Source organism: Amblyraja radiata, chromosome 10 (assembly GCF_010909765.2).
Source record: "Amblyraja radiata isolate CabotCenter1 chromosome 10, sAmbRad1.1.pri, whole genome shotgun sequence".
In the NCBI taxonomy this organism is placed as follows: Eukaryota; Metazoa; Chordata; class Chondrichthyes; order Rajiformes; family Rajidae; genus Amblyraja; species Amblyraja radiata.
In genome coordinates, this window is record NC_045965.1 from 22,489,393 (window position 1) to 23,066,108 (window position 576,716).

Sequence of the window (576,716 nt, forward strand, 5' to 3'; positions counted from 1 at the left end):
GGGTGAACGGTTTTGTCTGCTGTATGACATGTTGCCCTCTCAATATCCGTCATAAGCCTCCCTTAGTCCTATGCGTTCCTCAACATTTGTGGATACTAGAATTGGGAGATCTCCTTCTATCATGGATAGTTAGCTGAATAAAATTGGGCCAATACAAATTTATAGTTTTTACTCTTGGTCTGTATGTGTTTTTTTACCCTTGACACTGATAAATCCAACTGAATCATGATCAATCCATCAAATATGATTGATCTGTGCTATGTTTTTCACATGCCCATGTTACCTTCCAAAACTAAGTAGTGTTGCTTCCCTCACCCATTGGATTGATTCATGCTGATTTTAAATGTATTAAGGAGAATTGTTTTTCAAAATTCTGCTCTTTCCATACCCTTCATGCTCGCATTATCCCAGTCAGTGTTAGGACTGTTGAATTTCCATTGTCTTGTTGTTTTTTAATTTGCCCACATGTTTTCCCCTCTCTTCCCCCCTCCCAGAAATGTGATTTTCCCCTCTTTATCCTCAGTTCGTCCTGTGAGGTCTTGTTTTTTGTGCTGCTCATATTTCAGCACTACTCCCTTGTCTAAAGCTGTATCACTCACACATACACACTCACACTCGCACTTTTTTATTCTGAATCGAAAACTATTCCCATGGATCCTGGGGCTGAAACCCAAAACTATTTTATCTAAATTAGTCTTTTTATTGTTGATGGTATTGCAGGATTTTTGTGATTCATTTCAGTAAAGGACGATTCAAAATATGTATTGAACATTTGTCCCCTTTTGCTGATTGCCTACAAATTGACAACAGATCATTGTTTATATTTTGGGAAAGGTTGAACCCATGTTTATAACAATAGAAAACAAATTTGGACCCGAGTTTATAACCAAGAGGCAAACTGGGAATAATAGTGATAACAGTGGAAGAGTAGGTTTGACTCAAGTTTACAATATAGGAGAGGAGGAGGAGGAGGTGTATTATTAGGCAGGAGGAGGAGGTTGACTTGGAATTATAATGGGGAGAGGGATCATTTATCATTGTGACGTATTAATACAGCTAATGGTTTTCTAATACGTAATTTATTTGTAGATCACCATCCCATCTGTATTTCCTATTCTATGCTTTGTCTTTCCTTGTGTCAGATTGGGCCTGTTTTCAATTATAAAATCTTTCGAGTCCCAGTTTCAAACAGTGAATGTAATCATGAAACAGAAGTTACAATATGTGAAAGCAAAAGCTGGCTGACGTGTGATAGCAAGTAATTTGTTAAGACTGAAGGATAACTTGTGAACATTAGTCACCACATCTCCAGCAGGTAGGCAAAGAACATGAGGAAAATAAACTGATTCTAGAGAATTTTATATTCTGTGTTTGTTTTAAAGCGTTCCTTTTTGCCTATTCCAGCCATGCTGTGGGATCAGGCAATCCAGCCCCAATCACTTAGACTACTATCTGTTCAATCATTTGGCTGAAAAGAGAGATCGCATGTGATGACAACTCTTCCTAATGTCACAGCAGGGACCATAGGATTTCCTTGGCTGTGAAGTGGTCTGAGGTCCGTTCCATGTTTACAGACATCCATGAGTAGCTTTTATCCATCAGTCGACAAATGCACAAAAAGACCTCCAATTGTTGGAATAACTCAGTGGATCGGTTGGCATCTCTGGAAGACATGGAGAGGTGACGGTTCAGACTGAAGAAGAAACCTGACCCAAATTGTCCCCAATCCATTTCTTCCAGAGATGCCGCCTGACATGTTGAGTTACTTTGTACTTCGTGTCCTATGCAAGATTCTAGCATTTCCAGTTCCTTGTGTCTACACAAAAATTACTCTATATGGTATGCATACCTCAATGGATGGCATCAAAAGCGCATATTTTCTCTGTGCATTTTCAGGCATTTCTAGCATGAGATTAGATGCCCAGTAGTTAGACACCTGTCATATCAGGAGGAAAGAGTTGCATTTTAAGATAACAAAGCCATGATGGATAAAGCTCTAACTGGAAGTCACAATGCAAGTATACTGTTTGATCTCCCATGTCATTGATCAAGAAGATCCATTAGACAATAGGTGCAGGAGTAGGCCATTCGGCCCTTTGAGCCAGCACCGCCATTCAATGTGATCATGGCTGATCATCGCTAATCAGTACCCCGTTCCTGCCTTCTCCCCATATCCTCTAACTCCGCTATCTTTAAGAGCCCTATCTAGCTCTCTCTTGAAAGTATCCAGAGAACCGGCCTCCACCGTCCTCTGAGACAGATAATTCCACAGACTCACAACTTTCTGTGAGAAAAAGTGTTTCATCTCCGTTCTAAATGGCTTACACCTTATTCTTAAACTGTGGCCCCTGGTTCTGGAATCCCCCAACATCAGGAACATGTTTCCTGCCTCTAGTGTGTCCAAACCCTTAATAATCTTATATGTTTCAATAATATCCCCTCCCATCCCTCTAAACTCCAGAGTATACAAGCCCAGCCGCTCCATTCTCTCAACATTTGACTGTCCCGCCATCCCGGGAATTAACCTTGTAAACCTACGCTGCACTCCCTCAATAGCAAGAATGTCCTTCCTCAAATTAGGGGACCAAAACTGCACACAATACTCCAGGTGTGGTCTCACTAGGGCCCTAGACAACTCTTTGCTCCTATACTCAACTCCTCGTTATAAAGGACAACATGCCATTCACTTTCTTCACTGCCTGCTGTACCTGCATGCTTACTTTCATTGACTTGATGAACAAGGACCCCTCAGATCCTGTTGTACTTCCCCTTTTGCCAACTTGACACCATTTAGATAGTAATCTGCCTTCCTGTTTTTGCTACCAAAGTGGATAACCTCACATTTATCCACGTTAAAATACATCTCCCATGCATTTGCCCACTCACCCAACCTGTCCAAGTCACTGCATTCTCATATTTATCCTCCTCACAGTTCACACTGCCACCCAGCTTTGTGTCATCTGCAAATTTGCAAATGTTACTTTGAATCCCTTCATCTAAATCATTGATGTATACTGTAAATAGCTGCGGTCCCAGCACCGAGCCTTGCTGTACCCCACTAGTCACTGCCTGCCAAGTTAGCCAGGACTTAACCATACAAGGAATTCCTCTTGGAAGGGATTGTACAATGATTAGTTTTTATCTAGCAGCAATCATAGCGTTGAGGAATGATTCAATGGAATAATTGATTCAATGGACTCATGGTATGCACATCCTAGGCGACGTGGGATATTCATCATAGCCAACCATCGGGAGATCCTTAATAATGTTGATGTGCAGAGGATCTTGCAGTCCAGGTCCATAGCTCCCTGAAAGTTGCAACAGAAGTATATAGACTGGTGAAGAAGCCATATGGCATGCTTGCCTTCATCAGTCGAGGCATTGAGTATAAGAGTTATGAAGTCATGTTGTATCTTTGGGAACTGTAGATGCTAGTTTACAAAAAAAGACACAATGTGCTGGATTAACCTCAGCAACAGGCAGCATCTCTGGAGAACATGGATAAGCATGGTTTCAGGTCAGGACCCAAACCACCCAGGCTACACTTTAATTCTGCTGCTATCATTGAGAAGGAGGTGCCAGAGTCTGAGAATAGTGACCTACAGTTCATGAACAGTTCTTTGCATCATCTGTCATACTCTTGAATGACCTATACAAATCTAAGCACAATTCTACCTCAGCAAAGATTTACTATGGACTTTGATCACGCAACACGCCTCAATGACGACTTACTTGTGGCACTAACGTCTGTGGTAATGAAGTGTTTTGAGAGATTGCTTATGATTCCTACCAACTGTGTTAGTAAGGATGTCAACCCATTACAATTGTTGATTGCCACAACTAATCAACTGTGGATGTGATCTCACTGGCTCTCCAATCTGCTTTGGACCACGGACAACTAGAACACATATGTCAGGCTGTTGTTCATCGACTACAGCTCGGTGTTCAACACCATCATCCTCTCCTAGCATCATACTCACAGAAATGGGTCTCTGATTATTGGCAGACCACATGTACAAATTGGTAACAACACCTTCTCCTTAATATCCATCACCACAGGAGCATCTCAAGGCTGCGTACTCAGTTCACTACTCTACTCTACCCCAATTATTGTATTAAATGCCGATGATACTGCCATTATTGGACGAATAATGGGAAACGCGAGTCAGAATATAGGTTAAATTTAAGATCTAATTGAATAGCGCCTATTATAGAGCTTCCGTCGGTCCTTCCATAAGCTAGGGAACTGTCCGATTCGCCTTTGCCCCATTGCAGACATTGGACATTGTCTATGGAACTGGTGCGCTACAATGCTAAGAACTATATTCTGCACTATCTTTTCCTTCACGCTACAGATTGTACTTAAATTTGGCAAGATTGCAGTTATGATTAGTATGGGTAGCATGCAAAACAAAACTTTGTACTGTATCTCAGTACATATTACAATATAAACCCAAACCTAATGTTGGTTTGAATTATTACGGACTAGTTTAGTTTATTATTGTCATGTGTACTGAGATACAGTGAAAAGCTTTTTGTTGTGTGCGATCCAGTTAGTGAAAAGACTATATAGGATTACAATCAAGCCGTCCAGTGTACAGATCCAGGATAAAGGGTATTAGTTTAGTTTAATTTATTATCACATGTACCAAGCTACATGGAAAAGCCTTTGTTGCACGCTAACCAGTCAGCGGAAAGACAATACGTGATTATAATCAAACCACCCACAGTGTATAGATAGATGATAAAGGGAATAACGTTTTGTGCGAGGTAAAGCTAGTAAAGTCTGAGGGTCTCCAATGAGGTAGATGGTAACTCAGAGCAGTTGTTGGTAGGATGGTTCAGTTGCCTGATAACAGCTGCATAGAGACTGTCATATTGAGTGCAAATAATGACCAGTAAAATCCAATTAAAGATAGTTTGAAGGTCTCCACTGAGATAGATGGGAGGTCAGTACCACTGTCTAGTTGGTGAAAGGGCATTCCAATTGCCTGATAACAGTTCAGTTTAGTTTATTATCGCGTGTACTGAGGTACACTGAAAAGCTTTTGTTGTCTGCTCACCAGTCAGCGGAAAGCGAACTGCTAATATTACTTATTATATTGCATTATTGTATATTTAATTGTTGTGTTGTATCATTACTTTTCACACAGAGTTGTGACTGTGGAATTCTCTGCCTCAGAGGGCGGTGGAGGCCAGTTCTCTGGATACTTTCAAGAGAGCTAGATAGGGCTCTTAAAGATAGCAGAGTCAGGGGATATGGGGAGAAGGCAGGAACGGGATACTGATTGGGGATTATTAGCCATGATCACATTGAATGGCGGTGCTGGTGAAAATGTTCACTTTAAACATAGACAAAGTACAAATTCTTAAGACCATACAAAGCTTTAATTTAAACGTCTGACGGGTGTGGACCTAGAGACCCAGAGGCAACAGTTTTACGTCTGAGTACTCTAGCAACAACACACAGATACCAGAAAACTGGGGTTAATATACCTTCAGACACAATATCAATTGCATGAGGTAATGTACCAGGAACCATCAGCCACCTCCAAATGTGGAGTTGTTTTTCCCTCTTTGCCAAAAGCCAGTCATCCCAATGGCATCCTCGGGCCCCTTATCTGATTAACCTGTTCAACTTACATTAAAAACTTGTAAGAGAGCTGTGAACTATTCAACTTACGTAAAAAAACCTTATCATGATGATTTTGGCCAAATCCCATCATGCAACACAATTGGCTTTTTACAACAGGAAAGCTTAAATATGAGAACAATCGATTAATAACTAACTCTTTCACTGGCTTGAAGGGCCGAATGGCCTACGCCTGCACCTATTGTCTATTAGTATGCTTATAAAGCGGCAGCAGGTAACAATTTCATTGTTCTATACCATCTGCACATAACAATCTGAAGAAGCGACACCTATTCCTTTTCTCAGAGATGCTACCTGACCCGCTGAGTTACTCCAGCTTTTTATTCATATCTTCTGACAATTCAACTCCCTTGACCTCCATCAGACCAAATGGTGGTTGACAGTAGACACAAAATGCTGCAGTAATTCAGTGGGACAGGCAGCATCTGTGGAGGAAAGGAATAGGTGACGCTCCCTTTATCATGGTTACTTTTTTTGCATGTCTTTAATTCATTTGTTCTATATCTCTCTACATCATCGTCTATATCTCTCGTTTCCCTTTCCCGTGACTTTTGATCTAAAGAAGGGTCTCGACGCAATGGAATGGAAGGACATTAGTTTGGAGGATGTGGAATCGGTATGGGTAGAGCTGCAAAACACTAAGGGGCAGAAAACGCTGGTGGATGTTGTGTACAGGCCACCTAACAGTAGTAGTGAAGTTGGAGATGGTATCAAACAGTAAATTAGAAATGCATGCGACAAAGGCAAAACAGTTATAATGGGTGACTTCAATCTACATATAGATTGGGTGAATCAAATTGGCAGGGGTGCTGAGGAAGAGGATTTCTTGGAATGTATGCGGGATAGTTATCTAAATCAACATGTAGAGGAACCAATGAGAGAGCAGGCTATTTTAGACTGGGTATTGAGTAATGAGGAACGGTTAGTTAGCAGTCTTGTTGTACGTGCCCCCTTGGGCAAGAGTGACCATAATATGGTTGAGTTCTTCATTAGGATGGAGAGTGACATTGTTAATTCAGAGACAATGGTTCTGAACTTAAAGAAAGGTAACTTTGAGGGTATGAGACGTGAATTGGCCAAGATTGACTGGCAATTAATTCTAAAAGGGTTGACCGTGGATATGCAATGGAAGACATTTAAAGACTGCATGGATGAACTACAAAAATTGTTCATCCCAGTTTGGCAAAAGAATAAATCAGGGAAGGTAGTGCATCCGTGGATAACAAGGGAAATCAGGGATAGTATCAAAGCGAAGGATGATGCGTACAAATTAGCCAGAAAAAGCAGCATACCGGAGGACTGGGAGAAATTCAGAGACCAGCAGAGGAGGACAAAGGGCTTAATTAGGAAAGGAAAAATAGATTATGAAAGAAAACTGTCAGGGAACATAAAAACTGACTGCAAACGTTTTTATAGATATGTGAAAAGAAAGAGATTAGTTAAAACAAATGTAGGTCCCTTGCAGTCAGAAACAGGTGAGTTGATCATGGGGAACAAGGATATGGCGGACCAATTGAATAACTACTTTGGTTCCGTCTTCACTAAGGAAGACATAAATAATCTGCCGGAAATAGCAGGGGACCGCGGGTCATGAAATCCAGGTTAGCCGGGAAGTGGTGTTGGGTAAATTGAATGGATTAAAGGCCGATAAATCACCAGGGCCAGATAGGCTGCATCCCAGAGTACTTAAGGAAGTAGCTCCAGAAATAGTGGATGCATTAGTAATAATCTTTCAAAACTCTTTAGATTCTGGAGTAGTTCCTGACGATTGTAGGGTAGCAAACGTAACCCCACTTTTTAAGAAGGGAGGGAGAGAGAAAGCGGGGAATTACAGACCAGTTAATCTAACATCGGTAGTGGGGAAACTACTAGAGTCAGTTATTAAAGATGGGATAGCAGCACATTTGGAAAGTGGTGAAATTATTGGACAAAGTCAGCATGGATTTACAAAAGGTAAATCATGTCTGACGAATCTTATAGAATTTTTCGAGGATGTAACTAGTAGCGTGGATAAGGGAGAACCAGTGGATGTGGTGTATCTGGACTTCCAGAAGGCTTTCGACAAGGTCCCACATAAGAGATTAGTATACAAACTTAAAGCACACGGCATTGGGGGTTCAGTATTGATGTGGATAGAGAACTGGCTGGCAAACAGGAAGCAAAGAGTAGGAGTAAACGGGTCCTTTTCACAATGGCAGGCAGTGACTAGTGGGGTACCACAAGGCTCAGTGCTGGGACCCCAGCTATTTACAATATATATTAATGATCTGGATGAGGGAATTGAAGGCAATATCTCCAAGTTTGCGGATGACACTAAGCTGGGGGGCAGTGTTAGCTGTGAGGAAGATGCTAGGAGACTGCAAGGTGACTTGGATAGGCTGGGTGAGTGGGCAAATGTTTGGCAGATGCAGTATAATGTGGATAAATGTGAGGTTATCCATTTTGGTGGCAAAAACAGGAAAGCAGACTATTATCTAAATGGTGGCCGACTAGGAAAGGGGGAGATGCAGCGAGACCTGGGTGTCATGGTACACCAGTCATTGAAAGTAGGCATGCAGGTGCAGCAGGCAGTGAAGAGGGCGAATGGTATGTTGGCTTTCATAGCAAAAGGATTTGAGTATAGGAGCAGGGAGGTTCTACTGCAGTTGTACAGGGTCTTGGTGAGACCACACCTGGAGTATTGCGTACAGTTTTGGTCTCCAAATCTGAGGAACGACATTATTGCCATAGAGGGAGTGCAGAGAAGGTTCACCAGACTGATTCCTGGGATGTCAGGACTGTCTTATGAAGAAAGACTGGATAGACTTGGTTTATACTCTCTAGAATTTAGGAGATTGAGAGGGGATCTTATAGAAACTAACAAAATTCTTAAGGGGTTGGACAGGCTAGATGCAGGAAGATTGCTCCCGATGTTGGGGAAGTCCAGGACAAGGGGTCACAGCTTAAGGATAAGGGGAAATCCTTTAAAACCGAGATGAGAAGAACTTTTTTCACACAGAGAGTGGTGAATCTCTGGAACTCTCTGCCACAGAGGGTAGTCGAGGCCAGTTCATTGGCTATATTTAAGAGGGAGTTAGATGTGGCCCTTGTGGCTAAGGGGATCAGAGGGTATGGAGAGAAGGCAGGTACGGGATACTGAGTTGGATGATCAGCCATGATCATATTGAATGGCGGTGCAGGCTCGAAGGGCCGAATGGCCTACTCCTGCACCTAATTTCTATGTTTCTATGACCCGAAACGTGACCCATTCCTTCTCTCCAGAGATGCTGCTTGTCCCGCTGAATTACTCCAGCATTTTTGTCTACCCGCTCTATGATCTTTGGTCAACAGCACAGATACTAGAGGATCTTTGGTCAACAGTTTAATCCAACGGTACACAAAAAAGCTGGAGAAACTCAGCGGGTGCAGCAGCATCTATGGAGCGAAGGAAATAGGCAACGTTTCGGGCCAAAACCCTTCTTCAGACTGATCGGGGGTGGGGGGGCGGGGACAAGAAAGGAAAAAGGAGGAGGAGCCCGAAGGCTGGGGGATGGGAGGAGACAGCAGGGGGACTGAGGAAGGGGAGGAGATAGCAAGGACTAACAAAATTGGGAGAATTCGATGTTCATAATAATAATAATAATATATCTTTTATTGTCATTGCACGTCAGTGCAACGAGATTTAGTATGCAGCTCCACTGATGTACAAGAAAGGTAAATAAATACAATACATAAATAAACAAGCTGAATTGATTGACGTGACCATCTGAGGGAGACTGTCCAAAGGGGGTGGGTGGGGGGGCACTCATTAGGGCCGGTTCAGAGCCGCTATAGCTCTTGGGATAAAACTGTTCCTGAGTCTAGAGGTTCGGGCGTAGAAGGCCTTGTAACGTCTGCCGGAGGGAAGTAGTTGAAACAGACCGTGGCAGGGGTGTGATGAGTCCTTCTGGATGCTGAGGGCCTTCCTGAGGCACTGCGTGTGGTAGATGCCCTCCAAGGCTGGTAGCTCTGTCCCGATGCCCCCAGGATGCAGACTCCCCAAGCGGAATATGAGGTGCTGTTCCTCCAATTTCCGGTGCTGCTCGCTGTGGCCATGGAGGAGACCCAGGACAGAGAGGACGGAGTGGGAGGGGGAGTTGAAGTGCTGAGCCACCGGGAGGTCAGCTTGGTTATTGCGGACCGAGCGGAGGTGTTCGGCGAAACGATCGCCCAACCTCCGCTTGGTCTCACCGATATAGATCTGCTAACATTTAGAGCAGCGGATGCAATAGATGAGGTTGGAGGAGATGCAGGTAAACCTCTGTCGCACCTGGAACGACTGCTTGGGTCCTTGAACGGAGTCGAGGGGGGAGGTAAAGGGACAAGTGTTGCATCTCTTGCGGTTGCAAGGGAAAGTGCCCGGGGAGGGGGTGGTACGAGATGGAAGGGAAGAATTGACAAGGGAGTTATAACCATATAAACCATATAACAATTACAGCACGGAAACGGGCCATCTCGACCCTTCTAGTCCGTGCCGAACAGGTATTCTCCCCTAGTCCCATACACCTGCGTTCAGACCATAACCCTCCATTCCTTTCCCGTCCATATAACTATCCAATTTATTTTTAAATGTTAAAAACGAACCTGCCTCCACCACATTCACTGGAAGCTCATTCCACACAGCCACCACTCTCTGAGTAAAGAAGTTCCCCCTCATGTTACCCCTAAACTTCTGTCCCTTAATTCTCAAGTCATGTCCCCTTGTTTGAATCTTCCCTATTCTCAGTGGGAAAAGCTTATCCACGTCAACTCTGTCTATCCCTCTCATCATTTTAAAGACCTCTATCAAGTCCCCCCTTAACCTTCTGCGCTCCAAAGAATAAAGCCCTAACTTGTTCAACCTTTCTCTGTAACTTAGTTGCTGAAACCCAGGCAACATTCTAGTAAATCTCCTCTGTACTCTCTCTATTTTGTTGACATCCTTCCTATAATTAGGCGACCAAAATTGTACACCATACTCCAAAATTGGCCTCACCAATGCCTTGTACAATTTTAACATTACATCCCAACTTCTATACTCAATGCTCTGATTTATAAAGGCCAGCACACCAAAAGCTTTCTTTACCACCCTATCTACATGAGATTCCACTTTCAGGAAACTGTGCACAGTTATTCCCAGATCCCTCTGTTCACCTGCATTCTTCAATTCCCTACCATTTACCATGTACGTCCTATTTTGATTTGTCCTGCCAAGATGTGGCACCTCACACTTATCAGCATTAAACTCCATCTGCCATCTTTCAGCCCACTCTTCCAACTGGCATAAATCTCTCTGTAGACTTTAAAAATCTACTTCATTATCCACAACCCCACCTATCTTAGTATCATCTGCATACTTACTAATCCAATTTACCACACCATCATCCAGATAATTGATGTACATGACAAACAACAGTGGACCCAACACAGATCCCTGTGGCACCCCACTAGTCACTGGCCTCCAACCTGACAAACAACCATACACCATTACTCTCTGGCATCTCCCATTCAGCCACTGTTGAATCCATCTTGCTACTCCACCATTAATACCCAACCATTGAACCTTCTTAACCAACCTTCCGTGAGGAACCTTGTCAAAGGCCTTACTGAAGTCCATATATACAACATCCACTGCTTTACCCTCATCAATTTCCCGAGTAACCTCTTCAAAAAATTCAAGAAGATTAGTCAAACATGACCTTCCAGGCACAAATCCATGTTGACTGTTCCTAATCAGACCCTGTTTATCCAGATGCTTATATATATTATCTCTAAGTATCCTTTCCATTAATTTGCCCACCACTGACGTCAAACTAACAGGTCTATAATTGCTAGGTTTACTCTTAGACCCCTTTTTAAACAATGGAACAACATGCGCAGATTCTTTTTACATTCTTTATACTCCTCAAGCACCTCATTTACTCCATGCTGCCTATAATTATTGTAGATCTCTCTCTTTTTCCGAACCAAGTGTCCAATTTCCCTTGAAAACCATGGCTCTTTCCAATTTTTACTATTTCCTTTCAACCGAACAGGGACATAAAGATTCTGTACTCTTAAAATTTCACCTTTAAATGTCCTCCATTTCTCTTCCACATCTTTCCCATAAAACAAACTGTCCCAATTTACTCCTTTTAAATCCTTTCGCATCTCCTCAAAGTTAGCCTTTCTCCAATCAAAAATCTCAACCCTAGGTCCAGTTCTGACCCTCTCCATAATTTTTTTTTTTTTTTTTTTTTTTTTTTTTTTGCGTAACTAAACTTTATTTTGGAAAACACAATAACAGTTCCCCTCCACTACACCTAACCACCGCGGGTTCGATCCTTGTATCTGCTTGGCCAAGCCCTTCTAGCCTCGTGCAAGCAGAGACACTTCAAAAGGTCACGCAGTCCCAAGCGCTCTTCCAGAAGATCGACACAGGACCTCGTGGGAGTTACCTTTTATAGGTCCCCAAACCTTGAGGGGCCCAACCACATGGAGGTGGTCTCTATACAGTCCAATAACCAATATCGATTAACACAGTACATGATAGACATTTCCCTAACCAAATAATACAGTGACTAATACAATGTATCTGACAAAGTTTCTAGATGCAAGTAAACAGAGATGAATTATGCAACATGTGCCTGGATATTCAAGAAACCCAGACAAGGCTCAACACTTAGTAAAGCTTTGCAACAATATTTACATAGAAACATAGAAAATAGGTGCAGTAAGAGGCCATTCGGTCGTTCGAGATAGCACCGCCATTCATTGTGATCATGGCTGATCGTCCCCTATCAATAACCCGTGCCTGCCTTCTCCCCATATCCCTTGACTCCACTAGCCCCTAGAGCCCTATCTTTTTTTTTTTTTTTTATATTTTATTTTATTAGAAGTAAGTACAGTCATATGGCACCAAAGTGCCTAATATATATTTTCATAATACATTTTATGTACAACTTCTTTTTTTTTTTTTTGTTACACTGAAAAAAGATTAGAATAAGAAAAAGAAGTTAGATAGTAAAGGATAGAAAGATGTGAAATATATAGTGTGTGAAAAAAGAAAACGAGTAAATGAAAAAAGTTAAAAAAAAAAATAAAAAGAAAAAAAGAAAAAAAAAAAAAAAAGAGGAGATCATTATTTATAGTCTTGACCAACCCTCGTCCAGTCCTGAAACAGTTATTTTTTACAATTGTGTTGCACCATATGATTCCAAAAAAACGACGAATGGAGACCAACTCGTTATGAATTGGTCTGATTTATCCATTAGGAGGAATCGCATTTCCTCAAGATGAGCGGTGTCCAACATACTTGCAATCCACATTTTAAGCGTTGGTATTGATGTACCTTTCCAAAATTTAAGAATTAATTTTTTTGCTATTATTAAACCATAGTTAAGGAATAGATTTTGAGATGTGTTCAATTTATTCCCATCTTCCATTACGCCAAATATAATCATTTCAGTATTAGGTTCCATTCTTGTCTTGAATAATTTTGTAAATATTTCAAAAATATCATTCCAGAATCTATAAAGTTTTATGCAGGAGACTAAGGAGTGTGTTATAGTTGCCTTTTGGGCTAGACATTTATCACAAGTGGCGGATATATTTGGATAAAATTTGTTCAATCTTGTTTTTGAGTAATATAATCTATGTACAATTTTAAATTGAATTAAATTATGTCTTACATTAATTGAACATTTGTGAATATATATCAGGTATTTTTCCCATTTAACCTTCGTAATTTTTATCATTAGTTCCCGTTCCCACTCTTCTCTAAGTACCTCTGTCGATGGTAGGTCTATATTTAGAATACTATTATATAAATATGATATTAATTTTTGTGAGTCAGCTTCAATATTCATTGCCTCTTCCAATAAGTCAGGAGTTACTTTTTGATTGACCCTCTCCATAATTATATTGAAACTAATGGTATTGTGATCACTGGTCCCGAACTGTTCCCCAACGCATACCTCTGCCACCTGACCCGTCTCATTTCCTAACAGGAGGTCCAGCACCGCCCCTTCTCTAGTAGGTACTTCTATGTATTGCTGCAAAAAACTATCCTGCACACATTTTACAAACTCCAACCCATCCAGCCCATTTACAGAATGTGTTTCCCAGTCTATGTGTGGAAAATTGAAATCTCCCACAGTTATGGAGGGAGCGGTCTTTGCGGAAGGCAGATATGGGGGGAGATGGGAAGATGCGGCGAGTGGTGGGGTCACGTTGGAGGTGGCGAAACTGACGGGGGATTACTTTTGTATGCGACGGCTGGTGGGGTGAAAGGTGAGGACTAGGGGGACTCTGCCCTTGTTGCGAGTGGGGGGATGGGGAGAGAGAGCAGTGTTGCGGGGTATGGAAGAGACCCTGGTGCGAGCCTCATCTATGGTGGAGGAGGGGAACCCCCGTTCCCTGAATAATGAGGACATTTCAGATGTCCTGGTGTGGAACGCCTCATCCGTGGAGTAGATGCGGCGTAGACGGAGGAATTGGGAGTACGGGATGGAGTCCTTACAGGAAGCAGGGTGGGAAGAAGTCCAGATAGCCATGGGAGTCAGTGGGTTTATAGTGGATGTCGGTCAGAAGTCTATCACCTGCAATGGAGATAGTGAGGTCAAGGAATGGTAGGGAAGTGTCGGAAATGGTCCAGGTGTATTTGAGTGCCGGATGGAAGTTAGTGGTGAAGTGGATGAAGTCAGTCAGTTGTGTGTGGGTGCAGGAGGCGGTACCAAAGCAGTCGTCGATGTAGCGGAGGTAGAGGTCGGGCCCTGGTATGTAAGGATTGCTCGACGTAACTGACAAATAGGCAGGCATAGCTGGGGCCCATGTGTGTGGCCATGCGTGTGCCAATGGCTACGCCTTGTGTTTGGAGGAAATGGGAGGAGTCGAACGTGAAGTTTAATCCAACGATCCGCTATTAGTATCTTTGGTTTCGGCTGGGTCGGGCTGGCGCACGCGCAGTGCTGACACCGCACCCCTGCTCGGCGCGACCGTTCTTTTTTAAAAACCGAACGGGTCAGAATAGCAGTTGATTGACAGAATGAGTGCCCAATAGTCAGCCACCTTTGTATTCCTGATCCAATGGGATTGCGGCCCCGCATGGAGAGCCCGCCCCATTTCAGGGATCCCATGAGCCTCCACGCGGGGATGGGTATATAAGCCGGTTGCCGGGGCTAGCCCGCCCTTTTGCTGCTGGAACCATGAAGGTGGGTATTTGTGTTGGTGGAGAGTGGGTTTATGGGCGGGTGGCGGACGCGGGCGCCGTCCCAGTGATGAGCTTATGTTGGTAGGGACATCCGATACTCTGTGATGAGGATCCAACATGCTGAGGACGCGGGCCCTGTGTGCATTTGTAGCGCTGCTCAGCCTCGTGATATTAACGCGGTCTTCTCCATCTTCACTTGCAGCCGGCCCCGCTCCACGTCAAGGCCCAGGCGCTGCGGATCCGCCCGGATGGAGCGCACGGTGACGCGGTTGGCCGAGGTAATTTGACCGGTGGGGTGGGTGAGTCCGTGCGTGGCCTGGGCCGCAGGCCTGGTGGCCACATGTGGCCATTGACCGGGCACTGGCTGCTTCTCTTGTTAATTGCTCCCCATGGAAGCTTAGAGCGACAATATTTGCCGAGTGGGAGGACGAAGAGAGTTTTTTCCCCTAAAAAATGTGTATACTTACCAATGTAACGAGAAATACACCAAAATGTCCCAGTAGTGATTTACATAAACATCACAGAGATCCCTCAAACGTGTTATTTGAAGTCGGCTCATTTTCTCGCTTTGGTTTTGGATTAGAAGCTTGTTAACTGGTGTGTGCCGCTTGGATCAGTATTAGTATCCTTGCTGGTACACAAAAATGCTGGAGAAGCGAGGACCTTAGTATCCTTGCTGCTCGGATGTACTATTGATTGGATGTGAAGGTGGGAGGTACAATAATTAGCTCTTTGTAGGTGACGTGAAAATTTGTGGTGGGCTTTGTGAGGAGGATGCTCTCGGGTTACAGAACAATATCGATCTGTTGGCAAGATAGGCAAAGCAATGACGAGTGAATTTGATCCCGTGAAGGGTTGGTATTATGCCATTCGGCCCATCGAGAGTACTGCGCCATTCAATCATGCCTGATTTTCTGCTTCCTAATCCTACTTTCCTGCCTTCTCCCCATAATCCTTGACACCCGTTCTAATAAAGAATTTGTCTATCTCTGCTGAAAAAATATACCCGATTTGGCCTGCACAGCCCTCTGGCAATGAGTTCCACAGATTTACTACCCTCTGACTAAAGAAGTTTTTCCTCACGTTTCTAAAAGAACGCCCTTTAATTATGAGGCTCCCGCCAGTGGAAACATCCTTTCCACGCCCACTCTTCTTGCACGATTGAAAGGCTAGAGTACAACAAAGGTAGGGTCCCGAGGAGTGTTGAGCATGAGCCTGGGTAGACACGCAAAAATCTGGTTAAGGAAAACGGGATACTTACCACCTTCAACTGCAGAAGATAAAACAATGAAAAAGTTATGAAAATGAGGAAAATTGAGATGAGGAAAACATTTTTCACACGGAGAGTGGTAAATCTCTGGAATTCTCTGCCACAGAAGGTAGTTGAGGCCAGTTCATTGGCTATATTTAAGAGGGGGTTAGATGTGGCTAAAGGGATCAAGGGGTATGGAGAGAAGGCAGGTACAGGATACTGAGTTGGATGATCAGCCATGATCATATTGAATCGGTGCAGGCTCGAAGGGCCGAATGGCCTACTCCTGCACCTATTTTCTATGAAAAACAATGTTGGAAATGCTCAGCAGGGTGGGCAAACAGTGACAGAGAAGGGGTATAGATAAATAACAGTATAGATCAATAAGAGAATAACAGGTCAGAATTTACAAATGAATTGCTGTTTAAAATTAGAGACTTTGACTGAGACAGTTATTACCCAGGCAGTTGACAAGGTGCTTCTGTCGGGTCTTGTAATGTACAAAGCCACAGCAGCAGTTCAGAATGAGAATGGGGAATTATGGAGGCAGGAAAACGAGAATCTTGTTTCATCCATCTTGTTTCTCTATCACAGACCATGCAGTCTTCTACATGTGGACAATTCAGTCCATACTAGAATGAATCTTTGATCATTTTTTCTGGAAGTTTAAATCTATTGCATGCCTTGACATGAGATTTTTCTCCCCAGGTGCTTGAATCTGAAGGCAAGACTGCATACAGGTGAGTGGACAGGATGGTTACTGTCGGTCATTCTTGCCCCTGTGTTTCTGATTTCAAGATTGTACAGCCACAAAATCATTGTCTTTCAATCAATCAGCAGGTTGGAGTGCATGTTGCTGCTTAAAAATTCGTTCACACTTGCATTTGTTGGTGTATTTTTGAATGACAATAAAGTCTGATTGATTGATTAAGAAAATTATAGTTTAGTCGTGATCCACTTATTACACTGCCTGAGGACTGAATGATGAACTCATAGTTCAACAGATACTGATGACGATTTTATCATTAGTCTTTCGCATTTACCTGACAGTTCCTCGCAACACATGCTATGATGTGTATTGTTTCCTGCCCCAAGTAATCCATGCGTTTTTTGGTTCCAGGTGTGAAGCTGGCCTGTGGCATCCTTGAGGTGAGTGGAATTCACTAATTGTGGCAGTGGGATTGAAATGTGTTTCCCGTTCTGGGTATGTAATATGTATGGTAGTTCGCTAGTTTATGTTCCTCTCAGCAGTTGGTGAGGAACGGAACGTGCAGTTCATTTTTGTAGATTAACATCGGTTTACAGTAAAAATCTGTAGTTGTCTTTGTTCAGAGGGTTTGTGATAAGGTATTTACACCCTGTGTCAGATTGGCTAGACCTGGATGCCATGTCTGCTCCTAGGATCTGAGTACTTGAGAGAGGTAGCAGGCTGTCCTTTGAATTCATGTGTCTGAATCAAATCCCTTCATCCCTCCAGGCTCGATTGAGGATGGGACAGGCTTTATTTTGCTTTTAATGTGAAACCTATGATGAGTCTATGATTCTGCCATATGATTATCACTGATTCTACTCTATCCCGTTATATTAATCTGAGGTTTCTGCATTCTGCTGTGTTTCACACTGTGTGGATGGGCTTGTCAATAACTGCATGGTCTCTATTTATAGGACAGGGTGCTCATTGGAAGATCCCAGGATGGAAGGTGAGTTAAGTTTCTTGCCAAGAAACAGTGGGTGTAGATAATTGCTTGTCTAGTTAAGCTTGAAATGATTCTAGTAGGTCTATCTGGTGATCTACTGTTGAACACAGCTTTAATGACAAATCCACTCATTAGACCACCAAACGGACCTGCTCGAAGGGAGAAATTGACTCTTCGGTGAATTAATTGCTACAGTTAACTCCTGAGTGTTTGTCTGGGTTGCTGCAGTTACACAAAGCCACCCTAACTGTCCATAGTTAGCCAATTCTCTTCCAAATGCAGTAAGTCTTCCCCAAGAATCCTCTCCAGAGACATTGGTGTGCTGGTGGGATCGGTATTAAGTCAAGTGGCTTAGAATTGGCAAGCTTTTCAAAGATTGTAGCCCTTTGCTATGAGTTCTGCACCCTATAATACCTACAATAATTTTTTTTTTTTTTTACAATAGTACTTTATTAGCCAAGTATGTTTTGCAACGTGAGGAATTTCATTTGCCAAGTCATTCATACAAATAAAAAGCAACGGAACACACAAAATACATTTTAACATAAACATCCACCACATTGACTCCTCCACATTCCTCACTGTGATGAAATGTGATAAAAAGCTCAATATTTTCCCTTTGTTCTCCCGCGGTTGGGGGCCTTAAGCCTTCCGTTGACGAGACTATCTTGACTCGTCAGATAGGGCTCATCGGACTAGTGGAATCAAGGGATATGGGGAGAAGGCAGGCACGGGTTATTGATTTGGGACGAACAGCCATGATCGCAACGAATGGCCTCCTCCAGCACCTATTTTCTATGTTTCTATAACTCCCCACATTGGGAGGGATGTCAGCTCCCCCGGGTCAGGGCTTGTCCGAACCTCTGCGCCATTGGAGCTCCCCACTCGGCCTCTCCGAGACTACGAGCTCTCGATGTAAAGTCCGCAAGCCGCGGTTGGAGCTTTCCCAGGCAAGTGACCGGCTCTGAAGTTAAGTTCAAGTCCCGCAGTGTGGCTCAAAGTCAGTCTGAGCAGGCCTCCATCCCCATGGTTTTAGGCCGCAGAGCAACCGGCGATGCGATCCGGAAAAACAATCGCATCTCCGGCAAGATAAGAGACTGAGAAAAAAGTTTCTTTCTCTCCCCCCCCCCCCCCCCCCCCCCCCCACATAAAACAAACCGGAGAACGTTCACACAAGCTTTTTAAACGCACTAAAAATAACAAAAAAATACGAATAAACAGACAGACTGTTGGCGGGGCTGCTAATTGTGTGGCGCCCCTGGTAGTGAGGATGTGGCCAGGCCTGAGGCGAGGGGGGATGATCTGCTGTCTCGATCTCTCTTGGATCTGAACTTCAAAATATATTATCCTTGTGTCTTTTCATGTAAAGCCTGTGATGAAGATGATTCTGCCATATGATCATGGATGATTCTATTCATTTGTTCCTATATTCTGAGGTTTTGCTCTTCTGCATGCATTGTGTCGATCATGTAAACATGTTGATAACTGTTGTCTCTATTTACAGGATAAAATGTTCACTGAAAGAAAGATCCATGGGCTGAAGGTGAGTTGTACCTTCATGTAGTTGATTGCCTGGCCAGGATAGCTTGAAACTGCCAACAGCAGCTGTGCACAGGCATGAGACCCTGTTTTTGTTGTGGATGCAATTTCTAAAATACTTGAACTGTGTAAGTGTGTGGCTAGTGAGAAGTCGTGGATAGCTTTTGCTGATGGGTGTTTTAATCTGCAACATTTCCTGATCTTATGGAGTCTTGGGTGCAGCAGATAAACAGTTGAGATGGCGATTGGATTTGCTCCATCAGCAGTCAAAGATCCTTTTCTCTTGGGCAAAAAGCCTGAACTGATGCATCTCATGAAAACCTGTGGACTGAATGAGTGCACAGGTCACCAGTTAACTGAAGAAAAACATTTAATTATTTCAGCATGGCATATAACTCCTGCATTCTTGTTGCAGATTCCAGTTTCTGTTTCCAGATGTGGATCGGGACGGTTGACCATCCTTGAACAGGTGAGCATTCTGATTCTGCTCTTAATTTGTCCTTCAATGTGATGTGTGAATTAGGTCTCTGAGTAATGATGAGAAGTATTTGACTGATTGAAGCTGGTTTATTTGTTTTAAAATACCCCTTGTAAGCCCAGTTTCAGAATGTATCTTTCTCTCCCCTCAGGCCTTGGGCTGCAGCAGTTGTGACTGTTTGCCTCATTCCAACATGTAATCGCAGCAGTAGTTCGATCGAACTTTTCCAACAGTTAACTGACCATAGAGGAATATTAGGATGCAAATCAAAAAAAAGACCGTCATGGTGAGTGTCCTGCTTTGTCTTCTTTCACAATGAGTGCCTGTGATGAGAGCTGAAGTCCTGAGTTGTCAATGAAAATGCGAGGATATAACTTTTAAGACGAGAGGTGGGAAGGTTTAATGGGGACTTGAGACTTTTTTTAAAGAGTGGTAGGCTCCTGGTACATGCTATGAGGTGATGTATTTGAAAAGCTTTTAAATACATGAGCAGGCAAGGGGTGGAGGGATGTAGACATTGTTCAGATATGTGCAGTTTAAATTGGCTTCATGGTCTACATAGACATTTTGAGGAAAGTGCCTGCTCCTGTTCTCTACTATTCTGTGAACTTACATTTGTGTACTGGAGTGCCTGTTGCATTTTCAATTTGGCCTGGTGAATTCAAAGCATAGAAGTGATGACATTCTTGAACTCTCTCACTGACAAGTGATGAAAAGAATTAATCTGAATCTGTGCCAAGCAGCCAATGTATTGTGGGTCCGATGGGTTAGTAACTCGATACAGCATCAGGCATGTTTATTGTAAAACCCCGCTCCTACTTCAAGTTCAAGTTGCATTTATTGTCACATGTACCAATTGGTACAGTGAGATTTGAGTTACCATTCAGCCATACGAATAAAAAAGAACACAATACACGATAGAGTATAACATAAACATCCCCCACAGCGGAATCAACGTTTCCCACTGTGAGGGAAGGCAATAAAGTTCCGTCATCTTCCTCCTAACGTCCGAGTCTGGTAGGCCATCGCCTTAGGATAAGGTGGTGAGGGCAAGGCCGCTGTGGCCAATGGGATCACAGCGCTTTCTCAAGATATGAGCGACAGGTTTATTATCCAATTAGAATCAAAGGACTGGTGTGCCTTTACGGATCCCACGAAACCCTGCGCGGGAGTGGTGAGGAATGATGGAGGTGGTGGGTCAATATGCGAGGAGTAGGACTGCAGGCAGGGCCCGGCTTGGTTCGAAGGGGCTACTCGTGGCTCAGATTGACTTTGCTTTCCCCCTTTTTTGCAGACTGCTCAATTCCACATCCAGGTGCTGCGCCTTCCTATGGACGGAGCTCACAGAAAGGTGAGTGAGTCGGGCTTTTTTGGACGTGGTGTGACGCCGCCGTACTCAATCTAGGATGTCTGTCGCTAGTGGCTGTGGGGTGTGCGAGCAGGGGAGGCTGTTGTAGGGTGCTGCAGAAGCCAACGGCATGGTTCCGTATTTGCCGCCCCAGCCCTCCGAGCCGATGATTAACGAGTAGTGGTCAGGACTGTTTCTGAAAACCTTTATGATGAGGCTAGTCCTGCATCTTGGTAGCAGCCAAGGTGTGAAGCATCCGGCTGACTTTGTGCTCCCTCCTAGATTCCTCCTGCCTTTGTCGCTGTCCATTGCCTGGCCAAACAGGTAACTTGTGCTTTTATTACATTGCCCTCATAGGGAGCTGATGTTTTATTGATTATTTTTAATGTTTTTAAGCACTGGATCTTTTTAGTTTTGCTGAAATACAGCTGGACTTCAAATCCCTACAGCATGTCTTTGCATTAAAAACAGGACTTATCGGAGATAATGCCACTGTTATATCTTAGATTTAAAGTGCAGTTTCCCAATGGTGTGGGTTTGGTCCTGACCTCAGATAGTGCTTGCCTGGTGTTTACATATTCTAGATTCTTTTCTGGTCATGTGTAGGCTGATTGGAGCTGTCATTTTTAATTTGTTTCCTCTGGACATTCATCTGCAAGCTCCAGGGAATAGTTTCCTCTTTCTCATTGTTCAAGGCTGTTTGAACTGGTTCAATATTTTAATAATATGACCCATCAGATAGCGATCTCAACTCTGCATTCTCATCCATTGCTGTTTTTTTATTTTTTTATCCCTTGCGAAGATTTCCTGAACCCCCCCCCCCCCCCCCCCCATCTTGTCAATCTGTGTATATGGCTTGTTCTTTTAAGCTGTGATCCAGATTCTAGTTTTCCCACAGAAGGAAACTACATGTCCAACCATAGTCCAATGGTTGGAGTCCAAAGCCTGTCCAACCCATAGTCTGGTCAGTACTGTGTGTGGCCATTCAGTGTCTGAACATGTCACTAATTTGTAGATGTTAGGTGGCACAGTGCAACAGGTACTACTGCACGGTTGTGACACCTGGCCTCCACTGCAGTCTGAGGAATTTGAAGATTCTTCTTTTTTGTTATTGGGCAGGTGAGAGAATAGATCAAGTACTGACATCTTGTTTTGTCAGTCTGAAGAGTCTCAATCTGAAACTTAACCTAGCCATTTCTCCAGAGATACTGAGTTACTCCAGCATTTTATGTGTATCTTTCATAATTGCACATATATTTGAATTGTGCCAATGATGACACTTATTTGCTACTCTTGACATGTTGAATGATGAACATTTTCACCACTTTACCGATACTGAGGCACATAAGATTTAACAATAAATATGACTGATGCTGTGCCCAGTTGCTAACCTGCATCTCTTCTACAGGTGTACGTGCAGTCAAGTTAACATGTTTACTATTGCTGAGGTAAGAATTTATCTGATGCAAATTAGATTTGAAACTTGGTCAAAGATGCATTCTGGATTTGGCTTGTACTGTTGATGATGCAAATCAAAATACAATGGGAATCTCTCTGAGATGCAGTGAAAGAAATATGACAATTACTGAACCAGTACAAGGTAACTTCAGTTGCAGCAAAAGAGTATAGAAGTGAAAATCCAGACCCAAAACAAAATTCTGTTCGTGTTAACAACTCAATTCTTGTCAATGTTTTTCCTTATCAAATTAATCGCTATCCAATTATCACTACAGTACGACGTTTAAAGCGAGTTTGCACAGTGGTTGTCTAGGAAAGACCTAAAGGTGTGGGGCACCTAATCCTGGTGTGTAGGATAGGCATGTTGCTCAGCATGGATAATATGGACCATTTGCTGTGTGATTCTGTTCACTACTACGTTGTACAATCAATTTCAATATATAGTTCTGCTATAACTCATGTTATCCATACTGCAAATTGGACATAATGCAAGTTATTAGTTGGGGAATACTTATTTTACATGGGTTGAATTGGTCAGAATCATTTTGATTGGGACTTTTGGAAATTTGCAATCAGAATCAATTTTTGTGAAAAGTGAAAGGAAAAGATTTTTCCATGCAACTTTCCCACTATAAGACACCATTGTCCCAGGTGCATTGAATTTTTCAATGGTCGGCCATTGAAATTGGGTCGCTTCCACTGACGTTTGTGCAATAATACTCTATTAAACAATGTAACATACTGCCTCTAGCATTTTTGGCTTGCAATAACAAAAATGTTTTTTAAAAATCAGAATTTCAGGGCAGTACAAACCTATTAAGGTGAATCTTTAGCACTTAAAATTTCCCTCTCCACCACCCGGCTCCCTGTGACTGGGTTGCACCATAGAATTATCTTAAATCGACCATAGATGATCAGCACAGGTTTGGTGGTACTGTGTCTTTCTGAGTGGCATTAATCTTTATACTGAGTTTGTGGTATATATCCCAGGAACTTCACTTGTTGCAACCTGTTCTTGCCCCAGAGTTCAGTGCACATTTTTGTCCAAAGAAACTTTAATTCATTTCTGGCTATCACAATTTTTCTTACAGATGGACTTATCTGAAGATGGACCTGCTTATAAGGTGAGTAACTCAGTGATTGCACTAGTTTTGTGTCCGTTGACTGAATGATGAACTCATAGTTCAGCCGATAATGATGACGATCAATAGTCTTTCGCCTTTATCTGACAGTTCCTCGCGATGCAAATGCTGAGACAAATTGTTTCCTGCCCCAAGGTAATCCGACTTTTTATGTTCCAGCATTTGGTTTCAGAGCGAGTTTGGCCTAGGGACCGCATGAGGTGAGTGGAGTTTACTGATCATGATCGAATCGTGTCTTTTCTTTGTAGTTCTATGTAAATATTGTCAGTTCAGGTTCTGCCAATGACTGATTCTACTCTTAATTGGTTTCATTATTCTGGGGCTACGCTCTTTGGTGCACATTGTAATGTTGATAACTACGTGGTCCCTTTATCCAATGAGGTGCACACTGAAGGATTAATATTACTGTCGATGCTTGAACTATCTGACTCGGTGGATAACATTGGCGGGAGGGTGTTTGAATCAGCAGCATGTGTATTGCCTTCTCCTATGGAGAAATGGCCATTTGATTTCCAACGGTAGTCCATGAGCCTTTTCTCTTGGGCAGAAAGACTAAATTAATGCATCACTTTACGGGTCACCGGTTAACTGAAGATAAAACTCTGTTCATTCTCTTAAGCAGTGCATGTAATTGTTATCTTGAATTCTTTTTGCAGATTCGTTTCTGTTTCCATATGCAGTTCGGGACTTCACCATCCATGAACAGGTGGGCACACTGTTCCAATCTCATTTCGTTGAATTTATGCTTTTTAATGTGAAATGATTGAATGATTGATGCTAGTTTATTTGTTTAAAAATGCCCCTTGTAAGCCCAATTTCAGAAGTACCTTTCTCTCCCCTCAGGTCTCGGCCTGTCGCTGTTGTGACCATTGCCTGGTGAGTGTCCTGCTTTGTTTCCTTTCACAATAAGTGCCTATGATGAGAGCTGAAGACCTGAGTTGTCAGTGAAGACTATCTGATATTAGCTCTAACTGAGTTGGTGTGTGAAGACCACTGGATGTGCAGCAAGATTGCCAGCAGTGACCTGACATTTATTTCTGTTTCAGGATTGAATTGCAGGAGCGAGTTCATCGGGGGCAGCAGCGGAGGTGTGTTTGTTTCAGCAGGTCTAGTATTGTCCCAGGCGAGGGATGATGGCAAAAGGCTTTGATGCTTCTCGTCACGCTGGCATGATAAACGAGGTGTGTTTTGCAAACATTGATCATCTGAGCAGGTCGCACAGTGCAGAAAATGGCCCAAGATGCCACACTAGTCCCAACTGCTTATGTTAGGGCCCATATCTAAACCATTACTATCAATGTACCTATCCAAATACCTTTTATGTGATCCGGTACCAGCCTGTTCCATATATCCACCACTCTCCTCTATATCACCTTAAACCTATGTCCCCTAGTTTTCGATTCCCCTGCTCTGGGTAAATGCACAATCTATTCCTGCGCTTCCAAGAAATAGTCCGAGCCTCTCCCAATGGCTCAACCCCTCATCTATTATAAAGTCAGTAATCTAGCTGGCCAGCAACCTTGTATTTTGGATCTGATTTCTTGTCAAATTTCCAATGTTCATTTTTGTTTCTTTTTTTTTAAGGTACCAACAGAGCCAGTTGCCACACATCAATCTGATTTATACACTGCATGTGAATGTCACCTTGTAACACTGGAATAACAATAAACATTGTTACTTTAGATTTGTGTGCATCTCTGAAGTAGTGTTGAATATTAGTGTTTACACTCATTAAGACATCTGTTCATAGCAACAGAATGTCCTTACCTTGCGGTACTTTTGGCCTAAATATGGAACAATTGCGAGTGATGGTTAATTGGTATACCAAGCTTTGCCTTGGTGTGTATTGTCCCAGGAGAGGGATGATGGCAAAAGGTTTTGATGTTTCTCTACACGCTGGCATGAAAGATGAGGTGCATAGATACAGGTGTCTGGGGTTATGGGGAGAAGGTAGGAGAATGTGGTTAGGAGAGATAGATCAGCCATGATTGAATGGGGGAGTAGATGTTGGGTCACCCGAGTGGCCTAATTCTGCTCCTATCACTTATGACACGAGTTGGACCACAGTTTCATCTGAGGATCATATCTCGATTGTCATTGTATAGCACTGTCAGCACCATATAAAATCAGCCATTACTTTCTGTTCAAAGCTCTCCTGGTTGGATGTAAAAAATCTTACACCTGGAACAGTAGATGAGGTTGGAGGAGGTGCAAATGAGCCTGGAAAGACTGGGTCCTTGGATGGAGTCGAGGGGGGAGGTAAAGGGACAGGTTGCAGGGCAAAGTACCCGGGGAGGGGGGTGGCTTGGGTGGGAAGGGACGAGTTGACCAGGGAGTTACGGAGGGAACGGTCTGCAGAAAGCAGAAAGGGGTGGAGATGGGAAGATGTGGCCAGTAGTGGAATCCCGTTGGAGGTGGCGAAAATGTCGGAGGATTATATGCTGTATGCAACGGATGATGGGGTGGAAGGTGAGGACAAGGGGGTTGTTACGAATAGAGGGAGCTGCGGATATCAAGGAGACCCTAGCGAGAGCTTCGTCTATAATGGAAGAGGGGAGCCCCTGTTTCCTAAAGAATGAGAATGCCCTGGTATGGGACACCTCATCCTGAGCGCAGATGCGGAGTTGGGGATAGAGTCTAGAGGAAGCAGGGTGGGAAGAAGCGTAGTCAAGATAGCTATGGGAGTCAAAGGTACACAATGCTGGAGAAACTCAGCGGGTGCAGCAGCATCTATGGAGCGAAGGAAAAAGGCAACATTTCGGGCCGAAACCCGTCTTCAGTACCTTCCATTTTCCAGCATCTGCAGTTCCTTCTTAAACACATAGTTATGGGAGTCGCATACAGCATATAATCTGTATGGTGGCTCAGCACTTCAACTCCCCCTCCCATTCCCAATCTGACCTCTGTCCTGGGTCTCCTCCATTGTCAGAGTGAGCAACACCGGAAATTGGAGGAACAGCACCTCATATTCCGCTTGGGGAGTCTGCATCCTGCGGGCATGAACATTGAATTCTCCCAATTTTGTTAGCCCTTACCGTCTCCTCCCCTTCCTCAGCCCTCGGGCTGTCTCCTCCCAGCCCTCTGGCTCCTCCTTTTTCCTTCCTTCTCCCCGCCACCCCCTATCAGTCTGAAGAAGGGTTTTGGCCTGAAACGTTACCTATTTCCTTCGCTCCATAGATGCTGCTGCACCCACTGAGTTTCTCCAGTATTTTTGTGTGCCTTAGTTATGGGAGTTGGTCGGTTTGCAGTAGATGTCAGTCAATAGTCTTGCCTGTGATGGAGACAGTGAGATCTAGAAACGGTAGGGAGATGGTCCAGGTGAATTTGAGTGCCGGATGGAAATTAGTGGTGAAGTTGATAAAGTGAGTTCTGCATGGGTGCAGGAGGTAGCAATACAGTCGTCAATGTAGCAGAGGTAGAGTTCAGGGATAAGGCCAGTGTACGCCTGGAACAGGGATTGACGTATCCTACAAAGTGGCAGGCATAGCTCCCCTGACAGTCTGAAGAAGAGTCTCGACCTGAAATGTCACCCATTCCTTTTCTCCAGAGATGCGGCTTCACCCGCTGTTACTCCAGCATTTTGTGTCTACCTTCGATTTTAACCAGCATCTGGATTTCTTTCTTGCATGGGTTTGGAGGGATATGCAGGCAGGTGGGACTCGTGTAGCTGGGACATGTTTGCCGGTGTGGGCAAGTTGGGCCTAAGGGCCTGTTTCCACACTATCGCTCAGACTTGTCCAACGATCCCTGAAGGTGGCAGCATATGCGTATTTAAAGAAAGAGCACACATTTGGGGCATAGAATATGAGAAACAATCGGTTGAAGGAACGGATCAGGCAGTATCTGTTGAGGGTAATGTTGACAGTTGACATTTCAGGTCAAGAAATCCGAGATCGCCAGCGGTGGAGCTCCATCCGGCGCGGCCTTGTTGGCTTTGGAAGCTGCGGTCTCTGGCAAGGAAGCGGCCGTTCCAGGCATCCCAAGCCGCTGAGAGGATTCTCCCGACGCCGGAGCACCATCACCCGGCGAGAACGGCCTGGAACATCGGGCCTCCGTAAAGGCAACTGTGGAGGCCTCAATAGGCCCGACTATGGGTGGACATGGGATGGGGACTGGACATTGTGCCTTCCCTCGTAATGTTTAAATTTCTTTATTACTGTTATGTCTGTATTCTTTCTTTCTGTGCTGCATTAGCAAGAAGCATTTCACTACACCTAGGTGTAGGTGACCAATAAAATAACCTTTGAAATGTCCACTGTCCACCTGTGGGTTTGTGCATGCGATGGAACTAACGCAGTAACTCGAGTCCATCTTTCAACCCATGCCCCTCCAGCACACGCACACCATCTCAAGCTTACAATGTAGTTTTTAATTTTTGAAGTAGAGTTCAACATGTATTCACTTCCACCAAATATGTCCAGCATCACAGACTGGTTATGTTTCTAGCCGGATCGACAGAAAATGCTGGATTAATTCAGCAGGACCAGCTGGAGAGGAGGAAAGGGTGACTTTTTGGGTCGAGACCCTTCAGAAGCATTTTGTATCTATGGGAAAGAACGAAAATGTCATGTATCATCCAACTCAGTATCCTGTACCTGCCTTCTCTCCATACCCCCTGATCCCTTTAGCCACAAGGGCCACATCTAACTCCCTCTTAAATATAGCCAATGAACTAGCCTCAACTAGATTCTGTGGCAGACAATTCCACAGATTCACCACTCTGTGTGAAAGATGTTTTTCTCATCTCGGTCCTAAAAGACTTCCCCCTTATCCCTAAACTGACCCCTTGTTCTGGACTTCCCCAACATCGGGAACAATCTTTCTGCATCTAGCCTGTCCAACCCCTTAAGAATTTTGTAAGTTTCTATAAGATCCCCGCTCAATCTTCTAAATTCTAGCGAGTACAAGCCGAGTCTATCCAGTCTTTCTTCATATGAAAGTCCTGGCATCCCAGGAATCAGTCTGGTGAACCTTCTCTGTACTGCCTCTATGGCAAGAATGTCTTTCCTCAGAATAGGAGACCAAAACTACGCAATACTCCAGGTGTACAACTGCAGTAGAACCTCCCTGCTCTTATACTAATCCTTTTGCTATGAATGCATACCATTTGCTTTCTTCACTGCCTGTTGCACCTGCATGCCTTCTTTCAATGACTGGTGTACCCTAACACCCAGGTCTCATTGCATCTCCCCTTTTCCTAATCGGCCACCATTCAGATAATAGTCTACTTTCCTGTTTTTGCCACCAAAGTGGATAACCTCACATTTATCCACATTATACTGCATCTGCCATGCATTTCCCCACTCACCCAACCTATCCAATTCACCTTGTAGCCTCCTAGCATCCTCCTCACAGCTAACACTGCCCCCCCCCCCCCCCCCCCCAGCTTCGTGTCATCCGCAAACTTGGAGATTGTTGCATTCAATTCCCTCATCCAGATCATTAATATATATTGTAATGGGGTCCCAGCACTGAGCCTTGCGGTACCCCACTAGTCACTGCCTGCCATTCTGAAAAGGACCCGGTCACTCCTACTCTTTGCTTCCTGTCTGCCAGCCAGTTCTCTATCCACATCAATACTGAACCCCCCAATACCGTGTGCTTTAAGTTTGCATACTAATCTCTTATGTGGGACCTTGTCGAAAGCCTTCTGAAAGTCCAGATAAAACACATCCACTGGTTCCCCCTTATCCACTCTACTAGTTATATCCTCGAAAAATTCTATAAGATTTGTCAGGCATGATTTACCTTTCATAAATCCATGCTGACTTTGTCCAATGATTTCACCACTTTCCAAATGTGCTGCTATCCCATCTTTAATAACTGACTCTAGCATTTTCCCCACTACTGATGTTAGACTAACTGGTCTGTAATTCCCCGTTTTCTCTCCCTCCCTTTTTAAAAAGTGGGGTTACATTAACTACTTTCCAATCCTCAGGAACTACTCCAGAATCTAAAGAGTTTTGAAAAATTATCAATAATGCATCCACTATTTCTGCGGCCACTTCCTTAAGTACTCTGGTATGCAGTTTATCTGGCCCTGGGGATTTATCGGCCTTTAATCCATTCAGTTTACCTAACACCACTTCCCGGCTAACCTGGATTTCACTCAGTTCCTCCATTTCATTTGACCCCCGGTCCCCTGCTATTTCCGGCAGATTATTTATGTCTTCCTTAGTGAAGACAGAAACAAAGTAGTTATTCAATTGGTCTGCCATGTCCTTGTTCCCCATGATCAATACACCTGTTTCTGACTGCAAAGAACCTACATTTGTTTTCACTAATCTTTTTCTCTTCACATATCTATAAAAACATTTGCAGTCAGTCAGTTTTTATGTTCCCTGCCAGTTTTCTTTCATAATCTATTTTCTCTTTCCTAATTAAGCCCTTTGTCCTCCTCTGCTGGACTCTGAATTTCTCCCAGTCCTCTGGTAGGCTGTTTTTTCTGGATAATTTGTATGCTTCATCTTTTGTTTTGACACTATCCCTGATTTCCCTTGTTATCCACGGATGCACTACCTTCCCTGATTTATTCTTTTGCCAAACTGGGATGAACAATTGTTGTAGTTCATCCATGCAGTCTTTAAATGCCTTCCATTGCATATCCACCGTCAACCCTTTTAGAATTAATTGCCAGTCAATCTTGGCCAATTCACGTCTCATACCCTCAAAGTTACCTTTCTTTAAGTTCAGAACCATTGTTTCTGAATTAACAATATCACTCTCCATCCTAATGAAGAACTCAACCATATTATGGTCACTCTCGCCCAAGGGGTTACGCACAACAAGACTGCTAACTAACCCTTCCTCATTACACAATACCAAGTCTAGAATAGCCTGCTCTCTCGTTGGTTTCTCTACATGTTGGTTTAGAAAATTATCCCGCATACATTCCAAGAAATCCTCTTCCTGAGCACCCCTGCCAATTTGATTCACCCAATCTATATGTAGATTGAAGTCACCCATTATAACTGTTTTACCTTTGTTGCACGCATTTCTAATTTCCTGTTTGATGCCATCCCCAACTCCACTACTACTGTTAGGGGGCCTGTACACAACTCCCACTAGCGTTTTCTGCCCCTTAGTGTTTCACAGCTCTACCCATATCGATTCCACATCCTCCAAGCTAATGTCCTTCCTTTGTATTGCGTTAATCTGCTCTCTAACCAGCAATGCTATCCACCTCCTTTCCCTTTCTGTCTATCCCTCCTGAATATTGAATATCCCTGGATGTTCAGCTCCCAGCCTTGGTCACCCTGGAGCCATGTCACCGTGATCCCAACTATATCATATCCATTAATAACTATCTGCACATTCAACTCATCCACCTTATTACGAATGCTCCTTGCATTGAGACACAAAGCCTTCAGGCTTGTTTTTACAACACTCTTACCCCTTATACAATTATGTTGAAATGCTGAGATGTTGCCTCACCAGCTGAGTTTCTCCAGCATTTTTGTCTACCTTCGATTGTTCCAGCATTTGCAGTTCCTTCTTAAAATAACGTGGGTGAATGACTGTTCCTGCACACCAGGAAGAAGCCCGTGCTCGCGGTCCGGAGCCCTTAATGACAGTAAGTTTTAAGAAATTCTCCTGTTAATTTTATTCAAGGAAACGCGGCGTCATTAATACTTGGTCAAAACACAACTATATTAACTGAGGAATGCAGATTGATGTATTGGTGGCACTTTGTATAACTACGTGCTAACTACTGGCTGTTAACAAGTGCTAACAGTGGCAGTTAACAAATCATTTTCGTCTCAGTTGAATCAAGTGATAAACAACTCCAATCTTTCTGCAGTACTCATTAAACCTGAACTGGAAACTGAAAAGCCCCCCCACCCCCTTTCACCCATTTTCCATCACTGCTCGAAATGTCACCCATTGCTTCTCTCCAGAGATGCTGCCTGTCACGCTGAGCTAATCCAGCATTTTGTGTCTTTTTTTGTAAACCAGCATCTGCAATTCCTTACGTCTACATCTCACCAGGATGATGCCTGGGATAGGGAGATTGAGCTACGAGGCTTGCAAACACTCCTTCCCATTCCCACACTGACCTTTCTGTCCCAGGTCTCCATTGTCAGAGTGAGGCTAAACGCAAATTGGAGGAACAGTATCTTATGTTTCGCTTGGGCAGCTTACAACCCAGTGGTATGAATTTTGATTTATGTCACTTCAGGTAGCCCCGGCATGCCGTCCCTCCCTCCCCCTCTCTCTATCTCTCTCTCTATCCCTCTCCCTCTCCCGTTTCCTTTTCCCGTGACTTTCAGTCTGAAGAAGGGTCTCGACCCGAAACGCCACCCATTCCTTCTCTCTAGAGATGCTGCCTGTCCCACTGAGTTGCTCCAGATTTTTGTGTCAACATTGAGCTTCGAGGAAGTGCCTCTGCCAGGACCACTGGGCATGCGCGCCAGGCGCTGCTGTGCCAGGAACACTGGGCATGCGCGCCAGGCGCTGCTGTGCCAGGAACACTGGGCATGCGCGCCAGGCGCTGCTGTGCCAGGAACACTGGGCATGCGCGCCAGGCGCTGCTGTGCCAGGACCACTGGGCATGCGCGCCAGGCGCTGCTGTGCCAGGACCACTGAGCATGCGCGCCAGGAGCTCGCGTCCGCCGGCTGTACTGGGCATGCGCGGACAGGGGTCCGGTGTCAGTGGCGACGATGTTGGCCGCGGTCGGGACGTAGGCGGCGGCTTGGCCAGGAGAGTCCGGTAAGGACAGCCGCTGGTCCGCAGCACGGGGGTCTCGGGGACGTGGCAGCTCCTTACACTCCTCAGCTCACTGCGACTGACAGGCCTGCACCCAGAGAGAGATCCTCGCCCCTAGAGAGAGAGAGAGAGAGAGAGAAAGTGTATGTGTGTGGGGTATCCTCACCCCTGGAGGGAGAGAGTGACTGTGTGTGTGGGATGGGAGGCTCACTCCCAGATAGATAGAGATCTTCACCCCCAGAGAGTGTGTGTGTGGGATCCTCACCCCTGGAGGGAGAGAGTGACTGTGTGTGTGGGATGGGAGGGGGCTCCCAGATAGAGGTCTTCACCCCTAGAGAGAGTGTGTGTGTGTGGTGGGGGGGGGGGGGGGGGGTCCTCACCCCCAGATAGAGATCCTCACCTCTAGTGAAAGAGAGTATGTGTGTGTCAACCACACCTCAGAGAAAAAGGGAGTGGGATCCTCACCCCACCCCTGGAGAGATAGGGATCGTCAACCCCAGATAGAGGGAGAGTGGGATCCTCATCCCAGAGAGCGAGGGAGTGAGATTCTTGCCTCCCCCCACCCCCACCTCGATTGAGAGAGAGACAGACCCTCATTCCTGAAGGGAGGGCGAAAATGCAACCCTGTGCCCTGAGGTAGGGGGAGCAGGTGACCCTCCATCTTCTGGGGAGAGGGAGAGAGGCCCTCCCTCTCCCCTTTGAGTCAAGGGGATGGGGGTCCACCTGATGCCTGGAGTCTGGGAGAGGGATCCCGCCCCCCTCCAACTGATAGATTGAGGAAATGACAGTCGACCAGGAGAGACAATTCCTGTCCTTTGTGTCAGGCACAGAGTGCATGAGTGGTTCCACTGGCCCCCCCGAGAAATATGCAGAGTGAGGTATCCCTGAACCCACAGAGTGAGCAGATTGGATCCCTGATCAGATGGAGGTGGGGTGGGGGGGGGGAGGGAACAAGTGGGACCTCTGACCCTGGAGCAGGAACATGGGCACACCCTATCCCTGGCGAGGGAAAGGGTGGGAGTGTCATAGTGACAATGGTGATATAAAGAATTTTGCAGGTTCTGATATTCTTTTGCGCCTTGCCCTCGGTGCCGAGGTTGTGGGGTTGGGATTTGCTGAGATGTGGACCAGTCTTCACGTTTAACTACAGGGCAGTTCATCTAATGTGACACTGTCCATGGTAGTGCAAATGGAGTGCAAATTGAGAAGTGACTTGTCCTGCGAGTATTAAACCTGGAAATATTTGCCATCAAGGCACACTTCTGACCTTTGTCTTGTTGGTGATGGAAAGGTTTTGGAATTTCAGGAGGTGAGTCTCTGACCACAGGATACCCTGCCATTGACCTGCTGCTGTCACCGTTCTATTTATTTGACTGGTCCAGTTCTTTCTTGTCAGAGAATATCAATGTGGGTGTTTAGATGCTCTTAGTATATATCATTAGAGTCATAGAGTGAAAACAGGCCCTTCGGCCCAGCTTGTCCACACTGGATAACATGTCCCAGCTACACTAGTCCTACGTGCTTGCGCTTGGTCCATATCCCTCCAAACGTGTCCTAGTCATGTACCTGTCTAACTGTTTCTTAAAGGTTGAGATTGTCCCAGCCTCTACTACCTCCCCTGGCAGCTTGTTCCATACACCCACCAACCTTTATGTGAAAAAGTTACCCCTCAGATTCCTATTAAATCTTTTCTATAACATGGTGCCCAGAACTGAACACATAAGCTAACAACAATTGCTTAGTATTTTTGCGGGTCAACAGTTACTTAACACTTAATAACCCATTAATGAAGAAGGAAGTATTTGAGTACATGGTAAAGCTAGCCTGGTATAAAAACAGACGCTAAGAATTTATGTATTTGAAAAATTATAGCAAAGTGAGTGCGAGGACTAATGAACAATAAGGGATTAGCAGATGATTTAAACAGGAGCTTGCATCAGTCTCCTCTATAGAAAATAGTTAACATCCAAGAAATAACTAAATCATGAATTGAAATAATCTGAGGAAAATTATCACTTGGGCAGTGATACTGAACAGATTGTTGGAGCTGTGGGATGACAACTCATGGTCTTTTTGAAAGGTGAAACAGGTTCGAGCAGTTCAGATTACTCCTTACTCATTACCGCATGCTCCAGGACATAGCAGCAGGTGTTCTTCAGGACCCTCCATCTTCGGCCTGTTCATAAATGATCTTACCTCCGTCAAAAGGTTCTGGATGTCTTTGCTTTCTCAGAAGTAGTGAATTGCCTTGAACACAGTACAATCATCAGCAAACATCTCTGCTTCTGACCTTACGATGGAAGGAAGGTGACTGGGTCAAGGATGCTGCCCAGAGGATTTTTGTAGTGATATCCTGGGGATGGGATGATTGACCTGCAATAACATGCCCATCTTCCTTTTTGAGAAGTTTAATTTCTATCATTGGAGTGTTTTCACTTTGATGTCTGTTGACCAGATTTTCCAGTGCTCCTTGATGTATGTGTGGTCAAGGGCAATCACCTTACCTGCAGAATTCATTTTTTTATTGCTTGTTTGGACCAAGATTGTGATGAACATAACCGAGTGATGTTTAAGAAACATTTAGACAGATACATGGATAGGATAGGTTTAGAGGGATATAGGACAGACACAGGCAGGTAGGACTGGTGTAGATGGGACTTGTTTGTCGGTGTGGGCAAGTTTGGCCGAAGAGCCTGTTTCCACGCTGTATAACTATGAGATGAAATCCAAAGTGGGCATTGGTGAGCAGATTATCTGAGAGTAAAGGGCCTGTTCCACTTAGGCTATTTTTAGGCGACTGTTGGCAACTGTCATAGTCGTAGCAGATCGCCGAAAAAACGCCGACTGGACCCCCCTTCGACATAAAATATGAAATAGAATCATTACTTTAACAACAAAAAAAGTCAGCACCCGCGACAACCTACGTTAACGAGGCGACAACCTACGTTAACCTGGCAACAACTACGATAGCACCTACGTCAGGAGAAGTCAAGCTACGCTCATTGGTGCCAAACCTTGTTTTCAACGTTAAAAATCCAGCGGCGACCAGAAATATGCTACGACTCTTTGTGGGGATAGCCTAGTCGCCTGTTGTCGCCTAAATACCAATGCCAACAATACATTTAATCACTGCTGAGCATTATCTGACTGGGCAGTAGTTAGCCAAATTAGATTTATTTTGCTATTAGTGCAATGGGCATGACTATGTTTTTTTTTTTTGCGTTGTCAGTTCCATGCTAGTGTTGTGCCTGTATTAGAACAGCTTTGCCGAAAGGAAGGAATGCAACTCTACAGCTGAGAAAGAACATTTTCACAAATAGGTTATTTGGTTGAAACATACAGCAGGCCTCGAGGCAAGTCTTGACATATATGTATGTGTTTCATTTCTCATTTTCATTTTATATACAATGCTCTCCATAATCTTTGGGACAAAGACCCATCATTTATTTATTTGATTCTGTACTCCACGCCCTAATAGAAGAAAAAAAACACATGTGGTTAAAGTGCACTTTGTCAGATTTTAATAAAGGCTATTTTTATACATTCGGTTTCACCATGTACAAAATTACAACAGTGTTTATACATAGTTCCCCTGTTTCAGGGCACCATAAAGTTTGGGACACAGCAATGTCATGTAAATTATAGTCATGTTTAGTATTTTGTTGCATATCATTTGCATGAAATGACTGCTTGAAGTCTGCAATTCATGGACATCACCAGTTACTGGGTGTCTTCTCTGGTGATGCTCTGCCAGGCCTGTATTGCAGCCATCTTTAGCTTATGCTTGTTTTGGGGGCTAGTCCCCTTCAGCTTTCTCTTCAGCATATAAAAGGCATGCTCAATTGGGTTCAGATCGGGTGATTGACTTGGCCACTCAAGAATTGACCATTTTCTAGCTTTGAAAAACTCCTTTGTTGTTTTAGCAGTTTGTTTGGAATCATTGTCTTGCTGTAGAATGAACCGCCGGCCAATGTTTTGAGGCATTTGTTTGAACTTGAGCAGATAGGATGTGTCTATATACTTCAGAATTCATTATGCTACTACCATCAGCAGTTGTATCAATGAAGATAAATGAGCCAGTACCTTCAGCAGCCATACATTCCCAGGCCATAACACCCCCACCACTGTTTCACAGATACTTTAGATCTTGGGCAGTTCCTTCTCTCCTCTGTACTTTGCTCTTGCCATCACTCTGATATGTTAATCTGTCAACAAAACCTTTTTCCAGAACTGTGGTTGCTCTTTTAAGTACTTCTTGACAAACTACCGGGCCATCCTATTTTTGCGGCTAACCAGTGGTTTGCATCTTGCAGTGTAGCCTCTGTATTTCTGTTCATGACGTCTTCTGCGGATAGTGGTTATTGACAAATCCACACCTGAAGAGTGTTTCTGATCTGTCGGACTGGTGTTTGGGGATTTTTCTTTATTATAGAGAGAATTCTTCTATCATCAGATGTGGAGGTCTTCCTTGGCCTGCCAGTCCCTTTGCAATTATTAAGCTCACCAGTGCTCTTTTTCTTCTTAATGATGTTCCAAACAGTTGATTTTGGTAAGCCTAGTGTTTGGCTGATGTCTCTAACAGATGTATTCTTGTTTCTCAGTCTCATAATGGCTTATTTGACTTTCATTGGTCCTCGTGTTGATAAACAGCAATAAAAGTTTCCAAAGCTGATGGAAAGACTAGGTGCTGAGAGCTCTCTTCTACCTGCATTAAGGAGGCAATTAAACACACCTAAGCAATTACAAACACCGGTGAAGCTATGTGTCCCAAACATTATGGTGCCCTGAAATGGGGAGACTATGTATAAACACAGCTGTAATTTCTACATGGTGAAACCAAAATGTATACAAATGGCTTTTATTAAAATCTGACAATGTGCACTTTAACCACATGTGATTTTTTTTCTATTACAAATCTTAAATTGTGGAGTACAGAGGCAAATAAATAAATGATGTGTCTTTGTCCCAAACATTATGGAGGGCACTGTATCATCAGACATACGTGGCATGGATTAAGTTGATGTGAAGCAACTTAATTTTTGGAGGTCTTGAACTCTTAATTTAATTATGCTTAATTCAAGTTTGTTAAAAGAAGAAGGTAATTATTTGGAATGCCTTTATTGTGCAGAAATTACTGTCAGTCAATTCCTTGGTAATTATTTTATGGTTGATCATATGCTATTCGTTAAAGCCTGAATCGCTGGGCTGCATGATTCCTATTAATCAACTGGCTACAGTTCTGGAAATAGCAAGTTTTTTTATTGAGTTGTGGACTGTAGATGAGTGCTCATTAAACTCAGAACTCAAGGTGAACATCCTACTAAAAGGCACTTTGATTCTCTTCAGGGTGCTGTCATTCACCTGTTCTGCATGGCAACACATTTAAAATGCTTTTGCAGGAAAATATCAGATACCTTTGAAATTGTTTTGCATGATTTAATTTTACACTAAACAATGACTTGCACAATGTCTTCATTGCCGAATTGGCTATTTTGCTGTGTTCTCATTGATCTCTCAATGCCAATGACAGTCAAAATTGTGGTCTCTGCAGATTTGGAGAGTATTCTGAGGTTATTGAATTTCAAAATTATATGGTGTCTGTTCTGACTCTTTGACAGCGCTGTCCAATTTGTCCCACTCCCCTGCTGATTTCCATAGTCTTGTAAATGGCCCTGTGAGAATTCGGCAGCTTATTGTGGGGAAGAAATTGAGTGGGTCCATCAAAATATCTGTCTCCGAAATATCAAACTTTCTACATTGGAAATTGAATTCTCGTGTCATTTATCTGTAGGTCATAGTCATACAAATGGAAACTTGCCCTTTGGCCCAACGTGGCCATGCTGACCAAGATGCATCATCCACACTAGTCCCATCTGCCTGTTTTTGGCCTATATACCTCTAAACCTGTCATATCCTATGTATTGTTAAAACATTGAAGTTTAGCATGACCTTCAATGCTGCTTTGTTCAGCATGAACAAAATGAATACAATAAGATTTAAGAATTAAGGGCTGGTAAAGAAGTACAAATCAGTTATGTTCAATTATAAGTGAGTAGCTAAATGACCACTCCTATTACTCTACACTTATACACTTGCAAGTCTATTTGTATTGAGATATTGTAGAACAGGTGGCAGGAAATTCAAATTAATTTATTGTCCTATACACCAGAGTGCAATGAAATTCCTTGTTCACATGAAGCTCAGAGAGAGTAGATTAGTGATCAACAAATACGATGACAAATGCAAAACAGCAGAATGGTGTACAATTTTAGTGCTAAATCCGAGTAGTACAAAAATAAATCAAAGTACAATAACAGAACGGTAGAAATGAGTTACAAATGTAGAAACAAGGAACTGCAGATGCTGGTTTACACAAACAGACAGAAAGTGCTGGAGTAACTCAGTGGGCAAGCCATATGTGCTTTAATCTCTGCCCTTTGTTCGAATCATCTGCCTACCAAAAAAAAACCCTCACCTGTGCCCATCTGTCACACTTTATCCTGCCTCTCCTCTCTCCCACCTTTCTTCCCCCCTGCACCTCTGAATGTCTGAGGAAGAGTCCCAACCCAAAATGTCACCCATCCATGTTCTTCAGAGATGCTGTTTGACCCACTGAGTTACTCCAGAACATTTGACTCCAGTCCTTTAGAGTTATGTGGCAGCATCCCCCCCCCCCCCCCCCCCCCCCCCCCCCCCCCCGCCCCGGCAAGGGCGTTGAAAGAAGTGATTAATTCAGGAATCTGATGGCATTGGGGAAGAAGCTATACTTAAGTCTTGATGTTTGGACTTTCAGTTTTGTATATCTTTTCACAGAATGTGTGTGTGAGAAAATGGAATGGCCGTTGTGGCAGCCATCCTTGACAATTCTTCTTGTTATTACAATGCACAGTGAAGATGAGCAGGAGGGAATGGAAATGTCGAGCCTTTGATGGACGGCTGTGTTCACCACTCTCTGCACTTTCATGCGGTTAAGAACAAATTAGATTTCATACCAGATTGAGATGCATCCCATTAGGAAAAACCTCCTACAGCGCTTCTGTAGAAGTTTTTGAGAGAATCCTCGTGGACATGCAGAGTCTTCTCAGATGCCAATGATGGTCCATCTGGACCAGCCTGGGCAAGTCGGGTTCAGCTTATCGCCCTCTCTTATTTGGTATCTGTGTTTGATACAATTTTGTTGCAAAGTTGGTTTCTGAATTGCATTCCAGATGATTAAACACAACTTCCAATCTTCCACTGGATTACGATAGGTTCCATATAATTTCAGGTAGGAAGACAGTTTCAATGGAATTGCATATTTTCAATGGGGTATGCTTTAAGTTTGATATAAACTTTTTAAAACTCATCTCTGAAAAGAGTTATCAGTGCTGATGGAATCTAAGTGGGACATTCCCCAGGACTGCCTGAGAATTGCCCGAGATGTGCTCCAGTCTTGAAAGAGTGAGTTCCAAAATATGATTCTGGAGCTTTCCTTCCGAAGTAAAGTTTGAACAAGAAGTGTGCTTTGGATATTTGATCTGATTAGTTTCCTTTCAATGATTGAATGAGATGAACAGAAGATTTCCAGCACTTTCTTTCTTCTTTTCTTCCTTTTAAATCCTTATCAGCATATTTATTTATTTATTTTTAATTAACAGAAATAATTGTAATCAACTATTTACAAAAATACACAAAAAAAACACAAACAAACCCACCACCATAAAACAAAATAAGGCAAATCTTCTTAAATATTAAATCACTATTTCCCCATCCTTATTGAGTATGCATTTCACCAACCAACCCGATGTCCCAGAAATCCCCCAGGGCGCCCATGGACAGTGCGTAGTCCCCCTCTAATACCAACCGGGCACGGACGTAACATAAAAGGGGCAGGCAGCCGGCCTGGCCAGAGCCCTCTTCTGCCTGGTGCCATGACTCGTGGATGGCCAGCTTGGACAGGCCTTGGAGCAACCCAACTAGGCCATCTTTGGCCGTACCCTCGGGTGTCCAAAGATGAGGATGGTGGGTGTGAAGCTCAGCCAGAAGGCAAGGAGCAGCCCCTTTGGTTGTTGGAACAGGGGCTGCAACCTCGCAACACTCCATGTACACGTGGAACACAGGCTCTTCCAGCTTGCGAAAGTGGCAGGCGGCTGGCGAGTCTGTGAACCGCGAGAGAAACAGGTTACAAGGGACTCCTCGGTGCAATGCCCTCCACCCTAGGTCCTTGATGTAGAGGGGCAGAATCCCTACGTAGTGGGACCCCCACTACCTATTGCACAGGTCTCGATCAACAGCAGTTCAACTGACGTCAGACATGTGTGAACACTGGTCCTCACATCATCTTTAGTTACATCATTGGTCCTCTTTATATTAAAGGATCATCTGATACCACACTCAGCTCCATGTTCAAATAGTAAATATATGAACATGCTGTTGACCCTTAGAACCTGCTTTGGTGTCTTCCACCACATTTCTCAATTTGCAAGCTGATGGTTGGGTTACTCAGAGAGTAGACCAGGAGAATTGGATTTGCCCCATCTTATGTTGTTAGGATAAACCTAACAATTGTAACTCTACTAGAGCACCTTGTAGTGAAAAACAAGAATCTAGTATAACAGCTAGAATGCTCTGGTCCCATAGCCTTTGCTGCTTTTAGTGCTGTCAGATGTTCCGTGAATCAAATTACATGAAATAATGGTAATATCAGGTGGAAACCAAGACGGTTGTCTACTCAACACCTCTGGCTGAATATGACATAAAAATTGTTCAGCTTAATTCAGAGGCATTGAGTGTCAGAATCAAGAGGTCATGATGCAGAATTAGAGGACTTTGGTCAAGCCTCATTTGGAGTATTGTGTGTAGTTTTGGTTGCCCCATTACAGAGGGATGCAGAGGCTTTGGATAGGGTGTAGACGGCATTTACCAAAATGTTGCCTGGATTTGGGGGTATTAGTTATAAGGAGATTTGGACAGACTAAGGTTGTTTTCTCGGGAACATAGAAACATAGAAAATAGGTGCAGGAGTAGGCCATTCGGCCCTTCGAGCCTGCACCGCCATTCAATATGATCATGGCTGATCATCCAACTGGAGGTTGAGGGATGACCTGATAGAAGTTTCTTACACAAAGGGTGATGGGTGCCTGGAATGTGTTGCCAGGTGTGGGGGTGTGAAGGCAGATATGTCAGTGGTGTTTAAGAGGCTTTTAGATAGGCTCATGGATGTGCATGGAATGAAGGGTTACAGATCATGTGCAAGCAGATGAGATGATCTTATCTTGGCATCATGTTGAGCACAGACATTGTGGGCTAATGGGCTTGTTCCTCTGGTATACTTTTGTCTATTCCAATCTTTAGTAAGTGGTAGATTCAACCATTATTGATGGGGATGGCTGATCTTTGAACCATCTCGTTGTTTTAGCTGTTTAATTGTCCTCCAGCTTGAGGTGGCAGAACTGATTCTTTAATTGTGGAACTGCTTAGTTCCCTCTACTGCTCCAGCTGGTTTTGCTGTTTAGCATTCCTATGCGTGCATTCCTGTACTGCTGCATCACCCAGTTGATATCTTAATTTTAGCTACGCATGGTACATGCCCTTCAATCCTCATTGAAGCATGGCTAATCCCCTGGCTTTATTGCACTGGTGGAGGGAGGAAATGTCAGTTCATGAGGAAAGATTGTGATGTTGTACATTTCAGGCTGCTGTTGATCAAACCACAGAAGGCTCTTTTGGTTTGAGGATGTGACTTTGTCCCTGCAAGGGCTGTACAGTGGTTGTTCCTACCTGTTTATGGTTGTTCCCATCATGAACAGATGCATTTGCAACAGCTACATTCGTCAGGACAAGGTCAAACTAGTTTATCCATTTTGCTTTCAGTTTCAGAATATATCTGCCAGCTAAATCCTTTATTACTCTTAGTAATGGGCATTGAAGTCTCCACCCAGAGTTTCAGTACTGTTTCTAACTGTTGTTCAACATGCAGGAGCCCTGATTCATCATCTGATGGAGGATGGTAATCAGGAGGAGGTTTCCTTGCCCATGTTTGGCCTGATGCCATGAAACATCTGAGGGCTTCCAGGCCACTCCTGTCTGTTTCTATTCCACTTTGGTGTGTTTGTCTTGCCGGTGGGATGGGAGTTATCCAGGTATGGGCAAGTTTTAAGGTTGAGAGGGAAGATCCTGATGCAAGGTTTTAACCCAAAACGTCGACTTGCACATTTGTTCTTAACAGATGCTGCTTGACCCGTTGAGTTCCTCCGACATTATGTTTTTTTGTTCCAGATTCCAGTATCTGCAGTCTCTTTTATCTTCATTATGAAATAGGTGTCTGGCATTTGTCTGTAAAATATAATTCTGTAAGTATAACTGATACAGGCTGCTGAAAAATCAAAGAAAACACTTCAGACATTGGAAACCTGAAATAAAAGCAAAGTGCTGGAAACACTCATCAGGTCAAGAAGCATTTGCAGAAAAGGCAAATATAGTTAACTTGCCGAATCAAAGGCTAAGTGTTCTTATCTTTACATATCTTTCCCGACCTACTGAATGTTTCCAGCATTTTCTGTTTTTAAGTGAAAAAATTGTTGCTTGCCTTTCTCAACTCTTCAAATTTTGACAAGGTTCTCCAGCTGTTTGTAAGGAGGGCTGTGGGAGATTGACTGGGTTGGCAACACAAATACTGATGACATTTTGTGTCTTCACGTTATTGTTCTGTTTCAACATGGTGGTTATTTACAGCCAGCGGGTCATTTAAAAGGGTATTTATAATAATTTGTATTGCTGTGGGTCAGAATTTTTCTTCACAGTCCAATCACGAAACATCCACATTCACCATTAGAGCCATATAGCATGGAAACAGGCCCCTCGGCCCAATTCATCTATGCCCCATCTAAGCTAGTCCAATTTTCCTGCTTTGAACTCATCTATGTTTTACTAAAACTCTCATCTTGTCTGTGTGTGTGCAATTCATGCGCTGAATTATGCCAAAACTGTACACAATAGCGCTACATTTTTAGACCGCCTTACTCACCATTGTCCTGTGGTGCGGTGTATCAAGTTTCATTTAGATTGATGGTAAGTTTTACAAGTTATTCACATTTAAAACTTAAAACATTTAACTTTTCACTTAACTTATCAGTGTCAAAAATCCAAATCCTTGCTGGCCCTGCCCGCAGCAATGTTGGAATCACAGGACACTGAGTTCTGGCAGCAAGTGAAATCTAATTTTTTTTCCTGGCAGCATTTTTAAAAAAAGTTTAAAATGAGGGAGAGTGAATAAGGGGAAACGAGCCGCCCCTGCACAGTTAGGGCCTAGCGGTGAATGGTGGAATATTGCGTTGGGGAATCGGGTTGCGTTGGGGAACGGGTGAGTTGTGGAATAGGCCTCCTGTGGGGCTATGGGTGAGTGGTGGAATATTGCGTTGGGGGAACGGGTTACGTTGGGGGACCAGGCCTCCCGTGTGATAGGGACCCAACAGGTCCCACTTGGTCTAGTATCCCTCTAAGCCTTTCCTACCAATCTAACTGTCCAAAAGTATTTTAAATGTTGTTATTGTACCTGGTTCAACTACCTCCTCTGGCAATTGTTCCATATACCCACCACCATCTGAGTAGAAATACACCTCCATGTCACCTCCACTCATCCTCCTGCATTTCAAGGAATAAAGTTCTAGCCAACCCAACCTTTCCCTATAACTCAGGCCCTCAAGTCCTGGAAATATTCTCATAAATCTTCACTGCACTCTTTCCAGTTTAAATTATGGAGACTACATTTTAGAAAATCAATATAATTAACTGAATGCGAATTCCATAACTGCTATCATGCGATTTGAATTAGTAACATTATTTGGGTTACTAATCTGGATTGCTGATAACATTGCATTGATTTCAGTCTTCGTAACTTCACATGTCCAAGCATAAAAAATATTTCGCAGATTTCATTATAGATTTATATTCCCTTGGAAGAAAGGTTCAATTGGTGAAAAACTAGCTCTAATTTCATTATTGTGCCTCTTGTTTGTATTCATCCATTAAAGGAAAGAGTAACCAATTATCTTAGTTCAGATACCCTCAGTTATCTAGAGCCAGAACAATCCATGCTTATCGTGGTCCTCGTGAACTTTAAGCCTTGCTCTTTGTGGTCTAATTGTTGGGTGAGACTTTGAAGAAGGATCTGCAAACAAATGTCTCAGGGTGATGCTCTGGAAGTGGGGCAGGGCAGGGGATCAAGGTAGAGGACAGAGCTCCATCTGGGGCCCGGGTCAGAGCTCCAAGCTGGGGCCTGGGGCATTCAAGGCTGAGGTAGATTTTTAAATTGTAATGCGTTGCGGAGCAGGCTCGAATGGCCATATGGCCTTCTCTTCCGATCTCTTTATGTATCTCAGGTTTAGTCAAAACGTACGTATCCTGACATTTAATAAGATGAAGGCTGATCATTAACCTCTGTACTACTTCCCTGCGGTAACCGTTGAATTCTGTTAAGAACTAAAAATATATTGATCATTGCCTTGAACGCACTCAATGGCTGAGCCTGTGTGGTCCTTTTGTAGGGCACTCCAAAGATCTCCTGAACTGTAGCTGTGTTTTCTTATTTCCGATCTTGAATGGCTTTCACCTTCGTTTCAGATAATTAACCCTTGGTTCTATGCACTTAGCAAGGCAAGTCGTCAATTCTACATCAACCCTGTCTAGTTTGTAAAAAATTGTATTCTTTTAACATTCTACTAAACTCCAGAGTGTAGGCCAGATCTGCCTAATCTCTCCTAATAGAACAACACTATCATCAGGAATCATTACTTTACTGTAGACTTTATATCAGATAAGCAGCGCGGAAACAGGCCCTTCGGCCAACGCGTCTGCGCTGACCAGCAATCACCCCGTACACTAGTTCTATCCTACACACTAGGGGCAATTTACAATGTTACCGAAGCCAATTAACCTACAAACCTGTGCGTCTTTGGAGTGTGGGAGGAAACCGAAGCACCCAGAGAAAACCCACGCGGCTGCAGGGAGAACGTACAAACTTTAGGCAACACCCGTAGTCAGGACCAAACGCAGGTCTCTGGCACTGTAAGGCAGCAGCTATGCCCCTGTGCCACTATGCTGTTCCGTTCTGGCGAACCTTTATTGAACTTCCTCTTGCAAGTGTATATCTCCTTAGGTAGCGAGAGCTGTGCGCAATATTGCAGGAGCAGTCTCACCAGTGCTCTGTATTGCTGCATTGAGATGTCTTTACTTTTGAGCTTGGATCTTCTTGGAATAAAGGCCAACATATAATTTGCTTTCCTGATGGCTCACTGTACCTGCATTTTAACTTCCAGTGATTCATGTGCAAGGACACCTAGATTCCTCTGAATGTATCTTTCAATCATTTAGCATTTAAAGAAATACTCCACTGTTTTAGTTATTTTTAACCAATGTGGACGCCCTTTCTTTTTTGAGTTATATTCAGCCTGCTATGTCCTCACCCACTCAGTTAGCCTGTATTCCTCCGAGATTCCTCTATATCCCCCTTACAGTTTAGCTCAGAACCTTAGTGTATGATGAATTGTGTTGTCAATAATTTAGTCTTGCTACAAGGAAAGCCGCAGGTGAAGCCGATACAAGTGTAAACATTTGTAGGATATTGTTTAATTTAACTGATAATTGGATTTAGCTGCTGCCGTGATGAGGTTTCATGACTTTTTTCAGAGATCCTTTTTATACACTCTTTCAGGGTGCTGCCGTGCGTTGTTATGCGATGGATGACCAGGCTGCTTTGAGGAAGGTGAGCGGTTCCTCAGACTCTGTTTCCACAGTGAACAGCGAGGAGTTTGTCATTGTGTCTCAGCAAGCAGATCCGTCCGCCACCAATGAAGAAAAACCAGCGTTGAAGGTAACCAGCCATTTATTCTTATCAAGAACAAAAACTTTTCTCTGACTTTTTTATGACAAAAACTTTAGTCTGTCTCTCTTTATGGCCAGAACTCTTCTTGCTTAAACTCTCAACTTTGCAGCATTTGATCACGCTTAGCAGGCTTTCCTTCAATCTCCATAAACTGCTGTACAAAACAGGAAATGCAGATTTTCAGTGTTTTTGCAGGAATACTGTTAAGGGTATGGGTGTGGGGTACTGACCTCCCCACCATCAAAGGGATCTATAAGAGACTGTCTCAAAAAGGCAGCTAATATCATCAAGGACCCACACCACTCCGGCCATGCTCTCATTTCACTCTTCATATCTAAGGTAAGAAACATAGAAACATAGAAATTAGGTGCAGGAGTAGGCCATTCGGCCCTTCGAGCCTGCACCGCCATTCAATATGATCATGGCTGATCATCCAACTCAGTATCCCGTACCTGCCTTCTCTCCATACCCTCTGATCCCTTAGCCACAAGGGCCACATCTAACTCCCTCTTAAATATAGTAAGAAGATATAGGATTCTGAAAACAGCAAGTCCAGGTTCAGGAACAGCTTCTTCCCAACAACCATCAGGCTATAAACTGCAACTAAACTCTGCCAAGGTTGCACTAGGATTTTGGGCTTTGTTTTGTTTAAGCACTAAATTGTTTTTATTTATATTGAACTTCTTGGGGTTTTTTTGTTTGTTTATTATATTATGTATTGAATACTGTGTTCACAAACCCGTTACACTGCTCCTGCAAGTAAGAGTTTCATTTTTCCATTTTGGGACATATGAGAATAAAACTCTCTTGGCTCTCTTGATTCTTGACATAGGTTTACTGCACCACAATCGTGTGGTGGGAAGCAGAAAACAACGTATCCTTACAGAAGTAAGCATTCTGAGAGAAAGATACATTGAAAAGACAGCTTGCTTTCCATTAAGTGGCACTGGGCCTCTACTCGCTGGAGTATTGAAGGATGAGAGGGTACCTCATTGAAACGTACCGAATAGGGAAAGGCCTGGATAGAGTAGATGTGGAGAGGATGTTTCCACTAGTGGGAGAGTCTCGGACCAGAGGTCATAGACTCTGGATTAAAGGACATTCCTTGAGGAAGGAGATGAGGAGGAATTTATGTCAGAGTGGTGAATCTGTGGAATTCATTGCCACAGAAGGCTGTGGAAGCCGTCAATGTATATATTTAAGACAGAGATAGATAGATTCTTGATTAGTGCGGGCGTCAGGGGTTACGGGGAGAAGACAGGAGAATGGGTTTAGGAGGGTTAGATAGACCAGCCATAATTAAATGGCAGAGTAGACTTGATGGGCCGAATGGCCTAATTCTGCTCCTATCACTTATGAACTTATGAGTTCTTCAGTGTTTCAAGATAGTGTAACAGTTTGCAAAGACAAGGGGTGCAGAGCCATGACATTGATTTCAGACACAAATTATGTTCCAGCTGTAATCCCAGATTCTAATAATGCCATATGTTGGAGATAGATTCAGCACAGGCTGGATAATTTAATTGCTTTAGACTTTACTTTAGACTTCAGAGATACAGTGTGGAAACAGGCCCTTCGGTCCACCGAGTCTGCGCTGACCAGTGGCCACCCCATACACTAGCACTATCCTACACACTAGAGACAATTACAACTTTACTGAAGTCAATTAACCAACAAACCCATACATCTTTGGACTGTGGGAGGAAACCGGAACACCCGGAGAAAACCCACGCGGTCACAGAGAGAATATACAAACTCCATACAGATAGCACCCATAGTCAGGATCAAACATGGGCCACTGGTGTTGTAAAGCACTAACACTATTGCTGTATCACTGTGCCGCCCTGCTTTAGTACATTCAACTGACCATAGGTTTGGTGGGGTATTCATTTATAGAATAATGCCTGATTCTACCACACTTTCAGGTAAAACTAAATCCAGAAACTAGGTAACCCCAGCATGTCATGAAGTGTCTATGGGGAAAGAAGCAATATTAATATTTCAGGCCAATGATATTCCTGCCATAGATCTCTAGTTTTGAATACCCATAATATTCCCCTAATGTAGGTGGTATTGCAGATAGTGAAGATGGTTGTCAGAAATTGCAGCAGGATCTTGATCAGTTGGCCAGGTGGGCTGAGGAATGGTTGATGGAATTTAATACAGGGAAATGTGAGGTGTTGTATTTTGGAAAGTCTAATATGGGCAGGACCTACACAGTGAATGGTAGGACTCTGGGAAGTATCGTAGAGCAGAGTGATCTCGGAGTGCAGGTACATAGTTCATTTAAGGTGGCGTCGCAGGTAGATGGGTTGGTCAAAAAGGGTGTGGGTGAATCCCAAGGAGAGAGTAAGGGGCACAGGCAGCCTCTTGTGCCTCCACTTAACACCTGCCAGCCTCCGTCTCCACCTCCCTCACCCCTTCCCCACCTTGCTCCGTCTGCCCTTCCTTCACTTTCTCATCCGGTTCCACCTTTCACCTGCCTCTCTCAGACCTCATGCAGGATCTCAACCCACAATACTGACTGTCCCTTTGTTTTCACAGATGCTGCTCAACCCACTGAGTTCATCCAGCATTTTTTTTAGTTTCAGATTACAGGCAGTTTCTTGTCTTCATGGCTAATTTAGAATGATGAAGGCTGCCAAGTTCATTTCAGAACTCTGGAGAAAATTATTAAATTAAGTAATTTATTGAAAATATAAAATGAGACTCTAATCTGTGCAATTAAGTTCTGATTTTATATAAGCAGCAAGTTTTAAAAGCTTGCGTAAATTGGTTTATGTTTCAGATTCAGTAAGTGAAGAGTTTTGTAACTTTAAAAAATACCCCAAATATTAGGTGAAGCTGGAGAGTTTTCAGTAGCCGGTGACTGAACAAATGCATTGGATTGTAATGTATGTCTACATGTTGTGAATGACTTTGCAATGCGTTACTTTGTTGTCACCCTCTCCAGATCGCTTGTAATGGGGATGAGCAGCAACTAAAGGCAGCACTGGAGGAAGGACAGAAAGATGAAATAATAACTGGAGCAGCAGGAGAAAGTGGATGTAGAAGCCTGAGGACCCGAGAAAAAATGTTGAAACAAAAGCCTCTGCATTTAATCTTGGATTCCTCTGCAATGGAAGGTAATCAAGTACTTATTGATGTGTGCTTAAGACGGATTAAATATATATAACTGGAGCACAGAGAATAGATGCACGCATGCCAGCAGGGAACAAGAAATAGTTTGGAGAGACAAGGATGCTGGTTTACAAAAAAATACACACATTGCTGGAGTAACTCAGTGGGTCAAGCAGCATCTCTGGAGAACATGGATAGGTGACATACCAAAGATAGACACAAAGTACTCGAGTAACTCAGCGGGTCAGGCAGCATCTCTGGAGACAAAGGATGGGTGACTTTTCGGGTCAGGTAACATCTTCAGACGCACACATGTATAGGTGACATTTTGGATCTGAAGAAGGATCCCGACACAAAATGTCACCTATCCATGTTGTCCAGAGATGCCACCTGACCCGCTGAGCTACTCCAGCCTCTTCTGTCTTTTTTTCCAAGAAATAGCATGTTTTTGCATAGACTTTACTCATAATATGTTCACGTGAAATGATATTCTCTGTGATACTGAATAATATTAGAAATTTGGTAAGATGCCTGGCACAAACTTCAATGCCGTGAATATTGCCCACTCCTGTGTCACTCCAGTTCATGGAAGCGGGGAACAACATTATATCGTGACAACCTTGCAGCAGATAATGTTACCGTGTTACACAGATTAGGATCCTTGTCATCTGTGGTAGACTTTGAGGAAGGCAAACAGAGCAAAAGGGGAAATGTGCATCTACTTTGCACCCTGTGTCGTATTTTGGATATTTTGAATACAATCACATTAATTATGTTGCTTCCACTCTGCCCTGAAAGTGGCCTCAGTATTATTTGCATGTATATTTCCTCAGTGAGGAGAGGAAGTTGCTTTCCTGAAACAGAACTCTCTTCAGCTTCATTGTTGAATGGTTGTATCACATATTAGACTGTTTACTTGCAATTCAAGTTCTACAAGTGCCATCTGCAGAGCAACATTGTGTGTAACCAACTGAATTTACGATGAAATAAAACCTCAAACCGCTGGAAACATTCCTCACGTCAGGGAGATCTTTGGCAAGAAAAAAAGATTTAACGCTTCAGGTCAATGGCACTTGATCATGGGAAAATTAGAAACCAAGCATGTTTAAAGTTACAGAGAGGGCAAGGGATGGAGAGAATAATGTCTATGTCTGTGATTGGTGGGGCCGCAGTGAGACTCCTGACGGGCACCCGAAAAAGGGACCAAATCACCCCGATCCTGGCCTCTCTCCACTGGCTCCCCGTGCGGTTCCGTATAAACTTCAAGATACTCCTCCATGTCTACAAAGCCCTCAATGGGCTTGCCCCCACCTACATAAAAAGTCTTCTCACCCACCACTCCACTTCCAGGCCCCTCAGATTGGCCGACTTGGGGTTGCTGAATATCCCACGGTCTAGGCATAAGCTCTGGGGAGACTGCGCCTTTGCGGTTGCAGCCCCTAGGCTGTGGAACAGCATCCCCTTTCCCATCAGAACTGCCCCCTCCATCGACTCTTTTAAGTCAAGACTAAAGACTTATATATACTCCCAAGCCTTTCCTGACGTCCTCTGAGTGAGGGCTACATGTATATATGTATGTAGTCTGTTTTGTTGTGCTATTCTTATAACAAATGTAAAGCACTTTGGCCAACGAGAGTTGTTTTTTAAATGTGCTATATAAATAAATGTGACTTGACTTGACTTGACCTAGGTTGCTTTTGGTTTTGGAGGCCATTGAAGGTGAGCATGGTAGCCATTCTTGAAACACACTGCTATTCTCTGTCAGAAAGGAGTGGCCATGGATTTCCATTCTAACCATTCTTGAGGCACTGTCAATATAAGGTCTGTAGCTTTTCAAGATAAACAAAGTCCATCACTGCTACCTCAAGGAACTGTTAAAGGTGCGATAAACAGAACTGTGACATTCAGTAGGTAAGGCAGCATCTGTGGAGAGAGAAAAACAGTTAACATCTCAGGTCAATGACTTTTCACCAAAAAAGGAAAAAATTGAGATCTTCTACTTCTTGCGAATGAAACATAAATAAACCAAAGGAATAGTTAGATCTCAAGCCGGGTGTTGAGTAGCCAGGTTGTTGTCTCTGTGTCAATGTCTGCCATGCCCTGAGTGGTAGAGCAGGCACTCAGAGATGACATGGTTGGCTGACTAGTTGTTCTGCTCCGCATTCACAGGCTGTGCTCAGGCGTAGTCCCCATCTCCACATGCTGGCATTGAAACGCCCAACTCCAGTACGAAGTCTGTTGAGCATCACCCATGCTCCTCTGGGGAGGTCAGACCCTGGACAGCTTTTATCTGGTGAAGAGATGTAGCTGTGTAATGGAGATGAGGTTGCCTTCTGCTCCTGTGACCACTTGGTGGCTATCCAGTGTGCTTTTGTCTCAGTTGGCTGGATGGATGCTCAAAACTCATTTAAAGGGAAGGAGAGGCTTGGAGAGGCTTGAGGGGTATACCACCAACATCTCAAGAACTTAGTGTGAATCACTATAATCATTTTTATGTGCTCCATATAACTCATAATTTAGCTGGCTCAGTGTTAAACCAGTTTAGGTGGTGGATGTAGATGCCCTCCATTCTTAGCTCCTTCCCTCTCCTTAGAACGTTCTGAAAGAGGCTGATTGACGTGAAATAGTGTTTTTTAATTATGAATGTGGCAGGTAATAATCGGCATGAGATCATTTACATTTTATTATATCTAAAGCAGTGAAGTTTCTCGAGTTTCTGAAGTTTACACAGAGAGTGGTGAATCTGTGGAATTCTCTGCCACAGAAGGTAGTTGAGTCCAGTTCATTGGCTATATTTAAGAGGGAGTTAGATGTGGCCCTTGTGGCTAAAGGGATCAGGGGGTATGGAGAGAAGGCAGGGATGGGATACTGAGTTGGATGATCAGCCATGATCATATCGAATGGTGGTGCAGGCTCGAAGGGCCGAATGGCCTACTCCTGCACCTATTTTCTATGTTTCTATCGATAGCCCTCAAGACCATATTTAAGTGGTCTACATTAAACCTTAGAGTTTTGCTGATTCCATACGAGCATCACAGAATGTAAAATCATTTGCCTGTTATTAGCTGCCACCTTCCCGAAGCTGAAAGTTCCTGGCCCTCCTCCTTCCATGTCATTGGTGTTGCCACACTAAATTCCTGAGATAATGTGCATATCTATGACCCAGATTACATTTGGGATATGGTGAAAAATATGATCAATCCCTGTGTGTTACATCTTTCCCATGTTAGGGTACTCCATTTTAGGTAAGGTGAAATGAGATGCCAGGTGATTTTCTTTTTGTGTGTTGTGACTGTCGGCAGACCAATTTCCCTCCAGGGATGAATAAAGTTGTATCGTTTATCGTAAACACAGAAGAAAGATGAAAATAGTTGAACAGTTTTAATATTAGATGCATATTTCCGGACTAAAATTATTTTCAGAGTTCAACTATGAATCTTTATAAAATCTTCTAACAGTTAATTTGGTGTAGATTTCAGCAGCCAGTAATTTGTCATTCTACAATAACCTGGAAATACAACTGAATAGAGAAAGAAAGAGAAGTATATCCTTCAGACATTTTATTACAGTGATCATTCTGAAGAAATACCATTTTTTTTGCATATTAGTGTTAATTACCTTTGTTGCACAAGTGCTAGCGTGGGATCACAGCTATTGAGAGAGTTATTTACAAATATGTTTAATTTAAAACTTGTTTGAATCTTTACACACTTTCATGTAACATTGTTCTGAATGTTATTGCATGCCTCCTGTGTTTCACAATCAGGAATTGGGTACAATTAACAAAGAATGCCTTTGAACAGTGTTATGCATTTTGCTCTGCTTTCCTTCAGCAAAAGACTCTTCATAGAAAGAAGTTAACCAAATTTCATGTTCACTTTGGTTTATTGGCTGCAATGAAGTTCTTATAAAGAGATCAAACTCAATTTTATAGAAAGTCAAATCCTTGATTCCATTACTGAGGCTAGCATGAGTAAGAATATGTTCTCATGCATCAAACTAAATATTCCAGGATTTCGTTGCTTCAGGTGTGATAGAATTGGAGGGGCAAGAGGTGGAGGTGTTGCATTGCTTATCAGGGAAGATATTACAGCAGTGCTTTGGCAGGATAGATTAGAGGGCTCGTCTAGGGAGGCTATTTGGGTGGAACTGAGAAATGGGAAAGGGGTAGCAACACTTATAGGGGGTGTATTATAGACCGCCAAATGGGGAGCGAGAATTGGAAGAGCAAATATGTAAGGAGATTGCAGATATTAGTAGTAAGCACAAGGTAATAATGGATGGGATTTATATACCGTCTTTCTAATATTCAAGGCGCTTTACATCGCATTATTCATTCACTCCTCAGTCACACTCGGTGGTGGTAAGCTACTTCTGTAGCCACAGCTGCCCTGGGGCAGACTGACGGAAGCGTGGCTGCCATTCTGCGCCTACGGCCCCTCCGACCACCACCAATCACTCACACACATTCACACACAGGCAAAGGTGGGTGAAGTGTCTTGCCCAAGGACACAACGACAGTATGCACTCCAAGCGGGATTCGAACCGGCCACCTTCCGGTTGCCAGCCGAACACTTAGCCCATTGTGCCATCTGTCGGGAGATTGTGGGAGATTTCAATTTTCCACACATAGACTGGGAAACACATTCTGTAAATGGGCTGGATGGGTTTGAGTTTGTAAAATGTGTGCAGGATAGTTTTTTGCAGCAATACATAGAAGTACCTACTAGAGAAGGGGCGGTGCTGGACCTCCTGTTAGGAAATGAGACGGGTCAGGTGGCAGAGGTATGCGTTGGGGAACAGTTCGGGACCAGTGATCACAATACCATTAGTTTCAATATAATTATGGAGAGGGTCAGAACTGGACCTAGGGTTGAGATTTTTGATTGGAGAAAGGCTAACTTTGAGGAGATGCGAAAGGATTTAAAAGGAGTAAATTGGGACTTTTTGTTTTATGGGAAAGATGTGGAAGAGAAATGGAGTACATTTAAAGGTGAAATTTTAAGAGTACAGAATCTTTATGTCCCTGTTCGGTTGAAAGGAAATAGTAAAAATTGGAAAGAGCCATGGTTTTCAAGGGAAATTGGACACTTGGTTCGGAAAAAGAGAGAGATCTACAATTATTATAGGCAGCATGGAGTAAATGAGGTGCTTGAGGAGTATAAAGAATGTAAAAAGAATCTTAAGAAAGAAATTAGAAAAGCTAAAAGAAGATATGAGGTTGCTTTGGCAAGTAAGGTGAAAGTAAATCCAAAGGGTTTCTACAGCTATATTAATAGCAAAATGATAACGAGGGATAAAGTTGGTCCATTAGAGAGTCAGAGTGGACAGCTATCTGCAGAGCCAAAAGAGATGGGGGAGATATTGAACAATTTCTTTTCTTCGGTATTCACCAAGGAGAAGGATATTGAATTATGTGAGGTAAGGGAAACAAGTAGAGTAGCTATGGAAACTATGAGATTCAAAGAAGAGGAAGTACTGACACTTTTGAGAAATATAAAAGTGGATAAGTCTCCAGGTCCGGACAGGATATTCCCTAGGACATTGAGGGAAGTTAGTGTAGAAATAGCAGGGGCTATGACAGAAATATTTCAAATGTCATTAGAAACGGGAATAGTGCCGGAGGATTGGCGTACTGCGCATGTTGTTCCATTGTTTAAAAAGGGGTCTAAGAGTAAACCTAGCAATTATAGACCTGTTAGTTTGACGTCAGTGGTGGGCAAATTAATGGAAAGGATACTTAGAGATAATATATATAAGCATCTGGATAAACAGGGTCTGATTAGGAACAGTCAACATGGATTTGTGCCTGGAAGGTCATGTTTGACTAATCTTCTTGAATTTTTTGAAGAGGTTACTCGGGAAATTGATGAGGGTAAAGCAGTGGATGTTGTATATATGGACTTCAGTAAGGCCTTTGACAAGGTTCCTCATGGAAGGTTGGTTAAGAAGGTTCAATGGTTGGGTATTAATGGTGGAGTAGCAAGATGGATTCAACAGTGGCTGAATGGGAGATGCCAGAGAGTAATGGTGGATGGTTGTTTGTCAGGTTGGAGGCCAGTGACTAGTGGGGTGCACAGGGATCTGTGTTGGGTCCACTGTTGTTTGTCATGTACATCAATGATCTGGATGATGGTGTGGTAAATTGGATTAGTAAGTATGCAGATGATATAAGATAGGTGGGGTTGTGGATAATGAAGAGTCTACAGAGAGATTTATGCCAGTTGGAAGAGTGGACTGAAAGATGGCAGATGGAGTTTAATGCTGATAAGTGTGAGGTGCTACATCTTGGCAGGACAAATCAAAATAGGACGTACATGGTAAATGGTAGGGAATTGAAGAATGCAGGTGAACAGAGGGATCTGGGAATAACTGTGCACAGTTCCCTGAAAGTGGAATCTCATGTAGATAGGGTGGTAAAGAAAGCTTTTGGTGTGCTGGCCTTTATAAATCAGAGCATTGAGTATAGAAGTTGGGATGTAATGTTAAAATTGTACAAGGCATTGGTGAGGCCAATTCTGGAGTATGGGGTACAATTTTGGTCGCCTAATTATAGGAAGGATGTCAACAAAATAGAGAGAGTACAGAGGAGATTTACTAGAATGTTGCCTGGGTTTCAGCAACTAAGTTACAGAGAAAGGTTGAACAAGTTAGGGCTTTATTCTTTGGAGCGCAGAAGGTTAAGGGGGGACTTGATAGAGGTCTTTAAAATGATGAGAGGGATAGACAGAGTTGACGTGGATAAGCTTTTCCCACTGAGAGTAGGGAAGATTCAAACAAGGGGACATGACTTGAGAATTAAGGGACAGAAGTTTAGGGGTAACATGAGGGGGAACTTCTTTACTCAGAGAGTGGTGGCTGTGTGGAATGAGCTTCCAGTGAAGGTGGTGGAGGCAGGTTCGTTTTTATCATTTAAAAATAAATTGGATAGTTATATGGACGGGAAAGGAATGGAGGGTTATGGTCTGAGCGCAGGTATATGGGACTAGGGGAGAATACATGTTCGGCACGGACTAGAAGGGTCGTGATGGCCTGTTTCCGTGCTGTAATTGTTATATGGTTATATGGTTATATCTTGGGATACATGCTTAACTGTGCACTGTCATGCAACCTAATAACCTTGAGTGGTTACATTCAACATGAAGACAATAAGAATGTGGTGCAGGGCAGCTCACCGTGTTCCTGGATGGGAAACCTGCTTATCAACCACTGTGTCAACAGCATGAGAATGACATTTTGTACTTTGCCCCTCAGTTAAGATGACACTGCTAGTTCAAATGTGCATGAGCCTTAGTAAGAAACTTCCCATACAGTCGTAAATACGGCTTACATTAAACCACAATTAATTCCACGGTGGCATTTCGACAGGATTTGAAGTTGTTTTTATCATGCATATTCCTTATCAACAGGTCTCATCTGTTGGACTAACCGCTTTGAAAGCTGAAATGGTTTTCCTGTCCTGGGAAATAAATATTTAAAAACTTCAGTTAGTCTAAAATACAAAAGCAGAACATTATGTGGTGTTTTTAAGCAGTTCCGTATTGGCTTTGCAAATCTTGGACATTGAGCAGATCCTGTCCGTCCTCTCATTACAGCAGCATGGAGCATTCCTGATGGTTAGAAATTAATAGTCCCACGGGATCTCCTGGTTGCCAACCATTACAACTCCCCTTCCCATTTGGGCCTCCACCACTTTCCAGAATGAGGCCACACACAAATTAGAGGAATAGCGCCTCATAGTTTGCTTGGGTAGCTTACAAACCAGTGGTATGAACATTTAATTCTCTAATTTTAAGTAACTTCATCTCATACTTCCTCCCCCCCTCCCTCCTTGTCCCCTTCCTCCTCCTGAGTCGTTTTACCAGTTTCACAGTTCTCCGCAATGTTTCTCTTGAGATCAAGACTTATCTAGTCAACAATGGACCTACCAGGCAATGCACTACCTGAAGTCAATGGTGGCTGGCCCTGATTGGTCCTGTTCCTTTCTCGCCTCCAGCTCTTCATGTCCTCTCCCACCTCCTACTTTCAGTGTGAAGAAGGGTCCCAACACAAAACGTCACCCATCTTTTTCTCCAGAGGTACTGCCCGGCCTCATTTTTGGGATCCGTATTACATTCAACTGGACACAACGTCTAGTGTGTTGTTATGTTCGCCAGAGCCAACTGATGACAAATCAAGATCTTGTGTGTACTTGCAGCCTCCAATATGCCATCACTGTTCCTAGAGGAGCCTCAATGTGAAATTAGAGACTTGCAGAGTGGATGATTTTCAGCAAGATACCATAAGTATCACCAAAAGTAGACATGTCTAATAACTATCTCTCTCAACAACTAATAATTCTTCAGAGATGATCATATCTAAATGCTGAAGGTAGGTACAAAGTGCTGGAGTAACTCGTCGGGTTTGGCAGCACTACATCATAAATACAGAGAAGTACTCATTTAGGACTTTGCCCATCTCCTGTGGTTCCAGGTACAGGATACTGAGTTGGATGATCAGCCATGATCATATTGAATGGCGGTGCATGCTCGAAGGGCCGAATGGCCTACTCCTGCACCTATTTTCTATGTTTCTGTGTTTCCACAGAGGTGACCGCTTTGATTCCTGAGAGGTCCTACTCTCTCTAGTTACCCTTTTCCTCCTTATGCATTTATAAAATCTTTTGTGATTGTTCTTAATGCTACCCGCCAGAGCTATCTTATTGCCCTTCTGATCTCCTTTTTCAGTTTACTCCTTAGTTCCTGAAACTCCTCCAGGTATGCACTTGATCCCAGCTGCCTATACCTGTCCCATGCATACTTCTTGCTTTTGACCAATGCATCAATTTCCCTCGTCGGCCAAGCTTCCTTACGTTTGCCTGCTTTTCCTTCATTCTAACGGGGTCACCACACTTTTAAAAACATCCCACTTGTCTGATGTTCCTTTCCCCTCAAATAACCTGCTTCTAACAGCAATTATCATCTTGTTTGATAAGCTCCTTATCTAGCAACGACTTTGTTTTAAAAAGTTAGTTCCTTCCACCCGCATTAAAATGTTGCGGTTGAGGAGTACATTCCTGAAATTAACTTGATTGGAGTCGCCAGCGATGATGAACAGGGCAATAGAGTTTGCTGTCTGAAAATAATAATTGAAGACTGAGTATAATTGATCCAGTGCCACATTGGTATTAACTCAGGATGGTATGTAGAATGCGGATAAGATGGTAGCGGTGAATTGCCTTGGTAGATATCCAGGATAAAGGAGAGATTCTTCTGACATTCCTGTCATGTCCTTGTAGCTGGTGGAATTGTGCTGTAGGATGCCTGGGCTCTGACCTATAAAAAACACAGTATTTGTGTGGGTGGTTCAGTTGTTACAAACACAATACTAATAGAAGGGGATAATTTGATGGGTATCAAGGGATGTATTGAGACTGTCTTTTGCTGGGGATGATTGTTGCTATTGCTTATGTGAAGTGAATGTACAGGCTGAAAAAAGCTACAAAGTGCTGCAGTTACTCAGTGGATCAAAGTATCATCCTTGGAGAACCTGGATAGGTGACGTTTCGGGTCGGGATCCTTCTTCCTATTGCATAGGCTGCTTTATTATTTGAGGAAAGAATTTTCAATTGAATGAGCTCATTGTAATCATCAGTGATCAGCCCCACTTCTGATCTTATGACGGAAGGAAACAACTTGAAATGTTTGGGTCTAGATCATTGCCTTGGGGAGCTCCTGCAGTGCTGTCATCAAACGGAAATATTGGCTCCTAACAACCATAAACACTTTTGTGCTATATTTGACTTAGTGAATAAAGTTCTCTTTGATTTCCACCTAGTTCACAAGAACGTGCTACCAAAAGATTATCAGCACATTTCCTCCTAACCAGAGGCCCAAACACTGCTACACAACCATCAAAGACGTCCACCGCTCCATACTCTGACTGCAGTTTGGTAAATCTGACCTGTTGGCTGTGCTTCTGCTCCCTGCTTGTAAGCAGAAATGGAAGCAAAAGGGACCCAGTTCTGAAAGTCATGTAATGCTGGTCTGAGTAAACAGGTGAGATCCTAAACGGCCTGTCCGGCATCATTGACTGACGTATCAGGTCACCAAAAAAGCGGTGTTTCCTCAAGTGTCACAACATTTTTATGTCGCCGCTGGATTTCGAAATGTTCAAAATCTTTTGGCGACCCTGATATGACACGGCAGTCGCCGAAAAAATCGCTAAGTTGGACAGGCCCTCTATCGACTGCTTTGAGTCAGTAGACTGGTCCATATTCAAGGACACTGCAGCTAACCTAGATGAATATGCTGCTGCTTCATCAGCAAGTGTGTAAAAAACTGTACCATAGTAAATGATACGCTTGTGTGTATGTGTAACCATGGATGTGTAACCATGTGTAACCATGGATGTTCTGCGAGGTCCACTCTCAGTTGACGTCCTAGTCTGCAGCATTTATGTCAAACAGCCCCAAGTGCTATAAGAAATCTATCTACAACCTTTGCAGAGCCATTAAAGATGTCAAAAGGACATTCTGAACCAAACTGGAGACCCATCCAATAAGGAGTCCATCCCTGATTAGATCAATGCATTCTCCTCTCGCTTTGAACAGAAATTCAGTGGAGGAACGTTACCTGCCACGTCAGTCTCGAATATGCCGGTAGCAATGGTTACTGCGGACTTTACATCAAGAGCTCGCAGTCTTGGGAGAGGCTAGTCGAGCTCTCCAACGATGCAGAGACTCGACCAGCCCAGACGAGGGGTTCGATCACCTGGCGCAGGGGAACTGACATCCCCCCGATGCAGGAGCTGATCGCCCCGATGCGGAGAGCCAAAACACCGCTGTCTACAGGAGTAAGATCGTCCTGTCAACGGAGGGCTCGAGGCCTTCCATCACAGTGAGGAATGTGGAGGAGTCACTGTGGTGGATGTTTATGTTAAAATGTATTTTGTGTGTTCCATTGCTTTTTATTTGTATGACTGACTTAGCAAATGAAGTTCCTCACATGCAAAACATACTTGGCTAATAAAGTATTATTCTGATTGTGATTGTGATAATCTTTGTTCCGAGCCAGCTGTCCACTCAGATCTTGCAGGGAGCAATGTGGAAGGAATGATGCAAGATGGAGAAGACCGTGACAAAATCCAGGTCACAAAATGAGTCATGGAGGTAGCCATCAGTGGGGTCTCAACCCAAAACAACACCTATCCATGTTCTCCAGAGAAGCTGCCCGACCTGCTGTTACCCCAGCTTTTGCCATCTTTGACTTGGGTTGGCTGTTCCAGTCCAGGCAATGCTCCTAAATATTAAGGTTTTTCTAAGTTAGACACAAAATGCTGGAGTAACTCAGCGGGACAGGCAGCGTCTCTGGAGAGAAGGAATGGGTGACATTTCGGGTTGGGACCCTTCTTCAGTCCCGCTGAGTTACTCCAGCATTTTGTGTCTACCTTTGATTTAATCCAGCATCTGCCGTTCTTTCCTACATACTCAAAGTTTTCCTAGTTTTCATGGTTCTTTTGAAAATATCAGCCATCAATGCAGTGTACACTGTTAAAATGCAATGACCTCAATCTTTTGATACCCTTTGATATCATTCGACTTCCATTTATAGCATTTTACCAGAATGTGTACTGCAGGTCAGGAGTCTGTTGTTGTGTGATGTGCCTTTTAACTGCTGTGAGTGATATTAATATATGAACACTTTCAGCAGAGCTGCCTGCTTTAAGGGGTGCATCGCCTACTGCCGAGGAAGAGGAGAGCGTGCTGTTCAACAAGTTAACCTACCTAGGATGCACAAAGGTGACTTCTCCACGCAATGAAGGGGAGGCTCTTCGCGCCATGGCCGAACTACGTACAAGTTGTCAAATTCCTATTCACATTACCTTGTATGTGCCTAATGTTGCAGACGGATGTGTAAGGTATGTTCTCTTTTAGTTCAATTAAACATACCTAAACATTGTCAGATTTTACCGGAGGGCTGGTGCTAATTATTTAAACAGCTGGAATATTTATTGTTAAATTTGTAAATAAATCTCAAAGATGGAAAACAAGCATTGTGCTGAGATGGAAGGGTGTCTACTTTGGGAATGGTGCTCCTTTTAAATATTTGATAATGAGGGCATCAAATACACTAGGTGACTATCCAAAGTTATTCTGCACATTGGTGCAACAAATCTCTGTTCTCAGACTAAGGCTGCTAGATCTGTTGCATTATGGAACAGTTTTCTGCTGATATACCATGCCCATATTTGTTGACAGTCAGACCATTGTGATCAGCAGATGAGGGGAGAGACTTGTTTTTGGGTCAGGTAGTAGCTGAGCACAGAACAAGGTTTCCTGAGGTGAAACTGGTAGTTGGCACACAGTCATCTCACAGGAATCGATTAAACAGGGAGAATATCTGAAGGTAGACAAAAATGCTGGAGAAACTCAGCGGGTGCGGCAGCATCTGGAGCGAAGGGAATAGGCTATAAATTTGCAGGTCTGGGTGAGTGAGGCCCTAAGTTTCGGGAGAATCAAAGCGATATAAATTTGCATAGATGCTGAGTTTCTCCAGCATTTTTGTCTACCTTCGATTTTCCCGCATCTGCAGTTCCTTCGTGAACGAGAATATCTGCAGATGGCTTATTCATCAAAAACGTAATCGCTATCCTTTCAATCCATTATATAAGTACAATTGTTGCTCCTGCTCACCTATAATATGCTCTTTGATGCTCAGTTGGGGCAATGACAGAAGCAGTCATTGATCCAAATATGTATGGAAGAGCAAATGCCTAGGGAGATTGGAGTGTGACTATTCATGATTACAATGTGGATTTTTACTGAGAGAAACCCCGGTGAGCTTGAGCAAATGTGAAGTATTAGAGACTCCTGCAGTGGCAGGGGTCTAACAGATAAAAGGTAGGTGATTGTACGGGGATCGCTGGTTGCAGGGACTCAGTGGGCCGAAGCGCTGTTTTGGCGCTGTATCTCTAAAGACTAGTCTTCACAAGCTGAGTCAGCATTTAACTGTCCATCCCTAACTGCCCTCGAGAAGGTGGTGATGAGCTTAGTCCATAAATTGTGGTACTGTTGATATTGCTCAAAATTGCTATTGCTCATTTAATAATGGAAAAAGTGGTAGCCTAAGTAATGTCATGCCTGTCAATCTAACCTTGGGTAATCGCCATTTAGGGATTAATTAAGGGCAGTTAGATTGGGAGTTAAATTATCCAAAGTTTATGACATGCAGGCTACCTGTTCCATGCTGATCAAAATTGAGCACTAGTGTCTTAAAGGTATTTCAACAGTTAAGAAAGGCATGGAGGGATACAAACCTAATCCGGGCAAATGGGATTAGCATAGATAGGCATCACAAGGTGAATCGAGAGCACCTGTTTCTGTGCTAAGGATAGATACAAAATGCTGGAGTAACTCAGCAGGACAAGCTTTAGAGGCGAGAACAAGAGTTAGATAGAGCTCTAGGGGCTAGTGGAATCAAGGGATATGGGGAGAAGGGAGGCACGGGTTATTGATAGGGGACGATCAGCCATGATCACAATGAATGGCGGTGCTGGCTCGAAGGGCCGAATGGCCTCCTCCTGCACCTATTTTCTATGTCTATGTTTCTATGACAAGCAGCCTCTCTGGAGAGAAGGAATAGGTGATGTTTCGGGTCGAGACCCTTCTTCAGATCCTGTGCTATATGCTTCTATGATTCTATGACAAGTAGCGGTGTTTTTAGTTATTCAGATCTTGAGCAGAACTTCCATCACTAAACCCGTCTCTATCTTTTCTTATATTATTTAATGTTTTTTCTTGAACCATCTGGGAATCTGTCATTGAATACTATATTTTATCTGAATTATTTTTTATAAAGTAGATAGGCATCACGAGATTTTACTTGTTAAAGCTGTTATATTAATGTGGTTTATAATTGGGGAAAACATTCCAAGTGAAAATGGCATCCAGAAAGCTGCACTATCCCCAGTCAGAAGTTAAGATGCTGTTCTTCCTTTTCATCGTTCCACTGGAACTTTTGATATAATACTGATAGCACTTTTTTTATTTTGCTCCCTCCTGCCGCTTTGAGTCTAATAGAAAAGCCCATCTCAGCAAAAATCCCTTCTAAAACTTTTGGCAAATGAACGCCCCACTTGTTTACAGTTGGAAATATACATCCACTCCCTACAAGGGAAAGCCCCACACATACCTGATGACATTATGGACCAGTCCTCTCAAGGTGTCGGGGCTGTCCCACAAATTCCCAGATCTGCTGGCAAACTTGTGCTTGGACAACCAGGATGTTAAATGTACTTTTATTTTACAACCTATGTGACCTCAGGACTATTAGAGCATCAAACCTTTTATTGTTGTGAGTTGAGTTTGAGTTTCGTTTCTTGTCATGTGTACCGAGGTAGAGTGAAAAGCTTTTGTTAGTTTGCGAACCAGTCAGTGGAAAGGCAGTACATGATTACAATCGAGCCATGAGCCATCCACAGTGTACAAATACATGATGAAGTGAATGACATTTAGTGTAAGATAAAGTCCAGTAAAGTCCAATCAACGATTGTCTGAGGATCTCCAACAAGTAGAGCAGGACTGCTCTCTATTTGTTGGTGGGATGGTTCAGTTGTCTGATCATTCCCGGAGGAGGCCTTGTACTACAGCAGTGAAACCACCAGAAAAAACCATGTCAGGTTGGCATTGACCAATGACATCAGTAGCGTGATGGGGATAGGAAGTGTGTTTGTGTGTGCGCGCATGTGTGTGTGTATCTGTGCGCAAGTGTGTGAGCGTTTGATATGAAAGAACCAATTTTGGAAAACACGAGTTCTTTGTTGAAAATGTATTCCCTCGAGGTTAAAGAAAGGAATTGCTTGTTTTAGAGATCTTTTGACACATCCACATGCACATGCTTTGCAGCCAGTTGTCATGCAATAAGATAATAAAGAAAAGCATTCAGCCCTTCATAGCTGCCCTGCCATTTCATGAGGTTATAATTGACCATACACTCTATCTCCAGTTCTCTGCAGTAGCCTTGTTATCTTGTGATTCTCTTCAGATTCAAAAACCTCTGCAATTTTAGAAATACTTCAGAATACTGTTGAAGAGTGGTTACTGTCAAGTGGGCAAACTGTGCAGAGCCAACCCACCGGATGCAAAATCTGGTGGTGGGTTACAGAGAGGGAAATATTGGCTAGGATGCTGGAAAAACATATGCTCTTTTCAAGTAGCAACAGCTCCATTTGAATGGGTAAACATTTAATTTTTGCTCAGAGAGAAAGCTCCTCTTGACAGTCGAATGCACCCCAAAAGTGCCCTCTCTTGTATTAGCCGAGGTTACTTTGACTGAGCACGATAACAACTGAGTCAGGTTAGCATTTAATTATACTATCATCATCGACCCAGTGAATAAACATCAGAAAACAAATAAGGTGGTTGGCATTGGAAGGGAAATGGCTGCTATCAGGAAAAATTCTGTTTGTAAGTTACTCTTATTACCTCGGTGAATGTGCATTTATGTCACGTGCATGTGACTCGTGCTTCAACTTGCACAGGAGTGTTCATGATGAGAAAATATTGAACTGGAACTGTTAGTCTATGCAGAAATTCAGTGAGTAAATAATGTTTATTGTTTCTCTCGTGCCTCGAAAGTGGTGTGTGTGCTTCTAATGCTTTGATCTGTTTGGTGTTTGAGAGGGGTTGTATAGCAGATTCACAAATTAATACCCCCCCCCTCCCCCTCCTTGCACTGGGCTGGGTCTCCTTTCCTTCACCCGCTCCGCACCCATTCACACTAATCCCATCTTCAGCACTTGGCATTATGACTAGGCAATTCAAGTGTTCGACTAAATGCTGTCAGTGAATCTGCTTTCACCTTTCTCTACAGCAGTATGTTCCAGGTACTCACTATTCACTGAGTTATAAAGGTGCTCCTTAGATCCCTTCTAAATCTCTTCCCCTTATCCTAAATATATGCCTTCAAGTCATTTACACCTGTTATGAGTGTATGTGTCTTGCAGTCTCCCATATCTGTACCCCCCCCCCCCTCTTTCCTTTTCAATTGTACATTCCTTTAATCCATTAACCAAACATGGGATTGCCCATCTCTTATTTTGTCGGGAGGGTTGTGGTAAGACGGCTTTCAGAGCCATTATGTTTCATGTGGTGAGGATACTTTTCTCAGCGTAATGTCACATTTGAATATGATGTAAGAATGTCTCTATGTACAAATGGTGTGTGGGTTGGAGGATGACTTGAAAGGCCTTGTGTTACCTGCGATTGTTGCTTCGAGGTGTTGGAGGTCACAGCTATGGAAGTTTCTGATGGCCTGATCAGTCTGGAGTCATGGTCAGTTATAAGGTTCGAGAGAATGTCAGAGAGCTGAAGTTCAGCTTCTGCGAAGGAGGGGTGATTTTCCAGACATGTCATAGTCTTGAAAGAATGAAGGCGAGGTTGGTCTGTTGTGAGTAGAATGCTGCAGGGTCAAATGGTGGAAAGTTAACGTGCAAAAGGGCACTGTGAGAATTGAGGCAGTTAATGCGATTGAAAATAATAGATCTGGAGTGGGTCAAAGGGAGGGGTCCACATCGATCAGGCATTCTGGAGATGAGTAAAAGTGTCCACAGGCTGGGCTGAGGACTCCTGGCCAAATAAGTGGATATGGGGGCAAATGCAGTGGAAGAGTCCACATCACGCCAGGCTTAGAATTAAGATGGGATTGACAGTCTAGAGTCTGAATGGAGAAGGCCGAGAGGGATAGTGAAAATGCAACAGTGGATTGATGGGACTGGAGGGAGAGATGGGTTCAGAGAAAAGTGAAGGGTAGAAAGATCAGACGTAGTATTAAAACATGAATTGTTGATGTTAGCCTGAATGGAAGGAAATATCTTGTATTGAATCGATACATGTGTGAAAGATAAAGTAGTACCTTAGACCAAGCTAATGGTTCAGTGCTGTTGAAGGGAAGGGTCAAGAGAATGTCTGTGTTACTGTGAGGCTACAGCCTGGATCTCAGGATATCGCGAGAGCACTGAATTGAATTTGAGGTTTCGTCCTTTTTATTTCCTCCTGATGCTTTAACACAAATGCATGGCGAGTTTGCATATTCACGAGGGCACTTGGACTTTTATCTGTGAAAAGTTTCTAATCTATTCAATCAAAATGTCTCATAATATTGAACACCTTTATGAAATTATTCTTGAACATTCCTTAGCTGTGAAGCAGACAATCCCAGCTATTCCAGGGGAGGGGTAGGAGAAATTTAGGGATTAGGGCTCGAACTGGGTGGCACTTTCAAAGTACCAATATAAATGCAATGATCATTTTGGATGCTATGCTGTAGGATTTTGATTCATCAGTGTGCTGTTTGGTTTATTTAAAACAGTATTAACTTTACAGTTTACAGTAAATGCAATTTTCTGTAAAATTATGTCAGTCAACCTGGATTTGTTTTATTCCTTGGAGTAAACTATCTTAAGGACCACTGTTTCCATTGCTTTTTAATTAACTTTTGTGTTCCTTCTCTTCCCTTACCCCCCTTCCCTCCCACACACCATTTCCCCTCAGGATTATAGACCAGGCTACAAATGTAGAGATAGCTGCGTTTCCCATATATACCGTGCTGTTCTGTGTCCGAGGCATTGATGGGACTTCAGAGAGCAATTACTTTGCATTTACTGAAAGTTACGGCAGTACAGACGAGTTCCAGCTACACGTGTTCTGTTGTGAAATCAAAGAAGCTGTAAGTAATATATTTCAACTGTTTGAGTGCCAAAATTACATTAGGTTTCAAAATAAGTATATGAGTACAGAATCAAAAGTAGAGATAATAGGTCATGCAATTTCTGCTTATATCAGCAGACTTATTTGTGCAAAAGGAATTTGACTAAATCACTTCAGTGCAGTTTATTATATGTCAAGTCACAAAAAACACTAACTGCAAGGAATTAGTATTGAGCAAGTGAGTATAATAAACACTCCATCAGACCATTGGCTTAGTAGATAAACTACGAGAGAGATTTATTAGCGATAAATTGATTAGCCATGATGAACAGTGCATTTTCAATAATGCACAGAAGAAAATGGTTAGTATTGAAATGTCAGAACCGGTAGATTTAGCTTGCACTATCCCTTTTATACAGCCAATAACAAAGTCATAGAATTATACACTGTGGAAACAGGCCCTTCAACCCAATCTGCCCACACCGAACCAACATGTCCCATCTACACTAGTTCCACCCGCCCACGTTTGACCCATATCCCTTTAAACCAGTTCTATCGATGTAACTGTCCTAATGTTTCTTAAACGTTGCGATAGTACCCACCTCAACTAGCTCCTTTAGCAGCTCGTTCCATACACCCATAACCCTTATCACTCAGGTTCCATTTTCCTCCCTCACCTTAAACCCATGTCCTCTGGTTCTTGATTCCCCCACTCAGAGTAAGAGACTGTGTGCGTCAACACGATCTATTCCTCTCATGATTTTGTACACCTCTATAAGATCGCCCCTCATTCTCCTGCGCTTCAAGGAATAGAACCCTAGCCTGCTCAACCTCTCCATATAACTCAGGCCCTTGAGTCCTGGCAACATCCTCGTAAATCTTTTCTGCACTCTTTCCAGCTTGACAACATCTTTCTTATAACATGGTGCCCAGAAGGAATACAATATTCTAAATGCGGCCTCACCAAGTCTTATATTTGCATTTGGCCTCACTCTGACACTGGAGGAGGCCCAGGATAGAAAGGTCAGTATAGGAACGGGAGGAGGAGTGAACGGCAGGCCTCCTCTACTGTCAGAGCGAGTCCAAATGCAAATTGGATAAACAGCACCTCATATTTTGCTTGGGCATCTTAAAATCCAGTGGTATGAATATCGGTTTCTCTAACTTCAAGTATTCCTTGCTTTCCCTCTCTCCGTCCCTCCCCACCCTAGTTCTTCTACTAGTTTCACTGTCCTGATTAATTTGACTGTTTGTATGCCTTCGTTGTCACCTTCCCCTCATCCAGCAATGAAGCATTGTACATTTCCATGATCATCCTCTACTTTGATCTGTTCTTTTCACACAACAGACAATAGACATTAGGTGCAGGATAGGCTATACACAATCAGTACCCCATTCCTGCCATCTCCCCGTATCCCTTGACTCCACTATCTTTAAGAGCTCTATCCAACTCTCTCTTGAAAGCATCTAGAGAATTGGCAGAGAATTCCACAGATTCACAACCCTCTGTGTGAAAAAGTTTTTCCTCATCTCCGTCCTAAATGGCTTACATATTCTTTGTACCCTTCCATATCTCATTTCCCCTGATTCTCGGGCTGAACCCGAAATGTCACCCATTCCTTCTATCCAGAGTTGCTACCTGTCCTGCTGACATTAGAAGCTGCTTTGCTTAAATACCCCAAGCATCACATAGGTGGTCGACGGTGACCTGATTTGTCAGAACAAAACCATGGAATCATTCCACACTCATCAAATGCGCTGATCTACCTCCAAGCCTCTCTATTTGTTCCCATGCTTTGGTCACAATCTTTATATTAACTTTTCCATGAAAATTTCTTTGGTGCTCAATGGTTCCAGATATGAGCTTGTTAAATCGTTCATGCTGTGATTTTAGCAGCTGCCAGTGGAAGTATTGTAGTGTTCCCTTGTACCCATCAACTCCTGGCCTGTATATAGACATTTTCCTGTTTCCTATTCAAAGATCCTCTCAGCTTCCCAATTAGCTGTTTTGCCATTTTAACAAGTAATATAAGATCATGGGATGATGGTAAAACTGGCACAGACTTTACGATTTGAAAATAGGGATTGCAGAGCAGTTACGGTCCACTCGCTTTCTTGAAGACTCACTTTGTTTGACTGTCTTTCGAAGCTCAGGAAGATAGACTAAAAACTATTTACTCCTGCTTCTGTGAAGATAGCTCCTTGCTGGGCGTAATTATGATTCCCCTGACCGGTTATCTAGATAAACTCTGGCACTAAGTGATAGCAGCCCATTCTCAAATGTGTTTTTGTCCACACGCCAGTCATTCTTTCTAGATAGGTTACAAGTTGTAAATGGGCACAGGTCACAAGTTGTTAATGGGCACAGTTGACTTGGCTGAGTCTTCCCTCTGAATCCATTTTTTAACAATAGGTTTCAATCAATCCGGACTATTGCAATTCTACACATGAACTGTCTGCGGAATGTAGTACCTCTCTCTGGAACAGACCACTGGCTCAGTGAGCTGGTTAGCTTTCATGTTAAAATTATTTCCCTTCATTTTGGATCCATCCAGCAGAGAAAATGTCAATGCTATGCACATTCTGAAATGTCTCTAATTGATTGAAAGATACAGTGTTGAAACTGGTCGTATGACCCACCGTGTCCACGCCGACCATCGATCATCCATTCACACTAGTTCTATGTTATACCACTTTTGTATCCACTCCAATCAACTAACAAACCTGTGCCTCTTTGGGATATGGGAGGAAACCAGTGCGTCTGGAAGAAACCCTTACGAACACAGGAACCACAGTACTTGCAAACCCCACACAGACGGCACCCGAGGTCAGAATCAAACCCGAGTGTTTGATGCTGTGAGGCAGCAGCTGCACCATTGTGCATCCCCTTTCTTTCTAATCTTTTACCGCTTTCATACTTGAGTTAATGCAAGTCAACTCTCTTCATCCTGCTCTAACATTTTAACCCTCAAAGTCCAGTGTAGTGAATCTGCGCAGCACCTCCTCACTATCCAGCCCACAATTCCCCTCGCCATCCTTTGAGGTATTGTACCCAGAACTGAGTGCAGAATTCCAGATAGGATCTCAGCAATGCTTTGTGAGCTTGTGGGAGACAAGTGAATTGTCAAAAGCCAAAAATCTAAACCTTTACGTCTTTTCCTCTCCAGGTTAGTCGAATTCTGTACAGCTTTTCCACCACTTTCCGCCGAACTTCCAAACAGACAGCAGAAGTAAAATACATGAGTGACACAAGCCCCGAGAGTGACAGCTATAACTTCACGGTTACTCTAGAAGTGAAGGAGGATGATGGAAAAAGCAATTTCAGGTGAACTGAGATTGGATTGAATTTAAATCTGTTGGGATTTTGGAGCAATTGTTACAAATGTTGACTGGAGCAGCAAATGAAAGGTCATTAACCTGACCCGCTGAGTATTTACAGCATTTTGTTGTGTTTAACCATAGTCAAATATTGACCAGAACACTTGTGTGAAAGTCTTTGGTCTTCTGGAAAATGATCTTTATACTCACTTGAGTTGGCCATTTTGTTCAACATCTTTTACGACGCTTGGCATGTCTAACAGTGCATGGTCCCAATGAAAGGATGAGAAAACCTTAGTATATTTGGAGGGGTGTAGATGTGCCAAAAATTCCGGGTGTGGCAACAATGGTTGCATCTGTAAGAAAAAAGACTGCCCTTGCAAATAAATTACTGAAAGGTCTTGAGACATACAATTGTAACCTGAATAAATAGATGTGGTGGTCTCATCTCCTCAGTTGCAATGTCCCAGTCATACCCTCTTGTATCAGCATGTCGTGATAATGCTAAAGTAAAGTAACAAGTCAACTCGAAAGCTGGGCAGAGCAGTGGCAAGTGGAATCCAGATGTGTGTCTGTCCCACCAGCATGCGATAGCATGTGTCTAGCGCGACCAAACATGGTCGCTTGAGACGTACGGCCTCGCGGGGCCGGTCCCACTTCGATCGGCGGAGACGTATGGAGTTGTGTGGGGCTGGTCCCGACATCGCGCGGGGCTCCAAAAATCTTGCACTGTCCGAAAATCCCGCGCAACAACGGCCTGTCGGCCCGCAGCCTCATTGAGGCCGTACGCAGTGCCTCGACGGGCGTCGGGACATCGCCGCCCGACGCCGTGCGACATCCAAATTCAGTCGGCCCGCCTCCTGCCCAGCTGATTGGTGAGTATGATGTCGGGACCAGCCCTGCACAACTCCATACGCCTCCGCGGTTCGAATTGGGACCGGCCCCGCGAGGCCGTACGCCTCAAGCGACCACGTTTGGTCGCGCTAGATGCATGCAATCGCATGCTGGTGGGACAGGCCCTTAAGTTTATGCACTTTGGCATGTTAAATTCTAGTAGGACATAATGGCAAGGACCTTAATGTTCTGGGGGACCTGGGGGTGCAAGTTCCCAGTTTGCTGAAAGTGCTGACGTTGGTGGATAGGGAAGTGAAGAAGGCATTTGGTATGTCAAGGCATAGAGTACAAGAGTTTAGACATTATGTTGCAGATGTATAAAACATAATTTGGAATATTGTGTACAATTCCAGTCACGAGGTTACAGGAAGGATGTGGTAGCAATAAAGGCAGTGCAGAAGAGATTCACCAGCATGTTACCTGGAAAGGAGGGCTGTAATTAAAAGGATGGAATGGATAGACTGGGGTTATTCTTACTGGAAGGTGGAAGGTTCAGCAGTTACCTTTAACGGGTCTGTAAATCTATAAAGGGCTTAAATAATCAGTCTTTCTCCCAGCGCAGGATAATCTAAAACTAGAGGGCACTGATTTAATGTGAGAGCGAAATTTAAAGGAGATCTGAGGGGTGAGTTTTTCACATACAGTAGGGATGTCACAAAATTTTGAGATTAAAAAAATCAAGCCTGGAATTTGTCCCATCAGATAAAGCATAAAAATGACTTTAATTTGATACCTAATTCACTTTCATATCTTCAGTATAAAAAAATTATGGCCATTTTGATACTCGGAAATTAGCCATCTTGTTCCCGATTGCTTTTCCATTAACTTAACACAAAAGCTGTGATCGAGGACAGTCAATTGACATAAAAGCCCATCACTTACTTAAAAATTAAGAGAACTGAATGACAATTTCAGTTATTGTAGATTGAAACATTCTGAAACAAATATGATACATCTTACTTGGATGACCTGAAATTAAAGTATATAATTAGTTAATTACCTAATTTAGCTAATTACAAAATTAACCGTTGTGACGGAAATAGTAATAAACACCCAGACTGCCTTGAAAATTCAAATATGTGACATTCTGAAGATCAGAACTTTAATATTATTGTATTATAGGAAAGGATAATAGTGGAAAGGAAGGACATTAGTTTGGAGGATGTGGAATCGGTATGGTAGAGCTGCGAAACACTAAGGGGCAGAAAACGCTGGTGGGTGTTGTGCACAGGCCACCTAACAGTAGTAGTGAAGTTGGAGATGGTATCAAACAGGAAATTAGAAATGCGTGCGACAAAGGCAAAACCGTTATAATGGGTGACTTCAATCTACATATAGATTGGGTGAATCAAATTGGCAGGGGTGCTGAGGAAGAGGATTTCTTGGAATGTATGCGGGATAGTTATCTAAATCAACATGTAGAGGAACCAACGAGAGAGCAGGCTATTTTAGACTGGGTATTGAGTAATGAGGAAGGGTCAGTTAGCAGTCTTGTTGTACGTGCCCCCATGGGCAAGAGTGACCATAATATGGTTGAGTTCTTCATTAGGATGGAGAGTGACATTGTTAATTCAGAAACAATGGTTCTGAACTTAAAGAAAGGTAACTTTGAGGGTATGAGACGTGAATTGGCCAAGATTGACTGGCAATTAATTCTAAAAGGGTTGACGGTGGATATGCAATGGAAGACATTTAAAGACTGCATGGATGAACTACAAAAATTGTTCATCCCAGTTTGGCAAAAGAATAAATCAGGGAAGGTAGTGCATCCGTGGATAACAAGGGAAATCAGGGATAGTATCAAAGCGAAGGATGATGCGTACAAATTAGCCAGAAAAAGCAGCATACTGGAGGACTGGGAGAAATTCAGAGACCAGCAGAGGAGGACAAAGGGCTTAATTAGGAAAGGAAAAATAGATTATGAAAGAAAACTGGCAGGGAACATAAAAACTGACTGCAAAAGTTTTTATAGATATGTGAAAAGAAAGAGATTAGTTAAAACAAATGTAGGTCCCTTGCAGTCAGAAACAGGTGAGTTGATCATGGGGAACAAGGATATGGCGGACCAATTGAATAACTACTTTGGTTCCGTCTTCACTAAGGAAGACATAAATAATCTGCCGGAAATAGCAGGGGACCGCGGGTCAAAGGAGTTGGAAGAATTGAGTGAAATCCAGGTTAGCCGGGAAGTGGTGTTGGGTAAATTGAATGGATTAAAGGCCGATAAATCCCCAGGGCCAGATAGGCTGCATCCCAGAGTACTTAAGGAAGTGGCCGCAGAAATAGTGGATGCATTATTGATAATTTTTCAAAACTCTTTAGATTCTGGAGTAGTTCCTGAGGATTGGAGAGTAGTTAATGTAACCCCACTTATAGGCTGGGTGAGTGGGCAAATGTTTGGCAGATGCAGTATAATGTGGATAAATGTGAGGTTATCCATTTTGGTGGCAAAAACAGGAAAGCAGACTATTATCTAAATGGTGGCCGACTAGGAAAAGGGGAGATGCAGCGAGACCTGGGTGTCATGGTACACCAGTCATTGAAAGTAGGCATGCAGGTGCAGCAGGCAGTGAAGAAAGCGAATGGTATGTTAGCTTTCATAGCAAAAGGATTTGAGTATAGGAGCAGGGAGGTTCTACTGCAGTTGTACAGGGTCTTGGTGAGACCACACCTGGAGTATTGCGTACAGTTTTGGTCTCCAAATCTGAGGAAGGACATTATTGCCCTAGAGGGAGTGCAGAGAAGGTTCACCAGACTGATTCCTGGGATGTCAGGACTGTCTTATGAAGAAAGACTGGATAGACTTGGTTTATACTCTCTAGAATTTAGGAGATTGAGAGGGGATCTTATAGAAACTTATAAAATTCTTAAGGGGTTGGACAGGCTAGATGCAGGAAGATTGCTCCCGATGTTGGGGAAGTCCAGGACAAGGGGTCACAGCTTAAGGATAAGGGGGAAATCCTTTAAAACCGAGATGAGAAGAACTTTTTTCACACAGAGAGTGGTGAATCTCTGGAACTCTCTGCCACAGAGGGTAGTTGAGGCCAATTCATTGGCTATATTTAAGAGGGAGTTAGATGTGGCCCTTGTGGCTAAGGGGATCAGAGGGTATGGAGAGAAGGCAGGTACGGGATACTGAGTTGGATGATCAGCCATGATCATATTGAATGGCGGTGCAGGCTCGAAGGGCCGAATGGCCTACTCCTGCACCTAATTTCTATGTTTCTATGTTTCTATATGCTGTAAGTCCATAACAGACAGGTAAACAAATTATAATTTCCAGCAAAAGACCAAGTATTCATGGAGAAGATCAGCTGCTAGCTGGTACATTGGCATATCATAATCAGTAGCATCATCATAATCCTCAGACTGCAACCAATAAACAACTCTGTACACCTTGTTTTTCCTCAACTTTTCAATTTTAGCATTGTAAACTACAAGTTTTTGCTCTTCAAACCACGCATGGCATGCTTTTCTGCCCACTACTTTCCCATTCAGACCGACTTTTTCCAAACGAGGTATACAAGTACAAGATGTGTCCATTTTTAAGATCCCTCTTAGACTTGGGCATGACAGAGAAATTCACTTCAAGGTGTGCTCTAGCTATGCCAGGCTGGGCATTTGGATTGACAATTTTGCATTTCTTCTTCGGAGGCATCTGTTTAAAATGTAAAGAAAAAACAGCATTGTCGAAACAAGTTTTTATTTGCAGTTTTAGAAAAAAAAGTGGAAATTATTTTGTTCAACAAAATGCCTAACACAAGTTAAATGTTAAAACAAATAGTAAATACCCAACAAAACAATCATATTCATCAGTGTCATCAAATCAATTAAATTCATCTAAATTCAATTACTAATCTAAACATCTACCCCATTCTTAAGAAAAGGCTAAACATATTTTTTAAATACCCAAAGTATCCAAATAACAAATTGATCCCACTCGCAAAATAATTCACAATATAACATGATTTTTAAATCTCACTTTGTCGTGAATTTCTATGCCAAATCAAAGGAATTGAATGTTTAATTCCCATAAATTTTACTCTGTTGGTTTATAACACTGCAGCAGGCAAAGGCCGTTTTACACAGACATGTGTTCAAAATCCATAAACATCCCCTCTCAAGATAATCAAAATCATTATTTTTTGCAGAATCATGTCATAAGAACATCTAAATTATCTATATTTTGTGTTATTGTCTATCCATGAGATCAATATTTTCATACTAATTATCTGACTGTGTACTGTGGACGTTTTTATATCAGACTATGTACTGTGGAAGTTTCAGTCAGATATTTAGTATGAAAATATTGATCATGGATGGGTAATAACACAAAATATAGATAATTTAGATGTTCTTATGACATGATTATACAAGATTATACAATTAATTTAATTATCTTGAGAGTGGATGTTTGGATTATGATACAGAGATTGGATTGTGGCCGCCGCCATGATTTTGATCACACTCACAGCCGGCAGGCAAGACACAGCCGATATCGGGGCCTAACTAACATATTTCACATCATCAGATTAAAATAAAATTACACCAAAAACTAGATAAGATGTTAAATAAACATCTTCCTACAGTATATGCCTTTTGTTTTGTCCTGAACTTGTGATCCGTGATTTTGAAGCCGATGAGGTTGGCCCCGACTTTCATCCAGCGATTCAATAGTAAAGCAACGCTTTTTTAATATAATCGCGAATGGGATCACAGAACAAAATTTCTTCGTAAGCTTGTCGTGCAAGCAAATCCCTTGCTGACAACCAATAAAAACCTGCATTTTAATCCCCCCCCCCACCACCCCCACAGCCTCTCGAGTCGCACGCACAGGCAGTGGGCTGATCTGGAGCGCCACTGATGGCAGGAATTTGTAACAACGCTACATAGAGAGTGCTGGAGATCTAGAATGAACTGCCTGAGATGGTAATAGAGGCAGACACCATAATAGAACCATGTTCACTAGATTTAGAAACTTGGAAATGCAGAAAATGGGAACAGGAGGAGATCATTCAGTTCATTGGATCTGTTCCATTTAACATGATCATGTCATTATTCTGGGCTCTCTAGCCATTAGGAGCGTCCCCTCCTCTCCTCTCCTCTCGTCTGTTTAAACATATCGGAGTTTTATAGGTTGCAATGGAATCCTCTCTTGTTCTTCTAAATGCCAGTGAATGTAAGCCTAACTGAATCAATCTCATTTTGTGAATCAGACCTGACATCCCAGGAATCAGCCCAGTAAGCATTGTATTTCAATCCTCCATCATCTCTCAGATGTGGAGACCAAACCTACACACACAGGTGCACAGATAGAGTCACAGCAAGGCATTGTACAGCTGCAACAATCCATCCTTGCTCCAGGATTCAAATCCTTTCGCACTGAAGACCGCGGCATGGTGGCGCAGTGGTAGAGTTGCTGCCTTACAGCGCTTGCTGCGCCAGAGACCCGGGTTTGATCCCGACCACGGGTGCTGTTTGTACAGAGTTTGTACATTCAACAATGACTGCATGGGTTTTCTCCGAGATCCTCGGTTTCCTCCCACATTCCAAAGACGTACAGGTATGCGGTTAATTGGCTCGGTGTATGTGCAAATTGTCCCTTGTGTGTGTAGGATAGTGTATGGCACATATTGCCTCTCGCCTGCTTTGTGTTGTAAGCGTTACTTAAGGTTTTGAACAGTTCTGTAAAGATTCCTTTCTCATACTCTGCTGAAAGGAGAACTGCCCTAACTTTCCATTCTCTTCAAATTATGGAATTACAAAGGTGGTACTGTTTCAATCTCCACAGCACTCTATCCAGATCGTAATAATTTTTCAAAGCCTGGATTTGGACTAGGTAGAGGCACAGTGTTCCATAGAGTTAGAGCATAGCTTAATGTTACTCATTCTATGCAGCTATTTGAAATTGTCAATGGGTGATTTTAATATAATGTTTTGATAATGTAGGGTGGCAATAAAAGTGCTTCAAACTTTATAAATTAATCTTTCCTAAAGTGTCTGGCTGTGATAGTGTGCAAGATATTAGGAAACCTCTCTCCTTGAAAGAGATTTTACAGCAAGCCACCATTCGTAGCATGACTCAGTGGTGTAGGATCCTGTGTTTTGATGCCATAAATTGAAATAGTTCCTTTTGTCTTCACAGTGCCGTGCCAAAGGACAGAGAAAAACTCTATTTTAAGTTGCGACAAGGGATAGAGAAGAAATTAATAATCAATGTTCATCAAACATCAAACAATGAACTCGCCATTGAGAGGTAATATTCCTATAAAATAATTGATATAGTTCCTATTAAAGTTGTTCAGCTGCAGTAATGATACATTTGGCTTATTGTATAAAATTTCTCAGCCCTTGCTTTGCTATCGTGAGCCTTGATATCTTGTCCATAAATTAAAAGCAGGCAAAATACTTTGATATATGCTTCCTGTACGCATATTTAGCATAGGCTTCTGCCAGGGCAAGCACTGTGACTGATTTTGTTTGTGTGCTTCCGATCAGCATCCTTCACCCTCTCTAGACATTATATTTTTGGATTATGAAGGAGCTGTGCCACTAAGATCAGGGAATTATATGGAATTTGTGTGGGGAGAATTGTAGAACATTATGCTGCCATATCATGTCATGCTGCCTTGGATGTGGGGCCACACCAGCCATTACAGCTGGATCTGTCCCCATCAAGGCTCAAGAGGTGTCCCAATGCTTTGTGATGAACAATCAGGAGCTGTGGAAACCTTCACATTTCTGAAGATTCCGACTGCAATAAAATTCTGACAGCCCGTTATGCGACTGCTCAGAATTTGCAATGATTTGGCTTCTGGCCCACCAGGTAGAGCTACTCCTGGTGGTAGATCTGTTCCTCTCCTTGGGTGCCATCGGTGTGAAGTTTGCACTTCATCCCTGTGACCTCGTGAGTTTCCTCTGGGTGCTCGGGTTTCCTCCCATAACCCCCAAAAAATGTTGTTTACTGCAGGCTTCACTGAGCCACCAGGTTCTCCGTCACCCCGTCCCCATCCACTGACTCACCAGGATCCAAATCGTCACTTTACACTGTGCCCTGGTTTCCCCAGCCCTGTTGAATTTACTGGATTAATTGGAAAATTTATTGTAACATGTAACATTTAAACATATTTTTAAAGTATTAATACAATAATATCTGATCAGAAAATCTTTTAGTCCAGCACACCAAAACCCCGAGCATGCTGAATCAACTGATTTCTACTGTTGCAATCAGTTTCATCCACGGAGTGCTAGATTTGATAATATTCTCTGTGCTCTTGCTAAATCTGGAGACACTCAAATGAAGAGGTTTTCTATCAGGTATACAAACCTACATCTTAGGGATTTAGTGCACTGTTTTCTCATTTCCCCGATGGGGAATGACTTAAGTGATAGATGAGGAACAGCTTTTAGTTGTAAAGATGTATTTTGGAGTTTATGTCCTATTTCCATGAGTAAAACAACAACTTCCATTTATGCGACACATCAAAAGTGTCAAAATATCCCAAGGCACTGAAGAAAATATGTATAAATGTTCCTGTTACAATGGGTTGATTATAGTGCAAATAATACTTGGCTCAATTGACGTTTGGATATAAGTATTTTATGACAAGGAGCATCTTTGATATTGCGTTCCATGATCCCAATAAAATTAAGGATGCAGGAGACACTGTTTGAGAATGTTCGAGAATTAGTCATTTAAAACTGCACCAAATGTAAGTATGTTAGAGGAGAATTAAAGATTTTTTTTAATGTGGAGATGTCTGGCCTGCTGAGTTACTCCAGCACTTTGTGTGTTTTTTTAAAATAAACTAGCATCTGTAGTTCCCTGTTTCAATATTACTTAACGTACCATGTTTCTGTCCCCAGGATCTCATGAAGTATAACGTTTACAATGATTTTCTTAGTGTGATTGATTGTACTTTTTTTGACGAGTATGGCAGTTTGCTCAAATAAAGTCATAAATAGTATGGCCCCCAGGAGTATTGTAGAGCAGAGAGCTCCTGGAGTACAAGTATATTGTTATCTGAAATTGACCTCTTGGGTAGCTAGGGTAGTGAAGAAGGCTTTTGGCACACTGGCCTTCATCAGTCAAGGAGTTGAGCATAGAAATTGGGATACAGTAAGCCTTCATTTTAACGGGCCTCTTTACAACGGATTTTGGTTATAGCGGACAAAAACTTTTGTAGAAGGTACAAGGCATCAACTACCGCACCACTGCTGTACTATCCCAGTGTATTGTGTATATTGTGTTCTTTACTGTTTATTGTATAGAGTATGTTTATTATTTTTCCAATAATACTGTACATAACCCCCCCTGGATTATAGTGGACAATCAATAATAACGGACACCATCTTCCCCCCCCCCCATGTGATCTGTATATAGTGAGGGTTTACTGTATTGTGTTGCTGTTGTACAACATGTATTGTGTTCAGTATTGGTCACCCTTCCACAGGAAAGATGCCGTTAAGTTGGAAATGGTGAACAAAGGATTTACGAGAATATTGCCAAGACTCGAGGGCCTGAGCTATAGGGAGGGATTATGCAGGCCTAATTTATTGCTTGGAAGGCAGAAGGCTGAGGGGTAATCTTATAGAGGTATATAAAATCATGAGTGAATAAATAGGGTGAGTGCACAAAGTCTTGTACTCAGGGTAGGGACACCAGAGGACATAGCTTTAAGGTGAGAAGGACAAGATTTACCACAACCCTGAGGTGCAACATGTTCAATCAGAAGGTGATGGGTATACGGAATGAGCTGCCAGAGGAGGTAATTGAGGCAGGTACTACAAAAACCATCTAAAATATACTTGGACAGGTACATGGATAGGAAAAGTTTAGAGGGATATGGCCAAACGTTGGCAACTAGGACTAGCTTTGGATGAAGCTATTGGTTGACATAGCAAGTGGAGTTGAAGGGCGTGTTTCTGTGCTGTATAACTGTCGTTAAATGAGCTAAATGCCGATTAGTTTTGGCGGTGGTATTTGAGTGGAGAATTTTGAATATTAATGTTCAATGTCATATTTACCTGAGGGAGTAGATGGAGCCTCTGTTCTGCAACATTATCTTGATTTGGTTCAAGAAGAATAGTATCAACATTACAAATTCTCACAATGGTAATAGTTACGCATGAGCCAAGCTAAAAATTGATTTGTACCACACAAAATGCTGTACTGTTACTTCTAACAGTGAGTGCTGCACATATATGTTAACCTAGATTTATACCTAATGTCTGAAGTCAGGCTTGAACTGGCAAATATGTGACAGTACTACCAGTCAAGCTTAGTGTTTCCTTTGTGGCAATTTATGTTAACAGGCTTACAAATACATGAGTATAGTTTAAATCTGAGGGGCAGAACAAAATCAAACGAGAGAATTGTGTGTTTAAGCCATGCTCTTTTAAATCTGTCATGATTATTGTTTGGATATTGCTTGGATAATTCAGTAGGGATTAATACTGTGACCGACGAGAATCAGTTAGAGCTAGTTACCTACTGATTAAAGTTAACCTTCAAAAAGGTTAGTGCACGATCTAACAGTTACGCAACCTTGAAGTTAACCATTGAGAATGAAGGGGGTCAATCTTTACAGTGCAGGAACTGAGATATGAAGTGTTTTCCTGAGTTTGTAGGAAGCTTTTCATGTTTACTATGAAGGTAGTGGGAGAACAAGTAGAAGTTGGAGTAGGCCACTCAGGGACCTGGTGTCTGCCCTGCCATTCAGTGAGATCACATACCTCTATAAACTCAATACTCCTTGATTCCTAATGCCCCTGTCCCACTTAAGAAACCTGAACGGAAACCTCTCGAAACTTTGCACCCCACCCAAGGTTTCCGTGCGGTTCCCCGAGGTTTTTGTCAATCTCCCTACCTGCTTCCATTACCTGCAACCTCCGGCAACCACCTGCAACCTCCGGGAACCGCACGGAAACCTTGGGTGGGGCGCAAAGTCTCCAGAGGTTTCCGTTCAGTTTTCCTAAGTGGGACAGGGGCATTACCAACTAAAAACCTGCCATAGAGCTGTACAGCATGGAAATCAGTTTCGTCAGCCCAACCTTGTCCATGCCAACCAAGTTGCCTAACGGAGCTATTCCCACTTGCCTGTCACTGGCCCATATCCCTCCAAACCTTTTGGTAAACATCATGTCAGGCTCAGTCTTGACAACATTGGCAATTGAGCATCCACAGATGCCTCATCTGTGGAGATTGAGAATTCCATAGGTTCACAACCTTTTGAGGGAAGTAAGGTTTTCTCATCTCAATCTGTATTTTGAGATGGTGAATACTATCTCAAGAAACCCCATTATTTTGAAACAGCTTCACTGGATCAATTCTGTCTTGCCATGTAAGAATTTCTGTACACTTCTTTGAGATTATGGACAGCACAAACCCCGGTCTTCATCTCCTCTCACTGTGCAAACCTGCATCCCAGGGATCGCTCTGATGAACCTTAGCTGAACTTCTTTTGTCACAAGTACATCCTTAGAGAGAGGGAACGACACCTGTACATCATATCCAAGATGCAGTCTCTATAAGGTTATCTATATTTGCAGCAAGACGTCTCTCATTTCCTCAAATTTCTTGCAGTAAAAGCCAGCATTCCACTTAAGTCAAGTTTATTGTCCTACGCACAAGTATGGTGAGGTACGGGTACAAAGACAAACCATTCACCTTCAAAATCACCCACATTATAAGTGATTGATGTACAAGAACATACATGTTCCTCTGGATACCAATGCTTTCAAATCCCTCACCATTTAAAAAAGCCAGTGACCTTGCATCTTTCCTCATTATTTATCATCACCGTGCTCCTGTTTATTCACTAACCCTGACGTACACCATAGATACTAGAGGAGCCTTTGACTTACACTGCCTGCGTCCTCCTCGCAGCACATACTGACACCTAGTGGTAGTTCCCCACTGTTTCTGAAAGGCTTTGTATGTCTTTGGTGAAAGCAGACACAATATTTAATTTATCTGCTATTTCCCAATTCCCCAACATAATTTCAGTCCATACTTCATGAACATGGAAAATAGGTGCAGGAGTAGGCCATTCGGCCCTTCGATTCATGGCTGATCATCCAAAATCAGTAGCTCGTTCCTGCTTTCTCCCCATATCCCTTGATTCAGTTAGTTCTAAGAGCTATATATAACTTTTGAAAACATCCAGTGAATTGGCCTCCACTGCCTTCTGTAGCAGAGTATTCCACAGATTTACAACTCTCTGGGTGAATTCCTAAAGTCTGAAACATTCTAAGATCTTGTATTTGCTTCCATTTGGCTGTGTCGTGAACCTTTAATTCACTCTAATCTCTTTTATTAGACTTGCCAGGGCCATATTTCCTGTTGCTTTCAGTTTGTCTGGTGATGTAAATTACTCATAATCTGTGTATTAATTATAGAGTTATACAACATTGAATCAGGTCCTTCGGTTCAACTTGTCCACACCGACCAACATGTCCCATCGACACTAATCCCACCTGCCTGTATTTGGCACATATCTATAGGAAAGATGCCACGGAGTATTTCCATATTTTTACGGTTCATTTACTGGATGTATTGCTGGAAAGGCCAGCGTTTATGTACATCCATATTACTCTTGAGAGTTAGAGTGGTTTGGAGCTAGACTAAGTGGGACCCGTTGGGTCCCTGTCATACAGAAGACTTGGTACCCCAACGCAATATTCCACCACTCACCCATACCCCCCAACTGCACAGGCGCAGCTCACTTCCCCTCATCCCTAGCACTCTCTCCCCCTCCTCTTCACCCTCCCTCTTCTTTCCCCTCTCCTCCTCCCCTCCCCAATCCCTCCCTCACCTCTCTCTCCCTCTCCCGCTACGCTCAGTCACTCACTCCCTCCCTCCATAACTCCTCTCCCCTCCCTACCCCCCTCCTATCCCTCTATCCCCCACTCCCCACCTCCCTTATCCCCCCACTATCCCTCCTCACCTCCCCCACTGCCCTCCTCTCCGTCAATTCCCCACTCACTACCTCCCCCACTGCCTCTCCCCTCATATCCTCCCTTTTCTTTCGTCCTCCTACCCTCCCCCAATACCTCCCTTCACCTCTCCTTTTCCCTACCCTCAGTCACTCCCTCCCTCCCTCCATAACTCCTCTCCTTTCCCTACCCCCTCCTCTCCCCCTCTTCCCCTCTCCCCTCTCCTACCCCACATTCCCTCCTCACCTCCCCGGGATCTCGAGGTTGCCGTCCCTCTCCCTTCTTGCGTGCCCCGGAGGAGCATCAGCCGTCGGTGCCCGTAGAGCAATGCCTCGGATACTTGGCTCGGCCCGGAAGTACTGGGGGGGGGGGGGGGGGGGGGGGGTGCTGTCGGGGCAGCTCGGAGAAAAGACGGGGGAAGAACCATTGGGGAGTGGGGAGGGGGGCAGGAGCCAACGAGGGGGACCAGAGGGGAAGGGGCTGGAGCTGAGGGGCGTTGCGATGGAGGTGCGTGTGGGACTCACAGCGGGAGCTGGACGCTCTCCTCCGCCGGGATCAGTCTCCCCGTTTTCCGTTTGTTGACATCTCCAACTCCGGGCCGGGCAGGGCCGCTTCCGGTCCCTCGGAAAATTGTGTCCGGTTGGAGACCTCCGCCAGCCACCCGCAGCGTCCCTCAGCTTCAGTAAAGATGCGATGGCGCAGGAAGGGGCAGACTGTCCCGGGGATTGACAGGGGAAGAGACTAATCCGCGCGGCGCTGACTGGCAAGAGAGGAGGTCTAACTGCGCACACGTGGTTTTTATGATTTTTAAACCTCGCTAACTTTTACAATATACTACTGATCGGAACGAAACTTGTTGCACTCGCAGCACAGGAGAACGGTGAGTGAGCCGACGAAAAATCGTAGCGCTATCGCGTACCGTTTTTGCGCAAATAGAGAAAACGCGCTAACCGGAAGAGCACAAGATCAGAGTTTTAGTTATGTATAGATGGATTGGATTATCACTTCAATGATTTTCAGGATGCCAGGGGAAAAATAGGTATGGCCCATATGGATTGTTTTACCAGGAGTCAGCATGAATTTAGTGCGTTGAATAGCCTGATGATCAATGGTTCTGCAGAGTATACTTAGTATACAGAGATATATTGGTCCACTGGCTTCTAAAATGCTGGGAGTTAGCATTGAGAGATAGAAAGCAATTGAGACGGTGATGGTTGTTTAGTTTAGTTTAGAGATACAGTGTGGATACAGTGTGAAAACAGGCTCTTCGGCTCACCGAATCTGCGCCAACCAATAATCAGCCCGTACACTTGTTCTATCCTACACTGTAGGGACAATTTATAGAAGCCAATGAACGTACTGCATGTCTTTGGAATGTGGGAGAAAATCGGAGCACCTAGAGAAATCCCACATGGTCACAGGGAGAACTCTGTACAGACAGTACCCGTAGTCAGGATAGAACCCAGGTCTCTGCCGTTGTAAGGCAGCAACTCTACCGCTGTGCCACAGTGCTGCCCACTTGTTGTGTTGACTTTATTGTAGGTGGATTGGAGTATAAAAATAAGGAAGTTAGAATGAGATTGCACAGGCCCCAGAGGGACCTAATTTGGCATTTGTTTGCAGTTTTGATGTCCTTGCCAAAAGAGATTTATTTGGAGTAAGTACTGCAAGCATTCACTTGATGAATTTCCGGATGATGGGTTATCTGTACAGGGACCTGCAGTACAATTGGACTCTAGTTCGGAAGAACAAGTCATCTGATTGAAACATGCAAAATTCTGAGGGAGTTGATACATGGAGGCAGAAACCAGCTGTGACCTCACATGGAGAGTTTAGAAGTAGGTGGCATAATTTCATTGTGAATCTTGAAGTGAGTTGTTGATAAATATAATTGGTAGAGGCACAGGAAGAGCCATGATCTTGTTGAATGGCAGAGCTGACTAGAAGGCTGTGTAACTTGCATGTAACTCATGCAACTCTTCAACTTCTATCAGCTATTGGTGCTTGAAAAAAAACTGATGTTTCCCCATTTAATGGATTTAGGTCTGATCTAAAATGAAGGCAGGACTGAAACCTCTCTTAATTTAACCCAATAACGTACATTGCAGCAAATCTGCATGGAAACATCCTGTGGTCTCTGTAATTTTTCCCGAGACACACACCCAGAGATGACTGGTACTCCAGCAATTTTTGGACCAAGTGGAGGGCAAGTTAAAGTGACCCTTACATGAGTTTAGGAAATGCAGGGGTGACAATACTTACTGTGGTAAATAACCAAACTCAATTTTGCTCATAATACCTGGTAAGTAATTGCCTGCATACATTGATGTGTGAGCTGCCAGTAATTTATATGGATTTAATTTGATTATGTGCATCAGTCTGTAATCTTCCCATGTCAGAATCCCATTCTTTACCAGAATATACTTGAAGGAGAATGTTTGATTGTTCATTCGAGGCCAACAGATTTTGCATAGTTCAGAGTATAAAAAAATTCAAGGTCAAAATCAAAAATCACAATCATAAAATCAAAAATCACAATCATAAAATCAAAAACCACCTTGTGATCTTGTTGTATAATTAATTTGTAAGTTCTGTGGGAAGTCTTTTACACCAAATATAAATTGTCTATCCATTTTGCAATGATATTGGTGGAGTTTTTATCTCTGAATTCACTTCTCATAAAAGAATAATTCATAGCCTGTAAATCTGACAATTTCAATTTAAAAATGTACTTAACAAACACAGATAAGGGTCTTGACCCAAATCATCACATATTCCTTCTCTCCAGAGATGCTGCCTGTCCTGCTGAATTACTCCAGCATTTTGTGTCTCCCTGCTGGTATATTTTTTATTGTTTTGTGCATGCTCAATAGATTGTTCTGTTTTATTATATTCCTCAACTGGAAGAGATCCTGCCCACAGCAATCCATGTGGCAAATTGTAAAGACATAATCTGCCAACCTTTTGGTGTGCTGCGGTAGCTGAAGTGTTAAACTTGACCAGCTAAGAACCTGTCATATAGAGTCTTGCAGCACGGAAACATGCCCTTTGGCCCAACGTGTCCATGGTGACCAAGCAGCCTAACTGAGCTCGTCCCACTGGCTTGTGTCTGGCAAATATCACTCAAAACCTTCCATCCATGTACCTGTTCAAGTCTTTTAAATGTATTTTTACCCACCCCCACCACTTTCTCCAGCAGTTTGTTCCATGTGTGCACCACCCTCTCTGCGAGTATGCTCTTCAAATTCCTTTTAAATCTTTCTTCTCTCTCTAACCTATAGGCCTCTAGTTTTAGACTCGCCTACCCTGGAGAAGAGATTGTAGCTATTTACCTTATGTATGCCCTTTTGATTTTATAAATCTCTATAAGGTCACTACTCAGCCTCCTATCTTCCAGGGGGGAAAAAGACCCAGCCTCTCCTTATAACACAAACTTCCAGACAGGGTAATATATTTTTTTGGACCCTTTCCAGTTTAAAGCCACCCTTTCTGTAGCAGGGTGATAAAAACTGTAAATAATACTTCAAATCTGGCCTTGGCAATGTCTTGATGAAGATGTGTGCTGAATGCCTTCACCAGCCTATCCTCCTCCTGCACCATTTATATGGAACTGTAGTGTTGTAGAGCAGGGTGATCTTGGTGTGCAGTGAACATTCTCATATCACTGCACGCCAAGATCTCCCTGCCCCACAACACAACATAGGGCCCTATCATTTACTGTGTATGTCTTGCCTGGTTTACTATAGCAAAATACAACACGTTTAAAAAAAATTAAACTCTATTGGCTATTCTTCGGCCCATTTCTCCAGTTGTTCAAGATGCCATTGTAATCGTAGATAACCGTCACTGTGCATTATACCACCAAGTGCATTGAAAACTTAATCTTGCTATCTGTATTCACATTCAAATTGTTAATATAAATCAGAACCAAAGAATTCTCAGCACCAATCCACTTGGCACACCATTTACTAAAGGACTCCATTCTGAAAAACAACCCCCTTCTACTTTAAAGTCAATTTGTTTCCAATGTGCAAGCTCACCCAGGATCCCATGAGATTTAACCTTCTAGATCAGCACATCATGCGGTGCCTTATCCAAGGCATTGGTCAAGTCCATGTAGACAATCTTCTTGATCACATCAATCAAAGTTTAGTCTCACTCTTGGATATTCCTCCGTCTCTCTGCTCCTGTCCAGCAAAAGTGACAGAAGCTTGCAATCTTCTTGCACCACCAATCTTAGGAATGGCTTCTTCTCCTCTGTAATCAGGGTTCTTCCATAAGCCTCCATAAGGGTACTGTCCGAACCACCACCACCCCATAGTGGGCATTGGACTTTGTCTATGGAACTAATGTGCAGAGTTGTAGGGACACAATGGGCCAAACAATCTTCTGTGCAGTAAGGAAATATTCAAATATGAGATAAAATATACATTGTCAACGGAAAGAGCATGAAGCATTAGCCCCAACTTTCCTCTTTTATTTGAAAGGCTGTATGACAATTTCAATGTTTTGTGTTTTCCAGATGTTTCGGTATGCTCTTGAGTCAAGGGACAAATGTGCGGAACAGTGACATGCATCTGCTTGACATGGTGAGTTTGGAGTGAACAAACTTCTTATGAGATTAAATCCACATCCGCCTGATTGAACATTGTCCAGCAGTACAGTGCAGTACAGAGGGACTTCTCCAGTGTTCAAGCTGCAGTACATTAAGCTTTAAGGCCAAGGTTCCCATTGCTGTCTAAAATATGAATATAAGATTCCCTGGCACTTTCAAATAACAAGCAATTGTGTTCCCCCGCAACAAAAGTGAAATACTGCAAATGCCGAAAAAATGCAGTATAAGCAGAGAATGCTGGAGATAGTCAACAAGTCAGGGAGCATCTGCAGAATGTGAAGTGGTTCACAATTCAGGTCACAACCTTGTATCAGATCTGGGGAGAGATAAATGGATGTCATGAAGCAGAAGCCTGAGGGAAGCAAAGTGGGTGGAGGACAGGGAGACCAAATTACGAAGATAAAGTTGAACAAGTGATGGTGAGACAATAAAGGAAAACAAAACTATCTAAAGGAAAGGGAACAGGAGAGGATAAAACATAATCTGAAATTAACAATGGACAACATTACGTCATTGTCACATAATGACATGTGTTCCCCCCTAAAACTCAGATTGCTGCGGTGTAGCTGTTCAATTGATATATTTATCTTTGAAGGGACAATGCTTCTTCAGTAGAGAGTGTGATTTTGGGGTGTGGCATAGTGCTTGTCTTCACACATTTGACCTTGCACTATCTACTCATGTTGCTTTTGTTCTGAGTTCAGGAATCCATGGGAAAGAGTGCTGATGGAAAGTTCTACATCATCACAGGGACCTGGAACCCTAATGGTCCTGCCTTTCAGGCACTGAATGAAGAAACCCCCAAAGGCAAGAACACCTCATTCTCATCTTTCGATGGAGGAGCAGGGAGATTTGGGACTATGGGTTGGGAAATCATGGAAGATGATGGCAGAATACAAGAGATGATTAAAAGGAAAATTGGGGCATTGCTTATGAGTGAAGGGGCTGGGTGTGGGAATCATATTGATGTAAAGCTTTGACTTGTTCCCGTTCCTTCTGGGCACTCCAGCTTAGGAAGGATGTTTGGTCCTGGAGGTGGGTAGAATGGTTTCACTATAATGTTTCAATAGAATGTTAGGTTTAAAGTGTGCAGATTAAGTCGACTAATGCCCCTGTCCCACTTAGGAAACCTGAACGGAAACCTCTGGAGACTTTGCGCCCCACCCAAGGTTTCTGTGCGGTTCCCGGAGGTTGCAGGTGGTTGCTGGAGGTTACAGGTAGTGGAAGTAGGTAGGGAGACTGACAAAAACCTCCGGGAACCATACGGAAACCTTGGGTGGGGCGCAAAGTCTCCAGAGGTTTCCGTTCAGGTTTCGTAAGTGGAACGGGCATTAGCTTGTATTCGGTGCAAAGGGTAATCTGTTTGAGGTGATTAAATTATTTCATAGAGTCAAAATGTTGAATAACATGGAAACAGGCCTGGCAACCCACTGCATCCATGCTGGCCAGCAGGCACCCAACTAAACTCATCTCTTTTTTTCTCTTGGATCTCCAACAATCCTGCCCCCCCCCTTCATCACCATAAATTCTCCTGCTGCCACTTACAGTAGTCCTATCTTCCCTCTCTATGTTCTGCCTGCTGCCGCACATGGATCAGACTACCCTGTGGAACTTTTTCCTCTTGGATCTCCAACAATCACCCGCCACCACTGATTCTCCTGCCCCTACTTACAGTAACCAGTTAACATCATTCAGCACAACTTTGGGATCTTTGTTCCTCTGTGCGAAGTGTTTTCAGCACTTTATGGAATAGTTTATGGAATAGTTGGGCCAAAGGGACTCTTGCTGTGCTATATGACTCTATAACTTTTATTACAATAAAGGTCGGCTAATCATAGCTTGGATTTGTTTTACTTGCAGATGTGAGAGTTTACATGACGGTGGCAGTGGACTTGGTGATCACTGAGGTGGTGGAGCCAGTTCGGTTTCAGTTAGAAACTGTAGTCCGTGTGTATTCAGCAAATGAGAGGTTCTGGTACTTCAGCCGAAAGACCTTCACAGAAGTATTCCACCTGAAGCTGAAACAGGTAGGGCCAAAGCACCTGTTTCCATGCTGCGTAGCTCGGTGACTATGACTAGAGAAGTACTATCCAGTACACACTAACCAGCAACCAATCATCTTTTCTACATTAATTACAATTTTTTATTCTCTCCCCATTCTCCTCTCTTTTGTGTTTAAATGCAACTCATCACAATAGGTGTTATTTATTGATATTTGACATTGCATTCAATAATGTTAAGCTGATATAAAATCAGGTTAATGCTTCTAACATCCAAAGGTCTAAACTTCCATCCCAGTTAAAACCATAAAAACCAGGCTTCACTAACTTTGGCTCAAATTCCCGCGAACCTCTTCTCATCGATAAAACCAATCAGCTCTGCTCTATGTGCCACTGCAAACTTTCTTTTGTCCTTTTGTGCTATTGAGGTGACGTTGGATGTCACTTGTGAAGCAGAAAGACAGCAGCCGCAGTACAATATTAAGGAAATGTTACATTGCCAGAGGTGTCATATTTCAGATGGGACATCAATCCTGGGGCATCTCTGCTCAATGTCATAGAACCCATGGCTCCATTGGAAAAGGGTTGGGTATCCTGGTAGCGCTTATTATCACTTTTCTATCTGAGGAATCTTGATGTGCCGAATTGGCTGCTGAGGTTTCTGCACTGTTTCTAATCTCAAGGGACTGACAAGTAGTTGAAAGCAAATGATTCAAACACCCACCAATTTGCTGCCCTTCGTTGAATTCCAACAAAGTGGCACAGTTGTGCAGCAGTAGAGACCCGGGTTCAATCCTGACTATGGGTGCTGTCTGTACGGAGTTTGTACATTCTCACTGTGATCGCATGGGTATTCTCCGGGTGCTCCTGTTTCTTCCTTCATTCCAAAGACGTGCGGGTTTGTGGGTTAATTGGCTACTGTAAATGTTCCCTAGTGTATAGGATAGAACTAGTGTACGGGAGATTGCTGGATGGTGAGCTGAAGGGCCCGTTTCCACGCTAAACTAAACTAAAAAAAACTCAAAACTTAAAAAAATGTTTACCAAGTTGGCATTCTGGGCTATATAATTCTACGATTGAATGTATTGACTGTAAAGTCCTTTAACAGGAGCTTGGAAGACAAGCTGTAAAATTATTGAACAGAGGAGGGCAGTGTGGTCCAAATTTAGTGGGATATGCCGGCTGTTGCAGAAGATCCCAACGGAGGTAATTTACTTAGTATCTGAGGCAGTCAGTATCAACAGCGCATCCAAGACTTGGAAGCAAGGAAATCAAATTCTCATTTAGTCAAGTTAGTAACTTTTATCCTTTGTCTCCTTATAACTTATAACCAGCTTATGACTTATGGCAATATGAGTAAAATCCAAGCATTGCCTATTGTTACGGAAACATGTCCTTGTTTCTTTCATACTTTTTGTACATTAATTTTTCCACTCTCTCTTTCCTATCAAACCCTTTCGTAGTTGTCCGTGTACTTGCCCCCGTTGGAATTTGTTGTTTTGGTTTTCCATTTTTCCTGCCTGCTCATCTCCCTGTTTCTTTTGCACTGCTGTGTGAATGCATGTACCTGTATTTTCTGCACTACATCGGAAGAGGGTCAAGAGTATTTTCATAGATATTGGGAATGAAACAATGAAATTCTTACCTGCTGCAGCTTTACAGGCACATTAACGTTACAACAAAAAAAAAGCAATAATTAATAATACAATAGTTTAATTCTTGGTAACCTGACCGTAATAACACAAACCAAAAAGTGGGAAGTACACTCTAAACAAAGTCCATAGTAGATTGATGCTGAGGTAGGTTTGTGCAATGTGGTTCCAGAGCCTGATAGTTAATGGGAAGAAACTTTTTCTCAAACTGAGTTCACAATTCTCAGGCTTCACAATTCTTTTCAGTGATAGCAGTGAGATGAGATTGTGGGCAGAGTGGAAAGGGTCGTTGTCATTAACTGTCCTTTGAGGCAGCACTTTCTGTAGATTGCTTTTGGGGAGGTCAATACCCGTAATGAACCAAGCAATGTCTGCCAGTTTCTATAGCATCCTTCGTTCTTGGGTGCTGAACAAAGGATGCACCTTCATTGGTGCACTTTCATTGACCCAAGACCGCATGTCATCCACTGTACACACTGAATCTCAAGCTCCCGAGGAAGCATAGGTGCGATGTACTGGACCCAGGACTGAAGTCAACAATGAGCTCCTTTGTATTACTAACATTGAAAGTAAGATTGTCGTTTTGGCACCATCAATCAGATTATCGATCTTCCTCCCGTGGTCTTGGCTCATTGTTACCCGTTATTTGTCGAACAACAGTGGTATCTTCATCAAATTTATGGATGACATTGGAACTGTGTCTGGGTATATAGTCATATGTATAGAGAGAGTAGAGCAGGGGACTGAGCACACAGCCTTGAGATGCCCCTGTGTTGATGGTCATTGAGGAGGAAATTGGCAATTTGTCAGATTGAGGTCTGCCGATGTGGTTCTAATTGCACAGGATTGAGCAGTGACCCAGTTTGAGTTTGGTGATAGGTTTAGAGTACATGATGGCATTGAGCACTAAGCGGTAGTCGATGTCAACAGCCTGACGGGCGTGTTCTTGTTGTCCAAGTGGCCCAATGCAGAATGGAGCATTGGTGAGATTGTATCCCATCTAGATCTGTTGGCGTGGTAAGCAAATTGCAATTAGTGTAGCGGCAGATTTTTATATTGTTCAAGAGATTACTCCCTCTAGCCGATAAGTGGACTGCATGGTTAAGGGGAATGTCCGAGCTCTCTGTCGGGGACCTTCAGAACTTCTTCACAGATAAATCTTCGTAACAGTCTTTCGATTAATGTATTCTTTATTGTTGATGAAAAACAATAAGATACACCTAAACTTCTTCCGACTATAATCTTCATCGAACTCCAGCTTATCGCTTTAAAGGTTAGAAAACTCCTCGTGTCTCCGTTACACTTCGCATGGTCAAAGGGTATGCCTTCCCCATGCTGGTCCAAAACTAAACTAAAAACTAAGCTTCTGCGCAAGAAAAGTAGCTCCAAACACATCCTAAAATACGTCATAAATCCCACCCACAATATAACGGGCAGTCTAAAATTTAAAGGCACATGCCATCATTAATGATGTACAAAACAAGCCAAATGGCCACTACAATAGATTCAGGTCATTCCTATGGCAGTTGATACATTCGTAACCAATCTCTCAACGCACTTCATCATCATGGAAGGTAGACAAAAATGCTGGAGAAACTCAGCGGCTGAGGCATCATCTATGGAGAGAATGAATAGGCGACGTTTCAGGTCGAGACCTTTCTTCGAGGGGGGGGGGCGGGAAAAAGAAAGGAAGAGGCGGAGACAGTTTAAAGAACGCAGCCATCAGGGCCAGACACTTTCTGAGGGTTCACCCTCGAGTGATGGATTTTGTGGCGTTGGCCTCGGAGGCTGAGATCTCAGTGTCGTCAAGGGGTATGGGTGCCTGAGAAGGTACATTAATGTTCCCTCTTTAGAAGCATGGATGAAAAATATTGAGCTTGACTGGGTGTGATGCATCGCTGTCGCTTGATTTGCTTGGTTTCACCATGTAGGAAGTAATGTGTAGGAAGGATCTTTACTTCACATTTCTCAGCATCATAAAAGCCTTTGACTCAATGAACAGGGAAAATGGAGCATGATTCCTAAGCTTGGCTGTCCTCAGAAATTCATTACCATTCTTTGTTTGCTACACAAAGACAAGTAAGCCATAAGTCCAAACAACAGACCCATAACAGACCAATCCTATTGCAGACTGGGGACAGCAAGGGTATGTATCATTGTAGGGTCCTCTTCTTAACTCTCTTTGCTGCATTATTGCTTTCTGCTGGAGTGAAGTTAATTGATAAGGTGAATGGGAAACTGGTCAACTTTGTCTCCACTCTTCTAGGTAGAGATATTTATTTGACTTTTCAAGGTAGCCAATGTTATCTTCAAAATGCATACAGTCGCCAATGCCCAGCATTAGTTGTCCTCAGCAAAAAAAGCATCTGGTATTCAGATTCTCTTCATTAACATTTTTTTAATGCTTCTGTAAAAAACAATGCCATCTCACATAAAAGGTCTAAAATCCTGTTATTTATGAACACAAAATTGCTTCATGAATAGACATCTACCTGAGATGTGGCCAAGAATCTCAATAGCGGATCCCTACCTTCTGCACATGTTCATATTGGATCTAGCCAATGCCAAGTTGTTCTTCGTAGGGCAGGCAATAGATCGTCACAATAATGCAGTAATGAAATCAGATTGTCTCAAGGGAGTTCAACCCCTCATCCAAATATTCAACTGAGGATTGTTTTTACAATATGATATATCTATATCCCAATTGTGACCCTGAACTCTCTAGCTGTAAACCCACCATGAACAACATTAGCATTAAATAACATCACTTTTAAGCATTTAAACCTCCTACGTCTCTCTGTAACACTACCAACATTGCCCTTGATGTCAGCAAGACGGAGGAGCTAGTTATTGACTTTAGGAAACCAAATGGTGTACATGCCCCAATCAGCATCAAGTGAAGATGATCAGAAGCTTAAAAGTTCCTCTGCGTAAATATTACCAACAACCTGTCCTGGGTAAATCAAGAGGCAGACATTGATAAGGAAATCCACCACCAGAGAAACAGCAGCTAAACTGTAACAAATTGTCACAAACAGATGTGAGAATATACAGGTAATCGTATTACCTGGTTTAACGATCATGTTATTGTGATCTGATGAAATTCGTTTATGTACCTGTGCTACGGAATATTGACAGAAATGCAGTATTTTACAAACCAGAAGATACATAATATCCTAAATTACTATGATTATTGTAACATTTTGGTGGCTGACCATTTTCATGTCGGGCAGAAGGCAGGGAGATTAGGTTAGGAGGGAAGAATACATCAACCATGATCGAATGGTGGAGCAGAGACGATGGGCCAAATAGCCTAATTCTGCTCCTATGCCTTATGGTTTTAATGCCCCCAAAAGAGGATTGCCGTGTTCCAACAGCTTATTATTTTTCTGTTGCAGTCAGAGGTCAGAAGCCATACCGGTAGTGCTGACACCATGTATGAGGTGGTGTCCCTGCAGAAGCAATCTGAGAGGGATGGAACTGCACCTCCTGCAACTGGCTTCATGCTGTACCTTGGGAGACAGACTAGTGTGACTCATTCTCCTCAGGATGATGAGGAAGAGAAAGGTACGTACTGAAGTTTGGAAAATGTTATTTAGTAGAACTGTGGGTAGAATATTTGTCTGTAAACATGATCTTACAGGATGTTGGATGTACACTGCATGTTTATGCATGTGATTATGTTGAAGCCTCTGGAGAGTTAAAGAGGTCTTGGATATAAAGGCCCCAAGCCTTCCAATGTAATATTAATTTATTTTTGATTTGGATATAATTTTTGACCTGGTGAAATGTTGACTGAAATAGCAGACATGAGGTAAAGTGACCAAGTGAGTACAAAACAGTGAACATTGAGAAATAAATGCCACCTTAAGTCTTGGTCCTGGTATTTGCATGGTGTAAATATGTGAACTTAAGCCTTTCAAGAGTTTGATCATAAAACAATAATACAAAAAGAGAATAGGAAGAAACTGAGGCGGGTTTATATCGAAGATGGACACAAAATGCTGGAGTAACACAGCGGATCTGGCAGCATCTCTGGAGAAAAAGAATAGGTGACTCAAAGTCTGAAGTCTGAGGTATGTGTTCTGACCTGAAAGTGACAATAGCAGTGGAAATGGGAAAGAGCAAAAAGAAACAGGTGTACAAAAAGATGAGCAATAATGTTAAAATGTGCCCGGAATAGTTTTGCATCATTAATTAGGCATATATTGATCTGACGGAGGCTAGTCGGCAATACTTCATGAGGAAATTAAAATTGGATGACATGAACATATGAATGATATTGGGCCAAAGCATCACAGCAAGTTGTTGATTTGCAAACTGAAATTGTAACTGTTTAAATGAATAGGGATGATTAAAACAATATAATTTCATTATTTTTTTTATTTAAAAAAAAAAAAAAAATTATTAGAAGTACAATAAGTTGCAGTAATACACACCACATATATCTCATTACATTTGTTGTACCCCTTCATTTTTGAACTTTAAAAAAGATAGAAATAAAAGAAGTAAGGAAAGTGAGAAAGAGTCGTGAAGGTGCAGGAAAGTGTTGGGAAAAGAAAGCCCATTAAAAAAGGAGTTAGAGAAGAAAGTTAAGAAATAGACCCTAGAAAAGAAAGAAAGAAAGAAAGAAAGAGTAACAATCGCTCTATTATGAGGAAAAAAAACTCATCAAAAAGGGGTATACCAACCATATTTTTCACCCCCCACTACCAGATCTTGGCACCATTTATTTTTTAATTTACTATTGCACCTTATGCTTGTAATGTCCATAAATGCAGACCACGTCTCTTGGAAGTGGTCTGCTTTGCCTGCTATGAGGAGTCTCATCTCTTCCAGATGTAATGTTTCGAACATGTTTGAAATCCACATTTTTATTGTTGGTATAGGAACATTTTTCCAGAATTTGAGTATAAGCTTTTTTTCCCATTATTAGCCCGTAATTAAGTAAATTTTTTTGAAACACGTTTAGTTCAGGGCTACCTCCCGTTATTCCAAAAATAATCCATTCTGCTTTTGGTATGAGTTTTATTTTAAATAGTTTTGTGAAGATTTCAAATATTTAGTTCCAGAATTTTCGGATTTTTATACAAAAAACAAAAGAGTGCGCTAAGGTAGCTTCATGAGACTTACATTTATCACAAATGGGTGAGACGTTAGGGAAAAGTTTATTTATTTTTGTTTTTAAATAGTATAGTCTATGTAATGTTTTGAATTGAATTAGAGTTTGTCGTACGTTGATCGAGCATTTATGCACATATAGTAAGTATTTATCCCAGCTCTCTTTTGAAAATTTTATAGCTAGTTCTTGTTCCCAGTCTCTTCTAATACCATCAGTTGTAGGTATTTCTATATTTAAAATAGTGTTGTATAAGTATGATATTAGGTTTGCTGATTCGGCCTTTGTCTTCATTGCTTCGTCCAGTAAGTCTGGAGGCATGTTATGATAGTCTTTTGTGTATTTTTTCAGATAGTCACACAATTGAAGATATTTAAAATATTGATTATTTCTCAAATTATATTTCAGTTGTAATTGTTGAAATGATAATAATTTTCCGAATTCATACAAGTCTCCGAGCGTTTTGATTCCTATTCTTTCCCATTGTGTAAATGATTTATCTATAGTAGAAGGTTTAAACGACAGATTATTGACTATTGGCGTTAAAAGAGATAGATTTCTTAATTTTAGATTCTGTTTTAGGGTGGTCTAGGGTGGTCTAGCGCTCCCTAACTTTATGTACTATAATTGGGCAGTAAATATTAAAAATATGATTCACCTGCTGGACAATTCTGCCCAGCAGGTGGATTGGATTGTAATGGAGAGAGAGGACTGCTCTCCGTGTAATATAGGAGCGACTCTCCTTTCACCAATGAATCTGAATAACAAAAATTACAATAGAAATCCAATCATACATAGCGCAATTAGAACTTGGAAACAAATAATTTCATTATTTTAATGATATATTTCCAAGTTCCTTGTGAATTTGTTTAAAAAATGGTAACGGGTTTCATATTAAGTATTAGTTTCACACAGAAGCACATGGAAGGAATAAAGTCATGCAAAATATCCTTTTGTTTGGGGAGGAATATTCTCATCTGCTTTCCAAATCTGGAACACGTGTGATTGCTGCATTGATATTCTCAAATTGAATGATTTGATCAATTGAAGGCTTTCTGACCCGCGTGTCTCCATGTATGTTGTTCACCAAAAAAAAAAGTGGCACCTGTTCTTGTGCACACTTTGAATAATAATCATTATCCAAATTCAGAACGTTACAACAGCGGGAAATCTGAATAAAAATTGAATATGCTGGTATTGACATGTCAGGAAGAAGAGTTAATATTTTGGGTTGTTGACCTTGCGTTGGTACAGGAAGTTACAGGTAAAGCTTGCACATAAAGAGTATGTATAGGTGGGAAATGAAGAATAAATGTTAAAACCTGTTTTAGTGAGGGAGAGCAGGACACTTTACATGACAAAGGATGAAGGTGAAAGAAAGCAGCTGCTGCTGAGTGAAAGAGGACAATAGCTGTATGCTGAATGTCTGATGAAGGGTCTGAATGTCAGTCTGAAGAAGGGTTTCGGCCCGAAACGTCGCCTATTTCCTTCGCTCCATAGATGCTGCTGCACCCGCTGAGTTTCTCCAGCATTTTTGTGTACCTTCGATCTTCCAGCATCTGCAGTTCCTGCTTGAACACAGCTGTATGCTGAATAACTGATGTCCAATCTATTAGGCTGTAATGTTCTCAGTCGAAAGATTGGCTGCTGTTTCTAAAGCCCACACTGAGCTTCGCTGGTCCAGTGTCAGAGGGCAATGGCAGGAGGCTCAGAATGGAGTGGGGTGGAGAATGTTCATGAATTTATGTTATCGAAGCAGAATTAGGTCATTCGGCCCATCAATCCACCATTCAATCATGGCAGATCTATCTTTCCCTCTCAACCCCATTCTCCTGCCTTCTCCCCATAACCCCTGGCATCCTTACTATCAAGAATCTGGCACTCTCTTTTTATCATGCATCTGTACACTGTAGATGGCTCGGTTGTCAAGTCAAGTCAAGTCACATTTATTTATATAGCACATTTAAAAAACAACTCTCGTTGGCCAAAGTGCTTTACATTTGTTATAAGAATAGCACAACAAAACAGACTACATACATATATACATGTAGCCCTCACTCAGAGGACGTCAGGAAAGGCTTGGGAGTATAGATAAGTCTTTAGTCTTGACTTAAAAGAGTCGATGGAGGGGGCAGTTCTGATGGGAAAGGGGGTGCTGTTCCACAGCCTAGGGGCTGCAACCGCAAAGGCGGGGTCGCCCCTGAGCTTATGCCTAGACCGTGGGATATTCAGCAACCCCAAGTCGGCCGATCTGAGGGGCCTGGAGGTGGAGTGGTGGGTGAGAAGACTTTTTATGTAGGTGGGGGAAAGCCCATTGAGGGCTTTGTAGACATGGAGGAGTATTTTGAAGTTTATACGGAACCGCACAGGGAGCCAGTGGAGAGAGGCCAGGATCGGGGTGATGTGGTCCCTTTTTCGGGTGCCCGTCAGGAGTCTCGCTGCGGCGTTTTGGACCAGTTGCAGGCGGGACAGGGAAGATTGGCTGATGCCAGCGTAAAGGGAGTTGCAGTAATCTAGGCGGGAGGAGATGAATGTGTGGATGATCTTTTCCAGGTCATCAAACTGGAGGAATTGTTTTATTTTAGCTATCATCCGAAGCTGAAAGAAGCTAGCTTTTACCATGGCATTGATTTGTTTGTCAAATTTCAGTGCTGAGTCAAATATCACGCCAAGGTTTTTGACGTGAGGTTTGAGTAGTGGGGTAAGGCTTCCAAGGCTGCCTACTATCATTTTGATTGAGTCCGAGGGGCCGAGAAGGATGACCTCAGACTTACTCTCGTTTAGTTGGAGGAAGTTCTGGGCCATCCAACACTTTATATCCTCGAGGCATTGGGTAAGGTTAAACAGATTAGATTGGTTTTGGGGCTTCAGGGGGAGATAGAGTTGGGTATCGTCTGCGTAGCAATGGAAGGAAATGCCGTGCCTTTCAATGACTTGGCCTAAGGGAAGCATATACAGGTAGAAGAGAATGGGGCCAAGGATGGAACCTTATGGAACCCCGCAGCATAGATTAGCTGGGGAGGAGAATGAGTTGCCTATGTTAGTCGAGAAACTCCTACCTTTGAGGTAGGAGATGAACCAGCTCAGGGCAGTGCCATCAATACCAACCCCATACCGGGGACGGTCAATTAGGATGGTGTGGTCGACAGTATCAAATGCTGCACTGAGGTCAAGAAGGAGCAGGATTGCACAGTCGCCGGAGTCAACGGTGAGGAGTAGGTCATTGTGTACCTTCAGCAAGGCAGACTCTGTGCTCTGGTGAGCCCTGAAACCTGATTGGAAAGTTTCCAAGATAGTGTTTTGGTGAAGGTAAGGTATAAGTTGACTTAAAATTACCTTTTCAAGGGCTTTTGAGAGGAAAGGCAGTTTAGAAATGGGTCTGTAGTTGCTTGGCAAGGTGGGGTCGAGGTTAGGTTTTTTCAGGAGTGGCTGGACCACCGCATGCTTGAAGCAGGTAGGTACAGTGCCAGTGGCCAGAGAGCTGTTGAAGATGGCGAGGATGCTGGGACCAGCTGTTGTAATGACGTCCTTTAGGAGGGCAGAGGGGACAGTGTCGAGGGGGCAGGTAGTAGGTTTCATGGCGGTGATCAGTTTTACAAGGGATGGTAGAGTAATGGGTTGGAAACTGTCTAATTTTGAAGAGCAGACCAATGAGACAGCCAGGTCACGGGTGGGAGGGGAAATATTTGTTCTTATATTCTTTACCTTGCTGGTGAAAAATGTGGTAAATTCCTCGCACTTAGCAGGGGACCCAGTTAAGCTGGTGCTGGTGGCAGGACAGATGATGGAGGTGATGGTGCTAAAAAGGATCTTGGAATTTTGCGTGTTTTTGGAGATAAGGGTGGAAAAATATTTAGTTCTTGCAGATTTTACCGCTTCCTGGTATTTGTCAAGATTATTTTTCAGGAGTTCAAAGGAAATTTGAAGCTTATCAGATTTGTACTTCCGTTCTGATTTTCTGCATTCTCTTCTTAGGGCTCTGGTGGTATCTTTGAACCACGGCTCGCCTTTAGGTTTAGGCTTTTTCATTTTAAGAGGAGCAACAGAATCCAGGACGGAAGAGCAGGTATTATTGAATAAAGAAATTAGGTCGTCGGTACTGAGGTGAGGGTGGACGCCTCAATAGTGCAGATGTCGGGGGCGGCTATGAGAGCCTCAGAGAACTTACTGGCCGTCGTGGAGTGAACGTAGCGGGAGTAGCGAGCAGGGAGATGGGATTTTGAGGGAGAGAAAGGCAGAGATATATCAAATATAATAGCACTATGATCAGATAGACAGGCATCAATAATATCTGTGTTACAAGTTGGGAGACCAGACAAAAGCACTAGGTCTAGTGTATGGCCAAGCTTGTGCGTGGGTCCAGTGGTGAGTAGAGACAGATTGAAGGACTCAACCAGGTTGATAAATTCACTCACAAGAGGCTTCGTGGGACAGCAAACGTGAATGTTAAAGTCACCAAGAATCAGGACCTGGTCAAATTTGGGCAACAAGCTAGCAATAATATCACCAAATTGTGAGATAAAGTCCTTATGCATCTTTGGTGGGCGATACACAAGAACAATTAAAAGCGGACAGATTAGACCAACTATGATTAGTTAATGTTCAAAACTGGAAACCTGATCAGTGTTCAGAAGGCGGCAGTTGAAATTCTTCTTAAACACAGTGGCTAGGCCCTCACCGCGACCTGAGAGCTTGGGCGAGCTGAAAAAGTTACAGGTATCAGGGCAGAGTTCCACGAGTGGAGCAAACTCGCCAGGATTAAGCCAGGTTTCAGTGATCAGTAGGAAGTCCAATCCACGTGCGGTGAAGAAGTCATTGAGGACGAAGGTTTTATTCAGCACTGATCTCGCATTGATCAGGGCCACTTTTGCAGGGACTGCAGATGAGTTGAGGGCCGGTAGCGGCTCCCACGCCAGCGAGCGGAGGTTCAGGGAGACCACGCCGCTGCATCTTTTATCATGCATCTGTACACTGTAGATGGCTCGGTTGTTATCATGTATTGTCTTTCCGCTGACTGGTTAGCATGCAATTAAGCTTTGCACTGTACCTTGGTACATGTGACAATAAACTAAACGCAAACTTAAAAACTCAAACTCCGCCTTAAAAATATCCATTGACGGGCCCCAGAGCCTACTGGCAATTAATTCCACAGATTCCCCATCCTCTGACTAAATAAATTTCTCTTCATCTCCTTTCTAAAGGTACGTCCTTTTCTTTTGTGGCTATGGCCTCTGGTCCTGGACTCCAGAACCAAACTAACCAGGAGCTCAGGGCCATGCTGGTAGTCTGAACGGACATGTTTTGCAGCGTAGGAGAGACTAACATCAGCAACTGAAACATCTACACTAAATATTATTGTGTACTTTGTAAGAATTGCACTATACGGCTGATTGATCGTTCTATACATTGTGAAAACGTGAACATTGAATGACTGTCTAGCAGTAGACTCCACAGACAATAATTGCGCTTTCTCAGTTTTCTGTCTCTATCAGGACCGTCACCCACTCCCCTGTTCCATCCCGTCCTCGGTGTCCATCGTTCCCTGCCTCGTCCTTCTTTATTTTGATTCTCTCGAACGTTGTTTTGTTTCTTCAGTTCTTCCATTGCTACTTTCGTCATTTCGATACTCCCCACTATAGACCTCTTTTTTGCTCTCGCCTCTATCACTTCTGATGAATGTTTACCATCTCAATTTCTTTCTCCACAGAGTGTCATTAATCTGCCGAGCATTTCTCGCTTTTTGCCTTATTTTCATTTCATATTTCCAACTGCCAATGTATTTTACATTTGCAATAGTTTAAATAATTCCCTTCTGTTTGGGGTGGCACAATGGGGCAGCGATAGAGTAGCTGCCTGACAATGCCAGATTAGGGTGCAATCCTGACTACAGGTGCTGTCTGTACAGAGTTTATGCATTCTCCCTGTGACTGCATGAATTTTCTCTGGGTGCTCCGGTTTCCTCCCACACTCCAAAGACATACAGGTGTCCAGGTTAATTGGACTTAGTAAAATTGTAAATTGTCCCTAGTGTGTTAGATAGTGCAGGGTGATCACTGGTCTGCATAGACTTGGTGGGCCGAAGGGCCTGTTTCGGCACTGTATCACTAAAGTCTGAAGATTTATTTAAGAAGCCTGTCTACAACTGAACTATACTAAGACCCGCGTTCTATTGGGCCACACACCTAGGGGAGTGGGAGGAAATTGAAATAAACAGTGCGGCAATCAAATAAAATTGGGACGAAGTGGATAATCAAACAGTAAAAAGCAGACTGGAGGGAAAGGTATTCCCGCGTGAAATGATAAGCTGTGTCCAGAAGGAATAGAGAATCCAAATCTAAGAGTAAATCAGTAGATGAAGCTAGTGGCTGAAAGGACTAAAGTAATGGCTCAGTATCTGAATGCGCGTAGCACTTGAAACAGAACAGGTGAACGGAAAACACAAGTTAGTCATGACAGAGATATTGCTTCAGAATGACGTGGATTAAGACCTGAATATTGATGGGCACATGATATTTAAGAAGGTCAGGAAGCTAGGCAAAGTGGCTGTTCATTAATGATTGTCTTGCACAATGCATTTTCTTCAGGAAACCAGGATGCCAAAGTGGTTTATGAGGAGATAAAAAGTAATAAAGGCAATTAGGAGTGCTGAACATTAATTGCACAGTATAAGGAATAAAATAACAGAAGCTTGTCAATGAGGTATAGTGACAATCATGGGGGATTTTAATCTGCATATAGAATGAAAAATCATGTGGGCAGAGTTAGCGTGAAGATAAGAATCTACTGACAGTTCCGTGAGAGGACCGTCTGGAGGAGGCCCATGAGAGGAAGATGACCAAGTGTGAAGAGCTGATCATAGACTGTAATCGAGGTTGGCTGTAGAGGTTTTGCAGGGCATTCGCTCTACAAAGCCTTGAGTGCACTGGGCATCAACGGAATGGAAAGGAGAAGAGCCATCAAGAATACCACAGGGGCAGCGGAGAAAGCCTCGAGATGGCTCTGGATCAGGAGAGGAGGTCCATGGGGAGGAGCGAATGCCACCTGAACACAAGTCGTGGTCTGATCAACCACAGCTGGGTCGCCTGGGTGAGGGTGTCTGATGTTGAAAGACCCGAAATACCCAATGACTCCAGGTTACATCACTGATGATGTGTTCAGAAGCATCAATAAATGTTTTTTTTTAATCAATTAGTGTTAATTGTGGAAAACATTTTGGAGCAGGCTGTAGCAGATCTGATGCTGTCTAATTAGCTTGGATTAACTAGTGATCACATCATGAGAGAGCCCCAAGGTAGCAGCAACTGAAATGTCATAAGATCATAAGGGATAGGCCATTTGACCATTAAATCTACTCCACCATTCAATCATGGCTGATCTATCTCTCCCTCCTAACCCCATTCTCTTCCCCTTTCCCCATAACCTCTGATACCTGTACTAATCAAGAATCTATCTAACTCTGCCTTAAACATATTCACTGACGTCCTCCACAGCCTTCTGTGGCAAAGAATTCCATAGATTCACCACACTCTGACTAAATAAATTTTGCCTCACCTCCTTCCTAAAAAAACGTCCTTTAATTCTGAGGCTTTGACCTCTAGTCCTGGACTCTCCCACGAGTGGAAACATCCTCTCCACATCCACTCTATCCAAGCCTTTTACTATTCTGAATGTTTCAATGAGGTGGCCCCTCATTCTTCCAAACTCCAGCAAGTACAGGCCCAGTGCCGACAAACGCTCATCTTTGGTTAGCCTACTCATTCCTGGGATCATTCTTATAAACCTCCTCGGGACCCTCTCCAGAGCCAGTACATCCTTCCTCGGATATAGTGCCCAAAATTGCTCACAATATATTCCAAATGTGACCTTATAGAGCTCAGCATTATATTCCTGTTTTTGTATACAAGCCCTCTTGAAATAAATGCTAGCATTGAGTATGCTTTCTTTATTATTGATTCTGAAAATTTGTCTGTGACAGAAAATTTATGATCTGTGTGAGAGAGAAAGATAGATTCAGAACTGGAGGCCGTAAAAGCAGAATGACGTTAAGGGAACTGACAATAAGCGAGTTTGGTATTCCGAAAAGCGCAAGGAATCATGGGATTTGTCAAAGGTCACTCGCGATAAACATTCTCAGCAACTATGCTGCTGCATGTATACAGACCTGCGTTTCATCCGTGGTCAGCATCGAACCCGGGTCTCCGGCACTGCAAGGGCTGTTGAATTGCTACTGGACCGTCCTCATCCCCTCTCGAGTGTCCCATCCATCTCCGGGGGCAGCCGGAGATGTCCAGGGCGACCCTGGACTAACTGGACACCGGCTCGGAGCAGTGGCGGCCCAGGTTTACAGCCAGCGCGGAGAAGAAACGTTAACTCCAGCTCAACTCTGCCTGTCTCACTGGGTTAACCGACAGCCCTGGACTGATGGGACATCAGCCCGGGGTAGTGGCGGGCCAGGTTAACAGAGAGCGTGGAGAAGAAGAGCTAACTCCACTGCTCCAGGCCGGTATGCCTTCAATCCAGGGCTGTCAATGAGCCAGTACCTTCAGCAGCCATACATGCCCAGACCATAACACCCCCACCACCGTGTTTCACAGATGAGGTGGTATGCTTTGGACCTTGGGCAGTTCCTTCTCTCCTCCATACTTTGTCTTGCCATCACTGTGATATGTTAATCTTCGTCTTATCTCTCCACAAGACCTTTTTCCAGAACTGTGGTTGCTCTTTTAAATACTTCTTGACAACTGTAGTCTGGCCATCCTATTTTTGCAGCTAACCAGTGGTTTGCATCTTGCAGTGTAGCCTCTGTATTTCTGTTCATAAAGTCTTCTGCGGACAGTGGTTATTAACAAATCCACACCTGACTCCTGAAGAGTGTTTCTGATCTGTCGGACAGGTGTTTGGGGATTTTTTTTAATTATAGAGAGAATTCTTCTGTCATCAGCTGTGGAGGTCTTCCTTGGCCTGCCAGTCCCTTTGCGATTAGTAAGCTCACCAGTGCTCTCTTTCTTCTTAATGATGTTCGAAAAAGTTGATTTTGGTCAGCCTAAGGTTTGGCTGATGTCTCGAACAGTTTTATTCTTGTTTCTCAGTCTCATTATGGCTTCTTTGACTTTCCTTGGCACAACTTTGGTCCTCATGTTAATAAACAACAACAAAAAGTTCCCAAAGGTGATGGAAAGGCTGGAGGAAAGACTAGGTGCTGAGAACTCTCTTATACCTGCATTAAGGAGGCAATTAAACCCACCTGAGCAATTACAAACACCGGTGAAGCCATGTGTCCCAAACTTTATGGTGCCCTGAAATGGTGGGAACTATGTATAAACACAGCTGTAATTTCTACACGGTGAAACCAAAATGTATAAAAAATGGCCTTTAATAAAATCTGACAATGTGCACTTTAACCACATGTGATTTTTTCTATTACAAATGTCAAATTGTAGAGTACAGAAGCAAATAAATAAATGATGGGTCTTTGTCACCAAACATTATGAAGGGCACTGTATTCTTAAATTTGGTGGTGTGTGCTTTTAAGTTTTTATATCTTCTGCATGAAGGAAAAGAGGAGATGAGATAATTACAGGGGTGTGTGAGTGGTCCATGATTATGTTGTCTGCTAGATGTTACCCTAGGTACAGGAGTTTGAAGGTGAGTTTGGTTGGGATTATAGATACATAGAAAATAGGTGCAGGAGTAGGCCATTCGGCCCTTCGAGCCTGCACCGCCATTCAATATGATCATGGCTGATCATCCAACTCAGTATCCCGTACCTGCCTTCTCTCCATACCCCCTGATCCCTTTAGCCACAAGGGCTACATCTAACTCCCTCTTAAATATAGCCAATGAACTGGCCTCAACTACCCCCTGTGGCAGAGAGTTCCAGAGATTCACCACTCTCTGTGTGAAAAATGTTTTTCTCATCTCGGTCTTAAAGTATTTCCCCCTTATCCTTAAGCTGTGACCCCTTGTCCTGGACTTCCCCTACATCGGGAACAATCTTCCTGCATCTAGCCTGTCCAACCCCTTAAGAATTTTCTTAAGATTATGGTAGTAAAGTCAACAAATAGGAGTCTGACTTAGGTGTCCATGTTATCTAGATGTTCCTGAGCTCTCGGGAACCACAATGTTACCTTTGAGATGGTCGGTGGGGGCGCTGCAAGCCGGCGCCCTGTCAGCAGCATGTCCGTTTTTCCCCAACTTTTTTTGTTTTTTTAGTATGTTTTAAAGTATGTTTTTTGTGTTTCTTTGTGTGTATTGTGTGGGGGGTGGTGTGGGGGGGTGAGGGGGAAACCGCTTTGGTCGCCTCCTCCACGGAGAGGTGACTTTTTCCAGGTCGCCTCCCCCGTGGCCTAACAACAAGGATCGGGCGGCCTTTCCCGGAGACGCGCCCGGGGCTTCAGCGGCGGGCGCAGCGTGGGCTCTCGGCATGGAGCGGGCGAGCCCTCGCTGGGGCTCGCCGGAGGGGAGCGCTCCGTTTCGCTGGCCCGCGGCAGCCGGCAGCCTGAAGCCGCGGTCTGCAGAGTTCCAGCTGGTGCCGTGTCTGCAGCCTCGTGGGGGACCCGGGAGAAGAAGAAGTCATCACCGCCAGCCCGCGGCCAACTTCTACCACGGACCCGGCGTGGACTTAACATCACCCCTAGGGGGAGCTTCTACCGCCGGCCCTGCGGTCTGCGGTGCTTCTGGCTGCGGCGGGGACTTTAAATCTCGACCGCCGGCCTGCGGCCTACACCAACCTAAAGCCGCGGTCTCCGGTGAGGAAGAGCCGATCCTGGACTGACTCTGGACTCTGGTCCCGACCACGGGGGGAAATGGAGGAGGACTGGCCAAATTTTGTGCCTTCCACCACAGTGATGAATGCTGTGGTGGATGTTTGTGTTAAATTTTTATTGTGTATTGTGTGTTCTTTATCATTGTACCGCTGCTGACAAATTCATTTCATTTGCACTTTATGTGCAATGTGACGAATAAAACTGATTGTATTGTATTGTGATTGATTGATTGAGATGGTACACATGCAACCAAGCATTCCGGGCCAGATGATATCCAAGTAACATCCCACAAATAGCTGCAAATTGGGAATCTGAAGGGAGAGATGAACGGGGACAATTGCAGCATTGCACAAAATGTTGAAGTTGTTGGCTGACAAGGCTCCAGGTATTGGTCATACGGTCTGAAAATAAATAGTAAGTAAGATAGCTGAGAAGTTGATTTTAAATTTCCAAAATTCCTTGGATTTGGGGAAGATTCCACTGGATTGGAAAATTCCTTTATTCTAAAAGGGAGATAGAAAGCAGGAAATCCACAGATGAATTAGCTTTATACATGTCGCTAGAAATGTTTGAAGGTGTCATGGCATAATAGTTAGATTTAAATCATGCTAATAAGTTAAAGCCAACATTGTTTTTGAAAGTAGACACAAACTGCTGGAGTAACTCAACAGGACAGGCAGTATCTCTGGAAAGAAGGAATGGGTGACGTTTCGAGTTGAGACCCATCTTCAGACTGATGTCAGGGGAGAGGGAGATACATAGATGGCTTGTTTGACCTATATTTTGGAGTATGTTGAAGAAGGAACATGCTGTAAATGAAGGGGAACTAGTCGATGTACTGTTAATAGATTTCCTTGAAAGGCATTTGATAAAGTCCCGTATCAAACTGCAGGAGAGTTCAGTACAGGAACTAGTAGAATTGCTGCCTCCTAGGTCTAGAGACCTGTATTCAATCCTGACCTCCCGTGCTGTCCGTGTGGTGTTTGCATGTTCTTCCGGTGATTGCGTGAGTTTCCCAATGCTATGATTATGCCCACATCCCAAAGCTGTGTAGGCTGCTATAGTTAAATGAACAATCCAAATTGTCCCTAGTTTGTAGATAAGTGGTGGAATCTGGGAACAGTGGTAAAGTGGGGGGAACTTGTTGAAACATACATGATCTTGACTCGGTGGGTATGGCGAGGACGTTTCCTCTTGTGGGAGAATCTCGAAGCAGGGCCATCATTTTAAAAATAAGAGAGTTGCATTAGAATGTATCTCTTGGGTATTTAGCTGCTGCCCATTGACACCAAAGTCCACGGTTGGCCCTAGCATTCAAAATCAGACTGGCGGGAGACCTGGTATATGATTTAGGAACTTGGTTACTTTTGAAAGATGTCAGTTTTATCGTCTAGTGAGAGCATTCCGCTGGTTCATGCCCTAACTTCAAGCACCACATATGATTTAGTCCAACAGTCCTTCTTCTTCTTGCATATGGCGTGCACAGCCTAAAGTTGCAGGACAACTTGTACTATTTGATCTTACTTGATTGTGCACGCTAGGTTGATTGCATTCGTCGAACCACGTGAAGGTTGCAATCTCCCACCCCGTCTAACAGTCCTATACAATACTGAATAAGTGTTGCTCTGAAATGCAGTTGTTATGCAGATGGAACATTAAACGGAGGCTCCAACTCAGAGTCTCGGGTAGATCTCAGATGAGTTTTCCTTTGTGCTTTTGCCTGTTCAAATGCTATAATTCGATGTGGAAGGTTTGCTCCTTAGGTACGTGGATGAAAGCTTAGGGCCCTGGAGAGTATTGTAAAGCAGAAAGACTTGAGGAACAAATACACAGTTCTCTGATAGTGGTGGACACGGTGGTCAAGAAGGCATTTGGCATCGGTAGGGGTATTGAGTGCAGGAATCGGGACATCATGCTACAGTTGTATATTATCTTAGTGAGACAACATCTGGGGTATTGCAGGCATTTCTGGTCATCCTGTAACAGGAAGCATGTCATTAAGATGGAAGGGATGCAGGATGTTACCAAGACTCGAGGGCCTGACTTAGGAGAGGCTGGATAGACATTCCTTTAGACTTGAGACACAGCAAGGGGAGCAGACCCCTCGGCCCACCGTGTCTGCGCCGACCAACGATCACCCCGTACACTAACACTATCCTACCTAGGGACAATTTATACATTTATCAAAGCTAATTAACCTACAAACCCGTACATCTTTGGAATGTGGTAGGAAACCAGAACACCCAAAGAAAACCCATGCAATCACAGGGAGAACGTGCAAACTCCTTACAGACAGCACCCGTAGTCAGGATTGAGCCCACTGTAAACCAGCAACTCTACCGCTGTGCAACTGTGCTACCCACAATGATAGGCTGGGATTTTTTTCCCTGCAGCATCGGAAGCTGAAGGGCAAACTTGTAGAGGTGTACAAAATTATGAGAGGCATAAATAAAGAGAATGGTAATAGCCTTTTTCTCAGGGGAGTCTAGAACTAGAGAGCCTGGGTTTGTTAGAGAGGGTAGATTTTAAAGAGATTCTGAGGGGACATTCTTCACGCAGAAGATGTTGCATATATGGAATGAGTTGTCAGAGGAAGCTGAGAGGGTGAGTACAATGACAATGTTCCAAAGGCATTTAAACAGGTACATGGATAGTAAAGGTTTAAAGGGATGTGGGACCAACACTGGGAAATGGGACTAGTTCAATTATAAAATCTGGTCGGCACGAACAGGTTGAACTGAAGGGCCAGTTTCAATGCTGAATATGTCTATGATTCTCCATGGGCAGAAACCTTAATTACTTCAGACAAGTCAATGGACAAATGGACAACGGACAAAATATAGCGGTCAATCTAAACCTTGCACTCCTACGTCTTGGTACCTAAAGCAATAGATTCTACCTTTATCTCTTCACTTTTACTATAAAATGAACATTTTGTGCTATGCAATAATCAGAGCTGCAGAATTAATCCAGGTTGTTCTGTTGGCCAGCACAACACCTGAGGCATGGGCTCTTTCTCCACTGGCAAAGTCACTAACATTGGGTATTCTGGTAACACAGTTTCTCCACTCACACCTACTTTGAAATTATATAAAGAGCAAAGGCTTGCTCATCTATCCTAATTACATTCGATTGGCATTCATTAACACAGGCTATAACTCATTAATAATGAATATATCAGCAATCTTTAATCATGGTGAGAATGTCGGTCATTTGTGCATTGACGCTGGTCATTCTAATTCACTTGCACCATGGATTACCTGAATTTCCTTATGGAATCCCTGCAGCAACCAACCTCCTGGTTTCCAAGCTCACAGTTTTGCTTTTGCAAAGTGCTTTTATGTGTCTTTGTCTGTGTTCTGGTGTTACAAATTAATGGTTCAAAATTCAGCACAGGTAAAAATAGATTCTCGTTGCAGTGGTGTTAAGAGATACTTGAATGAATTTGGATTGATGAAGTGTGTACTGGGATAATGGCTTTAACTGTTGTTGTAGGTGTAAAACTTGCCTGCAAGCATAACACCGAGATAATCAAACCTATTACTGAATATTTGGTGAGGCACTGCAGGTGGGAGGCATTTAGCTATCATTAATTTGCCAAGTCCTTGAGAGCTATCCACTTATTACCACTGACTGCCCTTTCCCTGAACTCTTGAAAATGTTCACTTCAGGTTAACATAGTTGAAAGTTGTTAATAGAATTCTTTCAAAGTTGCTGAATGAACCAAAGATAGAAATAGCAGAGGCATGATCATAGTCTTTCAGTCTTCATTGGATATGGGAATCGTAAAGATGGACATGATAGTTAGTCATGTTACATTATTGTTCAGGGACTGAGATAAAGCAGGAAATATAAAATTGGTGGAGGTGGGGTGATGGAGAGGTGTGGTAAGCTGTTGGAGAACATTATGGTGGATGAAACAACCCTTAATTTGGAAAGGCATGGGTTAGTCAAGGAGAATCAGCAAAGGTATAAAGATTTCTGACAAACCACTTTATTTTTTCAAAAGGGAACAGAGGAAGTTAATCAAGGTAGTGTAGTAGATCTAAGACATACAGGTTTGTAGATTAATTGGTCTGGTAAAAATTGTAAATTGTCCCTAGTGCGTTGGATAGTGTTAGTGTACGGGAATTGTTGGTCAGCATGGACTAAGTGAGCCGAAAGGCCTGTTTCTGTGTTGTATCTCTAAACTTAAACTAAATTAAACTATACATGGACCAAAATACATTTGACTAAGTATCCTAACGAGAATGGGAGGCCATGGAATTATCAGGAAAGGGGCAGTGTGGCTTTTGTTTCAGAGGCACAAAGTGAAGAATTACTTGCTATGACTCTCAGCCCATCAGCTCCATGCCGGCTCCCTGTGGTGTAATCCCATCAGTCCCTTTCCCTTCCTCTAATTTTCCTGTAGGCCTACAATTTACTCTCTCACATTTGCTCAGCAACTCCTCTTTAGTTCCCTTGCCACTAACTTACAGTGGGAGACAATTAACCTAATGATGCATCTTTGGGATGTGGGTGAAAGCTGGAGCAGCACATGGTCACAGGAAGAAAGTGCAAATCTGCACAAAAGGCAATGCAGATCAGGGTTGAACTTTGGTTCCTGTATTTGTGAGGCAGCAGCACCACCTGCTGTACCATGCTACCCCACAGGGATTAATGCTTCTAGGACAGCGAAGATATAGCCTTTAAGGTGAGAGGGACACAGTTTAAAGGAGATATGCGGAATGCGTTTTACACCGAGGGTGTTGTGTGCCCAGAACGCGCTGCTGGGGGTGGTGGTTGAAGCAGATACTTTTGTGGCATTTAAAAGATTTTTCGATAGGCATATTGATATGCAGGGAATGGAGCAATTTTGGTTATGTGGAGATAAATGATGGTTTTGGCATCATGTGCAGCACAGACATTGTGGGCTGATGGGCCTGTTCTTGTGTTGTATTGTTCTATGTTCTAGTGGTTGGTTTGTAGTAGAGTTGGTCAAAGTTTACTTAGTGATCAGCTATTCAGTTCAAATCTTAGAAATGACTTAAACTCGAGAGTGGGGAGGAATTCCTTGTTCCCAGGCATCTCACGATATACATTGAAGCAGAGAAGCTTTGCTGAGCCTTTACAAAGCTCTGTTATTGTGATGAAGCTGAATTTTAGTTAAAAATATAAGAAGATATTAAATTGGCTTCTGGGCTAGCTTACAGCTTATATTTAGTCTCAAATTAGGCTTGCCTCAGGTTGCAGTGTGTGGGATAATAAACACCATAACATTGTCTCCCAAGGGACAAGCAGAGAGAAACAGCTAGTCACATCTTTGAAGTAAGATGCCATAAACCAAATGGCCTATGTTTATGAAGGACCAAATGACAGCGAGAAAGCAGCGAAAGATCTAGGGTGATCTCTGGGAAGATAAAATGGCATTATCCAAATAGCCAATGTTTATGAAGGACGAGAGAGGAACAGGGAAGTGGAAAGATAAAATGTCGTAAACCAAATGGCCAATGTTATCTTGTAACATGTAAACAAAAGGCCTTTGTTGTGATGCATTCTGTGGAAACCTTTCCCTGTACCTCTGACCATGACTAATGTCTGAAATGTGCTAAGGGGACAAAAAAACCCTATTTAAGGCAATGTAATTCTGTTGTTCAGTGAGGTGAATGGAGGACGGTCAAGTGTCTGTAATGGTCACTTGACTGGAGTTCTCCCTCCCTTCCATCGGCCGATGTTAAGTAAAGTTGTGAACTGGTCTACCAAACAGTTTGTGTGGTGTCTGTTTATTAAGAAGCGAACCTGGTTTAGTAGTTAACAAAGTAGCTTTTTCATTGGCGTAGTTATGCAGGCCTCGCTGGGACCACATCAACGGCTGACTGTGCAAGAGGTTGCAGAGGTTGCCGGGATTGGAAGGGAGATAACTGAGCTCTATCGGCCCCCTTGTCAGACCGACTCCCTAGAAACTCCCGGGAACATCTGTGATCCTTCATCAGACATTGAATTGGTTCCCTGCCGAGGTTCTTAGAAACAGACAAAGGTAAGACCAGTTGGGCTTTATATTTTTTTTTAAGAAGGGATTGTGTATGTATTTTTAAGACAGAATTGTGTATGTATTTTTAAGAAGGGCCTGTGTATATTTTTAAGAAGGACTTGAGCAGTTTCTCTTTCTCTCTCTCTCTGTCTATCTCTTTGTTTTCTTTTTTTTCTCTCTCTCTACTAAGGGCTCATCGGCCTCGTTGAGACATCCGTGATTTATCGGGTTGAGATACGGGGGTTGAGGTTTGCGTCTGGCTTATTGAGACATCCGAAGAGTTGTCGGATTGAGAAATAAGTGGCGTTGAATATTAAAGATTTAAGAAGTCTGCCAGGTTGAGAAACAGGGGTCCCGGTTAGTGAGTCGGCTTCGTTGAGACACTTGGGTCGTATATTAAAGAGTTAAAAAGTCAGCCAAATTGAGAAACTGGGGTCTCATTAGCGAGTCGGCCTGGTTGATATATTTGGAACGATTCGGAATTAAGAAGTCTGTTTTCTCTTTCTTTCTATCTATCTATGGGGAATGCTCTGGATAACAGTCCAACATATGTGTTATTTGAATCCTAGGTATAATAAGAAATTTAAAATGTTAAGTTACAAGTTGACCAAACGGTTAGGGGATGAAGCCTGGCCAGTAGGGGGAACATGGAATGTCGAGACAATTAAAAAAGCAGAAATGTTGATATGGGAAAGGAAGGCAGGAAAGAAATGGAAGAAAGGAATTAAAACATGGGAAGCAGAAGCAGTGAAGAAGCATGAGGAGAGTATAGAGTTTGAAGTTGGATGGATACTGTATGTAAGAAGGGGATAGAGTTAAGAAACAAGGATAGCACTCGGAAAGGATGGAACGTATTGCAACTAGAATGCCAGTGGGCAGAGGAACAAGAGGAAATAATTAAAAGACAGACAGGAGGTGAGAAACAGGTGATGGTTAGTAAAAAATAAACCCAGTACTGGTAAATCCTCTGGAGGAGACTTCATGTCTGGCACGACGACCCTATTTGGTAATAAGATGAGGAGTTAGGTAATCTTGGGAGATGTCCACATCCCTATGCCCTACCAGTAGCAATGGCATCTTTACCTGGGACAGTTCCGTCAGTAACATCCCTATACCTTGAAGTTCTGACCTTACAAAGCTCCCCAGGATTGGGAGCACGGGAATGCCTTTCTGTGCGTAATTTGTTTAACGCATTGATGCTACCAGAACAGCTGGTCATTGTTAAATAGGTTGTTGATAGTGTATCCAAACAGGGCAGCCTGTACATCCAAATGCGTAGTGTCAGCAGCTAAACAGATGCTAGCAAATAGAACGGTCCTGCCAAACATGAAGGAGGTATGTACATTACAGAGGGACGCCTCTCATATATAAAAATAACTATGGAAACAAGAGGGCTGTGCCATTGATTCAGCACACCCCGCTTGGACAAGTTGGTGTATTCGATACATTTTTACTCGTCTTACCCATGCTGGTAAGGAGGGAATGATAGGATAACAAAGGAAACGTGGTGGCAGGCCTCTGAATGTAAAATTTGCCAACAAAGTAATCCAGACAAACCATTTAAGATACCCTCAGCGGTGACGCCAATGCCATCACGACCGTTTGAATGCATACAGATTGATTTTATTGAAATACCAAGGGCCCAGTGTTATAAATATTGCTTAGTGATTTTAGATTTATTTAGCAGGTGGAGTGAAGCTCTACCAACCACTAATAATACTGCTGAAACTATGGTAACATTGTTGTTAAGAGAAGTTATTCCCAGGTTTGGCCTACCTAATGTCATAAACTCAGACAATGGTCCTCATTTTAACCACTATTAATAAGGAAATATGTGCACATTGTAATATTCAACAGCAATTTCACTGTGTACACCACCCACAGGCATCTGGGATGGTGGAAAGAGTCAATGAGGATTGCAAAATAAAATTACCCCGGAGGTAAATCCTTTTTCTGACAGGCAACTATGTTATAAAAAATTGGGGATGAAGGAAAATTTGATGGAGAAATGAGGAAAGAGCTAGGGAGACTGAAAAGTCAAGGGGAGTCTGACTAATCATGATCTGGATCAATGTCCAATTAGGGTTAGGTAACCAGGATTTTGGTAAACAGAACTCTTGTCAGAAAAAGGGAAAGTAAATTACAAAGAGACGTCTTTGAAGATGAAATATTATATACTGCTGGTAAAACAATGTTTTTGTATATGTACTGCTTGTAAAACAATGTTTTTTATGTGGAATGTGTGAAATTCAAAGCAATGAGCAAAGTTGTGTGTCACTTTAAGAAGTTTGTCCTTTAAAATGCAAATGGAATGCAGTTTATGGTGTGCTCCGTTAAGAAACAGGCATGAATGGGGGGGCGGAGCTTTACTCGAATGATAAAATGTGTTGGTTGATTATAAGTCTTTTGAACCAAGTTTTTTTTTAAAAAGACTCTTCCCGATTAAAGTGTTAAATGAGATTGGAAATGTCAAAATTACAGAGAAAAAGAAAATGTATTATTGATTACTGATTCTGAGTGGGAAAGATTGTTTTGATATGATAACAGAGGTTGTCTTTTAAAATGCAAATGAAGCAAGATTACTGTTTTCAAGCAAACAAAAAGATGTTGAAGCATGTGCTGTGTGAGGGAAATTAGGTAGATGAAAAATTGTCTTATGACTTACAAAAGGGGGTTTGAGGGAAGTAGATTGGGGAAGAGAACATATTTGGAGAATTGAATATTTAGGTGGGGAGAGCCTCTTCGGATATAATTGGATTAAAGAATAAGTTCACAGGGAAGTGTTAAGAAGGAACTGAGATACGAGGATCAAAGGAAGACAAAAGTGCTGGAGAAACTCAGCTGGGAACAAGATTCACAACTTTTTATTGATACAGGAAAAGCTGCTGTCCACCCCCTGGAGAGTGGGGGGGAAGCCACCTACAGGCCCTGGGCAATTAACTAATTATGTATGGTCGGCAATTAACCCATGTCTTGCCAGATCTACATTCCCAGGTTGGAGGAGTTTTTGCTGGAAACCAGTGACCAAGGCCATAAAAGCTATACGATGATGGTGCTGGGACAAGAAGAAATTGAGATTGTGTTGAAAAGAACAACCAAGTGTTGCTAACAACATGAACTGCTGTAAAGATTGAAGATCATCGTCGCTGGATACATTTGATTGACTGTGAACAGTTTGTGGAAACAAGGACGATAGGCTATTGAGGCTCCCTTTATTCTGGGGTGGCCCAGCCCACATGGACTGAACTTTCTTCAGAATGGCAAGCTTGCGGACTAACCCACATTTAAAGGATGGTACACACCTCCTTTTAAACAAGATTGAAGTCAAACATGACAAGCGCAGCAAAGATTTTCTGACTACAGACAGTAAGAGGTCTGCAAAGGCCAGTTAAATCTACCTGTTTTTGCCACAACCAAGGCACTGGTGTATTTTTAGGAAACAGTATATTTGTGACAGGCATTGTTATGTTGCAAATGCAGTGCCACACAAGAGAAGCATGAACCAGTTACACCAGCACACGGGGAATTCCAAGCGAAGCCGAATAAAGGCTGAGCAATTTTAATGATCCTTTTCCTGTCCTATGGTAGTATCTTAGTGTCACGTCCGGGGGAGGTTGGTGGCCATTTAAAATGTTTGGAGGGACTTGTGGAACGATTGTCCACTATGAAATGATTGTGTTACTAGTGTACTATTAATTTGTCTGATGGGATGCTTATGGTCTTTCGTATGTACTCAGCAAGGACTGTAGTTGTTATCAAAATTTTGATAAAAGGATGGAATGATGAAGCTGAATTTTAGTTAAAAATATAAGAAGATATTAAATTGGCTTCTGGGCTAGCTTACAGCTTATATTTAGTCTCAAATTAGGCTTGCCTCAGGTTGCAGTGTGTGGGATAATAAACACCATAACATTGTCTCCCAAGGGACAAGCAGAGAGAAACAGCTAGTCACATCTTTGAAGTAAGATGCCATAAACCAAATGGCCTATGTTTATGAAGGACCAAATGACAGCGAGAAAGCAGCGAAAGATCTAGGGTGATCTCTGGGAAGATAAAATGGCATTATCCAAATAGCCAATGTTTATGAAGGACGAGAGAGGAACAGGGAAGTGGAAAGATAAAATGTCGTAAACCAAATGGCCAATGTTATCTTGTAACATGTAAACAAAAGGCCTTTGTTGTGATGCATTCTGTGGAAACCTTTCCCTGTACCTCTGACCATGACTAATGTCTGAAATGTGCTAAGGGGACAAAAAAACCCTATTTAAGGCAATGTAATTCTGTTGTTCAGTGAGGTGAATGGAGGACGGTCAAGTGTCTGTAATGGTCACTTGACTGGAGTTCTCCCTCCCTTCCATCGGCCGATGTTAAGTAAAGTTGTGAACTGGTCTACCAAACAGTTTGTGTGGTGTCTGTTTATTAAGAAGCGAACCTGGTTTAGTAGTTAACAAAGTAGCTTTTTCAATTGTGCTCAGTTGTGGTCAACTGAGCACAACTTGGAAGATGTAAAAATCCTGGAGAGGCACAGAGGTGATTTGCCAGAATGGTTCCAAGAATAGCCTCAAGGTTGGGTTGGAAACAAAGGCATTGCCTTCCTTGCAGAAGTCTAAGGAATAATTGATGGAAGTATTTACTGCCTAAATACTTTGCGGAAGGTGGAAATAGAAATAATCCCAAGATTTTAAAAGGAAATTGGATGGGAACTTGATGGTAATAAGGAGATAGAGCTACAGAGATAAGAGAAGGCAATGAAATGGGCTGGATTGCATCCCAGAGACCCAATGAATTTGATGGGTTGAATTGCCTCCTTCTATACTGCAACAAGTCTCCATCAGTTGCCAGAACCTGCCACAAATACCAGTTATCCTTGCAAACGCAGATACATTTCCAGGATTGTTCTAAATATGATTGCAATCTTGAGAACAGCCTGTCAACATGCAGAGTTGAACTGATTCTTCAATGTGATAATTGTTTTACCTCAGGCTGTGTATTCAGCATCAGCCTATCCTTGTCCCCACTTTGCCAGTGTTTGCAATTCCTGCTGCATTTGCCTGCTCACAAAAAGTAATTTGCTGAAGACCAGCATGGAGCAGCTGCGAGACGGGGAGGAAAGATCGGGAACAGGAGATAGAGGTTATGGATGAGCTTTAGGCTGTGCATGGATGCCGTCAGTGACAGTGGGTGAAGGGGGGAGGATGGAATATCAATGGATGGTGGTGTTAGCAAGGAAACCAAGGCAGGCCAGCCGAGTGAAGGGTTTACCGGCATGGTGATTGATGCTTTCAACGATGGGTTAAAACTCACCCATGTGGACTGCAGGTTGCTGACTCCTTTCCCTCCCACTGATTCATCTGGGGTAACAGCATCAGTTGCACTGCTCGTGCTTCCATCAGATTAACAGCTACAGTCTCATTACAATCTGTCTGTGCTTTTAAAACAAGGAAAATGCTGTGAAACAAAGAGGAAATGCTGGTAACACGCAGCAGGTCTGGCAGCACCTGCAGAGAGAGAAACATTTAACATTTCAAGTGGATGGAAGAAATGACTCCATTTAAGTGCAATATGTTCCTATCGGTGAAATTAAACACATAACAAACATAGAAGACAAATAAATCTGCTGCCCTCAACCCAGGCCAGTGTGGAAATGGACAGACTGGAGACTGATCCAGTGTTGAAACCGTCTCTCCTTCTCTGCTCTCTTGCAGACAGTGATAATGAATTGTCAAGCGGCACTGGGGATGTTTCCAAAGACTGTCCTGAGAAAATCCTGGAATCATGGGGGGATTTGCTGCAGAGATGGTGAGTATCGCAAGCATCCATGGGGAAATAAGCTTGCTTTGTGATCTTCCTCTGCTCATTTCTTCTGCGGTATTCGACAGAGCTAATAAAGGAAGTGAGTCAGTCCATCCTATTTTCTTCCTCCCTCCTTCGATCCCTCCCTTCCCTGTCTCTCCCCTCTCTCCTTCCATCCCTCCCTTTCCCCTCCCTTCCCTGTCTCTCCCCTCCCTCCCTCCATCCCTCCCTTTCCCCTCCCTTCCCTGTCTCTCCCCTCCCTCTCTCCCTTACCTCCTTCCTCTTCCTCCCCCTCTGTTCCTCTCCCCCTCCCCCCTCTTTTCCCCCTCATCGCTTCCTCCCTACCTGCTTCCCAACTCTTTGCCCCCCTCCTCTCTGCCCCCTCTCCCCTCCCTCTGTCCCACTACCATTTTGATGAAGAGCATGAGAATTTTTCCTGGTGTCCTTGCTGATTTTTAATCTCTCGATTGAACAATACAGCATGGAAATAGACCCTTTGGCCTACTGAGTCCACGCTTACCTTTGATCTCCTGTTCATATTAGTTCTGTGTTATCCCACCTTTGCATCCACTCCCGACACGCTGGGGGCAATTTACAGACGCCAGTTAACCTATAACGTCACAGGGAGAACGTGCAAACTCCACGCAGACCGAACCTGAGGTTTGAACCCAGGTCTCCGAATTGAATTGAATATGTTTATTGGCCAAGTATTCACATGCAAGGAATTTGCCTTGGTGCTCCGCCCGCAAGTGACAACATGACATAGAGTGACAATTAATAATGAAACATAAAACATTAAACATTAATAATAAAGCATCATTGATTAATAAACATGTGAATTAAATAAAATACCAGAGCAAAAGAAGGCTACAGATTTTTGGTTATTGGGTAGAGCTACTACTCGTTGAAAAAAGCTGTTTTTATGTCTGGCTGTGGCAGTCCGGAGTCGCCTTCCAGAGGGAAGTGATTCAAATAGTTTGTGGCCAGGGTGAGAGGGGTCAGAGATGATCTTACCCGCTCGCTTCCTGGCCCTTGCAGTGTACAGTTTGCCAATGCAGGGAAGGTTGCAGCCAATAACCTTCTCAGCTGATTGGACGATTCGCTGCAGCCTCTGGATGTTGTGCTTGATGGCTGAGCCAAACCAGACCATGATGGAGAAGGTGAGGACAGACTCTACGATGGCCGTATAGAATTGGACTATCATTGCCTGTGGCAGATTGTGTTTCCTCAGCTGCCGCAGGAAGTACGTCCTCTGTTGTGCCTTTTTGAGCCTCTGGTGCTGTGAGACAGCAGCCCTACCAGCTGTGCCACTAAATTCTGAGGAGGGCAAGTCAGAGTCTTTGGAGAAATGGCATCTGTGACAGGCCAGCATTCCCTCAGTGTGGTAGACTTTACTTTTAGACGTTAGCAATACAGCGCAGAAACAGGCCCTTTGGCCACAGAGTTTGCGCTGGCCAGCAATCACCACGTACACTTGCATTATCCAATACACTAGGGACAATTTACAATTTTACAGAAGCCAATTAACCTGCAAAGCTGTACGTCTTTGGGGTTGTGTTGAGACCACAAACAATCCAACAGTGAATTTGAAAGAAATGATACAGTGCAGGAGGGGTGCTGAGTTTAGCAGTACTAACGCTTCATTGTGATTTGTCCTCAGTATTTACACCTACTGACAAAGTCTGTTCCTTCAGGCACAGCAACCTGACAACCAGACCCAAGGGGCTGCCTGTCCTTGTTCGACGTGGAGTACCAGAAGCACTCAGAGCGGAAGTTTGGCAACTGTTGTCCGGTTGCCACGACAACCAGGCAATGCTGGAAAAGTACAGAATCCTGATCACTAAGGTAGGATGCAGCTCAGCAACAGAAGTTGAATTAAGTGTCTCATTGACCAAACATCCAGAGTACGTTGTTGCTTCATCATACTGTGATCAGACTTGTAGACCTGTGGTTTTGTTTAAATTTGAAGTTTGGAGGTCTGTATATGTATCCCTTTATAGTCCCGCTGGATTGTCCTCATGCTTGCAGAAGAATGGATATGTTCACACCCAGCTGTGTGGTCCTGTTCACAACTTGTAGTTCCACAGCACAGTATTCGTAGTGTTGCAAGTGTCTATATTCACACCTTTACACCAGCAGTTCTGAATAGATAGGTGCGAACCTGTGATTCTGTGTTTTGATTCACAGGTCCACACGTATGCTCACTAGCAGCCCCATCACAACATGTTCACGGCCATTCAACAAATATATTCTTTCAAGCTTAGCAGAAGGATGTGTTTGAACGGGCAGTTTTCTTGCATGTTTTAGATGTGACTGGCTCTACATCATCCTCTCAGCCCAGGGAAATCTCTGCTCTGCAAAACTCTCCCAGTTTCACTGTTCCACTTGCTGTGGCACACTCCTGTTCAATGGTGTTTAATATTGACATAAGGTTATTTTTTCCTTTGCAGGTGTATTTCAAGTTTCATTGCACATTTGGGCTTTTGTAACATTTAACAGTCATGTTGGATTTCTGTTGTCATTAGTTTATCTTGTGCCTTTTTTAAATTTCTGCTGTGTTTTAAGAATTTCTATTAATTTGCCTGAGCAAAATGCACCAGCTGCGAAATGCTGTTCACAGTGAGGTTGTCTTCATTGCCTGGTTTATTCATCCCCTGACGGTTTAACTTTTGAACTCGCATTGGGTGATGATTGTCTACCATTGTATCGTTTCATTAAACTTCCCCAATGGGTTGGGGACTAAATCTGGAGATTGCGCTGAGTTTGGAGGCTGCACTGAATTTGGATAGCTATTGATGGAGGCATGTTTTATACGCTTGCCTTTATTCCTTCTGCACTTGCATTTTGGGGTTGTTGGAAAAGCCATCTGTTATGTGGGTGCATCAGGACCAATTGTATACTGTAGCGAGCACTGTGGCATTCCAGGTCTGCAGTGTGGCATCCTTGCTGACTGGTGTATTGACTCGGGTGTAATTGTAACTCAGGAACCATCCTTTGTTGGGGGCATACATTCACATGGCTGGAGATGGGCCACAGCTTATTTCCCCCCAACGCTGCTTCAGTCATCCTGTTACATTCCCCAAAAATACCAGGAGAGAAGTGAGTGCAAAATGGAGTTAGGACAGGACATGAAGTGGGATGAAAGAAGACCAGTCAATAGGTAATGCATGAAGTAAGAAGAGAGAACTGCATTTGGTATGATGGGTAGAATCTGGAGAAACAGGAGATTGTCATTGGGGAAAGAGAGAAGGAGATCGAGGGGGGAAGAGGGAAGGAGAACACGAGGAGGAAGAAGATTTAGTTGGGGAGAATATAATGGGAGGTAGGCACAAGGAGTTCAGTAGGTGGAAGAGGGAAGTAGGTCTGGTGGTTAAAGAGGGAAGGAGATTTGGGGTGAACGGGGAAGGGAATCGGGTGAGGAGGGAAGGGGATCGGGGGTGGAGAGGGAGGGAAGTTAAAGAGGGAAGGAGATTAGGGAAGTGAGGAGTGAAGGAGATTTATGGGGGGAAAGTGAAGAGGATTAGGGGAACGAGGCAAGGAGATGGGAGCAAAAGAGGCTAGGACATCTGGGGTGGAGTGAAAGGGGGAAAGGTCCAGAGGGAGTGGGAAATAAATCAGGGGAGGGGGAGGGAAGATGCAGAAACTGGTAGGGAGGGGTTGAGGAAGGGAGGTCGGAAAAGGGGAGAGGAAAAGAGGTTGGGTGGGGGGTAGGAAGGATGCCGGAGGGGGAAGACATAAGAGGGTCAGGAAGGGGAAAGGGAAGTTGGTTGGGAATGGGAGGAGGAAGGGGGTCAGTGGGGGAAGCACAATGGGAGGGGGAGAAGAAAGGGGGTTCAGAGGAGGTGAGAGTAGGTAGGTCTGAGAAGGAAGGCAGAAACAAAACAAGAAATAAGAAGAAAATGCTTGAAATAATCAGCAGGTCATGCAGCATTCTTAGAATGAAAAGCAGGGACAGTTACCGGTCTGAGACGGACGATCAGGTACTGTATCCATCTTCGCAGAGAGTTGATTCACATAATACACAGAACTGAATAAGTCAAGCAGACTCTGTGAGAAAGAAAAGTGGGTGAATCTTTCTGGTCAAAAACGCTGCAGATGCTGACTATCTGAAATAGATAGAGAAAATAATGATTCCTACAGTTGTTCTGCTGATTCATGTAGGAAACACTGAATGTGCTGGCAATCTGATAATCTGCGATAATTTTCAGCATTTGCAGTGTTGACATTCCAATTCCAAAGGAAGGTCATCAGCTGGAAATGTTCACAAAATATGTTAATTAAAATAACTACTTTATATAAAGAGATAGTTAAGAAGCCAATAGCCAGATATCTATTGTTGACTTCATCCCTCGTCCATATAAAGGGCATTGGTGAAACCATATCTGAACCAATGTTAGTGTTGGTCTCCTTATTTGAGAAATAATGTTACAGCATTGGAAAGAGATTGGAGAAGGTTTACTAGATTGACACAGGTAACTTCTTTTATGAAGAAAGCGTGGACAAGCTGGATCTGGTGGAATATAGAAGAGTGAGAGACGACTTGACTGAAACATATAAGATCCTGAGGGAACCTAGCAGCTTTACATCTTGTGGGAGAATCTAGAACCTGGATTAACATTAAAAATAATGGATTGACCCTTTAAGACAAATGAGCAAATTATTTTCTCTCTCAAGGTCATGATTATTTGGAACTCTCCTCCTCAAAAAATGGTGGCAGCAGCCTTTGAATATTTTTTATAAAGATTTAGATAGGTTCTTGATAAGTAACGGGATGAATGTTTACATTAATTATTGTCACGGTACCAAGGCATAATGAAACGCTTTGTTTTGCATGCTATCCAATCAGATCAAATAATATTATACATAAATGCAATCTTGTCAAACTCAAGTACAATAGCAAAGGGCAAGTTATAGAGTGCAGAATATATTTCTCAGCATTGTAGCACAACGGTTCCAGAGACAAAGTCCAATAACCTCAATGGAGTAGAGGCGAATCAGACAGTAACCTAGCTTAAGGAAGGAAGGGCCGTTCAGAAGCCTAACAACAAAGGGTAAGAAGCTGTACCTGAGTCTGGTAATGTGCTCTTTAAAGCTTCTGTACCTTGTGCCGACCGGAAGCAGCAAGAAGAAGGAAAGACTGATTGGGACAAGTCTTTGATTATATTGGCTGCGTTTCTGCGGCAGAGTGGTGTAGATGGAGTCAATAGTGGGGAGTCTGGTCTGTGTGATGGACTGAGCTAAATCTATAACTCTACAGTGTAGACAATAGGTGCAGGAGTAGGCCATTCAGCCCTTCGAGTCAGCACCGCCATTCAATGTGTTCATGGCTGATCTTCCCCAATCAGTACCTCGTTCCTGCCTTCTCCCCATATCCCCTGACTCCGCTATCTGTAAGAGCCCTCTCTAGCTCTCTCTTGAAAGTATCCAGAGAACCGGGCTCCACCACCCTCTGAGGCAGAGAACTCCACAGACTCACAACTCTGAGAAAAAGTGTTTCCTCGTCTCCGTTCTAAATGGCTTACCCCTTATTCTTAAACTGTGGCCCCTGGTTCTGGTCTCCCCCAACATCGGGAACATGCTTCCTGCCTCTATCATGTCCAAACCCTTAATATCTTATATGTTTCAATGAGGGGACCTCTCATCCTTCTAAACTCCAGGGTATACAAGCCCAGCCGCTCCATTCTCTCAGCATATGACAGTCCCGCCATCCCGGGAATTAATCTTGTAAACCTACGCTGCACTCCCTGAATAGCATGAATGTCCTTCCCCAAATTAGGGGACCAAAACTGCACACAATACTCCAGGTGTGGTCTCACTAGGGCCCTATACAAATTCGCTTTCTTCACTGCCTGCTGTACCTGCAAGCTTACTTTCATTGACTGTTGAACAAGGACCCCCAGATCCCATTGTACTTCCCCTTTTCCCCACTTGACACCATTCAGATAGTAATCTGCCTTCCTGTTTTTGCTACCAAAGTGGATAACCTCACATTTATCCACATTAAACTGCATCTGCAATGCATCTGCCCACTCACCCAACCTGTCCAAGTCACCCTGCATTCTCATAGCATCCTCCTCACAGTTCACACTGCCACACAGCTTTGTGTCATCTGCAAATTTGCTAATGTTACTTTGAATTCCTTCATCTAAATCATTGATGTATATTGTAAATAGCTGCGGTCCCAGCATCGAGCCTTCCGGTACCCCACTAGTCACTGCCTGTCATTCTGAAAGGGACCCTCTTTGTTTCCTGTATGCCAACCACTTCTCTATCCATGTCAGCACTCTACCACCAATACCATGTGCCCTAATTTTGCCCACTGATCTCCTATGTGAGACCTTATCAAATGCTTTCTGAAAGTCCAGGTACACTACATCCAATGGCTCTCCCTTATCCATTTTCCTAGTTACATCCTCAAAAAATTCCAGAAGATTAGTCAAGCATGATTTGCCCTTCATAGATCCACGCTGACTCGGACCGATCCTGTTACTGCTATCCAAATATGCCGCTAAATGTGCCGCTTTCGTGCGGTCTTGAGCAGAGCCGTTCCCAAACCCGAGCTGTGATGTAACCGGAAAGTATACTTTCTATGGTTTCTTATAGAAATTTGTAAAAGTCATTGGAGACATGACGAATTTCCTCAGTCTCCGATGAAAGTAGAGGCGTTGGTGTGGCGCCTTGGCTGTTGCATCAATATGGTCGGTCCAGGTAATATTAACGGCAAGAAACTTGTACCTATCAACCCTTTCTACTTCGGCACCATTGATGCCAATTGTGGCATTTACTCCACCATTTACTCCATCAACCCGTTGAGGGAAGGATATCAGAGGTGTTCCACATTGCAGGTCCCCTGTGCTTTGTGATCAGGAAGGACAACATAAAAGGACTGAGAAAACCGCGAGGGAAGAAGTTTAAGCGGCAACACAGGTCTTGAATTAGAGAATATATTTATTATAGGATTTATTTATATGCGTGAATTGCGCTACATTACAGACAGTTCAAACTTTTAATCCATCCATAACAAAGCCAAGCACAAGTTTAAAAAAAAGATGGAAGATAATTAAAATGATATATTTCAAGAGTAGATATAATATATATATAAAGTTGTGTATACTGTATATATGCTTCTAGTTCCCCAGCTTTCCACACCAAGGCTTGGAATAAAGTCCCTCAGCGAGGCTGCGCGTGCTTCTTTGTCAGTTTGATGGCTAGCATGCAGTATGCCAAGGAGGAAGAGGAGCACCATTGTGTTGTCAGCATCGCTCTGTTCTTGGTGTGTGATTTATAAAGGCAGACAGAAGAATAATGGCCAGTGAAATAAATGCTGTGATTAATATGCTCAAAACTAACATGTATCAGATTTTACAGCAGCCCTTTCTGCTTCAGCCAATGGCTTTGAGTTGCACGAGTGTGCTGGAGCAGGTTTTTTTCATTTTCAGTGGTGTGTTAAATGAATTGCATTGCTTTTTGTTAGCTTAGCTCAGATGCATTTTAGAATACATTTGTGACTAGAGCATGCTTTTAAATCCCTTTGGATTATGTGAAAGAGACTTTTGCTTTTTTTCTGATTCTCCCTTGCGATGAATTGGAGATGAAATTATAGTCTAATGTGGAGTTGTGGGTTTGGGGTGACACAGATGGTTACTGGAATGATTTATCAAGCAGTTCGAGAGGTGACCTTAGAAACAGGAAAGCAAAAAGGACTTTCATTGAGCAGTGCATTTTGTGACCTTATAACAAGTGATTACTGAAGCAAATATAGAGTGTTAAAGTTAAAGCCAGTTTGTGTACAGCAGATAGTCATGCGATGATTACTGATCATCTATTGTGTTTGGTGCATTAGACCAGGGTGACATTTACTTGATGAGTTGAGGAATAAGGACATGAAAGGTACGGTTGTGTACAATGGATTCTCATCTGAGCCTTTCCCATTCAACAGTGGTGTGAAGCAAGGCTGTGTATTTGCACCGACTCTCTTTGGGATATTCTTCTCCCTGCTGCTGACTTACACCTTCGGGTCATCCCTGGATGGTGTCTATCTACACACCAGATCTGGGGGAAAGCTCTTCAACCTGGCTCGCCTGCATGCTAAAATATAGGTCCTCATCAGAGAAATGCTCTTCGCCAATAATGCAGCACTTACATCCAACACAGAGGAGGGTCTGCAGAGGTTCATTGACAACTTTGCCCACTCCTGCAGAGAGTTTGGACTCTCAATCAGCCTGAAAAAGACCGACGCCAGTGTGCAGAACGCTAGCCACGCACCTAACATTAAAATCTGTGACCACACGCAAGGATTTCACCCACCTCGGATCTACAATCTCCACCAACCTGTCTCTGGACACTGAAATCACCAGGTGAGTCGGGAAAGTGCCAGCCACCATTGCCGTGACCTAAAAGGGTGTGGAAGAACAAGCTCCTCACTGAAAACATCAAAATACGTGTGTACCAGGCATGCGTCCTCAGCACCCTCCTGTACGGCAGGCAGCGAGACATAGACTACATACATGCGCCAGGAGTGCCCTCAAAAACCTTTCATATGCGATACCGTAAATGGATTTTCAGTATCTCTTGGCAGGACCGCATCCCCTTTGGCAACTTTCCGGAGCATGCTGGAATCCCCAGCTTGCTCTCTCTGCTGAGTCAGCGACACCTCTGATGTCTTGGCCACCTTCGACAAATGGTGGATGGCCGCATGCCAAAGAACATCTTATGCGGCCAGCTTGCAACTGGCTTTCGGCGTATTGGACGGCCTGCTCTCCGCTTCAAAGATGCCTGCAAGTGGGATATGAAGGTTTGTGGCATCAACACTGACAATGGGGAGGCTGCGGCAGAGGGTCGCTCCACATGGCGTGAGATTGTTCAGGAAGGCATTAGGAGGGCGGATGTGGGCAGGAAGTTGCGTGCTGCAGAGAGGAGGGCCGGCGGCAAGAAGCGAGCTTCTACAACCCAAACAGCCTCCTTTCTCTGTTCCCATTGCGGCAAAGACTCTCACTGGAGAATTGGGCTGGTCAGCCACAGCAGGCGCTGTCAATGCATGCAAAGACCCTGGAGACCTCACTGTGGCACAGAAGCATGGTCTTTCGTGACGTTCAAGACTTTCGAGACTGCCAATGATGTGGAATAAGCTTTGAAAAAAACAGTTTGATATTTACTTTTTGCTTCAGTGGCTGCTGGACACCTGCATTACAATTCTGGACTGGGCATGTCAGCCTGGTTCTGTGCTTCATGCTCATGTCCGGTTTGATCACATAAATCCCTGCCTCAGATTCACTCTGCCATGATGGCTTCTGGAATCCTTGAACAAACTGCATGTCTTTGAAAGTTTGCCGAAGAGTTCCATTTTAATGTTTCTCGAGTTTTATTTGCCATTACTTTGTGACATTTGTGAGCCAGATTGCCATTCTGCTCTTTCTTTAATGTTTCCTGGTGCCTTACAAACTCCAGATCAGTGCTCCACAATCATTTAGTCATTTCACCAATAAAACCAGTTCCATCTCTGAATTGCTCTTCGTACCATTGGGAGAAATTGCAGTTCCCTTGAAACTTGCCCATGATATTACACGTTTTTGTAGAGAATGGAGGAGTATGCCATGTGCAGGCAGACAAGAATAATTTATGTTGGCATCATGTTCGACAGATACTGTGGGCTGAAGGGCCTGTTCATGTTCTGTGCTGTGATGTTCTATGCTTTGCCTTATTGAGAGGTCACGTTGGGGTTGCTCTGCGCAGTTTAAGCAATCTGGTGCGGGAAATGCGTAAAAAACATGACAGACTAAGCAGACACAGATTAAAAATAAAATAAAACAATTCCTCCAGTTTGATGACTTCGAAAAGATCATCCACACATTTATCTCCTCCCGTTATCTCCAAAACGCCACAGCGAGACTCCTGACGGGCACCCGAAAAAGGGACCACATCACCCCGATCCTGGCCTCTCTCCACTGGCTCCCTGTGCGGTTCCGAATAAATGTCAAGATCCTCCTTTACGTCTACAAAGCCCTTAACGGGCTTGCCCCCACCTACATCAAAAGTCTGCTTACCCACCACCTCCAGGTCCCTCAGATCGGCCGACTTGGGGTCACTGAACATCCCGCGGTCTAGGCATAAGCTCAGGGGCGACCACGCCTTTGCGGTTGCAGCTCCTAGACTGTGGAACAGCATCCCTCTTCCCATCAGAACTGCCCCCTCCATCGACTCCTTTAAGTCGAGACTTAAAACTCATCTTTACTCTCAAGCCTTTCTTGACGTCCTCTGAGTGAGGGGTATATGTATGTATTTATGTATGTACTTAATCTATGAACCACTGTTGTATAACGTTAGTACCCCCACCAACTTTGGCCAACGAGAGTTGTTTTTTAAATGTGCTATATAAATAAAAGTGACTTGACTTGACTTGAAAGAACAGGATTTTTTCTCTTTTCAGAATCATCATCGTCAAATGACATGAACTGTGATTACACAGGTCAGGGCTGGGAAGTGGTACTGGGGTAAATCTTGTCAACACATTATATAAATGCTGCACTATTGTCAAAAGTGACACAAATCGATGAGGCCTATGGACTGCTTCTCATGTCGCCTTTCCCCTGCTATTTATGATTTCAACCCAGACTGAGTCAATATCGCTATCCAATGCCTCTATATCACGACTCATTCCTTAATTTGATCCCTTTGACTCCTTAACGGTATTAGAACATTGTATATTGACTGGAATATTCAGCACCCAGTCCTGGTCAAACTGCCAACACATCTCCATAATACTTAATAAATCATTCTCGTGTTGCTCTCTGTACTGTCAGCACATTTATCATTTTTCAGATACCACGTACATTCAAATAGAGACCAACCCTCTTTGACTTTGTGCATTTTATTCTCCCTGGGTTTTCTCTGTGCTGCCTACTGCTGTTTACATGTTCAGCCCCAGCCTGTCACAATTTGCTTTTCAAATTTCTCCTTCATTATCTTGCCACCGTTCTTTTCTTTCCTCCTTATTTATGAAATATCTCATTTTCAGAGTCCTCTTCCACTCCTATATAGTTTAACTGGGATGGGGGAATATTTATTAGCTGGGTTGATTGAATTCCCATGCATGGGGTGTCAATAGGAGGCTCCCAATTTAATGTCATAAAATGTCAAGGGATGGATGTCAGATCCATTTGAAAAATTATCTTACAGCTGCTAACTGTTGCAGTGTTTTTCCAAGGAATACATGAATACACTAAGGAAACCACATTCATGTTCTCAATGTGTCTTGAGCATGATGAGCTGCAGATACAAGTTATAATCATGGAATTTATACAAGTATGTGTCTTTTGCAAAATGGAATTTGCACTGGGGTTGAAGTGCAGTGTTGAAGGTTCCCCATTCAACACTACATTTGGGGTTACTGCTGTAAATCCATTCTGCTCGTGCACACCTTCAAAGGTCCCTGGTTATTAATCATTACCGTTGAGCAAACAATTGCTGAGTGTATCACTGTCAAAGATAGTGCAGTATTAACATGGTGCCCAGGCAAAGGTTTGCCCCAGTACCACTTCCCTGCTTTCACCCACAATAATTACAGTTCGTGTTTAATGGCGATTCTGAAATTGACAAAGATTCTTTGAATTTTGGATTTGTTGAGCTCTTTATAAATCTTCCTCAGCTGGGAGATCACCAGATTGTGCACAGGATTATCAAAGCTCTTACTGATTTTGAAACTTGCTTTGTTGAGTAACTGTTCTCAGAAGCCTACAAGCAGTCTGCTTCGTGTTCAGTAGGATCTTAGTTAATTGGTGTTTGAGGAAAGGGAGATCTTTCTCCCCAGCACTGCTGTGCAACTGCATGTTAAATTAGTTTGGGTAAAATTCCCCAATCAGCTAGCATTTAAATGTTTCCCCAGTTTCTTTTTGTCCTGTATTTGAGGCTATTTTCTTCATAACTCTAACAGTAGGTTAATTTGGACCGTTGAAAAAGTACTAGAAAGCAAGGGAGAATGATGTTGCATTTAATTTTAGACTGATATCCTGAAGAACTACTTCTATTAATTTTCTTCGGTGTACTTTAATTTAAGGCACAATGGCTTTCAAGAGAGTAGGAAGCTAAAAGAAAATCCAGGATTAGAATGTATAATAATTCAAATCACTATTGTGAACGTAGGGCAAAATAAAGAGGAAAAATAATATTTGCAGCATCTAAGGGAAGGGATGAAGGTTCAGAGAAATGAAGAACACAGCAGTATTAACTGAGGAAATAGGCAAAGAGGACAAGGAGCATGCATCACACTGAACACATTGTACTGTATGGCAACAGGCCCTTTGGTCCACAATGTCTGTGCTAACCTTGATGCCAGTTTCAACTAATCCCATCTGCTTGCACATGATTTCTATGACTCCATCCCCTGTCTGTTCATGTACTTGTTTAATTGCTTCTTAAATTTTGCTAAGCTATCTACTTCTACCATCTCTCCTGACAGGGCACTCCAGGCACCTACCACCCTCTATTTAAAAAAACTTGTCTCACAAATTTCCATTCCATTCTTGGTCACGTGAGTGACCAAAAATTGTGGAATACATTTCTTCTAATTCTGAAAGCATGACAGGTATATTGTTTTGTACTGTATTTATGATTCATATTTTTTTCGAAGTTTATCAAGTGAAATTTTTATGTTATGTTGACAATGTTTGTTTAGGGTCAGAGGTCAAATGTGACTGGTCACGTGTGTGACCGCACACGGAAGCTTTTCTTCGTAACTCAATTTTATCTTACAAACTCTGTGAATTTCAAACAGCTAGAATGTTCATATCTTTAGCAGACATGCATTATAGTTCTGTAGGTAGGAAAATAGCAATGAATAAGATTAATCTCTTACAAGAACAGTTTAATGTATTATTTATGTGATGCCATCTGGTCACGTGTGTGACAGGCTGGTTCACTTTCAGGAGAATGGCCCATTTGAGGTCGTTTTTTTTTTTTTAAACTTGCATCTATGTGGCGCCTTTCACTAAATTGGCTAATCCGAAATGTTTCACAGCTGGATTTATTCACTGCTGCGATGCAGAAAACAAGTAAAATAAATCTTACAGAAATCATCTGTTATATATGGAGTATTAAAATAGTGTGATCTGTTCCCTTTACCCAGTTTCTGGCATTATTAAGGACATTGTTTTAATCGTATATGTTTTCTTTGTTGTCTGAGATTATGGGCTGAATGATTAATCCCTCTGGAAGCACATAACATGTAAATATTTAGAATATGCAGTATGCCAAACTCTCTAAAGATGGGTTAAAATGGGTTAAAAATGATAGATTCAGTGTAATCGAGGCAAGGCGGGGGGGATCTTTATGGATTATACTATTGCTTTTACAATAATAAATGGACATATAAATAGCTCATGATTGAAGTAAGCTTTCCTTCCCACCTCCCGACCAGATCACACCATGTTGTTTTATTGCTGTCAATCCCAGCCATGGTAATAACTTTAATCTTTAATCACCGCCGAGGTGCAATTCCTCTATAAATAGCTGACAGGAGCACAATATTAGCGACCAGTCTGGGAAGGCACAAAGCTCTTGGGGCGCTCCAGTTTGATTACTATATTCGGCTGCACAGCCTGCGACACAGATAGAAAGAGAGGGAGCAGCTTTACGAGCAGTCTATTGTTAATGTAAAATGTGACTCAGCACCACCGCAGGGCGGACCAATAATAAATTACTATGTCAAAACAGACTCCAGCACAAGGCTTGTTCAAATACAAACAAGTAATAATTCATGTAAATGGCTTAGCACTTGATGTACACGTGCAGGTAATTGTCTTGATAAACCTGAGCAGTTGAGAACCAAGTTGTTCTAGATATAAACCCATATAAACCCAGATTCTGTTGTGTCTCATTAGTTCCTTAGAGCGGCCTGAACGAATGCAATTTACCTAAGCAGCATGCTCTGGGCAGAAGGTGCTGAATATGCCGCAGCTGATAGAGCTGCTGCTTCTCAGCACCAGACTCTTAGCTTTATTCCCGACCCCAGTTGCTGAGTGTCTAGAGTTTGCGCATTCTCTCAGTGGCCTCAAGTTTCCTCCCACATCCAAAGCCACATGGGTTAGTAGGTTAAAGTAGGTCAGGATAATTTTCCCATCGTGAGTAGGTGAGTGGTAGAATCTGGGAGGACTTGATGAGAATTTGGAGAGAATAATAACAAAAGTGGGCTGAATGTTGTATTAGTGTAAGCGGGGAGGTTGATGGTCCACGTGGATTCAGTGGGCCGAAGGGCCTGTTTGCACTGGTGCAGACCCAATTGGCCGAAGAGCCTATTTCCATGCTTTATTTCTCTCTACAACTCAATGAAGAAACCAGTTGAAATGCAAGTCTTGTTATAAAATGCTGTTAGAGGAGGAGGCATGAGCTGCATGGTTCACTGAGCATCTCTACCATTCAGTAAGATGGTGGCTGATCCTATGCATCTCATCTTCTTCCTTCCTTGCCCAAAGATCTTTCAATCTCAGCTTTGAACAAACAATGGCAAAGCATCCACAGCCCTCTGAGATAGTGAATTCGGGAGATTGAAGTCAAATCCTTGATCCTTCGATCATGCCCCTGAATTCTAGACCCTGCAACTCCAGTGAGTGAAGGCAAGTCAAGCTCTAACTTTCCTCAGAGAACACTCCCCTGACCTGGGAACCAGGCAGGCAAATCTCCGCTGCACTGACTCCCATGCTTCAGTAATGGAGGTGGAAACCGCACATAATATTCAAAGTGGGATCTCAGTAAAGTCCTATGCAAACTGTGGAAGGGATCATTTTTTTAATACTCCATCCAGACCTAATATTTGCATTCACTTTCCATGTTCCATAAACCAGCCTACCAAAACCATTCTCTTTGCCAGTTTCTCAACATAAATTAAAAAAATCAAATTTTATATTCTTTGTTCCAAAGTGAATAACGTAACGTTTTCCCGTGTTAAATGGCGTGTATTGTTTTGTGTACCTGTGTACATCTTTCTCTCTTTACAGACTTTTTTCACCAATGATCCCTTATTTTATGTAATACTCTTCTTCATGGTATCTTATTAATTCCATTTTGGCCATCCAGATACATTGTATATATCTTGTGTCTGGAAAAAAACATATAATTCACCAAGTGGTTTTCTCTTCAGTTCTCAAGTTGGTGCTGTAACCACAAGAGGATGGAGTCCTTTGGACTGGGATAATGGAATCACAGAGTGCTTACAGCACAGCAGGCCGTTCTGCCTGTAAACTCAATACTGCTGCTATTAAAGAGCAATCTGGGCAGTTCTTTGCCTTCTTTCCACAGTCCCTGCAAATTATTTTCCAGTTGCTTTCTGAGTGATGCAATTGAATATTAATCCACATGATGGTAGACTCTATACTCTAATCTCTCCCTTGATGATATTTATTCCCTTGTCACTTTAATCATTCACTCTCATTCTATGTTCTTAACTCCTCTGCCAATGGGATAATTTTCCCTCTGATAGTTCAGTGTATACTTGTAATTTTGAATAGACTCTCTTGCAAGTTCCTATTTTCCAGGATAATAACCCAAGCTACAGTCTTGTCACATAACATAGACCCTCATCCGTAGAATAATTTGAGTGAATCTCTTCTGCATCTTCCAAAGCCTTCAATACTTTGCTATAATGCAATCCCCAGAATTGTCCACATGACTCCAGTTGTGGCTGAAGCTCTACAACGGTTCATGGTGACTTCCTTGTGTAGGAAGGAACTGCAGATGCTGGTTTAATCCGGAGATTGACGCAAAATGCTGGAGTAACTCAGTGAGTCAGGCAGCATCTGGAGAGAAGGAATGGGTGAAGTTTGAAGTAGGATCTCAACCCGAAAAGTCACCCATTCCTTCTCTCCAGAGATGCTGCCTGTCCTTCTGTTACTCCAGCATTTTGTGTCTGGTGATTTCCTTGTTCTTTTGATCCAAGTTACTATTCTGAAGCTCAGGACCTTGTATATCTGACTTACCTTAGAGAACTGAGAGACTGCTGCGTGCTTTGTTTCACAGAAACATGGCTTACCCCTGACATACTTGACTGTGCCATCCAGCCCGAGGGCTTGTCCCTTCACTGGATGAACTGTACGGCTTCTTAGGGCAAGGTTAGAGGCAGTGAGTCAGCTTTCTAATTAATATCTTGTGGTGCTCTGGCGTGGCGGTCTTTGCCGCACCAGGAATATCTTACTGTGAAGTGCCGTCCCTACTACCTGTCGAGGGAATTCACTTCAGCTATCCTGACACCTGGCCCCACTGTGTACGTCAAGCTTGCTCTGAATGAACTGTACTCCACTGACAATAGCCTTGAGACAAAACACCCTGAAGCCCTGGGCATTGTAGCCTGAGACTTCAATCAAGCCAGCCTGAGGAGCGTACTACCAAAATACTATCAGCACCATGTCCTACCAAGGGCCAGAACACTACGACCACTGTTACACATCCATAACAATCGCCTACTGCTCCATTCCTAGGTGTGATTTTTTTACTTCCTGCCTACAAAAAAAATAAAGAAGGAAGATTCGGCACAGAAAGTTTTTCAGTACTAGTCTGTGGACATGGGTGACATGCTTTGAGTCAGTGTACTGGTCCATATTCAGGGAATTTGCGGCCAACCTGAATGACTATTCCAGTGCCGTGACTGACTTCATCGGCGAGTTCGTATAGGGAGTGTGTGCTGAGGAAGACAATCCAAGTGTTCCCCAACCGTAAACCATGGATGAACTGTGAGGTACATTCTAAGGTGAAGGCCAAGACTGCTGCGTACAAGTGAAATGATCCTGAGCGGTATAGGAAAGCTTGATATAATCTTCAAAAAGCCATCAAGACTGCCAAGAGACAATACCGAGTCAAACGCGAGTCCCAGAACACCTACAGAATGTAGCAAAGCCTGAATACTATAACTGGATGCAAAGCGAAGTCAGGGAAAGAAAACTAGCAGGAAGCGATGGAGAGTACTAGTGCTTTTGTTTGTAGACAAAAAGGTATGGTATTCATATAACAACTCATGCAATGCCATTGGCTGCTGCACTTCAAAAAAATAAAGTGGTGGAATAACTGTGGGTCAGGCAGCATCTCCTTAAGACATGGATAGGTAACATTTCAGGTCAAGACATTTCTTTAGACATGTTCTCCTTTACACCGGCGAGACCAAATGTAGGCAAATGTTTCGCCGAACATTTGCACTCAGTCCACCTAGGCCTGCTGGATCTCCTGGTTGCTAACCATTTTCGCTCCACTTCCCACTCCCACACCGACCTCTTTATCCTGAGCCTCCGCCATTGCCAGAGTGAGGCCACATGCAAACTGGAGGAATAGTTGCATGAAGAAGGGTCCCAAACCAAAAAATGTTACCTATCCATGAATTCCAGAGATGCTGCCTGCCCCGCTGAGTTACTCCAGCATTTAATGTGTTTTTTTTTGTAAACTAACATTCGGGGTTCCTTGTGTTTGCTGTACATCAATGTAGTTTTTAACTTTTTAGAAATGCTGATATGCTGCACTAGCACACACCGTCACCAAAAACAACACTGAAGAATAATCATCTAATGCTAGATCATTGGAAATCAGTACAAAAATGACCAAAAGACAAAACTAAAGGCTCTCTATCTGAATGCATGTATCAGTTGAAACAAAACAGATGAACTGAAATTACAAATGCAGATAAATAAGTATGATCTGTAAGCCATGGCAGACGAATGACTGCAGAATGACGTGCATTGGGATCTGAATATTGAAGGGTACATGACATTTAGGCGGTTGCAGAGGGAATTGGGTGTTCTTGTGCATTATTCACAAAAGACCTGTGCGCAGGTACCACAAGTAATGTGGAAGGCCAGCAGAATACTTTTGTTTATCGGTTGGGGAATTGAATACAAAAGTAGAGAGATTAGGCTTCATACATACATGGGATTGATGAGACCACATACAACAGAAAATATCGAATTACTCAGCAGGTTGGGTCACATCTGGGGGAATAGAAAGTCTGTTCAGGGTCAGGGACCCTTCATCATAATTGGGAAGGAGGCTAAAGAAGCTAATTTAATGGCGAGGAAGGTGGTGGTGGTGGCGTATGTCTCTAATAAGGTAAGAGTAGGGTGTCTGGGATAAGCTGTAAACAAGATAGGCTCAAAATGCTGGAGTAACTCAGTGGGTCAGGCAGCACCTCTGGAGAAAAGGTATAGGCAACGTTTCGGGACGAGACCCTTCTTCAGACAGTCAAGGGAAAGGGTAACTACAGGTATGAAAAGTTTCAGAACAGAGTCGGCACTGATGACCAAGGAAAGGTGGAGCCCACAATGGCCCATTGCTGGTTGTGGAAGAGGTGACAATGAAGGGATATATAGATGCGAACATTGAAACTTGCAGGACGACTAGGGTGGGGGAGGGACGGAGAGAGAGGAAATGTGCAAGGGTTACTTGGATTTAGAGAAATTGATATTGCTGAGTTGTAAGCTGCCCTAACGAAGTATGCTGTTCCTCCAATTTGTGTGTGCCTTCACTGACAGTGGAGGAGGCCCAGGACAGAAAGGTCAGTATGCGATCACCCGGATGCCAAACATTTTAACCCCCTTTCCCATTCCCACACTGACCTTTCATTCCTGGACTTCCTCCATTGGTCAGAGTGAGGCCACACAGATTTGTTTTGAACCTTTTTATACCTCTAGTTGCCTTCTCCCCTGACTCTCAGTCTGAAGGTGGATCTCAACCTGAAACGTCACTTATTCCTTTTCTCCAGAGAAGCTGCCTGACCCGCTGAGTTACTCCAGCGTTTTATGTCTATCAAGCTGTAAACAAGGTTATCTAGCCAGTAAGTGAATAATAGCAGTTACAGAGTGAGAGCTTAGACAAAAGAATGTAGAAGTTGTGAAATGTGGAGCAAGGAGATCTGACCAGGAAGTCAGGCTGGCACGTCTTTCACCCCCAGAGGAAAATAAGGGGGGGAAAAAACAAACTGAGCCACTATCACAGATGGGCGACTGAAATTAAGATCTGAAGTTGTAGAATTCAGTGTTGAGATCAAAAGACTGCAACGTGCCCAGATGGAAGATTCCCCAAGCTTGCATTGGACGAGGCAGATACTGAAGAGGCCAAAGACCACTGGGTCAGAGTGAGAGTCAAATAATTAATTAATGTGGCACAAAACAGGAAGCTCGGGATTGTTCCTGCTGTCTGAACACAGGTGTTCTTGAAAGCGATCACCAATCTGCAGTTAACTTCTCCAAAGTACAAAACCCACATTGTGAACACCGACTGCAGTGTGCAAGATTGGAACCAGCGCAAGTGAATCGCTGCTTCTCCTGGAACAATGTTTGTGTCTCTGCATGGTGGGACGGGTAGAGGAATGGTCCCTGTGAAATGTTGAAAGGAGATTGCTTCTTTTGTCTCCTTCCTAGTTCAAACAAAGGTCTTTGCTCCGAAATGTTAACTTTGTTTCTCTTCCTGTTGAATATTTCCAACATTTTCTATTTTTTACTTTGAATTTTCAGTATCTGCAGTTTTCACTTTGTTGGTGAGAGCAACATATCTGGAATATTATGTATAATGGGTAGACACACAATGCTGGAGTAACTCAGCGGGACAGGCAGCATCTCTGGAGAGAAGGAATGGGTGACGTTTCGGGTCAAGACCCTTCTTCAGACTGATGTCAGGGGAGTGGGCGGGACAAAGATTGAATGTAGTCGGAGACTTGAGTTACTCCAGCATTTTGTGTCTACCTTTGATTTAAACCAGCATCTGCAGTTCTTTCTTACACATATTATGTATAGTATTGGTCCCCTTATTTATGATAGAAGGTTAATACATTGGCAGCAATTCAGAGAAGACTTGCTATTTACTGTATGAGCATGTTTTCTGAAGAGAGGATGAATGGACATGCTTATATCAGCTAGAGTTAAAAGAATAAGGGGAGACAATTAAATCATAGAAGCATAGAAAATAGGTGCAGGAGGTGGCCATTCGGACCTTCGAACCAGCACCGCCATTCATTGTGATCATGGGTGATCATCCACAATCAGTAACCCGTGCCTGCCTTGTCCCCATCCCGTGATTTGGCCTCCACTGCTTTCTGTGGCAGAGAATTCCACAAATTCACAACTCTCTGAGTGAAAATGTTTTTTCTCTTCTCAGTTTTAAATGGCCTCCCCTTTATTCTTAGACTGTGCCCCCTGATTCTGGACCTCCCCATCATTGGGAACATTTTTTGCATCTAGCCACTCTCCCACTAGTGGAAACATTCTCTCCACATCCTCCATTTCCAGGCCTTTTGCTATTCAGTAAGTTTCAATGAGGTCCTCCTTCATCCTTCGAGACTCCAGCGAGTACAGGCCCAATGCCGTCAAATCCACAGGGGATAGATGGCAATGCAGATTTGAGACTATAACCTCATATCGTATAACCTCATCTGCTATGACCTTATTAAGTAATGGAGCAGACTCGAAGGATGAGTGGCCTTCTCCTGCACAGAGTTTGTATTCTGCAAAGATGAAATGTTAAGCTGTATTCCATTCTTCATCTTTGGTGGATATAGGTGACATCAGAGGATTTATTCCATAACTCAGTCAGCAAAATCGGAAGAAGGATCTCGACCTGAAACGTCACCCATTCCTTCTCTCCAGAGATGCTGCATGTTCCGCTGAGTTACTCCAGCATTTTGTTTCTATTCTGTCAGCAAACTTCCCTCACCATAAACCACACACACAAACAAACCAATCAGTTTCCTGTACCTCTAACAAAATAGCTGTGAAACTTGGACTATTGAATTAATCTGATTACATATGAAGAAATTATGGATGCATCATGTGATACAAAATAAATCATATTTTTATATTAAATATATATTTCATCTGAACACATTTTATTAAGGACACGATTAAAGATGTCCTCGGGTAAACTATTTTGTAATTAGACATCTAAACTGAATGAGTTGTTAGCACACGGTTTGTGAGGAGCTGGTGATTTTATCAGGGTGTGGTGGATGTGCCACCGGTTCTCACACCTTCCCTCTTATTGCACTGAAGTAACCGGCTGGTTAGTAATTGAACTGTAATCCCCAGCCAGCTGTAAATCCTGCCCAGAGGAGCAGGTGGAACTGGAAAACAGGACTTGGTTTCCATGAAAGATTTGTGCAGCAAGGGAGCCTGACTCTCCGTGGCTAACCTGTTGATATTAGCATTATTCATTTGCAAAATGAAAAGCTGATGCTGATTGAGACACTCTGCAAGACCTGTGTTTAGTTAATAGAGATTATACCGTGGGATGCTTCAGAATAGTTTATCTTTCATTCTAATTACTTTGCCAGTGGATGTTTTATTTGAAAGCATTATATCAGGTTGGGGTTTAATTCTTAGGCACCCTCCCTTAGATCAAACCAATTGAGAGACCGATTTTGCTTTTGAACTTCATTTCCTCTGCATTCAGGAAACATGGTGCAGAGAACTTTCCAAATATTTCCTCTGCGTTCAATTTTGGGAAGAATAACCTTCTATAGACACAAAATGCTGGAGTAACTCAGCGGGACAGGCAGCATCTATGAAGAGAAGGAATGGGTGACATTTCAGGTCGAGCCCCTTCTTCAGACTCAGCATCTGAACAGCTAAACCAGACTAAACCAGCATCTGCAGTTCCTTCCTACACGTTAGTGTTACCTTTTGTTGTTTGGTTAAGGGCCTGTCCCACTGTGGCGACCTAATTGGCGAGTTTAGAAGAGTTTGCCCTCGACTCATACTCGCAGCAGGGTTGACACGAGGTCCTAGGAGGTCTTTGTAACTCTCCTTCATGCTCGAGAGTAGTCCCCGCGTACTCGAGGCCTCAGCTAGGTCGCGCCGTTTTTTACAACATGCTGAAAAATGCCCGCGAGATAAAAAAGGTCGTCATGGAAAAAAATAAATATTTTTTTACTTGTAGGTTTAGTCGAGGTAGGTCGTAGTAGGTTAAAAGGTAAGTAAACCGACCGGTAATGTTAAATGCCCACTAAACTTTATTAAACGTTGTCTGGCTTCTTAAAAGTGTCTCCACTCCTTCTCCCCCCCCCCTTCTCTCTCCTTCTCTCCCCCTCACTCCCCTTCTCTCCACCCCCCCCCCCCCCCCCCCCCGCGCTCTCTAAAGGACTAAAGGGCCTGTCCCACGAGCATGCGACTCCATGCGGCAAGCGCGACCTAAAGGGCCTGTCCCACGAGCATGCGACTCCATGCGGCAATCACGACTTAACGTGGTCGCTTGAGCCGTACGGCCTCGCGGGGCCAGTCCCACTTCGATCGCCGGAGCCGTATGGAGTTGTGCGGAGCTGGTCCCGACATCGCGCGGGGCTCAGAAAAACTGACCGTGTTCAAAAATTCCGCGCGGCAACGATCCGCAGCCGCCTCAACGCCGTACGCACCGCCTCGACGCCGTACATCACGCACGAACTTCCCACGGACTTCGCTCGAGCTTCATGTCACTCACTCGACCTCCGCGCGGCCCCCGCTTCTGGTTTGGTCGCGCTTGCCGCATGCAGTCACATGCTCCTGGGACAGGCCCTTTAGGTCATGCTTGCCGCATGCAGTCGCATGCTTGTGGGACATGCCCTTTACCGTTACTGTGTCAGCCGTCTTTTACCTTCCTGTTCATCGCGGGTGTGAATTTCAGACAGCGCTCCCCCGTGTTCCCTGGCCCCCGCCTTTGCGATGTGTGTGTGTGTGTGTGTGTGTGCAGACGGTCGATCCGGCGCGTGGTTTCATCGCTGACAGTCAATCCAGCTCGAGGTTTTTCAGGCGAGTGCCCTCGAGCTTGAAGGTCAAAGACAGTCGCTGAAAAGTCACGTTAGTGGGACAGGCCCTTTATTCCTGAACAAAGGAGCTCAAAGTACCTATGTTGCATGCATTGTAGCTGAACGCAGTCCTCCCCTTCCAATGAGTATTTGTATAAGGCTTTCCAGCAGAAACTACAGGATAGTGATATATTTCGATCAAATTTTGACTATTGGAGATAGGCACAACTGGAGTAACTTAGCGGGTCTGGCAGCATCTCTGGAGAAAAGGCATAGGCAAAGTTTGGGGTCGAGACCCTTCTTCAGACTGGCTACTGGAGTCTAATTTTAAAATCCCAGTTGATTCAGGCAAAAAATACTGAGCAGACATTGCTTTGTAACCTGCTGCTTTGCAATGACCTGTGTAGCCAAGCAATTGGGGGCCTTCCATAAATGGCACCCCATGCCCTATGTACAAACTCCATTCCTGTAAAGTCCTTCTCTAAAATGTATTTTTAATGCTAACCTCACCCTGTGTGGCCGGAGAATGGTTTCCGGCATGAAGATTTAGGATCTTCCTGTATCTGCAGTTTATTACTGAGAGAGTGTTGTACTGATGAGGAATCCAGGGGCTTGCCTGCCGTCGCAGATCAATGTGAAAAGAAGCTGTGGCATTATTTTGAAGTTTTTTTCCCTGGTGTCTTGCACAGTATTTATCCCTTAAACAACATCCTAGTGTAGCTAGACAAAAAATGCTGGTGAAACTCAGCTGGTAGGGCAGCATCTATGGAGAGAAGGAATAGGCGACGTTTCCGGTCTAGACCTTCTCTCCAGAGATGCTGCCTGTCCTGCTGAGTTACTCCAGCATTTTGTGTCTATCTTTGATTTAAACCAGCATCTGCAGTTCCTTCCTACACACATGGTCCATTGTTGGTTGTGAAAGAGGTGATAACGAAGGGATATATGGATGCGAACAGTAAAACCAGCAGGACGACTAGGGTAGGGGTGGAACGGAGAGAGGGAATGCAAGGGTTACTTGAAATTAGATAAATCAATATTCATACCAATGGGTTATAAACTGCCCCAGCAAAATATGAGGTGCTGTTTCTCCAATTTGTGTGTGGCCTTTTCTGCTTATCCAGTCGTCTGCATCCTGCTATTCTGGAATCTTCTTCTTCTTGCGAATGAAACATAAACCAAAGAAATAATTAGATTTCAAGCCGCGTGTTGAGCAGCCAGGTTATTGTCTCTGCGTCAATGTCTGCCAGGCCCTGAGTTCCATTTGGTGGGTGGTTGAGCGGGCACTCAGAGATGACACGGTTGGCTGTCTAGTTGTTCTGCTCCGCATTCACAGGCTGGGGTCTGGCGGAGCCCCCATCTCCACATGCTGGCATTGAAACACCCAACTCCAGTACGAAGTCTGTTGAGCTTCACCCATGCTCCTCTGCGGAGGTCAGACCATGGACAGCTTTTATCTGGTGAAGAGATGTAGCTGTGTAATGGAGTGATCTGGAATGATGTTGCAGGAAACAATTATGATTGAAACATGCAGTGGCAAAAACCTGTGTGAAATAAGGAGTAGTTTAGTTTGTTTAGTTTAGTTTAGAGTTACAGCGTGGAAGCAGGCCATTCAGCTCACCGACTCCGCAACAACCAGCAATTCCCGTACACTAACACTATCCTACACACTAGGGACAATTTACAATATTACCGAAGCCAATTAACATGTAAACTGATACATCTTTGGAGTTTGGGAGGAAACCGAAGCATCTAGGGAAAGCCTACGCGGTCACGAGTAGAACATATCAACTCAGTACAGACTGCAACCGTAGTCCGGGTTGAACCCAGGTCTCTAGTGCTGTAAGGCAGCAACTCAACCACTGTGCCACCGTGCCTACTAATCGAGTAGGTTATAGTGCTTTAGCTACACACTCAACCCAATGATTAGCTGTGGTTAAAAGGGCAAAGGAGACACTGGATTGCAGAAGCCGAGGAATAGGCTGTAGATAAACAGAAGCGGTATTGCTGCTATGTCAGGCACTGGGCAGCTCTCATCTGTGCTACTGAGGCTAGCCTGGTGATCTACTCGTTGAAAGGATTACAGTGCTGTTAATCATCTTCATTGCAGCGCATCATCAACACAGCACATCCCTATTCTCGACTGCTGCGTTCTGCCAGAGTGCAGATGAGCGGCGTGGATTTTACATTATGTACCCTCATACCACTGCCCTGGAATAGGATCATTTTATTAATATTGTGAGCGTTTGGAAGTGAAGTATAAATCACTAGAGTGGAATCAGGAGAATGAAAAGCATTTTTGCTGCGGACAGCACTTTGCCTCATTGACAATGGAGCCCACTGGAAGTTGGTATGTTCTGGCTGTGCTGCATCTGCAGTAACGGAGTCACCTTTACAGAGATGAGAGGGAACAAAGCGAGGTTCTATAGGACACAAAATGCTGGGGTTATTCAGTGGGTCAGGCAGCATCCCTGGAGAACATGGTTAGGTGACGTTTCGGGTCCAGACCCTTCTTCAGACTGTTCAGTCTGAAGAAGAGACCCAAACGTCACCTATCTATGTTCTCCAGGGAGGCTGCCTGACCTGCTGAGTTTCTCTGGAATTTTGTGTCTTTCCTTGGTAAATCAGCATCTACAGTTCATTGTTTCTGCATCTTTGGAGGGAAATAGACAGATGACTACTTAGTTGGGGCCTTTCCAAAATATCATGTCCACTTCTTCCCATAGATTGAGATTCTGCCTGACCCACGGAGTTCCTCTCGCAGTTTGTATTCTAATCCAGATTCCAGCATCTAAAGTCTCTTGCATCTCCACGTCTTCATTATTAGCTCTTAACTGACAGTGCCTTGTGTCCTGCCCCCACCCCCAACCTCCCCTTGTAGTCACCTGCTAACTCTTACCTTCCCCCACCCCCGCCACCCACCCCCATATCATCCCCGTCTTTCCTCTCACTCCCTGCCCTCTGCTGCCACATGACCCACACAATCATCTCCCAGTCCTGCCCCCTTCAAACTCCTCCTCCTGCTCCTGCCTTGGGCTTGTCCCCCTCCTGCATCTGTGCATCAAGCCTGCAAATGCAAATGTTATGGTACAGCCCGCAAGTAAGCAAGTAAATTTATAATGAGTCATTTTTGATTGCTATTTGTGCAATTAATAATGCATGAGATTTCCTTTTGGTGTTGTTACTGCTGGCACTGCATTTAGTCTCAAGACTTTCGACTTTGTGTTCACATTTGCTCCGTGCAGGCTGTTTCCTCAAACTCTTGTGATCCATGTCTGCACTGTCTACCTGCTTTATAAACCAGCCTTCACGGAGTGCAAGCCGGCTAGCCCTGTCCCGTTATCTTAATTTGCTACGCTCTAGGATAGCGTTACAGGCTGTGAGCCTGCGTGTGCTTGGCAACTGTTACTAAGCGACATAAAAGGAGAGAGCTGCTCTGATGGTCATTGGTGGTTCGCTTGGGAGCAGGAAGCCTAGGTAGCTGGAGTAGTGAATTCTTCCGCATCAGCTGCGATGGAGCAAAGGCGAGGGGCTCAGGTGCAGCTGCTGCGAGGCTGGGAGTGTGCAGTAGCAGCACTAATGTGCCACTGAATGGATTGCTTCTCCAGCACAATGGAAGTGCCAGACTCCTCGCTAAATCAGGGGATTGCTGCATTATTCTGTCAGCATTCCTTCTTGCAAGACTGAAACACTGCTTACCATATGTGAAAGGCTGGGGATTTCGAATTGTGCAGGAATACGCTTGCACTGCTATTTTTGTCCACTTCCTCTTACTTATCAATTGATTCCCCGATGCTCGAAGATCCCTGGGTTTTTATTTAGAAGGCAAAGTATTTCAAGAGACTTCAAACAGAGGGGGACATAGCTTGCTACCGGCATTGTGCAGAGCAGTGTGAGAGTCTTGTACAGTTCTCCTAGGGCTCTTGCTTCTCTCTCTTTCTCTACAACTCTGCACACAATGGGTGTGATCGAGCAGCTGGAAGCAGTACACTGGTGGCAGCTTGTCAGCAGCATTGCAACGCTGAGGTGTGTCAGCAGTCCTCTGCTGCTGAGGAGGCATGTGCGGCTGTGAAGCGTTGACTGCGGAGACCGACGGAAGCAGCAGAGCGAGCCGGAGGTGTGGAGCGAGCCGCAGCAGCAGCAGCAGCAGCAGCAGCGAGAACAGATGCCTTGCCGGCGACCTGCAGTCACCGTGGACTGTGGCCCACATCTGTCTGTGTCATGAACCATTCCGTGACTGAATGGAGCTCCGTGAGCCCCAGCAACACCTCGGCTAACTTGTCCACTCACCGTGCATGCCCGCTGGGCTTTGGCTATTCCGACGTGGTTGACGTTTGCATTTTGGAGACCGTGGTCATTGTGCTGCTGACAGTCCTGATCATCATGGGCAATCTGACGGTCATCTTTGTATTTCATTGTGCCCCCCTCCTCCACCACTACACCACAAGCTACTTCATCCAGACGATGGCCTACGCAGACCTGTTCGTGGGGGTAAGCTGCTTGGTTCCTGCTCTGACCCTTCTTCACTATTCCACGGGCATGCAGGAGTCCCTGACCTGCCAGGTGTTTGGGTACATCATTTCAGTGTTGAAGAGTGTATCTATGGCATGTCTGGCATGCATCAGTATTGACCGCTACCTTGCCATCACCAAACCACTCTCCTACAACCAACTGGTAACTCCGTGTCGCCTTAGGATCTGTATCGTTCTTATATGGATTTACTCCGGTGTAGTGTTCTTGCCCTCATTCTTTGGATGGGAGAAGCCAGGTTATCACGGAGACATCTTTGAATGGTGTGCCACCTTCTGGGAAACTAATGCTTACTTCACGGGCTTTATCGTCTGCCTGCTTTATGCACCAGCAGCTTCCATTGTCTGCTTTACCTACTTCCACATATTTAAAATCTGCCGGCAGCACACCAAAGAAATCAACGAACGTCGTGCCCGATTCCCCAGCCAGGACGTGGAAGCTGCTGAAGGTAGTCCCAGCCCCGACCGGCGCTACGCAATGGTCCTGTTTCGGATTACAAGTGTCTTCTACGTGCTGTGGCTTCCCTACATTGTTTATTTTCTGCTGGAGAGCTCGCGGGTGTTGGAGAGCCCCTCGCTGTCCTTTGTGACAACGTGGCTGGCCATCAGCAACAGCTTCTGCAACTGCCTCATCTACAACCTCTCCAACAGCGTCTTCAGGCTGGGACTACGGAGAATATGGGAAGCTGTCTGCTCGCTGTGCACATGCCTGGGAGATGAGTCTCTGCGAGATCCCATCCCCAGGAAACGGGCCAATTCCTGCTCCATCTGATGGTCTACCTAGTCAGAGGAGATACACCAGCTGACATTCTGTTTGGTCTTTTGCACGCTTGTGTGAAGATGTTTAGGTGACAATTGGCATCAATGACCAATGGGCTCATTGGGATGGGCTGTTGTGGAATCTGGGCATAAGAGGAGGCAGTTCAGTCCGACCTGTTTTTCCATTCAGTTTAGTAACCTCCTATGCCCTCGTAGGTTCTGTACCCATAATACTCAGTGGTTCTTTAACCTTTAATGCCTTTTGCTCAAGAAAAAATATCAATTGATCTTTTTACATTTTCAATTGAACCTCAGTCTTTGGTGGAATGTTTGAGATCCAGAATAGGGCGAAAGCCTACTTATAATGTTTCATGGTTTGGAAATGCGATGGAACTCGTGAAACTCTTTACGTTTTAACCACCAAAAGCGCTCAACTCCATTCAGCGAGGGACTGACTGGTTGGAGAATTGTATTTACTGTATTCTAATAAGGAACTAAATGACTGAGGAGTGAAAACACTTTTATGACAAGTACACCTGTGACCAGTCAATTGTTAACGTCTGATCACTGAGAGTGTAGTGCAATCGTTAGTACAACTTTCTGTGAGAACCGTAACACTATTACTAGGTGTGTCATATTCTGCGGTAGGCAGTAGTTCTTTATAATATTTCAGTGTCAGCTTGCAGATGTACTAAATATTAGATGGAGTTTATTCTTTGTCTGCGCCTGATGTACTTTCAAATGTTCACCAGTTCCAGGAGAACAATTTAAATCAAACAGGAGTTGAAATCACTTTCAAAAATTTCAAGACAAAATAAAAGAATGCGGTGTAGTTAATCATTACTTACCCTAAAAGATGCTTCTAGTCGTAGCGTTTACTGCAACAATGACTTGGCTCATACAGACTGTAATTCTGGCACAGTTGAGGGGAGCTAAGTGAATGAAATTGTTGCAAATGCCCACAGGAAGTGCCCATTTCACAGGCATCAGGAACGATGACTTAAGAGGGTTAAGGGGTGAATCTTTTAATTCTCTTCGTGCTGTTGTGTTACTCAGGATTATCTTGCAAAAAGGACAACAACCGAACTTGCATTGCTGTTGATCTGAATGCTGCCGATTAACTCCTTGCGCTCTGCCGTTCCTTTGCAGTAGACCAGCAGTGACTGGAGTGGAATTATGCAGCATTCCTCCACCACTACTGTCAAGTGGTGAAGCCGGTTTTCTATTTATATGACAAATGCAGAAATGTTATTGCAGGACACAAAGGGCTATGTACTGTCTGATAAGAAAGAGTTAAGCAGTAAGAATGTAACGTTAAATTATTGCAGAACTATTTATTGATTTATTAAACTTTTACATTAAAAACAGACTTTTATATATATATATAAATGTATATCTATCGAGTATCTATTTGAGCAGCCTGTATTCTTGAGGTCAATAAATGGATAATTCTGAATTAAATGGGTGTGATTGTCTCCCAGTTCAATACATTCAGCGCAGGCTTCCACTGCTTGTCAACACATGGGCTGGATTTATTTAATAAAGGCATACGTTGTTACTGGAATAGGCCTATTATAAGTCTGCGTTTTCATAGTTTTTGATTATTGCCAGTACAAGATGCATTGTGCTGCTTCCACGCTCAGCTGAACTCCATATCATGCCGCGATTTACGCTCGCAAAGCTCGAACGCAAGATAATAGAAGCAGGAATCAGCTACTTGCCTTCACGCTGATTCCAACACTCAATCTGATCAAGGCTGGCCTACCCCTGTTCTATGCCAATTCCTCACAGCCTTCAATTTCCTGATCTGTCAAAAATGCATCCTGTACCAGCTACTCCACAGACTTGTGGAGTAGAACATAGCCTGTCTCCCAGTGCAACCTTGCAGCAAAGTAACTGTCTCAGGATTCACCTCCCTCCATTCCAGCCCACTCCTTAACTGGCCCAATGCTCGTGTTAGTTGATCCTTGCCCTTTAATTGAGTTTTCTCCTCATTTTAGTGTTATTGAATAAAAGTGCAAAGTCTGCCACACCAGGTAGCATTCATATAGTATAACTTCCGAACCAGCTGCCTCATGCACGCCTTCACCTTAGAGAAATGTTTCAGTACGTTTTCAGAGATTGTTTAATTACATTACATGCACTGGAATGTGGGAATGCAGCTCTGCATTGACAATGTTCAAGGTCTCAGATGTGTTAGTTTTAGCTGTGTATGCCCATGCCTATTTTAAACCTTAAAGTCATTGTCGCACAACACGGAAACAGTCACTCAGTCATGCCGAACTCAAATTGCCTACCTGAGTTCACCTCATTTGCCTACATTTGGTCAATAGCATTCTAAACCTTTTCTATTCCTGCTAATACCTGATTAAATGTGTAGGAAAGAACTGCAGATGCTGGTTTAAATTGAAGATAGACATAAATGCTGGAGTAACCCAGCGGGAAGGGCAGCATCTCTGGAGAGAAGGAATGGGTAATGTTTCTTCATACATTGAATAAGTATCTTTTCAACATTGTACCTCTACCAATTCCTCTGATGGCTTGTTCCACATATCTGCCACCCACAGTGTTAAATTCCTGCCCTTCACGTTCTCTTTAAATCTTTCTTCTCTTTCCTTAAATCTATGCCCTTTGCTTTTAGACTCCCCTCCCCTTGGAAAAAAGAGTGTCAATATTCATCTTATCGACACCCCTCATTTTTTTATAAACCGTTGTAAGGCCACCCCTCAGTCTCCAACTTTCCAGGGTAAAGTCCCCTGCCTATCCCGCCTCTCCTTATAACTGAAGCCCTCCGGTCTCTATTGGAGGTACAGCGACATATTAACATGACATCGGCTCATAGTACTCTTGTTCTGAGTCAGAAGGTTGTGTGCTCTCACCAACACCCCACTTCTCCCCACCAAACACATTGAGGGTGGTGGTGTTGCATACCAGACATGCAGTATTTTAGTTCAAACATTGAACTGAAAACACCACTGCCCCCCTCGGATGGATGAACATGCAGCAATTTTCTTATCAAAGAAGAAGAGAGGAATTTTCTCGGGTTTCCTGACCAACATCCATCCTTCAACAACAATTGTGCTGTTTTTGTGGATGCAAGAAACTGCAGATGTTGGTCTATTTAAAAAAAACACAAAATGCTGGAGGGACTCGGCAGGTAAGATAGCATCTCTGGAGAAGATGGATATGTGACGTTTCAGGTCGAGACCCTTCTTCAGTACTGTTCTTGTCTGACTATAACACTGCTGTCTGTGCGACTGTGCCGTGTGCAACGGTTCGGTCAAATTTCCATGAAAAACATTTCATTATCCTTCAAGCAGTTTGTCACATTCTAATGGAAGATGGAGATGGAACCAACAGACCTTGACGCTAAAGTGGAAGAATATGTGTGAAAAATATAAATGGAGGCAGAAAAGGAGATGTTAAATGTCAAAACGTTGGTGGCAGCAGAGTGGTGGAGCAGTAGAGTGGTGCCTTACAGCATCAGAGACTCGGGTTCGATCCTGACTACAGGTGATGTCAGTACAGAGTCAAGTCAAGTCAAGTTTATTTGTCACATACACATACGAGATGTGCAGTGAAATGAAAGTGGCAATGCTCGCGGACCTTTGTGCAAAAGACAAACAACCAAACAACCAAACAAACTATAAACACAATCATAACACACATATTCTTTTACATAATAAATAATGGAAGGAAAAACGTTCAGTAGAGTTAGTCCCTGGTGAGATAGGCGTTTACAGTCCGAATGGCCTCTGGGAAGAAACTCCTTCTCAACCTCTCCGTTCTCACCGTATGGCAACGGAGGCGTTTGCCTGACCGTAGCAGCTGGAACAGTCCGTTGCAGGGGTGGAAGGGGTCTCTCATGATATTGTTGGCTCTGGAGTTGTATAGTTCCTGCAGGGGGGCAAGTGAAGTTCCCATAGTACGTTCGGCCGAACGCACTACTCTCTGCAGAGCCTTCTTGTCCTTGGCAGAGCCAATTCCCAAACCAGATGGTAATGTTCCCGGACAAGATGCTTTCCACCGCCGCTGCGTAGAAGCACTGGAGGATCCTCGGAAACACTCTGAATTTCCTCAATTGCCTGAGGTGGTAAAGGCTCTGCCTTGCCTTACTCACGAGTGCTGAGGCGTGTGATGCCCATGTCATATCCTCGGAGATGTGGACTCCCAGATATTTAAAACAGTTCACCCTATCCACAGGTTCCCCATTTATCCTCAATGGAGTGTACGTCCTCGGATGATGTGCCCTCCTAAAGTCCATGATCAGCTCCTTCGTTTTTTTGATGTTCAAGAGGAGGCTGTTATCCTGGCACCAGAGTGCTAGACCAGCCACCTCCTCCCGGTAGGCCTTCTCGTCGTTGTCTGAGATCAGGCCCACCACCACAGTGTCATCAGCAAACTTAATTATTGAGTTGGAGCTGAACCTAGCCACACAGTCATGTGTGTACAGGGAGTACAATAGGGGGCTGAGGACGCAACCCTGGGGCGATCCTGTGCTCAGGGTGAGGGACTTCGATGTATTCCCTCCCATCTTGACTACCTGGGGCCTGGCGGTGAGAAACTCCAGGACCCAGGCACACAGGGAGGTGTTGAGCCCCAATTCCATTAGCTTCCCGGCCAGTCTGGTGAGGACTATCGTGTTGAAGGCTGAACTGTAGTCTATGAACAGCATCCTCACGTAGCCCCCCTTCTGGCTGTCCAGATGGGAGAGAGCGGTGTGCAAGACCTGGGAGACCGCATCGTCCGTGGATCTGTTCGGACGGTATGCGAACTGCAACGGGTCCATGTTCCGAGGGAGGAAGGCGCAGATGTGTTTCTTCACGAGCCTCTCAAAGCATTTCATGACTACCGAGGTAAGGGCCACCGGACGGTAGTCATTCAGACAGGCTGGGGAGGCATTTTTTGGCACCGGTACAATGATGGATTTTTTGAAGCAGGCAGGGACCACGGACTTGTCCAGGGAGAGGTTGAATAATGTAGTGAGCACTGGAGCTAGCTGCGTAGCACAGGACTTGAGTACTCGCCCCGAGATGCCATCGGGGCCTGCAGCTTTTCTCGTGTTCACCCGTGTCAGAGCCCTCCTCACGTCATGCTCGGACAGCGAGAATGTGTGCACATTCCTCCCTTCAGCTTCGGTAGCCAGCCCGCTGGCGGTATTGTCGATAGTCGGCAGACCTGGAGTGGTGTTGCCCCTTTCGAAACAAGCGTAAAAGGAGTTCAGGTCATCAGCTAGGGAGGTGCCGGCACTTGCGGATGAGGGAGGGGTGCTCCGGTAGTTGGTTACAATCCGTAGCCCCTGCCACAGGCGTCTGGTGTCCTGCTGCTCCATCTGTAACTCCATCTTGTCTCTGTACCTTCTCTTTGCGTCCTTCACCGCCCTTCGCAGTCGGTACGACTCTGCCTTGTAGACGTCCATGTTTCCTGATGCCAGGCCCGAGTTGTAGGCAGCGGTGCGAGCATTCAAGGCCACACGAACAGACCTGTCTACCCAGGGTTTTTGGTTCAGAAAGGTGCTTACCCTTACCGTGGGGACGATGTTGTCGGTTACTGTTGCGATGAAGTCCGTGACTGCTTCTGCGAACTCACTGACGTCACTGGAACTTGTTTGGAACATATTCCAGTCAACATCACTCAGTGCATCTTGCAGCATGGCCTCTGACTGGTCGGACCACCGCTTTACGTCCCTCGTCTCTACCGCTTCCCGAACTATCCTCTGTTTATACTCCGGCAACAGGAAAATGGCAGCGTGGTCAGATTTTCCTAGGGGAGGGAGTGAAACGGCCTTGTAGCCTTTCCTGAACGGTGTGTAGCAGTGGTCCAAAGTTCTCTCCCCCCCTGGTGGCACACGTGATGTGTTGGTAGAAGTTCGGCATGACCTTCTTGAGATTTGATTTATTAAAATCTCCAGCCACCACCATAGCCGCATCCGGGTACTTGTTTTGATGTCGACATAGCACATCGTGTAGGGCCGATAGTGCCAAGTCGGTGTCCGCATGCGGTGGAATGTAGACGGCTGTGACGATCACTGAGCCGAACTCCCGGGGAAGGTAGAATGGGCGGCATGAGATCGTCAGGTGCTCCAGGTCCGGCGAGCAGGAACGGGAAAGCATCTTGATATTTCCAGGGTTGCACCAGTTGTTATTGGTCATGAAGCAGACTCCTCCACCCTTGGATTTCCCAGATGCTTCTGTTCTGTCAGCATGGTGGACAGTGAAGGACTCGGTTGGGCAGATTACCTGATCCAGAATCAGCGAGGTCAGCCATGTTTCAGTAAGGCAGAGGATGTTGCAGTCCCTTATGTCCCGCTGGAATCTGACCCTCGCCCTGAGGTCATCCAGCTTGTTTTCCAGGGACTGGACATTCGCCAGAAGAATGCTGGGCAGAGGTGGACGAAAGGCTTGGGCTTTCAGCCTATTCCGAATGCCCCCCCCGCTTCCCTCGATGTTTTCTCCGGGTTTTCCTTGCAGCCGAGCTCCCATTGTTGTTGCAGCAGCTTCTGCTGATCTCTGCTGGCCATGCTGGATCAGTAAGTACAGAATTTAAAAAGTCTCCATTTGCCCTGGAGTTTAGATTTAAGAGGGTTTCCCTGTCATAGTTTGTTAGTACTAGGGAGTTAGAACTTAGAAATAAGTTAAAAAGGAACATAAAAGTTAAAAACACACACAATTTTCGTGGAGCTGCCACAACGGCGACTGGACAGGGCCGCGCCATTTTTATTCGTTAGTACGTTCTCCCTGTGACCGCGTGGGTTTTCTCCAAATGCTCCAGTTTCCTCCCACATTTCAAAGAGGAACAGGTTTGTAGGTTAATTGGCTTCAGTAAAATTGTAAATTGTCTCCAGTGTGTAGGATAGTGCTAGTGTGCGGGGTGATCACTAGTCAGTGTTGGTGGGCCGAAGGGCCTGTTCCCACACGGTATCTCTAAATGTCTGAAGTGTCAGGCTTCCTTAAAAGTGCCAGGTTCTAATACAATGTAATTCAGGCTGTTAAAAGAAGGAAGAAGGAAAATAGCAAAGGCTTTGATTATCGTGTTGTAGTTTTTTTGGGCTGTGGGGATGGTGCTGTAGGATTGACTAATGTGGAAATTTGTTTAAAAAGGAAAAGGACAACTGATTACAGGCAATTAGCCTAACATCTGCGGAGTGTAGATTATTGAAAATCTTCTGAGAGAACTACATAAATCAGCATTTAGGGAGACATAGATTAATTAAAAACAATCCGCATCGATTTGTCACAACTCACTGCATTGACTTGAATTGGCACTTGACGAACTCACATGACAGAACGATCAGGTCAAGGCCAGTGGGATCTAAGGGAAAGTGACAAGTTGGTTCAAAATTGGTTCAGTGGCAGAAAACAAAGTTCAATGGGAATTTTAGTGACTGAAAGGCCTTATGCAATGGATAGCCACAGAATTCAATATGAGGCCTCTATTTTGGGGGCTATATTTAGATGTGGCAATTAAAAAGAATCAGTTTTTGATAGTGCGGAAGTCCCGAGGTTAGATTGATTGGGTGGGCAGAAATGTGGCAAAAAGAATTCAATCAGGAGAAATAAACGGTGCTGGAAGTGTGATAAATGGAGATTGCAGATGCTGGAATCATGAGTAACAAAATATTACTGCTGGTGGAACCCAACGGGTCAGGCAGTCTCTGTGGAGGAAAATGGACAATCTCTACTTTAGTGTTCCACTGTGCAATCTCCGCAATGTATGCCCACTTTGAAGAAGTTCTGAGTCTGAAGGGCCCCAATCAAAAACGTTGTCTGTTCATTTTCCTCCACAGATGCTGCCTGGCCCGTTGAGTTTCTCCAGCAGATTGTTTCTCACTCGCGGTAAAGATAAGATACTACGAAACATGGAGAAACAGAGTACATGTTCATTGATTCATAAAGATAACAGGATTGGAGAGCAGGTGATTAAGGATGCATATGGGATACTTACCATGAATCCTTTTTTATTCCCTGTTGACAAACTATTTTCTGCAGCTGTGGAATCCAGTTGGGACAAAGTCTCAGGATAAGACTATTAGGTTTAAGCACATTAAGGTTCTTTATTTAAGGGATTTTAAATCTTTCTTAAGGGGTTGTAGATGCCCAATCATTGAGCATATTCAATAGAGAGAGACACAAATAATCTGGATAAAGACAGGAAAGTGGATATGAAGGACAGGATCAGCTGTAATATTGAGCAACATTGAGACAGTGTAACTGATTCTTTAGACTTTAGAGATACAAAATAGAAACAGGCCCTTCGGCCTACCGAAACCACGCCAACCAGCGATCATCCAACACACTAGCACTATCCTACGCACTATGGACAATTTACAATTTTTGCCAAAGCCAAATAATGCACAAACCTGCACGTCTTTGGAGTGTGGGAGGAAACCAGAGCACCCATAGTCGGAATCGAACCTGGGTCTCTGGTGTTGTAAGGCAGCAGCTCTACCGCTATGCCACTGTGACTCCTGCCTCAAGTTCTTGATTTCATGTTCACTAAACTCCCAGTGAGACATAGAAACATAGAAACATAGAAATTAGGTGCAGGAGTAGGCCATTCGGTCCTTCGAGCCTGCACCGCCATTCAATATGATCATGGCTGATCATCCAACTCAGTATCCTGTACCTGCCTTCTCTCCATACCCTCTGATCCCTTTAGCTACAAGGGCCACATCTAGCTCCCTCTTAAATATAGCCAATGAACTGGCCTCAACTACCCTCTGTGGCAGAGAGTTCCAGAGATTCACCACTCTCTGTGTGAAAAAAGTTTTTCTCATTTCGGTTTTAAAGCATTTCACCCTTATCCTTAAGCTGTGACCCCTTGTCCTGGACCTCCCCAACATCGGGAACAATCTTCCTGCATCTAGCCTGTCCAATCCCTTCAATTATTCTCAGAGTTCTTGTTTCCACTGTCCTCACATGGATTGCAGTGAGGAGACTAGGAATTTTTGCCAGCCATGATTAGTTAAATGATCAAGTGTGGAACATTCTCCGAATTTATGTTGCTTTCTTGTTGAGCTTCACAGTCCACAGACGATGTGGGAGCTTATTGAATGCAACATTTAAATTTCTGGTTTTTATAATTAGAAAAAGTGTTATAGACTGTAATGAATTTCATTGTTACGTATTTGTACATCTGACAATGAAACTCCCCTGATTCTCTTGATTCTTGACTTGAAAACAAAATTCAGCAACACGGTTTTGAAACTTTTTATTGGGATGTATAAAAGGAATGGTAGCTCCTGGTTTATGCAACTTAAAAGAATACTTGACGGAGGGCTAAATGTGTTGGCTTTCCATTTGTGAAGCTGTGGAAACACTAAAGGTTGAGAATGTGGCTTTCCCTTCCAATACTGTGGGGTGCATGATATCTTGGTTATGCTGCTTTTTTACTATTGACTTTTGTCGTCACTGGTAATGTAATTAAACTGGCCAGACAGTGTAGTTAAAGGTGAAATTACAGGCCTTGTAATTAATATGTTAAAGTATGCAGTAACCGGACATAGAAGTGATCCCAAGCAAGTGCCTTGGTAAGGTTGATACCAGCGAAGCATAGCTTGGTCCCTGAGACATGGTTCTGGATATAGGTAAATCCCAGAATCACTCAGATAACACAGCTACACATACTGATGTAATGTACTTGCTTCATCATTACATATTCTGTATTTGTCGTCAACATATTATGATGCCTTTCCTAGAAAGTTTACTATTTTTGTTCCAAAGGTTTCGTAACACTTGGCATTGTTACCAATGCTTTCTCTCAGCCACTTGGTGAAGCTGTATCCTGATCAATCTCTGCACTCTCACCAGCACAATCGCACCCTTCCCACAGTATGACAACTAGAACTGCACACACTACCCATATAGCTTAACTAGTGCTTTGTAAAATTGCAATATTATGTCCCAGAATTTAGAGTCTATGCCCCGATCTATGAGGCAGGCATAGGATTTGCCATCTTCACCGCATTCTCTTATTGCCACTTTCAGGGAACCTTGGACTTGGACCTCTTCATTTTGTCTCTGCTCTTCAACATTCCTGACCGCCTTACCATATACTACTTGTCAGGATTAAATTCCATCTGCGAATCTGCTCAGCTTTCTATCTGATCCATTCTGCTGCTGCATTCAATAACCTTTCTCTAACGTAGTTTAGTCTAGCACACACACTATTAGTCACGGAATCAAAAATACCCATCTAGATCCGAGAACTTTAGTTATGGAGAGAGTTATGGATCGGCAGGGATTGTCTTCCCATGAGTGAAGGAGGCTGAGAGGATGACATGATGGAAATGTATAAAATGATGAGAGGAATCGATAGGAGAGATAATCAAAATATTTTTTTCCTATGATATATGATATAAAAATAGGAATGTTACAACATTTTGAGATTTTAAAAATCAAGCCTGAATTTATCCCATCAGATAAAGCATAAAAATAACTTTAATTTGATACCTAATTCACTTTCATATCTTCAGTATTAAAAAAGTTATGGTCATTTTCATACTCGGAAATTAGCATCTTGTTCTCTATTACGTTTCCATTATCTTAACACAAAAGCTGTGATCAAGGACAGTCAAAAGCCCATAACGTTCTTAAAAATTAAGAGAACTGAATGAAATTTTCAGTTATTATAGATTGAAGCATTCTGAAACAAATCTGAAACATCTTACTTGGATGACCTGAAATTAAAGCATATAATTAGTTACTTACTTAATTGTAGCTAATTACAAAATTGATCATTGTGACGGAAATAGTAATAAACACCGAGACTGCCTTGAAAATTCAAAAATGTGATATTCTCAAGATCAGAACTTTAATATTATTGGATTATATGCTGTAAATCCGTAACAGACAGGTAAAGAAATCACAATTTCTAGCAAAAGACCATGTCTTTATGGATAAGATCAGTTGCTAGCTGGTACATTAGCATATCATAATCAGTAGCATCATCATACTCCTCAGATTGTAACCAATAAGCAACTTAGTGCACCTTGTTTTTCCTCAATTTTTCAATTTTGGCATTGTAAAGTTTTTGCTCTTCAAACCACGCATGACATATATTTCTGCCCACTACTTTCCCATTAAGAATGTCCTGTAGATCATCACATTTGGAGTAGTCCAAATTCGGATAATCTCTGCGAATGCTGTCTAAATCAGTCTCTTTTGCTGTGCATTTGGATTGACAATTTTGCATTTCTTCTTCGGAGACATCTGTTAAAAATGTAAAGAAAAAAAACACTGAACAGCATTAACAGAAACCAGTTATTATTTGCAGTTTTAGAAAATAAAGGTAGAAATTATAAAGTTAAACGCTAAAACAAATAGTAAATACCCAACAAAAAATTCATATTCATTAGTTTCATCAAATCAATTCATCTAATCAATTAAATTAATCTAAATTAAATTTCACTTTATGATCTTATATGCCAAATGGAAGGAATTTAATGTTTAATTCCCATAAATTAATCCAGAAACATCCACTCTCAAGATAATCAAAATCATTATTTTTTTGCACAATACATCTGACTAAAACTGTACTGTGGCTATTTAGTATGAAAATATTGATCGTGGATAGACAATACCACAAAATATAGATGATTTAGATGTTCTTATGACATGATTGTGCAAAAAATAATGATTTGATTATCTGGAGAGTGTATGTTTCTGGAATGTGATCGATTGGAATGTTGCCGTTGCTATTAATTTTAAGCCCATATCGGCAGACAAGACACGGCCGATTCGTATGGGGCCTAAATAACATTTTTCGCAACATAAGATTAAAATGAAGCCACACCAAAAAGCAAAATAATATGTTAAATAAACAACATACCTTCTGTTTTGTCCTGATATTGCGATCCATGATGTTAAAGGCATTGTAGGCGTTAGAAGTCGCGTTTAACTTCAATGCAGTGATTAAATCGTCCAGCAATTAAAAAAAAAAAAAACTGGGAACGGAAGCCGAACGATTTTTCTTCATCACCTAGCAGCCCGAGGAAATCCCTCTCTGACAACCAATACAAACCTGCATTTTAATCCCCCCCCCCCCCCCCAAAGCCTCCGAAATCATATGCACAGGCAGTGGCAGATCTCTTGTGCCGCTGATGGTAGGTTTTGTAACAACGCTAATAAAAGCAAAAGGATAAACAAAAGAAATGAGAGCAAGGAGTTTTAAAAGGGAACCAAGGGGAAAGTTTTTATACCCAAAGAGGGTTGATATCTGGAGCTCACTACCAGAAGAAGTGGTGGAATCAGATAGTTACTATGTTTTAGAGACATTTAGACAGCAAGGCACCTTCCTAATACAAGCAAATGAGGATTAGTGCAGATGGGCAAAATAGGTCGGCATGGATATGGTGGGCCTCTCATCTTTAAATCTAGTGCCCTCTTGCCTTAGACTCCTCCAAGGACAGTGATTGTCTACCTTATCTATGTCTCTCATAATTTCATAAACCTCTCTAAGTCACCCCTCAGCCTCTTTTACTCCTGGGAAAAGACTCCCAGTCTACCCATTCTCCCCTGATAACTTTAATTCTCCCGAGCAGGCAACACCTTTGTGAATTTTTCTTGCATCCTCTCTTGCTTAATCATATCCTTCTCATAGCATCACAACCATTACTGCACTGTAAGGTACCGTTCTAAATCTTGTACTCAATGCCAGAGCCGATGAAAGCAAACCGAATGCCTTCTTCACCACCCTGTCTGTATGTAGCGCCACCTTCAGGGAACTGTGCACCTGTACCCGGTCTCTGTTCAGCAACATTTCCCTGTGACCACTCAGTTCTCTCTCCGCCTGCTTCAAGTGTTCCCCCTGTCTTTTTGTCTCTCACCAATACCCCATCGGCTTGGTTTATTGTGTTACCTACTCAGATAACTTTTGATGACACAAAGAGAGTCCATTCAGCCCATCAGCTCCCTGCAGTTCTGAACACAGCAATTCCTTCCAGTCTCTTCTCCTAATTCCCCATACCCCTGCAACTTATTCTGTCTCACACAACTCCCTCGATCTTTCTTGCCATAAACCTATACTGGTGGATAATTTACAAAACCCAATTAACTTACTAGTACATCTTTGGGATAAGGGAGAAAACAGGGCACCCAGAGGAAACCCACAGAGTCTCATGTAAACGTGTAAACCCCACACAGACAGCAGAGGAGGTTGGGATTGAACCGAGTTGTTGAAGCTGTGAGGCAGCTGCATCAGCCACTGTCAGTCTCGGCTAGGTGTGCTTAGATGGGGTACCCTTGTTGTGTTCTCTCTTGCTCGGCAGGCTCCAGCTTCTCCCTCTGGGGAAACAGTCTCTTCAGTGCTGAATTGTGCACAGACCAGACACACTGTTTTGAAAGTCGTGTTCTGCCATTGTCTCCAGTGTCTCACAGCAAAATCTGGCACTGGGAGTCAACTGTACACATGTCTGTGTTGAGCAGAGCAAGAGTAGTTGCCAGGAATGAGCTCCTATTTGTGAGAAGCACTGGTTAAGTATCTCAAGATGAAAATTGCACAGCAATCCTGAATAAAGCTCTTCTCATGGCTTTATACATGTTCATATTTAGGAGAGAAAGGATGTAAAGCAAATATTTCAGTAGCCTTGGAAGTCAAATAATACATTTTGCATTAAGATGCAATTAGTTAAATCAGTTTAAATTATTTAGCAGTGCAAGTTAACTCCAGGTTATTATTAAAGCCATCACAATTGAAAGTGATCTTGTGGAAATGCTTGGCTCTGCAGGCTGATTCTCAGCCATACTCTGGAGTGGGGTTGCCTGGGTTATTCTTCTGTCTCATTACACAAAAGAGAGATATGGCCAGAATTGGTGAACTGCATGCTCTCTGCCGCAAAGAGAGCAGCCCTGGTCATGGCCATGCAGAAATCTGTCCTGCTTAAGTAGGAACTGTAGATGCTGGAAAATCGAAGGTTGACAAAAATGCTGGAGAAACTCAGCAGGTGCAGCAGCATCTATGGAGCGAAGGAAATAGGCAACGTTTTGGGCCGAAACCCTTCTTCAGACTGATCTGTCCTGGAGAAATCTGTCCTGCTTCTCGTCTGCAAGTGCTGTTGATCCAGCATGTTATAGCAGCTCACCGACCCTACTCAAAGTACCACAGCTCATACACTGCTGCTCTTCAGCTTTTCCCCATCACCGCACGTGAACATGGTCAGGTTGAAGAAATTTCCCGTTTGCAGTTCTGCTCAGTGTACAAAGACACATCACTAATTCTTCATTCCCTGTGACAGCGGAGCGTCCCTGGCCTATATGGGTTTAGTGACAGTCACTTAGTCCACAGTATTGGCTGGGATGGGGGTAGTCTCTGAACCCACAGTGTTGGCTGGGGTAGTTACCCATAGTTGACTGGGGTGCGTGGTCACTGACTCCACAGTGTTGGCTAAGGTGGGGATGGTTTTCGGCCCTAATAGGGTTGGTGCAGTTCCTGACCCACTGTCTTGGGTGGGGGTTGCCCCTGTGCATAAAGGGTTTGGTGGGGATGGGTTGTTTGTAGTGGGGTAGTCCCTGGGCCTGCAGTGGCATGGGGTCATTAAGTTGAAAATGGTACAGAGGAGAGTTACAGGGAGAGCTATAGGAATAGGCGGGAATTCTTTTTTTTTTGTAGCGTAATTAGAGATATTGGCACACATGAGGGCGACTAAAAACCCCAGGTCTGACTGGATCTATCATTTTTTGGCCTCAACACCCACCAGTTCTGTGTACACATTCTCTACCCCTTGCCCTTTAAACAACTATTCATTGTTATTGGGAAGTGAGATTTGTCCCATTATAATTGCAATGAGCAGTTTATCCACCTGTGTCAGGTGTCTCATGCCGTCCGTGCCAGAATGGTTCCTTTTCCAAGTCGCGTGCTGATTCGGAGAACTGAGCCTCAGTTTTCTCTTGCATCTGTGCTGTGACAGACATGATTTCAACTCTCTCAGTTCACCGTTATCAGGCTGATATATTTACATTCCACTCACCAAGCCACCCAGTGAAGAAAGGTCTCATAAATCAGATGTGAAAATTACAGCTTCATACCAGGTTAGCCATCAGTTGAATTGCTCCGAAGATGGCTACAGCTCCAGGGCAATTCTCGAGTGCCCTGCTAATATATTCATTAAAAGCAGCTTCAAATAAATAAATTACAGGGGTTGCAGCTCATGTAATTAATCGTGTGCTACACGTATCTGTTGGACATTGGCTAGCTTTGCTTTATGCTTGGTCTGGGACCAGTACCTCATAAATGTAGTGTTAATACAATTGGAGGCGTGCATAAAGAATGTAAGAACTTAAGAACTGATTGAGTGAAGGGATCTTGCACCCAGGGAAAATACCCGATCGTGCCAGCTAACTTTCTTCCATCTGGCCAGAATCGATGTGCGAAACTACCTCTTTTATGTCATTATGAAATATGGAATCTATAAATGGTTGTTGAATTGGTGGAAGTGTCAGTATAATTTTGCTACTTCATGAGACACTGATGGTTATCTTACAGCACAGAATCAGAATACCTGCACTATTCAACTCTGCACCGCCACTATTCTCTATGCTAGCCTGGTCTATGCCCAGTCTCGTTTGCTTCTTAGGGTTCCTTTAATATCGCACCTTTTGTACTTTTTGTCAGGTTCAGATAAATGCCGAAATGAAGCGAGCATGTCATTCATCAGAATCGGAGCATTTCATTTGATTGTTCTTTTATTCTTCTTCCCACCCTGGGGGTGACCTGATGGAAACCGTATCAAAGCAAGTGCATGAATCATTTGTACTGCACTACAGTGAAATGAATCACGGCACCCTGCACTCTTATCAGACTGAACAGAGAGACTTCAAAAGATGCTCATGTAGGCCATTCAGTCTCCGTGGAGAGCTATTAGACCACGGAACAGATTCTTTGCCAGAGAGTAAAGATCAGATCATTCAGAGAGCTTCCATCAAACACAAGAGGACTAAATTTTTATTGGTCGAAATCTGTGCACCTTTAGTCTAACTAAACTTCATCCTGGATTTATATAACTGTCAGTCAGTAGAAACGCCTTTATTTCACAATCACAATAATACTTTATTAGCCAAGTATGTTTTGCAACATACAAAGAATTTCATTTGACAAGTCAGTCATACAAATAAAAAGCAACGAAACACACAAAATACATTTTAACATAAACATCCACCACAATGACTCCTCCACATTCATCACTGTGATGGAAGGGGAGAAAAAGTTTAAATCTCTTCCCTTCTTTGTTCTCCCGCGGTCGGGGGCCTCGAGCCCTCCTTTGACGGAACGATCTTGACTCCCATAGCCAATGGCGTTTTGGCCCTCTGCATCGTGGGGATGTCAGCTCCCCCGCAGCGGCGATCGGACCCCTGGGTCAGGGCTGGTCGAGCCTCTGCGTCGTTGGAGCTTCCCGACTCGGCCTCTCCCGAGACTGCGAGCTCTTGAAGTCCATGCCCCACGGTGGGTCTCAAAGTCAGTCCGAGGAGGCCTTCAGCTACATCAATGGTAGGCCGCAGAGTGACCGGAGTTGCGATCCGGAAAACAATCGCATCTCCCGGCAAGGTAACAAACTGGAAAAAAAAAGTTTCCCCCGACCCCCTTCCCATCCCCCCACATAAAACAAACCGGAAAACATTTACACAAACTTTTAACACACACTAAAAAAATGTTAAAAGACGTAGAAACAGACAGACTATTGGTGGGGCTGCCAATCGTGCAGCGCCCCTGTGGAATATCTCAGATAAGCCTTATTTTGGGTAAATCAGTCAAGATGCTGGTGTAATTTCTATGCCGTTGTTTTATAGACATAGAAACACCACGGAAAGAGGCGTTTTGGTTTACTGAGTGTGTGCCTATCATCAACCACCCAGATACACCAATCCCGCATTGATCCCCCACATTCTCAACCCCCAAATTCTAATCTCATCTAGTTATCCGGGACAGTTTGATGTGGCCAATTAACCTACCAACTCGAATGTGTATGGGATGTGAAGGAAACCCTAGTGGACGCAGGGAGAACTCTACAGACTTAGTATCAGAGGTCAGGATCAAACCATGGTCTCAGGTAATGTAAGGCAGTGGCTCTACTAACTGCACCACTATGTTCAACACAATGGTATGAACTTTGAATTCTCCAAATTTAGATAACCTCTCACTAACCCTCACCCCCTTTCTCCACCCTCTCTTTACCTCCCCCCCCCCCTTCCATCTCTTGCACCCCACCTGGACTCCTATCTATTTCTACCCCCTCCCACCCCCGTCCCTTCCTTCCCTCTGCCTGAACAATCTGCAGCTCTTCAAACGGGTCTCATACCTTCCTTTCTTATATCTGGTCTCTGTTCCAACCATCTGCCTATCACCTACCAGTATCTGAAGATCTTTGTTTCTCCACAGTGCTCTGTTGTTTTCAATTATTTTCCCCTTCCCTCAAAGGAAATCATTTATCCAGAGATTAAAATTGCATCCCAGAATCTTGTCCCAGTGGACGTTCTTTACTAGTCTCAATTTGTCTGTACATTGGTGCTTAATCATCCATTGTCACCACACCCGAGGCGAATCCTGTTCCATCCCAATCACTCCTTGCACCAAAACTTTTTACTAACTCCTTTGTCTATCTTTACACCTTTCATTCCTTCTGATTGCTGTCTGTTTGTATATTGCATACAGATTTTTTGCCAAATCACTTTCAAAGAGTTAGCATGAGAATGATGTTACGAATGATAGCCTTCTATAGTTCTCTAATTGTGTTTCTTTACACTGTGGTCAGTTCAGATAAAGTCTGGGGTTTGCTGCAAGGCAGCAGATGGTGTTGCACGGAATCGGGAGAAACGTGGTGAAATGTTTAGCGAGCTCTTGTTAAGGAGGAGCTAATACTAGAATTGGAGGCCCACTTCAGGGATGCTTAGACACAGATGGTTTAAACTCCAGATGCTGGTTTATACCAAAGATAGACACAAAGTTCTGGAGTAACTCGAACAGGCAGCATCTCTGGAGAATTAGGATGGGTGACGTTTTGCGACAGAACTCTTCTTCAGACTGGTCCCAACCTGAAACAACTCCCATCCTTTTTCGCCCGAGATGCTGCCTGACCCGCCGAGTTACTCCAGCACTTTAAGTGAAGCTTAAATGGCATCTTAAATATAAAACCTCCGGAATGGATGATATTCATTACGTGGTACGGTGGAGTCAGTATCAGCACAATTACTATATTAAACTTTTAATCTTCAGATGTCCTGGTTCAAGCTAAAACTAAAGACAAATAATAACCTCCGCACACATTTCCCTGCAAGTATCTCTGTTACTTCTTTAAAATATGCCCCTTCTTTGAACAAACTCTTAAACATCGCTTCTGAATCAGTTTCCATCTGAGTACACGCCTTAAGGATGTTCATCTACGTGTTCAATTAACAAAACAACGAGACAGACAGCCTGACACCTTGCATGTCATTTTAATGTTACACTTATCCCATCCCCCTGGATATTCCGGATTAAGGTTTTGTCAACAAATTAAAAATCAGGCTAATTACAAAACAATAACATTAGCCAACTCCGAAACACAAAGCTCTGAGCATTGGGATCCAGACATCACGGACAACTGGCCTCAGTTCCCCGCTCACATATGCCAGTGCTCTCTGTCTGAACCAGGGGCCACGCAGTGTTTTTGAAGATGGGGAGGCTGAGTGATCACTGATCACTGGCCTTGGGGGTACCTTGCAAGGGAGTAGAGCAACTGTGGGAGGGGGGTGTCCCCCCTTCCACGGTAGGGACTTTTTGAAATTTGATGTATTAAAATCATGTTTTAGTGCATTGTAGAAGTATGATTTCAATGTTTTTTGTTTGAAGTATTTTTAAGAGGTAACTTTTTAAGGGGTAACTTTTTCCACTCAAATGGGTGGTGGGTGAATGGAACAAGCTGCCAGAGGAGGTAGTTGAGGCAGGGACTATCCCAACATTTAAGAAACAGTTAGACTGATTCATGGATAGGACGGGTTTGGAGGGATATGCACCAAAACCAGGTAGTGTAGCTGGGACATGTTGGCGGGTGTGGGCAAGTTACGCTGAAGGGCCTGTTTTCACACTGTATCACTTTATTACTACATTATACCTCCACCATGCATGAATGCTTCAAAATCAAGTGGTCGAGTTTTATTGCCATATACTCAAGCATAGAAACATAGAAAATGGGTGCAGGAATAGGCCATTCGGCCCTTCGAGCCAGCACTGCCATTCAATATGTATTGTATTCAAATTTGTATTCAAATTTATTGTCATTGTCTCAATTAGAGACAACGAAATGAATTTTCCTTACAGGCAGTATCATAAAAATAAATAAATAATAAATAATAAAACATATTAAAAATAAAATTGAATTAAAAAAAGAAAAGCACAAACACAGAAAGTCCACGACACAACATAACACAGTGGCACCAAGGTGAGGAAGACACCATAGTCCAGCCAGCCTCCCCTCCGATCTTCCCAGATGTTCATCCGTGGTCTGGGCCTTCCGAGCACCCGCAGTTGCCGCACCGGGCGGCCCGATGTTCAGGCCCTCACGCCGGGCTGGTGGAACGCCGACGCCGATCCCCGACGGTGAACATCCTCCTCCTCAGCGGCCCGGACCTCCTGATCAGCCACCTCCCGCAGCCGGAGTCCGCAGCTCCCGAGTCCGCAGGCCGAGCCGGGCGGAGGCGCAGGACCCCGCGTTGTTGATCAGCGCCGCCCGCGTTGGGAGCTCCGCAAACCGCAGCTCCATGATGTCGGTGCAGCAGGTCCAGCACTCCGGGCTCCAGACGGCGATCCCCGGTAAGGCATCGCCAGCCCCGCGATGTTACAGCGCTGTCCCGCCGCTGCTGGAGCTCTGGTCGATCCCGGCAGGAAAGGCCGCGCCAATCCAGTAGGTAGGCCGCTGGGGGGGTGAGGACGCGACTCGAATAATAGTCGCGTCCTCTCCAGGAAGCGACCGAAGGACGGTATCCCCCTTACCGTGCCCTCTTCCCCCACATAAAGACATTTAAAAAAACATAAAAAACACACTTTAACATAACTAAAAAAACAAAGGCTGAAGGTGGAGGCTGCTGGCACCAGTGCCACCGGATCATGGCTGTTCATCTAAAATCAGTACCTCTTTGCTGTTTTTTCCCCTATCCCTTGATTTTGCTATTCCCAAGAGCTAAATGTAACTCTCTCTTGCAAACATCCATTGAATTGGCCTCCACTGCCTTCTGTGGCGGAGAATTCCACAGATTCACAACCCTCTGCGTGAAGAAAGTTTGTCCTCATCTCAACCCTAACTGGCCTACCCTTTATTCTTAAACTATGACCCCTGGTTCTGAACTCCCCCAACATCGTGAACATTTTTCCTACAGTTACAGTAAGTGAAAATCTAGCAGGCAAGCAGGATGCTTTCTCCAACCACCCCCATTTGAAGGCCACTATCTTCCACCATTTCCACCCAGTGCTTGGTACTTACTCCCAGCAGCCACTGGTTGTCCTCCAGGATGCACGGCGCCGCTGCCTGATCCATGCCGGTCACCTGGGCGAATGCGGCACAGAGACTCTCACGGCAGCAGCGCGACACTTCCGACGCCTCCGACGGCCCGGGACTCTTGCACTGAGGCTGCTCCATGGCCGGAGCTGCAGCGAGCGACTTGCCAGCCCGGCAAACACTCGCCAGCCCCGGCTCCCCGTCCGCATCTGTCCCCGCCGCTGCTTCCATCCCTCTCTCAGCCCCAGCTCTTCAACACTCGCGGCCCATGCAGTTGATATGAGTTTTTAAATTTTTATTGATCACAGAATTTCTCACAACAGCGTGAGAAATTTGTAATCAGCATGAGAGTGTGAGAATTTGGCGAAATGCGTGGTTCTCACACTCAATGCGTGAGAGTTGGCAGCCCTGACTTGGGTGATGATAGAGCTTGAGTCAGGGCACCCTCTAAACTGTATCAGGGCGTAGCAAGACTGTTCCAGACCGCTGGGATTACAGTGGAGGCTCTGTGGTTTAGAGCAAATACATGGCATCAAACAAGCTGCTGGAGGAACTCAGCAGGTCAAGCTGCATCTATGGAGGGAGAGGAAAAAGAACTGTTGATGTTGGTATATACCGAAGATAGACACAAATTGCTGGAGTAACTCAGCCGGTCAGGCAGCATCTCTGGAGAAAAGCATCGGGACCGTTTTTGGACTGAAAGTAGAGGTTGATTTCTCTCATTTCAAGTAACCATTGCATTCCCTCCCTTCCCTCCTACCCCAGCCCAGTCATCCTACTAGTTCCACTGTTCACATCCATGTATCCCTTCGATATCACCTCTTCCCCAGCCAACAATGGGCCATTATGGGCTCCACCCTTCTTTGGTCATCTGTTGCCTGTCCTGCTTTGTTCTGGCCTTTTCTTACTTCCAGTCCCCTCATCTACTTTCAGGCTGAAGAAAGGTCCTGACCCATAACGTCACCAATCCTTTTTCTCCAGAGATGTTGCCTGACCTGCTGACTCTGGCACTTTGTCTCTATCTTTGGAACATTTTGGGTTGAAACCTTGCATCAGTGCTGAGAGTGGGCCAGTAGGTGGTACGTGGACCTAGGAGGGGGTGAAGGATGATAGACCTATGGATCCATGTAGTGGAAGGGTTGGAGTTGTGAGACAGACGCAGGTGAATGATGGATAGAGACGCACTGAAGAAAAAAAAGAGGCAGATGGAGCCAGGTGCGGGATGGGAGGATGAAGGTAGGGATAGCTACTGTGTTTCAGCCTAAATCAGAACTGGCCCTGATGAGGATCATGTTGTGGGACCACAATGGCAAATCTGTGATCTGGGGCCACTGTGTGGCGGTTGGTATTATCAAAGGGATTAGTAGTCTTAGAAGATTGTAGGATCGGTGGGACATCTGTGTGGGATTTAAGGACTGATCACAATTCACTTGGAACCAGTACAAGGAGATTAGATCCTGGGACACAGCCTATTGTAAGCATCTGCAGACTGTCAGTTCTTTGTTTTTGTGTTTTTGTATTGAATTCATTCAGCTCATCAAAATTGCCCATTTCATGGGTCCTATTTCCCAATGTAACTGTCACCATGCCCCATGCACAAGGTTTCCTTAATATTGAGTGACATTTTAGCCAGCAGGCAATTTAAAGAGATCAGACCCTGGGTGACTTCATGTAATGAAATGTCATGTTCTTTATTTGCAACAGTGGACATGTCAGCATCTGTTTCAAGCTAATGCTAATGCTCTCAATTATTTTTAAACCAAACAAATGCTGGCCATGTTTTTGGTGAAATAGTGGTTGTGCTTTGTGTGGATCATCGCTGGAATTTAATAATAGAAAGGAGACTGCCCTGGGAGAGTTGTCAGCTTCTGTTGTGACCTTTGCAGCCTCCTTTCTCTTCACTTGATCTGTTAAGAAAAGTGCAGTGAAGAAACGGACCATAAAAGAATGTAGTTGCACAGGGTTCTGATATTTTAATTCTCAATCGAACAATGAACGCTGAGATTAAATGAATTTAGGTCATCAAAATCACCCCTTTCCTGCCAAATAACATGGCTGTTCTACAATGGGCCTCGCCTCCCATGAGATCCCGTTCCACACCACTTGTCGACTTTCCCTGATCATGGACTTTAATTTCTTTCCACTCCACACGTCCACTCTGCCCATTCATGGACTTTAACCCCCTTCCACAGCCCATATCCACTCTCCTCAATCACAAATTTTTATCCCCTTCCAAACCACATGTCCATTTCCCCAGTTTTAGTAAACCAGCATCTGCAGTTCCTTGTTTCTACATTCTGTTTTATGCACTTTATCTGCATTTTGAATCGCCTTACATTGGATCCCAAGCATAATTTAACATGGACTCCATCAACTCTCAATTTTGATGGAATGAAGCTGTTTTTTTTATTAGCATTGATCAAATGTTTAGTTCATACATCCATTGCAGACTAATATTTATGGGAAGTTAAGACTGTTTTATTGTCAGCAGTACACCATGAGAGTTTAATTGAGCCTGTGAGCCGAGTACTCAAGTAAGTGGGCATGATGCTGAGATGTGCACTGTTGTGTGATTTCAGTGCTGTACTCATAAACCTGGTAGATTGAACCCGGGTCTCTGCTGCTGTAAGACAGCAAGTGTACTGCTGTAACACCGTGCTGCCCCTGTTTCTACAAAAAACACCATTACCATTAGAACATCTTACTTTTCCAGATAATCAGCCTTTAACATGCTCACTTAATTCATTAAAACTTACTGTTATCTGCAGCCGGTGTCACATTTGCCGGTTTTCTGTGGTCATTAACTTTAAATTACTGTTTTAAATTTATGCTTTCTGATGTCCTAGTACCATCAGTCACTGAAAGTAAGCACACAGGTGCAGCAGGCAATGAAGAAAGCTAATGGCATGTTGGCCTTCATAACGAAAGGAGTTAAGTATAGGAGCAAAGAGGTCCTTCTGCAGTTGTACAGGGCCCTGGTGAGACCACACCTGGAGTATTGTGTGCAGTTTTGGTCTCCTAATTTGAGGAAGGACATTCTTGCTATTGAGGGAGTGCAGTGTACGTTCACAAGGTTAATTCCCGGGATGGTGGGACTGTCATATGATAAAAGGATGGAGCGACTGGGCTTGTATTCACTGGAATTTAGAAGGATGAGAGGGAATCTTATAGAAACATATACAATTATTATGGGATTGGATACGCTAGATATAGGAAACATCTTCCCGATGTTGGTGGAGTCCTGAACCAGGGGGGACAGTTTAAGAATAAGGCGTCGGCCATTTAGAACTGAGATGAGAATAGAGCTCTTAGGTCTAGCGGAATCAAGGGATATGGGGAGAAGGCAGGAACGGGGTACTGATTGTGGATGATCAGCCATGATCACATTGAATCAAAGGGCCGAATGGCCTACTCCTGCACCTATTGTCTATGTATCTATGTATCAAATCAGGAATAATTAACCACATTGGAATACATGTTTCAGATCTATGTGTGGAAATTCATTAGGCATTTACAGATATCACCCCCCCCCCGTCTCTCATTACCTAACCATTGGGAGTGTGTCACTGCTTGTTCTGTGCTCTCTCTCTCTCTGAAAGTGAACCACAGCTTGAGGCTTATTTTTGTTTTGTCATTTTATTAACCTGAATTGCTACTTGGTGATTGGTGTTTCCAACTTCCAGATCCTTTGACCCCTATGCCCAATCTTAGGCGATTATTTTCCATGGAAAATATTAACTCCTTGCAAATTATAGCACCTCACAGTAGTCTGAATTTGTAATTTTGCAAATTATTTGACCATTCTGAAAGATTATAACTGCCATGTGTTGTGGTGCAGTTCCCCACAGTGTTTAATACATTTCAGTTAACAAAACTGCAGTTTGTCATTCATAAGTTCATAAGTTCTAGGAGCAGAATTAGGCCATTAGGCCCATCAAGTCGACTCTGTCATTCACTCATGGCTGATCTATCTTTCCCTCCTAATCCCTTTCTCCTACCTTCTCCCCATAATTCTTGACACCCATACTAATCAAGAATCTATCTCTGCCTTAAGAATATCCATATCTTTTGTACTGAGAATAATGGATCTGTTTTGTAAAGGTATTTTGTTTTATGAACTCTCAATATAAGCAAAAGAATCTTCACTCTTCAGCTTTCTCAGCCCACTCTTAACACTAGACATCAGCAAAATACCATCTGATAAATGCCTTTCAAATCCAATTTCCGTGTTTCTACATTTTTTAGAAATGAGATAGCACAAACCCTGCTGCTGGATCCCACGCGTTGAATAAGATAAGTTGCACCTTGCTCTGGGACACTCTGTAGCTTACTGCTACACGTCGCTGGGAAATCCTTGCAGGAAGCCTACACCTCCATAGACCAGTTATGGGCGGACAATAAATGCCACCTTTGCCTGTGATAATTGCATCCTGAGACTGAAAATTATAATGCTCTAAAATAGTGGAGTGATAAATAGTGCAACAAACATTTTTGTCTGCAGATAAAAAGTGTAGGAAGGAACAGCAGATGCTGGTTTACGCTGAAGATAAACACAAAATGCTGGCGTAACTCAGTGGGTCAGACCGAATCTCTGGAAAAAAGGAATAGGTGACGTTTCAAGTCGAGACCCTTCTTCCGACTGAGAGTCGGGGAGAGGGAAACTAGAGAGATGAAATGGTACAGAACAGATCAGAACCAACACTGATGACCAAAGAACCCACAATGGTCCATTGTTGACTGTGGAGGAGGTGATAAGGGGAGAAGGCAGGAGAATGGGGTTGAAAGAGAATGATAGATCAGACATGATTGAATGGTGGACTAGACTTTAATGGGTCGAATGGCATAATTCTGCTCCTATTACTTATGAATATGAACTCTCTGTCTGAAACGCCACCTATTTCTCTTCTCCAGAGATGCTGCCTGACCCACTGAGTTACTCCAGCATTTTGTGTCTATCTTTTGTCTGCAGATACATGGATAGGAAAGGTTTAGAAGAATATGGGCCAAACACAGGCAAATGGGACTAGCTTAGATGAGGCATCTTGGTCGGCATGATAGGTTGAACCAAAGGCCATGTTTCCCTGCTATATGTCTCTATGACTAACGGGGAAAAAAATCAATGGTTTCTCAGGGATTTGTGGTATCCACCAGTTCAGGCTCATGGCATGGATACCCCATCTTTGGCATGCTCCTTTTTCCTGGACAACCTCACCTGAGAATGACGTTCCCACTCTAGCTGAAATCTTTATACCTCAGACTATTACCAAAGGTACTCTCCTGATGTTGTTCTGCCACTCTGAAATTCCCACGTTTTATTTCAGCTGAAACAAGTGAAACTGTGAGCTGGTTTTGCCCTTTTCAATTAATTCTTGCTTTGTAGTCCCAGAGGCTGCGTCAGAATAAACCTGGGAAGCAATATCACACAGTGCCCATCATACCGGAGGTTACCATTCAAAAAGAGCTGTCTGTATTTAATTAATTGCACTCCTCCGAGGTTTCAGCACAATTCCCTTACCAACCAACCATATACTGCAGCATTAAACAGAATCCTATTGGTGCTGATTATAATACTGAATTTGTTGCTAGTTTTCATAGCCGGGCTTTTTACCTTTCATCGTTGAGGATATAACCCAGCTTTACAAAATGGAATGAAAGCAGAAAATACTGAAAGTATTCAATCGGTCGGACACCATCTAATGAAAGCCAAACTGAATAAATATCTTAGGTCAAATACTCTTTGTGAGCAGTTTTGGGCCCCATAATGAAAGGCCTAGATAATGAAAAGGCCAAATAATGAAAGGCCCAGATAGAGTGGATGTTAAGAGCTGGATTGTTGTCTGAACTGACTGTGGTCTGCTGGTCAAGAAGTCCAGAAGCTAGTTGCAGATGAAGGCCGCAAGTGCAAGATCAACGATGAAAGTTTAGGGATGAGATTATTCAGTATTATGGTGTTGAATGTTGAACTATAGTCAATGATTAGCAACCTGACATAGGTGCTCTTATTGTCATGGTGATCCAGAGCTCTATGTAGTGCTGAAGAGTTGATGTCCGCTCTAGATCTATTTTTAATTTTTGCATATTGCCAGCGGTCTAGATTGCCCGGAAGACCCGCGAAAATGTGGACCTTTATCAGTCTGTCAATGTACTTCATCATGATTGATATAAGAGCTACTGGGTAGATTGTCATTATGACAGGTCACTATTTTCCTTGGAGACTGGAATAATGGAGATTTCCTTGAAGCAAATGGGGACAGTAGGGTATTGAAGTGAGAGGTTGGCGATGTTAGTTTAGAATGTGGCCAGTTGTTTGGCACACAATGTCTTCACCTGTCTAGGTACTCCATCTTGGCCACTGCTTTCCAAGAGTTTACCCTCATGAAAGGTTATGGAAGGATATGGGTCACATGTCGGCAGAAGAGATTAATTTATCTTGACATCATGTTCGGCACAGACATTGTGGGCTGAAGGGCCCGTTCCTGTGCTTACTTTTCTATGTTCAATGAAATCAGATCTGCATTCTGACACCAAGATGTATGGAACAGAGACAGCGGGGGATAAGGACTTTGGAAAATACTTTGTAAACTAATCAAATATGTTGCCTCATTGTCATGGAGTCGTAAAGCTTAGAAACTGGCCTATCAATCCAAATTGCCCACACCAACCAACATGTCCCATCTACACTAGTCCCATCTGCCTGCATTTGGCCCATACATATCCCTCTAAATCTATCGTATCCATGTACCTATCTAAATGTTTTGTAAACTTTGCGATAGTATCTACCTCAAATATCTCCTCCAGCAGCTCATTTCATATACCCATCATTCTTCGTGTAAAAAAGTTACCCCTCCGGTTCCTATTAAATCTTTTCCCCCTCACATTAAACCTATCTATTCTGGTACTCGATTCTCCTACCCTGGGCAAGAGACTCCATGCTTTTACCCAATCTATTCCTTTCATGATTTTGTACACTTCTAAAAGAATACTCCTCATCCTCCTGTGCTCCAAGGAATAGCTTGCTCAACCTCTTCCTAAAGCTCAGACACTCGAGTCCTGGCAACATCCTTGTAAATCTTCTCTGCACCATTTCCAGCTTGTCAACATCTTTCCAGTAACATAGTGCCCAAAACTGAACACAATGATCTAAATGTGACTTCACCAACATCTTATATAACTACAACATGACCTCCCAACTTTTATACTCAATACTCTGACTGATGAAGGCCAATGTGCTGAAATCTAGTATAAAAACAAATTGTTGGAAATACTCAAGAGTTCAGACAGTCTCTGTGGAGAGAGAAACAGTTAATGTTTGATGTTTAAGAAGGAACTGCAGATGCTGGAAAATCGAAGGTAGACAAAAATGCTGGAGAAACTCAGCGGGCGAGGCAGCATCTATGGACCGAAGGAAATAGGCAACGTTTCGGGCCGAAACCCTTCTTCAGACTGATGTGAGGGTAGGGGGGGGGGGGAAGAAGAAAGGAAGAGGAGGAGCCAGAGGGCTAGAGGGAGAGCTGAGAAGGGGAGGAGACATTACCTGAAATTAGTGAAGTCAATGTTCATACCTCTGCGGTACCAACTCAGCGGTATGAACATTGACTTCTCTAATTTCAGTTAGACCTTACTGTCTCCTCCCCTAATGTTGGAGGTTGATGGCTTTTCTTCAGAACAAGCCCGTTGTTGATTGTTTTCTATCAGTTGGTCAGTGTGTAGTACAATTGCAGAGTCATGCAGCAGCAAGCATTCTCTGTGACCTTCAGCAATTTCTGTCACGCAGTGCTAAACTTCAGATGGTCATCAACAACATGCAGCGTTGTTTGTGTTTTCATGAAGCTTGGCCACTGCACACCTTGTTCGTCAAGATGCATTGCCTGGGGAGCAGGTTAAAGCTAGATGTACTAAACAGAATGGCAACTGTCCATGATCGATGTGGCCACCCGATGCACAAGCCACTTTGAAACTGAGTGTAGAAACTATTTTGAATAAACGAAGCACCAAAAAGATGCATTTAATACCAGCCTATTATGCCTACGTTGTGTCTTGCTACTCAGCCAGTTTCTTCTCTCGATCAATAATTAGCTTTCAATTCTATGAGACTTGAACATTAATTTAGTTAACAGCCTTTCATGCGGGTGGCCATATCAGATGGTTTCTGGAAGTCTAAACAGCTCCCTCACAACACCTGAGATCCAGGTTCAATCCTGACCTCGGGTGTTGTCTGTGTGGAGTTTGCACATTCTCCCTGTCACCACATGGGTTTCCTCCGTATACTCAAGTTTCCTCTCACGTCCCGAAGACATGCGATTTATAGGTTAATTGGCCTCTCGAATAAAAAAAATATCCCGAATATGTTGGGAGTGGATGAGAAAGTGGAATAACATAGAACTAGTACGAATGGGTGATCAATGGGCAGCACGAACTTGGTGGGCTGAAGGGCCTGTTTCCATGCTGTGTCTCTTAATTAAACTAAACAAATAACTTCCTATCTACACTTTTAATCACCCATGCTTCGACCCATATCACAATCTATAAAACCAAGCAGCTCAAAATTTTCCGTGTGTGGAAAAGAGTGTCACTTTATTCTTAATTAAATGACAGATATTAAACTGTCAGTGATAAGTACCTAGTTTCCCCCTAATCTTTCCTAAATAACAGAATGATGCATGGTTTTCCAATCTGAAGGAATGGGTGAAGAGTCAGGAGATTTTAAAAGTTCTTCACTATTCTCAGCTACTGTTAACAAACCCATTGGCTGGCAAACAACAGGCACTGGGATATCATTTTATTCGTTACAGTTATTTACTTTATTACAGTTGTTTTGCTTAATTCGTTGGAGAGTCTATCAATGATTTTTGCTACCTTTCTCAGGAAAACAAAGATTTTTCATTACCGAGACAAGAAAGTCTTCTCTTTATTGTAAATGCAATAACAGTTTCCTTAAATTATATTTACATTATCACCATTATCCATATTAAAGAGGCTCTCATTGATCAAGAACACCCCCAACAATTTGGAAATAAATTTATTATTTGGAAATTCTTACAATTATATTTTTGTAGGTATTATATTTATATTATGACTTTATTAACATTTTTTTGCTACTGTTTTAGTGTAGTTTATTTTAGAGATACAAAGTGGAAGCGGGCCTTTCAGCCTAACGAGCTGCGCCAACCAGTGATCCCCCTGTACACTAAAGGGCCTGTCCCACTTGGCCGTCATTTACGCGACAGGCCGGTAGCGCGCATCATCATGCACAGCCGTCTGGAGCGCGTGACGTCATTTGAAGATAGACACAAAATACAGGAGTAACTCAGTGGGACCGGCAGCATCTCTGGAAAGAAGGAATGGATGATGTTTCGGGTTGAGACTCTTCTTCAGTCTGAAGAAGGGTCTCGACCCAAAACGTCACCCATTGCTTCTCTCCAGAGATGCTGCCGGTCCCGCTGAGTTACTCCAGCATTTTGTGTCTATCTCCAATCGTCTTGGCCCCGCTCTGGGAATAGGAGTGGGGGCGGATCCGGATCCACAATGGCCGTGAGCCCCAGGCCGAGCTCAGCGATCGTTTGCCTGCTTCTGCTGCTGTTGGAGGTGAGAAGTTGCGCCGCGCCAGGATCTTGGGCCTGTCCCACTTTGGAAGTTACGCGACAGGCGGTGGCGCGTGAAGATTTTGTGCAGGATGAAGTCCACACTCCTCCACGCCACTCCACACTCCTCCACACCACTCCATGTGCCCGTCCCGCGTTACCCACACGCTACCCACACGCTAGCAGGTCGCGTAAATGGTGCGCGAACGACAGCCAAGTGGGACAGGCCCTAAACACTATTCTACACACTAGGGACAATTTACAACGTCTTTGGATTGTGGGAAGAAACCGGAGCACCCGGGTAAAACCCATGCGGTCACAGTGAGAACATACTAGCTCCATGCGGATAGCACCCGTAGTCAGGATCGCACCCAGGTCTCTGGCGCTGTAAGACAGCAACTTTACTGCTGTGCCACCGTGCCGTCTTTATGTTGCTGTTGATACATTTTATTTGGTTAAGAAGTGGTTCTGCCAATTTGATAAAAGAGGAATGTTAGCTCTTTATGGAAGGTTCAAATGTGATTACTTATGGAACACCACGAAGGATGACCTAAACTCACTGAGAGATCTGGATCAGGACTCATTTTGTTTCTTTTTTTTAATCCAGGATTCTGTTCAGGAGAATGTCATCACCCGCGATATTAATCGAACTTTTCCAGCCCATGATTACTTCAAGGACACTGACGGGGATGGACAAGATTCATTGTTTAAGATTTGCAAGGTAGGATATTGGTAGATCCTAGAGCACCAAATGCTGAATAATTGCATAGAGCATGGACTTTGATGCTGAATCTATACCACACTGTGTGTGTTACGCAATGATCTCTGTGACTTTTTTCTCAGCCATCATTTACCTGTTCTAAAGCATGGCGTAAAATATGTTCCATCGTCCCAACAAAAAATATAATGCATTGGCTCCAAAAAGTTGTGGATCTTTAAACATAATGAAATGTGATGATCGCAATTCAGCAGTGAGATGTTTATCAGAGCCTTGTTGGATATATCTGTCCGTAATCTGTACAGAGAACGTTATTGACTTATACAATATTTATTGTTCTGAGTCTGTGCACCTGTGTACAGGCCACAGATAGTTTGATATTGCTGCTGCATTTCATTGTCTCTTATCTGTGTAACCTGCGTACAGAATGACACATCTACAATTTTGTAGCGTACAGATAGAATCAGCAGGAATAAGAGGAAGATGGTGTAAAGGGACAAAGAATTTGGGGTAGGATGTGTGGTGAGGGCATGGAAAGAAGAGAACTGAAGAAGGAAGAAAAGGAATTCATCCCAGTGTGTTTCAGTTTAGTTAATTGCTGGTCCTAATCACATTCTTTTCTAAGCAGGAATTGTTCAGAAAGGCTGAGCCCTGATCTCTCCAGCCACCGCATTGATGGGTTTTTTCACCCTATTGATGGGATGGTTGTGAAGCGAGGCTGGACAAAGCAGGATAGATTGGGCTGAATGGCCTGTTTAGATGTTGAAAATATCATGTATTACTTTAGATAGTATGTTCAGAAAATCCATGTTATTGGAAGCTTTCTGTAACAAGATCATCAAAAAATAAGAGTAGGAATAGGCCATTCAGCACCACAGCCCGCTCCGCCACTCAACAAGATCATGGCTAACCTTCCAGCACCATTTCCACCACTGTCCCCAGAACATGAATTCCCTTAAGATGCAGAAATTTCCCCATCCCTGTTTAGAATGAACTCAATGACTGCATCTCCATAACCCTCCTGAGTAGAGAACTGGTAATGCTCACCAATTTCTCAGTGGCCATTTCTTCTCATCTCTGTTCCTTATGGCCCACCACTTATTCTAAGCCTATGTCTCCTGATCCCAGACTCCTTAACCAGGATAACATCGTCTCATCTGTTTTTGCTCCTGTGTTTAGAAGGTTGTGCAATTATGGTGCCAGCTATGTTCATTAAGTCTCTGCTCTTTCCTCCTCCCGCCTTAATGTGCATTGCAATCCAGTGGTCTTAACTGTTCTATTTGGAGCTGAATACAAACACAGATAAGTTTCGCACAGGGCATTGTGAAAACAGTTTAGGTTCATCACAATGAAAGGGAATTAAGGAAGATTTCAACACCACTCTCTGCACCTCCTTTCCTAAGTTTGGTCTGAAGAAGGGTCTCGACCCAAAATGTCACCTATTCCTTTTCTCCAGAGATGCTGCCTGACTCGCTGGGTCACTCCATCATATTGTGTCTATCCACATCTAACAGAGGGTTCTGTGTTGCTTCCAGTCCAGCTGATTCACCTGCATGACCAGTTGATTAATGACTCATCCAAAGGTTGCACATGGATCTAGCAGCCGGCCATTACCAATAGTACTGCTGCTCTTGTAATTATTACTGTGACAGATTTTATCATAACCCAGTGCTAATTACCCCAAATTATTCAGGTCTCTAAATGGAAATTACATTTTCTTTTACTGTGTGTAAACGTCCTTTTGTGACTTCAGGATCTCTTGATTCTTGTTCACAGCCCATGGTGAGAGCAGTCAGAATTGTAAGGCTTGTTGGCCTTAAGGCACGGCCAGTTAATTTGGGCACAGTGAGCTCCTGCGGCTTGCAATGCAGAATCAACAAGATAATGTTTCCGTGACCTTGGTCCAGGATAAACATTGCCTTGGATATATTTAATCAAGCTTGGTTTAATGCTTTTTCCAGAAATTGGCACATACAGCAGTGCAGCATTCCTTCAATTCTGCATCAGGCTGTCAGCCCGAGTTATCACCATGTCTATAGAGTGAACATGCAATGCTGGTCATGTTGAATGATGAAGGATTAATAAGAGATGAATAAGAGAAGGAAATAGTGACCACAATATGCAAGAATTCTAGATGCGTTTAGACATCACATGACCAGATCTCTGCCTTCAACTTAAATAAAGGCAACTCTAATGATGTGAAGGTGTAATGGACCAAGATGGGCTGGAAAAATGAGCCAGGAGAAATGTTGGCAAAAGAATAGTGAAAGATATTCAAACAGCTGGTGCACAACATTCAGCAAGAATTTATTTCCATAAGAAAAAGTCACACTCTGCAGTTAACTAAGGAGGTCAAGGATAATGTAAAACTGGAAAGTAGACATATACTGTAGCAAGAACAGTGGTAAACCAGAGGATTGGGAAGTCTTTAGGATCCAAGAGCGAAAGAAGGAAGAAAACAAATTTTGAGAAAAAACGCATGTAATGTTGAGATAAACAGTAAGATTTTCTATGAAGGTACACACAGGAAGAAGGCGGCAGTGGTAAATGTGGGACCTCTAGAGATCAAGGATGGGAAAGGCATAACAGGAAACAGAGAAATAGCTAATATGTTAAATCATTTTTTAAATTAGTCTTCACTATGGAGGACATTGCAAATAACCGTAAGATATACAAACAAATTTGAAATAAGAGGGAGGATCTGATAAAAAATCTCAATCAGAAAGGATAAAGTATCATGAGGCTAAAAGTGGGCTTTGTAACAGAACCTGCAGCCAAGGATTTTAAAGCTTGTGGCGGCACAGTGGCGCAGCGGTAGAAATGCTGCATTACAACTCCAGGAGACCCGTGTTTGACCCTGTCTATGGGGGCTGCCGGTATGGAGTTTGTACGTTCTCCCTGTGACCGCTTGGGTTTTTTCCGGGTGCTCCAGTTTCCCTCCACACTCCAAAGACGTACAGGTTTGCAGGTTAATTGGCTTTGGTAAAATTGTAACATTGTCCCTAGTATGTAGGATAGTGCTAGTGTATGGGGTCATCGCTGGTCGGCGCTGACTCGGTGGGCTGAAGGGCCTGTTTTCTCGCTGGGTCTCTAAAATCTAAAGTAAAATAAGTGACTGTGGAGACAGCAGACCCATGTTTAAAAAATTGCTGACTTCCAGGACGATATCAGAAGTTTGAAAACAGCCAATGTGACTCCTTTGTTCAAAAAGAGTGGAAGACGACAGGTTAGCAGTTTGCTTCACATCTATTGCTCAAGAGTTCAAGAGACATTTATTGTCACATGCACCAATTGGTACAGTGAGATTTGAATTACCATACAGCCATAGGAATAAAAAGAACACTAAACACGATAGAATTTAACATGAACATCCCCACACAGCAGAATCAACGTTTCCCACTGTGAGGGAAGGCAATAAAGATGGCTGGGTCAGTAATCAAAGAGGAAATAGCTAACCATTTGGGAAAACTGAATATAATCAAAACAAGCCAACATGGTTTTATAAGGGGTGAATCAGTTTGATAAATGTGCTTGAATTCTTTGAGACTGTGACAGGGAGAGTTGATAAGGGAGAACTGATAGATGTAGAGTATTTCGGTTTCCAAAAAGCATTGATTCCAGTGATTGATTCTAGGAGACACAAGATACTGCAGGTGCTGTAATTTTGAGGGAATAAACAAATTACTGGAGGAATTCAGTGGTCAGGCAGCATCTGTGGAGGGAAATAGACTGATGATGTTTTGGGTCAGGACCCTTCTTCAAGACTGAAGGAGAGGGAAAATAGCTTGTAGTTAGAGGTGAGGAGAAGGGGTGGGGCAAGTGCAGGCAAGTGATAGGTAAGGAGGGGTTGATTGTCAGATGAACACAGGATTGGTGTGCTTCTGATTGATATCCAAGGGAAAATATGGATAGCTGTGGATTCTTATAAACACGAGTCATGGTGACTGAACTCTGGACACATTACTGCATGCCCCATCCCTCCACCGCTTGCCATTGTTCACATCCATGTCATCTCTTGCCTTCCATTTCCATTCCTAACTAAATGAACCGAGCCATCTACCTCCTGCATTGGCTTTCCTTCCAAGACCTACACCATGTTCCCCTCATCCCAATCATTCAGATCTTTGTTTGGGGAAATTGGGGCACATTGCAACTGTCAGTGGTACCTGCTAAGCATCATAGATCTGGCTTCTCTTTGGTATCTGGCAGAGTGTGCTTCGCTGAGCAGGGCTGCACTGACCAAATACTGTGGTAAGCACAGGTGAGCACTTCCTCTCGCACTGATCTTGCTTGCTACCCCAGTTGGCAATGAACTGGCCACATCAGCTTGCCCCGCAGAAAACCAGCAGCAGTTCAGCAAGGTGATTTATAATCTGCCTCCTCATCATCACCCCAAATCATGAGAGGAATAGATCGTAGTAGGTGAATCGAGAACCAGAGGGCATAGGTTCAAGGTGAAGGGGGAAAATGTTTTAAGGAATTTGAGTGGTAACATTTCCACACAAAGGGTGGTGTGTGTATGGAACAAGCTGCCAGAGGAGGTAGTTGAGGCAGGGACTATCGCAACGCAACGTTTAAGAAACATTTAGACAGGTACATGGATAGGACAGGTTTAGAGGCAAATGGGCCAAACACAGGCAAGTGGGATTAGTGTTGATGGGACTTGTTGGTCGGTGTGGGCAAGTTGAGCCGAAGGGATTGTTTCCAAGTTCTAAACGCTAATTTACACGTCCAGCTGATGCCAGCTTTCCTTCCTGTGGTTGTAAATAGAAAAGAAAGAATCACCTTTCACTTCTTCATTATTGACAAAGTGTTTGTTAGACTATTAAATGTTTGTAGTGTCAGCGCTCTTTGTTCTGAGTGTGATCTGGCATTGACCTGGACCTCCACCTTTTTGAGGTTGATTTTGTTTAAAGTGGAAACTTCCACTAAAAGTAAACTACATTTAATTCTGTACTGTTTCGATTTGGAGGTATTGATACTTGGAATGCAGAGGAGGCCTGTGTAGCTGTGACTTTGAAAGAGTAATCCGTTTATTCCCACCTACCCTGTATCCACATTTCAGCTCTGTTCATGCAGTGTACTTCCTCCAGCAATGCACTGCCATGTAGCTGTGAGCAGCTTCAAGGTGTTTCTTTAGCTGTGTGAAACACTTGAAGCTAGCGTTGTTGTTGAATCCTGGAACCTCCTTATTTCTCTGCTATCTCGAAGACCTCTGGCTTGTGTTCCACCACTTGCCATCTGGTACCCCGCTTCTCATTTGATCTAATTTAAACAGTGTGCGGAAAGGAACTGCAGATGCAGGTATATACCAAAGATAGACACAAAGTGCTGGAGTAACTCTGCAGATAGACACAAAGTGCTGGACAAGCTCAAGAAGACAGACATAAAGTGCTGGAGTAACTGAGAAGATAGACACAAAGATTTGAACACTGTTTGAATACAGCAAGCCTCACTGCAAATGGGCTGTCTTATCTCTTGGTGGATATGTCGAGTTTGAAGCTTTGCACTTGCCTTTAGATTGTGACGTGGTGTAAACCCGCTGAGACAGCTTCATTTGCATTGCATCGGACAGCATGAAACAACTCATCAAACTGAAAGGTGAAATAGACTCAGGTGCAACGGCGTTGCTCGTAATGAGAAGTTGCAAGGTCATGGAGTTAATGACAAACCAGTCAAATCTGCCGTCTAATCATGGCAGTAAATTGAGTAATCCTGCAACTTGCATGACTTATATGGCCCATCGTGTATCATTGTGTCTGTGAGAGAGCTGGATTCCTGAATCACTGCACATTATGGTGGTCTATGCACTCTATCAAACTGCACATATCCCCAGCCCTTTCTCCGGTAATCACAAGGGCTTGGCTGATTGCTGGGGCACATCAGCTTCTTTCACAGCTGTGTGCAAGTCTGCTGGCAGTTGCCATCTTTCAGATGTCAGTGCAGAGCCAAGTCAGCTCAGTCATATTCTTGGAGCGTTGATGATGGACATTGCCTCCCACCTTCTGAGCACCACGGGCCTCATCAGTCACACCAGGCACTCAGCACCCTGTCCTCCCACAGTCAGTGGGAAAACGCAGAGGCTCTTCCTGACCCATTGTGGCATTCCTAGGACACAATCCTTTTATCTTCATTACTGTTTTCGTGATTTAAATCAAGCAGTAATCAAACTTAATACAAAAATATGTATTTTCACAGCCCATGTTTTTCTGCTTACAAATTTTTTTATTTTTTTTGCTCACAAAAGTCATAGAATGGAACGTTGTGGTTCTGGAAGGTTAACAACAGCAGCGAGGCCATGCTAAGTGGGCAACTCAGCAACCTCCTGCAGAATAGAGAAAAGAAAAGACAGTTGGGAAAATCCCACCCCAACTCAGCTCAGTTTAGTTTGGTTTATTGTCACGTGTACCGAGGTACAGTGAAAAGCTTTTGTAGTGTGCTATCCAGTCAGCAGAAAGACAATACATGAATACAATCGAGCCATTTACAGTGTGTAGGTCCATGATAAGGGAATAATGTTTAGTGCAAGGTAATGCCAGTAAAGTTCGATCAAGGATAGTCTGAGGGTCATTAATGAGGTAGATAGTAGTTCGGCACTGCTCTGTGGTTGTGGTAGATTGATTTAGTTGTCTGACAACAGCTGGGGAGAAACTATCCCTGGGAAGAAACTGCTCACTCTGGAAATGTCTCCAGTAGTGACCAAGTCCATATGTGGTATTCTACTTTCACTTTGTCTGGTGTGCTTACATGACTTCCTTGCCTTGAGATTCAGGTTGGGTTCATCAATGCATAAATCTTAAATGCACCTTCTTTTTCATCTGATTAATCGGCCCTGTTATTTTTAGGTATCTATGGGCATGCACTTCAAAGCCACTGCATTCCTCTCCATTTATCAGCATCCTACCATTTATTATGCCGTCCTTTGCTATGCTTGTCCATCCCAAATTCATCTCCAAATTATACTTCCGCTTAAATTTGGTTTAGTTTAGAGATACAACGTCACCTATCCATGTTCACCAGAGATGCTGCCTGACCCCGCTTAATTACTCCAGCACTTTGTGTGTGTTTTTTGTAAACCAGCACCTGCAGTTCCTTGTTTCGAGAGTCTTCAACCGATCAGGTCTATGTCAACCTTTTTGCCCCCCTTCACCAATCCAATTTACCCGCATTAGGACCATCTGTCACTTGCCGATTCAATTACCTGTCTAAGTGCTGTATGTTTTAAACAAAGTGATTGTATCTGATTTCGCCACTTCCTCTAGCAACAATTTCCAGATATCAATCACTTTCTGTGTTTAAAATAAACTTACCTCTCAGATCCGCTTAAATCTAAGTCCTCTTGTTTTTGATACTCCTGCCATAGAAAAAAGATTCCACCTACCCTTTCTTTGCATCTCATTATCTAATTCCATCAGCTCAACCCCTCAGCTTCTTTTGCATCAAAGAAAACAAGCCCGCCCTATCCAATCCCTCCCCATAAGCAAAATCCTCCATTCGAGGAAGATTCCTGATGAATCTCCTCGGCATTCTCTACCACGCAATCACATCCTTTTTGTAGTGTGGCGTCCAAAACAACACACATTACTCCAAGTATTTAACAAGGAGCCTCCAACCAGATCACCTTAAACAAGGAGTAACTGACACTTTCTCCATTACTGGAGGTTTAGTTTAGAGATACAGCGCAGAAACAGGCCGTTGGAGTCAGTGCAGGCCAGCGATACTCCGCACACTAACACTATCCCACACCCACTAGAGACAATCAACATTTATACCAAACCTGTACGTCTTTTTAGTTTTCATATCTTTCACAGATTTTTCCTCTTGATGTGTTTATTATCCTGAAGATAGGCACAAAAAGCTAGAGTAACTCAGCGGGTCAGACAAGCATCTCTGGAGAAAAAGAATAGGTGACGTTTCGGTTCAAGACCCTTCTTCAGACTTATTATCCTATTATCCTATTGTTTTTTGGTATATTTGACCAGTTGCTAAGGAATTATATTTGCGAGCCTCACTAGCAATACCAAGGAGTTAATACCAAGCTGAATAACCCGACAGTGAAAGAGACTGGTAAAAAAATACATTGAATTGCTCAATCACAAAGGATTAAAGGGCTTTATTGATACTGCCACTCACCACCTCCACATTTTTATCACTGTTCTCCGATAATCTCATCACAACCTTGTGCTGGAGAAACAGATGTCAAATACCAACTTGAGTGGAAAGTGATTTATATTCTCATTGAACAATATCGACCAAGGGACCTCAGTTAACCCAATATAAACTGGCATTGTGAAGCATAAAGGGCAAAGGGGGTGGAATTCTTGCAAAGGCTACAAAAGAACATTCTATATAATTGAGTGTCAAGCGCAAAGATGAAAAACGTAGTGCTGGATATTTTCCAATTTCAGGTAGCCCACTCTCCCTCTGTTTCTTTCCCATTCCCGAGCCTTGTGGATGGCTCGATTGTAATCATGTATTGTCTTTTCACTGATAGGATGCAACAAAAGCTTTTCACTGCATGTCGATACACGTGACAATATACTAAACTAAATATTCCCACCAGTTCACCCAGGGTCTCTCTCCCTTTGAGCATCTGTGACAGCGTCCCCTCCCATGGATACTTCTCTGATCTTAATCACTGGCAGACAGCCAGGAGAAGCCAAACATCAGCATCATTGGTAACAACTGGGTCCAAGTAGCTGATATTGGTTTGACCACATGAACCTCATCAGACAACATAACATCCAGGAATTCTAGCCATAGAATGAGAGAAGAAACAGGAGAGAAAGAAAGAAAAAAAGGAAGAAGGAAGAAAGAAGAGAGAAAGTGGGGCACCTCGCAGCTAGCTGTGTTCCCCTGTCACAAGTTCAAGGAAGACTAGGTGACTCGGTCAAACCTGAGACCACCATCACCATGTGTGGTCAAGACTGGGTTGCCGGGAAGAAGTCCTAGAAGCCAGCACCTCTACTGAGGCTAAGACTGCGGCGGGGACAAGCCTGAGGTACCAGTGCCTCTTCTTGCTAATGGACAACTGCGTCCACACAGAGGCAAAGACTGAGCTGCCAGGAGAAGCCAGATTCAACCCTGAAGATGGGGGTCAGCATCCCCAATGCAGTCCTGGACTTTCTTAACACTGCAAATAGAGCATATCACATGAGTTCATGCTACAGCAAGGGTCGGTGTGGTCACTGCTGAAGCCGGCATCCCTGATGCCACAGCATCTTTATCGTTCCTTCCCCTCCTGCCACCCTTCCCAGGCATCATTACTTAGACTCATTATATCCCCCTTACCAGCCTTTGTTTTAACACTTCCCCGCCCCATTCCACGCATGGTTCAATTTGCGCATCACTGTCTACCCCCAATCTGGTTCCACCTATGCCTCACCCCTCCCTCTCACTCCCATCTCATGGCTATTTCCCCTCTACACTCAGTCCTGACCTGAAACGTTGACCTTCCAGAAGTTTATTTTTTGCTCCAGTTTCCAGCCACTGCAGTGGTTTCGTGTCTCCTTGTGCTAGATGTTGTTTTGCGGAATGAAGAGGGCAGCATTTTAGAAATAGTGTTCACATTAAATTTAGAATAGTCAGGGAAAGGGAAAGATGTAGTCACCTGTTCCTTGTCTCCAGAGATACTGCCTGACCTGCTGGGTTACTCCAGCTTTTTTTGTCTATTTTCTCATATTTTTGGTGAGTTGCCTATAGAACTGGCCCAAAGTGATTGGAATCAAAAATTAACAGATCAAACATTAAATGGAAGCCCTCAGAGTCGAGAGGATTTAATTATGTAATTGGCACATTTTTTGAGTGGGAAAGGAAAAGCTTTCAAAGATAGATGTCCACATATGATGAAATGGAGGAACAACACTAAACACAGTAATAACCAAGCTAAACACTAAAACCACAGAGGAGATACATGACAGAGCAGGAGAATTGACCAAAATAAAATACGGAACATCAAAATCTTCCTTAAATTGTAAAATAAGGTGTACATGTAAAGGACCAAAAAGATTGTCTTGCAAAGCCTGAGAGTGTGGCTGAGTTACTGAGTATGTACTGTGCATCTGTTTCCACTTGAGGATGCTGCCATTACAACAGCGAAACGGGTGGCAGATGTGACATTTGTTAGGATATAAATGGATGAGAGTAGATCATTCTTAAAGCAGAACCTGATCTAGATGAGATTGTAGGGAGCAAAACTAGTGAGGCATAACCTCAAAATTCCATTCCTCTTCAATTGTACTGGTGGTGCCAGTCGAGGATTTGAGTTCCTGGAAATAAGCCTAGCCTGCTTATTTCCCAGCTATCTTTTACTTTAAACCACCAGTAACTGTAGTGTCTGTATCTCACAGTTCCAGCAATGTTTTCTCCCCTCGGTTCTCATTTATCTCCTGTTATTCACACCATCCTCAGACAATCAGATGCAGTTTGTAGAAATGAACTGCAAATGCTGGTTTACAAAAAAAGACAGAGTGCTGGAGTAACTCAGCGGGGCAGGCAGGGTCTCTGGAGAACATGGATAGGTGATGTTTCAGGTCAGGACCCTTCTTCAGACTCCAGATACAATTAAAAAGCCTTCACCCCTTCTGTCTGTATCACCAGTTGCATCATCCCATCTACACTCCTCCGCAATTTAAAATGCATTCGACCTTTAACTTTTTCTAACTCTTAATGAATGGCCATTGACAATGCTGCTCACTCTCCAGATGCTGCCTGACCTCCTAATTATTTCCAGCACTTTGTTTTTATTTCTGTTTAAGAAAAGGGAATAGAATAAATCTAGCAATAAGAGGCTAGCCGGCCAAATCTCATGGGGGAATTGTCTCCAGAAAATGATCTGAGGCAAAAATAATTGGATTTTCAAAACGCATTTGATAAGATGCCACATATCAACAGAACTGAAGCCCGTGAGATTTAGTGAACAAAGGCAGCGTGGAAGCTATATTAGCTAAGGGACTGAATGCATATTTTTCAAACTCAAGGGAAGTGTACAGTGGTCTCCCTGAGGGGTCAGTGTTGTAACTTACGATCTTTTTGATGTATTTTAATGACATAGCCATGGTACCGCCAAATGTCACAAACATGACACAAAATAAAAAAGGGAGCATACAGTGAGAATAGTGACAAATTTCCTGAGGGTGTGAATAAATTGGCAGCAGTATGGCATAAAAATTCTCACGCCTTTACCTTTTGTTCAGATGATTAAGGAAAGACAATTTAAATTACATATCATTTTAAAGGTGTGCTATAGCAGAGACCAGTCAGTGTACCCAGACATATCTTGCAAGGCATTGTGACGTTGATCAAGCTGCTGAAATTGTATGGGAGATCTTTGGCTATATTAAGAGAGGAAAACAGCCAATAGTAAGTAGGGTTCATGTTTAATTCTGGGACAGTACATTAGGAACGGTATCAATGCATCTGCTTGGCATCTCCTGATGCAAGATGTTGGCAAGTTTGTGAAGTGAAGACTTCCTGAAATGAAGAAATTCATTCACATGGAGAGAATGAAGAGACTGATATTCATTGGTGAGGCTACAACTGGAGTATGGTGCACAGTTCTGGTTGTTACACTATAGAAGGCACCTGATTGCACTGGAGGGAGTACTGAGGAGATTTAAATGGATGGATTGTTTCTGGGAAGAATCTGAGGAGGTTTCTGAGGAGGAATTTCTTTAGCCAGAGGGTGGTGTATCTGATTCTTCATTAGTAAGGACATCAAAGGTAATGGGGAGAAGACAGAAGAATTGAGTTGAGAGCGAGAAATACTGTAGATCAACCTTGATCGAATGCAGAGTAGACTCAATGCTCATATATCTTATGGCCTAATGTATGAGACAAGACTGGATGGGTTGGGTTTGTTTTCCTTGAAGGCTGATGGGAAACTCAAAAGAATTTGGTAAAATTATTGGGATAGGTAGGGTCAATACTGAGAAAGTTTTCCCCCCTAACATAAGTGTCAACATTAAGAGGGCATAGGTTTAGGGTAAGGGGTAAGAAATTTGGAAGGGATCTGAAGAAGAACCTTTTCATCCAGAGCGTTGTTAGAATCTGGTGCACACTGCCAGAGCAGAGCAATTACTTTCACACCATTTAAGAAATATCTAGATGAATACTTGAATTAATCCACTTGAATTGCCAGCACGTAGAAAGCTATGGATCAAGGTTTGGTAAATGGTATTAGTATAGGTGGGCACTTCATCTTCAGTATAAACATGATGAGCCTGTTTCTATGCTGCACCATGTTTTGAAAGTTAAAATTAGATTGATAATGTGCTTGAGTGAATTAATTGAATAGATTGATTTGAGAGGGAGAAATACCTCCACTTGGAGAAGGGTCAGTAACCTGAAGGTATAGATTTAAGGTGACTGGCAAAAGAAAATAAAGGTGACCTGAAGATTTTTTTTACCCAGATAATTGTAATCTGACACACTATGCCTGGAAGGCAGTCCATCATGCCTTATTCCTTATCCTTACAGTGTGGCCCCGATCAAGGACACTCCCTACATCAGGAACATCCTGAACTTAATGTGTCCATTCCTACTGGAATTTTCTAGGTTTCTATGAGATTCCCTTTCATGCTTCTGAACTCCAGTGACTGTTCTGCTCCCTGATGTTCTGCTCTCATAAATCATTGTCATTTGCCCTTTCAGCTTGACATGAGTTCTTAAGCAAGCTGTCACTTCTGTGCTCTTTCCACATAACTACATGCAATTTAGAAGGATGAGGGGTGACCTCAATGGAACTTACCGAATAATGAAAGGCCTGGATAGAGTGGATGTGGAGGGGATGTTTCCACTAGTGGGAGAGTCTAGGACCAGAGGGCACAGCCTTAGAATAAAAGGACATACCTTTAGAAAGGAAATGAGGAGGAATTTCTTTAGTCAGAAGGTGGTGAATCTATGGAGAAGGCTGTGGAGGCCAAGTAAATCGATATTTTTAAGTCAGCAATTGATAGATTCTTGTTTAGTACAGGTGTCGGGTTATGGAAAGGCAGGAGAATGGGGTTGAGAGGGAAAGATAGATCAGCCATGATTGAATGGCAGAGTAGACTTGATAGGCCGAATGGCCAAATTCTGCTCCTTAACTTATGTACCCTGAAAAATTTCCCTACTAATCCTGTATTTATTCAGTTTCTTTTTGAAAATTATGATTGGATTTGCCTCCATTATCCATTCAGACGATATGTTCCAGTCCACCACAACAATTAAAATTCATCTCTCAATCGTTTCTTTAACCAGAAACCTTAAATCTGAATATCTACCCATGTGCCCCCCCCCCCCTATACAGTCAGTCATGTCAGTCCATCAAAGTCAGCACATTTTGAACACACACATTAAATCTGCAAGTTCACGTGAAAGGAGTAGAATTAGGCCATTCGGCCCATCGAGACTCCGCCATTCAATCATGGCTGATCTCTGCCTCCTAATTCCATTTTCCGGCCATCTTCCCATAACCCCTATTACACTTGACACCCATTCTAATCATGAATTTGTCTATCTCTGCCTTAAAAACCGGGAACTGGAACGGCGAGTGTCAGAATCAAACACACACACACAAACACAACGCAAAGGCAGGGGCCAGGGAAAGCAGGGGAGCGCTGTCTGAAATTCACACGGTGCAAAGCCAAGGTGGTTAAGACGGCTAGCACAGTGTACAGTAAGTTGTTTAAAAGAGGGAGGGAAGGAGGGATGGGGAGAAGGGGATGGAAGGGGGGAGAAGGAGTGGAGACACTTTTAAGAAGCCAGACAACTTTTAATAAGCCAGAGATACAGAGCTGTGACGTTTGGCGGGCATTTAACATTACCGGTCGGTTCTCCTTGGTTCTGAAAACTTGTGCTTACGTTTTTTTTCCCCCAATGTGCCAATGAAAATGCCCGGTTAACAAAGGAGATTAACTAAAACTACCTACGACTAGCACGACTACCTATAACTACATGGCGACCCCACTACAACTACACCTACGACTACAAAAGTATCGATTTTCTCCATGGTGACATGTTGAAAAATGTTGAAAAATTTGTGGCGACCATATTGAGGCCGCGATCAGTTCCCAGAATGCGGGAACTCCTCGCGACCATGAAGGAAACCACCAGAGATCACCAGCGAACATGTGGCGAGCGCAGATTCTCCTGCACTCGCCTAAAAAGTCGCCTAAGTGGGACAGGCCCTTTAGCGATTGGTAGGTGTGATGTTGCGGGACTTACAAAGACGTGGCTGAAAGAGGATCGGAGCTGGAAGCTGAATACTCATGGTTATATGTCATATCGGAATGACAGGAAGGTGGGTAGAGGGGGTGAGGTAGCTCTGTTGGTTAGGCATTAAATTCAGTCCTTAGTGATGGGTGACATAGGATCAGAGCATGTAGAGTCATTGTGGATAGAGCTGAGAAATTATAAGGCCAAAAGACGCTAAAGGGCCTGTCCCACTTACTGATTTTTTTTCCAACAGTAGCCAGGATACAGGGTACAAGTTACACCATGAGATAAGATTGGTAAATATTAGTGGGAAACCAGAGGATTGGGTAGCTTTTAAAGAACAACAGAGGGTAACTAAAAAGACAATATGGGGATAAAAGATGAAATACAAAGGTAAGCTAGACAAATAATATAAAAGAGGAGAGCAAGAGTTTCTTCAGTTATATAAAGAGCAAGAAAGAGGCAAGAATGGAGGTTGGACTGCTGGAGAATGATGCAGGAGAAGTGATAATGGCGAATGAAGAAATGGCAGAGGAAATGAATAACTTTTTTGTAGTCACAGTGGAAGACACCAGCAACGTGCCTGAAATTTAAGATGGCTCGGGGCTTAGTAAATCGCTTTTAAAACATGGGGAGACACACACATTCCCTGACGGGCCGATGACAAGTGTGCATGACAACGAACAATTTTATCTCCTCCCACTCCCCCCCCCCCCCCCCCCCCCCCCTAACAACAAGAAGCACGTTGTATTTATTACCATCTGGTTGCCTGCGGAACGCACACAAGTTCCCACGCACAAAACACCAGATAGTCTGTAAACTGTTTTAACCGAAGATGGACACAAAAAGCTGGAGTAACTCAGCAGAACAGGCAGCATCTCTGGAGAGAAGGATTGGGTGACGTTTCATGTTGAGACCATTCTTCAGACCTCAAGACTGAGTCTGAAGTGTCTTGACTCGAAACGCCACCCATTCCTTCTCTCCAAAGATGCTGCCTGTCCCAATGAGTCACCCCAGCATTTTGTGTCTATCTTTGGTGTGACAGTTGCCTCATTTCATCGGCTTGATGTATTGCGCGCATGGATGAGACACTTTATATGCCGCTTGCATCTATTCAACCAAGTGTGCTCTTAATGAAATCTCACATCTTTGCGAGGGAGGGATGGAATGGATGTGACCACCGGCTAAAGCAAAGGCATAGTTAGGACAGGGAAATAATCCCACCACTTAATTAACCAGGTTCCCGAATGTAAGGACTATTTATACATGTAACATTTTTGTTTTTAAATCTGCCAAAGATCATAGAGCAGATTCACGTCTGACTACAGGTATGCAGAGCGGCTATGGAAGTTGAGAAAACTGGCACTGACAGCGGTCCATGTGAAAGGACAGCACCTTCCATCAATGAAGGCACTATGAAACCAGTGCTGTAATCCCTTTCCACAGGACGGGGTTTTAACTTGGCATTAAAAATGAAAAAAGAGTTACATTAATTTAAAAACAAAAATGTTACATGTATAAATAGTTTTTGCATTCGGGAACCTAGTTAACGCGCTGGTAAGGCTGCATTTGGAATATTGTGAGCAATTTTGGGCATCCATATCTACGGAAGGATGTACTGGCTCTGGAGAGGGTTTGGAGGAGGTTTACAAGAATGTTTCCAGGAATGAGTAGGTTAACCTATGATGAGCGTTTGTCGGCACTGGGCCTGTACTTGCTGGAGTTTAGAAGAATGAGAGGGTACCTCATTGAAGAAGAAAAACAAATTAATAAAATAAATAAAAGAAACATACAGAATAGTGAAAGGCTTGGAAAGAGTGGATGTGGAGAGGATGTTTCCACTAGTGGGAGAGTCTGGGACTAGAGGTAATTGCTTCAGAATTAAAGGATGTTCTTTTAGGAAGGAGATGAGGGGAAATTTCTTTAGTCAGATGGTGGGACTTTAGTCAGACTCTTCCACCAGTGGAAACATCCTTTTCACATCCACTCTATCTATGCCTTTCATTATTCTGTAAGTTTCAATGAATGTCCCCCCCCCCCCCCCCCCCCCCTCAATCTTCTAAACTCCAGTGAGTAGAAGCCCAGTGCTGTCAAACACTCATCATATGCCAACCCACTCATTCCTGGAATCATTCTTGAAAAAAAATTAAATCTCCTCTTAAAATTAATCTTCCCTGTTCTAAAGCCAACTGTTCTAGTTTCTCCAGTCAATCCAGATACCCTTCTGTGTTCCTCATTGAACACTCAGCTTCAGTTGAGGCCTATCCAAAAATGTATGAAGATTTAGTCTGGCTTTTTAGCATTCACTGTTTCCTGTAGAAGATGCTTGAGCTTTGTCATCAATCAGTGCATTGAACTTTTGCAAAGTATCAGCTTGATCTGACTGATAAGATATATGTACTGATTCTTAAGGCAATGATCCTTTGCCTGTTGGCATGGGGGAATTGATGAAAAGACACTGTAATTCTCAAGATGTAGGGACAGTGCAGCAATGAGATATAAATAACCTAGATCAGCTTTTAAAGAGGCACCATTTTCTCTCCTTCATTTGCACAAGGGACATAAACCAAATGGTTTACAATCAATAGCTCCACAGAAGGGATGGCCTTTTGTTATACACCTTATGAATGCACATGTCGAACAGAATAGGATTTATTTCTTGTTCACGGTCTATTTGTAAGGATCCAGCTGTCAAGTCAGTAACTTTAAAATATGTCGCTATAAAAAAATTTCAGGAGACAGCTATAAACAAGTCTTAGACAATGACATTTAGAATTAATGGCAGGGTCGAAGGTTTCTGGCCTGCAAACAGTCCCTGGTTATGTCCAATATCACGGAAGTAGTTTTGTTGCAGTCAGAGGAGTAATACAGGAGCTGTGAGATCCAATTTGAGTTCAACAAAAATGCACAAATATCAATAAAGCGTTATGTTAAGTGGATAAAATGGATTGAGGACAAGATGTTGTCTAGGGCCACAGGGAGAACTCAATATTTATGTAATGCAGTGGGAATTCTTCCAATCTCCTTAAAGGGCAGGTGAAATACCAAGCGTACATCTCAGCTGAAAATCAGTACCTCCAACAATATTAGCGCTAACACAGCATTGTGCTAAAATTCAGTTTGAATTATGTACAAGAAGTTGTGAAGCCCATCTTTTCTGATGCTGTGGTAAATAGCTTAATACAGGGTGGAAGTTTTGTCCATAATTTTAAAGCTATAAGCCTCTGTTGTATATGCATCATTGTTGTGAGTGGACGTGGACTGGATGTTTCCAGTAATGGGAGAGTCTAGAACCAGTGGGCACAGCCTCAGAATAAAAGGACATTCCTTTAGAATGGGGATGAGGAGGAATATCTTTAGTCGGATGATGGTGAATCTGCAATTCAGTTGGTTGTGGAGGCCAAGACACTGGGTTATTTTAAAGCAGAGAATGATAGGTTCTTGATTTGTAGGGGCGTCAAAGGTTACGAGGACAAGGCAGGAGAATGGGGTTGAGAAAATAGATCAGCCATGATCAAATGGCAGAGCAGACTCGATGGGCCAAATGGCCTAATTCTGCTACTATGTCTTATGGTATTAACGTAAGTTCATTGAGATGAATCTGCCAGGGAGGACTTCTGCCGTCCATGAACGAGCAGTATTCTTGCCTTGGTTTTTATTGCTGCCTTTCTCTCTCTGCAGGCTTATTCTGTGCACGATGAGGACATTGGTTATTGCCAGGGCCAATCTTTCCTCGCTGCTGTTCTCCTGCTGCACGTAAGTAGACTGTTGTATGTTGAGTGACAATCATAAACAACGCGATCACTGGACACAGGACAATATGTTATTATAGTACCCAATTAGGAAGGTTTAGAAGTTTGAGATTTAGAGGTCAAAAATAAAGAAATCTTGCTCAGGATCTCATTTGGAGTACTGTGTGCAGTTTTAGTCTCAAGGAAAAATACACTTGCCTCACACACAGAGTCGATGTAGCTTAGATTCATTGGACACATTTCTAGGATGAAGGGCTGCCATATAATGAGAGACTGAGTGAGAATGAAGCTTTGGAGCAGGTGAGATCATTTCAGTTCAAAATTCTCAAAGGGATCTGTTGAGGCTGCTTCCATAAGCTGGAAAGTCCAGAACTACGTGGTCCCGGATAAGGGACCCCTTATTAGGACTGAGTGGAGTAATTTAATGATGCAGAAGGGTGTTAAACCTGAATTCTCTAGCTCAGAAACCGTGGAGCAGCTGAGATCAATAGATTTTTTAACACAAAGGGAACTGAAGAGGAGGCGGCAGGTAAGCAGACAGGGTATCCATCTTGCTGCGTGGCAGCTCTGTGCGAGAGAACGTTTGACTTACTCCTGCTTCCCATTCTTAATGTTATAAATGTTACTTCACTGGGAAATAGTAGAACTCAGGTGTTTTGTGGTGTGTTGCGCTGCTCTAATGGAAATCAAATGTAAAGGGAAAGTATACAGTTAATGGTGAGAACCTTAACAGCATTGATGTACAGAGGGATGATGGGATCCAAGTCCACAGCCCCCTGACAGTGGCAACACAAGGAGATAGAGTGGTAAAGAAGGAGTATAATATCTTTACCTTCTAGTTTAGATAGGGCAGGCAGGCAGAATTTTTTTCCCATGGTTGGAATGTCATAGACAAGGGATCGTAGTTTTAAGGTAAGAGGGGGAAGGTTTAAAGGATTTGGGTGGAGCAGCGTTTTTCCACAGAGAGTGGTGGGTGTCTGGAACACTCTGCCAGGGGTGGTGGTGGTGGTGATGGAAGCATGTACCACAGCGATGTTCTGATATGCCCACGGATATGCTGGGGATGGAGTGATGTCGATCACATGCAGGCAGAAGAGATTAGTTTAACTTGGCATCATGTTTGGCATGGACATTGTGGGTTGAAGAGCCTGTTCCTGTGCTGTACTGTTCTATGTTCCATGGAAGCTTGCTGTGCACAAATTGCCAGCCATGTTTCCAACATATTATTTCAAAATTATTACATGGACAGAAAGCCACTCTGTAGTCATGCAAGATGCTGCATTATCACAGAGTAAATGCCTCTACTTTTGGGGTTCAGGTAATGAGGGATTGATTTGATAAGCAGTTTACAGTGATTTGGTTTGCCCTTTCTGAATTTGTGATAGCCTAGCATCGCAGAGACATACAGCACGTCAACGGGCCCACTGGCCTACTGGGTCCATTTGCACTAACCTCTTCACTAATCCCATTTCACTACTTTTTCCAATTCACTCCTCCCCACATACTTATCACCTCCCCACAAGATTCTGCCACTCACCTACACAACACAAGCGATTTATAGCAGGCAATTTAGTTTAGTTTAGAGATACAAAACGGACGGAAACAGGCCTTTCGGCCACCAAGTCCACGCCGAACAGCGATCCTCATACATTATCCTACACACTAGGGATAATTTACAAACTTGCACGTCTTTGGAATGTGGGAGGAAAGCAAAGCACCCGGGGAAAACCCATGTGGTCACGGGGAGAACATACAAACTCCGTACAGACAGCACCCGTAGTCAGCTTCAAAACCGAGACTGCTGCTGTAAGGCAGCAAGTTTACCTCTCTGGATTAATTTAACAACTTGCATATCTTTGGTCGTGGGGGGGGGGATGTCAGGAGCAACTGGACGAAACCTTTGGTCACAATGAGAATGCAAAAAATCCACCAGGACAGCACCTGAGGTCGGGATCAAACCCAGGATCCTGGAGATGGAGGCAGCTGCACTCTCTACTGAGCCACTGACTCTTTATTCTGCTGGCAGTTCAATCTTGAATGAAAATAAACAAGCCCTGGAGGTATTACCTGCTGTTAATTGTTATTCTTAGTCGTCTGTGACTGAGTTGACAGTGTAATTCCCCACCCAGTCTGGAACCTGGTTGAATTTCAGCTCCATGTCTAGTCTACCTTCCTACTGGTGAAAGTAACCCCGACAGCAATGTGAATAAATGAGTGCAAGGCCGTACGCCTAAGACTTAAATGTTTGTGGAGACACAAGGGATCCTGGAATCTGGAGCGAAAACAATCTGCTGGGGGATTCAGCGAGTCAGACGGCATCTGGGGAGGCAGAGGGATGAACGACATTTCGGGTTGCGATCCTGCATCAGGACTGAGAGTGTAGAGAGGAGATAGCCAGTATAAGGAGACGAGAGGGAGAGGTGAGGCAGGGGCTGACAGGCAAAAGGGTGCAACCAGCTATAGGGGGAGATGATGGGTAGATTAACCCAGGTGGGAGGGTCAGCGTGGGGAAGGGGAGGTGGGGAGACAGAGGCAGGTGGTTGATAGGTAGAGACCAGATAAGGAAAGGGGAGGGGGGTGGGCATTAATAGCCATTAAATGTCTGAGCAACACTCTCCTATAGTGATGCCTGCCCACCTGTATGCTTCTGACACCAGGGCAACCCTCAGCAGGCATTTCAAGGCACTGGAAACTTACTACCAACACCGTCTCCACAAAAACCTCCAAATTCCCTGGAGGAATAAGTGAATCAATGTTGAGAATCTCTCCTATATATTGATCCTCCTCATAATTCTCAGCCATCCCCTTTGGGCAGGTCCTATCACTCACTCATTTACTCAACACCAGACTCACCAAACGACCTCTATATTTCTAGCTCTCAGGAGCAGATTAAAGGTGTTTTCAGAGGAAACTATTTAAGAATGTTCTCAAAGACTCCTTGAAGAAATGTAATTTCCCCACTCACTCCTAGGACTCTCTGATTGATGACTATTGAAAGTAGAGCATTAAGAGTGGTGTTGAAAATGTCACGTCCTTATATCAGGAGCACACAGAACTCCATGTAAATGGTGGAAGGAGTGCACCACCTCACAAGCTACTCACCTGCCCGCCCATTAGTCACCACTTAGCTCATCTGCCACAAATATGCAGTTCCCACGTGGGCCTCATCAGTCAGGAAAATGGCTCGAGCGGCAGTGTTAGTGTTTGCACATCTCAAGGCCAGAAAGACTACGTAGAACTTGTTGAGATACCACAACATGAGATTTTATGCTCATTGTCATTGAAGGTGTCATTGTGGATTTAGAGACACATGACCAAAGATGCTGGATCTTGAGCAAAAAGCAAACATTGGAGGACCTCAGTGGGTCAGGCAGCATCTGTGGAGGGAAATAGACAGACAACGTGAAGAACCATCCCAATCTGAAACGTCGATTTCCCTCCACAGACACTGCCTGGCACAATGAAATCCTCCAGCAGTTTGTTATTTGCCCATTGTGGATCTAATCCATTATCCCACTCCACATCATGCCTTTGATGGTTGTGTGGTTCTGTGCATACACAAGGCTACTGTGATGAGAAAGAAAGATTTATCTTGCCTTTTCTGGCCTACAGAAATCCCAGGATAGATCCCATGAATGACAGCCTGTCAAAGAAGTGACTTGTACTCACTCCTCTGCGTCAGGAGGTTGTGTGTTCATTGCTGTGGTGGGAGCTTGCTGTTCTGAATTAAAACAGAAACATTCAATCAGTAAGGAAACAGAGTTAACCTTTCAGATCAATGATCCCTCATCAGAACTCCAGTTGATATGCGGGAGTTGCCTGTTATTTTTCCGACGTGACATCAATAACTGCACTTCAGGCTGAGCCTCAAACCACCTTGGGAACTCATGTCCAAGAAACTCAGTTACAAACTGGTGTCTTTTTTAGCACAATGCAGTCGTAAATTACTCATTTTCTGGAGTGAAAAGTTATAAAGGCCATTCCTGATTTTAGTATTAAGACATGTGGAATGTCATAATTGTCCTCGTGGGCATTTGGGGCACATTGTCCTGGGATTCTTGAGTACTCCTGCCCTCCCTGCAGTGAGACCAGATCAGGATTACAAGCAGGTTCGTCAGTTACAAAAACAGAAAGTGCTGGAAACACTCATCAGGTCAGACATAATCTTTGGAAAAGTGAGACTGTGGCACTACGATGTTGGACACTCACTGATCAACCTGCCACCACCATTCTCCACTGTGCTGACCTGATCAGCTGAAAACCCTCTCCTTCCCTCTCACCAATCTCATGATTTCGTTATTGAAAAGTCCAGTGTCAATTTGTTGAAGCATCTATACAGGCAACCACCCAACGATTATTCTCGACCCTGACGTCTTCACATGTGCCAATAACCCGTTGAAAAAAAAATAGAATCCCACCTCTCTTAAGTTTTCTGAAATATAGGGGTGGCACAGTGGGAAGCGGTAGAGTTGCTGCCTTACAGCGTCAGAGACCTGGGTTCCACCCTAACTACGGGTGCTTGCCTGAACGGAGTTTGTATGTTCTCCTCGTGACCTGTGTGGGTTTTCTCCAGGAAGCTCCAGTTTAACTCCCACACTAAAAAGAAGTACAGGTTTGGTATAGATGTAAATTGTCCGTAATGGGTGAAGAAAAAGAGTAGGGATTAACGGGTCCCTTTCAGAATGGCAAGCAGTGACTAATGGGGTACCGCAAGGCTCGGTGCTGGGACCACAGCTATTTACAATATACATCAATGATTTGCAAGAAGGGATTCAAAGTAACATTAGCAAATTTGCAGATGACACAAAGCTGGGTGGCAGTGTGAACTGTGAGGAGGATGCTATGAGATTGCAGGGTGACTTGGACAGGTTGGGGGAGTGGGCAGATGCATGGCAGATGAAGTTTAATGTGGATAAATGTGATGTTATCCACTTTGGTATAAAAAACAGGAAGGCAGATTACTATCTAAGTGGCGTCAAGTTGGGAAAAGGGGAAGTATAATGGGATCTGGGGGTCCTTGTTCATCAGTCTATGAAAGTAAGCATGGAGGTACAGCAGGCAGTGAAGAAAGCGAATGACATGTTATCTTTTATAAAAAGAGGAGTCGAGTAATGGAGCAAAGAGGTCCTTCTGCAGTTGTACACAGCGCTAGTGAGACCATACCTGGAGTATTGTGTGCAGTTTTGGTCCCCTAATTTGAGGAAGGACATTCTTGCTATTGAGGGAGTGCAGCGTAGGTTTACAAGGTTAATTCCTGGGATGGCGGGACTGTCATATGCTGAGAGAATGGAGCAGCTGGGCTTGTACACTCTGGAGTTTAGAAGGATGAGAGGGAATCTTATTGAAACATATAAGATTGTTAAGGGTTTGGACACGCTAGAGGCAGGAAACATGTTCCCGATGTTGGGAGAGTCCAGAACCAGGGGCCACAGTTTAAGAATAAGGGGTAAGCCATTTAGAACGGAGACGAGGAAACACTTTTTCTCACAGAGAGTGGTGAGTCTGTGGAATTCTCTGCCTCAGAGGGCAGTGGAGGCCGGTTCTCTGGATACTTTCAAGAGAGAGCTAGATAGGGCTCTTAAAGATTGCGGTCAGGGGATATGGGGAGAAGGCAGGAACGGGGTACTGATTGGGGATGATCAGCCATGATCACATTGAATGGCGATGCTGGCTCAAAGGGCCGAATGGCCTACTCCTGCACCTATTGTCTATTGTCTATTGAATTGTGTTAGTGTGCAGGGATTGTTGGTCGGCGCTGACTCGGTTGGCTGAAGGGCCTGTTTCCGCGCTGTGTCTCTAAACTAAACTAAACCAGATGTCAGACACCTCCACTGCTTTCACCGTTAGCTGCTGACCCTTGATCCTGCCCTCCCAGAGGAGAACCTGGCCCCATGCCTGTCACTTGTGTCCGTTGAATGCACAAACCTCTGGCCCACTGCTGCACGTTAACACCTAGATAATAACTAATCAAAGGAGAACTACCTTGTGGCTCATCTGCTGCATACCCAGGACACTGCTGAGGAAGTGCAGCCCTCCTGAAGGGGGCATCTTTCTAATGAGTTGTTAAATCCAGATGCTTTCCAACCAGCTGGATGTAAAAGCCACTGCTGGAAGAGCGGGCAGTGTTTCCTAGTTCCTGCTCAATGTTTATTCCCCAAACAACATCGCTGGTCATTGCTGTGAATCGGATCCTGTGGTGGACAAAGGGGCTGAATCACTTTCTATCATCCTAATGCTGCTTTTTGAGATTTATAAGCCACCCAATGTTTCTGGAGGTCACTGAAAACATTACTAACAAGCAGGGCTTCAACAAAGAGCATTGCTATAGTACATCTAATCCGCAGTGCTTCTTAGGATCTTTATGTTCAAACCAGCCACAGATGTTCATTTTGGAATACATTTCTGTTTGATGGGGTGTCTGATGTGTTAAATGAATTGCAATATTGAGGGATGATATTTGAAGCATCCTCAACACATTCTATGAGAAAGTTAGCACCGTGAAAATAAATGAGGTCAGTTGTTGAGAGCTGCCTCACTATGTTCAGGAAGTAGAGTCACCTGTTGCCCTTAATCCCTCTTCCTCGTCCCTGAATCCATCAGTTAATTACATTCACATTCATTTCAGCTGGTGCTACTCAAAATCTAAGCAGGAAAGCCAACAGCTCTAAGCCAGCTCATTAAAGCTGGCCTGGAGACCACAAGATCAGGCCACATCAGGAGGAGCTCATGACATTGTTTGCCATTTCCAAGCCCTTAAGATACCAAATATCTCTCTCACGTGCTGAAATTGCAAGGCTCGTCTGGAAAGGAAAGGATACCTCCGTGGCAAAGGAGAATCAGTGGTCATGATGGCCAATCTCCCAGGTTATCCCATTGCACTTTGGTGCGCTGATGCCTGTGATGTTGCCGAAGGCGGGATAGTCGACAACAACTGTGTTTTAAGGGTGGCACAGTAGCGCAGTGATAGAGCTGCTGTCTCACAGCGCTAGAGACCTGGGTTCGATCCTGACTACGAGTGCGTTCTGTACGGAGTTTATACGGTTTCCCTGCGACCGCGTGGGTTTTCTCCGGGTGCTCCATTTCCACCCACATTCCAAAGACGTGCAGGTTTGTAGGTTAATTGGCTTCTGTAAATTGCCTTTAATGTGTAGGACGGACATAAAACTAGTGTATGGGTGATCGATGGTCACAGTCGGTCAAAGGGCCTGTTTCCATATTGTACTTCTAAGCCCTAAGCTCAGAGTGGTGATGGCTGGTTCTTGTAGGATGTTACCAGGAGTGACAATAGAATCCAAAAGTAGAAGGAACAGCAGATACAAAAAAAAAAGGAAAAAAGTGCGGGAGTAACTCAGTGAGTCAGGCAGCATCTCTGACGAACATGGATGGGTTACGTTTCGGGTTGGGACTTCCTCAGACTGATTGTGATGGGGTGGGCTTGGGGCAGAAAGCTGGAGAGGGGTTGGGGGAGAGGGAAATAAAGCCTTGCAAGTGATCAGTGGATACAGGTGAGGAGGGGTTTTGATTGGACAAAGATCAGAAAAAGTGTGAGTAAAGATGGAACAGGTGTGAATTGTGAAGCCAGAGGAAGGAACATAGATGGAAAGGGGATGGAGGTGGGAGGGAAAAATAGAGAAGTAGGTGTGAATCCAGGTGGTCACAGGCAAGAGAGAGGGAAAAGGGAGGGGTATTTGTAAGTTTATTTCCTAAATTTGGAGAATTCAATGTTAATTCCATGATAAGTTATCTAAGCCAAACTGTTCGTCCAGTTTGCATGTGGTCACAAACTGTTCCGTCAGTTTGTATGTGGCCATACTGTGGCAATGGAGGAAACCCAAGACAGAAAGATCAGTATGGGAATTAGAAGGGGAGTTAAAATGCTTAGCAATTGGAAGATCCAGCAGACCTAGGCGGATCAAATGCAAATGTTCAGTGAAATGGTTGCCTCGTCTACGCTTGGTCTCACCGATGTAAGGGAGGTCACATCGGTAACACCGGATGTAGTAGATGAGGTTAGAGGAGGTGCATCAGAACCTCCGCTTCACCTGGAAGGACTGCTGGGGTCCCTGGATGGATGTGAAGGAGGAGGTGTAGGGAGAAATGTTACATCTCCTGCAGTTTCAGGGGAAAGTACCTGGGGAAGGGGTGGTCTGGGAGCAGTCTGCAGAAGGCAGAAAGGTGTGGGGATGGGAAGATGTGACTGGTGGTGGGCTCACGTTGGAGGTGGAGGAAATGTCAGAGAATGAAGTGTTAGAGGTGGAGGGGAAAGGTAAGGACCAGGGGAACTCTTGTCCCTGTTCTGTCTTGGGTGAGGGGGAGTGAGAGCAGTACTAGGATACACAGAGGAGACATTTGGCGAGGGATCTAACTATGATAGCAGAGTGGAGAAAACTAAGTTTACTAAAGAAAGAGAACATCTTGGGCAAAACATCTTGGGAGCAGATACAGGGGAGACGGAGAAATTGAGAGTAGAGGATAGATGCCTTTGCAAGATGCAGGGCGGGAGGAGGTGTGGTCAGATAACTATGGGAGTCGGTATGTTTGTAGTAGACGTTGGCTGATAGTCTGTTCCCTGTGATGGAGACAGAGCGATCAAGAAGGGGGGGGAAAGTGTCAGAGATTGTACAAGTGTAAATCCAAAAGTGGAGTTTCCTCGTATCTTTAGAGGTGTTGTCAGGATGGATGGATGACATTGGAGGTGTACACGTACCTCCTCTGTAGCAGGCCCCTCATTGCAATTCTGGCCAATCCAGGCAAAGGACCTACTCCAAACCAACAGATGTATTCAAGCAGAGCTGCTGCACAATGCAGGATTCAACACTGAACCTATTTCACACTGCTGGGCTGACTCTCTTTCATTATCCCACCTCCCCGTGGCCCACAACATCCCTTTCCCTGTGGCTGGCTCCCTTCCCTGTATCACAAAAGGGAAAGTCCATCATGCCCACATCTGCATGGGGAATGCAGTGGAACCTGATGTGGAATTAATGTCTTTCCGCAGATGCCGGAAGAGCAGGCGTTTTGTGTCCTGGTGAAGATCATGTATGACTACGGTCTGCGAGAGCTCTACAAAAACAATTTTGAAGATCTTCATTGCAAGTTTTACCAGCTGGAAAGGCTACTCCAGGTATTGGCCATGTTTTTTCTGGTATTTTGTTGGTTCACATGCTTGATCAATGGTGTTTTATCATTAATGTTTTATTATTATTAATATTTAGTGTTTTCTGAGTCATTCATAACTGTCACTATATGTTACTTGTGGGCGGAGCCCCAAGGTATGTGAATACTTGGCCAATAAACTTACTTACTTAAGTAAAATTTGGGTTAATTTGCATGAAATCTAACTTACATGTGTTTAAAAAAAGGAAGTTGATGTAAGTGGGTGGAGTGGATTTGGATCAGTAGCCTATTGACCTTAGTGTCAGAAGGTAGTCCTTAGGTGGGGGACTGCTGTGACGAGGAGGTGGGTTGCTCAGAGGAGGTGGGTTGGTGCACACCCCCGTGAATGAGAGGCATTGCATTTGTGGGTTCAGGAGTATAAGCCCAATACAGGGGAGTGGAAATTGTTTGCTTGTCTCTATGTTCAGAACCACCCATTTTTCTATTCCAGTTCGGCACTTACTTTCTCAGAAGCACATGCTGTCTTTATTTTTCTAGGAGAGGGGAGCAATGTTAAATCCATTCATTAACACAAAATGCAGGAGTAACTCAGTAGGTCAGGCAGCATCTCTGGAGAAAATGGTGAGGTAATGCTTCAAGTTAGAACCGTCCTTCAAACTGAAGTCTGAAGTTACTCCAGCATTTAGTGGCTATTTTTGGTATCAACCAGCACCTGTAGTTTCTTTTTATTACTTAAATCCATTGATTCCGTAGAAGGGTTCCAACTCGAAATGTTGCCCATCATTCCTTCCACAGATGCTGCCTGACCCGCTACGTTACTCCAGCACTTTGTGTTTTACTGAAGATCCATTGCCAATCATTGTCATTCTGCAAGCTTTGTAATCTATCCTCCATTTTGTCCTTTTTTTCCAACATTAAGTGTGCCATATAGAATACAGTCTTTGTCTTTGAATGTTTATCACTGCAGTGAACATGGAATAAGGCTTTGAAATTTGCTGCCTAGGCAAATAGTATGTTGTGTGAATTACTGGTGTTGAAGCTTCCCAATTTTCAAATCCATCGAGGTAGTTGGAATTAAAAGAGGAGCTGTGTGTACCATAGGACACAGTGTGGGGTGGGGTGGGGGGACCAGAACACCTCAAATTTTTAATACACTGGCGATAAATTGAAGGACACATCCAAGCTTAGATTTGACCAAACTGATCTTGCTGTTACCCATGTATACCCGGAGTATATACTCACTTTGATTTATTACTTCAAAAGACATAATGACACAAGGCTCAAATTTAAAGTCTAGCTTCTGTAAGATTTTAATTAAACTTCATTACCATAAACAATTGTAGCACACCTCGTTCTGCTGTTCAACTTTCGTTCTTCTTGTATTTATAGAATTCAATTACCAGTGTATATCAACCTCCAATAATGCTTAAATAGGTTTACATTGTTTAAAGTAAATACAAATCAAAAGAAAAATTCGGATCAAGAGCTGCAACCACACTGGATCCACAGCTGCATTAATGTTGTACACTTGCTATTTCACATTGAATCGAATACTTTATTGTCACATGTGACAAGTCACAGTGAAATTCTTTGTTTGCATATCCACGGTATGCAAATAGTCGCCCATAAAGGGCGCTTATAAAGTTATAAATTCCCCCTCCTGCACCAGGTCCCATTTTGTTCCTCCTCCCTCCCTCACAGCGGTCTGCCCACGCCGAGTCGGTATGGGCCATGTTCAGTGGATGTGGCTCATGCCTCTGAGGCACACTTGCACTCAAGACACGCTCTAGGGCAATCAATATTTCTTAAAACACAGATTACATATCACGCTAGAAGATAGACACAAAATGTTGCAGTAACTCAGCGGATCAGGCAGCATCTCTGGAGAAAAGGAATAGGTGACATTTTGGGTGGAGACCCTTCTTCAGACTGCACAGTGATGGTGAAAGGAATAAATGTTTTGGGTGACAGATGGGATGGGATGCAAATCAAATATTCCAATTCCACACCAAAAGTCAAAACTGCAGATGCTGGGTTATACTAAAGATAACTCGGTCTGAAGAAGGGTCCAGACCTGAAAACGTCACCTGTCCTTTTTTCTCCGGATGCTGCCTGACCCGCTGATTTACCGCAGCATTTTGTGTCTATAAAAGCTCAGTTGCCTGGCAGCAGGCTCGCAGATTGGTGACAGTCACGCCACCACATTTCTGACAAATAACAAATGTGTGAAAAAAAAACACTCAGCTGTATCCTGGTAACCTTGCTGGGTCATATACGAAATTAGAAGTCACATCAATAAATTATATAATGGAACCTTATCTATTTATATACTGAACCTAACAAATGTCAGCATCTCATCCAATCTTGTTCAGGTAACATTTCCAGTTGTTGTAGCTTCAATCATCAGTGCTTATCAGCTTGGAAATGTGTTTTCTCTTCGGGGCTGTGTTGTACTTTTATAATACAGTCACTGTGTTCATTGATGCTGGGAATCTGGGATAAAAACAGATGCTGGAAACACTCAGCAGGTCAGGCAGCAATTGTGAAGAGAGGAGCAGGTTCATATTCTTGACCTTTTTATCCAAACTACTCTGATAAATGGTCCCTTCCCTGATGCTGTGTGTAAGAAGGAACTGCATGGTTTAAACCGAATAAAGGCACAAAAAGCTGTAGTAACTCAGCGGGACAGGCGGCATCTCGGGAGAGAAGGAATGGGTGACGTTTCGGGTCGAGACCCTTCTACAGCTTTTTGTGTCTACTTTCCCTGATGTTGTCTGACCTGCTGATGTTCCCAGCATTTGCAGCAATGTTTTGGTTCCAAACTACTTTTGCTGGCTTTCCCATCCCTCGTTCACTATCTCCCATTTCTCCATTCCAACAATTGGCTGATTAGATTCAGATTTGTCTTTTCAAAATACATCTTGTTGGAATGGAGTCTTGCTGCTAGTGATACAGATGGCCACTGAACAATGGGCAAGAGTAGAATACAATTCCTTCATATTCCGCTCCCTCTATTGCAAAACCTATGTTGTTAACTTCATTCATTGGGAAAATGTCGGCCGCACCTTGTCTACGAAGAGGTGAGCCAGTTTGTGCTGCCAGTTACTTGGGGAAGTGAGTGTTACGAATAAAACCCCTGATTGTTGCTCATTGTTTGCAGGAGCAGCTGCCGGAACTCTACAACCACTTTGTGGACCTGAACCTGGAGGCACACATGTATGCTTCACAGTGGTTTCTCACGCTCTTCACTGCCAAGTTCCCCCTCTGCATGGTCTTCCACATCATCGACCTGCTGCTCTTCGAGGTAACCACTCTCATACCAACACTCCTATAGACGCACACACGCTTGTTACAGTGAAAAAAATAGCTCGCAACATCTGTTCTGGAGTAAGATAGAAATGTGTTCATTCAATCGGCCTTTCACCTACAGGGAAAGAATGGTCTGTGCACCCTGTGGCTGAACAATCCACACGCTATCCACAGTGGCACAGCATTCATATACATGCTTAGAGATAGAACAATTGCAGTTTGGCAATATACTGCGGTTTAATTATCACTCAGGAGCCAACCCCAGATAATAAATTGATCAATTGTTACTGATATTATTCTGCAAGGTCTCCTATCACTTCTGTAATCTTAAACTCGCTCTCACATAATAATAATAATAATAATAATAATAATAATAATAATATTTATTTTATTGTCATTGCACAGAGGTACAACGAGATTTGGTATGCAGCTTCCAACCGATGTAATAACTTAATTAGCTAAAAATTTAGACACCCAGAGAAACATGATTTAAAAAAAAACCAAAAAACCCCCCAGTTTAAACAGTATAAAGTGCAAATAGATCTGAGCATCCAAGGGAGACAGTTCATGGGGGGGGGGGGGGGCACTCAGCAGGGCCGGTTCAGAGCAGCTATAGCTCTGGGGATGAAGCTGTTCCTAAGTCTGGAGGTGCGGGCGTAGAAGGCCTTGTAATGTCTGCCGGATGGTAGAAGTTCGAACATGTTAATGTTAATGCACACTTGTTCACACACATTGCATAATGGTGTACATTCATTCACACACACCCTTACAAACATACACACTCGTTTACAGATGCTGCACAGACATGCACACTCGTACAGACTCAATAAAAATGCCGTACGCATGCACACAATGTGTAGGACAGGTCCCTCTCCTGCCTACCCAGTCTACAGTGGCCAGGATTGAACTGCCACCCTTTGATGCAATAGATGACAATGAACCAGCATTCGGTATTCAGTGCAGATGTTTCTGTATTTGAGGTAGAGAGACAATACTAACCTTAATGCTGACATAGCCTTCCCTTTCACCTTACCCCAACATTCAGCAAGCTGAGCCCCAGGTACACACTGGAGGGTTATTCCATCAATGATCTCTAATGCACTGCTTTATACACACACTCAAACGCAATAACTCTCCTCCATTGTCAGAGTGAGGTCAAATGCAAATTGGAGGAACAGCACTTCATATTTCACTTGGACAACATACAATCCAGCAGTATGAATATTGATTTCTCTAACTTCAAGTAACCCTTGCATCCCCCTTTCTCCTTCCCTCCCCTATCGTACTAGTTTCACTGGCGTCCTGGTGAGTTTTATTGTCTGTATAACCCGTTTTCACCTAGCCCTCAGCCAACAATGGACTGTTTCCTTGGATCATCGTTACTTTTTTACATACCTTTCATTTCTTTGTTCTATATCGCCATCTATATCTCTCGTTTCCTTTTCCTCTAACTCTCAGTCTGAAGAAGGGTCTCGACTTGAAATGTCACCCATTCCTCCAGAGAGGCTGCCTGCCCTGCTGAGTTATTCCAACAGTTTGTGTCTATCTTCGGTGTAAACCAGTATCTTCAGTTCCTTCCACCACACTAACTCACAAATACAGGAACAAACTCTAATATATCTAAGGTAGACAAAAATGCTGGAGAAACTCAGCGGGTGAGGCAACATCTATGGAGCGAAGGAAATAGGCAACGTTTCGGGTCGAAACCCTTCTAATATATCTACTCTTTTTAATACTGAATTAATCTCTAAAACATACGTTTGACCTCAAAGCACACTTGTTAGCTATTCACTCAAAATCTAATGCAAACTTGTGCTGTTTCAGCACATACTGTCCCAAATCCCTGCTCAGCAATACATGACCTGCCTACATACAAGCTGTGTATGAGAGTGAGCCCCCATGGCATTGGTCTGCAGTCAGAATGAGCCCCCATAGGATTGGACACTAGTGGGAGTCAGCATCATTGAAAGCATCTTATCAGAAGGCATCATAACTTGGTTTGGCAACTCTTCTGCCCAAGACCGCAAGAAATTGTGGTGAGTTGTAGACGGATTCCATCTATTCACCCTATCTACATGCCAGTCATGTGCTTCAATGTTCAGATTCAGATTCAGAAAACTTTATTGTCTGTCGCAACAGAAAATCTTCTTTGACGCGGCTCCACATACAAACATACGGGAGCAACGCGCCGCGAGTCACTCACAGAGTAGCGCCCCGCCCCTTGGGTTGTCAGCAGCGATACAATAATAAAGAACACACAAAATGCAACACAAACATCCACCACAGCATTCATCACTGTGGTGGAAGGCACAAAAATTTGGCCAGTCCTTCTCCACTTCCCCCCCGTGGACAGGACCAGAGTCCAGAGTCAGTCCAGGATCGGCTCTTCCTCACCGGAGACCGCGGCTTTAAGTTGCTGTAGGCCGCAGGCCGGCGGTCAAGATTTAAAGTCCCCGCTGCAGCCAGAAGCACCGTAGACTGCAGGGCCGGCGGTCGAAGCTCCCCTCCAGGGGTGATGGTAAGTCCATGCCGGCCCCGCGGTAGAAGTTGGCCGCGGGCCGGCAGTGATGGCTTCTTCTTCCCCTAGGTCCCCCACGAGGGACTCTGGCTGTAGACGCCGCACCAGCTGGAGCTCTGCAGACTGCGACTTCAGGCTGCGACTTCAGGCTGCCGGCTGCCTCGGGCCAGCGAAACGGAGCGCTCCCCTCCAGCGAGCCCCAGCGAGGGCTCACCCGCTCCACATCGAGAGTCCACGCTGCGCCCGCCGCTGAAGCCCCGGGCACGTCTCCGGGAAAGGCCGCGCCGATCCTTGATGTTAGGCCACGGGGGAGGCGACCTGGAAAAAGTCGCCTCTCCATGGAGGAGGCGACCGAAGCGGTTTCCCCCTCACCCCCCCCCCACACCACCCCCCACACAAAACACACCGAGAAACACAAAATACATACTCTAAAATACACTAAAAATAAGAAAAAGTTGAAAAAAACTGACGCGCTGCTGACAAGGCAGCCGCCAGAGCAGCGCCCCCTAACCCAGCCCCCTAACCCAGTTGAGAACTCTAAATGTTGCCTTGTCTGTTGTGTTTGAGTTTGACTTGATTGTATTTATGTATAGTATACCTGATCTGTTTGGATAGCATACAAAACAAAGCTTTTCATTGTACCTTGGTACATGTGACAATAACAAACCTAAATCTAAACCTCTATCTTTATGAAACTTCACTTGTACTAAACCTTCTGTCAACATTCTTTGCTCTAAGGAGGTGTTGTAGCTTCTGCAGTCTAACTTATCGCTGAAATCCTCATCCTTTGAAACATTCCATTAAATATCATCTGCATCCTAGCTAGGATTTTTACATCCTTCCTAAAATCTGGTGGCCTGAATTGGACACTGTACTTCATCTGTGTCCTAAACAGTATATTATAACCCTAAACCTCTCTTATAAATCTATGCTTTACTCGTGCCTCTCTCAATATATCCTGCAGATTTCAATCCTTTATATACTTACACACCCAAATATCTCTATTCCAGCATACCCCTTGAAAACTGTCCATTGACTAGATCATTCTTGCATATTTTCTGCCACAGTGTTTCACTTAACATTAAACTTCATCTGCCATTCATCTGCCCATTTGGCCAACTTGGTTGTGTCTCACAGTTCAAACTTGTTGTCACTCCTTACTACACTTCCAAGGTTTGTGTCACTTGCAGATGTGAAAATTTGACCCTCCACATCCGTATCTGCATTTAAAACAAGCAGCGTACTCAGCACGGACATCAGAGGAATCCCACTGTCTCCCATCCTCCAGTCTGAGAAACCACCATTGCTCTCTGCTTTCCCCTATTAAGCCAATCTCCTATCCAGCCATCTATTGGGACTCTATTGCCACAGGTTACAACTTTGTGAACTAGGCTTGTGTATGGAACTTTATCAACCACTTGAAAATTAATATCGATGACATCTACTGTATTCCTTACACTGACCTTCTCAGCTACCTCATGAAAAAATCAATTAGATTATTTGCCATTAACCGGTCTTTTATTTATACCAAATTCTTCAAGATCCTTTCAGTGTTTCTAGGTCATTGTTTCTAAAGCTTCCCATAGATGTTAAACAGAATATTCTGTGATTGCAGTGCACATTTTGAACAAGAATGTTATATTTGACCATTTTCTAATCCGTTGGGCACCTCCCCTATGTTTTGGGAGGATTGGACGGTTATTGTGGCCGTACCTTCAGAACCTCCATTTCCACCTTCCTTGGCAATGTAGGATGTGTTATCTTAGAATTATTTACTGAAAGCATAGCAAGTCTTTCCTGCACATCCGCCTTTTGTTTTCACCTCATTGGGCTGAAATGCATTTTGTGCCCGCTGTATAGAAAAGTACAATGGATAACTTCTCTTGGGCAGCACATTTCAGGCATTGAGGTGTGAAACTACAGAACACATTGGAGCTCAGATGTCAATTGACGTGACTTTTGCTCCGCAGTTGGCTCCGCATTAAATTATGGGAATTCTGTACAAAACAAAGTCATAGAAAGGTAATATTTACTCTGCGATAATTAGTGAGTCTGCTGCAGGGTTGGTGGAGCCTGATCTTGGTAGACAAGTTGCACACTTTTGAAGCACATGATTGGAGACTCTGGGACTGGTTATGAGGAGGACTAATGAATGCAGGACAGCTAAGAGGGAGGCTGGAGAGCACAGGCATGACCAAGAAGGAGACAAATGGGTACTGTTAATCCTCCAAAATGCAAAGTTAGCAGGTCAGAAGATCTCGAAGTTCTGCACTGTTGGGTTTTAATATAGAATAGTACCGCACAGGAACAGGCCCATTGGTCCACAGTGTCTGTATCGAATATGATGCCAAGTTAAACTAATCTCTGCCTGCATGTGACCCATATCCCTCCATTCCCTGCATATCCATGTGTCTGCAAAACCTCTTAAATGCCACCATCGTATCTGCCTCCGTCACCACCCCTGGCTGTAGATTCCAGGCACCCACCGCTCTCTAGAAAAAAAAACTTGCCCAGCACATCTTTAAACGTTGGCCCTCTCACCTTAAAGCTATGCCCCCTTGTCTTTGACATTTCCACCATGGGGAAAAAGGTTTTGACTGTCAACCCTCTCTATGCCTCTCATAACTTCTTTTATCTCCCCTCAGCCTTTTTTTATTCTTTTTTTTATTTTTATTTTATTAGAAGTAAGTACAGTCATATGGCACCAAAGTGCCTAATATATATTTTCATAATACATTTTATGTACAACTTCTTTTTTTTTTTTTGTTACATTGAAAAAAGATTAGAATAAGAAAAAGAAGTTAGATAGTAAAGGATAGAAAGATGTGAAATATATAGTGTGTGAAGAAAGAAAACGAGTAAATGAAGAAAGTTGAGAAAGAGAAAATAGAAAAAAGAAAATAAAATTAAAGAAAAAAAGGAGATCATTATTTATAATCTTGACCAACCCTCGTCCAGTCCTGAAACAGTTCTTTTACAATTGTGTTGCACCATATGATGCCAAAAAACGACGAATGGAGACCAACTCGTTATGAATTGGTCTGATTTATCCATTAGGAGGAATCGCATTTCCTCAAGATGAGCGGTGTCCAACATACTTACAATCCACATTTTAAGCGTTGGTATTGATGTACCCTTCCAAAATTTAAGTATTAATTTTTTTGCTATTATTAAACCATAGTTAAAGAATAGATTTTGAGATGTGTTCAATTTATTCCCATCTTCCATTACGCCAAATATAATCATATCAGTATTAGGTTCCATTCTTGTCTTGAATAATTTTGTAAATATTTCAAAAATATCATTCCAAAATCTATAAAGTTTTATGCAGGAAACTAAGGAGTGTGTTATAGTTGCATTTTGGGCTAGACATTTATCAGCCTTATACCCCTCAGCCTTTGACACTCCAGAAAGAACAATCCAAATGTGTCCAACCATGTTTATAGCTAATACCCTCTAATGAAAACAGCATTCTGACGAACCTCTTCTGCACCCTCTACAAAACCTCTACTAAAATCCTTCCTATAATGGGGCAAACCAGAACTGCACACAATATCCAAATGGAGCCTAATCAAAGTCCTATACAGCTGCAATATAATTTCCTGATTCTTACACTCGATGCACCAACTGAGGAAGGCAAGCATACCATATGCCTTACCAATCTCTCTGCTGCCACTTTCAGGGAGCTATGGACATGGAGCCCAATATCCCTTTGTACATCAGTGCTGTTAAGGATCTTACCATTAACTATATACCTTCATCTTATACAGTTTTAACATTGAATTCTCCAATTTTAAGTAACCGCTAACATCCGCTCTCCTCCGCATCCCTGTGCCCCATTTGAACTTGCACCTATATCCCCCCTCCCTCTTCTCTCATGTTCCTTCCTCTGGCTCCACAATTTGTAACTCTTCAACCCTACTGCCTTATGCCCCGTCCCACTTAGGAAACCTGAACAGAAACCTCTGGAGACTTTGCGCCCCACCCAAGGTTTCTGTGAGGTTCCCGGAGGTTTTTGTCAGTCTCCCTACCTGTTTCCACTACCTGCAACCTCCAGGAACTACACGGAAACCTTGGGTGGGGCGCAAAGTCTCCAGAGGTTTATGTTCAGGTTTCCTAAGTGGGACAGTGGCATTACACCTTATTGCTTCAACCTCTGGCCTTTGTTCCAACCATCTGCCTATCAAAAATCCCCGACACCCATGTCCACCAATTAACTGCCCCGCTTTGCCCTACCCCCCAGGCGAGTTCCTCACAGCTTTCTTCCCCCCCCTGCCCGCCCCTAAATCAGTCTGAAGAAGGTTCCCGTCCTGAAAGGTCTGCATGTTACACCAGAAATGCTGCCTGACCCACTGAGTTACTCTAGCATTTTGTGTCCTTTTGCAACATCTTACGCTTGCTCAGATTCAACTCAATACAGACTGTAGATATCTTCTCTATCATTAATCAGCCTGATTTTTTTTTTACCAGCCCCTTACAATTTATATTCTATAAATTTGTTCCCTGTTATATTGCCTACCATTTTTTCCTTTTATTTTTTATGTGCCTTCCTTTTCAGCTTGTAATGTACAGCCTGGTTCTCACTGTCATAAATATTTTCTTCACATCTCTCAGTGTGCCAATGGTTAGGCCAGAATTATGCACAACCGTCCAAATATGATCTAAAACTTGCAATTTTATAGTCCCTCTCTTAACCTCAGGTCATCCAGATGGTTTCAGAACTAATAACGTTCTTTATGCTTGTAGCCTCGGTTCCAATGTAGGAAAGAACAGCCAGCTGTCAGCTTGCACACAGTAAGTTCTTGTGAGTTTGTGATTCTGACTAGATCACCTGCCTAGTTATAATGACCAGCTAATCAGCCTTCATGATATAGTGAATATATGAATATTATCCAGAACACCTAGGATGGCCCCACTCCCAGTGTGTCTCTTCAAAATACGTGGATTTATTTTTGTGTCCAGCTGAGAGAGGTTACAGATGCTGGAGTTAGCACCTTGCTCCAGAGACTACACCTCTGACAATGCAGCATCCCTCAGTGCTACACTGAGATATCAGTCTTGATCTTTGTGCTAATTTCTGAAATGGGACATAAACTCACAAACTTTTGACTCTGAGGCAAGAATTCAATCAACGACGTTGATTGTAGCCAAGATTTCACCTAAATTTTAACACGACCACTCACGCAGAAGTGGGTGGCATGGTGGCACAGTGGTAGAGCTGCTGCCTTACAGTAGCAATGTTACAAAATTTTGAGATTTTAAAAATCAAGTCTGCAATTTATCCCATCAGATAAAGCATAAAAATAAGTTTAATTTGACACCTAATTCACTTTCATATCTCAAGTATTTAAAAAGTTATGGCCATTTTCATACTGGGAAATGAGCATCTTGTTCCCTATTGATTTTCTATGGACATAACAAAAAAGCTGTGATCGTGAACAGTCAAAACCCATAACTTTCTTAAAAATTAAGAGAACTGAATGAAATTTTCAGTTATCATAGATTGAAGCATTCTGAAACAAATATAAAATAATCTTACTTGGATGACCTGAAATTAAAGCATGTAATTAGTTAGTTACCTAATTGTAGCTAATTTCAGACTTCAATTACTAGATCTAAACATCTATCCATTTCTTAATAAATGATTAACATTTTTAAATAGCCTAAATGTCCAAATAATATTCACAAATAATTCACAATAAAACATGATTTTAAAATCTCATTTACATTAATTTATAGACCAAATGGAAGGAATTTAGTGTTTAATTGCTGTAAATAAATGCCCATTTAAATCAGCTTTCTAGTGGGATCCTGTGAACGCGCTGGTTTAGAACGTTCACATTGCGGTAGATTTGTGCCCCAAATGCCCAGAAAAATACTGCGGGATATAATGGGGCCAAAATGAGCTACTCGCAATATTAAACTTTGTATAAAGGGATCTTTAGAAGCCCTTTTTAATGTAAAAATATACAACTTACCTTCTATTATTTGCTTTATGAGACCCTGCGGTTGCTGGCGGTCGCGGGTTTAGAGATTGATTTTTAAACTACTATAACTATTTTACGAGGCCTTTAAAACTAATAATAGCTTTTGCGACGGGGTCTTCCAGCGATTTTTCGTTAATAATTAACTAGGCTGAACATCTTCGTTTTGAACAGCCTAGAGAAAATCGCGTTTTAATCCCGCCCCCTCTAAACGGCGCCAAAATCGCGCACACCCGCAGCGACAGATTTTCAAAGACGCTTCAGGTAGGCTTTGCAACATACCTACTTACAGTGCCAGCGACCCAGGTTTGATCCTGACAACATGTGATGTCTGTATGAAGTTTGTACATTCTCCCCGTGACCGCATGGGTTTTCCCTGCGTGTTCCGGTTTCCTTCCACATTCCAAAAATGTGCAGGTTTGTAGGATAATTGGCTTTGGTAAAAATTGTAAATTGTCCCTGTTGTGTAGGATAGTGTTAGTGTACGGGGATCGCTGGTCGTTGCAGATTCAGTGAGGCGAGGGGGCTTCTCTAAACTGAACTAAAAGTAATACAAATGCTGGAAATTGGAAATAAAAATTGAGAATGCTGGGAATGCTCAGCAGGTCGGGCAGTGTTTGTGGTGATGAGAACTGAGTCATTAACTATCGGAGCTCGCAGATGTACAGCATTTTCTGTTTTTACAATCATCTGTGCATTGCATTTTTAACATTTTTACAAAAGCAGTATTTTGAAAGGGATACAGTTAGGCAACCATTCTTGGGAAAAGGGAGAACTCAGTTGGGTCACGTTCTGGAGCTGGCTCCGTCCATCCCGAAATATCCAGATGGTACAAATCTCTGAGGACAGTTCATTGCCCCCACTTTCCCATATGCTCCCATGTGCCATGTACATACACACACACTCACATGTATGCATACTCACTCATGCACTCACATTCACTCACTCACTCACTCTCACACTCACAGACACATGCACACATTCCCACTTGCTCACATTCTCTCACCCACATGATCTATCCCTTTCTCAATTGTCATTTTCAAAGTTCTGCATCACATTTTCAAAACTCTACATCAATCCCACTTTATCGTTGTTGAAGAATGGAATTATTTATCTCACATAAAAAACAGTATTTAAAGATATCCCGAAAAGAAAAGAAAACAATATTTGGTACTCTTATCACCTTGAACTGAGTCTCTGAAGTTAAGTCCATCAGGTAGTGTGTCACCTGGTACTTGTGTACCAGTGCCCTCTAGTGATCTTTACTGGAATTTTAAAGCAAGCACTCAACAAAGAAAGTAGTTGAGCATTTTAATTATTTTTAGTTTTAACTTGACTTAGTTAATCAGTATTACCATTGTCACCTGTGGTGGTCTATCTTTGCTGAATCATGAAATGTTCCCAATACTCAAGTTAGCTGCTTTTTGTTCATAATATTAAATGGCTTTTTCTTCACTAGAACACAAAATGATTCAAAATGATCACGGATGAACTGCCTCAGGCCACATCTGCCCTATGGAAGATCCTCAAAGCCCTCAATCTCCCCAATCTTTCAAAAATGTATCTACCTCCTCTTAAAATACTTCCAGTAATTTAACTTCCATAACCCTGCGGGATAGTGAATTCCAGAGATTTGCTATCCTCTATGTCACCTCTATTGATATACTCCCACTCATGGAAACATTTTGACACCGACCCTGCTATGCGTCCTCAGGCCTTACACGCTTCAATAAAATTGCCTTATTCTTTAACACTCCCAAGAATTCAGATCGTACTTTTATGCAGATTGTGAAAGGAAGACCCTCTCACCCCAGGACCCTCTCATGCCTGGTGGATCTTCTTTGAACTCCTGTGCTAGTTTATCTTTTCTTAAGTCAGGGGACCAAAACAGTGCACAATACTCTCAAATGCGGCCTCACCATTACCCTGTATAAATGTTATAATTCTTCTCTATTTCTAAATTCCAAATCCTTGCAAGAAATGATAATATGCCATTTGCTTTTCTAACTACTTGCTGCATCTGCCTACTATATTTCTGAGTTTCAAGCAAAAGAACACCTAGATTCCTCTGTACTTCATTCATTTGCACAGTTGCTCCATTTAGATAATATTGTGCCTTTAGGGCCTGTCTCACTGATGCGGCATTTCAGCGACTGTCTTCGACCTTCAAGCTCGAGGGCTGAAAAACCTCGAGCTGGATCGACCGTCAACGATGAAACTATGAGCTGTATCGACCATCTGGGCGCACACACACACACACACACACACACACAAACACACACACACACACACACACACACACACACCCACACACACACACACACACACACACACACATCACAAAGGCGGGGGCCAGGGAAAGCGGGGGAGCGCTGTCTGAAATTCACATCAGCGATGAACAGGAAGGTAAAAGACGGCTGGCACAGTACGATAAGTCCTTTAGGGAACGCGGGGGGGGGGGGGGGGGGTGAGGGGGTGAGGAGGGGAGTGGGGAGAAGGGGGGGGGAAGCAGTGGAGACTTTTAAGATGCCAGACAACGTTTAATAAAGTTTAGCGGGCATTTAACATTATCGGTCGGTTTACTTACCTTTTTTTTCTCAACAAGCTTTACCTTCGACTACCTTCGATTGCCTAGGATAGCATGCCGACCTACTATGACCTACCTCGACTAAACTTACGAGTAAAAAAATATAGATTTTTTTTCTTTGGCGACCTTTTTTTACTCGCGGGCATTTTTCAGCATGTTGAAAAATACGCCATGACCTAGCTGAGGCCTCGAGGACGTGGGAACTACTTTCGAGCATGAAGGAGAGTTACAAAGACCTCCTAGGACCTCGTGTCGTCCATGCTGCGAGTATGAGTCGAGGGCAAACTCTTCTAAACTGGGGAATTAGGTCGCCGCAGTGGGACAGCCCCTTTAGATTCCTTTTACCAAGGTACATGATCTCACATTTTCCCACAGTAAACTCCATTTGGTCATGTTTTCTTCTACTCATTCACCCTATCTATATTCTATGCAGAGTCTAAATATCCTCAGCACAACCTGCCGTTCCATCTCTTCCTGTCATCTTCCTATCATCAATAAATTTGATTATCTTTCACTCTGCCCCTTCCTCCAATCTGATCTAATACCATCTTCAACCTTGTTAGAAGTTTTTGAACAAATTTTCCTGTTAGATCCTTGTGCCTTTAAGGGTTATGTTTTTGTTGTAAACTAAATCTTAATTCTTTAACTGTTTGACCATTCTTGACCACTTTCATAGCTGTTACCTAAACTACCATTGTCAGTCATGCTTCATACTTACATAGATTGCTCCGTTAAAATTTAAACTAAATCACTTCAAATCCAAAGGGCCTGTCCCACTATGGCAACCTAATTTGCGAGTTTAGAAAAGTTTGCGCTCGCCACAAACTCGCAGCATGGTCGACACCTGGTCCTAGGAGGTCACTGTAACTCTCCTTCATGCTCGAGGGAAGTTCCTGCATACTCGCAGTTTGGTCGAGGAAACATTTTCAGCATGCTGAAAAAATTTCTGCAAGTACAAATTGGTCGGCATGGTTCTTTTGAACTCGTAGTGCAGTGTTAGTGAGGTCGCCATGTAGTTATAGGCAGTCGAGGTAGCCGTAGGCAATCTCCTTTGCTGACCGGGCATTTTAATTGACTCATTGGAGTTCTCAGAATCAAGGAAAACCGACTGGTAAAGTTAAATGCCCGCTAAATATTATTAAAAGTTGTCTGGCTTCTTGGGTGTCTCCACTCTTTCTCCCCACCCCCCCCTTCTCCCCACCCCCCCCCTTCTCCCCCATTCAGACAGTGCTTCCCCACTTTCCCTGGCCCCCGCCTTTGCGATGTGGGTGTGTGCGGTCGGTCGATCGATCGATCCAGTTCGCGGTTTCATCGCTGACGGTCGATCCAGCTCGAGGTTATTCAGGCGAGTGCCCTCGAGCTTGAAGGTTGAAGACAGTTGCTGAAAAGTCACGTTAGCGGGACAGGCCCTTTAATATAAAATTCCAACATGTTATGATAATTCTTCTCTAATCTTGATGAACCCGTCCTCAAAGCCCACTATTAGATCTAAAATGGACTGTTTTGTGTTTAATAACTCAACATGCTGATCTTGAAAACTATCTTTTATTTACTCTTCCCTTCCAATCGTTCGTTTTCTGTGTAAGCATATACTCTTATTGTATTACCAAATGGGTGCTCTGACTAGGAACGACAACAGATTCTTGTGGAAAGTATAGGAATATCATGCCAATTAATGGTGAGAGATGTGAATGAAGCCAAGCATCACTTCTCCATCAACAACATGCCAACTTCTGTGTGTAATTGCACATTAGTTCACAAGTGGGTGGCATGATTTCACACCAAGCACCACAAGCCTTGCTGTGAAATTGACAGAAGATTTAGGGCTTTTCTTGTCTAATGTCTGCAGTATAAAAGCTTCCAGGCACATTTAATCATGCACAAACTTTAAGCACACCCTTTCTTAACCTTAAACATCATCTTGCAAACTGATCTCAAAAGCTGATTCAAGGTTAGCTGTAGGGAGTGAGACATTGAAAGTCACTTCTTCTGGAATTTAAGTGCTAAGAATATGAAGAGGTAATTCAGTCTGCCTCATAAGTGAAAAAAGGACGTAACCATATCTTAATAATTAAGGTCATGAAAGTAATATAGATGGGGATCATTTGATCCATCCACCCTGACTGCCCTCGATATTCTTTTTTAGCTCTTTTCTGTTAGTATATCAGAAAGTCAATTTTGCTGTCAATTACGCCTCACCCTTGCTACCAGAATCTTGAGTTTTGAGAGACGTGCAGGGGGAAGCCCAAGAAATAAGTGGAGTTCAGCCTCAGGAAAACATTTCAGGGTTGGCCTAAGCAAAATTGTGACACTGTGAGTAGAGGAATGATAATGATAGGGGATATTTAATGTTGGGACAAAAATATTATCCAGTCATAGATGCCTGACAATGGGTTACGATGGTTGAGTATGTATGGTGGCCTAAATGAAACTAAATTAAACTAATGAAACTAAACACAATTTCCTAGGTGGAAATTAAATCTTGAACATGGATAGTATTCTTTGCAGTCATCACCTATTTATTTTACAACAGCGGAACATTTCTGCAATGAAAAGCAGTGCAGCGAAAAGATACAGTTGGCATTGAAACTAATGGCATGGATCAAATTGGTTAAACTTGTATGGAGAAAGCTAGGCCACAGGTTTTGCCATCATCTTGAAATTGCTGCAAGCATTGATAGAGACTTCTGAACAAAAGAAGAATAGGCAGGAATGTTGCAGGGCTGGTATGGGAGGAGACATTTACGTGGAGGCAATGCAGTCATAGAGACATGGGAAGGGTTGTCTGCAGAGATAGCATCTGCCTGGAATGAAGAAAATCCCTTGTGTGTAGAGTCAAGCTTCACAGGGAACGTTTGCCCCTCTTTGGGGGAAATTCTCATGATCAGGCAACTGGACCATCCTATCCACAACTAGAGAGCAGTCCTGAGATTTTTAATCGGACTTCACTGGACTTTATCTTGCACTAAACGTTATTCCCTTTATTACGTATCTGTACACTGTGAGCGGCTCGATTGTAATCATGTATTGGCTTTCCACTGACTGGTTAGCACGCAACAAAAGCTTGTCATTGTCTCAGTACATATGACAATAAACTAAACTTAAACTTCATGAACAAGTTGATTAGTGTAGGAAATACATATAATGCTGTAAACGATCTAATGATCGTTTTAGAAGAATACAGAGATTAAAACTAAGATTAGGTAAGAGAATCAAATGATAAAGTATGACACAGTGCTGGAGTAATTCAGCGGATCAGGCAGCATCTCTGGAGAACCCAGACGGGTGACGTTTCAGTTCGGGACCCTTCTTTAGTCCTGACCCAAAAGGTCACTTATCCATGTTCTCCAGAGATGCTGCCTGACCTGCTGAGTAACTCCCGCACTTTGTCGGTTTTTTTGTAAACCAGCAACTACAGTTCCTTGTTTCCACAGACAAAGCTACTCAAAACTATGAGGTGTAAATGATGCTTAAGGGAGGAGGTAGAACAGAGAAAAGAAAAGAAATGCTGGCAGGGTGTATAAAGGGAAACGTCTACCAGCATTTAGTTCCAAATCTGTGGTCAGTGCCTCGCAAAGACAAAAAGGTGGAGAGAAAGCCAAGCTTTCCAAGAATCTTCTGAGGAAAGCTGCTCACAGTTGAGGGAATTATGATTAAACAAGAAAAGAGAAACTGCTTCTTCTGTGAAACTCTTCGATAACCAGAGATCATAGATTTAAAGCAATGAGCAAAATAAGTAGAGCCAATATGAAACGAACTGCCAAGGAAAGCTGTCGAGGCAGGTCCAACAGCAATGTCTCAAAGACATTTGGACAGGTACACGGATAGAAAAGGTTTAGAATGATATAATAATAAAGCTTTATTTCAGACACAGGTCCATATAACACATCATACAGTATAAGGAGATACAAAAATACATTAAAAATTGCATATTAGCCTATAAGATATACAAGCTATTGCACCAATGCCATCTTAGCCTAGAAGTGAATCTATAGCAGCTTTTCAGAGGGCTGACTAGGGCTTCAATTATGTGGTTCTCTGACTTGTCCAGGCGACACATAAAACTAAACATCAGCTGTCTTAAGAGTGCCTCACAGGTTGGCACTCTAGTGGACACAAACAATTGACTGGCACTATGCCACCTAGCGACACGAAGCAGCAACCTCATTGCATCATTATATGCTACCTTAAGCCTCTGCATACTCTTTTTCTTATAGTTAGACCACAATTGAGCAGTATATAACGGTGTGATGTAGGTTCTGAACAGGGAACACTTCACAGAGTCAGAGCACATAGAAAACTTCCTTATAAGCATGTTAGCTTGAAAATATGTTTTACAGCGCTGTCGGTAGAGGTCTTTGTCATCCGTCCAGTCATCAGATATGACATGACCTAGGTATATAATTTCCTCACACACAGCAAGAGGACTGTCTGACAAATAAAAGGTCGGAAAAGTTGATTTCCTGTCCTCAGCGCTTCTAACTATCATTATGCGGCTTTTCTTAGCGTTATGCTTTATGTCATAATCAAGGCCATACTGAGAGCACACCTTCAACATCTGCTGCAGCCCAGCACTATATGGACAGAGCAGGACCAGGTCATCTGCATACATAAGATGATTAACAATAGTGTTGCCCACAAGACAGCCAGTTTTTAACCTATTTAACTGATTTGATAATTCATCCATATAAACATTAAATAAAATAGGAGACAAAATTCCTCCTTGCCGCACTCCGTTACTAACACAGAATGGAGCAGATACAACATTGTCCCATTTAATCTGAAACGTTTGATGAGCATACCAAAACACTAAAATTCTCACTAAAAATTTAGGGGCACCTCTATCTAGCAATTTTACAAACAATTGTTCATGATTAATTCTATCAAATGCCTTGGACGCATCAATAAAACATAGGAATACAGATGAATTCAGGCTTGTGTACCTGAACACAATCTCTTTAAGAGCATAGATACACAGGTCAGTTCCATGTTTTCTTTTGAACCCAAACTGATTGTCAGTAGTAAGGACATACATTTCTAGCTTTGTTAACAGTATTCTCTCCAGTACTTTAGACAAGATACTGGCTAATGCAATAGGTCGATAATTGTCAATACTGTTGAGCTTACCAGCCTTGTCTTTAAGCACAGGCACTAACATTACAGACATAATAGCATTTGGCAGGACCCCATGAACCAGACAACCATTAAAGCACATGGAAAGCAAAGGGCAGAGCTTATAGCTGGCATATTTTAGATGTTCTGCAGTAATGCAGTCCATACCGCAGGCTTTGTTGTTATCCAACATGTTAATGGCATCATAGACATCTGCTGCCCTAACTATCATATCTGCAGAGAGATCAATATGTTCATGATTGATTCTAACTGGGTTACTTTTAACACAATTAAAAAGGTTACGGTAGTGCTCACGCCAAATCTCAGCTATTTTTTCTGGGCTACTAACACCTTCAATGTCAGACGGTAGGGGTGTTTTATTGTTATTCATTACTTTGACCTCTTTCCAGAAGTTAGTAAGGTTGTTGTTCTGCTCTCATTGTGTTTTCATTTTTCTTAATAAAACGAAGTGCATACTTAACTCTAGCATTTGTGCGTTTTTTCATATCTAGCAATACCCCCTGTCTAGGCCTACCTGCCTCTGACCAGAGTCTAAAGGCCTCTCTTGCCTCAGCGTACTGCTCAGCCACAAACTCACTCCACCCAGGTCTGATTTTGGGATATGAGGCAAACACAAGCAAATAGGACAAATTTTAGTTGTAAAATCTAGTTGGCATTGACAAATTAGGCTGAAGGACTTGTTTCCATGCTGAATAACTCTGACAAGGGGTGAAAATGAGATTTAATTGTGGGGATGGTCTTTAAGATATGGAATGCACAAGATGAATGGGTGGTGGCGACAGATTCCACTAGAACTTCCAGAAGTGAATTGGTCAGGCACTTGAAGAGCAATCATTTACAGCATTGTGGGTGCTGGCACATGGACTGAATGGTCTCCTGTGCTGATGGGGGCAGAGACTGTTGCATCTTTTAACAGAAACATTGGTATGTATGTGATATTATAGACAATAGGTGCAGGAGTAGGCCATTCGGCCCTTCGAGCCAGCACCGCCATTCAATGTGATCATGGCTGATCATCCCCAATCAGTACCCCGTTCCTGGCTTCTCCCCATATTCCCTGACTACACTTTTTTTTAAGAGCCCTATCTAGCTCTCTCTTGAAAGCATCCAGAGAACCTGCCTCCACCGCCCTCTGAGGCAGAGAATTCCGCAGATTCACCACTCTCTGTGAGAAAAAGTGTTTCCTCGTCTCCGTTCTAAATGGCTTACTCCTTATTCTTAAACTGTGGCCACTGGTTCTGGACTCCCCCAACATCGGGAAAATGTTTCCTGCGTGTCCAAACCCTTAACAATCTTATATGTTTCAATAAGATTCCCTCTCATCCTTCAAAACTCCAGAGTGTACAAGCCCAGCTGCTCCATTCTCTCAGCATATGACAGTCTCGCCATCCCGGGAATTAACCTTGTAAACCTACGCTGCACTCCCTCAATAGCAAGAATGTCCTTCCTCAAATTAGGGGACCAAAACTGCACACAATACTCCAGGTGTGGTCTCACTAGGGCTCTGTACAACTGCAGAAGGACCTCTTTGCTCCTATATTCGTTTTGTCTTGTTATAAAGGCCAACATGCCATTCGCTTTCTTCATTGCCTGCTGTATCTGCCTGCTTACTTTTATAGACTGATGAACAAGGACCCCCAGATCCCGTTGTACTTGCCCTTTTCCCAACTTGACGCCATTTATATAGTAATCTGCCTTCCTGTTTTTGCTACCAAAGTGGATAACCTCACATTTATCCGCATTAAACCATCTGCCATGCATCTGACCTCTCCCCCAACCTGTCCAAGTCACCCTGCATTCTCATAGCATCCTCCTCATAGTTCACTCTGCCACCCAGCTTTGTGTCATCTGCAAATTTGCTAATGTTACTTTGAATCCCTTCATCCAAATCATTGATTTATATTGTAAATAGCTGCGGTCCCAGCACCGAGCCTTGCGGTACCCCACAAGTCTGCCTGCCATTCTGCCTGCCATATTGAGGGAGTGTACAGAGCTAGGGGTGGGGCAGTTGGATTAATTTAGGTTTTTCTGTCAGCTGGTGCAGGGACAGACATGGATTTGCATCTTAAAGGATCTAATGTACCTTTAAATTGAACTCCTGTTACCTCATAATTCAATAACAATTTACAATTGGGTTTCCCATTCCTTGTGGGTTTCAAAGATTGCTTCACAGTAAGCGGCTTTGTGGATTGTGTAGCTCTGTTCTATCCTTGCCTTTAACCCAACAAACGGTTGCTCTTTAATAGTTGCGTATCTCCCTGGATTTTCGATAGCTGGAGGCTATTTACACTGCATAGCCGGATCAACTTCTCTTCCTCCTTATTCAGCATTCCATTGATGCTTGGAATCAATGCTTTGCACTAAAACATTTTTAGCTCCTCCTCGCTTTGATCTTCATTCCTTCTCGATTTCCTTGTTCGGTATGAGTCACATCATTTTTGCCGGTCTGAGGAAGGGTCCTGACCTGAAAAGTCAGCTGTCTCATTTCCCTCCACAAATGCTGCCTGACCTGTGGAGTTCCTCTAGAACTTTGTTTTTTTGCATAGGTTCCTTGCTGTCCTTGAAATACTTCTACTGTCTGGATGAAAATTGATCTCCCTGTCCAAGTCACGTACGGTACAGGTCCATCTGAGGATCTTGAGCATCTCGTGACATTACACTCTTCCAATTTAAACCTGACTCGGACAAAACTCTGAACATTAATAACCCATTATCTGTTATTTGCACTTTATCAGTTTATTTATTCATGTGTTTTGTAGTCAATGCCTACTATGTTCTGTGTGCTTAAGCAAAGCAAGAATTTCATTGTCCTATCAGGGACACATGACAATAAACTCACTTGAACTTAAACTCACTTGAACCTTTTTTAGTCCAAGCCATTCAAGTCTATAGGATGCAGTGATGGGCCTGACACCAAGTCCTGGCACTTTCTAGCCAGTTGGAGCTTACTTACTGCCTGCAAGGATACAGGATGAGCCCAAACATGGGACTGCAGCCAATAATCGTCACAACTGAAGGGGTGCGATGGAGGCCTGTGGCTGCGTCATCACACATCAGCAGATGATGGGGCTGGGTGCAGTGGAACTGTACTTTAATTAAAATCAGCACTTTCAATGAAGGGAAAGTTAGGTCCGTGGATCAGAATCATGGTGTCATTCAGCACTCGAAGGAGAGGAAGCAAGTCAGGAAGCATCTGTGGAAGAGGAAACATAGTCTTGCATTTGGGCACAGACCCTTCCCATCCTGACCCACTGGAATATTACACCCACTGTCATTGTATTTTTATATGTGGAAGATGGCATCAAACAATTATTATTTTTTTAAAGGAGATTTGCCCTATCTCATGAAGTTGTAGTAGCAATCCAGCATTAAAGGTTCAAAGGTTCAAAGATTATTTATTAGTCACATACACCTAGGTGTAGTGAAATGCTACTAATATGCCTGTGTTCTAGTGTATGTCATGAATTCAGTGGCATGCTTCTCTGATTGAACAGCTCCTTGGCTCCCTCTAGTTGTGCTCTCATATAGAGCAACTTTGAGTGATGAGGTAACCATTGGTTAGTTATTTTCAGCAGACGGGCTGGATATGATTGTTCAATGATTTGTGAGGCTGCATGTATCTTTTTTACATCGATGAATTTCTGGTGGCCGTATTCTCTGGGGATTCACTGGGAGACTGACAGTGGCACAGTCCTGCATGATCGCCAATGAACAAGCCAGGCATTTAGCACTCACCGTTCACAACCTCCCAAATGTCACATAGCACCTTGCAGGAATAAAATACATTAAAATTGTAAGAAACACAGCAGCCAATATGTTGTCAGCAACCTTCCCCGAAATGCACTGAGACAATGATCAGGTGTGTCCTCTTTTAATTGAGTAAAACACAAAGTGCAAGAGGAACTCAGCGAGTCAGGCAGCATCAGTGGAGGGAATAAATAGACAGCATTTTGGGTCAGGACCATTTAGACTGATTATAGTCTGGGGGAAGAAAGCTGCAAAAGAGGTGGGGGTGGGACAAGCCTGGCACGAGATATGTGGATACGGACAAGGGGTTTGATCGGCAGATAGGTGGAATAAGTGACAAAGGCTAGAGACAAAAAGGAGACAAAAGGGTGGCAGGTACACGGAGAGGAAAGGTTAAGGGGGATATGGGTCAAACCTGGCCAAATGGGACTAGCTTATATAGGACATTTTAGCTGGTATGAACGAATTGGGTTGAAGGGTGTGTTTCTGTGCTGTATGTTTCTGACTGCCCCCTTCATCTCTGGCTTTCTACCCGTCTAACCCCTCCATGTCAAGACAAATGATGTTCCTTTTACAGTGCCCACCTATTGGTATTCTATTGCTGTTTTATAATGCCACAAAAACAACAATTAACTCACAGCCACTTTATAGTACAGAAAAAGACACAATTTATATAAAAATCATTCAACAGCAAAATTTTAACTTTGAGGTATCACATTATGTTGCAAGGTGATAATGAAGACAGCGACTGATAAAACCTATTTCTTTAAGATGTATCTTTATTAAACCGGTTGTGGTACAATGATTTTGCATTATTATTTAGAAATTTGTTGTATCATTGTCAGGTTTTGTAAGAGATGCAAGCATTTCTTAAACGCTTGATAGTTTTTGTATGCAAATTAGACACAAAAAGATTGACAAACAATGGTAATTCGGCCATTGTTGCAGATCATTACAGCGGTCACTGCATTCTCTAACAGCACTGAATAACAACCAGTTTTACTTCCCACAACTAACTTTCTATATATTAAAATTAATTGCAAAACTCATCTTTTGTGGTTTGGATGTGAGTAGGTTTGTGGTCGGGTTGCTCTAATTTACACGTTTAGTTTTCTGCTAACATTGCAACCTTTTTTAAATAACTGAAGTTACTGCCTGCTCAGCACAAAAGCTTGAAAGCACACACCACCTGATTCAGGAATAGCTACTTCCCCGTAGTTATCAGACTCTTGAACTGACCTCTCAAAGACATACCGATTTATAGGTTACTTGGCTTCTGTAGATTGTAAATTGTCCCTAGTGTGTACGATCGTGCTAGTGTCTGTGGTGATCGCTGGTCGGCGTGGATTCGGTGGGCCGAAAGGCCTGTTTCCATGCTGAATCTCTAAAGTGTAAAGTAAAGACATCAGAAGTGTGATGGACTTGTTACTCTCCAGTAACAATACAGCTTGTGTGCAGAGTGACTGCGTGTCACGTATTCTGTACGTTTGTTGTAGTGAAACCTCCCATGGTTTTTCACCATGGTGCCAGTAACCAAATATGCACAATGTGTCAAAGGGCGGTGATCAGTCAGAATTTGAGGAAAATCTTAACAGGTGGAGAGAAAAGCAGGAAGGAAATTTCAGGTATAGATCTAAGGTGGCTAAAATGAGGAGGTGAAGTATCGGAAGTTCAGCCAGAATTGGAAGACTAGAGGAACTTCTGGGATGTGGAACGGCAAGGCCACAAAGAGATGACTGTTGGAGGTAGGGAACTGGGAAACTGAAGGACAACATTGGTGTGAAAACAAGGGGGCTTTTGATCGGGCGACCCTGAGGCATTGTCCTAAACTTTTTCTACTGTGGTGTGATGTGTGTTAGTTAAAGGAACCAAGGTTATGTTTCAGTTTTAACGTGGCTTCCCTTTTCTGTTTTTCTCAGGGATTGAGTGTCATTTTCAATGTGGCCCTGGCTCTACTAAAGGTAAGATGGGAACGTCGAAACAAATACTGACTACTATTTAAAGACTGTTCAAGATTTGTTTCCTTGTCTATTCCAACAGCTTTCATCCACTAAACTGGAACAAACATTGCCAGAGGTTTAAATCAACATTTGAAAGCCTTTGTAATAGGATCAGTCCATGCAGGGCACTGCCATTTACTGTTTATGTCCCGGTTTAACTCACCAAAATGCAACACTTCACACTTCAAGTTAAACTCCATCTGCCGTTCTATGGCCCACTTTCCCAGTCGATTATATCCTGTTGTAATATTAGATATCCAGAATTGTTGAATTACTCTCTGAGGTGGTGCAGCTAATATATTTTCTAGATCAATTGGATACTTTATCACACACACACGTGTAATGAATTGAACTCATCCTGCTATTGCCTCTCTTTGATTAATTGTCCTCAACCCGCGACTGAGCAATCGGCACTTTGATAAGAACTTTTCTGGGATGAGTGGCTGGATCAGTTTGTTCTTGGCCATTCCTAAATAACCTTGTAAGTGCTCTGTTTACACCATGTGGTATGGTTTCTTTGGAAATCTGTTCATGTAATTCAATCAGACTTGCCCTGCAGCCCTCAATGTCCACAATCTTCTATCCCTGTTCCTGTACATATGATGCTTAAAGGCATTCATTCAGACTTGGTGGCATATATTTCCAAAGCTGTAACACAATAACCTGGAAGAAGAAACATTGCCATAAACCAGCTATCCGTTGCTTGCAAGGACTTTGTGATTTGATGCAGTGCTTCTTGTAGATAATAGACACCGCAACCACAATGCACTGCTGGTGGACATGAAAGGCTGCTTTCGCTTTGTCCCAGATAGGGTCGAACTGTTGCAGTTGTGTTCATTTGGGCAAATGTTGAGTTATTCATTCTACACTGAATTGTGTTCTGTGGAATTGACAAATACAAAATATTTGGCCTCCGAATATCTACTGGGAGCTGCAATATTTCAGAATTCATATGATTCATAGATCATTCAGCCCTTTGTGACATTTCCATCAGTCCCATCCCCTACTTCATTCCCAGCAACCTGTTCTCTATCTGATGCCCATTAACCCATTATATCTCGCAACACCCAGCGATCTTAGAAGTAATTTATAGTAGCCAACTATCCCATTAATGAGCGCATCTTTTTAAATTAAAAAAAACTGCAAATCTGAAATAATAAGTCAGGCAGCATATGTGGAGGGTGAAGTAAAGTTAACATTACGTGTCAAACACCTTTCGCCAGAAGTGATGGAGAGAAAACAAGTTAGTTTGTAGTTGCAGAGATGGATGGGAAGGGATAGGTAAGGTAGAGAGAATATCTCTGATAGGTTGACCAGTGATGCTCTGAAAATGTTGTTAATGGGACACCAGGAGACACGAACGGGATACCCATGACTGTGTAGCCAGACACAATCCCAACTCTTTAAATTCACTGACAACACCACCGTTGTTGGATGAATTACGGGTAATGATGAGTCAGAATATAGGCGGGAGCTCGATTGTCTGATTGAATGGTACCAGAACAACAACCTTGCTCTCAACTCTGGTCTAAGTAAGACCAAGGAACTTATTGATGACTTTAGAAGAGGGAGGCCAAGGATCCATGAACCTGTCTTCATCGATGGGAGAGTGGTGGAGGGTGTCACTAACTTCAATTTCTTGGGCATGCATTTCTTTGAAGATCTGTCCTGGGACCATGGGCGGAAATCGCTTTCAAAACATGGGGGGGGGGGGCACAATGAGGCCTGACATCTAGGACAGGAGTCGGCAACCTACAGCCCATGGGCCGAATCCGGCCCGTAACCTATAACCATATAACCATATAACAATTACAGCACGGAAACAGGCCATCTCGGCCCTACAAGTCCGCGCCGAACAATTTTTTTCCCTTAGTCCCACCTGCCTGCACTCATACCATAACCCTCCATTCCCTTCTCATCCATATGCCTATCCAATTTATTCTTAAATGATACCAACAAACCTGCCGCCACCACTTCCACTGGAAGCTCATTCCACACCGCTACCACTCTCTGAGTAAAGAAGTTCCCCCTCATGTTACCCCTAAACTTCTGTCCCTTAATTCTGAAGTCATGTCCTCTTGTTTGAATCTTCCCTATTCTCAAAGGGAAAAGCTTGATCACATCAACTCTGTCTATCCCTCTCATCATTTTAAAGACCTCTATCAAGTCCCCCCTTAACCTTCTGCGCTCCAGAGAATAAAGACCTAACTTATTCAACCTATCTCTGTAACTTAGTTGTTGAAACTCAGGCAACATTCTAGTAAATCTCCTCTGTACTCTCTCTATTTTGTTGACATCCTTCCTATAATTGGGCGACCAAAATTGTACACCATACTCCAGATTTGGTCTCACCAATGCCTTGTACAATTTTAACATTACATCCCAGCTTCTATACTCTATGCTCTGATTTATAAAGGCTAGCATACCAAAAGCTTTCTTTACCACCCTATCTATATGAGATTCCACCTTCAAGGAACTATGCACGGTTATTCCCAGATCCCTCTGTTCAACTGTATTCTTCAATTCCCTACCATTTATCATGTACGTCCTATTTTGATTTGTCCTGCCAAGGTGTAACACCTCACATTTATCAGCATTAAACTCCATCTGCCATCTTTCAGCCCATTTTTCCAAATGGCCTAAATCACTCTGTAGACTTTGGAAATCCTCTTCATTATCCACAACACCCCCTATCTTGGTATCATCTGCATACTTACTAATCCAATTTACCACCCCTTCATCCAGATCATTGATGTACATGACAAACAACAAAGGACCCAACACAGATCCCTGAGGCACCCCACTAGTCACCTGCCTCCAACCCGACAAACAGCCATCCACCATTACCCTCTGGCTTCTCCCATTCAGCCACTGCTGAATCCATCTTGCTATTCCTGCATTTATACCCAACAGTTTAACCTTCTTAACCAACCTTCCATGAGGAACCTTGTCAAAGGCCTTACTAAAGTCCATATAGACAACATCCACTGCTTTACCCTCGTCAATTTCCCTAGTAACCTCTTCAAAAAATTCAAGAAGATTAGTCAAACATGACCTTCCAGGCACAAATCCATGTTGACTGTTCCTAATCAGACCCTGTTTATCCAGATGCTTATATATATTATCTCTAAGTATCTTTTCCATTAATTTGCCCACCACTGAAGTCAAACTAACAGGTCTATAATTGCTAGGTTTACTCTTAGAACCCTTTTTAAACAATGGAACAACATGCGCAGTACGCCAATCCTCGGGGACTATTCCCGTTTCTAATGACATTTGAAATATTTCTGTCATAGCCCCGGCTATTTCTACACTAACTTCCCTCAATGTCCTAGGGAATATCCTGTCAGGACCTGGAGACTTATCCACTTTTATATTTTTCAAAAGTGTCAGTACTTCTTTTACTTTGAAACTCATAGTATCCATAACTACTCTACTCATTTCCCTTACCTCACATAATTCAATATCCTTCTCCTTGGTGAATACCGAAGAAAATAAATTGTTCAATATCTCCCCCATCTCTTTTGGCTCTGCAGATAGCTGCCCACTCTGTTTCTCCAATGGACCAATTTTATCCCTCGTTATCCTTTTGCTATTAATATAGCTGTAGAAACCCTTTGGATTTACTTTCACCTTACTTGCCAAAGGAACCTCATATCTTCTTTTAGCTTTTCTAATTTCTTTCTTAAGATTCTTTTTACATTCCTTATACTCCACAAGCACCTCATTTACTTCATGCTGCCTATAATTATTGTAGATCTCCCTCTTTTTCCGAACAAGATGTCCAATTTCCCTTGAAAACCAGGGACCTGAAATCATCTGGCCCGCAGGCGTATTCTTTTTCAATTTGTTTTCACGACCTGAGAACTGCAGCCAGTCCCGGGGCACGCAGGCGACCTGGGAACTGCAACCACACCTGGTCTCACACCTTCCAGTAATATAATCCTATTTATCCTCCCGAAACATTTCACCGCACATTTATCTGAGTTCAATTGTATTTGCCAATCATCGGTTCTGCCTGCAAGTGTAATGCTGCCCTCCTGTAATTTGTTACAAATCCGCTCACTATTGTCTGAAAACTTACAAAAAACTTGGATTTTGATTCAATTTCACGTAACCCAAGGCCAACAGTGGAGCCAGCACTGATCCACCCATCCTACCATCCGCCCTTCTCTAGGAGCATACAACTCTCTCTGCTCTCTGTGCTGAAGCCTGCTTGAAAATCGTTCTGCTCCTCCTGCCCGGACTCATGCATTTGTCTGTATTGGGGCAACTTGCCACAAAATGTCGGCCTTGTCAGCAACAAGCACATTTCATAATTGAATTTAAAAATTGATTTGAAACTTAATTAAAGTAGTAATGCAAGCATTGTGGTTCCAAGAGCAGGTCAGCGGCTGAGTCCTGCAGTGAGTGACTCACCCACTTCTTGAAGCCTATACGACACCATGCATGTCTGTGATGAAGTTCTGTCCACTTGCCTGGATGAATGTAGTTCCAATCAGACTCACGTTCAGCACCTTCTCAACCAGACAAAGTCACTTGGAAAAAAAACCTGTTTTGCACTTTATACTTCGCATCCTCCCTTCATTTCTTTACCATGGCTACAGTGTGTATTTACTGAATGCCTTGCAGGGGCCCAGTAAAATGTCCACATTGCCTTACCACATCGAAAGAGACTATTTGACCCTTTAAATCCAAGCCCACACTCGGAGCAATCCCATTCTCCCACTAATTTCCCCTGCAACCAATCCTCATCACATCAACACTGCCCACCTTCACCAGGGGCACAACATTTGTCAAATAATCTATCAGTTTGCATGTCTTTGAGATGTGGGAGGAAACTGGAGCATTTGAGGGAAACCCATGCAGGCACAGGAAGAATGACCAAACCCCTCATAGACAGCACAGAGACAAGGATGCTCGGTCAGTGGAGCTGTGAGGCAGTTACTGCACTACCGTGAGCGGCGGGTGGGAACTGCATATCTCAGTAATGAGAGGTTGAAGATAAGGTTAAGACTTCTTTGCTCTTACACTCCATTCCACTTGTAATAAATGTCTGATTCCACTTGCCTCCTTGATTACTTGCTATAACTGCATACTAACTTTATTTCTTGCAAGATGACACCCAGGGATACATGAACAGCAATGTTAACAGTTTCACACATTATAAGTAACACTCCGCTTTTCTATTCTTACCAAATTTTCCTTCATTAGATGCTCCATCTGCCTTCTTTATTGCCACTCTGTGTCTGCAAATAAAAGAAGACAGATTGTGTTGTCCTTGCAACTCGCTTTCCCACCTGCGTTGTATCATCAGGAAATGTGATTGTTCTCAGTTCCCTTAGATTAGTCATGTATGTTAATGTAGGTTAATGTATGATGAGGCTGCAGCATTGATTCACTGGGTGTGGGTTTCTTTTTAAAAACTGCATATTAGTGGGAGAGTCTAGGACTAGAGGTCACAGCCTCAGAATTAGAGGATGTTTTTTTAGGATAGTGAATCTGTGGAATTCTTTGCCATGAATCTGAGCAAACTTACGGGTGAATACAGTGCATTCAGAAAGTATTCAGACCCCTTCACTTTTCCAACATTTTGTTATGTTACAGCCTTATTCTAAAATGGATTAAATTCATTTTTTTTTATCATCAATCTATACACAATACCCCATAATAAAAAAGCGAAAACAGGTGTTTAGAAATTTTTGCAAAGTAATTAAAAATAAATAACTTAAATATCACATTTACATCAGTATTCAGACTTTATTGAGGCACCTTTGGCAGCAATTACAGCCTCAAGTCTTCTTGGGTATGATGCTACAAGCTTAGCACACCTGTACTTGGGTACTTTCTCCCATTCTTCTCTGCAGATCCTCTAAAGCTCTGTCAGGTTGGATTGGGAGAGTCGATGCACAGCTATTTTCAGGTCCCTCCAGAGATATTCGATCAGGTTCATGTCCAAGTTCTGGCTGGGTCACTCAAGGACATTCACAGACTTGTCACGAAGCCACTCCTGCGTTGTCTTGGCTGTGTGCTTAGGGTCATTGTCCTGTTTTGAAGGTGAACCTCTGCCCCAGTCTGAGGTCCTGGATGCTCTGGAGCTGGTTTTCATCAATGATCTCTCTGTACTTTGCTCCATTCATCTTTCCCTCGATCCTGACTAGTCTCGCAGTTCCTGCCGCTGAAAAACATCCCCACAGCACGATGCTGCCACCACCATGCTTCACCGTAGGTATGGTATTGGCCAGGCGATGAGCGGTACCTAGTTTCCTCCAGACGTGACACTTGGCATTCAGGCCAAAGAGTTCAATCTTGGTTTCATCAGACCAGAGAATCTTGTTTAGGTGCCTTTTGGCAAACTCCAAGTGGGCCATCATGTGCCTTTTACTGAGGAGTGGCTTCCGTCTGGCCACTCTACCATAAAGGCCTGATTGGTGGAGTGTTGCCGATATAGTTGTCCTTTTGGAAGTTTCTCCCATGTCCACAGAGGAACTCTGGAGCTCTGTCAGAGTGACCATAGAGTTCTTGGTCACCTCCCTGACCAAGGCCCTTCTCCCCCGATTTCTCAGTTTGGCCGGGTACAATAAACTAAACTTAAACTTTGTACACGTGACAGTAAACTAAACTTAAACACTGTGAGTCAGGATATAACCCAGGTCTGTTGAGCTGAGAGACCACAGCACCAACTGCTATGTCACTGAGAATGGATAGAATTCAGAGCATATCTGCTGACAGGATGGTGGATGGAGGTTTCGCTGGAGTCTTCATCAGCAGATTAAAATACTCAGAAAGGAGCAACATTTCCAGGTGTTATGGGAAAGAGCAGTGGGTGTGCAACTAACTAGATCTTACAAAGAACATGGATAGGCCGACTTTTTCTGAGTCTTCCAAAATTTTGTTTAACATTTTGTCAGGTAGATGGGAATTCAACTGTGAGATATTACAGTGTAAGACACAAATGAGAATGCAGTTGGACAACAATTCACAAGCATAGAAGAAGATGAATATTCACAATAGTGTATGTGGAATATTAACGACTATAGGGAACAAACGGGAAAGTGGGATTCATTTGGAGGTATTGCAAGATCTAGGAAGCTAGCAGGAGAGTAAGATCATTCTTGGTCAGTTACCACCGTGTAAGGGGTGGTTGGATAAATGGCAATGTTTATTGGGATTAAACATGGGAGTGACATTTTAACAGAAACTGGGAATACGACAGTGAAAGATTATTCGCTGTAGGTTATTAAAAGGGCTCAGGAATGAGCGAATGTGTGATGAGATGTCTCAGAGTGCACAGTGTGGAAGAGTGGAGTTGCCCAAATGGGTTATTGCAGAATGGAGATTGGATAGTTTGTATCAGAATTTATCATTTGATGGTGAGAGCAAGAATGAGGGTTAGATTGGGAGGATTATTGAAGGGTATTTGGAGAGAGCTGTAAAATGGGATTAGACACAGGTATTACAAAGTATGGGCAGAGGACAGGAGAGTACGATTAGTCTGGGTGGAATATTGCAAGTACTGTGGATAGTAGGATGAGACACTAAACAGAATGAGGCACAAGTATGAAAGTGGTAATGGGGAGAGTGAGATATTGAAGAGTGATTTAAGAAAATGTATTAGACAGTGCTGCATAGTAAAAGCTGCACATTAAGCAATGGGATTAGCCCATGGGAACTATGAATGAACATGCAGGAGACCATGTCAGTGTGATTAAAGAGTGTTGTTGTGAACAGAGTTGAAAGGGAGCATGATATGAAATTACGCTGGCTAGGATTATCATTGGAAGGAAGAGAAACAAGATATTATGATTGAACTACAATGAAATATTGCACCAATATTGATACTATTGGAGCATGCAGCTTCTGTCACCTAGGCAAGTTATCATCATGCTCCCAATTTTTGTCTTGTGGCTCGTGGAAAGTATTTGGAACATCAGGTCTGGTTAACTTGTCATAGAATGCTAGTCTTGAGAAGGATCCCAACACAAAACATCATCTGTTGATTTCCACCCGAGATGCTGCCTGACCCACTCAGTTCCTCCAGCACTTTGTGCTTTGACTTAATATCCTCTTGCAGGCTCAATATCTATATGGTGGATCCATTGAATTTCTGGTCAATGTTGACCCCCAGGTTGGTATTTGTGGGGGAGTCGGTCATTATTCTCAGGTTATATAAAGAAATGAGGATTGAGTAGTACTTTGCAATGGTGTGGGTTTTTTGAAAATAATAGGATAGTAAATGTTGACGGTTTGGAATTTTAAAGATTATGCAGTAATGAAGGTGGGATAGGATTGAATGGGATTTTAATAGAGTGAGCCGAAGGGCGAGTGGACGAGGTGGATAGTTAAAGAGTATAGTGGGGGGGGGGGGGGGGGGAAAAAAAAAAAGGACTAAGACTGGGAGAGCACAAAGTGTAGAAGTGACAAGAAGACTGAGGGGAACTGGGTCAGCTGTGATGTATCAAATGTTAATGAAGAAAATTAGTTGTGGTACCTTGTGCCAGAAATCTGCATGAAGAAATTGCAGGGAGTTTCCCCAGCAATTTGTTCCCAGGGTTGAGGGGTGTCCTTCCCCGTGTCAGAAAATGTCTTAGATTAAATCCAGGTTGTAATAAAGTTAAATTCATTGCTTAACCCTTGATTCAGTCTTAAACATGTAATGAATGAATTATCAAGGAAATGCGAGGGGACACCTTACATTAGACACTATTTGTCTCGTCAGAAGTACACACTAAATTAGTTATGCAAACTACCAGTAGTGTTTTTAATACATACTACTGTCACTTATAAGGTCTTCAATTAATGGTACTACTTTTAAACTGTTGGTGTTTAAGTGAAGAAGATGTAATTGAGGAGGGAGTGACAGTGAAGGAACTGAGTAACATTTCCATGGATAGTGTTAAACCGAAACCTGCAGCGGTGGTAGAAAACCAAGTTGCTGGAGGAGCTTGGTGGGTCAGGCATCATCTGTGCAGGCAACATGATTGTCAATGTTTCAGGTCAAGATCCTGCATCAGAACTGGCAGTGTGGAGGGGATATAGCCAGTATAAAGTTGTGAGAGGTAGGGGGGGGGGGGGGGGGGGGGTGAGACAGGAGCTGGCAAGTGAAGGTGGATTCAGGTGAGGAAGTGTTGATGGGCAGATGGAGCCAGGGGGTGCAAGGTGGATAGAGATAGCAGCAGAGGGAATGGGAGGGAATGAGTAGAGACAACATTATAGAATCTGCTCGGAAACAAAGGTGATGGGTTGGACCATACGATGGGGAGAGGAGGTTTTACAGATGGGAACAAGTAGGGTGAGGGGCTAGGGGACCCTGTGGGTAGAGTATGTGGGTAATAGGCAAATGGGGCCATAGTAAGGGATGGGAAAGGATCTCGGGAACTAGAATACTCCACTTACCTGGATGATAGCAGCTTCAGAATAATCTGGAGAATAGCCACCATTCACAGTCATAGAATTGTACCACATGGAAACAGAGCCCTTTAGCCCACCTTGTACATGCCGACCAAGCTGGTACATTGGGCCAGCCCCATTTGCCTGTATTTGGTTCATAGCCTCTAAACCCCACCTATCCATATATCAGCCAAATGTCTTTGAAAGCTCATAATTGTATCCACTTTAATAGTTGCCTCTGACAACTCATTACAGATACATTCTACCCTCTGAGTGGAAGAAATTCCCCAGAGTTCCTTCTTAAATCTGTCTCCCTTACCTAAATCCTATGCCATCTATTTTAGAATCCTCTACCCGGGGAAAAAGACTCTGAGCGTTCACTTTATCCAGCCCTTCATGATCTCGTACACCTCAGTAAGGTCAACCCTCATCCTGCTAAGCCACAAAGAAACAAAGTTCCAACCTTTCCCCATAATTCAAGCCTTGACTATGTTGCCTCCATGTCACTCCATCCACCACCCTACACATTCATTGCCAGCACCACTGATACATGGTGACTGCACTGAGCTCCATCTATAAAATGACTGCAGTTATTCCCCTAGGCTATTTACAGCATCTCCCAAAACCACGAGCCTTCTCCCACTATTGGTTCTTCACCACCTCTGGTCCTAAGTCCTGGATTCTCTCCCCCACCTTGTCCTGCGAGCACCTTCCCCAGAAGGACTGTTTTGGTTCAAGAATACAGCACACCCTCTCCTCTTCAAGGGCAATTTGGGATGGGCAGTAAAATGCTGGCCTCGACATCGAAGCCTACATCCAGAAAAACATGGGCATGGTATGGTCGCTGTAGGTTGTATTAAACTTGCCGACCCCATGGTGTCAGGCTCAGTGCCATCCGTTGCAATGTGATGGTTGATAGGGACAGTGTGAGGAGTAAAACTGCAGAGTAAGTGAAAGAATGGGAATGCAGGGTAACACAGTTACGCCAGAAAGCCCTGTTGGCCACATATATCCAGGACACATTACCTTATCCTAGACACACAAAAAAGCTGGAGAAACTCAGCGGGTGCAGCAGCATCTATGGAGCGAAGGAAATAGGCAACGTTTCGGCCCGAAACGTTGCCTATTTCCTTCGCTCCATAGATGCTGCTGCACCCGCTGAGTTTCTCCAGCTTTTTTGTGTACCTTCGATTTTCCAGCATCTGCAATTCCTTCTTAAACACCTTATCCTAGACGTTGAGAGCTGACCTCACTGAGGGGATAGCCGTTTTTAAACAAAAATGCATGTCGTAGTGATAAATAAACTTTAATCAACAGCCGCCACTCATGTCGTTAGGGCTAAATCTGAATGAATATGTCACTTTTGTAAGAGAACAAAGATTAAGGAGAGCACGGAGCAGAAGGGGGCTGCAACACTGAACAGTGTGTGTCTTGCAGCTTGCTTAGGCTGCGCAACACAGGCAGCTGCCTGCAGTGGAGGGGAGGGGTGGGGTGGGGTGGGGGCAGCATGTCAGAGGACCGAGCCAGATGGTGGCTGAGGTGTCTGGCACGGTTTCCCCCCTCCTCCCACCCCCATTGGCAGGCAGCTCCCATGAGAGGTGGGCTTGCGTGCTGGTTGACTGGCTTCCTCATTACACATTCACATCAGCGCTGAGAACAGCAGCCGTCACGTTTGCAGCCAGGGGCGATGAGCTCACCGACTACATTATCAGGAGCAACTCTGCCTGGGCTCCTCGCTGTGGATTGCAGGCAGTCTCGGACGTGCTGTCGCCTTTCCGAGGACCATACAATGCCAGCAAGCCCGCGCTCGGCAAGCAGTCGGTCCTAAGAGCCAGGCTAACCGCCCTGCTTTCTCCTGCTCTCTCCGTCTCCCGAACCAGCAAGCTGGATCCGTCTTGCTTCCTCCTGTCAGAAGAGGGGCTTCCCTGTCCCGCCCCTTCCCTGTCGGCCGTGCAGAGCTCCCGTTCCAAAGCTGAGGAAGCACAGGACGATGGCCACAAGATGATGAACGAGTATGCCTGCCGGCTGCTGGAGTTGCTGGGCATGGGCCATCGTTTGTTCGTACCTCGGCTGTTGCCGGTGAGCATCTTTTCCCTGAGAGATTGAGGCTGAGGGCTGGGGGAGGAGGGGGAGACGGCAGGTGGAACAGGCCTGGAGCATGTAATTAATGACGTTTACCGGGAATCTTTGAGCTGTCGATGGCTGAGTGTGGGCGGCCCTCGAATCATTAAAAGCCGGCCGGCTCTCCAGCCTCCAGCCCACAGCAGAGCAGGAGGGATGCTGGCAGCTTCCCCACTCCCCTGCTGGGCTACTTTAAATGTAGGGAGCTGTTTCAAAATCAGCACCACTTGTTTGCCTGTATGTTTGCCTGTGCAGAGGAAGCTGATGGCATCTTGGTCTAGTGTACCTAAATGCACCAGAGGAATGTAGCTTCAATGATTCCCAAAAGGTGGAAGTTTTTGTGGGTGGGAATGTGCAAAGAAAGCTTGCGATGGTTCATACGTAAATGAATGAACTCCCCTGAGGAGGAGCAACTAAGGCAATTGAAGGCTGCCTTTTCATCCACTGGCTTTAATGAGGGGACAAATGCTGACTCTCAGTGGCCAGAAGGAGGAGGCTTCTGTGAGAAGGGTGTGGTACTGTCACCAGGCAAAGTGCTGTCACTGTCCGGATGTGTTACGGTCATCTGCCAAGGTGCTGCCACTGCCAGGGTGAAGTAGAAACATAGAAAATAGGTGCAGGAGTAGGCCATTTGGCCCTTCGAGCCTGCATCACCATTCAATATGATCATGGCTGATCATCCAACTCAGTATCCTGTACCTGCTTTCTCTCCATACCCCGATCCCTTTAGCCGCAAGGGCCACATCTAACTCCTTCTTAAATATAGCCAATGAACTGGCCTCAACTACATTCTGTGGCAGAGAATTCCAGAGATTCTCCACTCTCTGTGTGAAAAATGTTTTTCTCATCTCAGTCCTAAAAGATTTCCCCTTTATCCTTAAACTGTGACCCCTTGTTCTGGACTTCCCCAACATCGGGAACAATCTTCCTGCATCTAGCCTGTCCAACCCCTTAAGAATTTTGTAAGTTTCTATAAGATCCCCCCTCAATCTTCTAAATTCTAGCGAGTACAAGCCGAGTCTATCCAGTCTTTCTTCATATGAAAGTCCTGAGATCCCAGGAATCAGTCTGGTGAACCTTCTCTGTACTCCCTCTATGGCAAGAATGTCCTTCCTCAGATTAGGAGACCGAAACTGTACACAATACTCCAGGTGTGGTCTCACCAAGATCCTGTACAACTGCAGTAGAACCTCCCTGCTCCTATACTCAAATCCTTTTGTTATGAATGCTAACATACCATTCGCTTTCTTCACTGCCTGCTGCACCTGCATGCCTACTTTCAATGACTGGTGTACCATGACACCCAGGTCTCGTTGCATCTCCCCTTTTCCTAATCGGCCACCATTCAGGTAATAGTCTACTTTCCTGTTTTTGCCACCAAAGTGGATAACCTCACATTTATCCACATTATACTGCATCTGCTATGCATTTGCCCACTCACCCAGCCTATCCAAGTCATCTTGCAGCCTCCTAGCATCCTCCTCACAGCTAACACTGTCCCCCAGCTTAGTGTCATCCGCAAACTTGGAGATGTTGCATTCAATTCCCTCGTCCAAATCATTAATATATATTGTAAATAGCTGGGGTCCCAGCACTGAGCCTGCGGTACCCCACTGGTCACTGCCTGCCATTCTGAAAAGGACCCGTTAATTCCTACTCTTTGCTTCCTGTCTGCCAGCCAGTTCTCTATCCACATCAATACTGAGCCGTGACAATACTGAAGTACAGTCACCTGGCATAGTGTTGTCCCTTTCGGGGTGTGGTGCAGTCACTAGGCAAGGTGCCGCCATTGGCAGGGTGTGGTACAATCATCCTGTGGTGAGGAATTGTAACTGGCAGGGATTTATTTTCCCCTAACAAGAGCTTTTATTCCATATTCACAATAAACAAAGTATATATGGATCAAATTTGATATTTGTGTTGTTTGCACGTAACAGCCATCAAATGACAACATTGTCAGCCATATCCACGACTCATTAGACCCCCCACCCTGCGGTGACCACTGTTCACTGAAGGTCTCCAACGTCCCCATGTACACCGCGTGCCCCTTCTCCAGGGACACACTTGGACAGTCTTAAGTCCGGAAAAGGGACAGGCAGTCGACGGATAGAACCTTCAACTGCCTGCCGCCTGGACCCGTGAATGGCCATCTTGGCCAGGCCCAGGATCAAACCCCTTACCAACCCCCGACACAGGAGCGTGGTACACTTACTCTTCCAGGCCGCGGTAGAGATGAGCGGCTGCTGGGTCCGTGAACCAACGTAAATATATATATCACATGGCACTGTTCTGTGCAACACTATCCAGCTCAGGTCCCTGATATAAAGAGGAAGGACTTGCATGTAGAGAGATCTCCAGTATGGACCCTCCTAGCTGTCAGATGATGAAACAGACCACCACATATGTCGTACAGAAGATGAGGGCAAGGAAGTGTAGAAGGCGCAAGAGCAGCCCCTACAGAAAGTGTTTCCCCACATCACGGGTATCTTGCAGAGGTGGCCCATGTTGTGTGGGACCAGCTGCCGGCGAAGGTCCTGGGACTTGGGTCCCTTGGGCAAATCTGACGAAACGGATATCCCAGTCAAAATGACTCCACACACATGAGCCTCTCTGACCCCACCGTGACAGGGTGAGGTCCAGCCACTCTGTCACTGGCAGGTTGTGGTACAGTCACCAGGCGTGGTGTTGTCACTGCCAGGGCATGTGCTCACACAGCGTGCATTACTTTTACCAAGTGTGCCACGTTCTCTGACATTGGGAAGTACTCTCTCGTTGTGTGTTGTGGTGGCACTGTTTGAGAGTGTCGTGGTGGTAGCCTCTGAGAATGTAGGTGTGATCGCCTCCACGAATGTTAGGGTGGTCACCTCTGTGAGTGTTGTTGTGGTCTCCTGTGGCCATCCAGAGAGGGTTGGGATTCTCAAACCCTTAGTAGGTGTTGCATAGTCACCAGGTATGGTGTTGTCACTGGCAGGGTGTGGTGACACCTCATGCATTGCCTGGAGTGTAAACATTGGATGTCACTATTGCTGAGATTTCATTTGTCTCCTGTGTTGTAATGGACGTGTCTACCAAGGTGCCCTGGAATGCTTCCTTGGACCAGGTTGTTGCTGGTGCAGAGGTTGGAGAAATGGAGAACATTTTGTACGCTGGTGTCCGTCATGCAGCAGAATGCATCACCAGGAACCTGCTGGGTTGGACACGAGAAGCCCAACAGGTCCTACATGCCCAGCTGGAGTCTCCGTCCCACACTGCCCCAGAGCAGACTGTGGTGGGGATGAGTGCCGTCCATTTCCTTGAGTGTGTGTTTGCTAAGGAGATCTGAAGAGGATTCAGTGCTTCTTGTCGTGCAGCAGACAAGACTCTAAACTCTACACCTGTTTGCGGCAAAACATATTGAGACAAACGGCAAATGCAGCTGGTAGATTAGCAACTTGTGAAGGGCAGCCTCTGGTCAGCCTGAAACTCGCTGGTCTACCGTTAAATGAGCTGCCTACAGTGTGGACTGATGTGTTCAAGGTTTCAAAGTTTCAAGGTCAGTTTATTGTCACATGTACCAATTAAGGTACAGTGAAATTTGAGTTCCCATACAGCCAAACTAAGTGAAAAGCAACAAGACACACAACCACATAAAAGTTAACATAAACATCCACCACAGTAGATTCAGCATTCCTCACTGTGATGGAAGGCAATAAAGTTCAATCATCTTCCACTTTGTTCTCCCGCATTCGGGGCAGTCAAACCATCCGCAGTTGGGGTGATCAAAGCCCCCGCAACCGACGATCGAATCCCCCATCGGGGTGATCGAATCCCCCGTGTCGGGACGGTTGAAACTCTCTCCGTGGCATGGAGCTCCCGAATCGGCCTCTTCTTACCAGAGACCGCGGGCTACACGATGTTAAAGTCCACAGGCTCCACGATCGAAGCCTCGATCCACGGTAAAGGGATCGCAAGCTTCGTGATGTTACAGTCCCGCGGACTCCCACGGCTTGGAGCGCAGGGTCGGTCTCCAGGAAAGGCCGGTAACACCACGATGTTAGTCCGCAGTGGGGACGGATATACGATTCGGTTAAAAATCGTATCTCCGTCAAGGTAAGAGATTGGAAAAAAAGTTTTCCCTCACTCCCCACATAAAACAAACCAAGGATCACTCAAACATACTTTTTAACACATACTAAAAATAACAAAAAGAAGAAAGGACAGACAGACTGTTGGTGAGGCAGCCACTGCTAGTGGCGCCACCCGGTGACAAGGTCCAGAACCAGATGTTGAGGGATGCTGGACTGCTGTCACAAAAGCACTGTGGCCAAGGGCCGCACTTGAAGGTCCCCCTGTCTTTATGTACCTGGATCTGGGACTCCTGCTCAAAAACCTCAACTGATTGATCACAGAATGTGTATTAAAGAATAATTGATGTCACCTTGTAGTAGGAATGATAACCTGTATTATATATTTGCTAATTTTATGAATGAAAGTATTGTGGGCGGGGTGGGGGGTGCAGGGAGGGTGTGATTTATCTCTGTTGAACTAAGATTAGACTCTTCTTCTGGAACTGCATGATTCCTTCTGATGGTACAACAGTACTTGTTCTGGAGCGGAGCAGGTCACTGAGCCAAGTGATGCACTTAGACTTTAGAAATACAGCATGGAAACAGGCCCTTCGGCCCACCAAATCCGCACCGACCAGCGATCACCCCGTACACTAACACTATCCCACACACTCGGGACAATTTACAATTTTAAGCAAAGCCAATTAACCTTCAAATCTGCACATTTTTGGAGTGTGGGAGGAAACCGGAGCACAGCCGAATCCTGATCTTCTAGATTTCAAGTGCTTCAGTAATAATGCAGCAGTAAGTGACGTAGATGAGGACGACTGGGCCAGTCTCTTTTTGGATCAGGGTTAATTGTATCATAGTGTCATATCTGGGAATAATTGAGGAATTTGTGGTGGTTCAGTGATTGGCGCTCTTGCCTCAAGCCAAGAGGCCATGAGTTGAAGTCCCATTGAAAATTCCAGAGCACACACTCTAAACTAACTCACCAGTTCTGTGGGGAGCGAGTGCAGCAATGTTGGAGATGCTAACTTTCAGATGAGATGTGAAAATGAAAGCTCATTTGCACGTCAAGTATGAGATCAAATGGTGCTCCTATGAGAAATTTCAATTGCAAGGCCATGATTTATTCCTCAACTTTCATCATTAAATCAGATAATCTGGTTGTCAATTCACTGTTCTGGGATCTTGTTCCACACAAATTGGCTCACAGACAACAGCACACTTCACAAATCAGCTGCCAAGACTTTGGAGCATGCAAAGTTTGTGCAAAAAGCTATGTAAATCCAATTTTTCAAATATGGCCGGTCTGGAATAAATTGTCAGAGCTAGTCAGTTCAGAGGTTAATTGTGAACTATAAACCAACACTTAAATTAAATCAAAGCATTTAAGACAAGTTTTGATATCACACCATGTTAAGAATTTACATTGGATCAGAGCTGGAGTGTAGAATGTGTCAAACTACATCTTTGAGTGCATCTGGGATGCAACCAATTTAGATGTAAAGTGTTGGATCAAATCATGCACTTCCAAAGCTGTTTATAACTCCAAGATACAAGGAAAATAGTCATATTTCACTGCACTTGCAAATCTCCATCTGCCTTCCCACCCTCACCTCCAACCCAAACTATCTGGACATTTGCCATCCACTAGGTAGCATTCACTTGTACCTCCCACGTCCTCTTGCTCTGATTCTTAACTCAACCTCATGCCTCTCGGAGTATATCTTGTCTATGAGGTCTGATTGTTGCTTTCTCAGCCACACTCTGTTAAAGAACCCGAACAGCCAACTTCACTTCCTGGCCCCATTGTATTGACACCTTCCCCTCTTCCTTTATTGTTCGTATCATTGTGCTGCTCCTCAAAAATCCCGCCAGTCCAATCTAAAACTATTGTCCCAATTCCAAACTCCCGCTTGTCTCCAATATCCTGGCATGTATTTTCCAAATCCATACCAATCTTTTCTGGAGTGCTCCTTTGATGTGGTCAGACGCACCAAATTCCACTAATACTAATCCTGCTGTCAGCTTCTGAGGGGATTTCTATGCTTGGTTTCTGTGCTACCATCTAATGATGTTAGGAAGGAACAAAGGAGGTCCCGGCGCAGGGGGACTGCCGTGAGGAGGGGGAGGGGGGTAAAACATAGGGGGACCTGGCACGGGAGTTCTTTGTAACTTTGTAAGCGCCCTTTATGGGCGACTATTTGCATACCTTGGGAATGCAAGCAAAGAATTTCACTGTGACTTGTCACATGTGACAATAAAATATTCATTCATTCATTCATTCATTCATTAATGCTAACCTGATTTGAGAAGAGTACTCACTCCTATGGTGTGTGAGCCAATTTGTATGGAGCAAGATCCCACAAGAGTGAAATAACAACCAGTTAATCTGATTTAATTATGAAAGTTAAGAGGTAAATCATGGCCAGGAAATTGGAGCTCCTCAAATAAATTCTATTTGATGTGTATTTGTATGTTACGTTTCTGTGTTGTTGCCACCCTCCACTAGCCACATTCCTCATCCCACGAGTGATTTAGACCTCATGTACGTTAGCCTTTCATCTGTTGCCTCTCTTCAACTGCCTATGCCCTAGATTCTGCATTTTAGTTTAGAGATACAACATGGGAAGAGGCCTTTGGCCCACTGAGTCCATGCTGGCCATTGATCGCACTAGTTCCATGTTATTCCACTTCCTCATCCACTCCCGAAACACTTGGAGCATTTTTTTCCCCAGTGAGCCATTAACCTACAAACCTGTACGTCTTTGGGATGTGGTAGGAAACCCACACGGTCTCAGGGAGAACGTGTAAACTCCTCACAGACAGTATCCAAGGTTCGGCTTGAACCTGGTCTCCTGCACTGTGAGCGAGCAACTCTACCAGCTGCACCGCAGTGCCACAGTTACCATCTTCCATGACTTCACCTCCTTGTACCACTTGCTTAATGACGCTTTGTCTCAGCTCTTCATTGAGATCTATTTTTTCCTTTTGGTTTACGAATGTGTACAGCAGAAGCAGGCCACAGCCTCTTGATATGTGCAGCTATTAAGCCCTCCTGTAAGTTCTGTCCCCTTATCAGCCATTCCAATCTTGCTCCAGCTATCTAGCTCCATATCAAATTCGCCTTGGCACCTCCTTCAGCAACAAGTTCCTCACACAGTGCTCTGTGAAGAATCCTATTTTGGATTTGTAATTAATCTCTAACATTTAGGTTTTGTTCCAACATGTGGAAGCATCGTCCTACTTTTAGCCAACAAAGGGCAGCACAGTGGGGCAGCAGTAGAGTTGCTGCCTTACAGCACCAAGGACCCGGGTTCGGTCCTGACTATGGGTGCTGTCTGTACAGTTTGTATGTTCTCCCTGTGACCGCATGGGTTTTCTCTGAGTGCTCCGGTTTTCTCCCAAACTCCAAAGATGTACTGATATGTATTTTTGGTAAAAATTGTGTTGTTCCTAGTACGTAGGATAGTGTTAGTGTACGGGGTAACCGCTGGTTGGCACGGACTCAGTGGGCCGAAGGGCCTGTTTTCGACGCTGTATCCCGAATGTCCAAAGTCTAAAGCCTGCCATAAATTTATCAGTATACCTCATGCTCTCCTCTATTGAACTGTAAAGAAGCGCAGCCTGGTGACCAACCCAGTTCAAGTTTAATCCCTGTCTTATTTGCACGTTTCCCAGTCACTATGGTTTTGTAAATGTCCTGTATGAATAGGAGAGTCACGACCAAGGAATCATAGATGCAACATAAGGTGTCTGTTATTTCCAACGGAGCTCAGTAGAAATTTCTCCTCCTGAGGAAGTGTGAATCTAGAACACTCTGCCCACTAGAGACCAGATCAGGAGAGATTTTTGAGGAGATAGTTTATATCCCGGGGATGGTCTGTCATGTTCATGGTGCTGAGGCTGTGTTAATATTGTACATTCATCCAGATATGTGTTGTGACTGATTCCACCCGCTATTGCCAGAATTAAAATTATGGAATCGTACATATCTAAGCTGCTGGCCTGTAATGAACTCTGAATGGGAGGTAGACAGTGCCGTGTTACATCTGGTCAATACTTTTCAAGGTTTGGAACTCATTCAGGGCAAGGTCCAAGATCACATGTGTCGTAACTTGGCTCGCTAACTCTGAAGAAATGAATGAGAGATCATTGGTCTATTTTTGTTTACCTAACCAGGATAACCTGCAGGAGGAAAGAGCATTATGGGGGAGGAGGTAGTTGATGTTTGAGCAAGAGAGTGTTGGGAAACAGCAGTCATAGCATTCATAAGATTCAGTGACACAGGAAAACAAAAGGACTAGACGAAGGGGGATGTTCAGTAAGACAGAGAGCGGCATATTGGCTCAGCACATCGAGCCGCTGCCTCAGAGCTCCATTGACAGGGTTGTACTGCCTGCGTGGAGTTTGCAGTTACTCTCTTCGACTGCATGGGTTTTCAATTTCCTCTCACATTCCAAGGGTGTGTGGAAGAGCAGGTTCATAGGCCACCGCGAATGGCCCCAAGTGAATTGATGAGTAGTAGAATCTGGGGAGAGGTAATAAAAATATGGGGAAAATAAAAATTGAACTTAATGTTGGATTGGTGTAAATGTGTGGTTGATGGTCGGTGCAGACTCAGCGGACTGTTTCTCTGCTGTATCTCTCCATGATTAAGAAAGGAAAGAGTCAACCTGGTGTTAGCTCCAGTCAGTAGCACTGGCGTTTAGGTGATTGGTAGAATAAGAGGGGAATTGATAGGAATGCAGGGAGAATAAAGAGGGATCACTGTAGGATTAGTGTTTATGCCGTACGCCGCTCCGACTCATAGGCCTCGATGACTCCAAATGAATACTAGACAGATTTTACAGTAAAGGAGGTTGTGGTGATGCTGAAACTGTACGTGGTTTTGGTTAGATCAGTTGGAGTTGCAGCTTGTATCCTGGTCACCAAATGTAATGATGAGTTTAATGTGCTGCCGATGCTGCCAAGATAGTCTACTGATTGTGGGGCTATTACTTTATATAACATGAACATAGCATGTGAGCGACTTTTGGTGCATTGTTATATTAGGCACTTGCCATCAAGAGTTACTGTTTTCAGTAAATTGGGTCTGTTGATAGTTCTACCTTTGACAGCGGCAACACGAAAGGGCCAACAGACAAAATGTTGCCTTCAAGTTTGTAATGCTGTTGCTTGTAAGTAGGGCAGTGATTTACCATGAAAAATAAATAGAGCAGTGATGATGGCATATGGGGACCATGGCAGAAAACTATAGAAAAATTAGGGAATTTGGTTGCCATGGCGCCAAAAGAGGACATGGAGAATCAAGGCCACTTGTTGGAAGAGGAAGGTGGCAATGTTCCTGGTGGTAGGACAAAGTCTCCATAATAACCTAGAATGTAGAAACAATGAACTGCAAATGCAGGTTAACATACAATGACACAAAGTGCTGGAGTAACTCAGCGGGTAAGCAGCATCTCTGGAGAACATGGATAGGCGACGTTTCAGGTTGGGACCCTTCTTTGGTCTGTTTGAATGAAGGGAAAGAAAGCTGGGCTATAGGTTACACCACCTTGTCCAATCTGTATCCACCTTCATCAAGACACCTCGCACGCCCTTCAAGTCTTTAATAACTTTCAATTTCTAAGCCCCGATTGTCTCAGCTTTACCATAGACGTCCAGTGCCTTTACACCTCCATCCCCCACCTGGAAGATGAGGGTTTCCATTCTAGGACCATGTTTCTTCGGTAAACATGGTGTCTCCCCTTTTGTCAGCCCAGCTTGCCTCCCCCCACCCCACCCCACAGTCATTCTGAATTGAAACTTACCGAATGGTGTAAGGCCTGGACATGGAGCGGATGTTTCCACCAGTGGGAGAGCCCAGAATCAGAGCCCATAGCCTCAGAATAAAATGATGTACCTTTAGAAAGGAGACGAGGAGGAATTTATTTAGTCAGAGGTTCGTGAATCTGTGGAATCCAATACCAGAGATAGCTGTGGAGGCTGTCATTGAGTATTTTTAAGGCAGAGATTTGCAGATTCTTGATTAGTAAGGGTGTCAGGGGTTATGGGGAGAAGGCAGGAGAATGGGGTTGACAGGGAAAGATAGATCAGCCATGATTGAATTCCTATAACTTATGAACTTATGAAGAGACCAGAAGTAAAATAGTATGATAATCTTGGTGGTTGTACATGCTGGAGGAGGTTACAGATCTAGGGGGTGGTGAGGCATTGAATGGAGTTGAAAGCATTAACACATTTAGCTTTTGCATTGTTTAACTGCGGAAGGTCCTTATGGCAGTGGCTGCCTCAGGGCAGCTTGGTGGGATCATTGGTGAAATAGAGAATGGTCAACTTCCATCTCCAGCAGTGCTGCTTCCTCCTTTTCAATGAGCAGAGTTAAAGGAAGCCGTGTTACCACGTTACAATGAGCTGTGAGATGTTCATTATCTGCCTCATGCATCCCAAACCTACGTTACAGCTCACTCCCATCTTTGCCTTCACAGACCTCCAAGGAGGACTTGCTGCAGGCCGACTTTGAAGGGGCTTTAAAGTTCTTCCGTGTCCAGCTGCCAAAACGTTATAGGGCCGAGGAAAATGCCAGGAGATTAATGGAGCAAGCCTGCAATATAAAGGTAAGCAAACAAGTAGATGGTGATCTGGAAAGAAGCACCTAACTGGGAAAATATGAACTCTGTGATAGTGACACCAACTGGCTGTGAGGACAAGTAATGTTCTGTGTTGGAGACATAAAGAACTGCAGATCTGGAATCTTGAGCAAAACACAAAGTGTTGGAGAAACTCAGCAAGTCAGGCAGCATCTGCGGAGGGAATGACATTTGGGGATGGGAGCCTTCTTCAGACTCTTCAGGGGCAATCTGTAAAACAGTCCTGAGCCAAACCGCCATCTGTCCATTCCCTCCACAGCTGCTGCCTGACCTGCTGAGTTCCTCCGGCACTTTGCGTTTTGCTGAATATTCCGTGTTGGTTAATTAAATATATGCAATTAATCAGTAGAGGGCAGATTAAGCTCAGCTTCAGATGTGTAACAAGGGCGTGTTAGCGTTAGACTGGTAGAGGTGTAAACACTGAAGCAGTAGTTACATCTCTCATACAATCAAAGCAGCTCACCACGTTATAAATGATGAAAGCCATTTGGCCCATTTAGGCTCATTCATCTAAAATAACAAATTTCAGCACTTTCATGAAAAGATATTCATGTGAAATAATTCACACCAATGGTTCAATGGTACTTTATTTTCACATTTACCTCGGTACAGCGAAATTCCTTTTTTCGTTTGTACTTCAGTTAAACTTTCATTAAAATGTACATTGATAGGATAGGTTTAGAGGGATATGGGCCAAATGTAGGCAGGTGGGTCTAGTGTAGATGGAGCATGTTGGTCAGCGTGGGCAAGTTGGGCCGAAGGGCATGCTTCCACGCTGTATGACTATGACAAGCATGATCATACTTAAGTATAAGAATGTAAACAGAATAGGTTACACTAAGGCAATACACAAGAGTCACCACCTTTCCAGCGCCATCTTGCATCCTTCAAGTTTCAAAGTTCTTGAAAATATAGGATCTTAACTTGGCCTTAAAGGCCAGTTGTCCTATTGGTGCCACTGGGTTGTAGGGGTTGGCCTGGTCAGGTGATGTTATCGATGTCCTTCACTGCTCCAGGCTGCATCCGATCCACGCACTTGTCCTCTTCAGACGGCGCCTGATCCAATCAATCCCCAGGCGACTACAGGACCTATAACGAAAATTATTTTCACCAACTCATATCACAAACGCACCAGCCCTCGCCTCCCACGGTTACCGCACTGATTTTGTGCAACAGGGTGTCTCCCGCAACTGACTTTGGATTACTCAGAGCACCTCCGAGGGTGCAGGAGGTGAGCCCCCAGCCCGCTCACCGACAGTCCACCTCTCCTCCATCTGTCGACACTGCCATCTTGGAGGATATGATAGATGAGGAACTGATGGCATTGGGTGGCAAGAAGTCCCAAAACATTCCAGTGCTAGAGTTTTCCTTGTCTGAATTTGTCGTAAACTAGCTGATGGATTTGATAGAAGTTGATGCTGGAGTGACTTATTATTACTGGATTTGCAGAATGCAACCTAGGTGGACACTAGTCTAGCATCTAATTTACAACCTAGTTCAGTACTAATTTACATCCAAGAATTTACGTAATTCTCTTTCTTAAATAAATGCAGTTGCACTATCAGATACACACTGAACATAGAACAGTACAGCACAGGATGGTGGCCGACTAGGAAAAGGGGAGATGCAGCGAGACCTGGGTGTCATGGTACACCAGTCATTGAAAGTGGGCATGCAGGTGCAGCAGGCAGTGAAGAAAGCGAATGGTATGTTAGCTTTCATAGCAAAAGAATTTGAGTATAGGAGCAGGGAGGTTCTACTGCAGTTGTACAGGGTCTTGGTGAGACCACACCTGGAGTATTGCGTATAGTTTTGGTCTCCAAATCTGAGGAAGGACATTATTGCCATAGAGGGAGTGCAGAGAAGGTTCACCAGACTGATTCCTGGGATGTCAGGACTGTCTTATGAAGAAAGACTGGATAGACTTGGTTTATACTCTCTAGAATTTAGGAGATTGAGAGGGGATCTTATAGAAACTTACAAAATTCTTAAGGGGTTGGACAGGCTAGATGCAGGAAGATTGCTCCCGATGTTGGGGAAGTCCAGGACAAGGGGTCACAGCTTAAGGATAAGGGGGAAATCCTTTAAAACCGAGATGAGAAGAACTTTTTTCACACAGAGAGTGGTGAATCTCTGGAACTCCCTGCCACAGAGGGTAGTCGAGGCCAGTTCATTGGCTATATTTAAGAGGGAGTTAGATGTGGCCCTTGTGGCTAAGGGGATCAGAGGGTATGGAGAGAAGGCAGGTACGGGATACTGAGTTGGATGATCAGCCATGATCATATTGAATGGCGGTGCAGGCTCGAAGGGCCGAATGGCCTACTCCTGCACCTAATTTCTATGTTTCTATGTTTCTATGTCCTTCGGCCCACAATTCTTGTGCCGAAGGTGATCCCAAGGAAATGCAGTACTCTTAAAAAGAGCTGTCACTGCAATTTTCAGAATGGACCGAGCAGACTACGCCGATCTCTGACACCTTGCTAAAGCACCTTCATGTGGTCATGCTCCAAATCCTCAATGACAGCCACTCCCCTCATTTCTGATTTCATATCTCTGCATTTCTTAATTGTTATAGTTTGTAATTTTATAACTGTATGGCCTGTATTCCCCATCAATCTCGATCATACACTTGGTTTTCTCTGGCCACGTGCATCCCATAAGCCTTTCCAACCCCAGGCCCACTACAGCATGGCACTAGAGGAAGATTCCCTTTGCCGCAGTGTATAGAACTGCTCTTTCAAGCTCTTGACTGCTTCACCTGGCCTTTTGCAGCCATCTATTTACTCAATTGCTGCCTGGCTTCTGTAAGGTGGGCTCCTTCAATTCCAATCATCCCTCCTGCTGTGGCCCTGCGTAATCTTGTTGGGAAACAGAAAACAGCATGGAATGAGCGTGAATAGGTGTTGGATGGTCAACGTGGGCTTGGTGGGACAAAGGACCTGTTTCCATGCTGTATCTCTGAACTAAAACTAAAACTCAAAAACTCAATCAAATTCGTGAGGCACAATCTCCCACACACACAAAACCATGCTGACTATCCCTAATCAACCCCAGTCTATCCAAGTGTATGTATACCTTATCCATCGGAATCCACTCCAATAACGTGCTTACCATTGATGTCAGGCCTACTACTATATGGTTCCCAGATGGCTGATGAGGACATTGTGAGTTTGGCGACTGCTACAATGGGATGGGAAGATTATGAGGTGATGCACTCTTTCAGCTGCTTATGTAGGGCAGCTTATATGAGCTGCTTATATGTGTGCTGCGGTGCAAGGCCGCAAGGTTCTCAAGGAGAGTCCCGACCGGAAACATCACTTATTCATGTTCTCCAGAAATGCTGCCTGACCTGCTGAGTTACTCCAGCACTCATTATTTTGTTCTCAATCCCATCCCGAAAGCTTCTTCTCAAACCTGAGCAGGCACAGGCCAAAGATTTCCATGACTGAATGGAATGTTGCGCTTCTCCAAGGAAGCTTTGAACACATTCTTAAATCTTTTTTCCACCTGGGAATCTCTTAAAATGACAATGCTCGTAAATGAATTCCACCCCAGTCATGGGACAATGGGCAGAGTGTTCCATTTGCAAGTGACGGCATTTACCCACGTTGCCTCCTTACATTGAACATAGAACAGTGCAGCACAAGAACAGGCACTTCAGGCCACAATGTCCATGTTCATGGTCCAGGCACTCACCACCCTGTGTAAAATAAAACTTGCCCCATACATCTCCTTTAAACTTTGCCCACCTCACCTTAAAGCTACTATTTGATTTTTCCATCTTGGGGGAAAAGCTTCTGACTGTCTATCCTATCTATGCCTCTCATAGTTTTATATACTTCTATCAGTTTCCCAGCAACTCCATACAAAACAGTCCAAGTCTGTCCAACCTCTCCCTGTAGTTAATACCGGCATCATTCTGCTAAACCTCCTCTGTACTGAAGCTTCCACATCCTTGCTGTAATGAGGCGACTAGAACTGCACACAATACTCCAAATGCAACCTAACCAAAGTCCTATAAAACTGCGTCATGACTTCCTGACTTATACTCAATGCCCAACTTATAAAAGCAAGCATACCAAATGTCTTCTTTACCACTCGTGGGACCCCAAGATCCCTCTATACCTCTATAGCCCAAGATCCCTCTATACATCAATGCTATTAAGGGTCGTGCCATTAAGGGCCATGTGGCACAGTGGCGCAATGATAGAGATGCTGCCTTACAGCACATGAGACCCGGGTTTGTTCCTGACTGTGGGTACTGTCTGTATGGAGTTTGTACGTTCTCCCCATGACTTGCTTGGGTTTTCTCCGAGTGAACTCCCACACTTCAAAGACGTACGGGTTTGTTAGTTAATTGACTTGGTGAAAATGGTAAATTGTCCCTAGTGTGTGTAGGATAGTGCTAGTGTACTGGGATCGCTGGTTGGCACGGACCTGGTGGGCCGAAAGGCCTGTTTCTGCACTATATCTCTAACTTAACTAAACCAAACTCAAATATAATTGTACATCTTTCCCTTATATCAAGATCAAGATAGATTTAATTGTCACATGTGCCAGATGGCACAGTGAAATGAAATTCCCATACAGCCATACAATAAAAATAAAAATAAAGGACACAACACACTATAGCATTTAACATAAAACATCCCCACACAGCAGAATCAAAGTTCCCCATTGTGTGGGAAGGCACCAAAGTCAGTCTCTTCCTCCACTGTTCCCCGTGGTCAGGGCCTCCCCAAGCCCTCCGCAGTTGCAGCTACGGGCGGCCCGATGTCCAGGACCGCTCGCCGGGGTGATACAAGTCCGACGTCGGGGCAGCGGGACGTCCTCAGCGGCGTGGACACCAGAGTCGGCCCCTTCCTACCGGAGTCGGCGGCTTCCAAAGTCCGTAGGCCGTGCCGGGTGGAGACCTGCTGCTGCAGACCCTCTGCAAGGCGCCCCAGGACTCCTCGATGTTGTTCAGCGCCGCCCGCGTTGGAAGCTCTCCGCACCAGAGCTCCACGATGTTGGAGCAACGGCTCAACGCTCCGGAGCTCCAAACGGCGACCCAGGTAGGCATCGCCCGCTCCGCGGTGACTCCAGCGCTGCGCCGCCGCTGTAGCTGCCGGGGACCGCTCCGATCCAGCTGGTAGGCCGCGAGGTGGGGGGCGAGGACGCGACTCGGAGAAATAGTCGCGTCCCCGCCAGGAAGAGACTGGGAGACGGTTTCCCCCTTACCCTGCCCCCCTCCCCCACATAGAAAAGTTAAAGTTTCCCCCTAAAACAGACTTTGGACTAACTGAAAATTTAAAAAAAGATAGAAATGACAGATAGACTGTAGGCAGAGGCTGCTGCCAGTGCAGCGCCCCTAGAGGATCAAACCTCCCAAAGTGCCACCTCACACTTGCTTGGATCAAACACCATCTACCATTTACGGCTCATTTCTATACCTGATCTATATAGCGCTGTTACACAAAAATGCTGGAGAAACTCAGTGGGTGCAGCAGCATCTATGGAGCGAAGGAAATAGGCAATGTTTCGGGGAGATGCCGTGGTAGTCTGGCGCGTCGATCTCTACAAAGCTGGGGCCACGCACCAACTCTCGGACACCTCCTCCTACTTACCCCTGGACCATGACCCCACTGACGAGCACCAGGCCACTATCTCTAGCACCATTACTGACTTTCCTCCCTTCTATATAGCGCTGTATACTTTGACAGTCATCCTCGCAGTCTACGACCCCAGCAATCTTGGTGTAATATGCAAACTATTTACCTTTACATCCAAGTCATTTATATATATCACAAACAGCAGAGGTCACACAGATCCCTGGGAACTCCACTGGCCACAGACATCCAGCCTGATTTTAGAATATATCAGTGAGGCAGTTTTGAATTCAAATAACCAAGTTACTGTTAATCCTACGCATCTAATCTTTTGGATTAAATACCAGTCTAGCTTTATCTGGGGGGCTTTATCAAAGGTCATGCTAAAATCCATGTTGACAATATCCACTGCCTTACCCTCATCAATTACCTTTGTCACCTACATGCTGGTGTGTTTAGGATTTCTGAGCAGGTGCTCACTAACTTGCATTTCCACCAGTGGGGGAGTCTAGGATCAGAGGATACACCCTCAGACTAAAAGGACGCACCTTTAGAAAGGAGATGAGGAGGAATTTATTTAGTCAGGGGGTGGTGAATATGTGAAATTCATTGCCACAGACGGCTATGGAGGCCAACATATTGGGCATTTTTAAGGCGGAGATTGACAGATTCTTGTTTACTAAAGGGCCTGTCCCACGAGCATGCGACTCCATGCGGCAAGCGCGACCTAACGTGGTCGCTTGAGCCGTACGGCCTCGCGGGGCTGGTCCCACTTCGATCGCCGGAGCCATATGGAGTTGTGCGGACCTGGTTCCGACATTGCACGGAGCTCCGAAATACTGACCGTGTTCAAAAATTCCGCGCGGCAACGGCCTGCCGGCCCGCAGCCGCCTCGACGCCGTACGCACTGCCTCGACGGGCATACGCAGCGTTTCGACGCTGTACGCATGTCTTGACGCCGTACGTCACGCGCAAACTTTCCACGGACTTCGCTCGAACTTCACATCACTCACTCGACCTCCGCGCGACCCCCGCTTCCGGTTTGGTCGCGCTCGCCGCATGCAGGCGCATGCTGGTGGGACCGGCCCTGTACGGGGATCACTCAACCTCCGCGCGACCCCCGCTTCCGGTTTGGTCGCTCGCTTGCCACATGCAGGTCGCATGCTCGTGGGACAGGCCCTTAAGGGTGTCGTGTTATGGGGAGAAGGTAGGAGATTGGGGTTGAGAGGTAAAGATAGATCCGCTATGATTAAATTGCGGAGTAGACTCGATGGGCTGAATGGCCTACTTCTGCTCCTATGATTTATGAACTATGAGCTTATGAACATCTGCCAACATATCTGACAGCTGTTGGCAGTATTTCTGTTGGGATGGGTAGTTATTCCTGTTAGGAATACACAAGTCAGCCAATGCCTTCGTAAATTCTGCTTCTCCACTTCGATGAATAAAAACATTTCATTCAATGCTTTGGCTGCTGCAATCATTGCTTTATTCTGAGGTCACTTTGCGGTTACTTTTGGCTCACTTGCTTAGCTGCTGAAGTGCTTTGACCCAACTTCAAGATGTTCCAAAAGAAACATTACCTCTTGGCCAAATATTGTTCTAAATGTCGCCTCATCCAGCAATGTACATTTTGGCACATTTGTTTTACCAAGTTTCTAGTGAAACTATTTACATAGTATTACAACTATGAAGGCACGATAAAAGACGGTATGAGCTTGTCAGTGGTTAATGACATTAACATCAGACTAGGCACATGGGACTACAGATGCCGCTTTACAAAAGAAGATGCAAAGTGCTAGAGTAACTCAGAGGTCAGCCAGCATCTCTCAAGAACATGGATAAGCGACATCGGACTATTTGTTGTTTGAGTCTGCTATGATGAAGTGTCCAAGTCGCTTGCTTCACTGGCTTTGATTGAGTCACATCTTCGCCATTGTATTTAAACACCCAAGTTTTGTATTTACCGTTGTGTTTCGCTGCACGGAATTTTTTGGCTGTTTTTAGGCACTGTTGCCAATGAAAGCAAACTCGATGCTAGCATTTATTTCAAGAGGGTTTGTATCCAAAAACAGGGATGGTGAGGCTCTATAAGGCGTTGGTAAGGCCGCATTTGAAATAATGTGAACTATTTTGGGCACCAAATCTGAGGAAGGATGTGCTGGTTCTGGAGAGGGTCCAGAGGATGTTCCCACTAATGAGTAGGTTAACCTGCGAAGAGCGTTTGTCAGCACTGGGCCTGTACTCGCTGGAGTTTAGAACAATGAGGGGGAACCTCATTGAAACATACACAATAGTGAAAGGCTTAGATAGAATGGTTATGGAGAGGATGTTTCCACTATTAGGAGCGTTTAGGACTAGAGGTCATAGCCTCAGAATAAGCGAGTTTGGTATTCCGAAAAACGCAAGGAATCATGGGATTTGTCAAAGGTTGTAAGATATAACGGTAAATCGACTGGGCCGCGCGTCGGGCGGCCTTCAGCCCCGACCTGGAGTTAGAGCTGGACCGGACTCTGAGCTTGGGGTTAGGCAAGGGAGGAGGAAGAGGTTGCTGGTGCCAATAGCACCACCATCTCCAACAGTACCCGCAGCTCCAGCGGGCGCCCGACCTTCCATGGCCGGCAGGAGACCATCCGCACGCTCTCTCTAACCAGGACGACTCCAGCTCCGAGTCGCCCAGCAGCTGCCTATATTCAGCAGGATCTCAGTGTCGGACTGAGGGGAGGGGACAGGCAGAGCCGAGCTGGAGCCAGTGGCTGCAAGTCCGGGACTGCCCCGCCAGCCCTGGGTCTCTCCGAACACCTCCGGACAGGGACGGGACACCCGGGAGGGGACGGGGACGGCCCAACAGCAACTCAACAGCATCCTCAGCGACGGAGAGCCTACCCCGACCCCGACTACAGACGAAACGCAAGCCTGCACAAATGCAGCACCACCGTTGCCAAGACTGTTTTATAGCTAGTGATCTATGACCTGGGCATGCGCAGTCGGAATACCGAACTCGCTTATTGAAGGACGTTATTTGAGGAAGGAGATTAGGAGAAATTTCTTAGGTCAGAGCGTGGTGAATCTGCGGAATTCTTTGCCACAGAATTAGGCCGAATAGCCTAATTCTACTCCATTCATAGACTCATAGAGTGATACAGCGTGCAAAACAGGCCCTTCGGCCCAACTCGCCCACACCGCCAACAATGTCCCAGCTACACTAATCCCACTTACCTGCGCTCGGTCCATATCCCTCCAAACCTGTCCTATCCATGTCTTGTTTAACTGTTTCTTAAACGATGGGATAGTCCCAGCCTCAACTACCTCCTCTGGCAGCTTGTTCCATACACCCACCGCCCTTTGTGTGAAAAAGTTACCCCTCGGATTCCTATTAAATCTTTTCCCCATCACCTTAAACCTATGTCCTCGGGTCCTCGATTCCCGACTGAGAAAAAGACTCTGCATCTACCCGATCTATTCCTTTCATGATTTTGTATACCTCTATAAGATCTCCCATCATCCTCCTGCACTCCATGGAATCGAGACCCAGCCTTCTCAATCTCTCCCTAGAGAAGGCTGATCTCTTCTGGATCAGCCTTCTATGGGAGACTTTAATCGATACAGACAATATCCACCGCTGTACCCTCATCAATCACCTGCCTGTCCCTGTCCCCAATTAACTTATTCTCTGCTGACTGTCCCTATTTAGTCTATTCTCTACCAAATGTGAGTAAATCCTATACTAAAAAATCCTTCCCAACCACTGATGTGGGGCTCTCTGGCCTACAGTTTTATGGATTATTATCTCTAGATCCCCTCTTAAACAAAGGAACAACATTGGCTACCCTCCGTTGGGAACTCACCGATGGCTAAAGAAGATCCAAAGATATTTATCAAGTCCCCTGTGTGTCTGAGTCATGGAGTCGTCCAGCATGGCCCTGCATGGCCCTGCCAAACATCAAGTATTCATTGGTACTAGAATCTCATGTTTCCTGTTGTTTTGTGCGACAGAGTCCTGTGTTTCTTCCTGTGCTTGGTGCTAGGGTCTTGTATTTCCTCTTGTGTTGTCTGAGCTTTGTCTTTTCTCCTCTGTTTAGTTGCTGGAGTCTCATATTTATTCCTGAATTTTGGTGTCCAAGTCTCAAGTTTCTTTCTGCGTTTTGCTCTCCAACTCTTGCATTTCTCACCACATTTAGGTGACCGAGTCTCATGTTCCATTTTGTTTTGGGCGTCTGAGTCTCATTTTCCCCCTATTATTTTGTGCGTATCTCGTGTTTCCTCGTGTTTAGGTTTTTGAGTCTCGCCTTTTTTACTGGCTGGGGTGCCTGAATCTCATGTTTCCTCCTGTGTTCAGGGGACGTCTCCATTCAACTACTTAGCTGCTCGCTCGGTTGTTTTGTAAACTTTCACTCCCAGTGCTGCTCTGTTGACTAGCATTTGTCGGTCATGCTGAACTTCCTCCCAGCCATTTGTGTTCAGCAGTTTGCTTTTCCCCTGAATTACCACATTGTAATCTTTTTGAAACCTGCTTGCCCAATATCAGGGATTTGTAATCTTATTTTGTTTGGTTTGTCAATCTGCGTGTGAAGGAGGGATCAGTTTCTATGCCGTTAATAATGTTAATCTTGCTCTGTGTTTTCTCCATTATCAACAAACGCCTCCTGATGAACTGTTAAACCAAATCAAAGAGGTGATCTTGCCCTGAAGACCGGGCAAGATCTTCCTGATCAGAAAATGAATTAACTGTGAAGTTTCCCTCACCTAATCCCTTTGGGTGGTTCCGCGAATTATTCCTATTCCTCAAGGCTTTCTTTTGCATCCTAGCAACCAGTATTTGGCCCCTCGAGTACAACACAGCCTGAGGCCAGGCAGCAGAACGTTGAGGACTCACTGTTCCTGCAGACTGAACGTCTCCGAGTGTAAACACTCATCTCTAAATCCACTGTACTTTCGATTAGATAAACAACAAATTATGTTTATCTACCCCCTTCTCTCCTACCCATGTTCCTTTCTTCTCTTTCCTCCTCCCACCTCTCCCCCTTTCCTTATATCAAGCTAGTCAAGAGTGTTGTCATATAGACTGACAACTGAACAATGAAATTCCTGGGTACACAAAAATGCTGGAGAAACTCAGCGGGTGTAACAGCATCTATGGAGCGTTGCACCCTTGGGTTTCGGCCCGAAACGTTGCCTATTTCCTTCGCTCCATAGATGCTGTTGCACCCGCTGAGTTTCTCCAGCATTTTTGTGTGCCTTCGATTTTCCAGCATCTGCAGTGCCTTCTTAAACACAATGAAATTCCTACCTGCAGCAGCTTAACAAGCCCATAAATGCATGCACAGAGATAAATATAATAATCAAATAAATTCAATATATTAATAACTAATATTCCTGCAAAAATAATAAAATCCACAGTGCAACCAAAAGCAAAGTCTACAGAATATCATAGCGCTGAAGTAGAAGCAGTGTAGAGTTCAAGAGCCTATTCTTGAACACGGTGGCCATGGTTTTCAGGCTCCTGTACCTTCTTCCCGATGGTAGGAGTGAAATAGAGTGTGGCCAGGGTGATGTGGGTCTTTGATGATATTGGTTGACTTTTTGAGGTAGCACCTCCTGTCTCTTCAACAGTGCGGAGATCAGTACATGTAGTGTCTACCACTCTCTATAATCTCCTTCATTCATGGGCATATGAGTTGCCGAACAAGGCCTGCAACTAGTCAATATGCTCTTTACCATACACCTGTGGAAGATCAATTCGTTGTCATTCCAAATCTCTTAAATCTTCTAAGCAAATAGAAGCTTTGTTGAATTTGCTGGGCCCAGAACAGATCGTTGGAGATATGCATGCCCAGGCATTTGAAGCTGTTGACTCTCTCCACTGCCATCTTGTCAATGAAGACAGGATCCTCGTTTTTCTTCTTCTGAGATAAACAATCACTTCCATGGTCTTGCTGATGTTGGGATCGCGATTGTTGTTCTGGCACCATTTAATCAGATTTTCAATCTCCCTCCTGTACTCTGATTCATTGTTACCTGTTATTCATCCAAAAATTGTAGTATCTTTGCCAAATTTAAAGATAGCATTGGAACTGTGTCTGTGTTTAGGTCTTTGGGTGCTCCTGTGTTGATCTCTCCCTCCCTTTCTGTCTCCCCCCCTTTCTCCCAACTTTTCTTCCTCCTTCTCTTCATCCCCTTTCCTCTGCCCAACCCTTCTTTTCTTCTCTCCCAGTCTTGCTTTAATTTTCTCTCCCCTGTATCTCTCCACATATCTTCCATCATGCCTCTTTGTCTTCCGATCTTTTCCCTGTAATGGCCACCATCATTTCACCTATCTGTCTCCTTTCTCATTCTCTCACCCTCTCAATTTTGCCATTTAATAAGTAGCTTCTTCACCTGGTCAAATTCTACCATGATGTATTGCAGTTGCGAAGTTGCATTTGTGATGCTGCAGTCACATTATTTGCTCTCCAGAAGGTTCGCCAGGAATACCCAGGAGTACTTGAATAGGGTCTTGTCTGGGACTGTTAACCCAGTGTGGAACTCTTGACGAATGAGCAGACTTTGTGATGTAATTCACTGAACCAGCCCAGTGTCCTCCTGAGAATCCCAACCTTTCCCTTTCAGATTTACATGGAATAGATCTGACAGTTCAGTGCTGAAAACTAACAGTCCATCAACTCCTGTGAATGCAGTTTGAAACAGACTATAGATCTGATTTTATGCCACCTTTCGTGACCAAAGAAGATAATCCAACCAATGAATTTTTTTGGGAGTGTTTCAGCAGTTGCTATATTTCCCTCTGAACCAGTGTCCTCCTCTTCCTGATAGTGAATGGAATACTGGCCTGGATTTTGCAGTCATTGAAACATTGCGTGATACTGACCTAATCCGTTAGTCCATACTTATCCCACAGAAGTCTCCCAGAGGAAAATGCTCGACAAAGGCAGTTGCGACTTCAGTGGTAAGGCCCTGATAGACAGCAGAGAGCCTCAGGCTTAAATCCCATCACATGGAAGAACAAAAACAAGCCTCACCCAGGAGTTCAGCAAACTGACAGACAGCTGGCTGATCCACACTCAAACCAGCACAATTGTATTTCTGACATAAGGACTCCAAACTACTCAAAAATAGTAAACTTGCTGCCTCACAGTGCCAGAGAGCCGGGTTTGATCCTGACTCTGGATGCTCTCTGTATGGAGTTTACATGTTCTCCCTGTGACCCCGTGGGTTTTCTCCGGGTGCCCTGGTTTCCTCCCACTTTCCAAAGATATGCAGGTTTGTAGATTAATTGGTTGCTGTAAATTGTCCCAAGTGTGTATGCTAGAACTAGTTTATGGGTTATTGTTGGTCAGTGCGGACTCAGTGGGCGGAAGGGCTTGTTTTCACGCTGCATCACTAAATTAAACTAAACTAAACTGAGTGCTTCGGGCTTATTGAATGTAGCCGTGTGTCTACACTAGGAATCAAAGGCATTGTGGATATGGAAGGTGTGCTGAGCTACCCAAACGTTAACTGCACTGGTCCGTCATTGTGGCATTCATCATATTCAGAGGCACTCCCGTCATTATGGCATTTAGAACAATGGTGTACGGAGGAGAGAATTTCCTCTCCATTCCCATCATGCCAAATTCTTCTCTATGCTATGGCTGTAGTAGTCTGGCAAGCATAAAACTGCCACATGCTTGGTCCACAAACAGTGGAGAGACTGCTTAGAGACTGGCAGACAGGCATTTACATCAGAAAATTGAGAGTTCAAGTCCCACTTCAGGAATGCAAGCAGATCCAGGATAGCAATCCCAGTGAAACAGTGAGTGCTGAATGACTGAAGAAGGGAGCAGGGTTTCCAGGCCAATGTTTCCAGTGTAGTAGTGCTGGATCACAAGTGATGTGTACAGGGGATCTGGGATAATATTCCCAGTGGAGCGGTAAGAAAGTGCGGGTTTACTGGAGATGTGTGCAGAGGATTTGGGCAACAGTTCCCAGTGTAGTAGCAAGGAAGTGCTGGATTACTGGAGATGTAAGCATGGGATCTGGGCGACCGTTCTCAGTATAAAGGTGGGATAGTGCTGGAGTACAGGAGTTGCTCATTTTCAGATTATGTTAGATTCAGATTTATGTGTAAAGACGCAGAACACCATTTCAGAGAGAAGCAGAGACATCCTGCCCTATGTGTTTGCCAATGTTCATCACTTAACCAACATTAGATTGCCAAATTACTGTTTGTGGGAGCTTGCTGGTTGCAAATCGACAGCAGTACTGCAGCAATTTAATTCTTAGCTGTTTGAAAGAACATTACAGAATGTGCAGAGATCATGATACACATACTGTATTCTTTCAATCCTTAGCAAATTGCACTGTAAAAGAACTACAGATCCTCATTATAACTCAGCCTGCATTAAACAATACTTCTGGCCCACCACACCACCCCACACAAAACAGAAATCTGTTAAGTGGACTGATCCGAGTTCAATAATGTGTTAGCTAATTAACATCAGTTGCATTTCACACTGGGTTTCTCTCTGCTTGCCTTTCTCTGTGATTAGAGTAAGGAGTAGTATTTCTGACTGTGGGTTTTGTGGCTGCGAGCCAAATCGAGCCACTCCTCACCCTCCACTGCTGCTCATTAACCTGCCCTGAGGAACTGATGGACCGAAACAAGCCACTCCTTAAAAGAAAGCACGTGAATTGGTCAGGAATGTGGGGCATCTGAAAGCTTCCCTTCTATCACTGCTGCTTCCTGGTTCTCAAAGTGAGTGTATAAGCTACAGTCAGTTCTGAGGGAGAGAGAGAGAGAGAGAGGCGTGTGTTTGTGGAACAGGTGCCTTGTGCTGTGAAAATCAGTGAGAGAATGTTCCAGAACCTCCGGACAACTTGTCTCACCTGACGAACCTGTTAATCTTCTCTCGGGGGACACGAGGGAACCGACGTGAACTGGTCAACTGGATTCGACTGGAAATCTTTAAACCTAAAACCCGCAAGACACCTGCAAAGGGAACGATCTGAACCAGGAAATAGTTGTGTGTTCCGGCAGCACCCTGGGTGAACTGCCTTGCAGTCGTGCTTTGTATGTTTTGAAGAAGTAAGGACTGTACGTGAAGAACCTTGTGTGTGCGAGTGAGCGTGCCAGCGGACTTCCTCACTGAAGTCTTAGCCTCCACCGCTGCTGCCCTAGAAACCTATTCAAATGCAAATGTTCAAGGTGTCACTCTCGAATATCTGACTGTTGCACGAGGCTGGTCCTTCAAGGAATATCGAAGCCACTGAGGTAACAAGGACTACGCACAGCCCTCTCTCCCATCGGCACTTCACATTTCAGCAGAAAACAAGCAGGAAGTGGTTAACAGAGTGAAGTCAAGGATATCCCTTTCACTGGGCGCACTTTTCTCGAGAGATGAAGCCACGTTTCATGGCTCTCTGACTTCCAGAATGATTACGGGGTCGGGGTCAAGCAACAGGTGGAGAGAGTGAGCCGTTAACTAATGTCCTGTAATGGTCGCAACCTCCACCAGTGGGGCTTCATGCACTCAGCGGTAATGGAGTCTGACATGTAGCTCATGCTTAAGTCGGACGAAGGACAAATTGTAATCAACTTCTCACCGCAACTAGTTTCAGAACTAAAAGTGGATGCTGCTGACTTCACTCTCTCACCAGCTTTCCCTACGCTCCGGGGGATTCCTCTTATTTATTTAATTTATTTTCATTTAACGTTCTGCATCCAAAATGATGGAAGAAGTTTCTATAACAGTAGCCTACGATGCCCACGTCTTCAGTCAGTTGGATGAAGAGGACACCTTAGCCAACATGGTGGCTGTGACGAAACCCAAGTGCACGGTAGGTTGCTGCAAGTTTAGCTCGGTCATTGAGGCAGAGCAGGAGCCAGCTTCAGGGGCTTCTGGACAAGTCATGTATCACTCTGATAGGGGGGTAAAAGATGCCCTGACCTGTATGAACAAAAGGCGAGGGGGTAGTATGTGCTATCATGGTCAATATTTATCCCGCAACCAACATCACCACTGTACATTGTGCATTGTTGTGGCATTGTGATTTGTAAAACTTGTTGTTCACAAATTGATTGCATTGTTTCTTAATTACAACTGGTTCAAAAGTGTCTTACTAGCTGGGAATCTCTTAGGGATCCTGAACTCACTCCCTCTGCCTCACCTACCTCTCAGGGTTCTATTTTGGGTGTGATGTTGTCGAGGCGATGTTACTGGGTAGAGATTCAGGGGGTAGGAGTCCCAATTGCACTGCATTGGTATTAGTTTTGGTTTATTAATGTCACGTGCACTGGGATACAGTGAAAATCTTTGTTTTGCATGCTACCCCTGCAAATCATACCACGGTATGCGGCACGGTGGTGCAGCGGTAGAGTTGCTGCCTTACAGTGCTTGCAGCGCCGGAGACCCGGCTTCGATCCTGATTACGGGTGCTGTCTGTACAGAGTTTGTACGTTCTCCCCATGACCACGTGGGTTTTCTCCGGGATCTTCGGTTACCTCCCACACACCAAAGACGTACAGATTTGTCGGTTAAATGGCTCGCTATAGGTGTAAATTGTCCCTAGTGTGGGTAGGATAGTGTTAATGTGCGGGGATCACTGGTCGGTGTGCACTGGGTGGGCCGAAGGGCCTGCTTCTGCACTGTATCTCTAAACTAAACTAAACTAAATTAGTACATTGGGTAGTGCAAAAGAGAAAATAAACAGAATGCAGAACATGGTGTTCCACCTACAGAGAAAGATTAAAAATAAGTTAGAGTCTGCAAAGATGTATTTTGGAAGATCGAAAATTCATTGGTCGGCAGCCCTGCCAGCTGTCCGACCTTCGGACCTTCGCTTACCACCGACACCACCACCCCTCCTTCTCACGGCTGATCATCGGTTCATGAGTTGGTTAGGGTGCCGGACTTTGCACGTGACATCGCGCGCAAAGTACGTTGCCCGAGCTAAAACCCCTCAGCTGGCCCGCCAGCTCTGCTTTGTGTGCAGTCCCGCACCCGGGCCAACTCATCATTCACGGCGGAGTCAGTCAACGAATTGCCGTCGGGAATTTGTCCCTTATTTTGACCTTTTGTCCCTTATTTGGGAGTGAGAAAGTTGCCAACCATAGTGCTGACTGACTCTACATTGGCATATGGTTCCATGGATGACTGCTTTGATTAAACTTCAGGTAACAGCCAAATATTTCCTCATGTGGCTGCGCATCAAAGTTTCTGATAAACTTCCACAAAACACTTTGGATGTTCTATCATTGTAGAGTCATTGTCAGCTTGAGCAATCCTAGGTAACTGGGGGGTAGCTTAAATGGAGTGTTCATTCCAAATTGGGTCTTGGGTTTTTACTTTGGAAGGCCAGGTACATGGGCATTTGGTTATCACATAATTGAGTAAACCTCTTTCCAGCAATGTGAGTGGCATCCTCGCATTTTAATCTCAGTTTTCTGCCTGGTTCTAACTGCTCACGTTTTGTGCAAAATCAATTCTGCTCCTGTGATCAGACACATGAATCTTCACAGGAGACATGGCTTTGATTTAACTTTAGGCCTCATCAGTTTAATTTGAGTGAACTACAATTAGAAAACTGCAACAAGGCATCTAATGAGATAGAAACCAAATGTACGGAGATGGCGTGAGGACATGTAGGGCTATAAGCAGGCAAAGAGGAGAGAGGCAAAGGGAGGGAGTTTTCAAGGCAGCTGAATGCGCCGTCAATGGTGGGGAGAAGAATGGTGTGCAAGTAAAGCTGAAATTGTCAGATAGACAGCTTAGGTCAATATAAAACAATGCTTAAGACCCTACCAAAACTGTAGGACAAAATTCAAAATGAATTGCAGATGAGATGCAGACAAATTAAACAAATTAGCAGATAGCTACCAATGGCGATTTATTGATGCCTGCTATTTGCAATGGGCCATCATTGTTTCTGCTGAGGAAATAAGCAGCTAAAATTACAAACTTTAAAAAAAAAGTATACCTGTTGTTGCCTTGTAATTCCTGTTGAGGACCAGCTGCTGTTCTTCCTCAGCTGTCAACATTCATAGTTCAGATCAGGGATTAAGTAGAAGGATGATTAGCACCCATGATCCAGGTTGGGGGGGGGGGGGGGGGGGGGGGGTGGGTGGGTGGGTGGATGGGTGGGGGGGGGGGGGGACTGATCCCACTGCATTGTGCATAGCTGTCTTACCTCTATTTGTCTGTCGCTCCTCTTTCTTTCTCTCTCCATCTCCTTCTCCTTTCTCTCCCTTCCTCTCCAACCACTTTTTGTCTGTTTTACCCTCCCTTTCTATCCCTTTCTCTTTCACTCTTCCTTTCTTTTTTTTACCCTCCCTTTCTTTTCCTCATTCACCCTTTTCTTTATCTTTCATCCTTCCTTTTTACCTATTTCATCCTCCCTTTCCTGTCCTCTCACACTCTCTCACATCCTCTCTCTGGATCAGAGTTCATAATAAAGCGACAGTGTATTTGAGAGAGGGAGTGAGAAGGGTGTATAAGGCACTCAGCATCCAGGCTGATTTATACCTCCCCTGCTGATTTCCCCCACTGCGATTAGCTCACTCAGTAGAGAGCAGGGATTGAACCAGGAAACAAACCTGTAAGTCTGTGTGACCCAGTTACACACTGTGTGCCGTGCTGGTTCAGCACTTAAAGCCATCAAGACATAGTCACTGAGCCTTGACTCTGAGCAGCCTGCTGCTGAAGAGGCAGTTCATACCTAACACCAAGAGCAGTGGTCAGCCATAAAATTAACTCAGCTAGTTGCTTTCTCTGACTCTGCGTCTGAACATGTGAATTAATTTGCAGTGAACAAATTCTTGAATCTGTGTAATTTTATTCAACTGCAATTTCCACCACCTGTAACATAATGGCATCCCCAGGTTCATCTTCCCCTTCAATCCACCTTCAGCATTCCCAAGACATTATTCCACATCGGGTTATTCCTTGCTCAGGGCACTTATCCCATACAACAGCAGGAGATGCCACACTTATCCTTTCACTCTGTCCCTTACAATCATTCAGAAACTCAAAAAGGTGAAAGGGCGATTTATTTGCACTACTTACAATTCAGTATACTGCATTTGGGGCTCATAATGTAGTCTCTACCCCACTGGAAAAGCCAAACACATGCAGTATCTCAGCTTCTCCCTTACCCATTTCAGCCCTCTGGAAAGAAGATTCAACAATTTCAGCTAACCAGCCTTTCCAGTTTGTGCCAAAATGGCCATTTCTCATAAGATCATAAGTGATACGAGTAGAATTAGGCAATTTGGCTCATCAAGTCTATCTGCTATTCTATCATGGCTGATCTACCTATCCATCCTAACCCCATTCTCCTGCCTTCTCCCCATAGCCTGGCAGTTCTGGCATAAGAGCAGAGAATACTCAAGGTTCAGGCAATATCTGATGAGAGGGCAGCCCTTGGCCTTTTGGGTCGATTACCTTTTATGTTGAGAGATTGTTCTAAAATATTAACCCTACTGAGTTTTCCCTGCTTTTTGATATTTACAACACCTTGTTCACCTCAAATCTGTTTAAATCTGAAAAAAACAAAGCTTGTTTCAGGCCAGGCATCAAGAAGCAGGGAACATTCTGATAAGCTCTAAGGGATTGGGTGTATCAGAGCTTTAGATGATAATGCCAAGAGAAGTGAATGCCGCCTATAAAAAAATGTATATAAAAGTGCCTTCTGGAGAAGGTGACAGAACATAACTGTTAATGTGATTGCGTTATCCCACCTCATAGATTTAGCTGCATATCTTATATCCAGTCTCTTGTGTTTCATGGAGAACGTGCAAACTCCGTAGACAGATCCAGAGGTCAGGATTCAAACGGTTGATTGAGCTGTGAGGCAGCTGGATTAATGTTGTGCTCCTGTGTGCAATTAAAAGTAATGTTCAATAGTTCAATAGTGTTTTATTTGTCACATATGCAACTGCACAGTGACATTCTTAGTGGGCACCAGGCCCTCTGCAATCTCAGCATCTGCCTGTATCCATTTCAGCCCTCAGCAAAGAAGATTCAGCAATTTCAGCTAACCAGTCCTGGCATAAGAGCAGAGAATACTAGAGGTGTTTGATGGTGGGTCAGGCGATATCTGAAAGGAGGACAAGGCTTGGCCTTTTGGGTCGATTACCTTTTATGTTGAGGGATTATCGTCCTAAAATATTAACTCTGCTGAGTTTTCCCTGCCATTTTATATTACATGCTTTAAATGCCAGCTGGAGGTGGTGACAGAACATAGCCCTGAATGTGATTGCGTTATCCCACCTCCTGTAAGTCTCCACAGTGAGGACAGAGGACTGTTACTGAAATGCCACTAGTTAGTGGGCACTCTGTAAGGAGCCCAGGGTCACAGACATCACTCATATTCCATTGAGATTCTGACATAGTTGGAATTCCGGCGACAGAATTTCTTTCGTAGCCCGGCTTAGGTAAAATTAGTAATAAAGTTACAGGCAGCCAGAACAATGACTGGAATTGTAGTGTATGTTTGAGTCGATTTTCTCTGGTGAATAATTCCCAGCATGAACCTCTAACGTATTTCACATCCCTAAGATGCTATTAAGATTGATTATTGTAACCCTAGCACCAGCCCAAATAAAAGTAATTAACTACAATATCGACATTGAAACTGGACTTTTCAAACGGAAGATTTGGTCACACAAACTGCCAGCGGATTAGCAGTGCAAAATTCTTGCAATTGCATTCCATTACTTTGCCTAGAGTAACCCAGTAACCCGATTTCTTTGTTGTGGGTGACTGATAATCAGGCTGTGCGGTTAATGACTCTTTTATTCACACATTTCTGGGTGGTTAAATTAAGGATATGACAGAAAATTAGAGATGGGTGGATCACAATCAGTTTCTTGCTTGATAGCCCTGTGTTGAATAGAAGAGATGTCATTTGTTGATTGTCATCTTAGCTTTCCCTTTCTGGGATTTGGTTATTGTGCTCTCCTGAATTATAAACAAAATTGCTGCCCTTAAATGATCTTGTAAAATGGTATTACGGTTAGTTACTATACACACAAAAGTTCTCGGTTGGAGGAAAACTCAATGTGATTATTCTGGCACAGTTAGCATGACTGCAGATTTTGTGTATGAAGTAATTAAGGCGATCAGGGGAAGTAGCAATAAAGCGGAACTATCAAGAATGTGTGAGTCAAGTTAATAATAGGAAGACTGAATATAGACACAAAATGATGGAGCAACACAGGCAGTATGTCTGGAGAGAAGGAGCGGATGATGTTTTGGGTCGAGACCCTTCTTTCGAGTGTCTTCGGCGTATTCCTTCCTACACATTAATACTAGGAACATATGTTAATCAGAGATAAACACAAAGTGCTGGAGTAATTCAGTGAGTCAGGCAGAATCAGAGATTGCTCGCTGGTGATTTGCCTCACTTGTCTACCTCATCATCACACTGTTCTCTACAAGGCAGCCATGACTTGGTTGAGAACATACCCTTCTAAAAACAAACTGCTGAAGGAACTCTTTGCTCGTTGCTGTCTTTGGGGGCAGATACTCAGTGCAACAGAAGGCACTATTCTCTGTCCCAGGAGGATGCCAAAGATCCAAGGCAGTATTCTGAGGAAGAGGAGGGAGAGCTTCATCAGAGAAAATAGATGGTCTTGTAATGTTTGTCACATTGCTGATTGTGGCAAATCATCGCATGTGATCTTCCTGCATGTTTTTCTCTAATATAATGGTGACAATGTTTTCACCTGTGGGAATCACTACAGGATTTGTTGCCCATCCCCAATTGCTCTGAGAAAATGGCGGCAAGCTATCTCTTTGAACTACCATGATTCAATGTATTATGATAGTGCAGTTATGTAGAAGATATGCACTTGGGAACAGTTACATAATTAGGATGGTCAATTGGCTAACTTATGATGCACGCTTGGACAGTTGTTAAACTATACGCAGTGCAGAGTATTCCATGGTCTGAAGAAATGTCACCCATTCCTTCTCTCCATAGATACTGCCTGTCCCGCTAAGTTACTCCAACTTTTTGTGTCTATCTTCGGTTTAAACCAGTTTAAACCGGTTTAAACAGTTTCTTCCTGCACATTCCACCTTTCTCCTGGCTTCTCTCCTAATTAAATGGATTAGGATGTCACGAGCTTTAGTTTAGTTTATTGTCACGGGTACCGAAGTACAGTGAAAAGCTTTTGTTGCATGCTAACCTGTCAGCAGAAAGACCATACACAATTATAATCGAACCATCCACAGTGTACAGGTACATGATGAAGGGAATAACGGTTAATGCAAAATAAAGTCCAGTAAATTCTGATTCAAGATAGTCCGAGAATCTTCAGTGAGGTAGATAGTAGCTCGAGACTGCTCTCTAGTTGTTGAGTCCAGTTGCCTGATAGCAGCTGGGAAGAAACTGTCCCTGTGCATTTTCACACTTCTGTACCTCTTGCCTGATGGGAGAGGGGAGAAGAGGGAGTGACTGGGTTGAGACTTGTCCTTGATTATGCTTGTGGCCTTACCGAGGCAGCGTGAAGCATAAATGGAATCTGTGGGGGGGAGGTTGGTTTGTGTGATGGCCTTGGCTGTGTATACAATTCTCTGCAATTTCTTGCAGTATTAGATGGAGCTCTTCCCAAACAACACTGTGAGGCATCCTGATAAAATGCTTTCTAGGGCGCATCTGTAGAGGTTGGTGAGAATTGTTAGGGACATTCTTCACAGATGGGTCATTCCACAGAAATCCAGCCACTGAGAGTTTTCTTGGTCTTTGGGCAAAGCCCTATGGGACTCGTGTGGCAGCGGCTCGTATGTAAAATAATGCTTGAGCTGCTCAAGTACTGACCATCTACAGCAAGAGTCCAGTCTACCCTTGATATTCCATATTCCAAACCAGAGCACCAGGGGAAAACCCACGTGGTAACGGGGTGAACGAACACACGCCGTACAGACAGCACCCGTGGTCAAGATTGAACCCGGTCTCTGGCGCAGTAAGGCCGCAATTCTACCGCTGCGCCACCGTGCCGCCCCCTTGGTGAATTGGAGATTTTGAGATGAATTGTTATTAGGTAAGTGAAGGAGCCAAGGTCAATTTGTAAATCTAATTGCAAATCTCAGCCTTTATCCGGACGGTCCCGTTAACAAACCAGCCCGCACCCTCACTCTTTATTGATGTTTCACGGAGCTATATATAACCTTCACCACTCAGGGAATAATGATGGGATCTATCAGCTGCGCCCTCAGCAAGGAGAACTTGCCACTGATGTATTCCAGAGGTGTTGTATTATTTCCACTAACCACCCTCTCTGCTTCAATCTTTCCAGGTGCCAACAAAAAAGCTAAAGAAATACGAGAAGGAATACCAGACCATGAGAGAGCAGCAGGCACAGCAGGAAGATCCCATCGACAGATACAAGGTAGAGAGAGAGAAACGTGTCAAACTGGCCTTGTTTGCTGACAATGCTGGGGGTGCACTGAGGGATTGGAAACTCAGAGCCACTGAGAAAAACAGGATTACAGTCTGGAGCCTCTAGTGCAGGCTGCACTCTCAGTAAAAAAGTACTGAGGTCAAATGAACAAGGTTAACCTTGAGAGTTCACAGCGTCTGTCTGGGTTGTTTTGTAGAGCAATGTGTCGAGGAACCAACCAGGAAGCAGCCTGTTTAGATATGGTATTGTGTAATGAGACAGGATTAGTTAATGATCTCATGAAGGTCCTCGAGAAAAGAGAATCATAGCATGTTAGTCATGAGATGGGAGGCCCCTGTTGAAAGGCTGCTGATGAAATATTGCAACTGATTGGAAGATACTGACCATAATTTGTACGTCGATAGGTAGATGTGGAGAGGGATGAATCTGGAAATTAAGGTCTTGAAATGGGGTGGGGGGGGGTGTTGGAAGACTGATTTAAGGTCATACACCATGGCATTGCAAAAGTAACCAGGAACATATACTTGCCGGAGTGTGTACAAGTGGGAATCATTCATAAGTGTATAATGTGTTCCCATAAGGATGAAAGGTACAGTAAGCAAGCCCAAGGGGCCCTAGATATTGAGGGGGTATTGTGGGTTTGACGAAGAATCAAAAAGGAAGTATATGGCACACGTTTAGAGGACTGAGAATGGGAGAGGCCTATCAGAAGCATAGAAAGTGTATGGAGGTATACTCCTGGAAAAGTAATTAGGAGGCAAAATGGGAACACAAAACCTCACTGGTAGACAAAGCTAAGTTTATTACGGGCCAGAGGGTAACCAATATAAGAGTGGGACCCATTAGGGAACAATAATGGAAAATGGAGAACTGGTTGTGGTTCTAAATAATTATTTGATTTTGGCCTTTATAGTTGAAGGCATTAAAAACATACCTGCACTACTGTAATAACTGAAGATGCAAGCCATTGGGTTCAAGGAACTGCCAACCTGTAATCTCATTCATTTTGGAGATATCCCCAAGGATTTGAAAACTGGAAGGGTCATGTTTAAGAAATGAGGGAGAGAGAAATCTGGAAGCATGAAAGGTTAGACCCTAATGCCCCTGTCCCACTTAGGAAACCTGAACGGAAACCCTAGGAGACTTTGCGCCCCACCCAAGGTTTCCGTGCGGTTCCCGGAGGTTGCAGGTGGTTGCCGGAGGTTGCAGGTAGTGGAAGCAGGTAGGGAGACTGACAAAAACCTCTGGGAACTTCCAGGAACCACACGGAAACCTTGGGTGGGGCACAAAGTCTCCAGAGGTTTCCGTTCAGGTTTCCTAAGTGGGACAGGGCCATTAGTGTGCTATTGCGAAACATTGAAATCTTGCATTCAGAAGCAAATAGCAGGACATTTATAAAATCAGGCAGAATCATTGTGGTTTATGATAAGGAAATTGACAAATATATTACAGTTATTTGGCGTAATATAATGGATTGATATAGCACACGTTGATGGAAGACAAAAATGCAGGGTTTGAGGTGGTTTATTAGCATGGATTGAAGATTGAAGAATAGATAACGGCTGGAAAACTAGGTGATTTGCAGATTGACAATCAGTAACTAGTGAGATGCAACAGGGGTCAGTGCTGGGACCTCAACACTTCATAATCCATAGTTACCTGTTTATTAGTTGCTTCTTGGAATAGTGCAGGACAAATGAAACGGACAATAATCCAAAGAGTCATTGCAGTGTGTAGTGCAGCCGCACGGTTCCACACTCCGTGCAGAGCCTGTATGTTGCTGTACCTCCTTTCCAGTGGAGTGACATTGTGTAATGAGGTGGGGCTTTGTCGTGCCTCGTGTTGTACACTCTGCCTGCCCAAGGATTTTGGAGCCAATGTACATTTTCAATTAATTCCCCCCAACTTGCTCCTTTTGCTTGGCCGCAAAGTTTTGGGCTGTTCGTAAGAATGTAAATTGTGACCAGCGAGATGTCATAATTCTTTGGTCAGAAACTCCTGACATGTGTGTTACTCATAACCAAAATGCACTTATGGGAATCCAATAATCTTGGCCTCATATGTTACTAATTTTAATTTGTAGACTAGTTGATAAACATTAATTATCGTGGTTAGGTCAGTAAATCGATAAAGACTTGGTCTTTTCATACCTCATGACTGCAGTGAAAGTCCTGTTCACAGGTTAGCTGTGGAAATTGAGAACTGACACACTAATGATCCCAATTCTAACCCTTCCACCACACACTACCCTCTGTCTTCTTTGAATAAACCAGTTATGATTCCAAATGAAAAATTTACCATGAATCCCATGCATTGTCTGGATCCACCTAGCAAGAGTGCCTTTATCAAATAATTTATGAAATTCCATGTGGACAACATCCACTGTCCTACCTTCATCAATCACCTTTATCACCTCCTCGAAAAAATTCAAATTCATCAGAGATGACCAGCCATGTACAAAGTTATGCCGATTGTCTCTAATTAGCCTATTCTTTTCCAAATGCAAGCAAATTCTACCCCTCAGATAACCTACCAAATAGTTTCCGTGCCACTGATGTGAAATTCACCAGTCAGGATTATCTCTATTACCGATATTAAACCAAGGAACAACATTGGCTCCTCTCCAGTCCTGGGACCTTGCCCTTGGCTGGAGAAGATACAAAGATCTACGTTAAAGCCTCAGCAGTCTCCTTTCGTCAGGATCTGAGGATTTATTAACTTTAATCTGCTTAAAGAAACTGCAAACCACTTCCTCCCTGATCTCAAAATTCCCTAGCATCTTTGTATACCCCTTACTGATCATACTATCCTCCATGAACCTCTCTTTGATGAATACCAATGCAAAGTACTCATTTGGTTCCTCACCTACATCCCCTAACTCCAAGCACACATTGCCTCCTTTAACCCTGACTAACTTTATTTTCTCCCCAATTGCCTTATTTTTAATGAGGGTATAATAAACCTTGGGATTCCTTTTAATCTGACCTCCCAATCTGACCTCCCTGTTGGCCCATCTGATTTCCCGCCTGAGTTCTTACTGCTTGCTTTATACTCCTCAAAGGTCCTGCCTGATTTCATTATTTTGTGCAGTAACTCAGCACTAGCCCAGTTCAACTTCAGTTGACAAAGTCACCATTACATTTGCAAAGGGAGGTTCCCACCCAAGCAGCCGTGTTTACCTGCTCACCTGAAACTGCAAGCTGTAACTCAAAACAGCCTACAAGGAATTAACTGGGAAAAAAATATTTAGCTCTGACTGTTAACTTGGGATAGATTTAGTAGCAAATGTACCTACATCTTCCTTTCTCACTCATCAACGCCCGAACTCTCAGATCGTTGCACTCTGAAATTGACTTTGTACTTTTGTCTCTGGCTGATGTGACTCTTGTTTGATCTTCAATATGTGTATTTCATGTCAGTGTTCTTCCTGTGTCCGATGGTGAGTTCCCTCGTGTGTTCAGCCCATCTTAATACTCTCCACATAGTGGATTGTTTTGTTACTTTTCTATTTGTGAGCAGTAAGCACAGCTGTACTATCCTTGTTTGCTTTCTTGTCTGAAGAAGAGTTGCAATCCAAAACGTCGCCTGTCCATTCCCTCAACAGTTGCTGCTTGACCCGCTGAGTTCCTCCAGCAGTTTGTCTTTTGCTCAAGATTCCAGCATCAGCAGTTTCTTGCAACTCTGCTGTGCTCCCCTTGTTCTGTTTGTATATTAATTGCACTTTTCCCCTGAAACCCAGTTGGTAATCTTTTAGTGGCGCTGGTTCTTCACACTCCTTGGACTGGTGTTCTGCGAGATCTGATTAATTTTCCCCATTTCCTTCTCTTCCTTTAGTTCATTTCATTTTCCTAAAGTGGGACACATGACGGAGAAATACTTGAAACGACTTTCTACTCAGAGATGGCAAAGCTCCCGCCACTTTAATAGGAGGCAGCCCACAATTTACTACAGATTGGACCATGGCCATCTAGAACCAGTGCAAAGAATTCCTTATAATACAGCAGCATCTGCCTCGTAATTCCCTAGGACATGAGCATGAGTCCAGGATGCAAAAATAGCCTGTCAACGGAGTATTCTGTTTGTTTTTCAAATGCATGTTTTCACCTCATTATCTTCCTTCGAGAAAGAGAACTTTTGGACAGATCTTTGTCACCTCAAGGTGTTTTGTCGTGCAACTGTTGAAGTCTAATTACAGTCATGATCCAGGCAAGAGCGTGGAAGCTTCCACGGACGTCAGACAAATGAGCAGCCGAGTCGTTTTGTGGTGGCGCTGAGGATGTGAGGGAGAACTTTTCAGATAGTGCCCTGAGCGTTGTGCATCTATTGAACGGACACCTTCAACGCCTCATTCAACGTCACGTCTCTGATGGTGGCCGCCCCCAATTTTTACTCAACGACATGGTCATGTCTTAGCCCACATTATGTGCTCACTGCTCCATGGTGGCTTATTCCCACAGCCTTCTGACTCGGGCGACAGTTCTGCCAATGGAGCCACAACCTACTGTGGAGGAACCAATATACTCTTGAACTGAAATGTTGTGATCTCACCACAGTCCATCAGCTGGATTTAAAAGACATAACTGATAATATTTTGGTGTAGAATGTTCCTTCTTCTAATGCTGAAAACCTGCCTTGTTTAAATCTGGGTTTCGGCTGTGCACACTGCCAAACCTGCTGTGTATTTCCAGCACCAGCACAAACCTTCCTATTGCTTTCCACAGTTACTATGTGCAGTGGTGCAGCTGCTATTGTTGTATTTTAATACCTCTTCTGCCAGATCCTGCCGGGAAAACCAGGAGATGAAATGAAGTTTCTTTTGATACTTACACTATTGAAGGCAACTTATAAACTCAAGAAGAGACCATTCTTGCCCCTGAATTTTAGCCCTATTTTGGGATCAATTTTACGTAATAGTTTCTTTGCAAAACAAACACCATTATTCACCCCGGCAGCATCTCTGGAGAACATGGTTAGGTGATGTTTTAGGTTGGGACCCTGCTTCAGAAAAGTCACCTATCCATGTTCTCCAGAGATGCTGCCTTACCTGCTGAGTTACTCCAGCACTTTGTGTCTATTTTAAACCAACACCTGCAGTTCTTTCCATCTTCTATTATTCACCTTCTTCTCAAACTTTCCAGTTCCTCTTTGTGAATATAAGGATTCCTTTTGAACGTTGTGTACAGTTTACCATCGATCACATTGCATTTATGGCATCAGAAAGTTTTCTTTTATCTAGGCTTTTCTGTATCCAAATCCTCTCGCCTATAATTTCTTTACAATGGAAGTTATATTTGTCTTTTCAATTTCATTGGTAATTCTTTGTGCAAAGTTCCACGATCTACCTTCTTAACTTTGTGCCCTAGCCATTCTAGTCTTAGAACTTTCCCTATAACTCAGATCACCCAATACTAGTAAACTTGCATTGTATGTGTGGTGGTTTGGGAAGAGCCTAAAAGTGAACACAGTACATTAGATGTGACCTTGCCATTGTTTTGTGCAGTGACCTCCCTCCTGCACACAATGCCTCTTTCTATGGAAATACTATGACTCACTGCCGTCTATCAGCTGGACTGCACTGCGGCATCGCCAGTAGAACCACTGCCTCACAGCTCCAGTGACCTTTGTTCAAACCTGACCTATGGTACTGTCACTGTGGATTTTGCACGTTCTACCTAGGACATGTGGGTTTTCCCTCAGCCCTTTGGTTCTTCCAACAATCTAAGGCCAAGTGGGTCAGTAGGTTAACTGCCCCTCGTGTGTATGTGGGTGGTAGAATGGGAATGGGAATGTGGGGAGAATAAAATGTAGTGGGTTTCAGATTGGTGATGGCCAGTAATGGCCCAATTTCGACATAAATGGAACATAAATATATTGTTCATTTAATACCATCCTTTGCTAGCAGCCTTTTGATGTTGTACTATTACTACCTTCAAGTCATAGTGTTTAAAATCTTATCAGTCAACTTCTTGCCTGGCGTTAAGTCAAATGGTTTTACTTTGAACATGAAGGGCTCTTTTATAACTCCCACCAATCTACCTACCTACATCATCGACTTCTACATTACCAAAGCCCCCTAACTGACTGTCCCCCAACAGCTGTCCCACAGTCTGCAGCATAAAACCAAACACCAGTGGTGCAAGCTGGTCACTGAAGCTGGTATTGAGGTGGGCTTTGTACGGAATGAATCGCCTCCACCCCTCCCTAACAAACAGAGCACAAGGCCCAGGCTGCTTGAGAGTAACTCTCTAGCAAACTCACCATAATGACCATCACTAGGGCTAAAAGCGTTAAATCACGTGGATAATTTTTGCATTCAATAGAATATGGAAGCTTAAGGGCTTTTGAAGAGATTATAGGATTTAATAGGCTAGACAGAAAATTATTTCCTTTGAAGGAATCCAGAAAAAGGCTTTAGGACCTTAAAATGGTGCAAGGGTGATTTTAGAAGCAGAGTGGTGAGAATCTGGAACATCCACACTCCTCCCATCCTGGCCTACGGCTGGAGAGCAAATGAGGGGCCTTGAGCGGTTTTGGGCTGCATTTGCAGCGAACTCATCCCCCACTCTAAGCTGTGGGATCCACGTGGGACTGAGGTTAGTTGAAGGCAGCTATTGACTGCGTATCAGCCTTGATCTAACGGAGCGGTGCAATGGGCCCATCTACTGAAATATTCTAGCACCTTAAAAAATATTTAAAAGTGTTTTAAAGTTGTCTGTGACACAAGGTGCAAGATCAACACTCTCAATACCGTTTCCCTTATCTCACTTCCCCTCCCTCCCACATAGCCCACTCATCCCATCTCACCCTCAACACCACCCAGGCTTCTGCCACAGCTTAGAGTGGGGAATGTGATCTCTGCAGATGCATCCCAAACCCACCCAAGACCACACATGGGGCACCTCTGCCCTCCCTCCCCTCCAATCACAGAAAAAAATCAGGATAGGGCTGGGTGTGAATTTGCAAATGTTGGTGCTTGCTGTCTCCAGCTGTGCAAGTGCTTGCTTTGTTTCCACTCTACTGGTCTCCCTTTAGCTGGCAGAGTGACGGTAATGGAGTCAAATTCCTCGGCAACCATGAAAGCCTCTGCAGTCACTTCACATCATGAGGTTGCTTCAATCTCCTGGATCAGTGTAGCCAAAGTCTCTCTCCACTGGAATATTTATTGTGTAGAGACAGAGAGACTGGGGATGTTTAAAACCAAAATAACACTCCTCAGTATTTCCAAGCACACAAAAACATTTATACAGACTGCGTTTGTCACATCAAAACTGTCAGCTTTAACCTCAGTTGTGTTCACAGGTTGCAGTTATGTTTGGCATGTGACACTGCAGCTTGCTGTGATTCACACAAGCAGACCCAGAGCCTGACATGAGGACTTAGAGAGTCATAGAGTTATACAGCGTGGAAACAGTCTCTTCGGCCCAACTTGCTCACACCGGCCAACATGTCCCATCTGCACTAGTCCCACCTGCCTGCGTAAACCTCTAAATATGTCCTATCTATGTGCCTGAATAAATGTTTCTTAAACATTGTGATAGTATCTACCACAACTACCTCCACTGGCAGCTCCATACTCCACCACCCTTTATGTGAAAAAGTTATCCCTCAAGTTCCTATTAAATCATTCCCCCCTCACCTTAAACCTATGTCCTCTGGTTCTCAATTCCCCTACTCTGGGCCAGCGACACTTACCCAATCTATTCCTCTCATGATTTTGTACAAAAAACTTGGATTCCTCCAGCACTTTGTGTTTTGCACTTAGATTTCCTTCTCTCTACCTTATCAGTATTATCCCTTTTTATCATCTCTGCCATAATTTCACTCCACCCGACGCCCACGCAAATTGGCATTCAGTCAAAAGGCTGGGGCTGTGGTCCCTGTGGACTGTGAGGTGAAGATGCAGCATTGCACTTGGGAGTCCTGTAAATAGCTGCCAGTCCCCAGATGTGACTGTGATCAATGTGAAGGGTGTGTGTTTTCCAATTAACACGCTAGGTTTTTAGATAATTAATGTTGCAGCTTGAAACTCAAATGATAATTAACAGTCAGGCCACCTTTATGAAAGATATTCCCGTTCTGAGACGGGGTTGAATTTGCTACTCAGGGACCAGATGTATCAGGAAACTACTCTTGAAATGTTAAATGTTGTTGACTTTGTGAATGTGAATGGCAGATCCTATAAATTGGGCGATCATTCTGGAAAGGAATGATGTGAGGGCATTCGTGTCTTCCATGCCTGGGTTTATTTATCCCCAAGTTCCCTGTTTCATTACTGCCTTGTTGCCAGTTGGTTGATACTCCCCAGTGTTGCTGCCCTGCACATCAGAATGACTTACAGAGGTGTTCTGAGGAACACGATGCACCTTCGACAGTGTTGCATTTAACAAAGCGTTTGTGCTGGCTGCCATCCCTATGTGTGATGTGGATCTTGTAAATGTTTTTAAAATTATTTGTGGAATGCTCATTTGCAACAAAATAAATTACATTTAGTAGCTGACGTTTAGCTGTGTTTCCTGGTGAGGGATGTGGCAGAGATCCTGTGAATTAACAGGACCTGCCTCTTCTGAACAACCAAGTACTGCATGAGACCTATGGCAGAAACAGTGTCCAAGAGCAAGTCACCACAAATGTCGATGCTGGACCCACAACACTATTATTTCCATTTGTAAATGGCTTCACTTGGCATTGCATTCAAAATAGGATTGGCAATGGGTAGCACAGGTTGACATTGCATGGCGGATGTGACAAGTCAGTCTGCTGGGACACTTGCCGCTACTATAACTTGATGGACCACACTCCTTCCAATTGAAACACCAATTCACTTGCACTTCTTCCACACTAGTGTACTGCATTCACCATATGGTCACCTCAAAGTTGTAGGGAGTACATACAACTTTGCAGGCCACCCCCCCCCCCCCCCCCCCCACCCCCCCCCCCCCACCACCATTTACTCCCAAGGCTTCCAGTCACCCCTCACTCTAAAGGGCCTGGCCCACTTGCCTATTTTTTCGGCGACTGCCGGCGTCATATCAGTGTCACCAAAAGATTTTGAACATCAGCGGCAACAAAAAAAAATGTTGTGACACTTGAAAAAACACCACGCGCCATACGCCATCACACCGCAAATTTTTCAGTGACCTGATACGTCAGTCAATGATGCCGGCAGTCGCCGTAAAAATTGCCAAGTGGGACAGGCCCTTAATTCTTCATCCCATTCTCTGCACTCTTCCAATGAAGCTCAATGCAAGCTTGAGGAACAGCATTTTCATCTTCTGACTTGGCGCTGCCAGCTTTCAGGACTCAGTGTTGAACTCAACCACTTCAGATAATTTACTACTAAAGTACTTCATCTCACATTTTCAGCATTGTTTTTTCCCCCGATTTTCTGGTATCTAAGATTCATAAGAGATTTCCAGCATCTGCACTGTGCTGTTTGGAATTGGAGCAAATGTCAATCTAAAAGGGAAATGAGGCAGATTGACAAAGATTTGCCACGTAGCAAAATATAACAGTCAGGAACAAGCTGTGAAGCATTCTTTACAATCAGTTATATTGTAAGCAAGCAGCACTGGGCATTTTAGCCTATCCATTTCTTGTTCCCACTCTCCACATACAGTATTGCTTCTGTTCCACTTCACTCACCTTCACTAATCACCTTCCTTCACCCACCAGCCTCTGTCCAATCATGAACATCAGCCACATGTCCACACGTTAGTCATGTGACCCATTACAAGGGTATCAGCAGAGTAACCTTCAAGACAGCAACAAAATATAATGATTGATATTGTGATTGGAATGCTGCAACCTTCTGATTGTGGATCAACTGGGTTTATATTCACTGGAATATGGAAGGATGAGAGGGAATCTTATAGAAACATATATAATTCTTAAGGGATTGGACAGGTTAGATGCAGGAAAACTGTTACCGATGTAGGGGGAGTCCAGAACCAGGGGTTTCACTTTAAGAATAAGGGGTAGGCCATTTAGGAGTGAGATGAGGAAAATCCTTTTCACCCAGAGAGTTGTGAATCTGTGGAATTCTCTGCCACAGAAGGCAGTGGAGGCCAATTCACTGGATGTTTTCAAGAGAGAGTTAGATATAGCTCTTAAGGCTATAAAAGAATCAATGGATATGGGGAGAAAGCAGGAACGGGGTACTGATTTTGGATGATCAGCCATGATCATATTGAATGACAGTACTGGCTCAAAGGGCCGCATGGCCTACTCCTGCACCTATATACTATGTTTCAATGGCTAGCCATTAAACCAGTGGTCTCCTACTGATACACGCTTTGTCACCTTAAGATCCGATCACAATTGCTGTCATAACTACTTCCTAAAATATAACTTGGAATTTACAATGACACTCAAGGGACTCGCCTTGTGTGGTCTCTGCCATCTCCCAGGGAAAAATCCCATCAGTCCCATTCTCCCTCTCTAACCTTCCTGTAACTCTGCAATTCTCTCTCACGGCTCCCTTTGATTCTTCTGATTACTTTTGCTTACCATATGGGGAAACCTACAGTAGTCAGTCAGTCCACACATCTTTGGGATATGGAAAGAAACTGGGGCATCCGGGGGAAATGCACATAGTCACAGGAAGAACGTGCAAACTCCACACAGACAGCACTGTAAGTCAGGTTCGCATGCAGTTCTCTGGAGCTGTGAGACAGCTGAATTAACAGTGTGTCACAGTACACCATAATGGCCGTCTTTATTTGAAAGCAAAGTTATGAAAATCATTTTTTAATAAAATCATTTAAAATCTCACATACATGCTCTCCTGAAGGATAAACGGTTGAAATGCATACGGCTGATTTTACAGCCATGGAGGTTTGGGTGCTGAGTATTTTCATGGATCAATAGATTTTGGATACAAAGGAAATCGAGAGCTATGGAGTGCAGGAAGATGGCACAGAGGTAAAGGATCAACCATTATCTTATTAAATAGAACTGTGAGCGCAAGGGGCCGAATGGTCTGCTCCTGCTGTTATCTTCTGTACAAAGTTTTCAAACTCTGCTGCAAGTATCAACTGGAAGAGAACTGTATTCATTCTTGACAGTTGCAACACTGGTTATCAGGCTGTTAGCCAGCACTTGGCATACCTTCCATTCCACTTCCAGGCGCTTTGCAACAAGTGGGTGCAAAACTCTGATGCTGCATTGAATGTGCAGGAAGAATGACTTGACTGGAGCTGAGACTGAGTTGATCCACAGGCAGCAAGGTTCTCTCCGTGAACTATGAGACCGAACACAATGGCAGTTCCCGGTGACAGCCCACAAGAGGTAATGAGGCTACAGTGATTGATTAGTGGAGTTTTCATGCATCCGGTGAATTGTTTTACTGAGCAACACCTTGCCCAGAGTCTGCTCAGCTTTAACTTAGACCTGGCTGCCAATGATAGTGGGAGCAGGGCCGACAAGATGTAGGAGAAGGGGTAGCAGGAGTTAGAAGAGGAGGCTGGAAGGTGCAAGGGATGGAAGGGGAAGGAAATGGAGGTGGTGAGAAAGCAGGCTGGCAAATTAAACTCTCAGCAGTCGAGATCAATGCCACCAGTTAATGACGAGATGAGATTGCAGAGGGGGGGGAATAGTCCGAAATTTGACGCAGACAAGAGGGAGGCACAGAAGCGCAGCGGTAGAGTTGCTGCCTCACAGCACCAGAGACCCAGGTTCAGTCCTGATCTCAGGTGCTGTCTGTGTGAAGTTTACACGTTCTCCATGTGGCCACGTGGGTTTCCTCCGGTTCTCCAGTTTCTTCCCACATTCCAAAGACGTGCAGGTTTGTAGGTTAATTGGCCTCTGTTCAAAAAGACACAAAGTGCTGGAGTAACTCAACGAGTCTGGCAGGATCTCTGGAGAACATGGATAGGTGACATTTTGGGACCCTTATGCTTCCTTGTGTATTTTTACGTAAACCAGCATCTGCAGTTCCTTATTTCTACAATTAGCCTCTATAAATTGTCCATAATATGTAGGGAGCGGATGAGAAAGTAGGATAACATAACTAATATGAAATGATACATGAATGATAGAAATGCTACACTTGTCGCTTTACCTCCCCCCTTGAAGCCATTCAAGGACCCAAGCAGTCTTTCTAGGTGCAGCAGAGGTTCACCTGCACCTCTCCAACCTCATCTATTGCATCCGCTGCTCTAGATGTCAGCTGCTCTACATCGGCGAGACCAAGCGTAGGCTTGGCGATCGCTTCGCCGAATACCTCCGCTCGGCAGCACCTCATATTTCGCCTGGGCAGTTTGCACCCCAACGGTATGAACATTGACTTCTCTAATTTCAAGTAGTCCTCACTATCTCCTCCCCTTCTCAGCTCTCCCTCAGCCCACTGGCTCCACATCTTCCTTTCTTCTTCCCACCCTCACATCAGTCTGAAAAAGGGTTTCAGCCCGAAACGTTGCATATTCCCTTCACTCCACAGATGCTGCCTCACCCATTGAGTTTCTCCAGCATTTTTGTCTACCTTTGAATGATGATCAGTGGTCTGCTTGAACTCGTTGGGCCAAAGAGCCTATCTCTAAACTGAACTAAACTAAACACAACTAAACTAAAATGTAGAAACAAGGAAGTATAGATACTGGTTAATACACAAAAGGACTCCATGTTCTTCAGAGATGCTGCCTAACCAGCTGAGTTACTCCAGCACTTTGTGACCTTTTGTAAATTAAACTAATGCCATTCCATTCCTGCTTGCTGAATGGCTTTGAGAAAAGGCTCAGGCAGTTTTGATTTTGTAAATCAGTTGGCAGCACCATCCAGTGGCCATGACTTGCCACTGCGAGTGAACTGTAACATTGTTAACGGGGCAGCCACAGCCCAGTTTGCTTTGTCGGAAGTGGGCCCTGCAGTATTGGTCCACTGCGAGAGTGCCGAGCTGCTGATTGCCTCGATGTTGGAGGCAGGTAGACTCAGCACTCAGCACACTAGTACTACTTACATCCCAGCAATGTTCTAATTGAACACCCAGCCCCCCTTTCCCTCCACATTACCAGGCTGTGCTTGTAACGTTTTTCTCCCAACTCTCCATGCCCATGTTGCGCCTATGTACAAATCAGCTGGAGAAATGGGAGCCAGCAAGCAACTGCTGGATTCTGATCTTTAGGTTTGGCAGATCATAAGAAGCACTGCCTGTTCTTAGGAATGTCAGTATGCCCAGCTGAAGAGATTAAAAACCAAAGGTTTGTCATGAAGCATTTGGTCAGAGAGCAATGTACACCTCGTACCACCTTCACCCAAGTTTCACACAGAGACCGACCAGCCAGCTTTCTCAGGCGTTCGAGCACAAGGGAAGGACGGCGTTGTGTGTGGTGTTTACCCATCCAAGGTCCAAGCATACAGAACAGATCTGTCCCAGTCCCATTGGTTTCTGATTTCCCAGGCCACTGCTTGGTTGCTTTCAAGTGAAGCAGATAAGCCTCACCCTCAGGCAGCAGAAGGATGACGCACATCATTCGGGGATATCAGTGTCAGGAACATTGAACAAATTGTGTTCCCCTACATTGGGTGTCGTGGTGGAAGAGCGAAACTGGATCGGTCTGAACCAGGACTGACTGCAATCATTAATGGTGCACCCTCCGGACTGAAAACTAGGCAAAGTGATATCCAGGAGAAAGTTCCTCTCTTAAACTCACTCTCGGGGTGGCACAGTGGTGTAGCGGAAGAGTTGCTGCCTCACAGCGCCAGAGACTTGGGTTCGATCCTGACCTCGGGTGCTGCCTGTACGGAGTTTGTACGTTCTCACAGTGACTGTGTGGGTTTTCTCCGGGTGCTCCAGTTTCCTCCCTCATACTAAAGACATGTTGGTTTGTAGGTCAGTTTGTTTCTGTAAATTGTCCCTAGTGTGTAGGATAGAGCTCGAACTAATGTATGGGTGATTGCTGGTCAGCACGGACTCAGTGGGCCGAAGGACCTGTTTCCATGCTGTATCTCTATCCTGCCACATTCGCACAGCCCGGCAGCATTGACAGTGGACCCACGGACGGGGCCTAGCCAGCTGTGGAGAAGTTTCCACTTTGGGTGGGAGAGGCTGTGTGCTGCACCGGACTTTGCCAGTCAGCTAGAGCTGACCTCTCCTTGGGAGATTCTGCCCATGAAAATGCTTCCATTGTCTCATCAGCCAGTGGACGACCCGCCTGAATGAAATAGGACTTGGAAACCTTGCTGAAATAACCTATCTTGAGCGCCAGGTTTATTCAAAGTTGGGCCCCTCCATGACCGATATTTTCTCACACTATGTTTGTTCCAAAGAAAACAATCGGCACTTTCCATGTTGCATTTTGTGACCTTCTAAAGGCATTTGCTACAGTCAGCAGCAATGCTGTTTATCAGATCCTATCGAAAATCCCTTTGTGCTATCCCTTTGAAGGAGTTATTTGTAGGAATTAAGGCAACCATCAAAAATGGAATAAACCAACTAACTACAGATAATGCTTTGATTAGGAAATACCAGGATTTGCATCCTTTCCATTCTTAATTATGCTTTGCAAAATAATCAAGATAATTGCCATACAATCCATCGAAAACAGACCACTGATTATTCAAAATCAAACTATTTCTGGGTGAAGGAAGTATCACTCAACGTTGGCATCTGCTCATTGCAGCTGAAGCACCATTCATCTCTAACTATATGTGATGAATTCCAAATCTTCATGAACAAGTTATCTGATGTACGGACCAAATTCAGCATGACAGTCACTCTGAAGAAAATTGCTGTCATATCACAGGGAACTCACATAACACCAATAATTTATGCTAGTAATAAAGCTGTGTACAAAGTGAATGATTTAAGGAGTGAGAACTATAGTTTAGTTTTGTTTATTGTCACGTGTACCAAGGTACAGTGAAAAGCTGTTGTTGCACGCTAACCAGTCAGAGGATAGACAACACAATAGAGCCATCCACAGAGTACAAATACATGACAAAGGAAATAACGTTTAGTGCAAGATGCTGTAAAGTCCAGTAAAGTCCGATTAAAGATAGTCTGAGTGTCTCCAATGAGGTAGATAGTAGCTCAGGACTGCACGCTCGTTGTTGATAGAATGGTTCAGTTATCTGATAACAGCTGGGGAAGAAGCTGTCCCTGAATCTGGAGATGTGCGTTTTCACACATACTTTTTGTCTGATGGGAGAGGGGAGAAGAGGGAGTGACCACTCATCCTTGTCTCTAAGGATGGATGATGGTCTTGCCGAGGCAGCGTGAGGTGTAACTGGAGTAAATAGAAGGGTGGTTGGTTTGTGTGATGGTCTGGGCTGTGTCCACAATTCTCTGCAATTTCTTGCCATCTGGGATGGAGCTGTTCCCAGACCCGATAAAATGCTTTTCACAGCGCACCTGTAGAAGTTGGTGAGAGTTGTTGGGGACATGCCGTATTTCCTAAGCCTTCTAAGGAAGTAGAGGCGTTGGTGTGCTTTCTTGGCCGTTGCAGACTGATTAGCTGGACTTATCCTGCTATAGGTGGGCAGGTCATATCTGAATAATCGTCACATTGTCAGTATTCCTTTCTGCTGCTCTAGACCCGGTATGTTTTACATTTCGCTGAGCTCGTTCACAGTGCAGAGTGACTTTTTTTCCCCTTTTGTTGTTAAAAAATCTTGTGAGAAGGTGTTTTTGAAAGCCTCCTTAGATCCGCTCATGACGTGGAAAACTGAAGTTAAAATATCCTAATTAAAATGTCATTTTTAAAAATGCACAACTCTTGAAGTTGGAATTATTTAATTGCTTATGATCACAGATGACTCATGTTCTGTCATGAATGAATGAATGAATGAATATGTTTATTGGCCAAGTATTCACATACAAGGAATTTGCCTTGGTGCTCCGCCTGCAAGTGACAACATGACATACAGTGACAGTTACGAATGATACATAAAACATTAAATATTAATAATAAAACATTATTGATAAAACATGTACATTAAATAAAATACCAGAGCAAAAGGAGGCTTCAGATTTTTGGCTGTTGAGTAGAGCTAATACTCTTGGAAAACAGCTGTTTTTATGTCTGGCTGTGGCAGCTTTGACAGTCCAGAGTCGCCTTCCAGAGGGAAGTGATTCAAAGAGTTTGTGGCCAGGGTGTGAGGGGTAAGAGATGATCTTACCCGCTCGCTTCCTGGCCCTTGCAGTGTACAGTTCGTCAATGGAGGGAAGGTTGCAGCCAATAACCTTCTCAGCTGATCGGACTATTCGCTGCAGCCTCTGGATGTTGTGCTTGATGGCTGAGCCAAACCAGACCATGAAGGAGAAGGTGAGGACAGACTCTATGATGGCCGTATAGAATTGGACCATCATTGCCTGTGGCAGATTGTGTTTCCTCAGCTGCCGCAGGAAGTACATCCTCTGTTGGGCCTTTTTTGCTGTGGAGTCGATGGTAGCCCCCTACTTAAGGTCCTTGGAGATGATGGTTCCCAGGAACCTAAAAGACTCCACAGATGTGACTGTGGTGTTGTTGATGGTGAGTGGCGTCAGGGGAGGAGGAGCTCTCCTAAAGTCTCTCCATTGTCTTAAGAGCATTGAGCTCCAGGTTGTTGCGATAGCACCAGGACGCCAGCTGTGTCACTTCCTGTCTGTAGGCAGATTCCTCCCCATTCTGGATCAGTCCAATCAGGGTTGTGTCATCCACAGAAGCTTGACAGAGGAGTCAGTGGAGGTGCAGTCACTGGTGTAGAGAAAGTAGAGGAGAGGGGAGAGTACGCAGCCTTGCGGTGCTCTTATGCTGAAGTTCTGCGTGTCCGGGATGTGCTTTCCCAGCCTCACATGCTGCTTCCTGTCTGTCAGGAAGCTGGTGATCCACCGACAGAGGGGTTCAAGCACAGTCAACGCGGAAAGCTTGGAGTGTAGTAGCTCTGGCACAATGGTGTTGAATGCAGAGCTAAAATCAACAAACAAAATCCTCGCATAGGTCCCCTGGCGGTCTAGGTGCTGGAGGATGAAGTGCAGGCCCAGGTTGACTGCGTCATCCATAGATCTATTAGCCCAATATGCAAACTACAGAGGGTCCAGCACGGGGTTCGTGATATTTTTCAGCTTGGCCAGCACAAGTCTTTCAAGGGTCTTCATGACTACAGAGGTCAGTGTGACAGGCCTGTAGTCATTAAGACCAGTAATCCTTGCCTTGCCATAAACACACTGTTGCTATTTAGGTAAAACTTAAACCAAAACAAAATGACATGCTGAAAATCTGAACTAAAAACAGAAAATGCTGGAACTTCTCAGCAGGTCAGTCAGAAAGAGAAAGGACCAAATATGGTTTATTGTTCTCTAGACTGCGAGCATTATCAACTTATTCCCAGGGTCTAAGTTTGAGGAATTGAAACTCATCCAATAGTCAGGTGCCTGACCTACTGCTGCAATAATTCAGTTCTTCAACTGAATTCTTCAATTCAGTTATTGAAGAAAGATTCAGAATTTAAAATGACAAGATAGGATCTCAGTAACGTGTGTAGCATAAAAGATAAAATGACTATGGCAGTGATTCAAGTGTGTTTGCTGTAGTGGCAGATGTATGACATTATTGAGCAAAGATCCTTTCTTCTGACTCCCCCCCCCATTTCCCTGTCTTGGATCTCTGCCTGCCTCCACATTTGCATCGCTACAGCAGCTCTTCTCTTCCTTCTTTCTCTCCGTCCCTTTCCCTCCCATCCTTTCTCCATCCATATCAACAGAACCCGTCTTCCCCCTCCTCCTCTCCCTCTTTCTTTCTCCACAGTACCTCTGTCACTCCATTTCAATTCCTTAATATCCCCTAAATTTCTCTTGCAATTTGTGCTTCTCTCCACCCACGGTCTCTCTTCCCTCACCTCCACTGTGCTAATTTCCCCCCTAGTGACTTCAACTTCAATGTGTCTGCTTATATTGCTAGGATCCACTTATTTTGTACTTTCTTGTGACAAGAAGAGTCCATTCAGTCACCAAGCCCGTGACAGTTCACAGAGCAGTCCTATCCATCCCATTATCCCACCAAGGGAGCACAGGACCTTCTGAGAGGTGAGCGTGAACAACCAGAGATCATGTCCATACTGGTACCAATGACATATTGGTAGGAAGGGAGATGAGGTCCTGCAAAGAGAACTTAAGGAGGTAGGTAGTAGGTTAAAAAAACAGGATCGCGAATGTTGTAATCGCATGATTACTACCCATGCCCAATGAGGCAAGAAGAGAATGAGGCATGACGTGGAAAGAGCATGTAGTTCAATACAAGGTTAAGGAGCTGGTGCAGATGTGAGATCTTCAGATATAAGACCATAAGACATAGGAGCAGAATTAGGCCATTCGGCCCATCGAGCCTGTTCCATCATTCGATCATCACTGATCTTTTTTTCCCACTCAACCCCATTCTCCTGCCTCCTCTTCCTAACCTTTGACACCCTTACTAATCAAGAACCTATCAATCTCCACTTTAAAAATACCCAAATGACTTGGCCTCCACCGCTGTTTGTGGCAATAAATTCCACTGGTTCATTAATCATTTCCATTCTAAAGGTACACTCTCTCTCCATAACCTCTCTGCCTCTTCACCGCTCTCTCTCTCTCTTCCCCACCTTCATCTATCTCACCCACTCTCTCTGCCTCCCCACCTCCATCTCTCTCTTCTCCACTGTCTATCTCCCCACCTCTCCCTCTGCCTCCCCACTTCCATCTCTCTCCCCACCTCCGCCTCTCTCTTCCCCACCACTCTCTCTGCCTCCCCACCCCACTCTCTCTCTCTCTCTCTCTCTCCCACCTCCATCTATCTCACCCACTCTTTCTGCCTCCCCACCTCCATCTCTCTCTCCCGCACCTCCACCTCTCTCTCCCCCACCTCCGTCTCTCTCTGCCTCCGCCGCCCCCGGTTCAGGGTTCCAACTGCTGATGCTTTGTTTCCTCAGCGGGAGAACCGGAGGCTGCAGGAGGCCAGCCTGCGCCTGGAGCAGGAGAACGATGACCTGGCTCACGAGCTGGTGACCAGCAAGATCGCGCTGCGCAACGACCTGGATCAGGTGAGGGTGGCTGGCTCTCCGCACTGCGACCACTGCAGCCAGGGAAAGGGGGAGCGCTGGAGACTCATGGTGGAGTAACACCTTCCTGGATTATCACACAGCATTTTACAAATGATGAAGTGGGCCAGAACTGCTGTCATTCTGTGGGAAATATTCCAACTGTCCTTGCACAGCAGGATCCATAATGCAAGTCCCGATAACTTCCCACTTTAATGACGGTGGATGAGTAATTCAATGGTACTTAATTGTCACAGTGAAGTTCATGTTTGTATACAGTTCAGTACAGGTATCACTACACGTAAGCACTTAAATATATCTTAGATAAGCATCTCAGATACAGCACTGGTGTACTGTAGTGGTACATTGAGACAGTATACAGGGTCGCCAGATTTGGTGCCATTTTCAAGTCCCAGTTGTTGAAAGTGCAGAGTTTCTGACCATGAAGGCCCATTGTCCTGGCGGCGTTGCAGGGTCGGCCTGGCCAAGCGTGGTCATTGGTGTCATCCACCGCTGCTCCACCGCTTTGTGCCGTTGCAGGTCATGTCCAGTTCACGCGCCCGGCCTCGTGGAGTGCCGTCCAGTCCAGCCAAGCCCCAGGCTGCTGTAAGGCCTCCAGCGGCCCGCGCCACCATCGAAGCAGCCGGTCCCCTGCTCCGACTCTGAATCCTCCCCTCTCTGGTCCACGGGGTGAGCAGGGGCTAGGCTCAGGGGCTGGGCTCAAGGGCTGGGCTCGGTGGCTTCCCTCTCTCAGTTCCGTGGTGGGCAAGGTAGGCCTGATGTCGGGTATGGCCGTGGCACTCAGGGGCAACCCTCTGCCGCCTGGCACTTTGAGGCGACCTACTCGGGGCGAGTTTTGGCATTGATGATGTGCTTTTGAAGAATTCCCCATCAGAACCAGAGTGTGGCACCTGCCACCATTGCTGAGGAGACCGACAGTTACTTTGGATTCAAAAGCAGAACCGCTGGCAGTGCTGCTCTCCTTCAGGGTTTCACTACCTGCGGTTCATTTAACGTTTGTTCTCTTGTCCGGGGTAGTGTATCTCTAGCTGTGCCACCATTTACTGTCCATCCCCAGCAGCCACTGAACTGGTCAGTTCCCAGCCCCAGCCACCGGGTGCTCCAGTACCATACCAGGTCAGGATGTCCCTTGGACTGGGGTGCAGATCACCCACAACCTCACCATGAGTTGGGAGTGTCTCCCAGTGTCAGCTTGCAGTCAGATTTCAGCGTAAGGGCAGTACAAGGGCTGGGAGGGAAGGAAACCCGTCCTACACTGACCCAGCCGTGACCCGCCACAACAGATTGAAGACAAAGCCGATGTCCTCAACAAAGAGCTGCTGCAGACCAAACAGAAGCTGGTGGAGACGGAGGACGAGAAGAAGAGGCAGGAGGAGGAGTCGGCCCAGGTAAGCAGGGCTGTGGGAGTGAAACCTGGCGCTTTGTCCGGCTGAAGGAATAAGGCTGTGTCTGGATGTGGAACGAGAACCCGGGCTAGGCTTGAGTGTGGGAAGTAGGCCCAGGGACGGACCCAGGTGTGGGAGGCAGCCGATCCTAGGCCTGGCCGTGAGATGGAGCCAGGAGGGAGGACCTGGGTGAGGGAGGGAGGCTCTGAGCCAGGCATGGGTGTGAGAGGGTGGCCCAGGCTTGGCCATGAGAGAGTCCAGAGCCAGGAGGGAGGACCTGGGTGAGGGAGGGAGGCTCTGAGCCAGGCCTGGGTGTGAGAGGGAGCCCAAGCCAAGGAGGGAGGTCCTGGGTGAGCAAGGGAGGGCCTGTGCCAGGCCTGGGTGTGGGAGGGTGGCCCAGGCGTGGCCGTGAGAGAGTCCAGAGCCAGGAGGGCTGACCAGGGTGAGGGAGGGAGGCTCTGGCCAGGCCTGTGTGTGGGAGTGAGGCCCAGGGTTAGGTGTGAGGGAGGCTCGGCCTAGTAGTATGATACTGACTGCATCCCCTAATGTGATGTGATTTTGCTTTTCCCTTTGGGTCTACCATTGTAGATTAAGGAGGTTTTCCGCCGAGAGTTGGAGAAGGCTGAATCAGAGGTCAAGAAGACGAGTGCTATAATCTCAGAGTACAAGCAGGTACTTGCACACGGTCCGCCAAACACCAGCATGTGTGGAGATTTTGGAGATCAGAGACACTAGGGCTGATGCCCGAAGGTTGGGACTGATGTTATTGAGGATGGGAGAGGGGGTGGGAGGTCACAGGGCTGCGGGTCGGGGTCATGAGGCTGACGGTCTGTGGTGTGCTGGGGCGTAGGGTCAGGGGTGTCGAGGCTCAGGATCGGCAGTGACACAGCCAAGGGGAAAGAGGCCAAGGGTCGTGGGAAATTGGGTTGAAAGTCAGGGGTGACAGGGCTGAAGGTCAGGGGTGAGGGCCAAGGGTCATGGGCGATGGGTTTAAGAGTAACAAGACCAAGGATTATGGGGAAATAGCTACGGGTCAGCGGTAATGGGGATGAAAGTCGGGTGACAGGGTTGAGGGTTGGGGTAACGTGGCCAAAAGTCATGGAGGTGATGTTACTAAGGGTCGGGAGTGACGGGCCTACAGTCAGGGCGGGGATGCACAGGGTAGGGGGTGTTAAACCAGCCTTCCTATTTTAATGGACCATCAGCCGTGGACCAATCTGATTACTGCCCCCTCTTTGCTCATGGATCTTCTCAGCCCTGGATTTAGAGGGACCAAACTGGGTTTACACAGCTCCTACCCCCCCCCCCCCCCCACCCCCCCCCTTCATTCTCTCCCTGACACATCCCTTCTTCCCTCCATGGTCTCCGGCTGCCATTCATTGAGTAATGGGAGTAACACGGACCCTTTCTTTTCTTCAGATCTGTTCACAGTTGAGCACACGACTGGAGAAGCAGCAGGCTGCCAGTAAGGAGGAGCTGGAGCTGGTGAAGGTAGGTGTGAGCCTGGCCCTGACTGACCAGCTGCTTCTGAGCTTCACTCTCCTGCCCACATCCTGGCAAGGCCCCTATCTCCTGGTAGGACCACCACCTGAGAATCTGTCTCCGGGTTTGTCTGGCTCTCGTGTGTATCTATAACAGACCGGTCTTGGAATTACATTTGTCCCAGGGTGGCACGGTGGCGCAGTGGTAGAGTTGCTGCCTTACAGACCCGGAGACCCGGGTACAATCCTGACCACGGGTGCTGGCTGTACGAAGTTTGTATGTTCTCCCTATGATCACGTGGGTTTTCTCTAGATGCTCCAGTTTCCTCCCACATTCCAAAGACGTGCAGGTTTATAGGTTAATTGGCTTCTGTAAATTATCTCAAGTGTGTAGGATAGAACTAGTGTGTAGGTGATCATAGGTCGGCACGAAGAACCTGTTTCCACTCTGTATCTCTAAACTAAACGAAACAAATTAAAATCAAGTCTAGCTAATTACCATCCACTGGGACGACTCTCAATCCAGCCGCCTGGGTGATGAAAACCACCGTTGACAGTGCTAGGAAGCGGCACTTACTCATCAAAACCCCAGCTATTCAGGTCCAGGATGGACCACGTTTGACTGAATGTGACATCCAGAAGCTGGTAAACTGAAGTTAATGGTTATAATGGTAGAAACATGCCGTGATGGGAGTAAAACCTCACACCAAGGAAGAGAGTTGTGGGTCCAGCCCCAGGTTGTCACTGTAGGACATCCTCAGAGCAGTGTCCTGGGCCCAACCATCTCCAGCTGCTTCATCAGTGACCATCTCTCCATCATATGGCCAGATGTGAGGATGTTCACTGAACGTTGCCTGATATCTAATTCTATTTACAACTCCTCTTCCCAAATGAAACAGTCCAATGCTGCATGCAGCAAGACTGAGAAACCAAAGCCACTGTGTGCCGATGGTGGAGGGAATGAAGCAGGGAATGAACACAAGCATGTGTGCATTACCCACCCAAGGCATGCACATAACTCTCCAAAAATATCCTGAGCTGCCTGGCTGAGAGGTTTAAATCCAGCGGTACAGAAGAGCACTGATCCAGCCATCACCCACAGGCTTTCTGCTGAATACATTTCTCATTGGTACCACTTTACCCCTACAGCATTACAAACTCTTCCGTAAGAATTAATCCAGGGCAGGACCTTCGCCGTGAATGGCAGGGCCCTGGGAGGTGCTGTAGATCAGAGGGATCTAGGAGTGCAGGCACATTGAGAGTGGCGGTACATGTAGATAGAGTGATCAACAAGGCTTTCAGCACGTTGGCCTTCATTAATCAGGGCATTGTGTATAGAAGTTGGGATGATATGTTAAAGTTTTAGATGTTGGTGAGACCACATCTGGAGTATTGTGTTCAGTTTAGGTCACCCCACTATCGGAAGGATGTCGGTAAGCTGGAAAGAGTGCAGAGAAGATTTGTGAGAATGTTGCCAAAACTTGAGGGCCTGAGCTTCTGGGAGAAGTTGGGCAGGGTAGAACTTTAGTCCATGGCCCCCAGGAGCTGAATTTATATAGAGGTGTATATGATCATGAGGGGAATAGATAGGGTAAATGCACGGAGCCTTTTACCCAGAATAGAGAATCAAGAACCAGAGGACATAGATTTAAGGTGAGGGGGGAAATATTTAATAGGAACCTGAGGGACAAGTTTTTCACACAGAGGATGGTGGGTATATGGAACGAGGTGCCAGAGGGAGTAGTTGAGGTTGGATCTATAACAACTTTAAAAAAAGACATTTGGACAGATACATGGATAGGAAAGATTTAGAGGTATTTGCAGAGCTGCCAAGTAGTACGGATTTTCCGTATTTTGAACAGAAATGCGATGAGAATACGCATGTACGGTTCTGCATTGTTAAATACGTATTTATTTTAAAGTCCGTATTTAACAACGCAAAATCGACCACAGATAATCTTAACAACGAGGAGAGGTGGGAGCAGCAGGTGGGAGCGGCCGGGATCGGCCCGACATCCTGTTTCGTTGGCATGCTACTCGCCAATGGAGGTGTGGTGGCCCAGTGGGGTTGACTTGGGATCTTGCTGCTTGGAAAATGCAGGGATGTGGGGGGGTCATGCTGTACTTCTGGGGATTGTAACAGATTAAATCTATTGGTGTTTTGGGTTTCAAGATCTGAATGATTGTTTTTGTGGGCGTTGGTCTGCCGTCGTGCTTGGGTTGGGGTCTCTCTGTCTCTCATTCTTTCTCGCTCACCCTCCCTCCCTCTCGCTCCCTCCATCTCTCCCCTCTATCCATCCATCCCACGCTCTCTCTCCCTATCTCGCTCTGTCTCTCTCTGTCTTTCGCTCTCTCCCTCCCTCCCTCCCTCTCTCGCGCGCTCTCCCGCTCCCCATCTCGTCTCTCTCGCTCGCTCTCTCGGCTCGGCATTCCCGGAATCATTTGGCGTTTTGTGGGGATGGCTGCATCTGCGGTTCCTTCCTGTTGGAAGGGGGGGAGGAGCCCTGGCCTGTTCCTTCTGGTCCGTTCCTTCCGCGGGTGCCGCCTGGCCCGCTGAGTTCCTCCAGCACTCTGTATTTTTTGTTTGGCTCTGGAGTTGAAACGGGACACCGGGGGCAGGGGTGGCTCAGCGGGACGGGCGGCAGCTCTAGGGAGAGGGAGTTTTGGGTCGAGACCCTTCTTCAGACAATCACAAGTACTCTCACCGAACATAGTTCAGTTCAGTCTGAAGAAGGGTCTCGACCCGAAACGTCACCCATTCCTTCTCTCCAGAGTTGTTGCCTGTCCCACTGAGATGCTCCAGCTTGAAGTCTATCTTCAATTTCAGATTTAAATAAAAAACACAGATTTCTGGAGGAACTCAGCGGGCTAGGCGGCATCTGTGGAGGGAATGGATTAGGAGTTGTTTCGGGCCAGAGTTCTTCTTCAATAGGAAGGAAATGAAGAACAGGCATGATATTCTTCCGATTTAAATCGGAATTCTGTTTTTTTTTTGTTTTCCTATTTTCCAATTTTTTGTGCCCGATTATTTGGCGGCCAATCAACCGATGCCTCTAAGGGGGTTGCGTCCAATCACCGACTAGCTTCCCTTAAAATTCCCGTCCAATCAGCCGCTGACTCCAAGGGCATTGTGACCAATCACCGACCAGCTTCCCTTACTGAAGCAGACAATGGCTGCAGCCAACACAGAGAGAGAGAGAGAGAGAGAGAGATGCAAGAAAGCAGCTATGGCATATAATACACAATAAACGGTATTACAAATACACAATAAACAAATTATGCATTCTTGTACTCTTACATGGGTATGACCGCACATTAAAAAAAAAAAATTTCAGCAAAATGGCACCGTGAAAAATACTGATTTCCTCATCAAAATACTGATTTTCAGATACTAGAATACTGAAATGCTCTGACAAAACTTGGCAGCTCTATATGTGGGCCAAAGGTGGAATGGTGGGACTAGTGTAGACGGGGCATCTTGGTTGGCATGGGCAAGTTGGGCCGAAGGGCCTGTTTTCATGCTGTTTGATGTCATGACTCCAAATTTTGATTCAGTCCCCTGTTGTCACCGTCATTGAACCCGGTTGCAACAGCCTATCAGTGTATCCCACATCACTAGAGAACAAAACTAGACCATCACCCCCATTTTCAATCCATTTCCCCATCTTGCTTCCCTAGCCTCCATACCTTGCCTCACAAATCCTTGATCAACCTTATATTATATGGAATCTTCAGTCTTGTTGCAGGAGTTTTAATGGCAGGAAATTCTGGGCTTCACCGCTCTCGTGTGGGCGGTCACTTCTGGTCAGCCCAGTTCTTTTAACGCTGCTCTGGATCTTGTCTTTTTCCCCTGGCAGAACGGGAGGGTGGGCACGTTTTGGTTCTGTTCTGTGCCAGCTAATGGGTCAGTGTGCTGTTCCACCGCCAGGGTAAGGTGCTGTCCTGTGAACGGTGCTGCAAGCTCTTCAGAAAGGACGGCGAGCTGCAGGTTCCGGAGCCTGGGCAGGCTTGCATCCTCCAGCACGTGGACGAGGAGAAGGAACTGCTGAAGAAGCAGCTGAGGGAGATGGAACTGGAGCTGGCACAGACCAAGCTGCAGCTCGTGGAGGCTAAATGCAAAATACAGGTACTGAACCAGTGCTACTGGTGAAGGGCTCATCCCCGGGTGCACGCGGGCTCTCTTTCTGTCTCACCCTCTCCCACCACCCCACCCCTCCCCACAAATACCTAATACAACAGTTAGCAATTTGTTGCTTTTTTATTACTATAATTTTCTATCTGAGTGTATTCCATTCATGGGCCTGCTAAGCTGCTGCAAGCAAGCATTGTTCTGGTGTTGGTATATATGACAATTCATCATTCTCCCTCCTCCCCTCTCCCTTTCCATTCTCTCAACCTTTCTCTCTCCCAGTCTTTCCCTTTCCACATCTCGCAATCCTCCTCTTTCTCTCTTCTTCTGCCACTCTCCTCTTCACCGTCCTCTCCCTCTCCTCTCTCTCATTCTCACTCAATGCTCTTTCTTTTTCACACCTGTTCTTTTCCATTCTCTTCCTCTTACTGCATCACTTATATTTTATATCTGTCCCATGTGCCCTCCCTCTGCTAACACTAATACTACATACTAATTTCTCTCTTGTCCCTCTCTCACATGCTCTGTCTTGTTTTTGCTATGGTTCTCACTCTCCCTCTCTCCTCCCCCAATCCCATCTCCCTCTCTCTCTCTCTCTCTCTCTCTGTCTTTCTCTCCCTTTCTGTAACCTGCTCACTATGCTTCACTATGTCTCTGCATGTCCCTTTCTTTCACTCTCTTGTTATTTCACATTCTCATTTTACTTGCTCTCTGTTCTCCCGTGATACCCCCACAACCCTCGTATTTCCTCCGAGCATTCTCCCCCCCTGCCCTCAACTCCCCCTCCCACACACCCCTCTCCACCTTCCCACACACCCCTCCCCCCCCCAGCCACACCCCCCTGGGGAGGGGTTGAGGGGGGATAGAGTGAGTGCGTCGGGGGGGAAGGGCGAGAGGCGGAGTGGGGGGGGGGGTGAGGGGAGGAGGGGGGATGAGAGGTGTCACAATGGGAACCCGTCAGCCGTGCCTGCGCAGTTAGGGGCTATGGGTGTGTGGTGGAATATTGTGTTGGGGGAACGGGTGAGTGGTGTAATATTGCATTGGGGAATGGGTTGCGTTGGGGGCCCAGGCCTCCCATGTGACTGGGACCCAACGAGTCCCACTTAGTCTAGTCTGTTATAATGGGGCTGAAATCCCTCTCTGCTGTGTGTGCCTTTGCCAGGAGCTGGAACACCACCGGGGAGCTCTGCTCAACGAGATTCAAGCCACCAGAAACTCCTGGTTCAGCAAGACCCTGAACTCGATCAAAACTGCCACCAGCACACAGCCGCCACCTCCTCCACCGCCCAAGGAATGCACATAGTACTGGGCAGCTCCAAGCGGCAAGAGAGCAGCGGCCTGGGCCTCCTCCCTCATGGCACGGAAGGAGGGCCAGTCTCCACAGAGGAAAGGCGGGTCCTGGAGAGCACTAGTCTGGCCAGGCTGCTCACTGTTGACCCTTTTGTATATTCATGGACTTTGTCATTATTTAATCCAATGTTACTAATTGTTGGTTTGTGTATTGTAAAGCAACGAATGTTTGTTGTATTTTATATTACCTTGGTGTTCCTTTCATTGCCGTTGGTTCTGGATCAATGTTGCCGTAGGCTAATGTCTTTCCATACTCTGCATGAGGGAAGAGGTTCTCCCAGCAATCCATCCCTGGCAGTATACGGCCTCTCCCTGCAAACTAACAACATCCGTCCTCCCCACTCTTCCTCCTCCCCCCCAGCTCCATCCCACCCAGTGCTAATTGGCTAAGAACCTTCGACAGAGAGTGTTCAAGCTTAGTCTAGACTGACTGAGGATGTTCTACCTCTGCCTAGACTGACTGAGGATGTTTGAGCTGGATCCAGACTGAGAATGTTTAAGTTCGGTACAGACTGAGTGAAAATGCCTCACTGCTCCCACTTATTTGTCCCTCTGGCTTCAGTCGCATTGTTTATGTGGTTGCTAAGCCTCACAGGCCTTTAGCGGACATCTTGTGTATTTCCTAAACACCCTGCGTGGATCTCCCTGCAGGAGTATCCCAACCTTCTCCTCTTAAAGTCTTTACAAACCGACATGTGTCGACGTGGCAATGGAACTGACGCAGGACTCAATTTGCACAATGTATAAAGAAATAATCTATCCTGTTTCTCTAATTTTGAAACTGGCTTGATATTAATATGTAGTTAAAATTAGGAGAGATTTTATGCTTAACCTGCAACCTGTTCTGGCAGTGGGCAGGTTCCTTTTGTTTCTGGTTGTCTATAGTTTCAGGCTCCCCATCTCTTACTCTTACCAGCCCCATGGGAACAGCTTGAATTTCTAACAGTTGTATTTTCGGAAATAAACTATCTGGCTCTGACTTGCGTCCGCCTGAGTTCTGTGACACGTCCACAGTCGCTCTTGCACGTTTGCCGGCTGGGAGTTGCTGGCCTACATTCACTTTGTCAGCTCATCCGATGAGGATCAGATGGAAGATGACAGCCACTCCCAGAGCAAGCAGCAGCAGGTCCTGCAGCACAGACACTGGGTTAACAGACCAGGCATTGGCCATTGACCAGAGCTTAGTCTCAGTCTGTTCCCCATGGTTGGGAAGTCTGAAACTAGAGGCATAAGGTGAGAGGGGAAAGATTTAAAGGGATCTGAGAGGCATCTTTTTCACACAGAGGGTATATGGAATGTACAATTATGACATTTAAAATATACTTGGACAGGTACATGATTGGAAGGATTTGGAGGGATATGGGCAGGCAAGTAGGACCAAATTGATTCTCAGAACAATTAATTGTGGATTTCTATCCCTAACCAACATAGGATGAATGGGTTACCCAGTATTAGTTACCATTAGGAAGGTGCTTTTAATCCAGCACAATGACTGTGGCTCCAATCTGAATAAACTCAATTGCCACAGCTAGCTGAGGAAATAACACAGTGAGAACCACAGGCAGGTCTGGGCAACATTCACAGCCACATTCTCAAACACGCACCTCCAAAGAGTACTGGGAAACACGGGCTCAGCTACACCTCCAGCCAGTTACACCCAGTTACACACTTGGGTACACACTTCCACAGGGATCTTAGTGACAGTCGCAACCACACTCAAAGCCGTGCACATATTACAGTGTAGCAGTCACAGACATTCTCAGGATCACATACCTTCTGTAAAGCAGTGGCTAACTGTGTGTGTGGGCATTTACATCCGGACAACAGAGTTGCAGACACCTTGTGACTATCGGGTGAGCATTGTTATTTCTTTAATTCTTTGCATATGATGCCATACCTGTGACGCCACTTTCAAGGAACTATGTACTTGTACTTCCTAGAACCCTTTATCTACAGTACTGCCCAGGGCCCTGTCATTCACTGTGAATGTCCTGCCCTGGTTTGACTTCACAAAATGCACTTGCATTTATCTGCATTAAATTTAATTAACCATTCCTCAGCCCACTAGCCCTACTGATCAAGGCCCTGCTGTAATTTTTGATTACATCTTCACTATCCACAATATTACCCACTTTAGTGCCATTCCTGTAGATGAACATGCTGTTGCTGTCCTTACTCATGTGTGTGTGGCCATTTACATCCAGACAATAGAGTTACAGACATCTTGTGACAACAACTATCAGGTGAGTGTTGTTATTTCTTCATTCATTCTTTACATTGTTTGAAATCTTTCATTATAAATACATCTGAATGTTTGCTATGAACATCCACAGAATCTACATGACACACATTCAGTGATGAGATGGTAAAGTGCCATCATTGGATGAAAGATGTAATTAAGATGAGAAAAAATTACTAAGTGCTGGAGTAACAACAGGTCAGTCAGCATCTCTGGAGGTCATGGATTGTGACGTTTCGGATAGAGACCCCGTCTTGTCTGAAGAAGGATCCTGACCCAAAACATTATCTATCTGTGTCCTCCAGAGATGCTGCCTGACCTGCTGAGTTACTCCAGCTCTTTGTGATTTTTTAATTATCCAGCATCTTCGGTTCATTTTGTCTCCTTCATCTTATTTATAGATTAGTATATCTGGGGTTAGTCAACTTTTGCATCTCCTGTCCTATACTGTTAAAATTAGCCTTACTCTAATTTAAAACATTAACTTGTGGACCAGGGAACTAGATTGTCTCATCTGCAAACCTGCTAATCATGCCACCTACATCCTCGTCCAAATTAATAGTATACAATAGATGCTATATTACCAATGGTCCGAGAATCAGGCCAAGATTTTGCTTTCTTTAGATTTGTGCACATTTCTCTGTAGACTATTTATTCTCAATTCAATTTTCTTTGACATTTGTAATACATTGCTCTACATTTCATTCACCATTTACTAATTAAGCCAGACTGATCAACTGTTGGATTAGGAGGCAAAAGAGAAGCCAAACTACTTTACAATTATTTTTACTTTAATGGTTTTATTTGTCTAAATATTGTGTGGTGCTTTATACTTATAGGCATGTTCAATATTTTACTTGTTTCAATGTACATAGCTTTTTAGTGCCTTGGTTTCTGTAACAATTAACAAACTGAAAATAGTCCCAGATTTAACGGATGTAAACCATATCACCTTGTCCAGGGTGGCTGGGTTGAGTTGTCTCACTGCACTACCAGAGACAGCTGAGACTATACTGAAGACTGTGAGGTGCTCCAGAACTGAACAAGGTAAGAGAGGGAACAGAATAGGGAGCAGGTTGATGGGCTGAATCTAATCTGGCCTAAACACTGTATGGCGTGGATCCCTCAAGAAACTGCCAAATTTTCCCCATATGCTTCTGTCACATTTATTGATAAAAGGATACAAAGTGCTTGGGTAACTCAGCAGGCCAGGCAGTATCACTGGAGAACATTCATATGTGATGTTAGGGGTTGAGACTCTTCTTCAGATGTCTCGGCCCAAAATGTCACCTATCCATGTTCACCAAAGATACTGCTTGACCTGTTCAGTTACTCCAGCATTTTGCCCGTTTGTGTATTAATCTGCATCTGCAGTTCTTCGTTTCCACTTCCTCACATTTATTGATCCTTTGCTGCTTCAATTACATTTGCAGAACATTGACACAGTTGTTCTCTCCACAGATGCTGCCTTGAGTTGTTTATTAGTTTGCAATTGGGATCTGTACCATCTGTTTGCAGATATTGTCAATGATAATTAACTTTGGCAGGACAGGTGGACATGACCACTGTGAACAAGCCCCTCCACAAAACACCTGGTCCCATCTGTTTTCCTTCTGTTTCATTACATATTCACAAAACTGCCGGAGTCAACGGTTTCCCAGAGATGCCATGAAAATAAGTCAACAGGAACAATCCTTATGGTCTATGACTGCGGCTTCAGCTGAACGAACAGAGAGCAAACATCAAGAATTTATGATACCATTTGTTATTTCACCAAACACCTAAACCACGGCAAATGAAAATCAAAAATGCCACAGATGCTGGAAATCTGAAATAAAAATAAAGATGTTTTGTTTGACCTGAACCACAGTTGTCAGTGAAAACTACAGCCTGACAGATCAGATCCTGGGAATAAATAAATTGATCTTTTCATTACGGTAAAATGCAACCATAGGTTTCAGTTATGTGATCACACCAAATCCTGATCCCAAATGTACTTGTTTAGACAACAATGGTTTCATATGGACATTGCACAACAGTTGGTGCTGTTGTGTTTTTGAAGATTCTCCATGTGTTCACCTACAATCAGCCCTATCCCATACATACATTAAAGTATCAGCAATACTAGATTGGGATTATACTAAAAATATGTCCTGAAAATCTGTCAAATCAATTCTTACTTTTGAAATAAAATGAGGAAGAACCACACAATAAGCCAGTTATGGACTAACTTTAAAATCTTTAATGTGACACAGAGCATTAGTTTATATCAGAATTAACCATTGCATACAGCCTTTAGCTTTTTAGCAAGCCTAGTTCCAAACAAATCATTCTCAGAATTCTGTATTGAGTGGATTAAATCATTGTTTCCTTCATTCTCAATAGGATTGCCCATTGAGAATAAGGGGTAGGCCATTTAGGACTGAGATGAGGAAACACCTTTCACCCAGGGAGTTGTGAATCTGTGGAATTATCTGCCATAGAAGGCAGTGGAGGCCAATTCATGGGATTTTTTCAAGAGAAAGTTAGATTTAGCTCTTAGGGCTAAAGGAATCAAGGGATATGGGGGAAAAGCAGGAACAGGGTACTGATTTTGGATGATCAGCCATGATCATATTGAATGGCAGTGCTGGCTCAAAGGGCTGAATGGCCTAATCCTGGACCTGTCTTCTATGTTTGATCTGAAAACTTTGAGGAACTGTTGATTTACATGAATTCCTCTACTAAATCTGTTGCTTATTATCTGTGAAATGGCTTGCACCCCTTTTTCCCTCTACTTTTCATTTAAATCCGTTATTTATCACATAACTGAGAAATCTTCATTTTGAGTGTGACTTCGGTCTCTCAATAGCTGTTAAACCACAAAGTTCATGATTTCATCCTTATTCTTTGTTTAATCTTTAAAAGTACATTTACAAAAAAAACTGAATGCTCAGTTTCTGTAATAAAACGGAAATTACTTAGCAGGTCAGGCAGCATGTGTGGAATGAAAAATGCTTAATGGTTTAGGTCAATAACTGTCCTATGTTGTGATGAAGGAGCTTCAACTTGAAACAGCAGCTTTGTTTCTCTTTCCACAGATGTTGCTGGACTCGCTGTGTGTTTCCAGTAATTTTTTATTTCAGAAGTCCAAAATCCTTTTACTTTTATAACATGGAATCAACCAGCTGCTGAGACATTGTTGGCCAGTGGAGGCAGAGATTTACAAGGAAATGGTCTTGGCATCACCGTGCCGTTCCCAGTGCAAAGCTGCAGAGTGTACGGCACTGCCAGGGGTGTCAGCTTTTGGGCAAGGCTCCCATTGCTCCCATTGTATTGAAGAAAATATCAAAATTCATCCCTCCAATGTAATTGTTAAAGGCTTAGGTTTACATTTAAAGCAGTCATGTGTATGAGGTACAGTGAAAGGCTTTGTTTTGCATGCAATCCAAACAGATCAGATATACTACACATAAATACAATCAAGTCAAACTCCTACAATAGATGGAGTAAATGGGAAGATACAGAGTGCAGAATATAGTTCTCAACATTAGAGCACACCATTTCCATAGACAAACTCCAATGTCCACAATGCGATAAAGGTTAATTAGATAATACCCTATCTAAGGCAGTATAAAGTGTAGACGGAGTCAATGATGGGGAGTCTTGTCTCCATGATAATTAATGGTGGGAGGTCTGTGTAATCAGTGCAAATAATATAGTTATTTCCTTCATAGCTGGTTGAGAATAAGATGGGAATGTCCATCTTGTCCAGCCTCAAAGCCAGTAAGGAGTTGAATAGATTTAATGGTTGTTACTAATGTGAGAGACATATGACTTCAGAGTTTATTGCAGTTCGTCTAGTCCTTGATGTCATGCGAATGGACTGATCACATAAGCATCGAGGAAGAGATGAGGTAGAGCTGTGTGTAAGCAAAGGATGAATGAAAAGTGACATTATTCTTTCCCACTCTGTTGCCAAAAGCACAGCATTGATACGCTGGGAGAGAAAGGAGGAAAAAATAAACCGAGAAGGAAACTTGCCTAAAGAAATGGGGAGACAGAGAAATTAGTGTGGAATATGTGAAAGGGAGGAAGTCAAGTAGGGGAAAACGAGTTAAGTTGACACACCACCACCCGACCTCCAGGATAACCCAACCCAGGCCACTTCTGGATCTACACTACCCTGCCTGCCACACTATCCTGCCTCCCACTCGACATGTCCTTAGTCATTCTGGCCTCCTCAGCTTCCACCTCACTTCCCCAACCCAAACCTCTGCCCCTCCACTATTTTCCCTGCAATCTATATTCTAGTCCCCTGCCTTCCCCCTGTGCTGTAGGTAAAATTAGGTGAATGGAGGGAGGAGGTTGAGACACTGTTGGTGTTAGATGATTATGTAAGTTGCCATTGGAGCTGCGTAAAATGGAGAGAAAGCTCTCCTCCAGGTCTGTAGGTTGTGGGTTCAAACCCTGCCTTGCTATCAGATTAATGATCACCTACAGACGCCGAACTTGGGAGTCAATGATCTCAGGCCCATAATCAAACCAGAAAATGCTGGAAACACTCAGAAGGTCCGGCAGCATCTACAGGGAGAATAAGTTATTATTTAGGGCCGGTGACTAACAGAACTGGGAAATGTGTTCAAACAAACATGTTGAGAAGTGGAAAGGATGGAAAGATATGTGTGTATGTGTAAATATATATATTTAATATATATATGTGTGTACATATATATATATATTATATATATACACACTGAACTTTTTTTCTCTCTCGTTTATGATATTGTTTACAGTGTACTATGTTTACATATTCTGTTGTGCTGCAGCAAGTAAGGATATATCTGGGACATATGGCAATAAAACACTCTTGACCCTTGAATATGTGTGATAAAGAGACAAGCGACACACGTAGCAATGGTATTGACTGGGGGAGGGTGGGGTGGGTTGTAGAGGCTGAAAACTGTCTATTTGCAGACCAATTTCCTTAAATTGGCTGCCATTATGTTTGCCAAACATCATTGACATCCCGAGGGGATGAAAAGCACTCAATAAGCACTATTTCTCTTGGTGCATTGCACTTTGAAGCATGGGATGTTGACTGACAGCTCAACAGTCCTGTGCAGCACCACCAGAGGGAGGCGGCGTTGGCAGCAGGAGCTGCGGTTGTTGGTTTGGAAAGTGGTGGTTCCATTGAGTGTCCTTCACAGCGTTGTACAGCGAGATGATGAAATCTGGAAAACGGCAAAGCCAATACGTCTCTGGGCTTCCAACTAATTTCTTGATACTGAAAAAAATAACATTATAACAAATGTACGTTTTTAGTCAGTGAGAGCCTTCCTCACGCAGCCCCAGTTACCATATACTCTGCAATCAACCATGGTTTAAAACATCAACAGTTGTCAGGAGTTCCTTTGTCAGATCACGAGATCATAGAATTTGCTTTAGCAAGACCCTACACAATAAATCCAGATACCGCTCGATCCATTCCTCATCACTGTGGCTCATGTTTGTCCACAATGGCTGAAAACAGACATTAGAACCTGAGAAAACAAGATACAAAGTGCTGGAGTATCTCCGCGAGTCAGGCAGCACCTCTCTGCCTCTTTTTTGTAAAGCAGCATCTGCAGTTCCTTGTGTCTCCATAAGAACCTGAGATGCAGAAGCAGGACGGGGCATATCATCCCCTGATGCACGGTTTGCCATTCAGCAGGATTACGGCTCATCCTTTGCCCCTGAAGGACCTTCCTGTACCAAAACCATGTGCCTTGATCCACTCCATATCCAGAAATCTGTCAACCTCTGCCTTGAACCATGCTGAGTGACTGGCCATCTTCATCCCCGGGTAGATAATTCCAAGAGTTGACTGCACTCTAGATAAAGAAATTCCTTTTCATCTGAGTCTGAGTCGACCCTTTATTATGAAACTGACTGCAGATTGCATCTGAGGGCAATATCCCCACATTTACCCTGTCAAGCCTTAAAGGGCTTTTGGGCAGAAATCCCCAATTTATCCAAAGGGAATGCAATGCTTCATTTTTAAAAGATAACATTTATGTTTCCAGATCAGAGCAACCGAGAGAGAATGATACTGCAATACATTTAGATTTAAGCAAAGGTAAAAGCTGTCTAAAGGAAAACAATACAGGATCAGATTTCAAGCAGTTGCAAGAGATCAGAAGTCTGTTACTGCCGCATAATAACAGATTCAGATTCAAATCTTTGATTTAAACTAGGACAATGTAGGTGATGGTGTTTTACAATGAAAGACATCATGCACCTAATGATGTCTTTAACACAAGGCCACAACTCTACATATAGAATCAGAGGTCACTGAGTAAAGGTCAACAGCACTTCCATTAACTCCATCACAAGCTTTTTACAGACTCGATAGGTCAAATATAGTATGAGTCTGAAGAAGGGTCTTGACCCGAAACATCACCTAAATGACTATGATTCTGTAACTACATCTTATACTCTGGCCTTCAATAGCAGCTGTTAGAACTGAAGAAAAGGAGAAACATTGGAAATGTTTTTAAGATTCAAATCTGCACAATAAATCAAAAAGTACCAAAAATGTCAAGTACCTTTCATCTTTTTCATTGAAATGTTGGGTCAAATTTCTTATGAATTTCAGGAGATCATTGGTGGTGTCTTTGTAAACTTTTTTCACGTTTGGCTTCTTACTTTGACCCATGTTCGGCTTCTTTCTTTGACCCATGTTCATGTCATCCAAAACTTCCGTGTCTATCTAAAGTAAAGGGAATGAGTTTTTTTATCATTTCAAATTCACTTTGTTTTTCTTTGCCCTTGAAATTCCTATGGTGTCCTCTGCTCCTCCAGGCCACAAGATGACACTAAACACAGAGATAGCTAAAAACTCTCAGCAGGTTAAGAAGCATCTGTGGAAATAGAAACCATGTTACATATCAAGTCGATGACCTTTAACCAGTAATAGAAAATTATATTTCAATCTTTTCCAATGAAGGATCTTCAACTTGAAAGATTAACTTTGTTTCTCTCTCCATAGTTGCTGCCAGACTTGCTGAATGTTTCCAGAATTTTCTCTTTTCATTTCACGTTTCCAGCATCTTCACGGCATATCAATCTGGTCTACAGATTTCACAAATGTTATGATTGAGAGGAGACGAGGACCAAGCGACTCACTTAGTCCACGGACGACATCCATCATCCCCACCCTCTCTCCGCAGAAACTCTCTCTTCTCTCTGAGATCAGTTAACAACTGCTCCTTCATCACCATTGGCTCTATATCTTGGAACATCAATAGGGCCAAGGGAGCACCTTCACCAGAAGGAGTGGGAAGATTCAAGAAAGCAGCTCACTATCACTTTCTCAAGGGCGATTAGTGATGGGAAATTAATGCTGACCTTATCAGAGATCACCCCCTCCCCCCACTTAGCCCAAAATGCTTAAAAATAAAAATCAGGTTTCCTTGCTCTTGTTTGACCTGATGCCTCAATACCTCATTAAGTCTTTTGTTGAAGTTGTAGATTTCTGGCAATCTGGAGCAAGTGTGTGCCCTAGTGGATCTATCCCACCATTGGGAGTAAATGATGGTGAACCAGTCCAAACGAGGTAAAAGTTATATTTCTGGGAATACAATTGATCATTCATTGTTTGACTGGACTTTGAAATAACTGACTCACCAAATCTGGTATGACTGCAGTTATATAAGGTTCTGAGGTAGATTAGTTGCATTTGTCTTACTTTCAAATCCGTGCAAAGAGGCCAAACCAGGTTTATTCTTAGTTATTGTACCCAGTAATAGTGGTTTTGTACAACTGAATAGCCTGCTATTGGTTGAAAATGAAAAATTGCTGATGCAAAATTGAAATAGAAACAGAAAATGCTGGAGGTACTCTGCTGGTCAAGCAGCCATCTATGGAGGGAGAAACAGAATTAACGTTTCATTGTGGCCTTTGCTCAAAACTGGGAAAGTGAGAGCACAAACATATCAGAAAGGAGTGGGGAGAGAACTGCAGTGGGGTGGAGATGAGTGTTGAGGGGACAGAAATGCTGTTGATGTCATCTAAGTTAGATACAAAACTCACTATTTGCTGGAATCCTGAAGTAAAATAATGCTGGGAATACTCAGCATCTGTAGAGAAAAACAGCTAGATATAGGTAGATGGCCTTGATCAGGACTGGCCAGTTCAAACACAAACAGGAAAGGCTGGTTATCTGAAATTGTTAAATTTGGTGTTGAGTGCCAAGTGCAGAGATGGAAGTTGAGATGCTGTTCCTCAATGTTATTTTTGGTTTCAAAGGAATGTTATAAGAGGCCAAAGACGGAGCTCAGAGTGTAATAGGGATGGAGAATTAGAAACTCAGGGTCACCACTACAGACTGAGCAGATGTGCTCTGAAGAGCCATTACCTAATCTGTATTTAGTTTCTCCAGATAGTGGAGACAACACCATGAACACAAAATGCAGTGCACTAAGCTGAAAAAAAGTACAAGTGAATCACTGCTTCACCTGGACCCCTGAATGGTGAGAAGGGAAGAGGTAAAAGGATAAGTGTCACATCCCCTGTGGTTGCATGAGGAAAGGCTTTTGAAGGGGAGAGGTTACTGAGATGGAATGGCAGACCAGGGAGTTGCAAACTCGATCTGGAAATATAGGTTTTGGGTGATCGGATAGGTTGACCAGGCTACTTCAGCAACTGTTGAATTCTAACACTCCTCTGACCATCCAGTGTTGCCATGATGTTTAATACTAATGCAAGTATTGCATTCCAATTTCTTAAACACCCAGTATGTTCCCAGCTGCAGTGGGAACTAGTCCACTCATGTCCCCCGAGTTTCGAAATCATTGAATAACAGAAACAAAGTGGAATTGTAATGTGAACTACCTTATCCCCCTCTACCAATTCAACAGTTTGCCAAATCCAGCTGTGGTATTTCAATCAATTATATTCAGATTACATTCTTCAGAAAGCCCACCATTCCAGAGAGCACAATGTTCCTTAGATAACTAAATGTTTTACCTCTGCTGTCCACTTGTGAAATGATCTTTCCTCGTTCTCGCCGGCCTCATTCAGAATCTCTACTAGCTCACTATCCTGTTTCCATTTTGCTACATCATCTTCATTGGCAAGGTCTTGGACAAACTTGCTCTTCCTGAAGTGAAAACCAGAAGTTGATTAATGTCACTAGTTAGGAGTATCTACCACTCACCTACATAGAGTCATACAGATACAACAGTGTGGAAACAGGCCCTTCGGCCCAACTCACCCACACCAGCCAACAATGTCCCTGCAACACTAGTCCCACTTGCCTGCACTTGGTCCATATCCCTCCAAACCTGACCTATCCATGTACCTGTCTAATTGTTTCTTAAACGATGGGATAGTCCCAGCCTCAACTACCTCCTCTGGCAGCTTGTTCCATACACTCACCACCCTTTGTGTGAAAAGGTTACCCCTCGGATTCCTATTAAATCTTTTCCCCTTCACCTTGAACCCATGTCCTCTGGTATTTGATTCCCCTACTCAGGGCAAAAGACTGTGCATCTACCCGATCTATTCCTTTCATGATTTTATACACCTCTATAAGATATCCCGTCATCCTCCTGCGCTCCATGGAATTGAGACCCAGACTTCTCAAGCTCACACCCTCTAGTCCTGGCAACATCCTCGTAAATCATTTCTGACCCCTTTCAAGCTTGACAATATCTTTCCTATAACATGGTGCCCAGAACTGAACACAATATTCTAAATGCGGTCTCACCAACGTCTTATACAACTGCAACATGACATCCCAACTTCTATACTCAATACTCTGACAGATGAAGGGCAAAGTGCCAAAAGCCTATTTGACCACCTTATCTAACTGCGACTCGATCATCAAGGAACCATGCACCTTTGATCCCTCTGCTCTATAACACCACCCAGAGGCCTACCATTCACTGTATAGGTCCTGCCCTTGTTCGACATCCCAAAATGCAACACCTCACACTTCTCTGTATTCCATCAACCATTCCTCCGGCCACCTGGCCAATCGATCCAGATCCTGCTACAATCTTTCGCAACCAACTTCACTATCTGCAAAACCACTCACTTTTGTATCATCAGCAAACTTGCTAATCTTGCCCTGTATGCTCTCATCCAAATCATTGATGTAGATGACAAACAGTAACGGGCCCAGCACCGAACCCTGAGGCACACCACTAGTCACTTTACATCCTTTACATATGAAGCAATTTTCAGAGGTCAGTTAATTTACCGACATGTTTATCTTTGAGAAGTGGGAAGAAACCAGAGAATCCAGGGGAAACTCACGTGATCACAGGGAGAACGTGCAAACTCCTCACAGAAAGTACTGGAGGTCAGGATTGAAACTTAAACTGTGGACCTGTGAGGCAGCAGCTCTACTCAATGGCGACTGTGTGGTCCAACTCACAAAATGCTTTCTTAACAAAAAATCAGCTTTCCTTGTCCATTTCAAATTCCTTCCCACTAAGGGCAGAATAGGAGGCAAAAGCTGCTGCTGCTGCTGTGCCCTGGGAACAGGTCCCTGTGCTATCAAATTCTGTTGGCTTCAACCCAGTGATTGCAACCACGCTGTTATCCATGTGTTCCTCTGTAAAGTTCTATGCTGCATTGATGGCCAATTGAAAAATATAATTTTGTTTAATTCTGGTGCTCCTCAAATTGTTAACATTCAAATAGAATATACGTCATCTCAGCCTACCGTACACTTGAGAACTATCAAACACAGCATTCTTTGTGCTCATCTGACTCACTCTGCTTCTTTCCACAGGAACGGATGTTGCTCAGCCTCCTGGAGCGTAATCCGGGTCTCCGCCGGAGCGAGCAACCCCTCTATGAAATCTCGGACTTCAGCATTCCTGGGGTTGTACAATTCCTTGTCAAGGGATGGCTTATTCTCACACAAATCATCATTACTCTCATAAGGGTCTTTTCCTTGAGTTACTAGAAAGTGCAGTAGCCGTCCCAAAGCCTGTCCAGAAAGGGAAACAAATTCAGAACTATATCCTGAGGGAAGGATGCATACTTATGTTACATAATATAGACACAAGTAATAGTTTATAGTTATTTCAATTATTTTTTATTGGTTCTGGGGAAGTAGATATCACTGGAATTCCCAAGATTTATTATCTGTCTGTTATTGCCCTTAAACTGAGGAGGCAGTTAAGAGTCAACCACAAGACGTGGGTCTGCAGTCACATATAGGTCAGTCTGGGAGCTCTCCTTCTCCTTCCTGAAGGGCATTATCTTAGTGAAGCCGATGAGTTTCTACAACCGTTTAAGAGTTTCACGGTTACTGTTGCTGAGAACAGCTCTATTTCACATTCCAGATATATTTAATTAATGGTGATAATTTCCCTGCCACCTCAGTGAGAGCAATGGTCAACAACTCTGGCTGTTGGTCCAGCAACTTAACCAGGACTCCATCGTACCCATAATATATCCTGTTTTAGGTTGCACCATTCATTGTCTGCAATATTATAGAATGGTAGAAATTGCATATAAGAGATCACTCACTTCACGTATGTACTATGTTCCCATTTTCCTAATGACATGCAATTTAAAAAAAAACATTTAAAAGCTATTACAAATTCTATCATTATCCTCGTTTCTGGTTGGTTTTCCACAATTTAAGAATGTTAAATAATTTACCTCAACCTCACTATTCCAATTACAGACCCACATTCTCAAGTTGAGGGCACAAAGTGCTGGAGTAACTCAGCGGGTCAGGTAGCATCTCTGGAGAACAAAGACTCAGTGGAAACCAACAGCAAAACCTATAATCCTGTGGTTTACACAACACTGTCTTGATCAGGCAGCTCCTCTATATATTAGGCTATTCTTTTAACAGCTAAACATCACAGATATATAAGATTAGTCAAGTTGACACAACACACTAATTATATTAATGGACTGTTCACACAGGTGATGAATACAGAACATCTTTCATATTAAAGATGACTGTCAACCTTTCCCGCCATCTTTCTTGATTTCTCTGTTCCTTTGTTCATTCGAATCCCTAAACAGGCTGTTTTACCAGTTCTTCACTTTCCAAATCTTCACTGTACCCAGCTAACTGCTCTTCTTGCCAACTGTACCCTTGGGCCCACTCTAACCTGAAACAGAAACATTTTAGAAACACAGAGCAGGCCAGGCAGCATCTGTTGAGACCATCAGAGTCAATGTCTCAAGTGGATGATCTGACCAAATCTAGCCATGTTTTTGCTCTCACTCTTCCCATCCTGTAATAAGGACCTTGGCCCTTTACCCAAATGACTCAGAGAGAGAAAAAGAGGACCTGTAGATCTGCTTTGAATAGCTCACTCGCTTCGAAATTTGGTGTTTGCTGTTGTTTCAGTTTCTGAAGGATTTCGGATGCCTCCCAGGTCCCTTCGGATATCTTCACAGTTGGATTGTTATCAAAACACACACTCTTGTCAAAATCTGCCAGGTGTATACGGTTTTCAACATCTGTGGAAAATCAAAACATGTTTCTCTATGTTTTTAGCAGATACATGCAAAGGTGAAGGGTGTTTAAAAATCTGTCAATGTTATGTTCTATTTGGAATTATATTGGAATTACTGCAGCACAGTGGCGCAGCAGTCGAGTTGCTGCCTTACAGCACCAGAGACCCGGGTTCGATCCTGACTACGGGTGATGTCTGTAAGGAGTTTGTAGTTTCTCCATGTGACCGTGTGGGTTTTCCCTGGGTAAGCTTCAATTTCCTCCCACACTCCAAAGATATACAGGTTTGTAGGTTAATTAACTTTGATAAAAAATGTAAATTATCCATAGTGCATAAGATAGTGCTAGTGTACGTGGATTGCTGGTCGGCGCAAACTCGATGGGCCAAAGGGTCTGTTTCCGTGCTATATCTCTAAACTAAAACTAAATTTAAAAAAAGTTTAATCAAACACAAGCAGATCAGTTTTAGAGAGTTAATACTGAGTATTAAATAAATACCGTAAAAGTACCACCTAAAGTGAAAGGGAGACAGTTGACATTTCCAGTTGGTGACATTTTATATAAAAAGCTTTGAGAGAAAAAAAGGGAGGAGGGTAAAGACCAAAATAACTTCAACGATGAAGGTATAGAGTAGAAGAGGATGTTACATACATAGAAAATAGGTGCAGGAGTAGGCCATTCGGCCCTTCCAGCCTGCACCGCCATTCAATATGATCATGGCTGATCATCCAACTCAGTATCCCGTACCTGCCTTCTCTCCATACCCCCTGATCCCTTTAGCCACAAGGGCCACATCTAACTCCCTCTTAAATATAGCCAATGAACTGTCCTCAACTACCCTCTGTGGCAGAGCGTTCCAGAGATTCACCACTCTCTGTGTGAAAAAGTTTCTTCTCATCTCGGTCCTAAAGGATTTCCCCCTTATCCTTAAGCTGTGACCCCTTGTCCTGGACTTCCCCAACATCGGGAACAATCTTCCTGCATCTAGCCTGTCCAACCCCATAAGAATTTTGTACATTTCTATAAGATCCCCTCTCAATCTCCTAAATTCTAGCGAGTATAAGCCAAGTCTATCCAGTCTTTCTTCATATGAAAGTCTTGACATCCCAGGAATCAGTATGGTGAACCTTCTCTGCACTCCCTCTATGGCTATAATGTCCTTCCTCAGATTTGGAGACCAAAACTGTACGCAATACTCCAGGTGTGGTCTCACCAAGACCCTGTACAACTGCAGTAGAACCTCCCTGCTCCTATACTCAAATCCTTTTGCTATGAAAGCTAACATACCATTCGCTTTCTTCACTGCCTGCTGCACCTGCATGCCTACTTTCAATGACTGGTGTACCATGACACCCAGGTCTCGCTGCATCTCCCCTTTTCCTAATCGGCCACCATTTAGATAATAGTCTGCTTTCCTGTTTTTGCCACCAAAGTGGATAACCTCACATTTATCCACATTATACTGCATCTGCCAAACATTTGCCCACTCACCCAGCCTATCCAAGTCACCTTGCAGTCTCCTAGCATCCTCCTCACAGCTAACACTGCCCCCAGCTTAGTGTCATCCGCAAACTTGGAGATGTTGCCTTCAATTCCCTCATCCAGATCATTAATATAAATTGTAAATAGCTGGGGTCCCAGCACTGAGCCTTGCGGTACCCCACTAGTCACTGCCTGCCATTGTGAAAAGGACCCGTTTACTTCTACTCTTTGCTTCCTGTTTACCAGCCAGTTCTCTATCCACATCAATACTGAACCCCACAATACCGTGTGCTTTAAATTTGTATACTAATCTCTTATGTGGGACCTTGTCGAAAGCCTTCTGAAAGTCCAGATACAACACATCCACTGGTTCTCCCCTATCCACTCTACTAGTTACATCCTCGAAAAATTCTATAAGATTCGTTGGACATGATTTACCTTTCGTAAATCCATGCTGACTTTGTCCAATGATTTCACCACTTTCCAAATGTGCTGCTATCCCATCTTTAATAACTGACTGAGATAAGTAAAGAAATTTGATGGTGTAACAGAGGTGTTGTGAGAGACGTAGCATCTTTATCTGCAATGTAATGTCAGAGATTCCTTCAGTTATTGTGAATCTTGTCCTCTGCTTATGAAACAGTTCCAGCAGAGAACACAAAAAATTGGGGCAGGACTGGCAGCTTAATATTCCAGGGTACAGGCAGTACTAGTGAAACAGAGGTGGGGGTAAAAGAGAGGGGGAGTTGCTTTATTAATAAAGGAGAATGTCACGGCAGTAGTCTGAGATGTCATTATAGATGGTTTGTCTAGTGATGCCACATGGGTGCTGCTGGGAAATAAAAGTGGATGATCATGTTGTTGGGAGTGTAACATAGACCCCGCCAAATAGTCAATGGGAATTAGAAGAATGAAAATGCCAGTAGATTAAAGGCAAGTGCAAGACTAATAATGTTGTCATAGTTGGGGATTTGAACTTTCCCAATATAGTCTGGGACTGCCATAGTGCCAAGTGCTTTGACGGGGTTGAATTTGTCAAATATGTTCAGGAAAGTTTCCTTAAGCAATATGTAGAGGGCCCAACAAGAGAGCGGGCAAAGCTTGATCGACTCTTCGGAAATTGGGACGGGCAAGTGACTGAAGTATCAGTGGGTGAGTCTTTTGGGACTTGCGACCACAGTTCTATTAGCTTTCAAATAGTTATGGATAATGACAGGCAGGCCCTGAAGTTACGGTTCTGAATTGGCGCAAGGTCAATTTTGATGGTATTAGACCGGGAACTTGCTAAAGTTGATTGAAGTAGGATGTTTGTGTGCAAAGGGACATATAGAAAATAGGATGCTTTTAAAAGAGTGATGGTGCGAGTTCAAGGCTTGCATGCTCCTGTTAGAGTGAAGGGCAAGGCAGCAGGGAGTAAGGAATCCTGGATGATGAGAGAAAGTGAGACTCTAGCTAGGAAAAAGGAGGCATGGGCCAGTTATAGGCAGCTGGGATCAAGCGGGTTCCCGACGGAAAATTTAGGGGACTGAGAAGGAAATACTTAAGAAGGAAATCAGGAGTGTAAAAAGGGGGCTGGAGATAGCTCTGGCAGATAACATTAAGACTCCAATAGATTTTATGTACATTAAGGGAAACTAGAGAGAGAATGGGGCTCTTCAGAAACCAACGCAGTCTTCTCTGTGTGGAGCCGCAGGTGATGGGCAAGATACTTAATGAATATTTTTCCTCTGTTTTTACTGTGGAGAAAAACATGAAAAATAAGGAACTTGGACAGTTAATGGAGATGTCTTGAGGACAGTCCGTTTTACTGTCAAGGAAGTACTGGACATATTATGGTGTATGAAGATAGATAAATCTCCCAGGCCTGATTAGATATACCCGAGGATATTGTGGGAAGCTAGAGAAAAAAATGGGGGAGTCCTGAGTGAGATATATGAATCATCGTTAGATATGGGTGAGGAGTCAGATGACTGGAGGGTGCTACTGTTTAAGAAGGGCTCCAGGGAAAAGCCCTAGAAGTATTGACCAGTGAAACTAACATTTATGATAAGTACAGGGTAAGTTTATGTTTTAGACATACAGCATGGAAACTGGTCCTTCGGCCCACCGTGTCCATGCCGATCAACAATCACCCATACACTAGTTCTATCCTACAAATTAGGGACAATTTACAGAAGCCAATGAACCTACAAGCCTGTACATCTTTGGAATGTGGGAGGAAACCGGAGCACCCAGAGAAAACCCAGCGGGAAAACATACAAACACGTAGCACCCGTAGTCAGGATTGAACCCGGTTCTCGGGAACTGTAAGGCAGCAACTCTACCGCTGTGCCACTGTGCCACTTTAAACTGGAGAGAATTCTGAGGGATGAATATGAAGGGATGCAGCAAGCAATCAGGAAGGCCAATGGAGTTTTGGCCTTTATTGCTAGGGGGATTGAGTATAAAAACACGGAGGTCTTGCTGCAGCTGTACACAGTATTAGTGAGACCACATTTGGAATACTGTGTACAGTTCTGGGGTCCATACTTAAGAAAGGATGTACTAGCCCTGGAGGCAGTGCAGCGAAGGTTTACAAGATTAATTCCTGCAATGAGGGGATTGACATATGAGGAAAGGTTAAGTAGGCTGGAACTCTACTCTTTGGAGTTTAGAAGAATGAGAGGCGATCTCATTGAAACATATAAGATCGTGAGGGGCCTTGATCGGGTGGATGCACCGAGGATGTTCCCAATGATCGGGGAAACTAGAACTAGGGGACATAGTTGCAGAATAAGGGGGGGCTCTTTTAAAACTGAGATGAGGAAGAACTTCTTCACCCAGAGGGTGGTTAATTTATGGAATTCACTGCCCCAGGGAGCAGTGGAAGCAGAAACTTTAAATATATTTAAGACTAAAATAGATGGTTTTTTAGCTGCCAAGGGGATAAGGGGCTACGGGGAGAGGGCAGGGATATGGACCTAGGTATGGTTAGTATAGTAAGACCTGAGTGATCTCCTGGACAAGTGTCGATCGCCTGGATTGGGGTCGGAGAGGAATTTCCCGGATTTTTTTCCCGAATTGGACCTGGGTTTTTATCCGGTTTTTTGCCTCTCCCAGGAGATCGCGAGGTTCTTGGGGTGGAGAGGGGTGATAGCGGTATAAAGGGGAGGGTAGTGTCTTGTGTTCTGTGTCTTGTGTCTGCTGTTTGTGGGTAAGTGTGTCTGTTTAGTGTTCAGCCATGAGCGAATGGCGGTGCGGGCTCGACGGACCTGGTGGTCTACTCTCGCACCTACTTTCTATGTTTCTATGTTTCTATGAATATATATATTTGGATAGACTGGGACTGATTAGGAATAGTCAGCATGGTTTTGTACATGGGGGATTGTGTCTTATGCATTTGATTGACTTTTTTGAAGAGGTAACCAAAAAGGTTGGGCAAATGGGACTAGCTAAGGGGTGGGTGGGGGGGCAACTCGGTCAGCTTAAGGCCCGATTTCCATGCTGTCTGATTCTATGAGTCTAGCTGAACGACCAGAACAGCACACAATATTCCAAGTGTGGCTGGGCCTTGTGTGGCACCACAGGGGAACAACATTTTATTGTGGAATTGCAGCTTTGTAAATATCAAGTGACTCGTTACCTATGAGGACATTTGACGGATGCAAATCCCGGTGTGCGAATTTGGCTGTGTGCAATATCTGAAGCGCCTTGACCAACTGCTGCATAATATCTGAGGGTTCCAGTTCAATTTTTTTAGGTTGCTGACGCACGTATTCTTCCAGATTATACTCATAGAGATCCAGGCACAGATATTCACAATGCTCGTCTGTTTCACAAGCCACCAGTTTAACAAACAGATTGCTTGCTCTGATCTTCGGCTCTGCGAGGCAACACTTTTCCGTTGAGGATTTTTCACTGAACCTCCTGTGGAATTTCACTGCCACCTCAGTCTCACAATTATAGAAACCAAGATAGACCTCAGGTATGTTGTCTGTGGTGATCTTAAAATCATAATTCCTAAACAGTTTAAGGTTCCCAATAGGAGCACACACAACTTTCTGCAGTTTCTCCAGTTTTGTATGCCAACGTTTACTGCACTTTTTCCATTTGGAAGAAGATCCTACATTTGGATTAATATTCATTAAACCATACTGATTCAATATTTTTATAATTTCTGGAGCATACAGACTTTTGGCCACCATTATAGGTGTATACCCATCAACAGTGCAGGAAACATCAGCTCCCCTTTCACACAACCTTTTAGTCAACGTGGCATTTTCATTATTCACTGCTGCCATGAGGGCACTCTGCCCGGATTTGTCTTGTACGTTTATGTCAGCATTGTAATCCTCTAGCAGCAGATCAACCACATTTGTGACCTCATTTTCTATTGCAAGAATCAGGGGTGTTTTCCCATCTTGGTCTGGAATGTTTATATCTGGTTTATATTTTATTAGCATTTCCACCATATTACTGTCCAGTTTAACATTTTTCAAAGCAGTGCTCAGAGGGGTTTCTTTGTTATTGTCTGTGTTGTTTACACAAGCCCCATGTTTCAACAGAGTTTCCACAATTGACTTGCTGTGTTTCTCCAAAGCAAAAATTAAAGCTGTTCTGCCAAGGTTGTCAACTGCATTAACATCTGCGTGCATTTCATCTAACAAGATGTTAACAATATTTTCATGGCCTTTCTTCGCAGCACTCATGAGTGCAGTCTTTCCACCCCTGCACACCATTTGTTTGGCATCAGGCACTTCCCTGTGCTTGTTGACATCCGCTTTGTGATCAAACAGGAAACGTAGGGCAGCCTCCTTGTCATATATTGCTGCTTCCATAAAGGCAGTAAAGCCATTGTCATCAGCCTCATTGACATCTGCACCACGGGACAGAAACAGCTGGAGCACTCTCACTTCGCCAATTATCGCAGCAATAATGAAAGGTGTGGCTCCATTATCCTTCCTGAGATGTGGGTCTGCCCCATACTCCAGTAATAAATGCACAACCTTTTCATGATTTGATTGTATAGCGGTAAGGAGCGGTGACCAACCGGAACTCTCAATCTGATAGTTAACATTGGCTTTGTTCTTCAAGAGCAATTCAACTAGCTGTTCATTACCTTGATCTGCAGCTAAAAAAAGAGGGGTTTTCCTGTCACCATGAACAAAATCAACCAATCCTCCCTCAGCAATTAATCGTTCCACTTCTGTGAGGTCTGGACTTGAAGAACGACAGAGGTCTAGAAGCTTCTTTCCAAGTGCCTCTGGATCCAATTCTGCAGTCATTTTTTCTGTTATTGTTGCAGTTTAATTTCTTTCCTATTTAAAAAGAATGGCAAATTCATGATTATAGCATAATAGCAAAGTGATTTCAAGGTATCTTCCTTGATTTTCAGGACATCAGAGATATTTAGGTAGCCATCGTACTCACAACAAAGTATTCGAGATGAAATGAAATCATGATATTCGCAACACTATGCACTTTCATTTTGAATCCAGCTTCCTTATTTAATATCTTGAGGGAAAACATTATTCCCTGCCTCAAAATTGTTGAACATGTTTTCACGTGTTATGAATTACCTCCTTTGTTCTTCAACCCTGAGATTGGGAAGAGTTACAATCATTGAAAATGTATGATACATAAGGAGGCATTATTTTTTTTAATTTTAGTTTAGAGATACAGCGCGCAAATTGGCCCTTCAGCCCACCAGATCCGCACCGACCAGCGATCCCCGCACATTAACACTATCCTACACACACTAGGGACATTTTTTACATTTACCAAGCCAATTAACCTACAAACCTGTACATCTTTGGAATGTGGGAGCAAACCGAAGATCTCGGAGAAAACCCACGCAGGTCACGGGGTCGAGACCGAGTCTCCAGCGCTACAAGCGGCAGCAACTCTACGGCTGCGCCACCGTGCCGCCCATTTGTGTGGTTTGAAAACAAGCTCCTTTCCCTAAACCCCCTTCCAGCCCTGCAGTCATGGCTCCTCCAGTACATACCCTTGTTCTGTATAAATGTGGTCGGGTTTCTGGCACCACCATCCGCTAAGGCAATGAGTTCCAGACCTTGATGCAGAGTGAGATAACCTTTCCTCATCTCCTCTCCAGAGCTACCTGTACAGTAACTATAATTCTTGCCTTAGCTCTGCTAAGGTAAATAGCTCTTCCCCACTTACACTATCTACGTCCCTGATAATTTGTACTTATCTCATTTAAGTTTCCTCCCAGCCTCCTCTGATCAAAACAACTCTCTCTCTCCAATCTTTCATTGTGGCCACAATTTTCCAGTCCTAACAACATCTTTGTGATCCTCCTCTACAATCACATGTTTCTACAATGTGGAGACTGGAACTGCATGTGTACTCAAGCTGTTGTACATAGTTCCAGGAAAATTTGATAACACTAAAGAACAGATTATTCCTACTCAATGCACAGCTTGATGTTACATTTGTACCTGATTTTGCAACAGTGCATCTGTCATTGAAGAAAGATTTTTTTTAATTGAAGTAGGACTTCGAGTGGCGGCGCGGCTCTGGCTGCAGCGGCTTACCGGCAGTCCCGTTGTTTTGTGTTTTTTATGTTGTTTATTTTGTTTTGGTTAGTCTAGTTTTTGGTTTTTAGTTTGTGTTTTTGGGGGGGGGGGGTTGAAACGGGGTTTGCAGTCTCTCCCTGCGGGGGAATACGACCTTTTTGTCGTATTCCCCTTCTCTGCCTCCGTCTGCGGAGCTGACGACCTCGAGGCTCCGGAGGCAGAGCCCGCCAGGACTCGCCCTGAGTTCGCTCCCGTGAGAGTGGTCCGGCTTAGGGTTGGAAGAGGTTGGGACGCTCTCGTGAGGGCGGCCAGCCCGAGGGTGGAACGAGGCTCCCGTCGGAGCGGCCGAGCTCGGGGAGGTGCGGCGCTCGCAGCCCGAGGGAGGTTCGGCGCCCAAGTCGGGGCGGCCCGGTCCGAGGCTGAAGACGGCACGTTACTCACGTGAGGGTGGCTGGGACGGCGTTCTGGCGGTGGTGGCCTGAGTCCGGGGTTCGGCCGCGGACCAGCGGCTGCGTCTGCAGAACTGGTGGGCGGCAGCTTCAACCACCCCGGGCCGCGGTGTTTGAGCCGCGGGACTGATTTTAACATCGCCTGGGGGGGTATCGCCCCAGCGCAGAGGGAGAAGAGGAGGGAAGAGACTGCAGATCTAAGACTTTTGTCTCCATCACAGTGAGGAGATGCTGGGTGGACTCACTGTGGTGGATGTTAATATGTGTTTATTGTTGTTTTATTGTATTGTATTATATGTATGACTGCTGCAATTTCGTTCAGACTTCGGTCTGAATGACAATAAAAGGCTATCTATCTATCTATCTATCTAACGGCAATTGGCGTACGACACGTAATAACTACCTAGGAAATTAGTCTTTGTTAGTCTAATTGGGAGCTTTTTTAGTCAAGTATTAAATGACAGTCAAGAAAAAAAAATATTTGAGTCACATGCATCAGTGTTCCTGATTTAGCTAAATAGATTACTAAGGGTTGGGCAGCAAGAATAAAAGTAACTTAGTTTCAAAGTTCACATAATAAATGTAGAACTAAACATATACACCAGTTTATGGTCAGTATGCCAGGGGTGCTGGCCACACAGTTATTAGCAGTCTCCAAGGCAGCCTCATCTCCTTAACAAGAGCAGTCCTAACTAAAACAATCGCCTATTTTATATCTCCTCCCCAGAATACTCTTATTCAGATATTCCATTATTTGTATTTTAATCTTTTGTACTATTTCAGATTGCAATTCAATCTTGCACCATTCTGCTGCTTTGCAATCTGCATTTTTATTGTTATTTTATTTATCATTACTGCCTTATATACAGTTTACTCAATGAGTTTTGTGTGAATAAGAAATGTCAATGCACCCTGGTATATCAATAAACAAATCTATATCATTGTAGGTGACTGACAGAAAGTACAGGGATGGTGTGCAAATAATTACAAATTGATGTTAATATATTAAATGGTTAGAACAGGTTGTGGCAAATGTAAGGCGATCCTCTTTCAACCTAAAATAAATAGAATGGAATATTAAGACCAGAAATCGTGGATATGGTGGATGATTGCAGGAAATTAAGTCAGATGGAATGCTATTGTGACTGGACAACTGTGACCGGCATCATGCTACAAAGATGCAAAACATTTGTTGGATCGTGAGAGTTTTGGATGCCAGAGTTTACTTTTTTGCCTTAAAGGATTTTTGCGGGAAATTCATCATTATTTAATAAGTGAGTTTGGTATTACAACTGCACATGCCCAGGTCAAGGGTCATTCGGGATAAACATTCTCGCCAGGTGAGCTTATCCGTCAAACATGTCAGCAGTAGGCCACAGCGTACTGTAGGCTGCACAAATCCACAATTGTATCTATTAAATTATTGACTCAATACAGCACCAGCCTTGAAAACGCAAGAATGCCTGGAACGAACCTGTCCATTATCAAATCAAGTCACAGCCATTCAAATTCGATATTGATTTACACAAATTACAAGTTGTCTGGTCAACCAATTTGAGACAGTCCTTACATTCCTATCTAAACAACCTTCCTGGATTGAAGGAAATTAGGAGAATGTGCTGTGTGGGGGTAGGGTGGAAAGTTCAGATTGGATTCGAACAAGCTGGATAAACTTTCGAGGTGGATTGGCTTAAATAAAGATGCTGTCGCTTTAACCTCTGGGGTTGCTTCCAGTCTGTCACGGCACACAGTTGGGGGCCGGGTCCTGGTGACCGGGCGGTGATAATTATGGGGATTTGCAGCCATTTGAACCGCAGCCAAACTAGAGGCTTCACTCAGGAGTGGGTCGCAGCTCCCCAGCTGACGGAACCTGTTCTCGCTATCTTTGAAGGAGGCGCTGCCCGCCCCAGCGAGTGGGCAAAGGCGGGGCCAGCATTTTCTCAGTCAGACTCTGTCGACAGTTGAGGTGGGGGATCTGGGAGAGAGAGAGAGCTGGCGATGCCATACAGATGGAACAGTTTAATAACGACCCATTAAAATCCGCCCTTCCGCCACTCGGCAACCTGGGCTGATCTGATCTGACAGCCCTCTCGCTGGCTTGCTGTGTGCCCGATCCTAACGCAGAACCTCCACAAAAACTTTGGGCTTCGGGTAACACTTGCACAAAGAGCCTCTGCTAACAAGGGCTGGCAAACTGTGCTGGTCAACATGCACTGGGTGAAATGGCTGGCGAAACGCACTGCAATCACCGCAAACTTGGAACAGCACAGACCCTCCACTCAATCTATCCAATACTAAAGGGCAGGCATTTTGCAGTTAAATGTTTTATATCGTATTGGCGGCTCCTTCACGGGGCCAACCCTGTACTCAGTTTTCCTCGGAGATGAATCTTTGCCATAACGGTACAGATGTAGGTGAAGCATCAGCCACATCACGCTGATACAGTCGCTTCCTGCCTCAGATTAAATATATTTTTACACATAATTTATGAATATAGATAGAAAATGTTTCAAGCACAAGTAATATTTTCTTATTCCAGTAGTAAACACAGATTAAATGAAAATAATAAATTCTTTTAACTTTTTGAATATCTCATAATTGCAGATTAATGAACTGAACTAGTGAACAGCAGAACAAGAAAGGAAGCTATTGAGTTGCCAGAATTCTAGATTAATTCCTTGGTTGAATAGTTAATAATTTATACACAGTTTTTTTTTAAATCCCAAAATGACCTTTGACAAATCCCATGGTTCCTTGCGTTTATCAAGATACGGAACTCGCTTATTACAAGGTTTAATTTGCAAGGAGAGATTACACATATCAGTGTTCCCTATGATTTAAACTGTCAAGGGAAGTTTCCATTGAAGCATTCAGGATGTTAAAGGGGAACTTAGGGTTGACTGGTGAGATAAACTCTATTTCAACTCATACGAGAGTACAGAACGAGGAAGCACTGTGTAAAATTGGAGCCAGGCCTTTCAGCAAAGTGCTTAGAAAGCACCGCAACATTCAAAGTGCAGTTGAATTGGAACTGTAACTCATGCTAGGTCAGCTATTAAATTTGTATTTTACATTGTGTGGTGGAACCTGGGGATCAGTCAATTGATAAATAACATCTGGGATATGATAAAATAAAGATTTAATGGAGTTGCCCAAAACAATAAGATTATTTAGGGTTTATAAGATTATTTAGGAATAAACAATTTTCACCAGCAGGAGGGTTGATACATAGATAGCTATAGGATAGTGGGTAGGAAGGAACTGCAGATGCTGGTTTGCACTGAAGATAGACACAAAATGCTGGAGGAACTGAGCGGGAAAGGCAGCATCTCTGGAGAGAAGGAATGGGTGATGTTTTGGGTCGAGACCCTTCTTCAGTGGGTTCAGAGACCTTTTGTTTTTATCAGGAAATCAGTATTCAGACACCTGCACTATTGATTGGGAGACAGAATCTCTAAAGAATTTAAACAAATTATCAAGGTTTAAAAAGGCAGTACCAGTAATGATAGCTAAACAAAACTAGATTGTTATAAAACCCTTCTGATTCACTAATATCCTTTGGAGAAATAAATTAGTCATTCCGAAGCAGTCTGACCTAGATGCAAGTCCAGACTACCTTTGAGGAAGGCTTTTGACTGTCCAATCCAATGATCCATTCCCAGAGCTGGACGAGTTAAAGATATGCAATACATGTGCAGTCAGCAACAGCCACATCACCACAAATTAATAAGCAGACAGAAAGTAAGGTAATTTATAAAACATCGAAGAGACCTGACCATTATTTAGAGATTTTTTAAATGTAGATCTGCAATGTGCTGCCTGAAAAGGCAATATTGCACAGCTGCAATAGTAAGTAAAAAAATGTATAGTTTAAAAGGAAAAAGAATCGCAAGGGTAATGGAGAACGAGTAAGGAGATAGTGAGGAATGCAAAATAGATCAAATGGTCAATGTAGTTTTCTAGGTACAGTGTGGAAACAGGCCCTTCGGCCCACCGAGATCATCGATCACCCTTACATTAGTTCTGTGCATCCTACACACTCAGGGCAATCCACAGAAGCCAATTACTACATCCTACAAACCTGCACGTCTATGGAAAGTCGGAGGAAACCCACGCAGTCACAGGGAGAACATGCAAATTCCACACAGACTGTAAACGTAGTCAGGATCGAACCCGGGACTCTGGCACTGTGAGACCACAGCTCCGCCACTGCGCCACAATCTATATGCTGCCTGGTTCTGTTAAGCTAAAAACATCTGACTGACAAACAAGTTGTCTCTGAACTTTATTGACTGTTCCAAACATTTTGCAAAATGACGCACAAAAGTCTTGATAAATATCTTCACGACTGTATTTGGCACTCCAAAACATCAGTGTTTGAAAAGTTAATCAAACCGATAAACAGGCACTGTCATGGACATGGAATGTTCATTGGCTGGAGACCGATAGCAATTTAAGGTAGGCCTGTCTTTGGACAGATGTTTAAGTAAACAGAATTCAACAAGGATTGAAGGAAACAATTATTCTTGCCTACTTCAATCCAAAATCAGTCCAATCATACAAAAGCAAGCCAAACAGTTAATAAATAAAACCGTTCAAGTCCTGGGCTAGGTAAAATTACAGCAAAATTTAAGTCATTGTTAAGCAAGAACCTAATAGTAAATAAAGACATTTTAAAAATTATAGGTTTACAAGTTTAGCTTTTCAAGACAATTATAGGTGTACGGGTTTAGCTTATTAGGTTTTCAAATGATCAAAATTTCTCTGACTTACAAGCTGTTTGTCCAAAATTCTTTTTCCTTTCCTTTACACGAAGATTACGCAAACTACTTCCTGCTCTATAGCCAATGCTGTATTGTGGGCGTGGTAACATAACCCAGATGTTGCTCAATACAACTGCATTATATTTGACAGATGGTGGAAAGTTACATTTAGTATGAATGCTTTGCTTTACTTTTATACATAACAGAATCTTCAAGTGAACATTTCACTCTTAGGTTCACAGAAATTGATTAGCTTTGGAACCTCTCCATTTATACAATGGATACAAACTCATTTTGCTATCTTTAATAAATAAAAGTTTGCACTTGTACATTCGCCTTTCGCATTTCAAAGTGCTTCATGTCCAATTAAGTGCTTATACAGTACATTGCAATTACAGTTATAATATTGGAATTATCTATGATGCAACAGGTCATTTAATAATAATAATAATAATAATAATAAATTTTATTTATGGGCGCCTTTCAAGAGTCTCAAGGACACCTTACAAAAATTTAGCGAGTAGAGGAAAAACATGTAAGCGGAATGAAATAAATAGTAGACATGACTAGTACACAAATTAAAGACAGATTTAGATGTTGTCTCTCAATTGGCTCAGCAAATGCTCCCCCTCCTCTTTCATTCTGCCAACTTTTCCTTTCCCAATACTCACCAATTCCCATTTGAATGTGTTGTCTGTGTGAAATTTGCACATTCTCCGTATAACTGTGTAGGTTACCCCTGGGTGCTCAAGTTTCCTTCCATATCCTACATACACGCTGGTAGGTTAATTGGCCATTATATTTAACCCATTAATGTATGTGGGTGGCAAAAGGAATCAAAGCGAGTTGGTGGCCATGTAAGAATATGTAGGGCTATGAAGAAATGAGGGGGAATGCAATACATGGATTTGCCCTGTCAAAACCTGGCATGGATTGGACAGGTTGAATAAGCTTAAGTATTTAGTAATACAGTACAGTTTTGGTATGTGTATTTTAGAAATTATATATTTACATTGAAGGCAGCGTGGAGAACTTTCAGTGGGTTAATTGATGTTCAAGTGATATAAAGAAAGGTTGATGTCAAGTAGGCCTTCTATAAGATATCCCCTCATCCTAAACTCCACTGAATACAAGCCTAGTCTTTTCAATCTTTCCTCATATGACAGTCCCGCCACCCAGGGATCAACCTCGTGAACCTACGCTGCACTGTCTCATTCACAAGGATGTCCTTCCTCAAATTAGGAGACCAAAACTGTATGCAATACTCCAGATGTGGTCTTACCAGAGCCCTGTCCAACTGCAGAAGAACCTCTCTACTCCTATACCGAAATCCTCTTGTTATGAAGGCCAACATTCCGTTAGCTTTCTTCACTGCCTGCTGTACCTGCACGCCAACTTTCAGTGACCGGTGTACAAGGACACCCAGGTCTCGCTGTACCTCCCCCTTACCTAACCTAACCCCATTGAGATAATAATCTCAAGATAATAATAATCCCTTGTTTTTGCCACCAAAGTGGATAACCTCACATTTATCTATATTATATTGCATCTGCCCACTCACTCAACCAACCTGTCCAGGTCACCCTGCAACCTCCTAACATCCTCTTCACAGTTCACACTGTCACCCAGTTTTGTGTCATCCGCAAACTCGCTAGTGTTGCTCCTAATTCCCTCTTCCAAATCATTAATATATATGGTAAACAGTTGCGGCCCCAACACCGAGCCTTGCGGCACTCCACTCGCCACTGCCTGCCATTCTGATTGTTGACATACCAATTCTCTCCAATCTTCTAAGGAAGTAGAGGCGTTGATGAGCTTTCTTTATAATTGCATCAATATGCTGGGACAGATCTTCGGAGCTATGCATGCCCAGGAATTTGAAGCTTTTAACTCTCACCACCATCGTCCCATCGATGAAGACAGGTTTGTGGATCCTCATTCTTCCTCTTCCAAAAATCAGTTCCTTGGTCTTACTGACGTTGAGAGCAAGGTCACTGTTCTGGCACCATCAATAGCCTCCACAGCTTTCTGTGGCAATGAATTCCACATATTTAACACCTTTTGATTAAATAAATTCCTCCCCATCTCCTTTCTAAAGGTAAGTCCTTTTATTCTGAGGCTATGGCTTCTGGTCCGAGACTCTCTCTAGTGGAAACATCCTCTCCATATCCTCTCTATCCAGGCCTTTCACTATTCAGTAAGTTTCAATGAGGTCTCCACAAATCCTTCTAAACTTTAGTGAGTACCGGCCCAGTGCCGTCAAATACTCATCATATATTAACCAAACCATCGTAATCATAAACCTCCACTGGGCACTCTCCAACGCCAGTACATCCTTCCTCAGATATGGGGCCCAAAACTGTTCACAATACTCCAAATATGGTCCGACTAGTGCCTTATAAAGCCTCAACATTATATCCCTGTTTCTGTATTTCTATCCCCCTCAAAATAAATTTCAATTTAGCATTGCATTCACCTTCCTTACTACTGATTCGACTTGCAAATTAACTTTTTGGGAATACTGCACCAGCACTCCCAAGTCCGCTGCCAGCAAAAGACTGGAATGGTGTACTCAGGCCAGTCCAACAGCCCTCCTCTCCATCAAAAGCATTTATATGAGGGGTGGTTGATGGCTCTGGGCCTATACACTGGAGTTTCAAACGATGAGTGGGGAAGTCTGTGGCTGCCGCCTGCCGTCCGGCTGCCTTTCTGCCTTTTGATTCGTTCCATCGTGTGATGTCACAATGCCCAATACTCACAGATGTCCAATCGGAATGGAACCATTTACATGAACGGCTGCCGGCCGCCTTTCTTCCTTTGATTCCCTGCAACTCCGAAACCAGACGCAGAATCGCCGACATCTTTTCCATTTCGGTAGAGAACTCACTTTTCTTTCCAAGTGTCCGCTCCTCATTACATTTCGTTGTGTTTAAGTACACATTTTTAATCAAATCCTTCTCCCCCCCCCCCCCCCCCCCCAATATTTCAAAAATAAACTGGCTTCTAACCCATAGAAGCAGCCCCAGCCCCAGCCCATGGTGAACGTTCCATCGTGTGATGTCACAATGCCTGATGTTCACATTTGTCCAATCGGAATGGATTCATTTACATATACCTTTGCAGGAGCCCCAGCCCCTGGTGAACGTTCCATCGTGTGATGTCACAATGCCCAATGCTCAAAGACATTGTTGCCATAGAGGGAGTACAGAGAAGGTTCACTAGACTGATTCCTGGGATGTCAGGACTTTCATATGAAGAAAGACTGGATAGACTCGGCTTGTACTCACTAGATTTTAGAAGATTGAGGGGGGATCTTATAGAAACTCCTGATTACATTTTGTCGAGTTTATGTACACATTTTTAATCAAATCCTTCTCCCCCCCCCCCCCCAATATTTAAAAAAAAACTGGCATCTCACCCAGAGAAGCAGCCCCAGCCCCAGCCCCTGGTGAACGTTCCATCGTGTGATGTCACAATGCCCAATGCTCAAAGACATTGTTGCCATAGAGGGAGTACAGAGAAGGTTCACCAGACTGATTCCTGGGATGTCAGTACTTTCATATGAAGAAAGACTGGATAGACTCGGCTTGTACTCGCCAGATTTTAGAAGATTGAGGGGGTATCTTATAGAAACGTACAAAATTCTTAAGGGGTTGGACAGGCTAGATGCAGGAAGATTGTTCCAGATGTTGGGGAAGTCCAGAACAAGGGGTCACAGTTTAAGGATAAGGGGTAAATCTTTTATGACAAGATGAGAAAAACATTTTTTACACAGAGAGTGGTGAATCTCTGGAATTCACTGGCACAGAAGGTAGTTGAGGACAGTTCATTGGCTATATTTAAGAGGGAGTTAGATGTGGCCCTTGTGGCTAAAGGGATCAGGGGGTATGGAGAGAAGGCAGGTACAGGATACTGAGTTGAATGATCAGCCATGATCATATTGAATGGATGTGCAGCCTCAAAGGGCCGAATGGCCTACTCCTGCACTTAATTTCGGTTTCCCTCTCCTCACCCCTCTCCCATCCATCCCTCTCCCACCCATCCCTCTCTCCCCCACCCCCCTTCCCTCTCTACCCCACCCCCCCTTCCTCCTACCCCTCTGTCCCTCTTCCATCACTCCCCCAACACCTCTCCCCCTTCCCCCTCCACTCTCCCTCCCCACTCTTTCCCCCCTCCCCCCCTCAAGAGAAGGCAGGTACAGGATTTTACTTCGGAGTCACGTGAGTGCATACGTGAAGAACCCCGCTAGGACGCATGCGTATCATTACGCTACACGCATTCGAACTCGTCATTGCTGGAGGAAGGACGTTCCTCCCAAACGGCAGGGGTTGAACCTGCAACAGTAAGGTGAGGGAACGTCGTTCTTTTACTTACCTTTTTTTTTTCCTACAGAAGGCTGATGAAAACTGGCTGGGGAGAGTCTGCAGAACTGCAGGCAGCCAGCAACGGCCGGGTCCCTGCTATCTCCCTTAAACGGGAGCCGGAGCCGACTTCAGCTCCAGGAGCACGCCGACAGCGGTGGAGCATTTCTGGAGCAGTCATTTCCGACGACTCGGACTACAGCCCCACGGACCTATACATGGGTCCGAGGGGCTGGAAGAGGCTGGCGGGGGAGAACCGCAAAATTGCGGGCAGCCGGCAGCAGCAGCAGCAGCAAACGGCACGCTGATCTCCCGTAATGGGAACAGCTGTGCCCGATTTCGCTCCCGACTTCGCTCCCGCGCCGGCCCCGGCCGGTCGGGAGAGGAGCAGCCGCGAGCGACCAGTGCCCGTGTGCATGGGGGTCGATTTGAGCGGCTGGAGGAGATGGCAAGCAGCCGCTAGCGACCAGTGCCCGTGAGCACCGGGGTCGGTTGGAGCGGCTGCAGCATGACGAGCAGCCGTGAGCGGCCGGTGCCCGTGAGCACCGAGGTCGGTTGTAGCGGCTGCAGCATGCAGGATAAAGAGCAGCCGGGAGCGGCCAGTGCCCGAGAGCATTGGAGCCGGTTGGACCGGCTGCAGGAGCAGTACCCCTTGTGGGGCTGCAGAGTGGAAATACTCCAAAGTGGCAAAGCCACAGTGGGCAACTAATAAGCCCCACAGCAGTACTCCTTGTGGGGCGGCACAGAGTTTCTCACTCATCAGAGGGGAACACCGAGAGTCAATCCTGGGCTGGCTGCAGGAGCAGCCGTGACGGCCATTGCCCGTGAGCATTGGAGCCGGATGGAGTGGCTGCAGGAACTGCAGCAGGAGCGGCCTCAGGAGTAACGGCTTCAGGAGCAGCCGCGATGGCCAGCGATCGTGTGCATTGGAGCCGGTTGGGTGCCGGAGAGCATCGGGACCAGCTGGAGCGGCTGTTGGAGCAGGTAAGTGGCAGCTCCATGAGATGGAGACTAGTCACAGAGGGGCAGCTAGTAAGTCCTACAGCAGTACCTCTTGTAGGGCTGCACAGTGTTCTCCCTCATCAGAGGGGAGTATAGTGCCATTCCTGTAGATGAACATGCTGTTGCTGTCCTTACTCGTGTGTGTGTGGCCATTTACATCCAGACAATAGAGCTACAGACATCTTGTGACAACTATCAGGTGAGTGTTGTTATTTCTTCATTCATTCTTTACATTGTTTGAAATCTTTCATTATAAATACATCTGAATGTTTGCTATGAACATCCACAGAATCTACATGACACACATTCAGTGATGAGATGGTAAAGTGCCATCATTGGATGAAAGATGTAATTAAGATGAGAAAAAATTACAACGTGCTGGAGTAACAACAGGTCAGTCAGCATCTCTGGAGGACATGGATTGTGACGTTTTGGATAGAGACCCCGTCTTGTCTGAAGAAGGATCCTGACCCAAAACATTATCTATCTGTGTCCTCCAGAGATGCTGCCTGACCTGCTGAGTTACTCCAGCTCTTTGCGATTTTTTAATTATCCAGCATCTTCAGTTCATTTTGTCTCCTTCATCTTATTTATAGATTAGTATATCTGGGGTTAGTCAACTTTTGCATCTCCTGTCCTATACTGTTAAAATTAGCCTTACTCCAATTTAAAACATTAACTTGTGGACCAGGGAACTAGATTGTCTCATCTGCAAACCTGCTAATCATGCCACCTACATTCTCGTCCAAATTAATAGTATACAGTAGATGCTATATTACCAATGGTCCGAGAATCAGGCCAAGATTTTGCTCTCTTTAGATTTGTGCACATTTCTCTGTAGACTATTTATTCTCAATTCAATTTTCTTTGACCTTTGTAATACATTGCTCTACATTTCATTCACCATTTTATTTTGTCCTGTTGCGGGTTTAGTTTGTAGCGGGTTTTTAAATGTGTATATGTGGGGGGAGGGGGGTGGGTGGGGGAAACTTTTAAATCTCTTCCCTGCATGGAGACCCGACCTTTTCCCTGTCGGGTCTCCGTTGCCGTTGGGGCCTAGCGCCGTGGAGCGGCCTCGGACCGTAGCGACCTGGGGGCTGAAGTCACGGAGCCTGTGGAGCTGCGGACCTACCTCCGTGGACTGCCCAGCTTCGGAGCGTGGAGAGCTGCGGCGGCGAGCTGCTGCGACCCGACTCCGGTGGATGGTGACACCGGGAGCCCGCGGGTCCCCGGTGGGAGACCGTTTTGCGGGGCACCGGCAGCGGCGACTTCTCCCGCTTGAATTGCGGGGTTCAGAGTGACCTGGAGCGGGGCCTTACAACGCCCGGCGCGGCTGTAAATTGCCGCGGACTTGCTAGCGCCCGCCGGGGGCTCCAACATCAAGACCCGGGGCAGGGCCCTACATCGCCCGGCGTGGCTTTGAGTGGCCGCGGACCTCCTAGCGCCCGCCGGGGGCTTTGACCTCGACTTCTGGAGGGGGATGGAGAGCAGGAGAGAGACAAGTTTTGCCTTCCATCACAGTGAGGAGGAGACTCACTGTGATGGATGTTTATGTGAATTGAATTGTGTTGGTGGGTGTCTTGGTTCTTTTTTTGTATGGCTGCAGAAACCAAATTTCGTTTGAACCTCATGTGAGGTTCAAATGATAAATAAAAGGTATTGTATTAGTATTGTATTGTACTAATTAAGCCAGACTGATCAACTGTTGGATTAGGAGGCAAAAGAGAAGCCAAACTACTTTACAATTATTTTTACTTTAATGGTTTTATTTGTCTAAATATTGTGTGGTGCTTTATACTTATAGGCATGTTCAATATTTTTACTTGTTTCAATGTACATAGCTTTTTAGTGCCTTGGTTTCTGTAACAATTAACAAACTGAAAATAGTCCCAGATTTAACGGATGTAAACCATATCACCTTGTCCAGGGTGGCTGGGTTGAGTTGTCTCACTGCACTACCAGAGACAGCTGAGACTATACTGAAGAATGAGGTGCTCCAGAACTGAACAAGGTAAGAGAGGGAACGGAATAGGGAGCAGGTTGATGGGCTGAATCTAATCTGGCCTAAACACTTTATGGCGTGGATCCCTCAAGAAACTGCCAATTTTTCCCCATATGCTTCTGTCACATTTATTGATAAAAGGATACAAAGTGCTTGGGTAACTCAGCAGGCCAGGCAGTATCACTGGAGAACATTCATATGTGATGTTAGGGGTTGAGACTCTTCTTCAGATGTCTCGGCCCAAAATGTCACCTATCCATGTTCACCAAAGATACTGCTTGACCTGTTCAGTTACTCCAGCATTTTGCCCGTTTGTGTATTAATCTGCATCTGCAGTTCTTTGTTTCCACTTCCTCACATTTATTGATCCTTTGCTGCTTCAATTACATTTGCAGAACATTGACGCAGTTCTCTCCACAGATGCTGCCTTGAGTTATTTATTAGTTTGCAATTGGGATCTGTACCATCTGTTTGCAGATATTGTCAATGATAATTAACTTTGGCAGGACAGGTGGACATGACCACTGTGAACAAGCCCCTCCACAAAACACCTGGTCCCATCTGTTTTCCTTCTGTTTCATTACATATTCACAAAACTGCCGGAGTCAACGGTTTCCCAGAGATGCCATGAAAATAAGTCAACAGGAACAATCCTTATGGTCTATGACTGCGGCTTCAGCTGAACGAACAGAGAGCAGACATCAAGAATTTATGATACCATTTGTTATTTCACCAAACACCTAAACCACGGCAAATGAAAATCAAAAATGCCACAGATGCTGGAAATCTGAAATAAAAATAAAGATGTTTTGTTTGACCTGAACCACAGTTGTCAGTGAAAACTACAGCCTGACAGATCAGATCCTGGGAATAAATAAATTGATCTTTTCATTACGGTAAAATGCAACCAAAGATTTCAGTTATGTGATCACACCAAATCCTGATCCCAAATGTACTTGTTTAGACAACAATGGTTTCATATGGACATTGCACAACAGTTGGTGCTGTTGTGTTTTTTGAAGATTCTCCATGTGTTCACCTACAATCAGCCCTATCCCATACATACATTAAAGTATCAGCAATACTAGATTGGGATTATACTAAAAATATGTCCTGAAAATCTGTCAAATCAATTCTTACTTTTGAAATAAAATGAGGAAGAACCACACAATAAGCCAGTTATGGACTAACTTTAAAATCTTTAATGTGACACAGAGCATTAGTTTATATCAGAATTAACCATTGCATACAGCCTTTAGCTTTTTAGCAAGCCTAGTTCCAAACAAATCATTCTCAGAATTCTGTATTGAGTGGATTAAATCATTGTTCCCTTCATTCTCAATAGGATTGCCCATTGAGAATAAGGGGTAGGCCATTTAGGACTGAGATGAGGAAAAACCTTTCACCCAGGGAGTTGTGAATCTGTGGAATTATCTGCCATAGAAGGCAGTGGAGGCCAATTCACGGGATTTTTTCAAGAGAAAGTTAGATTTAGCTCTTAGGGCTAAAGGAATCAAGGGATATGGGGGAAAAGCAGGAACAGGGTACTGATTTTGGATGATTAGCCATGATCATATTGAATGGCAGTGCTGGCTCAAAGGGCCGAATGGCCTAATCCTGGACCTGTCTTCTATGTTTGATCTGAAAACTTTGAGGAACTGTTGATTTACATGAATTCCTCTACTAAATCTGTTGCTTATTATCTGTGAAATGGCTTGCACCCCTTTTTCCCTCTACTTTTCATTTAAATCCGTTATTTATCACATAACTGAGAAATCTTCATTTTGAGTGTGACTTCGGTCTCTCAATAGCTGTTAAACCACAAAGTTCATGATTTCATCCTTATTCTTTGTTTAATCTTTAAAAGTACATTTACAAAAAAAACTGAATGCTCAGTTTCTGTAATAAAACGGAAATTACTTAGCAGGTCAGGCAGCATGTGTGGAATGAAAAATGCTTAATGGTTTAGGTCAATAACTGTCCTATGTTGTGATGAAGGAGCTTCAACTTGAAACAGCAGCTTTGTTTCTCTTTCCACAGATGTTGCTGGACTCGCTGTGTGTTTCCAGTAATTTTTTATTTCAGAAGTCCAAAATCCTTTTGCTTTTATAACATGGAATCAACCAGCTGCTGAGACATTGTTGGCCAGTGGAGGCAGAGATTTACAAGGAAATGGTCTTGGCATCACCGTGCCGTTCCCAGTGCAACGCTGCAGAGTGTACGGCACTGCCAGGGGTGTCAGCTTTTGGGCAAGGCTCCCATTGCTCCCATTGTATTGAAGAAAATATCAAAATTCATCCCTCCAATGTAATTGTTAAAGGTTTAGGTTTACATTTAAAGCAGTCATGTGTATGAGGTACAGTGAAAGGCTTTGTTTTGCATGCAATCCAAACAGATCAGATATACTACACATAAATACAATCAAGTCAAACTCCTACAATAGATGGAGTAAATGGGAAGATACAGAGTGCAGAATATAGTTCTCAACATTAGAGCACACCATTTCCATAGACAAACTCCAATGTCCACAATGCGATAGAGGTTAATTAGATAATACCCTATCTAAGGCAGTATAAAGTGTAGATGGAGTCAATGATGGGGAGTCTTGTCTCCATGATAATTAATGGTGGGAGGTCTGTGTAATCAGTGCAAATAATATAGTTATTTCCTTCATAGCTGGTTGAGAATAAGATGGGAATGTCCATCTTGTCCAGCCTCAAAGCCAGTAAGGAGTTGAATAGATTTAATGGTTGTTACTAATGTGAGAGACATATGACTTCAGAGTTTATTGCAGTTCGTCTAGTCCTTGATGTCATGCAAATGGACTGATCACATAAAGCATCGAGGAAGAGATGAGGTAGAGCTGTGTGTAAGCAAAGGATGAATGAAAAGTGACATTATTCTTTCCCACTCTGTTGCCAAAAGCACAGCATTGATACGCTGGGAGAGAAAGGAGGAAAAAATAAACCGAGAAGGAAACTTGCCTAAAGAAATGGGGAGACAGAGAAATTAGTGTAGAATATGTGAAAAGGAGGAAGTCAAGTAGGGGAGAACGACAGTTAAGTTGACACACCACCACCCGACCTCCAGGATAACCCAACCCAGGCCACTTCTGGATCTACACCACCCTGCCTGACACACTATCCTGCCTCCCACTCGACATGTCCTTAGTCATTCTGGCCTCCTCAGCTTCCACCTCACTTCCCCAACCCAAACCTTTGTTCCTCCACTCTTTTCCCTGCAATCTATATTTTAGTCCCCTGCCTTCCCCCTGTGCTGTAGGTAAAATTAGGTGAATGGAGGGAGGAGGTTGAGACACTGTTGGTGTTAAATGATTATGTAAGTTGCCATTGTAGCTGCGTAAAATGGAGAGAAAGCTCTCCTCCAGGTCTGTAGGTTGTGGGTTCAAACCCTGCCTTGCTATCAGATTAATGATCACCTACAGACGCCGATCTTGGGAGTCAATGATCTCAGGCCCATAATCAAACCAGAAAATGCTGGAAACACTCAGAAGGTCCGGCAGCATCTTATATGCCTTATTATTTAAGGCCGGTGACTCGAACAGAACTGGAAAATGTGTTCAAACAAACATGTTGAGAAGTGGAAAGGATGGAAAGATATGTGTGTATGTGTAAATATATATATTTAATATATATATGTGTGTACATATATATATATATTATATATATACACACACTGAACTTTTTTTCTCTCTCGTTTATGATATTGTTTACAGTGTACTATGTTTACATATTCTGTTGTGCTGCAGCAAGTAAGGATATATCTGGGACATATGGCAATAAAACACTCTTGACCCTTGAATATGTGTGATAAAGAGACAAGCGACACACGTAGCAATGGTATTGACTGGGGGAGGGTGGGGTGGGTTGTAGAGGCTGAAAACTGTCTATTTGCAGACCAATTTCCTTAAATTGGCTGCCATTATGTTTGCCAAACATCATTGACATCCCGAGGGGATGAAAAGCACTCAATAAGCACTATTTCTCTTGGTGCATTGCACTTTGAAGCATGGGATGTTGACTGACAGCTCAACAGTCTTGTGCAGCACCACCAGAGGGAGACGGCGTTGGCAGCAGGAGCTGCGGTTGTTGGTTTGGAAAGTGGTGGTTCCATTGAGTGTCCTTCACAGCGTTGTACAGCGAGATTATGAAATCTGGAAAACGGCAAAGCCAATACGTCTCTGGGCTTCCAACTAATTTCTTGATACTGAAAAAAATAACATTATAACAAATGTACGTTTTTAGTCAGTGAGAGCCTTCCTCACGCAGCCCCAGTTACCATATACTCTGCACTCAACCATGGTTTAAAACATCAACAGTTGTCAGGAGTTCCTTTGTCAGATCACGAGATCATAGAATTTGCTTTAGCAAGACCCTACACAATAAATCCAGATACCGCTCGATCCATTCCTCATCACTGTGGCTCATGTTTGTCCACAATGGCTGAAAACAGACATTAGAACCTGAGAAAACAAGATACAAAGTGCTGGAGTATCTCCGCGAGTCAGGCAGCACCTCTCTGCCTCTTTTTTGTAAAGCAGCATCTGCAGTTCCTTGTGTCTCCATAAGAACCTGAGATGCAGAAGCAGGACGAGGCATATCATCCCCTGATGCACGGTTTGCCATTCAGCAGCATTACGGCTCATCCTTTGCCCCTGAAGGACCTTCCTGTACCAAAACCATGTGCCTTGATCCACTCCATATCCAGAAATCTGTCAACCTCTGCCTTGAACCATGCTGAGTGACTGGCCATCTTCATCCCCGGGTAGATAATTCCAAGAGTTGACTGCACTCTAGATAAAGAAATTCCTTTTCATCTGAGTCTGAGTCGACCCTTTATTATGAAACTGACTGCAGATTGCATCTGAGGGCAATATCCCCACATTTACCCTGTCAAACCTTAAAGGGCTTTTGGGCAGAAATCCCCAATTTATCCAAAGGGAATGCAATGCTTCATTTTTAAAAGATAAAATTTATGTTTCCAGATCAGAGCAACCGAGAGAGAATGATACTGCAATACATTTAGATTTAAGCAAAGGTAAAAGCTGTCTAAAGGAAAACAATACAGGATCAGATTTCAAGCAGTTGCAAGAGATCAGAAGTCTGTTACTGCCGCATAATAACAGATTCAGATTCAAATCTTTGATTTAAACTAGGACAATGTAGGTGATGGTGTTTTACAATGAAAGACATCATGCACCGAATGATGTCTTTAACACAAGGCCACAACTCTACATATAGAATCAGAGGTCACTGAGTAAAGGTCAACAGCACTTCCATTAACTCCATCACAAGCTTTTTACAGACTCGATAGGTCAAATATAGTATGAGTCTGAAGAAGGGTCTTGACCCGAAACATCACCTAAATGACTATGATTCTGTAACTACATCTTATACTCTGGCCTTCAATAGCAGTTGTTAGAACTGAAGAAAAGGAGAAACATTGGAAATGTTTTTAAGATTCAAATCTGCACAATAAATCAAAAAGTACCAAAAATGTCAAGTACCTTTCATCTTTTTCATTGAAATGTTGGGTCAAATTTCTTATGAATTTCAGGAGATCATTGGTGGTGTCTTTGTAAACATTTTTCACATTTGGCTTCTTACTTTGACCCATGTTCGGCTTCTTTCTTTGACCCATGTTCATGTCATCCAAAACTTCCGTGTCTATCTAAAGTAAAGGGAATGAGTTTTTTTATCATTTCAAATTCACTTTGTTTTTCTTTGCCCTTGAAATTCCTATGGTGTCCTCTGCTCCTCCAGGCCACAAGATGACACTAAACACAGACAGCTAAAAACTCTCAGCAGGTTAAGAAGCATCTGTGGAAATAGAAACCATGTTACATATCAAGTCGATGACCTTTAACCAGTAATAGAAAATTATATTTCAATCTTTTCCAATGAAGGATCTTCAACTTGAAAGATTAACTTTGTTTCTCTCTCCATAGTTGCTGCCAGACTTGCTGAATGTTTCCAGAATTTTCTCTTTTCATTTCACGTTTCCAGCATCTTCACGGCATATCAATCTGGTCTACAGATTTCACAAATGTTATGATTGAGAGGAGACGAGGACCAAGCGACTCACTTAGTCCACGGACGACGTCCATCATCCCCACTCTCTCTCCGCAGAAACTCTCTCTTCTCTCTGAGATCAGTTAACAACTGCTCCTTCATCACCATTGGTTCTATATCTTGGAACACACTCCCCAATAGGGCCAAGGGAGCACCTTCACCAGAAGGAGTGGGAAGTTTCAAGAAAGCAGCTCACTATCACTTTCTCAAGGGCGATTAGTGATGGGAAATTAATGCTGACCTTATCAGAGATCACCCCCTCCCCCCACTTAGCCCAAAATGCTTAAAAATAAAAATCAGGTTTCCTTGCCCTTGTTTGACCTGATGCCTCAATACCTCATGAAGTCTATTGTTGAAGTTGTAGATTTATGGCAATCTGGAGCAAGTGTGTGCCCTAGTGGATCTATCCCACCATTGGGAGTAAATGATGGTGAACCAGTCCAAACAAGGTAAAAGTTATATTTCTGGGAATACAATTGATCATTCATTGTTTGACTGGACTTTGAAATAACTGACTCACCAAATCTGGTATGACTGCAGTTATATATGGTTCTGAGGTAGATTAGTTGCATTTGTCTTCTTTTCAAATGCGTGCAAAGAGGCCAAACCAGGTTTATTCTTAGTTATTGTACCCAGTAATAGTGGTTTTGTACAACTGAATAGCCTGCTATTGGTTGAAAATGAAAAATTGCTGATGCAAAATTGAAATAGAAACAGAAAATGCTGGAGGTACTCTGCTGGTCAAGCAGCCATCTATGGAGGGAGAAACAGAATTAACGTTTCATTGTGGCCTTTGCTCAAAACTGGGAAAGTGAGAGCACAAACATATCAGAAAGGAGTGGGGAGAGAACTGCAGTGGGGTGGAGATGAGTGTTGAGGGGACAGAAATGCTGTTGATGTCATCTAAGTTAGATACAAAACTCACTATTTGCTGGAATCCTGAAGTAAAATAATGCTGGGAATACTCAGCATCTGTAGAGAAAAACAGCTAGTTATAGGTAGATGGCCTTGATCAGGACTGGCCAGTTCAAACACAAACAGGAAAGGCTGGTTATCTGAAATTGTTAAATTTGGTGTTGAGTGCCAAGTGCAGAGATGGAAGTTGAGATGCTGTTCCTCAATGTTATTTTTGGTTTCAAAGGAATGTTATAAGAGGCCAAAGACGGAGCTCAGAGTGTAATAGGGATGGAGAATTAGAAACTCAGGGTCACCACTACAGACTGAGCAGATGTGCTCTGAAGAGCCATTACCTAACCTGTATTTAGTTTCTCCAGATAGTGGAGACAACACCATGAACACTAAATGCAGTGCACTAAGCTGAAAAAAAGTACAAGTGAATCACGGCTTCACCTGGACCCCTGAATGGTGAGAAGGGAAGAGGTAAAAGGATAGGTGTCGCATCCCCTGTGGTTGCATGAGGAAAGGCTTTTGAAGGGGAGAGGTTACTGAGATGGAATGGCAGACCAGGGAGTTGCAAACTCGATCTGGAAATATAGGTTTTGGGTGATCGGATAGGTTGACTAGGCTACTTCAGCAACTGTTGAATTGTAACACTCCTCTGACCATCCAGTGTTGCCATGGTGTTTAATACTAATACTAAGTATTGCATTCCAATTTCTTAAACACCCAGTATGTTCCCAGCTGCAGTGGGGACTAGTCCACTGATGTCCCCCGAGTTTCGAAATCATTGAATAACAGAAACAAAGTGGAATTGTAATGTGAACTACCTTATCCCCCTCTACCAATTCAACAGTTTGCCAAATCCAGCTGTGGTATTTCAATCAATTATATTCAGATTACATTCTTCAGAAAGCCCACCATTCCAGAGAGCACAATGTTCCTTAGATAACTAAATGTTTTACCTCTGCTGTCCACTTGTGAAATGATCTTTCCTCGTTCTCGCCGGCCTCATTCAGAATCTCTACTAGCTCACTATCCTTTTTCCGTTTTGCTACATCATCTTCATTGGCAAGGTCTTGGACAAACTTGCTCTTCCTGAAGTGAAAACCAGAAGTTGATTAATGTCACTAGTTAGGTCCACTCACCTACATAAAGTCATACAGATACAACAGTGTGGAAACAGGCCCTTCGGCCCAACTCACCCACACCAGCCAACAATGTCCCTGCAACACTAGTCCCACTTGCCTGCACTTGGTCCATATCCCTCCAAACCTGACCTATCCATGTACCTGTCTAATTGTTTCTTAAACGATGGGATAGTCCCAGCCTCAACTACCTCCTCTGGCAGCTTGTTCCATACACTCACCACCCTTTGTGTGAAAAGGTTACCCCTAGGATTCCTATTAAATCTTTTCCCCTTCACCTTGAACCCATGTCCTCTGGTATTTGATTCCCCTACTCGGGGCAAAAGACTGTGCATCTACCCGATCTATTCCTTTTATGATTTTATACACCTCTATAAGATATCCCGTCATCCTTCTGCGCTCCATGGAATTGAGACCCAGACTTCTCAAGCTCACACCCTCTAGTCCTGGCAACATCCTCGTAAATCATTACTGACCCCTTTCAAGCTTGACAATATCTTACCTATAACATGGTGCCCAGAACTGAACACAATATTCTAAATGCGATCTCATCAACGTCTTATACAACTGCAACATGACCTCCCAACTTCTATACTCAATACTCTGACAGATGAAGGGCAAAGTGCCAAAAGCCTTTTTGACCACCTTATCTACCTGCGACTCGATCATCAAGGAACCATGCACCTCTGATCCCTCTGCTCTATAACACCACCCAGAGGCCTACCATTCACTGTATAGGTCCTGCCCTTGTTCGACATCCCAAAATGCAACACCTCACACTTCTCTGTATTCCATCAACCATTCCTCCGGCCACCTGGCCAATCGATCCAGATCCTGCTACAATCTTTCGCAACCATCTTCACTATCTGCAAAACCACTCACTTTTGTATCATCAGCAAACTTGCTAATCTTGCCCTGTATGCTCTCATCCAAATCATTGATGTAGATGACAAACAGTAACGGGCCCAGCACCGAACCCTGAGGCACACCACTAGTCACTTTACATCCTTTACATATGAAGCAATTTTCAGAGGTCAGTTAATTTACCGACATGTTTATCTTTGAGAAGTGGGAAGAAACCAGAGAATCCAGGGGAAACTCACGTGATCACAGGGAGAACGTGCAAACTCCTCACAGAAAGTACTGGAGGTCAGGATTGAAACTTAAACTCTGGACCTGTGAGGCAGCAGCTCTACTCAATGGCCACTGTGTGGTCCAACTCACAAAATGCTTTCTTAACAAAAAATCAGCTTTCCTTGTCCACTTCAAATTCCTTCCCACTAAGGGCAGAATAGGAGGCAAAAGCTGCTGCTGCTGCTGTGCCCTGGGAACAGGTCCCCGTACTATCAAATTGTGTTGGCTTCAACCCAGTGATTGCAACCACGCTGTTATCCATGTGTTCCTCTGTAAAGTTCTATGCTGCAGAGATGGCCAATTGAAAAATATAATTTTGTTTAATTCTGGTGCTCCTCAAATTGTTAACATTCAAATAGAATATACGTCATCTCAGCCTACCGTACACTTGAGAACTATCAAACACAGCATTCTTTGTGCTCATCTGACTCACTCTGCTTCTTTCCACAGGTACGGATGTTGCTCAGCCTCCTGGAGCGTAATCCGGGTCTCCGCCGGAGCTAGCAACCCCTCTATGAAATCTCGGACTTCAGCATTCCTGGGGTTGTACAATTCCTCGTCAAGGGATGGCTTATTCTCACACAAATCATCATCACTCTTATAAGGGTCTTTTCCTTGAGTTACTAGAAAGTGCAGTAGCCGTCCCAAAGCCTGTCCAGAAAGGGAAACAAATTCAGAACTATATCCTGAGGGAAGGATGCATACTTATGTTACATAATATAGAGACAAGTAATAGTTTATAGTTATTTCAATTCTTTTTTATTGGTTCTGGGGAAGTAGATACCACTGGAATTCCCAAGATTTATTATCTGACTGTTATTGCCCTTAAACTGAGGAGGCAGTTAAGAGTCAACCACAAGACGTGGGTCTGCAGTCACATATAGGCCAGTCTGGGAGCTCTCCTTCTCCTTCCTGAAGGGCATTATCTTAGTGAAGCCGATGAGTTTCTACAACCGTTTAAGAGTTTCACGGTTACTGTTGCTGAGAACAGCTCTATTTCACATTCCAGATATATTTAATTAATGGTGATAATTCCCCTGCCACCTCAGTGAGAGCAATGGTCAACAACTCTGGCTGTTGATCCAGCAACTTATCCAGGAATCCATCGTACCCATAATATATCCTGTTTTAGGTTGCACCATTCATTGACTGCAATTATATAGAATGGTAGAAATTGCATATAAGAGATCACTCACTTCACGTATGTACTATGTTCCCATTGTCCTAATGACATGCAATTAAAAAAAAAACATTTAAAAGCTATTACGGAATCTATCATTATCCTCGTTTCTGGTTGGTTATTCCACAATTTAAGAATGTTAAATAATTTACCTCAACCTCACTATTCCAATTACACCCACATTCTCAAGTTGAGGGCACAAAGTGCTGGAGTAACTCAGCGGGTCAGGTAGCATCTCTGGAGAACATAGACTCAGTGGAAACCAACAGCAAAACCTATAATCCTGTGGTTTACACAACACTGTCTTGATCAGGCAGCTCCTCTATACATTAGGCTATACTTTTAACAGCTAAACATCACAGATATATAAGATTAGTCAAGTTGACACAACACACTAATTATATTAATGGACTGTTCACACAGGTGATGAATACAGAACATCTTTCATATTAAAGATGACTGTCAACCTTTCCCGCCATCTTTCTTGATTTCTCTGTTCCTTTGTTCATTCGAATCCCTAAACAGGCTGTTTTACCAGTTCTTCACTTTCCAAATCCTCACTGTACCCAGCTAATTGCTCTTCTTGCCAACTGTACCCTTGGGCCCACTCTAACCTGAAACAGAAACATTTTAGAAACACAGAGCATGCCAGGCAGCATCTGTTGAGACCATCAGAGTCAATGTCTCAAGTGGATGATCTGACCAAATCTAGCCATGTTTTTGCTCTCACTCTTCCCATCCTGTAATAAGGACCTTGGCCCTTTACCCAAATGACTCAGAGAGAGAAAAAGAGGACCTGTAGATCTGCTTTGAATAGCTCACTCGCTTCAAAAGTTGGTGTTTGCGGTTGTTTCAGTTTCTGAAGGATTTCGGATGCCTCCCAGGTCCCTTCGGATATCTTCACAGTTGGATTGTTATCAAAACACACACTCTGGTCAAAATCTGCCAGGTGTATACGGTTTTCAACATCTGTGGAAAATCAAAACATGTTTCTCTATGTTTTTAGCAGATACATGCAAAAGTGAAGGGTGTTTAAAAATCTGTCAATGTTATGTTCTATTTGGAATTATATTGGAATTACTGCAGCACAGTGGCGCAGCAGTCGAGTTGCTGCCTTACAGCACCAGAGACCCGGGTTCGATCCTGACTACGGGTGATGTCTGTAAGGAGTTTGTAGTTTCTCCATGTGACCGTGTGGGTTTTCCCTGGGTAAGCTTCAATTTCCTCCCACACTCCAAAGATATACAGGTTTGTAGGTTAATTAACTTTGGTAAAAAATGTAAATGATCCATAGTGCATAAGATAGTGCTAGTGTACGTGGATTGCTGGTCGGCGCAAACTCGATGGGCCAAAGGGTCTGTTTCCGTGCTATATCTCTAAACTAAAACTAAACTTTAAAAAAGTTTAATCAAACACAAGCAGATCAGTTTTATAGAGTTAATACTGAGTATTAAATAAATACCGTAAAAGTACCACCTAAAGTGAAAGGGAGACAGTTGACATTTCCAGTTGGTGACATTTTATATAAAATGCTTTGAGAGAAAAAAAGGGAGGAGGGTAAAGACCAAAATAACTTCAACGATGAAGGTATAGAGTAGTAGAGGATGTTACTGAGATAAGTAAAGAAATTTGATGGTGTAACAGAGGTGTTGTGAGAGACGTGGCATCTTTATCTGAAAGCGCAATGTACTGTCAGAGATTCCTTCAGTTATTGTGAATCTTGTCCTCTGCTTCTGAAACAGTTCCAGCAGAGAACACAAAAATAGGGGCAGGACTGGCAGCTTAATATTCCAGGGTACAGGCAGTACTAGTGAAACAGAGGTGGGGGTAAAAGAGAGGGGGAGTTGCTTTATTAATAAAGGAGAATGTCACGGCAGTAGTCTGAGATGTCATTATAGATGGTTTGTCTAGTGATGCCACATGGGTGCTGCTGGGAAATAAAAGTGGATGATCATGTTGTTGGGAGTGTAACATAGACCCCGCCAAATAGTCAATGGGAATTAGAAGAATGAAAATGCCAGTAGATTAAAGGCAAGTGCAAGACTAATAATGTTGTCATAGTTGGGGATTTGAACTTTCCCAATATAGTCTGGGACTGCCATAGTGCCAAGTGCTTTGATGGGGTTGAATTTGTCAAATATGTTCAGGAAAGTTTCCTTAAGCAATATGTAGAGGGCCCAACAAGGGAGCGGGCAAAGCTTGATCGACTCTTCGGAAATTGGGACGGGCAAGTGACTGAAGTATCAGTGGGTGAGTCTTTTGGGACTTGCGACCACAGTTCTATTAGCTTTCAAATAGTTATGGATAATGGCAGGCAGGCCCTGAAGTTACGGTTCTGAATTGGCGCAAGGTCAACTTTGATGGTATTAGACCAGGAACTTGCTAAAGTTGATTGAAGTAGGATGTTTGTGTGCAAAGGGACATCTAGAAAATAGGATGCTTTTAAAAGAGTGATGGTGAGAGTTCAAGGCTTGCATGCTCCTGTTAGAGTGAAGGGCAAGGCAGCAGGGAGTAAGGAATCCTGGATGATGAGGAAAGTGAGACTCTAGCTAGGAAAAAGGAGGCATGGGCCAGTTATAGGCAGCTGGGATCAAGCGGGTTCCCGACGGAAAATTTAGGGGACTGAGAAGGAAATACTTAAGAAGGAAATTAGGAGGGTAAAAAGGGGGCTGGAGATAGCTCTGGCAGATAACATTAAGACTCCAAGAGATTTTATGTACAATAAGGGAAACTAGAGAGAGAATGGGGCTCTTCAGAAACCAACGCAGTCTTCTCTGTGTGGAGCCGCAGGTGATGGGCAAGATACTTAATGAATATTTTTCCTCTGTTTTTACTGTGGAGTAAAACATGAAAAATAAGGAACTTGGACAGTTAATGGAGATGTCTTGAGGACAGTCCGTTTTACTGTCAAGGAAGTACTGGACATATTATGGTGTATGAAGGTAGATAACTCTCCCAGGCCTGATTAGATATACCCGAGGATATTGTGGGAAGCTAGAGAAAAAAATGGGGGAGTCCTGAGTGAGATATATGAATCATCGTTAGATATGGGTGAGGAGTCAGATGACTGGAGGGTGCTACTGTTTAAGAAGGGCTCCAGGGAAAAGCCTTAGAAGTATTGACCAGTAAAACTAACATTTATGATAAGTACAGGGTAAGTTTAAGTTTTAGACATACAGCATGGAAACTGGTCCTTCGGCCCACCGTGTCCATGCCGATCAACAATCACCCATACACTAGTTCTATCCTACAAATTAGGGACAATTTACAGAAGCCAATGAACCTATAAGCCTGTGCATCTTCGGAATGTGGGAGGAAACCGGAGCACCCAGAGAAAACCCAAGCGGGAAAACATACAAACACGTAGCACCCGTAGTCAGGATTGAACCCGGTTCTCGGGAACTGTAAGGCAGCAACTCTACCGCTGTGCCGCTGTGCCACTTTAAACTGGAGAGAATTCTGAGGGATGAATATATATATTTGGATAGACTGGGACTGATTAAGAATAGTCAGCATGGTTTTGTACATGAGGGATTGTGTCTTATGCATTTGATTGACTTTTTTGAAGAGGTAACCAAAAAGGTTGGGCAAATGGGACTAGCTAAGGGGTGGGTGGGGGGCAACTCGGTCGGCTTAAGGCCTGATTTCCATGCTGTCTGATTCTATGAGTCTAGCTGAACGACCAGAACAGCACACAATATTCCAAGTGTGGCTGGGCCTTGTGTGGCACCACAGGGGAACAACATTTTATTGAGGAATTGTGGCTTTGTAAATATCAAGTGACTCGTTACCTATGAGGACATTTGACGGATGCAAATCCCGGTGTGCGAACTTGGCTGTGTGCAATATCTGAAGCGCCTTGACCAACTGCTGCATAATATCTCGGCGTTTCAGTTTAATTTTTTTAGGTTGCTGACGCACGTATTCTTCCAGATTATACTCATAGAGATCCAGGCACAGATATTCACAATAGTCGTCTGTTTCACAAGCCACCAGTTTAACAAACAGATTGCTTGCTTTGATCTTCGGCTCTGTGAGGCAACACTTTTCCGTTGAGGGTTTTTCACTGAACCTACTGTGGAATTTCACTGCCACCTCAGTCTCACAATTATAGAAACCAAGATAGACCTCAGGTATGTTGTTTGTGGTGATCTTAAAATCATCATTCCTAAACAGTTTAAGGTTCCCAATAGGAGCACATACAACTTTCTGCAGTTTCTCCAGTTTTGTATGCCAACGTTTACTGCACTTTTTCCATTTGGAAGAAGATCCTACATTTGGTTTAATATTCATTGAATCATACTGCTTCAATATTGTTATAATTTCAGTAGCATACAGTCTTTTGGCCACCATTATAGGTGTATACCCGGCAGCATTAGTGCAGGAAACATCAGCTCCCCTTTCACACAACCTTTTAGTCAACGTGGCATTATCCTTATTCACTGCTGCCATGAGGGCACTCTGCCCGGATTTGTCTTGTACGTTGATGTCAGCATTGTAATCCTCCAGGAGCAGTTCAACCACATTTGTGAACTTATTTTCTATTGCAAGAATCAGGGGTGTTTTCCCATCTTGGTCTGGAATGTTTATATCTGGTTTATATTTTATTAGCATTTCCACCATATTACTGTCCGGTTTAACATTTTTCAAAGCAGTGCTCAGAGGGGTTTCTTTGTTATTGTCTGTGTTGTTTACACAAGCCCCATGTTTCAACAGAGTTTCCACAATTGACTTGTTGCGTTCCTTCAAAGCAAAAATTAAAGCTGTTCTGCCAAGGTTGTCAACTGCATTAACATCTGCGCACATTTCATCTAACAAGATGTTAACAATATTTTCGTGGCCTTTCTCCACAGCACTCATGAGTGCAGTCTTTCCACCCCTGCACACCATTTTTTTGGCATCAGGCACTTCCCTGTGCTTGTTGACATCCGCTTTGTGATCAAACAGGAAACGTAGGGCATCCTCCTTGGCATATATTGCTGCTTCCATAAAGGCAGTAAAGCCATTGGCATCAGCCTCATTGACATCTGCACCATGGGACAGAAACAGCTGGAGCACTCTCACTTGGCCAATTATCGCAGCAATAATGAAAGGTGTGGCTCCATTTTTCTTCCTGAGATGTGGGTCTGCCCCATACTCCAGTAATAAATGCACAACCTTTTCATGATTTGATTGTATAGCGGTATGGAGCGGTGACCAACCGAAACTCTCAATCTGATAGTTAACATTGGCTTTGTTCTTCAAGAGCAATTCAACTAGCTGTTCATTACCTTGATCTGCAGCTAAAAAAAGAGGGGTTTTCATGTCACCATCAACAAAATCAACCAATCCTCCCTCAGCAATTAATCGTTCCACTTCTGTGAGGTCTGGACTTGAAGAAAGACAGAGGTCTAGAAGCTTCTTTCCAAGTGCCTCTGGATCCAATTCTGCAGTCATTTTTTCTGTTATTGTTGCAGTTTAATTTCTTTCCTATTTAAAAAGAATGGCAAATTCATGATTATAGCATAATAGCAAAGTGATTTCAAGGTATCTTCCTTGATTTTCAGGACATCAGAGATATTTAGGTAGCCATTGTGCTCACAACAAAGTATTCGAGATGAAATCATGATATTCGCAACACTATGCACTTTCATTTTGAATCCAGCTTCCTTATTTAATATCTTGAGGGAAAACATTATTCCCTGCCTCAAAATTGTTGAACATGTTTTCACGTGTTATGAATTACCTCCTTTGTTCTTCAACCCTGAGATTGGGAAACGTTACAATCATTGAAAATATATGATACATAAGGAGGCATTATTTTTTTTAATTTTACTTCGGAGTCACGTGAGTGATTCCGTGAAGAACCCGCTCAGTGCGCAGGCACGGCATTACGCCAGCAGTGCAACAGCGGAAGTCAAACGCTCCCGCTGCAATTTCAAAGACGGACCGTCAGGTAAGTGAACAGAAGTCGGCTTTCCTTACCGAAGAAGAGCCGGCTGTCTTCTCTTGCAGAATGTCCACACTCAGGACAAGACTTTCGAAGAAATCTGCCCCCCGTCCAACTCCGCAAGAGGAGAAGGGGGGGCAGCAACAGGCGGTAGGAGCGCTATCCGGGCGCACCGCTATCCCCGACACTGAGCCGAGTCCAGCTCCGCTAACGCCTGAACAGCGGGATGGAGGCAAAGCCAAACGGAAGAGCAACCGGCCGGTGGCATCCGACTCGTCGGACGGGGACGTCTCTCCACCCAGGAGGGGGAGGGACAGCCGCCTGAGCCACATGGAGCGGCTCTTGGAGCAGGTGCTCCAGCAAGGTGCACCCCGGGAGGGGAGCTCTTGCAGAGGGAGGTCAGGCACTCCCTCTACAGTGCCTCCTGCACTGTCCATTGCATCCTCCTTTCCAGAGGATAGCTTTGGGGACCAGGACTGGGCTGGTCCAGAACAAGGGGTTATGGCTGAAGATTTCGGGAGTATGCAGGGGGTGCAGGAGCAGGAACAGCTGCTTGGTGTAGTGGGCCGCTACGTGTCAAAACCCCGTGCAGGGGAACCGCTAGAGGCCAAACTAGCGGCAAGTATCAATCACCTTTCCAACAGAGCTCTGCAGGAGCAGGTGATTAATGAAGCTTTAGATACCTATATGGCGCCGGAGAACTGTGAATCTCTAAAAGTACCAGCGGTGAACAGCCAAATCTGGGGACACATTGGGGCAACCATCCGGCACCACGAGCTAAAGCTGCAGCGGATACTCCGACTATTGACAGCAGGCATCACTTCGTTTGCTCGTTCTATAAACAACACCGAGATAACCACCAATCAACAGGATACACTCGCGTTGTTGTGTAACACGCAGTTTGAAATTAATAATCTGCGGAAAGAAATCATCAAACCTGCCATCAATCCTCGATTTGCCGGGCTGTGTAAAACACCAGCCGATGAGCCAGACAGGCTGCTCTTCGGGAAAGACCTACCTAAACGCATGAAGGACATGACCGAGGCCTCAAGAACTCAAGGCCTCATGAAGGCAGGGTATAAAACGAGCAAACTGAAAACACACACCACCAAGTGGCAGCACCCCGCCGCATCCACCAGTAAACATCCGCCATTCAACACTGGTGAAAGCTCGGGGTCCGCTTACTTTCACCGTAAGTCTTTTTTAGACCAGGGCCCAGAGCGGACCCCATGGAAAATGCGCCAACCCCCAACAAACACGCCACATCAGACACCTCGCAAGCCTCGTCCGACCAAAGGGAATCAGAGGAAATACCCGTAACCATGGAGGTAGGTGGGTCTGGTTCCTATCAACTTTTGGGAGGTGGAGGCTTAATACTAACAGGAGGTAGATTGCACCAGTTTAAAGCAGCGTGGGAGTCTATCACGAGTGATCAGTATATACTCAATGGCATTAGTGGATACAAAATACAGTTTATATCAGGTAACTTGCCACCAGTTCAGCATTTACCCCAAAGGGTATTCTCCCTCTCAGTAAAAGAGAGATGAGAAGGACAAGTTGAACTGATGAGACTAGTTACAAAGGGTATCATTGAAAATACAAAACATGAACCCTTGGAATTTGTATCAAACATATTCACTAAAACCAAAAAAGATGGTGGATGTCGCATCATCATTGACTTAACATCCCTAAATATGTTTGTTGAGTATATACATTTCAAAATGGAAACATTTGTTACTGCGAAACAATTGATTTCCAAAGGATACTACATGGCAAGCATTGATCTTAAAGATGCTTACTATTCAGTACCCATTCACAAGGATCATCGCAGATACCTTAAGTTTATCTGGATGGGGCAGTTATGGCAGTTTAAAGCATTACCTAATGGTCTAACATCAGCCCTAAGACTGTTCACCAAGATACTCAAACCAGCCTTGGCAATATTAAGAAGACAAAATCATATTGTCATGGCATATCTTGATGATATCTTAATAGTAGGCAAAACCATGGAATTGGCGGAGTTAGCTGTATCAGCTACCAAACAATTGTTCGAAAACTTAGGATTTGTCCTCCATCCAGATAAATCCAAGTTGAAGCCATCCACTACCATGGATTACTTGGGCTTCACAGTTAACTCAATCCATATGACTGTAACTTTGCCTAGAGACAAAACAGTTGCATTGGCTCAATCATGCAACAACCTTATGGTCAACAAACGATCAACTATTCGGCACGTAGCAAGCACAATTGGGAAAATGGTAGCAGCATTTCCGGCTACACAATTCGGACCTTTGCACTATCAAAATTTGCAAAGAGCAAAGGTACACGCATTAAAACGGCATGCAGGTCACTATGATCGTGTCATGACGTTACCCACTGAAGCAATATCAGAACTACAGTGGTGGGTGGACAACGTTTGGCATAGTTTCAGCCCTATTATTATCACTAACCCTACGCTAGTTATCCAAACAGATGCTAGTGCTCAAGGTTGGGGAGCAACTAACACCATGTCCAGCACAGGTGGCAGATGGACTAACCCCGAGTCATCATTACTACTTACACTGGGCATAAATTGTTTAGAAATGTTGGCTGCCTTCTATGGCTTAAAAGCATATGCATCAAACATGCATCACTTGCATGTTCGGCTACAAATAGATAACACTACGGTGGTGGCCTACATTAATCATATGGGTGGCATAAAGTCTTTATCGTGCGACAAATTGGCTAACACAATTTGGCAATGGTGTGTCGAAAGACATATTTGGCTATCAGCAACTTACCTACCAGGTAAGCAAAATACAGTGGCAGACACCAGGTCACGCAAATTTAATGACAACATTGAGTGGATGTTAAACCTCAAAATATTTGCGGAAATTGTCAAGCAATATGGCACGCCTGATATCGATTTATTTGCATCAAGGTTAAATCACCAGGTATCTAGGTATGTCGCTTGGGAACCAGACCCTGAGGCAGCAGCGGTAGATGCGTTCGCGCTGGATTGGGGAAATTTCTTCTTCTATGCATTTCCTCCCTTCTGCCTCATTAGTCGGGTACTACGCAAAATACAAATGGATTCTGCGTCAGGTATTTTGGTAGTTCCCGGTACTCCATGACATGGTTATTGCTACTCCGATGCTATTTCCCAGTGACCCAGAATTGTTACAACACCCAGTTTCTGGGATAAGCCACCCGTGCCATGGAAAAATCAATCTCCTGGGTTGCAGATTCTGAACAGACCATTCCTGGGACTGGGATTGTCGGAACAAACTATCCACACCATGTCAGCATCCATCCGAACGTCCACCAAAAAACAGTACTTAACCAACATCAAGAAGTGGGAAAAGTACTGCCTGGACACAGGGATCACCTACACAACTGCATCAGTCACCAATGTACTGGAATTCCTGGCCAAGCTTAACCACGACGAAGGACTCAGCTACAGTGCCATCAACACGGCAAGAAGTGCCCTGTCTGCCTACCTAACACAAGCACCAGGACTCCAGGCCATGGGTTCTCATCCGTTGGTGGTCAAATTAATGAAAGGAATTTACAATTCTAACCCCCCCAGGTCAAGGTACACCCATATTTGGGATGTCAGTGACGTACTGACTTGCCTCAGGGGGTGGCCACCAGTCAGATCCCTCAGCCTCGAACAATTGACACTCAAAACACTCATGTTAATGGCACTTGTGTCCGCACAGAGGGTCCAGTCTCTGCATCGGTTACGCCTGGACCACATGATGACAGCTCCAGACCAAATATCTTTTATGATCCAGGGACTGATCAAACAAAGCAGGCCAGGAACGCCAAGTCCAGTCGTGATCTTCCGGGCTTACCCACCAGAACCACGGTTATGTGTAGTGACCCACTTACTGTGCTATATAGACACAACTAACAGTATTCGAGGTAGTGAAAACGCCTTGTGGGTCAGTCACAAGAAACCATATGGTCGGGTGACGAGCCAAACCATTTCGAGATGGCTCAAGCAGGTGATAAAAGCTGCGGGGATTGACACTAACTTGTACAAATCTCACTCCACCAGGGCAGCATCCACGTCAACGGCGGAAAGAATGAACGTACCGGTGGACCACATCCTGGCTACAGCAGGATGGGCAAGGGAAACCACGTTCAGGACGTTTTATCATAAGCCGTTGGCAAAACCTGTGCTATATGCAGAAACTATATTACAGTCTGCAAATGTTTAATTTAGCCCAGGGGAGCAATTTCTTTTGTTGTTATTGTTAATAAATTCCATTTTTTTGTTTCAAAAAACAGATTGATTGGTTGATTACGATAACACACTCCCTTCCTCAAAAACTTCGGCAGTGGTGTAAGTGTTAACTGTTACACGGTTTGAAATCACAGAGCTTTGAAATCTTCACGGAATCACTCACGTGACTCCGAAGTAAAATAGTAAGATTAAACGAGAACTTACCAGTTTGAAGTTTGATCTGTATTTTATGAGGAGTTACGATGAGGGATTACGTGCCCTCCGCTCCCACCCTCATTATATGGATCAAACTGATATACTGATGTCTCTTTTTCTTTACTATGTTTACTTCAAATATTTGTGTCTATCTGTGATTCCACACCACTGCTTGGAAGTATGCCGCGCCTGCGCACTGAGCGGGTTCTTCACGTAATCCCTCATCGTAACTCCTCATAAAATACAGATCAAACTTCAAACTGGTAAGTTCTCGTTTAATCTTACTATTTTAGTTTAGAGATACAGCGCGCAAATTGGCCCTTCGGCCCACCAGATCCGCACCGACCAGCGATCCCCGCACATTAACACTATCCTACACACACTAGGGACATTTTTTACATTTACCAAGCCAATTAACCTACAAACCTGTACATCTTTGGAATGTGGGAGCAAACCGAAGATCTCGGAGAAAACCCACGCAGGTCAAGGGGAGAACATACAAACTCCATAGAGATAGCACACGTAGTCGGGATCGAAACCGAGTCTCCGGCGCTACAAGCGCTGTAAGGCAGCAACTCTACGGCTGCGCCACCGTGCTGCCCATTTTTGTGTGGTTTGAAAGCAAGCTCCTTTCCCTAAACCCCCTTCCAGCCCTGCAGTCATGGCTCCTCCAGTACATACCCTTGTTCTGTATAAATGTGGTCGGGTTTCTGGCTCCACCATCCTCTAAGGCAATGAGTTCCAGACCTTGGCAGAGTAAGATAACTTTTCCTCATCTCCTCCCCAGACCTACCTGTACAGTAATAGCTCTTCCCCACTTACACTATCTACGTCCCTGATAATTTGTACTTATCTCATTTAAGTTTCCTCCCAGCCTCCTCTGTTCAAAACAACTCTCTCTCTCCAATCTTTCCTTGTGGCCACAATTTTCCAGTCCTAACAACATCTTTGTGATCCTCCTCTACAATCACATGTTTCTATAATGTGGAGACTGGAACTGCATGTGTACTCAAGCTGTTGTACATAGTTCCAGGAAAATCTGATAACACTAAAGAACAGATTATTCCTACTCAATGCACAGCTTGATGTTACATTTGTACCTGATTTTGCAACAGTGCATCTGTCATTGAAGAAAGATTTTTTTTAATTGAAGTAGGACAAAGAACAGCAATTGGCGTACGACACGTAATAACCAAAGATCATAGAGGAGCAAGATAGGCCACTCCTCGAAAAACGCGTAGTATGACGCGTGTGATTGTCGACGCCATTTTTTGAGGCATTTTGTTGGGCTTCCCCCCACACTGTCATGGCGTCCTTATCTAAAACTTCACATCACTGCTCTGCTATCAATTGTTCTAATCGTAAATCTAAACGACCCGACCTGTCAATCTTTAGGTTCCCCAATAAAAAAGAAAGGTGAGAAAATATTATTATTATTTTCAGTCGATATTCTGTCGTGAAAATGTTATTTTCTGTTCTCCCATCAACGGCCATTGGGAAACTAGGTTTGTCGGTACATTAGAAAGTTATTAGACTTATTTTTAATAGATCTTTACTTACCATAATAATAAAGACAATTTTAACACTTCTGTACGTTTTTGGTTTTGTTCTTGTAAGGGATTGGTCTCCAAAATATGGCCCGCGGGACACATTGGGTGCAATGGTGGGCCGGGGGGTTCGGCGGCGGCCGCAATCAAAGATAGGAGAGGAGATCTGCTCTATAATCTTTGGTCGGAATGGGACGGCTGCGCGTTATAATGTGTTATCGTTCCACTCCCTCTCCCCCTTCTCCCTGTCCCCCTTCTCCCTCTCCCCCCTTTTCCCCTTCTCCCTCACCCCCTTCTTCCTCTCCCCCCATCTCCCTCTCCCCCTTCTCCCTCTCTTCTCTCGATCTCTCTCTCCCCTCTCTTCTCTCGATCTCTCTCTCTCTCCCTCTCTTCTCTCTCCCTCTCTTCTCCCTCTCTCCCTCCCTTCCCTCTCTCCCTCCCTTACCTCTTCGTGAGAGTTGGCAGCTCTGCTATGCCTTGGGTCCAAAAGAGGATAGAAAGAAAATACTTAATGGTCTTTGTAAGAAGATTTTAATAAGCTCTTCTACATTTAAGGTAAATTGACATATTAGAGGCAAAAAGCATCTTCAACATACAGGTCTCTCCACACAACTGAAAACAATTGCATTTAAGTGACATATCATCCATTGTTCAGGCATGTAGTTATGATCATCTTTTTTCTTATTAGTTAATCCTAAATGATATCTCCTGTAATTTCAGATGTCAACAGTGGGTCCAGAATATTCGTCGACAAGATCTCCTGCACCGAACTGCAGAGTATTTGTCAAATAACTGCTGTCTTATGTACATTGTGTGAAATTGTGATTTGTTAACTGCACAAAACTAATGCAAATGGCGATATATTTATTATTGTATCTACGTTGGACATTTTGCTCTTTGGTGTCAGAACGCGGGGTGGGAGATTGCAACCTTCACGTGGTCCGCCCTGTTTCGACAAATCCAATCAACCTGGTGTGCACAGTCAAATAAGATCAAATAGAACAAGTTGTCCTACAACTTTAGGCTGTGCACGCCATACGCAAGAAGAAGAAGAAGTGTCAGAACGCAGTCTGAAGAAGGCTTCCGACCTGCAACGTCACCTATTCCTTTTCTCCAGAGATGCTGCCTGACCCACTGAGTTACTCCAGCATTTTGTGTCTATCTCTGTTTAGATTGGGCTCGTGGGTGGAGATTGCGGTTGGTCTGGTGATCTAGAACGAGGGCCAAAGTCTCAGAATATGGGTCATGATATTTAGTAATGAGACAAGGAGCAGTTTCTTCACTCAAGGGCTGGGAATCTTGGAATTCTTTATCGCGTGAGATGGTGGAAGTCGAGTCCTTGATATTTTTTTTTTTCCAAATACGAAAAGGATGAAGGATAATGGAGAGAATGTGGGAATAAGGTGTTGAGTTGCAGGATCAACAATAATCTTACTGATGGTGGTTTGAACTTAGATGGCTTATCCTTGCTTCTATTTCTTACAGAGATACAGCGCGGAAACAGGCCCTTTGGCCCACCGCGTCCGCATTGACCAGCGATCCCCGCACACTAACACCATCCTACACACACTAGGGACAATTTACACTTATACCAAGCCTACAAACCTGTATGTCTTTGGAGTGTGGGAAGAAACCGAAGATCTCGGAGAACACCCATTCAGTCACGGGGAGAATGTACGAACTCTGTACAGACAGCACCCACTGTAAGGCAGCAACTTTACCGCTGCACCACCATGCCGCCCTTAATCCACTAGGGCACTAGGTTACAATAAACTTCCTACATATTCCAGGAATGCATCTCATAAAAATGGGAGAGGTTTAAATGCATTGTAAAATCTGCTCTGTTTCCTACATCGGTATTGCTCTAATGGCCTCTTTGTATCATTTTCTTTGATTTAAACCATCCATTGTTCTGCATTTAGATTTTATTTTTTCCCCTGTGGATCACAAGGCACTGTTTGTTTCAGGGGTGACTCTAATCTCCAGCGTAATTTGACAAGACAGCCAAGAGGGCAAACACAGGCAGTTCAGATCTGCTGCCTGTATCGCATGAGAGAACAAGAATGAGACCAACTTGTTTTTTGCAGATCATCAACCCCTGACTGATGTTATCAATGCCGATGGTGACTCAAGGAGACTCAACCAGGTGGTGGTTTACAAAGATCCATGCCCATTGTTCCTCATGGCATACCACCAGCCTCAACAGATCACCTAGTCATAGAGTCTCACAGCGTAGAAGCAGGCCCTTCAGCTCAACTTGCCCACGCTGGCCAACATGTCCCATCTACACTAGTCCCACATGCCTGCATTTGGCCCATACCCCTCTAAACCTGTCCTAACCATCAAATAACCTAAAAGAACTGTCATACGAGGAAAGATTTAAAAGACACGGCTTGTATTCACTGGAGTTTAGAAGGATGAGGGGGATCTTATCATATTGTTTACAGTGTACTATGTTTACAGATTCTGTTGTGCTGCTGAATGTAAGAATTTAATTGTTCTATCTGGGACAAGCTAGATGCAGGAAATTGTTCTACATGACAATAAAACACTCTTGTTAGATGCAAGGGGATCTTATAGAAACATATAAATGAATAAAAGGACTGAACAAGCTAGATACAGGAAAAATGTTCCCAATGTTGGGCGAGTCCAGAACCAGGGGCCACAGTCTTAGAACAAAGGGGAGGCCATTTAAGACAGGTGAGCAAAAACGTTTTCACCCAGAGAGTTGTGAATTTGTGGAATTCCCTGCCACAGAGGGCAGTGGAGGCCAAATCACTGGGTGGATTTAAGAGAGAGTTAGATAGATCTCTAGGGGCTAGTGGAATCAAGGGATATGGGGAGAAGGCAGGCACGGGTTATCGATTACGGCTGATCAGCCATGATCACAATGAATGGCGGTGCTGGCTCGAAGGGCCAAATGGCCTCCTCCTGCACCTATTTTCTATGTTTCTAGAACACTCATCCAGCAATCCTCGAGCCCACCAGCTCATCCCGTAGTCAATTCATCAGCTTTTCCATAAGAACTTCCATCAGTTCTTCCAAAAGAATGACAATCATACAATCTCGATTACCCTCAGCCCATCAAGCAGCCCCTTAATTCACCCAGAAGTCTGAACTATTGAATGCTCACTGCATCTCTTTCCATGTCGGCAAGTTAATATCCAGCTGCATGAACCATGGGAAAAGGGAATAAATAGATGCATGTGGTGCAGTGATTTGTGCAGCACTATAGGCCTGGAGACCAAGAGGAGTTCACCATTGAACTGAGTTTGAACGGGGGGCTTGAGGCCCCCGACCGATGAAGAACAAAAGGAAGGGACTTGAACTTTATTTCGCCTTCCATCACAGTGAGGAATGTGTAGGAGTCACTGATGAATGTCCGTATTAAAATGTGTTTTTGAGTGCTGTTGCTTTTAATTGTATGACTGACCTGGCCAATGAAATTCCTCGTATGTTGCAAAACATACTTGGCAAATAAAATCTGATTATGATTCTGAAAAGCCTTTCCCTTCCATACTCTTTCCTCTCTTTGATCTTTTTGCAGTTGACTACCTTTCTGTACTTGTTGCAAGAGATTGTCGCGGCATCCAGCATCCTCGGAGAATGTAGAATTAAAGGCAGAGGCAATGCCAGTTTTAAAGATGGTTATTTGCCTCAAGATTGGATTATTGTATCTCCAGAACCTCCCCAGAGGCTCTGGGAGACACAAAGTTCAAGAGGGAACACAAAAAGCCTAATTAGGAAGAATATTAAGAGTAAGATTTTCAATTAAAATACTGTAATTGATGGAACCTTGTCTTTAAATTGGTTCTTGGATGAAACCCTGATGGGTCTCACATTGTCTCTTTAAATTTACTCTCCTTTTCACACTTGCATTAAAACACACAGCCACCGCCATTCACAGTGATACTGCCCGGCAGTCTCATAATTACAGTCAACACAGCCACCTTGACAGCCACACAAAATGATGTAAATAAAAATTGTTTTCCTTGTTTAAGAAGTTCAATTTAGAATTATTTGAAATTGTGGGGGTTGGTACAAAATACTTCTGACCCACAAATGTGTTGCTATGAGACATTCACATTTAAAAAATCCATGTCTCAAAAAAAGCAAGAAGGTGCCCATGTTATTTGACCAACTTATCAGATGAATTTAAATATGTAGGTATGTATGCATTAGTTTTGCACCTAATTCCCTTTTCCAAATCATTAATATATATGGTAAACAGTTGCGGCCCCAACACCAAGCCTTGCGGCAAAAAAATCCAGAAGATTAGTCAAACATGATTTCCCTTTCATAAATCCATGTTGACTTGGACTAATTCTTTTACTGCTATCCAAATGCCCCATTATTACATCTTTAATAATTGACTCCAGCATCTTTCACACCACCAAAGTCGGGCTAACTGGTCTGTAATTCCCTGTTTTCTCTCACGCTCCTTTCTTGAAAAGTGGGATAGCATTAGCTACCCTCCAATCCACAGGAACTGATCGTAAATCTATTGATCGTTGGAAAATGATCATATGTATAAATATATATGTATGTGTATATATGCATGTATGTGTATATATGCATGTATATGTATATGTGTGTATATATGTATGTATATATATGTTTATATGTGTGTATGTATGCATATAAATGTATCCATATGTATTTGTGCATATGTATGTATACGTGTGTATGTATGTGTATATATGTATGTGTATATATATGTATGTGTATAAATATATATATATGCATATATTTATTATTACTATATAATTATATATATAATTGCCTTTATGGTTTATGTATATCATCTTACAAGACAAATAAATTAACAGTGATTGTTTAAATCAAAGTTGCTTCTGATCCATGAGAATAAACTTTATTATCTCTAACTTGCCTCTCACACACAGACACACATTCATATAAATATATAAAATATAGATACATTAAATTTAATTTTGTGCAGTGTGTTAAAGCAATACAAGGGAAACTACACAATACAATGCAAGGGAAACTACGCAAAGGAGGGGGCTGTTCCCGCTACAAGATACTCGAGGATCTTTGCTTTGGATCAAAGATTATAGAGGAGCTCTATAATCTTTGCTTTGGATTTCAGTGGGTGGCATACCGGAAGTCGCGTGTCGCATTAAGAAATGCCGGCCGTGACGTTCCGTCACGTACTACACGTCAGTCCATTGGATTTCGGAGTGGTCTATCTTGCTCCTCTATGATCTTTGGTAATAACTACCTAGGAAATTAGTCTTTGTTAGTCTAATTGGGAGCTTTTTTAGTCAAGTATTAAATGACAGTCAAGAAAAAAAAATATTTGAGTCACATGCATCAGTGTTCCTGATTTAGCTAAATAAATTACAGGAGGGTTGGGCAGCAAGAATAAAAGTAACTTAGTTTCAAAGTTCACATAATAAATGTAGAACTAAACATATACACCAGTTTATGGTCAGTATGCCAGGGGTGCTGGCCACACAGTTATTAGCAGTCTCTAAGGCAGCCTCATCTTCTTAACAAGAGCAGTCCTAACTAAAACAATCACCTATTTTATATCTCCTCCCCAGAATACTCTCATTCTTTATTCAGATATTCCATTATTTGTATTTTAATCTTTTTTGTACTATTTCAGATTGCAATTCAATCTTGCACCATTCTGCTGCTTTGCAATCTGCATTTTTATTGTTATTTTATTTATCATTACTGCATTATATACAGTTTACTTAATGAGTTTTGTGTGAATAAGAAATGTCAATGCACCCTGGTATATCAATAAACAAATCTATATCATTGTAGGTGACTGACAGAAAGTACAGGGATGGTGTGCAAATAATTACAAATTGATGTTAATATATTAAATGGTTAGAACAGGTTGTGGCAAATGTAAGGCGATCCTCTTTCAACCTAAAATAAATAGAATGGAATATTAAGACCAGAAATCGTGGATATTGTGGATGATTGCAGGAAATTAAGTCCGATAGAATGCTATTGTGACTGGACAACTGTGACTGGCATCATGCTACAAAGATGCAAAACATTTGTTGGATCGTGAGAGTTTTGGATGCCAGAGTTTACTTTTTTGCCTTAAAGGATTTTTGCTGGAAATTCATCATTATTTAATAAGTGAGTTTGGTATTACAACTGCACATGCCCAGGTCAAAGGTCATTTGGGATAAACATTCTCGCCAGGTGAACTTATCCGTCAAACATGTCAGCAGTAGGCCACAGCGTACTGCAGGCTGCACAAATCCACAATTGTATCATATTAAATTATTGACTCAATACAGCACCAGCCTTGAAAACGCAAGAATGCCTGGAACGAACCTGTCAATTATCAAATCCCTGGCATTAGCCTGAGTCACAGCCATTCAAATTCGATATTGATTTACACAAATTACAAGTTGTCTGGTCAACCAATTTGAGACAGTCCTTACATTCCTATCTAAACAACCTTCCTGGATTGAAGGAAATTAGGAGAATGTGCTATGTGGGGGTAGGGTGGAAAGTTCAGATTGGATTCGAACAAGCTGGATAAACTTTCGAGGTGGATTGGCTTAAATAAAGATGCTGTCGCTTTAACCTCTGGGGTTAGTTCCAGTCTGTCAGGGCACACAGTTGGGAGCCGGGTCCTGGTGACCGGGCGGTGATAATTATGGGGATTTGCAGCCATTTGAACCGCAGCCAAACTAGAGGCTTCACTCAGGAGTGGGTCACAGCTCCCCAGCTGACGGAACCTGTTCTCGCTATCTTTGAAGGAGGTGCTGCCCGCCCCAGCAAGTGGGCAAACGTGGGGCCAACCCGTAATATGAGTGGGAGCATTTTCTCAGTCAGACTTTGTCGACAGTTGGGGTGGGGGATCTGGGAGAGAGAGAGAGCTGGCGGTGCCGCACAGATGGAACAGTTTAATAACGACCCATTAAAATCCGCCCTGCGTCCACTCGGCAACCTGGGCTGATCTGATCTGACAGCCCTCTCGCTGGCTTGCTGTGTGCCCGATCCTAACGCAGAACCTCCACAAAACCTTTGGGCTTCGGGTAACACCTGCACAAAGAGCCTCTGCTAACAAGGGCTGGCGATCTGTGCTGGTCAACATGCACTGGGTGAGATGGCTGGGGAAACGCACTGCAATCACCGCAAATGTGGAACATCACAGACCCTCCACTCAATCTATCCAATACTAAAGGGGAGGCATTTTGCAGTTAAATGTTTTATATCGTATTGGCGGCTCCTTCACGGGGCCAACCCTGTACTCAGTTTTCCTCGGAGATGAATCTTTGCCTTAACGGTACATTCACACCGCCTGTAGGTGAAGCATCAGCCACATCACGCTGATACAGTCGCTTCCTGCCTCAGATTAAATATATTTTTACACATAATTTATGAATATAGATAAGAAAATGTTTCAAGCACAAGTAATATTTTCTTATTCCAGTAGTAAACACATTAAGGATTAAATGAAAATAATAAATCCTTTAACTTTTTGAATATCTCATAATTGCAGATTAATGAACTGAACTAGTGAACAGCAGAACAAGAAAGGAAGCTATTGAGTTGCCAGAATTCTAGATTAATTCCTTGGTTGAATAGTTAATAATTTATACACAGTTTTTTTTTAAATCCCAAAATGACCTTTGACAAATCCCATGGTTCCTTGCGTTTATCAAGATACGGAACTCGCTTATTACAAGGTTTAATTTGCAAGGAGAGATTACACATATCAGTGTTCCCTATGATTTAAACTGTCAAGGGAAGTTTCCATTGAAGCATTCAGGATGTTAAAGGGGAACTTAGGGTTGACTGGTGAGATAAACTCTATTTCAACTCATACAAGAGGTCAGAACGAGGAAGCACTGTGTAAAATTGGAGCCAGGCCTTTCAGCAAAGTGCTTAGAAAGCACCGCAACATTCAAAGTGCAGTTGAATTGGAACTGTAACTCATGCTAGGTCAGCTATTAAATTTTTATTTTACATTGTGTGGTGGAACCTGGGGATCAGTCAATTGATAAATAACATCTGGGATATGATAAAATAAAGATTTAATGGAGTTGCCCAAAACAATAAGATTATTTAGGGTTTATAAGATTATTTAGGAATAAACAATTTTCACCAGCAGGAGGGTTGATACATAGATAGCTATAGGATAGTGGGTAGGAAGGAACTGCAGATGCTGGTTTGCACTGAAGATAGACACAAAATGCTGGAGGAACTGAGCGGGAAAGGCAGCATCTCTGGAGAGAAGGAATGGGTGATGTTTTGGGTCGAGACCCTTCTTCAGTGGGTTCAGAGACCTTTTGTTTTTATCAGGAAATCAGGAAATCAGTATTCAGACACCTGCACTATTGATTGGGAGATAGAATCTCTAAAGAATTTAAACGAAATATCAAGGTTTAAAAAGGCAGTACCAGTAATGATAGCTAAACAAAACTAGATTGTCATTGTTATAAAACCCTTCTGATTCACTAATATCCTTTGGAGAAATAAATTAGTCATTCCGAAGCAGTCTGACCTAGATGCAAGTCCAGACTACCTTTGAGGAAGGCTTTTGACTGTCCAATCCAATGATCCATTCCCAGAGCTGGACGAGTTAAAGATACTCAATACATGTGCAGTCAGCAACAGTCACATCACCACAAATTAATAAGCAGACTGAAAGTAAGGTAATTTATAAAACATCGAAGAGACCTGACCATTATTTAGAGATTTTTTTAATGTAAATCTGCAATGTGCTGCCTGAAAAGGCAATATTGCACAGCTGCAATAGTAAGTTAAAAAATGTATAGCTTAAAAGGAAAAAGAATCGCAAGGGTAATGGAGAACGAGTAAGGAGATAGTGAGGAATGCAAAATAGATCAAATGGTCAATGTAGTTTTCTAGGTACAGTGTGGAAACAGGCCCTTCGGCCCACCGAGATCATCGATCACCCTTACATTAGTTCTGTGCATCCTACACACTCAGGGCAATCCACAGAAGCCAATTACTACATCCTACAAACCTACACGTCTATGGAAAGTCGGAGGAAACCCACGCAGTCACAGGGAGAACATGCAAATTCCACACAGACTGTAAACGTAGTCAGGATCGAACCCGGGACTCTGGCACTGTGAGACCACAGCTCCGCCACTGCGCCACAATCTATATGCTGCCTGGTTCTGTTAAGCTAAAAACATCTGACTGACAAACAAGTTGTCTCTGAACTTTATTGACTGTTCCAAACATTTTGCAAAATGACGCACAAAAGTCTTGATAAATATCTTCACGACTGTATTTGGCACTCCAAAACATCAGTGTTTGAAAAGTTAATCAAACCGATAAACAGGCACTGTCATGGACATGGAATGTTCATTGGCTGGAGACCGATAGCAATTTAAGGTAGGCCTGTCTTTGGACAGATGTTGTTTAAGTAAACAGAATTCAACAAGGATTGAAGGAAACAATTATTCTTGCCTACTTCAATCCAAAATCAGTCCAATCATACAAAAGCAAGCCAAACAGTTAATAAATAAAACCGTTCAAGTCCTGGGCTAGGTAAAATTACAGCAACATTTAAGTCATTGTTAAGCAAGAACCTAATAGTAAATAAAGACATTAAAAAAATTATAGGTTTACAAGTTTAGCTTTTCAAGACAATTATAGGTGTACGGGTTTAGCTTATTAGGTTTTCAAATGATCAAAATTTCTCTGACTTACAAGCTGTTTGTCCAAAATTCTTTTTCCTTTCCTTTACACGAAGATTACGCAAACTACTTCCTGCTCTATAGCCAATGCTGTATTGTGGGCGTGGTAACATAACCCAGATGTTGCTCAATACAACTGCATTATATTTGACAGATGGTGGAAAGTTACATTTAGTATGAATGCTTTGCTTTACTTTTATACATAACAGAATCTTCAAGTGAACATTTCACTCTTAGGTTCACAGAAATTGATTAGCTTTGGAACCTCTCCATTTATACAATGGATACAAACTCATTTTGCTATCTTTAATAAATAAAAGTTTGCACTTGTACATTCACCTTTCGCATTTCAAAGTGCTTCATGTCCAATTAAGTGCTTATACAGTACATTGCAATTACAGTTATAATATTGGAATTATCTATGATGCAACAGGTCATTTAATAATAATAATAATAATAATAAATTTTATTTATGGGCGCCTTTCAAGAGTCTCAAGGACACCTTACAAAAATTTAGCAAGTAGAGGAAAAACATGTAAGCGGAATGAAATAAATAGTAGAGACATGACTAGTACACAAATTAAAGACAGATTTAGATGTTGTCTCTCAATTGGCTCAGCAAATGCTCCCCCTCCTCTTTCATTCTGCCAACTTTTCCTTTCCCAATACTCACCAATTCCCATTTGAATGTGTTGTCTGTGTGAAATTTGCACATTCTCCGTATAACTGTGTAGGTTACCCCTGGGTGCTCAAGTTTCCTTCCATATCCTACATACACGCTGGTAGGTTAATTGGCCATTATATTTAACCCATTAATGTAGGTGGGTGGCAAAAGGAATCAAAGAGAGTTGGTGGCCATGTAAGAATATGTAGGGCTATGAAGAAATGAGGGGGAATGCAATACATGGATTTGCCCTGTCAAAATCTGGCATGGATTGGACAGGTTGAATAAGCTTAAGTATTTAGTAAGTCAGTACAGTTTTGGTATGTGTATTTTAGAAATTATATATTTACATTGAAGGCAGCGTGGAGAACTTTCAGTGGGTTAATTGATGTTCAAGTGATATAAAGAAAGGTTGATGTCAAGTAGGCCTATACATTTGAAGTTAGAAGAATGAGATGTGAATTTATTGAAACATATAAGGTTATGAAGGGGTTGACATGATGGATGCTGAGAGGCTGTTTCTGCTATTATTCAGAAACTATCACTCATGTATCAGAACAAGGAGTGATAGTTTCTGAATAATTAAGGCCCAGAGAACATTCAGGCAGGGTCCAATAAGTTGCAAGAACATTTCAATCGTAAGACAAGGGAACAGACAAATCTCACACTCCCATGATTTCCTTATCTGTTGCAGGATCTAAATTGTGGAACTGTGCGAATATCTTCATCAGAAGGATCTAACTGGTTCAACGGTGGTGAATCTCTGAAATTCTCTAACCCAGAGAGTCATTACGGCTGGTTGAAGCTGAAGTAGATTATTTTTTGAAAGATTAGGAAATTAAGATTCAAGAGTGTTTCATTTTCAAATGTCCAGAAACAGAACAATTATATTCTTACTTGCAGCAGCACAACAGATATGTGAACATAGTACTCTGAAAAACTCGTGATGGACTGGGCAGTGTTTACCGCTTTATGCAATATACTTTGTTCCTGTGCTATGAGTTGCTGAACCAGGCTGTGATACAACCAGTCATTAGGCTCTCTACTGTAAACTGTAGAGGTTCAAGAGAGTATTTGTTGCATAGAAACATAGAAAATCGGTGCAGGCGGAGGCCATTCGGCCCTTCGAGCCAGCACCGCCATTCATTGTGATCATGGCTGATCGTCCCCAATCAATAACCCGTGCCTGCCCTCTCCCCATATCCCTTGATTCCACTAGCCCCTAGAGCTCTATCTCTCTCTTAAATCTAGCCAGTGATTTGGCCTCCACTGCCCTCTGTGGCAGGGAATTCCACAAGTTCACAACTCTCTGGGTGAAAAAGTTTTTTCTCACCTCAGTCTAAAATGGCCTCCCCTTTATTCTAAGACTGTGACCCCTGGTTCTATACTCGCCCAAAATTGGGAACATTTTTCCTGCATCTAGCTTGTCCAGTCCTTTTATAATTTTATATGTTTCTATAAGATCCCCCTCATCCTAAACTCCACTGAATACAAGCCTAGTCTTTTCAATCTTTCCTCATATGACAGTCCCGCCATCCCAGGGATCAATCTCGTGAACCTACGCTGCACTGTCTCATTCACAAGGATGTCCTTCCTCAAATTAGGAGACCAAAACTGTATGCAATACTCCAGATGTGGTCTTACCAGAGCCCTATACAACTGCAGAAGAACCTCTCTACTCCTATACCGAAATCCTCTTGTTATGAAGGCCAACATTCCGTTAGCTTTCTTCACTGCCTGCTGTACCTGCACGCCAACTTTCAGTGACCGGTGTACAAGGACACCCTGGTCTCGCTGTACCTCCCCCTTACCTAACCTAACCCCATTGAGATAATAATCTGCCCCCTTGTTTATGCCACCAAAGTGGATAACCTCACATTTATCTATATTATATTGCATCTGCCCACTCACTCAACCAACCTGTCCAGGTCACCCTGCAACCTCCTAACATCCTCTTCACAGTTCACACTGTCACCCAGTTTTGTGTCATCCGCAAACTCGCTAGTGTTGCTCCTAATTCCCTCTTCCAAATCATTAATATATATGGTAAACAGTTGCGGCCCCAACACCGAGCCTTGCGGCACTCCACTCGCCACTGCCTGCCATTCTGACTGTTGACATACCAATTCTCTCCAATCTTCTAAGGAAGTAGAGGCGTTGATGAGCTTTCTTTATAATTGCATCAATATGCTGGGACAGATCTTCGGAGCTATGCATGCCCAGGAATTTGAAGCTTTTAACTCTCACCACCATCGTCCCATCGATGAAGACAGGTTTGTGGATCCTCATTCTTCCTCTTCCAAAGATCAGTTCCTTGGTCTTACTGACGTTGAGAGCAAGGTCACTGTTCTGGCACCATCAATAGCCTCTACAGCTTTCTGTGGCAATGAATTCCACATTTTTATCACCCTTTGATTAAAGAAATTCCTCCCCATCTCCTTTCTAAAGGTAAGTCCTTTTATTCTGAGGCTATGGCCTCTGGTCCGAGACTCTCTCTAGTGGAAACATCCTCTCCATATCCACTCTATCCAGGCCTTTCACTATTCAGTAAGTTTCAATGAGGTCTCCACAAATCCTTCTAAACTTTAGTGAGTACCGGCCCAGTGCCGTCAAATACTCATCATATATTAACCAAACCATCGTAATCATAAACCTCCACTGGGCACTCTCCAACGCCAGTACATCCTTCCTCAGATATGGGGTCCAAAACTGTTCACAATACTCCAAATATGGTCTGACTAGTGCCTTATAAAGCCTCAACATTATATCCCTGTTTCTGTATTCTATCCCTCTCAAAATAAATTTCAATTTAGCATTGCATTCACCTTCCTTACTACTGATTTGACTTGCAAATTAACTTTTTGGGAATACTGCACCAGCACTCCCAAGTCCGCTGCCAGCAAAAGACTGGAATGGTGTACTCAGGCCAGTCCAACAGCCCTCCTCTCCATCAAAAGCATCTATATGAGGGGTGGTTGATGGCTCTGGGCCTATACACTGGAGTTTCAAAGGATGAGTGGGAATTTCATTGAAACCTACCGAATAACGAAAGGCCCAGATAGAGTGGGTGTGGAGAGGATATGTTCGGTATTGGAAACATCTACGACCAGGGGGCATAACCTCAGAATAAAAGGATGTAACTTTAGAATTGAGGCGAGGGGCATTTTGTTAGCCAGAGGGTGGTGAATCTGTGGAATTCATTGCCACAGAGGGCTATGAAGGTTGTCATTGGGTATATTTAAAGTAGAGTTTGATAGATTCCTGACTAGTAAGGGTGTCAAATGTTACAGGGAGATGGCATGAGAAAAATAAATCAGCCATGATTGAATGGCAGAGCAGATGGGCCAAATGGCCTAATTCTGCTCCTATGTCTTATGAGACACTGCATCATCAGGTGATTACCCATCCAGGCCATGTCATCTTCTCACTACTACCGCTGGGCAGGAAGTGCGGACACTTGTTGTCCCACAACAGATTAAGGAAGAGTTATCTTTCTACAACTATCATGTTGTTGAACCAACTCACACAACCGTAATCCCACCTCAGTACTGGAACACTATGGGCCGCTTCTTACATTATCATGGACTTGTTCTTGCTTTGTGTTGCATTCATGTCATGTTTTTTCAGTCTTTTTCTTTACATTGTCTTGTAGAATTTGTTTTTGTGTGTTATATGAAACAATATGCCCCTGATGCTACGGCAAGATATTCTTTCCACGTGTATATCAGCGTACTTATACACGACAATAAACTTGACATAGAAACATAGAAATTAGGTGCAGGAGTAGGCCATTCGGCCCTTCGAGCCTGCACCGCCATTCAATATGATCATGGCTGATCATCCAACTCAGTATCCTGTACCTGCCTTCTCTCCATACCCTCTAATCCCCTTAGCCACAAGGGCCACATCTAACTCCCTCTTAAATATAGCCAATGAACTGGCCTCGACTACCCTCTGTGGCAGGGAGTTCCAGAGATTCACCACTCTCTGTGTGAAAAAAGTTCTTCTCATCTCGGTTTTAAAGGATTTCCCCCTTATCCTTAAGCTGTGACCCCTTGTCCTGGACTTCCCCAACATCGGGAGCAATCTTCCTGCATCTAGCCTGTCCAACCCATTAAGAATTTTGTAAGTTTTGACCTGACCTAACGGTCATCCTGGATTTAATGGGCTGAAGGGATTTTCTGTGTGCTATGTGATTCCATGGGTTATGGAGGTTCTTCCTTAAAAATATTCCAGCGGTAGATTTGGGAGACGGCAGGAAAACGTCTCGAAACTAAGACTGCAGCAAGCCATCACAGTCAAAGATCTTTGATCACAATTGCACTAAACGTTATTCCCTTATTATGCAAATATTGTAATCATTTCAGCCAAAGATCCTATAGCAGAGGATCTTTGATATCTGCTGACTCAGGGGGCGGGCGAGGCCACGTTTCCTGCCACTGGCGGTTGCTCGCTCCCGCTCCCGCTCCCGCTCCGGATCAGCGCGGCTGCTGCAGGGCCTCAGGGAAGGGGACGATCGCGTACGACCGTGTAGGAGGGGAGGGCTCTGGATGGGGATGATCGCTAACGCACTGGGGCAGTGGCAAAGATACTAGAGCTCCTCTAGTATCTTTGGGCAGTGGTGGGCAAAGATTATAGCTCCTGTATGATCTTTGGTGGTGGCCACGCGGGCCGCGCTCAGTGCTGGGGGTTTGGCGCGCGTCACGTGAATGCAATCCGATGCCGTGAAATGGCGGCGGCCGCGGGAGCTGCAGTGGAGCCGTCGCCTAAAATGGAGCCCGTCCTATGTTCGGGTAAGGAATGGCGCGCTATAGGATCTTTGGTCAGTGCCGCTGGCTGGGCTCTCGCTTTTAGTTTTGCAGCCGAGCGATCGCGATTCAGATATTGTTGGGCTCCGGGAACCCTCCACCCACCTCCTGGCCATGGAGGATCACCATCGTCTCGTCCGCTCACCTCCATTCCGAGCGCAGGAGGGCCGCCCCTCGCTTTCACCTCCTCGCCCCCTACTAATTTTAAAACAGTTATGGAGCGGGGGAGGCTTGCGCCCACAAGCTTAAGGTCCTAAAATGGGGTATGGCCGATTTTGGAGGTAAGGAGACGACTGGCAAGTGGGAAACTTTCAAATGTGGGGCAAGCAAAAAGTACACGAGCATCATGTTCGTGTCAGGGTGAAGAACATGGCTGACAAATTTACGAGAGATGTTAAGGCTTTGGTCAGGAAATGAGGCACACATCGGTATTCATTTGGGATCAATGTAAGTAATGTTGGGGTACATTGAAGGAGGGTAAAACAAAGCATTGGGGTATATTAAGAGAAAAAGGGTGGTTGAGAAAATAAAGTCAGCCTAGCCGTGATTAGTACGACAGCTATGCTGCCTTTTCTGTCTTAATGGCTGAAATCAGTGAGCACTAATGTACATCCATTCATTGAAATCACAGCATTGAGGTACTGAACATTTTTCCGTGACAAACGTTGTGGACTTTGAGCGGTACACTCACCGACTCGCACAGCTGCACCTCTGTTTCCGATTTCGTTCTTGCAATTCCTATGCATTTCTATCATCAGTTTTGCTGATGTCATCCTGATTTCTTATGTTTTCTTGTACCCATTCTACTTCTGAATCTGCGCCAACTCTCAGTACAAACCTATTTCCCCCTACCTATGTCCTTATAATTTATTTTCTCACGTGTTCTTATCGATTCCATCTTGATTCCACCTGCCAAGCAGAAAATTCCAGTAGCCAAATAATATGCTGGTAGGTATGTTGCAAAGCCTACCTGAAGCGTCGCTGAAAATCTGTCCCAGTCCGTGTGCGCGATTTTGGCGCCGTTTAGAGGGGGGCGGGTTTAAAACGCGATTTTCCCTAGGCTGTTCAAATCGCGGTTTTTCGGCCTAGTTGATTATTAACGAAAAATCGCTGGAAGATTCCCTCGCTTGAGCTATTATTAGTTTTAAGGGCTTTCCTTACTTATTATAGTAGTTTAAAAATTAACCTCTAAACCGCCGACATCGGGCCGGATCTCATACAGGGGAAAACGGAAGGTAGGCTGTATATTTTTACGTTAAAAAGGGCTTCTTAAGATCCCTTTATACAAAGTTTAATATTGCGAGTAGCTCATTTTGGGCCCATTACATCCCGCAGTATTTTTCTGGGCATTTGAGGGCACAAATCTACCGCAATGTGAACGTTCTAAACCAGCGCGTTCACAGGATCCCACTAGAAAGCTGATTTAAATGGACTTTAATTTACAGCAATTAAACACTAAATTCCTTCCATTTGGCCTATAAATTAATGTAAATTAGATTTAAAAATCATGTTTTATTGTGAATTATTTGTGAATATTATTTGGACACTTAGGCTATTTAAAAATGTTAATCATTTATTAAGAAATAGATAGATCTAGTAATTGAAGTTTGGAATTAGCTACAATTGGGTAACTAACTAATTATATGCTTTAATTTCAGGTCATCCAAGTAAGATTATTTTATATTTGTTTCAGCATGCTTCAATCTATGATAACTGAAAATTTCATTCAGTTCCCTTAATTTTTAAGAAAGTTATGGGCTTTTGACGGTCCACGATCACAGCTTTTTTGTTATCTCCATAGAAAATCAATAGGGAACAAGATGCTAATTTCCGAGTATGAAAATGGCCATAACTTTTTTAATACTTGAGATATGAAAGTGGATTAGGTGTCAAATTAAACTTATTTTTATGCTTTATCTGATGGGATAAATTGCAGACTTGATTTTTAAAATCTCAAAATTTTGTAACATTGCTAAATTGCTAGCCCGCATGTTTTAGGGGAAATCGGAGCACCTGAGGGAATGTGGGAAGAAACCAGAGCACCTGGGATAATACAGCTCCACTGTGCTTCACATTTTAGTCGATCGCGCTCCATTCCAACAGGTATGTTCTTACTCCCTGTGCCCCAGAACCATCATTTGCAATGCTGATCTTAATTTCGGGTGCTATTCTGTGCCACTTTTTGATGATCCAGCAAAAATACTTAACGGAAACATTCCCCTGTAGTCTGGCTACATCCCTAATATAATTTTTTTCTTATGACCATCTCCCATGTAACTACAGGAGATGCAACATCCAGCTTTTCACCCTTCCCAATTTCAACAGCCCATTTTACACAGGTAGATGGGCCAATTGTATTAATTTAGAACATTGTATTTGCTGCTCATAATGTAACTCCTGTAAATTGGGAGCAGTAGATGCAAGTTTGCAGACTGTCTGTGACTCCACAACTTATTACTTTAATTCCCCTTTCCACTTGGTCCCTGACTTTTCGAACCTTGATAATCTCTACTGCTCTCAGGAAACTCAAGGAAAGGTATGCCTGAGAAATAGATGCAAGGAACTGCAGATAATGGTTTATATTAAAAAACACACACAAAGTGCTGGCGTCATTGCAACTAGCAAAATTATAGCCTTTTGGATTCTATTTTGTGTTTAATAATTTTGCATTTATCTGTATTTTCTGCATTTCAAATTTTACATTTCCAGCATGTACATTGCAATATTTCATTAATTTATTAATGATTCAACCTCTATTTACATCTTCAACCTGATTTTTTTTTTTTTGCTTGTCATAGTACCAACTTCACCTGACTTCTAACCTCTGAGACCCTTTTTCTTTTTCCTTCCTTATTTCTTTGTTCTGCACCATAAAAGCTATTAATCTTTGATTTCTTTCCCCCCTACTAGACTTCATGAAAGGTTTAAGTCTTGCACCTGTACTAGCTGTTTGAGATGGTGAGTACTTTCTGCATTATCTCTTATTAATGAAATATATGTTCTGTGCAACAGAAATCATTGTGTAGATTCATCCAGTCCCCCCCACCCTTGAAGATGAGATACTAAAGTAAATTCTTAGAAAACGACTGCATTAGGTGAAACCCAAAACCTGCCTTAAGTGGCACCTGACCCTGGTCTGCTCAGTTTACTGACAAACCAACAGGAGGAACAGACTTGTGTGAATTTTTTGCAATTCACAAGATGCAGCAGCAGTTTTACAGATAGTTGTGATATTACAAGTCAGTTATTACATGTTATTACCAGTTAAGGTACAGTGATATTTGAGTTGCCATACTAAGTGGAAAAATAACAAGACACGCAACCGCATGAAAGTTAACATAAACATCCACCACAGTGGATTCCACTGTGATGGAAGGCATTAAAGTTCAATCTTCCTCTTTGTTTTCCTGCGGTCAGGGTGGTCAAAGCCCCCGCAGCCGACGATTGAAGCCCCCGTCGGGGTGATCGAAACTCCCATTTCAGGGTGGTTGAAACTATCTCTGCAACCATGGAGCTCCCGAATTGGCCTCTTCTTACCAGAGGCTTGACGATGTTAAAGTTTACAGGCCCTGCGGTTGGAGCTTCGATCCCCGGCAAAGGGATCGCAAGCTCCGCGATGTTAAAGTCCCACAGCTTGGAACGCTAGGTCGGTCTCCAGGAAATGCCGCCAACTCCACGATGTTAAGTCGCAGTAGGAACTGAATTGGGTATTAGTGAAATATGTCTTTAAATGGCAGGCTAGCTCATTGTTTTGTCACCAGTGCCTTCCCTTCAAATGTTGATCTGCGGCAAAAGGACACAGATGATGATATTGATATTTTGCAGATTCTACCGTGAGGCTCAAAGTAAACGCTCTGATGTGTCCAGCAGCCTGATGTGTATATTGTTTGCCAAAACTATAAAGCAAACTGGCTTGTATATAGTTAGCTGCATCTTGTATGTGCACACATTAATTTATTCAGTGTAATTCTCTAACCTTGTTTTTATTTATTTTTTTAAATTATTTTTATTAGAAGTACGGTAAATTACAATAACACACAACACATATATCTTAATACATTTTTTGTACCGCTTCATTTTTTTTATTTTTTTTGTTTTTATTATGTTGCTTATTGTTATGAGTCAAATACTAACTAATTAAAGTACAAGCCTGCAAATTTTGTCACATGTAATGGATTTTGATAGACATAGAAACCGTTAAGGCTCACTTTTGTAAAGTATGGTCCTGCGTTATTTTTCTATTATTCTGGATGGCATGCTCTTATTTAAAATCAGTTTATTTTCTGATGTAATACTATATAGGCGAGGCTCAAAGAGGGGACAGCTTATAAAAAAATAAAAATAATTGTGATTGTCCTGCTTGTAACTACTAATTGTGATCAAGGGCTGTTGTGTAAAATTGGACTGGGTCAATATGTCGGTTATGGATACGTCCTTCTATGTTCCAGATCACTCATGAAAATCAAGCTTGGACATTTACCTGGAAGGATGGCTTGCAGAAATCCAAGAAGTAAACACTTAAAAAGAAAAATAGGATCTTTTTGAAGTGTAAATCCTCAATCTGGGATTGTATTTGGATCAGTGTGTTTTGTAAAAGAATAATGTGAGGACGAATGACCAGCACTGGGTAAATATCTCTGAATACCTTATTTCTTAACGGTTAATGAGAATTTTTGTTGCTTGTTTTCAGAAGTTTTTGTTAACTGATATTAGGGACCCACGACTACTAAATGAATGAAGTTGTCAATTTGGCATTGACAATTTGGGGGGTAAAATGGACCACAAATGGTACTGTGGAAATACTCGGAAAGATGTACTGATAGAAGTGGCACAGCAAAGGAACATGTCTGCTTAGACCATGATGGCAGTTTAACTGAACTCGTCTTCCTGCATGTGGTCTATATCTCTCTCATCCCTGCATGTTTGTGCGTTTATTATATATTTTGGACCTAGCAGCATGTTCCTGGCACTTACTACTCCCTATGTGGGGGGGGGGGGGGGGGGGAAGCAAGCTTACCTCTCAAATCTTCTTTAAGCTTTCTTCTTCTGTTCTTAATCTATGACCGAGTATTTGACATTTCCATCCTGGGAAAAAGACAATTATCTACCCGAGACACAAGGAACTGCAGATACCGTAATTTTGAGTATGACGTACATTACTAGAGTAACTCTGGGTTGGGTAATATCTCCGAAGAACATGGATAGGCCATGATGACGCTGCCTGACCGGCTAAGTTACTCCAGCACTTTCTGATTACCTATCTTTACTATCCATCTCATTTTTTTCTTCTCAGCTTGCCCCTTAGCCTGTGCTCGAGAAAATTTGTTCAACTTGTAGCTAATATTCTCCAGATAACAACCAAGTGAACCTCACTGTGCCCTCTCCAAAGCCTCTCTCATTTAATCCCCTTATTGTATGTCAAAGTGCAGGAAATGTCTGTTTGAGTTTATATACTATACTTAAACAGACTACAGCAGTTCATCAATAAAGCACACTGCCATTTTATAAAGAGCAGTTTAAGGTTAGCAAGTGTAACGGATTTTAATACCATCTACATAGTTTGGAAAGTGGGGGAGAAGTTTAGTAATCTCGTGTCTATTGGTACTCGTATTCTGGTGTAAATTTGATCAGTGATGCAAATGATGATGATGAGTATTGGGAAATGTGATGTCGTTGATCTTCAAGGCAAGTGATCTTCAAAGTAAATATTCTGATGCATCCTGCTGCTAATATATTATTTGCATGTAGGTGGTTGTGAGGACATACCTTCATTGGCATCTAATGTTAGATGCATGCACTATGTAAGTTGTTATGGACACTAATGATTGTTTTGTGCTGTTGGCAGGGGCTTCAGTTCAAGTCGTTTCTTTTTATCGTGAGGTAAGTGAATGATTATTTGTTGATACTTATTTGCTGATGTTTTGAGACTAGAATGTTTGTTTAATGACCAAAGAGGGATAATTATTTTCTTGAATCATGAGCAGAGAGGGTTGTTTGCTTCATTTTTATTTTGCTGTGATTTAAATAATCCATTTTAATTTGGGAGTTACAACTTCAGTGCCCTTGATGTTGTGGTGGCAATCTTCAGTACGGGATTTCTGTGGTTAATCCAGAACACTTGCCATTAGTTTTTGGGTATGGGCAGTAAATGCTGACCTTGTTGACATTGTCCAAACCTCAAAATGGGATAGAAAAATGCATGTGCTTTTCTGCAGGGTAATTGTGTGAGACTTGGCAGTATGAGCCTGGATTCATCCAATCCTCCTCTGCCTCTATCCTTGAATGTGAATGTGCTACACAAGACCCTAAAATTGAACTGAGCAGCAATTAGACCTGCAGCTGTCAGTTAGTGAATCCACTTGCCAGCAGGCCAACTGCGACAAAATGGATGGTTTATTTTTCTAAAACCACAGATTGGTGCATTGATAAATGTTGTTGCAGTACAACAACAAAAAAACACTTGCCATTGATTTTGTCCATTAATAAACATTTCTTGTGAGGTATTTTTTTATCGAGGGTTATCACCAGAAAGGCATGTATTGGCTGACTAAATGGTTTGAGATGAATGTCCAGAATTGTTTGTCATAAATTGCAGGGTGCAAGTGATGACTTACTTTTTTTGCTGACTTTAATGAGGCTGAAAGTAAACGCTCTGATGCATTCTGAAGTTTGTGCATACACACATGAAGCTATGAAGGCATCTAAACTACCGAGTTCCTACAGCAGTTTGTGTTTTATTCTAGATTCCAAAATCTACAGCCTTGTCTCGAATCTAAACATCTGTCATATTTATGATTTTTTTGGTGGATATGGTAGCTACTAACACTAATCTTGAGCAGCTTTATGTTCGTGGTGATTTCACCATGTAGCTTGAAGTAAATACTGTACGTTAGAGTTGAGTGCATATAATTTTCAGTACAGCTGTGAAGGAAATGGTCGTCTTGCATGTAGTGGGATTACGTGTTGGTCTTTTTCTGTGCCCATCTCATTGGCTGCCTTGGTGAAAAAGTAAATGCAGGTGATGATTCTTTAGTAAAGGCACCTCATGGTTTATGTGAGGGTTGCGTACTTGAAAAGCAGCACTAAATTAAATCCCATCTCCATCCATTTCTGCCTTCTGCAGAGACTGTTCCCTCTGCAACTTCCTAGTTAACTCATCCCTTCCCACCCAAACCACCCCCTTCCCAGGTACCTTCCCCTGCAACCGCAGGAAATGCAACGCCTGTCCCAGTACCTCCTTCCTCAACTCTGTCCAAGGACCCTGACTGTCCTTTAGGTTACGCAGATGTTCACTTGCACCTCCTCCAACCTCATCTACTGTAGTCATTGTTCAGATGTGGACTCTTGTACATCAGCTAGACCAAACGTAAACTGGGTGTTTGTATCACTGAACACCTTCACTCAGTCCATCTGGACCTACTCGATCACCCGGTTGCCAAACACTTTAATTCCCATTCCCACACTGACCTTTCTGTCCTAGGCCTCCTCCATTGTCAGAGTGGCGCTAATCGCAAATTTGAGGAACAGCATCTCATAGGGCAGCTTACCAGTGGTCTGAATATTGATTTCTCTAACTTCAAGTAACCCCTGCGCTCCCTCTTTCTCCATCGCTCCCCTACCTAAGTCGCACCAGGTTCCCGTTCTCACCTCGCAAACAGCTAACAATGGCCTGTCTCCTTTATCATCGTTACTCTTTTGCATATCTTTCATTCATTTGTTCTATATCTTTTCCCTTTCCCCAGACTAGTTTGAAGAAGGGTCTTGACCATAAACGTCACTCATTCTTTCTCCAGAGATGATGCCTGTCCTGCTGAGTTACTTCAGTATTTTGTGTCTATCTTCATTAAATTAAACAAATTAAACTATGCTGTCAGCATTAAATTTGAGTGCGTTATACCAAACAAATAAAATGTGAGGTGCCTGTACTGTTTCCATGCCATGAATTGGATATAATGTGATAGATGAATTTCGAGGAAACAATTTGCATTACGCAGGCCATATTGATTATAACGTGATTTTCATAGAGAACTGCGTAAAAATTAAATTGATAATTGACAGACAGAAAAAATGTCTAGGTCCTCTTGGCAGTAATTAGATACAGTTGTCTCAGTCCTTCTGTTTCATATCCAGTGGGCATTGAAATTGACAAGCCATCTCTTCTATTGACGGAGAAACAAGATGCTAGTTGTTTTATATTGAAACGTGTAATGGTGCCTGTTAAACAATGTAACATGATGCTTTTAGTATTTTTAGTTTGCAGTAACAAAAATATATTTAAAGCTGTAAATTGTTTAAATTCTGCAGGGTACAAATCTGCAGGGTACACAGCTTACATCTGTGGCCATGAAGTCATTCGAGCGCATTATTCTTACTCACCTCAAAACCAGCACTTCCTCCAACTTGGACCCACACCAATTCGCATACAGAGCCAACAGGTCAGTGGAAGACAGTCAATCTGGCCATTCATCACACTCTGCAACACCTGGAAACCGCCAACACGTACGCCCGCATCCTGTTCATGGACTTCAGTTCGGCATTTAACTCCATCAACCCGGTTAAACTCTTCCATAAATTAACGGACATGAACATTGACCCCTGCATCTGTCACTGGATCTACAGCTTCCTTTGGAACAGACAACAGAGGGTGAAGATACATAACACCATATCTCACCCCCTGCACCTCAGCACAGGAGCCCCTCAGGGCTGCGTCTTGTCACCCTGGTTATTCTCACTCTACACAAACCAATTCACATCCCAGCATAGTTCAGTTAAAATATATAAATACGCAGATGACACAACCATCATAGGTCTCATCTCGAACAATAATGAAACAGAATACCGCACTCAAACACACAAAGCAGTCACTTGGTGCACAGATAATAACCTCTTACTCAACACATCAAAAACACACAAACTCATCATTGATCTCAGACGTAAGGCACAACCCAAGACCCCCCCTACTCATCTCAGGCGAACCCATATCCACCACTGACTCATTCAAATTTCTTGGCACTCACATAAGCAATAACCTCAAATGGAAAATCAATTCAAATCACATCTACAAAAAAGCCAACCAAAGACTCTTCTTCCTCCGCCAGCTCAAGAAGTTTAGAGTAAGGAAACACCTCCTAATCCGAATCTACACAGCCATCATCCAAAGCATGCTCACTTCATCAATTACAGTCTGGTTCAGCAGTTTAGACACTCACTCCCGTAATAAATTACAGCGTATAGTTAACAAAGCATCCAAAATCATCAGCACTCCCCTTCCATCAATAGAATCACTCCATCACAAACGGTCCGTGTCAAGGGTGAAGAAAATCATCTCTGATCCCTCCCACCCAGCTCACCACATCTTCCACCTGCTGCCATCAGGAAGGCGCTACAGCTCACTGCCCGCCAAGACATCTCGATTTAAAAACAGTTCTTACCCACACGCAATCCGAATTCTGAACACACTATGACAACAGCACATATCCTCCCCATGCATGTACTGTATATTGTATGATGTTGTGTTTTATGTTATGTTTAACGGGAATCAGCCTACCTTGTAACATCCTGTACTGAACCTGAATTCCACCAGCTTGACTGTGTGGTCATTAAATAATCTAATCTAATCTAAGTCTGACATTCTCTAGCCACTGAAGTGGCTCTTCCCTTTTCATCACCGCTGACACAATTGTTTTTCTAACAAGATTGTCTATAACACTAGCTTTCTTAAAAAAGCCGCCATCATATTATAGCAGAAGGGCGGCACGGTGGCGCAGCAGTAGAGCTGCTGCCTTACAGCGCCAGAGTCCCAGGTTCGATCCCGACTACAGGTGCTGTTTGTACGTTCTCCCTGCGACCTGAATTTTCTCCGAGATCTTCAGTTTCTTCCCAAAGTCGTACAGGTTTGTAGGTTAATTGGCTTGGTATAATTGTAAATTGTCCCTAGTGTGTGTGTAGGATAGTGTAAGCGTGCGGGGATTGGTGCAGACTCAGTGGGCTGAAGGGCCTGCTTCCGCCCTGTATTGCTAAATAAACTAACTGCCTTGTAAACTTCTTTATACTTGTGCTTGGAGGTTAGCAGTGATGTGGAAATTGTGGCTATTGGTACTGGGCTTTGGAGTGATTACAATTGTTCTGTGACTTTTAAACAAATTGTCATCTAGAACTAGTTATATGTATTTTGATGAGTGTATGGTTGTTTTATGATGAAGAAAGAGGACTTGGAAGTCGGACCGGTCATTTAAAAACATATCAACATCTCCAGCTGCTTTCTAAATTTTTATTCTGTTTTCAAACAGGGGCTGTCACATGAGAATGGACTTTATCGATGGATGCTCAGAGCTTTCCAGGCCACTTGAATCCACAAATTACAACAATTGCAGTTGCCTATTAGAAGAGCTGACAAACTTCAAAGAATGATAGGATCTTGTTGGAGAGAATCCTCTGGAGGATGGGGATCCCTTCCAGCAGGAATCTTTGGAGTGTTCACCAGGATCTGATCGTGTGTTTAATTGTGTCAATTTGCTGGTCAATTAAAATTAATAGCTGATTTAAGTATGTTTCTGTTGGCTACATTATTAACAACACAAAACCATAGGTGAAAAATGAAGTTGTGCTTGATGTTAATTATAAGTCTTTTTAAAAACATTTTTTGTTGCCCTGCCAATATTTATCCAACTGCTCTTCCCTTTGGGATTGCATTTGTCTTTGCTATGTTCCACAGTAGAATGTAATGTAGAGTTGACATTGCACCCTGCAAGCCATGCCCCTTTTGCATAGCTACTAGCACATTTCAGATAGTGAAATCCAGCACACAGACCTCTAGTGCTGTTTTTACCTACCTACAAGGTAGCACAGCTGTGATGCTGTCAGTGTACAGTTTGCATCTTTTTCCTGTGAACAGAGTATGTTCTGATTTCCTCCCACAAGCCAAAAGACGTATAGGTTCTTCTTGTGTATGCACAGCCTAAAGTTGTTGGACAACTTGTGCTATTTGATCTTTTGTTTGTGTACTCGGGTTGATTGCATTAGTTGAAACAAGGTGGAACACGTGAAGGTTGCACCCACCCCACGTATAGGTTGATGGGTTATTTAGCCAAAGTAGATGAATGGTAGATTCTGGGGAAAGTACATGCCTATACGCCAGAGCCTTTTTACAGTGTTTAGAGGACTCGTATAATTCCTCACCTTTTCTTTCGGTTGGAAGTTACTTTTTACCGGTTTCACCGAGAGAAAACTTGAAAAACAACCAAAAAAATATGAAAATTATTTATTGTAATAGAAAGCTCAATCTCTCGCCTCCCTTGCAATGTTTCCAGTTTACTCCCCTCCTCAGCTGTGCTCGTGGGCGCCTTGCTTTTGGTAGGCTGAATTCTTGAATTATGTTGCCTTTTCTTTTCTTCCCTTTTTTCCGACTTCTGCCTGATTACTGACCAGAGCACACATCCCAAATACAAACATCATTTGGGAAATTTAACAAAGAACAGTGCATATAAAATACCTGGCAATCAGTCACAGAGAGTAAAGGTGTGAATGGACAATAGTTACAGCCAAAATAATGCCTTGATTCATGCTAGGGAATTAGTTCAGAAGCATATGTGTAGTCCAAGGGATGGATGATAAGAGCATGGTAGAATATAGAGATGTGGAGCAGAAGACTCACTTATTCAACAGTGGCTGAATGGGAGATGCCAGAGAGTAATGGTGGATGGTTGTTTGTCAGGTTGGAGGCTAGTGACTAGTGGGGTACCACATGGATCTGCGTTGGGTCCACTGTTGTTTGTCATGTACATCAATGATCTGGATGATGGTGTGGTAAATTGGATTAGTAAGTATGCAGATGATACTAAGATAGGTGGGGTTGTGGATAATGAAGTAGATTTTCAAAGTCTACAGAGAGATTTATGCCAGTTGGAAGAGTGGGCTGAAAGATGGCAGATGGAGTTTAATGCTGATAAGTGTGAGGTGCTACATCTTGGCAGGACAAATCAAAATAGGACGTACATGGTAAATGGTAGGGAATTGAAGAATGCAGGTGAACAAGAGGGATCTGGGAATAACTGCACAGTTCCCTGAAAGTGGAATCTCATGTAGATAGGGTGGTAAAGAAAGCTTTTGGTGTGCTGGCCTTTATAAATCAGAGCATTGAGTATAGAAGTTGGGATGTAATGTTAAAATTGTACAAGGCATTGGTGAGGCCAATTTTGGAGTATGGTGTACAATTTTGGTCGCCTAATTATAGGAAGGATGTCAACAAAATAGAGAGAGTACAGAGGAGATTTACTAGAATGTTGCCTGGGTTTCAGCAACTAAGTTACAGAGAAAGGTTGAACAAGTTAGGGCTTTATTCTTTGGAGCGCAGAAGGTTAAGGGGGGACTTGATAGAGGTCTTTAAAATGATGAGAGGGATAGACAGAGTTGACGTGGATAAGCTTTTCCCACTGAGAGTAGGGAAGATTCAAACAAGGGGACATGACTTGAGAATTAAGGGACAGAAGTTTAGGGGTAACATGAGGGGGAACTTCTTTACTCAGAGAGTGGTGGCTGTGTGGAATGAGCTTCCAGTGAAGGTGGTGGAAGCAGGTTCGTTTTTATAATTTAAAAATAAATTGGATAGTTATATAGACGGGAAAGGAATGGAGGGTTATGGTCTGAACGCAGGTGTATGGGACTAGGGGAGAATACGTGTTCGGTACGGACTAGAAGGGTCGAGATGGCCTGTTTCCGTGCTGTAATTGTTATATGGTTATGGGGGACATACTTGTAAAATTGAAATTGTTGGCCACAAGATATCAACATGAGGGAAAATGGAAGGGGCTTGGCAAAAGGTGCAGATTCAGGTCATGGGGAAAATAGAGCAAGGTACAAGTTGTTGGAATATTACCTCAGGGACTGGAGTAAAAGAGGTAAGAGACCAGGAGAACGGCAAGGGTCTTTGGGGGCAAGGACGTGGGCCTCAAGTAAAAGGGATGAGATCCTGTGGGAGAGGATTGGCAGGGCTCGTACAGTCTTTGAAAGTCCTGGAGTTTGAAACACTTGTTTTCAAGACCTTGGCATTTTCATATTTCCTTGAAAATTCACTTTTAATTTTAAAAGTATTCATGCAGAGTAATGTGGCGTTTTTTCATTGTTTATAATGCGTATTTCTATTAAAAGTCGGGAAACATTGTTAGAAATGTTTGCTAACGGCGTCCCCTGTAGGCGGGAGGGGAGGACCACTGAGGAACACTAGGACCCAGCAGTCAGACCACATGCTGTCTGCATGAGAGGTTGTGGGCCTGGTGCTGAGGTGGAGAGTGAGTGCGTATGGGGGTGTGTGTGTGCAACCGTACAATATTTTGTCATATTGTTAAATTTAGTATATGTCTTGTATTAGTTATACACTGGGATGGAGTGATAAGCTATAATCTTGTTTGACCCTCTTGGGAGACTAGCTTGCCTGAAATCAAAATCTGAAATGATGCCCCTGTTTGACAGCTGACACCTAAAAAATTAGCAATGCAACACTGGGTAGCGTGAACTTACACGGCAGTTTGTCGTAGGCTATCAAGTTGAGGGTTTCAATGAAACTTTGAAATCAAAAAAGCAGTTCCATCTTTCCCATTAATGTGGTTGCATAAACCTTTATGATTTCGTTGGATAAACTTGATTGATGGCTATGTGTTTTGTTTTGAATTTCTTCCATTTGTTTTAGTTAAGTTCATTTTTGAGTCCTTTACATTTATAAAACTGACATTTCTTGGCAAAAAATGTGCCAAATATATAATGTGGCCCTAATGCTGAAATGTTTGGAGGCCCTTGTTGTAAGGTATAATTAAAAAATAATACAGTATAAATTAAGGGTAAACATTAAGGAAATTGTCATTTCAAGGTATAATTATCAAAATTTTCCTGTCTCTAATTAAACAAGGGAACAAGTATGTTACAAGTAGGTGTAATATAAAATATTTTCAATATAACAAGTGTAAACGAGCAAGGAGTTGGTGTCATTTTAAGGTATGATTATCACAGATTTTCTGTGTAAATTAAATGACAAGCAAGTAAAATATGTTATTTTAAGATACAATTAAAACAAATTACAGTATAAATTAAGGGTAAACAGGCAAGAAAACTCATTTCAGGGTACAATTTACAGAAAATTTCTGCCCCTGGACCCCCATCTGTTCCTATTTTTTCTTTTTTTTCCTGTCTCATGCCTGATGACGACAGAAGTCAGTGCAACAGGCCTGTAGTCATTAAAACCAGCAATCCTTGTGTTTTTGGGTACAGGGACAATAGTGGAGACTTTGGAGCAGGCAGGGACTGGTTGAAAAGCAATGTTTTCCATTATCATGGTTTCAGATTGAACAACTAACGTGAGAAAATGGATCATCACTGCTCTACGAACATAGATAAGTTAACCATCTTGTGTGTACTAATTATTATGTAGTTCTGTGCAACCAGGACTAATGGATTTGACTGATTACCTTCTCAGATTTCCCTGAAAATCAGTGTCTGTATAACAGAGCACACAAGTAACAACAGAAAACAAGGTCTCAACTCTAAATTCCAATAGGCATTTGGCAATAATCAAAACTTCGAAGGAACTTTGAGTTGAAAATAGATTTTTTTGCTGTGTTCTTTGTACCAGAGGTGTGCAAAACATGATTTTCAATGAAATCTGAGATGGTGACCAGCCAACCTTATTTACTTTTATTTGGTACAGAATCCAATCATCCAATACCAAGCAATTTATATACATCTCCGATTAACCATCAATGTTTGCTGGATTTTGGTCCTTGAAAGTCCTAAAGTGTACGAACCCTGATTGGGGTCTATGGGGGCAGAGGTAAGGGCTTATGGGGAAAGGGACAAGTGCAGTGAACATATTTTCCATTATTAAATATAAAAAATCTGCAAATGCTTGAAATTTGAAATAAATCAGATGTTGGAAACAGGTCAGCCAGCGAGAGAAACAGTTAACATTTCATGTTAGCTTTTTAGCAGAACCATTCTAAAGAAAGATCAAAGATCACAAATGTGAGTTTCTCTCTGCAGATGGTTTTCCTGACCTAGCAACATGTTTTAGTTTGTTACCACTTTGCTTTAGTAGTGAAGTAAATAATCCTTTGGTAGACACAAAAGTAACTCAGTGGGTCAGGCAGCATTTCTGGGAAGAAGGAATGGGTGACGTTTCGGGTTGAGACCCTTCAGACTGTCTCGACCTGAAACATCTCTCATTCCTTCTCTCCAGAGATGCTGCCTGATCTGCTGAGTTACTCCAGCATTTTGTGTCTACCTTCGATTTAAACCAGCATCTGCAGTTCTCTCCTACACATAAATAATCGTTTGCACAGGTCTGGCCAAAGAAATACTAAAATGCTCACTCACCCATTGGCAGGGCTTGGGGTGACATTTCTCTGTCCTGAAGCTTCACTTCCCGCTGTACATTAAAATAGCAAGGTCTTGTGGTTAGCAGAGTCTTACACCTTTTGTCTTGAAATTAATTCTGGAATTCCTTAGGATCATTAGTCAGACAGATGCCCCCTCCTCACGACTTCCCACCTGAGGCTGAAGGGCCCGTTTCTGTCCTGTCTATTACTATGACCTCTCCCACTCTCGGACAAATAGCAAGCTCCACATGGGTCTTAAGCTGTTTTTGAATGGAAAAACTGCTGTGCAGACCTCGGGGTTGGAGTTAATAAAAGTGACTGACACCCCTTACACTCACCTAATATATGGTAATAACTGCAGAATGCCTAAAATAGGCAGATACAGGAGAATTGGATGTACAATCTCCCCACTCACAGAAAGTCAGACAAACTCCTTTCCTACGCAGTTAGGCAGATGTCCCACAGTCAGACATGTCTCCCACTCACAGACAGAAGGTCTTCCAACTACCTCTCTTACGAAGAATCAAATAAAGGCCCCGCTCATTCACAGTTTGGCAGTCATCCCTCCCAGTTACACACAGACAGGTGGTCTTCCCACCCCCAAACAGTCACAGTTACTCAAACCCCTGGCGCCAAAGGGTCTCTTTGACCATTGTTTATGGGCTGCAAACTGGTATGCCGTGTATGACCTGAGATTCTGTGTAGCATTATGTCAGGCATGACAGCACATCTTATTGTGGCGCAGAAGACAATTTAGCCCATTTTGTCCATGCTAGCTTCCAAATGAGCACATGCATTACAGACCAGAGGGTAGGACCACTCAAGGATAAATAAGGGATTTTATGTCGAGATAGGATTAATTTGGGATAGTCGGCACACATTGTGCGAGGGAGGTCATGTTTTACAAATTTTATTACGCTATTTTGAGGAAGTGACAAAGATGATTGATGAGAACAGTGCTGTGGATGTTGTCTACGTTTAGTAAAGCATTTAACAGATCCCTCAAGAAGATTAAGGTTCCTTGAATCCATGGAGACATGATAGTTTAAATTTAAAATTACTTAGCCGTAGGAGACAAGACGATAGAGGTGAGGATTGTTATTCTAATGAGGTCTGTGACCAGAGAGTTCCACAAGGATCAGTGCTGGGATCTCTTGTTTGTGATATCTATATAAATGACTGGTTCAAAAATGTATAAGAATGTATAAAATTGTAGGTCGGCTGATTAGTAAGTTTGCTGACAACAAAAATTGGTGGAATTGTGGACAATGAGAAAGGTTGTCAAATGAGCTGGATTGGGTTCTTAAAGATAGCGGAGTCAGGGAATATGGGGAAAAGGCATGAACGGGGTACTGATTGGGGATGATCAGCCATGATCACATTGAATGGCTCAAAGGATAACAGTAGGACATAGATAAGTTGGAGAAATGGGAGATAGGGCTTAAATTAGACAAGTGTGAGATTTTGCCCTTTGGGATTTCAAATGTAAGAATAAATTATTGGCAGGAACCTGAAGAGCATTGATCCACAAACCTACACGAGACAATATGCAGCCGTAAAGTTAACTGACCAGCATGCCCTTTGAAGAAACTGCAGCACCCATGTGGTCACAGGGAGTACAAAAGCACATGAACACCAGAGGTCAGGATAGAACCTGAAGCGGTGGGATACCAGCACAGCTGCGCTATAGTGCTGCCACCAATAAGGCCATCCCCTCTGTGGTGGCGGACTGTTGGCACCAGCTATGGGGAGAGATGGTGGTCGTGCTGACCCTTGCCCTCTTCCATCTCTTGCTGCCGCGTATTTAACTGGATGCCCATAGGCAAGAATGGTGCTCGCCTGTATCCATGCTCTGCTGTAAGTAGCAAAAACACGCCTGGTGCGCACAGGGTTTGTGGAAAGGTGAAGGTGCCCCCAGAATGGTGTAAGCAGTAACATCTCATTTTGAAGAGGTCAATGGTGGAGTTAGCCAAGCTTCCTTGCTACTGTGGATTTCATCAGATCAGCACTCAGTCACAGTGGTTGGAAACCGTACAGATGAAATGTTGTATCACTCCCATCTCTCAACCCCCTAAAACCTTCCATCAGATAATGTAGCCACTGTGAAAACTACCATTGATCATCAGATACTCATACGGTTCCTGGATACCTGGCGCTGTCCATGGGGAAAGTTCCTCCGGTCATCTATGAGTTGAGGGAGTGGCAGATCCCCCCCCCCCCCACACAGCCCCAGGTTCTGAAGTGGACACGGAAGTGGAATATACAGTAAGTACAGTTCCCATGGGGTCAGTCTGTGCTGATGAAAACATTGAAGAAGGCCTGTGTTCAGGAGTATACATCACCAGAAACCTCAGTAATACACAAAGTACAAACAGCAGTGTTAAGTACATATAAATGAATTAATTCTAAACTGGGAGCCCAAAGGGGTCCAGTTTTACAGTGAATCTCACCTGTCTCTGAATGTGCATCATGCTCTACAGGGATCAGCATTTGTATTCCTTTGGCTAATGTGAATCTGAGAATCGGGACATCCTCTAAAAAAATGTAAACGGACAATTTACTCATTCCAGTCAATAAATCTAGCAAATGCAGAAGAAATATATTGGATCTCTGTGAATGATAAGATTTCATTTAAATTGATTGATTTTTGAATCACCATTGCAAGATTTGGTTTTAAATGATCAGTGATTGAATCTGACAAAGGCTTGGGTAAGACAAATTAAAATTATCTGCACATACAAAGGTAATATACATTTGTGTTAACGCAATCTTTATCAAAACTGATACTGATATTAGACGAGATTATTGTGTTTGGTGCTGGGCAGATTGCAACCCTACCAGTGATGTTTATTAGGATTTAATCCTACAAATGTGTTTCATCAAGACTTTCTAATGAAAGATAAGAGAGAAGTTAATCTTCAACCAGCGTAAATCTCTCCCTAATTTGAAATCATGAGATTAAATTCCAGTCCGCAGTAACCTCTCCAAGCCCTTCTTCCCACCAAATCCACACCGACCGGCTACTGTATCTGTTCATACTAGTTCTATGTATACCTGAACTGTTTCTCTTTGCACGGGTGCTGCCTGATTTTCTGGGTTTATCCAGTATTTTCTGATTTTATATCAGATTTACAACATCTGCATTTCTTTTGAAATTCACACACAAACTGTGTGTAAATTTCATAAGTTCCGCTTAAGAAAACTGGAATCGTAGTAGTAAACTACGTAAGAGGTGGCAAGAGTGAGTCGATTGATGGAAAAACCTAAAGTCACTAAGCCAAAAGGCTACATTATGAACACTGAAGGTAGTAGTACACTAGATTGGAAGAAGTGCAAACAAATCAATGTTTTGGTCCCTGGATGGTGGGAGGAAAGAGGTAAAAGGGCAAGTGTTGCAAATAGAGTGATTCCTTAAAAATACAGTAAGATGTGGGAGGTAAATATGTGCATGGTTGTAAAATCTTGCTGGGGGTTGGACTATATTAATGAACTGTTTGAAAATGGACTATTTTTCCAAAAGCAGAAACCCGTTCACAATGTTGCCTTCTTACGCTGCGGAAACCAAACTTAGATTGGGTGATGACTTTACGGATCACCTGCACTCAATCTGCAGGGGTGACTTTGACCTTACTGTTTCGTGCCACTTTAGTTCACAACGATGTTGTGCATATAAAAAGGTGCTGGTTTGCATGTCGTTTCTTGCCGTTGGTGTCTTTTGCGGATCATCATCATATAAGCTGTTTAAGGGCCTGACTGCCTAATTTAATTAATACATTTTATTTCTTAATTTCTAATAATCATTTTGCAACATTAAACATTCCAAGAAAGTGTGAAAATCAAAATTTTAACTAGAGGTGCCAGTATGCTGTAGTGGTGCATTCCATCACAAATAAAGCACTGGTTCTTAATCCTACTCTTATTCCGACCTGCCTGTCTGCACATCCTCCACTGCCATAGTCAGTGAACATATACTAGAATACATATACATATCATATCTTTCTAGGTATTATGCGATCCTCTGGAATGAACATTGAGTTCTCCAACTTCACATAAATTATCTAGTCAGGTTGCATTATTATCATTACATCCCTTTCTCTGTCCATTTTTGGTGAGTCCTCGTGCTACCCATCTCTTTTGTCTTATACTTCACTTCCCAACCCAACTGCTAGCCAAGCTGTAAACCCTCCACTCCTCCCCCAGTTCTGAAGAGGGGTCCGTGACCATAACGTTGACTGGTTTCTCCTTCCACAGATGCTGCTTGACTGGGCGAGTTGAGTTTTGTTTATTGTCACGTGTACCGAGGTACAGTGAAAAGCTTTTGTTGTGTGCTAACCAGTTTTTTAAATATTTATATTTCATAGCTCTCAGAATCTATATTTATAATGACATAGCATTTTTGCATGCTTTGGTGTTAATTGTGACCCTGTGAATTTTACATTTTCACTTCAGTCACCATTTGCTAAGTTTCCTTTTGTCTTTTAAGATTCCCCTTTGATGAAAATGGTTCCTAATTAGTTTGCACCAGAGCAAAATGCATAGTGTTGGAGGAACTCAGTGGGTTAAGCAGCATCTGTGGTGAGAAATAGACAGACGATGTTTCGTGTAGGGGCCGTTCTTCAAACTCAGTCACTGTCCCTTTAATTCTTCATCCAACTCCCTGATATCTCCATCCATGGTCTCCTGCACTGTTGGTATGAAGCCCAATGTAAGCTCAATGATCAATAGTTCATGTTCAAGAAGGAACTGCAGATGCTGGAAAAATTGAAGGTAGACAAAAGTGCTGGAGAAACTCAGCGGGTGCAGCAGCATCTATGGAGCGAAGGAAATAGGCAACGTTTCGGGCCGAAACCCTTCTTCAGACTGATGGTTCATCTTCTCTCTGGACACGCTGCAGGCTTCCAGAAAGAGATCTAATTTTAGAAAGAAGATAGGAATGCCGGGGTTACTTGAAGTTAGAGAAATCAACACTCATATCACTGGGCTGTAAGCTGCCCAAGCAAAATATGAGATGCTGTTGCTCTACTTTTAGAAAAACAGATTGCTTGTTCTATCTGTACCAGAAACAATTCTGCTGCAGGTTGCTGCACTTTTTTTACCATCTCAATGGACATTGTCTGTCTGCCGAACTTTTCCAGCGTTTTACATCTCATGTTAGGTTTCAGTAACAACTCTGACCTGCATTTCACACTTCTCTCTTGATAACAGCTCCCATTAATCTATCAACCAGATGGCTCAGCAATCAGTATAAGCACATCAACAAACCTGACCTCATGCTATTCACGGTATTCCCTTTGCTCCAACCACCCCTATCTCTCTGCAACTTAAAATGAACTTGCTTTCTCTCTTGAAGACACAAGGGACAGCAGATGGTAGAATCTTGAGCAAAAATTAAAATGCTGGAGGTACTCAGCAGGTCAGGCGGCGTCTGTGGAGGGAATGGACAGATGATATTTCAGGTCGTGAACCTTCTACAGACCCAAAATGCTATCTGTCATTCCCACCACAGATGCTGCCTGACCTGCTGAGTCCTTCAAGCACTTTACTTAATGCTTTCTCGCTTTCCCAGTTATACTGATGGGTCTCCAACCTTCTGCTTTTCTCTCTATATATATTGTCCGACCTGCTGACAGTTTTCAGCATTTTCTGTGTTTATTTCAAATTTCTAACATCTCCCATTTTTCAATACCTTAACTATTTTTGAAGTCGATCCACATTAACCATACAAGTTGTTTCTTAGAGCAAAAATAGATTTTACTTTAATAACATTATCTATTTTGGTTACAAATGAAGCCACAGCTTGTTTTCTAATTTTCTTTCAAACAAGAAGCGACCAATAATAGCTTCTTATTTTAATGTATAATATGCTTAAGAACACTATCTGATTGCAATTATTTTAAGACATTTTGGGATCAGAACCCCAAATAAAATTGAGTCTGGATCCAAAAAGCTCCTCAAATAACAAATGCTTAGAAAAATAAACTAAATTTTACAGCAAAGCAAATTTCTCGCTCACTGCCAATTTTATACTCAACCTTTAAATGTTTCCAGATCAAGTGACTGAAAAGTCAACATTTTCAGAATTTCTTCCTGCTTGAATGAATTACCATCAAACACATCAAAAGAGGTACAATATAATTTAGACATAATATACATCTCCCTGTACACAACAACAGACACTCCAGAGGCAAGAAAGGCGTGAATTACATATATGTAAAAGCCTATTACATTATATTTTCATCACTCAAAAGGAGACCGTAATGATGTTGGCACTCAGAACAATCAAATTCTTCTCCCAATTCTCTATAACTATTCTCTCGTGCATGCCTTAAACAACTCCCTGCCCCCTGATTTTCCCCACAAGCCACCTACACCAGAGGCAATTTATAGGGGCCAATCAATCTAACACAGACATCCAGGACAGATAAAGACTTGATCACCTGTAAAGCTCAGCTCTCTTTAAACTGCCGCCTTTAAACATTCCCTCTCAGATGTGCTGCATGGTTTAAATATAAAGTAAAGCTTCCACTTTCTGAAAAAATATCGTTCAAAAATGTGCTCAACATAAATGTAAAGCTCCCACAAAATGTTGCTATCAAACATCGGCAGAGCTGGTAAAACATTGGATCGGCACAACACATAGCTCCTTCTATGCTATCCCATCCAATATCACGAGGCTGGCTATGACAGAGCAAAGAAGGGAGGGACTACCTGTCCTGTTAAGCATTCCCAAGGCAGAACTACATGTGTTAACGTTGAATGTTGGAGACCCCTCTCTATGACAACAATTATTTCAGAGGAAATACAGTTGGCTAGCATTTGAAGCCCAAGTTGGAAATATCATTTGGTTTAAGTGACCTTGATATTTTCCGATTGGCACTTTGCCCATTCCTTACCTCCTGGAAACAAAGGGTTTATATGAGAAATACGATATTCAATAGATTGCTTCAAGTAATTTGGCTCAATGTACTCCTTTCTCCATTGTCGTGTGGGTTTGCCGAATATTTTTAAGGCATTTTTGACACAGAATCTGTGGGAAAGGCGAGAGGAACATCATTGTGATTGGGATTGGATAATTATAAAAGCATCACTCCAATTTACATTTATATTGAAAACAGAAAATGCGGGAAACACTGAGCAGAACCTTAAAGTCATCAACCTGAAATGTAAACTGTTACTGTTACCACCATGGTATCTGACGCTGAGTATTTCCACCATGCCGTCTCCCCCTTCTCTCTCCCCTCTTCTCTCTCTCTCCCCTCTTCTCTCTCTCTCTCTCTCCCTCTCCTCTCTCTCTCCCTCTCTCTATCTCCCCCCTCTACCTTCTCTCTCTCCTCCGTCTCCACCCCCAGTCGGGGGGGGGGGGGGGGGGGGGAAATCACCCTGGTGTGGAGGTTGGGGTCCGATGGTCTGTGGCTGTGGGATGCTCCCACGGGTGGAGAAGGGGAGAGAGGGGGGGGAGGTGGGGAGGTGGGGAAGGAAGGGAGGGAGAAGGGAGAGAGAGGGGGGGAAGTGAGTGGAGGAGAGAGAGAGGAGAAGAGAGAAGAGGGGGGAGAGAGAGAAGGGGGAGACGGGAGCGTGGAGTTCATTTTCCCACACAAGCCACAGGGCAATCTGAACCCATGCACCAAGTTGAAAGCGGACGAAAGTGCTCGGGACAGCCCCCACTCTCCCACAGCCACCCTCTGCGGGCTGTGGGTCGGGTGGAGCGGAGGTTTGGGACAATGTTCATGCCTTCACAGTGATGTGATGGACGCGGGGGTCTGGTGACCAATCGCTGACATGTCCCGGCAACATCAAGTCCGTTATTGGACTTTTCTGTTGAGCAGCAGTCGGTCCTTTGGCCTGTAGGTGATGCCGCCTTTCGGGTAGGTGGCGTTACGACAGAGCGGCCATTCGGTAAGTTTGCTTTTAGGCGACGCAGCTTTTCGGTTCCTTGGGTTTTAGGCGTCCCGCCCTTTCGGTTAGTTTGTATTTGGGTGTCCCATCCTTTCGGTTAGTAGGCGTTTCGTCTTCGGACTCTTTCGGTTTATTGTCGTTTCGGCCTTGTTTCCATTCCGTTCTTTGGCTTCGACTTCTTTGCTTCGGCCTCTCGTCCGTCGGGGGCATGTCCGCACACGGGTGGGGAGGGCTACACATGTGATGGACCCGGTTAAGTCACCACTCTCTGCAACGACTTGCGTACTTGTGCGTTGGAAATTCCATATCAGGCCAAGATGCAATCTTGTTAGAGTATTCAGTGACATGCTGAATCGCTTTAAACTTTGAAAAACATAGAGGTGCCGGCATGCCTTCTTCCTAATTACATCTGTGCTCTGGGGCTAGGTGGGACAGGTCATCTGAGATGTTAACCAACAACCAGGAATTTCAGCTCCCAACACGCTCCACCCCCAATGAAAACTGGAGTGCGGTCTCCCGACTTCCCCTTTCTGAAGTCAATGATCATTTCCTTCGCATTGTTGATGTTCAGTGGGAGGTTGTCATGGTAACATCTAGTCTGGTTTTTCCAGCTCTCCCACATGGTGACATATCACAGTCTGTGATTTGGCCAATAACAGTGGTGCCCACAATGACATTGGAAATGTGCTTAGCCTTACTAGCTGGGTGTAAGGAGGGAGGGTAAGCAGACAACCTTGTTGATGGTCAGTAATGAGATGATGTTACCAATCTGCTCTGATTGAGGGAGATAAGAAAGCTCAGGTCTCAGAGCTTGGTGATGAGCTTCGAGGGGATGATAGTGTTGAATACAGAGGTGTAGTCGATGAAGACACCCTAATGGATGTGCTCCTGTTATCTAGATGGTCCAGAGTGGTGTGGCAGCAACTAGTGATCCCGTTCTGGCAAAATGCAAATAGAAGCAGATCTGGATAGTTTCTGAGACAGGAGTTGGTTTGTGCCATAACCTACCTCTCCAAGCACTTAATTACAGTGGATATAAATGCAACGGGATGGTAGTAATTGAAGCAGGTCAGAACTTTAGTCTGCAGAAGGTTGACAATGTCCTTGAATACTCCAGCCAGTTGGTCCGCACAGGTCTTTAGCTCTTGACCAAGTATGAAGGACTTCAAGGATCCTGGAACACTGGCCTTATCAGTCCGACCAAGCAGGGTGATAATGCTCAGTGCAATCTTGGGGCTAACCTTCTCCAGAAGTGTAAGAGAGGAAGGATCACAGTCATGCGTGCGTTGTGAAACAAGCTGGGTTCCAGCGCTCCGTATCGCATCCCCATAATCACTCGATCTTTCTCGTACTCTGAAATGTTCACCTGTCCAAGGAGAGAGGCAAGAATGAGTACTGCAGAGAATTACATTTCTGTTGCTTTCTACTTCAAAGTGGCCGCACCTTCTAGCCCAGCACCGAGCTGTCAGGTTGCTCAATGAGTAGCTTGCTCACCCCTCAGAGCAGTGGTGCAGTGCTAATTATTTAGGTGCCAGAGCTGTCAAACAGGAGCGTCATTTCGGTTTCGCTTGGGGGGGGGGGGGGGGGGAGGGGGACACGTAACCCAAGAGGGTCAAACAAGATTATAGCCGATCACTACATCCCAGTGTATAGCTAGTACAATAAAACATATAATAATTTAATAATCTGACAAAATATTACATGGTTGCACTCACTAATTATCGAGCAAATAAATATAATTATCAAGCAAATAAAAAGACGGTAATCATGTATTTTTACAGAGGTGGCAGCCCGGCACCAACTCGCCCTGACTCTCCTGAAATTCTGGGTCTTCACACTCACTCACACAGACTCACCCCCACCCACTCACGCACACCCACCCACCCACTCACACACCCACTCCAGAGCGGTCCCTCCACCGGCCGTCCTCGACTAGACCGCCCGCCTACAGACCGCGATGCCGCCTGCCCGGCCACCACGAGGCGAGGTGGCCACCATGAGGAGCAGCAACAACATCCACCGTCTCTCTGACCCTCTCCGCCTTCCCGGCCAAACCCAGACCCAGAGTTGGATCATCGAAACTGTCGCCCGTGGCTGCTGACTCTCACCGCCTCCCCGCCACTGTCGCCGACCTTCACTGTCTCCCCGGACACCGATACCGCTGCTGCCGACCCGTATCTCTACTCACGGGCCTCCACCAGCGACTCCGCCGACCCTCGCCTCGCCTCTCCACCGGTAGATCAGAGCCATCACCTCACCAGAGTTCCAGGCGCAGCACTAGGCCCACAACCTCCACAATACAGACAGCACATGGTCTGGCTCTGCTGGCTCCTAGTGCTCCCCACCCTCTTTTAATCAGATTACCCCAACCACACACCCGCTTGTTAAAATTCCCCGTTTTTTTTGGTCTTTTTTTAACAGAGGTGCTCGAGGCGGAGGCATGCATTTCCAGTGTCATTCCAGAGGCGTGAGCACTTGGCCCAGCCTGACATTCCACAAATGAGGGTAGTCATTCAGATGAGACATTATATTATGGCCCCATCTGCATCTGATACAGAAGCAGGTCATTTGGCTCATCAGTATCATGCTTGCTCCGGAAAAGCAATCCCACTAGCCCTGTTTCTCAGGACATCTGAAACTTAATATCTCTGATGCATTGCGATGAACTCTCCTGTGCTTCTTTTGCCCACGAGGAATAATTTACAAACTAATTTCCCAATAGTCTTTAGGATGTGGAAGGAAACATAGTGTTCAATGGAAACACATAGTTATACAGCACGTAAACAGGTCCTTTGGCCCTACTCTACCAAGATGTCCCATCTAAGCTAGTCACATTTACCTGTGTTTGGCCCATATCCCTCTAAAACTTTCCTATCCATGCACCTTTCCAAATCTCTTTTAAATGTCATTATTGTATTTGCCTCATTACACGCATCTCGTTCCATATACCAAGCACCATGTGTGACAAAATTGCCCTTCAGGTGCCTATTAAATCTTTCCCTTCTCCACTTAAATCAATGACCTTTAGTTCTTGATTCTATCACCCTAGTGCATTTACACTCCCCCCCCCCCCTGGTTTTTAAGGTGTAGGATTATCTTTTTGGATGCAAAGAAAAACAAATCCAGGCATTTAATCTAAATGTTAAGAAGCCAATGATTTAAGTAGACGTTAACGGTTTCATTGGTCAGAGTCTGGGCAGAATTTCTGCTTGAGAACCAGAGATAAAGCACCACATCTCACCGTGCCAAATGTACAGATCTACTTCTGCAGTTGTATAGGGCTCTAGTGAGACCACATCTGGAGTATTGTGTACAGTTTTGGTCTCCTAATTTGAGGAAGGACATCCTTGTGATTGAGGCCGTGCAGCGTAGGCTCACGAGATTTATCCCTGGGATGGCGGGACTGTCATATGAGGAAAGATTGAAAAGACTAGGCTTGTATTCACTGGCGTTAAGAAGGATGAGGGGTAAATCTTATAGAAACATATAAAATTATAAAAGGATTGGACAAGCTAGATGCAGGAAAAATGTTCCCAATGTTGGGCGAGTCCAGAACCAGGGGCTACAGTCTTAGAATAAAGGTGAGGTCATTTAAGACTGTGAGAAAAAACGTTTTCACCCAGAGAGTTGTGAATTTATGGAATTACCTGCCACAGAGGGCAGTGGAGGCCAAGTCACTGGATGGATTTAAGAGAGAGTTAGATAGAGGTCTAGGGGCTAGTGGAGTCAAGGGATATGGGGAGAAGGCAGGCACGGGTTATTGATAGGGGACGATCAGCCATGATCACATTGAATGGCGGTGCTGGCTCGAAGGGCCGAATGGCCTCCTCCTGCACCTAGTTTCTATGTTTCTACTGAAACCTTCCCGAAGCCTGTCACTTTTCTCAGTGTGTTTAAAGGTAGGTGATGCCATGAAAGAGTAGCCAAGCCGAGAGTGATCCCATGACAGTTCGGATTACTTGAACTGTGTAACACTCAACGTGTTCCCTTATCAATGTATTACTGTGTGTTAGTTATGGCAGTGGCCTGTGTTCGATCCTGACCTTGGGTGATGTCTGTGTGGGGTCTGTGTGTTTTCCCTGGGACCACGTGGGTTTTCTCCGGCTGCTCAGGTTTCCTCCCACATTCCCAAAGCCTGCAGGTTATTTGGCTTCTGTCCATTGTGTGTAGGATAGAACTAGTGCACGGGTGATTGGCGGTCGGCACGGACTCGGTGGGCCAAAGGGTCTGTTTCCACACTGTATCTCTAAACAAAAAGGAAAGAAAATGAGAAAGACGGGGGGGCATTACTCACCCGGAGACGTGGAGTGGTGTCCGCCTGCAGGAACAACCTGTTGATCATCTCCCCCTTGGCCCGAAGCAAACCCTCATAGATGTCATCGTGCATTCCCATACGGGCCATGATGACCGCAGCTTCTGATCGCCACACGTAACTGGAATGGTACAGCTATTATCACCACGCACGGCCAAAGACTAGACACCACAATCACTCACACATTCCTCTGTGACTGCTGGAGAACCTGTGCAGGTGGAACTTTGTATCTAAAGTTTGGTTTACCAGTTCTTGGAGTGGTTAATGGCACTGTTTAGAGGGAGATTTAATCTTTATTTTCCTTCTGTTCTAAAACGGAACTGAATTGGGATCTTTTGGGTGGATATTTATCTTTTCCATCACTGTGTACCTGTGTGTGTGTGTTTATGTGGTCCCTCCCATCACTGCACACTCCCTCTTCCCTACGGGTAGATTAGATACCCACCCACATCACGTGTCAAGCATCTCAGCTATGCCAGCTGGCAAAGGAGTCTTCCCTGGGTCACATCAGGAAGTCTGGGCTTGTGAGAGGCAGTGGGCCATGACCTCCCATCACCCAACCATCATTTCAATGGCGGGGAGGGGTGGGGAGTGGTTGGCAGCGCTGGGGCGAGAGGAAGGAAACCACAACTTCCCAATACTGGAATTCCAGCTGAAGCCTCAGGTAGAGAGGGAGAGAGAGAGAGGTAAATCTCTACCCTAGCACCACGTGTAGCACCACAGGATGCTGAACCATCAATGATATTGTTAGTTGCTGCTGAGTTCAACAGCACCTGGGCAGTATTGAGATTGTGTTTAACAGCCGCCCCTCTCCTCACTCTAGACGCTCAACCCAGCAATGGATGGTGACGCATCACCTGGGAGATCTGCAGCTTTCCCCCACCATAAACCCACTTGTCTAAGGAAGGGATTGATTTCACTTGAAACTTCCTGTTCCCCAATCCCACGGGATTGCGGGTCTCTGTGTCGATGGGACCTGTGCCTTAAATTACCTCCTCACTGTGGGATGAGCCCGAGCAGGAATGGCTTTTTCTCTTTTGCCCTGAGCACCACGTCGATATAATCACCTACAGCACATGCACGCAGTCTCACCATAACCACTCACACACATACATCTCACTAGAACCATTCAATGGCATGCATGCTCCCATTGCATCTACTCACACTAATACACACTCTCAGTACTAGTACATGGGCACACATTACAACCACCCACTGGCACACACTCTCACTACAGCCACACACACACGCACTGACTCCCACTACAGCCACACACACACACTCACTACAGCCACACACACGCACTGACTCCCACTACAGCCACACACACACACTCACTACAGCCACACACACACACACTCACTACACCACACACATGCTCTCGCACTGTAACCACATGTACACTCTCTCGTTACAACCGTTCACAAAAGTGCACACTCTCACCACAATCACACACATGCATACACTCGCACACACACTCATTACAACCACTCACATACTTGTACTACAATCACCCACACAGGTACACACTCACTACTGTTCCTCACAGACACTCACAGTCACACAACAACCCACTCACACACTACCTCCGTTTACAACCACACACAGGTATTCACACTCACTACAACCACTCATAAGTGCCCATTCTCACTGCAACAACTCACATTAGTGCACACTCTCACTAAAATCACTCGCACACCTCATTCTCACTATAATCACTCGGGTTTATATACTCATTACCTCCACTCATAGGCAGGCACTACCACTACAACTCACACACGTACTCACTCACTACAATCACACAACTACGAGATCCACAAAGATGCATCCATGTTACATCCACACAGACACACTCACCCCAGCCACACAGATGCATTGTGACCAATGAACACTCACAGTGCACCACACACACACACACACCACTATAAACACGTGCCCATTGACTTCACAACCTCAGCCAAGACTGGGCACCCAGTCCTGGCCCAACTTACTGCTATGATAGACTCAAAATGCTGGAGTAGATCAGCGGGACAGGCAGCATCTTTGGAGAGAAGGAATGGGTGAGGTTTCAGGTGGAGACCCTTCTTCAGACTTACTGCTGGATTTCCATGCAGAAGTGCAGGTCATTCACTAAGTAGTTGATAAGGATAGACCGGTTGCACACAACTCGCTTCTTTACTTGGGCCATCTCACTCTCATCAGCATAATCAGATAAACGGCCGACGGACGTGTTGACCAGGGAGGGCACCGTGGATACAACACGATATGTGGCCAAATCTGAAAACAACAAAGAAACACCTAAGCTGTGGCAGGTCATTCAGGAGTGCCATTCCCTCTGCACTTGCCGGGATCCTACCTTGTTCCAGCTTGAGAACCTGCCCCTTCTTTCTGTCAATCCAGATTTTGTTTTACCACGACAGTATCATGGAAAACATACAATACAGAAGAGGGCCATTTGGCCCATCATGTCTGTGTCTACGTGTACTCCTATGTACCCAGCCTCATCCCATCTGGGTCTGCAGCCCTGCAGGTCACAGTTGCCCAAGTGTACAAACTCACAAACCTTAAACCAGCTGACCTTGTAATCAACCTCAAGGATGCAGAGGAGAGATAATGGAATGATGATAACAAAGGGGAGCTTCAGTCACACAAGAAATATGAAAACTGTGTCTTTCCTCCTCATTGCAGAGGCAGTGAAGGGAGTATTTACGGAGGAAGGAGGAGCATCAGGGAGTGACTCTGCCCCTCAAACCTGCTCTACCATTTAATCTAATCACGGCTGATGTAATTGCGACCTTAAAACCACATTCCTGTCTGTTCTGGTAATCTTTCATCTGCTTGCTTATCAGAAGTCTATCTGCCCTTTTTGCAGACAATATTGCAAAGACGACATCTGAAGAGAAAAAGTTTCACATCGCCTCATTTTTAAACATAGTAGATTCTCCTACAAGAGGAATCCTCTCCACATCGACAATGGCAAAACTATTCTGCATTTATATGTTTTAATCATAGTCTCCTCATGCTCTTCTAAACCCCAACAGATGCAAGTATAGCTTATCCAGTCTTTCCTCATTGGATAAGCTGTCAATTAGCCTAGTAATCCTCTTGCAGAAGTTAGACTAGTTCACAGCTTCCAGTACATTAACATCCTTCCTTAAATAAAGAAATTAATAAAGCCATAAGGCATAGAACCCAGTGCTAGATGCACCAGGCCCATACTGACCATCACTCCCTATTTAAACCAGCCCCATTGACCGGCACCTGGAGCCTAGAGTGCACAGTGATTCAAGTTTAGAGATCCAGCATTGAAACAGATCCCTCGGTCCACCAAGTCCATGTCGACCAGTGATCACCCGTATACCAGTTCTATCCTACACACTAGGAATAACTTACAGAAGCCAATTAACCTACAAACCTGCATGGAATTTGGAAAGTGGGAGGTAACTGGAGCACCTGTAGAAAACCCACGTGATCACGGGGAGAACGTACAAACTCCATACAGACAGTACCCGTAGTCAGGATCAAATTTGAATACTGTACTCTAGATGTAGACTCACCAATGGCCTATATAACTGAATCATAACTTCTCTATGATCATATTCAATTCCCCCACCAATAAACTGCAACATGATAAAAAGCTTTCATAAATACTTATATAGCATCTGCATCCAAGCCTTTGGTAAACCTGCAACCTCTCATCATTTGGATAATAAGTTTTTATATGAACCTGGATAATTTCACATTTTCCACGTTATGTTCCATGCAGCAGATCTTTGCCCAGATGATGGAGGTTGGCAAGATCATGACTACTCTTGGGGGTCAGTTCGGGGAAATTCTTCTAGGGGATCGAAAGGTGAATGATCAGAGTCCACAGTGATTAGCAAAAGGTTTTGAGACAGCAACTCGAAGTGGAAAGTATGGTAAGGGTAATTGGAGAACTCCATCAGAGAGCCAGTAAATGGGTACATACCCAATGATTCAGCTGCTTGGCACCGTCATTCACTCTGAGTATCTATGCAGGACGCTGGGTGGATACATAGAAACATAGAAAATAGGTGCAGGAGTAGGCCATTCGGCCCTTTGAGCCTGCACCACCATTGGATATGATCATGGCTGATCATCCAACTCAGTTTCCCATCCCTGCCTTCTCTCCATACCCCCTGATCCCTTTAGCCACAAGGGCCACATCCAACTCCCTCTTAAATATAGCCAATGAACTGGCCTCAACTACCTTTTGTGGCAGAGAATTCCAGAGATTCTCCACTCTCTGTGTAAAAAATGATTTTCTCATCTCGGTCCTAAAAGACTTCCCTCTTATCCTTAAACTGTGACCCCTTGTTCTGGACTTCCCCAACATCGGTAATAATCTTCCTGCATCTAGCCTGTCCAACCCCTTAAGAATACACTTTGGACCAAGCTGGTGGGAACGGAAAATTAACAAGCCTTGAACTGCTCGAGCGACAAACTGCACCCACTGTTTGGTGAACCAGTTACATGGAAGCAAAAGCTCTAGCAGTTTGTACCAGGAGCGCAGTATGGAAGTGTTGGGCTGAAAGGCCTATTTCTGTGCTGCACCACTACAACAGGAGAGGGTTACTGGGAGCATGCACGGTTTCACTTGGGGCTGCTACTATTGCAGCTGAATCTAAGATGAGAAAGAAGGAAGATGGCTACAGTGGAGGGGCCAGGACCAGGACCTCACTCCACAATCCTCAGCATGTTGAGCACGGCTGGTGTAGCAACCCCACTCTCTGTGAGTGTCCAGCTCCCCGTGAACTTACTTTCCTCATCATTGTAGATTTCGTCCTGCAGGTAGCTTTCAAACAGTTTACGGATTGATGGAGTCCTCAGCATCTTCTGGAACAGCTTCACCATTCGGATCAACTTCTGCAGCTCCATCCAAGCTCGGTTCTGGAAATATCAGAGGGCCAGCACAGGTCTTTATCCCTCTCTAACACACACTCGCAGTCTCAACTCCCTCACACTCCACTCTCACCGCGCCCACAGCTCACCAGTCTTACCATCCCATACACAAGCACACTCAGCACTGTCTACCACACTCACTCACCACTCCTAGTCTCAGCTCTCTCACACTCCAAACCCATCACTCCCACAGCTCACCAGTCCCGCAGTCTCACCACCCCATACACACCCAGTCTAACACACTCACAGTCTCAGCACGAACGCACACGTTGTCTCAACACTCTAACCCACACACACTCTCAACGCCCAATGTGTCAGCACTCTTACACACTCGTTCTTAGCACTCCCACACACATCAATCCCACCATTCTCTCACACACAATTTTCATCATTCTCACACATACCAGCCCCACCACTCTAACACGCACACACACCACTCCTTCACGTACACCAGCCTTACCACGTCTGTACACTGCAGTTTCACCACTCCCTCACATGTCCACAGTCTCTTTGCTCCGTTGCACACTCACAGTTTCACCACCCTCAGGCACACTGTCTCACACACCTACAGTCCCACCGACACATAACATAGTGGAATCATCCTCTCCACGTCCACTCTATCCAGGGTGTTAGTGAACAACATCATGGAGGGTGAGTTTGCACACATCCTCTGCTCATGAGGATTTGGCAATGAACTGTAATCGGGCAGATTAGATGTACAAAGATGTGCATTCTCCCTTGGTGGAGAGTCTACAAGAGATGTAAGGAGTATGGGAGATCCTTCTCAGGCCCCTGCAAGCTTGTTGTGTCTCTAGGAATCCCTGCCTCCCAGCCAAGTGGCAATGACTATACCCAGAGTTCGGTTCCACATGCAGTGAAGGATTCTGAGGTCTTTGTCAGGCAGTTGTTGTCTCTCAAGAGTCTTAGTTTAGTTGGGTATAGGCATTGGCCATCTTGTGACTCAGCAAGTGTAGGTTATGTCAACAGAGCTGGGAGGTTGAAACCTTCTCAAGCATATCAGGTACATCACTGGACTTAGCACCGAACCCTGTGTTTCCCCATCCTTATATCAACCCACTAATCAAGTAACCGGACACATTACTGAGCAGTACTTGGCAGAACCTCGGGCTTCAGTGATCCAGAGCATCCATGGTGACAGGCTACGGAGCAGCCCCACAAATCCAGCAGACACCCCACTGCATCAATAACAGCCAAGGAAAATCCTGACCTTCACAACAAAAGTAAATTGCAAACCCCAAGAGTTGTTTAGTTGAAATTTGGAGAGAGACTAGAAATTCCCACACAAAGCAATCACTGGTCTCAAAAACTAACTAACTTTCTTCCCTTTCCCACTGGTTAAAGGTGACCTGCTGAGTATTCTAGCACTTCCTGTTCGTAATCTCTGCTTTGTTCAATCCAAATTTTTCTTTAGTGTTTGGTAAACCTGCGCTGTGGAGAGTACTGAATGAAGTGCAGTTAATGGGAATTCTCACCGCTTCACTGAGGACGTGGATTGACCTCAAAATGCCTGTAGAATCCAAGCGATATTTGGTTTCGACTGGGTACGTTTTCAGATAGAGCTCGAACCTGCGCCAACAGAATGCGGAAGTCATACCCCCCCCCAGCTCAGGCATCCTCCTACATTACAAACAGCTCCTCCTACAAACCCCTCTCCTCCTGCAATGACACGTGCAGTACAACTGGAGTTATCGTTATAAATGACTATTTTCATCTGAATTTACCATGAAGATCATGGAAGCGATGGATTAAGGGAAACAAATAGTGATGTCTTGGAACGTGAGCGACTGGATGTACTAGCAATTGGGAGCTAGGGGTATAATGCAAGGCTTTGTGCATTGGAAATCAAGTCTCACAGGTATGCTCGAGTTTTTTGAAGAGGTGAAAAAGAGGATTGATAAGGGCAGCACAGTGGACATGTGTAACGCCTTTGACAAGGTCCCACTTGGTAAGCTATTAGATCGCATGGGACCCAGGTTGAGGTAGCCAATTGGATACAAAATTGACCTGGTGAAAGTTGGTAGTGGAATAGTGCTTTTCAGATTGGAGGCCCATGACCAGTGGAATGCCCAGGGATCAGTGCTGGGGCCACTGTTGTTAGTTATCTATCTCAATGATTTGGAAGACAATGTTTTAACATAGTTGCTAAGTTTATGGATGACACAAAACTTGATTGTATAGTGGATGGTGAAGAAGGTTTGTTTTAAAGATTACAATGGGGTCTACATCAACTGAGGAAGTGGAACAGGGAATCTCAGACGAAGTTTGACCCAAACAAGTAAGGAGTGTTATCCTTTAGTAAGTTAAACCCCCAGAGAAGGACTTGTACAGCAAGTGTAAGCGCCTTGGAGGATGTTGTTGAACAGAGAGCCCTGCGGGTATTGGTACACAGTTCCCTGAAAGTGGAGGCACAGGGTGGTGAAGAAGGTATGTGGCATCAGTTAAGGGCATCGAGGAGAGGAGATGGGGTGCCATGTTACAACTATATAAACCATTGGTGAGACTACTCTTCGAGCAGTCTGATTGCCCAGCTATAGGAAAGATTAATCAGGAATGGGTACTGATAAGACTAATGAGTATGCTTCTGGGACATTCTAAATGTCTTTTAAACGTAATTTCTATCCACTTCTACAGTTTCTTCTGGCAGCTCGTTCCAGATATCCAACACACACTGTGTGAACAAGTTGATCCGAGGTATCCCTTTGTAATCTTTTCCCTCATCTTAAACCTATACCCTCTAGCTTTGGACTCTCCTACCCTGGGGGAAAGACTGTGACCCTCATGATTTTGTATACGACTGTAAAGTTACCCCTCAATCCTATGCTCAAAGCCTATCCAGTCTCTCCTTATAACTCCAGCCATCTAGTCCTGACAATATCCTTGTGAATCTACATCCCAAGGTAGGAGAGTCTATAACTTGATGGCATAGGTTTAAGGTGAGAGAGGAAAGATTTAAAAGAGATGATTGCAATGTTTAAAGGACCTTGAAACAGACACATGGTTTAGAGGTTTACGGGCCAAGTGCAGTCAAATGGGAATAGATTAGGTAGGCAGCTTTGTTGGCGTAGAGGAGGTGGTTCAAACTCTATGACTCTAAAGAGAAAATACTCACCAGTCACCTACCTGCCAGGCAACAATGTCTCGCTCTCCAACCAAGGCCAGTGTTGAGAACTCCCAGAGACCCTCCTCATCGAAATTCCCCGTACTCACCAAAGCTCACACTCTGAGAACACTATGCTCTGTGGAAAAATCAATGCTTCCTTCGCCTCCCTGTTATACATTGCCTCAGTCGGTTGCAGTTATCTGATGCCAACTGAAGCGGTTACGATTGCATTGGGGTCTGCCAGCAAGTTATTTTGTTTACTTCTTCACCTAAAACTACAAGCTCCTGCGAAGAGCTTTAAGCCAATGAGCCAATGAGACTACTCTAAAGACTCCAAAGGAACACATTATTGTTTCAATTTGAACAACACTCACCCCTCACTCAGCAAGATGCTGCATGATAGTTACCCTGTAAGGCTAGATAGCATGGGAGGGAGAGTAAGCTAACTGGATACATAATTGACTAGATGGTAACTGGCAGAGTGTGATGGTAGAAAGGGAGGTGAAGAAGGTTTTTGCCACACTAGCCTTAATCAGTAAGGGCACTGAGTAGAGACGTTGGGACAGTTGTACAAGACGTTGGTCGGGCCGCACATGGAATATTGTGCTAAGGTTCGGTCACCCAGCTATAGGAAAGATGTCATTAAGCTGGAAAGAGTGCAGAAAGGATTTACAAGGATGTTGCCACGACTCCAGGGGCTCCAAGAATTTCCCTTCCACAGGAGGATCAGAATTCACAAGCCGTGAATAATAAAAAAAACCTGTGGAAATTGCAAAATCTGTTAAAGACAATTTGGGGTTTTGCACTACATCACGGCTATCATAATTTTAGAGAGACGCTACCTGGATTCACTGTAATGCTGTAGGAATCAGCCACATGACCCCCTCAAGCCTAATCTGCCATTCAATTAGATCATGGCTGATATGATCTTGGAGTCATAGAGTCATACAGTACTGAAACATGCCCTTTGGTCTTCCATACCAAAGCTGACCGTCAGGTACTAATCTATACTAATCCCATTTATCAACACTTGGTCTGTCGCCTGCTATGCTTTAGTGATTAAAGTACTCATCCAAATGCTTCTTACATTATGTGCGTGTCCTGCCCCCACCATCCCTTTAGGGACTGTGTTCCAGATTCCAACCATCCTCTGGGTGAAAAATGCCTTCCTAGATCCCCTCTAAAACCTTTACTCCTCACATTAAACCTATGCGGTCTGATCTTTCACACTGAGATTTCTTACTGTTTAACATATCTATACTTCGCATAAATTTGTATATCTCTTCTCACCCTCCTCTACTGCAAGGAAAAGAAGCCCAGTTTATCCAGTCTATCCCTTTACCAAAACAAAATCCAACCCAGACAACATCTTGATCAAAAAAATGCAGGAGATCATCATCCCAAAATGTCAACCATCCCTTTCCTTCCGTAGATGCTTCCATAGGGGTTATGGGGAGAAAGCAGGAGACTGCGTTTAGGAGGAAGAGATAGATCAGCCATGATTGAATGGTGGAGTAGACTTAATGGGCCAAATGGCCTAATTCTGCTCCCATCACTTATGGACATAAGTTGAATTCTTCTTGCAGTTAATGTTTTGCTCCATATTCCAACATCTGCAGTGCCTCAAACATCCAGAAGAACCCTTCTGCAAGGTCTCAAATACAATCTCGCCCTTGCTATAGTGTGATGACAAGAGTGAAAACCATATTCCAGCTGTGGTCTAACCAATATTTTATAGAGTTGTACTGAGACCTTACTGCACATATATTCTATGCCCCTGTTGTTGAATGCAAACATTCTATTGATGCGCTACAATGCTGAGGACTATATTCTGCATTCTATGTCTTCCTCTTTGTTCTATCTATTATGCCTGAGCTTGAACTGATAATAACTATGTATGGTATATCTGATCTGTTTAGATAGCATCCCAAACAAAGCTTTTCACTGTGTCTCAGAACATGCAACAATAATAAACCAAACCCTAAACCTAACACCCAGTGTCTTTTCTTCAACACTATCTACCTGTGCTGACACCAGCAGGGATCTTTGGACTTGTATATCAAGGTATCTATTCCATAACACTCCCTACCATTCATGGTGTATGTCTTCTTTATTTGAACCCTCCACACGCCACCAAAAAGCATTATGTATTCCATTTTCCTAACATTGGTCCCATTTTTTACTCTCAGACATTTCTGCAGTTCTCTCAAGCCCTCCCTTTTTTCTACAACTGGAAACATCTTTTTTTCTACATTTCCCTGTTCTGATAAAAAGGTCTGCAACCTCAAACACTGTCTCTGCTTCTGTCTCCACAGATGTTTCCAGCATTCATAAGCTCTGGGAGCAGAATTAGGTCATTGGGGCCCATGCAAGTCCACTTCACCATGCAATCATGGCTGATCCATCTTTCCCTCTCAACCCCATTCTCCTGTCTTCTCCCCCATAGCCCCTGACACCCTTACTAATATTCTTTCTTTTTATTTCACATTTCCTGTAGTTGACGGGTCCAGGACGATGGGCTGCAGTGCAAGATAAAATGTAAGTGATATTACACAGTAGGCACCCTATTTCATAGCTCTGCCTGGTGGTGGAACACATTGCTGGTGTTAGTGGTGGAGACATAAAATGTATCAATATGCAAAGTTAAATCAGCTGACTGGGTGAAGGAAAAGGAGTTTAAGGGACACAAATGAGACTGTAAAGTTGTCATCTAGAGCAGAAAATAAACTACTGGAGGAACTAAATGGGTCAGGCAGCATCTGTGAAGACAAAGGGATATTGACATTTCAGGTCAAGACCATGCATTAAGAATACGTTGGTGTATTCAGGATTTGAAACTGGAGAGATAACTGCGATTAGAACTCTTCTTACAAAAACTAGTTGAGCAGAATTACCGGTTTCAGAGTTACAACGTCACATTCCGGTTATCCAATGCCCTTCCTCATTCCAGCACAAAACATTTCAGATAACCCTAAATGGCAAACCCGCAATACTGACCAGTTCTGCATGGATTTTTGAACTGCTGACTGAGCCTGTAATAGCATGGCCATGGTGACTGGAGTTCCATTCTCAATCGCTTCCAGAATCTGTTTGATGATAGGCGCATTGCAGTGCAGTAACTCCTCTGAGAAATCACGGATGGGGTTGTGATGTGAGGAGAAACATAGGAATGAGATGGGAATTAATCCGTGCATTCAGCAAACATACCCCCTGCTCTCGCCACATTATGCAGGCACTTGTTGGTTACTTTTTGGCAAAGGATACTTGCTGGTAACCTACTGACAAAGCTTAATGCTGATGTTTTTCGCTCCACTGGTCCCACTACATGAACAGTGGTACCCAATGGTAATTGTAGATGGCATGGAAGATGAGGCTGCATTGAAAGGCCCATCATAAACACCATGTACAGTGGATGACTGAACCTCTTGTGGCACACCATGTGTCATCCATTCATAAAGTGATACAGTGAGGCTGGGACTAACCCATCGTTTAAGGGACAGTTAGATAGGTACATGGATAGGACAGGTTTGGAGGGATATGGACCAAGCGCAGGCAAGTGGGACTAGTGTAGCTGGGAATTTGTTGGCCGGTGTGGGAACGTTGGGCTGTTTCCACACTGTATCACTTTACCTCCTCTGGCAGCTTGTTCCATACACCCACCACCCTTTGTGTGAAAAAGTTGCCCCTCGGATTCCTATTAAATCTTTTCCCCTTCACCTTGAACCCATTTCCTATGGTCCTTGATTCCCCTACTCTGGACAAGAGACTGTGCATCTACCCAATCTATTCCTCTCAGGATTTTGTATACCTCTATAAGACCCCCCTCATCCTCCTGCGCTCCATGGAATAGAGACACAGCCTACTCAACCTTTCCCTATAGTTCACACCCTCTAGTCCTGGCAACATCCTTGTAAATATTTTCCAAACCCTTTCAAGCTTGACAATATTATTCCTATAACATGGTGCCCAGAACTGAACACAATATTCTAAATGCGGTCTCACCAACGTCTTGTACAACTGCAACATGGCCTCCCAACTTCTATACTCAATACTCTGACTGATGAAGGCCAAAATGCCAAAAGCCTTTTTGACCACCTTATCTACCTGCGACTTGACCTTCAAGGAACCATGAACCTGTACTCCTAGATCCCTCTGCTCTACAACACTACCCAGAGGCCGACCATTTACTGTGTAGGTCCTGCCCTTGTTCGACGTTCCAAAATGCAACACCTCGCACTTCTCAGTTTTAAATTGCATCAACCATTCCTCTGCCCACCTGGCCAATCAATCCAGATCCTGCGGCAATCTTTCACAACCATCTGCGCTCTCTGCAAAACCACTCACTTTTGTATCATCAGCAAACTTGCTAATCGTGCCCTATATGTTCTCATCCAAATCATTGATGTAGATGACAAATAGTAATTGGCATGACCAACAAAGATACAACAATAATAGGGCGGAGATGGCCAGGACTGCGAGGCAATGTTTCAGAAGCTGTGAGAATTAAAAGAGAAGTTGTAAGCATTTGAAAACTTCAATGGTATATATATATTTTTAAATAGGAGGTATTTCAACATGGAGACTTTAATCAGCAAGAGCAGAATTGATGGGTGGGAGAGTTTCGGATAAATACAAGGTTAGAGAATGGAATACGAGAGGGAAGTCAGAAGAATCTTTGGATAGTTACATCCAGAGGTAATAATGACAATTGATTAGGGGTGACATTTATTAAGGGTGATTAGACTATTTAATAATGGCACAGCGCTATCACAAACATGAAGACAGGGATAGTGACTTCAACCTGGGTATATCTGTTAAACGGACGGCCTTTTTTTCAGACACAGTCAGGGAAACATGCCGAAGAAAACTAGTGGGGGGGGGGGGGGGGGGGGGGGGGGGGGAGTCAAGTATAGATCCACAGATCCTCTCCACAAATGCTGCCTGACCTGCTGAGATTCCAAGATTTATGTTTTTTGCTGAAAAGTAGTGGAAGTCTCAGTGCTGACCCCTATGCAACAGAAATCTTGCCAACCTGATAATAACCCTTTGTTACAACACTGTTTTCTGTTACTCAACCAGTCCATGTCCATGTTATTATATTGCCCCAGTGCCATAACCTTTAACCATGCGTGGGAATTATTTGCATGGCATCTTATCATGTGTATTTTGGAAATCCACTAGCGATTCCCCTTGTTTGTTAAATCCTCAAAATCATACAGTCAGTGTGGAAACAGGCCCTTTGGCCCAGCTTGCTCATACCGACCAACATCCCCCATCTACACTAGTCTGGGCGTGTGGCCCATACCCCTCTATTCCAATAAGTATTCCAATAAACTTGTCTAACATGATTTCCCCACTATAAAGCCTTGTTGGTTCTGCTTGTTAGCATTATTTTTTTGTACTCCTGCTGTTACTTCCTAAATAATGGATTCCACCATTTTCCCTGTGGCTGCTTCTATAACTAGACTACAGTTTCTGCTTTCCATTTTCCTCTCAGCCCTGCTGCTGCAGTTGTTCGTTCGCTCGTGTGTCAGACGATGCAGCTCGCTGTTGGCTTCTGTCGTCATCCAACATGACCGTGACCGTCTGAAGAAGGGTTTCGGCCCGAAACGTCGCCTATTTCCTTCGCTCCATAGATGCTGCTGCACCCGCTGAGTTCCCCCAGCAATTTTGTGTACCTTCGATATTCCAGCATCTGCAGTTCCCTTTTGAACATGTTGACAGAATTGTCGCCCGACGCGTTACACAGTGCATCGTGTCGTCGCTTCCAGGGATCGGCAAGAGGAGGCTTCTGCCATGATCCCCGCTGCAGTTATGATCTGCTGGGACTTTTCCAGAATCTAGGGAACTTTGGAAAATCACTATCAAAGCATCCAGTATCACTGCAGGTAGACAAAAGTGCTGGAGAAACTCAGCAGGTGCAGCAGCATCTATGGAGCGAAGGAAATGTTCAACGTTTCGGGCCGAAACCCTTCTTCAGTATCACTGCAGTCTCTTTTAAGATCCACTTCTGCTCCTGAATTTTCTGCTATTTTTCATTGCTTTCAGAGTCTGCCACCGTAGAAAATATTTTTCCAAAGTCTCTTTCCATTTAATTCCTCAATCTGTGTCTACGGAGACCAACATTTTAACTGCGCTGGTGATTACAATATAAATACACGTTCTTCCTGTTTAATGTTTCTTGCCAGTTTATTGTCAGAATTTACATTTTTCTCCCATTATCGTTTTAGTAATTATTTATTAGCTTCCTTAAAATCTCTCAATAAGTCCCAGATTCTTTCAATATTGTATGCCATTTCGTTCAATTTGGTACTGCCCTTAATTTCCTATTGCAGTCACAGAAGAATCTTCTGAAAAGTCTCAATTTCTCAATAAATTATATCTCCGTAGAGAATGACGAACTTTGTAACCTCAATTAAATTTAGCATCTGACTTAATCCCTAGTTACTGTTACTTTATATATAAACAGTCCAAATGCTCAATAAAACACCAACCAAGTACCTGTATATGATATCGCGTTGACGAAATGCATGCAGCATTGATTAGATTCTAGCCTGTCCAATTATTCCAGATATATATATCCCACTGATTTCTATTAGGTGACTCAATCCATAGAATAGGTTGTTCTGTATTTAACCCATCCAAATGCCTTGATTAGGCGCCCATCTATAACTCACTCACTGCCTGAGAAATACAAATGTTCTCCGGACATACTGGAAGAATTTGGATAGGATTTCTCTGGCTCTAGTCTCTATGTGGCACCCACCTGGATGGATGTTCTGGTTGAAGAAGTATTTCATCATCCAGTTGATATAGAGTCGCTTCTCGTTTAGAGTGGTGAGGTTTTGGAGGTGCTCTACGGCCTGCCAGAACTGCAGTGGAAAGTCAGCATCATAGGCTTCCAGGAACCTCTGGAAGAAATGCAATCCCGTTGTGTCCGTCAGCACATCTGTCAGTCTCCTGCCAAGTCAAAGTTAAGAGATGGTCGAAATCCACTTCAAAATCCCCCGCGGTTAGTCTCCAAATCCTGGCAGTGGTGGGTAAATGTAGTTCAGTTTAGTTTAGAGATACAGCATGGAAAACAGGCCCTTCGGCCCAACGAATCCGCGCGACTAATTAACCTACAAACCTCGATGTCTTTGGAGTGTGGGAGGAAACTGGAGAAAACCCACACAGTGACGGGGAGAATGTACAAATTTCATACGGACAGCACCCGTAGTGAGGATCGAACCTGCGTCTCTGGGGCTGTAAGGCAGCAAATCTACCGCTGCATGATGTCCGTAAAGGTGCAAAATGCATGAAGTATGTTAGGTCAATGACCTTTCAGTGGTAAACGCTGCTTTGCTTTCCAGAGATCTGCCTGACCTGCTGTGTGTACCCAGTGTTTTATTATTGTGCTGACTTCCTGCAGTACTTTGCACTTCAGTTGGTAGATTAAGTGAACATGTGCAAGTGTGCATAGTGTTTGTGCGTAGTGTAAGTAGAGGGTTGCTGGAACTAGAAAAGCAATATCAATTTATTGTACATAGATTAATTGGATAGGGGGGTAAAACTCCCTCTTCACTGTCTCCGTCAAAGACTCTTGGGGCAGGTCCGCACTGCCCCAGTTTAGGCAGCGTTAACACTGTGCTATGCAACAACAATACAGTAGGAGTTTATCCTATTATGTCACCCTGCCCCAAACTCACATGGAGTTGTCAGTTCACAGGAGGTTGCTTTTGCACTGCACTCAAGCGAGAGATCAACTCTTCACTGACCATGCCACCCACGCGGCATGGACCACAGGTTTGGGAGCTCCATTGAGAAACAACATGGGCAGCCCCACAACACAGCTGTGATCGCTACCCCCTGTGTAGATCATGTACCCAGCCTTGCTCTATCTGTGGCATCCTGAGTGAGCCATATCTGCAGTGAAGCTGGCTTACTTGGGAACTATTTTGGGTCTTGTTAAGATCTTTTTCCCGACTTTCATAACCTTCACGTTCAGCTTTGAGTACAGATGGTCCCGCAAAACCTCTTTATCCAGCAGACCTGTAGGAACAGAGGCAGAGGTGGACAGGATTAAGGGTTATTGTTAGCACTGTGGGCAGGTGAGCAAGATGCAGACTGCCCATGATCTGGCAGAGCTAGCTCAGAGCTAGCTGAATGACCTGATGCTCCCACGAGAGGTCAAAGCTTTAGAGAAGGAGAGGACTTTCAGGTGAAGGGGTAACTGCTCAGAATGAAAAGACATTCCCACTAGAGAGAGTGCCTGCCCTCTTTCCAGGCACTACCTTCATCTTTGCTGCTCTCAGCCCCCACCCTGCTTCCCACATAGCGCCAGCCATTGCCAACTTCAAGCACCCAATCATTCTATTGCATTTTACCATCTTGTTATTTCTCCTTTTGACCAATTCTCCTTGGCCAATTAACCTACGAACCGGTACGTCTTTGGAGTGTGCGAGGAAACTAGATCACCCAGAGAAAATCCACGCGGTCACAGGGAGAATGTGCAAACTCTGCGCAGACAGCACTTGCAGTCAGGATCGAACCCGGGTCTCTGGTGCTGTAAGACAGCAACTCTACCGCTGCGCCACTGGACAGTGGATGCTAGAAGGTATATGGTAGAGTGAACAAACTCCATGTCACATGTCCTTAAATCGTGAAGCAGTGTGGGATGGGATTGGGGGGCAAGTGCCCAGAGAATTACTATTAACAATACCCATACATACCAAGTAGAACCAACTTCTTGAAATATCGATGAAAGCTCTTGCTCAGCTCCTCAATTGCCAGCCTTGGATGCTTCAGTGCAAGCTCCTCAAAGGTCATGTTCTTGATCTCTGTGGGGAGGGGTGGCGTGGGATGTGGACAGAGAGGAGCACAAGGTCAGTGAGTGACACATTTCTGGAGTCGCACAGGAATGAAATGGCTAGTCTTTAGATACCCAGGATATAGGAATGGGAAGAGGTCATTCAGGAACGTGATGGATTCCACTTCTCCATCAGATTGTGTCTGAGCTCCACAGAATGGCGGCAAGCTTCAATTGGCCCAGTCTTCACTGGGCACCAGGTCACCAGCAACGGCCACACACCTAGATGCATAGGACAGGTTTAGAGGGATATGGGCCAAATGGTGGTAGGTGGGACATATAGGTCGGTGTGGACAAGTTGGGCCGAAGGACCTGTTTCCACGCTGTGTTACTCTTTGACTCTATGACCTAGATGTTGGCACAGCTGAAAGACTGCCTGACATCCCTGCACAAGCAACAAGTTACAGTTGTAGCCTGCGACTGAGGGTTGTTCCCTCAGCTCAGGCCCAGCATCCATGTGCCATCTTACTGATCTGGAGCCCGTCAGAATGCCAAGAAGCAAGAGCCCAGAGTGTTGTATTGTCATACGTGCCAAAACGGAACAACTACATTCTTACTTGCAGCAGCACAACAGATAAGTAAACAGATACACAACAGAGTACTCTGTAAACACCATAAATCAACAAAGAAAGTTCAGAAAATATATATTAAAAAAACAACAAATAAATAAACAAGCAATAATAGTGCAAAGACAAAATTAATGCCCCCAAGTTCAAGTTCAAGTTCAAGTGAGTTTATTGTCATGTGTCCCTGTATAGGACAATGAAATTCTTGCTTTGCTTAAGCACACAGAAAATAGTAGGCATTTACTACAAAACAGATAAAATGTGTCCATATACCATGATATAAATATATACACACATGAATAAATAAACTGATAATGCAAATAACAGAAAGTGGTTGGTAATAATCAGAGTTTTGTCCGAGCCAGGTTTAATAGCCTGATGGCTGAGGGGAAGTAACTATTCCTGAACCTGGTTGTTGCAGTCTTCAGGCTCCTGTACCTTCTACCTGAAGGTAGCAGGGAGATGAGTGTGTGGCCAGGATGGTGTGGGTCTTTGATGATACTGCCAGCCTTTTTGAGGCAGCGACTGCGATAAATCCCCTCGATGGAAGGAAGGTCAGAGCCGATGATGGACTGGGCAGTGTTTACTACTTTTTGTAGTCTTTTCCTTTCCAGGGCGCTCAAATTGCCGAACCAAGCCACGATGCAACCGGTCAGCATGCTCTCGACTGTGCACCTGTAGAAGTTAGAGAGAGTCTTCCTTGACAATCCGACTCTCCGTAATCTTCTCAGGAAGTAGAGGCGCTGATGTGCTTTTTTGATGATTGCATTAGTGTTCTCGGACCAGGAAAGATCTTCAGAGATGTGCACGCCCACGCCCAAGTCTCTGTAGTTCCGAGCATATTTAGAGATTGTCGTGCTTAATAGCCTGTTGCTTGTCGAGATGAAACTGCTCCTGAACATTACCGTTTTCAGGCTCTCCCTGATGGCAGGAGTGAAATGAGTGTGTGGCCAGGGTGGTGTGGGTCTCTGATGATGCTGGCTGCCTTTTTGAGGCAGCGACTCTTGTAGATCCCTTCGATGGTGGGGAGGTCAGTACCCGAGATGGACCGTGTCCAGCTATTCTTTGTGCATCTTTGAGGATTCATTCCTCTCTCCCCGCAGCCAGGTGCATGGTTGATATCCAGAGATTTCGCACAAAAGCACCGTGCCACCAATGAAGAGTCGGGCCTGAGTTATAACCAATCTTGTTTTCTAATTACTCTCTCTTCTGTGTCCATACAGGCAAGAAGAATCAACCAAGTCTGATTAAACAGCCCACACTTCTGCCGACAGCACATTGCCTTTTTCCATGGGGCTGTGCAGGGAATAAATGCTCAATATAGTGGTTGGAGCGAAGGAATCAGCTTGAGGTGGTGACTTGGACAGGACTTCCTCCCTCTCCCTCTCCCTCTCCCTCTCCTCCCACTAATGCCCACATGCCAGGCATGTCCTGCTGCTCTGCATTCTTTCGTCTACATTATTTTGCTTATGTTCTTATTCTCCAAATGCTCTCATTCACTTAGTGACCCGCAGCTTACTCCCCGTGGCCATTCTGACATTACCTATCAGAGCCACTCCCTTCACTCACCCTTAGCAAGCTTCTTTTGTCTTCTGGATAGACAAGGAACTGCAGATAATAATAATAATAATAATAATATATCTTTTATTGTCATTGCACGTCAGTGCAACGAGATTTAGTGTGCAGCTCCACTGATGTACAAGAAAGGTAAATAAATACAATACATAAATAAACAAGATGAATTGATTGACGTGACCATCTGAGGGAGACTGTCCAAAGGGGGTGGGTGGGGGGGCACTCATTAGGGCCGGTTCAGAGCCGCTATAGCTCTTGGGATAAAACTGTTCCTGAGTCTGGAGGTTCGGGCGTAGAAGGCCTTGTAACGTCTGCCGGAGGGAAGTAGTTGAAACAGACCGTGGCAGGGGTGTGATGAGTCCTTATGGATGCTGAGGGCCTTCCTGAGGCACCGCGTGTGGTAGATGCCCTCCAAGGCTGGTAGCTCTGTCCCGATGATCCGCTGGTTGCTGGTTTATATATATTTTTAAAGCAACAACATGCTGGAGTAATTTAACGGGTCAGGCAGCATCTGTGGAAAGGCAGCATTTCGGGACGGGACACTTCTTCGGACTGATTGTAGTAAGGGGGAGAAATCTCAAAGAGAGGTGGTGGTGGTGGGACAATGTCTGGCGAGTGAACAGTGGATACAAGTGAGAGGTGTTTTACTGGCAGATTGTGCGACAAAAGTCAGAGATGAAAAGACAAAATGTGTGAGATAAAGAGATAAGGATAGAAAAGGCACCAAATGTGAAACCGGAGGAATATAGGAGGAAAGTGTGAAAGAGAAGGGGAAAGGGATACATGTGTGCACTTCCAGGTGGGGCACAGGAAAGAGTGTGGGGAAAAGGGGAGGAAGAGGGAAGAAAGGGAAGGCGGGGCGTTGTGTTTGTAGGTTCGTTATCTAAAATTGGAGGATTCATAGTTCACACTGTTGGATTGTAAACTTCACAAGCAGAATATGAGGAGCTGTTCCTCCTGTTTGCATGTGGCCTCACTCTGGCAGTGGAGGAGGCTCAGGACAGAAAGGTCATTATGGGAAGGGGAATTAAAGTGGTTTAGGTGGGAAGAGATGGATGGTTACCTCTCCTGTGGTTGCAGGGGAAAGTACTTGGGGAGGGGGTGGTTTAGGATGGGTGGATACAGGAGAGGGGGGGAGGGGGGGAGATTGGCAAATGAAGGCTAGAGATGAAAAGGAGACAAAAGGATGTCACATAAGGAAAGAAAGCAGGACAAAATACATTACAGCATCTGGAGACACAAGAGAATCTGGAGTAAAAAACATACTGCAGGATGAATTCAGCAGGTGAGATGGAGGCAAAGAGATATTTAGGGTTGAGACCCTGCATCAGGGCTGAGAGGAGAGAGGGACAATATAACATTTGTCTTGTCCCATCTTGGTGGTATAGTTTGCCTAAATTCAGAGTCTAATTCTGCAATTGGACCAAAGACCACCAGGGGCGCCAGGGAGATGGCAGCCCTGCCGACAGTCTGTTTGTCTTTTCCCTCTTTTTGTTATTTTTTAGTTTGTTAAAGGTTTTTGTTTTAATGTTCTTCGGTATGTTTTATGTGGGGGGAGGGGGGAGGGGATCGGGGGAAACATTTTTTCAAGTTCCTACCTTGCCGGAGATGTGATCAATTTTCGGATCACATTCTCCGGGCTCTGCAGCCTACCATCGATGGAGTTGGAAGCCTCCTCGGACTGTCGTGAGCCCCATTGTGGGGCGCGAACTTAACATCGGAGCTGATCCCTTGCCTGGGATCGCTCCCACCGCTCCCACCGCGGAATCACCATCAAGAGCTCGCAGTCTCTGGTGAGGCTAGTCGGGAGCTCCAACGCTGCAGAAGGTTTGACCAGCCCCGACGTGAGGTTCGATCGCCCCGTGCGGGGGAGCTGACATCCCCCCGATGCGGGAGCTGATCACCTCGATGCGGAGGGCCCGAACGCCGCCGGCTACGGGAGTCAAGATCGTCCCTTCAACGAGGGTCTCGAGGCCCACGACCGAGGAAGAACTAAGGGAAGGACTTGAACTTTATTTCGCCTTCCATCACAGTTAGGAATGTGTAGGAGTCACTGTGGTGGATGTTCATGTTAAAATGTGTTTTTGAGTTTTCTGTTACTTTTAATTGTATGACTGACCTGGCCAATGAAATTCCTCGCATGTTGCATACTTGGCGAATAAAGTGTGATTCTGATTCTGATTAAGCTTAAGATCTGGGTCGACGCCAAGGTCACATCCTGGACACACATCAGCTTCAGCACAGGCCAAAGAACTAGGACAACTTCATAGGCAGAGTCCCCCTTGTAGGGTTGGATAATTATGGCAGAAAAAAACATTCTGAGGATCAAGCTGGTTTTCACAAAATACACAGAGTGAACATAATCAAGTTTGCATCAAGAAACAGAAGAAAGATCATAAGATCAGTGATAGGAGTAGAATTAGGCCATTCAGCCCATCGAGTCTACTCTGCCATTCAATCATGGTTGATCTAACTCTCCCTCCTAACCCCATTCTCCTGCCTTCTCCCCATAACCTCCGACACCCGTACTAATCAAGAATCTATCCATCTCCGCCTTAAATATATCCACTGACTTGGCCTCCACAGCCTTCTGTGGCAGAGAGTTCCACAGATTCACCACCCTCTGATTAAAGAAAGTCCTCCTCATCTCCTTCCTAAAAGAACGTCCTTTAATTCTGAGGTTATGACCTCCAGTCATAGAATCTCCCAGTGGAACCATCCTCTACACATCCACTATCCAGGCCAAGATACTGGGACGAAATCTCCAGGAAAAGGCTCAGAGCAGCTGCTGAATCAGTGGCTTCCAAGTCTGCCTCTAATGACAGCCTCAGCGGGTAGCCTGGTGAAATTAGCTCCTACTGAATCTGCTTTGATACACTGGCAGTGAATGAGCTGAGTCTAGCAAAAAACACTCAAGAGACTGTGACTGGGGAACGAGGCCTTGTGTTTATTGAACTTTTCCAACTGAAAACCCATGAACCGGTTTATTTTAGTCGGGAGACGGATCAAAAGCAGCCACCAAGATCCCATTCACTGGGATTGGTTTCCTGTCTCCACTTTAGTCCCTGTTTCCTCAATTGAAGTTTCTGGTGAGTTTCCATCTATAAAAATAGATTAAAATGACTTCAATTTCTGGTGGTTGCTCTTGCTGATCTTAGTAATTATGTACTATTAGTACAAAGGAACTAAATGCTGCAGTAGATCAGTGGGTCAGACAACATCTCTGAAGAAAAGGTGTAGGTGACGCTTCGGGTCGAGACCAAAACGTCACCTATTCCTTTTCCCAGAGATGCTGCCTGACCCACCCAGTTACTCCAGCATTTTGTGTCTATCTTCAGTGTAAATCAGCTTCTGCAGTTCCTACCTACACATGTACTATCAGCGGTCAGCTTAAAAAAAAGGCAGCAAAACTTATTGAATACTGTGGTCTGAAGAAGATTATGGGCTCATCAACACCAGAGCATAAAGTCCATAATCTTGGATGACACTCTAGTGAAGTTCTGAGGGACTTCTGCCCTGTCAGATGTGTTGTAATTCAGAGGTTGTGATGAATATCTGTCCTCTCAGATTGATATAAAAGATCCCACGGCGCTGTTTTGAAATTTTCCAGGGAGTTTGATCCTCTGCTAGTATTTATCCCTTACTCCAAATCACTAAAAAAAGTTAGCAGAATTCTGCTGCTGTGATCAGGCTTGTTTCCTCTTTACAACAGCGATGACACTTAAAAAGCACTTCATTGGCCGGTATCATTTGATGCATAGAATGCTTACAATGACTCCAAATGAATTAACAGGCACATCCTCCACCGAATATATGTTCAAGTGGACTCTCTGCACCAGATCAGGTCTCCTCCAGCCGGCTGTCCAGGAATGCATTAGCAACAAACAGGAAGCCATGAAACAAAACTACGATACTCTCGCCAGACTACGAACGTTTAGGGCTGAAGACAAAGTCTACACTCAACTTGCACACAAAACTGGCAACCAGCCCATTGTCCGGCAGTGTAATAGTCAAGTGGCAGAACTAGAACTGACAGACGGGAGAGCTGTTAGACGGCTTTTGGATCATATACGTTGTCAAACTGACAAAAGACCCGATGAAGCTACAGAAATGGCTCCTGTTGTCGACCCAGTAGATGAACCAATGCATTGAGTAACAGGGAACGTCACCGCCAACCGTCCCCTCGAGCCGCTGAGTACAACGATACCCGGATAGAAACAGCCCCCCCCCCCCTGCGGCGGCCCAGTAGGGGCATCGGCCAGTTGACCAGTACCGGGCAGGATGGCGGCAAGGAAATAATTTCATTGTTCTTCTATCAATATTTAACCGTTGACTTTCCTCTTTTGCAGTTCCCCCCTACAGGGAGGGGGATGAACCGCCCTGAACTGTTAACCTAGGCGCATGCGTTCTGGCATCTTACGTGTAGGGTAATATACCATGTTTGAAGTTAATTATCAAGTTACTGTTTAATTACTTACTCCATTGTTATTGTTCCGGGCAATACATAAACACTGCTTATGTCAGTCTTCCCAAAATGTAACCTCACAATTCCCTGTATTAAATTCCATCCGCCATTCTTCAGCCCAACTGATCAAGATGCTGCTGAAATGTTTGACAACCACCAACAATACCACCCACTTGAGTGTCATCTGCAAACATGCTCATCATGTTCTCATACAGATCATTGATACAGATGACAAACAGCAATGGGCCCAGCACTGAACCCACAGGCACACCACTAGTCACAGGCTTCTAGTCCAAAAAGCAACCTTCCACAGTCATAATTATATATTTCTAGCAGTCATTTCCATGCCATTTAATAAGTAAGTAAGTAAGTATATTGGCCAAGTATTCACATACAAGGAATTTGCCTTGGTGCTCCGCCCACAAGTAACAACATGACATACAGTGACAGTTACGAATGACTCAGAAAACACTAAACATTAATAATAATAAAACATTAATGATAAAACACCATTGATCAAGCATGTGAACCAACAATATACCAGATCAAAGGGAGGCTACAGATTTTTGGCTGTTGAGTAGAGCAACTACTCGTGGATAAAAACTGTTTTTATGGCTGGCTGTGGCAGCTTTGACAATCCGGAGTCGCCTTTAGTTTCTGTCCTGATAATTGAAGATGACAATGTCACCTTTGTCTGCCATCACTTTGTTTAGATACTTTGACCTTTAGGTTTGAAAGTTAGAGAACTATATTGTTGAAGGAACAGACACAAAAAGCTGGAGTAACTCAGTTGGGCAGGTAGTTTCTCTGTTACTCCAGCTTTTAGTGTCTCTCTTTGGTTTAAACCAACATCTGCAGTTGCTTGCTACGCATTTTGTTGAAGGAGCGAGCATCTGTGAGTCCTATCCATGATTACTATCACAATGCTGTTTGTAGTTTCTTGACTGTTTGCATCATAGCAATTCCAAAGCACAGAAACACAGGCAGTTGCAGATATTGGTGGACTCAGCCCAGTCTATCCTCACCATCAAAAGCATCTACACCAGGCACTGCCTCTAGAAGGCAGCATGTATCATCCTGGACCTGCTCTCTTCTCATTGCTACCATCAGGAGGAGCTACAGAAGCCTGAAGCCCCACTTCACCACGTACAGGAACAGCTACTTCCCTACAACCAGTAGGTTCTGGAACCGACTCGTACAATCCTCATCTTACCTTGGGAACCAAACATAGAAGATCACCTCTTGAATTACCATGCGCTTGTTTTTTAATGCCTTCTATTTTTGCACTATCTATTTTTTTCCATTGCCTTGTACACCTTGTGTATAATTTCACACTAATGTATAGTTTATGTTTTTATGTGTTAACTGCAACTATGTGCCAGTGATACTGCTCCAAAGAAGATTTTCATTATACCTCACTATATTTGTACATATAACAATAAACCCGACTTGACTTGACTTGAAACTTGCTGTGCAAAAACTTCCTCCCTACTTTATGGTTTGTTACCATGCTTGAAAGGTTTCTCACTGACTGTGCAGCATGTTGGGAGGTGCTGAGGCAGTAAAAGGGGCTTCTTTCACTTTAGGCACATCCAGACAGAGCCCACAGCTTCCTAATGATCACATAGCCTTATCTTGTGCTGTGCTTCTTCCCCACCTAGGTGTTTAGGGAAGATACACATTTTTGGAACTGGCTCGGGGTAAATGTCAGTGCCGCTCCCCCAGGGGAAGAAAGCCACCTCACGATGTTTATTTTGTGGTCAAGGTGAGAAGAAGTGAGGCAATGAGAGCCAGCCCTTGCCTTGCTTGGATCTTGAAAATAGATTACAGACTGATGAAATCAAGGCAGACAGTTTGGGCACAGCAAGATTCATGTCAAAGGTAGACAAAAATGCTGGAGAAACTCAGCGGGTGTAGCAGCATCTATGGAGCGAAGGAAATAGGCAACGTTTCGGGCCGAAACCGTTCTTCAGCGTCTGAAACAAGGCTCTGAGAAGGGTTTCGGCCCGAAACGTTGCCTATTTCCTTCGCTCCATAGATGCTGCTGCACCTGCTGAGTTTCTCCAGCATTTTTGTGTACCTTCGATTTTCCAGCATCTGCAGTTCCTTCTTAAACAAGATTCAAGTCAAGTTTATTATTACATGTAATTCAGACCCAGAACTTCACACATAGGATGAGTCTCCCCCCCCCCCCCGACACTCCCTCTTCTCCCCTCTCCCATCAGGCAAAAGGTACAGAAGTGTGATAACACACACCACCAGATTCAGGGACAGTTTCTTCCCAGTTGTTATCAGGCAACTGAACCATCCTACCACAACTAGAGAGCATTCCTGTACTGCTATCTATCTCATTGGAGACACTTGGACTATCTTTGATTGGACTTTACTGGCTTTATCTTGCAGTAAACATTATTCACATTGTTCCCTTTATCATGTATCTGTACACTGTGGATGGCTCAATTGTAATTTGTATTGTCGTACCGCTGACTGATTAGTACGCAACAAGAGCTTTTTACTGTGCCACGGTACACGTGACAAAAACTAAACTCACCTCAAACTCAACTCAATTCACTCTCCCCCTCAGAGGAGAAAGGAAGATGTAATATAATGGTTTCTTGTTGATGGTCACTTACATATGCGCTTTTATCTGCATTACGGAATAACAATTGATCTGGGCAAGATGCCTCGTCTTGTAACTATCATTGCCAAGGCTTGTTCTGGAAATTTAGTCCCTTGGCTGGGGAACTCGGCCAATGGAAATATGCCACAGAACATCAGAAGAAGACCGACAGTAAGGGTAGGGGTGAGGTTGAATGTCTATGGATTATTCCCTTCCAACGGAGAGGAGAAAATAAAGTTTATCCCCAGCCCCCCCCCCACCCCACCCATCTCCCTAGCTCCCTTACCCATATCTTCAGCCGCTGCCTTTATGACCATCTTCATGGAGCCGAGATTAGTGGTGTCCTCAGAGACCAGCAGCATCCATTCCTCATCGGTCAGTTTGTCGGTATCGCCGATGGCGGTGCAGGCCTGGTTCAGTAGCATCGACCTGGCCATCCTCCTGATGTGCAGGTCCTCTGTGTCTGCCACACGTGGTGGCAGATTCTTGCACTGTGTCCAGCTGCTTGGATCATTTGGTTTGGCCCCAGCCTTAATTAGGACAAGGATGAAGAATTTCATCTTATATGCACAGGACTTTATAAACAACCAGTTTTGGGAGAAATAAGGAATATCAGATGCTGGTTTACAAAAACAGGAACAAAGCGCTGGAGTAACTCAGCGGGTCATAGAGCATCTCAGGAGAACATGGATAGTTTGCATTCATTTCTGATCAGGACCCTTCTTCGGACTGACTAATGGATCTGAACAAGGTTCATGACCCGAAACATCACCTATCCATGTTCTCCAGAGATGTTGCCTGACCTGCTGAGACAGCGTCCAGCACTAACCATATAACAATTACAGCACGGAAACAGGCCATCTCGGCCCTACAAGTCCGTGCCGAACAACTTTTTCCCCTTAGTCCCACCTGCCTGCACTCATACCATAACCCTCCATTCCCTTCTCATCCATATGCCTATCCAATTTATTTTTAAATGATATTCCCCTTAGTCCCACCTGCCTCCACCACTTCCACTGGAAGCTCATTCCACACCGCTACCACTCTCTGAGTAAAGAAGTTCCCCCTCATGTTACCCCTAAACTTCTGTCCCTTAATTCTGAAGTCATGTCCTCTTGTTTGAATCTTCCCTATTCTCAAAGGGAAAAGCTGATCCACATCAACTCTGTCTATCCCTCTCATCATTTTAAAGCCCTCTATAAAGTCCCCCCTTAACCTTCTGCGCTCCAGAGAATAAAGACCTAACTTATTCAACCTTTCTCTGTAACTTAGTTGTTGAAACCCAGGCAACATTCTAGTAAATCTCCTCTGTACTCTCTCTATTTTGTTGACATCCTTCCTATAATTGGGCGACCAAAATTGTACACCATACTCCAGATTTGGTCTCACCAATGCCATGTACAATTTTAACATTACATCCCAGCTTCTATACTCAATGCTCTGATTTATAAAGGCTAGCATACCAAAAGCTTTCTTTACCACCCTATCTATATGAGATTCCACCTTCAAGGAACTATGCACAGTTATTCCCAGATCCCTCTGTTCAACTGTATTCTTCAATTCCCTACCATTTACCATGTACGTCCTATTTTGATTTGTCCTGCCAAGGTGTAGCACCTCACATTTATCAGCATTAAACTCCATCTGCCATCTTTCAGCCCATTCTTCCAAATGGCCTAAATCACTCTGTAGACTTTGGAAATCCTCTTCATTATCCACAACACCCCCTATCTTGATATCATCTGCATACTTACTAATCCAATTTACCACACCTTCATCCAGATCATTGATGTACATGACAAACAACAAAGGACCCAACACCGATCCCTGAGGCACCCCACTAGTCACCTGCCTCCAACCCGACAAACAACCAACCACCATTACCCTCTGGCTTCTCCCATTCAGCCACTGTTGAATCCATCTTGCTATTCCTGCATTTATACCCAACAGTTGAACCTTCTTAACCAACCTTCCATGAGGAACCTTGTCAAAGGCCTTACTAAAGTCCATATAGACAACATCCACTGCTTTACCCTCGTCAATTTCCCTAGTAACCTCTTCAAAAAATTCAAGAAGATTAGTCAAACATGACCTTCCAGGCACAAATCCATGCTGACTGTTCCTAATCAGACCCTGTTTATCCAGATGCTTATATATATTATCTCTAAGTATCTTTTCCATTAATTTGCCCACCACTGAAGTCAAACTAACAGGCCTATAATTGCTAGGTTTACTCTTAGAACCCTTTTTAAACAATGGAACAACATGCGCAGTACGCCAATCCTCGGGGACTATTCCCGTTTCTAATGACATTTGAAATATTTCTGTCATAGCCCCGGCTATTTCTACACTAACTTCCCTCAATGTCCTAGGGAATATCCTGTCAGGACCTGGAGACTTATCCACTTTTATATTTTTCAAAAGTGTCAGTACTTCTTTTACTTTGAAACTCATAGTATCCATAGCTACTCTACTAGTTTCCCTTACCTCACATAATTCAATATCCTTCTCCTTGGTGAATACCGAAGAAAAGAAATTGTTCAATATCGCCCCCATCTCTTTTGGCTCTGCAGATAGCTGTCCACTCTGTCTCTCCAATGGACCAATTTTATCCCTCGTTATCCTTTTGCTATTAATATAGCTGTAGAAACCCTTTGGATTTACTTTCACCTTACCTGCCAAAGCAACCTCATGTCTTCTTTTAGCTTTTCTAATTTCTTTCTTAAGATTCTTTTTACATTCCTTATACTCCTCAAGCACCTCATTTACTTCATGCTGCCTATAATTATTGTAGATCTCCCTCTTTTTCCGAACAAGATGTCCAATTTCCCTTGAAAACCAGGGCTCTTTCCAATTTATACTGTTTCCTTTCAACCGAACAGGAACATAAAGATTCTGTACTCTTAAAATTTCCCCTTTAAATGTCCTCCATTTCTCTTCTACATCCTTCCCATAAAACAAAAGGATATAGAAGAGAAATGGAGGACATTTAAAGGGGAAATTTTAAGAGTACAGAATCTTTATGTTCCTGTTCGGTTGAAAGGAAACAGTAAAAATTGGAAAGAGCCCTGGTTTTCAAGGGAAATTGGACATCTTGTTCGGAAAAAGAGGGAGATCTACAATAATATGCTTTTTTTTTCTATTGTTCATGCTACATTTGCGGATGATTGGGAATGCAGTGGTGCTCAGAGGGACTTGCATCTCGATCCTTGTGGCCCTTGGTGTCATGTGGTTGCATGATCTTAAGCATTAAAACCCATGGAGGTGGACACAGCACGGTGATTTGCAAATGTCTTACCGCAAGATTGAGGAAGTTCATATCCTCTTGATCCAGAAAATCGTCATATGTTCCCAGGAGTATCTGTTGGAGGAGCAGAAACCACAGAAATGAGCTTGTTTCTGCTTCACCCATACTGGGAACAGAGTCTGAAGAAGGGTCCCGTCCCAAACCAAAACCTGGTTTATTCCGTCCCGAGTAGAGATGCTACCTGACCTGCTGAGTTTAGTTTAGTTTGGTTTGGAGATACAGCATGGAAACAGGGCCTTCGACCCACCGAGTCCGCGCCGACCAGCAATCCCCACATATTAACACTAGCCTACACACACTAGGGCTAATTTTTACATTTACCAAGCCAATTAACCTACAAACCCGTACGTCTTTGGAGTGTGGGAGGAAACCGAAGATCTCGGAAAAAACCCACGTGGTCACAGGGAGAACGTACAAACACCGTACAGACAGCTCCCATAGTCGGGATCGAACCCGGGGTCTCCGGCACTGCAAGCGCCGTAAGGCAGCAACTCTACCGCTGCACCACCGTTCCTCCAGCAATAGTATCTATCTTCGGTTTAGACCAGCACCTGCTGTTCCTTCCTACACTAACAAAACTGCACCTTGTGGGGTGCTGCGGTTTTAGTAAACTGGATAACCTTTTTATGCTTTGCTATCCCAAATGCATGTAACTATCACCTGGCTAAGGAAACCTCTATCAATAGACAATAGGCAATAGACAATAGGTGCAGGAGTAGGCCATTCAGCCCTTCAAGCCAGCACCGCCATTCAATGTGATCATGGCTGATCATCCCCAATCAGTTCCTGCCTTCTCCCCATATTCCCTGATTCCGCTATCTTTAAGAGCCCTATCTAGCTCTCTGTTGAACCGGCCTCCACCGCCCTCTGAGGCAGAGATTTCCACACTCACAACTCTGGTTCATTATAACCATCATCCCAGCCAGGGAAAAACAGCTGCTGCCAATTATACAGGGATGTCTGCTGACATTACTCTTGCCAGACCTGAGTAACACATTTCTTGTTCTGCACTGTCCTTGTGTCTTCACACAGCGTGATGTTCATAAATTCATTATAGGAGCAGAATTAGGTGATTCGGCCCATCAAGTCAATCATGGCTGATCTATCTTTCCTTATTAACCCCATTCTCCTGCCTTCTCCCTACAACCCCTGACACCCGTACTAATCAATAATCTGTCAATCTCTGCCTTAAAAATAGCCATTGACAGCCTCCACAGGCATCTGTGGCAATGAATTCTACAGATTCACCACTGACTTAAGAAATTCCTCCTCATCTTCTTTCTAAAGGTATGTCCTTTTATGCTGAGGCCATGGCCTCTGGTCCTAGACTCTCCCACTAGTGGAAACATCCTCTCCACATCCACTCTATCCACGTCTTTCACTATTCGGTAAGTTTCAATGAGGTCCCCACTCATCCTTCCAAACTCCAGCAAGTACAGGCCCAGTGCCAACAAACGCTCATCATATGTTGTTCCAGGCAATTCTTCCCAGGATCAGCTTAGTGCTGCTGCTGCTCACTCTCTACACTAGTCGCAACTCCTTCTTCACAAGGACACACTAAACCAAAGTCAACAAAGTCAACTCTCACCTCACAGATCTCCTTCTGGGCAGTGAATATCCATGGAATGACCTGACCCGAGGGGAGAAGGGTCTTGAGGTTCTGAGCAGTTTCTACCTGCAGCTTGGCATACTGGTTACTATTCTCAGTCAAGTACACTTCAATGATCTTCTGACCCAGGATTTTCCTGAGAAGATACCCAGCTCTGTCCTTCACACTCAACACAACGTTCAAGAAGTTGGTCATGTCGTGCCAGAGGAGCAGGTAGGAGAGATGGGAGAGGTTCTTTTTCATCCTCAGGAAAGATGCAAACGGTTCTCCTGCCAGCTGGTCTGCATTAAAGGCCCAGTGGAGGTACCTGAACTGCAGGGGCATCTCCGGAAACCTCTGACATTGGAGCATCGAAGGGGCTTTGATGAGTGGGATAGCACAGTCTCGCTTCAGGATGGTGTCCAGACCCTGTATGCTCTTCATCTGTTTATCTCTACTTGGTGATGATGAACAGACCCACCTTGGTGGCTGAGGAAGGCACACTGGCTCCTCCTGTTTGGACAGAGTCTGTGGAGTGGGCTTGGGGGCAGTTGCCTTTGGCTGGGTTCGGCCGCAGCTCCGTCGCTCCTTAGTTGGAGGCTGCGGTGTCGTTGTGATCTTCACGTGCTTGGTCTTACAGTAGGGCAGCTTCCAGAGGAGACGCTTGTGAGCCTTGGTGTAATAGGGCCAGGAGATGCCTTCTGTACGTTTGATGCTCGTTGTTGGGATGGGGTAGGGCGAGTTGTCTTCTGTGACCTTTCCATGTGATATCTCTTCTCGATACTCCCGGCTGACAACATCGTACCCGTTCAGCTTTCTCAGGTTGCGTTTGCAGTGCATCAGGAAGCGGGGCAACCAGTACCCTTTCAGCTTCTCCAGGACCCCCTTTTGTAGCTTCACTATGAAATCCCTCCTGGTTCGATAGAGCTCCATTGCATTCGACGATGAAATATCTTCTCAACGAGGAGGAGAAAGAAACACGGATCAGACAAACTCACAGGTCTATGGGAAGCCAAGCCAAAGGACCATTGCATCTGAGATGGCTTCATGTCAGGTCTGCTATACTCCTGGAATGCTTTGGCCCTCTCTGACAGGGTGTAAAGTTGATAAAGCTGTTAAGGCCATTAAGTACAAAATATTTCTGATAAAGACATTTAAAAGCATTAGAATTTCTGTTAATAATTAGAAACATTGTCTTTTAAAACTTAAAAATACCATAATACATAAACAAATTAAAGTAATATACAATAAGTTTAAAAAAAATATCACTTAACTTACCCAAAACGACACAAAGTGCTGGAGCAACTCAGCAGGTCAGGCGGCATCTTATAGAACACTGATAGGTAACGTTTCGGGTCAAGATTCTTCTTCAGACTCAGATGCTGCCTGACCTGTTGAGTTACTCCAGCACTTTGTGTCATTTTGTGTATTGAGCAGCATCTGCAGTTCTTTGTTTCTACACTCGAAACATAACGTGCCTCCTACCTCCTAATCGCTTGTGATTCTCGACTTAGATGAATGGAGATTCCAATGTGTCCAGTTCGGAAGAGCGGATTCCCCACTGGAATCGCAGTCAGTCTGTCTTCCCATAATAAACCTCAGTTGGAGTCCAGCAATGGAACAGATTGACCGATCTCACCAGCTCATCGTGGAGATGCAGTGTGGCCAAGGCATTTACCAGAGAGCGGCTGAACACTCATGCATCCTCTCAGATCCACCCGCCATGGCCAGCACGGCACTGCCCATTTTTTATGTGCCACTGATCAGCAAACCTGGAGACATGGCTCCCTACACCAACATCCAAGTCATTGATTTAAAAATGAAAAGCTGACCTGATTGCACATCAGTCGCTTTCTTCTCTTGCCCTATCCTTGCTCTCCACGTGTTCACAGCTGGGTGGGCCGTGAAGTGGGCAGGGGTGAAAAGAAAGCCGTGGACAAGGAAGAGAGAGCAACGGAGTGAGAATTAACAGCCTTGAACAGCACAGGAAGGGTGAAAAGATAGACATGAGCCTGTCCACCAGGAATAGAAGCAAGGGAAGTGCGGTAAACAGAAGCCTTGGTGGAGACCATCAGAGATGCCGCATGCGACATGAATCAAGAGCAGCAGCACACAGGCTGAAGACAAACAAGAACAATTAATGCAAACAATGAAAGTTGTGACAACCTGACAGGGTCAAGTCTTGGAGACATTCAAGTTGAGTGAGGTTGAGTGAAGTTGATTGTATAGTACTCTGTCTAAAACAATCAGTTGGCTTCTGAATTACAGAGTCTACCGCTGGCCACGGGACTTCTAGGCATTCTGTGTAAGAGCTTTAACAGTTAAACGTAGGATCTGAATGTGTAGGTTTCAATGGAGAAATGAAATGAATGGGGTGAGGTAGATAAGGTAAATGGAAAGAGTGCAAAGATATAGGTAGAACAAAAATAAATGTCAGTAAGTTGAAAGGGAAACATCCAGGAGTGGGGGTGTAGAGATAGGGGAGGGTGGGAACTATAAAGAGGGGTGACTACAGGGTCAGATTCAGTACTAATGTTCTTCCAGGAGTCACACATGACTGGAACGGCAGCAATACCGCTGATGACAAAAATTTCGATTGCAACTGCGGCAAAGGGGAACTTTTAATAGCATGAATAGGGGCAACCTGGGAGATGAAACTTAGAAAGTAGGCAAATATTTGAAAATAAAATACTTAAGTGAGGAAGTCAGAAGGAGGGTAAATAGTGGTGGTGTTGCCCACAGCCTGCCATTACCAATTGTCCTTTCCCTGGGATGGAATTCCGGATTCATTAAAAAACGCATAAAGTCATAGAGTCACAAAATGCTGGAGTAACTCAGCTGGATAAGCAGCATCTCTGGAGAGAAGGAATGGCCATGAAGTCACAGTCATACAGCATGGAAACTGGCCCAGCCCGTCCACGTTGACCAACTTACTCCATCCAAACCAGTCCCATTTGCAAAGGTTCACGTGCAGTTACAAAGATCTTTAATGGACACCAAATGCCGCAAAACGTAAAATTGCAACAAGAAATTCTACTTGGCAAAAGCCTCCAATCATGGATGACATAAGTAGTCATTGAATCTAATTTGCCTGCAGTGGTGAGGAAGAAAGTAGGCCTGAACACAGAGAGAAAAATCCCACTTCTTGTAAAACTGTGCCAAAGGCACCTATCCATCTAAACAAGAAGTTATGTCCCGAGTTTAACAAAACAACAAACAACAGCACATCTGACAGTGTTGCATTCTGTCAGCATGGGACTGAAGTGACACCAAAAAAAAGTAAGTGTCTGGAGCAAGATTTATAGCACAGCCTTCCAATTCAGAGGTGGAAGTGTTATTGCTGGACAGGCACAGATGTATTAGAAAATGGTTGGGCCCTTGAGTACGAAGAAGAGAATAGAAAGATGACCTGAAATGTCACCTATTCCTTTTCTCCAGAGATGCTGCCTTACCCACTGAGTTACTCCAGCCTTTGTGTGTCTATCTGCTGCTCACAGAGACTGCCGCAGCATGTAGCAGTAACATGGAGTATACCGAGGGCCAGAAACAAAGAAAATAATCCACGAGTGACCTAGCTGGCACCGCGGCTTTTGATGTAGGACGACTCATTCCATCTGACTGGTTGCCATTCAGAGCCCGTCAACCCCTCACCTGTAAAACCTCCGCAGGTGGACATCACGACAGACCCATCCTGCAGGTGAGTGGCCTGTAACGTGCGGAGCTGAGCAAAGTACTGGTCTCGCTGGTTGACGTCAATCTCGTTGAGTTTCAGCATCCTCTCCACCCTCACCCAGAACTCCGCCAGCTCTGCTCCTGCACAACACATCAACATCCTGTCATTGCGGGGCAATGCTCTAAACTCCAGCAACAAACCACAGCGAGTAGCCCACGTGCGCACACGCGCGCACACACATGCACACATGCGCACGCACACGCACACACGCGCGCACACACACGCGCGCACGCACACACACACGCGCACACGCACGCACACACGCGCACAGGCACACGCGCACACGCACACACGAGCGCACACACGCGCGCACACACACACACGCGCACAGGCACACGCGGGCACACGCGGGCACACACGCGCACACACGCGCACACGCGGGCGCACCCGCGGGCACACACGCGCACACACACACGAGCGCACACACACGAGCGCACGCACACACACACACGCGCACAGGCACACGAGCGCGCACACACACACACGCGCACAGGCACACGAGCGCGCACACACACACACGCGCACAGGCACACGCGGGTGCGCACAGGCACACGCGGGCACACACACGCACACACACACACAGGCACACGAGCGCGCACACACACACACGCGCACAGGCACACGCGGGCGCGCACAGGCACACGCGGGCACACACACACATGCGCGCACACACACGAGCGCACGCACACACGCGCACAGGCACACGCGGGCACACACACGCACACACGCGGACGCGCACACACACACGCGCGCACACACACGCGCGCACACACACACACGCGAACACACACACGCGCGCGCGCCCACATGCGCCGGGCACACACGCACACACACGCGCACAGGCACACGCGGGCACACACACGCGCACGAGCGCACACACACGCACATGCACACGCACATGCACGCACATGCACGCACACGCACGCACAGGCACGCACACGACGGGAACAAGACTGCCTAGGGTGTTGGGGCCTGCTTCCATCGGCACCTCCTCCCATCATTGCATCCTGTGGGATTCGCCTACCAGTTGTCCCCATGAGAAATGATCGAAAGCGCCTCATCCCCTGCACGCTCCCGATGCAGCGTTTCAGCAGCCACTGGTCCCATGTCTTGCTCGGCTGTGCCTTTTCTACTGGAACAAAATGAGAGTTTGTGGCAGGAGTAGGGAGCTGGCACCCCGCAAGCCTTTTAGACAATAGGTGCAGGAGAAGGCCATTTGGCCCTTCGATCCTGCACCGCCATGCAATGTGATGATGGCTGATCATCCCCAATCAGTACAGTGTTCCTGCCTTCTCCCCATATCCCTTAACTCCGCCATCTTTAAGAGCTCTGTCTAGCGCTCAGTGGATCAATTACACAACTTGGCATGGTGAACCGTGAATCAGTATGTCGTAGCAACATACAGGAGTCCCCACATTTAATTTTGTTCATTCACTTTATTGTGATCTGGCTGTTTGTAGCAAGGCCAGTGTTTACTGCCCATCCCTAATGACTTCTCCGAAATTGGAGGTGACCTATCTTCTTTAAACCACTGGAGTCTTTCTGGTGAAGGTGTTCCCACAGTTGGGGAGGGCGTTCCAGGATTTAGACCCAGTGACAGTGAAGGAAGGCTTTTGGTACATTGTCCTTCACCAGTAGTGGTACTGAATACCCTTGATATTGGGTATAAAAGTCATGACATTATGTTACAGTTGTACCACCTTGTACACGAGCACTATCCTACACACAAGGAACAATTTACAATTCTTACCGAAGACAATTAACCTACAAACCTGTACGTCTTTGTTTTGTGGGAGGAAACCCGAGCACCCGGAGAAAAAACACATGGTCCCGGGGAGAACGTACAAACTCCGTACAGACAGCACTCGTAGTCAGGATTGAATCATGTGTCTGGCGCTGGAAGACAGCAACTCCCAAGCTACGTCACCGTGCTGCCCCAAACCCAGAACAACCAGGATGACAACCCCAAATTCTGGTACTCACCCTTGGCCGCCTCATGGCCCAGCTGGGTGCTGGACTCCTGTGATTTAGAGCTTATTGAATCAGAGGACACGCTGTCTTCAGAGAACTGCAATGTTTCGAGAGATTCCGACGATTCCTTAGGCACGGATTCATATTTGGGTGCTGTGAAACAGAAACATTGCAAATAGGAAGCTGGGATCAGGAAGGAAAACCCAAGAGCAAGATACAAACCTCCAAGTGCAGCTTTATCCCAAAACAAAATCAATTGTGATCTTAGCGTAATAGAGAGCGATGATGTTAGTTCTGATGACAAGGAGGAGTGAGTGGTTGGTGGAGATGAGAACCAATAAAGGCAAGAGGTCACCTATGGGATTGGCGTACAGGGCCCTGACAGTAACCACAGGGTCAGGCAGAGTATAAAGGATGAAGTAACAGGAGCTAGTCGGAAAGGAACAGTCATAATCTTGGACAATTTTAATCCCCATGCAGAATGACAGTTGGGCAAAGGCAGTCTGGATAGGGAAAAATTAGTGTTTTGGAGATAAATTCTCAGAACAGCAGGTCCTGGATCCAACCAGAGGGCAGACGGTTCCAGACCTGCTATTGTGTATTTAGTCAAAATGAAAGACTTTACAGTGAAGTAATCTCCATGTGACTGCAGTCATAAAGTGGGTGATTTTATATTTCATGTTCATCAGTTATAGGAGCAGAATGAGGCCATTCGACCCATCATGTCCACTCCGCCATGCAATCTGTCGGGCTGATCAATCTTTCTCCCTCAACCCCAATGATATAAGGTAGACAGAAATGCTGGAGAAACTCAGCGGGTGCAGCAGCATCTATGGAGCGAAGGAAATAGGCAACGTTTCGGGCCGAAACCCTTCTTCAGACTGATGGGAGGTGGCGGGGAGAAGAAAGGAGAAAGGAGAAAGGAGGAGGAGGAGCCCGAGGGCTGAGGAAGGGGAGGAGACAGCAAGGGCTAACAAAATTGGGAGAATTCAATGTTCATGCCCGCAGGATGCAGACTCCCCAAGCGGAATATGAGGTGCTGTTCCATGAATATGAATTCCACAGATTCACCACCCTCTGGCTAAAGAAATTCCTCCTCATCTCCTTTCCAAAGGTACGTCCTTTTATAATGAGGCTATGGTCTCTAGTTCTCCCACAAGTGGAAACTTACTCTCCAATTTAGTTTGAGGAAGAGCAGAATGGATTCAAGATGAGTAGTTTAAAAATAAATGAGGGCATTTCAAACAGTATGGAGCAGAGGGAGTTAAAGTGAATAGGCAAATCAAGTTACAGGTTCAGTCAGTCAAGATGCAGCACAGACAATGAGAGGGATATTTGCAAGGAGAGAGAAATATTCCAAAGGGAGCAAAAGCATTTTGTTGCAGGAACACCAGTGACAGGTCAGAAGTTTGTGTGGAAGAGAGAAAGAGTAAGAGAGTAAGAGAGAAAGAAAGGAAGAAAGAAAGAAAGAAAGAGAAAGAGAGAAAGAGAGAAAGAGAGAAAGAGAGAAAGAGAGAAAGAGAGAAAGAAAGAGAGAAATAGAGAAAGAGAAAGAGAGAAATAGAAAGAGAGAAAGAGAAAGAGAGAAAGAGAGATCGAGAAAGAGAAAGATAAAGAGATAAAGAGATAGTTAGAGTTTAATGTTAGAGGTTGGAATTAAAGACATAGTAGAGACACGCTTGAAAACAAGTCATTTAGACAAAGTCAACAATGTTTTGTGAAAGGAAAATTACTTTTGACCAATTTACCATCGATTTTTGAAGCGCGGTGGATTGCGGGGAACTGATACCCAACAGCGATTTCCAGTGGGCATTTAATAAGTTGCCATATCCAAGGTAGTTATGGAAAGTAAAAGCTCATTGTGAAGGAGGTGTGTATTGGCATGGGTGAGTGAGAGAGCGCAAGACTGCATGGAAGAAATAAGCATCCATCTATCCCCATCCTGTCCTATCAGATGGATTCTGAATGAAAGAAAGAAAGAAACCATGACTTATTTTTGACTAAGTTAGTGCTGTCCATGACAGCCGAAAGCACTTCATAGCCAAGTGGTCCTTTTGAAATGTGACCAGTGTTATAATGCAGGGTTGCAGCAGCCAATTAGTGATTACATATACTGTGAGGACTACAAATGGAGTCTGATGAAAGGTCTCGACCTGAACCGTCACCTATTCCTTTTCTCCAGAGATGCTACCTGATCCCTTGAGTTACTCCAGCATTTTGTGTCTATCTTTGGTGTAAACCAGCATCTGCAGTTCCCTTTTAAACACATAGAGGAACTCCTCGGTTGTTTAAAATAGTGTCATGCAATTAATTCTTCTTGAGAGGGCAGACAGGGCAGTTCGTAAACAAGAGGACATCAGGGATGATGTCGGCTCCTTCTGCTACAGTGGAGATGTTAGAGAACCAAAAAGGTTGATGAGAACAAAGCCATAGATGTTGTCGATATGGACTCAGGAACACATTTGATAAGGTACCTGCTCTGGAGTGTAGATCACATGGGATCCAGGGAGAGCTGGCCAACTTGATAGAGAATTGGCTTCATCGAAGGAAGCAGAGGATGATGGCGGAAGGTTGTTTTTCACTGGAGGCTGTGACTAGTGATGTGCCTCAGGGGCCGGTGCTGGGTCCATCGCTGTTTGTGGCGTATATGGACGATTGGGATGAGAAGGTAGAAGGCAGATGACACCAAAGTGGATGGTATCGTAGATAGTGAAGATGGTTATCATATCAATAATTACAGCAGGAACTTGATCAGTTGGGCAAGTGGGCTGAGGAATGGTTAATGGAGTTTAATCCGGATGCGAGGTGTGGCATTTTGGGAAGTCAAACCAGGGCAGGACCGTCACAGTGAATGGCGGGGACTGGGGAGTGTTGGAGAGCAGGGGAACTAGGAATGCAGGTACATAGTTCCTTGAAAGTAGCATCACAGGTAGATAGGGTGGTCAAGAGGCTTTCAGCATATTGGCCTTCATCAGTCAGGACATTGAGTATAGAAGTTGGGGTGTTATGTTACAGCTGTCCAAGACAATGCTGAGGCCGCATTTGGAGTATTGTGTTCACTTTTGGTCGCCCTGCTATAAGAAGGATGCCGTTAAGCTGGAAAGAGTGCAGAGAAGATTTCCAAGGATGTTGTCAGGACTCGAGGCCCTGACTTAAAGGGAGTCTATTTTCTATGTTTCTATTAGTGGAGTCAAGGGATATGGGGAGAAGGCAGGCACGGGTTATGGATAGGGGACGATCAGCCATGATCACAATGAATGGCGGTGCTGGCTCGAAGGGCCTGCACTTATTTTCTATGTTTCTATGTTTCTATGAGAGGTTGGGCAGGCTAGGACTTTATATCTTGGAGTGCAGGAGGCTGAGGGTTGATCTTATGGAGGTGTATAACCTCATCAGGGGAATAAATAGGGTAAATGCACAAAGTATTTTTCACACAGAGGGTGGTGAGGGCTGATAGATAGGAACGGTTTAGAGGGATGTGGGCCAAACCTGGGCAGGTTGTAGTAGTATAGATGGGGCATCTTGGTCGGCATGGGCAGGTTGGGATGAAAGCCTGTTATCGTTCTGTATGACTCAATGACTGGGTAAAATGTATGGAACTGTTTAGACTGCAGCAGGTAAAATGTTTGGGCCGCACTCACCTGCCAGACCGGGCAAAGTCATGCCCAGCAACAGTTGGCACAAAATGAAGTGAAGGTACAGGTCTGTCTTCAGGAAATGCTGCAAACGATGATCTTCCAGCCACTTCAGAAACCCGCTCATGTGTTCCCTCTGAGGTCAAGCACAACAACCAGTCTTTCATTTGACAGAGGCAGCAATTAACACCAGGAACCCAGTGGTTCAACGAGTAACCAGGGCAGAGTGGTAGTCATCTGATCTGTGAGTGCAGGTTAGATCAGTGAATTCACTCTTACACCTATTCACTGCTGTTTCTCCTGACCTGCTCTGTCTGTATCAATCTGTGGGTTTACCCCAGAGCTGTTCACCATTGTTCTCCCAAAGCTTCAGTCTCTCTGACTTTATTTACCAATGTATTTCTAATCTTGCCCATATTTTCATGCCCCTTGCAACTCCAAATATTCTGGGATGTAATTACTGTTTATTATTCACACCTCACATCCCCACCCTCACAAGCTCACTCACACATTCATACTTGCTCACACCCACTCACATCCACCAACACCAACACACACACACACACACCTTCGCACTTGCACTTTCTCACTCACACCCTCACCAGCACACTTGCATCCTCACCCTCACACTCACCATTACACCCTCACACTCACCATTACACCCACACACTCACCATTACACCCACACACTCACCATTACATCCACACACTCACCATTACATCCACACACTCACCATTACACCCACACACTCACCATTACACCCACACACTCACCATTACACCCACACACTCACCATTACACCCACACACTCACCATTACATCCACACACTCACCATTACACCCACACACTCACCATTACACCCACACACTCACCATTACACCCACACCATCACACTCACTCCCTCACGCTCACATCATCACACCATTCACATCCTCAAATACATTGAATACTTGTTTACATATCTCTTACGCTGATGCAAGCAAGATTTTCATTGCTCCGTTTCAAGACATATGACAATAAAACACTCGTCTCTTGAGACTCCACACTCACTCCCTCACCCTCAAACCCTCACATTTGTACCCTCACTCACACTGTCACACACACACACCCACACCTCAGTCACACTGTCACACTCACACCCTCACACCCACGGTCACACTCACACCCACACAATCATGCCCTGAGGCTCACTGTCACACCCACCCCCCCACACCAACACCCTCACATTCACACCCCCACACTCACACCGATAGGCACTCACGTCCCCACACCCTCATATTCACACTCTTCAAGCTCCCATCTCCTGTAGATGTCTGTGTTCCAGAGTGCAGGACTGCCAGGGCAGATCTCACCGGCTGTGGGTCTCTGTAACACACGTTGCTCAGCTTCACCATGAGCTGCTCTGCTGGAGAAACGTTCTGTTTGAACACATACGTGAACACGGTGCAGACTCACCAGGTTGGACGGCAGTTCAGGGTGAAGCTCCCAAGATTTGTCTTTTAAAATATAGATTGGAGTCTGTCCAAATACCTGAAAACCAAACCACAGCACAGTTACTGCCACTTCTCACAGGGATATCTCTTTCAATGAACATTGCTTGGCAAACCTCAGCCACTGAGAGCTAACCATAGAAAAGGCATCATAGTAACACTTAAATGCAGCACAAATATTGCTCACTGGCAAATCAGTCAGTAAAAATCTTCAGATGCTGAAAATCTAAAATAAATCTTCATTCTGAAATATCTCTGTTCCTCTTCACACAGATGCTACTTGGCCTGACGTGTTGAGTCAGTACGCACAAAAAGCAATGAAAGAATGACCGTTTAATGAGAAGATTGGATTGTGGAATAAATATTGCTCGGGACCCAGTGTTGTGGAGCGGGGATATCTGGGGGTATTTAAAGAAAAAGTAGACAAACTTATAAAAGGCCATGGAATTGAGGGCTGTAGGGGACAGGCACAAACGAGGAGGTGAGTCCTGGGACAGATCAACTAACATCACCCGAACCATCACCCATTCCTTCTCTCCAGAGATGCTACCTGTCCCGCTGAGTTACTCCAGCTTTTTGTGTCTGTCTTCATAATGAATGATGGGGTAGGTTTGAGGGGCCGAGTGGCCTTCTCCTAATCCGATATTCTGGAGTTCTTGTGACATGAGAGTTAACCCTTCTGCGTGGAAGAAATGTTTTCGAAAGCAGCAGAGGGGATAGATAGGGACGCACTGTAAGGCCACAGCAACAAGGTGGCATCTCCGGCAGTGTGGCACTCCCTCAGTACTGCAACAGTGAAGATTCTCTACCCAAACCATCCGCTTTCCATTTCCCTCCACAGATGATGCGTGGACCACAGATCTCCTTTTGTTTTGAGCAAGATACTATGGGAACAGCATCATTTAAAATGGATTAATACCTGGCGCGCCTATCGGAACTCTCCCCCCCCCCCCCCCAATCCCTCAATGTGTTACCGGCCCTTCAATTTGCCTGTGTTGGCAGGTGAAGGGGATCCGTACAGAAGACCATCACTCACCGGTAAGTTGAGAAAGGTGTTTAAGAAATCCACAAATATATTGTTGTTTAACAGCTTGGGGATATTCACACGACCTGGTAAACAAGTAGGAAATCACGAGTTAATGTGGGGCGATCTGAGCCACAGGAATCTCACATTCATCTGGTTATACTGTAGGGTCGCCAGCACAAGCAGGGCATCAGGTCAGCCATCAAACCCTCCCCCTCCCCCCCCCCCCAAACCATTGCAAAAGCAATTGAGGTTGCCACAACATCGACTTCACCAGGAACTTACTGCAGACTAACACGAGCTTCGAGGTCAGATTCCAGACTGTCACACTCTACTGGCAGCTTGTTGCACCATTTACAAACTGTCCATCCTCCACCTCAGACTGCTGCCTGCATGTCTGTATTCCCTATGCCTCATTGTATACAGCAGGTGCAGGCAGAGTTCCCACTGGGCAACTCTCCCATTTACACTACTCAATGGGACTTAGATCATAGATCATAGGCAGTATAACATCCCTCTGCCTTCACTGACACTATTGAACCCGCTGAGTTCCTCCAGTAGTTTGTTTTGTTTGCTCCAGATTCCAGCATCTGTCATCTCATGTGCCTCTACTCTGTCAGCCACGTCACACTGTTTGCACATCTGACACCGGACTCCCAAAACCGTCACCAAGCTGTGCTATGGGAAGAGCTTAGCAGGTAGACAAAGGAACAGCTTCAAAGATGTGCTCTAAGCCATACCCAACCTCTCCTGGGAATCTCCAGCCTATGAAGGCTTAAAATTAAGGAGAAGCCTACAGGTTGTTGTTTACCTTGGGTTCATGTACCACGAGGACACAGACGGCCACTAGTGGCTAGAGTGCCATAATGCACACGCTACCCACCCACTCCACCACCTGTCTGTGGGTCCCCTAGTCTGTGAGTCTGGAGTTCCCCACACTGGCCACACACATCAGCCTCCTCATGACTCGAGACACTGGAGTGAAAATGAAACACCCTTGTTCCATGGGATCACCTAAGATGCCCATCGCCGAACCAGAGGAGTACTTACAGGACTGCTTCGAATCGCAGGACTGAGTCTCGTGCAAAGATTCATTAGAGGGCCCAAATTAATATGCAAGTCATCACCGAGAAATATATTTGTGGATGAACGTACACCTACAAAAAAAAATCCAAGTCTTCTTCAACCACGAGTTCTGGATGAATCAATAGATTCAGAATCTACTTTGGCATTTAAGATTAACCGTGCAGAGTCACACAAGAGCCCAGGAAGGACTTACTAAAAGTCAACGTGAAGACACATTTCAGACTAAGCTGAACAGATGCTCGACAGCAGTGGCACAGATTGTACTCTATCAACTCCTACAAGGTAAACGTGGATAAAATATGTGGCAATGATGATGCATCACTCAGAGTCATAGAGTCACACAGCATGGAAACAGGTCCCTTAGCCCAACACCTTCATGCTGACCAACATGTCTCATTTAAGCTAGTCCACATTTGGACCATATCAATCTAAGTCTTTCCTATTCATGTACCTACCCAAATGTCTTTTAAATATTGCTATAGCGCAGCGCCGCACATATTCCGGAAGTGGCGGCGCTGTGAAACGGCTGCGGCTCGCCTGCAGTCTGTCTGTTTTTACTTTTTTGTGTTGTTTTTTTTGTCTTGTTCAGTTAAACTTTTGGTTATTAGGTTGTGTTATGTGTGGGGGGGGAGGGGGGGTGAAACAGGGCTTTCTGTCTCTCCCTTCGGGGGGAATGCGACTTTCTTGTCGTATCCCCCTTCTCTTCCCCCGTCTGAGCTGAGGCCTAATGGCGGAGCTGGCGGCCTCCAACCTGCGACCGACCACGAGGATCCGGAGGTAGAGCCAGCCAGGACTTACCAACGCGAGGCTGGCCATCTTCGAGCTGCGGCGGCGTTCGGGCAGCGGCACGACTCGGCGCTCCGGTGAGGGTTGACGGTGCGGGGCTGAGACACTCCTGTGAGGGCGGCCCGGCTCCCGGCTGGAAGGCGCTCCCGTGAGGGCAACCCGGTGCGGGGCTGAGACGCTGCCGTGTGGGCGGCCCGGTGCGGGGCTGAGACGCTCCCGTGGGGGTGGCCCGGTGCGGGGCGGAGACGGTGCTCCGGTGGCTGAGGCGGCGGCGACCTGAATCCGGGGCTCGGCCGCGGGCCAGTGGATGACATCGTCGGGAGCTCGCGGGTCACAGGTTGATGCCTGTTTTCCGGAGCTCTCGTGGCAACAGCTGCGTCCGCTGGACTGGAGGGCGGCAGCTTCGACCACCCCCGGGCCGCGGAGCTTGAACCGCGGGACTGACTTACCATCGCCCGGGGGGTATCGCCTCAGCGCAGAGGGAGAAGAGGAGGGAAGAGACAGCAACCCTAAGACTTTTGCCTCCATCACAGTGAGGAGGTGCTTGGTGAACTCACTGTGGTGGATGTTAATTTGTGTTTATTGTGTGTTGTTTATTATTACATGTATGGCTGCAGGCAACGACATTTCGTTCAGACCGAAAGGTCTGAATGACAAATAAAGGATTCAATTCAATTCAATTCAATTCAATTCAATTCAATAGTATTTGCCTCAACTACTTCATCTGGCAGCCTGTCCCATACACCCAACTGTGTGAAAAAGTTGCCCCTCAGCTCACCACTAAATCTTCCCCCTCACTTTTAAGCTATGCACTCTACTTCTTGGTTTCAGACTCTGGGACAAACACTGTGCATTCTCTCTATCTATTTCCCTCATGCTATTATACACCTACATGAGGCTCTGTCTGTAGAATGCAACATCTATCATCCGGGCAATGCTTCCTGCTATCGTCTGGCAGGAGGTACAGAAGCCAGAATTCCCACACCACCTGGTTCAGGAACTACTTTTCAACAAACATCAGGGTTTTGAACTAACTATCACAACCCTAAGGGTACTTCAGACACAGAACTGTACTATATGGACTTATTTGTGACTTGTATTTGGTTTTACAGTCTTGTTTTTGTTTCGCAGTCTTTTTCTTTTCACTACCTTGCAGAATATATGTACATTTTTTTGTTGGTTGAGACTATGTGCCTGTGATGCTGTTGCAAACAAGCTTTTCACCGTACCTGCACATCATTGTACAGGGTACTTGTACATATGACAGACTGGTCAACTGGATGTCACAACTCGTATTCACAGAGAGGCCCCAGTTGGGATACACACATCTGTGTGAGACTATGTGCCTAAAATCCCGTTTCCACATTGCATTACACCGGGTGCCCGAGCTGCGTTTCCTGTGACATTAGGGAATCGAAGCCACCTGCTGGGTTTCTCTCCCTCCCACACACCGGGAGGTGTATCCCAGCGGCAGCTGCCCTCTGAGTTGGGGACCCAGAGCCAGCGCAAAGTCCCGGGGAGTGTGCAGCCCGAAAGCGAAAACAGCAGGGTGTCTGTGCAGCCGACGGTCTCCACGTTCAGCTACAGCTTCACGGTGCGACTCGACCAGAAATTTACACCGCGTGGAAAAGCGCAGTTGGCTTGTGACTCACTCATTTTTGGTTGCAGGAGTAGGGGCAAGTTCCACACTGAGATATCCGCAGAGTCGGCAGGAGGCCGAGAGCTTGTTCCCTACGTGTCAATGTCTGGGATTGTGACGCTGTTAAATTCAACACCGGTTTTATTTGAAAGCAGACAAAATCAGCAAGCAAGTTACTAAGATGAACGCCTTGATCTTCTGAATTATTACTGGGGGGACTGTTATGAAACCTCGTTAAAGTACAGTGATAATCTTTTGCGGGCAGGATAATTATATTTGAGGAGGAGAGAATTTAACTAAAACTCACGAAAGTTTGACAGGATTTCGAGAACAAAATGTTCTTTGTATCGTGCCCGCCTTGATCCCAGGATGGAGCAGAATGTTCTGTGAACAATTGAGTGTTTTAGAAGTGTTATTGAATACTTGTATTGGGGGATTTTGTCTGTTGCTGCCTGCTCAAGAAGCGTATATTAGGGGGGGCATTGACAGGACCGAGGATAACCCTGCCCCAAATAGTGCAGAAATTGAAGTTCAACCCACAAACGTGCTCTGACACGGTGGCGCAGCTGTAGAGTTGCTGCCTTACGGCGCCAGGGACCTGGGTTCGATCCTGGGCCTATAATGGGTTATTGAAAGGCCTGCTTCTCTGCTGTGACTCCAAATCAAGACTGTCATTTCCACCACTGTTGCCATGTTGTGTCACATTAGCTGCAGGTAGTCTGTTGAGGGCAAGGTTTTTACCTCTTACTGCTTTACTGACCACATGGCAAAAACAGTACTGTCCTTCAGAACTCAGTCAGCTCCATCCGTGGTGATGCTCCCAATCCAATCTTGACGAGGGGCACTTGAGTCTCCAGGTGAACGACATTGGTTGTTCTGCTGCTTTTAGTGCTTCTGCCAATGTTACCATGGAGCAGCACTGATTCATCAATTGAGGGAGGTCAGTTGAGGTAATCAAGTATCCCTTCCATGGGGTCTGTAGTCCATTTGAGAGCACAAGGGACATCCCCTCCACTTTTTGGACCTTTGATGGGTCTGATCTGTCAGTGGACATGATGTATCCAGGGATTGTGAAGGATGAGTCTTGATATGATGTCCTGATTTATTATTCTGCATTGTAACAGCCTGTTGGACAACACTCACAAGACACCAGATATATTTGTGATGTTGGTTGGCCCGTGTGATTATATTATTTTTCTGCTTTAGTGTAGCAGATAAAATAAATTGCTTGTGGGACTATTTAAGAAGGCAGTTATGAGTCAATTGCATTGGAGTCACAGGCAGTCAGACCAGATGATTGCTCCTTTGAAGGTAATTATTATACAAGTTTTCCTTTAAAAAAGTAGACATTTCAGATTATTGAATTTCATAGCTGCCATGACAGGGTTTGAAATCGAGTCTCTGAAATATTAGATCAAGGTTACTATGTTTTCCAGCAATCCCAGACATGAGATGGTAAGAGAAACTAGAGTTTTAACATGAAAGAGCTACATGGTGTCACCTTGTGAAAGAGGGCAATCCCATTGTGAAAACTACCATCTCATCTTGGAGATAGGTAAAGGCAGGTAAACAAGCCCTAGGCATCAGACTTCATCTGATGTAAGCATTGTCTGTCTCAAGGAACATTCTCTCTTCATCCATTGATGCACTGGACAATCCTTTACCTGATTTATGGAAGTGATTACCGTCAACCATGCCACTGATGAGAAAGGAAATTAAAAACTGAAGCTGCTTAGAAATCAATAACGATTTATTTACAAAATTCTTAAGTATTAATAAGTCAATTTGTTATCAAATATATATATAGTTATGTATACACAGAAAACCCTATTTTACATTGCCATACTGCACACATTAGCCCTTCCCCATAAAATTACAAAAGGGAAGGAATTGCCTCAGAGAGGAATGCTCAACCAGTATTTACACACATTCACACAATTATACAAATACACAGTCAAGTACTCCTTTGTGTAGCTCTGCACTATATAGTACACTTAGGCAAGTCCCCTTGTATTAGTCTACCCAGCAGAGTGAAAGAGACCGGGCACAATGTAATGGGAGACAAGGAACAGCACTGAGCACAGCAGCATTTGAACTTCAAGTTCTTAATAAATAGGTTTCATTATCTTATTGTGTCATCGAGCAGCCTAGAACTTGTGCCACATATATACTTGAGAAAGCCTGTACAGTGTACAAGTAACTAAGGCAATTATTTTAAAATCGAGCCCTATGGATAAACTGGTCATAACATCCCTGAACAGGCTGAGGATTAAAGCACTAACTAACTACTGAGTAAGTTGTGTTTATCAATTCTTGGCTTGAATCCTGTGGTTTGCATTTCAACCCATGTCTGAAGGGACTGTCAACCAGAACCAGCATTGTGTTACTCCAGCAGTCAGTGAACATGGGGGTTTTGTTTAGTAGCAAACAGTTTGGTAAGAAGCACGTTTGCAATGCTGCTCCAGCTCCTTTGGTACGCTGATAATTACAAGAGAGGGGGAAAGAGAGTAGGAGACAACCAAAGATGTTAACTGAGCATTGAAAAATATGCATCCGCAATAACTAACCTCAAAGCAATCTGAAACATTGTTTACCTACTCCAAGTGGAACCAACCCACAATGTTCAGATTGCATTCCCAACCTGTCATGTTAGAGCAGCCACATTCCCAGGCTATTTCTACATTACTATCTTTCCCTTCAACATAGAAGGCCACTTGGTCCATCTAGTCAATCCCATACCCACACTCATTCCATGTAACCTATTCTAATCAACTCCCTCCAGATTCTACTCCACACATAAACACCAGGGGCAATTTACAGAGGCCAATTAAACTACCAACACATGCCTTTGGGATGTGGGAGGAAATTGGAGCACCTGGGAGAAGCCCAGCATCATGGTGAGAATGTGCATTCTCCACACAGACAGCACACAAGATCAGAATTGAACCTGAGTGAGAGGAACCATGAGGCAGCAGCACTACCAATATCCAACATACCAATATCAGCTGTGACACTGAAAAAGGAAAAAGGTCAGCCAGCATCTCAGCTCGAGAGCCTTGCTGAAAAATATCACTCTCCTCATCAAGACTGGTGATTTTCTCAACCATGCATTCAGCATCTTGCACTTGGTATCAAAGGTAGAGGTTAGCTCTATGTTGAAACTGAGTGCAAGTTGGAAAGCAACTGACCACTCAGTCAATTAAAAACGTATTGTGTCATGTGCAGTGATAGAGAGTCAAGGATTAATCTTGGTTCAGTGAGGTCAGTCTTGTGTTTCTCAAGAAAGCGAATCTGAGATCTTGCATCTACTTTGACAGGCAACTTCTTGAAATACAGCACTGTCACAAGAAGATCCGAGCAGCCAAGAGATGGCAGAAGTAGTATTGGTGTTTGAAAACTTGACCAGATATATTTGCAGAACATTAGAGTGCAAGTACTTGGATAGGAGCAGCACCTAGTGAAGGTGACAGAAAAGAGCAATTCCCACCTGAGGGAGCAGCAGTGTTGTATATTGTTTAGTTATCACCAAACAACTTTAAATCTCTTAAAGGGTTTTTAAACCACTTCCTTCCCTCTGCCAAGGAATCTTTCTTCAGGCACACGGTTTACCTTGGAGTGCAGCATACGAATGAGTGCAAAGAACAAACACTGTACTGACTGACTTCAAGTCACCAAGTTGTTGTGACCCAAATTATTGATCTTACTTTTAAAACAGCTCCTGATTCGAAACGTGATCGCAAATGTCAACTTAGTGTGCAACAATTCTCGTAAAATAATCTCAATAGAGCCCATTTAATTGAATAAAACACTGTTCTTCCTTCTAAAATAATTTAAAAACAAAAGTTAAGGAAGCATTTTTCTATGTCAAACAATCTTTTTGGCCTCCACTTCAATCATGCAGATACATTTCTAACCCAGAGATCACATTTATCCTCAATGCATGGTATCTATCAGTCATTCAACTCTCAGAGCGAGCAAAATACCAAACACTGATACCATAGCACCTCAAGATACACAATCACATTCTTTTAAAAAGTAAACACAGGCATAATCACAAAATTAATGTGCAAATCTCTGATTCAAAAGTATGCTATAGTTTAGATAAATAAATGGGATAATAGATATAAACGAGAAGGTAAAATTGGCACTTGTGGCTTCCACATGCTGCCTATTTCAGAATGTGGTTAGTATCAAAAACCATTGACTCATTCAAGAATCAACATGCCAGGTGACAACCCAATGGATGTGATGGTTCGGAGCTTTTTGACTTGCTCAAGAACAGTCAGGCCAGAGTTCCTTCTGTTGTCCAGTTTGGTGATGGTAGAGCCGGAGTTAGGATGGAGTGAGCTTTGACCGTTTCTCGTGAATCTGATTTAGTACGTTTATTGTGTCTTTTATCAGGGCATCAAAAATCCCATCTGCCAACTGCATCTTCACACACAGCTCATCCTCGTCGTAATTGACCCATTGAGCTTCTTCCTCATGAAGCTCCTGGACCTGCAAAAGGAGATATTGTATTTATGTTTAAAAGACGATATGGTACAGCTAAACTATCTTACACCTAGTTTGTACATAGTCTTAATCTAACGCTTATCCTAACTTCAGGATTGCCTCAACCTCAAGGTTCTAGGGTGCCCACATTCCAAACAGCAGTATTATGTTAGATAGAAGCTCCAGAGAGTCTGGTGGAATATCAGTGGGTATCTTGAATCAAATGATATTAGGGTTTAAAAGATTAAATTATAAAGAGATGCATTGACTGGATTGCATTGTTGGAATGCAGTTTCAGGATCTGTTTCACCAAGGTGTTTAGAGATGATTCAGGGATTTGTTACAGAGAAACTAATTCTGTTGACAGAACCAGCTTCAAGTGAGGGTCAGGGTCATTCCAGGGTGTTGTTGAAATTTGGAGTTCTGGTTCAAAAGCTCAAGGCTGAGGACTGAGAAAAATCTTCTCAATCTCTGTTTTGAAGTGTAATTAGATGGCAGCAACAAGATTATGAAACAAGACATGTAGTGGAGTTACTACAGATTAGCCATGATCTTATTGATTGATGAAACAGGTTTGAGGACAGAATTTCCTATGGTCTTTTATCATGATTTCAGCACCCCGCAGTGGGTCACCATTAGAATTCACAACACTGAGATGAACACGATGGGGTACATTTCTCTGGAATTGGATAATTAAATCCAGTTCAAAATAGGCTATTTAAAAGATTTCTTTATCCTTTTTGGAGTATTGAGGATAAAGAGCAGGAACACAAACTGTTCAGGGATAATAATGTCACTCACAGGCCAGACACATGTCCTGCGTAGAAAAAAAGATTAGCATAATGCTGCTAAGACAGAGACACTTTTCCAAAGCAGCATATCAAACGCTTTGGTTTGTATCTAGACCCAACATGGAATAATAAACCACTATGTTGTATTTTTAAGGGTTTAGCAAGGAGGCTTTAAAAACACATGCAGTGGATACATGAATCTCTGTCAAGGCTGCCACTTATTGCTTTCCCCAACCCTCTCCTACTGAAAAGATGCAGTCTTCTGGGAACATTACTCCCCCAGTACTGCAAGAGGGGAGGGAATCCAGGATTTTTTTGAACAAGTGACATAAAGGAACAGCAGTGTCTCCAGATGGTATGCAATTTGAAGGAGATATTTTTCTTGAGCATCTGATGTATTTATATTCAAAGTGGTGCTATCATTAGGTAACATATAATACAATTTTGAAAAGTTCCTAATTTTCAGTTTAACTTGAAAACGGAACTATTTTCTATGTATAGACAAAGAAAACAGGCAAAAAAACATATCCTATACCATTTGCAATCTGTTGGGGTCACGTGTGCAAAGATGCTGTCCTTAGTTTTAATTAAATAGAGCCAAGTAAAACTATACAGCTTTAGAAAATGAGACTTTGGATTTACCAGAATGTGATCAACTCTGTCCCGTTTCTTCCTGCCAAATTTCATCATTTTTTGCCAGTCGGTCTTGTGGTCTTGTTCTTTACTGATCCCAAACAACTTCAGGACTTCATTGGAAATGAAAGTCTGTGGGCAGAAGTATATGATAAATGGTTGTCACTTTTCAGAACACTGACAACATAGCCCCCAACCATTCTATCCTCTCTCAACAGTTTTGGTCTGCCAATTTCTTATTTTGATCTTATTTGTCACTATTCAATGTGTGGAAAACTCAAAGCACCAGTCAAATTTATTATGTGAGTGATAAGCATTTCAGACTGAAGATAAACTCAAATACCTCTGCAACAAACTGGAAATCGTTTGTGGAATCACATTCTATTACACCACCAGAGGGTAGCAGGCTGCTCACAGGTACTGGTAGAGTTCAGATTAATAAAGCATTGTGGAAATTTAAAGAAACAAAAGTGAAGGAATTTTAAGGAATCTGCTAGTCCTGTCCCTCACTTAGCCTCCCAGTCGCACATGCATTGAAAGCAAGCATCGCCAGATTCAGGGACAGCTTCTTCCCGTTCAGTTATCAGGCTTCTGAACAGTCCTTCCATAAGCCAGGGTACTGTTCGATTCACCATTATCGGATTGGGGATATTGGACTTTATCTAAGGAACTGATGCACTACAATGCGGAGAACTATATTCTGCACTCTTTATCTTTCCCTTTGCTCAATTGATTGTACTTGAATTTGAACTGATTATAAACATATATGGTATATCAGATCTGTTTGGATAGCATGCAAAACAAAGCTTTTCACTGTACCTTGGTATATGTTACAATAATAAATCTAAACCTAGTTCATCCACCTTATCCATCTGACCTCTTGCATGGAAATAAATGCAATTCAATCCAACAGCTCGTTCAGTGCAGTGTTCAGGGGCAGTGGAAGTGTCGTGGACTTTCCACATCGTACAGGAGGAGCATACCCCTGCTATCCCTGCAATCTCTACGTCACTAGCTGCCATTTCTACAGTAATAGATAAAGGAAAAACACAGCCTGCACCATATTGCCTCATCACCCTCTACTCAGCCTCCACGCCGAACTCTGAACTTAAATCCTCAGCATTTATCCTCCACAACGCAACGGCACTCGACATGGCCGTTCCCAAAATGGTCTCTCTGTTGGTGCCTGCCTTCCCTTTAATATACCCACGAGGACCAGGCACTCCAAGATGCTAACTGCTTTCAGCTGCTCAGCTTAAGCTGACCTTGTTAACTGGTCAAGAAATCAGAATCCCTGCCCTAACTCTTCAACCATGCATTCATCTGTCCTATCATCTTATTCCTACCATGTGGCACAGGGAGTAATTAGAGATGAATACCCTCAAGTTCCTACTTTTTAACCTTTTGCACAAGTCCCCATATTCATCCCACAGGACCTCAATTATTTTACCTCCCTATGTCTTTGGTGCCATTGTGTACAACCATTTCTGGCTGTGCACCCATCATTCCCTTGTAAAGAAAAACCCGTCTAGTGCATTACCTTTAAACTCTCCCCCTTACTTTATAGCTTGACCTTCTAGTATTTGAAATTTTCACCCTGGGGGAAAAAGACCCCACACTCCAGAGAAGTAATCCAAGTTTGGACAACTTCTCCTTATAGCCAATAGCGTCTAATCCAGACAGCATCCTTCTGCACCACCCACAAAGACCATATAATTCCTAGTTAATAATAATCAGCAATGTGTCTTTGAGGGGAAAAAGAATGGTTCATCCAATGTTAACTGTAAAATTACTTTGTTATTTTGCAGGTCCATTGACAATTAATGATCTGTTTTATAAACAAAATTTAAGATATACTATCTCATCTGTGTGCTGGGTGCTCTCTATTGTGGCATTCATTAAGTGAGATTAGTCATTAGTGAAACATCATGCTAACTTACTTTAATAGGTGCAACATTTAAGAATATAAGGGTGTTTTGTTTTTATAAAAGTATTTTGGTACGAAGCTGAGAAAAGTTACACACGTTTACAAGTTTATACAAAAATCTATACATTGGAGATGCATGAAGAAAATATAAAATGTTGAGCTAAGAAAAAACAGGAGTAATTTCTACTGTGTTTTGGATATGAAGTATAATTATATCAATGACCAGCAAGGTGTGAGGCCACTTTGCAAAATCAAAGTCATTTGCTAATGCAGTCTGCACAATTCAGCTAGAACACTATAATACTATACTACTGATAACCAAAGATTACTTCAAAGTTCTTACCTTTACTTCACTGATATCCTGCGGATTCTTCACTCGCCTGAAATAAGTAGAGCTGTTTCTGCTGGATTTCATCCATGGGGGCTGCCTGACATTGGGGTCTTCTGCAAAAATCTCGCTGAAAATCTCTCTTGTTAGATTAAATACAGCCTGGAAAAGGAAAGAGATTAACTAGTTTCTCTCATTCCAGATAAACACGACATTTATAATTCCCAACAATAAAGAAAAGCAATGCAAAATGCATTATTGCATGAATATTAACTATGAATCAAGGGATAAATACAGAATTATGTTCATGCAAAAGTGCCATAGAATAGTCATATAGTATGGAGTTATGCCGTTAGGGCAAACTCATCCATGTGAGCAGCTCCAGTTAGTTAGTCCCATTAATCTATGCTAGTCCCATTTTCCTGTGTTTGGCACATATTCTTCTAAACCTTTCCTACCCATGTACCTGTCCAGGTGTCTCTTCAATGTTGTCATTATACCAGTGTCAAGTACTTCCTCTGGCAGCTAGTTCCATATACTCAAGATACTCTGTGTGAAAATGTTGCCACGGTGACTATTAAATCTTTACTTCATCTTCAACTCGTGCCGTCTAGTTCTCGATTCCCCTACCCTGGAAAAAAGACTCTGCACTCACTCTAACTGTTCCCCACATGATTTGATACACCTCCATAGATCATCCATAGTTAAAACCGAGATGAGAAGAACTTTTTTCACACAGAGAGTGATGAATCTCTGGAACTCTCTGCCACAGAGGGTAGTCGAGGCCAGTTCATTGGCTATATTTAAGAGGGAGTTAGATGTGGCCCTTGTGGCTAAGGGGATCAGAGGGTATGGAGAGAAGGCAGGTACGGGATACTGAGTTGGATGATCAGCCATGATCATATTGAATGGCCTACTCCTGCGCCTAATTTCTATGTTTCTATGTTTCTATCTCTCAACCTCCTGCACTCCAAGGAATAAAGTCTAATCTCTCCCTATGAACCAGGCACTCGAATCCTGGCAACATGCTCGTATACCTTCACTGCACTCTTTCTAGTTTAATGCATCTTTGCTAAAGAAGGTGACCAAAACTGAACACAATCCTCAAGTGCAGCTTCACTGTCAGCTTGTATGACCGTGACGTAACGCCCCAACTTCTATACTCGTACAACTGGTGACATAAGGTTCCAACTCCTATACTTATAACAGTACCCTAACTTCCGTGGATTGGCACCACTGTGCAAAAAAATTCTCTGAAACTTAAAATTAGATGAATCATCACTATCATTCAAGCATCATTCAGACAAGAGAAAAAAGTAATCAACTTCTAAAATTCTGTTATGATTCAGGTAAAGTATCAGATGAAGAGCAAGGATTCACAGGTTTTAATTTGGACTGCCCTTTAACATTTCATTCAAAAACAGGCCTAGGAATCAGAGACACAAAAGAGGAATGGGAGGAACTGAAATTATGATAATTGTTAAAGACCACAGGTCATAGATAGGCAGCATAATGGGAAGTTAGAGGATGCAGTTTAATTCATAGAAATCTAATATAATCCATTCCTGAAGTATAAGGAAAAGTTGTACATCTGGAATGAAATGTTTAATAGTTAGAAAGAGGTACAATAGTGATCACATGTACATTCTTTTAGGAGTAATAAATAAGGCCGGCCACAAAGGAAGGTAATCAGATGACTTTAACATTGAGACAAAACATAAGTGTGAGGAGAAAATGATTGGCTCATTAAAACATTAGTTGTAATATTCTGCATCATTGTCAAGTATTTGTAGTGCAATTTTAGTAACACAGAGGAGAAGAAGCATAATGGTATCAAAGCAGATTTGAGCAGGACTTTTCACACCAAGAATAAAATATGGTCTGATGGTGAAGGATTATGAGACAAAAATGTTTAATATTTATGCTGGTAGGCAAAAACAGTGACAAAAGAGCAAATGTAAGGCACGAAAAGGAGCTTATAAAGATATTGATAAAGAATGGCTGGAAGAAAGCATGAGAAATTACCCAAAGCAGGAGGATGAGCGGAGTCAATGAGTAGGTAGAACTATGAGAGACGGGTCTCACAGAGAGGGCCCACCCTCTTTGGAGAAACTGGAATACTCTCTAATTGGTGAAACTAGAAACTGAGCAAAAGTAAAAGAATTGAAGCACATGGAGGCATGTCACAGTCAAGGGCCAAGTGCGGTTAAGATGGGTATTTGGTGGTTGGCATGGACAAAGTGGGCTGATGATTCTGATTCTGTGCTGCCTGACTTCCATTTAATAATATATTAGTTATGTATATGGTCATCTTAACTCACTGTACAGCATCAGCCACAGTCTGAAGGGTCTCGACCTGAGTTACTCCAGCATTTTGTGTCTACCTTCAATTTAAACCAGCATTTGCAGTGCTTTCTTACACATCACCCATGGTATACTCCTTAGCAAAGTAGTGAGATACAACTTGTCTTTGAATTCAAGAGTTGGTGCTCACCTCACAATAAACTCTTCTACTGACACTCTCTACATCTTGGCCTTTGTTATTCCCAAAATAATCCTGGGGCAACTGAAAATCCCACAGATCGTGTGCCAGCTCTTGCCACTTCCAAAGTTCTTCAGCAGCTGCATGGACCAACTTCTCGACCTCCAGTGCATCATGAGGTACAGATAAATGTTGTTCTTCATGGACTTTCAGAGCCACAGCCTTGGTTAACTGTGGTTCCAGTTCTGGCCCTGGCTGCTGCACTTTGCGAGAGCTTAGTCCAAAGTCTTCTTCAAACCAGTCCTGCTCATCTCCCAGGTCATCCAGCAGCTCGCGACTCAATTCAAGCTCCGCAAGGCGCTTGGTCAATTCTTCTTGCCCACTCGTGCCAAACACTGGGCTGCCCTGTCACAGACAACCAGAATCAAATTAAAAGTCACAAAACAAGCAGCAAATAAATGGGCAAAGCAAGACGAAAATAAAATGTGGAATTCAAACTTTAAACCAGAAGCCAAAGAATAGAGGTAATGTAATAGTGTTGCTTGAGACTGTGGGATGGATTAGACACTGGCAACAATTATCTTCCAAATTTGAGGATTATGGACATGGATTTCAACCCAGAAGACAACAATCTCTAATTAACAAGACATTTTTCATTTTGTCATTCTGCATTTTATTTAGTGGATTATAAACAATTCATAAATTTAAAAAAAATGAGGATCAAAATATTTACCGGAAACAGGTTTAAAAATATAGTAAAGCTCCAATAATTTAGCACTCATGATTGTGGAGTGAAACTTGATTTTCCAGACCTCTGGACATAATTCCCATTAAATACCCCACACATTTTTAATTTTTTTCTAAAAAAAGATTGAATGTATATTATAATAAATTTCCCAGTAACTACAAAGGGGGTGTGGGAACCAGGAGCCTGGTGAGTGGGGGAAACATGATCTGCTCGGATCCCAAATGATCGGGATTTCCAAATGGTCAAATGGCAGATCATTGGAGTTCTACCGTATCTTCGACGTTCCTTAAATTTAAACCCACACTGCAAACTATGCTATCGATATGGTGTGACCAACATTTCTACTCTAATAATTACTTCTCTGGTCAAGGGAAATTTAACAGCAGTGATGTGGGGGACGTTGAGGAAGACAGGCCATGAGAATTTCTGCTTCTGAATGGTTCAGGTCAGTTATGTTATGGTGAAGCTCAACCGAGAAAACGAGAAATTTGGTGGTTCCTTCAAAGATGAATTGGCAATTTAAAATCTGACATTAGATTTCAGATAATCAAAGTATTCAGGGACATAAGAGTTAAGAGTCCATTATAAAAGATGAAGTTTCTGAGGACTTAGAAGCACGTGATAAAATAGACCGAAGTCAGCATGACTTTGTGAAAGAGAGATCTAGCCTGACGAACCTGTTGGAATTCTTTCAGGAAATAAATAGAATATAAAAGGAGAGTAAGTGGATGTTGTTTACTTGGATTTTCAGAAGGCCTTTGATAAAGTGCTGCATAAGTTGCTATTGAGGGAGTGCAGCGTAGGTTCACAAGGTTAATTCCCGGGACGGCGGGACTGTCATATGCTGAGAGAATGGGGCGGCTGGGCTTGTATACTCTGGAATTTAGAAGGATGAGAGGGAATCTTATTGAAACATATAAGATTATTAAGGGTTTGGACACGCAAGAGGCAGGAAACATGTTCCCGATGTTGGATGAGTTCAGAACCAGGGGCCACAGTTTAAGAATAAGGGGTAAGCCATTTAGAATGGAGATGAGGAAACACTTGTTCACACAGAGAGTTGTAAGTCTGTGGAATTCTCTGCCTCAGAGGGCGGTGGAGGCCGGTTCTCTGGATACTTTCAAGAGAGAGCTAGCTAGGGGTCTTAAAGATAGCAGAGTCAGGGGATATGGGGAGAAGGCAGGAATGGGTACTGATTGTGGATGATCAGCCATGATCACATTGAATGGAGGTGCTGGCTCAAAGGGCCGAATGGCCTACTCTTGCACCTATATGGAAATAAAATGAAAAAGAGAGCCCATGATATCAGAAGATACTAGCGTGGATAGCGGATTGGCTGAATGGTAGAAGGGAAAGAGAGGCAATAAAGGGGGCCTTTTCTAGTTGGCTGCCAGTGACTAGCGGAGTTCCGCAGAGGTTGGTGCTGGGATCGCTACTCTTCACGTTGTATATCAATGATTTGGATGATGGAATTGAAGGTTTTGGGACTGTTTGCAGATGATAAGAATACAGGTGGAGGGGCAGGTAATGAAGAGAAAACAGGGACTCTGTAGAAGGACTTGGACAGGTTGGGAGAGTGGGCAAAGTGGCAGATGGATACCCCGTAGCAAAGTGCGGAGTCATGTATTTTGGAGGTAGGGATAATGGCATAGACTATTTTCTAAATGGGGATTCAGAAATCGGAAGTGCAAAGGGGCCGGGGAGTGCTGGTGTTGGATTCCTTTGCAAGTTGATTCAATAGTAAGGAAGGCAAATGCAATACGAGCATTTATTTCAAGAGGACAAGAATATAAAACCAGGGATGCAATGTTGAGGCATTATAAGGTACTGGTCAGACTGCATTTGAGTATTGCAAGCAGTTTTGAACCCCATATCTGAAGAAGGATGTGCAGGCAATGGAGAGGGTCCAGAGATGGTTTACGAGAATGATCCCAGGAACATACGATGAGCGTTTGATGGCCTGGGCCTGTACTCGCTGGTGTTTAGAAGGATGAGGGGAGCCTCATTAAAACTTAAAGAATAGTGAAAGGCCTGGATAGAGTGGATGTGATGTTTCCACTCGCGGGAGAATCTTGGACCAAAAGCCTTAGAAAAAAAGGATGTACCTTTAGAAAGGGGAGGAGGAGGTATATCTTTAGCCAGAGGGAGGCGAATCTATGAAATTCATTGCCACAGAAGGCTGTGTAGGCCGTCAATGTATATTTTTAAGGCAAAGACTGACATATTCTTGATTAGTACAGGGGTCAAGTGTTATGGGGAAAGGGCCTGAGAATGGAGTTGAGAGGGAAAGATAGATCAGCCATGATTGAATGACAGAATGATTGCTGGCCTAATTCTGCTCCAATAACATATGATAAAGGAGTTTAAGAAGTTGGGTCACATATCAGTTATAATCTCACAGAATGGTAGAGGAGGCTCAAGGAGCTAAATGGCTTTTCCTCTCATCACATTCAGAAAGGGTATTTTTTAAATAATCACAGAAAGCCTCTGACAATTATGTTAACTTGTACATATTAGATTTTAGACCATATGACTGACAAAGATTGGGCTGTAACTTTGAAAAGTAAAAGAGGTAAAATAATTAAATTATAATTCTATGATAGAAATTTCATCTTCAATTCTTAAAAGTTACCCTCCCCCAACCCACCCTCCACCAAAATATATGCTGAAAATTAATACCCACAGGTCTAGGACAAAGATCTGGAGATAATATTTCTTCCTTATCTTCATCGTTATCATCTGTTTCAGCAGTGTGTAATTGAACACCAGTTACATTTTGTACCTCCAGATACTTGGGAGATGATCTCGGTGAAGATTCTTCAGCTGATGTGCACCATAACTCTTGATTAGTAACTTGGATCTTTTCATCTCGAACCTTTTTGATTTGCTGCAATTGTTTGACTGCATCTTTCAGAAAAGATGACAGGATATCAGCCGTCAAAGAGCTAGCTTTTCTCTCTTTGTCCTTCTGTTCTATTTCTTTAAAGTCTTCATTATCCTGAAGAATGGTCTTTGATTCCTCTACTATCAACCCTTCACTGACATATATTTCTTCAGATTCAGAATGGAGGCTTGGTACTCTTAGCTGTGCTTCAAGTTGCTCCTTTTCCTTGTTCAACAAATCCAAGAGAGGAGTGGAAGGCTTTTCATGGATAGGCGATAACTCCCCTTTTGTTTCACTGGAAGAATGCACATAGAAGTCAGTGACTATATCAGTATCCTTTTCCAGTACAGTTTGGGATGATTTCTTGATGGATACATCAGCTGTAATGGACTCTTCTTTGTCTTGATCTTTGAAATTAGGTTGTTGTTCCTCCTTGCCCAATTTGGACAGACTCTCCAAATTCCGGTCTACAAGAGAATCTCCTGCTTTGATAGATTCACTGATATTAAGAATCAAATTAATGGCATTAGACTCTGGAAAATTATGGCTTGTAACTTGGTCACTTAAGATATTTACAGATTGAGTCATCTTAAGATCAACTTGGTCAGTAGTGGTTTTATCAGGATAAAATACATATTCCTGCTGCTTTAATGCTTCTTGGAGCAAGGGCCTTCCCTCTTCCTCACTGTGTTTGCAATCATGATCTAATACATCCTCCAACAACAGGCCTTCTTTAATTTCATCTGTATTGATGCTTTCACTGTAACACTTCAGTAGCACAGATATCTTGTTGGGGGGTGCGAAAATGCCACACTTGTCCTTGCATTTGAAGTATACAACTCCATCATACGTCCCATTACCACTACCTTCTGGCACATCTAGCTCTACACCAGCCCAAAAACCATCTGCAAAATGAGTTCTTCCCTTAAAGCATAGTGTGCCTGGTTGGATGCTACTAACCAAAACTCTATCACCAATTTGGAATTCAGACAATTCATCAATTTCATGTGATGTAGGTGTAGGAGTGTGACAAGGAGAAGGAGTGCGTGATGGCACAGGTGTTTGTACCTCCGTTTCTGCATCACTGTGCTCTACATTTCTGCTCTGAATTCCTGACTTCAAATCCAAAAGTTTTTCTGAATGTCCACTACCACAACTTGAAAAGGATTTTTCACTTAGATGTTCACTGATTTCATCATCTGTGCTGATAATTGGTGAAGCACTTTGAGAATGCTCTGCTCTTCCATCCCCTTCTTTTTGCTTGGAATGGTCAAGATAAGACAGCACCTGAAGCTCAATGACATTTTCATTGTGAGTAATCTCATTCCTTGATGTAAGGATAACTGCAGATTCAATATCATCTCTAGAACTTCCAATGTGAGAATTTTCACTCAAATCTTCAGTTGTCCTTTTTCTTGATGACTCTAAGTCTTCTGAATAAATAGCTTCTTTTCCTGGGGAAAGGCAGTCTAATTCTTGTGGACGGGAATCATTCTTTGATAATGTTTTATCCAAAACCCCACGGTCGGATTTTGCAGATTCATCATGAATATCAGATTTAATTGATTTTATAAATTTCAAGGAATTAGCTAAATCATCACTTGTCTCATCCTCCCTATCAGAGTAGTCTTCCTTATACAATTTTTCATCCTTCAAATCCTCAAGGTTCTGCTCAACTTGAAAAGGTTGCTTTGCATCCTTAGAAAGATCTTTTTCCTGAGCCAATTTTTGAATGAACTCAGAGATGCAGAACGGCTGTGGTTTCTTATCATCCAGTTTCAGCAGAGGGGCAGATTTATCAGTTTGTTGAGAAAGTGCAAGGAAGACGTCTTTTTCAAATTCTGCTAATTTCATATTTTCAAGTTCTTCCTGAACATCATCCTGCAATGAAGGATGATTGGACACAACAGTTTCTTCACCAGACCCACCCTCTGACCGAATGACAGTCTGGTCTGGCAAGTGGCTAAATTCAGCTTCCCTCTTTTGATGCACAAATAATACTGGTACATTATCCAGCTGAGATCTCTTTTGGGATATGGAAATCGATGAAGCACTTTGAGAAGAATCATCTGGTCGACTATCGAAGAATAAGGACTTGCTTTTGTCTGATGCGTGAAGTTCTTCGAGGCTGCTGGATTTATGTCCATCTGGACTTAATAGTCTTTGCTCTGTAACAGATAATGATAAGTGTTGCTTAGTTGTTTTCTTTAAAGAAAGAACTAACAATGCCTTTTACGATCTCAAGGCATCTCAAGTGCTTTAAACCAAACATCTTTGAAGTCTAGTCTTATAAGAAAGTGCAAAAAGAAATAAGACCAAGGACCAAAGGTTGCACCAAGGCTGCTCTAGATGTCAGCTGATTTACATCGGTGAGACCAAGCGTAGGTTGGGCGATCGTTTCGCCGAACACCTCCGCTCAGTCCGCAATAACCTACCTGACCTCCCGGTGGCTCAGCACTTCAACTCTCCCTCCCATTCCCAATCCGACCTCTCTGTCCTGGGTCTCCTCCATTGCCAGAGTGAGCAACAGCGGAAATTGGAGGAACAGCACCTCATATTCCGTCTGGGGACCTTGCGTCCTTATGGCATTAACATAGAATTCTCCCAATTTGGCTAGCCCTTGCTGTCTCCTCCCCTTCCTTAACCCTCTAGCTGTCTCCTCCCACCCTCCCATCCGCCCGCCCTCGGGCTCCTCCTCCTCCTCCCCTTTTCCTTTCTTTCCCCCACCCCCCATCAGTCTGAAGAAGGGTTTCGGCCCGAAACGTCGCCTATTTCCTTCGCTCCATAGATGCTGCTGCACCCGCTGAGTTTCCCCAGCATTTTTGTGTACCTAAGACCAAGGACCAGATAACGTTGTAAATGTTATTTGTGAGATAAATGTTCACCATTACTCCAGGAAGAATACTTCCTGCTATTCTTTGATTAGGATCATTCCCAATTACAAATGCATCCAAAAGATAGCATCTCAATCACTGGAGTAATCCCCTCAGTACTGTATCAGATTATAGCCTGGATAATGGAGTTCCAGGGATGTCCTACAAGATATATCCCTGTACATTGCCAAACCTGGAAAATTGTAGTTACGAGGAAAAATTGAATAAATTCGTTTTCTGGACTTAATTAAAGCGTATAAAAGTGAGAGGTTTGGATATAGTAAATAGGGACATATTTACTGGAGTGAAGAGGTTAAAAATCTGAGGTACATAGATTGAAAATAACACCTAGCAGTATTACAAGGGACATCACAACAAATATTTTCACCCAGCGTATGGTAGAAAGATATGAAATGCTTGAGAGGCACAAATTCTCATCATGTTTTAACATCTCATCAGCCATGATCATATTGAATGGCCGAATGGCCTACTCCTGCACCTAATTTCTATGTTTAAAAGTAATTGAATTTTAAAAAACTTTTCTGATCAGATTTTCTTGAAAACCATTATCTTTAAATAAGTCGTGAATGATTGTGGATGCTTTGGCATTCAAACATTCAATGACAGCCAGTGGGCTTGGGTTTGGATACTCACCAATTGTCAAAAATCAAGTGAGAATGTAGAGGATTTCACCTGGGCCCACGCTAGAAGCTTTGTGTTACCTCAAGTGTTTACCCAAAAGGAAACACTTTTAGGAACTTTTTGGGATGCAAAAAGGAATACATCTGCTTGTGATGAAGGTTACATACCCTGTTTAACAATGGAGCCCACTGACACTTTGGATCGTTCACCCTCGGTAAGGGATTTCCAGCTCTTTGCAGATTCAGTCCTGAAACAAAGCAGAAACAAAATGTTAAGCTCAAGCGCTTGTTAGATAAATATAATTGTCTCTATGGAATACATTCAGCTTAAACTTTCTAGTGATGGGTACAACTAATCGCCCTAGATTCCAGGCTAAAATAAAAATAGAAAATGTAGAACTTGGCAAATCAGTGGTGCCTGTGGGAAGAGAAACAGTAACATTTCAGGTAAGTGACTGTCAGAACGTTCTGACAAATTCTGACTGCTTCCCTTTCTACTGATGCTACCCAACTTGCTGAGTTTTTCTAGCAGTTTGTTTTCAACAGCTGTGGATTTTTAAATTCAGTTGCTGAATGTAATGTCTCATCATCTCTGCTTAACGTTTAGTCTCAGATTATTAAAACGTGCAACTGAACACAAGTGCCCCACTTGTCCTGAAAACAGTATATCATGCTACAACAAATTATCCTAAGGCATTTCTGAGCTAAAAAGCACATTCCAGAAATATGGCAAATTTTACTGAATATCATTAAACCACAATGAAATAATTGAGTTACAGCACTGAATACAACGGATATTTTTAAAACAATCTGTAACTAAATTAGGTAACTACAAACGTAAAATAACGCAGTGCTGGAAACCTAAACAAAATGATAGAAATGCTCTGCAGGTCAGTCAATGTCTATGGAGATTAAGAATTAATGTTCAGTTCAATGATCTTTAAAAGGTCACCGGCATTGTTCTATACTGTACTTTCTATGTAACGTACCAGTTCTCAAATTAATCTGCTAAGTAATTGAAAAGTCAAGCACAACCTAATTTCAACAAAAGTACATCCAGTAAGGTATGTGGCAAGCCATTATGTTTAACCTATAAAATGGCAATATAACCAATATATTAAAAATATTAAGGTAGTACTGTCCAACAATGACAATACCTTTGTAGAGAGAGAGGTTTAATCTTGGGCTTCTCAGCAGCAATAGAGGATGGGGTTTTGATTTGTGGTTTGGTTGAACTGGACAAATCTTTGCTTAGTTCAGCTTGGGTCTTCTTAATAAATTCATCATAGGACTGGCAATATGAGAGAAAGAAAGAAATAGAGAGGTTAAATGTCCAGATTTAAATAATCACTTTTTATTTGCTATATGCATGAGATAAACAGCAAATTTCAAATTTTACTTATTTATTTATAAATTATTCATGAACAACTGAAATTGTTAATGCAGCAAAAACAAGTTACTTTGTTGAGAACCCCCCTAGTCTTTCATTGCAAAATCTTTCACACTATAAAGTGCAAAGACTGCAAAATCCAGATTTCTCCAGAATCAATGCCTCAAACTGCTTTAACAAAGGTGTGAATGCAAAGCATATATGGAGAGATATCTTGAGGAGAGATCCTAAAACACTAATAAATAATACATATTTATGAAGTGCTCTGGGAAGTAGGAAGAAATATGGCAATGCAAGGGATAGTTGGGAAAGGGCCATGTAAATGATCTGAGTGTGATATAATTTCCTCATTAATGAGAAAAAATAAAGGATAAACCTAGATTATCTTCTTTGAACAAATACTTATTTCTCCAATCATTTTCCAAATTAAAAACATAGTTCTTTATTTCCAAATTAAATTCACTCTAGATAACAAATTGATCTTAGAGTATGAAATACATGAAACTCTTATTGCCATAACTGCAAACAGGAAAGACAGTCCAGTTAAGAATGTGTAATGATAGTCTTACCTCTAGTTGTTTAATGAGACTGGCCTCCTGTGCTTTCAATCTCTCCTTCTGACGTTTCTTCTGTTCTTTCTTCAGCTTGTCTACAATGGATTTGCGCTTCCTAAGCTCATCCTTTAGTGCATGAATCCTGCCCTCTATATCACTTTGGTCTGATGCTGTTTCTGTAAGGGTTGCAGTCAAATTGAGGTTATTACAGGTAATAGCTTTCAATTTAATTGATCATTACAAAGAAAAAATAACTGCAACAGGAAGAAAAAACAAACAATTTTACTCAGTTTTTATTTCAACTACAGCAGTTATTGAACTTAAATCTCCAGTAAATATACATGTAACTTGACATTTTCAAGACCTGATAAAGATAAATGAATCTCCACACTTATATAATTGTATGATTTGTCATCACACGTGTACCAAGATCCCCAGTCCTACAATACACCTTGACTGATCAACTCACTGTCCTGATCAAATACACATTGCTGGCGTATGCATTAGCTGCTCAAATCCACAATATGCACTGAATGACCACAACCATATGCCTCAGGGCACTGGCTAAACTGATCTTGCTGCCTGCACTGTCCTATAATCTCCCAATGTGTACAGGTCTGATCCTCCTCGTACACACATGCTGCTTAAACCCATAATCCCCCTGTGAATACTGCCCAAAGACCCGCATATCTACTGAATGCACTGGATGTTCATGCCTATAATTCTGCTTGCACATATTTTAATGAAAGCCACATTTTTTTGCATGAAAGTCTAATTAATGCACGGACTCTGCTATTTGGCAATGGCATATTGATTATATTTCTAGATGTAGTGATCCAGTCAAAGTTCAAACCTACCACAGACCTGTGGAATATTTTGAAAAGCAAATTTCAGTAGTAATGTTCATAAAAACAACCAGATTGTCATAAGCGCCCATGTGATTCACTAATGTCTGTCAAGAGAGGAACTCTGACACTTGGTCTGGCCTAAACGTGATTCTGGACCCTCTGAATTGACTTAGTACGCTGATCAGATCAAGGGCAATTTAGGATAGGAAAGAAATATTCTGTAAATAATGACAAAATATTTTAAATAAATTACTAAATTTTATGTGGGCCTGTTCGAAACTTCTTACCTGATTGTGTCATGGAAACAGATTCATCAGACCAGCTGCAAGACGCTTGACGTGATTTGACTTCAGACCTGATCTGTAAACTAAGACTGGAGTTGCTCTTCTTACCATCCTGCTTTGATGCACTGACACTCGTTTTTGAGGGAGCAGACTGAAGAAGGGAAAGGGAATAACAACAGTACACTAGTTATTACTATTTTTCGATTGATAAAAAAGGAAGCACAACAGATAGACAGGAAGGGTATTGAACCCCATGTACATGCTCAGTTGTTTTGATGAAATATTGAAGTAAAGCACTGGCAGACTGCAAGTTCTAGTATTACTTCAGTCTGGTCAGGTGGATGTTAATAATGGCTAGTAGTACATGAATTTAAAAAATGAGCTCTTCAGGTATCCTAACCAACACATTCCTTTGTCAACATCATCAAAAAAGATTGATTGGATACTTATGTCACTGGTTTCCGTGAAACTAATAAAGTTTCTCCCAAAATGCCTGTGGGCGCTGAGGAAAATTAACGGATATTTTCAGGACTGAAATAGTTAGATTAGGTCAGGAGATAGATGACAGGCAAGTAAAATTGAGTCAATTAGATGATGGACCAATGGGGAGCAAAAACAAACAGAAAATACAGGAAACACAGAGCAGACCAGGCACCATCTGTGGAACTGAAGGGTCTTTAACCTAAAAAGGTTAACTTTCCACAGAGGATGCCTCACCTGGTATGTATTTCCTGTACTCTATTTATATTTCAGATTTCCAGCATTTGTATTTTTTTTGATTTTCAGATTAAGTGAAAGGGCTGAATGGTTTCTCTTGTGCTTTCAGCCTAGAATTCCAATTCCCACATCTACCTTAATGACATGTGTAAGAAGGAACTGCAGATTCTGGTTTAAATCGAAGATATATAGATACAAAAGGCTGGAGTAACTCAGCGGGACAGGCAGCATCTCTGAAGAGAAGGAATGGGTGACGTTTCGGGTTGAGATCCTTCTTCAGACATCTCCTCTAGATGGCTTTAGTACTAAATTCACTGACAACTTTTTAACTACTGGATGGTCAAAAAACTGTGTTTAAGTTTTTTTTTAATAAGTAAAACATGACTCCATCCTCTTACCTGTTTGCTCTGTGCTGCAACAGATTCAAAGTCGTGGGAATAACCATCATCTGTGAAAACACTATGCTCGGGGCTGGTGGATGTTCTGAGGACTGCTGATGCTGACTCCACAGTCTGTGCAGGTGGGCTTCCAACTTCATACGGAATTGAACTGTCACTGTGGAGACGCGATGGAGATGGTGCTGAGCATTCGTCCTCACTGGCTGTGTCTAGAGAGAAGATAATGTCATAACATGTTAGCAGGGGTGACTGTTGGTTTTCCAGGTTTGAAGGACAAAGTACTGCCTTTGAGTTCCAATCCCACTTAAGTAGCATGGTTCAAAGGAAACTGAATGGGTACCATGGATGAGAGTTGAATATACACGTCAAATGCCCCTGTCCCCCCCAGAATTTACATCAACACACACATAAATTCAGCTTCCATTATAACTTCTCTAGCAAAGCAGTTGATTTATTCATCATTCATACTTAATCATGGTAGCTGCAAGGCATAGGAACACAGGCCTCCTACAGATAACATAAATGCAGTTATCTCTCCTACATACCAAGATGTACCCCAAATAACCAAAAATAATAATAATAATAAATTTTATTTATGGGCGCCTTTCAAGAGTCTCAAGCCGATACCTGCAAGTAGTGATCTGTTAATCTTAATCTTATCCGACTACTTATTTGTAAGCATCAAAATTAAGGATATATATTTTTGCAGCCATTCATATATCTTTTTGGTGCAGTTTAAATCCTCTGGGAGTAAAAATTGAAATGGGGCCAGGCTGGTTTTGCATTTACAAATCAATAGATACAGTGCATTCAGAAAGTATTCAGACCCCTTCACTTTTTCCACATTTTGTTATGTTACTGCCTTATTCTAAAATTGATTAAATTCATTTTTTTATCATCAATCTACACACAATACCCCGTGATAAAACAGTGAAAACCGGTGTTTAGAAATTTTTGCAAAGTAATTATAAAGAAATAACTGAAATAACACATTTACATAAGTATTCAGACCCTTTACTCAGTACTTTGTTGAGGACCTTTGGCAGCGATTACAGCCTCAAGTCTTCTTGGGTATGACGCTACAAGCTTGGCACACCTGTATTTGGGTAATTTCTCCTATTCTTCTCTGCAGATCCTCTCAAGCTCTGTCAGGTTGGATGGGGAGCGTCGATGCACAGCTATTTTCAAGTCCAGAGATGTTCGATCGGGTTCAAGTCTGGGCTCTGGCTGGGCCACTCAAGGACATTCAGACTTGTCACGAAGCCACTCCTGCGTTGTCTTGGCTGTGTGCTTAGGGTCATTGTCCTGTTGGAAAGTGAAGCTCTGCCCAGTCTGAGTTCCAGAACGCTCTGGAGCAGGTTTTCATCAAGGATCTTTCCGTACTTTGCTCCATACTTTCCCTTGATCCTGACTAGTCTCCCACTTCCTACCACTGAAAAACATTCCCACAGCATGATGCTGCCACCACCATGCTTCACCATAGGTATGGTATTGGCCAGGTGATGAGCCTTGCCTGGTTTCTTCCAGATGTGACGCTTGGCATTCAGGCCAAAGAGTTCAATTTTGGTTTCATCAGACTAGAGAATCTTGTTTCTCATGCCTTTCGGCAAACTCCAAGCGGGCTGTCACATGCCTTTTACCGAGGTGTGGCTTCCGTCTGGCCACTCTACCATAAAGGCTTTTTCGTCGTATCCCCCTTCTCTGCCTCCGTCTGCGCTGAGGCCTAATGGCGGAGCTGGCGACCTCGGGACTCCGGAGGCAGCCAGTCAGGACTCGCCCTGGGTTTGCTCCCGTGAGGGCGGCCCAGCTCGGGGCTGGAACTGCGCTCCCGTGAGGACGGCCTGGCGAGGGGCCGAGACTCTCGCGTGAGGGGCTGTGGCACTCCCGTCGGAGTGGCCCAGCCCGAGGGAGGAACGGCACTCCCGTCGGAGTGGCCCAGCTCGAGGTGGAACGGCACTCCCGTCGGAGTGGCCCAGCCCGAGGGTGGAACGGCACTCCCGTCGGAGTGGCCCAGCCCGAGGGAGGAACGGCACTCCTGTCGGAGTGGCCCAGCCCGAGGGAGGAACGGCACTCCCGTCGGAGTGGCCCAGCTCGAGGGAGGAACGGCACTCACGTGAGGGCGATCCGGCTCGGGGCTGGAACGGTGCTCCGGTGGCTGGGACGGCGTTCTGGCGGCGGTGACCCGAGTCCTGGGTTCAGCTGCGGGCCAGCGGCTGCGTACGCTGGACTGGAGGGCGGCAGCTTCGACCACCCCGGGCCGCGGTGTTTGAGCCGGCCCGTTGCGGGGTTCGGTGAGCCGCGGGACTGATTTACCATCGCCCGGTGGGGTATCGCCTCAGCGCAGAGGGAGAAGAGGAGGGAAGAGACTGCAGCCCTAAGATTTTTGCCTCCACCACAGTGAGGTGCTTGGAGGATACACTGTGGTGGATGTTAATTTGTGTTTATTGTTGTTATTATTGTATGATTGTATGTATGACTGCAGGCACGAAATTTCGTTCAGACCGTAAGGTCTGAATGACAATAAAGGCATTCAATTCAATTCAATTCAATTCAATTCAATTCAATCAAAAAGGCCTGTTTGGTGGAGTGCTGCAGATATAGTTGTCCTTCTGGAAGGTTATCCCATCTCCACAGGGGAACTCTGGAGCTCTATCAGAGTGACCATCGGGTTCTTGGTCACCTCGCTGACCAAGGCCCTTCTCCCCCGATTGCTCAGTTTGGCCGGGCGGTCAGCTCTATGAAGAGTCCTGGTGGTTCCAAAGTTCTTCTATTTAAGAATGACGGAGGCCACTGTGCTCTTCAGTACCTGCAATGCTGCTGAAATTGTTTTATACCCTCCCCAGATCTGTGTTTTGACACAATCCTGTCTCGGAGGTCTATGGACAATTCCTTCGTCTTCATGGGTTGGTTTTTGCTCTGACATGCACTATCAACTATGGGACCTTATATAGACAGGTGTGTGCCTTTCCATATCATATACAATCAATTTAATTTACCACTGGTGGACTCCAATCAAAATGTAGAAATATCTCAAGAATAATCAATGGAAACAGGATGAACCAAAGCTAAGCTCATAGCAAAGGGTCTGAATACTTATGTGAATGTGATATTTCAGTTATTTATTTTTAATTACTTTGCAAAAATTTCTAAACACCTCTTTTCGCTTCTTCATTCTGGGGTATTGTTTGCAGATTGATGATAAAAAAAAAAGGATTTAATCCATTCTAAAATAAGGCTGTAACGTAACAAAATGTGGAAAAAGTAAAGGGGTCTGAGTGTATTTGTGTTACAATGCTTAGATGGTGATTTATGTTTGGGTAATGAGATACGATTTAATCCAAGAATGTAGTTACTCAAGTACAAGATCTCCTGTACTGTTTTAATAAATAGCGTGCCCCCTACGGAAATAATACTAATCAGTTGGTGACAACTCCTACTGAGGAAACAAATAATGAGAGTCCTACATTTACCTTTAGACCCTGGACTTCTTTCATTTGCTTCTCTCTTTGTAGCCTTTGGTTTAAGCTCCTTGTTCCACGCAGCCAAGGCCAGCTTTTCCATCCGCCGGATTTCAGCTTCCTCGGCATCAAGCCTTCTTTTCCACTCAAGCAGCTCCTCTGCATGCCGCCGCCGATGCATCAGTTTTTGCTCTCGCTTGGTAAGGAATCTGGTGGAAATATCAGTCATATAGGGGAAAGAGAAAGAGCAAGAACAGGAGAAAGTCAGCAATCTACCAGGATTTATTTGTGCTATTGTCTTAACCCAGACCTTAGTTATTAAATTCTTGCATTTTTGACGGCATCATGTTTGAGTTATAGTTTAACTATCCATAACTTTCATGATATAATTCACATCATTTGATATTATAGCAGTACTTCCGGTGCTAGATGTAAAAGGTTAAGCCTAATCAATAACTCTAAAGGGAGTTTACTTACTTGCTGATGCCACTGAAAACTGGCAGATTCTATCATTGTACAGCACCATCTTTAGGAAAACCTCCCAGACAGTATCATAGTTGCTTAATTTAGCCTCAGTTGTGATCTTAATTCAGGCATGTGGTTGTAACTGGGATCTTGAAGAACCCACGTATCTCTCGTTCCCCTTTCCCCAGAATCTCAGTCTGAAGAAACGTCTCGACCTGAAATGTCATCTATTCCTTTTCCCAAGACATGCTGCCTGACCCGCTGAGTCACCTCAGCCTTTTGTGTCCATCCACCAAAAGACAGCATTGCCAGAAGTGTCGAAGAGACATCAGCATTTTCCTATCATTTAGCTATCACCTTTAATACTTGGATGATTCATGAAGTAGATAAAATCATACTTTGTTATTAATTCATTTTATCACAATTGTAGAGCTCTTTCTCTCTCCCCTCTTTCTCCCCCCACCCCCCCCCCCCCCCACACACACACACCACCACCACCCACAAACCAAATGGCCTTTTGGGAAATGAAAATAGATCAGAAAAATATCAATACGAAAGAAAGATATATTCTGGGCATTAGCAAAGTTTCTGGATTTTGGAAATTTCATGAGCTATTTATCTCAATACGGCTTGTTAAAAAACTAGAGAATAAACATTTACAAAGTTTTCCACAACTGTAGTTTTTGCATATGATGTGGATACAACAGGAAGAGGTTGTGGTTTTGAAGGGAGTTTCCAGGATCTGACAATTGTTGGGTAGATGATGGTGTTGATAAATGCGTAGTTCTGACCTGATGAGAAGATTTGAGGCGAGGATACTTGACCGCAATAGTAGAGACTGATTTATAAGGTGAGTGTACTGCCTTGAACTATTTCAAAATACAACGTTAATTAGTTGTGTTTTTCAATAGTAAAATATAGCCTTTTGATAATAATAATAATTCTTCAGCAAAATCCAGTTAATTCATGGATTATCCACATTAGGGCAATTTATTGAATCAGATTATTAAACTGGTTACACATTTAAATTCTCATTCACTCAATGCAAAGTGAACACAACTTAGAATCAATTTTCTGGGGTTAAGAACAGCTTTTCTGCCATTTGTTCATAGCAACTCTATTCAAGGTTCAAATATGCCTCTTCATGAAACCAGCGCTTTCTCTAAAAATGTCTACAATGGATTCTTCAAACTGTGCCTTCACATTACTCTCTCTTTACAATCTATTTTTAGTTAACTGTGGATTGATCAAAATCCCAGTCATCATCCTTGGTTTGGAGTGCTTTTGACTCATTTCATCATTTATGCCATTCACCCTTGGTGCTTTCACAGAATTTGAAGGATATTGGCATCAAGAGTTTTTTTTAGGAGATATTACCAGTGGGGAAGTCGCAGCTTTGGTGTCATGATCACTAGTTAAGGCAAATGTTATCAAGAGTAATATTTCTACCAACAATTAATTCTTCAGAATTGATTTGAAGATCCTACATTGTACAGTGGAAGTATGGCCCTAAATTTTGTTCACTCATCAATCATAGGTTCTTTGAAAGGAACATTCAGTCTGAAAAACTTTCATATAGCTCATCATGTTTAGTAGCAAATCACTACATTGTCTACATGTTTGGTTGAAAGAGATGCTTTCCATACAAAACAAAAGTAGCTTGACACAAAGAAACCCAATGATAATCTTAATCAATGACACAATAAAGCACAAATGTTATCTCAAGACAAGATAGATAAAGATTTCTGGAACCTCCCTAAAATATTCAGCATATTGCATTTACAGCAAGAAGCAATCTAGTTAACAATTTAACTTTATACATGAGACGCAAGCTTTATGATTCTTCAGTCCGAGATGAACAGAGTTACCCATTATGTGTAGGAAGGAACTGCATACGCTGGTTTAAACCAAAGATAGACACAAAAAGCTAGAGTAACTCAGCGGGACAGGCAGCATCTCTGGAGAGAAGGAATGGGTGACGTTTCGGGTTGAGACTATTCTACAGGTTTCCAAATAGACAGCAGGAGATAGAGGAACAAATGTGTAGATTATGGAAAGATGTAAAGGTAACAAGGCTATCAAAGTAGGTGAATAACTTCCCTATATTGACCGGGACATCCTCAGTGCAAGAGGCCTGGACGTATCAGAATTTGTTGGGTGTATCTAAGGAGGCTTTTTGAAATAGATGTGGATAGTCATAATGAAAGAGGGACCTATAGGACCTTGTGTTGAGAAACAAGCCTGGCCAGGTGACATGTTTCAGGTGAGAATCATTTTGAGAACAATGATCTTACTGAAGTATACAAACTCACAAAGGGGTGGACAAAGAGAACGCTCACAGTCTTTTCCTTTCAGATTAGAGGATTCTAAAACTAGAAGGCATAGGTTTAAGACAAGCGATTTAATGACCCTTTTTCACCCAGAGGTTCGTATGTATCTGGAACAAGCTGCCAGAGTAAACAATAGAAGCAAATACAATTATGACTTCCAAAAGACATTTGGGCAGATACATAAATAGAAAGGGTTTAGAGGGATATGGACCACATGCACACAAATGGGAGTAGCCCAGAATGCAAACTTGGTCGGCATGGACAAGTTGGCTGCAGGGACTGTTTCCATACTGGAAAGCTCTCTGACTCTGCAGCTCTAGTTTTAAGTCTGGACTTTGGGAGAGAGTAGTAAATTGGGGTAGAGCAAAATTGCAACATTCTTAGGCAGGAAATAAGGGAGAATAAACTGGCAGCAGCTATTATTGGTCAGTCCACATGTGATATGTAGGAATCGTTTAAAGACCAGTTGGTCAGAGTTCAGGGCCAGCATGTTGCAATAAGGAGGGGGACAAGGATGACAAGGTAAGAAAACTTTGGATGCCAAGAGACGTAAATTTGGCAAGAAAACAAGAATCAAGAAAGCACATGAAAAGGTTTAGGAAGATGAAATCAGACTGGCACTTTGAGGAATATAGAGAAAACAGGAGAGAACTTAAACAGGGAATCAGGTGGGCCAGAAGGGGCCATAAAGTTTTATTGGCATATCAGATTAAAGAGAATCCCAAGGATTTTTACATATTCATTGGAAACAAGGGGACAGAGGTTGTAGGCGAGATGGTAAACAAGTACTTTGCATCTATATCCACCAAGGTTAAGGGCATGGAGGAAAGCTAGATCAGTGTGGAGAATACTAGTATGCAAGGTCAGTTCAAGATCAAGGTGGTGGTGTTGGAACTCCTGAAGGGCACAAAAGTGGATAAATCCCCAGTACCTGATGGGGTCCATGCTGGGTTATTGAGTGAACCAAGAGAGGAGATCGCTGCGGCCCTGGCAAGATCTTGGTACATTCTCTAGCCACAAGTGAGTTCCTAGGGGAGTGAAGAGTAGCCAATGTTGTCCCTTTGATTAAGAAGATAAATAAGATTCCAGGAAATTCTAGGCTGGATGAGCCTCAATTCAGTGCTAAAAAAACAAATAAACTAATCAGTGATATGGAAGCTATTGGGAGAGAATTCTTGGGGATAACATTTACTTGCATTTGGAAAATAATTGGCAAAGGATGGATGGCATGGCTTTATCCTACAAGTTTTGTGAAGTTACAAAGGTATAATTTGCCCAGCTTGTTTTTCTTTTTTTTCCTCTCTGGAAATGCTAATACAGGTCCTATTCTGCATTTTTCAATTTCCACTTCCTTTTGTCTGTTCTCGCTCTCTAATTGCTCTAATCAAGTCAAGTTTATTTGTCACATACACATACGAGATGTGCAGTGAAATGAAAGTGGCAATGCTCGCGGACTTTTGTGCAAAAGACAAACAACCAAACAACCAAACAAACTATAAACACAATCATAACACACATATTCTTTTACATAATAAATAATGGAAGGAAAAACATTCAGTAGAGTTAGTCCCTGGTGAGATAGGCGTTTACAGTCCGAATGGCTTCTGGGAATCAGTCTGGCACACTGATTTAATTGGCCAGACAACCTGCTTACTGCTTATCCTAAAGATCCTATAGCAAACAAGATAGACCACTGCTTCTAAATGCAATGGGCTGACGTGTAGTACGCAACATGGGCCTTTTTTTCATTCATTTCAGTAACCCGACCCGACTCACAGTGTAATCAACGTTGCGGGGGAACTGTTTGTGTTAATAAATTATAATTCTGAAAATGAGGAGAAGATTTTTCCCAAATAACTTTTATTTTTACGAGGATGTTTCCGTAACCGGCTTCCGTCTCCGCACTAGAATCCTGTGGGATCTTTGGTGCGGAGTCGGAAGCCGGTTACGGAAATGGGGCCGAAAATTACCCATGAATCTGCCCATGACCGTACCACGTCTTTTTCGTCGAATGATCTATCTTGCTTGCTATAGGATCTTTGGCTTATCTCATGATCACCCAAGTTTCACCATATCAGATATACCTCCTCTCCTACCTTCATTGCAGCTTTACAAACTTTATTGGTCTCCCTTTCAGTTCTGATGAAGGATTGCTGAACTGAAGTGTTAATTCAGTTTCTCTTCCCAGAGATGCAGCATGACCTGCTGAGTATTTACCTAATTTTTCTGTTTTTAATGGTGGTATTTTATTACTAAAGCTAAAAATAGGTTAAGCATGATAGTCGAAAATGTTGAAATAATTAAATACAATATCTGGCTTGTCTTAACGTCAACTTGTAATTGCAATTAAGAGTCGATATAAATGGTTTGTGTTAATCTTAATCCAAGTTTTAAACTTCAGGCCAAATTTCTAATTGTTTATAACAGTTCACAGGATTGAAAACTCAAATTCACAGGAACTTGTGTGTCAGCAGCTGTGCAAGAATAAAATTGAATGTCTTCAGATGGCAAAACAAATTTATTTACACTGTTTATGGCCCTTTGATTATAGGTGGCTGTTCTTCTCACAAATGGCCGGTGAGGTCCCTCAATGTACTCCCTTTCCAAACAATTGGACGAGTTAAATTTTATATCTTCAATTCTATCCATGAAATATCATTCTAAATTCTGATAAAGATTTAAGAGCTATTAGCGCCTTTAATTGAAGGTATTTAAGCAAAACTCATGTCATGCATGCTATAGATTTTTAAGGGCTCTCAGATTATACTACGACAAGGACTTTTCAATAAATTATCCAAAATCTAATGTTCACACTGGTCCAAACTTTGCAGTTGCAATGAGGATAATAAGGGTTAGCGCTAGTGATTTCCTACTCCTTCAATGTACCTATTGGATTGTCTTATGTGATTTGTAAACTGATGAGCTAGTCTCGATCCCTTTTGTTGCACAAGGTCAAATTGATTTTTTTAATGTTGTAAATATTGCTTACCCATATCTTTAATTAAAATTTACTTTTACCTTTGTTAAATACATTCCATTTAGTTGAATATTTCGGAACCATGAATTTTATTTATGAAACTGATATTTCAGATTTTACCTTAAAACCATGTGCATGAGACAAAAGTGTATTCTGCTTTCTGCAAAGCAAGACAAGAATGATAAATTCTGCTTATTATCGCCTAATTTGTTGTTTGTGAGAATTCTTCAATGTGACAAGATGCTCCAGCAATTTGATGACATCACTGATACTGAATGGTCAGAAGCCACCAAATTATGCTCGATAACAAATACAGGTGGCAAAATGGATGTTCCCACCATAGAGGTTGTTAGTATGTTGTGGACATCTTACTCTTCCACATCCCACTTCAAATGCCAGTAAAGGGTCTAATTGTTTTGCCACTGACCACAAAACTCAAACCAAAGAAAACAGAAATATGAAGTGCTCTTCAAAAGCACATATGAAGGCACACTATCATGCGTATTTAGGTTTATAACACATGTAGGCAGCTTAAAAACAAATTAAATTAGCTCTGTATTAGTCTTATTACCTATGGTCTTTTATAAAGTTTCAAATAATTCAATCCCTCAGTAAAATTGCTCTGTTGGCATTAGTAGTTCATTAGTGGCTGTTAGTGTAACCTTGATCCCTCTTCAACATGTACATTTCAATACATCTTTAAAGTCTGCTGATTATTCTCAAATAGAAGCCTCAAATCGACATGGATGAACATCTCAGCACAAATCTCTACACTCCTCCTCCCACCACCCCACCCCACGTGCATTAGATGGAAGGCGGCATGCTTGACCAGCAAGAAGCAGAGATTGCACAGTACCTGACCAGCTGGTTGTAGATGTACAGCTGGAATTTGGGATGCAGATTGGGAAAACAGACACTGAGAGAGGCCCAGTGGTGAGACGTAAAGACAGAGAAGAAGTAGTGGACAGGAGAGCAGTGTCTAAAGCAAAGGAGGCAAAAAAGGAAAATAAAGAGACAACAGCTGAGTATTTCTCCCAAATACTTCCTTTAGATCTATAAAGTTAACCTTTCAATGTGAGCAGAAACACCACTAACAGCATAAAACCATTTGGCATCCAAATTCTTTCCATCTGTCTCACCCCAATCTGATTCCTGCATGGAAAAAATCTGACCAGATACCAGTATTCTCCTCTTCCACCCCACCTACCAAACTGGTATCAGTTCCAATCTCTCTTTTCCTTGGTGGTGTAGAATGGCGTGTGGAAGCGAATCACACCAAAGACCAGAGCGGTCAACAAAAAGGACAGCAATAGTCTGCAAACTAATATTGATAAGACTTTAAATATCAGTCATCTCTGGCATCTAATCAACAGTTATAGTGATAAATATTTCTCAATGCTTAAAGGTTGAACTATCTGCATATTGACACACAATCTTGGCACTGAGTGAAACAAAGTAAAGAAATTGTAATGCCCTAACTCATTTAACTGAATATCTCTAATACACTTTAATCAAATGATTCTACTTGAGTAAGAAAAACACTTTCTCAGGAAAAACCTATTCCCAGCTATCCATCACTGAATTTTAGCAAAGGTGAAACTGACTCTCTTTGCCGTGATTCTATCAATATTCCTTGCAGTGAAAAGAAAAGAACCTATAACAAATTAAAGATGACAGAATGAAATGGATGCATCCGAGTTACATTACAAAGTTGAAATATGATATGGCCAAAGCAGATTATGCAAAGCTTCGTTATAATAGACTTCCCTACCATGTAAATTATCATTAAGACAATGAAGTATGACCACACCCTGTTGAACATGCATTTGAAAAAATGCCTCACACAATATTTTTACATTGAAAGGGTGGCAATTTGGCAGAACACCAAAGTGAACCAATACTCGATTCCTCATTCCTTAATGTGTGGAGTCGACAAGTATTTTCCAAATCTTCTATGGGTCAACTAGCAAGGAAATGTAGGTCTAAACACAGGACTATGGTGAAATGTACCTCTGATGAAAAACATTGACTTCAAACACCGTGAAGCATATATCATTGAAACTTTACTAAAAGGCCATTTAGAACTATTATAGAACCAATGCTAAAAAAGCAAAGAATTGGCTCCCTTGTTTCTCTCATGTGTGCCATAAAAGAGAGGGCTTCTCATTTCACCATTTAGACTGCAAGGTAAGGTACGGTTCAGAGGGATCCGCTTCCTTACCAGCTCCTTGGTGTTCTCGGGCACAGTGGTCCTGGTGAGGTCCTTTTGTCCAGACTTGGAGAATCTAACTCTGAGGTGCCATCCCTACTACCTGCCACAGGAATTCCTGACGGTATAAATCCCAACCCATGTTTATACCAAGCTTCCACTGGATGGACTGCACACTACCAGTAGCCTTGAAACAAAGTACCTGAGACCTTGATCATACTACCAGCGACTTCAATAGGCCAACCTTAAGAATCTGCTACCTACATACTATCAAGCACATCTCCTGTCTCACCAGAGGCTGAAAAACTCGACCATTGGCATATGATCAAAGATGTCTACAACGCTCCATTCCTGGACTGCATTTAGGAGAATCTGACCACCTGGTTGTGCTTCTACTCCCTGCTTATAAGAACAAACTGAAGTGAGAGGATCCAGTTCAGAAAGTCATGCAGTGCTGGTCTGAAGAAACAGATGAGATCCTTCGTGACCGCTTTGTGTCGGTGGAATGGTCCATTTGCAAGGACTCCATGGCCAACCTAAGTGAGTATGCCACTCCTGTCACAGACGTCAACAGTAAATGTGCAATGGGAATGTGCCAAAGACAATCATACAAGTTTTGTCAACCAGAAACAAGGATGAACTGTGAAGTTCACTCCCACATGAACATCCCCCCTGATGTTGAAGTCTGCCACATTCAAGCCAACTGATTCATAGCTGTACAAGAAATCTATGGCCTTTGCAAAGCCATCAAGGATATCAAGATCAATTCCAATCAAGCTAGAGTTTCAGGATAACCATAGACACCTTTCAATTGTGGCAAGGCTTGCATGCTATTATGGGCTAAAAAGTGGTCAGGCAATATCACAGGTAAAATTGTGTCCCTCCCTGATAAGCTCAATACATTCTATATTCACATTGAACAGAAGATCAGTGAACTGAGGTCACCCGTCACAACAGCCTCAGATGCACCTGCACCCACGGTCACTATGACGGATGTCAAATAGGCATTCATGAGACTGAACCCAACTTGCTGAGATGGAATCCCCGGTCACATTCTCAGAATCTATGCAGACCACTGGCAGGAGTATTCGTGGACATCTTTAACCTCCCTCTAATCTATTCCGAGTTTCCCACCTGCCTTATGACGACCACTATCATCCCAGTGCCAAGGAAAAGCAAGGTAGCTCTGACGTCCACTGTCATCAAGTGCTTCGAGGGGCAGGTCAGGCACACATTAACTCCAGCCTCCACACACTCGAGCCACCATAGTTCGCCAACCGTTGCAACGGGACCACGACAGACACCATCTCCCTGGTTCTACACATCGCTGGAACATCTTGATAGCGTTCACCTATTTATTAACTGCAACTCCTTCAACATCATAATCCCTATGTGCAGCTAAATTTCAGCTCCATTTACAAGTTTATCGATAATCCCACCAGATCATGAAAAATGATGGGACAGAGGATAGGAAGAAGATAGGGAGTTCAGTAACATGGTGTCAAGACAACAACCTCTCCTTCAATGTCAGTAAGACGAAGGAGCTAGTTATTGACTTCAAGAAAAAGAGATCAGCAATGGGCTCAGTCAGCAATGGTGCCAAAGTGGAGATGGTTGAGATTCAAAGCTTACTTGTAAACTTCTTGAACAATTTGGCCTGGGCCAACCACTTTGAAGTTATGATCAAGAAACCCCCTCCCCCCACATCCCCCCAGCCACAAATCAATTCTATTTACACTTTGCGCAGGCTCGGGAAAGTAGACAGTGTAATCAAGGACCATTTGCACTCCGATCATTTTCCTCTCTCCTGTCGGGCAGAAGATATAAAAGCTTGAAACACCTACCATCATATTCAGGAATAGCTTCTCCCCCATTGTTTTGAGACTTCTGAACGGTCCTTCCTTAAGCCAGGGAGGAAGTCCTAACCTATCTCATTGTAACCCTTGAACTTCTGTGCCCTGTTAAAATCTCTACTCTCTTGTCTGAAACGATATCGTTGTAACAGTATATTCTGAACTCTGGTATTTTTCTCTATGCACCACCTGTTGTACTTCAGATTCAGATTCAGATTATTTACGTGCATACAGTCATAGTAGTGCAATTATTTTTTTCCTGGTGGAAGGAGTGGGGGTGGGGGGGGGGTGATTGCCAATCACCGAGGTACAGTGTTGAGTAATGTAACAGTCGCAGGGAAGAAACTGTTCCTGGCTTGACTGTGGCTTGATTATACTCAAGTATACTATGGTTTGACTGGATAGAATGCAAACTAAGTTTTTCACTGTGTCTCAGTACATGCAACAGTCTTAAACCAATACCAATGGAACTACATGCTGCTTTGATTTGGAAACATTATCACTGTTCCTTCATGAAACTGGGTCTAAATCCTGAAACACAAACAGAAGGTCTCAGTGGTTAATAGATGGTTTAATACCATCTCCTCCAGGAGAATTAGGTGGGCAATACATACTGGGTTTTTTCCAGTCATATCCATATCATAAAAAGGTGAACAGAATAGAACAGGTTGTGAAAGGGAGAGGGCTTTCACAATCATCTACATGCAGACCACTTCAAACAAGAGATCAATAACTACAGAAGTAATATCACATGAGAAATCACAATATGAATCAGCTGAAGCATTTTGACTAGAGGATTTATATTGTTTACTGAAAATAATGGATAATTATAATGTTTTTTTTTGAAGTGCATCTACATTGATTAGTAGGCATAACAAACGATGAAAATCTTATATTTGCAAATTGAGGTACTGTTTTCAAAAGTCTTACAATCATTCTCCCAAATCTCAGGCTTACTGTGTTTTTGGTAAATTTGTAAGATTTTCCTTAGATTTAATACTATCTTTAATTTCTACAATCATCTATGACTGGACCACTTTATCCATTATATCTCTGTACCTTAAAAGTATGTATTTTCTTACAAATGTTGATAATAAAGCACAGAAGATCCCAGCTAGCAAAAAAAGGCAAGTTATGCTGAACCTCTGCAAGACATTGTCTAGATTCTTACATTCGTACAGAAGATATTTATTGGATGACACCCAGCCATGATAGCCATGTTCAAAATCATGAATGATTAATAAAATATGAGATTCAGTAATTGAAGAATATTCAAGCAAAGCTGCTTCCAAAGGGACAGAAGAGAAACAATATTACAACTCCCATTAGCTGTTGTTGGTTAAGAGTGCACTGCGCTTAACAAAATAGCTGGTCAAAGTGTAGGCTAGGAAAAACAAAGGTTTGCTGCAATTTGGGAAGGGATAGCAACAACATTTAATGCCACGGTTCATTAAAATTGTCAATTATAACAGCCACTCAAATTCTTTCTTGGACACAAGGGTTCATGGGACCCAAGATTATGGCCCATATGGTGTCAATGTCCTAATGTATTAATTATAGCTACAGAATGACACTACAGCCTACATTTCCTCCCTCTTGCCTTCTGCAAAGAGATTTTCTCACAGTAACTGGACGTAGTTCCAACTTCACATTCACATTTAATGACACTGCTGTTGTTGGATGAATAAGTCAAAGTTATAGGAGAGAGATCAATCATCCGATTGAATTATTCCAGAACAGCAACCTTGCTGTCAACATCAGTAAGACCAAGGAGCTGATTCTTGACTTTAGAAGAGGAAGGCCGAGGATCTACAAACCGATCCTCATCGACAGGTCCATGGTGAAAGAGTCAACAACTTCAAGTTCCTGGCCAGACATATTTCTGAAGATCTGTCATGGGCCCAGATCATTGATGCCCATCAACACCTATATTTCCTTAGAAGATTGAGGAGATCTGGAATGTCAACAAATACTCAAACTTCTACAGGTGTACAGTAGAGAGAATATTGGCTGGTTGCATCATGGTCTGGTTCGGCTACGCAGATGCTCAGAAACGGAGATTACAAAAAAATGGTGGACACTAATGGTCCTGGTTGCACTCGGGATTTCAAGCTTTTGTTTTATTCTGCACTAATACTGGAGTTTGTTATTTATTGAACTTTTTGTATTTCTTTATGCTATCTATTGAATATTGTGTTTACAGACACGTTATGCTGATGCAAGTAAGAATTTAATTGTTCCGTTTTGGTACATATGACGTTTAAACTCTTGACTGTATAATTTTTTTCCAGATGTTTCTAAGAAACATACAACCTCATAACTAGAATGACGAAGATAGCAGGCAAATTGGACAAGACTTATCTCCAAATCCTGTTCTAAGTCATCACAGATTCTGACTTGGAAATATGACTACTTCTGCATCACTACTAGTCAAAATTCTGAAATATGCCATAAAATACTCATCCTTTAGACTGTAGAAGTTCAAGATCGATTATACTCACAAATTTAAGCATGACTACTGGCCTTATCAGAAACTGTCCCATTTTGTAAACCAATAAAAAATTACCAGTTAAAACCTGCATATCTCTATAGCACACTCCTTTGTATTTTGTATAAAAACCCCAACATTTTGGAATGAAATCTTTGACATCTTTACAAAATTATTAAAAATACAACTGAAACCGAACGCAGAATTAATTATTTTTGGAACAATGGAAGCCAGCTGGGAGCTGACTTCGTTCCAAAAGACCTTTCTTAATTACGGCTTAATAACGGCAAAAAAACGTATACTTAAATTTTGGAAAAACGCTCCCACACCAACGATAAAAATGTGGATTTCAAATATGTCCGAAATGTTACACCTGGAAGACATGAGATTCCTCCTAGCAGGCAAAGCAGACCATTTCCAAAAGATTTGGTCTCCATTTATCGACTTATTACAAGTATAGGGTGCAACATAACTTTGAAAATAAACGGTTTCAGGACCTGGTGTGCAAAGATACGAAGTAGGTATATCCCTTTTATCTTATTTTACTTTCTTATATCTTTTGTTCTCTATTTTTCTCTATTCTTTTCTTTTTCTTTGATTCTTTAAAAAAAAAATTGTAATCTCTTATTCAGGTTTTACGTTTCTACGGGTCTCTCTCGATCCCTCTTAAAAACCTGCATATCTGTGGTTTTGATGGCTACTCGACATTTTAAAGGGTCGATCATTATTTCTACTCATGTCCAACAGACTTCAAATGGAAAGGGGTGGGAGGAAGGAGCAGCGCTGCAAACTAATTTAACTTGTGAAGTGCAACCATCGTTTACTAAATCGCATTCTGTACTTTCCTTTGCTTCTTCTAAGACAACGATCATGTTATTGACAATACATGAACTTCAATGAACCCTTTGTTCAACGAATCAGATATATCTTCCACAGATTCCGTAAATCCAACTCATTTGTATCATTGTACAGAATCAATTTATTATTTTTCTTTTGTAACAGATGACCATCACTGCAGTATGAGGAAGTATGTCTTGCTGAGCAAGGGCTGCCAGCTTTGAATCAAGCCAGAATTGGAGCAAAAAAAAAAAATGATACCTAGGTATCGATTATGAAAGGTACAATTAGGACAAATAAAAGGTTAACACAAAACGCTGGTAACTCAGCAGGACAGGCAGCATCTCTGGAGAGAAGGAATGGTGATGTTTCGGGTCCCGACCCGAAACGTCTCCCATTCCTGCACTCAAGAGAGTTACTCCAGCATTTTGTTTCAATCCGCTTTATACCAGCATCTGCAGTTCCTTCCTACACAGATAAAAGGTAAGCTGCAGGAAGTATATTTTAGGAGAAATCACAGTACCCTCCATAATGTTTGGGACAAAGACCCATCATTTACTTATGATGGGTCTTTGTCCCAAACATTATGAAGGGCACTGTATATGCTGCGTATCAAAAAGAAGATTCGAGAGCACAGCACTATGGCAGCTAAAAACAAAAGAGCTTCATGATAGAGTTATTATAAACAAAGATATTTAATTCGAGAATATTTAGAGTTGAAGGAGGTGCAGAAAAAGCGAAGAAGACTGTAAACAAAAATTGAAAACTTGCTTAATTGCAGTGTCGATGGATGAAAAGGATTTGACAAGAGTTCAATATGGATTCAATAGGATGTCTTCAAGTTTAAGGAGTAGAATAAAGAAGACCACGTCTGGAGTATATTGTAATGTTCAATTTAACGATTATAAAAACAGATAAGAGTTTCAGCAGCAGACAACATGAAGTAAACACGGAGTTCAGTAACACCGTGGAAATGGATATAGGCGGTTTAATGATCCCATTTATTTGTGGCTCATAGCTCAACTCGCAGTCACATTACACTAAAACAGCTGAGAGAGATTAAGCTCTTTTGAAAGGCTCTTCATCCATCACGTGCAATCTGTCTTAATTTATTTCCAAGTTAAGCAATATTATAAATTTTGCAATATTTCAAAACAAAGAATAAACATTGTCTTCATGGTTTAAAACTGTGTAAACTGTGGTACATCTTATATGGCAATAAGATATTTCTAGTAGTATCTACATACTGGCTTTGATTTTTCTACTTTGGCACTCCGTATGCAACTACACCTGAACCTGTTTTATATAAATAAGTTAGAATGGAGTGAATTAGGGTTGCCAGATTTTTCCAGATGTGGTTACTACAGAAGCCTCAAAGCCTTCTTTTTTTTTTCAACTTTTTTTTTTTTAGTATGTTTTTTGTGTTTCTTTGTGTGTCTTGTGTGGGGGGTGATGTGGGGGGGTGAGGGGGAAACCGTTTCGGTCGCCACCTCCATGGAGGCGACTTTTTCCAGGTCGCCCCCCCCCGTGGCCTAACAACGAGGATCGGGCAGCCTTTCCCGGAGGCGCGCCCGGGGCTTCAGCAGCAGGCGCAGCATGGACTCTCGGTATGGAGCGGGCGAGCCCTCACTGGGGCTCGCCGGAGGGGAGCGTTCCGTTTCGCTGGCCCGCGGCGCGGCATCCGCAGCCCGGCATCCGCAGCCCGGGATCCCTCATGGGGGACCCGGGAGAAGAAGGAGCTTCCACCACCGGCCCACGGCCAACTTCCACCGCGGACCCGGTGTGGATTTACCATCACTCCTGGAGGGGAGCTTCGACCGCCGGCTCGGCGGTCTGCGGTGCTTCTGGCTGCGGCGGGGACTTTAAATCTTCGACCGCCGGCCTGCGGCCTACACCAACCTAAAGCCGCGGTCTCCGGTGGGGAAGAGCCGATCCTGGACAGACTCTGGACTCTGGTCCCGACCACGGGTGGAAATGGAGGAGGACCGGCCAAATGTTGTGCCTTCCACCACAGTGATGAATGCTGTGGTGGATGTTTGTGTTAAATTTTTATTGTGTATTGTGTGTTCTTTATCATTGTACCGCTGCTGACAAATTCATTTCACTTGCACTTTATGTGCAATGTGACAAATAAAACTGATTGTATTGTATTGTATTGTAAAACATAAAAGAGTATTGGTTTACTTTTCATCCATGTGACTGCGCATCTTCTTCAGTTTTTGCATGATGCTGCTGGTTTCACTGCCCGAGATAGAAATGGGGGAAGGACTCCGCGTCTCCACATCAGTCTGCAAGGGGCTGGAAGCGCGGTTCGCTTTGGAATCATTCACTTCCTCAACGTGTTCTGTGTTCCGCAGCTCCTAAAGCAAAAACAAAAACAGTTGTTGACACTGAATTTGAGTGCAAGTATGCACCTATATGGTCTATGGGAAAAAAAACCTGATTTAGATTCAGCGGGTTTAGCTTACAGTATATTATGAAAGGTTTAATCCTGTTTAAGTACTTCTTAAGGCACAAAGTGCAACACATGAGAAATTAATTGTGTTGATATACAATATTCAGTTTCTTAGGACAATATTCAGTTTCTTGATTCAGCGCATGAATCAACACTGCACTTTCTTCAGATCCAATATATTTGTCCTAAGAAACTGAATATTGTACAGCTGGTTTAAAGAGTAAAATCAAACGAACAGATGGCATAGAAGAAGATATATTCCCTTAAATTTCTGCGGTAAAGATGATGATTAAATGATTTGAAGGGCAATAAAGTAGCTCTCCTTTGGTGAGAATCGAAAAGTAGCAACTAATAATAAACTGTTCAGGAACGAGGGCAGGCATAATGGAAAGCTAGAACTTGCCACTAACTCACCACCCCCCACTCTATTTCCCACTAAATTTCTAATAAGTCTATGAGTTCAAATGAAATTTTCAAAAGCGATAAAGTCCATGAACACAGAAGACAAAATTAAACGGGTTTTAAATCAAAACTAAAATGTTGGCTAAAGTAGACTGTGCAGGAATTAAGCAAATAAGCAGTAGCATATATTTAAAGAAACATTTGTTTTGTTGAGAAATAGAGAATATGAGGATAATCCATACATCCCAAATAAGATTAATGCAATATGGAAGAACACCTTTCAACAATTGTTAGAGGACTAAAAAATTGGAATATTTATAGAAGCAAGCAAATAATAGCAATAACAATAATAAGGGAGAAAATAAAAGTAAATATGCAAAAAATAAAACAGTACTAGCTTCTAGTACATAAAAAAGAGAAACATGTAAAATAGTAAGATTTGATAGTGAGACTGAGAAATTAATAATAAGGATAAGGGAATGGCAGAGACTCGGAATAAATATTTTATATTTGTTGTCATATTTGGACAAGTTAGAAACAATCCAAGAATAGTAAAAATGACAGGGATAAGGGAAGAATTAACATAATTATCACTGGAGAAAAAGTGCCCGGGAGTGTTATAGAACAGAAGGATCTGGGAATACAGGTGCACTGTTCCTGAAAGTGGTGCATCAGCTGGGCTCATTGGAAATGGTATTGAGTAGAAAAGTTAAGACATCATAAGTAGGAAGGAACTGCAGATGCTGGTTTACACCATAGATAGCCACAGAATGCTGGAGCAACTCAGCGGGACAGGCAGCATCTCTGGAGAGAAGGAATGGGTGACGTTTCAGGTCGAGACCCTTCTCCAGACTGAATGGCAGAGCATCCTAACGGGGGTGTGTGGTCTTCTCCTGCTCTGACCTTTTACATTCTTGGATGTTGCAAATCATTAAAGTAAAATTTTGGGAGTGTCTGGATGGTCACTTAGCAACTATAGACAGAGAACCAGTTGAAATTACAGCAGAATTTAAACTAATGTAGGCAATATCAGATCAAGATTGGAAAATGAAAATGTAAGGCAACAAAAAAGTTTGAGGGTCAAACAGTGCAATGGATAATCCATTACTATATTTTTGACATTCAATATGGGACTATTCTTGGCGGGAAGAACTTGATACAGAACAAATTCAAAATGAGACAATAGCCACTTGTCCTGCAAATTAAATGTAATTTTATACAATTTAGAATAAACTCCATTAAACCCCTGGGTCTAAACAGCACATACTTTCTTTGACACAAATAACAAATGTGGTTTTGCCCATTTAGAAAGCTGCACCCACTATTATGTTTACCTCCATATTATATTACATGTAAATATAACATTTTCAGTAATATTATTGGTTGGGTGGAAATGGCATTGTTCACCATAGATAATATGCAGCTGCTTCTATTCCCCCCCCCCCCTGCATGATAATAGACAATAGACAATAGATGCAGGAGTAGGCCATTCGAGCCAGCATCACCATTCACTGTGATCATGGCTGATCATCCACAATCAGTACCCCATTCCTGCCTTCTCCCCATATCCCTTGACTATGCTATCTTTAAGAGCTCTAGCTAACTCTCTCTTGAAAGCATCAAGAGAATTGGCCTCCACTGCCTTCTGAGGCAGAGAATTCCACAGATTCACAACTATCAGGGTGAAAAAGCTTTTCATCATTGTTCTAAATGGCCCACCCCTTACTCTTAAACCGTGGCCCCTGGTTCTGGACTCCCCCAACATCGGGAACACGTTTCCTGCCTCTAGCGTTTGCAATCCCTTAATAATCTTATGTGTTTAAGAAGGAACTGCAGATGCTGGAAAATCGAAGGTACACAAAAATGCTGGAGAAACTCAGCAGGTGCAGTAGCATCTATGGAGCGAAGGAGATAGGCAACGTTTCGAGCCGAAACCCTTCATCAGTCTGAAGAAGGGTTTCGGCCCGAAACGTTGCCTATCTCCTTCGCTCCATCGATGCTGCTGCACCCGCTGAGTTTCTCCAGCATTTTTGTGTACATTAATAATCTTATATGTTTCAATAAGATTCCGTCTCATCCTTCTAAATTCCAGTGCATACAAGCCCAGTCGCTCCATTGTATCAACATATGACATTCCCGCCATCCCGGAAATTAACCTAATGAACCTACGCTGTACTCCCTCAATAGCAAGAATGTCCTTCCTCAAATTGGGAGACCAAAACTACACACAATATTCCAGATGTGGTCTCACTAGGGCTCTGTACAACTGCAGAAGGACCTCTTTGCTCCTATACTCAACTCCTCTTGATATGAAGGCCAACATGCCATTAGCTTTCTTCATTGCTTGCTGTACCTGCATGATACTTTCAGTGACTGATGAACAGGGACCCCAGATCTCGTTGTACTTCCCCTTTTCCTAACTTGACACCATTCAGATAATAATCTGCCTTCCTGTTCTTGCCACCAAAGTGTATAACCTCACATTTATCTACATTATACAGCATCTGCCATGCATCTGCCCACTCACCCAACCTGTCCAAGTCACCCTGCATCCTCATAGCATCCTCCTCATAGTGCACATTGCCACCCAGCTTTATGTCGTCTGCAAATTTGCTTATGTTACTTTTAATCCCTTCATCTAAATCATTGATGTATATTGTAAATAGCTGTGATCCCGGCACTAAGCCTTGCGGTACCCCTCTAGTCACTGCCTGCCATTCTGAAAGGGACCCGTTAATCCCAACTCTTTGTTTCCTGTCTGCCAACCAATTTTCTATCCATGTCTGTATCTTACCCCCAATGCCATGTGCCACTAATCTCCTATGTGGGACCTTATCAAAGGCTTTCTGAAATCTTTTATAATTCCAATGATATTAAACTTTTCATAAATCTCTTACTTCTGGGAGGATATCTTTTTCAGTAGATGGCAAGCTTGCATTGTTTTAAGATTTATTCTTTCCAATACCCTTGGCAATGGAGTTCTTTGTTCACCAAGTAAACTTGTATTGAATACAATTAATAATTTTACACAAATACAAAGCAGGAAACTGACCAGCTTGCTCTCGCCAGCTGATTTAAGCTTCTCCTGTATCTTGATGGTGGTGTGGCGCAAACGCTGAATCTCCTCCTGCTGTTTTAGGATCAGTTGCCTTTCCTTGCGAGCTGCCCTGGTGGCTTCTTGCAGACGCTTGATTTCAGCCTGTAGCAAAATGGACCACCTTTTAGCACATCGGAGAAAGAACAACAGGAGCAAGGGGGAGAAAGGATGTTGGATATAAACAATGGTATGCTGTGGTTTGATCAGAAATCATGGCTACTATAATATCAAACTACATAAATCTATAGCCCATTGAATGACAAACTATGCAGTTGAACATATCACTTTACAAAAGATCAGTGCATAATTGTGCATCTTTTAAAACTTTGTATGCTTGTTCAGGGCACACTTTGCCATTTACTATTAAATAAAGTGTTTCTAGTCCCAATTCAAAAAGACACCTCAGAAAAAAAGATCACTGACCAAATCTATTTTTGTTTGTACACACACAGATGTTGCCAAATTTCAAAAATAATTGCTAGTTTTCCCCTCCTGATCTCAAATGAGTTAACCCATCCCATTTGTATTGTCAAAGTCTTAAATGTTCTGAGCAACCTTGTGCTTCAGGAAGGAATGGAAGAAGAGAAACTAGAACAACTTTCCACTCCCAAGAGTTGCCTGACAGCTCCGTCTGCAGAGTTGTCTTGTGATATAATATAGAGCAAGTCTGAAATCTGGCCCGTACTTTGACGGGCAAATAATATAGCATTTACAAACGGTATAGGGTTATCAGTGAAAGCCACAACCTATACCGAGTATAAAGTAGCACCGCTTTCGGGATTGAGAAGACCACAGACCATGGGCAAGGGGCCAATATGAGAAAAAGGAAACATGTATAAATACCAAATATAACAGTTTGGTTAATAATAATAATAATAATAATAAATTTTATTTAATGGGCGCCTTTCATACATCTCAAGGACACCTTACATAGTAATCGAAATAAAACATATAATCGGAATAAAACAAGTAATTAAAGACATCACAGTGACACAAATTAAAAACAGAATTCAATCCAAAAACAGAAAATCAAAAACACAGTGTGAAAAGAGAGCAGCGGCAGCCAAAGCGCGCCAGCGTCCACTCTCTCTTCACGGCAGCCATCTTGGACACAGACCTACAGGACTACAATTAGACAAAAAAATCATCCCCCCACAGTGGATAGCACTGTGGAGGAAGGCACAATGTCCAATTCCCACCCCATGTTCACCCCAAAGTCAGGCCTAATGACAAGGGCGGAATTGCAAAAGATTTCAATAAGACATTCGACAGGGTTCCGCATGGTAGGCTGCTCTGGAAGCTTAGATAGCATGGGATCCAAGGAGAGATAGCTGAATGGATAGCAAATTGGCTTCATGGAAGGAAGCAGCGAGTGATGGTGGAAGGTTGCTTCTTGGACTGGAGGCCTGTGACTAGTGGTGTGCCTCAGGGTTTGGCGCTGGGCCCATTACGGTTTGTCATCTATATCAATGATTTGTATGAGAACATACAGGGCAAGATTAGCAAGTTTGCTGATGGTACAAAAGTGAGTGGTTTTGCAGATAGTGAAGATGGTTGTGAAAGATTGCAGCAGGATCTGGATCGATTGTCCAGGTGGGCGGAGGAATGGTTGATGGAATTTAATACAGAGAAGTGTGAGGTGCTGCATTTTGGGATGTCGAACAAGGGCAGGACCTACACAGTAAATGGTAGGCCTCTGGGTAGTGTTGTAGAGCAGAGGAATCTAGGAGTTCATGGTTCCTTGAAGGTCGAGTCGCAGGTAGATAAGGTGGTCAAAAAGGCTTTTGGCATTTTGGCCTTCATCAGTCAGAGTATTGAGTATAGAAGTTGGGAGGTCATGTTGCAGTTGTATAAGACGTTGGTGAGAGCATTTAGAATATTGTGTTCAGTTCTGGGCACCATGTTATAGGAAAGATATTGTCAAGCTTGAAAGGTTTCAGAAACGATTTACGAGGATGTTGCCAGGACTAGAGGATGTGAGCTATAGCGAGAGGTTGAGTAGGATGGGTCTCTATTCCATGGATAGCAGGAGGATGAGGGGGATCTTGTAGAGGTATACAAAATCATGAGAGGAATAGATCAGGTAGATTCACAGAGTCTCTTGCCCAGAGTAGGGGAAACGAGGACTAGAGGACATAGGTTCAAGATGAAGGCAAAAAGCTTTAATAGGAATCCGAGGGTTAACGTTTTCATACAAAGGGTGGTGGGTGTATGGAACAAGCTGCCAGAGGAGGCAGTTGAGGCTGGGACTATCCCATTGTTTCAGAGACAGTTAGACAGGTACATCGATCGGACAGGTTTGGAAGGATAGGGACCAAGCACAAGCAAGTGTGACTAGTGCAGCTGGGACATTGTTGGCCGGTGTGGGCATGTTGGGCCGAAGGGCCTGTTTTCACACTGTATCACTATGACCCTATAGAACGAGATTGATGCATGTACAAATATTAGTTACAAGTACAATGATACAAAATTATCAATGTACTGTTTTACTCTCAAAATGTCGCAGGAAAATGTTTAGTGAATGCTGGTCAAACTCATGGTGCAAAGTGTTGTGTCACATTACAAGATGCAAGACACAGTGCCTAAAGGAAAAGCAAATATAGGTTGTCCTGTTGAAACAAAGTTGAATTCCTAAGAAGCATGGTGTAAAAAAGTGTTATAAGGCAATTGTGTTAATAGTGAAGGGGGTTTTGGGGCTACAGAGTTTTAGACCCTTTAACAAAGTTATTTTTCCTGCAGGATTTTCAAAAATATCAGTGCTTTAATAGCTTTGTCTTTTTGTTACGGCAATTGAAAAATGTATGCCTATAATGTATTTTTGTTTCTGCAGCTGTGTTCTTGAGTGAATTTCTGCATGGAAAGTTTTTTTCCCCCTGGACTACCCCCTACCCCATCCCCCCACTCAGGGCAGCCTTTTCTCTCCTCCGTGTCAATTTCCAAAGTAACTTTTAAGTAGTTGTCTAGTTAACAACCAAAATCACATTATAGCCAATTTGGCCTGCAAAACAATAGATAATAGGTGCAGGAGAAGGCCATTAGGCCCTTCGAGCCAGCACTGCCATTCAATATGATCATGGCTGATCATCCCCAATCAGTACCCTGTTCCTGCCTTCTCCCCATATCCCCTGACTCCGCTATTTTTAAGAGCCCTATCTAGCTCCCTCTTGAAAGCATCCAGAGAACCTGCCTCCACTGCCCTCTGAGGCAGAGAATTCCACAGACTCACCACTCTCTGTGAGAAAAAGTGTTTCCCCGTCTCCGTTCTAAATGGCTTACTCCTTATTCTTAAACTGTGGCCCCAGGTTCTGGACTCCCCCAACATCGGGAACATATTTCCTGCCTCTAGGGTGTCCAAACCCTTAACAATCTTATATGTTTCAATGAGATACCCTCTCATCCTTCTAAACTCCAGAGTGTACAAGCCCAGCTGCTCCATTCTCTCAGCATATGACAGTCCTGCCATCCCGGGAATTAACCTTGTAAACCTACGCTGCACTCCCTCAATAGCAAGAATGTCCTTCCTCAAATTAGGGGACCAAAACTGGACATAATACTCCAGGTGTGGTCTCACTAGGGCTCTGTACAACTGCAGAAGGACCTCTTTGCTCCTATATTTGATTCCTCTTGTTTTAAGGCCAACATGCCATTCGCTTTCTTCACTGCCTGCTGTACCTGCATGCATAACAGAAATACTAATTCATCAATTGCTATATATCAAATTAGCATTATGGAAACACACATTATCAAGCTACCTATACTTGTGGGTAATCTCAATTCGGAGGAGAAATTTATTCTTACACGGCAAAGTCAAGACACCAGATCTGTTTTCACTCAAGTTTAAAAGTGAGGAGCCTGAGCTGACTTGCTGTGGGCTAAGCACCAAGCTCTTCCTGATGGCAGTCACCTTCAATCTAGTATCACTGACTTTGCGGTTTACTGGGAAAACCCAAACAAGTCACTTATTCTATTCTGTTACGACTGCCACTGCAGTAAACAGTAGTAAATATTCCAGGAAAAAATAGATATTTTCCAACTTCAACATACAGAGGCCAGCAGCCATCTAAGAAACTTGGGAATAATTGGTGATGGGTGCCCAAATACGGGGAGGAGTATTTGGTTTCCAGTGCATATTACCTGCTCCTGCTGCAGCCTGAGTAGTAGTCCACGCTGTCGCTTACGGATTGGCGGCATTTTATCATCTTCCCCTTTGTCTCTCAGACGCCTGTTGAAATATGGCATGATAAAGTCCCACTGTAATGCTAAATTCTCCAACAATGCACGAATCAGACTATGCATTACACATCTTTTCTAAAGAAGTAGCAATCTGATGTTCAGAAGTAATTGATGCAGTTTTCTATTGCTGAATTAGCAATCAAAAACAAATGACCAGGGCTGAGGAAACCAAACCTTGAGCATATAATATTTTGTAAGATTTCCAGTCTTAATACTTTGAGAGATTGCTCATAATTAGATGACTGAAAACGTAATGGAAAAAACAAAGATTAAGAGGTTTATTTGAGCATGCACCTTAAAAAGAACAAATAACCTGAATTACTAAATAAATTGGAACGTTAACTGCATGTGAGTTGATCTACACATTGAGCCCAAGAGAAGTTTAGAGATTAGCTAAAATTAAGATAGTTCACTACTCCACAACCTAGACTTGCTGTCACTTCTCACTTTCAGCTTCTGCACATACACCTTGCCAAGTCTCACACTCAATCAGGATGAAATGATCTAACAATACCACAAAAAAACTATCACTGCTCTTTTGCCAGCACACAGCAAGTGGTCCTGCGATTTGAAATGGCACGTTAAATTGTGTAAATCTGGAAAAAGACACATAATTGGGCTAAACAGAAGATTCTGCATTCACGATTCTATCTTTCCGTACGTTAGGTGTTTGCAACTCGGGGAGAATCTGAGGGCTTACATCCTTCTACATATAGAATAAAAGGGTCACAGAAATTGAGGACAGCTTGGATCCTCCACAAAATATTAAGGAACGTGTTCACTGTAGCTTCCATTCATGCATAGGGTGAAAGGGTTGAAGTTCATGAAAGGGTTGAAGTCAATCTTAGTCAGCTACTCACTTCTTCTGATGTTCCAGCCAAGCAAGTTCTGCTTTTGTCTTTTCCTTCAAGGCTCGTTCTCGCAACTTGAGGAGTGACACTTGGTGTTGGGCACGCATCTCTTCCTCTTTCATGTATTGTCTCACCATCTCCATAGTGAATTTGGAGAAACTGTCCTGGCCCCCAGAGAAGGGCATACTTAAATCATGCTGTACAGGGAAGAGAGAAAAAAATATTGTACAAGCTTAATAGAGCTATTTTGGCTGCAGCAAGATAGCACTAACTCGAAATATGAATGCAGGCAACCGAACAATCAACACAGCTACAATTATTATTTGACATGCTAGACATGAAAGATTTCTGAACGTCTTACTACTATTCAGGTTTAGCAAGCAAGACACAATAATATCCTTCTGTGAAATGCAAAGGATGAAAATATGCATCACACATTTGAATCAGAAACTCTACTAACTTTGTCAGACTCTTTAAAAAAAAAAAACACAATTTGGTGAGAAAGTTGTTTATTCCTCAGTGGTCAGAAAGAAGGGAAATTGCAATGACAGATCTGATATAAAATAAAATGCTTCCACCCTTGTTTTGAAGAAAGGTCACCAGTTTGAAATGTTTTATCTGCACCCTTTCCAAACTCCACATTCTTCCAGTAATGAGGCGAGCAGAACTGCACACAATACTACAAATGCGGCCTTTCCTCGCAGCAAGCTCCACACAATCGAGTGGAAAAATAAGTTTGAAAATCTGGAAGCCACATGTATACCCTACCATATTTCAATAACTAGGTTTTTCAAACTATCTGTACCACATCCTTTAGATGGAATCATCAGGTATGTAGGAATGGGAAGTGGCCTTTCAAGCAATTTCTATTTTATCTCCATCTTTGCTTCCATGTCCATTAATTCCATTACTTACCAAAAACCCAAGATTTCCAATTATCAACAGACCCTCATCACTCCTTCTCCCATCACTTTGCATCAGCATTTTAGAGTTTGAAGTATTCATTTCCTTTGGTGTTGTGTTTTCTCATGTTATTCCTTAACATCTTAGTTCTAATTTCAGTTCCTCCACAAGAGAAAACATTTACTATCTTAGATATTCTGCATTCAAGGGAAAGTAACTCCCGCCTTTGCAGTGCATCCTCCATTACATAAACCTACTTTGACAGCTGTCAATGCCGACTGGTCTCTGGCGGTTTCTTCATCTGAATCATCCTGCCGACTGCGTTTGCGCTCCATGTTAAAGCGACGGTGGCTTTCGGATGGCAGTAGTGAGCGGAAAGATTTCTCTTCAATTTCATCTTCAGTCATTGATTCATCAAACTTCAAAGAGTACTCAGTGGCAATGGAGGCAGAATCTGGAGATAGAGAATATGGCTTACAATTGGGCAAAAAAAGAACAGAATAGATAGAATGCAGTTTTGGATTTCGAATTCATAAGCTTCCAAAATGAAAGGATTTGTTGTTGAGAGTCGAGTTGTACTTCTGATTTTAAAAACTCTAAAATCAGTATTTAAAAATTATTAAAAAATCAAGTTGTCCCAAAAGAGGGTTGAAAACTCTTCTCACATTATTTTGCAGAGCAAGGGTCAGGAAACTTGAAATACAGTCAGTAAATTAGATAAAATGAAGGGGGAGGTGCAGTTAGTGAAATGTTGAAAGATGATGAGACAACTACAATCTTCGTGGAATGCAAAGTTCAAAACTGCACCCTCAACACTTGATTAACAGTCTAGAATGCATCAGATTAAGATCAGAGCAGACATGTATTATATTACATGCAACTTTTGCTCATTGTATAAATGTGCTTGCCATTTCAGAAATAAAAATAGTCAATCATATCAAAATACTAAATATAAATGATCAAGTCAAAATGCAACTGCATAACTGATAACACCATCGCTAATTAGTATTTTTTTCACCAGGTTTTTATTTTTAAACATGATGATATGAACAAGGCACCTATTTATTGTTGTGCTCCGATATAGCTATTGTGCACCTTTTTAAATAAAAATCACGCCATAGTACTACTGAGTAGGAAATACCAGGATGTTGACAGCATAGTTACTCGGATGTTCAGGATGTTACTCGGACTTGAGGGTGTGTACTTATTGAGCAAGGTTGGGCAGGCTAGAACTTGTATTCCTTGTAGTGCTGGATAATAAGGGCTAATTTTATAGAGGTATATATAATCACGAGGGGCATAGGGTAAATGCAGTCTTTTTCCTAGGGAAGGGGAATCAAGAACTAGAGGGCATACGTTTATGGTGAGAGAGATGTAATAGAAACCCAAGGGACAACTGTTTCCACACAGAGGGTGGTGGGTATATGGAGCAAGCTGCCAGAAGTAGTAATTGAAGCAGGTCAAATAACACGTACGTTATTTGAACAAGTACACAGATAGAAAATATTTGAATGAATGTGAACCAAACGGAAGCAAATGGGACTAGCGTAGGTGGAGCATCTCGATCAGCATGAACAGGTTAGGCAGAAAGGATATTAACACAGACACCTAGACATTCCAATCTCCTGTGGCCTTTGGTGCTCATTTAGAATGGAATCTGAAAGACTGACAATAATGTGTATCCACTCTTTACCATGCTTTCTTAACCCAGCACAAATCAAAGATGTTAAGCAATCTTAAGCAAGCAGTCTGATTTAAGAGCATATTTGTTGACAGCTTGTTCACAGAATCCAAAATAACAGCACCTGTGTAGGTGATTATTATTTAACACATTTTGGAGCTTAAAAGGCATAAACATACCAATAACAGACTTTATTCAGACCATTTAACTAAAGTATTATTTTGACACGGCAATATTTTATTGTGTTTGCAAACTCACCTTTATCGTCGGGGAATGAACGCACACTGCCACTTTGTATTGAGTCATCAGCTGCTGTGTGCACCTCCTCTTCAATTGAACTACCTCCTTTCTCACCATGGGAAGTCCTGCTCTCTGCTCCCTTCTCAGAAGGAAACGAAGGACTATCTTGCCGACTGCTGCCACCGCTACTGGTAAACATAGATAACATAAATATTTAGAGTAAAGAAACAAAATTTAGCCCATCAATACCTTCTATGTCTAGGCCACAAACTAGCCACCTACTACTCATCTGCACCCAACTTTCAACAAATGTTAATGTGCAAAAAACAAAGTGCTGGAGGAACTCAAATAGTTAAATTTTCCTCACTGATGCAGCCTGCCCCAGAGTTGCTCCAGCACTTTTTTGCTCAAGATTCTAGCATCTGCAGCCTTGTGTCTCCAAATAATTTCATGCACTTCTTCCTCCCGATAAAACCCATTTAAGTTATCTTGTTCAGTTAATTCACTTGGTTGAAAATTCCTTTAACCACACACTTAAAGTAAATAAGCTTCTCTTGAATTCTCTATTAGATTTATAAGCGATTTATAGGAGACTATTTATTAATGACCAAATTTGGATAGTTTTCTCTCGACCTTTGAAGGTTCACCACACTCATTCTGACTTAAGCTCTGGAATTCATGAGAGGCGTAGACAGACATTCAGAACCTTTTACGGTCTGGCTTTTAAGTTCAAGGGGGTAAAGTTTAAAGGAGATTTGTGAGGGGTCTTTTGTGCGTTTTTTTAAACACGTGAATGGTAATGGTAGCGGAAACCAGGTACAATAGTAGAATTAAAAAGGCGTTGAGAAAGGCACTGTGATATGCAGGGAATGGAGGGATATAGATCATGTGCATGCAGAACAGATAAATTAAACTTGGCATCATGTTCAGCACAGACATTATGGGCTGATGGACCTGTTCCTGTGCTGTTCTGTTTTGAATCATTTGGCCAATATTCTGCCCTCATGTATTTGTGGAAACAGTTTTCCCTATCTAATTTTCAAGACCTTGGCCCTGATCTATAACCTATTCTTCTTTTGTCATGCCCAGGGTTTGAAATCCAGGTTGAATGCCTCCTTTTGGCTATCAACTCTCATTCTAGCATTCTTCCATTAAACCACAAACTACACCTCTTCATGTCCCTACATTTTCTATAATAGACAAGAACTGTTCAGTGTAATCTTGGTGGTCAAATAAATGGTTTCATGTAAAGTAATCATCACATTTTCCAAATCTCTCCTTCTAAAATGGAAACCATGCAGTGTTTCATGGTATTACAAGCCTTATAACTTTCGTGATTGTTGTATTTGTATTCTAGTGTTCCTCTGCCCTATTTAGACACATTTTGCAAATAATACACTGCTCCTAGCAGATTTTGACATCTCAAATGCAGCAGTACATTTTATCAGACATTACCCTGTAAAGGATAGGACGAAGTAAAATATCTCCAGTGACTTATTCGCAAATCAACCTCAGAACAATTTTAAACCAACTGATTCGATTCCTTTGCTATTAAAAAAAATCATTTAGCGAACGCTTCAAATGATAGGTAAAGGCAGCATGTTATGATCTTGACATAGAAAAAAAGTGTCTAAACAGACAATAGAGGAAATATTCGAATGGGTGATAAGCTGGGATTTGAGGAAAGGGATGAGATGGAAATGCACAAGGGAGCAAGGGAATTCCAGCATTTAGGTTTCAAATAGCCTACCATGCAATGTTGGGGGGAAATTTCAGAGGGTAACTAACAGACCCTTTGTTGAGGAACTTAAGCAAGTATGGATTTGAAAGACAAGGCAAGAGTAAGAGAAAAGGTTTACGTATTTTTTGGAAAGGATGCAAATAGACCAAGGTCAAAAGATGTGTGCACTGCATATATTTGAACATTTTAAGGCACATTTAAACAATTTAAGATTCATGGAGAATTGGTAGACTGGATTAAAATTGGCTTAGTCATAGAAGCCAAAAGGTAGTGATGGAGTGGTATTATTCTGATTGGAGGACTATAACCGATGTGCTCTGCAATGCACAATGCTGGGACTGCTTATTGTGAGATACATAATACAAATTAATTGGATGAGAATGTAAATGGGCTGATTATTAAGTTCACAGATGACAGAAAAATGGACAGAGTTGCGAATAGTGAGGAAGATTGTCAAAGGATTCAGTGGGATATAGACCAATTGTAAACATGAACCGAGAAATGGCAGATGGGAGTTTCATCCTGACAAGTGTGAGGTGTTGCACTCGAAGTAAATAAATAAAATGAAGAAATGTCAGCATGTGTCACGAGTGCAGAGTTGGAGTATGTAATGAACACATGCAAACCAGCCTCCCCTTATCAACCTCATCCGCATTTTGCATTGCCACAGAAAAGCAGCTAACATAATCAAGGACCACTTACAGCCAGGCCATTCTCTCTTTTCCATTGTGGCAGAAGATACAAATGTTTTAAAGCAAGTATCACCAGATACAAGAACAATTTCTCCCCCCACTGTTTTGAGTTTTGAACAGACCTCTTATGCAAGGGATGAATTTCCAGATCTTCTAATCTATCCCATTGTGGTCCTTACACTATTTTTTGTGTGTCTGTGTGTGTGTGTGTGTGTGTCTGTGTCTGTGTCTGTGTGTGTGCGTGCGTGCGTGTGTGTGTGTGTCTGTGTGTGTGTGTGTGTGTGTGTGTGTCTGTGTCTGTGTCTGTGTGTGTGTGTGTGTGTGTGTCTGTGTGTGTGTGTGTGTCTGTGTCTGTGTGTGTGTGTGTGTGTGTGGTCGGTCGATCCAGCTCACGGTTTCACGTCGCCCAAGTGGGACAGCCCCTTTAGGATGGCAGCTGGGATAGTATAAATGGTCAGACTAATGGTAGGAATTAAAAATAAACCAGCTAAGTTGCTTTTATCTGAACATCATATTGTGACATTGTCTGCTGGAGGAGTTTGGACAGCGTGAAATTTGCCACCATACCGGCACTCAATAGTTGCCTTTAACAGAAAAAGAAAATTGGCATGGACTCCAGGTGCACAGAATTCCATCAGGGGAGGCAGTGGATAAAGGCTGGGATTCATGTATTTTATATGGAAAAGGCAGCAAACCAAAAACAAACCTTTTATCATGCTGTTTGTATCTGGATGAATCAGACAGGCTATCTAATGAAGCTGAATAGTGAATTTTAGAATCATGCGATTTCTCCATAGGGCCAACAGATGATGGGCGAGTATCACTCCTTCTGCTAAGAAATAAGAGAGGGAAAATCACACAGGTTAGTTCATTCATCCCCACTGATTTTTTTTTCATATTGTGAAAATATTTCTAACCTTTTTTCTACCGAGAGTACCAACAGGAACATGCATGCCTTGAACTCTCAACACCACCTTTTTAAAAGCATCCCACTTTCCGGATGTCAGAAACAACCAATCAACTTTAGCAGTATGTTCCTGTCTAATGCCAAAGTCGGCGTTGCCCAAATACAGAATTTTAATTTATGGGCCGCCCTGGGGTTCCTTTCCACCTTAGCCTCTTAAGGTTAAAAACCTCAAGTTATGGTATTTGGCCACAGATCAGAGGATCTACAGTGTTCCTTAGTTGACTTTACCTATCACTCCTGTTTCTTGCACAAGTGGGAACATACAGAGTCACCACTCAACTTGCACCCCCCCCCCCCCCCCATCACCAGACAACTAAACAATTTCATTTTAATTAAACTGCCACGGAAATATAATTAATTATGGGATGTACACATTCTAACTTCAGCTCTGGAATTCACCTCTTGTGTCCATGTTTGGAACAGGAGTCTAATCAGATCTGGAGCAACATTTTCACATAATTCAAATAAGCTATTAGTGAGTAAATGCCACATGACAGAATTGTTCAGGTATCTTACCCTTCCGATTCAGTCTTGGCTTGCATTTGCTTCATAAATTCTGAATGTTGTTGCCTTTGTTGGTCCAACAGCATTGGCACAGGTGCGGTGACGGCTCCATGTGATAGGTTGGTAGTCACAGCAGTTGGGGATCCTGTTGCAATCTGCACATATGCCAGCTCAGTCATCTAAATAAAAACAACCTTCCTCAGTATGATAAAGATTAGAATACAAATTTTTGCTCAATTGCAGCCTTATCACATCATACAGCAGAGAAGGTAATTGTGCAGGATCTTTTAAAAGGTTAATGCAATAATCCCACTACTGCACTTTTTCCCCCATAGCCCTTCCAAATATTTTCTTTTTCATTGACCTTATTTGGTTTTGATAAGTACTATTACCCTCTCTGAAAGCATATGTTGAATCATAATGTTCAGCTGAAAACATTTTTCACCTCACTTCTGAAATTGTGATTACAGCAGTATTGAATTAAGTGTCCCAGCACTGTGACAATAAACGCTTCAGATGCATTTTAAGACCCTTTGCTTTATGATAGAGTCCATTCAGACTCATGTCTATTCTACCAACCAATAACACGACTGATCTGCACTTGCCTGAACAAACCTAATCCCTTGATTCAATTAACATCTAACAAAAATATCAATCTGTCTTGTCGGCATGATCAAACTGGGCCGAAGGACCTGTTCATGGTGTATAGCCAAACCTATGACTCTATAACAGGTGACACTTCAAAATACAGGAGTGTATTCTCTTTTCAGTTCCAACAGGAAAAATTAGGGTAAAACAAGCATAAAGTTCTGTGTACCTCTTTGATCTGGCGTGCTGTGTCCACAGTCAGCTTAGCAGCTTCCACTTGTTGAACCATCATTCTATTTGTAGACTCTTGCAGCATCTCTTGGCGTGTCTGTGCAAACTGCAGCAAGCTCTCTGCATGTGCCTGGGCATACAATAAACAAAATAAAATACTTCACATCCACATGTCACCATCTCTCCAGTAATAGGCAATTGATATCCCGGGTGGTGTAGCAGAAAACAGATGCAATAAATCTTGGCATTTTAAAACATATTGTGAATTGACTTCAAATCCAATACATTTTGCTCTGACCATGCTTTGATCAAGCACCATAACTATTGACCACAATCAGTCTGACGGATCCTGACCTGAAACGTCACCTACCCATATTCTCCAGAGGCTGCTTGACCCTCTGAGTTACTTCAGGACTTTGACGTTTTTTGATAAACCAGCAATTCCTTATTTCTCGAACAATTATTTTACAATCAAAATGCAAACACAGTCTTTATTCATCTAATGTACGCATATTCACAACAACCTAACATTATGATTTTAGAGATCACGAGTTTAAACATCATTATAGACATAATCATAAAATTAGAGCCAGGCCATTTGAAAATTCTAGGTAGAGCCTGGATCACTAGAAGAGTTGGCCGTCTACTGTGGAAAGAATGGGGAAATGTAGCTCCCAGCAATAAGCAGCAGTGCACTTTTGCTGCTGCAAAAACAGTTTATTCAGTTTGGCAACTTTTAATACAGAGGCACAGAAATTTTGAACACCTTTCACGATGGATGTGGATATATGTAGGAGCTAGATTTTAGACATTCATAAACATTCAAATTATGACAGTGCAGTTCTGAATTATTTAAATTTCTAGATAGATGCAAAATGCTCATGTACCTGTGCTGTTTTCTGTCTGGTCTCCTCTAGTTGTTTCTGACTTGCCACCGTTTCCTGTTCAGTCTTTAGCTTCAGCAGGGCGAAGTCATGCTCATGCCTCTGTTGCTGAGCCTGAACACGAGAAGACAATTAACCAACACCAGGTCTCGTCACATTGTGCCAATGAGGCCTTTTTCCAAAGATTTTATCATTTGCATTTAAATCTCAATCTATTTTTTTTTTTTAATTAATTCATATTGACTGAATACTTGGAAAGACTGCAGGTTTTTTGAATCTTGGGGAAATTAAAGTTCCCAATCATTCAAGTTTGAATGGGTTTTAAGATCATAACTTTTTTCCTGGTACAGGTGCACAACCTTTTATCCGAAGATCCAAATAACGAAAACCTCCGAATAGCGGCCATTTTTGGGGTCCTTGAAGAAAGGTCCTTGAAAACGTTCACCGAGGGCGGCCCGCAGAGGTGACAGCGGAACCTCCGGTCGGTCCTCGAAGAAAGGGGAACTAAATCCCCATTCATAAAAGAGAAGGTGAGGGTATATTGCGCGGGAAGGTTAATAATTGACAATATGCTGCGGCCTGCCCGCTGAGTTAAAAAGTTCCCACGGTAGACTCACGATACACAGTGTATTGTGAGTCTTGCGTGGGAACTTTTTAACTCAGCGGGCAGGCCGCAGCATATTGTCAATTATTAACCTTCCCGCGCAATATACCCTCACCTTCTCTTTTATGAATGGGGATTTAGTTCCCGTTTCTTCGAGGACCGACCGGAGGTTCCGCTGTCACCTCTGCGGGCCGCCCTCGGTGAACGTTTTCAAGCGCAAGCACGGAGATCCCAGAGACCCACAGCCAACAGCAGCCCAGCCCAGCCCAGCCCCGCTCCAACTACGGAGGAAAACTGCAAACTGGCCGGAGACGTCAGGACCACCAGAAGCCGTTCCCCGAGCTGCGCCCCCTCATCGGGACACCGACCCCCAGGCCCACTGCAAGCACGGAGATCCCACAGACCCACAACCAGCAGCAGTCCAGCCCCGTTCCAACCAAAGATCTTTGGTTCCTACTACAGAGGAACCTGGGTTGCGGATGACGGGGCGCAGCTCGGGGCGTCGTAGGGGTCCATCGGGAAGCGGGTTCCTGTTGGTCCTGACGTCTCCGGCCACCTGCCATCCTCCGGGAACTGTACCGCCCTTGCAGGAGAGTGGGGTTGTTTGCAGTTGCAGAGGGAGGGGGCAAGGGCGCTACAGTTCCCAGTCTCAGCTCCAGTCCAGCGGGGTGGCCGGAGACGTCAGGACCAACGGGACACCGACCCCCAGGCCCACTGCAAGCACGGAGATCCCAGAGACCCACAGCCAGCAGCAACTCCAGCCCCGCTCCAACTCCAGAGGAACACGTAGGGGCAGAAGCTGATGGTGTGCAAGGTACGTCTTGTTCTTGGGGTGGCGGATGAGGGGGCGCAGCTCGGGCTGTGGGCAAACTGCCACTTGTCGCCGTAGCGGCCCATCGGGGAGCGGATTCCTCTGGAGGGGGAGGGGGGTATTGTGCTGTTTGATCGCCCCCTGCTATCCCAGGGACAGGGAGACACAGCGGCGTTTTAGACTGGTGGGCAATCACTTCCAAAGTTCTGCCCACACAGTCAGTACACCTCTCCTACACTGCATTTCATACAAACATTTATTCTGCAAGAAAAAACTACATAGAAGACACAAACTCGCGACCGAGTAACTGCCAGGATCGAGGCGCAAACTCGCGACCTAGCTCGGGGATCCCCGAGCTAGGCCGCCTAAGGGCATGTAGCCCCGCTAGGGTGACATGAGTGCGAGAGTTGATTCAATGCTGCGGGCACATTTACAAATTCAGGAATTCATTCAACACACTGCATTACATACAGACATTTATTCTGCAAGAAAAAACGACATTGAAGACTCAAACTCGCGACTGAGTAACTGCCGGGATCAAGGCGCAAACTCGCGACCTTGCGGATATGAGCCGAGCACTCTACCACTGAGCCAGCCATTAAAATCTACGCTAAAAAATTTCCATTCCGAAGACCGACAAATTCTGAATTACGAAAAGTGTCTGGTCCCAAGGCTTTCGGATAAAAGGTTGTGCACCTGTATAGCAAAAAATGAATGCAAGAAGCATTTAAGTTATGAATATTTTTTTTCTGACTTAGCTCAAGAACTTGCAGAGAATCTTGCTTGATGAGAGCATTAAAATAATTATTGAGTTGAGAAAGTTTACAGGCATTGCCATTTAAAATATTTTGGAATACCATCTCTATAGAAACAGAAGGCACCATTACCTTCAGGATCTGAGCCAGAGACACACTCTCCTGTTGAGCGAGTGCAATTCCCCGGATCTTCTCCACCTCCGTGAGCTGACGGACAGAGTCCTCTATTGCATCCAAATAAGCAAGTTCCGCACTCATGCGATGATGGAGAGCTAATGGGGAACTGAACATGGGGGCTGCAAAAACAAAGAAAAAACAATGAGAATTCAGAATTTGTCAAATACATGGAAGAATGCTGGCTTCATAAACATTGTTAACCTATGCTAAATGAGGAATCATTATGGAAATTGGTTATCAACCGACAACAAAATGGATGAGATACAACAAAATCTAAATAAAACCTGCAAGCATGTGTTGCACCCAAACAAAACCGAAGGTTGAAATTTAAATGCACCACTACCTCCATCATGAAATTAATTAACAGTTAAGGCTTTCATGTGGCTGATTATTCATAACATATTATCTACACATGACACAAACTATGCTTCACATTATCAAAGTGACACTGTAGCTCAAGAACTGCCCCCTCATTAAAGTGCACATGTCCACTCTCAATTCACATAACTCTACTTTGGTTTCTCACAGGGTAATAACATCTCTAATTTAAAGAATACACAAGACAAACAATGTGAAGGAAAAATCAGGGAAGGAAAGCAGTCATTTCTAAAGTAAAGTCAGAATAAACTCTTTACATGTCATGGATTCAGCCCATGGAATTGCCATCACCTTTCTTCCACTGGTGTAGCTGGAAAATAGGACACTAATGCAGTAAAAGCTCACAAAAGTTCTTATCACACCAACCTGCAGCTGAGGATGAGACTGGTCTGACTCCAGCCATATTGTTGTCAGGAAAGTGCGTCCTGTAGGAAGATGAAGGTGCGTAGTCTGCAGTGACAATTTGTTTTGTCCCATCTCCTGCTGCAGTCGTTGTGTCATTCGGCAAAGGCTTCTGGGATACAGTACTGGTGGCAGATCGTAAGGACGAGGAACTTACAGCTTTCTTGGGCTTCAAGGTCTCTACCTGGACACTGCAAAGCACAGTTTTTGCAAATTACTTATTCCGACATAAGCACTAGCAACGAGGTGCAATGTGAACCAATTATAGTTGCATATTTCATGCCGTCACATAGTTACGTTGAAGCTCTGCTTTTAAATAGTACTTATTTGGAAGTCAGAGGAATAAAGGAACATGCTTCAATCAATCAGTAACTTCTCGACTCCTACTAAAAGTAAACACTGCAAAACTGTACGTTACTTTCACATAAATGGCACCCATCATTGCCCATATACCATGACTTTCAGGACTGAGAGCCTACCAAAGAGTTGGCAGATAGATGACTGACTCTCATGGAACCACTGCTTCAAATATGACACTTGGACTGTAGGATGGAGGCTGACGATTGTAGCATAATGAATTCTGAAGTGTATAGACACATCCTATCTGCTCAAGTTCAAACAAATGCCTCGCAACTCATTGGCCGGTGGTTTATTCTACAGCAAGACAATGATCCCAACTTACTACTGAAACAATAAAGGACTTTATCAAAGCTAAAAAATGGTCGATTCTTGAGTGGCCAAGCCAATCACCTGATCTGAACCCAATTGAGCATGCCTTTTATATGCTGAAAAGAAAACTGAAGGGTACTAGCCCCCCAAACAAGCATAAGTTAAAGATGGCTGCAATACAGGCCTGGCAGAGCATCACCAGAGATGACACCCAGCAACTGGTGATGTCCATGAATCGCAGACTTCAAGCAGTCATTGCATGCAAAGGATATGCAATAAAATACTAAACATGACTACTTTCATTTACATGACATTGCTGTGTCCCAAACATTATGGTGCCCTGAAATTAGGGGACTATGTATAAACACTGCTGTATTTTCTACATGGTGAAACCAAAATGTATAAAAAAGCCTTTATTAAAATCTGACAATGAGCACTTTAACCACGTGTGATGATTTTTTATTACAAATCTCAAATTGTGGAGTGCAGAGGGAAATAAATAAATGATGGGTCTTGGTCCCAAACATTATGGAGGGCACTGTAGATGTGAGATCAAAGGACAAAAGACAAAAGCAGAATAGTCGAGTAATTTTTCAGTTTGGCAAATTGTCATTAATGAAGTACAAAGTATTCAATACTGGTCCCTCAATTATTCACAATGTATATTATGTATTTGTAGTGATGTGGACATGGATCTTGATTTACTTATTCACAAGATGCAGAAAGTAAATATGCTGGTAGCGAAAGCAGTTAAGAAACATAGAAACATAGAAATTAGGTGCAGGAGTAGGCCATTCGGCCCTTCGAGCCTGCACCGCCATTCAATATGATCATGGCTGATCATCCAACTCAGTATCCCGTACCTGCCTTCTCTCCATACTCTCTGATCCCCTTAGCCACAAGGGCCACATCTAACTCCCTCTTAAATATAGCCAATGAACTGGCCTCAACTACCCTCTGTGGCAGAGAGTTCCAGAGATTCACCACTCTCTGTGTGAAAAAAGTTTTTCTCATCTCGGTTTTAAAGGATTTCCCCCTTATCTTTAAGCTGTGACCCCTTGTCCTGGACTTCCCCAACATCGGGAACAATCTTCCTGCATCTAGCCTGTCCAACCCCTTAAGAATTTTGTAAGTTTCTATAAGATCCCCTCTCAATCTCCTAAATTCTAGAGAGTATAAACCAAGTCTATCCAGTCTTTCTTCATAAGACAGTCCTGACATCCCAGGAATCAGTCTGGTGAACCTTCTCTGCACTCCCTCTATGGCAATAATGTCCTTCCTCAGATTTGGAGACCAAAACTGTACGCAATACTCCAGGTGTGGTCTCACCAAGACCCTGTACAACTGCAGTAGAACCTCCCTGCTCCTATACTCAAATCCTTTTGCTATGAAAGCTAACATACCATTCGCTTTCTTCACTGCCTGCTGCACCTGCATGCCTACTTTCAATGACTGGTGTACCATGACACCCAGGTCTCGCTGCATCTCCCCTTTTCCTAATCGGCCACCATTTAGATAATAGTCTGCTTTCCTGTTTTTGCCACCAAAATGGATAACCTCACATTTATCCACATTATACTGCATCTGCCAAACATTTGCCCACTCACCCAGCCTATCCAAGTCACCTTGCAGTCTCTTAGCATCCTCCTCACAGCTAACACTGCCCCCCAGCTTAGTGTCATTCGCAAACTTGGAGATATTGCCTTCAATTCCCTCATCCAGATCATTAATATATATTGTAAATATCTGGGGTCCCAGCACTGAGCCTTGCGGTACCCCACTAGTCACTGCCCGCCATTGTGAAAAGGACCCGTTTACTCCTACTCTTTGCTTCCTGTTTGCCAGCCAGTTCTCTATCCACATCAATACTGAACCCCCAATGCCGTGTGCTTTAAGTTTGTATACTAATCTCTTATGTGGGACCTTGTCGAAAGCCTTCTGGAAGTCTAGATACACCACATCCACTGGTTCTCCCCTATCCACGCTACTTGTTACATCCTCGAAAAATTCTATAAGATTCGTCAGACATGATTTACCCTTCATAAATCCATGCTGACTTTGTCCAATGATTTCACCACTTTCCAAATGTGCTGCTATCCCATCTTTAATAACTGACTCTAGCAGTTTCCCCACTACCGATGTTAGACTAACTGGTCTGTAATTCCCCGTTTTCTCTCTCCCTCCCTTCTTAAAAAGTGGGGTTACGTTTGCTACCCGCCAATCCTCAGGAACTACTCCAGAATCTAAAGAGTTTTGAAAGATTATTACTAATGCATCCACTATTTCTGGAGCTACTTCCTTAAGTACTCTGGGATGCAGCCTATCTGGCCCTGGGGATTTATCGGCCTTTAATCCATTTAATTTACCCAACACCACTTCCCGGCTAACCTGGATTTCACTCAATTCCTCCAACTCCTTTGACCCGCGGTCCCCTGCTATTTCCGGCAGATTATTTATGTCTTCCTTAGTGAAGACGGAACCAAAGTAGTTATTCAATTGGTCCGCCATATCCTTGTTCCCCATGATCAACTCACCTGTTTCTGACTGCAAGGGACCTACATTTGTTTTAACTAATCTCTTTCTTTTCACATATCTATAAAAACTTTTGCAGTCAGTTTTTATGTTCCCTGCCAGTTTTCTTTCATAATCTATTTTTCCTTTCCTAATTAAGCCCTTTGTCCTCCTCTGCTGGTCTCTGAATTTCTCCCAGTCCTCTGGTATGCTGCTTTTTCTGGCTAATTTGTACGCATCATCCTTCGCTTTGATACTATCCCTGATTTCCCTTGTTATCCACGGATGCACTACCTTCCCTGATTTATTCTTTTGCCAAACTGGGATGAACAATTTTTGTAGTTCATCCATGCAGTCTTTAAATGTCTTCCATTGCATATCCACCGTCAACCCTTTTAGAATTAATTGCCAGTCAATCTTGGCCAATTCACGTCTCATACCCTCAAAGTTACCTTTCTTTAAGTTCAGAACCATTGTTTCTGAATTAACAATGTCACTCTCCATCCTAATGAAGAACTCAACCATATTATGGTTACTCTTGCCCAAGGGGGCACGTACAACAAGACTGCTAACTAACCCTTCCTCATTACTCAATACCCAGTCTAAAATAGCCTGCTCTCTCGTTGGTTCCTCTACATGTTGATTTAGATAACTATCCCGCATACATTCCAAGAAATCCTCTTCCTCAGCACCCCTGCCAATTTGATTCACCCAATCTATATGTAGATTGAAGTCACCCATTATAACTATTTTGCCTTTGTCGCACGCATTTCTAATTTCCTGTTTGATACCATCTCCAACTTCACTACTACTGTTAGGTGGCCTGTACACAACATCCACCAGCGTTTTCTGCCCCTTAGTGTTTCGCAGCTCTACCCATACCGATTCCACATCCTCCAAACTAATGTCCTTCCTTTCCATTGCGTTAATCTCCTCTCTAACCAGCAACGCTACCCCACCTCCTTTTCCTTTCTCTCTATCCCTCCTGAATATTGAATATCCCTGGATGTTCAGCTCCCAGCCTTGGTCACCCTGGAGCCATGTCTCCGTGATCCCTACTATATCATAATCATTAATGGCTATCTGCACGTTCAACTCATCCACCTTATTACGAATACTCCTTGCATTGAGACACAAAGCCTTCAGGCTTGTTTTTACAACGCTCTTACCCCTTATACAATTATGTTGAAAAGTGGCCCTTTTTGATTTTTGCCCTGGTTTTGTCTGCCTGCCACTTTTACTTTTCACCTTGCTACCTATTGCTTCTACCCTCATTTTACACCCCCCTGCCTCTCTGCTCTTGTACCCATCCCCCTGCCACATTAGTTTAAATCCTCCCCGACAGCACTAGCAAACACTCCCCCAAGGACATTGGTTCCATTCCAGCCCAGGTGCAGACCGTCCTGTTTGTACTGGTCCCACCTCCCCCAGAACTGGTTCCAATGCCCTAAAAATTTGAATCCCTCCCCTAAGCTAAGTGGGGTGTTGGGACTTTAATTTCAAGCTGAATTGGAGGATAAAAGTTGCTATGTTTTGCGTGGTGCCTTGATGGGACTGCATTTGGAATATCACACATTTTCTGCCCCTGCTTAAAAGCAGAATATACCTGTTTTGGAGTAAGTACCTGTTTCAACGAATGCAATCAACCTGGCGTGCACAATCAAATAAGATCAAATAGAACTAGTTGTCAGACAACTTTAGGCTGTGCACGCCATATGCAAGAAGAAGAAGATCTGATGCTCTTTTGTCTCCTCCACCTCTGGTCTCTGTCAGTGCTTCCATTTATCTGTCAATCATCCCTCCTCACTTGTATCCACCCATCACACACCAGGCTTTGCCCCGCTCACTGCTACGGAAAGGTTGTTGCTCCTAGGTGAATATCTTTGCTGAAAAATCTGGTATAATAATTTAAGGTGAGGACAGAATGTTGCTTAATATCGGCCCACCAACATCCTCAATGCAGACTGATACAAAAGCCACGAAGTATGTAAAGTAATAAACATGCTTGAAGAAACATCTCATCCACATTAGAAGACTGCAAGATCTGTTTCTATTCTGGAAAAACACTACAGTAGAATAAGGGAATATTGCATTGTCATGGCGCTGTCATACAGATGAGATACAAGACATTTTTTTTTAAATGAGGGATCTGCCTATTGACTTGGTAAATATCTTGCCCTCAAACCAAAATAATCGGCAGCGATTATCTGGGCATCATTACATTGCTATTTGTGAAACCAGGTTATGCACAACTTGGGTGAGCAACTTGCAACAAATGCAGAAGTAACCACGCTTATTTCAATGACAGGAGACAGAAAGTGATCTTTTTGTATCTGCGAGAGAATAGCAAGTCAGTTAGTCACCACATTTGCTTCTATACACCAAGCTACATTAATTCATACAGCCACCCATTATTCACACCCATCCAACTTAAATACTCCACTCCATAAACAGCATGTTACTGCACTCAGCCAATCTCTAAAATTGAGTTGTCCACACCTGACAGGAGATACAATGGGAGTTTCTTCTGTTGTGTCATTCAAGTCTTTCACTTGCTCAGGATCACTGACAACACTTTGCCCGAGGCCCAGTATCCTTCCTTCAGTAGAGACTTGATCTGAAATACTTGCAGATGCCCATGTGGTGTTATCCACAGGAGAATGTGGCACACTTCCAGCAACATCTGTACCTGCCAAAATTAAAGGTTAAAGACTATTAGCAGTATGATAATGACCATCTTCCCAATCGTCTCAACCCAATGAAAATTAACTAATATGTGCAGCATTCATACAAGTCTCTCCTTCCCGATTGCAAAGTTCTTCACCCAGGAAGGGGAGTGAGAATGAGAGGTGATAAGAGTTTAAAAAATCAACATCATTTACCATCTATTTTCATTTTCTTTCTTGAAGAACTGGATGATCGGGAGGAGGGTGTGGAACGGTGCACTGGAGAACGAGGGGACACCTCCTCAGGCCGTCTAACTCGAGATCTTTTGCTGGGAAGCTCCTCACAGACACTGGAAGGACTGCTGGTACAACTGCCAAAGAATCCCAAAGCACAAAGATCAATTATTAAGGGCTTTATTTTCAAACAGACCGTTAACTGATATCTTAGTCTTTCCTGCAAAATATATGGCTGGAACTGAAGTATCTCCAGCAAAAGGTTCTGAACGTTACAGGTACACACATGCCCATTCAGTGTCAAAGCAACAATGCTTTAAAAAATGTCTGAGGATACACTGCAAGTTTGGATAGAGGGAGGGCTAAGGACTAAGTAGAATTAAAAAAAGATTGAGAACATTAAGCTTCAGGTGCTATAGTACTGGCAGAGATTGGGTGATATTGGCATGTCCGCAGATAGAATTCCAGACTTTTCCAGAATAATTGGACTTTAAATTAACATTCAGAAAACCACAGAATCAAGTGGAACAGCAGGTATAGATCCTGCCCCATACCAATTTAAATGGAATGTAAAAATGAGGAAATATACTAATTACTGGTTGTATGGAATCTCATTAGCTTCCAGATGGATGGTCAAGATAAAACTTCCCCATTCATCTCAAGTTGGTCTTGTACTATTTTCACATTACCACAAGTGGATCAAACATATCTGAAAGTAGCTCATGATGGAATCATAGAATTAGAAAGTTTGGCGATCATTCAATTCCAAAATATTTCATTTACTTTCAGCAGGTAATGGGACAGGGAAAATAGAGTGCTATAGGCATGCTAACCTCTTTGCAAGATTGCCAAGTCAGCAAGATTTTTAAAATAATCTACATGAGCACAATGGAGCTCTGCGCAGCACAACAGTGACAGGCTGGTGCCAGACTTCCTCCATTTAAAATGTCTCACCAGGGCCCTAAAATAAATAGGAAGGAGCTATTTTGCTTAAAATGATTAAAAAACACAGGAGGCAAAGAATTTGTAAGGGAATTCAAGGGAAGATGAGGAAAGAAAATACACCTGAAGCATAACAGGGGCCTGGAATTTACTGCCTGAAAGAGGACAGAGACAAAAACACTCATTATGTTTAAAAAGTACCTCAATGTATATTTCAAATGTTGTGACCTGCAGAGTTATGGTAAAAAAGTGAAATAAAGCAGGGGGGCTCTTCATCCATCCAGCAGACACAATAGCTGAACTGCCTTCTATAATTCTAATGCTTCACATCTACGATTTGAAAACCCTATTGTAAGGATGCAGTAATTTATTTCTGCCATTAGAGAACACTGCTGTGGTATGTGATATAGCAATTGATTCCATGGGACACGTGGCCCCAAATATGGCGCTGGTATATATAGAACAGGGTCTTGTGAATGCATGAAAAGGTTTCTCGATATCAATTCGTCAAACTCAAAGGATTTTTATTACATCCAGCAACTAACCCAACAATAAAAATTACTTGCACTAGACAGGACACCACAGTTCCAATATTCTTGTATTACATAACTTTATAGATCAACAAGCTTGTAGCACATTTAGGCCAATTAGATTGCAACATAGGCAATGGATATTTGAACACATTTACAGATGGGTAGTTGTGATGGGATGATTTTCTGACAGGAGGCCCATGAACAGTGATGTGTGGTAGGGGTTGTTGCTGGGTCAATTGTTGTATTATCTATGTTAACAATTTGGGGTGACAATGTAGTTAATATTATTAGTAAATATGATGATGACACCAAAATTGGTGATATAGTGGAGAGTGAGGAAGGATATGAAGTTTACAACATGATTTAGGTCTGTTGGGACGGTGGGCCAAGGAATGGGGCAATTGGAATGTAACTGATAAATATGAGGTGTTGCACTTTGGTATGTTCAACCCGGTCAGGACGCAGTAAATGGTAGAGTCCTGGAAAGTGCTGCAGAACAGCTGTGGGAGTACAGATGCATGGTTTCCTGAAACTGACAAGTCAAGTGGACATGGTGATGAAGGCAGTATTTGACACACTTGCCTTCATTGGGGATGGTTTTGAGTACAAATTCTTGGACATCATGATGCAGCTGTATAAGTCATTGGTGAGACCACACTTGGCGTACTGTGTGCCATTCTGGCCACCCAGCTATTTAGTTTAGTTTATGGTCATGTGTACCACGGTTCAGTGAAAAGCTTTTGTTGCATGTTAACCAGTCAGCGGAAATACACAATTACAATCTAGATACATGATTACGGGCCAGAGATGTCGTTAAGATTCACCAGGATGTAACCTGCATTTGCGGTTTAAGATATAGGGAGAAGCCGAATAAAGACTGTGGGAATAAAACAATTAAGCGCTGCCAGCTCATCTGACTAACAGTGGAAAGGCATTAGAAGAGAATTGCATGTTCCTGGGCAAATGCTGTGGAAAAGACAAGAATGACAATGTGTGAACAGTTATCTTGCAATGCAACAGTGGTTATACATTAAAAGTAACTTAAGGCTCTAAAGCCTATTGAGACATTAAGGTCATGAAATAAAGAAGGGCCATCTTGACACTGCATAGTCCAGGAATTACTGCAAGAACTGTAAAAACTGCAATTACGGCGGCGACCTGGATCCGGGGCTCGGCCGCGGGCCAGTGGAGGACAATGTCGGGAGCTCGCAGGTCACAGGCTGGTGCCTGTTTTCCGGAGCACCCGTTGCAACAGCTGCGTCCGCTGGACTGGAGGGCGGCAGCTTCGACCACCCTCGGGCCGCGGAGTTTGAACCGCGGGACTGATACCATCGCCCGGTGGGGTATCGCCTGGGCGCAGAGGGAGAAGAGGAGGGAAGAGACAGTAACTCTAAGACTTTTGCCTCCATCACAGTGAGGAGGTGTTTGGTGAACTCACTGTGGTGGATGTTAATTTGTGTTTATTGTGTTTTGTTATTATTACATGTATGGCTGCAGGCAACAGCATTTCGTTCAGACCGAAAGGTCTGAATGACAAATAAAGGATTCAATTCAATTCAATTCAATTCAACTCCACTCCTTTGTCACTCTCATGGGAGAGCAACAACAAAGCTGCATTTGAAAGATCTGTTGCAGGATCTGTCACAAGTGTCGGCACCAGCACAGCTAGACGAGCTGTTTACTATCTGATTTTCCATCTGACCATGAAAAATAAGGTAAATTTATTGGAGACATATTTAAATCTTGAAGACTTTAAATGGAATGAACAGGATAGAATTGCTTCTATTGCCAGGAGAGTTTGTAAGTGAAAGATAACTAGTGAACAAACCAGAAACTTGTTTTCAAGCCTCTAATGTTGCAGTTCTTCAATATTTTAAAGGATTTCATCTAATGTTAAATTGTTTTGTTATAAAAATGAAATATCCTCCTATAATTTGTTTTTGATGCAGTAAAGCACTTTGATTTGGTCTGAAGAGTGGTGCCCACTTGCACAAAGCCATGTTTACTTACCTTTGGTATGAAGGTAACCTCCTGCTTACACCTGTGCTGCTTTGAGAGGAAAGGAAATCATCTTCATATACATCAACTTCTTCAGGTCTCGTTGCAGATACCAGAGGTTGCAGTGTTGGGGAACCTTTATCGGACTGTTCCTCTAAACCTCCTGTTCACAAAACATACATGATCATAAAGTTAAGATGTGGCAACTTTCAACAGGCTCTTTGATGAAAATGTCATTGCAAACACCCTTCACTCATCTATTTTCCATCAATGTGGCAAGATAGTAGCAGTCAAGCTAACATTTATTAGAGTCCCAGAACATGCCATTCATCCACTCCACCATGTCATATTAGCAACACCAACCCATAAGAACCTAGGCCTCTTTTCTCTTCCAATGCAGAAGAATGTGGGCCAGTCCCATCGCACACCAAACCTTAGATCTAAAGCTGCTCTGACAACTGCCTGCTTAACAACTCCTGGGCGTCTCAACCCCAAATCCACATCAACATCCAGCAACCTACACCACTATTGTGCAAGTATCTTTCCTGGTTTTCAATCCCAAGGAGTTCTGTCAGAAAATATCACTCAAGAAGTGGTTGTAATAATCTTATTTTGTTGTGACGCCCTTCACGGTCTGCTAATATATCTCTAAATTCATGCATGAGATCAATGTATACTTGGACTAAGAGAATACACACATTGCAAAAAAGGGCGAGTCAAGAGAAAGAAAACAGACTGGACAGTGGGAAAAGAGGGGATAGTATGCATTAATTTCCAGCTAAGTCATAAACATGCAGCCTAATGCTCATGCCCATGTTTGGTCCTTACCTCTCCCACAGAACTGGTAGGTCTTTGTAAAGATGTTAATCACACTGTGAGGGCTTCCCTTGGCTAGCTCTTCCCAGGGAGCTTTGCTCTTGTGTCCTTCCAATTGCAATTGAAGTGGCTGGTACCTCTCTGCTTCTTTCTGGAACTCTGCAACAGGCTGGGAAGGATTTGACACTTCTGCACAAAAATCCTTGTTTTTTAACCTTTGTGTTAATTTAGTTGGGTCTCTGGAACTTGGCTGACAATCCTCTTCTGAGAGACTTCCTTCACTCAGTAATGGCCCTTCACTGATTGAGCCCCCGCTGGAATTGGGGGAATCAAACTGTTTCCTATCCTGACCGAGTTTTTGTAGGTTTTGCTCCAGTGCCTCAAGTGACCTCTTGTATGCATTTTCCCAGCTGACCTCATGGCACTTTTCAGGCCTCTTCGCTGAAAAGTTGTCACTCTGTGGCACCTCACTAAGCTTTTTGCACTCATACAAATTGCCAGCCCCTGGCAGTTGATCTACAAAGGCAGTGTGGCCCATGTTGGGTCCTTGAATTCTCCAAATTCTGGATGAGGCATCGTCACCACCACCATCACGAACAGGTGGGCTGGCAAGCTTCGACCAGTGCCTGTCATCCCAAGTGGTCTGCAGGACATCGTGTTCAGAGTCCTGCATTATGCCATAGTTGATGCCAGCACCTGCCAGCTTTTTCGCTTCATTTTCGATCCTGTTGGACAGGGAGGCTGCTGTTGCTTTGAGCGCTTCAATGCGGTCGATTTTGCTTTTGTATGGTACTGCAGCCTTTGGCCCAGCTGCTGTATGATCATATGATGGGAAACCAGAGTGTGAGCACAGGAGAGAAGGTGCCTGTCCTTTTGGTGCAGCATCCTTCTTCTTTGCTATTGTCTCATAATCACTGGAAAACATACTTCGGGGTTCCAGGTTTAGCAGGTGGGAGAAGAGATTACCCTCAGTGGAAGGATGAGCAGCATGGGCTGTTGAATTGACCTGTTGAGAGGGTATCCAGGAAAGCTCCAAATGTTCACGCCTGGAAAAGAAATTAAGTGAAAGTAAGGTTTTAATAGCTCACAATGGTAGATTTGCATCCAAATAGAACATTACCAGTTCCAGCTGCTCGACATCGACAGGACCACAAAATCTAGTTGGAGACTTCAATGAAGTACTAAGTGTGCTGAAAAGTTAAGGGTCTAGTCCTTTTGATATTCTTTCAGATTAACATTAAAGATATAATAACAACACTTGAAAAACTATCTAAAGTTCTCTCAAAGATCCAATCAATATTTAATGGCACAATATCATTTGAAAAAGGCAACACTCTTACTATTACACATATGGATATCCTGGATGTCTGCCCATTTTCAGTCACATTTCCGATGTGAGCATAATGGATGCACAATAAGTGTAGTTTAAGATCTCCAGTCCAATTCCATGGGATGAAACAGCATTCAAATTGTAGATAAATTTAGCTTACTAAAGAAACATCTTCATCATCTCTTAACTGTGCCATTTAAAAATGTTACTTAGTTACAATTTTATACTTTGAGAGCAAGTAAACTACAAATCCATATTAAAAACATTTATTATATTTATTATTGGATTTGGTCTTATCATTGGCTTCATGAAATTTCTCCTTGATTAGTATAGTAAACATTCAATCACTTGCTGGTGATGAAAATTGCTGCTCCAAGAAACAAACTTACTTAAATATTTCAATTTCATCCCTCCAATCCATGGAGATTTTCCTTCACTATCTATATAACTGTTAGTGGGGTTCAAAACCAGAGAGACAATCTCCATAAATCATCTGCAAGGCCATAAGTGGCTTCATAGTGACAATTTGTCCAATCAATACTCTCATCTGCACTGATGTTCTTTGTTAATTTATTATTCGTACTCTTCATACAGCACAGCATGATGCTTGTATCTTCTCACTTGAAAGTCTACAGCCTTCAAAGTTGTCATCATTCAGTCACTGAACATGATGTACTCACAAGTCATTCCAATTTTGCCTGCGACACTTGCCCCCTAATGATAATTTGCTTCTTGAATATGTCAATTCCAAAAGTTGTTCTTCTAACTACATGTCACAAGAACAATCAACTGAAGGGAAGGCATGGATCACCTTTGAGTTTAGAAGAATGAGGGATGATCTTACTGAAACACAAAAGATCCTAAGGGACCATAACAGGGCAGATGTCAAAAAATTTTCACTAGTGGGAGAATCTCAAACAATGGGCCAAAGTTTCGGTCCACGGAGCTCCGGGCATACTGTTAACTGATAACGGCAGTCAATTTTCCAGCCAACACTTCAAGGAATTTGCTGCACGCTGGAATTTTCGCCACATTACCAGCAGCCCTGAATATCCACAGTCAAATGGACTAGCTGAGCGGGCTGTCAAGAGTGCCAAACAGCTCATGGAATGTTCGTACAGAGCTAATTCCGACGTATTCCTGGATCTACTCAACCTACGTAACATCTCCCGTAACCCCATTTTGGGTTCACCTGCTCAACGTTTATTGTCGAGGCAGACCCGAGCCACATGCCTGTGGCGAATCAGGCATTGATCCCACAGGTGGTTCCACCATCGGAAGTCCAGTCCAGGTTACAACAAAAGCGAGACATTCAAAAACAATGGTGTGACAAGACAAGTAGGCCACTGCCACCATTAACCAAGGGGCAGGTGGTTCGTTTGCAGACTGACAAAGGCCATGACCGTATTGGTGTAATATCAGGAACTGCTTCTGAGCCATGCTCATATCTGGTCAGTGCTGATGGCTGTACCTACAGGCATAACAGACAAAATATCCTGCCTGTGAACGAGCCAGTTCCACCTCCATATTACCCAGACCGCACAAGTGTACTTCCATCCGTGTCCAGCGGCATTAATCCGCCCACACTAGCACAACAACCCACTTCTGCAACGGCTGCTTTGCCAGTAGCGACGCCCACTTCGCCTGCACCACAGTCTCCTGTTTCATCACCGGGAATGCTGGCTCAGTCTCCCTCACCTATTAAGCCACCCGCTCAGTCCCCAGTGGGGAAAAACGGAGATGGTCTTTATCGCACACGTGCTGGTCGTGTTTGCAAGCCGGTCGTGAAGTACCCAGGCTATGTTTGACTTTCCTCCAGTTTATTATCAATTACTATATATGCCTTAATTAGTCAATGGTTTTGTACTGAAGTTTAATTCTTTAAGAGGGAGGATGTAGATCAGTGTCACTCATGTTACGAGGCATACTTTGTAGCTATACCCACTAGTTTAACAGAAAGCTTCCCTGCCTTGCTCTCTCACTTTTAGAGTAATGTGCTAATATGAAGTTACCTATGCTGTTACGTTAATAAAGTCTTTGGATCTTAATCACGGTGTAAGACTTTGGTTATTCCAACAGCAGAAGCTCAACAGTAACTCATTGGAAGTTTTTAAAATCATAGGTAAATAGATTTCTCAAAGATTGGAGGATTGAGGGTTATGGGATCTGGCATGGAGAAGTTAGATCAGTTACACTCATATCGATTGGCTGGGTAACTGTCATGGGCTAGAGGGCCATCCTTGTATTGAGTGGCGACTTAAAAGCCAGCATTTGTGCTTTCATTTTTTCTACAATAATGAAGAGATCATCAGAAGATCAAGTTTTTCAGCTGTTAATAAAAATCTCATACTGCAAGTACTTGCAAACTAAAATAAATACTGAAAATGCTTGAAATAGACAGGTCAGGCAGCCTCTGAGGCACCCTTACATCATGGGTGGGTTTCCAATGGTTTTTGCTTTATTTCAAACTTTTCAGCTAAATTCAGCTTCAGATGTGTGACTGTATTCAATGATTCTGTAAATTATGACAATTTTGAAGACTGTAGCCTTTTAATTAAGAAGATACAAGCAGCATGCTGTGGTGCACAAAGAGTATGAATAATGAATTAACAAAGAACCCAAGTGAAGATGAGAGTATTGAATGGACAAATTGTCACTTTATTGGCCCTAGTTTACATCAATGGTAACTAATTAATTCTTAAGGAGTTAAAAATGTTTAAAAATGTAGAATGAAGACATTTTATTTCTCTCAGCTCTCACTTCTGTGATGGGAATCTAGCAGCTAGTTATCCAGGGTAAACACAGGCCGGCTATTTTTATTAGAAGCAAACATATTATGGTAAAGTATAGTTACATATTATAGTAAAAAAAACTTTTCATATGCATCACTCATACATTATTAAAATTTTCAATTGTCGATTAATTCTGCTTCTAGTGTTTTTTTATATAGATAGAAAGAGAGAGAAAGAATTACAAATATCAAAAAAGAGAAAAGGTGGAATGAATTACTTATAATACGTAATTGGAGATAAGTTCGTAGATTATAAAGTATAACTTTTCATCTAATCCTGAGTTCAAGCTTCAGTTGGGTTTTCGCGCCGGGCCAATCTATCCCTTCAAAGAGTTAAATTTTTTATTTTTTTTTATTTCACAGGCAAACTGATACACAAGGCTAAACAACAGTGTCATTTAACAGAACTGATCTATAGATACAAATAGACACAATTTATCAAAGATACCCATTCATTTGTCATACCAATTGATTTTGAAATGAATAGAGTGTCTGTTTTAAAAAAACACAGCCTGCCACATCGCCACGCGTTGCTCAGTGCACAATGCCAAAATTCATTAGCACCAGCAGAATTTTCCTGGAAACTCACTAAAGAAATGGTATGTGGTTTGCAGAAATTAACAGATACTCTTTGTGAGCATGTTTTACCATATGCTTGCATTGAACTCCCCAACACAATGTTTTAGATGGTGAGTCAACTGCTGTCCAATAATAATTTTAAAAAACTTGCATTTAATTCAGTCGAATATATTTACGCACTTCATACAGGGCACCATAATGTTTGGGACACAGCAATGTCATGTGATTGAAAATAGTCATGTTTACTATTTTTTTGCATATCCTTTGCATGCAATGACTGCTTGAAGTCTGTGATTCATGGGCATCACCAGTTGCTGGGTGTCTTCTCTGATGATGCTCTGTATTGCAGCCATCTTTAGCTTATGCTTGTTTTGGGGGCTAGTCCCCTTCAGTTTTCTCTTCAGCATATAAAAGGCATACTCAATTGGGTTCAGATCGGGTGATTGACTGCCCACTCAAGAAATTACCATTTTTTAGCTTTGAAAAACTCCTTTTGCAGTCTGTTTGGGAACATTGTCTTGCTGTAGAATTAACCGCCGGCCTAAGAGTTTCGAGGCATTTGTTTGAACTTGAGCATATAGGATGTGCCTATACACTTCAGAATTCATTATGTTACCACCATCAGCAGTTGTATCATCAATGAAGATCAGTGAGCCAATGGTTTGCATCTTGCAGTGTAGCCTCTGTATTTCTGTTCATGAAGTCTTCTGCAGACAGTGGTCATTGACAATTCCACATCTGACTCCTGAAGAGTGTTTCTGATCTGTCAGACAGGTGTTTGGGGATTTTACTTTATTATAGAGAGAATTCTTCTGTCATCAGCTGCGGAGGTCTTCCTTGGCCTGCCAGTCCCTTTGCGATTAGTAAGCTCAATGATGTTCCAAACAGTTGACTTTGTTAAGCCTAAGGTTTGGCTGATGTCTCTAACAGTTTTATTCTTGTTTCTCAGTCTCATAATGGCTGCTTTGACTTTCATTGACACAACTTTGGTCCTCATGTTGATAAATAGTATTAAAGGTTTCCAAAGGTGATGGAAAGAATGGAGGAAAGACTAGGTACTGAGAGTTCTCTTATACCTACATTAAGGAGGCAATTAAACACATGTGTCCCAAACATTATGGTGCCCTGAAATGGGGGGAACTATGTATAAACACTGGGTGAAAAAAGTTTTTCCTCATCTCAGTCCTAAATGGCTGACCCCTTATTCTTAAACTGTGACCACTGGTTCTGGACTCCCCCAACATCAGGAACTTTTTTCCTGCATTTAGCCTGTACAATCCTTTAAGAATTTTATATGCTTCTATATAAGATCCCCTCTCATCCTAAATTCCAGTGAATACAAGCACAGTCGACCCATTCTTTCATCATATGTCAGTCCCGCCATCCCGGAAATTAACCTGGTGAACCTACACTGCACTCCCTCAATAGCAGTAATGTCCTTCCTCAAATTAAGAGGCCAAAATTACACACAATACTCCAGGTGTGGTCTCACCAGAGCCCGTTAAAACTGCAGTAGGACCTCCTTGCTCCTAAGCTTAAATCCTCTCGCAATGAAGGCCAACATAATATGTAAGAAGGAACTGCAGATGCTGGTTTAAACCAAACAAAAAGCTGGAGTAACTTAGCAAGACAGGCAGCATCTCTGGTGAGAAGGAATGGGTAACGTTTCAGGTCGAGACCCTTCTTCAGACTGGTTAGGGACAAGGAAAACGAGAGATATATATGGTGATGTGTTGAGATAAAGAACAATGAATGAAAGATATGCAAAAAAGTAACAATGATAAAGGAAACATGCCATTATTAGCAGTTTGTAGGGTGAAAACAAGAACTTGATAGGGGGAGGGATAGAGAGAGGGAATGTCAGGGCTATCTGACAAACCATCCAATTTCCCTCTACTAACACTAGCAGAGCTGGTCCTCACCCTCAACAACCTCTCCTTTCACTCCCCCCACTTCCTCCAAGTACAAGGCATAGCTATGGGCACCAGCATGGGCCCCCAGCAATGCCTGGCTCTCTGTCGTGTACGTTGAACAATCCCTGCTCCAGGCGTACATTGGCCCTATCCCCGAACTCTATCTCCGTTACATTGATGTGTGCATCGGTGCTACCTCCTACGCCCATGCAGAACTCATGGACTTCATCAAGTTCACCACCAATTTTCAACCTGCACTCAGATTTACTTGGACCATCTCCGACACCTCCCTCCCCTTTCTTGATCTCACAGTCTCCATCACAGGAAATGGACTAATGACTGACGTCTATTACAAACCGCCTAACTCCCACAACTATCTAGACTACACTTTTTCCCACCCTGCTTCCTGCAAAGACTGTATCCCCTACTTCCAATTCCTCCATCTACGCCACATCTGTGCCCAAGATGAGGTGTTCCATACTAGGACATCTGAGATGTCCTCATTCTTTAGGGAACGGGATTCCCCTCTCCCATCATAGATGAGACCCTCACTCATGTCTCCTCGGTATCCCGCAGCACTGCCTTTGCTCCCCCTCTCCCTAGACGCAACAGAGGCAGAGTCCCCCCCTCGTCCTTACCTTCCACCCCATCAGCTGTCGCATACAACACATAATCCTCCGAAATTTCCGCCACCTCCAACGGGATCCCACATTCTCCCATTTTAACCCTTTCTGCCTTCTGCTGAGACTGTTCCTTCGGCAACTCCCTGGTTAGCATCCCTTCCCACCCAAGCCACCCCCTCCCCAGGTACTTTTCCCTGCAACCACAGAAGATGCAACACCTGTCGCTATACCTCCTCCCTCGACTGTCCAGGGACCCCGACAGTCCTTTCAAGTTAGGCAGAGGTTCACTTGAACCTCCTCCAACCTTATCTACTGTATCCATTGTTCAAGATGTAGACTCTTATACATCGGCGAGACCAAACACAGACTGGGCAATCATTTTGTGGAACCCATTCGCTCATCCCACCTGACCTACCTGATCTCGCGGTTGCTGGACACTTTAATTCTCCTTCCCATTCCTACAAAGACCTTTCTGTCCTAGGTCTCCTCCCTTGTCAGAGTGAGGCTAAACATAAATTGGAGGAAGAGCATCACATATTTCGCTTGGGCAGCCTGCAGCCCAGTGGTATGAATATTGATTTCTCTCACTTCAGGTAGCCCCAGCATTCCATCTCTCTCTCTCTATCCCTCCCTCACCCAAGTCGCACTAGCTTCTCATTTTCACCCTACAAAGAGCTAACAATGGCCTGTTTCCTTTATCTTCGTTACTTTTTTGCATATCTTTCATTCATTGTTCTTTATCTCTCCACATCACTATCTATATCTCTCGTTTCACTTATCCCAAACCAGTCTGAAGAAGGGTCTAGACCCGAAACGTCACCCATTCCTTCTCTCCGGAGATGGTGCCTGTCCTGCTGAGTTACTCTAACTTTTTGTGCCTACCATTCAGAGAATAATCTGCCTTCCTGTTCTTGCCACCAAAGTGGATAACCTCACATTTATCCACATTATACTGCATTTGTCATGCATCTGCCCACTCACCCAACCTATCCAAGTCACCCTGCAGCCTCATAGCATCCTCCTCGCATCTCACACTGCCACCCAGCTTTGTGTCATCCGCAAACTTTGAAATATCACATTTAATTCCCTTGTCTAAATCGTTTATATTGTAAATAATAGGGGTCCCAGTACCGAGTCTTGCGGCATCCCACTAGTCACTGCCTGCCATTCTGAAAAGGATCCGTTAATTCCTACTCTTTGCTTCCTGTCTGCCAACCAGTTCTCTATCTATCAATACCCTACACCCAATACCATATGCTATAATTTTGCACACTAATCTCTTGTGTAGGACCTTGTCAAAGGCTTATTGAAAGTCCAGATGCACCACATCTATTGGCTCTCCCTTATCCATTTTACTTGTTACATCCTCAAAAAAATTCCAGAAGATTAGTCAATCATGATTTCCCCTTCATAAATCCATGCTGACTTTGACCGATCCTGTCACTGCTTTCCAAATGCGCTGCTATAACATCTTTAATAATCGACTCAAGCATCTTCCCCACTCCGATGTAAAGCTAACTGGTCTATAATTCCCCGTTTTCTCTCTCCCTCCTTTCTTAAAAAGTAAAGTTACATTGGCTACCCTCGTCTTGGAGGCATCTTAGAAGGAAGAGGCACAAGCTTACATAAACTTCAATACTTTGCTATCCAGGCAGCAGGACGACATGACAAAGGACACCATACCTGACCTCATTTAATAAGCAGATGGCCGAGACCAAGTAGCAAAAATTCATTCAGTGAACTCAAGTCATTATGTTTGTGACAGAGAACAGGCATGAAGATAAGTTGGAAAAAGGTCTCTGTTTTCCTTCGACAACGTTTGGATTAAACATGGCTGGAAAATTAAAGACGTAATAAATACTTGATAAACGAAGGAACAATAAGGGCGATGTGTGACTATTCCATGAATGTTATGTACAAGAGAATTTATAGTATATATTAATTTGAGCAGCATTGGTTGAAATATGCAAAATGCATCTTACCGGCCTGGAGCCTGCCGAGACTCAGAGAGAGACATGTCACTACTCGAAGAGGCACTGAGGGGACGATCCTGTCCTTTATTCTCTTTGTCAGATTCTCCTGAAGGCTGATAGATGGTCTTTGGCTGAAAAAAGTGAGCAAAAATATTATACAGATCTAATAGTATTAAAACCAAAGGCAATCTTTTGCTAGCATACCATTCATGACAAACAAAATGTTGTACTCAAGTTGTTTGGCCATTTATAACCAGATTATAACCAGATTGTCCTCATCAAAAGAGCTTTATGAAAGATGTCTGAAGTTGATTTGCTAAAATTGAGAGCATCTATTCAGCTAGCTCTTGCACCATCTTTTCAGATCCCCTTACCACCTTAAATTAAAATAGTCCAGTGCCCCAACCTTAATTCTCAATCCTAGTTTCATTGTACCTTTAAATTTGGTGCAACACCAATTTACTAGTAATGACAGCCCACCCAGGCCAAGCTAACATAAAATGTTTCCTCTTCGCCAAAAAGTCTTTGAAGGCAAGTTATCGCCTAAATTTATTTCTTCTGTAATTTCACATATGAAACTCTCCAATCAAGGTTCTGAGTTGCCAAAGCACCAAAGTGGCTGTAATCAAAATTATCATAAACAAACCTGGCAATAGTTGGCTAACATGTTAAGTTGAAAACATGTTCAAAACTTTAATAATGAGCCATATGCTATTAAGAGATAACTGATAATTGTTTGCACTCTTTGATATATCTGCATCTAAACTCAGGAATTCCCTCTACTCTGTCCTCTAAAATTCTCCTGAAAATTAAGCATATTTTAATATAGTTAAGCCCTCGCAATAACAGATTTCTACATGTGTAGGAAGGAACTGCAGATGCTGGTTGAAAGCGAAGATAGACACAAAAAGCTGGAGTAACTCAGCGGGACAGGCGGCATCTCTGAGGAGGAATGGGTGACGTTTCGAGGGTTGAGACCCTTCTTCAGACTGGTTAGGGATAAGGCAGTGACTAGTGGGGTGCCGCAAGACTCGGTGCTGGGACCCCAGTTATTTACAATACATATTAACGATTTGGACAGGGGAATTAAATGTGACATCTCCAAGTTTGCGGATGGCGATGAGGATGCTATGAGGCTACAGAGTGACTTGGATAGGTTGGGTGAGTGGGCAGATGCATGACAAATGCAGTATAATGTGGATAAATGTGAGGTTATCCACTTTGGTGGCAAGAACAGGAAGGCAGATTATTATCTGAATGGTAGGCACAAAAAGCTGGCGTAACTCAACGGGGCAGGCAGCATCTCTGGAGAGAAGGAATGGGTGAGGTTTGGGGTCAAGACCCTTCTTCACACTGGTTAGGGATAAAAGATAGGGAAACGAGAGATAGACGGTGATGGGGAGAAAAAAAGAGCCGACATTCCCCCTCTTTCTATCCCACCCAAGTCACACTAACTTCTCGTTTTCACCCACAAACAGCTAATAATGGCCTGTTTCCTTTATCATTGTTACTTTTATTCATTGCTCTTTATCTCTCCACATCACTGTCTATATCTCTCTCATTTTCCTTCTCTTCCCTTCTTTATCTCACCACATCTCGTCTATATCTCTCGTTTCGTCTGAAGAAGGGTTTCGACTCCTTCTCTCCAGAGATGCTGCCTGTCCCGCTGAGTTACTCCAGTTTTTGTGTCTATCTACGGATTTCTACTTAACGGATTTTGGTTATAGCGGACTCAGGCTCCCATTGCACCACATACCCACTTCCGCCAGTCACCCAATGAGCTTGTGCCCCACAACGTCTTTCAGGTTACGGGAGTAAAGCGTGCAAGTTGCAACGCAGCGGCTGGAGTACCGGGCCTGTCCCTGGCTTACTGCGTGTGGGAACGGGGGCTCAGTGGCTCCACGGCCTGTGAATTCCTGCTTGTTTATTGTGACACACATGAAATTAATAAACCAATAACTCAGGTCTTCCCCCATAGTCAATTACCTCTTCTATTCTTCGTTATAAGCTAAATTGAGGAAATCTTTTAATTACAATTAAAAATGGCACATTTATTTTAAAGGGTTACCTGTTTCTCCTCTGGTACTGATTGGTTGGGAGGTGGCTCATTAAATTTAGCTAGCTCAGTTACACATTTTGTAAAAGTCTCCTGTAAATATTTTTGGCATACGGGTTCTGGCCTGGACTTTGAAAAGGCTTCTTTTTGTTTCCTATAGAGCTCTTGCAGTCGTTTGTTCTTTTGTTCCATTGCTTCCTTCTGAGCTTTCTTCTCTTCTGTCTGCCTCTTTTTCCTTTCTGTTTGTTGCCTGGCAATAAATTGCCTTACCTCCTCTGCATCATAATGTCTCAATCGCTTCAGCTGCATTTCAGTGCTCATGCTAGACTTCTCTTGCTTTCGCTTAGTTGGGCTCACACTTCTGGAGAAAGCACGGCCTTCTGTAGTCCGTTTGCCACTTTCTAAATCTGCTGAATCTTTCCGAGCTTCCTCAAGCTGAAGGTCATCAAGTATCTCTCTAACTTCAGCCGGCAGCACATGTGTATTCAGCACTTCAAGCTTGTCTTGGCCCTCTTCCTTTCTCCATTCATCCCCCAAAGGCTGCTTGGCTGAGCGGGATTCACAACTTGCTGGTCTCGATTTTCTGGAAGCTTCGAGCCCATGCTCAGGGTCCACTCTCACAGCATTTACTGTATAGGGCACGAAAACAAGAACAACTTATCTTCAAGCACAATGAGAAGATTGGCAACTTTAGGATTGGAAGACAGAGGTTTACAAATCATGTTATTCAACTCCAAAATTATGTTTAGAAGTTACAAAATTAGGTCTGGCTATGTGGTATCAAACTGCTGGACCAGGAAAAAAAGTTTCTAACATGGGATTCAATTACCGCATTTCACATACAAATCACTGGTGCACAAAATATGTCACTATACTAATACTATATTTCTGCTACATAGCAGGTTTCCTTAATCCAAATTGGTTATATTGCGATTGATGAAGGGCCTGTCCCACTTACTCAATTTTTTCGGCAACTTGCCGGCTCCCGCATAATCGTAACAGGTTGCTGAAAATTTTCAACATGTTGAAAATCCAGCGACAACCAGAAAAACGTATGACTCTTTGGGCAACTACTCACGACCACAGGCGTCACCCCGCAGCGTCCAAAATTCGCTGCAATTTCTTGCTGCCTTGGATGGAGCTGTTACCAAACCATGCTGTGATTTATCACGATAAAATGCTTTCTACAGCGCATCTGTAGAAGTTGGTGAGAGATGTTGGGGACATACTGAACTTCCTAACCCTTCTAACGAAGAGACGTTCATGTGCTTTCTTGGCTGTTGCTTCAATATGGCTGGTCCAGGACAAGTTACTGATGTTGTTTGTTATGTTAATTTGTCATGTTTGTTGCTCAAGTACAACGTCACACCATTCAATGCATTTGAAAGGCAGGACTTGAAACTAGGATGCAGGCATTGACACACCAGTGACCTAGGTGTTCTGCACCAGGAGGAAAGCACAGCCCATAAGACAGGGTGTCCTGATTTGGTGAGATACAGGGGATCTTGACGGCAGGCGAGACAGGTAATAGAACCATGACCCTCTGCTTTTGTAATTGTCCAATGGATTAGATTCCCACAGTTTATTTGAGTAAGCTATGACACCATGACATAGGAAGCTGCTGAAGTGGACAAAAAAAACAAGGGGGCAACTGGTGAGGGGGACTGACACAGCGCCCTCTAAGAGCAACGGTTCAGAAAGCTGTGTAGCCTGACCAGAACAAGCTTCCAACATACAATCAGGACTGAAGAGGAACTATCCAGCTGCCATAGTACAAATCGCTGCAAATGACATCAGTGGGACAAAAACAATTCTGCCTGGCACCAAATTAAGAAACAGAACTTCAAAAGGTTCATTATCAATAAGGTCCAAAAGTAACTCAGGTTAGGATTTGGGAAACAAACACCTATCTCAAAGATTGATCTGGCAGAAGTGATTTTGATTTATATAACACTGGCACCAGTCCTGTGAAAAGTGTGAGCTGCACCATTGGAAGAGTCTACAACTGAACAGTGCATAGGCTAGTATTCAAGTGAATAAGGTAAGATTTTAAAATTAATACTAGGGGCAAGGAATTAAAGCTGCATAGATGCAATAAATCAAAGACTTGAATCATGCAAGGTAGAGTTTTACTATGGGGAATGATAAACTGTGATAGGAAGGGTGTACAAAATGTAAAAATAAATCAGTGGAAACCAATATTGGTTACAAAATGATCAAAAGACAAAACTATAGGCTTTGTGTCCGAATACAATTTCATAACTATTACGGAGACTAGGCTACATTGTGAAAAATATGAGAACCCATATGTTGAAGAGTTCCTAATTAATGAAGAAATTGTAAAACCGGAGGGAGAGATAGTGGGCGGGCAGGGGATAAGGGGAGAGAAAAGGATACAAGGCCGTTTCTCTCTCTCCTTTTGGAAAATCTGACCACGCGGCCATTTTCCTGCTGCCGGAGTATAAACAACGGATAGTACGGGAAGCGGCAGTGACGAAGGACATAAAGCAGTGGTGTGGCCATTCAGAGGCCATGCTGTAAGATCCACTGAGGGATGTTGACAGGAATATGTTCCAATCAAGTTCTGACGACGACGACGACCACACACACAAAGTGGGGGAGAGCGCTGTTTGAAATTCACACCCACGATGAACAGGAAGGTAAAAGACGGCTGGCACAGTGTATGGTAAGTCCTTTAGAGAGCGGTGGGGGGGGGGGGGGGTCTAGAAGGGGGGAGAAGGAGTGGAGACTCTTTTAAGAAGCCAGACAACTTTTAATAAAGTTTAGCGGGCATTTAACATTACTGGTCGGTGTTCCTTGGTTATGAGAACTCCAATGAGTCAATTAAAATGCCCGGTCAGCAAAGGAGATTCCCTACGCGGGACAGGCCCTTTAGCCTCTTCCCTAGCCAAAAACCCTGGGTGGACATGTCCATTCGCATTGCTTTGAATGCTCGCACTGCTTACAACTCTGGCCTGGCATCCGGCAACATGGATGACTATAAGGCAGAGTCCTACAGACTGTGAAGGGCGGTGAAGGATGCAAAAAGGAGGTACAGGGACAGGATGGAGTCGCAGATGGAGCAGCATGACACCAGATGCCCATGGCAGGGGTTACGGACTATGACTAATTACCAGAGCAGTACCGCCCCCCTCCCCCCCCCTCAACCGGGAGGGCCAGCGCCTCATTAGCTGGTGATAAATGGGACTATTGTGGATAGGGTGAGAAGCTTTAAATACCTGGGAGTCCACATCCCAGAGGATCAGACATGGACAACACACACTGCCGCACTGGTGAGAAAGGCAAGACAGCACCTTTACCACTTCAGACAGCTGAGGAAACTCAGAGTCTCTCTGAGGATCTTTCAATCCTTCTACTCTGGTGCTGTAGAAAGTATCCTGACCGGAAACATCTCGATCTGGTTTGACAACAGCTCAAGCCAGGACAGGAAGGCTCTGCAGAGAGTAGTGCGTTCGGCCGAACGCACCATGGGAACTACACTCTTCCCCCCCCCCCCCTTGCAGGACCTATACACCAGGAGGTGCTGATCCAGAGCCAGCAAGATCATGAAGGACCCCTACCACCCCAGTAACGGACTGTTCCAGCAGCTACGGTCAGGCAAGCGCGAAAACAGAGAGAATGAGATGGAGTTTCTTCACATAGGCCATTAGGACTGTAAACTCTGATCTCACCGGAGCGTAATTACTGTTGTGTCTTTAAAAAAAAAATGTAAATACTGGTTCTGTTCTGTTCTGTTGTTTTGCACAATCTCACAGGCATTGCCACTTTCATTTCACTGTACATCTTGTATGTGTATGTGACAAATAAACTTGAGGATACCTCCATAATTACCGTATTTACATGCAATTCAAAATGCTCTTTGGGCCGTGATATTGAAGGGCATGAGGGTGGGAGTGAAATTGCATGAAAAAGTGAATGATATTAACTAATCACAATTATGAACCATTCTCAATGTCAATCATGGGATATGTTGCTAGGACATGCTGGGAATTCTATCGTGATTTTATTTTAAATGGGTCTCATATCTCAAAGCAAAAACACACCACAACAAAGTCAACTGCATCCCAGTTATTGTCTTGACTGCATAGACAGCATTAATAGATATCACTTCATTAATAAATATTGGTCAACATAATCAAAAGCTTGGGAGAATGGAAGATTAGAGCATTGGTCAGTACTCACTAGGTGTGGCATTCCTATCTCTCCTGACTTTCGAATCAGTGTCCACCTTATTTTCATTTATTGTCTTTGGTGCAGGTCCCAGAACCATTTTTACTAGTTTCTGGCCTTCACGCCATGAAGCTGTGCTGATAACATGCGCACCTGAAATAAATAAAACTGCATTTTGACATTTATCACATTTAGTACAGTCTACACAACTCTTCAAAGAACATCCTTGTGGATGAAAGCAAAGTATTATAATGGCACTCCGTAAAATATAACAGTAAACAAGGTGATCTCCTCGGAATAGATTTAACCTAAAGCTAACAACATTTTCATCATATCCAACCATCTGTTAAGAGGTTGATTTTGGGTAGCTAAGGACATCATTCAATAAAAGGGAAATTAATGCTCCTGTTTTTAAAGCAATCTACTGACTCTCCAGGTTCTGTACTCACTTAAGCCCTATTTTCTCAGAAATTCCTCACTATATAATATTAATTGCATCTTTAATCTCCAATTCATATTGCTATCCAACATCAGTTCACTGACTCCAAAATTACCCAATTAGTCCAATGTGAGTTCTACCAAGACCAGTCAGACTTCGGACAATCGTGAAGTGATGCATTCTTGGAGGTCAAATGCACATATATAGTAGGTACACAAAAATGCTGGAGAAACTCAGCGGGTGCAGCAGCATCTATGGAGTGAAGGAAATAGGCAACGTTTCGGGCTGAAACCCTTCTTCAGTCTGAAGAAGGGTTTCGGCCCGAAACGTTGTCTATTTCCTTCACTCCATAGATGCTGCTGCACCCGCTGAGTTTCTCCAGCATTTTTGTGTACCTTCGATTTTCCAGCATCTGCAGTTCCTTCTTAAACACATATATAGTAAATGGCAGGACTTCTTTAAAGCAATAATAGAGGGACCTTTAGGTGCAAGTCCATAGCTCCATGAAAGTGACAACACAAATGAGTAGGCACACAGCATGCCTGTCTTCACTGAGGATAAAAGTGAGAAACTATATCGCAGATAAATAAAATACTTTGGTTAAACCACATTTGATGTGGTGGCTTTGTAGAGGATGCAAAAGGCATTTACCAGGATGTTGACTGGATTGGAGTGAAATAGCTATAGGGAGAGTTTGGGCAAACTAGAATTGTTTTCTCTGGAATGTCAAAAGGATGAGGTATAGAACTTATGAGGGGCATAGACAGGTTGTATAATAAGTCTATTTTCCCCCAGGGCGGAAATATCAAATACTAGGGGACATAGATTCAAGGTGAGAGGGAAGATGTTTAAAAGAGATGCATGAGGGAAGTGTTTTGTTTATTGTGGTAGAGGCCTGGAACGTGCTGCCTAGGGATGTAGTAGAAGCTAATATGATAGCTTCAGCTAAGCATATAGGCATTCAGTTAAGCACATGAACAGGCAGGGAATAGAGGGATATGGATCATGTACTGGCAGAAGGGATCAGTCAGAATTGCAACATGGTTGATGCAGACATGATGAACCAAAGGTCAAGATTTTTTCTAAATTTTATTACAGCTTGGCCCAAATGGACCAAGGAGCTGAAATGTTGAGATATTAAATGCTACCATTGTCAATTGCAACCAGAGTGCGACATTAAGAGGTGTCCTAACAAAATTAAAGGCAATGGGTATCAAGGTGAAATACTTTAATGATTGGAGCAATACAAAGCAAGATGGTTGTCGTGACTGCCCACTCGTCAAAGTTCAGATTCAGATTCAGATTCAACTTTGTCATTGTCAGTGTACAGTACAGAGACAACGAAATGCAGTTAGCATCTCCCTGGAAGAGTGACATAGAATATGATTTCAATAAATAAATCTATTTACATGCATACAGTCATAGTGTTTTTCCTGTGGGAGGAGTGTCCGGGGGGAGGGGGGGGTGGGTGATTGGCAGTCACCGAGGTACATTGTTGAGTAGTGTGACAGCCGCAGGGAAGAAGCTGTTCCTGGACCTGCTGGTCCGGCAACGTAGAGGCCTGTAGCGCCTCCCGGATGGTAGGAGGGTAAACAGTCCATGGTTGGGGTGAGAGCAGTCCTTGGCGATGCTGAGCTCCCTTCGCAGACAACGCTTGCTTTGGACAGACTCAATGGAGGGGAGCAAGGAACCGGTGATGCGTTGGGCAATTTTCACCACCCTCTGCAGTGCTTTCCGGTCAGAGACAGAGCAGTTGCCATACCATACTGTGATACAGTTGGTAAGGATGCTCTCGATGGTGCAGCGGTAGAAGTTCACCAGAATCTGAGGAGACAGATGAACCTTCTTCAGTCTCCTCAGGAAGAAGAGACGTTGGTGAGCCTTCTTGACCAGAGTTGAGGTATTGTGGGTCCAAGAGAGGTCATCGGAGATGTTGACCCCCAGGAACCTGAAGCTGGAAACACGTTCCACCTCCGTCCCGTTGATGTGGATGGGTGTGTGCGTGCCGCCCCTAGACTTCCTGAAGTCTACAATGAGCTCCTTGGTCTTCTTGAAGTTAAGGGCCAGGTTGTTGTCAGCGCACCATGCTGCTAGGAGCTGGACCTCCTCCCTATAGGCCGACTCATCGTTGTTGCTGATGAGGCCAATCACCGTTGTATCATCTGCATACTTGATGATGGTGTTAGTACCATGTATAGGTGTGCAGTCGTAGGTGAAGAGGGAGTAGAGGAGGGGGCTCAGCACACAGCCCTGTGGAACGCCGGTGTTCAGGGTGAGGGTTGAAGAGGTGTGCTTGTCTAACCTAACAGACTGGGGTCTGTTGGTTAGAAAGTCCAGTATCCAGTTGCAGAGGGAGGGGTCGATGCCCAGATTACCGAGTTTGGTGATCAGTTTAGAGGGTATAATGGTGTTGAATGCTGAGCTGTAATCAATGAACAGCATTCTCACGTAAGTGTCTCTGTTGTCGAGGTGGGAGAGGGCGGAGTGAAGTGCCATTGAGATGGCATCCTCCGTACTCCTGTTCTTGCAGTAGGCAAACTGATAGGGATCCAATGTGGGGGGTAGGCAGCCTTTGAGGTGTGCCAGGACCAGCCTCTCGAAGCACTTGGTGATGATGGGAGTAAGTGCAACTGGGCGGAAGTCGTTGAGGCTTGCCGCAGTGGAGTGTTTTGGGACCAGCACGATGGAGGTGGTTTTAAGGCACGTGGGGACAACTGCTTGGGCAAGTGACAGGTTGAAGATGTCAGTCCAGACGTCTGTCAGCTGCGCAGCACAGGCCCTGAGGACGCGCCCGGGGATGCCGTCAGGGATAGCAGCCTTACGTGCATTAGTCCTACTCAGTGCCACGTACACGTCGTAGGGGGTGAGTGTGAGGGGTTGGTGATCAGCAGGGAGCACAGCCTTGATGGCTGTCTCTAGATTGTCCCTGTCGAAGTGGCCATAGAAGTGGTTAAGCTCCTTAAGGAAGGAGGCGTCGCAGGATGTGGGGGTGGTGTTGGTAGGTCTATAGTCCGTGATGGCCTGGATGCCTTGCCACATGCGTCGGGGGTCGGAGTTGTTGTTGAAGTGCTCCTTAATCCTGAGCTTATGGCAGTGCTTGGCCTTCTTGATGCCCCTCTTCAGGTTAGCCCTGGATGAACTGTAGGCTCGAGCATCGCCTGACCTGAAAGCGGTGTCCTGTGCTTTCAGCAGTAGCCTGACCTCGCTGTTCATCCATGGCTTCTGATTCGGGAATATGGTCACCCGTTTGAGGGAGGTGACACTATTGATGGTGGAGTTTATAAAGTCCAGAACAGAGGATGTGTAGGAATCAATGTCCGTGTGGGAGTCAAGGGTGGCTGAATTAGAAACCTTGAAAAAATTTGTTGCTCCTTCAGTTACAATGGATTTAAAATCCTGGAACTCCTTGTCTGTGACTGCCGCAAGAGTATCCAGATCCAGATTAATTAGAGATGTTTCAAGAGGTTTGCCACCAGAGGAATAAATGGTGATGTTGACATTAATACCCACATCCCACAAGTGCATAAAAGTAAGTGAATTCAGACACTCTTGCTGGAACATCCAATTCCTGTAAATGAATTGCTTGAGAAAATAATTTACAGAGATTGGCATAATAGCAAGAAGCATTTAAAGCCTAGCCTGTGCATGCATTAAGGCTGGAGGCTATTTTTAGCAGGTGGTAACCCATCCATAAATGGTGGCATGCACCTCAGCCAATACCCTCCCCCAGTTTTATTTTGCAAAGCCAGGATATGCTCACTGCTGCTGTCTTTTGCTATATTTAGCTGGGAGACTTAATTCCATGCATGTTTGTTCATTAGTGCTTACTCCACGAAATCTAGCATGACAAGCAAAGAATATTTATTAGGATCAAGGCAGCCTTAGGAGGAGTGGCACCCCACTTTTAACAGGCCTTAGTTTGGAAGGAATTACATATTACTATGCATGCCAGTAAGTGATGTACACTATAGCTTCATCACTCTGGAATTTTCATTGTGGTTCCCGTATGGCAGGAAATGCTTTGAGATAAAATCAAAATTGTACACAGTACCAGTTGTCATCCCAAAGCCTGATAATTCTAATAAAATACCTTTACTCTTGCAAACAAATCCTTTCACAATAAAAATTACCAACCTCTTGTTGCGTCTGCGCTCTGGCTTTCAACGAAGTACAAGTATCACCATAAAAAAAGCACCCTTTTGCTTCATGCAACAAAATGGATGACCTCGTTTTTTAAGCTCAGCAATACTTTCCCTATACAATCTCCATATCCTGAGGAAGGGTCTTGACCCGAAACGTCATCCAATCCTTCCATGCAGAGATGGTGCATGCCCCGCTGAGTTACTCCAGCATTTTGTGTCTATCTTTGGTGTAAATCCAGCATCTGCAGTTCCTTCCTACATATTTCTCCAGAGATGCCACCTGACCCCTGGGTTACTCCAGTACTTTGTGTCTTTTTTAGAATTAGCGATTTTTGTTCCAAATGCGACCACAAATACATAAGAGTTCCAAAATATCAGGCACTTAACAAATTAAGATTACAAATTGTCTCACTACAGGGTATCAATTAAATGTTACTTTCTCAAAAAACTCTTAATAGTAAAATACCCGAAAGATAAGTGAATATATATCCTTATGTCTGGTTTCCAAATTTTAGTAGGATAACAACTGGGAACATTCTTGCAACTCATAATTTGTAATTGATTTAATTGCTACGAGACTGGTATAGGCCCCATCATGTGTTATGTGTTAATATACTTCAAATCTTTCATACATATTATAACACCATTAAGAATGGAATTCATACTTTACTCAGTAAATCACTTTCCAGCAGATATTTGAGACGTGTGATATTAAAAAATGATAAAGAAAATCAATTTTGTCCGATGCCATTAGAGTCAAATTTAGAATAGCAACTTGTACATTTTGAATAAATAATTTAAGGAAATCCTGGTAGATGACGTTTATTTCAATTAGATTTTAAAGAATGTAAGCTTCCATTGAAAAATAATAAATTGAAAACAATCAAACTCTGTCTGCTTAACTACAATTTGTGGGCCACAGATGTGAACACTTTCCAGATGACCCTACCATCAACTCAGATTACAATTGCATCTTCATTCATAAATATATCCAATCACTGAAGCTGGGATAAAAATAACAGGTTTTTGTTTTATTTTCAGTTCAATCAGAACTGGTTTATAGTGGTGAGCCAAATCTACTTGGAGTTAAAGCAGTTTGCAAGCCAATATAGGAAATCTAAAAGGAGCAGGAATTTGGATTTAATTTGGTTTCTAAATGATTTGCAGCTGAAAGTTGCAGTGCTATTTAGCCTATTTCATTGTTTCAACGTCATGGAATTTATGCCAAAATTTACAGTTTGCACTTTTAGCAGATCAGGCTAAAGAGGAAAAAAAGTGAAAACGTGGTTTACTCACTTGGTTTGGTGTCAGGACTCGGTGATCGAGTCATTTTCTGTACCTTACGCACAGGTTTAACGGTTTTCTTCTCTCTGGCTTTTTCACATGCAGCTTCCTTCGTCTTACTACTGTCTGTCGACAATGGAAAGTAAAATAAGAGTTCCCTCCTGTTGGGACTATATGTGACAAATTACTTTCAATTGGTTACAATTTAGTTCAAGTAATCTACAGTATTGGGAAGCAATCAAACTACACAGAATTTTAATAGAATGGATTCTTTTAAAGTAATTTTTGCAGTCAAGATTAGCTGACATTGCACCGTTAAACATGCTAGTGTAATGGACCAATAACAGGAGTGTCATTTTCTATTTTTTAAAACACACATTTCCTTGGGAGTCAAAGAGGGCACTGAATGCAGAAGTTGCAGAAGGTGCACGCAAATCTTTGCCTCACCTGCCTGTTTAGATCCCTCAATGGTGGTGAGAGAGGTGCAGGGACAAGTGTCACATCTCCTACAGTTACAGGGGAGAATGCCATCCTTTAGTTTTCTGCAAGAACCACTTCCTCCATAACTCCCTGGCTCACTCATCTCTACACATTAACCCACCTCCCAGTTCCATGACAAATCTGCAAACATCATTTTCTTCACTAATCACACTTGTCTCATCCTGAATGGAAATCTTTTTTCCTCATCTCTTCCAGACCGTTACATCAATTAAATTAAGGTTTTCTGGCCCTTCCACCAAGATAAATCTATTGTATTTGTTAATGCTTCTGTAAATTATTTGCCAGCCTATAGCTATACTAAATTGTCTAAATGTTGTTCTTTAAGGCGATGGTACAGACTCACTTTTGTTATAATAATGCAGCAGCATCCACATGCTAGATCACTGATCAAGAGTCATAGGTTTTAATCTAATCATATTTAACAAAAAATATAAATTCAAGTAGTTACAGTAGAATCTGGAATACAACGGTCACATTTCTTTGATCACCGAAAAACCAACAGATCAAGACAAAACCCAATATAGTTCACTAACGTATTTCAGGCATTGAAATTTGCTTCCCTTCTCCAGGCTGGACAAGACCATAAAACATAGGAACAGAATTAAGCCATTCAGGCCATCGAATCAACTCCACCATTTAATCATGACTGCTCCATTCTCTCTCTCAATCCCATTCTCTTGCCTTCACCCCGTAAGAAAGAAATTAATGTGAATCAAAGTGGGGCACAAGGACGAGAGGGCGGGGGGAGGGGGATTATTTGTAGGTCAGTTGCCTACAAATTGGAGAATATGAATATGCAGAATGAGATGCGCTATTACTCCGGTTTGCATGTGGTCTCACTCTGGCAATGGAGGTGGCTAGGACAGAAAGTTCAGAATGGGAAGGGGAGTTAAAATGGGAGATCCAGCTGGCCTTGGTGACCAAGGGAAATTGTTCGGCGAAATGGTCACCTTGTCTACACTTGCTTTTCCTGAATGTAAAAGAGGCCACATCGGGAACACCAAATTCAGTATGAGGTTAGAGGAGGTGCACGTGAACCTCCAGTGGAAAGTACCTGGGGAGGGGGAAATTTGGGTGGGATGGGATGAGGGAAACAAGGGGTTGCAGAGGGAGAAGTCTCTGTGGAAGGCAGAATGGGGCAAGGATGAAAGATGTAACTGGTGGTGGGATCACTTTGAAGGTGGCGGAAATATTGAAAAATGATACGTGGATATGAAGGCTGAAGGGGTGAAAGGCAAGGACCTGAGGAAATCTATCCTTGTTCCATCTGGGGAAGTGGCGGGAACAGAACTACAGGACTTTAAGGAGACGCGAGTGAGGAACCCATCTATGACAGCAGGGGAGAAACCATAAAAAAGGACGCTCTAGAATGGAAAGTTTCATCTTGGGAGCAAATGCGGCGGAAACTGAGAAATTAAGACTAGGGGATTTCATTAACTTTACCGCTACCTTCCACCCTGTCTTCAAATTCACTTAGACTATCTCTGACACCTCTCTCCCCTTTCTTGATCTTAGTCTCATCACTGATATCTACTACAAACCCACCAACTGCCAGTTATCTTGACGACACTTCGTCCCACCTGCAAAAACGATATCCCCTTCTCTCAATGGATCCCTCACCCACATCTCCTGCATGTCCTGTAACTCTGCTCTTGCTCCCACTCCCCCCAGACGGAACAAGTTCACCTGGTCCTTACCTTTCACTCCAGCTTATGCATCCAAAATATAATTCTCTGACATTTCCACCACTTTCAACGTGATCCAACCAATAGTCACACCTTCCCATCCCCACTCTTTCCGCCTTCCGCAGAGACCACTTCCTCAGCAACTCCTTGGTTCACTCATCCCTTCCCACGCAAACTACCTCCACCCCGGGCACTTTCCCCTGCAACTGCAGCAGAAGCAACACCTGTCCTATATCTCCGCCCTCTCATCCATCCAGTGTCCCCGGCCATCCTTCCAGGTGAGGCGAGGTTCACATGCACCTCCTCTTACCTCATCCATGCATTCGATGTTCCTGATGTGGCCTCTTCTACATAGGCGAGACCTATAGAAATTCTAAAATTCTATCCACAATATTGTTTATGCTGGAGTTAATTGGTTTGATTTTTCCTTGGAGAAAGACTTCCTTCTGTTCACTATATATTCTTTTCAAAGCTGAGATACAGAATCATGATCTTAAGAATGGTGGGACAAAATGAAGAGGAAGTACAATGTCCTCCTGATGCAATTTTCCAGAGAAAGTTTCTTACCTGCCAACTGGAGTGTGAACTCCCGGTACAGATCCTTACTCATATTGTGTATTTCGTCTTCACACCATACTTTGCCATCAGGAGTCCGAATTTTTGTTTCTGTGGGATTGAAACCTGTAATGAAAGTAAAGGTAATGATGCTTTAACTTCCTGTAAAAATAAAATTCATTCATAAACCAGGCCCAAAAAACCTTGAAAAGCAATAAAAGAGAAACATAAATATTCAGTTAAATATTCATAATTGGGAAAAATATGAAAAGTTGAAGAGGAGGAGGGCTGGACAGAAAGGAGACATCTATGATTGAAAGTAAATCCAAATGAAAATTATGGTGCTGAATCATTTGAGCATAGTGAAGGCATATAATCATAAATTACATGGAGAGATGCAAATAGACAAATAGGAACAGAGAAGAAGAAACAAAAATAGGAAGCCTCGGCCAGTCAAGCAGCATCTCTACAAAAATAAACCATTTATTGTTTCTAATGAAGGATCCTTTATTTCTCTTTCTACAGATGGTGCTTGACTGGTTGAGTTCTTCCAGCATTTTCTGTTTAAGTTCCATATTCTAGCAACTGCAGTTTTATTTATTTTCCAGAAATAAAACAATGCTGGAGCTGTGAGATCCAGAACAAAGTAGTTGATGGAAATATGAAATAAAATGCTGGAATTAGTTCAGGTGGCAGCTGTGGAGAGAGAAAACTGAGTTAATGTGACATGTTAATGACAGTTCAAATAAAACAAATCAAAAAAAAGTTATGATAAATGCTTTCGACTACTTATATTTCTCCTGTTAAAATCATGGAATCGTAACTCATACCTGCAGATCATATGTGCAGTTCTCTGGTTTACTCAGACAATATCACAACCACTCTAATATTGTATTTTAAAAATTAGAATATTTCTGTTAATGAAATAGGATCATATTTAGTCTTTAGCACTAAAATGCTGAAGCTACCTAGGTAACTAAATGTGGCACAAAGAAAACCACCAGCAAGTTGTGTCAGGTTTACAAAAAGTGACACCTCAGATTCTGAGGAAAGCATTAATTTGATTTCAAGGTCCACTGTTGCAGAGTGACTATGCCTCATTCCTTTTCAGTCGCCTGAAAAACTGGCACTGGTACAAATTCACATTGGTACACCAATTTCACAAATATTGCACTTTGATTATAGAATGCAAGTTGGTACACATTGTTGCAGTAAATAAATCCCCAAGGGAATATTCTATTGCTGTACTGAGAGGATGTCACATAATTTACTGTTTGCCAAGCTGTGGCTCAGTGGCTAATGACAAATAAGTTTCAGTCCCACTCACACGTGATGGCCATTTAGCCCATCTAGTCACGTTGATTCTCAGAAAACACCCATCAGTTTCATTCCTCTGCTTATTTCATCAGAACCTAGTTACTTACAAAACCCTTTAACTCACTATATTTTTCAGTTACAGCGGTTAATTAATACTAACATGCATAGCTTTGTGATATTGGAGAAAACTGATGGACTCATGGGAAACTCACATGGCCACAGGGAAAACATGCAAGTTTCATGCAAAGAGCACTCAAGGTCAACACTGAACACACTTTGTTGCAGCTGGGAGCCAATAGTATTACATGTTGCATAAATGTGTCATCAATTTTCAGCTGATGAACTATCGAAGCACAAATGCGAGTTCCCTGTTAAAGGCACCATTTAAAAAAAAATAGGATATCTGCTGCTCTTTCGTGGTCTAAAATATCCCACGACTCCAAGAACAGGAGGTCCTCTCCTGTCCTAGACAATATTTATAGCTTAAACATCTTTAAATTGCCCATTCAAAATCATACTGCTGTTTGAGAGACATCACTATACACAATTTGGTTGCCACTTTCCTCACATTACAATTACTTTACAAGTACATGTCGGCAAGATCTTGGAAACCAAGCTGCCGTCTTCACTTGTAATTGCAAGATTTACTTGTATCCTACCACAACAATAAATCAGAAAAGGAAATGGAAAGAAACATAAAACTGTATTAATGGCATTTGTACCTTTATAGGATGGAGCTGGTGGTGCTATAGCAATCTTTCTCACTTTGGCTGTTGGAACTGCAGTACCTACACCAAGCGCAGCAGGCAATTCGTGGAAGTTTAGATGCCGGTCCTTCTCGATAGATTCTTCTGAATGCCCCCGTTGCTTCCTAATCCGCTCCTTCAGTTTCTCAAGTTTGTCATCATGTTGCTTCCTGCGCATAATCTCTAGTCTCTGCATCATTGATTCAGATGTGGAACTCGGGGAGGACAGCTGAGACTGCTCTGAAGGTCGTTCATTCTTTGCATTCACATCATAGCTCACTGCCTTAGTGTGGAAGCCTTTGATGCCATCACCCATCTGTCCCAGTGCATCGTGGCTCAGAGTTTTATAAAGTGCAGAGTTGTGCAAGGCATCAAGTGCTAACTGGTCATTGAGAAATTTCACCACAGTATCATCTACCACAGATGATCGTGTGCTATCATTATCCAAACAGTGGTAACTCCGGTTGTCTCGCCCATATATCATCTGGTGAGTTTCACTCTCCGTCTCATGGGCTTCACTCGAGGTCAAATTGGAAAGGAGGCGCTGTGCTTCCAGCTGGCTAGCAGTCAGATAGGATGGGATACTGTCATCCAATTCCCTGGAACAAATGACCATTATTGATATTTCACAGTACTTTTAACATTAAGTACAAAAAGGATTACATAAATCACCTTTGAGGAGCAATAATACTTAGCAAGAAAACTAGCATTTGACCACACAATTATGAACATATTGTTAAGAACACTTTGAGATGTTCCGAAAACATGAAAAAGTCCTCAATATTTTTTTTGTAAAGTAGCTCCTTTCTGACAATGGCAAAAGTTGCAGAAGGCAACAATATTAACACATTAGTCCCAAACCTCAGATAGACATTGCATAAACATGAAACTTCAGCTTTCAGCATTGGGGAATTCAAGGCTAAGGAAACATGCTAACTCATACTCACATAGGAGACATCCATTATGTTCATTCCCTAATTTGAATGCATGCTCTTCAATAATGTCTATTTCCAACCCTTTTTTTTAAAATGCAGTTAGAGATATTGCTTCTGCCACTGTTACATGAAGGGAAACGCACTACAAAAATAAAATCTTTTCTTCCATCCTCACCCTTAGTTCACCCTTACCAGATCCCCTTGCTTGCACAGCACTAATAATGATCCGAGCTTCTATATTCATTCCAAGCAACTTTAGAATCCTTTTGTAGGTATTGATCAAGATTATTTTTCTCATCCTCAAAAATCTTGCTAATCTGGGATTCCTACACTAGATACAGGATTTGATTCAAAGATTAAGGTTTTTAAATACATGATGCCAGTTTATAAGATTATTGATCAATGACCCACAAAGTAGTCAGCCTAAACATTACCAGTTTATATTTAACATTATTCAATCATCCATAACTTTGAACCACTACAACTCCAGATGTAATCAGATGAAGTAGGGTTAAGGAGTCCAGGATAATTGGAGATGAGCTCAGTTCTCTTTTTCATGATCCCAATAAGTCATTCTATTATCCATACTTAGAACAAAAATGTGTGTTAATTCATTATAGACTATCTATCAATGGTAGTATTTACATTGCAATGCCCTTGTTATCAGAGAGAGCAAAGGCCATGTAACAAGTTTGCACAGTTCATATTATAATTATAGAAGTGAAAGTAAGTACATACTTCTCAACATATCTATATGAAGCCAAAGGGTCCCTGAATTCTACTTGATTGCTCTTCTTAATATTGCTTTCCAAGGTTGTAGATCTCAAGGGGCTCCGAGACATTTTGTCCTTTCGCAATTTATTGCGACTATTGGACTTGCCAGCTGAAGTACTCCCCACAGAGTCTTCCACGTACCTTCCATCTGAAAGGGATTTAAAAAAGAGGCTTAGACAAAAAGCATGCATTTTTCCCCTCACATAGCCAAAATTGGACACAGTCGGCACTAGAGTTTTTATTTAACTGCAACTCCATCAAATGCAAGTGAAAGGACCAAGTACATAATCACAAAGTTTTCTTTGGAGTTTGAGATGCTTGGGAGCATTTATACGCAAATCGAACCCATGGCTGTTGCAGCTAATTGTTTCTATGAACCTCAAACATTAAAGCAAAACCCAAGAAATTCCATGTGGAAGATCATTGAAAAGTTGCAGATCGGGAGCTAATTTAATTTGTTAAGAGGGTTTTGGACGAAATTAGTCTGTTCTAGCAGACTCTTAGCAACCTCCATCACCATGTCATAGATGAACAGTAAATAGCAATAGCATAATTATCAACAGGTATTTCACACTAGTATACTGGACACCACAAACTAACTACATGTGCTATGCAACTCAGTGAATCTCGTGTTCTTAGAGCTGGGTCAAAGATTTTAGATGGAATCTTGTCCGTATGCCTTATACAAATTGCCCCATGACTGCATGTGGTTTCTTCCGTCTGCTTGTGCTACTTTTGCATAATGTTTACTTAAGCTTGAAAGAAACACAACTAACACAAAATTAAATGGTAGCATGATTTCAATAGACTGTCTCAGACCTCACAATAATATTAGCCAAAAAAAATTCAAATAAACTTTCAAGCCTAGCTCAAACACTGCAAAGGCAAGCATTTGGAAATAGATAATTATAAAATGTGAAAGTCATGGGGAGTATCACAGTAGGGAGTGGGGCTAGGGTCGGGCAGAGATCTACAACTTGAGGTTTAATCGCTTCAATGTTTCCTTAATTCTTCTAGAATACAGCCAAATATTGCTACATACAGTACCCCCAATTCATAAATACTCAAATAATTTGGAACACTCAGGGCATTGGTGATGCCAGACCAGCTGAATTTTTGGACTTTTGGAACATTACTCCTACTAATTGCTCACCAAATTGACTTTATTTAAATGGACCTAATAAATTTATAATATATAAATTATTATAAATTTTCCATGAACTTGGTCAGATTGTAGCATGGATGGGACCCAAGGGCCAAAGCGTTGGAAGGGAGCACAGGAATCAACACATGGTATGCTAGATGCTGAACCATCGGGATTTCCAAGCAGTCAGGAAGATAATTATTGGTGTTTTACTATAACTGGTGAAAGAATACTGTTCTATCTCAAGGTCCGTGCCATGGATGCATTTTCACAGAAGCTATTAAAAAATGTTTTCACGTGATAAATGGTTACCATTACTCCATGTTCAAGTAATGATTTTGCTTTCTGCACTTCCCATCCACTTACCCTTCCTACTGACTTTTCTGGTAGCACTGCCCAAGGATTTCTTGGTGTCCATTACAGTATCCAAGACAGCAGTACTGGTAGGAACAGCTTCCAATCTGTTCTCTATGTGTCGTAACTTCAGATAAAAAGTAAATAGTTAAAGGTAATAACACGATTATTGCAAAAACATGCTTAAACTCTTCATTGTTCTACATCTGATATATGCAGAAATCAGAAGAACATTATTAAAGAGCAAAATTTAAAGCTGCGTAGATGAAGAAATATTTACAGAGAGATCAAGGTACCTTGCAGTCCTGCCATCAAAATAGAATATGGCCATAGAAATCCTAAATGATTAAAGCAGCACAGGGTACAATTTGGAGCAGAGGGCTAAAATATGTTACAAATGATAAGGGGACCGATAACATAGAAACATAGAAAATAGGTGCAGGTGGAGGCCATTCGACCCTTTGAGCCAGCACCGCCATTCATTGTGATCATGGCTGATCGTCCCCTATCAATAACCCGTGCCTGCCTTCTCCCCATATCCCTTGACTCCACGAGCCCCTAGAGCTCTATCTAACTCTCTCTTAAATCCATCCAGTGACTTGGCCTCCACTGCCCTCTGTGGCCAGTAAATGAGAGGAGCACAAGAAATCTGGAACGGAAACTGAAAGCTAGACATATAGATATGACCACTGGAAACAAAAAGTGAATAGGATTAGAGAGTTCTGTACAAGGAGGAAGAGAATGAAATGTGTAGGCCAGCATAAAGGTGGGAAACTATGAAGCGTGAATAAACCAAAACACTAACTGTCACTAATTCACAAATTATTGCATAACGAGCATTCATAAACAACTTTTTGATTATAACACAGAACATGAGCAAATCTATATTTACAAGAGCATATACCACCTCTACCCTGCAGAACACCTGCCCTATTTCAGGATACCATGAATAATCACAAGTAAAGAGCAGTGGGATACTTACAGCAGCTTTAGTCTGGTGGACTGTATCCCATGCTGAGGCCACATCTGAAACACAATAACCAAATTGCATCTTCAAACTTTTACCAAATTCTAATTAAACATTAGGTGCAATAAACATTAGGTGCAAAATTAGGTCCTCACTCTTACCTATTTTAATTTAGACAATTTTGATGTATTTGTAATTATTAAAAAGCCAATACTAAAGGGGCCTCCTCCTGGAGTTTCATTCGTAAACACAATTTAATAGAATTGTTAGTAAGTTAAATCAGTGAGTGCAGGATTTGCCGTAATCAGATATCCTTTTCATAATATACCAGGACATCAACAGTTTTCTTTGCGACAACTACCAGTAGGATAATTACTTTATCCGGAGTTCAAACCCAAGTGAAAATTAGAAGTCTGTCGATGCTGGAACACAAAAAGAAATACTAGAAACCCTCAGCAGATTTATCTGCAGAGAGAATTAACATTTCCAATTGAAGTCCTTTGTCAGATCTAGGAAAGAGAAAAGTGTTTTATAGGTACAGAGAGGGTGCAAAAGGAATGAATATGGGGAAATTGTTGATGGGACACAGGCAGTGTTGTCATGGTGATAAGCTGTTACAAGTCACTTGGCAGATAGGTTTAGCAGAACAGTTTTATAAAAATCAAAGAAACGTAAAAGTTATGAAATGCAGACTTGTGTAAAACCAAGCAAGCAGTTCTAATGGACAGTAAAATAGTCAATATTTCAAATGGGTGACCACCATCAGAATTGGTCAATTTGGATATAGAGCAAATGAATTGCCTGTAAGTGGTAAGATCAATACAGGAAACTATAAATATCAGGAGAAGGATGAAGCTATTGCTCAAGCTTATATTCGGCAGGAGTCAACAGTTAGGTAAGAATGAGAGAGTGTGATAGAGATTAAGAGTAGTTTATGCATATGCAATATTAATTCAGTTTTTCTCTCTCCACCATCAATGCCTGAAATGTTGGGCATTTACAACCACTCTGACCCACATGCCATGGCTTTTTTCCCACCACACCATCTCTTGCGCCATCTCACTGCCATAATTAATTTCCAATTATTTTAATAACAACCCCACAGCTACCCACAACTACATCTCTCTCTTTCCCAGTAAAGCCCCTGTCCCACTTTCCCGAGTTACTCACGAACTCTCCCGGGTTTTCCCCTTGATTCAAACTCAGAGATACCAGCCGTAGGTACTCAGGGCTATTTTTTTTACTCATGGACATTTTTCAACATGCTGAAAAAACGTCCCGACTTACCTGATGCCCCAAATATCTACAGCTGGCATTACGAGCTGCTACAAAATATCTACGGACTCTTACGGCCTCGCCACGGACATTCTCCGAGTTTGAAACAAAGGGAAAACTCAGGAGAATTTGTGAGCAACTTGGGAAAGTGGGACAAGGGCTTTAAGAAGTCTTCAACTTGAAACATTGTTGCTCTTTTCACATATGCTGTCTAACCTGTTGAATGTTTTCAGCATTTTATTTTTACATCAAATCCAAGTACTGGTGACCCATTAAGGAACGTTGGTTGCTGTTTACAAGATGCCTGTTCAACTGTTAAAATGCAATAAAAGTCTAAGTCCAGTAAAATGAACAATATCAATGAGATGCAAAAGAATACTTTCTACCTGGAACATCTATACTCTAAGGTCAGATAAGGAGGAAGCTCGCACTGCCTCCCAATAGTCACCTACCCATGTCCTCTAAAATGCTGCCTGACCTGCTGAGTTACTCCAGCACTTTGTTTGTTTCTACGACATATAATATCTTACTTGGTTATAGCGGAAAATCAGCAATAACGGGCCACATCCCCTATGGTCCGTTCTAATGAGGGATTATTGTATAATCGGTAGGATCTTAATGCTGTTATAATGGATTAATGATCTGACTACCGAATATCATTGCATTTACATTTAACCATTTACTTCAGTAAATCATGACTATACCTCGCTTTGTATCCCGGCTCTGCATTTGTTCCTGGTTTCGTGGAGATGCCTCATTAGATTTGCTGCCCCACATCATTAGCTTACCTAAAAACAAAAGGATATGTAAATTAATGATGTGTAAGAAAGAACTGCAGATGCTGGTTAAAATCGAAGATCGACACAAAATGCTGGAGTAACTCAGCGGGTCAGGCAGCATCTCTGGAGAGAAGGAATGGGTGACGTTTCAAGTCAAGACCCTTCTACAGACTCATTAATGTAAATTAATGATACTGATTCGTGGATTCCAATTCTGTTCCTGTTCAATTTTCAAAACCAATTTGCTAGTGATAGTTTACGTGTCTTCTTCAAACTAGCCCTGTTGAAATATGCACATATGTCAATGTGTTGTTGACATCAACAAATCTTAGTGTTCCAATCTTGAATTTTTTCACCAATAAGACAATAATGCCAATCCCAGTCTTTTGCATGTTCCAAGATCACAAAGTGCTCGGTGGAGAAAATAAATAACACAATATCAAAGAGGACCGAATTGCTTAAGTTTTGATAGGTCTCGGGAAATCATGGCTCTGAGGGCAAAGGGTAGACCATACTCTTGATTTTGGGCTCAGATTCATTTGCTGACATTTTGTTGGTGTAAATTTCCATATCCCAATGACCTATATCATATAATTTCTAATTTCTGCAATGTGAGTGTTCAAAATGAGGGGCACTTTAACACAGCATAGTGGAAAAAATGTTGCTGTGTGCAACTCATGCTATGCCCCAATCAAGTTTTCTTTTAAAAAGTGGAAAAGCTTCCCAACGTCAGCATCAACATCACTATGAGTGGCTAACAATGCTCAGAATACATACATGACAACAATATCACAGGAGAAGCACCAATAATATCCTCAGAACACAACCATTAATTGTGGCCACTCAATTACCTCATTTACCCAGGCATTGTTCAATGGGCTTTTTCTCAGTCCACTGGATAGAACTACCAAAATATATTACATTTCACATTTTTTGATAAGTATAGTCACAGTATACTCGCCTCTTCCTCCAAATACAATTACACGTGGATGATGGTAGAAATTAAGGCAAACTAGGGCTGTTAGCTTTCCAAAAGAATTGATTACATATTTTCCACTTAATTTCAGTTCAGGTTTATTATTATTATTATTATTATTATTATTATTATGCATCGAGGTACAGTGAAAAGCTGTGTTTTCCAGAGTTGCAAGCTCATATTGCTAAACATGAATACAATTATGGCAAACTCAAGTACAATAGGTAGAGCAAAGGAGAAAATATAGAGTGAAGAATATAGTTCTCAGCATTGCAATGCACCAGTTCCATAGACAAAGTTCAATGTCCACATGAAGTAGAGGTGAAGTGGACAGTACATTAGCTTATTTTAGGACTGTTCAGAAGCCTGAAAACAGTGAGGAATCTGCAGTTTGCAAGTCTGGTGGAGCGTGCTTTCAACCTTCGTTTCTTCTGCCTGACAGGAGAAAAGAAGAAATGCCCAGGGCGGGACAAGTCTTTGAATATGTTCGCTGATTTTCGGAGGCAGCATGGCGTGTAGATGGAGTAAACAAATCCTACATAATATACTTATTTACAAAGCTTTCAATGAATCATTCATGTCCAATTCCATCCCACTCAGTTGTATAAGTTATTCTGTTCGCAAGGTAAACCCAGGACCTCTTATCTACAATATATAGTTAAATAAACTTATTTAACTTTCACCCACATAGCAATACATGGACTTCAAAATAAGTCTTTGCATATGGCAGTATTCTCTATACAAATCCTCAACTTATCATTAGGTTCACATGACTACTCTGATGTAAAGCTGTGTGATATTACTTTTGATACAATTGGGTCAAATTACAATATCAAGCTGTGATTCAAATCAAAATGAAACATTAACTTGGTCTCCACATACAATTGAATATTTATAGTATTTTTTTATTTCAGATTTACAGAATTAGAAATATTTGTTTTTATCCAATGCCTAATGTCCACAAAGATATGATCTTGATGTAGACCATTGTATCCCAGTGAGTACATTCATTCCTGTTGCATTTCTAAATATACGCCTTAGATATCTTGTTATCTGTTCTATAAAATATCAACTCAATATCACATTTTCTTAAAAAGAATGTTTGAACTCAATGTCTCTCCCAAGAGTTCCATTTGAAGAGGAGACCTGGTATAATTCATCAAATATGAAACTCAGACTAATGTCAAGGCTTCTTGATATCCATTTAGATTATCCTCCATACCAGTTATTAGAAGAGCATATTGCTCTTTGTATCATTCATTTAACATGTGCAACAACCTTGGTTTTGTCCTAGCTATTCGTTGCAAGATGTACCATTCACTACTTTAGCATTTTTTGCCAGTTTCCTTGTATCTTTGAAGTTTATTATTTCCAAATCTATAAAATCACTACTATTCACCACATTTTTATAAGACTTTCCAGATTTGTTCTTTAATTTATCTTGCCAAACTTCACGTCCATGCAAGTTATCACTGCTGCCAATAACAGGTGCAACAGAAATTTGCTTTTTCCACGTTATAAAGAAAACACCCATTTTCTTCTAATTTCTCAATGTAGTCATCATATGACAGTTTCATCACTAACACCTCATTTGATATGCTGGCAAAATCTGCCAAGATGTGCCATTGGAACTTTGTTCTCATCCATCACACATTGTCCTGACATGACCTTCTCCATTGTCTGTTCAAGATAGTACATTCTCATACTTAACATCACTAAAAGAATCACCAAAATATCATGACCTCTGCAATAACCAATAAACATTGAACTTGTCACAGCCAAATCCATAAAACAAAATAGAAACAATAAAACCAACACGGTTTGATTGAAAGGAAATAGCTTCCACCTTTAGACCAGAGAAATAGCGAGGAAACAGGCCCTTCGGTCCACTGAGTTTGCGCCTTCCAGCAATCATCCCATACATTAGCACTATCCTACACACTAGAGACAAGTTACAACTTACAGAAGCCAATTAACCTACAAACCTGTACATCTTTGGAGTGGGGGAGAAAACTGGAGCACCCAAAGAAAACATGCAGTTACAGGGAGAACGTACAAAATCCGTACAGACACCCGCAGTAAGGATCGAATTCGGGTTTCTGGCGTTGTAAGGCAGGAGCTGTACCGCTGTGCCACTGTGCCACCCCTGCTGGGGGGGAAAATTGAATACACCAAAATTCCACAAACACAAGTTTATGGTTAGGGGCTTTATGCTCTAATTCGTACATTTAATCTCCAAACACAAATTGCACCCAACTATTCAATGTTAATAGAAGATGGAGCAATACAACGATTCAATCAATGAAAATTGTATGCCATTTGTCAGACACTATTCTTCATCTCAGTTATCCAGGCATCTGTTATGCTATTTATACACCAAACTCAACTTTACTCAAGGCAGTTCTCCATGTACAAGTGAAGCACATGAAATTACAGCTACCAAAAAGCTCTGCCAGCCAACCACTTTAAAGCTGCTGTTCAGCACAACTATCAGATTATTCCCCACTTAATCACATCTACCAATTTAGCTAATATCGAAGAACCAGTAAAACGGTGAGAGAAGACCCAACAGACCTCACTACAGAAATTAATTTTCCAAGGCCGTTCACTGCATGTAAAATAGGTCATATATGAGAGATAAATAAAACATTCAAAATGCCTTTATCCAGCAAAGATTGTCAAAGGCAATAATGATCCAAATTATCCAGTTTGGATAATTATTTCCTTCAACAATAGAGCTTGAAAGCTTTACTAACTCAATACAAAGTAAGAATTTGGTTGCGTCCATTCCTTCCCATTTCTATCATATCGGACATATTCTGGTGCATGATTCTTCACCTGAATTAATTCCACAAACTTCATTTTCCAAGGCACACAAAGCAATTCAACATTTTTAACATGATTGCATTAACATGACTATGCAGTTTACCTTTTTAAATATCATTTCCTTATACAGTACTTTTAAAATACTGATCTGGAAAACTCAAAGAAAACACACTGGTGATGTGTCAACATCTCAAATAACTTAGATCTTCAGATTTGAGAGCTCAACTGTGCAGTTTCAAAGTTTGGGCATTGCTTTATGGCCTCTCCCCTGTACACAGTACTGCCATCTCTCCCTTCATAGTCCAGGTAACTGGAATTTAACAGCATGTCCATAATGACACAATTTTAATTACAGGTTTGCCACTCACTTGCAATTTGAATTGGATACTGTTAACTTATACTCCTAAATACTTATGAGAAATACATGGGAGATTTATATAACACCTCCAAATGTTTTACTTGTGTAATTTGAGAAGGGATATGGGGTGGGGGATGGAATGGAAATTAGTCAACTCTAATTAACTAAGCGAATTAGTGAACTAATGAATCATTAGTGAAAGAATCAATGCCTTCTGTGGCAGGCAATGATTCATTGGAAGGAAGTTATATATTAGCAAAGATTATGCTAATATGTGATTAATAAGATACTAGTGTTGGAAAGAAAAAGCATAGAGGATATAAGATGCCCCAAAGCATTCCATCATTAACAACACTCAGTCTGTAATAGATTAATTAACAGAAAACCTTGGTGGAAACAATTAATATTTCAGGTCAAGAACCCAATTCTGAAAAAAGGTCTTCTAACTGAAAAGTTAACATAGTTGTCTGATCTGTTGAATGTTTCCAGCATTTACTGCTTTATTTCAGATTTCTTGCATCTGCAGATTTACTTTACACTAATTGCTCGATTGGTTTACATGATCAGACAAATTTTAATTCATTGTATCAAATGACCGACACAAGGTAAAAAGTAAATTAGATGTGGCATAATTTTAGCGATTTTTATGGTACTATATAGACAGTTGTGTGAACATTCAGAGCAACAAACATAACCAAATGACCAATGATGAGCAACTAATGAGTGCTACGAGAACAATTACTAAAAATATCATGCTATTCTCAGTAACATTGTTAACTTTCCAGCTGAGCTTTTTGATCCAGGTTGGTATGAGCAAGAGATAAATCCGTTTTCTGTTATTCACTTCAGCCATTCCCATTCAGTAATTCACCAGCAGAGCCAGTAATAAAGCAAAATATGGGGGCGTAGATACAAGAAAACTTCTGCCATCCTCAAAATGCAGGGTTAATAGATGAAAAATTATCTCTTTAAAAAAATGTCTTATTGAATTACTGTTTGTTCTAATTGTACTGTGTTCTCTGTTCTTCACAGTGTGTCTGAACTAAACAATGAGCTGAATTTTTTCCTACATGCTAGCTTTAGATTTAGTGACACTATAACAGGCTTGAAACCCATGGGTTTTCAACCAAAAAGGTCCTTTGTGAATTTTTTAAAATTAAACGCAAATGAACAAAAAATTCCCAAATAATTTCTGGGGGGGAAAAAATTAAAAATGAGAGACATACTTAACTGAAACCAAATTATTTCCCTTCAGTTTGCCTTGATTGACAGATTTGTCATGCAGCAGTGACTATGAACTATTGGCAGCTAGAGAATAAATGTACTTCCATTTGTACTTTCCTTGTACTCTCAGAAAGTGCAAAACAGTAACATAAGTTGTAGAAAATGTGGAACAAACCTGAGTGGATTAAAATTAGTCTAAGAGGCTATTTTAAATGATTTGCTCGAATGCAAAGAACATATGAAAGGTTCTATTTTAAATAGGTACATTTAAGCAATTTACATAATTCATATTCAAAATATTATTCAAGACTTTGTACTTGTGCATATAGCTATATCCTACTGTGCTGAACATTTGAAAGTTTAATCTATTAAACTAAAAAATCTTTTAATAATTACATATATTCAAGGTTGAAATGGCACACATTGGTAAAACGAGCAAGGTAAAGGATCTGACAAGATATTCCTGAAGTGTTTTTAAAGTATTGAGTTGCTGCATAAATACAGATTTCATGTTTTCTCTGAATTTGGCTTGTACCAAATTCAGAGAAAATCTGACAATATTGCAGATATGAATGTAAATATGCAAAATATGATGCATGATAGTCACCCACTTCTTTATAATGGTGCCGGACCAGAAGGGCATTCCAACATAATACATGTCCCTATTGACTTGCTTACATCTCTAGTTCATGGTGAGTCAACGAGCAGAAATAAACAACTACTTCAGGATACAAAATGTAAACATTAGCAGGAAATAAAAGACAAAAAGGACCAATATATCTGTTTTTAAGAGTACAACTAGATCGGCTATAACGCACATTTTCATAATGAGAATTCAATACAACATGATTAACATTTTTTAAATACATAACCTAATTGATCAAAATACAATTTCAATCGAGACAGAGATCCACTTTAGAGTTACTTTGGAAATTGACAAACAGAAAAAAGTGCCCTGGGGAATTAAAAATCTAAAGGGAAATAAGTTTCCATGTAACCTATAGTGCCCTCCATAATGTTTGGGAGACAGACCCATCATTTATATAATTGCCTCTGTATTCCACAATTTGAGATTTGTAATAGAAAAAAAATCACATGTGGTTAAAGTGCACATTCTATTAAAAGGTATTTTTATACATTTTGGTTTAACCATGTATTTATGTGTGTTTATACATAGTTCTCCCCATTTCCGAGCACCATAATGTTTGGGACACATGGCTTCACAGGTGTTTTTGTAATTGCTCAGATGTGTTTAAAAGCTTCCTTAATGCAGGTATAAGAGAACTCTCAGCACCTAGTCTTTCCTCCAGTCTTCCCATCACCTTTGCTTTTATTCCTGTTTATCAACATGAGGACCAAAGTTTTGCCAATGAAAGTCAAAGAAGCCATTATGAGACTGAGAAACAAGAATAAAACTGTTAGAGATATCAGCCAAGACTTAGGCTTACTAAAATCAATTGTTTGGAACATTATTAAGAAGAAAGAGAGCACTGGTGAGCTTACTAATCGCAAAGGGACTGGCAGGCCAAGGAAGACCTCCACAGCTGATGACAGAAGAATTCTCTCCATAATAAAGAAAAATCCCCAAACTCCTGTCCGACAGATCAGAAACATTCTTCAGTAGTCAGGTGTGGATTTGTCAATGACCACTGTCTGCAGAAGACTTCATGAACAGAAATACAAAGGCTGCACTGCAAGATACCAACCACTGGCCAGGTTACAGTTTGCTAAGAAGTATTTAAAAGGGCAACCACAGTTCTGGAAAAAGGTCTTGTGGACAGATGAGACAAAGATTAACATATCAGAGTGATGGCAATAGCAAAGTATGGAGGAGAGAAGGAATTGCCCAAGATCCAAAGCAGACCATCTCATCTGTGAAACACGGTGGTGGGGGTGTTATGGCCTGTGCATGTTTGGCTGCTGAAGGTACTGGCTCACTTATCTTCATTGATGATACAACTGCTGATGGTAGTAGCATAATGAATTCTGAAGTGTATAGACACATCCTATCTGTTCAAGTTCAAACAAATACCTCAAAACTAATTGGCTGGCAGTTCATTCTACAGCAAGACAATGATCCCAAACATACTGCTAAAGCAACAAAGGAGTTTTTCAAAGCTAAAAAATGGCAATTCTTGAGTGGCCAAGTAAATCACCGCATTCACAGACCACAAGCCACTCACGTTCGCATTGACCAAGGTATCTGACCCCTGGTCTGCCAGACACCAACGGCACCTCGCCTACATTTCCGAATTCACGTCCGATATTCGGCATGTGGCAGGGAAGCTGAACGTTGTGGCTGACGCGTTGCCCCATCCAGCGCTGCCCGATGTTTCAGCGTTAAGTCTAGGCATGGATTATGAGGAGCTGGCCGCTGCCCAACAGGCAGATGCCGGTATGGAGGTTTACGCAATACTGAATCAGGTCTCAAGCTGGCTAGGGTGCCTTGCGGCGGCGCCGGTGTGCGAGTCCTTTGCGATATCTCCACGGGCGATATCTCCACGTCCCATCGTTCCGGGTGCTTGGCGGCGTCGGACTTTCGACACTATCCACAGCCTAGCGTACCCGTCCATTCACGCCACCTCTGCCTTGATCGCGGCGAAGTTAATCTGGCATGGGTTGAGGAAGCAGGTCGCAGCATGGGCCCGTTCCTGCATCCCATGCCAGACTTCCAAGGTACAGAGACATGTGCGCCCGCCGGTCCAGGATTTCGCCGTCTCGGACGGCAGGTTCCTGCACATCCATGTCGACCTGGTGGGTCCCTTGTCGTGTTTGCGCGGGGCTATTCACTTACTGACTATCGTGGACATGTTTACCAGGTGGGCGGAGGCGATACCGTTAATGGATACCTCCGCTGAGGCGTGCGCGAGGGCCATTGTCTCGAATTGGATCGCTCGTTTCGGGGTCCCCTCCGATATCACTACCGATCGTGGGGCCCAGTTCACGTCCTCCCTGTGGAGCAGTATGGCGCAGTTGTATGGCGCGAAGCTGCATTAGACCATCGCGTATCACCCAGAATCCAACGGTTTGGTTGAACATTTTCACAAGTCGGCGTTGAAAGCTCGGCTCACCGGCCCCGATTGGGTCGACCAGTTGCCTTGGGTCCTCCTAGGCATCAGAACCACGCCTAAGGAGGACCTCACAGCCTCCTCGACCGAGTTGGTTTACGGCTCGGTTTTGCGACTGCCTGGGGATTTAATGCCCGTCCCCCGGGATCAAGAGGTCCCGGCTTCTGCGTTGTTAGCTGACCTTCGCGAGCGGGCCACGCTTTGGTCCCGTTTCCCACTTTCCGGCATGGTTCATCTGCGGTGCATGTGCCTACTATGTTAAGGGATTGTGCTTATGTTTATCTCCGTAGAGATTCTCACCACTCGCCGTTACAGCGGATGTACGAGGGTCCGTACGGGGTGCTGAGTACTGGTGCCTCGACGTTTCCGTTGGACATGGGTGGCAAGGAGGAGTTCGTCTCCGTGAGCCGCCTTAAGCCAGCACACGTCGACGAAGATAGCCCGGTGACAGTGGCTACTCCGCAGCGTAGAGGACGTCCACCGGCCGTTTTACCGCCCTCTGCACCTGTTACCCTCGGTCATGTTTCTCCGGTCCCCTTTGTTACACCCGTCCCTCGTTCGCGTTTTTCGCATAGAAACATAGAAATTAGGTGCAGGAGTAGGCCATTCGGCCCTTCGAGCCTGCATCGCCATTCAATATGATCATGGCTGATCATCCAACTCAGTATCCCGTACCTGCCTTCTCTCCATACCCTCTGATCCCCTTAGCCACAAGGGCCACATCTAACTCCCTCTTAAATATAGCCAATGAACTGGCCTCGACTACCCTCTGTGGCAGGGAGTTCCAGAGATTCACCACTCTCTGTGTGAAAAAAGTTCTTCTCATCTCGGTTTTAAAGGATTTCCCCCTTATCCTTAAGCTGTGACCCCTTGTCCTGGACTTCCCCAACATCGGGAGCAATCTTCCTGCATCTAGCCTGTCCAACCCCTTAAGAATTTTGTAAGTTTCTATAAGATCCCCTCTCAATCTCCTAAATTCTAGAGAGTATAAACCAAGTCTATCCAGTCTTTCTTCATAAGACAGTCCTGACATCCCAGGAATCAGTCTGGTGAACCTTCTCTGCACTCCCTCTATGGCAATAATGTCCTTCCTCAGATTTGGAGACCAAAACTGTACGCAATACTCCAGGTGTGGTCTCACCAAGACCCTGTACAACTGCAGTAGAGCCTCCCTGCTCCTATACTCAAATCCTTTTGCTATGAAAGCTAACATACCATTCGCTTTCTTCACTGCCTGCTGCACCTGCATGCCCACTGGGTGTACCATGACACCCAGGTCTCGCTGCATCTCCCCTTTTCCTAGTCGGCCACCATTTAGATAATAGTCTGCTTTCCTGTTTTTGCCACCAAAATGGATAACCTCACATTTATCCATATTATACTGCATCTGCCAAACATTTGCCCACTCACCCAGCCTATCCAAGTCACCTTGCAGTCTCCTAGCATCCTCCTCACAGCTAACACTGCCCCCCAGCTTAGTGTCATCCGCAAACTTGGAGATATTGCCTTCAATTCCCTCATCCAGATCATTAATATATATTGTAAATAGCTGGGGTCCCAGCACTGAGCCTTGCGGTACCCCACTAGTCACTGCCTGCCATTGTGAAAAGGACCCGTTTACTCCTACTCTTTGCTTCCTGTTTGCCAGCCAGTTCTCTATCCACATCAATACTGAACCCCCAATGCCGTGTGCTTTAAGTTTGTAAACTAATCTCTTATGTGGGACCTTGTCGAAAGCCTTCTGGAAGTCCAGATACACCACATCCACTGGTTCTCCCCTATCCACGCTACTAGTTACATCCTCGAAAAATTCTATAAGATTCGTCAGACATGATTTACCTTTTGTAAATCCATGCTGACTTTGTCCAATGATTTCACCACTTTCCAAATGTGCTGCTATCCCATCCCTCTGGTTCTGTTTTGCCGGCCCCTACTGTTACGCTCGCCCCGCGACCTCGGACTACGCGTCCCGGTCAAAACGTCCTGTTACCCGTGCTTTTCCGTTCCGCGGATTCTGGGGGGGGGCATGTAGCAGCGCCCCTACTGGCGCATGCAGGTATCGAACCCGGCGTTCGGAAGCCGCGGTCACGTAACTCAGGAGGTGCTGCGTGTTTTCGCGCGGTTTTGCTTTCGCGCGCCAGTTCAGCACTGACCACCGATGTGGCCAGACGTGTCGAGAGAATCTGTTTACTGAAAAGTGAATTTTCGAATAAAAGTTTGTTTAAAACTTCAGTTGTCGTTCTTGAGACCGCCAAAAGCTAAAGAATTGTCAAAAAATATTACGGGTAGGAACAATAATCTGGGACTAATGGATTGATAAGTGACATATTTCTGCAATGTAAAAATCAGCAAATGGAAAGCTTTCATAATTTGAAGATATATTTCCCGCCAGTCTTTACCTAAATTACAATAGTACTCAAACTCAGTGGGACAAAAATACCTTGAAATTAGGTAAAAACCTCTTATTTATTAAGTCTCAGGTGAAACACTTATTTCAGAAAATAATAAATGCGATGTCACCATTGTTCAATAAAATCTTGACCTATTTTGCTATGTAGCACAAAAACCACATTAACACAAACCTGTATTGGGAACATGGGAACGCCATTTAAAATCCCAGCAATTCAACTCATTAGCAATTTTTCCAGCTAATTATTTATGAAGTGCACGCAGTACGGAAACAGGCCCTCTGGCGTAATTCATCAACGCCGATCAAGCTTTATAAGTGAGCAGGTCCCTTTTGCCTGAATTTGGTCCATATCCCTCTAAACTTCTATCCATGTATGTGTCTATATGTATTTTAAACGTCACAATTGTGCCCACCTCCAGAGCTTCCTCTGTCAGCTCATACCATATACTCATCACACTGTGTGAAGAAATTGCCCCTCAGGTCACTTTTAAATCTTTACCCTCTCACTTTAAACCCAGCACCTCCAGTTCCTGGGAAAAGGACTGACCATTCACCTCGTGATTTTATATAACTCATTAAGGTCACCTCCAGCTTCCACACTCCAACGGAAAAAACATCCCCACCTATCTAGCCTCTCCTTAAAATTCAAGCCCTCAAGTCCTGGTAAACAGCCTGATTAATCTTTTCTGCAGTCTATCCAGCCTAATGTCATTTAAAAAATGTACAGTAAAGCTATAGAAGCAGAAACACACTGAGGGACATCTATACAATCATAAGGCATTAAGAAAATTCTGTTAATACACTGAACATATTGGGCCAGAATATTTATTAACTAACCGGCAATTCAAAAAGAAACCGCTGGCTAACTTGGAACACATTAGCACACTGCAATCAAACTTTTACCCTGCATACTATAGTACAGAAATATGGAACATGTTGGAGATCAGAACAAATCTACAACCATTTTGTAATGGCCTGAACTTTGCACAGACCAGTCAGCTTTATGCCTGCTTTAACTGAAATATCTAGCAAACCCTCATTTATTTGAAAGAGTCAGATACAAATCAGTCAGATTTAAAACCGCACAGTAATTAAGCTTTTTGGCTCCCCACGTCCAAGTGAACCTTTCTGCCCATCCACATTACAACTATTTACGAAAATTAGTTCAGTATCTTATGTCTTGTCAATTCCTGTGTAAACGTCCATTAAACATAGTGATAGTATCTGACTGCGCTACTTACCTAGCAGTGGGTCCCAGATTACATTTTACTCAAATCCCCTTTAATACATCTTCTCATTTTAAAACATGTCCTCTTGTTTTTTTATATGCCCATCATGGGAAAAAGATTTTTACTATCTATCCTCCTCATGCCTCTTATCTCATGTAATCTTATATAACTCTGAGGTCACTACTCAGTTTACATCACTCCAGGAAAAATAAGCCCAGCCTATCCAATCTTTCCCCTGACCCAAAACTAAATTCTTCCAATCCAGGTAAATTCCTGGTGAATCTCCCTGGAACCCTTTCCAGTTCAATCACATCTTTCCTGTCGTGCATACTTCCTCCCAACTTGTATATTCTATACCTATGATGAAAGTAAGCATGCCATATGCCTTCATCATCCTACCTACATGTTACCCCCTCCCCTGACATCACTCGGGGGAGGGGGTAACTTGCAGGCCCCCTTCCCCTGACATCAGACTGGAAAAGGGTCTCGACCCAAAACGTCGCACATTCCTTCTCTCCAGAGATGCTGCCTCACCCGTTGAGTTACTCCAGCATTTTGTGTCTATCTTCGATTTAAACCAGCATCTGCAGTTCTTTCTTATGCAGTACTACACATTGTTGCTATTGCTCACTTTGCAACTCCCTTTCAACGGTGCAAAATCTACCACTCTGAAACTGCATTTGTCCTATCCAAATCCCTCCCCTTCAAAAGTTCAACACATTATTTTATAAATGTAAACTTAACCTAATCATTAACATGTGATTCACTCCACCATAAATCACATATCCTATTTTGTAAATTGCAACTTCTTTCACTACTGGGTTTAAATACAAGAACACTGTACACAACCATTGTTTATGAGCAACTTTTCATGAACAATAATTACCTGAAATATCATGAATGCCCATTTAGTTCACAAAAATTAATTATTTTTAAAATAACCTCTTTCTTGTAATGAACCAATCCAAGTCACCTCCAATTTATTGGTCGACTGGCTGTTGCCACTAATTAGAACTATTCTATGAAAGCATCTTACCTCACAAAAGTGTGCCCATTCCATCAATGAGCTGTGGATGCTGGGTAAATTAATAGATTTTTGGGGGCTAGTGGATTACATAACAATGACAGGCGAATAGTCTCTTTGCACAGGTCTATTGCACAAGGGGGGAGGGCAATAGTGGCAGGTGACACGAGAGCGAGGGGAACTGACAAGATTTCTGCATCCACGATGAGAGGTTGCCTCACTGGTGCCAGAGTCCAGGGCCGTTACAAACTAACTGTAGGGCACATTAAAAGGAGAGAATAAACAGCCAAAGATAATAACATCATAGGCAAAAAAAAATGACCGAGTTCCGTAACCCAAATTTAGACAGCGCATTAAAAAGCAGGACCTCAGAAGTTATAATCTCTGGATTACTTCCAAAACCACATGCTAACTAGAGGATAGGAATTGGAGGTCAGATTAGGTGGTTAAACAGATGATTGGAGGGCAAGCTTTAGATTTCTGGATCACTGCAGAAATTCCTGGGGGAAGCTGGACAGGTTACACATGAATAAGAAAAAGTGTCAATAATTCTTGCAGGAAGGTTTATAGTTCATTTTGGGAAGCCTTAAACTAAATTGGGGAAATAGTAACGGAACAAATGTACAATTGTGGGGGAGAGGTGATGGGAGGAATTCAGTGAAGTAGGTGAAGCATTTGGGAGGAACACAAGGCTAAATTGCATATGTTTAATATAAGCAGTCTGACTAAAAAAGTATACAAACTTGAAATTGCTGATGGCTACATTGGAATATAACACAGATATGATGGAATGGGTAGAGTAGGCAACTTAACATTCTAGGATGTAAAATATTCAGCCATGATCCGGGGTGATGTAGACAATTTACAATGGTTAAGTAACCAAACAACTGTCACAGTCATGCCAATCAAAACAAAAGAAAAAACGCTAATTAAATGCTAATTAAATACTTGTTACCAAGGATACAGAATCTTGGAAACTAGTCTCGGCATAGAGTATTTGGTTAGTAGTGTCAAGCAATACTATTTAAATGTGTGCGACAGTCACAAAAATTGGACCATAAAACCTTGGCAAAACTCTTCAGAACTTCCAGGAACGAGTGACAATGCACAAGAACTGGGACAGTAATGGCAGATAACCAAGTTTCTTTTTCAGCCTTGTAAGAGACTAAAGCTGGATACAAAGAAATTTACCAGCTTTCACAATTTGCAAGACAGTATTTTGCTCCAAAACCATAAATACTTGCCCGATTCGGCCCGAAACGTTGCCTATTTCCATCGCTCCATAGATGCTGCCTCACTCGCTGAGTTTTCCCAGCACTTTTGTCTACCTACAATATATGCATAGCTTGGAAATTTCTCGTCCTGCACATCAAAATCTAGACATTTTTGATCAATTCTTTTATCAGCATTATTGAGTTGAAATGTTCTGCTACACAGACTCAAAATATTTTTAAAAATATGCAAGATATAGTAGTGGAGGGTGACAAATTTCAGAGAAAAAATGTGGGGAAATTCAGAGCACAACTGAGTGACAGTGACAAACTTCAGTTCGGACAAGGATATACAGCCTGCCAGGAATGCAACGGGGATGAACTAGAGTAGCCAAAATGACAAAATGTAAATTATTTTACATTTCCAAGAAAATGTAAACTTATTGTATTAGATAAACAGTGACAAATCAATAATTATTTGTCACGCAAAAAACACAGAATCCATATGCCGGGATTGAGCTACTGCAATAAGGCGAAGTCCCTGGAAGACTTTGACTTCAAGACTGAATGGCGCAGAGCCTGGAAAGATGCCAACACCAACAATGGAGAGGTCATCACAGACCCCACAGTGAAAGCACTGGATGTTGACCTCCATCGCAAGCAATGGCTAACCCTGAACAGAATCCGCACCCTCCATGCAAGAACAGTCTTTTTCACACACAGAGTTGTGAGTCTGTGGAATTCTTTGCCTCAAAGTGCGGTAGAGGCCGGTTCTCTGGATACTTTCAAGAGAGCTAGATAGGGCTCTTAAGGTTAGCGGAGTCAGGTGATATGGGGAGAAGACAGGAACAGGGTACTGATTGGGGATGATCAGCCATGATCACATTGAATGGCAGTGCTGGCTCGAAGGGCCAAATAGCCTACTACTGCACCTATTGTTTATTGTCTAACAGCCCATCACCTGCATAAGTGGGGGATGACAGACTGCCCTGCTTGCGACTGCGACATCCAGACCAGACCATCCCACATATCGTGAATGACTGCCCACTGAGGCTTTTCCTGGGGGCATCAAAGCCATCCATCCAATGACTGATGCTGTCCTGGCCTGGATGTCTACCCTTGATCTACAACTTTAGGCTGTGCTCTCCATACGCAAGAAGAATAAGGCGAAGTGTGCAATGTAACATATGATTGCTGAAAGACAAGTACAGTTAATGAATAAAAGAGTTTGTGATTAATCTAGTGAAGATGCAGCATGAGTTGTCAGTGCACCCAAGAAATGGCAAATTGATGATACGGCCACAAGAACCTTTAATTGCAGTACAGCTACATTGATGCACGGCATGGTTAACACAACACTTTAGTGTAAACTATACGAGTCATATTTTCTAAAATGCATAAATGGCAATATCTGACAAAACACGGTTAACTTTATATAGGAATAAAAGAAAGGCAAGGAACAGGAGGAATGAGCCATTTGGCTCCTCAGGTCAGCTCCATGATTAAAAGAATTGTCTGAAGGGTCTCGACCTGAAACATCACCTATTCCTTCGCTCCATAGATGCTGCCTCAACCGCTGAGGCAGCATCTCCAGCTTTTTTATCTACCTATAATTAATCTATATCATTTCCTGCTATAAAGTCATATGCAAAAGTCCAATCTGATTTGAATGCAATCAATGATTGAACCTCCATAGCCTTTTAGAATAAAGTGTGGTATATCATTGATTCCCTCACTTTTTAGCAATCTCTTATCCCAATGTTTTGTGACCATGACACCTAGTTCATGTTTCATCAGCCAAGACATATCAATCTTGACAAGCCCTCCAAGACCTTTATGTTTCAATGGTGTAACAAAAACAGGGGTTCATGGTTCAAGTCAAACCATCAAGTTGAAAGATAATTAACCAGAACAATGCTTCTATTTCCATAACACATTGGACTCATGCCAATTCATACACATACATAAAGTCTCTGCTGTTCCACCAATATTTGTGCTGGCAGATGGTTTTTATTAAGCAATAATTATTTCAGAAAGATCACTCAGATACACCAAAATTCCCACTTTAGCCGCTCCATTTCTGAAACTTTCATCATACTGATGCCATTATTAAACTTAATAATATCACTGTTCCGGTCACTCATCAATCCTTTGACTATTTAAACCATTAGCATCACATTTTGTCACAGTTGCCATATTCCACACAACCGTGATTATTAGACAAATAGACATAAAATGCTGGAATAACTCAGCAGGTCATTTCAGGTCGAGATCCTTCATCACGTGATTATTAGACTCCTGATATTTTTAATTTAGAATTCTATCTTTGTTATTAATTTTGCAGTTCTTTCCAACCAAACGTTCCTCATCCCAAGCAAACTACTGCCTCACATGCATTCACATCACAGGCAGATGTTTTTCAGGCATCCGAATCTCTGTAACTCAATTTGATTTTCTCTACTTCAAGGCATTTGTTAAAACCACTTTTCGACCAACTTTTCAATTACCTGGTTAGCCTCTAGATTTACGTTTTGCATTTATTTTCTTCCCTAACAAAAATAATAGCTCGGATAACGATAGAATGAATGACAAAAGAAATGATACAGGGTGAAATAAATATAACAGAAAACATCACTCAGATACACCAAAATTCCCACTTTAGCCACTCCATTTCTGAAACTAGAGGGGATGCACACAGATTGCAGTCCAATTTATCAAGGGATTGAGAACTTTATAGAAGTACAGAATAATTTACAACACTAGTGGACTCCAGTCAATCTGCACAACATAGTAACAATCATACTAGTGTTCTTTTCTACTTTGCCAGTCCTTATTATGAAAAACAGATCTTTCAAATGGATCCAAAATGTCAGAATTCTCTAATATTAATCAAACAATACAAACACAATACCCTTGAAAAGGGGCCAAAGTCCATCCAATTTCCTCGTCCACAGTAACAGTTGTTTAATTACACTAATAAATTACAGCTAATTCATTAAAATTAAAAACAGGGCAAATCTCCAACAGAGAAGAGCTTTGGGAACCTGGGGCTTTAAAAAAAAAAAATCACTTTTTTTTAAACTCCTAAACAATCGCGTCTATTCGATGGGACACTGAGTTTATCAGAGACATAGATACCTAGTTAACAGCGAATTACCGCAATGCTGTTGTGGGGGTTTACTGTGTATAAACTGACAGTTGTTTCCCACATTACACCAGTAACTGCTACAAAAGGGCTCCGCACCCACGATGAAAGGGGATGTTCGACGCCGCGAAGGGAACTATGGAAACGCAGCTTCCTTCCCCGCTTGCTTTAAACGGCCGGCACGGCCTGTCACAGAGCCCGGCCTCCAGTGTAAATGCAAACGCAAGGGCTTTGCGCCTCGGGATTACCGACCTCCCCAAATCAGGAGCTGGGCCGGGCTCTCCCCGACAGCAGAACCAACTGTACCGCAGCTCCGCTTCCCGACCTCTGGCCTGTTGCCGTCCCGTTCAGCGCTCAGCCTCCCAAGCTGACCGAGAGTCGAGCCCGTCCACTCACTCACTCACTCACCTGTGGAGGGCGGCCGGCATTGCCGCTGACCGGCGCTCCCGCCCGGGGCTGGGCTGGGCTGGGCTCTGCGAGCCCGCGCGCGCGTCCCTCCCTCCCTTTGACCGTTAACGACGTTCGCTCTCGGCGTTCTGTGACGCCGCCATTAGCCGCTCCTGCGCGCCAGCAGCCGTCAGAGTCTCGCGTGAACCGCCGGCTCATGTCAATGACGTCACTGAGGCGAGGGGCCCGCGCGTGAGGAAACGTCAACGAGCCCCAACTGTGGAGGAAGGAACTGCAGACGCTGGTTTACACCGTGAGATAGACTCAACATGCTGGAGTAACTCAGCGGGACAGGCAGCATCCCTGGAGAAGAGGAATATGTGACATTCCGGATCGAGACTCTTCTTCAGACTGAGAGTCAGGGGAGAGGGAGTCTAGCGATAATGAAGGGCAAGGTGTGAAAACGACAGATCAAAGCAGACGTTGCAAAGAAAATGTAGAATGGTTCATTGTTAGCTGAGGGGAAGGTGACAAGGAGGCATACAATCAGTATATTAATTAGAAGGACAGTGAAACTAGTCGGAGAACTAGGGTGAAGCCCAAACTCCCAGCTGCTAACACACTGGGTGGTACCATCGGAAACAGGGTTACCACTTGCTTACAGAACCTAGGAAAACAAATACTAACCTAGTATAATCCACTTATGTATATTTATGTTAGGTGAGGAATAGATGCTTGCCAGGACATGGTACATGGACAGGTGATAAGACACAAAAAGCTGGAGTAACTCAGCGGGTCAGACAGCGTCTCTGGAGAAAAGGGAATAGGTGTCGTTTCAGGTCGAGACCCTTCTTCAGACTGAGAGTCAGGGGAAAGAGAAACGAGAGATATAGGGTGATTTCACGAAAGGTCACTGGAGCGTAAATCCCCACTCACGTGACCGAAAATTTTAACTGGGGGACAAGCGTCACTTCCGGTACATGTTAGTGAATGGGAAAACACGCACTTTCACACCCGTTAAAAACATCGAAAACGGCCCGTTTTTGAGCTGCAATTAAGTGAGCCAGTCGGGGTGACCGTGAGGAACAGCTACTTAAATTTACAGTCCAAAAAAAAGATGGAAACTAAGGTAAATACAAGAGGGAGCTGAAGGTGTAAAAACGGCGGAAGTTGATAGCCGACATTTTTCGTGGAGATTTCAAGATCCAAAATATCGGGAATTATCGCGTTTGCTCGCTGCATTTCATCAAAAGTGGCATTATTGGCTTTGTTATCTTTATTCATTTGTTAGATGAAAAGTATTAAAAGTTAAAAATCCGTCAGTAAAATTGCAAAATCGCCCATGGTTCTCGGGTGGGTTTAACATGCAAAATGAAAACGCTTCTGAAGCTCCATTTACCATTTAAATAATCGTAAACTTGCATCTCAGTAAAATTGATTTCCAAACGCATTGAGAGTTTACGATTATTTAAATGGTAAATGGAGCTTCAGAAGCGTGTTCATTTTGCATGTTAAAACCCACCCGAGAACCATGGGCGATTTTGCAATTTTACTGACGGGTTTCTAACTTTTAATACTTTTCATATAACAAATGAATAAAGATAACAAAGTCAATAATGCCACTTTTGATGAAATGCAGCGAGCAAACGCGATAATTCCCGATATTTTGGATCTTTAAATCTCCACGAAAAATGTCCGCTAGCACTTCCGCCGTTTTTACACCTTCAGTTCCCGCTTGTAATTACCTTAGTTTCTATCTTTTTTTTGGACTGTAAATTTAGGTAGCTGTTCCTCACGGTCACCCCGACTGGCTCACTTAATTGCAGCTCAAAACCTGGCCGTTTTCGATGTTTTTAACGGGTGTGAAAGTGCGTGTTTTCCCATTCACTAACATGTACCGGAAGTGACGCTTGTCCCCCAGGTAAAATTTTCGGTCACGTGAGTGGGGATTTACGCTCCAGTGACCTTTCGTGAAATCACCCTATAGTCGGTGATGTAGCGAGATGTAGAACAAGTGAACAAAAGATATGCAAAAAAGTAACATAGAGGTTCACGTGCATCTCTTCTATCCTCATCTACTCCATTTGGTGTTCCTGATGTGGATCCTTTACATCGTTGAAACCAAGCGAAGACTGGGCAACTATTTTGCTGACCAATTGCATTTGTTCTGAATGAATAAGTTTACTGGCCAAGTATTCCCATTCAAGGAATTTGCCTTGGTACTCCGCCCGCAAGTGACAACATGACATACAGTGACAGTTAGGAATGACACATAAAACATTAAACATTAATAATAAAACATTATCGATTAAAAATGTGAATTAAATAAAATACCAGAACAAAGGAGGCTAGAGATTTTTGGTTATTGAGTAGATTTACTACTCGTGGAAAAAAAGCTGTTTTTATGTCTGGCTGTGGCAGCTTTGACAGTCCATTCGCCTTCCAATGGGAAGTGATTCAAAGAGATTGTGGCCAGGGTGAGAGGGGTCAGAGATGATCTTACCAGCTCGCTTCCTGGCCCTTGCAGTGTACAGTTCGTCAATGGAGGGAAGGTTGCAGCCAATTTGATCAAATTCTCATTTGATCGGATGATTCACTGCACCTCCGGATGTCGTGCTTGGTGGCTGAGTCAAACCAGACCATGATGGAGAAGGTGAGGACAGACTCTACGATGGCCGTATAGGATTGGACCATCATTGCTTGTGGCAGATTGTGCAGGAAGTACATCCTCTGTTGTACCTTTTTGACTGTGGAGTCGATGGTGGCCCCCCATTTAAGGTCCTTGGAGATGATGGTTCCCAGGAACCTAAAAGGCTCCACGGATGTGACTGGGGTGTTGTTGATGGTGAGTGGGGAGCTCTCTTAAAGTCTACTATCAATTCCACTGTCTTAGAGCATTGAGCTGCAGGTTATTGCGATGGCACCAGGACGCCAGCTGTGTCACCTCCTGTCTGTAGGCAGATTCCTCTCCATCCTGGAGCAGTCCAAACAGGGTTGTGTCGTCCGCAAACTTGAGAAGCTTGACAGAGGAGTCAGCGGAGGTGCATTCATTGGTGTAGAGAGGGTAGAGGAGAGGGGAGAGTACGCAGCCCTGCGGTGCTCCTATGCTGAGGGTGTTGGGGTCCATGATGTGGTTTCCCAACTTCACATGCTGCTTCCTGTCTGTCAGGAAGCTGATGATCCACTGACAGAGGGGTTCAGGCACAGTCAACTTGGACAATTTGGAGTGTAGAGCTAAAATCAACAAACAAAATTCTCGCATTGGTCTCCTGGTGGTCTAGGTGCTGGAGGATGAAGTGCAGGCCCAGGCCTGCTAACCATTTTAACGCCCAGTCACATTCTGACCTTTCTGTCCTGGGCCTCCTCCATTGCCAGAGTGAGGTCACAAGGAAACTGGAGAAGGAACTGCTCATATTCTACTTGGGTAAGTTACAACCTAACAATATGAACATTGAAGGTAGACACAAAATGCTGGAGTAACTCAGCGGGACAGGCAGCATCTCTGGAGAGAAGAAATGGGTGACGTTTCAGGTAGAGACCCTTCTTCAAACTTCAGATATCAGTCTGAAGAATGGTCTTGACCTGAAACGTCACCCATTCCTTCTCTCCTGAGATGCTGCCTGTCCCGCTGAGTTACTCCAGCAGTTTGTGTCCACCTTCGATTTAAACCTGCATCTGTAGTTCTTTCCTAAACGATATGAACATTGAATTCTCCAATGTCAAGTACCTAACCTACGAACACCTCTATCCCTTCTCCCCTCATCCCCCTCCTTCCCTGTGCCCCATTTAGATTCTCACCCATTTCTCCCCTTCCGTCCCTCTTCCCCCTCCCTCTGTTCCATTCCACCTATACTCCATCCTCTGGCTTCGCAATTCCTCTATACTTAACATATCTTTTGTCCAACCATCTGCCTATCAAAAACCCTCTTCATCTGTAGCCACCTATCATTTGGCAGGCTATGTCGTGCCTCCTCCTAGCATTCTCCCCCCCTCCCCAGCCCCACCACAATCAATCTGAAGGGTCCTGATCCAAAACGTTGCCTCTCCATATTCTCCAGAAATGCTGCTGCCCGACCCGCTGAATTGCTCCACCACTTTGTGTCTTTATAAACCTGCATCGACTGATCCTTGTGTCTCTAGCATTCTCTTGTTTCAGATTTCTAGCAACTGCTGTGTTTTGCATCCCACAATTTTATTATTTTGTTTCTTTACAACTCTCTTACTTGCCCTCATTCATATATTAATTAGACAGCTCTGAAAACAGTGTCACCTTGACAACTATATTTTCGTTGTTTTCTCTATTCTTGCCACTTTACTGTATCTAATGAGGATTCAATTACTTGAAAAATGCTAACTGTTTCTCCTATCCAACAGTTTGTTTTTGCTCAAGGTTCCAGCATCTGCAGTCTCTTGTCCAATTATTTTTCTTTCTCCACAGATTTTTCTCATCATTTGAATATTTACTGAATATTTCCAACATTTTCTCTTATTATCATAGTTTAATGGTTAATTCTTCATATTGTACTGCACCAATATCCACTGGACAATGCGGAAAGTACCTCAGGATAGCCTGTCTACAAAAAGGACAAATCCAATCTGCCTAATTACCACCCAGTCTGTCTACTCTCCCTTAGGAACAGTAGGGTTGTACGCTGCCCAAGCGTAACATGAGATGCTGTTCCTCCAATTTACATTTGCCCCCACTCTGACAATGGAGGAGGCCAAGGACATAAAGGTCAGTCTAGGAATGGGAAGGGGAGTTAAAGTGTTTCGCAACCAAGTGTCACGCAGGCCAAGGCGGACTGAGCGAAGGTGTTCAGTGAAATGATCGCCCAGTCTGCGCGTGATATCGCTGATATATAGGAGTCCATGCCTGGAACAGCAGATACAGTTGATGAGGTTGGAGGAGATGAAAAGTGACCTTTAGCTCCTTGAAAGTGGCAATGCAGGTAGATAACGTAGTTATAAAGATATTTGTTGTGTTTGCCTTCAAAGGTCAAGGCATTGAGTATAAGAGTTGGGATAGCACATTGTATTTATACAAAGTATTGGTTGGACTACACCTTGACAATTGCATGCTTTGAAAACCAGCATCTGCAGGTTGTTGTTTCGAGTTAAAGTTCTAATTTGGGCAAAGTCAAGTTGGATGGAAGCACATAATAACAGCACATAATCCTGTGACATTTTCACCACCTCCAACGGGATCCCACCATTAACCACATCTTCCCATCCCCACCCCTTATTAGCTTTTATGCAAAGAGATTGCTTTTTTAAGATTAGGGACGTTTTTTGCTACAGTTGTACAGGCTGTTTGGTGA

General features: G+C 43.4%; 8 protein-coding genes, 1 long non-coding RNA gene, 4 other non-coding genes and 1 pseudogene across 23 annotated transcripts; 8 read left to right on the forward strand and 6 right to left on the reverse strand.

Moving 5' to 3' along the window:
- The first annotated feature begins 17,064 nt into the window (after positions 1-17,064).
- On the forward strand, positions 17,065-17,147 carry LOC116978185. The gene has a single exon (XR_004413412.1). It is a non-coding gene; the product is annotated as a small nucleolar RNA snR60/Z15/Z230/Z193/J17 (small nucleolar RNA).
- Positions 17,148-22,419: 5,272 nt separating this feature from the next.
- Positions 22,420-22,497, forward strand: LOC116978181. The gene has a single exon (XR_004413410.1). It is a non-coding gene; the product is annotated as a small nucleolar RNA SNORD24 (small nucleolar RNA).
- A 171-nt stretch (positions 22,498-22,668) lies between these two features.
- On the forward strand, positions 22,669-22,750 carry LOC116978183. Its single transcript, XR_004413411.1, has one exon. It is a non-coding gene; the product is annotated as a small nucleolar RNA SNORD79 (small nucleolar RNA).
- Positions 22,751-23,771: 1,021 nt separating this feature from the next.
- LOC116978186 lies at positions 23,772-23,849 on the forward strand. Its single transcript, XR_004413413.1, has one exon. It is a non-coding gene; the product is annotated as a small nucleolar RNA snR60/Z15/Z230/Z193/J17 (small nucleolar RNA).
- Positions 23,850-32,335: 8,486 nt separating this feature from the next.
- Positions 32,336-303,874, forward strand: rabgap1l (RAB GTPase activating protein 1 like). 4 transcript variants are annotated; one of them, XM_033028335.1, is made up of 26 exons: positions 32,336-32,464; positions 46,152-46,310; positions 49,276-49,447; positions 61,130-61,340; positions 66,973-67,147; positions 70,296-70,453; positions 77,486-77,596; positions 87,800-87,866; positions 88,597-88,699; positions 89,753-89,919; positions 94,943-95,111; positions 119,145-119,238; positions 120,927-121,077; positions 177,902-178,015; positions 195,890-195,964; positions 204,959-205,084; positions 208,238-208,381; positions 230,275-230,316; positions 252,410-252,538; positions 275,438-275,530; positions 294,422-294,532; positions 295,834-295,938; positions 296,524-296,607; positions 297,355-297,426; positions 301,345-301,542; positions 302,708-303,874. In XM_033028335.1, the coding sequence occupies exons 2-26, from the start codon at positions 46,176-46,178 to the stop codon at positions 302,846-302,848; spliced, it is 3,147 nt and encodes a 1,048-aa protein (XP_032884226.1). In that variant the 5' UTR covers positions 32,336-32,464; positions 46,152-46,175; the 3' UTR covers positions 302,849-303,874. The 4 variants fall into 4 exon arrangements, with proteins under 4 accessions (XP_032884226.1, XP_032884227.1, XP_032884228.1 ...); XM_033028336.1 differs by having other exon boundaries at positions 32,351-32,464; positions 61,133-61,340; XM_033028337.1 differs by lacking the exons at positions 294,422-294,532; positions 295,834-295,938; positions 296,524-296,607; ... (1 more) ...; positions 301,345-301,542; positions 302,708-303,874 and adding an exon at positions 279,377-280,531 and having other exon boundaries at positions 32,351-32,464.
- Positions 144,943-148,713, forward strand: gpr52 (G protein-coupled receptor 52). Its single transcript, XM_033028339.1, has one exon. It carries the CDS (start codon positions 146,186-146,188, stop codon positions 147,263-147,265), a length of 1,080 nt encoding a protein of 359 aa, XP_032884230.1. The 5' UTR covers positions 144,943-146,185; the 3' UTR covers positions 147,266-148,713.
- Positions 202,775-202,900, forward strand: LOC116978161 (annotated as a pseudogene).
- Positions 303,875-307,349: 3,475 nt separating the features above from the next.
- On the reverse strand, positions 307,350-330,878 carry LOC116977674 (2-5A-dependent ribonuclease-like). Its single transcript, XM_033028340.1, has 7 exons — positions 330,814-330,878; positions 322,696-324,370; positions 317,424-317,596; positions 315,880-316,097; positions 314,123-314,255; positions 311,701-311,864; positions 307,350-310,400 (listed from the first exon to the last, which is right to left on the reverse strand). Exons 2-7 carry the CDS (start codon positions 324,335-324,337, stop codon positions 310,223-310,225), a joined length of 2,508 nt encoding a protein of 835 aa, XP_032884231.1. The 5' UTR covers positions 324,338-324,370; positions 330,814-330,878; the 3' UTR covers positions 307,350-310,222.
- Positions 330,879-342,217: 11,339 nt separating this feature from the next.
- On the reverse strand, positions 342,218-376,135 carry rnasel (ribonuclease L). Its single transcript, XM_033028342.1, has 7 exons — positions 375,773-376,135; positions 352,411-354,088; positions 349,416-349,588; positions 347,873-348,090; positions 346,123-346,255; positions 343,696-343,859; positions 342,218-342,395 (listed from the first exon to the last, which is right to left on the reverse strand). The coding sequence occupies exons 2-7, from the start codon at positions 354,053-354,055 to the stop codon at positions 342,218-342,220; spliced, it is 2,511 nt and encodes an 836-aa protein (XP_032884233.1). The 5' UTR covers positions 354,056-354,088; positions 375,773-376,135.
- A 1,511-nt stretch (positions 376,136-377,646) lies between these two features.
- On the forward strand, positions 377,647-386,212 carry LOC116977677. 2 transcript variants are annotated; one of them, XR_004413278.1, is made up of 5 exons: positions 377,647-377,770; positions 378,578-378,625; positions 380,116-380,294; positions 381,513-381,547; positions 385,957-386,212. It is a non-coding gene; the product is annotated as an uncharacterized LOC116977677 (long non-coding RNA). The 2 variants fall into 2 exon arrangements; XR_004413277.1 differs by lacking the exon at positions 377,647-377,770 and having other exon boundaries at positions 377,777-378,625.
- On the reverse strand, positions 379,321-403,348 carry LOC116977676 (regulator of G-protein signaling protein-like). 2 transcript variants are annotated; one of them, XM_033028344.1, is made up of 6 exons: positions 403,220-403,348; positions 400,167-400,291; positions 397,923-398,056; positions 393,480-393,563; positions 391,028-391,079; positions 379,321-379,450 (listed from the first exon to the last, which is right to left on the reverse strand). In XM_033028344.1, the coding sequence occupies exons 1-6, from the start codon at positions 403,325-403,327 to the stop codon at positions 379,411-379,413; spliced, it is 543 nt and encodes a 180-aa protein (XP_032884235.1). In that variant the 5' UTR covers positions 403,328-403,348; the 3' UTR covers positions 379,321-379,410. The 2 variants fall into 2 exon arrangements, with proteins under 2 accessions (XP_032884235.1, XP_032884234.1); XM_033028343.1 differs by lacking the exon at positions 379,321-379,450 and adding an exon at positions 386,912-387,086.
- Positions 403,349-405,329: 1,981 nt separating this feature from the next.
- Positions 405,330-410,770, reverse strand: LOC116978116 (regulator of G-protein signaling protein-like). The gene is made up of 3 exons (XM_033029139.1): positions 409,654-410,770; positions 408,019-408,148; positions 405,330-405,514 (listed from the first exon to the last, which is right to left on the reverse strand). Exons 1-3 carry the CDS (start codon positions 409,792-409,794, stop codon positions 405,330-405,332), a joined length of 456 nt encoding a protein of 151 aa, XP_032885030.1. The 5' UTR covers positions 409,795-410,770.
- Positions 410,771-417,958: 7,188 nt separating this feature from the next.
- On the reverse strand, positions 417,959-452,203 carry LOC116978117 (regulator of G-protein signaling protein-like). The gene is made up of 14 exons (XM_033029140.1): positions 452,184-452,203; positions 449,924-450,000; positions 446,118-446,191; positions 445,047-445,121; positions 443,596-443,725; positions 439,967-440,107; positions 439,008-439,115; positions 437,902-438,063; positions 434,251-435,203; positions 432,654-432,716; positions 429,642-429,885; positions 419,993-420,100; positions 419,207-419,312; positions 417,959-418,241 (listed from the first exon to the last, which is right to left on the reverse strand). The coding sequence occupies exons 1-14, from the start codon at positions 452,201-452,203 to the stop codon at positions 417,959-417,961; spliced, it is 2,544 nt and encodes an 847-aa protein (XP_032885031.1).
- Positions 451,346-571,572, reverse strand: cep350 (centrosomal protein 350). 6 transcript variants are annotated; one of them, XM_033028348.1, is made up of 39 exons: positions 571,420-571,572; positions 553,466-553,549; positions 551,502-551,545; positions 550,532-550,646; positions 548,986-549,169; positions 547,289-547,911; positions 545,262-545,375; positions 542,521-542,634; positions 536,656-536,796; positions 532,465-533,081; positions 530,406-530,527; positions 521,200-522,233; positions 520,384-520,534; positions 516,881-517,035; positions 516,498-516,687; positions 510,783-511,009; positions 509,994-510,157; positions 507,695-507,805; positions 506,806-506,937; positions 506,001-506,167; positions 505,224-505,346; positions 502,103-502,269; positions 500,421-500,617; positions 499,270-499,457; positions 498,311-498,398; positions 494,132-494,278; positions 490,407-490,582; positions 481,692-481,814; positions 475,076-475,272; positions 471,606-471,814; positions 470,494-470,641; positions 469,374-469,534; positions 468,572-468,705; positions 467,583-467,662; positions 463,700-466,068; positions 460,281-460,673; positions 457,802-457,948; positions 455,541-455,663; positions 451,346-454,113 (listed from the first exon to the last, which is right to left on the reverse strand). In XM_033028348.1, the coding sequence occupies exons 2-39, from the start codon at positions 553,539-553,541 to the stop codon at positions 453,949-453,951; spliced, it is 9,816 nt and encodes a 3,271-aa protein (XP_032884239.1). In that variant the 5' UTR covers positions 553,542-553,549; positions 571,420-571,572; the 3' UTR covers positions 451,346-453,948. The 6 variants fall into 6 exon arrangements, with proteins under 6 accessions (XP_032884239.1, XP_032884238.1, XP_032884237.1 ...); XM_033028347.1 differs by having other exon boundaries at positions 502,103-502,272; XM_033028346.1 differs by having other exon boundaries at positions 505,224-505,349.
- Between the last annotated feature and the right edge of the window lie 5,144 nt (positions 571,573-576,716).

Excerpts from the sequence above, each read along its gene's own strand:
- LOC116978116 (XM_033029139.1), bottom strand. The coding sequence starts at position 409,794 with ATGCCTGAGCTGGGGGGGGGTATGACTTCCGCATTCTGTTGGCGCAGG. Across the intron at positions 408,149-409,653 it reads TCCACGTCCTCAGTGAAGCG|AACCGAGCTTGGATGGAGCT; the intron begins GTGAGAATTCCC and ends TGATATTTCCAG. Across the intron at positions 405,515-408,018 it reads AATCTACAATGATGAGGAAA|ATTTGGCCACATATCGTGTT; the intron begins GTAAGTTCACGG and ends TGTTGTTTTCAG.
- cep350 (XM_033028345.1), bottom strand. The coding sequence starts at position 553,541 with ATGATGTGGGGCAGCAAATCTAATGAGGCATCTCCACGAAACCAGGAA. Across the intron at positions 545,376-547,288 it reads ACCAGCTCCATCCTATAAAG|GTTTCAATCCCACAGAAACA; the intron begins GTACAAATGCCA and ends CTTTCATTACAG. Across the intron at positions 517,036-520,383 it reads AGGTTACCTTCATACCAAAG|TTGTACCAGCAGTCCTTCCA; the intron begins GTAAGTAAACAT and ends ATTCTTTGGCAG.
- LOC116978117 (XM_033029140.1), bottom strand. The coding sequence starts at position 452,203 with ATGTTTCAGATTGCTTTGAG. Across the intron at positions 438,064-439,007 it reads ATTTCTCATGGGGACAACTG|GAGCAGAGCTGGCGGAGTTC; the intron begins GTAGGCGAATCC and ends TGTGTTGTGCAG. Across the intron at positions 420,101-429,641 it reads GGCAGCGGCTGAAGATATGG|AGATCAAGAACATGACCTTT; the intron begins GTAAGGGAGCTA and ends CCCTCCCCACAG.
- LOC116977674 (XM_033028340.1), bottom strand. The coding sequence starts at position 324,337 with ATGACTGCAGAATTGGATCCAGAGGCACTTGGAAAGAAGCTTCTAGAC. Across the intron at positions 316,098-317,423 it reads TATTCAAAGCAGATCTACAG|GCTTTGGGACGGCTACTGCA; the intron begins GTCCTCTTTTTC and ends CTTTCTGGACAG. Across the intron at positions 311,865-314,122 it reads TTCACAAGTGGACAGCAGAG|ATAGACACGGAAGTTTTGGA; the intron begins GTAAAACATTTA and ends CCTTTACTTTAG.
- rnasel (XM_033028342.1), bottom strand. The coding sequence starts at position 354,055 with ATGACTGCAGAATTGGATCCAGAGGCACTTGGAAAGAAGCTTCTAGAC. Across the intron at positions 348,091-349,415 it reads TATTCAAAGCAGATCTACAG|GCTTTGGGACGGCTACTGCA; the intron begins GTCCTCTTTTTC and ends CTTTCTGGACAG. Across the intron at positions 346,256-347,872 it reads TACCTGTGGAAAGAAGCAGA|GAAGAGCAAGTTTGTCCAAG; the intron begins GTGAGTCAGATG and ends TTTTCACTTCAG.
- LOC116977676 (XM_033028343.1), bottom strand. The coding sequence starts at position 403,327 with ATGGCCCGTATGGGAATGCACGATGACATCTATGAGGGTTTGCTTCGG. Across the intron at positions 400,292-403,219 it reads ACACCACTCCACGTCTCCGG|GTGAACATTTCAGAGTACGA; the intron begins GTGAGTAATGCC and ends CTCCTTGGACAG. Across the intron at positions 398,057-400,166 it reads CTCTTACACTTCTGGAGAAG|ATTCTGTGTCAAAAATGCCT; the intron begins GTTAGCCCCAAG and ends CCTTTCCCACAG.
- gpr52 (XM_033028339.1), top strand. The coding sequence starts at position 146,186 with ATGAACCATTCCGTGACTGAATGGAGCTCCGTGAGCCCCAGCAACACC.
- rabgap1l (XM_033028335.1), top strand. The coding sequence starts at position 46,176 with ATGGATGACCAGGCTGCTTTGAGGAAGGTGAGCGGTTCCTCAGACTCT. Across the intron at positions 119,239-120,926 it reads GGGGATTTGCTGCAGAGATG|GCACAGCAACCTGACAACCA; the intron begins GTGAGTATCGCA and ends CTGTTCCTTCAG. Across the intron at positions 178,016-195,889 it reads CATTGTTTAAGATTTGCAAG|GCTTATTCTGTGCACGATGA; the intron begins GTAGGATATTGG and ends CTCTCTCTGCAG.